Consider the following 513,673-nt stretch of genomic DNA (forward strand, 5'->3'; position numbering starts at 1 on the left):
TAATAGTAATAAAAGTAATACACGTGCATAGTTACAGAATTCCAATAATGCAAAAACAATGTTAAAACGTATCAAATGAAAAGTGAACAGCTCTCTGCACAGTCTTTCTTCCAAAGGGAAACACTCAACATTCATTGTGATTCCATCCAGAAACATTCTTATGCCTATTTTAGCATGAATCTGTTGTGGAATGCTGGCTCCACAACCATCCCCAACACAGCCTGTTGCTAAGACAGACCCGTGCTAATTGCTCATGGCAGTAAGACAGGGCACCTAGAGAGGCTTGGCAACACTCAGTGGGGGATGGGGAAGGTCGGATCGCACTGAGACTCTGAGGTTTGGTTTATGGGTCCTTTAGTGCCAAGACTTGCTTAGGATCAACTAAGGATCATGATATAACAATTTAGGACTGGTGAAAGCAGCAACACTGCGATTTTGAGGTGAGGGGTTCAAAGAGTCAAATGTTTCTTATGCAGTAAACTATCTGTTGATGCTTTCAGTTGAAGAGTTGATGAGTCTTGTGAGAAGGTCCTAGAATGACAAGTACAGTTATTTGCCTGGCAAAAGTCTTCTGGAATAATAAATTTATGCTACTGAAGACAATGGAGTAGTCATGTTAATGGGGACAGTGAGCTGCGTGAGGGCAGGTGGTTTGGGTTCTCAGTAAATACTTAGGTTAACTTTGCTCTAATGTGCCCGGATGAGGGGAAAACTAAAACATAGAAGCACCTTCTGTGTGTGCTCTAGAACTGTGAGCACCCAGAGGGGGCGCCTTTAACTATTTGTGGTAAGGCTCCATCCTTATAGGCTACTGGCAGCACTATACAATATACTTTTTATTTATTTGTTTGTTTATTTATTTATAGGAAGATTAGCCTTGGCTAACATCTGTTGCCAATCTTCCTCTTCCTCTTTTTTTTGTCTCCCCAAAGCCCTCGTACATAGTTGTGTAGCATAGTTGTAGAGCTGTAGCTCTTCTATGTGGGATTCCACCTCGGCATGGCTTGATGAGCAGTGAGTATGTCCACGCCCAGGATCTGACCCTGTGAACCCCAGGCCGCTGAAACGGAGCACGTGAACTTAACCACTACGCCACCGGGCCGGCCCCTACGATATACTTTTTAAACACAAAAATTGGCACTTTAAGTCTACACATTGTTCTGCTCTTTGCTTTTTTCTCATCGGTGCATTATAGACATCTTTCCATATCAGCACATAGAGATCTACTTCATTTCTGTAAGAGCTGCCCAGTAATCCTCAGAAATTTATCATCAAGTATTTAACAAGTCTCATATTGTTGGACATTTGAATTGTTTCTAGTTTTTAGCTCTTACAATATTGCCATGAACATCCTTGGGAGGAAGTACCTAACCCATGCTGCCTGGGTTAAGATCCCTACTGTATTACTTACTGTGTAACCTTGGGCAAGTCTCTTGATCTCTTCACCTTCAGTTTACTCATCTGTAAAATGGGCACAGAACTTTCTGCATTGTGTCATTTTGAGGATTAAATGCAATGATTCACATAAAGCATTTTTTACCCCTCCTTCATATAGCAAGCACTCAATAAATGTTAACTCTTCTTATTGTTCCTAATTACCGCAGGGTAAATGTCTACTAGTGGGATTTCTGGGTCAAAAGACACATGCAGTTTTCATTTTAATAGATACAAATTGCCTTCCAAAAAAGTTGTACAAATTTAAGTTTTACTGACAGTGTTTGAGAATAGCCATTTTTCTGAAATGGGAATCATCAACCTTTGACCTTTTTGCAAGTCTAAAGGTTTAATATCTTATTGTTGCTCTGATTCACATCTCTTTAATGTGAAGGAGATGCAGCATTTGCCTTTGTTTGATTTGCTTACCCATTTTTCTATTGGGTCAGTGTTCTTTTCCTTATAGTGATACTGGCTCAAGACAAGGTTGACATGAGGGAAGCCATTGGAAACCCTATTGTAACTTTGAATGACCTCTGAGTAACTCAGCTGGATCTGCACCCTCCAGGAGATCTAACTGCTCTGTAGATTTTATGACCTCTGCTTGTGCATGTACCTCCCAGCTACAATAAGATGATAACTTTGTTCTTTTGAGTTCCTTAGGAATGTGATGACCCCTGACCAGAGAATCTATGCTAATAGCCATCATCAATGAAAACTGAAAGATCTGGTGTGGCAACTCCCAGTCTGTAAGACCAGAAGGTCAACATTCCTAACCCCCTCCCCTATAACCCAGCAGCCTATATAACTGCTGTAAGAATTTGTGCTCCTTAAGATGGTTTTTTTTCAGACATTAGGCGGCCATCTTCCCTCTTGCTGGCAAGCTGTAATAAAAAAGTCCTTTTTCTCCTACCACCTTGCCTCTTGACTATTGGCATGTCTCGTGGCGAGCAGAAGGCCCCAGGTTTGGGCGGTAACAATTTGGTGACCCAGATGGGACGTTAAGTCCTGCTCATGGCCAGCCGACCTTGGATGGGCAACCTGTTGGGTAAGTCCCTAGCGGCCACCGAGGCTCTCTTGGTCTCGGGGATCTGCCCTACCTGTTTTCCCGTACTGACGCCGGATGCCTCCTAACGCTGATTGTGGTAGGAAGAAAAACGGCTACATCTGGTGAGTGCACGGGCTCAATCTGGAATAGGGTAAGTCACTTGAGGACACTCATGAACTCTCTCCTCCTCCATCTGGGGTCCTTCCGTTTACACAGGGCTGTCTGGGGTACTTCTGTTTGCAGCAGGGCCATCTGGGTTCCAATGGGACCATTTGGGCGCGCACTTGGAGTGGGAACAGTTGTAGGACTTTATACCCTAAATCTGGGAACTAGTTCGCTGGTATGTCTGGTTTGTCTGTGTCTGTGTTGGTAAATAGCTTAAAACTGGCTGTTTGGGGACTGAGTTTCTCGGTGATCATAACAAACTCTCTTTAGAAATTACCTTGTTTGTTGCACCACCTTGGGAAAAGCCCCCTTAAATGGACATAACTGTAAACAGCTGGCAAGATAACCCGGGATAATTTAAAGTTACAGTGGCCACTTTGGGCTCCTTTTGAGCTTTTGAATCAAGAAAGAAATCTTTAAAGAGTCAAGGCTCCACCCCTGGGAGCTCACCTCTGGTTTCTGGGCCTGATCACCCCAGAGACCCCAAGAGAGGTGCCTTCTCTTGACGGCTCTGGTTTCTGGTTTCTGTTAATCTGTTTGGCGCCTGGAGTGATTTAAGGTTGGCCCATGGGTCAGTCTTTTGACTGACAAGGCTGCAGCTTCTGGTTTAGTAGAGTCTGAGTTCCACCCCTGTAAGCTCTCCTCTGCCTTCTGGTTTTGGAGAGTCCAAGCTGCACCCCTGGGAGCTCTCCTCTGGTTTTGGGGCACCTGAAGTGAGTCCAGGTTGGCCCTTGGTCATTTGACTGAAATCTGGAACGCTGTTTTGTCTCTTGTCAAGAACGCGTTGAGTATTTTAGGCGCCTACTGAGTCAGTTATGGGGACAGGAGTTCTGTAATTTATTCTGTAAACTGTCCTGCCGGGGTTGTGTGCCCTGGCACAGGAACTGTTGTTTGTGTGACCCTTATCTTGATAACTCTTGGGAAGAAGCCGTGAGGGCGAGGCCTGATCACTTCTTTCCCTTCTTTTTCTGTTTTGTTCCTCACCTCCTCTGTTGTCACCAAGTCGAGGTTAAGTTCAGGCTGGACCTGAGCAGAAGCTGAACCTTCTGTAAAATTGAAAACTTGAAAACCTTTGCCAGGGACTTAACTCTCAATCTCGACTTTGAGAGGCCCAGCCCACCAGCCCACTCCATGCTTTTGCCTCTTGCCTCCCTCGCTTGCCTTGTGCTGGCTTGAGGACTAAGTGCCTGGGCTGAGTGGGACTTGACTAAATCTTATAGCTGTATTGAAGCCCACAGTGGGGCTCTGCACCCTTCTCTGGGCTGCTGTCAGTGGGACACTGGCTTTACCGCCATGGGGAATGCCCCAAGCATCCCCAGAGACTCACCCCTCGGATGCATTTTAACTGATTGGAAACCATTTCTATTGGATGGGTTATGCCCCAGAAACTTCATCTTGGGGAAAACTTGAGTGGTTTCTCTGCACCTTTGTGATGAAGTTGGACAGGTAGATCAACCTATAATGTCATTTCAGTTACAACCCAATTTCTGAGAAATTAAGAGCAATTGTCCTTTAAAAAAAAAATCCTTGTAAGACTGGAAAAGCAGCTCTGGAAGCAGTCCAGATTCCACCCGGTTCCTTTATCGGGGAAAGGATTATCACCTCGCCTCTCTGGGAAGTGTTATCTAGCTCAACACCAATTCCTAGGACTGAAGGAAAAAAAAGAGTAAAAAGGCCAAAAACAGCCATAAGAGCACCCTGGCCAAAAATCTAGCATCTCGAGTGTCTTCTCCACAAATAATAGTAAAAAGGCTTAAAACAAAAATTTGGATTCATACCTAGGGAGCTTTGTATTACTGTACCTGATTCATGGCAGTAATTTTAAAACCATAGCTGTGGAGACTATGTGTCTATAAGTATGTTACAAATGTGTGATATTTTACCTCCGGATGGTATGGTCAAAATTAAGAGCTCTCTTTAATCGGCTTAAAGTAAGCGCTTATATAAATTCTAAATGTAATAGAAATTAACCCAAACGTCTTTCAAGTTAACGTGATATAAATTAATCTTTGGTAAATGCAAGCTGGTTTAAGTTTGTTGGTTTGATTGACAATTGTTGGAAACAAATGATTTAGATGGATGAAAATAAGTAAGAGTTTTTGGGTACAATAATTATGTTTTATGATCTGTATATTGGAAAAAACAGCTTCCAAATTCTTTTTGGTAACAAAACTTTAGAGTTTTTGCTAAATTAATGATAAAAGTTTGTTGAGTATCTGGGTCATTTTCAAATAAGATAAAATACTGAAACATTATTGCTAAACATATCTAAGTTTATCTACTTTTGGCTTATTACAGAAAAACTAAAAGGTGTTTTGGGTCTATTAGTAAACATGTCTTGTGTTTTTTTAAGAGATTGCACTATAAAGTAACATGTTTCCAGAAATTATGAAAAGTGTTTGCCAATAATTTGCCAAGAAATAAATTTGCCAAGCCACAGAATGCTGATGTAAAAGAAAGTTTGTAACTGTTTACTTAGTTTTACCTAGAAGTCAAAGTCTATAAGCGTTAAAAAATTCTAATTAATGTATGTGATTAAAGTTACTAAAAATTAATAAGGAAAACAGCTCTGTATACAAGGAAAGTAAGATGTACATTTTCCGTAAAAAAAGATACAAAGAATGGAATGGTTGGTTAAGAAAGATAACTTTGTCCCAAAGTACTAGAAGGGAAGAAAGGAAGGCATGGGACAAATTCTGAATGTAAAAAGAAAGTCATAGAAGGTTTATGGAAGAGGAATTCTGGAAAAAGAGTTCTATGCGTGGTCAAGTTGGCTGGAATTAAAGTAAATCCAATTAAGTAAATAAGTTTTAATATCAAAAGTAAGCTGGTACAAAATTAAAATTTGGTCTTCTTTCTCTTAAAAGGATAATTTTCTTGAACTTGATAAAGAGGTTATAAGAGGATTTTTCTTTACCTTTGAGTAAGTCTACCTAAAAGACAGAAAAAACTTAAAATAATTTCCTATGTTCAAAAGACTGAGGTCTCTCTATTAAGGCTTTTTGGACTGTTAATGCTCTGTTTCCCCTTGACTGTTTATGTTTTTGACAGGCTCCCCAAAATTCACGTCTTAAATAAAGTCTTTTTTTGCATTTTTTCCTTTGAGAATTTTCAAAGTGCCCTGGGAATTCTCAAAGAAGTTTGTTCTCTTCCTATAAGGAGGAAGAGGCTAAACTTATTAGGCTTATTTGGTATGTTAAATTATATGGGAAGCATTGTCAAATAAGTGATTAGGTGGTATTATGTGGGTGAATGTTATTGATATAGGCGTTTTGAAATTGTACAACATTACTGAAATGTTGATCTGTCCTGGTTATCAGTCTGGTTCTGGTTATTATTTTAAAGTAGTGTATGTGACAAAAATTAACCAAATTTTGTCAATTGCCTTTTTGGGGTCTTGTTGGTTACACACAGTTATTTCTTTGCTCTGATGCTTTTGCAAAATGTATTTCATCTTCAGAGAAATTCGTGGAAAGGACTCTGGCGCTTACTGTAGAATACAGGCTTTTGATAAACTTTCAGATCATAAAACTGAACTGAGTAAGAAACAACAGAATTCTAACAGAGAAACTGCTGACTTCATAAAACTTCTAATAGAAGATTAAGATCAAGAATTGATTACACAGGACTGAATGAACTGATGAGAATGATTATAATTTTTATGATTTTTCATTTGAAATATTGCTGATTTTTTAGTGTTTTGTTTTTTCAGATTTAAGAAAAACTTTTTCTCTTTCCTCCTGAGCTAGCTATAACTTATGGCACTTTGGTAAATGATACATTTGTAAGCAGAATTGAAACATCTATCTCTTTCTCCCTACCTGATCCCTCCAGGATTTGGAAACTCGTAGTGAGTGAGTATTGTTATTTTCATGGTATTATAGCTATTTGCATAAGTTGAATAAGAATCTGTTCTCCTCATAACATGCCATATTACCAAAGCTTTGACTGGAATGTGACAAGACAGCTTTTGAGAGACAAGGATGGGACTTTACGGAATAAAGCCACGTGGAATTATTGGCCTGGTACCTTATGTTCAGTGTTCCAAGCAGCACCTACTGGATAAGTAAGGAATGTCACTTATCTAGCAGATGCAAGGAACCTCAAAATATTTTGGGAGACCTCGAGAAGAGAGGAATTCACCCAAATCTGTAGGTATTTCAGGTGGAGTCTGATGACAAAGTCCTTGGCTTGGCTTTCCTGGCCTTGAGAGGCCTTTGAAGTTCAATCTGAGATTCCTTACAAAAAGTTCCAGCAGAGCAGATTTAAAAGAGCCTATATAATCAGTGGCTATTCTTGCTGTACTTATGTAAATAATTGGGCCAAGTTCATTGAAACTAAACTTATTTTGTAAACCAGTTAGTCTTAATTCAACTATCCTTGGTAAAAATGAGGGTGATTTTAGAGAGAAAAATTATGTTTCAATAGAAACTATAATACACATTTGTGGATGTTCTGATAATTGTCTTTGAGGTTTCTGTTTTATATCTGTTAACTGGACTGGATCCTGAATTCTTCTAGTCTCTTGAAATATCTGGCTACAAATCTCCAAACTAATGTTTTCAATTTTTTTCTGTCATTTTCACTTGGAATCACTGCGAACTGAACCTGCCCTTTTTCCTGAAGGCTTACAAACTGAAGCTGGTGGACTTGATATAAACTTAAGAGAGATTCATGCCTGTTGCTAATGTAAGCCACTCAGAAAGTTACCTGAATACCCGATGACATCATCAGAGACATTTAAGCTGCAACAGATGCTTTGACTCGGACATCTAGAAATCTTCTTGACTGGCTGTCCTCTGAACTCGGAAAATGGTTTATAATTTGCTCCCACCAATAACTTTGTTTTTATTTTTGTCTTATTAATTACCTGGTTACTTGCTTCCACAATATAGGCCTAACTTTGGGAGCCCACCTGCATCACTGTCTTACTAAGAGACTGGTTCATTAAGATGGAACAACAAGATATCCCTCAAGATTGAGGGATAAAACAGCAAAGGGTGAACTGATACTGCTCAGGACAAGGTTGACATGAGGCAAGCCATTGTAGAAAAGAAACCCTATTGTAACTTTGAATGACCTCTGACAAACTAACCCAGCTGGATCTGCACCCTCCAGGAGATCTGACTGCTCTGTAGATTTTACGCCCCCTGCTTGTGCATGTACCTCCCAGCTACAATAAGATGATAACTTTGTTCTTTTGAGTTCCTTAGGAATGTGATGACCCCCGACCCAGAGAATCTATGCTAATAGCCATCATCAATGAAAACTGAAAGATCTGGTGTGGCGACTCCCAGTCTGTAAGACCAGAAGGTCAACATTCCTAACCCCCTCCCCTATAACGCAGCAGCCTATATAACTGCTGTAAGACTTTGTGCTCCTTAAGATGGTGTTTTTCAGACATTAGTTGGCCATCTTCCCTCTTGCTGGCAAGCTGTAATAAAAAAGTCCTGTACCTCATTGCCTCTTGACTATTGGCATGTCTTGTGGCGAGCAGAAGGCCCCACGTTGGGCAGTAACAATAGATGTCTATGAGCTCACTCTAAATTAAGGGGATTGGCTTCTTTTCTATCATATGTAACATAAAATTTTCCTGGTTTGCCTTTGGTCTTATGACTTCATAAGCAGTGTTTGGGGTAAGAGGAGGCATATATGAATTTTAATTTTTTTCTGTAATAAAATATTTCAATCTTTTCCTTAACAGTCTACAGAGTCTGCTTCCTGCTTGGAAAGTCTTCCCTAAATAAAATTATACATAAAACCATTCATGCTTCTTTTTACAACTTACATGGATTCATTGATTCTTTGCTCTGTCTGGCATTTATTTTAGTGTAAGAGGCGAGGTAGGGAGGGATTCTTTTTTCTTTCTTTCTTTCTTTTTAATGGTTTGTTAACTGTCCCTCAAGGCATTTGCTGAATGCTATTTCTTTTTTCTTGTGTTTGAAATGCTACCCTTAAATTTCCATATGTATTTTGTGTCTCTTGGCCCTATCTGAACTTCCATTCTGCTTCACCAAAGTACTTACCCTATACCAAATTGTTTTAATTTGTATAACTTTATAATATGTTTTAATATGGTTTGGTTAGTGACCCATCTTTATTCTTATTTCTGAATTTCACTGGCCCATCTCACATTTTTATTTTAGTTTATTTTATTCCCAACATTTATTTTATTATAAACTAGAAACTGGATGAATTCTAGAGTTTTTTGTTAGGTTCCCCCCCAAATCCTGACGGTATACTATTTTGAGGTTGCTTTGAATTTATAATTAATTTAGGGGAGTTGACAAATTACCATTTTGAATCTTCCTATCCAAGACTAAGCTGTGTGTTCCTATTTAGTTAAATTCTCTTTTATGTCTCTAGGTAGAACTGGGAGATTTTGTTCATATAGACCCTAAACATTTCCTTTATACTGAGGTAATATATCTTTTTTATTATTATTGTAAATAACATTTTTACTTCCTTTATATTTTCTTTTTTTTTAATATTTATAAAAGCTACTGATTTTTGTACGTTAGCTGTGTAACCTGACATTTCACTCATGTTTCTAATAGATTTTCAGCTCTTCCTAAGGCTTTTTTTTAACTTAAAAAAATCAGGCATGGGTGTTGAATTGCATTTCTTGGGGTGCCAATCTAGTCGTTGCTCTTTGCCCTGTTAATCTGATAATACCAGTTTCTTACTATAGGGCTAACCTGGCATTCAGGGGGCCAACTCCTCTTGGTCACAGTGTGTTGTTTTTTAATTTACTGACAGATCTTTTTTTTTGCTAACATTTTGTTTAAGATTTTAGCATGGATTTTCATAAAAATATTTTTCTACAGTTTTCTATTTCGTGTTCTTTTTTTTTTTTTGGTGAGGGAGATCAGCCCTGAGCTAACATCCGTGCTAATCCTCCTCTTTTTGCTGAGGAAGACCGGCTCTGAGCTAACATCTATTGCCAATCCTCCTCCTTTTTTTTTTTTTTTCTTCTTCCCCAAAGCCCCAGTAGATAGTTGTATGTCATAGTTGCACATCCTTCTAGTTGCTGTATGTGGGACGCGGCCTCAGCATGGCCGGAGAAGTGGTGTGTCAGTGCGCGCCTGGGATCCGAACTCGGGCCGCCAGTAGCAGAGCGCGTGCACTTAACTGCTAATCCATGGGGCTGGCCCTCTATTTCGTGTTCTTAATGGTTTTTGTATAAGTATGTACTGAGTTTGTAAAGAGAAATTTGGAGGATTCCTTCTTGTTTTTACTTTCCTGTTTTGTTTATTGTTTATTGTTTGCTCTGAGTGTTACATTATACAGACATAATTTATCACTAGTGTTGACATTTTACAAGTTCAAGTGAAGTGCGAGAATCTTATCTCCTTCTGTGTCTTTTTACCATCTCTCATTTACAATATAATTGTCTTAAATATTTCCTCTGTATACTTTGAGAACGATATCAGAGGTTAGAATTTTTGCTTCAATTATCAAACACAATTTAGAAAACTTGAACAGAGAAAGAATCTATTGTATTCACCCATGTTGTTATTCTTTCAATTATTTTCTCTTCCTTCCTATGGTGTTCTAAGATTCTTTCTTTTTTTAATGTATAAAATAAAAGACATAGGGTTACAAAGGCAATCTATTGTATTGAAATGAAGTTATCAAAATATTCCAAAAAATAAAGTTGTAATATAATAACACGTGCTTCTTTTTAAACACATTAAATAACAAGATCTATCAGCACATCTAATAACAAATGCACTTTATTTTTTCTTTTTAAATTACAAGTTTATTGAGATATAATTTCATACTGTAAAATGCACCTATTTTGAGTGTATGGTTAAATGAGTTTTGACAAATGTGTACATCTGTAGAATCATCACCACAGTCAAGACATAGAACATTTTCATCACCCCAAAAAGTTCCTTTAAGCCCCTTCCCAATCAATCCCCCCCATCAACCCTCAGTAACCACTGATCTGCTATCACTATAGATTGTATTCATCTTTTTGAGATCTTCATAGAAATGGAAAGTTCAGTATGGACTCTTTGGGTCTGCATGATGATTTTGAAATTCATTGATGTTGTTGCATGTATCGGTAGTTCATTCCTTTTCATTGCTAATTAATATCCCATTGTTTGAATATACCACAATTTGTTTATCCATTCACCCGCTGGTAAACATTTAGGTTGTTTCAAGTTTTGGCTATTATGAATAAAGCTGCTATGAACACTCAGATACAAGTCTTTGTGTGCACATATGTTTTTATTTCTCTTGGATTATGTCTCTCTTTTTATTTTATTAGTTCTTTATTGAGGTCACATTGGTTTATAACATTATATAAATTTCAGGTGTACATCATTATATTTCAAATTCTGTATAGACTGTATCATGTTTACCACCAAAAGTCTAGTTGACATCTGTCACTGTACGCATGTGTCCCTTTACCCCTTCCCCTCAACCCACCCCACTTCCTCTCTGGTAACCACCAATCTGTTCACTGTATCTATGTGTTTGTTTATTTATCTTCCACATATAAGTGAGATCACATAGTTGTCTTTCTCTGTCTGACTTATTTTGCTCAGCATAATACTCTCAAGGTCCATCCATGTTGTCACAAATGGCAAGATTTCATCTTTTTTTTGTGGCTGAGTAGTATTCCATCATATTTATATATACCACATCTTCTTTATCCATTCATCAGTTGATGGGCACTTAGGTTGCTTTCAAGTCTTGACTATTGTGAATAATCCTGCAGTGAACATAGGCGTGCATGTATCTTTTCGAATCAGTGTTTTTGTATTCTTTGGATAAATACCCAGAAGTGGACTTGCTGGATCATATGGTAGTTCTATTTTTAATTTTTTGAGGAATCTACATACTGTTTTCCATAGTGGCTGCAACAATTTACATTCCCACCAGCAGTGTACGAGGGTTCCCTTTTCTCCACATCCTCTCCAATGCTTGCTATTTCTTGTCTTTTTAATAATAGCTATTCTGACAGGTGTGAGGTGATATGTCATTGTAGTTTTGATTTGCATTTCCTTGATAATTAGTGAACATCAATTAGTTGAACATCTTTTCATGTGCCTGTTGGCCATTGTTATGAGAGGTTCGGGGATTCGATCGGAGACGTAAAAGACACTTTCCACTCCAAACAAATGGACTGAAGGTATATTTTATTATATAGAGGATAGTAAAGGTGACAGTCTGCAAACAGATCCAAATAGGTCAAATATTAAGAGGGAAAAAAATATCAGCCCGACTGGAAAGGGAAAACACCCACATGGGCTGAAGAGAAATGACACAAATCAACCAGAAGGAGAAACACCAGGTTGACCGAAAAGAGAACATATCAAATCAATTACTTCATATCAAATCAATTACTTCATATCAAATCAGTTATTCATAACATTTACGCCCCACTGCTGGGAGAGCCCTGTCAATTGACGCGGCTGGGCAAGGATCACACGTCCTGGGCAAGGTGTCCCTTCCATAGGTGGAACTCTCATTGGGTCTCAGTTTCCAGCAGTTTTTATATCATCAGTAATTTTCAGAGTAAGCAATTATAGAGTTTGCAGAGCAAGCATTTAGTGTTCCCATGTACAAAATGGTTATCAGTGGCGTACGTGCATTGAGCCCCCTGGATAACATCCCGGCCCAGTAGTTGTGTACGTGCATTGTTCTCTTTGGTTATCGTCCCAGCCCGGCACAGATGGTCAGTCCATCCCGTGCTATGACGTTTCAAGAGCCTTGAAATGTTACAACTTGCAACTCCCTCTGTGAGAGAAAGGTCAGTTCCCGGGAAAAGGCCAGTTCCCACAACACAGAAAGCAGCTTTTATATTTCTTTTTGTGCTGGTGGCTGTAGGTCAATGGAGCGGCCAAACATGGTTGTACTCATGTCAAGACAGCCATCTATATATCTCCTTTGGAAAAATGTCTATTCAGATTCTCTGCCCATTTTTTGATCGAGTTGTTTGTTATTTTGTTGTTGAACTGTATGAGTTCTTTATATATTTTGAATATTAACCCTTTATCAGATATATGATTTGCAAATATCTTCTCCCAATTAGTAGGTCGTCTTTTCTTTTTGTTGTTGGTTTCCTTTGCTGTGCAGAAGCTTTTTAGTATGATGTGGTCCCATTTGTTTCCTTTTTCTCTTGTTTCTCTTGCCTGAGGAGATATATTCAAAAAGATACTGCTAAGACCAATGTCACAGAGCATAGTGCCTAAGTTTTCTTTTAGGAGTTTTATGGTTTCAGGTCTTACATTTGTCTTTAATCCATTTTGAGTTAATTTTTGTGTATGATGTAAGACAATGCTCTACTTTCATTCTTTTGCATGTGGCTGTCCAGTTTTCCCAGCACCATTTATTCAAGAGACTTTCCTTTCTCTATTGTATGTTCTTGGCACCTTTGTCAAATATTAGCTGTCCATATATGTGTGGGTTTATTTCTGGGCTCTCAATTCTGTTCCATTGATCTGTGTGTCTGTTTTCCTTCCAGTACCTTGCTATTTTGATTACTACAGTTTTGTAGTATATTTTGAAATCTAGGAGTGTGATGCCTCCAGCTTTATTCTTTTTTTCTCAGGATCACTTTGGCTATTCAGGGTCTTTTGTTGTTCCATATAAATTTTAGGATTCTTTATTCTATTTCCATGAAAAATGTCATTGGGATTTTGATAGAGATCGCATTGAATTTGTAGATTGCTTTAGGTAATATGGACATTTTAACTATGTTAATTTTTCTAATCCATGAGCACAGAATATCTTTCCATCTCTTTGTGTCATCTTTGATTTCTTTCAACAATGTCTTATAGTTTTCAGTGCACAGGTCTCTCACTTTCTTGGTAAAGTTTACTCCTGGGCATTTTATTCTTTTTGTTGTGATTGAAAGTGGGATTGTATTCTTGGTTTCTCTTTCTGCCAGTTCATCATTAGTGTATAGAAATGCAACTGATTTTTGTATGTTCATTTTGTACCCTGCAACTTTACTGTATTTGTTTATTATTTCTAATCGTTTTTTGATGGATTCCTTAGGGTTTTCTATATATAAAATCATGTCATCTGCAGGGACCAGCCCCATGGCATAGTGGTTAAGTTCACACGCTCTGCTTTGGTGGCCCAGGGTTCACAGGTTTGGATCCTGGGTGTGGACCTACATACTGTTCATCAGGCCATGCTGTGGCAGCGTCCCACATACAAAGTGGAGGAAGGTTGGCACAGATGTTAGCTCAGAGACAATCTTCCTCACAAAGAAAGAAAGAAAGAAAAAAAGAAATAAAGAAATCATGTCATCTACAAATAGTGATAGTTTTACTTCTTCCTTTCCAATTTGGATACCTTTTATTTCTTTTTCTTGTCTAATTGATCTGGCTAGGATTTCTAATACTGTATGGAATAAGAGTGGCGAGAGTGGGCATCCTTGTCTTGTTCCTGTTCTTAGAGGGCTAGCTTTCAGTTTTTCACCATTAAGTATGGTGTTAGCTGTGAGTCTGTCATATGTGGCCTTTATTATGTTGAGGTACTGTCCTTCTATACCCATTTTATTGAGAGTTTTAATCAAAAATGGATGCTGAATCTTGTCAAATCCCAAGAAGATCATATGATTTTTATTACTCATTTTGTTAATGTGATGTATCACATTGATTGACTTGTGAATGTTGAACCATCCTTGCATCCCTGGAATAAATCCCACTTGGTCGTGGTGTATGATCCTTTTAATGTATTGTCATACATTGCTGGATATAGAATTATAGAATAAATAATTATGTAACTAAATAACTATAGAATTATAGTTATTTTCTTTTAGCACTTGAAAAATGTCATGTCACTTCCCTCCGGTCTTCATGTTTTCTGATGAGAAATCTGCTGTTATTTGAATTATTTATCCCCTATTGGTAGGTGTCATTTCTCTCTTGCTGCTTTAAGACTTTGTCTTTTGTTTTAAAAGTTTGATTATGACTTGTGTTGACATTAATGTCTTTGGGTTTATCCTGTATTACGTTTGCTTATCTTCTTAAATCTGTAGGTTTATATCTTTTACTGAATTTGAGAAATTTTCAGTCATTATTTACTTGAATACTTTTTCATCCTCTTTCTTTTTCTCCTTTCCATCTGGGACTCCAATGAAACAAATGTTAGCTCTTTCATTATACTCCCACAGGTCCCTGAGGCTACCTATGTTCATGTTTGCTTTTTTTTCACTCTATTTTCTCTTTGTTGTTCAAACTGGACAATTTCTATTGTATTAATTTCCAGACTGTGGATTCTTTCCTCTGTCCTCTCCATTCTGTTGTTGAGCCCATCTACTGAGTTTTTAAATTTCGGTTACTGTATTTTTCAATTCTAAGATTTTCATTTGGTTTTCCTTTATATCTTCTATTTGCTGAGATGTTCTATTTCTTTGCTGAGACTTTCTCATTTTTCCATTTGTTTCAAGTAGGTTTGTAACTGATCCTTGAAGCATATTTCATTGAGGGCTACTTTAAAATCCTTGTCAGGAAGCAAACAGTGAAATGAGAGTAGAAATGAATGAAAGTGAAAACAGAAACACAATAGAAAAAAATCAATGAAACAAAAAGATGATTCTTGGGAAAAAATCAATAAAATTGACAAACCTCTTGAAAGACTAAAAAAGATAACAAGAGAGAATGCACAAATAACCAATATCAGGAATAATATAAGTGCTGTCATCCTAGATCTTGAAGCCATTAGAAAGATATTAAGGGAATGCCATGAACAAGTTTATACTCATACATTTGATAATTCAGAAGAAATGGATCAATCCTTTGAAGACTGCAACCTACCAACACTTAGCCAAAATAAAACAGATAACTTGAAAAGCACTGTATCTATAAAAGAAATTGAATTTATAATTTAAAAGCTCCCAGAAAAGAAATATACCATCACAGACAGTTTAACTGGGGAATTTTACCAAATATTTTAAAAGATTAACACCAATATTACACAATCTCCTCCAGCAAAATAGAAAGGAGAGAACACTTCTGAACTCATTATGAGTCCAGTATGACCTCAAGTAATTACCTCAAATTACCTCAAAGACAGTACAAGAAAATACAACTATATATCAAAATCTCCCATGACCTTAGATGCAAAATTCCTCAACAGAAAATTAGCAAATCAAATCCAGTAATGTATTTTTAAAAATGATATACCATGACCAAGTGGGATTATTCCAGGTATGTGAGACTAGATCAATATTTCAAAATCAATTACTGTAATCTACCATATCAACAGATTAAGAAAAAAAATCATATGCTATATCAATCAATGCAGGAAAAGCATTTGACAAAAATCCAACAAACATTCATTATAAAAACTCTCACCAAACTAGTAATAGAGGGGACTTGATTCAACTTAATGAAGAGCACCTACAAAGAAGCCTACAGCTAACATCACAGTTAATGGAAGAACAGAATGCTTTCCTCCTAAGATTGTGATCAGGGCAAGGATGTCTTCTCTCAACACTCTTATTCTATCTACTACATGGTATTGGAAGTTCTAACCACTCTAATAAGGCAAGAAAAAGAAATAAAATGCTTACGGATTGAAAAGGAAGAAATAAAACTGCTTATTTGCAGATGACATTATTTTCTATGTAGAAAATACTAAGGAATCTACAAAATCCCCACAACATTCCTAAAACTAATATATGAATTCAGCAGGTTACAGGATAAAAAAATTAACACACAAAGAATTAATTGCATTTTATTTACTAAAAATGAACTTATGGAAACAGAAATTTAAAACATAATACCATTTATAATCACTGCAAATAAAATGAAAAACTTAGCTATAAACTTAAGAAAACACATACAGTATCTGTATGCTAAAATTTACAAAACGCTCAGGAAGGAAATCAAAGAAAACTTAAAAACTGGAGATAAATGCTGTATGTATGAATTCGAAGATCCAACTTAGTAAAGATGTTGATTCTTTCCAAATTGATCTCTAGATTTAATAAAATTCCTATCAAACCCCCATCAAATTTTGTTTGTTTTAGAACAATAAGCTTGTTCTAAAGTTTTTATGGAAAGTTATGATCCTAGAATAGCTAAAACAACCTTGAAAAAGAATAAAGTGGGAGGAATAACTTTACCTACTATTAAGGCTTACTATAGAGCTACAGTAACCAAGACAGTGTAGTATTGGCAAAGGGGTAGACACGTAGATCAGTGGAACCAAATAAAGAACCCAGAAATACATTCAAACAAATATGTCCAACTTATTTTGACAAAAGTGAAAAAGCAATTCAGTGAAGGAAGGATAGCCTTTTCAATAAATGTTGCTGGGGCAAGTGGACATTGAAATGACCCTCAACCCAAATATCACACCTATGTGAAAATTAACTCACAATGAATCACAGACTTAAACTGAGAATGTAAAACTATAAACTTTTAGAGAAAAAAACATAGGAGCAAATCTTCAATTTCTTGGACTAGGCAAAGAATTCTTAGACTTGACACCAAAAATATGATCTATAAAAGGAAAAATAGATAAATTGGACCTCATCAAAATTAAAAGGTTTGCTTTGTAAAAGACCTTGTTAAGAGGATGAAAAGACAAACTACAGACTGAGAAAAAATATTTGTAAATCACATATTTGGCAAAGTACTTGTATACAGAATATACAAAGGACTCTCAAAACTCAATATTAATAAAAGCCAAACAATGGAATTGAAAATAGGCAAAGACATGAAAAGATATTTCACCAAACAGGAGATAACAGATGGCAAATAAGCACATGAAAAGATGTTCAACATCATTAACTATCAGAGAAATGAGAATTAAAACCACAATGAGATAGCACTTCAAACTTACCAGAAGGGTTAAACAAAAAGTGGTAGTAACACTAAATGCTGGTGAAGATGTGGAGAAACTGGATCACTCATTTATTCTTGGTAAGAATGTAAAATGGTAATCCACTCTGGAAAACAGTTTGGCAATTTTTTTAAAAACTAAAAATATAACTACCATATGAACCATCAACTGCACTCTTGGGCATTTTTTCCCTGACAAGTGGAAACATGTGTTCATACAAAAATCTATACAGAAATGTTCATAATAGATTTATTCATAACTCCAAACTGGAAACAACTCAGGAGTCCTTCAGTGGGTGAATGGTTAAACAAACTAGTACATCCATACCATGGAATTCCATTCAATAATAAAAAGGAATAAACTATTCATAAATGAAACAACTAGGATAGAACTTAAGGGAATTATGCTGAGCGAAAAAAACCAATCTCCAAAAGTTACATATTAAATGATTTCATTTATATAATATTCTTGAATTAATGTAATTATAGATATGAGAAACAAATTTATGATTTCTAGGCATTAGAGGTTGGGGGGAGGGGTGGCCATAAAAGGGTAGCCCAAGGGAGACTTGTGGCGAAGGCATAGTTCTGGATCTTGATTGTGATTATAGTCGCACAAAGCTACACATGTGATAAAATTGCACAGAACATACACACACAAGTGAGTGCATATAAACTGATGAAATCTGAATAAACTCTGTGGGTTGTTCTAAGGTCAACTGCGTGGTTTTGATATTGTACTGTAGTTATGCAAAATCCCATCATTATGGGTGCACGGTGCTCAGGACCTACTGTATATTTTTTTCTAACTTCCTGTGAATCTATACTTATTTCAAAATTAAAATTTCTTTTTAAATTTCCTTATCACATAATTTCAACCTCTGTGTCATCTCTGTATTAGCATTTGTTAGTTGTCTTTTCTTTTTCAAGTTGAGATTTTCCTGACAAGTGATTTTCGATTATATCATGAACACTTTGGGTATGGTGTTCTGAGACTCTGGATCTTATTTAGATCTATTTTATCGGTGCCTCCTTACTGCCCAGTGGAGGTGGAAGTCCAGGTTCCCCAATTTGACTTCATTGACACCCAGGGGCAGAAGGGTACCTTGTTACTGGGTGAAGGTGGGAGCTCGGGCTCCCCCACCAGCTGTGTGCTGATACACTGACGCCACCCTGGATAGCAGGGGTGCCTCAGTGCTTCCCCGTGTGGCTTCCACTGACTCTGCAGAGTGGGGTGAGAACTCATTATCATTGGAAGGTGGTGAAAGTCTCAGCTCCCCACTCTGGGTCTTCTCTGACACTAGCCCTGTGTGGGGAGGGAGTGGTGGGCCTTGTTACAGCTGGTGAAAGTCTAGAATCCTCCACTTATTTTTTGCTGACAGAAGTGGGGGTGATGCCATAGTTTTTTTCCGTGGTGTTTGGAGCAGAGAAGTTATTGTCAAAGTTTTCTGTCTTGCTAAGCTCCCTTTCCTAGTCTTTTGGACAAAGAGAGCAGGCTTTCTGGAGGGCCGTCTGTGCCCACTGGTATTTCTGGTTTGCCAACCTCTCTAGCATGCAGTCCTGAATACATGAGGCAGAAAGAAAACCCAAGGAGCTCACCCCTGTGTTGTTCCTTAGGTCCTGAGGTCCCTAGCTAGCCTGTCTTCTTTTCTCCATATTTCAGTGTCTTCTTATGCTTGTTTGATATATCACATCCAGGGTTTTTAACTGTACTAAGTAGGAGGAATAAGGAATATAGCATTTACTCCATCTTGTCCAGAAGTGTTTTATTTTAATAAGTTTATATTTATTGATATAATACTTACATTTTCTCTAAGTTCTCTCTTATTTTCAGTTTTTAATTTTTCTGTCTTTTCTATAGGGACTGTTTTGTGGTGCATGTGGGCATGTGTTTTCCTTCTGCCAATCTGGAAGCTTTACAGTTGTGTTAGATTTCCTAATGGTTATCTTTATATATATATTATGTGGGAGGTGATAATTTCCGGTATCAACAAGAGTCTCCTACTTTTCAATCTTGTTAGATTTCTGGCTCACATCAGGGAGCCTGCCTGCTCAGGACGGCCTAGACCATGGACTACAGGGTAACATTTGGCTCTGACAGGGCCTTGAAGAAGATTAGTCCTTCCTTTTTCCATTTGAAATGTCTATACACAGAGAAGCTGAGAAAGGGAACTGGAATTGTTTAAAGTTTCTAATATATAATCCTTGGTGTCTGCCTAATTGGGAAGGTGCTCCTTTGGAAAAAGAGGGCATAACCGGGGTCAACTGACATATTTTTTAAATAGTATAAATTGGGTATTTTTCTTATATTTACTCAATCTTATATACTCAATCTGCAGCCATTAGGAATACTTTTGAGCAACTAGGTCTGCTTTTCTCTTGGAAACCCCCATATGTTCTGCAATTGCAGAGGCGAAACCAAATCCCTGAGGGAGGCCGGGGGATTCCCACCGATTCTATGGGGAGCTGGTTCCCCCCACTGCCTGATGCCTCTGGGAAAGTCCACGCTTTGTCTTTCCATCTTCCACTGTCCCCTCCAACAAGACAGTTTTGTTGAGCTTTACTTTCTGTATCTGGCAGTAGGAAAACAACAGGTCATCACTGAGAATCACTGGAGGAGTGGATTTTTAAATGAGAAAACCTAAGCTCAGCGAGAAGAGGAGAGTTGCCTAGTACTACCTGTCACCCTTGAGATGTATCCTCCTTCATCTTTTGGTAAAGGACTCAGCCCCTTACTATAGCAGCAGGGGCCTGGCCAGAACACAGGATTGGTGGAGTCTATGCAAAGTAGTTGGAGTTTTCCCACCTGAAATTTGAAAGGGAACCCGCACACCTTCCCCCTCAAGGCTTGGCTCTGAATCCCCACACTGCGAGCAGGCTGCTTCCTTTGGCAATTTTCTTGGCTCTCTGCCCCACCCCTTCCCCAGTGACAGCTGTATCCCCCCACAGCCTCTTCTGCTGGCATCCCTGAGTCCCCGTGAAGAGCCGCGGCTCAGCCCCAGAACCTGTGAGCAAGTAGTGACTCAGCCTCTCTCAGGCAGTGAGCAAAGGCTTCTGGTCCGGAGAATGTCAGGCAGTTGACAAGTAAATCTCCTCTGGTCCCAGTGAAGCAGAGAACCGCCCCCCACCACCTCCTGGGCTGTTGTCTCAGTTGCTTCCCCAAGTACGACCTGTTGCTTTAAATAGGCCCTTGGCCAAGTTGCCGAATTCTCCTTTGTCCTTGTGAATAAAATCTTCCACAAGGTGGCCCTCAAGTTCCTGTTAAGGAGAAGAGGAAAAAAAAAGACAAAATCCATGACTTTTTAAAGAGAGAGAGAGAGAGTAGGCAACAGAGAGAGAAGTAAACGAGAGAGCCTTGACCAGGGCTGCTCTGAGAAGACATCCATCCCTGGGCAGCTACCTTGGGTGCCCAGCAATTAGTCTGGGATTTGGGACAAAAGGGCTTGAGATCCTTGGCCGGCTGTTCTTCTGGGCTGGGTATCACCTCTCATGTCCTCTTCCCACTGGTCTCTGTGGGTGGTGGAAAGGTCCCCTGGAACTCACTGCTACCAGGTCTGCCTTACCATTCGGGATAACAGATGGGTCCCCAGTGCCTGTGATTGGTCTTTCATGGGTGCCCTTTCTCTTTATAGCTGTGATGTCAGTCAACAAACCCAGTGATAGACAGGCACCCTGGGCCGCATCCCTGGGCTTCTTCTGCAACAGCCCCATTGGGTTGAAACAGACGTGGTAAAGCAGAAATGGAGCTCACCTGCATCCTCCCCTTCCTCAGAGGCTGCTGGGTTGGGACTCAAAGTCTCTTCCTATCCCAGGCTTTCTGATGCTGCTGTTCTGAGGGAGGGGAAAGGAAGGCCTTTGTAACATTTACATTGGGGTCCAAGAATATGAACCTGATCCTTGAAAACGGAGCTCAGTGCTTCTTACCCTAGGCTGCCAATACCACTTAAGGGCTTCTGGATTTGTATCCTACACGCTCATGATCAGGAGCCCTTAACCTGGACCCAGCTGAGTTATTCTCTGCAGAAGCAGAAGAATCCGTTCCCTTGGGCATCCAAAGACAGCCACACTGGGGTCAGGCTGGGGATCAGAGGGGAACAAGTCAGATGGCAAGTCATCCAGGGCAACTCAATAGACTGTGCAGGGTGGCCAACACGGCAAGGTATGGGAAGGCCAGGCCCACAAGTAGGAGTGTTGCTTGGAATTTGTTACAAAGGTGAAAATACTGAAGCTGCAGATATTTTATTTAAAAAAAGAGTGGATTCAAAATTATTTATATAATTTCATCTGATATTTTGTATAATTTCATCCAAATGATGAATTCCATTTCATTAGTCTGCAGACAAGGAAACAGAGGCTGGTGAGGAGCTGGGTGAGATGCACAGAGCATGGTGTCTGGAGTCAGGCAGCCCCGTGTTGGAGCCACAGCACACCCCTTATGAGATATGCAGCCTGGGGAAGCTTCTTCATCCTCCTGAGCTTCTATTTCCTTATTTGTAAGAATAACATCTTCCTCTGAGGTATGTTGTAAGGATTAAATGAGATGTCTTTTGAAGCTCCTGACACAGAGTACTTAGCAAATACTAGCTTCATTCCCAAAATATAGGCTGAAGTCACCCAACTTGTAAATGGCAGACCTTAGACTTAAATCTGTACTTTTGGCTGATCTCCAAGAACCATGCTCTTTGCACTGATGTGATTAAAACATATTTATTGAGGCCCACTACTTGTCAGTCCAGGGGTTAAAATGTAAAACGAGACACCGCATCCCTGCTCCTGCTGAATCTATGGGCGAGGAACACAGGAAATGTGTGTCAGTCAGAGTTCAGTCAGGAAAACAGAAATCATACTAGGTATTTCAAACAGACGGGATTTAATGCAGGGAATTGGCTAAATAAGTGTTGAAGGGCTGAGAAAAGCCAAAAGGGGGCACTGAATTACCCAGAGATAATAACTGCAGGAAGCAGAGGTGAAGTTTTTCCAGAATGTAGTTGCTTGGAGGAGAGGCCGCATGGGACTAATGAATGAATTCCTGGGGAGTTGGCTCTGCACAGCTGGCCCCCAAACTCTAGGTAGGTGACAGGGCCTGGCAGCTGCTGCTTGGACCACTGAGGAGAGGGGGGCCCTGTGGCTGGTGCTTGGACCTCTGAGATGTAGACACAGACAAGTGGGTGCTGGAACCTCTGAAGAGGAAGCCCAAGCTGGCAGGTGAAACAGGCAGAGGGTGGTACTCTGTTTCTCAAAGGGGCACCACCTGGCTGCTGTTGGCATTTCTGAAGGGCTCAGGTGAAGCTGGTGCTGAGAACGCAGGCCAGGGCTGTCAGCTGCTGCCAATAGAAGCTAGAATACAGGAAGAAACTCCCTTCTCACTTCCTTCTGCATTCTCGTGCCCTACTAACTGTTCCCCTTGGCAAACCTAACGGGAAGCCAACCAGCAAGGGGGTCTGGAGACCCAGCCCCGGGACCACAGTGCATCACGAGTTTAGAGGGGGGATTTGGAGCTGAGAGATAAAGGTAAGTAACTGGCACAGTCTATCCCTTTGACAACTAGCGCCCACACGTACCCTTATACACATATTTAAAATTCCGTACAACAAGAACAATATCATGCTTCTGCCTAACAAGATGCAACCAGAAAAGAAGAAATTAAAGTTAGTATAAACACACACACACAGAGCAAGCAAGAAAGACATATACATAGTCTATAATCCTCGTTACAATGTCTGGTCATGGAACTATTATTCGTATTTATAATTTCCTTAACAAGTTAGGATGTTTATCTCTTTTTCTATTCTCTGGAAGAACGTGTGGAAGATCGGCATTGGACCTTTCTTAGACTTTTGTTGGGACTCTTTGGTCAAGCCACGTAGGCTTGGCTTATTCTTTTAGAAGGGTTTTAAATAATGGATTCAATTTTTTTAATAATTATAAAACTCTCCAAATTTTAATGTATTAGTGTGTCAACGTTGTATTTTACTAGTAATTTGTCCATTTCATTTAAATTTTCAGATTTATTGGCATAAAGAAGTTCACAGTTTCCTCCCAGAATCCTTTTTAAGTCTGTAGGACTGTAGTGATAGCTCTTTTTCATACTTGATAGTAGTTATTTGTGTCTTTTTTTCTTGATCAATCTTTCAAGGGTTTATCAATGTTACTAGTCTTTTCAAAGAATCTACTTTTGGCTTTGTTGATTGTCTGTAATGCATGTTTGTTTCTATTTCATTAATTTCTACTATTATCTTTATAATTTCCTCTTGTAGCTATTTGGGTTCTAATCTTTTATTCTTTTTCTAACATTTTGATATGGGTGTTTATAGACTTTTTTAGCCCTTATTCTATTCCAATATAAATTCTCCCTTTAATCGGGGCTTTAGTTATATCAGAGAAATTTTAACACACAGTATTTTCATTGTCATTTAATTTAAAATTTCCATTATGGTTTCAATTTGACCCATAGGTTATTGAGAAGTGTATCTCTTAATTTCTAGACATATGTAAATTTTCTAGTAACACTTTTGTTGTCAATTTCTAGCTGATTGCACTGTGATCAGAAATTATACTCTGTATTAGTCAGGGTCAAGTTTGGGCTCTGGATCAAATAATCGTATAACTGTATAAAAATTAAATTATTAGTTAAAACCATCCCACAAAGAACACTGCAGATCCAATGGTTTCATTGATGAATTTAGGAAATAAATAATGCCAGTCAATACATACTCTTAGAGAAAACAGAAAAAGAGGAAACACTTCCCAATTTACTTTATGAGACCATAATAATCTTGATTATCTCACAAAAACACCATGAGAAAGAAAAATTACAGACCAATCTTGTTCATGAACATGAATATTAAAATCCTAAACAAATTATGAGCAAACTGAACCCAAAATATATTTAAAAATACATCGTATCAAATTAAGTTTATTCTAGAAAAGCAAGGCTGGTTTAACTTAAAAAATTAATGTTCAATAAATGGTAATGGAAAAATTGGATATCTGCATCAAAAAACAAAAAGAACTTGAATCCATATCACACACAATATACAAAAATTAACTCAAAATGGATCATAAACCTAAATGTAAAACCTAAAAATATAAAATTTCTAGAAGAAAGCATAGGAGAAAATGTTTGTGACCTTGGATTAGGCAAATATTTTTTAGGTATAACTCTGAAAGCAAGATCCATAAAAGAAAAAATGGTAAACTGGATTTCATCACAATTAACAATGTTTACTCTTCAAAAGGCATTGTTAAGAAAATGAAAAGACAAGCTACAAAGTGGGAGAAAAATATTTTCGAATCACATGTCTAATAAAGGACTTCTATCCAGAATACGTAAAGAACTCTCAAGCCTAAATAATAAGAAAACAAATGACCCAAATTTTAAAATAGGCAAAAGATTTGAGCAGATCCTTAACCAAATAAGATAGATGAATGGCAACTAAGTGCATAAAAAAATACCCAGCATGATCATTTGTTAAGGAAATGCAAACTAAAACCACACTACTACACATGTATTAGAAAGTCTCAAATTAAAGACCATTCTGGGGCCGGCCCAGTGGCGCAGCGGTTAAGTGCGTGCACTCTGCTTTGGCAGCCTGGGGTGCGCAGGTTCAGATCCCGGGCACGCACTGAGGCACTGCTTGTCAGGGCCTGCTGTGGCAGCGTCCCATATAAAGTAGAGGAAGACGGGCACGGATGTTAGCCCAGGCCAGTCTTCCTCAGCAAAAAGAGGAGGATTGGCACTGGATGTTAGCTCAGGGCTGATCTTTCTCACACACAAAAAAATAAGACTGACCATTCTATGAGTTGGCAAGTATGTAAAGCAAGTGGAAATCTCATACACTGCTGGTAGGATTGTAAAATGGTACAACCACTTTGGAAAAGAGTTCAGCATTTCTTAAAAGGTTGAACACACATCTAACAAATGACCCAGCCATTTCACTCCTAGGTACTTACCCAAGAGACATAAAAGCATATGTCCATATAAAGATTTTTATAAGAATGTTCATAGAGGCTTTATTTCTAATAGTGAAAAACTGGAAACAACCCAAATGTCAACCAATAGGTGAATGGATAAAAAAACTTGGATTATCCATACATGATGAAATACTACTCAGCAAGAAAAACAAATGAACTATTGATATACACAGCAATATGGAAGAATGAATGCTGAGTGAAAAGAGCCAGACAAAAAGAGTGCATATTGTATGATATTCCATTTATATAAAACTCTAGAAAATGCAAACTAATCCATAGTGACAGGAAGAAGATCAATGGTTGCCTGAGGCAAGGGGAGGGGTGAGGAAAGGTGGGAGAGTGAGACTACAAAGGGCCTAAGGAAACTTTTGTGGGTGATGGATATATTCAATATCTTGATTATGGTCTTGTTTTCAGCTATGTACAGTCGTCCCTTCGTAGCCACAAGGGATTGGTTCCAGGAGCCCCCATGGATACCAAAATCTGTGGATGCTCAAGTCTCTTTATAAATGGTGCAGTACAATGAATACAGTCGGCCCTCCGGATCTAAGGGCTTCACGTAGGTGATTACAGGGGGCCGACTGTGTATACACATTTATATATATTTATAAAATTGTACACACTTTAATATGTGAAGTTTATTATATGTCAATTTTCCCTCAATAAAATTTTTAAAAGTTTATGAATATTGCAAGTAAAAAAAAAAAAATCAATATAGTTCTACCTCCACCTCTAGGTAGGGTGGAGTAGGCCTCAGCAAGCTAACGTTCCTGCTGAGAACCAACTAGAAAAGGTGAATAAACTTAAAAATCCTATATATAAGAGCACTAGGGAGCTGCAGAAATGATGAGGACTAGAGAGAGTGAAGTTCAGGGAAGAGAGACCCTTTCAGAGGGGAGCTGGGAATCTCCTGTCCCTGTGGGCACTTGACTCAGCGCACGGGTGTGGCCTGACCTAAGCACAGGGCTGCTGTGGGAGTCAGAGAAACCAGCAGGGCTTTTGGCAGCACAAGGGGTGATGAAATATGAATTTGAGGGGCCTCAAACATGGCTGGCATTTCCTTCAAGACATTTGCTGAATTCTGAAGCCATACAGTCAAGAGGTTAAAGGGTGAAGCAAAAACTTCAGAAAAGCAGAGAGGGATTTACCAGTGCCCAGGAGACAAAAAGCCACTAAGGAGAGAGGCCCTGGGAAACAGAGTAAGAACTGGAAGTCCTCAAGGGAAGAGTGGATTGGCGCTGGCTCTCTGAGATTACTTTTTCCCTGGGGACACTGCCCAATTTGGGCTCAGTGAGGGTCTGAGACTCCAGGTGGGGCCCCTTGAAGAGAGCTGCTTCCATGAGACAAAGAACCCAGCACAACTTTTTGGTTTGTTGGGGCTGGAGTGATAAAATTGGAGATTGGAGGGGCTCCAGACACCCAGATGGACCCTTGAGACACTTGTCAAATTCTGAAAGTGCGCAGAAAGAGAAAATGCTAAGCTGTAAAGCAATGCAAAATGGAGAGGACATTCCTGCAGTGTCTTAGTGTTGAGGAGACAAAGGTCCACCAAGCTGTCAAACGAAAGCCCAGGACGGGTGCCTAGGTCTCCATTCTAGGAACCAGGTGAGCCAGATGCAGACTGATTCTGACCAGCTATATGGTCAGAATTTTACAAGGAATTCACTTTCAATAGAAGGACATACAAAGGTTGAACTAAAAGCATGGGAAATAATTTACCTTAAAAATACTATCGAAAAATAATAAAGCAAATATTGACAGAACTACAATGACAAGCAAATTCACTACCATACCTCTCTTAATAACCGGTAGAAGAAGCAGACCACAAAAAAAAAGAGAAAAAAAGGATATATATAGGTATATAAGATCTGAATAAGGTAATTAACAAACGTGACCTAATTAACGCATAGAGAACGCTCTACCAAACCACGACAGAATTCACATTCTTCTCAAGTACATATGGAACACATATCAAAATTGACTAAATGCTGGGCCAGAAAGAAAGCCTCAATAAATTTCTTTTTGACAGGACAGAGTATGTTCCTGTTGCAGTGTATTAAGCCAGAAAACAGTAACTATGGGATAATTAGAAAATTCCCAACTGCCTGGAAATTAAAGACTACACTTATAAATAATCCATGTGTCAAAAGTTAAAAACAAAAATTTGAAAATATTTTTAAATGAATGCTAAAGAAGAGATAACGTATTAAAACTTGTGGGCAGTAGCTACAGCAGTGCCTGGCGGAAATTTTGGCTTTACGTGCAAACATGAAATGCAGAAAGGCTAAAAATCAATGATGTTAGATGCCATCAAAAGAGCTATAAAGAAAGAAATGAAACTTAAGAAAGTACAAGGAATGAAATAATAAAGACAAGCCAGAAATTCATGATGTAGTAAATAAACGTGCATTAGAAAAATCAACAAAGCCACAAGTTGGTCCTTTGCAAAGAATGATAAAGTTGATAACCTCCTGACAAAATCAAGAAAAAAAGAAGGAAAACACAAACCACCAATAATAGGAATGAAAAGGAGGAGGTATCTACAGATTCCACAGACATTAAAAAGATAATGAGGATATTATCAATAACTTTAAGTAAATTTGACAATTTTCATAAAATGGACAAAAAAATTCTTCAAATAGTAAAAATTACTCAAGCTGACAGAAGAAATAGGAAATCAAAATAGTCATACACCTCTTACAGAAATGGAATCTGTTATTGCAAACCTTCTTCCTACAAAGAAAAATCCCAAGCCCGGATAGCTTTCATGATTACTTTCCCTAAATATTTAAGGAATAACACCAATCTCACACAAATTCTTCCAGATAATAGAAAAAAGAGAAAACATTCTAACACTTTTACAAGACTAGCATAATCTTCATTACAAAACCTGACATGGACATTATGAAACAAGAAAGCTGCAGACCATCTCTTTGATGGACATAGATGCAAAATCCTTAATAAAATATTAGCAAATCCAATCCAATGATATATAAAGAAGATAATACATCATGACTAAGTGGGGTTTATTCTAGGAAGGCAGTCATGATTTAACACTCAAAATTTAATTAATTCTATTTATCACATTAACAGGAAAAAAATGAGAACAAAATCATATGATCATCTTATTATATACATTCTCAATAGAGATGATGTTGCTCTTGAGGCACTAAAAATTCATTTGTAGGGAGTGAAAAAGTCCTACTCTCTTTAAGGTTAAGGCACAGATACACATGGTGCACAAACAGATATATAGTATATCTGTAGTATTTAAATTTCATGGAGGGGCAAAAATTAGGAAAAAAATGTTTAAAAGACTCCTGGGTTTTGGTGGGGAGGAGGTAGCTAATGAACAAACAGATTGAGAAAGACTGTCTTACTAGATGTAGATAAAGCATTTGACGAAATTTTAAAAAAGCGCTCTTAGAAAATTAGGAATTAGAGCCAGCCCTGATGGCCTAGCAGTTAAAGTTTGGCGCACTCTGCTTTGGTGGCCCAGGTTTGGTTCCTGGGCGCAGAACCACAACACTGGTCTGTCAATAGCCATGCTGTGGTGGCGGCTCACATAGAAGAACTAGAAGGACTCACAACCAAAATATACAACCATGTACTGGGGCTTTGGGGAGAAGAAAAAAAAGAGAGAGAGAGAGAGAGAAAGATTGGCAACAGTTGTTAGCTCGCTAACAGTTAGTGAATTTTTCCCAGCAAAAAAAAAAAAAAAAAAGAAAAGAAAAAGAAAACTGAGAATTAAATTTCCTTGATCTGATATGTACATCTATAAAAAACATCTCCAAACGGTATATTTAGTGGTGAAATACTGAAAACTTTCTCCCTGAGATCCAGAATGAGACAATGATGCCCACCATCACTATTTTGATTCAACATTGTACTGGGGGTCCTAGCCAGTGAATAAGATAAGATAAGGCAAAAGAAATGGAAAGAAAGAAATAAAATAATCATTATTCTCAAATGACTTGATTATATTTGTAGAAAATTCCCAAGGATCTACTTACAAACTACTAGAATTAGTAAGTGAATTTACTAAAGTTTCTGAATATAAAGTCAACATACAAAAATCAATTGTATTTTTATATAGCAGCAACAGAAAGAAAATAAAAATTTAAACCATTTACTATGGCACCAAAAAATAGAATACCTAAGATTAAACATAACACAAAATTTCTGAGACCTCAGTACTGAAAATCTCATAATGTTATTTTGGCTCAAGGACAAAGATAAACGAAGCAGAATAGAGTCCACCCACAGACCAACACATATCTAGGAACCTACACCACAATGAAGTGAGGAAATGATAGTTATGTATCAGCCTGTGTCCAATCAGGAGACAGAAACCACACTGTGATTTAAGCAGGAGAAGTTTAGTACAAAGAATTATAAGCTATGATAACAGAGAAAGTATAAGATGTGAGAGACCTGAGGGCTGAGGGACAGCGCCCAAGGAAGAACAAACTTGGAAGAAGAGTCCCGTCCTCAGGCTGGGGTTCAGACCTTTTCAGAGAAGATGTGGTTGTAGCCTCTTGGATGGCAGAGAAGTTCTCTGGTTTGCCCAGACCAGAGCTGCATCACAATTGTTGTGTAAAAAGGAAGCAACCCTCAGGGAGCAGGTGAGCCACAGCTGGACGCCGAGCATGTAAGCATGCAGAGGAAGTGGGGGCACTGGCATAGGTGAGAGGTCAGGAGTTCACAGTGTCTGTGTCCAAGAAAGACACGGGAAGGAGGGCACCAGGCTGTGCTGGCGTTACCAAGTTGCTGAGGGGCCCACTGGGCATGTGGCTTAGGAAAGCACCACTGGATGTCCTCACACTCACGCTGCTGAGAGTGCAGCCAGAGGAAGCAGCAGGAGAGCCCCCTCCTCTTGCAGTGTCCATCCAGTGCTCTCCACTGAGAAAGTGCTCACTGTAACAGAGAACTGCTTAAGGAGCTCCATCCACTGTTGCAGAGAAGCATTGAGAGGTGAAATGGGAGCTGAGAGGCAATAAATTGATAACTGGCACAATTATTTTCAAAAAATAGTACTGGTTTAATTGGAAATACATATGGAATATGTATCTTTTCCCCCTTCCTGCATCATATGCAAAATTAATTCTATAGATAATGAATCCAAATGTTAAAGATAAAATAACTGTAGAAGAAAACATAGATTTTAGATTTCTTAGTGTTTAGAATGTTTTCTAGATTTTTAGAAGAAAACATAGGCAAATATTTTCATTATTTTAGAATAGGCAAATATGTCTTAAGTAAGACATAAAAAGCACAAACGATAAAGGCAAAAATTGATAAATTGGACTATATTAAGATTTAAAACATCTATTCTTCAAAAGACACCATTAAGAAAGTGGAAAGAAAATTTAAAAAGTGTGAGAACATATGTGCAATACATACGTCTGACCAAAAATTAGTATCCAGAATATACAAAGAGTGCCTGAAAATCAACAAGAGAAAGACGAGTCTATAGAAAATGGGCAAAAGATTCAAATTGGCACTTTACAAAAGAAAATATCCTAATAGCCAAGAAACATCTAAAATACTGTTAATTTTTTAGTCATTAGGGAAGTGAACATTAAAACCACAATCGATGTCTAATTATATATGTATTAGAATTATACATTGTTATACATTATTAATTATAATAGAATGGCTAAAATTAAGGAGTTATTTCTGAGTTTATTTCTGGACTTTCAATTCTATTCCATTGATTTATATGTCTATCCTTATGCCAGTATTTCACAGTCTTGATTACTGTAAATTTGTAGTAAGTTTTGAAATCGGAATGCAAGTCCTCCAATCTTCTTTTTCAAAATTGTTTTGCTATTCTGGATCCCGTGTATTTCCATTTGAATTTTAGGACCAGCTTGTTGATTTCTGTAGAAAAATCAACTCGAATTTTGATAGAGATTATGTTGAATCTGTTAATCAATTTGCATAGCAATTGACGTGTTAAAAATATTAAGTCTTCCAGTCCATGAACACAGGATGTTATTCCATTTATTTAGATCTTCTCTGATTTCTTGCAATGATGCTGTTTTTTTCATTGCACAAGTCTTGCACTTCTTTTGTTATGTTTCTAAATATTCCATTAGTTTTGATAATATTGTAAATGGAATCGTTTTCTTAATTTCATTTTTGAATTGTTCACTGCTAGTGTATAGAAATACAGTAGATTTTTCAGTACTCATCCTGTATCCTGTAACCTTGCCAAATTCATTTATTAAATTTAGTAGTTTTTTAATGCATTTTTAAAGATTTTCTATATACAAGATCATGTCATCTGCAAATAGTTTTACTTCTTCCTTTCCAATCTGAATGCTATTTACTTTATTTTTATGCCTAATTTCTCTGCCTAGAACTTTCAGTACGCTGTTAGATAGAAGCGGGTAGAATGGACATCTACACCTTGTTTTTGATCTTTGGGGGAACGCTGTCAGTCTTTCAACATTAAGTATGATGTTAGCTGTGGGTGTTTTTAGATGTCCTTTATCAGCTTGAGGATATCCTCTTCTATTCCTAGTTTGTTGAGTGTTTTTACTAGGAAGCATTGTTGGATTTTGTCAAATGTGTTTTCTGAGTTTAGTGAGATGATCATGCAGTTTTTTTCCTATTAATATGGTGTACTATGTTGATTTATTTTTATATAACATTCTCAGGTTCCTGGGATTAGGATGTGGACATTCTTGGAGTCCATTAGTCAGCCTACACAGGTGCCAAAACAATTCGATGGGGGAAAATCATCTCTCTAACAAGTAGTGCTGGGACAACTGAATATCCACATATGAAAGGATGATTTTGAATCCCTACTTCACACCATACACAAAAATGAACTCAATATAGATCAAAGATATGAATGTAAGATCAAAAATTATAAAACTTTAGGATGAAAACATAGGTATAAATCTTCATGATCTTAGATCAGGCAATAGTTTCTTAGATATGACACCAAAAACACAAGTGACAAAGAAAATTATATAAATTGGACTTCATTAAAATTAAAAACTTTTGTGCTGCAAATGAAACCATCAAGAAAGTGAAAAGACACCCGCAGAATGAGAGAAAATTTTTGCAGATCATATATCTCTTAAGGGACTTTTCCCCAGAATGTATGAAGAACTCTTACAACTTAATCATAAAAAGAAAAATAACCCAATTAAATAATAGGTAAAAGATCTGAATAGACATCTATCCAAAGAAGATATATGAATGGCCAGTAAACACAGGAAAAAATGTTCAACATCATTAGTCATCAGGGAAATGCAAATCGAAACCACAATAAAATACCATTTAACATCCACTAGAATGGCTATAATCAAAAATACTAACACTAACGAGGATATGGAGAAATTGGCACCTCATATGTTGCTGGTGGGAATGTAAACTGGTTCAGCCTCTATGGAAGACAGTTTTGCAGTTCCTCAACAAGTTAAACATAGAGTTACCATATAATGCAGCAATTCCACTCCTAGGCATAAACCCAAGAGAAATGAAAATAGGTGTCTACATAAAAGCTTGTACACAAATGTTCATAGCAGCATTACTTATAATAGCCAGAAAGTGGAAACAACTCAAAATCCATCAACTGACAAATGAATAAACAAAATGTGGTACAGACACAGAATGGAGGATTATTTGGTAATAAAAAAATAAAGCATTGATACATTCTACAACATGGGTGAACCTTGAAAACATTATGCTATGTTGAAGAAGCTTGTCACAAAAGACTCATTCCATTTAGATGAAATGTTCAGAATAGGCAAATCTATGGAGATAAAAAGTAAATCCTCAGGGTGGAGGTGTGAGGGGGGGAATAGAGTGTGACAACTAATGACAGGGGACAAAGGTGTTTTAAAATTAAATTGCTGTGATGGCTGCACAACCTTGTGAATGTACTAAAAAAATGTTGAAACATACACTTTAAAAGAGTGGATTTTATGGTACATGAATTATATCTCAATAAAGCTGTCAAAAATAAATTGTGGTGGAGTCGGCCCGATGGTGTAGTGGTTAAGTTCACATGCTCCACTTCGGTGGCCCAAGGTTTGCAGGCTCGAATCCTGGGTGCGGACATACACACTGCTCATCGAGCCATGCTGTGGCAGCATCCCACATACAAAATAGAGGAGATGGGCACAGGTGTTAGCTCAGGGCCAATCATCCTCAGCAAATAAATGAATGAATGAATGAATGAATAAATAAATAAATTGTAATTTTAGACAGTGAAAGAATAAATAGCAATGAATATGAACAAACTACCACTGTGCACAATATGATGTGTGCCTGGATGAATTTCACACACACATGTGATTTAAGTCAAAGTAGCCAGATACAAATAGTGTGTGATTCCATCTGTATAAAACTCAAGAATCAGCAAAATTAAACTGTAGTGTTAAAGTTAAGATAGCAGTGATGGTAGCTGCCAATCGGGGGCTTCTGATGTGATGGCAATGTTGTTGCTGTTTTTTAAAATCTTTGAATGTTGATGATATGAGTTTTCACTTTGTAATAGTGCATTGAGCCATACATTTATGTTTTGTCCATTTTTCCATATGTGGGTTATACTTTAACGAAGATTTTAAAAAGGATATGATAAGCAAGTGTTCCTGAGAAAATAGCCTAGACTTTGTCACTATTGCACACTCCTAGGAATGTGATGGGAAGACACTGACAGAGCAGCTACTTTAAGTAAGAGCACCTTCCTCCCCAAGCTGCTTGCTTCAAGAGTTTCTGTATTTCCAGATAGAGTAACCAATGTGTCCTGATTCTAGGGTCTTATCACCCGGACAGCCATCCTGTCTCTAGGATGAGAGAGATCATCCCACTGAAGAGAGTCCAGCCAGCCTGCTTGTCCTAGGATGGGCTACAATGGAAAGTTCTCTGTGCTATCAAGATACTGGATTTTCCAAGTATAGCTGGACAAAGTAATTTCTCATCCAAAAGCAGCCTTAAGGGATTTTTTAGAATGAAAAGGCCGTGATAAGCCCAAATGTTTTGGAGTTGGCAAACACCCCAAACTCTATGTTAGAACAGAGGAACTTGGCCAGGTTCCACTTGCATTTTGCCAAAATCCCTTTCATTTTAACTTGAGGGGAAATTTCATTGAGAAACTCAGGGTATTGTGGATCCCAAGGTCAGCCTCTTCTCAATAGTGTCACCTCTTCCATTTTGCTCCCAGAGGTCTGGTGCAATCAGAAACCAGGAACATCTGGGGCTCACTGCAATGAACTACATGAGAAGCTCTACGTAAGGTCTGGCACCAACAAGGTGCTCCTCAAAATGTGTGCAATGTGTCACGAGCACAGTCTTCAATTGTGATTAATCCTACTGTTAGGTCCTATATTTCACAGACTCCAAGATGCATGTTTTTTCATATTTTAGCTTGTCTGAGGTTGGGGTGCATCTTAAAGCCAGTGGCATTTTCCAATCGCCATTGTCCACGCATAGTCCCATGGCCTTTGCTTTACCTGTGCCTGCACAAAGCTAGTAGTTATTCCTGGTGACTTGACCGGACAACAGCAACTCTTTGATGTTTCAGTCAATGAACCATTTAGGGATCATTGAGATCATTTGTATCCTTTTTCTTTTCCTGAAAACCTTCTGTTGACATTTTCTGTTAAATTTAAGGATGTCTCAGGATCAAATTCTCAGGGTTAGCAGCGTGGAAGAATTGCAAACCCTTTAAGAAATGCTGTATCAGCAACACTCGTGATGGCCCAGGTAAGGGCTCATGGGGAAAAAACAGAAATAAATGACCCTGAGTTGAAAAGTAATCCAGAAGAGCTTGATACTAACTATGGTGACATTTTAGATAGACAACTCAACCCATTTACTTTGCTAGTACAGTAGTCCCCTGTCCCCCTTTATCCTCAGGGGATATGTTCCAAAACCACCAGTGAGTGTCTAAAACCGAAGATGGTGCTGAACCCTTATATACGGTTTCTTCCTATAGTGTATACTTACCTATGATAAAGTGTAATTTATAAATTAGGCACAGTAAGAGACTAACAACAACAATAATAAAATAGAACAATTATGACAACACACTGTAATAAAAGTTACCATAGATATTAGCAACCTCAGTGTACAATTCTTTTTCTTTCTTAATAATAAGTTGAGAACTTTCACCTTTTCATTTAAAGGAGGCACTTGACGACTTCTCTTTGGCACATCTGAATTGCCAGCATCACCCCTCTTGTGCTCTGGGGCCATTATTAAGTAAAATAATGGTTACTTGAATACAAGCACTGCGATACCACGACAGTCGACCTGATAACTGAGATGACTACTAAGTGACTAAGGCGGGTAATGCATACAGCGAGGATATGCTGGACAGAGGGATGATTCACGTCCGAGGGGCCACAAGTGGCACAGAGTGAGGTTTCACCACGGTGCTCAGAACCATGTGCAATTTAAAACTTACGAATTGTTTACTTCTGGGATTTTCCATTTAACGTTTCTGGAATTTCCCATTTAATATTTTCAGACTGAGGTTTACCATGGGTAACTGAAATCACGGAAAGCAAAACCATGAATAAGGGGAGACTACTGTAATACGTATACTTTCAATAATTATTAAAAATTCAATGTGATAAGAAATCACTGAAGTTTTTTTTTCCCATAGTGATACATATATTACTAATGTGTCTTACATTCAGTGACTTCTTAGGTTAAAAAAATACCAAGTAGGGGTGCAATTAGACATTTGTGATGCAATAAACCTTTAGGGATCTAAATGGATTATTGCTTATTTGCAATGGTGGAAAGGTATCCAGAAAGAAATAAAGTATGCACTTGTAGATGGTGCTTTGTGAAGGAAGTTAGAACTCCCACCAACCCTCTAATTTGTTTTAACTTCTTATTTTGACATAATTTTAGATTTCAGAAAAGTTTCAAAGAATTCCTATATATCCTTCACCCAGATTCCCCAAATGTGAGCATTATACTACATTTGCTTTATTAGTTTTTCTCTCCCTCTTCATTTTTTTATATCTCCGTAGTACTCCTTTGTGTGAAATACCACCACTGTTCTATGTATGAGTATTTGTTTCTAATCCTTTGCATTTATAAGCATTGTTGCCATGAGTAACCTCGTGCCTATGTATTTTTATGTTGCAGGAATTTTATCTTTAGGGTTGATTCTAGAAGTGGGATTACAAGGTCAAAAAGTAAACATGCAAGTTTTGTTTGATATTGCCAAATTCCTCTCCATAAGGATCGTACCATGTTGCATTCCTATCAGCGATGTACGAGAATATCTGTTTCCCCACAACCTCACTAAAAAATTGTCTTTGTTTAAGTTTTGCCACTTTGGTGAGAAATAGATCTCAGGCCTTTTTTAATTTGCATATCTCTTATTATGAATGAGTTTGAATATTTTTTATATGTTAAGGGCCATTTTTATATCTTTTATGGTAAATTTTGTGTCTTTTGTCCATTTTTTAAATCAAGTTTTTGGTTTCTGATCAGCCCTGTCTGTAACACATGTTGCAAATATTTTATTTAAGTTCATCTGTTGTATTTTGACTTTGTTTATGGAATTTTTTTGGCTTGCAAGTCTTTATATTTTTGTACAGTTAAACTTACCAATCTTTTCTGTTACAGCACCTGGATATTTTCTTCTAGAACTTGCATGGTTCAATTTTTTTTTTTTTTTTTTTTTACATTTAGATCACTGCTCCATTTGAAGTTCATTCATGGTGTATGGGGTGAGGTCTGGATCTAATTTTATACTTTTCCAAATGTCTCAACACCATTTCTTAAAGTGTCCATCTTTGCCACAGTGATTTGAGACACCGTCTCAAATCATTTCTTAAAGTGTCCATCTTTGCCACAGTGATTTGAGACACCGTCTTTACCATTTACTAAATTTCCAAATGTACTTAGGTCTATTTCAGACCTTTTTATTCTATTCCATGGATTTGATTTTTCATTCACACACTAGTACCAAACTGTTTTAATTATAAAGGCTTCAAGATATATTTTAATTTCTGGTAGGGCTAATCTCTCCTTGTAGTCCTGCTTTTTTCTGTGTCTTTCTTTTCTATTTATTCTTGAACGCTTATTTTTCCATATTAGCTTTAGTAACAATTTTTCAATTTCCATAGATAATTATTGGTATTTTGATGTGATTTCGTTAAGTTCATAAATTAACTTGGGGAGAACTGACATCTTTATGGTGTTGAGTCATCCTATCCAAAAACAAGGATGGCCTTTCCATTTGTTCAAGTCTGTTTTGGGTCTTTCTGGAGTTTTAAGATGTTTTCCTTATATAAACTTTGTGCATTTCTTTTTAAGTTTAACCGTAAGTATTTTATCTTCTATGTCAATATAGAGAAGTACAATTTCTTTAACAGATGACTTATTTTTTGGTGATGGGGAAAGAGGTCGTATGTCCTCCAAGTTTGGGGTTAGTTCTTGTCTTTTGGGACCCTAATGTTTCTCCTTCTGTTTCCTTTCCCCATTACCACCCAATCTTCAAAGAGAACCTCTCCTTTTACCTTTTTCTCTCTAGAAACGATGCCCTTCCCAAGACTGCCACATTGTAGCAAGTGCTCTGATCTGCCAGACTTGTTTCAGGATTTTCACACTTTGTGGACTTTCTGTTTCTGGAAATGATTTTAGATTAATCTTAGGCCTGTTGCTAGTTCCCTTCTTTTCCATTCTGCACATTTTTTTTTTTAATGTACTGTGCTTGCTCCCCTCCAAGGCATCTGGTGGAAAGCATGATTGCTCACTGGGACTTAGTGTTAATTTTTCTACCTACATGACACTTGAAGTTTAGGCATTATCTGTCTTCAAGATTTTCAGAATACACAGGTTTCGTGAAGTTGTCTTTGTTCTTCCTGTTCTGTATTCTTTTTTGGAGGAGGTGTTGGCAGATTTGAATTTATTCAGCTGTCATTACCTTGACTACCCAACTCTCTTGTTTTTAAAGAACCAGCTGAAACCTAGAAATAGAGTCATTGGTCAAAAGTGACCCGGCTCAGTATGGCAGAGCTGGACTTGGAAACCAGGCAGGACTTAGCCCAGGACCATTCCTGTTTTATCTTGCCAACTTTGTAGCACCAAAATCACCCCATCACTATAAATTTTTATTTGAAAATAAATAAATTTTCAAATTTCTTTATTTTCTCAGCATAGGTGAATTCTATTTGAGGAAAATCCTTCTATAGGAAACTCAGCTAAAGGGAAAATCTGGACAATTTCCAAACTTCTCTCTATAAAATCTTCCCTTGAAGCTTTCCCTTAAAGGTCCATATTCCGGCTGCACTTAAAGCACAATTCAGTTAGCAAGAATTCAGTCTACATGCAACCGTTCCAGAAATGAGCCAGTGCATCAACCTATGTACACCTGTGTTCTCCTGACCCCTTTTTTCTCTATCAATTATCTTTTTTTATTCTAAAAATAAACCACATATCATTATGAGATTGGCTTGGTCATTGGGTACAATATTTGAATCAATTATAACAAGATAAGTAGCAGTTACAATCAATTTTACTTTTGTATCAAATAATGTCCTTTTACACAAGATAAAGAGCATGGGCTTGACTTCTGTATTAATGAATGGATTGAACACATGCATCTAATTTTATTCCTTCTCAAAAGTCCACGAACACTACAGTAACAGAATGTTTAAACAGGATGGGAAGAGGGAGATAGGAGTCCATAGTAACAACATTTTGGAAGCTGAAAAGCAGATGAACAAATCGAAACTGATTTAGTAGGCACAAGAGCACTGAACCCCTGGCCAACAGTAGGGAAAGCTAATAGCTAAGTTGAATTACACTGCAGAATCTTTAAAATGCACAAGAATTGGCACTATCAGATACCTCCAGAGCTGAAAGTGAGGAGGATCTTACCCTAAAATAGGGATAACTTAGATAAATGCTGCTAAGAGCAGTTTCATCTCCAGATCCCTCTTCGCATTTCATGCTGTTGGGTAACTGTGCTCCCCATCCCAGTAGAAGTCTGCATGTTTATTCTCTGAAGTGGGTAAAACAGAAGATCTTGAAAGGAGACCACCAGGCACAATGTTGGGGGCACTGTACTAAACACAGGGATTAAGTGACCATATGCATATCGAATGATGAATGTAGAGGCAAACTTTGTCTATCTCCCAGAATGCTGAAGCCAAAATCTTAACTTCCAGGCAGGCTAGTGGAGAACTCTTCTTTGGAGAATCTAACCAGGCCAAGAGGAAAGACTTCAAGATACTGACCTCAGTATCTTGACCCAAAGTACCTCTCCCACACCACTGAACAGTGAAGCTCAAAGTCAACAAGCCCCACCAACAGGCCTAGAGCTTCAATGATCATTTCAGTTTCCCACTCTTCATCAGAAACAGATGGGGGAACATTATCAGACTTCTCAGAAATACCTCAGACAGACGTATATTAGTTTTCTAGGGCTGCCATAAAACTGGGTGGCTTAAACAACAGAAATTTATTTTCTCACAATTCCGGAGGATAGAAGTCCAAGATCAAGATGTCAGTAGGGTTGGTGCCTTCTGAGGCCTTTCTCTTTTCTTGGAGGTGGCCATCTTTTCCCTGTGTCTTTATAGGATCTTCCCTCTGTGCCAGTCTGTGTTCTAATTTCTTATAAGGACACCAGTCATATTAGATTAGGGTCATCCTAAAAGTCACATTCTGAAGTACTGGGAGTTACGACTTTAACATATGAATTCAAGGGAGATGCAATTCAGCCCATAACAAGATGATAAAGACTAAAACAAGGCGTAAAAAATGCAGCTGAAGGAAACACTATGTAGGAACAAGAAAATTTCAAAAAGTATGCTATTAATCTTAGGAACATAAGAGAAGATATCACGTCCATTAAACAAGAACAAGACACCATAAAAAAGAAATACTCAAAGAATGCAAAAGGGCTCTTGAAAGTTAAAAACATGATAGCTGAAATAAAAAAGTCAATAGAGGATTGAAAGACATTCCATCCTCAATAGAAGATGTTGAGGAAATCTTCTAGAAAATAGAGCAGAAAGACAGAGATGGGAAATAGGATGAAATACTTAAGAAAAATTTAAGACCAATTCAGGAAGTCTGATAACCAAATAGTAGGATTTCCACAAAGAGCGTGCAGAAAAAATGAAGAGAGGAAATCACTAAGGAAAGAACTCAGGAACTGCAGGACTTCCCTTCTGGTTAAGTTGTAAAATGTCTCGAAAGACCATCACTCCCACCCTGACAATGAGAACAAGGAAGATAAATACAAAATCATGGTCTTAAAAAGTTCATCAAAGAGTTGAGTATGCAAAGAAACTTAAATGAACCAAATTCCAGAAAGTCATGAGCCCTTCCTAGGAGAGCAGATAGCCACAGCTGATTTCATCTTGGGTAGAGTGGTGGGAGGAGGAAGAATCTTCCATGGACAAATTTAATATCCATGCGTTATGGCTGATTACATAGACAGTTAATTACTTTATAAAAATCAAGGTGATGCATCAATTTAATGTGGAAAGGAAAGTTTTTCTTGCCCCCTCCCTTTTAAACAAATGATGCTGCAAGAACTGGATAATCATATAGAGAAAAAATGAACCTATTCATGCCAGAGACAAAAACTAATTTGAAATGGATGATAGATCTACATATAAAAGCTAAAACAATAAAACTATAATAAAACAGGAAAATATGTTTGCAACTTTGAAGTAGACAAACTTTTTTAGATTGGACATGAAAAGCACTAACCATGAAGCAAAATATTAAATTAAAAATCTCTGCTCATTAGAAGACACCATTATAATAGCCAAACACTGGAAACATCTCCAAATGTCCATCAGCAGAACTGATAAATACATTGAAGCATATATATACATGATGGAATCTACTCTGCAATATTAAGGAATAAACCAGTGATACATGCTATAACATGGATGAATCTCAAAAATATCATATTGGGTAAAAGAAGTAAGACAGAAAAAATACATACTGCATAAAGCCATTTATATGATGTTCAAAAATAGGCAAATGTAATCTAAGATCATAAAAATCAGAAAGTGGGTGCCTCTGGGGTAGGGGGAACTGACTGGAAAGGTGAATGATGGAAATTTCTAGGGTGATAGAAATTGTCTATATCATGTTTGGAGTAGTGGTTACACAAGTGTATACTATTCTCAAAATTTTCAAAATGAACACTTAATATCCATTTTATTGTTTGTAATTATATCTCAATCAAATTGTACTGAACTCTCAGCAAACTAGGAATATATGGGAACTTCTTCCACTTGATAAAAACTATGTACAGAAAGCTAAAGCTAAAATCATACTTAATGGTGAGAAACTAGCTTTCCCACTAAGATCAGGAACAAATCAAGGATGTCCCCTCTCGCCATTCCTTTTCAACATTATACTGGAAGACCTAGCCAATGCAATAAGACAAGAAAAGGAAATAAAAGTTATACAGATTGAGAAGGAAGAAATAAAACTGTCTGTTCTCAGATGACATGATTATCTATGTAGAAAATCCAAAAGAATTAACAAAAAACTCCTAGAACTAATAAGTGCATATAATAAGATTGAAGGATACTGGTTAGTATACAAAAGTCAATCACTTGCCTATATATCAGCAATGAACAAGTGGAATTTGAAGTTAAAAACTCTATTTAAATTAGCACTCCCAAAATGAAATACTTCGGTATAAATCTAACAAAATATAGACAAGATATTTATGCAGAAAACTATAAAACTCTGATGAAAGAAATCAAAGAACTAAATGAACGAAGAGATATTCCATGCTAATGGATAGGAAGACTCAATATTGTCAAAATGTCAATTCTTCTCAATTGATCTATAGATTCAACACAATCCCAAACAAAATTCCAGCAAGTTATTTTATTTTTTGGTGAGGAAGATTGTCCCTGAGCTAACATCTGTGCCAATCTTCCTCTATCTTGTATGTGAGAGGCTACCACAGTATGGCTTGATGAGCGGTGTGTAGGCCTGTGCCCGGTATCCAAACCCATGAACCCTGGGCCACTGAAGCAGAGCACACAAACTTAACCACTATGCCACCGGGCCAGCCCCTCCAGCAAGTTATTTTGTGGATATTGACAAATTGATTCTAAAGTTTATATGGAGAGGCAAAAGACTTAGGATAGCCAACACAATATTGAAGGAAAACAAAGTTGGAGGACTGACCCTCCAGACCTCAAGAATTACTACAAAGTTATAGTACTCAAGACAGTGTGGTATTAGTGAAAGAATAAATAAATAGACCAGTGGAACAGAACAGACAGCCCAGAAATAGACCCACGTAAATAGAGTCAATTGATCTTTGACAAAGGAGCAAAGGCAATAACGTGGAGAAAATGCAGTCTTTTCAACAAATGGTACTGGAACAACTGGATATCCACATGCAAAAGAATGAATCTAGACACAGACTTGACATCCTTCATGAAAATTAACTCAAAATGGATCATAGACCTACATGTAAAACAAAAAACTATAAAAAACTATCCTGGAAGATAACATAGGAGAAAATCTAGACAACCTTGGGTTTGGTGATGACTTTTTAGATACAACACCAAAAGCATGATCCATGAAAGACATAATTGATAAGCTGGGGTTCACTGAAATCAAAAACTTCTTCTCTGTGGAAGACACTGTTAAGAGAATGAGAAGACAAGCCACAGACTGAGAATATACCTGTAAAAGACACATGTGATAAAAGACCGTTATCCAAAATATACAAAGAACTCTTAAAACTCAACAATAAGAAAACAACCAGATTAAAAAATGGGCCAAAGATCTTGACACCTCACCAAAGAAGATATTCAGATGTCAAATAAGCATATGAACAGATGCTCCATATCATCCATTAGGATGATGTCATTAGGGAAATGCAAATTAAAACAGTGAGATACCAATACACACCTATTAGAATGGTTGAAATTCAAAACACTGACAACACCAAATGCTGACAAAGATGTGGAACAATAGGAACTCTCATTCATTGCTGCTGGGAATGCAAAATGGTACAGCTACCTTGGAAGACAGTTCAGCAGTTTCTTACAAAACTAAACATACACTTAGTATATGATACAGCAATCATGCTCCTTGGTATGTACCCAAATGTGTTGAAAACTTACATGCACACAAAAACTTGCACACGACTGTTCATAGCAGCTTTATTCATAATTGCCAAAACTTGGGAGCAACCAAGATGTCCTTCAGTAGGTGAACGGATAAATAAACTGTTACATCCAGACAATGGACTATTATTCAGCAGTAAAAAGAAATGAGTTATCAAGCCATGAAAAGACATGGAGGAATCTTAAATGCATACTATTAAGTGGAAGAAGCCAATCTGAAAAGGCTATATGCTGTATAATTCCAATTATACAACATTCTGGAAAAAGCAAAACTCTGGAGACAGTAAAACTATAGTTGCCAGGGGTTAGTGTGTGTGTGGGGGTGGTTAATAGGCAGAACATGGTGATTTTTAGGGCAGTGAAACTATTCTGTATGATACTATAATGGTAGGTACATGTCATTATATATTTGTCACAAACCATAGACTGCACTATTCCAAGAGTAAACCCTAATGTTTACTATGGACTTTGGGTGATAATGATGTGTCAATGTAGGTTCATCAATTTTAACCTGTGTTTCCAGGACTTGCTCATGATCTTGCCCTCATACTTTCCCGGAAAGGGCCCTTGGGAAACTCTCAGGTGAGCTGCAACCAAACTATGACCTGAGGATTCTGTTCAGCTTCTTTTCTCCCGAGAGCCTTTCCCTAAAAAGGGCGATACTGATATTTGGTTTTCCAAAATTCAACGATATATTATTTGGGGATACATACTTCCGTAGAAGAAATATGAGATGAATGCAGAAGTCCAGACAGCGGTTGCCTCTTGCTGGGGAAGGAGGTACATGAATTTGGGGAGCATGGGGGCCGGAGCTTCTAAGGTACTGGTAACGTTCTATTCCTTAGCCCTGGTGATAGGTTCATGGGTATTCATTTTACTATTATTTGTTAAATGTACACATACCTTTTGTGTACTGTTCTGTACATGTGATACATTTTACAGGTTAAAAATAAAGTAGGCAAGAATGAGTGCGTAGAGGTTTGGAGTCCGAAAAATCCAAGCTCTGCTCCCCACAATCTGAGGTCTTAGTGAGTTCCTCTTAACCGGCTGGAGTTCAGCTTTTTTGTGATAAATTGGGAATAATTGTAAGTGCAGCATAGCTATCAAGCCGAAGCAGAGGTTGGGATTCCAGCAGGGTAAATAACGACAGAGAAGGTCAGCTCCTTCCCCTTCCCAGCAAGGGAACTCAGGTTAGGGTGACAAAATAGGATGAATGGTGGCTGTTTTTGATCCCCGATTCTATTAAATGGGCCATGAATATGATCTCATCATACCTACTTCTAAAAGGAAAAAACCCTGGAACAATTTAATAAACCAGTCAAATTATGGGCTTTGGGTCCAGGAGGGTCATCCAAGACACAGTGGTCAGTGTGGTCACTCTGATTAGAGCTCTCAGGAGAAAAGCCTGGCCAGGGTCCACTGCTGGGAAAGAGTCTGTGGTCTCCTGCAGGGGCCAGCTCAGCCTCTCTAGGCGCCCATGAAGGGCACCTCACGTGGGCTGCTCACCCAGCCCAGGCCTGAGAGTCAGAGTGTGTGTGTGACACAGATAGAGAGGGAGAGCAAGCATGCAGAAGCCACCTAGAGGGAGAGGGAACATCAGAGCAAAGGAAGAAGAGTGAAGGAGGGAGGGAGGGAGAGAGAGAGAGGGAGACTGAGAGAGAGAAGTGCAGAGGGGGAAGAGAGAGCTGGGAGAAGTAGGAGCCAGAGGGCGAGAGAGAGGTGGAATGGGCCAGGGAGCAGGAGAGCCCCTGAGAGAGAGCAGGTCTCTCAGTGGAGTGGGCAGAAGGTCCCATTTCCCCTCCCCTGGCTCTTCCTATCTGTCCCCCATCCCAGCTCTCTCCACTGTGCCCTCCTTCAGCCCTCTCCACCCCCACCCCCGCCCGGACCTTCTCTCTCTTCCCTACTCGCCGGCCTCCGCCCCGTCCAGCCTTGCTCCCAGCCCCACCCCGCCTCTCTTCCTTTCTAGCCTCACCCCCACCCCCTGTCCCTGACTACCTTCCTGTCCCCCACCACCCCCCTCAGTGACGTAATTTGACCGCAGCTCGGTGCCTGGGGGCCTCCGTCCGTCTGTCCACCTGAAGAGGCCCGGGTGCGTTCAGCCGCCCGTTTGACCTTTGCTTTGGGGCTTGTGTTTTATCATACTACAATATTTCCAGACTGAAAAGGATGGGACATGCTTATGCTTCCACGAGAGCAAGCACCAGCATCAGCCAAGTTCAAGGCCTACCCGCCTGCCCCATACACCCCTTGCCGCTCCCCCGACACCCCGCCGGGCGACCCATGTGCCGCGCCCTCGGCCCGTGGAGCAGGGCTGTAAACACGCTGCCCGAGACGCTGCTCGTCGCGCGCTCCCAGACGGCCCTGAGGCCGTGAACTTCCTGCTCTCCGCAGCCGGCGAGGCTAACCGGGCGGCGCGGAGGGGAGCTCCGCCTGTGGAGGCGCCGCCGCCGCGTGGGCCGAGGCCGCTCTGCGTCCCGCGCGCCCCTGAACGTGAGGCGGGGCGGGTCCCGCGGGGAGCCCCCGCCGGCGCCCACTCGCTGCTGCGCGGGAGGGACAGGGTCCCGGGCGGAGGGCGCAGGGCCGCGGGGGGAAAGGGAGGAAAGGAAGGTAAGGGCGAGGGCCCCTGGGCCCCTGGCCCCGGCCTCTGGAAGTGCGATTCAGCAGGCACTTCGGTTCCATCCCTGCCTTGAGGGTTCCTTTGCGGCTCTGTGAAACCTCGGTACAAAGTGCCTTCCTCACCCCACACTCTGCCCAACTCCCACGTCTCACCCCGTCTGCAGCGGGGGCTGGAGGGTCTCCGGGGAGAAATAGGCGAGGAAACCACGAAATCAGGTCCAAAGGAAAAAAGACAAAGAGATGGATTTCCCTCCTTCTGTTCTTGGCAACAACTTCCAGAGGCTCCAGGGAAGGGAAATTTGATAACCATGTAACTTCACCCTCAGATAGCCCAGGCACTGGCCCTTAGCCAAGTGCTTGTTTGCAGAGCTGAACTGCGAGTCATTTCTACAAAATCCATTTATCTTTCAACTTAGTGTGTCTGTCCTTTTTCCCCCTCTCCCCCCTCTTTTTTTCCCCCCTTTATTTTTCTTCCTCCCTCCCTTCAATTCTCTTTTTTCTCTCTCTTCCTCCCTCCAGCTTTCTCTTGCACCACCTCTCGCTCCACCGCCATCATCTTAGTTGGACAGATTCAGTTTAATCATGCTCTGCACAATATCATCATAGGGCCACCCAAAGCTCCTCTTTTGTTCTCCTCTATTATTTTCCTCTTAAGCCCTCATCTTCTGCTCCTTGATAGAGGAATCCAGCCTACATATTTAATGTATGTCTTTCTAGTCTACTTTATGTCTTCAAAATACAATGTTGTTTGAGCTTTTATACAAAAAAGTATTGTCAACATGTTGTCGCATTATTTGTATTTTAAATTCAACATTGCTTTTGAAACAACTTTATTGAGATATAGCTCACATACAACAAACTGTGCATAAAGTGTACCATTTGATAAGTTTTGACTTTGTATATACACTCATAAAATAATCACTGCAATCAATATAGTGAACATATTCATCACCTCCAGAAGTTTCCTCCTGTCCCTTTGTAATTCCTTTCCCATGTACCTCCCTGCACCTACCTCTTCCCCAGGCAACAACTAATCTGTCACAGATTAGTTTGCATTTTCTAGAATTTTCTATAAATGGAATCCTACGCTATGTACTCTTTTGTGTGTGTATGGCTTCCTCCACTCAATAATTATTTTAAGATTCATTCATATTGTCGCAAGTAATCAACAGTACATTCCTCTCTATTGTCAAGTAGTATTTCCCTGTATGTTGTATATACCATTGTGTATTCTCTAATTTGTTTATCCATTCACTGTATTGTGAATTCTATAATTTGTTTATCCATTCACTTGTTGATGGGTATTTGGGTTGTTTCTAGGTTTTGGCTATTACAAATAAAATTGGCATGGTCATTCATTTACAAATCTTTGTATGGACATATACTTTCATACCTAAGAGTAGAATGGCTTGGTAGGTGTATGTTTAACTTTTAAAGAAATTGACAAGGAATTTCAGTTCAAGATGGTGACATAGGGGGCTCCTGAACTCACCTCTTCCTGTGGACACATGGAATCTACAGCTACACATGGACCAATTCTCTCTGAAAGAAATCCAGAGAGTAGCTGAGCAACTCCTACACATTGCGCAAATGAGAAAAGGGGTAGAAAAGGCTGAAACACACTCTTGCCATAAACTCCATCCCTGGCACAGCAACATACAATTGGGAGGGAACTCACAACTCCCAGCTTCCCCTGAGAAGCAAAGGGTTTGGACCCAACATCTAGTCCCCCAACTTTGAGGACTTCCACCTGAGGTATGGGCCCCCAAAACACCTAACTCTGAAAGCCAATGGGGTTTGTGTCCATGAAACCCACAAGACTAAAGCAAACAAAGAAACAGTTCTTAATAAGCTCACCGTGACTATCTCCCCAGGGCTCGGCACAGAGGGAGCAGACAGAAATGCCCATCTCCCAGTCTTTCCCTGAAAGAGGCATATTTACCTATTTCAAAAGCTGCTGCCCAAGGGTCAGGCTTCTAAGTTAGCACACATCTAGGGGCTGACATGGAGACTGAGAAGGCTCTTGGGTGTTTCTGCATTCTCCCTCTGGCTCACTCCAGGTGGCCAGTGTCTTTGTGAAAGGTAGCTTGTGCACATGTCTGGTGCCCTGCTTTTGTGGTTGTCACTTAGGGGATGCATCCCTTGATCACCTGCCCTAGTGGCCAGCAGGGCTTGTATTCACAGGTCCCACAGGACTGGAGCAAACAAAGAAACAGCACTTAACCAGCTATCCCCTCAGGGCTCAGTGGAGAAGGACCAGACAGAAATGCCCATCTCTCAGTTTTTCCCTGAAAGAAGTCTTTTGCATACTTTAAAAGCTGCTGCCTGAGAGTCCAGCCTCCAAAAAGCCTACGTCTAAGTGTTGACTGAGATCCTCCCTTTGGGGCACTGACAGGTTTTGGCAAACCCTCAACTACCAGGAGCCACTAAAAATAAAGTGGGCTGTTGGAACAATCACAGAAGTTTGAGAGACAACCAAGAGCTCAAGCTGGGCTGAATGATAAGATTCATCTCCTACATGAGACTATTCCATCAACACTGGAATAGGTGACTGTCTTATCTAATGCATAGATACCAACAAAGAGAGTCAAGAAAAATGAAGAAACAGAGGAATATGTCCAAACAAAAGAACAAGGTAAAACTCCAGAAAGAGATCTTAATGAAAGATAAGTGATTTACTAGATAGTTCAAAATAATGTTCATAAAGATGTTCACTGAGGTTAAGAGAACAATGCATGCACAAAGTAAGAATTTCAATAAAGAGAGAGAAAATATAAGAAAGCACCAAATAGAAATCACAGAGCTGAAGAATACAATGACCGAAGTCAAAAATTCAATAGAAGGGTTCAACGGCAGACTAGAGCAAGCAGAAAAAAGTATCAGTGAACTCTAAAACAGGCCAGTGGAATTCATTCAATCAGAGAAGCAAAAAGAAAAAAGAATGAAAACGAGTGAAGATAGCTTAAGGACTTATGGGACACCCACAAGTAGACCAAAATACACATTATAGGGGTCCCAGGAGGAGTGGAGAGAGAGAGAGAGAAAGGGGCAGAAAGCTTATTCAAAGAAATAATGCATGAAAACTTGGCATCCAGATCTAGGAATCCCAAAGAGTTCCAAAGAAGATGAATACCACACTGAGACACCTTATAATTAAATAGTCAAAATTTAAAGATAAGGAGAAAATCTTAAAAACAACATGATAAAAAAAAATCTTGTTACATAAAGGGGAACTCTCGTAAGACTATAAGCAGATTTTTCAGCAGAAACTTCACAGACCGGAAGGGAGTAGCATAATATATTCCAAGTGCTGAAAGGAAAAAAGAGAAACAAAAAAACAATGCCAACCAAGAATACTCTACCTGTCAAAATTGTCCTTCAAATGGGAAAGAGAGGTGAAGAGTTTTCCAGACAAGTAAAAGCTTAAGGAGTTCATGACCATCAGACTGGCTTTACAAGAAGTGTTAAAAGGACTTCTTCAAGCTGAAATGAAAAGTCACTAATTAGTAACAGGAAAACATGAAAGCATAAGTCTCACAGGTGAAGGTAAACATATAGTTAAACTCAGAATACTCTAGTGTTATAACGGTGATGAGTACATCACTTATAAATCTAGTTTGAAGGTTAAAAGAGAAAAGTATTAAAAATAACTATAACTACAATAATTGTTAATGGCTACACAAGGTAAAAAGATGTAAATTATGACATAAAATGGTGGGGAGAGTAAAAATTTAGAGCTTTAGTATGCATTCAAAGTTATCAGCTTAAAATAAACTGTTATAAATATAAAATGTTTTATGTAAACCTCTTGGTACCCACAAAGCAAAAACCTATAGTAGAGAGACAGAAGATAACTAGAAAGAAATCTAAGCACACCACTACAAAAAATCATTAATTCACAAAGGAAGATAGCAAGAGAAGAAAGGAAAAAAGAGATTATAAAAAATCCAGAAAACAATTAATAAAATGGCAATAGTAAGTCCATACCTATCAATAATTACTCCAAATGTAAATGGACTAAATTCTCCAATCAAAAGACATAGAGTGACTGAATGGATAAAAAAACAAGACCCAAATATATGCTGCCGTAGACTCACTTCAGGTTTCGAGACACACATAGACAAAGTGAAGAGATAGTAAAAGATATTCCATGCAAATGGAAACTAATAGAAAGCTGGGGTAGCTATACTTATATCAGACAAAATAGACTTTAAGACAAAGACTTTAATAAGAGATATAGAAGGTCATTATATAATGATAAAGGGATCAATCAAATAAAAGGATATAACATTTTAAATATTCATGCACTCAATATAGGAGCATCTAAAAATATAAAGCAAATATTAACAGACCTGAAGGGAGAAACAGACAGCAATACACTAATAGAAATTGCCAAAATGTTTTCCAAAGTGGTTGTACCATTTTACATTCTGACTAGAAGTGTATGAAAGTTCCAGTTCCTCTACATCCTCACCAACACTTGGTATGGCCAGTTTTTTTAAAAAAAAGCTGTTCTAATAGATATATAGTGGTTATTTCATGTTGGTTTTTAATTTGCATTTCCCTAAAGACTAATGATATTAAACGTCTTTTCAAATCTTATTTTCCTTTGTATATCTTCTTTGATAATATGTGTATTCAAATCTTTTGCCCATTTTTGGCCCAAAACTTGGTGTGTGTTTCATTATTATTGAGTTTTTTATTGTGGTAAAATGTATGGAACATAAAATTTACTAGCTTAGCCATTTTTAAGTGTACAATATAGTATCATTAAGTACATTCACAATGTTGTGCAACCATCACCACTGTTTCTGAAATTTTTTCATCATCCATCCTATATAGACACTCTATACCCATCAAGCAATAATTCCTCATCCCCATAACCACTATTCTATATGCTGAGTCATATGGTAATTCTCTGTTCAACAGTTTGAGGAACCACCACATCTTTCCACAGAGGCTGCACCATTTTACATTCTCACCATCAATGTATGAGGGTTCCAATTTCTTCACATCCTCACCAACAATTGTTATTTTTCATTGTTTTTGGTAGTAGCTGTTCTAATGGTTGTGAAGTGATGTTTAATTGTGGTTTTGATTTGCATTTCCTTAATGATTTAGTGATGTTGAGTATCTTTTCATGTGCTTATTGGCCATTTGTATATCTTCTTTGGAGAAATGTCTATTCAAGTTTTTTGCCCATTTTTGAATCAGGTTATTATTGAATTTTCAGAGTTCTTTGTATATCTTGGACACAAGTACTCTATTAGATATATGCTCTGCAAATATGTTTTTCCAGCCTGTGCCTTGTCTTTTCATTCCTTAACAGTGTTTTTCATAGAGCAAAAGTTTTTAATTTCAGTGAAGTCCAGTCTATCAATATGTTCTTTTATGGATCATTCTCTTGGCATCATATCTAAGAAATTTTTGCCTAAACCAAAGTCACAAAGATTTTCTCCTATGATTTCTTCTGGAAGTTTTATAGTTTTAGATTTTACATTTAGGTCTATGATCCATTTTGAGTTAATTTTATATATGATGCAAGGTATACATGTTCATTTTTTTCCTATGGATATCCAATTATTCTAACCCCATTTGTTGAAAAGTCCATGCTTTCTCCACTGGATTGCCTTTGCACCTTTTCAAAAAATCAGTTGTCCCCATATGTGTGGATATGTATCCAGACTCTCTATTCTGTCCCGTTGATCTATTTTGTCCAACTTCAGGCAAATACCACTCTGACCTGATTATTGCAGATTTATAATAAATCTTGAAATCAGATAGCTCACCAAATTGGTTTTTTTGGTAGTTGTTTTCTAGGATTTTGCATTTCCATATGAATTTTAGACTCAGCTTATCAATTTCTCCAAAAATCTGCTTGGATTTTGTTTGGGGATGCATTGGATGTATCTGTCAATTTGGAGACAATTGACATTTTAACAATATTGAGTCTAATGAACATTGTAAATCTCCCCAATCATTGAGATCTTCTTTAATTTTACTTTGAGATATTTTTTTAATTTTCAGTGTACAGCTCTTTTACATCTTTTGTCAGACTTATCCCTAAGTATTTCATAGTTTTTATGCTATTGTAAATAGTATTGTTTTTTAATTTTAATTTCTGATTGTTTATTGCTAGTATATAGGAATACAACTGAAATTTTTATATTGGTCTTGTATCCTGCAACCTCACTGAGTTTATTAGTCCTAATAACTTTTTTATAGATTACATAGGATTTTCTACAAAAATGATCATATTGTCTATGAATAAAGGCAACTTTACTTCTTCCTTTCTAATCTGGGTTCTTTTTTATTTCTCTTGCCTTATTGCATCAGCTTGAACTTCTAGCAAAATGTTGAAAAGAAATTGTGAAACCAGAAATCCTTGACTTTTTCCTGATCTTAGGGGGAAAGCATTTCAGTCTTTCACCATTAAGTATGATGTTATCTGTAGGTTATCTGTCCTTTATCAGGTTGCTAGTTTATTGAGAGATTTTTTTTTTTGTTTTAAATCAGGATTGGATGCTGGATTTGGTCAAAGGCTTTTTCTGTGTCTACTGAGATGATCATATGATGTTTTGTTTTCAGTTTGTTAATATTGTGAGTTTCAGTGACTGATTTTACAATATTAAACAAATACCTTGTAACAAACACCCACTTGTAGTCACTTGAGCTCAGTGGATTTCTGATACTAGCAACCCTAAAGTTTTTTGACAAATATAATCTGGTTATTGAGATCTGATTATAGTTTCTCTGCCTAGCTTTGTATTTCAAAGTTTAATTAATTTTGGAAGAAAGTTCTGGGTGATATATGTGAGATAGGGGAGAAACCCTTAAGCTGTTGGTGATTTGGCAAATATTCATTGAGTGCCTGGTATGTGTCAAGCAGTGCCTTAGATGTTGGGTGCTGAAATATAGACTCCTGAGATGACCAGCAAGGGATTGTTTTGAAGAAATCCCAGTGTTATTCAAAAAACGGAGGCCTGCGTTATCCCTTCCCTTTGTAGCTAGCAGGGGAAACTTTTTGACATCTAGGCCTTTGGTTTTTTTAAATCAAACCTACATAAATCTGGTGAATTAAAATTACTTCAGGGAAGAATGACAATACATGAATCCAGAGAGTTAGATGGTTTTGATGCTTCATTATCTCTGACTACTTACCAAGTCTTAGAGTCTTCAGAAATGGCTGATTTTGTCCAGCTGTTTTCCTTATTTATTCATTTATTCAATAAACATAACCCAGTGCCCATAATGTACCAGGATGCTCCCAGACTCTTGTTTCCACTTCCAAGGATTGTCTGAATTGCTAGGCTAAAATCAAGTTCAAGTTTAAAGGGAGATAACCTAGTTCAACTTCTCCTTTTACAGATGAAAAAACTGAGGATCTGAGAAGAGAAAAACATTGCCCGAGACTGTATAGACAGAGACAGATTCACTAGATGGCCACGTGACCCATTCACAGGCAGTTGAACTTCCTTTTTTCTTCGTATTTTCCCCCCTTAATGATACAAGGCATGACTTCGGTGCTTAGCGTTGTCAGTCAAATCCCAGCTCCACCACTGACCAGCTGGGTGACCTTGATGAGTACAAGGCTTGTTTCTCGCTAGCACTGTCACCCCATCTCTAGAGTGTGGTTAACAATAATACCCACGACAAAGTGTTATGGTGAGGCCTTTGCTCCTAACCTGCTTCCTCTTGTTTCTAGCTTTCAGATGCACATGTTGATGGTTACCACTTCCCACAGAAAATGTGACAAAGCAGGAAGGAAGTGGGAACCATGCTTATCTACTACATACTTGGGATCCAGGAGAAAATTACTTATCTTTGTTGATGTTACATTTTTATCTATAAAGTGTGGCTCTTTACTTCATGGGACATTTGTGAGAAATGGTCACTGTTTTAAGAATTTATAACTCTTTTCTTTTTCTTTTCTTTTTTTTTTTTTGGTGAGGAAGATTGGCCTTGAGCTAACATCTGCCAATCCTCCTCTTTTCTTGCTGAGGAAGACTGGCCCTGGGCTAACATCCATGCCCATCTTCCTCTATTTTATATGGGATGCTGCCACAGCATGGCCTGACAAGCGGTGCGTCGGTGCACGCCGGGGATCCAAACCGGTGAACCGCGGGCTGCCACAGCAGAGCACGTGCACTTAACTACTTGCACCACCAGGTCGGCCCCAAGAATTTATAACTCTTAAGGAAATAACTTATTAAGTCATCTTGGGCAAATCATTAGCATTTCTCAGCTCACTATCCCCATTTGATAATGATAGATAATAATTTCTCCCTCACAGGGTTATTGTATGGATTTATAACTCTTTTTTTTAAGATTTTTAAACTACTCACAAGTAGTTTATTTGTGTATGCTATGTTATAGAAATGCAATCTAGTCATAAAAACAAAAGCAATATGTATAAGTATATTAAAGGTGAAACCACACTGGGATTTCTTTAAAGATGTATTAATTTTTTCAAAGTACTACATTCAATAGATAAAGAAGGCAAGTGATAAAGAAGTTTTGAAGAGTGAAACAATGACACCTGGTCCCAACCCTCTCTAACCTCAGACTCATTCCCTTTGAACTATTTCTGGTTTTAGTTCTTCTGATGGCTTCCTTCATATCATTAAAAAAACGATTCTTATACCAATGTTTTTTATAAATCAAGATGAGATATATCAGTTGATTTACTGCTATGATGGATAAGGATTTACCTCACTTTTATCATATTCCTGTCCCAATATAAGTGGTTTTTACTTCTTTTATTGGTTACCTTTGTAAATTCAAAAATCAAAAAAATATGTATACCTTTATTTCTTATTTTGTCAGTGGGCAATATCTTTTTGATTCTCTACTTTGGAAGATGAGGGTACTTGCCTTCTATACTTTTCTTCCTCTTTTTTTACCTTCCATCTCTCCTCCTTTGTCATCTATTCTTTTATTTTTACATTAACAAGGGTGATCATTTTACAGTTGGTTCTGCAGCGAGAATGGTTTATTCTGGCATTTCTTTCTGGTTCATTCGAAGAGTTGAAAATCATCTCACAGTGTTCACATTATGATGACTATGTAAGCATTGTGCTCTGCAGAGATAAACACATGTTATGATTCCCTCTTGTGTGACATTTTAGGTATTTTTCAGTGTTTCTGGTTATCTTCTGTGTACTGGGACTCAGAGTTTTTCTCTGATGGTGCCAAACACATGTAGGCATAGATCCAAGCATCCATACTCTTTGCTTCCCAGGCAACCAGCCAGTCTCATCCCTGGGCCTGGGCCAAGGCTTGCCAGAGGGGCCATGCACAGGGGCCAACCAGCTATGTGGCTGCTCTTGTGGTTGTAGTCAGCGTGCTTACCCTGCAGGTCGCTTCTGGGTGCCCTGAGCTCCCAATGGCCACCTGCTACATGCCACTCTCAAATGAATGTTGTCATACAAATCTTGAATCTATCTTGGAGTTAGTTATGGCATGTGTCATGAATCTGTATTAGTTAGCTATTGCTGCATAACAAATTACCCCAAAACTTAGTGGCTTAAAAAATGAATTATAATTCATTTTCTCTTGTTTTTATGGGTCATGGATTGAGCCAGGGCACAGTGGGGATGGCTTGTTTCTGCTCATGATGTTTGGGGCAGACTCTAAGGCTGAGGACTGAAATCATCTGAAGGCTGGACTGAGGCTGGAGGATCTGCTTCCACAGTGGCTCACTCAACATGGCTGGTTAGTTGGTTCTGGCAATTTGGTTTCCTTATCATGAGGGACTCTCCATACATAGGCTTCTCCACAGGGCTTCTCGAGTGTCCTTGTGACATGGCCACTGGTTTCCACCAGAGGAAGTGATCCAACAGAGAGAGAGGCAGGCAGAAAATGTATTCTTTTTATGTCCTGACCCCAGAAATCACAAAGCGTCATTCCCAATACACCCTATTTGTTAGAAGCAAGTCAGTGAGTCTAGCATTTCTAGGTAGGGGAATTAGGTTCCACCTGTTGAAAGGAAGAGAGTCATAATTAGCAGATATATTTTAAAACCATCACATAATCTAACTTAGGGTTTGTCCAAGTTTATAGACAGCTGTCCAATACCACATATTGAATACTCTATCATTACCAGCATTTTGAACCATCACCATTTTCATTTACTAAAATCAAATATAAATTTGGATCTATTCTGTTTTTCAGCCTGTGCTTGCATTAAACTTTAGCCTAGTATATAAGACAAGCTGCTCTCCTTGAGCAAAGGAAGAACTGGGAGAGAAAGAAGACTCTGGAACCCTGAGGGGCAATGCTGAAAGAAGAGAAGGACATCAAAGAAGGGGAAGGCATATTGAAGAACAACAAAAATGTCTTGCTTTTGTCAATTGTCCTCAGGGGAGAGGAGTTGGTTGGGGTGAAGCTCTGTGCTCATGCCTAACACTAAAGGCCCTGCTAATTCAGACACTTGGGGGCTGCAAGTGCTACTTCCTTGTCAGATGGTGCCTCTAGTCCCCTTCAGAAGGACATGAAGATGGAGTTGTCTTTTCAACAATGGGGACATTGGAAGGTCACAGACATTCAACTCCAAGACAGGCTGAGGCCTCAGGGGAACAGCCTGGGGGCAGTGGGAGTCAAGATGTTGGGAAAGAGTAGGGCCAGGGGTACGTCAGAAGCAGCCCTGACTGACCAAGTGATATTTATTTATTTATTTTTGTTATATTTATCTTTTTTTGATTTGTTTTGTTTATTGTGGTAACATTGGTTTATAACATTGTATAAATTTCAGGGGTACATCGTTATACTTCTATTTCTGCATGGATTACATCATGTTCTCATGTTCACCACCCAAATACTAATTACAAGCCATCACCACACACATGTGACTAATTATCCCTTTCGCCCTCCTCCCTCCCCCCTTCCCCTCTGGTAACCACCAATCCAATCTCTGTCTCTATGTGTTTGTTGTTGTTATTATCTACTACTTAATGAGTGAGATCATATGGTATTTGACCTTCTCCCTCTGACTTATTTCACTTTGCATAATACCCTCAATGTCCATCCATGTTGTCACAAATGGCTGGATTTCATCGTTTCTTACGGCTGAGTAGTATTCCATTGTGTGAACAAGTAATATTTAGAGTAAAAAATCGGTGTTTTAAGGAGTAGTAATTTGGACTTGTTCTGCAATATCACCACGAGGGACTGACGGGGTGAGCAGGAAGGGAGGGCAGCAGGAATGTCCAGACAGTGGCCATTCCCGGAGTCAGGCAGAAACGACCTCATGTGGCTGGGACACCCACTCCAGGTGAAGCAGAAGCTGCCAGCACCCTGGAACCAGAGAGGTGCATGGAGCCCCCACAGGGACCGGCTGCCAAGATTCACTCAGGGAATTAGGATGCTGGCCGAGTAGCTGCATTTCGGGGTGGGGTCCAGGCCCGACAGGGAAAAGGTGAAATACAAATCATAAAAATCCAGGCTTTTGGAGCAGGGAGAGAGCTGGAGCCTGCATTTCACTCCAATTCTAGTTTAGGAGGACAGGACTGATGCTGGGCACCCCCTGCTGGAGGGGATGTGACATCTCATTGGCTGCCTGGGAGGAGGGTTGGTTGCCTCAGGAACCAAGTGAGGTTAGTCTGGCAAAGGAGGCTGTCGTGTGGATTCCCCTCAGTGACCCTCTGCTCCCGCCTCACCCCCCGCAATGCCTAATGAGCTTTAGGGCACAGAGCCTTCTTCCACCTAGAAAAGGATCAAGTTTACACATGGCTTGTGGCACCTTAAAGAGGGTCAAATTTGGCCTAAGTGCCTGCAGTCCTCTTCATACTGCCCAGTGTGTGTCTTTGGCACTCTATTTCTAAGTGTGGGCCTCGAACACGGTGGTTTTGGGCAGAGTCTGCGCTGCTTTAGGGACTGTCTGCTTTCACTATTTCATTAACAACAATAGTAATGGTCATAATGATGGCTACCAGCATCCAACAAACACAGCGGTCGGGCCTGAAGTGTCTGAGGGAGGCTGGGAGAGGCCATATAACCGACCTCCTGGTGTCAGCTCCAGACAACACGATCAGAAAAGATCACTGCCCACCAGAATAGACCTATGCACAAAAGGCAGGTGGACAAGCTGAAAAGTTGAGGAGCGCAAGGAATTGTCTGACCTGGACAAGGAAGGGGAGCTTCCCTTCCATCAGATTCAGACCTCTGCTGCCACCTGCAGGGCTTCTGTCTGCTTGTCTTGTGTTTAATCTCCCCCTGAGCCTTGGCTTATCCATCTGTGAAATGGGTTTAAGCCCTCCCCTTACACAAAATTAAGACAATTTGTGTGTTTTAAGATGAAATGAGATCATAGCAAACAGTAATGATTCTTTTTTTAAAGCGTTTTTTTATTGTGGGAAAATGTACATATAAAATAGATCATTTTAACCATTTTAAGTGTACAGTTCAGTGGCATTAAGTACTTTCACACTGTTGTGCAACCATCACTACCATCCATCTCCCAAGCTTTTTCGTCTTCCCATCCTGTAACTTTGTACCCATTAAACCCTAACTCCTGGGGCCGGCCTGGTGGCACAAGCGGTTAGGTGCGCGCGTTCCGCTTCGGCGGCCCGGGGTTCACAGGTTCGGATCTGGGGCACGCACTGACGCACCGCTTGTCACGCCATGCTGTGCCGGCGTCCCATATAAAGTAGAGGAAGATGGGCACAGAAGTTAGCTCAGGGCCAATCTTCCTCGGCGAAAAAGAGGAGGATCAGCATCGGATGTTAGCTCAGGGCTGATCTCCCTCACAAAAAAAAAAAAACCAACCCTAACTCCTCAATCCCCCTTCCCCCAGCCCCTAGTAATCACCATTCTACCTTCTGCCTCCATGAATTTGACTACTCTAGGCACCTCATGTAAGTGGAATCATACACTATTTGTCTTTTTGTGACTGGCTTATTTCATTTAGTATAATGTCTTCCTTCAGATAAATACCCAGACGTGGAATTGCTGGATCATATTGTAGTTCTATTTTAAATTTTTCGAGGAACTTCTATACTGTTTTTCATAGTGGCTGCACCAATTTACATTCCCACCAATAGTGCACAAATGTTCCTTTTTCTCCACATCCTCACCAACACTTGTTATTTCTTGTCTTTTTATAATACCTATCCTAACAGGTGTGAGGTGATATCTCATTGTGGTTTTGATTTGCATTTCTCTGATGGTTAATGCTGTTGAGCACCTTATCATGTACCTGTTGGCCATCTGAATGTCTTCTTTGGAAAAAATATCTATTTAGGTCTTTTGCCATTTTAAATTGGATTTTTTTTTCTGTTGAATTGTATGAGTTCCCTATATATTTTGGATATTAACTCCTTACCAGGTGTATGGTTTGCACATATTTTCTCCCATTTCATAGATTGCCTTTTCATTTTATTGATTCTTGCTTTTGCTGTGCAGAACCTTTTGATTTTATGTCCCACTTGTTGATCTTTGCTTTGTTGCTTGTGCTTTTGGTGTCATCCAAAAAATCATTGCCAAGACCAATGTTAAGGAAGCTTTTTCCCTATGTTTTCTTCTACAAGTTCTATGGCTTCAAGTTTTACGTTGAAGTCTTTAATCCATTTCAAGTTGATTTTTGTGAGTGGTGTAAGATAGGGGTCCCATTTCATCCTTTTGTATGTGTATATCCAGTTTTCCCAGAACCATTTATTGAAGAGACTATCCTTTCCCCTGGAGTATTCTGGCTCCCTTGTCAAATATTATTTGGCTGTATATATGTGGGTTTATTTCTGGGCTCTTGATTCTGTTCCATTGGTCTATGTGTCTGTTTTTATGCCGGTACCATTCTGTTCTGATTACTATAGCTTTGTAATATAGTTTGAAATCAGGAAGTGTGATGCCTCCATCTTTGTTCTTTCTCAAGATTGCTTTGGCTACTTGGGGTCTTTTTTGGTTCCATAAGAATTTTAGGTTTTTTCTATTTTTGTGAAAAATCCCAATGGAATTTGGATAGAGATTGCATTGCTTCAATAGATTGTTTGGGGAAGGGGGCTTCAACTTTTAATGGTGACTGATGAACACAATGATGAGGGGCAAAGAGAATTCATACTCATCTAGGCCAGACTAAGAATTTCAGAGAGTCTGTCTCTCAGCCCCACAAGCTCACTGCTTTTTATTGTTGAGGGTGAACGTCTGTAATCTACATGCTCTGACTCTCTTACATTTTTTTAGGTTTCCTGTTATGTTCTGCCAAAAAGAGGCCCTGAAAGGAGATCAGGTGTCAATGGACAGAGATAAGGGTCCAGTGAAGCAGGTGTTGGAAGTTGCTGGTGTGGCAGTGGGCATGGGGCCCTGGTCAAGGTTGTATCTCTGGTAGATCCAGAACCAAGTGTGACAGTGCCTTCAATAGTGCAGCAGCAGGCAGAGGCCCCTGGGGCTGGAATGGACCCCAGGGGTAGGGACAGGACATAATCACTGAACTTAGTCTTTCAGCCCCTGCCACCTTTTGTAATCAGTTATCTGTGTTAAGTTCCCTCTGCTTGAAATACCTAGGATGGTATCAATTATCCTAACTGGACACTGATGTAGCATCCTTTCATGCAATTTAATATAAAAAGAACATTTAGTGTGTTAGAAAAGTTTGGTGTGTATCCTTCCAGACTTTTCTCTATCATTTTACCATATAAATGAATTAATATTGTGTATGTTTATACAATATTATCATTTTATAAGCATTATTTTACAACTTGATTTTTTTTAATTTGACAACTGAACTGGTCTTGGAGGTCTCTCCACGTTGTTATAAATATGAGATTATTGCATTTCTTTTAATTGGTGCCTGATGTTCTATAAGCCATTATCTAATAATGGACAGTTAAGTTTTTGCAATTCTTTTGCTCTTAATAATGTGCTGTGGTGAACATTCTTGTACATGCGCCAGTGTTTCTCTGCGGTAGTTAATCAGAAGTGGAATTGCAGAGTTGCAGGGTGTGTACGTTTTTAATTTTACTGCAGTTTGCCCAATTGTTCTTCAGAGTGGCTGTGCCAACTTACACTCCCACCCATGGGCAGGAGAGTGTCCTCTCCAATTCTTGACATTTCTAAGCTCTTTAGTTTTGGACAGTCTGGGGAATGAAATGGTGTCCTGCTGTTGTTTTAGTTTGCATGCCCCTACGGACTAATGCATTTGAGCATCGTCTGATAGGATGATGATGACGACTTCAGGCTGACTCCAATGGCGGAAGTCATGTGGGGCAGTGTGGCTGCTACTCCCTGGCTTTCAGTGGCAGACCTTTGAGATGGCTCTTTTGCCAATAAAGTTGCACCAAAAACCTCACTAAGATTTCTTATGCCTCCAGAAGACGCTGCTGAGCCTTCAAGTTGGTTGGGGCTGCTATCAAGGGGGAGAGAAGGAGCCCCAAGCCTGGCAATAAGCAGGACATGTGCCGAAGCTTCCAGGACTGCAGGTGCCCAGCAGTGAGTGGCAGCCCATGGAGCAGTGGATGAACTGCTAGGTGTCTAAGAGTGGCCAGACCCTATGGAGAGCAGGAGTAACAGAGCAGATGAGGATTCCACCAGCTACACCCTGGAGACACAAAAGCAGCAAGTTTACAGCAGTGAGAGTGGTGGGCCTTATTGAGACTCAGCGACACAGTCCACTCCCATGGTTAATTAAACGTCACGGAAGCTACACGGTGTTCCCCTCTGGATTCCTTCTGATGACATGCAATCCTGTGATGAATTTTAGATTCTGAGGAGCCCCAGGCAGAGTCCAGTAAGAGCACTGTAATCTCTCTGCTTTGAGAAAATAGAAATGGGCAGAACAGGGCAGGGAGAGGAGAGACCTGAGAACGGTGACACTTTGGTTGATTCTGTTTTGTTTTGTTTTCTACAACATGTTCCTCAAGAAGCTGAAGGAACACCTTTCCTGCAGACTTCAGTTATATTCTGGAGAGAAAAGAATGAACTCATTCTGTGGCTGGAAGACTTGAGTTCAAGTCCAGGCTTTGCCACTTTGTGCCCCAGTTTCCTAACCAGTAAAACTGGCCTAATATTCCTTCCTGCCTGCCTTGGAGGGCATTTGCTGTTCGTAGTGAGTGGCACCAGCCGAAAGTCAGGACCACAAATTCTAGCTCTTTCGCTGGCAAACTCCTGGGTAAACTAGCAAGCTCCTTAAACTCTCTCTCCCTCAGTTTCTCAATGTGATCACGCATGATCCACTGGCTTCCGTGAGGATAAAGACGACAGGAGGCGTGAAGGGTTTGGATAAACACTGTTACATTGGATGTAGCCATCAGGTGCCAACTCAGGTGTGCAAGTGCTCAGCCACAAACAACCAAAACTGGTTTTACTTTAGATGCAGAGAGAATATGCTTTTACGGATGAAACCGGTTGGCCAGAACGGTTTCTGGCCTTTCTTGGGAAGCTGGGCAGCAGTGTCAGAGAGGATTTCGCAAATGAGGACAAACTCTGAAGACATTCAGGTGTCCTCTCGGGTTCTCGGGGATCCTGCGGCTCCAGGCGGCTCCCTCGCGCCACCTGGTGTCCGACCCCCGCCATTGCCCAGAAACCACGTGTAAGAAAATGCTTACAACCTAACTACGCACTCTGGTTTAGACGCGTCCTAGCCAATAGGGAAGGAGGAGGCGGGGCAGGGGGAAGGGAGAGTCCAATCACCTCCTGTTTTCCGAGGGGGAGGCGGGGCTTGGGATTTACCACGTTGGGTTTGTCCGCAGCGCTAATTACTTTTTCCAAAGGCTGGAAGGCTTCACTCCGGCTGGCGCCGCCGCTCGCGCGCTCCTGCTCCGCCGCGACCGTCCGGGGGGCTGCTCCTCCCCAGTACCATGTGTGACGGCGCCCTGCTGCCTCCTCTCGTCCTGCCCTTGCTGCTGCTGCTGGTTTGGGGACTGGACCCGGGCACAGGTAGCGCTCCCTCTCCCACCGCCCCTTCTTCGTCAGTGCCTCTCGCCGCCACCTTCCTTCTGCCCTCCCGCGGCATCCTGGCGGTCCCCGCCTGCCCGCGCCGCCTGGGTCCGGCGGCGGACCGCTGACAGCGCCCGGGGCCGAGAGGGCGCGGGCTGCGGCCGGAGGACGGGGCTCCCGGTGGCCGCGCCGCCGCCGGTTCTCTGGACGCCGAAGCGGCCGCGCCGGAGACCTGCCCCGGATGGCGCGGGGCCCGGGCGGAGGCGCTGGCCGGCGTGGAGTTGCCGGGGCGAGGGAAGGGAAGAGCGCGCCCGCTGCGGGCCGCGTTGTCCCTGCGCTGGCGCGGCGTGCCCAGTGCTGGCCCCGGCGCGCGGCGGGAGGGCGGGCGGCCGGGCGGGCCCCGGCGCGCTGACGCGTCTCCTCTCTCCCCGCAGCTGTCGGCGACGCGGCGGCCGACGTGGAGGTGGTGCTCCCGCGGCTGGTGCGCCTGGACGACGTGCACCTGCCGCCGCTGCCCGGCGCCCCCGCGCCCCGCAGGCGCCGGCGCCCCCGCGCGCCCCCCGCCACCCCGCGCGCCCGGCCCGGCGAGCGCGCCCTGCTGCTGCACCTGCCGGCCTTCGGGCGCGACCTGTACCTGCAGCTGCGCCGCGACCTGCGCTTCCTGTCCCGCGGCTTCGAGGTGGAGGAGGCGGGCGCCGCCGGGCGCCGCGGACGCCCCGCCGAGCTGTGCTTCTACTCAGGCCGCGTGCTGGGCCACCCCGGCTCCCTCGTCTCGCTCAGCGCCTGCGGCGCCGCCGGCGGCCTGGTACTGCCCGCGCCCCCTCCGGGTCTGCCTGTCGGTCTGTCGCAGTGCAGGGGTGGTCCCCGGAGAGGGCTGGGATGTGGTTGGGGGCGCCTCGGAGGAAATGTCAGCCGCCGGGGGTGCTCTGCCGGCGACCAGAGGGAACCTCCCCTTCCCGCCTCCGCCTCTTTTCATCTTCCTAAGGGTCTGTGACCAAAGGGGGTGGGTGGGGAAGCATCCGATTGTCCACTATTTCCTGTCGGCTGTATTGAGTATCTGCGGTACGCCAGGCCTGCGCCTATCTGGGGGTGCTTGGGGGACATGCCGCAGCGCGCACAGGGGAGCACAGGCCTAGCGGGGGTGAAACCTGTCAGACCCCCAGACTGAGAGGCGCACTTTGCCCTGGTGTAGAGAGAACGCTGTTTGTATCTGCACAGGTGTGTATGTGTGCCTATCATGGGGACCACCTGCATGTGTAGATCTCATCTATTCTTGGATGTGAGGATGGGGTGGTGGGCATTCACCTCCTTTCTGTCCTTTTGCTTCGTTCTGTACCTGGAAAAGGAAGTTTGGAGGGGTCCCCTGGCAGGCCGCTAACCTACTCTTCTTAGTTGAAGCATGAGAACCAGGAGAAGGGAGGGCGTTCATATCCTTATTCTCTTATGCCATAAGCAGATCTTTGTCTGGCACCCACCCTCCTTTAGGCCTGAGAGGTGCTTACACTGGTGATAAGACCCTCTCCCTGTCCCCAGAAGCTCCCTTGCTGTGCCAGTAGCTCCTCCCCGCCCTCAGGACACTGCCCTGCTGCATTTGAGGCACCTGTGACAGGTGCTCTGTGGGGCGGGGAAAGTCCTTGTGCACCACTGCCCTGCCTGTGGTCACACCTGATCCCTCCACTACACTGATGCCCAGCCACACACTTCTCAGCTTCTCTGTCGTGCCCCTGAGGGGTGCACAGGGCTGCCAGGTGGGCTGCCCCCAGGAAAGCCTAGTGTTGGCTCAGAGCATGAAACACACCGGTTGTTTCTCTATCTTCTGTCATGACCAGCCTCTGGGGAAGAATTTTCTAATATTCTTTTGTGTCTGTCCTTCCTAGGCACAAGAAACTGCTTCTCCCACCTTTGCCTTGCTCCACCATCTAGAATTCTCTAGTTTTCACCCACATAGTTTGCAACAAGTTGCTGGAATCTCAGCAGAGCCAGAAAGCCTGGGGGTCCAAGTCTTTATGTGAGACTTCTGCTTTCTTCCCAGCAGTGTAGGGGAACTCGGGGGGTAATTTCCTAGGATTGGCCTTCACCAGTTCCCCTTTCAGGACTTCTGAGTCCTGATCAGAATATGATCTGCTTTTGCTGGGCTGGGAGAGATCAGCTTCTTTGGTTGGGGACCTGGTAGGAGCTAGTGTGGAACAGGGGCAGGGAATGTGGGCTGTGGGTGAGGAGGCCTAAGAAGGAGTGAGAAAAAGCTCAGATCACCGTAGGACTCAGGTCAAGGCTGTATCATGTTCTGGGAGGGACTGGAAGGCCCACGTCATTTTTCCTGTTTTTGCCAAAGTGTTTAAAGTCTAGGTCACATCACTGTACTGTACATGGAAACATCTGAATCCCATTTGCTGCGGTTTAGTGAGTTTCTGTAGAGGTCAGAGTTTATACTTCTTGGTGTAAAGTTTCCAGCGAGGAGCTATCTGTGAAGGAGCTGAGGGTGGAAATCTGGATAACATTGATTTAAAATCCTCACGGAGTGCTGGGCCCTCTCACAGATGGCATCTGAACAGAGAGAGGGTTCATTTCATCCCTCCAGGTCTTTGAGGAAGACTGTCCTTCCCTTTGGCACCATGTGAGGGCGCTGTGCTGTAGATAAAGGAACCTGGCCAGGAGTCTGCCTTCATTGTGTGCCAGCTGCCCGTGGACCTCTAAGACTTTAGATGTGCAATTCCTGCTTGAGCAGACACTCCTGTTGTTTAGTCTGCCTTGTTCATCCCATTCGTGTGAGCTGGACGTTGGACACTTCTCCCTAAGTATAATCTATAGAGGAAGGACTGAAGGCAGGAGGGAACAGACAGCATGGTGACTTGGAGTGGACCTCTTGGTTGCAAGGTGGTCCTGGAACGCATACAGAAAAGAAAGAACAGAAACTTAGGCTAACCAAGTTTGCGTTGCTCTCCATTACTTTGATTTTGGTTCTCAAATGCGCTTGAGATGGTTCAGGTGGGTGGTAATGTCATTAGTCACTCTTGACTGTGGGGGAAACACAATGAAGTGGTGATGTGGTGTGTGTTTGTGTTTGTCAAAACAGGCTCTGCTACAAGGTATGGGAGAGAAGTGATGTCAGCTAGATAATATCTGGTGTCCACACATGGGGCATCCTAAAGAGATAGATTTCAGGGTGGCCAAATCTTGATCTCCCACACCTGCTTGTAGCTAAAGAATCATGTAGGGCAGAGGTTGGCAGACTTTTTCTATAAAGGACCAAATAGTAAATATTTTAGGCTTTATGGGCCATATGGTCTCTGTTGCAACTACTCAACACTGCCCTTTTAGTGGAAAAGCAGCCATAGATGGTAAATAAACAGATGGACATAGCTGTGTTCAATAAAACTTTATTCCGATGTTGAGCATCAGTTAAATCCTGCCACATCTAACATCTCCAAAATGGTTTATCGGAGAGTGTTGAATGCAGAGGCAGAGGGAACGCAGGCTCTGTTTCCTGTTGCGTGGAATCCGTGCTGTCTCGAGAGATGTTTGGTATCTGTTTAAAGGAGATGTATGATTAGAATTGATCATTCTTAACTGTTTAGGGGGCATAGAGAGTAAATCTTGTGGTCTGTTTTGTTCCCCCTGCTTTTGACAGTGGCCCGAGGCGTGGGCCTGTGGCTTTCAACTCTTTCTTTCCTCTCTCTTTGTCTTGAAAAGCTGTGCAAGCTGCACTTTTGGGATCTTCAAAGACCACAGGCTCAAGTATTAATTGTTTTCTGTTTATGCTTTTTATTTACATTTCGGAGAGTCCTTAGATGTAACGTAGGTTTTTGGAAGAGTTACAGAAATTCTTATATAATTTCAAAGCAAAGGACTTTGGGCATGTGAGGAAGGTATTTGTATTCCCAAAGAATTTATGTAACTTTGGATCAGCTGCTTGCTGTGAATAGAGCCAGATCATGGAAGGCTGGCAGAATTGGAGTCAGGTTAAGCTTCACCAGGCAGAGTGGGCAGCAGAGGTGGAACTTCAAGGGGTAGAATTAGTGTCGGTCGTTGAAAAGTCTTTGTGCTGCTTTTCTGAAATGAGTGGATGAAGGGGGTGTTTTCCATCCCCACACGTGAGGAGAAGTGGACAGAGAGGAGGGGAGGCCACTGCCAGCGGGTTTGGTCATCTGAGCAGTGGCTATTTTTCCTTAATGAATACTAATTCATTAAGAGGAGTCCACCCACCAGAATCTGTCCACCCTTCTTGGCTGAGGCTGTAGTCTGCCGGGGGTGCACCGTGGGTGAAATGTTGGGACCACACAGGACACCCAGGGACTCTGGGCGGTGGGATGTTAAGAAGCTGTGCCCAGGCCACCCCAGAGGGCCAGAGAGAAGGTCAGGGATGCTCCTAGCATACCTCCTCTGGAGTCACAGCCACAGCCCACGGGACCCTTGCTTGGAGTCTTTCTCATCCGGATTGGTCACTGGGATCGACCTGATGGCCCAACCCATCCTGGCTCTGGCTGGTCAGCCCGATCACAGAGCAGGTGGCCACTTTGGTAGCACATCATTTGTGGTGCTTCTTACATTCCTAATTCTGGTGGCTCTTCCTCCCAGTCTATTTGGGAGAATGCTTTTGTGAGAAGGCTCACCTCTGTTCTGTAGGGGAAGAAGTGTAGTCCAGATAAGAATAGAGGGGAGCTGAGGTCAGCTAGTCGGTGAGCAGGCGGCTTAGAAACGTTGGGGACCCCGTTCTCAAGAGAGAGCCTGCATTTATGTGACTCTCATAATGAGGGGCAGATTTGGGAGGTTGCTGCCTCTCCCTTTAGAGTTATCAGAGTCTCTTTTCATTGACATAAAATTGCCCAGCTTTTCAAGGCAGCATCCCTTGATCACGTACAGCTAAGGAGGAGTTAGTCTTGGCAAAAATTATATGGTGTGGAGACCATTTGGAAGGGAGCAAATACACCAAACTACTATCGTACGTCATTATATTGATACAGGTGTGAGGAAGCACATAGTCCTAAGTGATTCATCAGTTAACATCACTGAAGAGTTTATCACGTGCAGCATAAATATATTTGGAAAATGCAAAGTGCATTTTTAAAGCTTTGTAAAAAGAAACAATTGAGCGGATGTTAAGGAAAATAAGAAGAAGGGAAAAGACAGTTGTGAAGTTTGGAGGTGTGGAGGAATTAAAGGGAAGGACTTGGATCAGAGAATTCTAAGCCTCTAACCTCCTCCTCTGGAAGGACGTTCATGCGGCCTCACGGTGACTTTCTATACCCACCACTCGTAGGCATCAGGCTGCCCATGACTATCACCTAGGATACGTAACTAGATTTCCCCATCTGAACTTTTAGTTGGCAACATTTAAAAACAGATAAAGTGCAAGACGGGATGATGAACAGAAGACATCTTCTTGCATTCTTGGAGCTTATTTCCTGAACTCTGAAATACTGCAGCTGCCTGACCTTGGGTGTGTGCAACGGGAGATGTTTTCGCAGCCACTACGTCGGAGGGAACCACGCAAAGTCACCGGTTAACCTTTCTCTGGGCGTGCTTCTGCACACAGGCGCACAGATGCATGGTCACGGTCACGTTCTTTAGGAAACGAGACTGCACGGCCATTCAGGGCTGGGGTCTTGAGTGAATCACTCACCTCCTTTGAACCCCACCGTCTGCAGCCATAGAAGGGGTAAATAACATCGGCTTTGCATGGCTATTGATAGAATGAAATAAGATAAAGTCTGTGAAATCAGTTAGTGAGAGTCTGGCCCATTAAGGCTTGGAGATACGTTTCTTCTCTTGTCCCATAGGTCGTTCCCAGGCTTTTCCAGTTATAAATCAACCAATCAGTCAACACTGTTGACTAAATGAACAGATCATTATCACACACCTGCCACGTAGGACACTCTGGTAGGCTCGCAACCAGCCTCAGAGAAATACAGTGCAGGCCTTGTCTCGGAAGGCATTCCAGATCTGCACGGGACGGAAGGTGCACTGGAGCCTGCAGGGTTGCTGAGGGGTAGAGCAGGGGTTGGGGGGGGCCTTCAGGGAGAAGGAGGATTGGGGCTGAAGGGGGGTGGGCCTCAGGGACTAAGAGGGAGGAGTGATGGCAAGGCCGCCAAGGCCAGGTCCTTCCGGAGTTAAGGGGTGCACGAGTTGCCTGTGGGATGGGGATGGGAGGTGGTTCTTTTAGGAGGTGATGGGAGATGAACTGAACGAACAGGTGTGTGGATTACATGAAATGGGGCCCTGGGTGCCAACCTAAGGCATTTAGAATTTATCCTAGAGCAGTGGTTCTCAACCTTGAGTTGGCATCAGAGTTTCCTGGAGGCTTTGTTACACTGATTGCTAGGCTCCACCTCCAGAGTTTCTGCTCCAGTCGGTCTGGGATGGGCCTGAGAGCTGGAATTTCTAACAGGTTCCCAGGTGCTGCTGCTGGTCTGGGACCCCATTTTGAGGATCACTGGTCTGGAGGCAATGGGGAACATTTCTGGCTCTTGACTGGGGTGTCCCTGGTGATGGCAGTGTGGGCAGGACCAGAGGAGGAGAGCATTGAGAGCATGAGGTGATGAGCCCCAAGCCTTGGATTGTGGAAACGGAAAGGAAGGAAGACTACGTGAGAGAGCTTCTGAAGGCAGAATTGACAGCCTTTGACTGACTCGAGTGATGAGAAAGGGGGAGAAGCCTGCAGTGACTGGCTCCGCGTCACGAGGGGGAAGCTAGCTGTGGAAAGAAGACCAAGGATCGGTGTTTAGACATTGGACATTTGCAGAGGCTGCAGCAGGGCTTTGAAAGGGGGTCTCCGGATGGTGCTGTAGGGCTGGGGGCAGTGGGTCAGTGTGGAGGTTGGGAAGCCCTTCATGCCTGTGTCGGGTCAGGGATGCCCCTTCCGTGGGAGATGTGTGAGCCACCCAAACTCCATCGAGCCCCCCAGAAAGCTGGAGGCAGGTGCAGGAGGCCTGCAGTTACAGGATTGTTTTTCCTACTTGGAAGCAAGAAGCAAATTCACAACCCCGTTTGCTCCATCTTCTCAAATCACCTACGCTAACCCCTCCATGGAGACAAGGAGACCTAAGATCCGCTCCAGTTAACCTGTAGCCTCCTGAAGAAGGGGCTCAGAGGGGTCCCCAGGCACTGAAATTGTGGTGTGGTCTTTGTAGGTCAGCAAGGTCAGCAGTCGCTTGGCGTCATCCCCTCAGCCAGAGGCTGTTCTTCAGTTCCACAGCGTCCATACAACAGCTTTCCTTACGTTATCTTAAAAGCATTTTCCTCGCTATGCTGAGAAGTTGTGCTAATGTTAGGAGGTGATAAAAACCTTTATGTCTTTCACTCTGTTTTCCAAGCTGCGAGGAGAGCTAGTCCTACTTCAGGTGGTGGGGTGGGTTAACAATACCGTGATTTATAATGCGCTCTTACAGCAGTACAGAAACCCTTCAAGGCAAGTACCCAGAACAAAGAGAATTGAAAGATAACCACTCAGAACTGTTGTAATATCAGGTTATACCTGATACATTTTATTTCACACAAACTTCTTTAGTAGGATACCAAATCTTAGAAAACTTAGATTCCTCTTTTAAGAACACCGTTTCATTGAGGATTATTGTATCCTTTAGAACCAAGTGGCCTCGGGGCTCCTAGTTCTGTTTGCCACAGGCATTTATTCCTTCACCGCTCTCTCTTCAGATGACATTTGCAGGCCTCTTGCATCTAATGCAACCCCAGGCTCATCACTGGTGTTTCCTTGTTGCCATCAGTGAACAGGGGCCCTTGGAAGAACATTTCCCTGTGTCTCACGTCTCCACATAGATGGTGACTGAAGGATTAATGCCAGTTGAAGCAGTCCCTGCTCAGCTCTTGGGGCCATGGGACGCAGTGAAGCCAGGGCAGGAAGAAGCCAGGCAGTGGGCAGAGCCCCATGTCAGAGAAAGGCCAGGTTCGTGCAGGCAGTCCAAATCCAGGGTACAGCCAGACATTGAAATCAAGGCATCTCTGGCACCAAGTTAAAAGCTAGGACAGTGATTCTTGACCCGGGCTGCACATTGAGATCTCCTGGTGAGCTTTTAAAAAGTACTAGTACCTGAGTTGCACTCCCAGAGGTTCTGATTCAATTGGCCTGGAGTGGGGCCTGGGCATCAGGAGTCTCCAGATGACTCCAGTGTGCAGACAGGGATGAGAACCACTGAGCAGGAGGGCCTGTAGGAAGTCCACTCTAGTGCGTTTTAGTCCAGTCGAATCCCTTCCAGTCCATTCAATTCCAGTCCATTCCATTACAGTCTAGTTCACTAACATTTTGGGAAAATAAGGAGGAATAATTCTGACTTTGCCTCAAAGCGACAAACTATTTATTAGGTTGTAATAAGTGCCCCATAACAGTGGATAGCGGGCTGGAACATAGAGTGCCAGGGAAGGGGAATTTTTTTCCGGGAGGGGGATGGGAGAGGAGGGACGGGGAAGGTCAGGGAAAGATAAGGAGGCTGACAAGCATTTACCTTGGGCTGAGATTGTGTGTGTGTTGCGGGGGAGGGGACACAAGTGGCACTTTTCAACAGAACATTTTACACTGGTACGTTTTGTCACTGATGACAGGGTGAGTGTTAGGCTTCAGGAGCTGAGTGACAGCGGGACTGAGAGACTGAGGGAGGGGGCGGGCCAAGGTCCTTCCTTGTGCTGGCTCCAGGGGTGAGGGCCGTGCTCAGCCCTCTCCCTTCTAGGTGCTAGTCTTGGCCACATCCTGCTTAAAAGTCGGGTCCTAAGAGAGCAAGTGGCTGCCAGGTAGAGTACAGGCCACTAGTCCATTTATCCATCTCTCACCAGCATTGCTGTTTTCTTCCCTGGACAGATGGAAACCAGCATGTGGGTCCCTCCAAACAAGACTTTCTAAAGCGAAACCTCCCCCAAGGGGCTAGACTCCACTTGTGTGTATATGTATGCGAGTAGGCTTTCTCACCAAGGTGAGAGTCTCCCTATAGTGTCTCCCATTAGAACTACCACTGACTGGCCTATTATACCGCAGCTTGTGATGCAAACCCTAGACTGCACGACTGACAACTGGCTTTGAAAGTGCTAGACCCAAGGGGGACTTTGACCTCCCACAGCCAGGGCATTTCAGGAAGAGTCAGGCCCCTGGTCAGTGTTGAGTGCATCCTACAGGGAGCACGGAGTTCCTTCTGTGGGGGCCTCATCTTGTGCACTGTGCCTTACCTCTGAACTTTGTTTTGACCGTGGAATCTTCCACCAGTGGTTGTTGAGGTGTCTGCATTGAGGCTTTCTTCACACACAGCTCCAGGGGAGCTCTGCATATCCCCCCCACCCCCCGCACCCTCTGCTTCAACTTTTTCAGTCTCCTGAAAGTATCATAGTGAACAAACTCAAGTTTTAACTTCAAAGGAGAGGGAAGAAAGCCGTGTTTTCCTGCAGGTCATGCAGTGCCACTTTAAGACAGTTTTATTTGGGCAGTAAAATCTCTGAGTTGTTCTTGGCAGAAGTTCTAATGAAATGGAAACCTTGAAATCTGCTTAGAGCAGTAAGTACGGTCTCACTCTGTGTTTTGAGGACTAAAGGTTGTAGGTGATCTTGTTAGTTGACCTGATTCACTTTCAAAGAGGCTTGGTATCAATGCATCCTTTCGGAAGGTACATCACTGGGCTTGCGTGAGCTTTGTAGTTGAGACTGGAGGAATTGCTATGCTGTGGTGGGGAGAGTGGTGCTTCTCAAAGTGTGGTCCCCGGGCCAGCAGCATCAGTATCAGGTAGGGACTTGTTAGAAAGGCACATTCTCAGGTCCCACCAGAGACCTCCAGGTGATTTTGATGCGCACTGGAGTTTGAAAACCACTGGTTTAGTATATTATGGCTTTTAGAAAATAGTGGTGGGAGAGAGAGAAAAGAAGGATGTTTGTGACAGCTTAACACTGATCCACCCAGTCTATTGTGCTAACAGAGGCGGTCCCCAGCATCGACCTGGAGGAAGGGTTGTGGACTGCGCGGCCCAGTGTGCAAACACGGGTCCTCCCCCAGCCCTGGCCCAGTCGGGTTCTTTGTGGGAGGTTTACTTTGTTTTGTTGACTCCTCATCAGAAGGGAAACTAGAAGCACATATGCCAGGAAGGAGGGCAAATTATTTTAATGCTACCAGCATTGGTTCTAGGTGAGGGGAATAGTTTCTGCATCATGTATCTACATATATTTAGAATTAATATTCAGTCTCTTCAAGTGACAAATTAAAAATCCTGTTTCTTAAATTTTTCATTCAATTTGCAAATCATGTTCTATTTATAATCTAGCAGAGTTTTGCAATCCCTTATACGGGGGCTTTGGTTAATATTTGGCCCCTTTTACAAATTTGGTGATTAATACTTTAAACCTTTAAAACTGCATTTAGAAATTTAACACATCCAATTTCATTTTCAAGTTCTTTGGTTATCTGATTAAAAAATAAACTCTTTGCAAATACTTAAGTGATTCTTATAAACCTAATGTTAGCCTTATAAACACGGAAAGTCTTAAGTTCTCCTATATATTCTAATACTGCTTATGAACCTAATAAGATTTTAAAATCACAAGTCTAAATCAATGATGCATTTTAAATTAGAATCACAAATCTAATCCATTGGATACTTTGCGAAGTTCTCTTAAACACTGCAAGTGCTGAAAAAAAATCCCTCATCACAAGACTATTGATATTGCAGGTCTGACTGACTCTGTCTTCTCTCTTTAATTCCAAGTATCCCCAGGGATCAGATACATTTTCCCCATTAAGGATATAATTGTCATTTGTTCCTAACACATTTGGGGTTGCCTCCTCAGGTGGACTTTTGGGGGGTGGTTTTAAAAAAAGTTTTTTAAATAAAGTTTATTAATAATAAAGTAATACATCTTCTTTGAAAGCAAACCTGGAAAATGGGTACTGTTGCATGTATCTCTGCACCCCCTGTTTTGTGGCCCCCTACCCAACACAGCTGCTGGGGGGGGATGTTTCATGTCACACAAAAGCTCATTCTTGGGCTCGATAAATCAGGGTGACCTGCAGAGAAAAAGCCCAGCCATGGGAACCAGGCCATAGCCAGCTGGCCTTGCTGCCCTCGGGCTGTTGGGGTTGTGGATGTGTGTGAATGAGGATGACTGACGTCCGATTTTCCTTTTTCTGAGCAGGTTGGCCTCATCCAGCTTGGGCAAGAGCATGTGCTAATCCAGCCCCTCAACAATTCCCAGGGCTCGCTCAGTGGACAGGAACATCTGATCAGGCGCAAATGGTCCTTGACACCCAGCGCCTCCACCGACGCCCAGATTCCTGGGCAGCTCTGCAAGGTTCTAACGGGTGAGTCTGGAAAACAGCGTGACTGACTCACAGCACACGCCCAGTCGGCACCGTGCACATCCCTGGGCCTCCCCCAGTCCCCCACTGGTGTGTCCAGAAATGCACTGAAGTCATGTGAGCAAGAACTTACCTTTCCTGCATTTTGGAAGCTGTTTTTTTATTGCCCCTAAGGCCACTTCATTTTCTTTTCTATGTGTATTAGTGTCAGCATTTCAAATATAGCAGCTCTTTGAAAAAGGCATTTCTGGAAGGAACCCAGGATCTCATTAATGCAGTGCCTCAGTTTTATAGATCAGGAGCAAGCTGAGTCCTGAAAAAACTCAGTGACTTATTTATTATCAAACCCCAGGTTGGTGGCAGAGCTAGGATGAGAATTCCTTCCCCTGGCACCCTGGCCAGAGCTTGCTCTTCTAATACAGTGGTCCTGTATTAGAGGTCCTGACTGCACTAATTAGAGTCACCTGGGGGACCTATGCAGCAGTGGTTCTTAAAGTGTGGCCCCTGGGCCAGCAGCATCAGCATCACCTGGGAACCTGTTAGAACTGCATGTCCTCGCTGGCCCCAGACCTCCAAAATCAGAAGCTATGGGGGTGGGTTCAGTAATCAGTAGCTGTACAGGCCATCCAGATGATTCCAATGCAGCTAAAGTGTGAGAACCACTAGTTTAGAGAATGCCATGCACTGGTCTGTCCTCCAATATTGTGATGTAATTGGCCTGGGGTGTGACTTGGGTTTCAGTGTTTTTGAAGGTGATTCTAATAAGCAGCTTGAGACGAGAGCCCATAATTCTTATATTCTATGCCTCTACAGTAGTGCCCCCTTATCCTTGGGGGATACATTCCAAGACCCCCAGTGGATGCCTGAAACTGCAGATAGTACTGAACCCTGTATACTGTGTTTTTCCTGTAAACACATACCTATGATAAAGTTTAATTTATATTTATTTATTTATTTATTTTTTCCCCCTAAAGCCCCAGTAGGTAGTTGTATGTCATAGTTGCACATCCATAGTTGCTGTCTGTGGGACGCGGCCTCAGCATGGCCAGAGAAGCGGTGCGTCGGTGCGCACCCGGGATCCGAACCCGGGCCGCCAGCAGCGGAGCGCACGCACTTAACCGCCAAGCCACGGGGCCGGCCCCATAAAGTTTAATTTATAAATTAGGCACAGTAAGAGATCAACAATAACTAATAATAAAATAGGACAATTATAACAATATACTGTGATAAAAGTTACCGTAGATCTTAGCAACCTCAGCATATGGTTTTTTTTCTTTCCTTATCAAGTCGAGAACTTGCACCTTTTCACTTAAAGGGAGCACTTTGTGGCTTCTCTTTGGCGTATCCGAATTGCCAGCACCACCACTCTTGCGCTTTGGGGCCGTTATTAAGTAAAATAAGGGTTACTTGAACACAAGCACTGTGATACCATGACAGTCGATCTAATAAGGGAGATGGCTACTGACTAATGGGTGGATAATATATATAGTGTGGACAAGCTAGACAAAGTGATGATTCCTCTCGGGTGGGTTGGAGTGGGAGGGCTTAAGATTTCATCACACTGCTCAGAACAGCATGCAATTTAAAACTTAATGAATTATCTATCTCTGGAATGTCCATTTAATATTTTAGAATCACAGTTGACCACAGGAAACAAACTGCACAAAGCGAAACCAAGGATAAGTGGGGACTGTTGTACTTGAGCAACCTGTGGATTATCTGTTTAAGAGCATTGCATGGTGCTGTGTCACTAGCAGTCTGCCTGCGAGTTTCCCCTGATGAAGACTGGTAACCTGCTGCTCACAGGTGGCATTTCCTCCCTGGAGAGCATGGGACTCTATGGCTGACCTTCGGGAGTTGCATCTTTGTAGTTTACAGACTTATCTTTGTGTGAAAATACAGTGTGTCTCAGTTTAGTATTCCAGTGACCTTGGAAATAAATTGATTATATGACTCTGCTTTAGAACAACTTCGTTATTTATAAATGAGCCTTGCAGCTCGGCTCAACTGTTGGGTGTAGAACTGATCCTGTCTAGGTAGTCACCCTCCTTAGCCTAGTCTGTATTCAGCATGGAGGTATTAGAGGTGATTTTGCTGCATCAAGGCCATCTCTGAAACCCCAGGAGAGCTCTGAATGGTAAATGGAGAGAGAATGCCGCCATACATTAGAGTTTTGCTCTGTTCCTTCCTGCACCCTTACAAAAGTGGGGAAGATTGACTTTGGCATAAAATTATTAGTAACTAAAAAATACCCTTTAAGAGGAAGGAGGGGTTTTGGTAAGTCTGACAGTTGGTTGTGTGTGTTTAGGCTTGATGTCGGTGTGTTATTTAAACATTAGCCACCAGACCCATCTAGGTCAATCTTGGTGGATCATCATTTCTTTATCTACTTTCTAAGTAAATGACTGTTGGTCATTCTAAATCTTGGTGCGTTTTCTGCAGCTGATCCCAACATGTTGGTTCAGAGGCAGGGGACTTACCCTAAGGGAGTGGTTCTCAGCCCTGGTTGTTCATTGCATCACCTGGGAGCTTTAACAGCTACTCGCTTGCCCGGGTCCTGGCCCTGGAGAGCCGCTCTAATTGATCTCAGGCCAGCCTGGGCATCTGGCAATTTAAAACCTCTCCAGGTGGTTCTAATGTTCAACTGGCGCTGAAAACCACTGTTCTAAGGAGTATTAAACATGACTACTAGCACCTGTGGGCCATCGGAAGTGGGTTTTCTCAGGTGAGAACCACCAAGCAGGGCTACACAGTGAAATCCAAGGGCAGATACGTTTCATTCTCACTTTCCCCTCCGCTCAAGCCAGTGCTGCTCAACTGCTAGTCGGTGATCAGAAGCCCGGGGTGCTTGCGGATGACATCATGGGATGTCTGTCTGATTAACAGCTGCCGTCCTCTGTAGAGACGTGATACCAAGGATTGCAGACAAAATGATCAGTTGTGCTTGTGTTTGCATTTTTGTCCTTGAGGCTAGTTTCAAGGCACCCTTTTGATAGTCTGTGTAGCCTATAATGAAGGAAATAAAGCCAGGGTGGGGAGGGTGAGATGGAAACTAAATTAAACCAAGAGCAGCCATGCAAGGCTGCAGAGAGAAATCTCTGAATTTGCTTAAAAAATTATCTCCGCTTTCCTGGCCCCAAACCTCACATCAACGTGCTCTGCTCTGTGGGAGCAACGTGTATATTTAAGGTGGTACCAACTCAGTCTCGGTCCTGGGGAGGAGCACAGACACAGGAGAGAGGTGCATAGCTGGCTTCTGGTCCTTCTGGCTTCGCATGAAGTACTCAGGAAAACTTTGTTGCTGTGTTGAGAAAGACAGTGAGCCTTTTAATAGGCTTATCTAATAAGCAGTCAATTAGACCGTATCTAGTTTGGATTAACTTTCAAACATTGGGTGTTTAGAAATTAGGAAAATTAATTTACTGGGACACCAGTGAAATACATTCTTGAAGTTTCCTAGAAAGATTAATCAGATTAACCCAAGATTTCCCATGGGAACATGTTCTATATGGCTGAATATGGTGGCCATTGGTGGTGGTGTGTCTTGTTGGTCTTGTGTTACCCCAACCTTGGACGGGACCTGGGAGTAGCCAGCTGGCCCATGCAGGTGAGGAGGAGTCTGATAACTCTTCCTCGACCATGAAACCCTCAATTTACCTGAAAGTTGAGCTTAGGTAATCCACCATGTTCTCTAGGGGGATAGAGGGACTAACACAGTAAAGGCCCCTGGAAGGACCTGCTGCCTTCTCATGGGTTCTCCCGAGGTTGCATTTCTAGCAGTCTTCAGGGCTCCCAGAGAGGGGACAGGCTGATCCTGTTTCCTCTATAACTCCTTATTTTTAGGACCTTAAAACTGATTCATACAATATCACTCCAGGTTGGAACTTGGCATGAAAATATGAAGTCTGCGAGCCTTTAAAAACTTTTTTTGGTGAGAGCATGAGTTTTTTTAAGGTTTTTGGCTATTCTCAACAACTAAAATGGTACTTTGGATATTTTGAAATGTTTCTCGATTTTTAAGTAGTTATTTTGATTTCAAAACTTTTTGTCTGTCCTCTATGCTTATTTTAATTTTCTCATTCAGATTCAGTTTAGAGTCTTCCCACTAGGATTTTCATGATCTTTAGTAACAATTTGAATCTCTGTCTCTTCCTCCACCATGGTAGATGTAACATGTGGATGGTTGAGGTAGATTATAAAATAATAAAACTAACTTGCCATAACGCACTGTCAAAATAGGAATCCTACAACGTTTTGAGTTGGTAGTGGGCTCATTAGAACACAAATGCTGTCCAGCAATGGTGCCTGTGGGAGCAGTGATGTCTGCTTGACAATTTAAGTTCTGTTATGATTGTTTTGAAAAATTATTGCAGTTATTTTTGGCTTATTTATAGCATTATAAAATTAATTTTAGTGAGTATTTAGAGGATGACATAACTATTCTGTATTAGCAATTTATGCAATAATTTGCATGTGTAATAATGTGTGTATATACTGTGTAATAAATAATTAGATGGGACTTATGCTTCGTATCAATTAAGATTCATTTGGTTGGAAATGACAGAAATCAAACTGGCGTAAACACTAAGGACATCACTGCCGTGGGCTCATGGAACCGAGGAGTAGAGTAGGAGGTTGGACCTCAGGTAAGACTTGGCCAGGTTGGGCTTCTCGGCAGTTCTTTCTCTATCTGACTGCTTTGTCCTCAGCTGGCTTCTCTCGTGGTGATAAAGAGGCAGCTAAACTGAGGAGATAAACTCTTCTGTTTAATCAGGAGTTGAGGTGGGTTGACTTGGATTGCAACTTTAATTACTTTCGGTTCACCACACGTTTCAAATGTCTTGAGGCGGGAGCAGAAGAGCTTAGGTTTCAGTCCCCACATGACTGTGGAGCTATCACTCTGCTTTCCATCCTTATCCTGACTTCCTGCAAGCCACCACACACTTGGTAAAAGTCTGGCGGAGTAGATTTAGGGTACCTCTAATTCAGATCTGATCCATCATCCCAGCCCACGTGATTGATAAGAATTTTGCTGGTTCCTTCTAACTTCCACAAGATCCTCCCTCGGATGCTGGTCCCTCATCCCACCTGTGCCTCAGGGATAAACGTGCTGCTGGTCTTGGCTCACTTAAGAAGGGCTCAATACCTCTGAAATTTGGTTCCTTTAAACTTCTTGGAGACCTTAGCTCTCTAGTGGGTAAAAAAAAATTTCGTAGTTTATCCACTGTTTTTGTTATGTCAGTGGTAGTGATGGTCTTCCATGTTCTTCTGCATCTTAACTGGAAGAAAAACCCAAAAGTAACGGAATTAAATTGCTACTTTGAGTTTCTCCATGTTAATATTTTAAGTATTTATTTACATATAAAAATATTAACTCCAGAAGTAGACACCAGTGTTTTAAGAATTATTATTCCAGGAGAAAGAGAAAGAAGAACGATGCTAGAGGGCTGACTCTGTCACCCTTGAGTGTGACCCCAGAAGAGTCCCTTGACATGTCTGTGCCTCTGTATTAGTTTGCTAGGGTTGCTGGAACAAAGTACCACAGACTGGGCGACTTAAATAACAGGCATTTGTTTCCTCACAGTTCTAGAGGCTAGAAGTCTGAGATCAAGGTGTCAGCAGGGTTGATTTCTCCTGAGGCTTCTCTCCTTGGCTTGTAGATGGCTGTCTTCTTCTTGTCTCTTCTCATGGTCATCCCGCTGTGTGTCTGTGTCCTCATCTCCTCTTCTTGTAAGAACTGTAGTTATGTTGGATTGGAAGCCGACCTTAATGACCTCATTTTCACTTAATTACCTCTTTAAATACCATGTCTTCAAACATGGTCACTTTCTGAGGTACAGCAATAACCTTGAGAAGCAGGTTATTGCTGAGGAACATGCAGATGAGGGGTAATGTTACACCACTTCCAGCCACCCTGGGGGTGGGAGGAGTATGTTCATGAGAACACTCACACATCTCTAAAAGGTAAAAAACAAATTTAGAGGAAATTAGAAATAGACTGCATAAAGGGACTCTTTCTATAAGAATAGATAATCATAGTTGGCTGGTCATCTATTCACAGTTTTTTCTTGATAAACGGATATTAAAGGAGCTGTGTAACCTCAGGCAAGTTAGAAAGGACTGAGCCACTCGGAGCTTCAGTTTCATCATCTGCGACTGAGTAATATCATCTACCTCTTGGGGGTTTTATGAGTTTTAAATGAGATATTGAATACTTGTCACTAAGCCACTAACAAATATTAGCTATTGTTGCAGCTGCTGTGGTTATAACTATTATTATTTGTATCCCCATTCTTCATTATTAGGGGATCACTTCAGTGCCCTTGTTCTGATTGAGTGGGAGAGAAAGAGAAACCCTGTGGAACACTGAGCTGGGAGCTAAAGGTTCTCATTATTATTCTTGAATCCGTCATTCTTGCCTCTTGAGAAAATCTGTAATACAATCAGGGAATCTTAGTGTTCCTAGACTAGAAGTTACCCTTAGAATTCATGTGCTTAAGTTTTTCCTCTTGTTTTCATTTGTTAAATCATCAACTATTCATTGACCCTCTAGATATGGAACACACTGTGGTGAGCATGACACAGCATGGTCCCTGCCTCCAGGAAGCTTGTGGTTCCATGGGGGTGATAGTAAAGAAGTAAACAAATGTAGCAGGTATAAATTATTTTTAGTTGTGAAGTATTTAAAACAGGCAAAAAAACCCCCACAAAACAAAAACAAAAATCCCACATACCCAGCATTCAGACTTAACCCATGTTAACATCTGGGCGTATCTGCTTCAGAACTTTTTTCTGTTTTGAGAGAAATTAACGTTTATGGATATGACTGGGTATCCCTCCACCTCATTTATCATCCTTCCAGCTTACTCCCCAGAAGAAACCACCATCCCGAGGTTGGTGCAAATCCTTCCTATCTGTGTTTTTTAAACTACTATAACATTTGTACTATATAGTCATAAAGTGTATATTGTGTTTTTTTGATTTGTATGTTTTAAAATTTGCGTAAATAGCTTCATACTGTGGAGCTTGGCATTTATCGCTCACAATAATGTTTTCCAAGTTTATCCATGTTAATAAATACAAATCTGGTTCATTCATTTTAATTGTAGAGATTTGTCTATTTTATTAATCTTTTCAAAGCACCAGCTTTGGTTTTATTTTTCTTCCCTACTGCTTTCTGTTTTTCACTTCTTTCTATAATTTTTATTTGTATCTTTATTATTCCTTTTTTTTTTTTTTAACTTTCTCTATATTTAGTCCTATTGCTTTTTCCCTAACTTCTTGAGTAGAATACTTAGCTTATTAAACTTTACTGTTTCTTCTTTTCTAATGTATATATTTAAGGCTATACATTTTCCTATAAGCATACCTTTAACTGCATGCAAATTTTGATATGTACTCTTTCCAGTATCCAGCTCTAAATATTCTCCAATTTCTGTAATTTATTTCTAGAGAGGCAGTACAATGTAATAGTTAAGAATTTACAGATAAGCCTACTGGGTTTGAATTCCTGGCTCCACCACCTACTAGCTTGAGTGACCTTGGGTAATTCATTTAACCCTTTGGTGCCTCAATTTTTTTTATTTGTGAAAATAGTGATAATTGCATGTACTTTATAGAATTATTAAGATGATTAGATAAGTTAATATATGTAAAGCACTTACAACAATGTATGGCAGAAAGTATTCTATGTTGTTATCTGTTATTGTACCTATAAATTATTTGAATTTTTATAATTTTTCATCATATGAGTTTTGCCATCTTTCAAAAATGATTTATAATTCTATGTATAGTGATTGGAGAATGTGGCCCATTTGATGTTTCCATTTGGTTCTTTTTATAGTTTCAGTATCTCTGCTGAGATTTCCTATTTTCTTTCATTCATCAAGAATATATTTTCCTTTAAGTCTTTAGACATAGTGATAATATTTACTTTAAAATTCTCATTCTCTCTTCTAACATCTGGGTCATCTTGGGATTTGGTCTCCATTTATTGTCTTTTCTCTTGAAAATGGGTCACATTTTCCTAGTTATTCAGATGTCAAGTAATTTTGGATTGTGTTCTGGATATTGTAAATATAATATTGTGAAGACTGTGGATTCTGTTCCTCTGGAGTATTTTAACTGGCAATTAATTTTGTCGGACTCAAACTGCAAAACTTTTCTCTTGGGCAGCATCTCAAGACTTGGTTCTGTTCTTTTATCCTTAGCTAGAGTATGTTCTGCGTAGGGGTCATCTAGAGATTTGGATAGAGTTGATATACAGAATTTTGGGCTCTCCTTTTTTAGAACTCTGCTTTCCATCATGTCCCCGCTTGGTTTCCAGTCACTTTGTGGCCTGAACTCGGTCCTTTGGTTCTTCAGGCCTGAGGATTGCAGGCTTTCTGTTCAAGTATAAGCCACCTCGTATAGCAGTGACCAGGCCTGCCTTCAACCTCCTGTGCTGTTCTTTTCTTCCAAGCTCCCTTCATAACCTGACTTCCCCCACTCCCAGATCTTTCTGCATTGGCTCATTTTCCAGTCCTTCAGGCCATTGGATTTTTGTATTTTGTTCAAGTTAATAGTTGCTGTCTACAGGAGGTTTAGGTCTATTAGAAGCTTGTTGGCCATACTGCATTCCATATGATATTGATTCTTTGGTAATGGTTGAGATTTGCATTTTGGTTTAGAACATAGGCATTTTTGTTTTAATAAATGTTTTATGTGTAAATTAAAAGAATGTGTATTCTTTAATTGTGTACAGTGTTCTCTATATGTTCATTAGCTCAAATTGTTGCAATGTCCAAATCTTTCATATCCTCATTATTTTTGGCTTGCTTGATTTATTTAATTAGAGATATATTAAAAAATCTCATAACGTATTATGGTTTGACCTATTTCATAGGTCTATCAATTTTTGCTTTATATGTTATGAGGCAGTATTTTTTGTTGTATATAGGTCTAGGAGGCATATTCTTGGTGAATTATTCCCTTTATTATCATGTAATGGGCCATTTTTTATTCCTGGTAAAGCTTTTGGCCTTCTAGCTATTTTCATCTAATATTAATATTGCCAGTCAGATTTTATTTTGGCAATGTTTGCCCGATATTTCTTTTGCCTTAGTTTGATTTTCAGTTCCTTCTCTATCATGATGTTTTATACATGTGTCTTAAAAGTAATATGTATTTGAAATTTTAAAAATGTCTAATTTGAGAATATCTGTCTTTTCATTGGAAAGGTTAGTATTTTTATATTTATGGTGTTATTGATATAATTACATTTATTTCTACCATCTTATATTTTGTTTTCTGTTTACAATGCCATGATTTTTCTTTGCTTCTGTTTCTTTTTGTTGTTGTTGTTGTTTTTCTTTCTTTCTTTCTGTCGGTCTTACCAGCTTTTCTTTATTCCCCCTTCTTTCTTCCACTGTTGTGGAAGTTTTATAACCTGTTCAATTTTGTTGTTGTTGTTAGCTTAACATTAAAAAAAAAATTTGTATTAAGGAAGTCTAAAAATATCAAGTATCTTTCATTCATAATACAAGAGCCTTCAAATGCTTTAACTTTCATTTCCTTGTTATTTTTGTCTATTTAATTATATTTTGTCCCTCCTATTTAATCATCATTATATATTTTTATAGTTAGAATTATTTAGATTTATTTATATATTTACCAGCTTATTTGCTCAGTATTATTTCTTGCACCCTACTTCTCTGTGTTTAATTCCCTTTTTAAAGAACATTTTAAATCAGGGTTTGTGAGTGATTAAATTATTATCTTTGCTTTCCCGAAACTGTCTTTATTCCATCTGTACTCTTAATGACAGTTTAGGTGAATATAGAATTCTAGGTTGAGTCTTATCTTTTCTCAGTACTTTGAAGATATTATTTCACTGTCCTCTGACTTCTGTTTTTGCTACAAAAGGTCTTCTATCCATTTGATTTTAGATTCTACGTAAATCATCTATCTTTTCTCTCTTCAGGTTTAAAAAATGTTATCTTTATGTTTTATAGTATATGGATGGCGGATTTGCCATATTTATCCCAGTTGGGACTCAGTATGATTTTTGGATGTAAGTATTCATGCCGTCTGTCAATTCTGAAAAAGGCCCAGCCTCCTTCTCCCTGCGGAGTGTCTCTTTCCCATTGTTTGCTTGTTCCTCTCCTGGAACTCCTAGTCAATAGATGTGGACCTTCCTGTTGTTTCCTCCATGTTTTGTAATGTCTTTTTATGTTTTTGGTCTCTTCAGCTCTATGTTCTGTATTCTGGATAATTTCTTCTCATTGGTCTCCCGGTTCACCAGATTTCTGATATACTAGATCTAATCTCCATTTAATCTGTTTCCTGAGTTTTTTTTTTTTTTTTTTTGTGAGGAGATCAGCCCTGAGCTAACATCCGCCAATTCTCCTCTTTTTTTGCTGAGGAAGACGGCCCTGGGCTAACATCTGTGCCTGTCTTCCTCCACTTTATATGGGACGCCGCCACAGCATGGCTTACCAAGCAGTGCGTCGGTGCGCGCCCGGGATCCGAACCAGCGAACCCCGGGCCGCCGCAGCGGAGCGCGCGCACTTAACCGCTTGCGCCACCGGGCCGGCCCCTGTTTCCTGAGTTTTTAATTTTAGTGATTATAATGTATACTTCTAGAAGTTATATTTGATTCTTTGCCAAATCTGTCTGTCCCTTTTATAGTGTCCTGTTCTTTTATTATGATTTTACCTTTCCTTTATCACTTTGCATATTTTTCACATAATTATTCGAAGTCTTTTTTAAATTATTCCACCTTCTGAATTTCTTGGGGTGCTGATCTCCCTGTTTGTCGTGTCTGCTCATTCTCTCCTATACTGAACCGTTTTCGGGTGTGGTTTGTCATTTTGTACTATGAGCTCAATTTAGGCTGATGTGTCCCCCTCGCCTCACCCCACTGCCCCATCCTCTTTGGAATTGCTGTGTTCTGGGTTATGGAAAGTCTTTATCAAGTAATTTCACATGTGCTTTTGTCAGAAGCCCTAGGACTTTTTCACAAGTCCTAACGTGAGTTCTGCTTTATGTTTTTCTTTAGGAAATTTATACCACAAGAGTGATATGTATTTGTGTGTGTGACACAGGCTGGGAGAGCTGCACTGGAGACTGTCCTCCATTCCATTCAGAGCTGTGAACAGAGACAAACTTCCCTGCACTTCCCTGTGCCTGTGGGTGGGGTTGCCCAGCCACTCCAGGGTCCTGGCCAGATCTCTTATCTCCAAATGGCAGTGTAACACTGGCCCTTTACTCATTAGACCAGTATTTTGATCTAATATCTGCTTGATTGTTGAGGCCTCAGATTACTAGTTTACTGTTTCAGGTATGGAATTTATCGTTGTGTCTGTGCCATCCTTGATGACAGGGACCTTCCAGAGGGGCTGTTTCCTGTGCCCAGCTCAGTGGTCCTGCTCAACCCCTGGGCACTGCAAGCGTGAGGTGCCTCCCTACTGCTCGGAGAACCCAGCCACGACCTCCCAGGCTGGAGGAGTCCCCCTCTCGGCTCTTGCTGCTTCAGTCCCTGCCCCTCATCTCAAGGACATCCCTTCCCCTAATGTTGTTCTTTTAGAGAGCTCAGAAACTACAGCCATGGATCATGGCTGTGCCCAGACAACTTCTTTGGGCCCTGCAAATTGCCCACCGCAAAGGAGCACAAAGGCTACCTTATCACAATAACATAAGAAAAAAACACATTAATACCTCAGTACATCAACACACTGAAGTCCCTCACTGCTTCTTTCACTGACCTCAAGTACAAGCACTATCTTCTTTGTCAGTGTTGTCTGAGGAAAATACTCAATGATTTAAACATTCTGTGGAACTTGAGTTTGTTCCTGCAGGCCATGGGGGCAGCTGTCATGCTCCTGGCAAAGTGTTTCTTGGCTGCCCTCTGGCATTTCTGATATGTGCCCACCACCTTAACTGGAGGGATCTAGATAGTAGCTCTTGGCTGAGCAAGGATCTGTGCTGGAGGACTAGAGGATCAGACAGACCTCCCACCCCTGTGAGGCTGGGAACTCACCCACATCTTGTGGCTGCCTGGTGCTCATGGGGGGCACTTCTGAGATCACCAGATAAGTGTTTCTTGGACTTCAGTCTTCCTAGAAAAGCCCATGGGGCACCTTTTGCTTTGTGGGTTTTCAGTAATAATCATTTCTGCATTTGCTGTTGTCTTCCAGGCTTAATTTTCACAATCTTTGAGGGGACTCTCTGATCCTGCCAGTTGCTTTGTTTGAGCCATGTGTTTATCTAAGTCCTTTTGATCCCATTTTTATTTCATTTTAAGACAAACAACTGAGGAAATCTTTTGGATTTTCTTTTGGCGTGTTGTTTGGGTAGGCAGAGGATGCTTATTAATTATCCTTTGGGAAGAATAAAATTAAAACCCAATAGTATCACCCTATAAAATCATTATTATTGTTATTGTTATTATTATTGCCATTATTATTCCCTGAGGCAAGATGACTGTGGATTTGGAGCCTGTAAGATGCTTTAAAATGGACACTGCCTGCTGCCTGCCTATGTGGCATGGGCGTGAACATGTCCCTGTTCACTGTTCATTGGGACGGGGCCTTGGCAGCATTGGGCAGGGTCTGACACTGCTGCCCAGCGTGCAGAGGGGCTTAAAGTCAGACAGTTTCTCTTATTCCTATGTTTCCTCATCCATAAAAGAGAGTTAATACTTTTCTTAATATTTTTACTTCACCAGGTTGCTGGGAGTTAAGTGAGCTAATGCAAACGGGTTTTCATTAAGTAGCAAGTATTATTAAAGCATAGGTTCACAGAGTGGGTTCCCCAAAAGCTAAGCCTGAGATAAGGATTTAGGTTCAGTTGGTTAGTTTGGGGGAGGGAGGGATCCCAGGAAGGAGGAGAGAGAGACAGGGAAAAGGAAAATCCAATGGAATCCAGTGGAAAACCCAGTGGAAGGTGAGTGTGTGCCAAGGTTGTTGCTATGGGCAACAGGGGCTTGGTTCCTATAACAGGAACTCAGAGAAGTGCATGGAAACTTCCAGAGCTGTCTCATAGATGCGGATGGTGTGGCGCTGGAGTGTTATCCAGTAGCTCTCATCTCCCAAATTTCTGGGCTGCTCTTGTGTAGGCTGAGTGAGCTTTTAGGTGTAAGAACCTGCAAAAAACGGAAGGGCAGCGTCGTATGCCTGAGGAGGGGCCCTGTCGGCGTGAGCTGCCCACCACAGCATTAGCAGAAGTCAGGGTGATGCGGGGTACTGCAGGGAGGGCTACCAAAAGAGGATCCTGCAGGTGTCCTAGCTGGGAGGCAGCGTGTAGTGGTAAGAGCCTGCCCCTAACCATCTAAAAACGTTAACAGTTTAAGAAAGCTTGTTACCTTCTAAAATTTCCTGTATGTTCAGTTAAAAAAAATTCTTTCTGCATGAACAGTCAGTTGATCTATGCTGTATTTGTCCCTTCCCTCTTCCATCCTTCCTTTAAAAAATTTAGTCCTACGCAAAAGTAGCTCTGAGATCTCCAAAGGAGTGGACAGAGCATTGCAGATGTGGGCCTCCTGGAGGCTTGGTGAGGGCCATCTGGAAAAGAACTCCGTCTTGCCTGGGGGGACCCACCTGTGCTCTTGTGGTTCCCTCTGGAGGCTCTGCTTTCTGGGCTGATCCCTGGAGAATCAAGAAAAATGGATAAGCCAGGCCTGGGAGCAGCGTTTGAATGAATCTTTATGTAAACATTAACTATATTCTGTATGCTTTTAAGCTTTCAGTAACTTTGTGTATGTGTATTTTCTCTAACTTGGCTTTAGTATATTTTATTTTTAGGTCTTTATACTTAAACTTGTAATATGCCCTTTTATCGAAGGCAGTAATTTAATCACTGGGCCAATGTTTATTTGATGCTGACTGTGCCAGGCCCAGTCCCAGGCACTGGGCATCCTGCAGTGAGCAAGAGACAGTAGTCCCTGCCCTCACAGAGCCACATTGCAGTGGGCGATTGCTGACAGTTGGATTGAAAGCTGATTACCAGTCTTGTTCTGGATGTGCTCTAGGGAAGAGCAATCCCAATCCTCTAATCACCCCTTCTTGCTGTGCCGACTTAGTGGGAGCCTGGGGTGAAAGGACTTGTTGATTCTCAGTGGTGTTTGCTGGGCAAGGTGGAAGGAGAGAAGAAAGAGAGTGAGAACCAAGCCACCAGATTGACAGCTGTGACTCTGCAACCTGAAGCAGGGGTGTCCGAGTAGGGATGGGGGTGTTCCGAGTGGCACACTCGTGGATGGGAGTCTTGCTTCCCACACTGTGCGCCCACCTGCTGGCCTCCAGTACGGCCTTCCTAGCATCCTTGTGCAGTTCTCTGCTTTCCCTTTCTTCTGGGACCAGATGGGCGCAGTGGGACTGAAGTGTGCCCCTCAGAACCCGACCCTCGTTCATGCCATCAGAGCGTTTTTCCAGCACTCAGAGGCATTGCCGACAGGGACTCCTCACTCCTTGTGCTCTCCCGGCACGGTCTGTGTCCCTTCCTCCCTGCCTCCAAATGCCACTGCTCTCCAAGGTGCACTCGTGGTTGCTGCTGCTCTCTTCTCGCTGCCTTGAGGTCCTTATGTGGCTCTACCCTGGGGCAGCCCCCCTCGCTCTCTCCAGTCTCTGCCTTGAGCCCCTCATCTCCCTGTAATCTGGCTACACATCTCCAGTGGCTGGCTGGAGGCACCGCCTGCTCTCTATAACTTGGTGTTTCCGAACCAAATCATTGTCTGATGATGCCCGCCTCTACTGACCTAATACCCAGTTCTGGCCCATTTTTTTCCAGTCACCCAGACTCAAAATTAACTATTTTCTCTCTTATCCTTGTCCCCTTTACTCGTGTTCCCTTATACTTCTTATTGGTTTCTTATTTTGGTATAGTTGCAAAGAGCTTTGGTATACCCGTTACCTGAATTCACCAATTGTTAACATTTTCCCCTAATTACTCTATAGTTTCCTTTTTCTCTCTCTCTTCCCCTCTTTCTTCCTCGAGTTCCTTTTCCTTTCCTCCCTCTCTTCCTCCCCAGCTCCCTTCCAACCTCCCCCAGCCGTCTCCCCCTACATATATATTTTTTTCTGAACTACCTGAGAGTGATTTGCAGGCATTGTATCCCTTTATCTATAAATACCGGAATTTATATTTCCTAAAAACTCTTACCATTGTATAGTTATCAAACTTAGAATATGAAACATTGACACAATACTGTTATCTGATATACCATTCGAGTTTAAATTTTGCCAGTAGTTCCTATAATGTCTTTTATGGCATTCTTTTCTTGGTCCAGAATCCAATCTAGAATCACACGTTGCATGAAGTTGTCGTGTCTCCTTAGTCTCCTCCAGTCTGGGCCAGTTACTTAGTGTTTGTCTTTCCTTATCTTCACATTTCTTCAAAAATACAGGTACAGTCTAGTGATTTTGTAGGATGTCTCTAAATTTGGTTTTGGGTTATGCATTTTTGACGGGACTACCACAGAAGTGATGTTGGGTTCTTCTTAGTGCATCTTATCAGAAGGCATATGCTGTCACTTTGTCCCATTATTGGGAATGTCACCTTTTATTACTTGGTTCACGTTGTGTTTCTAGGTTAATCTATTGTAAAGTTAGCTTTCCATATGTAATTAGCAAGTAACTTGTGGGATATTTTGAGACTATGTAAATATCCTGGTCTTCATCAAACTTTCACTCCTTGGTTTTAGCATCTCTTGGTTCTTGGCAGACTCAGTTATTACTGTGATGATTTCAAAATGGTGCTTTTCTAACTCTTTTATTTCCTCCACATTTCTTTTGTTTTTGCTGAGGATGATTCGCCCTGAGCTAACATCCTTTGGCAATCTTCCTCCTTTTTTGCTTAAGGAAGATTAGCCCTGAGCTAACACCTGTGCCAGTCTTCCTCTATTTTGTATGTGGGATGCCGCCACAGCATGGCTGACGTGTAGAGTAGGTTCGCACCTGGAATCCGAACCCATGAATCTGAGCTGCCAAAGCAGAGCGCACAGAACTTGCACCACTCGGCCACGGGGTTGACCCCCTCCTCCACATTTTTGATTGGCATTCTCCTGCAAGGAGAGCTTCCCCTTCCCTCCCATTTATTTATTTATATCTGTGTGGACTTGTAGATTCTTATTTTACTCCATGGATACTCATTTATTTACTTATTTCTTTTGGTGCTCAAATGGTCTCGGATTTGGCCATCGTGAGTATAATTTTTAAAATCAGACATGAGTATTGGATTTTCTACAGGCTTCTGCAGCGTCGTGGAGACATGCCTATGACTGTTTTCCTTAGATGTATTAATATGGTATATTATGTAAATAGATTTCCTAATATTATAGCAACCTTGAATTCCTGGTTTAAATCTCACTTGTAGTGTATTATTTCCTTACAGTGATATTGCGTTCTATTTTGCTAAAGTTTTATTTAGGCTTTTTGCATCCATAGTCATACATGATGTTGCTCTATAATTTTTTTTGTGTGTGTGTGCTGTCACTCTCAGTTTAGGTATCAAAGTTATACTAGCTTTTAAAAAAGTGTGGAAGCTTTCCTTTGTTTTCAGTGCTCTGGAACAATTTATGAATCATTGAGGCTGCCTGGTCTGTGAAGGTTTGTAGAATCCCCTGTGGAACCATCTCAGCCTGGTGCTTTTTGTGGCTGTAGTTCCTTCATCACTTTCTCTGTTTCTTCTATAAAAATTGGCCTGTTGAAGTTTTGTATTACTAATGGGATCAGTTTTGGTAAATTGTATTTTCCTAGCAAATTTCGTTTAGCTTTTCTAATTTAAGCACATAGAGGTCCCCCTTACTTGATCTATTAAATAATTATTATTTACTATGGTTCAAACTAGATTACAAGTTCCTAGATCACAGGGCTTTTGGTGTATTAAAGATATACTTTGGCTTATGGAACTGTATGGAATGACCTTTTTGTGTCTATCTTTTCACTGCTTTTGAAAATCCATGTTGTTTTTGGAGGCCCATCTTTGATGTCACCTATTCCAGGAAGTCCACCCTGATTGCCTCACTTAGTTTTCTGGAATCCTGAGGTACTTTGTCTACATTCTCAAGATCACACTTATCTCTATCTGCTGTTTGTTGTCTTGGTTGTGTCTGAGGCACTCTGGCTGGAAGGCAAGACTCATGTATTACTGTCCTATTGCCACTGTAACAAATTACCACAAACTTAGTGGCTTAAAACCACAGAAATGTATTATCTTACAGTTCTGGGAGTCAGAGTCTGAAATTAGTTTCACTCGGCTAAAGTCAAGATGTCAGCAGGCCTTCATTCCTTCTGGAGGCTCTAGGGAAGAATCCATTTCCTTGCCTTTTCCAGCTTCTGGAGGCTGCATGTATTCCTTGGCTCTCAGCCCCTTCCTCCACCTTCAAAGCCAGCAATGGGCGATGGAGTCTTTTCTCATGCTGCATCGCTCTGACAGTTCTCTTTGTAGTCAGACGTCTGTCTGCCTCCCTCATATAAGAACACGTGATTGCATCAGACCCACCTGGATGATCCAGATACTCTCCCCATCTCAAGGCCCTTAACTTCATCACACCTGCAAGGCCTCTTCTACCACATAAGTTTTAACATATTAACATGTTCAGGGGATTAGGAATGGACCTCTTTGGGGGTCCATTACTCAGCCTACCACCTTCATAAATATATTACCAATGATTTCATAATATTACTCATATTTCATAAAAATGTTTCTCCCGTAAGTCTAAGGAGTGCAATCATAGTTACTTTTAATAATTCTTTTTTTTTTTCCTTTTTCACTTATCTTCCGGACATGTTCTCTGTGAGAACACAGAAAATCACTCCAGAGCAAGCACTTTAGACCTCTTCTTGAATATTCCCATTACTTGATTGAGAAAGAAGATCTAAAACTCAAGCATTGAGACAAAAAAGAAAAGGATACTGTGATATTGTGTGTGTGTGTCTGAAGCCTTTTTCCCACATGCAGTTCCACCACGCAGAGGGATTGGAAGAGGAGTGGTGTTGTCTTTTCCCAGTTCTCTCCTGTACTCTTATGCAACACGTACCCGCCCTGCTTTGGTAAGTCAAAGCAGTGAAGGCCTCCAGCTTAAATAGGAAAATCTGCCTCGAGCTGCAGACGGATCAAGAATGCATAGTTTATTATTTAAAGTACACGCTGGCTGGGGCTGTCCAGGTGGCTCAAGGAAGCTCCTGGCAGCCGGTCCAACCCTGAGGCTGGAGGAGGGATTGTGGCCCCCAGAAGGCGCAGGCCAGGCGGCTGAGTGAGCACACTGCCGGAGCTGCTGACTTGGTGTTCCAGGGGCGGTGGGGGTGGAGGGCGCCGCCCCTGCCAACTCCCGCAGAAGTGTCTGATTTTTGAATCAGCAGCGTTCATATTCCCTCCAAGGGAGAGAGCTGGAGAGAATGTGTGACTGAGCTAAGGAGCACGCCCGGCTTCCCTCCCAGCAGGAGGACTCGGGCCAGGAAGTCCGACACAGAGAAAGGGAAGGGGAACAGACACTCTGTTGGGAGTGACTGTTTGGTCTTTTTAAGAAACGACTTTAAGGTTGCATTTTTTTTCCCCCTCTGCAGAAAGGTCTAGCCTTTTCGGTACACTAATTTCTCATGGAAAAGCCCAGCAAAAAAAAAAAGTCTCATCAGGACATCTGCTGCCCAGTTTTCTTGGGTGTTTTCCAGCCACGAATGCACTGGGTTCATTTTGCACAGCCTTCTTGCAAAGCAACGGGCAATTTCTTGTGCACGACCAGACAGGGAATTCGCTCGCTGGAACTGGTATGGGGTTGCATAAACTGCCTTCGGGCTGAGGGAGCTTGTACCTTTCTCAATCCATTAGCAAGTCATACATCAAACTCCCTGTCACTGGGTTTGGACAGAGCTGGACAGTGAACCGTAGGGGAAAAGCCCAATAAAGCTGAGAGTGTTCCCGCCCAGTTGAGCAGAAAATATCGGGCGTCATTGGTGGTCGACTGATGGTGGTGTGGATGGAGCCTGGACCAGCTGCAAAGGGCCAAAGCCCCCAGGCGAGGCCTAGCCCACATCTGCCATGGGTGTTGACACCACACCCTGTGCTCAGGGCCGCCCAGGGCTTTGGAGAGGGGAGAAGAGGCTTTTCTTCTCTCCAAGGAGACAACTTCTATTTAGAGACAGAGTTTGGAGGCCAGGGTCCCATGGATCCCTTAGGGAGTCCATGCTGGGCCTTCTGGGCCCTCGCAAAGGGAATGAGCGTTCTTTATGTCAACCTTTAAGGAAGGACAACTTTCTCCTGTTACCCCTCACTGCCGAGGGCAGCTGCTGCTTTTCTGACTCCCCATTTTGGGGAGCGCTGCTTTCCCTAGACCGTCTCTAACCTCCTGACCTTGACGTGGAGGGAGCCGCCTTTCCCTGTGTGGCCGACAGTCCACCCGGCGGGAGAGCTGAGCGTTTGAGTGTCAGGCCTGCTGCGTCCCGGAGGGTGTCATCTGAGTCGCATTTGGACTGTGGGTTCCCTTTCTGTGCAGCAGTTAACCATTGTGTTGGTGTGGAGTATTCAGAGCAGCCGAGGCCCTCAATTAATTTCTGTCAGGGGCCTTGTTGGCTTGTCTCTGAGTTTGAAAAACTGCCTTCTTCGGTATAAATATGTGTTTCCTGCCGGCGAGGGACGTCTTGGCTCTTCCAGTGATGTGAGCATCTATGCATCAAACCCGAAAGGGAAATGTTGTCCCTTGCCAGCAGGTTACCTGCCCCCAAATCCTCCTTGTCTCCTCTCCCTGACACGCTTCCTCAAACCTGCCCCTGGAAGGGTCTTTGGGTCCTGCATCTCCCATATGAGGATGGAGATTTTTTACTTGATCATCTGCAGACTCCGAGGAACAGCGTAGGTATTCTTTTCTCCCATCTCAAATGACGCACTACCTCATGGAGCACTGAGGAAGGCTGTTTGAGAGCCCATCTGAAGATGTTCCAAGTGTGTTTCCTCTCCCTCTGTGTTCACGTCATCCCGTGAGTTCCAGGCCCTCAGGGAATACTGTGGTGGGTGGCTGGGGAGCATGGAGAAAGAGCTCCAAGAAACAACTGAGCCACACAGACCCCAGCACCCCGCCCCGGGGTGGGGCTGAGGGCTCTGAGAGGATGGGGAGGAGGGTTTGGGAATGCTCGCTGGGGAATGAGGTTTGAGATGGTCCTTGAACGCTGCTGGACTTCAGTGGATTTTCAGGGCAGATCATTCTAGAGAAGGGGGACAGCTTGTGTTGTCTGTCCCTTTGTGCACTGTTGGCGTGCCTGGTGCCTTCTAGGGCTTGGAAATCTCATGCAGCCAGCGGGAATGGGTTTGGGAGTATGGAGAGGGCTCCATGGCAGCCAGGATAGCGAGTGCAGAGCCAGAGGCAGGCAGGCCTGAGCTTGAGACCTGGCTTAAAATGCGTGTGTGCCACGTGACCCCGAGCAGGCGCGTCTCCTCCTGAGATTGTTGCGGAGGCTCCGTCCTGGGGCTGACCACTGGCGTGGTCACTGGCAGAGGGCTGTGAGGCAGCAGTGGCAGAAGGGAGGTTCTGTCATGCAGCTTCCAGCCATGGTAGAACACGGGGATCATGTGATTAAGATCAGAGCTTTCTTTGGGACATCTGTGCTGTGAAAAATCAGTGTTCTCAAGCAAAATGCCTTGCTTCTAGGAGTGGCCAAATAATTGCTGGATTTGGGGACACGGGGACTTGAGAAGAAACAAGAACAGGGTTGATGGCCCTGAACCCAGTGCAGCTTCCTTGCCTCATCTGACCAGGGCACCGAGCATGTAAGGTGTGCGTCCAGGTAGATGAAACTTGTCACTCTTGTCCCTGCTTCCCAAGGATGGCCTTTCCTGCTGCGCCATCAGGCTCCCATGGGGATTGCACACTGGATTGTCCCGTGGAGAAAGGAAGTGTAGAGGGGGAGCCAGAGCAAAGTTAGCCAGCTAAGCCAGGGATTCTGTTTTCCTTTCTCATGACTTTTTTTTCATGAATCTAGCGCTGACAGTACAGACTTGTTGAAGATAGTCCACTTTCAACTGTATTAAAGAGTAGGTCCTTGGAGTTCTGATACACTAGTAACTACCTAAAAAGGGAAAGCTTTTAGCAATAGCAAAAAAAGAAGGAAACTGTTCAAGTTGCAGTAAGAATATAACTGTGGTTCACTTACCGCCAGTGTGAGTGATGTGGGCATTGTCTTCAGGAGGCCTGAGCCTTGGAGCAGCGTGTGAACGATGGTGTTTGGTCACTTGCTTTGCCTCTGGGGATTCTGAAATTTACAACTGTCATCTTCTGCTTTTTTCCTTCCAGTTGTCTGTGACAAGCAGCCTCTAGCAGCCTTTGTTCCAGACAACTGAACATCATTTCTGGCTGCCAGATAAAATAAAATGTTTTATAATAACTTTTTGACAAGGCTCTACTATAAAACATTTTGTGGGGTGTGTGCATGTGAATTGTCCGTGTATGTGGATTGTTCTCCTCTAGGGGTGTAATGCTTTTGGTAATGGATGTTGCTGCAAAGTTGTTTAAAAAGTGAAATTTTTGCAAAGTGAACCAAATCTTAAGTACATGAGCTTACCATTTTAAGGAAATCTGGAGTGAATCCTTCTGTAAAGGGGAGAAGTTTTTGGCAGGATATGTACCAGCTTCTCAGAATGTACTTGTTGGTCACTTCTGTATTTTTCATAAAAAAGCTTAATTGTTTTCCTAGATCAGATCTGTGATTGTTGGGCTCCCTTAGAGGGGCCCTGTTATATGTGGGCAAGACCATCTCCCAGCTGTGGCCATAGCAGGTGTGTCTGGCTGGGTACCAGGTTTAACCCGTAGCCTGGGAGGCAGCCCCGTGTGCAGAGGGTCCATGCGAGCTCACACTGGTGTGCTGTTCCATGGGACATGGAGGACATCAGCCACATACCTGGCACTGTGCCTGGCATATTACATCCGTTATCTCATTTTATCCTTCCTTAAGTGCTCAGCTGTTTTCGTCACTGTGAAGCTACATGCTTCCCATTACAGCTGAGTAAACATGAAGGAGTAATTAGGGACCACTGGCAGGAGGGAGCCCTACGTTGGTCAGGCCTCTCTCTATCTCAAACTAAACAAAAAAAGGAAAAAAAAAGGAATTTATTGGCTCATGTGAAAAGTCTGTCAGGTAATATGAGCTTCAGTCGTGGCTGGACCCAGGATTTCTTAGTAATGTGGCTGGGACTTCATTGCTTTCTCCTGCCATCTTGTGCCTCTGTTTCCCTCTATGTTGGCTTAATTCTCAGGCAGGTCTTTCCAGACAGTAGCAAAGGTGACCCCTGGCATCTGTAACCTATGTGGTCCTTAGTGCCTGGGAGCTCAGTCTCGTCAGACTTCAGAAAATGACTTGCATGGCCCTGTTTGGGTCACATGCCCATCCATGGACCAGTCGCTCTGAAGAGTGGAGTTCTCTATTCTGTCCACATAACATGGTCAGCATGCAGCAGAAGAGTGGCGCTGGTGATAGAAGCTTCATTGGTTTTGTGTGGTCCCAAATAGCAAAGAGACTTTCTATTGTCAGGATGGGACAAAGCTACAGATGCCCCCTAAGGTGGTGTGGATCATTTTGTCAATCTCTGCCTTTTTCTCCTGGACCAGACTCCTGGGATGGCCTTTACCCAGAGGTGGCCTTTGCCCAGGGTTGTCTGTAAAGTGCTGCTTAGTCTCTGACACTGTTCTCTCTTGGTTGTCTTCTCCATTCACTGGAGGGCAGTGGGGGAAAAAGTCATGTTCAAACTGGGACCTCTCCTTAGGTGAGAGGCCCTTCTAAGAGTGATGCTTTGGTCCTGTGTTCTTGTAGGAGGCCAGGGGCCATAAGTCCAGGTTGGCTCAGGTAATATAGGTATGTGCTTTGGGCTTTGGAAGCATAGCAGGGCATTTGAGTTTCTACCTCAGCATGGGATAAAACCAACAAATTATTGCATTTACCTCTGTATCAGTTACTATTGCTGTGTAACAAATTACCCCCAAGCTTAGTGGCTTGAAACTGCCATTTTAATATGCTCACAGACTCTATGGGTCAGGGATTCTGATAGGTCATAGAGGAGATAGCTTGTCTCTACTCTGCAGTGTGCAGGCCTCACCTGGGAAGACTTGAAGTCTGGGGGCTGGAGTGATCTGGAAGCTCCTTCACTCACATGTCTGGCACTGGGAGTGAACAACTTGAAGATAGAACTACCAACTGGAGCATCTATGCGTGGCCTCCATGGCTTGGCCACCTTGCATTACAGCAGTAGTCATACTTCTTACTTGGCAACTCAGGGCTCCAAAGTACAAGAGTTCCGGCAAACCTGGCAGAAGCTGTCCTGCCTTTTAGGCTCAGCCTCTGAAATCACAGAGCGTCACTTACACTAAACTCTATTGGTTGAAGCAGTCACAAGCCCACCCAGATTCAAGGGGAGGGGAGATAGACCACATCTCTCAATGTCAAAGAATTTAGAGGCCTTATTCAAAACCACTACAAATCTGTGGGTGGGTGATGCTGCTAATGTCAAGGGTCCCGTTCCATTGTGCAAGGGGTCAGAGACAACATGAGGAGAGGCTTACCTCCTTCTCTCTTCCAAAGGGAGGAGAGAACATGTTTGGTGTTCCTCTTTTCAACCCTGACTTCTTTAGAAACTGGGATCCATCATCTATTGGTAGTAGCCCTGGATCAGGCCTGTATATCACAAGTGCAGTGTAGTCACACCAAGTACAGCACTTAATCAGTTAACCAGTTGTAGCTTTATGAAGGTAAAATTAACATACACTAAACTGGACATATTTGAAATGGACAATTTGATGTTTTGATGTGTGAATGTACCAGTGAAGCCACCACTGCAATCAAGATAATGATCATTTCCATCATCCCCCAAAGTTTCCTTGTTTGATATATATGAAATCATGTAGTATGTACTCTTTTTTTTCTGGCTTCTTTCACTCATCGTAATTATTTTGAGATCCCTCCATGTTCTTGTGTGCATCAATAGTTTATTCCTTCTTATTGCTGAGTAGTATTCCACTGCATGGATAATCCACAGTTTGTTTATCTGTTCACCTATTGATCAACATTTGGGTTGTGTCTAGTTTTTGGCTATAACATAGCTACTATGAATAGTTGTGTACAAGTCTTTTTATGGATTTTTAAAAAACATTCTTGGATAAATATATAGTTGAGGAATGGCTAGATCATAAAGTAGGTGTGTAGTTACCTTCTTAAGTAACTACCAAACCGTGTTCCAAAGTAGTTGTGCCATGTTATATTCCCACCAGTGCTGCCTGAGAATTCCAGTTCCTCTGCATCTTTGCAACACTTGGGATAGTCAGTCTTGTTAGTTTCAGCTATTCTAATAGGTTTGTAGTGGTTCTCGTGTGATTTGAACATAGTGATCTGCTGCATAACAACATTTCGGTCAATGATGAACCACGTATATGATGGTAGTCCCATAAGATTAGTACCATATAGCCTGTGTGTGTAGTAGATTATACTATCTAGGGTTGTATAAGTACACGCTATGATGTTTGTACAAGGATGAAACCCCAATGACACATTTCTCAGAATGTATCCCCGTCGTCAAGTAATGCATGACTATATTTCTTTTTTGGCAATGTGTCTGCTTAAATATTTTTTTCTTATTATTGAGTTTTAGGACTTCTTTGTATATTCTGCATACAGGTCATTTATCAGATAAATGTTTTGCAAATATTTTTCTGAGTTCATATAGTTTTTTTTGCTTTTATTTTGGTAAATAGCTGTTTCTTTTTTGTTTGGTTGGTTTTATTATTTTATTGGGGCCATAATAGTTTATAACATTGTGAAATTTCAGTTGTACATTATTATTTGTCAGGCACCATATATATATGTGCCCCTTTACCCCTTATGCCCACCCTCAGCCCCTTCCCCTCTGGTAACCACTAATCTGTTATCTTTGTCCATCTTGCACATATGAGTGAAATCATGCAGTGGTTGTCTTTCTCTTAACATAATACCCTCAAGGTCCATCCATGTTGTTGCAAGTGGGATGATTTTGTCTTTTTTATGGCTGAGTAGTATTCCATTGTATATATATACACCACATCTTATTTATGCAGTCATCAGTCGATGAGCACTTGGGTTGCTTTCATGTCTTGGCCATTGTGAATAAGGCTGCAGTGAACACAGTGGTACATAGGTCTCTTTGAATTGTTGATTTCAAGTTCTTTGGATAAATACCCAGTAGTGGGATAGTTGGGTCATGTGATATTTCTATTTTTAATTTTTTGAGAAATCTCCATATGTTTTTCAGTGGCTGCACCAGTTTGCATTCCCACCAGCGGTGTATGAGGGTTCCCTTTTCTCCACAACCTCTTCAACATTTGTTATTTTTTGTCTTGGTGATTATAGCCATTCTCACAGGTGTAAGGTGATATCTCATTGTAGTCTTTATTTGCATTTTATTTGCATTTCCCTTATGATTAGGGAAAAGATGTTTAACATCTTTTCATGTGCCTGTTGGCCATCTGCGTATCTTCTTTGGAAAAATGTCTGTTCATATCCTCTGCCCATCTTTTGATCAGATTGTTTTTTTGTTTTTGTTAAGTTGTATGACTTCTTTATATATTTTGGAGATTAACCCCTTGTTGGATATATGATTTGCCAATATTTTCTCCCAGTTGGTAGATTGCCTTTTCATTTCGTTCCTGGTTTACTTTGCCTTGCAGAAGGTCTGAGGTAGTCCCATTTGTTAATTTTTTCTTTTGTTTCCCTTGCCTGAGTAGACGTTGGTATTCAAAAGATGCTTCTAAGACCCATGTCAAAGAGTGTACTGCTTGTATTTTCTTCTAGGAGTTTTATGATTTCATGTCTTACCTTCAGGTCTTTAATCCATTTTGAGTTAATTTTTGTGTATGGTGTAAGATAATGGTCTACTTTCGTTTCTTTTGCATGTGACTGTCCAGTTTTCCCAACACCATTTATTGAAGAGACTTCCCTTTCTCTGTTGTATGTTCTTGGCTCCTTTGTCAAAGGTTAGCTGTCTGTAGATATGTGGGTTTATTTCCGGGCTTTCAGTTCTGTTCCATTGACCTGTGTGTATGTTTTTGTACCAGTACCGTGGTGTTTTGATTACTATAGCTTTGCAGTATATTTTGAATCAGGGATTGTTTTGCCTTGAGCTTTGTTCTTTTTTCTCAGGATTGCTTTAGCTATTTAGGGTCTTTTGTTGTCCCATGTGAATTTTAGAATTCTTTCTTCTATTTCTGTGAAGAGTGTCATTGGGATTGCATCAAATCTTTAGATTGCTTTAGGTAGTATGGACATTTTAACTATGTTTATTCTTCCAGTCCGTGTGCATAGAATATCATTCCATTTCTTTATGTCGTCATTGATTTCTTTCAATAAAGTCTTATAGTTTTCATTGTATAGGTCTTTCACCTCTTTGCTTAAATTTTTTTTTTTTCTGAGGAAGACTGGCCCTGAGCTAACATCCGTGCCCCTCTTCCTCTACTTTATATGGGATGCTGCCACAGCATGGCTCGACAAGCACAGTGCGTCGGTGTGCGCCTGGGATCCAAACTGGCGAACCCTGGGCCGCCACTGTGGAGTGTGTGCACTTAACTGCTTGTGCCACTGGGCTGGCCCCTCCTTGCTTAAATTTATTCCTAGATATTTTATTCTTTTTGTTGCACTTGTAAATGGGATTGTATTCTTGAGTTCTCTTTCTGTTAGTTCGTTGTTGGAGTATAGAAATGCAATTGATTTTTGTAAGTTGATTTTGTACCCTGCAACGTGGCTGGAGTTGTTGATTGTTTCTAATAGTTTACTGATGGATTCTTTAGGGTTTTCTGTAATAGAATCATGTTGTCTGCAAACAGCGAGAGTTTCCTTCCCAATTTGGATACCTTTTATATCTTTTTCTTGCCTGATTGCTCTGGCCAAAACCTCCAATACTGTGTTGAATAAGAGTGGTGCGAGTGGGCACCCTTGTCTTGTTCCTGTTCTCAAAGGGATGGCTTTCAGTTTTTCCCCATTGAGTATGATGTTGGCTGTGGGTTTGTCATATGTGGCCTTTATTGTGTTGTGGTACTTTCCTTCTATCCCCATTTTGTTGAGAGGTTTTATTATAAATGGATGTTGGATATTGTCCAGTGCTTTCTCTGCATCTATTGAGATGATCATGTGGTTTTTATTTTTATTTTTTATTTTTTTTATGTTTTATTGTGAAATTTTTGTTGTAGTTATTATCAGTCACCATATAAGTGCATCCCTCCACCCCTTGTGCCCACCCCCCACACCCGTAGCCCCTGGTAACCACCAAACAGTTCTGTCTGTCTGTGTGTTGGTTTATCTTCCACATATGAGTGAAATCATGCACTGTTTGTCTTTCTCTTTCTGGCTTATTTCACTTAACATAATACCCTCCAGGTCCATCCATGTTGTTGCAAATGGGATGATTTTGTCTTTTTTTATGGCTGAGTAGTATTCCATGGTATATATATACCACTTCTTCTTTATCCAATCATCAGTCGAGGGACACTTGGGTTGCTTCCATGTCTTGGCTATAGTGAATAATGCTGCGATGAACATAGGGGTGCATAAGCTCCTTTGGATTGTTGATTTCAGGTTTGTTGGGTAGATACCCAGTACTGGGGTAGCTGGATCATAAGGTATTTCTATTTTTAATTTTTTGAGGAATCTCCATAGTGTTTTCCATAGAGGCTGTACCAGTTTGCATTCCCACTGGCAGTGGATTAGGGTTCCTGTTTCTCCACAGCCTCTCCAGCATTTGTTGCTTTTTGTCTTGGTGATTATAGCCATTCTAAGGGGTGTAAGGTGATATCTTAGTGTGGTTTTGATTTGCATTTCCCTGATGATTAGTGATGTTGAGCATCTTTTCATGTGCCTATTGGCCATCTGTATATCGTCTTTGGAGAAGTGTCTGTTCATATCCTCTGCCCATTTTTTGATCAGGTTGTTGTTTTTTTGTTTTTCAGTTGTGTGAGTTCTTTATATATTATGGAGATTAATCCCTTGTCAGATATATGTTTTGCGAATGTTTTTTCCCAGCTGGTGGGTTCCCTATTCATTTTGATCCTGGTTTCATTTGCCTTGTAGAAGCTCTTTAATCTGATGAAGTCCCACTTGTTTATTTTTTCTTTTGTTTCTCTTGTCTGAGTAGACATGGAATTCAAGAAGATCCTTTTATGGCTGATGGCGAGTAGTGTACGTCCTATATTTTCCTCCAGGAGTTTTATAGTTTCAGGTCTCACCTTCAGGTCTTTGATCCATTTTGAGTTAATTTTTGTGTATGGTGAAAGAAGATGGTCTACTTTCATTCTTTTGCAAGTGGCTGTCCAGTTTTCCCAGCACTATTTATTGAAGAGACTTTGCTTTCTCCACTGTATGTCCTTAGCGCCTTTGTCAAAGATTAGCTGCCCGTAGATGTGAGGTTTTATTTCTAGACTTTCAGTTCTGTTCCATTGATCTGTGTGTCTGTTTTTGTACCAGTACCATGCTGTTTTAATTACTATTGCTTTGTAGTATGTTTTGAAGTCAGGGATTGTGATGCCTCCAGCCTTGTTCTTCTTTTTCAGGATTGCTTTAGCTATACGGGGTCTTTTGTTGCCCCATATGAATGTTAGTATTCTTTGTTCTATTTCTGTGAAGAATGGCCTTGGGATTCTGATTGGGATTGCATTCAATCTGTAGATTGCTTTAGGTAGTGTGGACATTTTAACTATGTTATTCTTCCACTCCAAGTGTGTGGAATATTTTTCCATTTCTTCACGTCATCATTGATTTCACTCAATAAAGTCTTATAGTTTTCATTTTATAGGTCTTCCACTTCCTTGGTTAAATTTATTCCTAGATATTTTATTCTTTTTGTTGCAATTGTAAATGAGATCGTCTTCCTGAGTTCTCTTTCTGTTAGTTCATTGTTGATATATAGCAATGCAACTGATTTCTGTAAGTTGATTTTGTACCCTGCCACTTGGCTGTAGTTGTTAATTATTTATAATAGTTTTCCAGTGGATTCTTTTGGGTTTTATATATATAAGATCATGTCATCTGCAAACAGTGAGAGTTTCACTTCTTCGTTGCCTATTTGGATTCCTTTTATTCCTTTTTCTTGCCTAATTGCTCTGGCCAGAACCTCCAGTATTGTGTTGAATAAGAGTGGCGAGAGTGGGCACCCTTGTCTTGTCCCTGTTTTCAGAGGGATGGCTTTCAGTTTTTCCCCATTGAGTATGATGTTGGCTATGGGTTTGTCATATATAGTCTTTATTATGTTAAGGTACTTTCCTTCTCTATCCATTTTGTTGAGAATTTTTATCATAAATGGATGTTGGATCTTGTCAAAAGCCTTCTCTACATCTATTGAGATGATCATATGGTTTTCATTCCTCGTTTTGTTAATGTGGTGCATCACATCAATTGATTTGCAGATGTTGAACCATCCCTGTGTCCCTGGTATAAATCCAACTTGATCATGGTGTATGATCTTTTTAATGTGTTGCTGTATTCAGTTTGCTGATATTTTGTTGAGGATTTTTGCAGCTATGTTCATCAGGGATATTGGTCTGTAGTTTTCCTTCTTAGTATTGTCTTTGCCTGGCTTTGGTATCAGGCAGGCTTTGGTATCAGGCCTCATAGAATGTGTTGGGAAGTGTTCCATCTTCCTCTATTTTTTGGAATAGTTTGAGAAGGATAGGTATTAAGTCTTCTTTGAATGTTGGATAAAATTCTCCAGAGAAGCCATCTGGTCCTGGACTTTTATTTTTTGGCAGGTTTTTGATTACTGTTTCAATCTCTTTACTTGTGATTGGTCTATTCAGGTTCTCTATTTCTTCTTGATTCAGTTTTGGGAGGTTGTATGAGTCTAGGAATTGATCCATTTCTTCTAGATTGTACAATTTGTTGGCATATAGTTTTTCATAGTATTCTCTTATAATCTTTTGTATTTCTGTGGTATCTGTTGTAATTTCTCCTTTTTCATTTCTAATTTTATTTGTTTGAGCCTTCTCTCTTTTTTTCCTGGTGAGTTTGGCTAAGGGTTTGTCAATTTTGAACCAGCTCTTTGTTTCATTGATCCTTTCTACTGTTTTTTTTAATTTCAATTTCATTTATTTCTGCTCTGATTTTTATTATTTCCCTCCTTCTGCTGACTTTGGCTTTCTTTTTTCTTCTTTTTGTAATTCTGTTAGGTGTAGTTTGAGGTTTGGTCTGCTTTTTCTATTTCTGTTAGGTGCTGTTTAAGATTGCTTATTTGGGCTTTTCCTTGTTTGTTAAGGTGGGCCTGCATTGCTATGAGTTTCCCTCTCAGGACCGCTTGTGCTGCATCCCTTATGAGTTCGTAAGGTGTATTTTCATTTTCATTTGTCTCCAGATATGCTTTGATTTCTCCTTTAATTTCATCAATGATCCATTGGTTGTTTAGTAGCATCTTGTTGAGTTGCCACAGCTTTGTCACTTTCCCGGTTTTTTCCGTATAGTTGATTTCTAACTTCATGTCGTTATGGTCTGAAAAGATGCTCGTTATGATTTCAGTCGTCTTAATTTATATAAGCATGCCTTGTTTCCCAATATATGGTCTATTCTTGAGAATGTTCCAGGCACGCTTGAGAAGAATGTGTAATCTGCTCTGTTTGGATGAGTGCTCTGTATATGTCTATTAAGTACATCTCGTCTAGTTTTTCATTTAGGTCCATTATTTCCTTATTTATTTTCTGTCTGGATGATCTGTCCATTGATGAGAGTGGGTTGTTAAGATCCCCTACTATTATTGTGTTGTTAATATCTCCTTTTAGGTTTGTTAATAGTTGCTTTATGTACCTTGCTGCTCCTATATTGGATGCATATATATTTAAGAGTGATATGTCTTCTTAGGGGAGTATCCTTTTTATCATTATATATTGCCCCTCTTTGTCTCTCATTACCTGTTTTATCTTAAAGTCAGCTTTGTCTGATGTAAGTATGGCAACACCTGCTTTCTCTTGTTTGCCATTAGCTTGGAGTATTGTCTTCCATCCTTTCACTCTGAGCCTCTGTTTGTCTTTAGAGCTGAGATGTGTTTCCTGGAGGCAGCATATTGTTGGCTCTTGTTTTTTAATCCATCCCACCACTCTGTGTCTTTTGATTGGAGAGTTCAGTCCATTTACATTTAGGGTAATTATTGATATATAGGGGCTTGTTGTTATTTTATCGCTCTTTTTCCAGTTGTTTTGCATTTCTTTTGTTTCTCGTCTTGTGTGTTTTGGACTACCAATTTAGTTTGGTAGTTCTGTATGGGGGTTCTCTTAGTTTTCTCTTTCTTTATCATGTGTGATTCTTTTCTGATTATTTGGTTAGTGGTTACCATGAGGTTTGTATAAAAAAATTTCATGGATGTGATAGTCCATTTTTTGATGGCCTCTTATTCCCTTAGGCTAAGTCAATTCGATCCCTTTCCTCTTCCCCTTCTATGTTGTTGTTATCACATCTTATTCCTTCTTGTGTTGTGAGTTCGTGTTTAACATGATGAGGTTATATTTATGCTTGGTGCTTACCTTCCCTTGATCTTTGGTTTTATAATTAAGTGTTTGGTAATCTATTTTGATAGAGGACTGCAATTTTTCTGGTTTTGTCGACCTGTTTTCCTCCTTGTTCAAAACTTTGAATCCTCTTTCTCTTTTTTTCCTCAGGGATGAGGGCCTTCTTGAGTACGTCTTGTAGTGGGGGTCTTGTGGCAATGAACTCCCTTAGCTTTTGTTTATCTGGGATACTTATTATTTCTCCATCATATCTGAAGGATATTTTTGCTGTATAGAGTATTCTTGGCTGAAAGTTTTTGTCCTTCAGAATTTTGAATATATCATTCCACTCTCTCCTAGCCTGCTAAGTTTCTGTCGAGAAATTGCCTGACAGCCTGATAGGAAATCCTTTGTATGTTATTTTCTTATGTCCGGCTGCCCTTAATATTTTTTCTTTGTCATTGACTTTTGCCAGCTGTACTACTGTATGCCTTGGAGAGGGTCTTTTCATGTTGATATATTTAGGAGATCTATTTATTTCATTCACTGGTATTTCCACATCCTTCCTCAGGTTTGTGAAGTTCTCAGATATTATTTCTTTGAACAATTTCTCTGCTCCTTTTTCCCCTCTCTTCTCCCTCTGGAATACCTATAATCCTTATGTTGGATTTCCTAATTGAGTCGGATATTTCTCGGAGAGTTTCTTCATTTCTTTTTAGTCTTAGTTCTCTTTCCTCCTCCATCTGGAGCATTTCTGCATTGCTGCCCTCATATTATTGCTAATCCTCCATATTATCAGCTCTGATGCTTAAGGCTTCCAGATTTGTCTTTATCTCCTCTATTGTGTTTTTCATCTCTAAGATTTCTGACTGACTTTTTTTATAGTTTCAATCTCTTTTGTGAAGAAACTCCTGATTTCATTGAATTGTCTGTCTGTTTTCTTGTATTTCATTAAGCTTTTTTATGATGACTATTTTTGAATTCTCTGTTGTTAAGGTTATACATTTCTGTGCTTTCCGGGTTGCCTTCTGGGTGCTTGTCATTCTCCTTTTGGTCTGGAGATTTAATATATTTTTGCATGGTGCCTGTCAGTGTTGGCTTACTTTTCCACATAGTGAAAATATGTGGTCGCAGTTTCCTCTTGCTGCTGCTGGGTGGGGGTCAAGGTCTGTATATTTTGGCCTGCCTCAATCTGCGGGCACTCTCCTTGGCCCCTGGCTGATCTTAGGCGTGGCTGAGTGGAGGCTGCTGGGGGGGAAGCGTGGGAAGAGCTGACACTGGAGCGCAGCTAGGCAGAAGCAGCTGAGGCTCAGGTGCGGGTGGGTTGAAGCAGCTGCAGCTGAAGTGCCGCTGGGCTAAAGAAGCAGGAGCTGGAGCACCACTGGGCCGAAGAAGGAAGAGCTGGAGTGCTGCTGGGCCAAAGAAGATGGAACTGGTGTGCACTGGGCCAAAGAAGCTGGAACTGGAGTGCACTGGGCCAAAGAAGCTGGAACTGGAGTGCGCTGAGCCGAAGGAGGAGGAGCTGGAGTGCCGCTGGGCCTAAGAAGCTGGAACTGGAGTGCAGTGGGCTGAAGTTGCTGGCACCAAGTCAGCTGGAGCCTGAGCACAGGCCAACCCGAAGCAGCTGGAGCCAGGGGGACGGGGGGGTGGTCAAGCTGAAGGAGCTGGGGGTTGGGCACGGTCCAGCTGAAGGAGCTAGGGCTGTGGCACGGTGAAGCCGGGGAAGCTGGGGCTGTGGCTTGGTCCTGCTGGAGCAGCTGGGGCTGTGGCATGGTGGAGTCTGAGCTGCCGCTGCCTCTGGTGTGGGGGCGCAGGCTCACCCTGCTGCTGGTCGGGCCTGGGCACGTGGGGGGCTGCTGCCTCGGGACAGGGCTGAGCTGAAGCGCCACTGTGCTGAGGCGCCAGTTGGGTGGGCTGGTGGGGCGGGGCGCTTACTTTCACCTCCCCGGTCTCAGAGGTTTTTCACCTCGCTGCTGCTCTTTGCTCTCCTGAGGGACTAGCTTGTTGAAACTACCCTCGCAACAGTTCTGCTCCCTCTGTAGGGGGATCCCCTTGGGCTGTGAGGAGTCATGGAGAGTGCTGTTTTTCATGTAGCGAGCCGCCCCTCCCCCTACTCTGAGAGCCATGTGGTCTCAGTCTCTGGGTCGCAGTCCTTGGGGAAGGAAGGGAGCTCCTCTTACCTCCTTCCACTTACTCTGGGGATTCCGGCACCTCAGTCCTCAGGTGTACGGCTGCATGGGTGCCTCACGTCCCGTGTTGTGTGAAGAGCTTCTGTTGGAATATGAATGTCCTTTTTGTTGTGTCTTAGAGGGGGAGAGTTTAATGGGGGAAGCTCACTCTGCCATGCTGCTCTCATGTGATTTTTATTCCTCATTTTGTTAATGTGGTGATTCACATTGATTGATCTGCAGATGTTGAACGACTGCTGCGTCCAGGGAATAAATATCACTTGATCATGGTATATCGTTCTTTTAATGTATTGCTGTATTTGGTTTGCCAATATTTTGTTGAGGATTTTTGCATCTATGTTCATCAGCAATATTGGCCTGTAATTTCCCTTCTTTGTGTTGTCCTTGCCTGGCTTTGGGATCAGGGTGATGTTGGCCTTGTAGAGTGAGTTAGGAAGTGTTCTGTCTTCCTCAATTTTTTGAAATAGTTTGAGAAGGATAGGTATTAAATCTTCTTTGAATGTTTGGTATAATTCTCCAGAGAGGCCGTCTGGTCCTGGACTTTTGCTTTCTGGGAGGTTTTTGATTACTGTCTCAATCTCTTTACTTGCGATTGGTCTATTCAGATTCTGTATTTCTTCTTGATTCAGTTTTGGTAGGTTGTACAAGCCTAAGAATTTATCCATTTCTTTTAGGTTACCAATTTGTGTACCTGGAGCTTTTCATAGTATTCTCTTATAATCCGTTGTATTTCTGTAGTATCCATTGTAATTTCTCCTCTTTTTCATTTCTAATATCATTATTTGAGCCTTCTCTCTTATTTTCTTGGCAAGTCTGGCTAAGTGTTTGCCAGTTTGGTTTATCTTCTCGAAGAACCAGCTCTTAGATTCATTGATCTTTTGTACTGTTATTTTTTAGTCTCTATTTCATTTATTTCTGCTCTAGTTTTTGTTATTTCCCTCCTTTTGCTGACTTTGGGCTTTGTTCCTTTTCTAGTTCTGTTAGTTTCAGTTTAAGATTGCTTATTTGAGATTTTTCCTGTTTGTTGACGTGGGCCTGTATTGCTGTGAATTTCCCTGTTAGGACCACTTTTGCTGCATCCCTTAAGAGTTAGTATGGTGTATGTTCATTTTCATTTGTCTCCAGATATTTTTTGATTTCTTCTTTAATTACTTCCTTAATCCTGTGATTGTTCAGTAGCATGTTGTTTAGTCTCCACATATTTGTGACTTTCCCAGCTTTTTTCTTGTAGTTCGTTTTTAGTTTCATAGCATTATGGTCAGAAAAGATGCTTGAGATGATTTCAATCTTCTAAAATTTATTGAGGCTTGCCTTGTTTCCCAACATATGGTCTGTCTTTGAGAATGTTCCATGTGCACTTGAGAAGACTGTGTATTCTGCTGTTTTTGGATGGAGTGTTCTATATATATCTGTTAAGTCCATCTGGTCTAGTTTTTTGTTTAATTCCACTATTTCCTTGTTGACTTTCTATCTGGATGATTGATCCATTGACGTAAGTGGGGTGTGGAGGTCCCCTACTATTATTGTGTTGCTGTTAATTTCTCCCTTAAGTCTGTTAATAGTTGCTTTATATACTTTGGTGCTCCTGTGTTGGGTGCATATATATTCATAAGTGTTATGTCCTCTTGGTGGAGTGTCCCATTTATCATTATATACTGCCCCTCTTTGTCTCTCATTGCCTTTTTTATCTTGAAGTCTACATTGTCTGATATAAGTAAGGCAACACCTGCTTTCTTTTGTTTGCCATTAGGTTGGAGTATCATCTTCCATCCCTTCACTCTGGGACTGTGTTTGTCTTCAGAGCTGAGATGTGTTCCTGGAGGCAGCATATTGTTGGGTCTTGTTTTTTAATCCATCCAGCCACTCTGTGTCTTTTGATTGGAGAATTCAGTCCATTTACATTTAGAGTGATTATTGACATACGAGGGCTTAATACTACCATTTTATCATTTGTTTTCCACTTGTTCTGTCTTTCCCTTGTTTCTCATCCTGTGTATTTCTGACTGCCAATTCAGTTTGGTGACTTTGTATGATGATTGTCTCCATTTTCTCTTTATTTATCACTTGTGTCTCTGTTCTGATTTTTTATTTAGTGGTTACCCTGAGGTTTGTTAAAAGATCTCAAAGATGAGATAGTTCATTTTCTTTTCTTTTTTTTCTTTTTTAGGTGAGGAAGATTGGCCCTGAGCTAACATTTGTTGCCAGTCTTCCTCTTTTTGCTTGAAGAAGAGTGGCCCTGATCTAACATCTGTGCCAGTCTTCCTCTCTTTTGCATATGGGTTGCCGCCGCAGCGTGGCTTGATGAGTGGTGTAGGTCCGTGCCTGGGATCGGAACCCACGAACCCAGGCCACGGAAGCAGAGCATGCTGAACTTAACCACTATGCCACCAGTCTGGCCACAAGATAGTCCATATTCTGATAGCCTCTTATTCCTTAATCTAAGCAGGTTTCATCCCTCTCCTCTTCCCCATCTAAGTTATTGTTGTCACAACTTGTTCTGTTTTGTGTTGTGAGTTTGTGATTAAAATGATGTGATTATAGTTATTTTTGATGCTTTCCTTTCCTTTATCTTTAATATTATAATTGTTTGGTAACCCATTCTCATAGAGAGCTGCAATTTTCTGATTTTGTCTGTCTATTTATCTCTTTGCTCAAGGCTTTGTAAACCCTTTCTTTTTTTTTTTTTTTAGGTGTGAGGGCCTTCTTGATCATTTCTTGTAGGGGGCGTCTTGTGGTGATGAACTCCCTCAGCTTTTGTTTATCTGGGAAAGTTTTTATTTCTCTGTCATATCTGAAGCATAGTTTTGCTGGATAGAGTATTCTTGGCTGAAAGTTTTTGTCTTTCAGACTTTTGAAGATATCATTACATTCTCTCCTAGCCTGTAAGTTTTCTGCTGAGAAACCTGCTGAAAGCCTGATAGAGGTTCTTTTGTAGGTTATTTTCTTCTGCCTTGCTGCCATTAATATTTTTTCTTTGTCATTCACTTTTGCCTGTTTTACTAAATATATGCCTTTGGAGAAGGTCTTTTTACATTGATGTAATTAGAAGTTCTGTTAGCTTCTTCAATGTAAATTACATTTACATGTAATTCCAGCTCCTTCCCCAGGGTTGGGAAGTTCTCAGCTGTTGTTTTTTTGAACAATGCCTCTGCTCCTTTCCTTCTTCCCTTCTCCCTCTGGAATACCTATAATCCTTATGTTGCATTTCCTAATTGAGTCAGATATTTCTTGGAGAATTTCTTCATTTCTTTTTAGTCTTAGTGCTCTCTCCTCCTCCATCTGAAGCATTTCTATATTTCTATCCTCTAAATTACTAATTCTTTCCTCCATAATATCAGCTCTATTTTTTAAGGATTTCAGGTTTTCCTTTATGTCATTCATTGTGTTTTTCATCTTCAAAATTTCTGATTTTTTTTTTTTATAGTTTCAGTCTCTTTTGTGAAAAATTCCCTGTGTTCATTAATTTTGTTCCTATGTTCATTGTACAGGCTTTCTGAGTTTTCTTGTAACTCGTTGAGTTTCTTTATGATAACTATTTTGAGTTCTCTGTCATTTAGATTGTAAATTTCTGTGACTTCAGGATTGATTTCTGGGTACTTATCATTTTCCTTCTGGTCTGAAGTGTTAATATTCTTCCTCATGCTATTTTATGGAGTGAACTTTTGCCATCACATGGTGGTAGTATCTGGTCGCAGATTCCACCTGCCACCCCTGGGGGTGGGGGCGGGAGCTGTGTTTTCTGAGCCCGCCGTGACCCCTGGCTGTTGTGCCTGTCCGTTGGAAGCTGTGCTGGCAGGGCCTGTCTGTGTTTTTCTGCTGGCCGCCACTGTTTTACACATGTAGGCACACAGGCGCTCTGGCTGGGATCCCCTACTCTGGCCAACCAGCTGAACTGGTGCGCCAGGCAGGAGGGGGAGGAGCGGTGCTTTCTTTTGTGCGCACAATCCCATGCGCTCCCACTCTGTACTCACTGTCTGCCCACCTGGGCTGCTCGGCTTGGTGGGGACACCCTTGCAATTGCTTAGCCCCCTCAGTGTGGGTTGTTCCCACAGGCTAGGAGGCAACTCCAAGAGCGAAAGTGTTCTGGTGGAGGGCTACCTTTTTCCCCCTTCTCCTCTCAGACTTGCGTGCTGGCTGCAGCGCGAGGTCCTGCACCCTAGATCACTGCCACTTGGGAGGGAGAGGAGAGAGGAGATCCACTTACCTTCTTCCACTGCTTCCTGGGGGGGTCCAGCACCTACACCTTCAGACATATGGCTGCGTGGGTCTCTCAGACGTCTATTGTGTTGTGCGAATGTCCTCTCTTGGATGTCTGAATGTCTTTTTTGTTGTATCTTCAGGGGGTATACTAAGGGAAGAGCTCACTCTGCCATGATGCAAACATCAATCCTTTTTCTTTTTTATAAAAGCTTTTAAAATATAACTTATATACCATACAATTCACCCATTTAACGTATACAATTCAGTGGCTTTTAATATATACACAGAGTTGTGCAACCATAACTAATTGTAGAATGTTTTATCATTCGAAAAAGAAACTCTGTATCCTTTAGCTGTCACTCCCCATTTCCCCAAAACCCTTCAGCCCTACGAAACCAGCAGTCTGTTTTCTGTCTTTATGGATTTGCCAGTTCTGAATATTTCATATAAATGGAATCATACAGTGTGTTGTCCTTTGAGACAGACTTCTTTTACTTATAATAATTTTTTCAAGGTTCATCCATGTTGTAATATGTATCAGTATTTCATTCCTTTTTATTGCTTAATAATATTTCATTGTATGGATATACCACATTTTATTTATCCATTCACCAGTTGATGAACATTTGCGTTGTTTAAACTTTCAGACTATTATGGATAATACTGCTATGAATATTCATGTACAAGTTTTTGTGTAGGCGTATGTTTTTATTTATTTTGGATGTGTACCTAAGAGTTGAATTGCTGGGTCATAAGAGAACTCGACATTTAAACTTTTTTTTTTTTTGTGAGGAAGATTAACCCTGAGCTAACATCTGATGCCAATCCTCCTCTTTTTGCTGGGGAAGGTGGGCACTGAGCTAACATCTGTGCCCATCTTCCTCCACTTTACATGGGTCGCTGCCACAGCATGGCTTGACAAGCAGTGTACCGGTATGTGCCCGGGATCTGAACCTGCGAACCTCGGGCTGCCAAAGCAGAGCACGCACACTTAACTGCTATGCCACCAGGCTAGCCCCTACATTTAAACTTTTGAGGAACTGCCAGACTGTTTTCTAAAGTGGCTGCACCATTTTACATTCCTACTGCAATGTACGAGGATTCTAATTTTTCCGCATCCTCACTGACACCTGTTATGGCCCATCTTTTTGAATATAGCCAACCTAGTGAGTATGAAATGGTATCTCATTATGATTTTGACTTGTATTTTCCTGGTGTCTCATGATGCTGAGCACGTTTTCATGTGCTTATGGGCTATTTGCATATCTTCTTTGAAGAACTGTCTATTCAGATCCTTTGCAACATGTTAAAATTGGGTTGTCTTATTGTTATCAAGTTGTAGGAATTCTTTATATATTCCAGATACAAGTTCCTTATCAGATACAGTTGATTATCATTATTCACAGTAGTTATGTTCTCTAAAGTTGCTGTGAACATTGAATCACCAGATACTGAACCATTGCTCCTGGGGGAAATGCAGGCTTAGGTTCCTGTGACCTTCTGGTAACAACATTTTCATCAACCAGTTCATAAGTAACCTTGTTTTATGTGTGTTTTTGCTTAAAGATACCTTATTTAATACACGTTGTTCATTCATTAATGAACTTACGCATGGCAGCATTATATCTCATGTCTGAATGTAGTTTATCCATAAGGCACATCACAGCCTTCTTGCGCTTAGGAACACTAGATAGCTCTTCATCTCTACCCTTGGGGGTGGTTTCAAACAGTGAAATCATCAACAAAAAAACTGGCACCAAGGACACTTGTTTATAGTATGAGAGCAGAAATAAGAAGGCAGAACATCGCTTTGTTTGACCTCAGCTGGGAATGTGCATGTTGGGTGACTCAGATTTTTTTGCCCCTCTGCACACGTCAGTGAAAGTCTGTGAAAGTTCTGGGAGTATGATTTTGGGGTTACTTATACATTTTAGTGAATAGGTGAATTTGCAAATATAGAATACACAAATAATGAAAATTGATTTATAAAAATTTTTTACTGTGTAGTTTTCACATTCTTGATGGTATCCTTTGAAGCCCAAAAGTTTTAATTTTGATAAAGTCTAATTTATCTAGTTTTCTTTGGGTTATTTGTGCTTTTGGTATTGTGTATAAGAAACTATTGCCTAATCTAAGGTCACAGAGATTTATGCTTATGTTTGATAGTTTAGCTTTTACAGTTGGGTCTTCTGAGTTAATTTTTGTATATTCTTCATTCATTTTACATATTCTTCATTCTTTTGAATGTTGATATCCAGGTGTCCCAGCGCTAATTATTGAAAGGACTATTCTTTCCCTATTTTGAATGGTCATGGCACTCTTGTCAAAAATCAATTGCCCCAAAATATATAGGTTTATTTCTGGACTCCTAGTTCTCTTCCATTGATCTAGATGTCTATCCTTATGCCGATACTGCATGGTCTTGATTACTTTAGGTATATATTAAGATTTGAAATTGAGAAGTGTTAGTCTTCCAACTTTTTTTTTGTTTTTGCTGTTCTGGGTCCCTTGAATTCCCATATGAATTTTAGGATCAGCTTTTCAATTTCTGTAAAGAAGCTAGGTGGCGTTCTGATAGGGATTGCATTAAACCTGTAGATCAGTTTGGGAAGTATTACCATCTTAACAGTATTAAGTCTTCTGATCCATATACATGAGTCCTTTGCCATTTATTTAGCTCTCTCTTAATTTCTTTCAACAATGTTTTGTAGTTTTCAGAGTATAAGATTTTCACTTCTTTTGTTAAATTTATTCCTAAGCATTTTATTCTTTTTGATGCTGTTGTAAATGGAATTTTTTCTTAATTTCGTTTCTGGTTTGTTCATTGCTACTCTATAGAAATATAATCTATTTTTCTTTATTGATCTTGCATCCTTCAATCTTGCTGAACTTGTTGATTAATACAAATAGTTGTAATGGATTCCTGAGAGGTTTCTATGTACTAGGTCATACCATCTGTGAATAGAGATAGTTTTCTTCTTCCTTTTCAATCTGGATGCCTTTTATTTCTTTTTCTTGCCTGATTGCCCTGGATAGAACCTTCAACATAACGTTGAATAGAAATGGCAAGAAAAAACATCCTTTTCTTGTTCTTGATCTTAGGGAGAAAGGTTTCAGTCTTTCACCATTGAAGATGATGTTAGTTGTGTTTTTTTTGTAGATGGCTCTTTTTCAGGTTGAGGACATTTCCTTTATTCCTAGTTTGTTGAGTGTTTGTTTTTTCTTTTTTTTTTTTTTATCATGGGGGGGATGTTCAATTTTATCAAATGTTTTTTCTGCGATTCTGAAATAATCATGTGTTTTTTGTCTGTTACTCTATTGATATTACATTGGTATTACATTTTTTGATTTTTGGATGTTAAATCAATCTCGTATTCTTGGGAAAAAATCCCAATTTGTCATGGTGTATATTCCTTTTTATATATTGCTGGATTCAATTTGCTAGTATTTTGTTGGGGATATTTGCATTTATATTCGTAAGAGATATTGGTCTGTAGTGTTCTGCTCTTGTGATACCTTTCTCTGATTTTGGTATTAAGGTAATACTGGCCTCATAGAATGAGTTGGGAAGTGTTCCCTCCTCTTCTGTTTTTTGATAGAGTTTGTGAAGAATTGGTATTAATTTCTGTTTAAATGCTTGGCAGAATTCACCAGTAAGCCACCTTTGCCTGGTTCTTTTTTGTGGATAGTTTTAAAATTACTAACTCAATCCTTTTACTTATAATAGATCCATTCAGATTGTATATTTCTTTTTGAGTCAGTTTTTTTTAATTGAAGTAACATTGGTTTATAACATTATATACATTTCATGTATACAACATTATATTTTGACTTCTATGTAGACTGTGTCATGTTCACCACCAAAAGTCTAGTTTCCATTTGTCACCATACTTACCTCCCCTCTTACCCTTTTAGCCCTCTCCCCAACCCCTTCCTGTCTGGTAACCACCAAACTGTTCTCCATACCTATGGATTTGTTTGTTTGTTTATCTTCCACGTATGAGTGAAGTCATATGGTAATTGTTTTTCTCCTTCTGACTTATTTCACTTAGCATAATACCCTCAAGGTCCATCCATGTTGTCACAAATGGCAAGATTTCATCATTTTTATAGCTGAGTTGTATTCCATTGTGTGTGTGTGTGTGTCTATGTGTATGTGTGTATCACATCTTCTTTATCCATTTATCTGCCAGTAGGCACTTACATTGTTTCGAAATAATGCTGCAGTGAACATAGGAGTGTGTATATCTTTTCAAATTAGTATTTTTGTGTTCTTTGGATAAATACCCAGAAGTGGAATAGCTGGGTCATGTGGTAGTTCTATTTTTAATTTTTTGAGGAATCTCCATACTGTTTTTCATAGTGGCTGCACCAATTTACATTCCGACTAGCAGTGTACAAGGGTTCTTGAATGTCCTTCTAGTTCTTCTATGTGGGACGCTGCCTCAGCATGTCTTGAGGAGCAGTGGGTAGTTCCATGCTCATGATCTGAACCGGTGAACCCTGAGCCGCTAAAGTGGAGCGGGTGAACTTAACCGCTATACCACCGGCCACTCTTGTTTTTTTAATAATAGCCATTCTGACAGGCTTGAGGTGATATGTCATTGTGGTTTTGATGTGCAGTTCCTTGATGATAAGTGATGTTGAACGTCTTTTCATGTGCCTATTGGCCATCTGTATGTCATCTTTGGAAAAATGTCTATCCTCTACCCATTTTTTAATAGAATTTTTTTTTATTATTATTGAGTTGTATGTGTTCTTTATATATTTTTGATGTTACCCCTTATCAGATAAATGATTTGCAAATATCTTCTTTCAATTGGTAGATTGTCTTTTTGTTTTGTCAATGGTTTTGAGTCAGTTTTTGTAGTTTGTGTCTTTCTAGAAATTTGTCCATTTCATCTTTGTTATCTAATTTGTTGGCATACAGTTGTTCATAGTATACCTTTATAATCTTTTGTATTTATGTAAGATAAGTAATAATGTCCTTGCTTTCATACTTGATTTAATATTTGCGGTCTTTTGTTTTTTTGCCCCTTGGCTAATGTAGCTAAAGGTTGTTAATTTTGTTGATCTTTTCAATGAACTAACTTTTGTTTTAATTGATTTTCTCTCTTGTCTTTCTATTCTTTATTTCATTAATTTTTTCTCTAATTTTTATTTCCTCCCTTCTGCTTCCTTTAGATTTTGTTTGCTCTTCTTTTCCCTAGGGTCTTAAAGTAAAAGGTTAATTTGTTGATTTGAAGTCTCCAAGTATTTTTGTTGAATTGTCTATTTCTCCCTTCAATTCTTTTTGTTTTTACTTCATATATTATGGGGCTCTGTTCAGTGCACATATGCTTATAATTGTTTTGTCTTACTGATGAATTGACTCTTTTCTCATTACATAATGTTCCACTTTATCTCTAGTAACATTTTATGTTTTAATGTTTGATATTAATATAGCCACTCCACCTTTCTTATGGTTAATGTTTGCGTGATGTATTTTTTTTCATTCAGTTACTTTCAACCTATTTGTATCATTGAATGTAAAATGTGTCTGTTGTCTACAGTATATAGTTGGATTTTTAAAATCTATTCTACCAATCTCTGCCTTCTGATTGGATTGATTAATCCATTCACATCTAATGTTACTATTGATGTAGTTGGATTTATGTGTGCCATTTAAATTTTTGTTTTCTATATGTCTGTTGCCTTTTTTATTCCACTATTCCTCCTTTTCCACTTTATTTTTTAAGTGAATGTTTTCTAGTGTAACATTTTAATTCCTTTAATTATTATCTCCCTATATATTGTTGAATTATTTTTCTAATAGTTGCTATAGACATTACCATATACATCTTAATTTATCAGACTCTACTTCAGATTTACCAATTTAGTTCTAGAGAGATATAGGAATGTTACTCCTATATAGCTCTGTTCTCTTCCTCCTTTGTGCGCTATTATTGTTTTATATCTCTATATAAATATCACAATACAGTAGTCCCCCCTTATCTGTGGTCAGCCCTGGTCCAAAAATATTAAATGGAAAATTCCAGAAATAATTCATAAATTTTAAATTTTGCCCTATTTTGAGTAGTGTGATAAAACCTTGCGCCATCCCACTCTGTCTCACCTGGGACGTGAATCATCCCTTTGTCCAGTGTATTCATGCTGTGTACGCTACCTGCCCATTAGTCACTTAGTAGCCATCTCAGTTATCAGATTGACTGTCTCTGTATCACAGTGCTTGTATTCAGGTAACCCTTCTTTTACTTAATAATGTCCTGAAAGTGCAAGAGTAGTAATGCTGGCGGTTCAGATATGCCCAAAGAGAAGCCATAAGGTGCTTCCTTTAAGTGAAAAGGTGAAAGTTCTTGACTTAATAAGGAAAGAAAAGAAATCATATGCTGAGGTTGCTAAGATCTACGGTAACTAAGTGTATTATTATAATTGTTCTATTTTATTATTAGTTATTGTTAATCTCTTACTGTGCCTAATATATAAATTAAAATTTATCATAGGTATGTATGTATAGGGAAAAACATAGTCTATGAGGGTTTGGTACTATCCGAGGTTTGAGGCATCCACTGGGGGTCTTGGAAGGTATCCCCCGTGGATAAGGGGGGACTCCTGAATATATATTTTATATTTGTATGTTATATATCTATATCACAAACCCAACAATACATTGTTCTTAATGTAATTTATTTAATTCTTACTTTATATGATTTTATGTGTGTAAAAGAAGCTGAGAAAAGAAAAGTGAGCAAGTGTATATATAGAGAGTTTGTTATATCAACCTTCTTCACCATTTCTGGTTCTCTTCATTTGTTCCCATGGATTTGAGTTACTGTCTGGTATCATTTCCTTACCCCAAGACAACTTTGCTCTCACCCATCTCTTTTGTGCTGCTCTTGTCAAACATGTGATATTTCTATATGTGAAAGGCCTGGCAATGCAACTACATAAATAATGTTTCATACAGTTTCTTAAAAATCAGTTAAGGGAGGAAGGGGAAGAAATATGCAGTTATAATGTCTCTTATAATTACATATTCACCTTTACTCTTTTGTGTGTGTGTGGATTTGAATTATCATCTGGGGTCACTTGCTTTCAGTCTGAAGAATTGTCTTTTCTATTTCTTGTAAGACTGGTTTGGATCTCTGTGTTTATTCTCTTGGAGTTTGTTGAGCACCTTGGATCTGTCAATTCATGTTTTTCATCGTACTTAGGAAGTTTTCAGCCATTATTTCTTCAAATACTTTTTCTATTCTTTTCTCTACCTCCTCTCCTTCTGGTATTCCCATTACATGTATGTTGGGGTGCTTAATGGTGTCCCACATTTCTCTGAGGCTTTGTTTATTTTTACCCTTTTCTTCAGATTTTATAATCTCTATCATTATATCCTTAAGTTTGTTGATTCTTTCTTCTAGTTTAAATTTATTTTTTATCCCCAGTAGTGACATTTTCACTTTGGTTGTTGTACTTTTCAAATCCAGAATTTCAACTTGGTTCTTTAAAAAAAAAATAATTTCTCTTTATTGATTTTCTCTGTTTGATGAGACATTGTCATTGTAGCTTGCTTTACTTCTTTAAGCATGGTTTCCTTTATTTCTTTAAATATTTTTATTGTGGCTGCTTTGAAGTCTTTGCCTGTTAAATCTGTCATCTGTGCCCTCTCAAGGGCAGTTTCTGTTGCCTGCCTTTTTTTTCCTATGTATGGGTCACACTTTCCTGTTTTTTTCTCTCGTAGTTTTTGTTGAAATTTGGACGTTTTAGGTAATAATTGTAGGAACTTGGATACTGGTTCTCCTATCCCTTCTTCAGGGCTTGCTTTTGCTGTTGTTTGCTTGTTTATTTGTTTAGGGACTCAGACTATTTTGGTGATCTCTTTTTTCCCATGCAGAGTAAAGCCTTTAGTGTCGCTCCTCAGAAGGAGGAGCCTTGGGCATGTGTACAGGCACTCTGGATGACAGTGGTTTTATCAGGGCTCTCTTTGTCTCTTTCCCTGACCTCTCGAGTAAGCTGCCTCCTTTGGTATCACACCCAGCTGGTAGGCTTCATTAATTGCTGGCTTGTTGCTCTGTTGTTTTAACAATGCCCTGGGACAAGCATTGCTTCACAGTTTGATCCAACTAAATTCCCTTTGGGGTCGTTTTTGGGGCAAGTCTTTGAAGTTTGTTTTAACCCCAGTGGGGCTCTCCTTAGCTGTCTTTTTTTCTGGTTTTCTCTGATTAACTAGCTGGCCTATCATTTAGCTTATTGCTCTTAATTAAGAAGAGCTGACAGCCTCATATTTGCTTACCACTAAAATCTCCATTGTTTTTGAGAGCACTGTTAGGCTTGAACTTTCCCACAGTCTGTTTCAAATAATGCCAGTTCTTTTGGGGAGAGCATAGGAGCTCATTGTTCTTATGGACTGCCTCTGTTGCTAGGGAGAATCTCTGAGCCACTACTCTGGACAATAGGCAGGGTTGGTAGTCTCTGGTCTTTGCAGCTTGCCTCTCCTGGCATGGAATGTCTGCCCTATGGACAAGCTGATGTGAGGCTGATTGGTGCCCCCAGTATTTTCCTGGGTTAGAGCCTCCTTATGAGTGGGTGAAGAAAGGGAACCTCAGCCTTTTGGATGCACTCATCAGGAAATTATACTCTTCAATTTGGATTTAGAGAGGATGAGAAATGCTGGTGGCCTGCCTTTCCTGGTGAAGTACCATATTTCTTGATTGGCAGCTGAAGGAAATGGGAGTCCCATCTTCTTGGTCACACTCGTCTGGAATGAAGCCTCTATCAAGTTGAGCTGGGATGGGAGGGAGTGAGTGGTGGCTCAGATGTCACAGACTCTTGTTCTTCCTACTGTGTTTTAGTAGATTTTCTTGAATAAATGTTTCTTCATTTCCTGTATGCCCTTAGGAAAATTTCTAGAGACTTTCAATGGTTGTTCTTTTAATAGTTTTAGTGAATAAGCTCCTCACACTCTTGTCCTTGAAGTGGAACACAAGTAGCTGTTTCTAGTAGCTCATGGAATGAAAGAGGAAAGTGGTCTGGCTGGGAACTACAATTATCATAAAATTGGCTCTTCTAGGCTGTGGCAGGAACTCTAAATGTCAGAAATCTGAGGTTAGCCCGCCTGTGGCAGTGTAGACGTGAAGGTGATGACTCAATTTGGGCAGCATTGAAGTGGATCTTCTGGAAGTATAGCCTATGATCTAAGATTCCTTGAAGATTTCTCAGAATAAGAGATGCTCACTATTGGGAGTGTGGGCTTTTTCTACCGATGACAAGGATTACTCTCTGGCCCTGAAAGAAAACTCATCTGTGTCATTCCCAGAACTGGGAAGCAGGCTGGTCATGGCAACAGCAGCTGACATCTGGATTTCCCTGGCTGCACTTTCATCCTGTCTCAGGCAGCACCCGGGCAAGAAGTGGGTTGACCTGTGGTGGGACCAGGGCCACAAGTGGTGAGCTCATGTAGCTGCTTGAGCCAGGGCTCCTGCTAGGGACATATAGGCAGGCATGATTGCAAATCGAAGGCGTATTGAGAGCTGATCTCAGACCACTGTGCTGATTGATGACAGTGTGGTCACCACAGTTAAGGATCCTGTTGGAAGTGATTAGGATTCTACGGTGGCTGAATTTGCCCTAGAAGATTGCTTCCTGGGCCGGTGACTTGATATTGGTCTGCTCTTACAGGCTCCTGGAGCTGAAAAAATCAGTGTCGTGGATCTGGTTTCCAGGGATGCAAGTAACTGGAATCACATCAGACAAAGAAACCGATCTTATACTTCATGGAGGGAGGCATCCTCTTCAACAGGATGGCCCAAGGGCCACTCAGTGTGAGCCAGTCTTGTGCAGTGAATGGTTGGTTTGGGTATGCCAGAATCAGAACAGAAGTGACATGAGCCTGGCTCTGAAGGGACATGCAATAAATATGGGTAAAAGGGACATGGAGGCAGGGGAGAGAGGACATGAAGGGCTACCCTATCTCTAAAAGATAGGGCATAACAGTACCATTAAAAGAGAGCACATGTGACTCCTCTGAATGGCTTGAGGAGGTACTGTGGCATCTCAGCTCCCAACATGTTGTTAGTGTCTTGGAATCACCATGCCGGGAGTACTGTTTCCCAGGAATTGAATGCTAAGGCTATTGGGCTTACGACTCGTTGAGCCTCTTGTGAAGCCAATGCCACAGCGCTTAGGGCAGTCCAAATGAGTTTGTTATAGGAGTCCACGCAGTGGCAGCAGATTAAAATAAATCACCCAGGATTTGATGATACATTCCAATTAGGAGGCCATACAAATGCTGTCTTATTAATCTCTGGATGACTAGGGCATTGAGGGCATTACAAAGCCTGCTTGCAGCATGGCCTTGGGTTTAACACTGCAACTAGCAAGCAGTCCTTCCCACTAAAACCCACGTGGAGACAGAAAAAGACATATTTAGAAAAATGAAGGCAATAGGCAATCTGTTGTCAAAATCGGCAAGGACTTTCCACAGGCCTGGATTGATAAGGGCAGCCGGTGGCCTTTTCAGAGTGGCCAAACCCTGCCTGTCGGAAAGAGAGCAAGAAGAAATATTTTCCCACCTCCGCTTGCTTGTCCTTGGCTCTGAGATTCAGAGAATTTATGATACTTAGGAAACTGGTCAGCCATCCCCTCTTGGTTTGGCATTAGCCATTGCTTTATAGCCATTCTACAACCAACTCCGGGGCAGCCCTGTGGCAGGAGGCGTGTTGCTGGCACTTCGTATCTAGCATTACCCTATGGACAGAAGGAGGCCCATAGATCCAGATTTAAGTGTCCCGTGGATTCAGAATGTACGGTACCAGTCCCTGGGGAGATATAAGATGCCGCCACAGCCTGGCAGAGCTGACTAGGTAGATGCCTACTGGACAGCATGCATGTCTGCCTGCCCTCTAGCAGCAGATCTGAGATGGGATGCTGACTAGTGTGATCAAGGGAGACCTGTTCACCCCAAGTCTTGGTGCTGGCTTTAGGTAGGCCTCTCCTTATTGGAATTTGAGTAAATAGAGAAACCCCACCTGAGGATCTGAGTACAAATACTACAGCCTAAGAGAAAGGGTATGCAGAGAAAACAAATCTTTGGAAAGGATTTATTTCAAGGATCAGAATAAATTTTAGGAAACTGGTATTCTAAATAGGATGCAAGAAGACAGGACTAAAAGAAGCAAAAACCTTAAGACTACAGAACAAGATGTAGAAACAATAAGCTTAAAATAAATGGAAGCTTGTGAGATAAATAAAGCTTATAAAGCTAGTTTGCTGTAGCAGAATTAAAATCCACAAAGGAGGCAGTACAGAGTAGAAATGACATTACACATTTGAATTAGTGATGTAGAGAATAAATGTGAGATGCTTCCTCAGGGCGCAAAGGAAAGAAAGAAGAGAGTGGTGAGAAAGAAAGTGGTAGAAATGAGTTACAGAAAATGGAAATCCAATTTAAGAATCTCCGGAGAAAGAGCTCCTCCCCCTAAGTTAGAATAGGGGCATTGATCAAACATTTACAATGAATGAAGACTTTCCGGAAAGTTTAAAACAATCTCAGTTTACAGGATAAAAGGTTTACTGTGTTTTGGTCAAAATTAATTTACATAGACCCACAGTTATTTATTCTGGCAAAATTTGTGAATTGCAAGAGTAACGAAAAAAGTTATACTAGTATCCAACAGACAAAACAGGTTATTCAAAAGAAACAAAAATCTGTCAGGTCTCAGAGTTGTCTATACTAAGTCGCAGAAGGCAGTAGATCCAGGACTGCAGTGTTGGGACGAGAAATGGTTGTGCTCTAAGAATCTGACACTCAGATAAGTTGTTCAAGCATGAGGGCAACTGAAAAGTGCTCTTAGATATGTAAGCGTTTAGAGACTATACACCCTACTTGTCCTTTTTCTAGGAAGGATTTCTTTAAGACATAATTGCAGTTGATTCTGAGCTGAAGCAAAATTAAGAGATTAGAAATAAGAAAGTCATGATATAAAGAGGTGATGTTGATGATTGAAACTGGTTTAACATAGAGGTAAGTCTAACTGATTGATGCAAATGTAGTTATAAATGGAATCAATAATTTAAAAATTAAGGGAAGATCAAAGAACTAAATGAAAGAGCTAAAACACTCATGCTCTTAGAAGAAAATATAGGTGTAAATCTTTGTGACCTTGGATTAGGCAATGACTTCTTAGATATGACACCAAAAACACAAGCAACCAAGGAAAATATAGATAATTTGGACTTCAAAATGAAAAACTTTTGTGCTTTAAAGGACACAATCAAGAAAATGAAAAGACAGCTCATATGATAGAAGAAAATTTCTCCAAATCATATATCTGATAATGGGCTTATAGCTGGAATATATCCTATAACTCAATTATAAAAAGACAACTCAATTAAAAAATGGGCCAAAGGACTTGAATAGACAGTTATCCAAAGAATATATACAGATGGCCAGATAGCACATGGAACGATGCTCAACATTATTAGCCATCAGGGAAATGCAAATTAAAACCACAGTGAGATACTACCTCACACCCACTTGGATGGTTATAATAAAAAAGATGGATAATAATGAGTGTTGGTGGGAATGAGGAGAAATTAGAACCCTCATACACTGCTTCCGGAAATGTAAAATGGTACAGCCACTTTGAAAAACAGCCTGGCAGTTCCTCCAAAGTTTAAGCATAGAGTTATTATGTGACCTAGGAGTTTCACTCCTTGTTATATACCCAAGAGAAATGAAAACATTTGTTCACATAAAAACTTATACATGAATGTTCATAGCAGCATTATTTACAATAGCCAAAATGTAGAAACAATTCAAATGTCCATCAGCTAATGAATGGATAAACAAAGTGGTATATCCATGCTTATTTGGCAATAAAAAGGAATGAAGTGCTGATACATGCTAGAAATGGATGAACCTTGAAAACATCATTGTAGTGAAAGAAGCTGGATACAAAAGACCACACATTGTATGATTCTATTTATATGAAATGTTTAGAGTAGGCAAACCTATGGAGACAGAAAGTAATTAGTGATTTCCTAGGGCTGAGGGTAGAAGAGGGCAGAGGGAAATGGAAAGTTGTTGCTGATGAGATGGGGTTTCATTTTGGGTGATGAAAATGTTCTATTGTGGCGATGGTTGTATAACTTTGAGAATATACTAAAAGCCACTGAATTGTATACTTAAAATGGGTGAATTGTACAGTATGTGAATCGTATCTCAAAAGGCTGTTATAAAAATTAAGGAAAGATGTAAAATATAAAGTATAATACTTTAATAAAATATGTACCTCAAATTTAAGAAATATTTACAAATCAGAGAAGTGGAAAGGGATCTGGGAGAAAAAAAAAACGCTAAATTCTTCTTTGTACCTAAGGGAAAGCCAAAATTCTACTATGTTCTTGACATTGACAATGAGAAAGCTATTTAGAGTAAGAATGTTTCTTAAGATTGTAAGGTAACTTACTAGTAAAATTGCCTCCTCAATACTAGAGATGATAAACTTAATGAAATGTAGCTTACATAGGAAAATACAGAGAGAAAAGGAACTAAAAACATGACATAAGATCAAACATCATCAATGTTTATAATAAATGTAAAGGCATTAAAATCCTCTATTTAATGCAAAGACTCAGAAATGACACCAAAATGTTACTGTAAAAGCATGGGTAAAGATTTAAATAAACATCGAACACAATTACAAGGTGATAAAATTGAGAATATATTTACCATAGTACCACAAAAGTCTAATATTCTTTCATTTGCTCATTCATTCTCTTATTTTAAAACTATTTATTGAACACCTACTATGTGCTAGGCACTAGGTATAGAGTGATGAATAAACTGACATGGTTCCTGTTCTCATTGAGCTTCTCATATAGTAGAAGAGACTGATATTCAACACAGAACAATTAAATAATTACAAATTGTGGTAAGTGCTCCAAGGAAAAGAAAAGTGTGCTATGGTGACTTAAGTGAAGGGGTCCAAGGAAAGCCTCTTTGAGGAGGTGGCATTTGAGTTCTAAGTACAACTTAGTCAGGTGACTGTTGGGGAAGAGAATTTTCCAGATGGAGCTATTGCGTGTTCAGAGGCCAGGGTGTGGGAAAGAGATGAGGTGCTTGAACTCATGAAGGCCAATGTGATTATGTGGTGGCCTCCTACTTGGATTTTAGAGGAAGCCACAGGACAACAGTGGGAGTCTAGAGGAAATTGGGAGTGGCGGGCGGGAGGAGGTCTTGAGTTTGCAAGTTGGCCTAGCAAGAGTTTCTATTCCCTTCACTGCTTAGCTGGTTTGCTCATCCTGGTGGAGCCCAAGGCTGCGTTGCATATGGAAGTTTAGAAATAGCTGACTTGGCTGTAAAGGAACCACTCACCTCTTGGTGACCTGGTGGGGGCATTGAAGGGTTGGGAGTAGGAGCCCCATTAGATATGGGTCACCATGGTGCCAGGAGAACCATGACCATGCTCAGGTGGATGTGCCTTTCTGGGCAGGTCCTTTTGCCCTGGAGTGTCCTTGGCGTTCAGGAAGGGGGTTCTTTTGGAAAGAATCATACTCTGGAGACTGGATCTAGGCCAAAAGAGAGGCTCTTGGAATTATTTTCCCACCTCTCGGCCCATCAGTCAAGTATTTGAGTTCTTTCTCCATGTATTAGGGGACGTCTGGGACTTCTGTGAAAGTCAAGAGGCCTTGGGAGGAGTGAAGGACATCTGACTGTAAACTGCTCTGGAAACATGTGGGCACTGAATACATTTGGAAGAACCTCTGACATCCAACAGCCTTACAAGACCAAAGAGATGTTTTTGTTTTTTCCTAAGCTTCTAAAAAGAGGGTGAAAGGGTTGTTTGAGCCTTCTGTTCATTGTTCATTCACTTCATTCTCTCCTACATTCAAAAACAATGACTGAATACTGACAATGTACCAGGTTCCCCCTCAGCGTGGGAGGTACAGAGGTGGAAGGGCAATCCCCACTCTCAAAGCCCAGAAGCTTGGGGAGATGTCCAACCGACCACCGTAGGGTGTGCTGAGTGCTCTTGGGGGTACGGGAGGAGGTGGGGGAGCACAAAGCCTTTGGCTTTTAGCTTTGAGTTGAAGCAATGGAGTGGAAGAGTTTGAGTTCCCAGTCCATTGAATGGCCTGCCCTCCTTGCAAAGGTGGAGGAATTTCTGAGCTGTCTGAAGTTTCTTGTACTTCCTTGTCAAAGATGAAAGACCATCTGCCAAAAGAAACAATACCCAGGACCTCAACGGGGGATTCCAGGTGCAGCAGACAAGTCGATTTCTTTTCAGGCTTTTGTTTGCCCTGTCTTGCTCTGCTTGAAACATGAGCACATTAATTAATTTCTTCCCCCAAGCTGTGTGTTTGGGGAGTGTTCTTTTTTTCTCTTCCATTAATTTAGAAGATAAAACTGTCAAGCTCCAGGAGCCTAGTGTAATCTTTCAGCAATAGACTTAACTGAAAAGTGGTGGTGAAAGCACGTGATAATTCAAAATATTTGCTTTTTTTTTTTTTTTGAGTTTGCCAAATGCATCTCGATGGACCTCTGAGATGATTGTCCTTTACGGGAATCGCCATGCTGTCCTGACCGTGTGGTTGTACACACTCCAACACATGCAAAGGTGACCTGCATGGCCCACACTTCTTAAGGCAGGAAAGAAGATGGGTCTCTGTTGTGGGCTGAATTGTGTTCCCCACAATGCATATGTTGAAGTCCTAACTGCCAGTACCTCAGAATATGACTGTATTTGGAAATATGGTTTTAGAAGAAATGACTAAGTTAAAATGAAGTCATTAGGGTTGGCCCTAATCCAATATGACTGGTGTCCTTATAACAAGAGGGAATTTGGACACAGAGGGAAGACGTGAAGATACAGGGAGAAGACAGCTGTCTGCAAGTCGAGAAAAGAGGCCTCAGGAGAAACCAACCCTGCCAACACCTTGATCTTGGACTTACAGCCTCCAAAATTTTGAGGAAATAACGTCTGTTGTTTAAGCCACCCTGTCTGTGGTACTTTGTAACGGCAACCCTAGCAGACTAATACAATATCTTTTACAAGTACATTTAATATATAATAGAGGTTGAGACAAGGTTTTAGATTGACATGAAATTAACCAGAAAATGCATCATTCTGCCTTACCCTCAGGGTCCCTGTGACAGCCAGTCTGAAGCATTCTTATTGGAATAGACCAGCGTCTCTTCCCAGATGGTGCATTTTTTTGTGGTTGTACAGCTCTGTCCTTTCCTGATACAATGAAGTACTTTCCCTCCCCTTCTCCTTCCAGTTGGAAGCCAGCTTTCCCTAGGAGTTTTGTGCTGTTTCCTTGACACTTCTTGTATCCATAGGGTATTTATGGGACTGTTAATTTTTTACATGCCTTTCTCCCTCCCTTGAGGGGAACACCCAGTGCAGGGCCAGCCACAGAGCTGAGGCTTGACTAGTGCCTGTTGAATGACTGTCCTCTTGTCTCAGTTGGTGTGAGGTAGGCAGATTAGAAGCCTTGTTCTTCCTAGCTGGGAGTCTGTGGACTTCTGTTTGTAAACGTGATGGGCTGGGGAGAGTGGTAGACACTGAGTGAAGATGGCAGTTCTCTGTGGGTCTGGGTTTCCCCGTTGGATGTGCAAGTTTTTCCCATCTCAAGGAAATTGGCCCTCTATTCTCTAGTACCTTCCTTGTTTCTCTCCTCCCTACACTTTTTGAAAGTTTGCACTATTTCCTCTCCTCTCACTCCTTTGCCCCACCCTGGTTGGGTTTCAGCCCCTCTCCTCCGTCCTCCTTCAGTAGAACTCTCACTAAGACTCCCAGTGAACCCTCTTTTGTTCAGTCTGGTTCCCTCTTGACCTGGTCCTCTGCTGCGTTGGAGGTGCTGAGCACCCCTCCTTCCTGAGACTTTATTTTCCCTGGCTCCTCTGACTCCACGCTCTGCTCTTCCTGCACCCCCATCCCGCCATGTTGGTTCCATCTCTTCTATCCAGCCGTGTAGTTTTGAGGTCCCTGAAGGATTGGTCTGGGACCATTGATTCCTGAATGCCTGTCTGATCTTACCTTTGCTTCTGAGCTCCAAGTCTCCACGTCCAATAGCCAACTTGACCTCTCCACTTGGGTCCTTCAAAACCACCTGAAACTTAACTAGACCAAAACTCACAGTGCTTTTTTCCCCACACCTAGCCCTGTTTCAGTGGTCCCTCATTCAGTGATTAGCACAACCATATAAACCAGGAGTTATCCTCGATGGCACTTCCTCTTTACTCACCCCAATAGCCCCAGTATTGTTGGTTTCACCTTGTAAGTACCTCCTAACTCTGTTTGCTTCTTTTCACCTGCACTTGCCTCCCTTGTCCAGGTGTGGTTCCTGTTTACCTGAGCTCCTGTAGTAGTCATCTGACAAGTGTCCCTGCATGCATGCTGGCCCCTGGAGTCTGTTCTACCCACAGCAGCCAGAGTGACACATTCAAAACACAAGCCCTAGATGGCTTCTCACTGCTCTTGGGATAAAGAAGAAAACCCTGAACACATTCCACATGACCCTCCATGTTTGCTTCTGCCTATTGCTCAAGCCTCTTTGCCAGCCACACTCTCTTTTGCTGTTGGCTCCCTAAGTTTCTAGAACATGCTATGCTTCCTTCTGTCCCCAGGGCCTGTGCACATTCTGTTCCCACTGCCTGAACTGGTCCCAACTCCTCTCTCACCGCCCCAACTGGTTAACTCTTTCTTATCCTTCCAATCTCAGCCTCTGTGTCACTTCCTCATGGAAGCCAATCTAAATTGGAACCCCCTCCTTTATATTCTCTCATAGTGTTATCTATTCTTTTTTGCAAGCATTTGTTATATTTGTAATTTTTCATATATTCATCTGTTCGTTTGCTTAACGTCTGTTCCTTCTAGATGGTGAACTACATTGTGGCCATGCCTAGCACACAGTAGGTTCTCAATCAATATTTGTTGACTGAATGAATATCTTTCCACTTCACCTACAGGCAGTGGTGCCTGGCAGCTTGGTATCCACGTGGCTCTGACCATGTAGAAACATCCACCGGGGCCAGCCCAGCTTTCCTACCCCGGGCCCTGCTGCATCCCGGGGTAGGGGTGTGGATTACACCCCCTGCCTAGTGTAGGGACTGATTTTGGACGCCAAGGTTGATCAGTTCTTCATTTGGCATCTTAACCACAAAAAAACCCTTTATTTTCCACCTTTCTTTGTAAGGAATTTACATGAAAAAGATGCCTTTTATAAAAATTACTTGGCCTTGGGGGAAGTTATTTGAAGAATTCATACTTGGAGAGCAAAACTATTTTTTTCCTTTTTCAGAAAAAAAAAAAGAGAAGGCCATTATTTTTCAAGGATGTTGGATTTATATAGCTGCCAAAGAGTTTACCTGGCTAGGAGCTCTTCTGCACACGTGGAACCATTGTTTCCAGTTGAAAAGGTAGTTTTTCTATAAGCAGATCCTTTGCTTTGGTCAAAGAAAAAAAGTGACCAGAAAATTATTTGGACCTGACAATTTCATTGGAAAGCACAGTGTTTGTAAGTCTGTGTGTGTGCAAACTTAAAAACACTTGAAAACCCAGTGCTGTCTCACTGGTTGTTCATGTTTTCTCCTCGGTGCTTTTCCCAAGTTGACTCTGAATCTGTAAAGCACTGTCCCCAGGTCCTTGGATGTGGCAGTGATAGGTTGTTGAGAAATCTGTGACATGCATTGATGCTTACTTTTCCTTCACAGGGCACCCTATTGATTGGTTTCTTTTTTTTTTTGGTAAATGGTGACTCAGAATGTAGGGCAGCATTCCTGTCCTTGGCAGTGTTCTGCAGTGTGGAAGTGCACATCCAATATCTTAGTATTTCCATGGTGACGGAATAAATCCTAGGGTCCAGAACTGGGAAGAATCCCTGAGGCTTGAATGAAATATAGAAAGTAGTTTAAGGACTGACCCTCTCATTTTAGGCTATATCGGTCTGTGCTTAGTCAGGAAAACAGAAGCCATGCTAGGTATTTGTAACAGAGGGATTTAACACAGGGAATTGTCTACATCAGTGTCAAAGTCTGAGTGAGCAAAAGGGGGAGCTGAGGTAACCTAGGAAATAGCTTTCATCCAAGGGCTGGGGAAAGAAAAGGGAAGAGGTACATTTCCAGGACCACAGAGCTTGGGGCAAGGGTCTGTGGGGTTGGAGCTCAGACCTCTGAGAGGGCATTCAACCATCAAGGAGGTGTAGCCAAGCTGGTGTCCCTACAGAGGTACCTCTGGGGGATGGGGAGGTTGAGCTGGGAGTGCCCCAAGAGCTGGAGGCTGGAGCCATAGTTGCCCAGTACTGCAGGAACAGTGCCACTCTGAGCTGAAAACACAAGGAGCCCTTTCCTCCCATCTCCTACCTTCTGATTTCCCTCTGGCCACACCTGTTGGCAGCGCTGAACAGGAAGCCAGCTGGCAAGGGAGTCTGGGAAATCTAGTTTGCAGGCTCCCAGCCCCAGAGCAGAGTGCAGAAGAGAGGGCTGGGAGACAAAAGACAACTGGTGCATGGGAAATGGAGATCTTTCTGTTAAGTGACACCTTCGAGGGCATCAAGATCAGGCCCAGGTAAATATCCAGAGTTCCCAGTTTCCAGCCTAAAGGTATTTTCATTACATCCCATGGCTGCTTATTTTAGGAAAGTTAATGACAAGAGACAGTGGAGCTATTGGACATGCAGTTGAAACCACGCATCTTACTATTTTTCATGCTGTGGCAGTGGTGGCTTTGGTGCCCTGAGAAAGCGTTGGTGTGGCAGTGGAGGTCTGTATACAGAAAGCCTGCTTGTGGCGGGTCGGTCTCGCCACGAAGGAGATGGACTCATGCTGTTTTCCATTTTCAAGAAAAACATTTGATTTTCATTCTTCCATCCTATGTGAAATGTCATTAATGTTTCGTGGTTTAAATAGCTGATTTCATATACAGTCATATTTTAAGTTCTATCGTGTTTCTGATGATTAAAATATTACCCCCTCTGGAATGTTGGGAGATTACATGGGGATGTTGAGCAAGAGTTACAGGCCACTCCTTGACTCCTCTTGAAACTGTTACTTTTTTTATAACTTTAATTTATTGTCATATGATTGAGGATGGCCTTAGAGACATTCTTTCATGCCCCCTGCCCAATAAGAAATATCGAAGGCAACAATTTGGTTGGTGAGTGTCTAGACTAGAGGTTCTGGGTGGATGGATAATATGAGAAATCAGACCCTATAGAGTGCATAAAAGCATCCAGGTTCACTGTTTGGTTCTGGGGTCATGCAAAATGTAAAAATTACCATTTAGACCCTAATAGTTAACAGAAATAATAGTACTGTAATGATAAGGATAGAACTAAGACTAGCAGCATGATTTGGGTGTGTTATTATACATGTTAGAGGCCCAGCATGCATCTTAGTTGTTCCTCACATCCACCCTAAGAGAGTGGAGTAACCATCACCCTGTTTTATAGATGAGAGACTCACCACAGCCGCTCTGGAAGTCCATCCGCAGACTGCAGCCAGCGCTGTGGGATGTCGAAGCTGGGCTCCTCATGGTGAGCTTTGCCACCGCCTCCTTAGGGGGGGAAGCACCTTGTGAGAATTTAATTTCAGGATGTTTATATTAAGTTCTCTAAAAATTAATCTTGTTATTAATTAGAAATTTCAAAGAGTTTAAAAAAATTCATTCAACCAAGTGTAATTCTTGGGTTCCTCCTCTGTACCAGGCAGTGCTAGGTGCTGTGGTGGGTTCAAGGGTGGTGTTTGGGTCCTTAAGCTCCGAGTCTAGCCCAGAAGGCGAGCATAGACCCACCTTAGACTACTAAGGGGATGGCAATATCTGCGGATTTTGCAGAGCTGGGGAGCAGAGGATTCGGGGGGCACTCCAAGCCCCTCAAGGTTGCCTGTCCAGATCCCCCACCAGTAGTGGTTGGCCTGGGGGCTCTCAGGCAAGCTGGGTGGACCCCAGAGCTCCAGACTCCTGCTTAGTCTGATCTGAGAGGTTTTGCCATTCCCACGGTTACTTCTGTTTTCTGGGTTTGAATTAGTTTTTGAGGTGGCAGGTGCAGACAAGGAAAACAAAAATCTCATCCACTTGTCCTACATGGAAGCCCAGCCAGCCCAGGCTGTGGGACCCACAGACCCTTGGGCTCTCTTGGGGGCTTCTCTTAGGCTGTGCCACCGAGTGAATGAGTGGGCCCTGCCTGCCGAGCAGCACCCGTCTTGTTCCAGAAGCCAGTGTCACCATCTGTGATCTCACATCTTCTTTCTAACTCAGGCTGCCTGTCATCCTCCTTTCTGTTGTCACTGGCAGTGGGTACACTGTCCCACACATAACACCCCTTGTGGGGAACGGTAGCCTGGCTCCTGGGGGCTGTGGTTGGACCCTGGCTGCAGCCTTGGGAAGCACACAGAGACCTTCCCACAGAGACCGTGTTCCTTAGAGCGCTGGCATGGCAGGTGTGAGTTGACCTGTTTTTAGCCTTCAGGTGTGACCACCCATCCCCAGCGCTCACATGTGGCTGGTGCATTTCATCCACAAAGCCTTCAGAAGCAATAACTGCTCCCTAGAAACAACTTTCCAGAGTGTGCCCTCAGATAGCCCATTGTTTCCAGAGGAATAAGGTGTGAAAATGAATATTCTAACTAAAGTGATTCTCTGGGGGGAATCTTATCTAAAAACTGAAATCTACACCCAAATTATGGGTTGTGAAGGACTGTTTTCCTACTGCAGAAGGTCTCTTCACAGCGTCGCCTCTGCACTTGCTCCTGCCAGGTGCTCTTTTGAGCACTTCCTGAGGCTGGCTCGTTTGCTCCTCATCAGCATTGAGAAGGAGATTTAGATGACCTGCGGGTCACACAGCTGGGGCACCCCAGCTGCAGGCTCCAGAGCCCTATTCTTCATCAGTCTCGAAGAAGAACAAAGATAGTTATGAGCAGTTGAGCTAAGCTTTACTAAGCCCTTACTGTGATCCCAGCACTCTGCTAAGGGCTTACATCCGGGATCGCCTTTAAACCTGACAGTGGCCCTGTAAGGGAGAAACTGTTGTTCCCTCTGCTTCCTTGGTGAGTTATCTGAGCCTAAAGAGGGCAAGTGATGAGCTCAGGTCAGAAAAAGGCGTTGGAGAGCCAGGATTTGAATCCAGGCATTCTATCTCCAAAACCATGTCCTTGACCACTAGGCTACCTGACCACCACCACCATCATTACCATCATTGTAATAAAGGTGCCATTTATTGAACAATTATTACATTCCAGAGAGTGTCCTAAGAGCTCAATAAGCATCTCATGTATTTACTGTGCAAACCTATGTGGTGGATATGATCATTCTGATTTTAAAGATGGTCACATAAGGCTTAGAAGGGTTCTGTGGCTTGCTCAGCATCCCATAGCTGGCTGGTTGTGGTTGAGCTGGGCACACCTTCTGGTCTGTCCCCAACCCTGGCCCTGTTCTGAACTGTCGTCATCTGCTGCCGCTCATCTGGAGGCCTCTGTGGCCCTTGGGGTGAAGAGTGCCCTGTCCGCTGTGCTCAGTCTGGGCAGCAGGGCCTGCACTGCCATGGCCAGGCACAATCCTGCCAGTGTGGAACCCCTCTCCCAGCACTGGAAGGGACTTCTCACTCCAGTACTTGTAAAGACCAGAGGGGATTAGGTTAAAATCACTGAGTGTGTGCCGCAGGGTGAGGGACAGGTGGCCATCTGTGACCGTAACACATCACAGTGGCACCAGGGGCTTCTGATGGGATTGCCCTTGCCTGCCCACAAGAGAGCTGGAGGAAACCTGTGGTCAGTGTGCCTAAGAAAATGTCTGGTTCTGGAGTCTTCCCTAGTGCAACTGTTCTGGTTGTCCCCTATGCCCGTGTGCCTGGGATGGGGACATTCTTGTTTCTGGACCTTGAGTGCTGTGTGGGGGAAATGTGTATGTTTCTGGTTTGAATGACAAGTTTAGGTTAAGTCTGCATCTTCCCATTAACTCTCTAAGCACGTTGGACACCCAGTACCTAGTTCCTGGCAGTGGCATCGGTCTTTGTCTTCTTGGCCTGACGCCCCCTCTGCCTTTCCTCTCAAGTGCCCAGTGCCCTTGGGCCGCTGCCTCCACTTCCTCCACCACGTCTGTTTTCTCTCTCAGCTTCTATAGCTGGCAGAGACTTGTTTTTCCTCTCCCTTGGCACAGAGAATAACCTGAGGTCTTCCCTGGAAATGACATTGGTGGAATCGCAGATGCAAGGATCCTTTTTGTGAGGCAGGAAATAGAGTAATTCCGGGGTGCCTTCTGGCTATTGAACTGTCACACCAAATATTTTGTGATCTATGTGTTGTTTTTCCCTAGTAAATACCTAAGTAATCTATTGTTGTGAAACTAAAGGAACATCTATTCCGTATAAAGCTTTATAATTCATAACTGAGATTTTTTTTAGTTTACCAAGGGCAAAACTAGTAACTACAATGACAATTTCTGTGTTTGCTCAGCATTTTCAACAGTCCCAAAACTCTTAGCATAAATAGCAATTTAAATATTCTAAAAGTACAACACTTAGAATGTCCTTTGTTTCTCTGTTGTCTTTTTCTCTTCTTCATCTTGTTCCAAACAGATTGGGGTATCTTGCGTAAATAGATGCAAGTTTTTTTTTTTATGGATAATTGGGACAAAGGGAAAAATAAATGTAAGAAAAATAATGTGAAGCCAGAGATTGAAAATCTACCAAGTCAGCACCAACTCCAGCAATGTGCTGGCAGAAGAAACTGCTGGGCTGGACTTGGGAATGATCCCTGGAGTCTGTGACAACAGGAGAGGGCCTGGGGCCTCACAGGCTGTGGTCTGTCCTCCTCAGCAGGGTGAGGGCTGCCTCTCTTGTTCCCACAGTAGCTGGAGATGGCTGATTACTGAGCTTGGAGGGCCCCCCAGAGGGCTGCACGCCTGCTCAGCCTGAACTTTGACCTCTCTGGTGAGGTCTAAATCCAGCACCCATGTTATTCTGAAATTGGTGTTTTTCTTCTTACTTTCTAAGATGCTTATAATCTGTGAATATGGGTGTTGATGAAACTGTCTGTTAGTGTTCATTTATGCAGTTCAGGGAATTAAAAGATAAAAATGTCTTATGATTCTGTTCTCCCTGTAGGAAAGGAATAATTGTCAAAAGTGATGGCCAGAGCTCTGTTGGTGGAGTGGTTCATGGGAGTGGGGAGAGAGGAGACGGGTGAACCTCCCTCCACCCTCCCACCCTTTCCACCCCCTTGTACCCCTCTGCCACCACCCCTGCATGGAAAGGGAATACAGATCCTTGGCCTCTTATCTGCAATTCCAAAATCCAGGATTTTTGACACTCATTTTGTGGCAAGGCCTGATGTGCACTGACATGAGCCTATCGAGTGTCTTAACTGTTTTGTTGATTTCACTGCAGAACTAGTAGTGCCTTTGATCATGGTGTGCTGGCCTAGACCTCACTGAAAGTGGTATTTGATATGCGGCACACACACCATATTGCCTTGCAAAATCTGAAAACTTCTGAGGTCCTGAAACCCATCTGACTGCTGGTGTTATGAATCAAGGCTTGGGGCCTCTCAGGCTCTTGAGTGTGGGGACAGGACAGAGCACTGGGTGTGTCTCAGAGTCACCAGTCAGCCTAGTGTGGTTCCGGCATGACAGCCCCAATTAGCCATGCTCAGTAAGGGGAGTGCAGGCAGGACGGTGTGCTGGGACCAGGGGGCGTCGGGGAGCCGTGTGGGATAAATATGCTAGTGTTGCCGAAGGGCCTGGAACAAGCTAGAGACCAGACAACCGGAAGGAGCAGCATCACTGAATTCTGCACAGAAGAGCTGCGCGCTGTGTTCTGGTCAAGTCTTGCAGCCTGCGGCAGCGAAGTCAAATTCATTACGCTCGACACAGAATCCTTTCCTGCTGAGTTTTCTGCAGCTCTTCTCACCCTTATGTTGTAAGCTCCGATGGCTGTGAGGAGCATGTTCTCACACACAGGCAGTGTAGGTGGGGAGAGTCACAGCTGAGGGGTGAAGCCCTGGGTTCTGGGGCCAGATTCCTCACTGCCTAATGCTTGACTTCAGCTCTGTTATCTGGGAAATAGAGATTCCGCTCACTCATTCATGCATACAATCATTCAGTGAGTATTTATTTCCCACCTAGTGCTATGCCCAGGCTGGGGGCAATGAAAGGAACAAATGAGATAGTTGTAGTGAAAACCCTTTAAAAGCCACAGAACACCTGACCATTGTGTTTTACCTGTTACTTAGTATTCTGGGCATATGTTAACCCACAGCGTCTTACCCTTTATGACACCGTGTTCATTAGCTCTCCAAGGTCCATCAGAGTCCTATTAGTCCTACTTTATAGACTTGAAAGACTGATGCTCAGTGCAGGATTTTGGTATGTTAAATGTCCCGGAGAGACCTGCTCCTCTGGTCTAGAAGTAATGGGCTACTTTTCTTAGAGGATGCTCAGCTCTTTTATGTTTGAGCTTGCCATCTCCCAGAGAGATATTACTAGTGCATCCTTTAGGCCATGCTGAAAATGCATTTCTTACCATAGGAGAACCTAAAAATATGTGACAAGGTATGAAAACACATACTGAGCAGCCAGTGTGGGGAACATCTGCAGATGAGAACATGAGTTGGTGATTCTAAGAGATGGGTTATAAATACTGACTTTGAGAAGAGCCGAGGCACCTTTTGCCTTGGGGCTCGTTGCCTGGGAGAATGTGGGTGTGCTGGTTACAACATAAGTTTCCAATTGGGTGGCCTTTCACTTTTGCTGCTTTAAAATGGGAGTGAGATGGCTTATCACAAATTCCAGGTTGGACAGGTTGGCCTGATCCAGGCAGTGAGCACCTGGCAAGCAAACTGAGCCCAGAATTTGGAGATCACCCAAGGTGTTCCGCCTACCCTTGTGTTCAGAGTTGACTGGTTGATGAATGTGGGTGTAGGTTCATAGACAGATCCTCAACAAGGAACCTCTTTCATTCTGCTCATGTGCAAAGGCAGTACCATTTAAGACCTTGCCTTTTGTCTTAGAACAGACCCTTTCTTCCCTTATTCCACAATTGAGGCCTGGTAGTCTTGATGGAGGGGGTCTGGCCCTGGGTGAGGAGGCACTCATCCTGTGAGGCTGACAAGACATTTACGCCTTTCATTTTGCATCTCTGTGATAAATCAGATGACATACTTTGCTCCCCCATGCCTTCTGTTTTGTTATTTAGAGTTTAAAAGTGACTTCTGTGTTTTTCTCAAGCTTGATGATATTTACTTTAAATAAATAAAGTAATGCTTGTTCATTGTATAAATTTGGAAAATACAGAGAAAAAAAGGGAAAATGAAGATCATATATCACACACCATTCACATTTTAGTTAAGTTCTTCCTTGGTTGGTTGATTAGCTCTTTATTTATTTATTTACTCATTTACTTGTCTAACTACCTATCTATCATTGGGGCCTGAAGATACTTGTGTGTAAAATCTTTGCAAAATTGAGATTTCACTGTATATACAGATTTATATCTGCTCCTCTCTACATCACTAAATAGTCTTCACAGACATGCTTCTCATGGCTCTGTACTATTTTACAAAACATGGTTGGCTTTCTCTGTGGTTGAATATTTAGATTGTTTTCCATTTTTTCACAACTGTAAATTTCATCATACAGAGTATTTTTATTTGTGTGTTATGACCCATATCTCAGATTATTTCATATTGTGCATTTTGGGCTCTGAAATGATTGGGTCACTTTATGAAGCCAGTTTGTGCATATGTAGGCTGCGTTTACCACGTGGAAATTGTAGCAGAGATGGCTGCTTTAAGGGCTAGTGCTAAAAATGGAAATCACAGCTATCAAATTAAAGAACTACCTCTCTGTTCACATTTGGATTCTGAAGATGTGTGTTATTCATATCAACCTTTGAGGTTGGTCAGAGGTGTTTCCACCAACAAAGACTAGGTCAGTCCTCACAGCAGCTTTGAGTGTTCAGACATTCCGACGTGGGCTCAGATTAATTAAAATAGCTGTTTAGCAATGTAAGGTCTTATAGGGAATCCATTTATTTAAAGAGTCAGCAGAGGATTACTCACAAGTTTACTAATAACCCCTCCTGGTGGTGAGGAAAGGACAAACTTGCATCTTTGCCTGGATATACGTGTCATGTGATTTTTTTTTTTTTTATGATTATGTTTTGGTTTTTTTTGAAATAATGCTTTTGTGCCTGCTCATGCTTAAGGCTCCTTATTCATGACTCTCAGAACAGTTTCTGGAATGTCAGCCTGCTGGGGAATGTCCTGTCCCCTGGCCCCCTGCTTCCTTGGTCCCAGTTATCAGCAGTGGGTGTAGCCCTTTCAGAAAGCCTTGGCTAAATCTGTCATTGACCAGAGGCACTTTTTTCTTTTTTAGATTTTTTGTTTATTGCAGTAACATTGGTTTATAACATTGTATAAGTTTCAGATGTACATCATGCTACTGCTATTTCTGCATAGATTACATCATGTTCACCACCCAAATACTAACTACAACCCATCACCACACACTTGTGCCAAATTATCGCTTTCTCCCTCCTCCCTCCCCCCTTCCCTTCTGGTAACCACCAATCCAATCTCTGTCTCTATGTGTTTGTTTGTTGTTGTTATTATCTACTGCTTAATGAGGGAAATCATGGTATTTGACCTTCTCCCTCTGACTTATTTCACTTTGCATAATACCCTTATTGTCCATCCATGTTGTCACAAATGGCTGGATTTCATAGTTTCTTATGGCTGAGTAGTATTCCATCGTGTATATATACCACATCTTCTTTATCCATTCGTCCCTTGATGGGCACTTAGGTTGCTTCCAAGTCTTGGCTATTGTGAATAACGCTGCAATGAACACAGAGGTGCATGTATCTGTACACATTGGTGTTTTCAAGTTCTTTGGATAAATACCCAGCAGTGGAATAGCTGGATCATATGGTAGTTCTATCCTTAATTTTTTGAGGACTCTCCATACTGTTTTCCATAGTGGCTGCACCAGTTTGCACTCCCACCAGCAGTGTGTGAGAGTTCCCTTCTCTCCACATCCTCTCCAACACATGTTGTTTCCTGTCTTGTTAATTATAGCCATTCTGACGGGCATGAGGTGATATCTCATTGTAGTTTTGATTTGCATTTCCCTGATAGTTAATGATTTTGAATATCTTTTCATGTGTCTGTTGGCCATCTGAATATCTTCTTTGGAGAAATTGTCTGTTCAGGTCTTTTGCCCGTTTTTGAATTGGGTTGTTAGTTTTTTTGTTGTTGAGATGCATGAGTTCTTTATATGTTTTGGAGATTAGCCCCTTATCTGATGTATGGTTTGCAAATATCTTCTCCCAATTGTTAGGTTGTCTTTTCGTTTTGTTGATGGTTTCCTTTGCTGTGCAGAAGCTTTTTAGTTTAATGTAGTCCCATTTGTTTATTTTTTCTATTGTTTGTCTTGCCCAGTCAGACATGGTGCTTGAAAAGATGTTGCTAAGACTGATGTTGAAGAGCGTACTGCCTATGTTTTCTTCTAAAAGTTTCATAGTTTCAGGTCTTACATTCAAGTCTTTAATCCATTTTGAGTTAATTTTTGTGTATGGTGTAAGGTAAGGGTCTACTTTCATTTTTTTGCATGTGGCTATCCAGTGTTCCCAGCACCATTTGTTGAAGAGACTTTCTTTTCTCCATTGTATGTTCTTGGCTCCTTTGTCGAAGATTAGCTGTCCATCGATGTGTGGGACCAGAGGCACTTTCTGATCCCTCCTCACTGGCCCAGTCTTCCTTTTCTTCCAGAGACTTTGTGTTGCTCTCCAGGTTCCTCTGAGGGACAAGTCTTCTCTTCCGTGATGTTTGGTCCCATTTGCCTCCTCGGCAGTGATGGTGGATGGGTGTGAGCCCTTTGGTGTCTGGCCTCCCAAGCTCTCTTGCTTCTGCCTGTTAGCTCTGCCTCTAGTGAGCGAACTCAGAAACTCGCCCCGTGATGGTGGAGGTCCATCTACTGGCCAGTTGAGACTGACCATTCTCTTGGGGAGCCTCAACGGAAGGCCTGTTCACCGTATGGTTTTGGAAATCAATACACTAAGGACTGCATGAATGTCTCCATTATTTTTTAGAAAACAAGAAGCCAAGGAGGGGCAAGCCATTGCGAGACTGGCGCGAGCGGAGAAATGCCATCCGGCTCACCAATGAACATACGGTGGAGACACTGGTGGTGGCCGATGCCGACATGGTGCAGTACCACGGGGCAGAGGCTGCCCAGAGGTTCATCCTCACCGTCATGAACATGGTGAGTCTGGAGTCAGGGTTCTGACCCTGGTGGGCTCTGTTTCCTCTTGGATGAGTGCTTGGGACGTGGGTGCTATGTCCTCATCTTCTCCTCAGTTAAGGAAGAAGCTGGGTTGGGGGATAGAGGCACACACAGCATTATGACCCCTGGGCTGCGCAAAGGTCAGGGGGCTTGTGGGCGTCCCCGTGGGAGAGGGCCCGCCCACTGACTCACTTTGGTGTGGTGTTTCAGTGCCTGGGTTTGCCCAGTGATTGAGCTCTGCCCCGCCACTCCTTACCAGAGGCCCTCTAAGACTGTTGCTCTGTGCGAGACCCATCCAAGGGGTATTCAAAGTGAGTGAGCCCAGTCTGTGCTCTAAGGAGTCAGCAGTCTAGAAGGAGGAATCATGACCAAACTTTCATGTAAACAGAGCTTGCTGTGTGCAGTGAGGGCCTGGTGAGAGAAGGGGAGAGAGGTTATCTAGTGGAGGGAACCAAGGAAGGAGTCTGTGTCTACATCCGATTTGATGGGTGGGGATAGAGGTGCTTCCCTTGATGGGTGGGTGGGAGAGAGGCTGCACTCCTCAAATTTTAGACACAGAAGCATCTTTGAGTACATCCCAACTCCAGCCATCTATCTGCTTTCCTAACAAGCATTTTTGAAGACCTCCTGGCACTGTGTTAGGTGCTGGGGATACAAGTGCAAAAAAGACCTGGTCCTTCCCTCAGAAGGCAGTGGTATCAACAACGAATAAAGCGTCCATGTTAACAGTAGAAATACCTGTGGGGACCACCAGGGTCCAGGTGGAAGGCTGGTGAGTGATCATCCTGCAGCATGGAGGTTTCATGAGAGAGCTGATCCTTGAGCTGAGCGGGAGTAAGTGTTTGCCAGATTAGGGGAGAGGTGGCAGGTCACACAGAGGGTGCAGCAGGAGCTGCATTTGGGGGAGGCCTGGTGGTGGGATGCAGCTGCAGCAGGGAGTGGAGGAGCCTTAGGGGTACGGGTGGACATGTGGACTGGGTCGGGTTGGGGAAGGCAGGTAAGACAGCTTGAGAGCTGGGGCCACGGAAGGGGTGGGGAGGAACGTGTCCAGAGTGATGTTCAGGAGGACAACTCCAGCAGCTGTGCACAGGGTGGATTGGAGTGGGAAAAGGCAAGAAGGAGCATCGGGAATGGAATATGTGTGAACTAAAGGGCAGGAGTGAGGATGGAGGAGGTGGTCGTACAGAGAGGAGGATGTGCTGGGACGAAGAATCCACAGAAACTGGTGACTGGTAGGGTGTGGGGCTTGGTGAGGCAGGAAGAGGAGGTGAGAGAAATCCAGGGTACATCTGGGCTACAAGCAGAGTGTTTGGGGACATGACAAGTTCAATTCTAGACAAGCTGGATTCGAGCTCCCCATGGAGATCAGGATGGAGGTCCTGGCTGGAAATAGGGCGTGGGGCTTATCAGCATAGAGCTGGGAGCTCGCAGCGTTGTCCAGGTGGAGCACATTGGGTGGGTAGAGAAGCTGGCCACACACAGCCCAGTGGATCCTGGGGGGCAGGGCAGGGGATGAGGAGCTGGCAGAAGGGCATACACAGACTGGAAGGAGGTTGTCCCTAAGGAAGGAGGTGAGAGGTGCAAGAAGGCACTGGTTAACAATGCCAGATGCTACAGCCAGGTCCCTGGAGGAATAGCTTTAGGGATTGTTGGGGGTGGAAGCTGGACAGGGGCAGAGCGAAATGAGAATGGGAAGTGAAGTAGAAGCAGCAGTTGCAGACAATCTTGGCTGAGGGAGAGGAGAGACAAGAGCTTTGCTAGGTGGAATCAGTGTCAAGGAGGACTTTGTTGAGGGAAAGGGGAACAGGTGTTAAGAGTGTGGAGTTTAGGCTCAGACAGGCCTGGACCAGGACCCCTACTCTGCCACTGACCGCAGAGCTGGCAGATGGTGTCAGATGGTTCTGAGCCTGCTCCTCCTCAGCCAGGCAGGGGTTTGGCACAGAGTGCTCTGGGCCTGGCAGCAAAGGGTCGTGTGGCTACGGAAGGGGAGTAAGTAGGCAGGGCAAGGTTAAACAGGCCGTGGGCTATGCTGTCGGGGGAGATGTGGCTGAAGAAGGCCCAAGAGGAAGGAGGTGGCGACATCGCCAAGGTCACACAGGAAGTTGCTGGTGGGGCCATGGCCATCAGGCCAAGCCTCTCCCTAACTGGCCACGGGAATATAGATGCTTGTGAACCCACCATGGGCTGACGGGCGTTGTGAGCCTCACAGCGGTCCTGCTTGCTGTAAAGACAAGACTCGGGCCTCCTCCTCTGTCAGGTAGGCTTTCCCGACACATACCTATTTGTAGGAAATTCCCTCTTGTCTTGCCCGCGCCCACCTCAGACATGCTGTGCTCTAAAGCTGAGGCTGCTTTGGTAGCACTTTGAGAGTAGCGTCTTCATGGTGAGTGACTGTTGGGACCCACAGACTTTCTCACAGGATGGGCTCTTCTGCAAAGCAAACCAGCAGTGTGCACCCCCAGGGGACCCTCGGCTAGTGATCTCTTTTCAAGACATGGCCTCTGTGGGTACAACACCTAGTTGCCCTCCCTTTCAAAGTCATAAACTCTGGAAGTTGCATTAACATTTTTTCCCTTCCTGCCTTCCATCCTTTGTTCCTTCCTTCCCTTTTTTCAGGTTTCTTTTTTTTTTTTAAATTGTGGTAAAAAACACATAAAGTATACCATTTTAACCATTTTTAAGTGTACGGTTGAGTGCATTTAATACATTTACATAGTTGTGCAGCCAACACCACCATCCGTCTCCAGAACTTTCTTCGTCTTCCAAAACTGAAACTCTGTACCCATTGAACACTAACTTCCCATACCCCACCACCCCCCAGCCCCTGGTAACCACCATTCTACTTTCTATCTATGAATTTGATGATTTTAGGTACCTTATATAAGTAGAGCCACATGGTATTTGTCCTTTTGTGAGTGGCTTATTTCACTTAGCATAATGGGCATAATGTCTTCAAGGTTCCTCCATGTTGTAGCAGGTGTCAGAATTTCCTTCCTTTTTAAGGCTGAATAATATTCCATTGTACATACATTTTGTTTATCCATTTGTCCATCAATGGGCATTTTGGTTGCTTCCATCTTTTGGCTCTTATGATTACTGCTGCTGTGAACATGGATATATAAATATCTGAGTCCCTGCTTTAACTTCTTTTGGGTATATACCCAGAAGTGGAATTGCTTTTGTTAACTTTTAATGGTGTGTGGCCATGGTTTCTGAGGAATATTTCTGTGTTCTTCCTTTGCGTAAACCCAGGTCCTCCCGGTGGCTGGTTAATGATGGGTTTCAGTGCTCTAGACTGCCAAGAGGTAGCCCTGGAGGAGGGCTGGTGGGCCTGGCTCCACCCCAGACTCTTTCATCTGCAGATAATTTCATCTCCTTTATTTTTTTCTAATTGTCCTGGGGACAAGTGCAAGGAGTAAACATTCCGTACAACAACTAAAGTAGTAATAAGAGAAAGCTCCTACTTTGATATATCTTTCATAATTTATTATCTGGGCAGGGGCAGCTATTTTATCACAGGTGGGGAGGGGCGTTGTACATGGGAACATCGCCCTCCCCACCCTCCATGGGCTGTAAGGACTGAAAGACAGAGGCTGAGTGGTTGTGATGCTTGGCTTTAATTCAACACTCTTCGCTCCTCTTCAGCTGCTTAAGACATTGAAGGCTCCAGATCATTTTGCTGAGGGCAAACCTGGGGCCAACCACGTTAAATTGGATTTAAATGTTTCCTGATGAGGCTGACCTAATAAGAACAATGCCACTATGATGAAGGGCGTATGGCATGTGTATAGTAACACTTAGCCTTTCAGTCGTCTGTCCTTGGGGTTTCTTGGCCAGTCTAACAAGGCCAGAAAGTGAATGAAAGCAGAATGTCCTGACCCATTCACACAGACCCTCACCACTGGGAACTGTTTCTGTTGCTCTAGTCATGGGTTGCTATTCAGCAAATTTAAAAACAAGTTACATTCAAACATCACATCTTGTTTTCAACAAGACCACCCTCCACCACCACCACCAGCCTTCAATCCCTCAAAATCTAGTTTTGAAAATCCAAAGAATTCTATCCTGCCTGTGGCTGTTTTGGAAAAGGGATTTCTGTTAATAAGTAAGATCATCTTTAAGCCAGGAGGATGGGAAAGGATTGTGGCTGGATGAGGAGCCCTGTCATTAGACAAGACCCTCAGGTGCAGCAAGCAGGAGGGCGAGGCCAGCCACCCCATTTCTCTCCCAGTGTTTTCTGTGGGTCTCCAAGATTGAAGTGGCTACATTTCCTTAGCTCCCCTGGATTGGGAAGGAAATCCGCTGGAGTGGTTGCCACCTCCCTTCCAAAATATTTCTCTCTGTGGGAAGTAGCATCATTGGGTGCTAATATCCAGGCTCCCACCTCCTCCCCGCCCTTCCACTTGGGTCTCTGTAGTCAGAGGCCCAGCTCATTCATGCATGCTGCTCTGACCCCCAAGGCTAATCCCAGACAGGCCCCTGTCCCCAAGGCCAGGCCTGGGGGAGAAGTTGATGTCAAGTGTTTACTTATAGTTTTCTTAGCATCTCCTAGTTGTGATGTATTAGATCAGTGTCAATTGGTGGCCTGATTGCCCATGTTTGAGAGAGAGGAAAGAAGTGGATGTTTGTGATGCATCCATCAGTCCAGATGACAAGCTGGGTGATTTCATGTCTTTTCTTCCTCATTCTTGGTGGATTTCATCATTCTCATTTACAGAGAAGGAAATGGAGGCTTGCGGGGAGTGGCAGAGCAGGGTGCAGAGCCACTGAGTATACAGCAGGGTGAGGACTCAAACCCAAGGCTGAGGGACCCCCACCCCACCTTGTTCAAGACGACAAGCATGTCTGGAGTCTGTTGTTTCTCTCCATCTCTACCCTGGACTGACTGCCATTATTTCTGGTATTGACAACTACAGGAGCTGCCTTTCTGGGCTCCTCACTTCATTTTCTTCCCCCTTGAATCCTTGCTGCAGGATGACCAGCAAGATCTTCATCCGACAGAATTAGGACTTCGTCACTTAGCAGCACTAAGCCCCTCTGTGGCTTCCCATGGGGTTAATGTGGAATCCTCGCTCTTTTGTGTGTCTCTCCAAGGCCATGTGACCCAGGGCTGCCTGTTTCTCCTGGGCTTTGTTCCCTTCTCCACCTCAGCACTGACACCTGCCATGCAGGCCACCATTCCTCAGGCTCCCCAAGCTCCTCTTGGACTCATGGTCTCTGTCAAGAATTCTCTTCTCTCTACTCCTCTGGTCTTTTAGGCCTCCATGTAAATGTCCTGTCAGAGGGCCCCTCCTTCCTGATTCCTCTGAAAAGGCCAACCTGTTTTCTTTATCACAGCAGTCTGCTTTTTACTTGCTGGTCCTTATCTTGATTTATAATTCCATATTTATCTGCTTTTTAAAAACCATCTTGTTGCAGAGTTTTTGTAAGCTATTGAATGTAAGCTGCTATAAACTCAAATTAGAGTGTTATAACTTTAGGATGTTAAATGTAATCCCCATGGTAACCACAAAGAAAATAGCTATAGAATACACACAAAAGGAAATGAGAATGAAATTTAAAAGTTTCATTATAAAAATATCAACTAAACACAAAAATGTCAGTACTGTAGGAGACGAGGGACAAAAAAGCTATAAAGCATACAGAAAACAAATAGCAAAATGCAGAAGTAAGTCCTTCCTTATCATAAATTACCCTAAATGTAAGTGGATTATATTCTTCAATCAAAAGACAGATTGGCAGAATGGATTAAGAAAAAAACCCAACATGATCCCACTATATGCTGCTATGGAGCTCTATATGCTCCATCTCTCTACAAGAGACTCACTTTAGATCCAAAAACACAAATAAGTTGAAAGCAAAAGGATGGAAAAAGACATTCCATGCAACTAATAACCATAGAGCGCAGGAGTGGCTATACTAATATCCCACAAAATAGACTTTAATTAAAAAAAGTTTACAAGAGGCAAAGAAGGATACCGTATATTAATAAAAGATTCAATACAGCAAAAAGATATAACAGTTATAAGTATTTATGCAGCTAATAACAGGCCATCAAAATATATGAAGCAAAAATTGATAGAATTGAAGGGATAAATATGCATTTCTATAATAATAGTTTGAGACTTCAATCCTCCACTCTCAATAGTGAATAAGACAACTACACAAGAAGATAAGGAAGTGGAGGACTTGAACAACACAGTAAACCAACTAGATCTAACAGACAGACAGAATACTCTACCCAACAACAGAATATTCCTTTTTTTCAAGTGCATGTGGCATATTATCCAGGATATACCATATATTAGGTCACAAATTGTCTCAACAGATTTGAAAGATATCATGCAAATATCTTCTCCAAGCACAATGAAAATCAATAACAGAAGGAAAACTGGAGAATTCACAAATATGTGGAAATTAAACAACATACTCTTAAACAACCACTGGGTCAAGGGGGAAACCACAGGGGAAATGAGAAAATACACAGAGGTGAATAAAAATAAAAACACAACATACCAAAACTTGAGGAACAGTGAGGGAAATGTATAGCTGTAAATGCTTACATTAAAAAAGAAGAAAGATCTCAAATCAACCACCTAACTTTAAACCTTAAGGAACTAGAAGAAGAAGAACAAATTAAACTCAAAGCTAGCAGAAGGAAGAAAATAATATTAGAATGAGATAGATAAAGAATAGAAAAATAATAGAGAAAATCAACAAAATCAAGAGTTAAATCTTTAAAAAAAATTGATAAAATTGACAAATCTTTACCTGAGCTAATAACAAAACTCAGATTACTAAAATCAGAAATGAAAGTGGGGACATGACTACCAATTCTACAGAAATAAAAGGGATTATAAGAGAATACTGTGAACCATTGTACACCAACAGATGGAATAACCTAGAGGAACTGGAAAAATTCCTAGAAACACAGAACTTACCAAGACTTAATCACAAAGATATAGAAAACCTGAACAGACCTATAGCTAGTAAGGAGATTGAATCAGTAATCAGAAGTCTCCTGACAAAAGCCCTAGACTTGGCAGCTTCACTGGTGAATTATATCAAACATTTAAAGGAGCACTAACTAGTCAGTTCTCAAACTCTTTCAAAAAACTGAAGAGGAGAGAACACTTCCTAGCTCTTTCTATGAGGCCAGCATTGCCCTTATACCAAAGCCAGGTAAAGACACTAAAAGAAAAGAAAACTACAGTTCCTTGTGAATGAGAAGATAATTTCCCTTATGAATATTATTGCAAAAATCCTCAACAAAATACTAGCAAACCAAAATCAGGTTATACATCACAACAAAGTGGGATTTATTCCTGAAATGCAAGGATGGTTCAACATACAAAAACCAATGTAATACACCATATTAACAGGATGAAGGATAAAACAAAACCCGATCACCTCAATTGATGCAGAAAAAGTGTTTGATAAAATTCAACACTCTTTCATGATACAAAAAACACTCAACTAACTAGGAATAGAAGGAAACTACCTCAATATCATAAACACTATGTATAAAAAACCCACAGCAAACATAATACTCAATGGTGAAAGATTGAAAGCTCATGCTCTAAGATCAGGAACAAGGCAAGGATGCCTGCTTTCACTGCTTCTATTCAACATACTACTGGAAGTCCTAGCCACAGCAATTAGAAATAAAAAGAAATAAAAGGCATCCAAATAGGAAAGGAAGAAGTAAATTATCTTTGTTCACAGATGACATGAGCTTATATGTAGAAAACCCTAAAATTCCACACAAAAAATGTTAGAACAAATAAAATAATTCAGCAAAGTAGCGGGATACAAAACCAACACACATCAGTTGCATTTCTATACAGTAGTCCCCCCTTATCCAGTTTTGCTTTCCGTGGTTTCAGTTGCTTGCAGTCAACTGCAGTCTGAAAATACAGTACAATAAGATATTTTGAGAGACAGAGACCACATTCACATATTTTTTATTATAGTCTGTTGTTATAATTGTTCTATATTATTAGTTATTGTTGTTAATATCTTACTTTGCCTAATTTATAAATCAAACTTTATCATAGGTCTGTGTGTATGAAAAAAAAACATGGTATATATACAGTTTGGTACTATCTACAGTTTCAGGCATCCACTGGGGGTCTTGGAACATGTCCCCTGTAGTTAAGGAGTGATTACTGTACCTAAAAATGAACAATCCAAGAAGGAAATTAAGAAAACCATTCCATTTACAATAGCTTCCATAAGAATAAAATACTTAGGGATTAACTTAATCAAGGAGGTGAAAGACTTGTACACTAAAAACTACAAAACTGATGAAAGAAATTGAAGACCACCTAAATAAATGGAATGACACTCATGTTCATGGATTAGAAAACTTATTATTAGGATGTTAGTAGTACCCAAAGCAATCTACAGATTCAGTGCAATCTCTAGCAAAATCCAAAGAACATTTTTCCTTGCAGAAATAGAGAAATCCATCCTAAAATTGGCATGGAATCTCAAAAGACCCTGAACAGCCAAAACAATCTTGAAAAAGAAAAACAAAGTTGGGGTACTTACACTTCCTATTTAAAAATTTACTACAAAGCTATAGTAATCAAAATACTGTGGTGCTGGCATAAAGACAAAGGTATAGACCAATGGAATAGAATAGAGAGCCCAGAAATAAACCCTGACATATATGGTCAAATGATTTTCAACAAGGATGCTGAGACCATTCAATGGTGAAGTAACAGTCTTTTCAACAAATAGTGCTGGAAAAACTGGATATCCACATGCAAAAGAATGAAGTTTGACCCTTACCTAACACTATATACAAAAATTAACTCAAAATGGATCAAAGACCTGAACATAAAAGCTAAAACTATAAAACTCCTAGAAGAAAACATACGGAAAAAGCTTCATTGGATTTGGCAATGATTTCTTGTATGTTACACCAAAGAAACAGGCAACAAAAGAAAAAATAGACAAACTGGACTTCATCAAATATAAAATCTTTTGTTCATCAAGGGATACTATCAACAGAGTGAAAAGGTAACTCACAGAATGGGAGACAGTATTTGCAAATTGCGTATCTGATAATATCCAGAATATATAGAGAACTTCTAAAATTCAACAACACCAACAAAAAACAAACAGCACTCATTAGGGAAATGCAAATCAAAACCACAATGAGATATCACTTCACTCCCATTAAGACCATTAAGATGCTATTATTAGAGTGACGTCAGCAACATGGTGGAGTGAGCTCTTCCCTTCATCTCTCCCACTTTGAACTACAACTAAATGGGCAATCATTCACCAACAGAGGAAACCCACACGGCACAACAGGACACCTGAGAGACCCACGCAGCTATATATCTGAAGATGGATGGACTAGACCTCTGGGAAGTGGTGGAGATAGGTGAACACTCCCCTGCCCCTCCCTGGCAGCCCTGTGCAAGCATGTGAATGATTTCCTGGCCGGCACATGGTACCGCTGTTGCCAAAAAGTGGGAACATGCCTCGGGGTGACTGTAGGAAGAGGTGGCAGCAGCCCTTAGCCCACTTGTGATCACGTTCCTGGTGGTGGGAGAGCCCACCATGCTGCTGCGGCCCCAAGGAGTGGCCCAGGCTTTGTCTCCGTGAGGAAGGCCCACCCACCAAGCACAGCGGTCAGTACAATCGCAAGAAGAGGCAGCAGCAGATCTACACATGTGCCTGAATGCTTTCCCAGCACGCGCAAGCTCCCATAGTACCCCCACAATGTCCAGCAGACAGGATGGGATCAGAAACACAGCGCCTGCTTCCCCCTAGTGGTAGCAGGTGCAATCTGTGACCTAATACTACCACAAATGTGCCGACAAAATGTTAGTTCATCAAATACCATGAGAAACTACAGCAATGATTCAGACCACAAGGAAAATGACAATTCTCCAGAAACGAACCCTGAAGGCACAGAAATTTACAAACTATGTGCAGAGAATTCAAAGTAGCTGTCATAAAGAAACTCAGTGAGTTACAAGAAAACTAGAAAGACAGTTCAGTGAGCTCAGGAATAAAATTAATGAGAAGAAGGACTACTTCACTAAAGAGATTAAAACTATAAAAAAAAATACCAAGGAGAAATTCTGGATAGGAAGAACACAATTACTGCAATAAAAAATAATCTAGAATCCTTAAAAAATAGAACTGATGTTATGGCGGAAAGAATTAGTGATTTAGAGGATAGAAATGCTACAGGTGGAGGAAGAGAGAGAACTAAGATTTAAAAAAAATGAAGGAATTCTTTGACAAATATCTGACTCAATTAGGAAAAGCATCATAAGGATTATAGGTATTCCAGAGAGAGAAGAGAGGAAGAGAGGAGCAGAGAGCTTGTTCAAAGAAATAATAGCTGAGAAGTTCCCAAACCTGCGGAAGGAACTGAATTTACAAATACATGAGGCTAATAGAACTAATTATATCAATGCTAAAAGACCACCTCCAAGGCATATAATAGTAAAACTGGCAAAAGTCAATGACAAAGAAAAAATATTAAGGGCAACAAGGCAGAAGAAAATAACCTACAAAGGAACCCTTATCAGGCTTTCAGTGATTTCTCGGCAGAAACCTTACAGGCTAGGAGAGAGTGGAATGATATATTGAAAATATTGAAAGACAAAAACTTTCAACCAAGAATACTCTATCCAGCAAAACTATCCTTCAGTTATGATGGAGAAATAAAACCTTTCCCAGAAAACAAAAGCTGAGAGAGTTCATTACCACTAGACCTCCCCTACAAGAAATGATTAAAGATAACCTCATACCTGAAACAAAAAGGCAGAGGTCTATGAAGCTTTGAGAAAAGAGATAAATCAGAAAACTGCTGCTCTCCTTCAGAACAGGGAGGCAAATATTCACTTATAATTTAAAAGATAAACAGAAGGAAAGCATCAAAAGTAGCTATAAACACTTCAACTTAGTCACAAACTGCAACACAAAACGGAATAATTTGTGACAACAATAACTCAGAAGGGGAAGAGGAAAGGGATAGAACTTGCTTAGGCTAATGGAGATAAGAGGCTATCAGAAAATGGACTATCTCATCTTTTATACAAGCCTCACGGTAACCACTAAACAAAAAATCAGAGCAGAGCCAGCCACAATTCATTAAAAAAAGAGAAAACCTCCACAGAATACCACCAAAGTGAAATGGCAGTCAGAAATAGAAAGGAAGAGAAACAATGGAAACATAGAACCGGAAAACAAGAGATAAGATGACAGTATTAAGCCTTCATATATGAATAATCACTCTGAATGTAAATGGATTGAATTCTCCAATCAAAAAACACAGCGTAGCTGTGGATTAAAAAAGAAGACCTAACAATACGCTGCCTCCGGGAAACCATCTCAGCTCTGAAGACAAACGTAGGCTCAAAATGAAGGGATGGAAGATGATACTCCAAGCAAATGGCAGAACAAGAAAGCAGGTATTGCCATACTTACATCAGACAAAGCAGACTTCAAGATAAAAAAAGACAATGAGAGATAAAGAGGGGCAGTATATAATGACAAAAGGGACACTCCACCAAGAGGACATAACATTTATGAATATTTATGCACCTAACACAGGAGCACCAAAGTATATAAAGCAACTATTAACAGACCTAAAGGGAGAAATTAACAGCAACACAATAATAGTAGGGGACCTCAACACCCCACTTACATCAATGGACAGATGATCCAGACATAAAGTCAACAAGGAAATAGTGGATTTAAACGAAACACTTGATCAGATGGACTTAATAGATATATAGAGAGCATTCCATCTAAAACCAGCAGAATACACATTCTTCTCAAGTGCACATGGATCATTCTCAAAGATAGACCATATGTTGGGGAAAAAGGCAAGCCTCAATAAATTTAAGAAGATTGAAATAATCTCAAGCATCTTTTCCAACTATAATGCTATGAAACTAGAAATCAACCACAAGAAAAACACTAGGAAAGTCACAAATATGTGGAGACTAAACAACATGCTACTGAACAACCATTGCATCAATGAAGAAATCAAAGGAGAAATTAAAAAATAAAATGAAAATACACCATACCACTTCTTATGGGATGCAGCAAAAGTGGTCCTAAGAGGGAAATTCATAGTGGTACAGGCCCACTTCAACAAACAAGAAAAATCTCAAATAAGTGATCTTAAACTGCACCTAACAGAACTAGAAAAAGAAGAACAAAGTCCAAAGTCAGCAAAAGGAGGGAAATACTAAAAATTAGATCAGAAATTAATAAAATAGAGACTAAGAAAACACTAGGAAGGATCAATAAAACTGAGAGCTGGTTCTTTGAGAAGATAAACAAAATTGACAAACCCTTAGCCAGACTCAACAAGAAAAAAATAAGGTTCAAATAAATAAAATTAAAAATGAAAGAGGAGAAATTACGATGGATACTGCAGAATTACAAAGGATTATAAGAGGATACTATAAAAAGCTATATGCCCACAAATTGGATAAACTAGAAGAATAGATAAATTCTTAAGCTTGTACAACCTCCCAAAACTGAATCAAGAAGAAATAGACACTCTGAACAGACCAATCACAAGTAAAGAGACTGGACAGTAATCAAAAACCTCCCCAAATTCAAAAGTCCAGGACCAGATGGCTTCTCTGGAGAATTCTACCAAACATTCAAAAAAGACTTAATACCTATCCTTCTCAAACTATTCCAAAAAATTGAAGAAGTTAGAATGCTTCCTAACTCATTCTATGAGGCCAACATTACGCTGATCCAAAACCACACAAAGAAAACACAAAGAAGGAAAATTACAGGCCAATATTGCTGATGAACATAGATGCAAAAATCCTCAATAAAATATTGGCAAACTGAATTCAGCAATACATTAAAAGGATCATACACCATGATCAAGTGGGATTTATTCTAGAGATGCAGAGATGGTTCAACCTCTACAAATCAATCAATGTGAATCACCACATTAACAAAATGAGGAATAAAAATCACATCATCATCTCAATAGATGCAGAGAAAGCATTTGACAAGCTCCAACGTCCATTTAAGATAAAAAAAAAAAAAAACCTCTCAATAAAATGGGTATAGAATGAGAATACCTCAACAAAATAAAGGCCATATATGAGAAACCCATAGCCAACATCATACTCAATGGAGAAAAACTGAAAGCCATCCCTCAGAGAACAGGAGACAAGGGTGCCCTCGCTCACTGCTCCTATTCAACATAGTACTGGAGGTTTTGGCCAGAGCAATTAGGCAAGAACAAGGAAGAAAAGGAATCCAAATTGGAAAGAAGAAATAAAACTCTCGCTGCTTGTATATGACATGATTCTATATATAGAAAACCCTAAGAATCTACCAGAAAACTATCAGAAATAATCAACAACTACTGCAAAGTTGCAGGGTACAAAATCAATGTACAAAAATCAGTTATATTTCTGTACACTAACAACGAACTAGCAGAAAGAGAAGTCAGGAATACAATCCCATTTAGAACAATTACAGCAAAAAGAATAAAATATCTAGGAATAAATTTAACCAAAGAGGTGAAAGAGCTATACACTGAAAACTATGAGATGTTATTGAAAGAAATTGAAGAAGGCATAGAGAAATGTAAAGATATTCCATGCTCCTGGATTGGAAGAATAAACATAGTTGAAATGTTCATACTACCTAAAGCAATATTCAAAATCAATGCAATCCCAATCAGAATCCCAATGACATTCTTCACAGAAACAGAACAAAGAATCCTAAAATTTATATGGAACAACAAAAGATCCTGAATAGCCAAAGCAATCCTGAGAAAAAAGAACAAAGCTGGAGGCCTCACAATCTCTGACTTTAAAATATACTACAAAGCTGTAGTAATCAAAACAGCATGATACTGGCACAAAAACAGACACAGAGATCAATGGAACAGAATTGAAAGCCCAGGAAAAAAACCACACATCTATGGACAGCTAATCTTCGGAGCCAAGAATATACAATGGAAAAAGGAAAGTCTCTTCAATAAATGTTGCTGGGAAATTGGACAGCCATATGCAAAAGAATGAAAGTAGACCATTATCTTGCACCACATACAAAAATTAATTCAAAATAGATTAAAGGCTTGAATGTAAGACGTGAAACCATAAAACTCCTAAAAGAAAATGTAGGCAGTACACTCTTTGACATTGGTCTTAGCAGTATCTTTTTGAATACCACGTCTACTAAGGCAACAGAAACAAAAGAAAAAATTAACAAAGGGGACTACATCAGACTAAAAACCTTCTGCAAGGCAAAGGAAACCAGGAACAAAACGAAAAGACAACCTACTAACTGGGGAAAAATATTTGCAAATCATATATCTGACAAGGGGTTAATCTCCAAAATACATCAAGAACTCATACAAATCAAAAAAAAAAAAATACAAACAACAGATTAAAAAAGGGGCAGAGGATATGAACATTTTTCCAAAGAAGATATACAGATGGCCAACATGCACATGAAAGACATTCAACATCACTAATTATTAGGGAAATGCAAATCAAAACTACAATGAGATATCACCTTATACCAGTCAGAATGGCTATAATTACCAAGAAAAAAAATAACAAAGATTGGAGAGGATGTGGAGAAAAGGGAGCCCTCATACACTGCTGGTGGGAATGCAAACTGGTGCAGCCACAATGGAAAATAGTAGGGAGATTTCTCAAAAAATTATAAATAGAAATACTATATGATCCAACTATCCCACTACTGGGTGTTCATCCAAAGAACTTGAAATCAACGATCTAAAGAGATTTATGTATCCCTATGTTTATTGCAACATTATTCATAATAGCCAAGACATGGAAGCAGCTCAAGCGCCCATCGACTGATGAATGGATAAAGAAGAAGTGGTATATATATACAATGGAATACTACTCGGCCATGAAAAAAGACAAAATCGTCCCATTTGCAACAACGTGGATGGACCTTGAGGGCGTGATATTAAGTGAAATAAGCCAGACAGAGAAAGACAAACACCATGTGATTTTACTCATATGTGGAAGATAAACAAATACATGGAAAAAGAGAACCGATTAGTGGTTACCAGAGGGGAAGGGGGCTGGGGAGGGGCGAAAATGGTAATGGGGCACATATGTATGGTGGTGGATAAAAATTAGACTACTAGTGGTGAGCGTGATGAAATCTATACAGAAAATCATAAATAGTAATGTACACCTGAAATTACACAATGTCATAAATCATTATGATCTCAATAAAATAATTGAAAAAAAAAGATGCCATTATTTAAAAAAATGTAAAATCACAAGTATTGGCGAGAACGGGGACCCTTGTGCACTGTTGTTGGGACTGTAAAATGGTGCAGTCCTCATGGAAAACAGTGTGGTGGTTCTTCAAAAAAATAAAAATAGACTTATCATATGATCCAGTAATTCCACTTCTGAGTATATGCCCAAAAGAAGTGAAAGCAGGGTCATAAACAAATATTTGTACACCCGTATTTGTAGCAGCATTATCCATAATAGCCAAAAGGTGTAAGCAACCCAAGTGTCCATCGACAGGTGAATGGATGAACAGAATGTGGTCTCTCCATACGGTGGAATGTTATTCAGCCTTAAAAAGGAAGGAAATTCTGACACATGCTACAACATAGATGAACATTGAGGACATTATGTTAAGTGAAATAAGTCAGTCACAAAAGTAGGAATACTGTACAAATGCTACATGGTACATTTGTATGAGGTACCTGGAGCAGTCCAATTTATAGAGACAGAAAGTAGAATGGTGGTTGCCAGGGGCTGGAGGGAGGAAGGAATGGTACAGAGTTTCAAGTGGGAAAGATGAAAAAGTCCTGTAGGTTGGTGGCGGTGATGGTTGCACAACAATGTGAGTTGTGCTCACATTGCTTAATGCCACTAAAATGTACACTTAAAAATGTGTAAAGTGATAAATTTCATATTATGCATATTTAATACAATTAAAAACCCACCCCGCTTATCTGTCTTTTCATTATCTGTAAGTTCATTCAGGTAGGACTATGTCTACACCTTCACCATTATTTACCCAGTGCCTGGTACATGTGCAGGGGATGATCAAAAAATGTTTGTGGAGTCTGTGAACTCGTAAATGAGTGAGTGATGCCATATACCAACATCCTTTGCAACGGATTTAGTGCTGAAGTCATGTAAACACTGGCTTTCCTTGTTTAATTCCTTGATTAATATACTTCTGAAAAGCCTTTTGTATTCCAAGCACATCACACAGATGTGCTGTCCTAAACTCTGGTAGAAAGTGTTTCTACATAAGTGTAATTACATATTTACACCTCCCACTCAGCCCACTGTGCTATGGGTGGTCTCCTTCAGCCCCTCTCAGCTCACATCTTGTCCTTCAAGGGGGATGTATCAAGATGGAGAAGATAAAACAAGCATGATGAGAAAGAACTGGACTGAGAGAACACCTGGCTGCTGTGAACAGCTTCACCTCTGAGCTGTGTTCAGTCAGACTTCAGAGTTGCAGAAGAAATGGCTGCTGTGAAAGCAGAACAACTTTGGTTATTTTTGAGGACTTGGGAAGCGTGGAAGAGGTACCAGAAAACCCTGGCATCATGCAGAGTGGTCCTGTTTCCAAACACGGAAGAAAGGAGTTTTGTAAACCATAGAGCGGTGAGCTTGGTTCTTCTGTCGGTCAGAGGTTTTGATTAGAAACTGGATCTGGGCTAACTGAAGCAGAAAAGGAATCATATTTTTGGAAGTGTATATGGAATCGAAAGAAATGCTGGGTTACCGGGCTCAGAATTTGGGGCAGAGTTGGGGGCAGGGGACTTCGGGAGGCCAGGCAGCAGGAGAGAGCAAGGCCAAGGTCTGGCTAGGAGTGTGGGCTTGTCTTGTACTGCCTGACCTCCTGCCGCTTCTGTGTCCTGGGAACATCTCCCCACTGCCTTGCCTCTCCTTCAGGAATCAGAGCCCTAGGTGAGTGTCCAGGAACCGGCCTACTCCAGGGCTGCTGTGGCAGGCCAGAGTGAGGCTGATACTCCCTTTGGTTTCTATATTGGGAAGAGAGTCCCTGCCTTTTTCCAGAGCTCACCCTGTGGGGGAATTTTCCCCAGTGAAAACAGCAGTAGATGCTGTTTAGAAGAAAGAAGAAGAAAAATTCCAGCAAAATGTCTGGCCACTACACAGGCTAGAGTATAAGAGGTTCACTCACATGACATATGATCCTATAGCTCCACTCCTGGGTATATACACAAATGAATTGAAAGCAGGGTCTCCAAGAGATATATGTACATCCATGTTCATGGCAGCATTCTTCACAATAGCCAAAAGGAGGAAGTAACCCAAGTGCCCATTGAAGGATGAACAGATAAACAAAATGGGGTATGTATATATATACACACACAATGGAATATTGTTCAGCCTTAAAAAGGAAGGAAATTCTGATATGTGCCCCAACATGGATGAACCTGAAGAACATTCTGCTAAGTGAAATAAGTCAGTCACAAAAAGATAAGTACTATATGATTCCACTTATATGAGGTGCCTGGGGTAGTCAAATTCACAGAGACAGAAAGTAGAATGGTGGCTGCCAGGCACTGGGAGGAAGGGAGAATGAGTTGTGTAATGGCTACAGAGGTTCAGTTTTGCAAGATGAAAAGGGTTCCATGGATGATGGTGTGATGGTAGCACAAGAATGTGAACGTATTTAACACTACTGAACTGCATACTTAAAAATGGTTAAGATGGTAAATTTTGTGTTATTTGTATTTTAGTGCAATTAAAAATTAAAAAGAGGTTCACTCACTAATTCCATTCAGCTGTATTTACTGGGCACCTGATGTGTGCTAGGGACTCTTGTAAAGACTGGGGAGAGAGTAGGCCTCATGGAGCTCATGTAGTGGGACCGACAGACAGTGCTCAACACACAAATCAGTAAAATTTGTGTGCAGATTTGATAAACTGCTATGCGAAGATCCAGGTGATAGCAAGTGACTGAGGTAGTTAGGGACACTTCTGTGAGGAGTGACTTCCACTTAGAAGGGAAGACATTAAGGAGCCAGCCAGTGGGGGTCATTCTGGCATTTGGGAGGGCACGGAAAGAGGCTGTTCTGGTCGGTGATGGGGAGGTTGGGAGTGTGGTGAGAGGTGCGCCATCCGGCCGACCTCGCAGGCTGGTATGCCAGGCATGGGGGTGGGCCTCGCTGCACGTGCAACGGGAAGCTGCTGCAAGGTTTAAGCAGAAGAGTGGCCTGCAATGATTTGTGCTATGTGAGATCCCTCTGCCTGGCACTTATCCAGGGACATGGAGTCCTACTCCAGGCTGTCTCTCCAGCACACCACTCACCTGCACACGTAAGCGCAGACGGAGAAGCCTCCGCCAGGCTGGGTCTCCCAGCTGGCAGCGAGCCGCAGAGGGGTGCTCTGGACTCGGCTCTTGTTGATTTTCAAAATGTGCTGTAGTGCTTCTTTACCTACATGACTTATTTTCCTTTGGTTGGGGGTGGTGGTGACACAGGAGCACGAATATTTTAAAACAAATTGCAGACGGAAACAGGTGGCGCTGACACTAGAAACCCTGGGTTTGGGCGGCCAAATTGGAAAACGGGCCACTTGACAGAGCTTTGGTTGTTTTTAGCTTCCTTAACAACCATGGAGCGGAATGAAAACCTGAGACGTTCCAGGCAAGTTCTGTTTGGAGGGAAAATGACATCAACTTTACTCAATTACCATTCAAAACAGACAGTAAGCCTCTCTCTGGTGACCAGAGAAACTAGCAAGGTGTTAGAGCCCTCACTGGTTCTCATATCCGGCAGCCATTGATGGGAAACTGCTGGGAGCTTGTTAAACGCAGATGGCCAGACCCACCTTCAGGGTCTCTGATTCAGTGGGTCTAGGCTGGGCTCTAGAATGTGCATTTCCAACAAGTACCCGGGTGATGTTGGTGCTGCTGCTTCAGGGACCCCACTGAGTGGCACTGTGCTAGAGAACGTCGTCCCCTCCTGTGTGGGGGTCTGAATGGGCGCCGTATGTGATGTGAGAGTGTCGTCTGCAGTCCCCGTCTGTCCTAGGGAGCCCCTCAGTCACGCAGGTAGGTGGTGCTCTTGTGAAAACCCTGCTTGGTATTATGAACAGCTCCTCCCCATGTACCCCCGTCACCTGCTCCTTCTCTGGTCCCTGTCTCCCGCTCTCTGACTGTGTCCCCAAGTCACCAGCCAGGAGAGCCGCAGTGTGCTGCTGGTAGTGGGTCCACTCAGCTCGGTCTCCAGGCTGCTAAGGAAATGTGACAAATGCAGCTAGGGCTCTGAACACTTGCCAGGACCCAGCCAGAGCTGGACGCCGGAGACAGAGTTTCCAGACAATTGGCTATACTGTTCTCTGCCCAACCAGGTGTCTCCCTAAACATCATGTGGCCACCACCTCCAAGACTTCTCCTGAGTATGAATTTCCATGGGGAAAAAAGATGGGGAGACTTTGCTACATGTCTTTGAAGCCTGCTGCTTTGTATTTTGTGGCTGTCATCGGATTTTCATCTGGCTGGCCTAGCTTGGCGCTGAGCCTCGAGGGAGATCCTGTGCGTCTGCCCTGCTCCCTGCGGAGCTTTCTGGGAGCGTGGTACAGCTCACATCAGGTGACGAGGCACTGTAGCCATGGTCAGGCTCCCATTTCTGCTCTCATAGTTACATGTCAAGGTAAATGCTTTCCTACAGGCTTACTAGAGAATGTTGTTTAGAGCATGAAACTTTTTTTTTAATTAGTTAATTTAAAATTTTTATTTTGGTAACGTACACATAACAAAATTTACCATCTTAGTCATTTTGAAGTGTACTGTTCAGTATTATGTATGTTCAAATTGTTGTGCAACCAACCTTTAGAACTTTGTCATCTTGCAAAACTGAAACTATGTCCATTAAACAGCTCCCCATCTCCCCCTCCTTCCTAGCCCCTGGAGCATGAAGCTCCCCCCACTCCATCTCACATCTTTTTTGTGCATTTGCTCCAAGGGAAGCAACTGAGCCTTTGGGGTAGTGGTGTATGATATGCGTGGAACTGTCATCATCCCGGTGAGGAGAAAATGGGAGATTCTGACCAGGAAGTTTGTTCCCATACTTTTGTTCTCCTGAAACTTGCACCATTCCACACAGGTTCTTTATGCTGCTTTTATGTGGCATGTCAGAATACCACTGAGAATTGCTTTACTACGTTATTTCTTTAAACCTACAATATTTTTTAAGTGTCTTTGGCTGGTGTCAACATTACACACAATGTGTAGATTGCACCTTAAAACCCTGTGCGACTTGAATTTTCTCCCTCCTAACTTCAAGTTTTCATTCTTCCTAATTTTCATGTTTTGAATTGAGGTTTTCCAGTTTGGGCCCAATCCTAATGCTGAATATTTCTGGAAAAATTTGAATTACAGCCATTGGGTGGTTCTCAAAATATCAAAACAAGGAAAAAGTTATGTGCTTTCCCCTTCCTCACCCAGGTTTGGGGATAGATAATTAAGACATGACTTCAGAATTGGCCTATGGATGGTCCAGTGTAAAAAAGGAAAAAAAAAAGACTGTTGTTTTGTTCTCAAGGAAAAAAACTCTGGGGCGGAAAATGTGAGAACAGAACAACTGAATGTGTTCTGTTTTTCCTTGTGGGAAATAATATTCAGTTACACAAAGGTTTTATTTTGCTTTAATAGTGGTGTTTAAAGAGTAAAATGCAAGCAATGACACAGCTAATTCCTTTGTCACACAGATGCTCACACACTGTGCGTGCCTGGCCTCTGATGCTTGTGTGTCAGACACGGTGTCGAGCTTCACATGGCCTGAATTAACCATGGCTACAGTCTCTGCTGTGGTTGTTGCTTTATGTTGCTGCTGGTGTACGGGTGAACACAGCACTAACTGGAGAAAGTTTTAATGTCCCTGCTGGAAAATTCTCCCTCTAGATTATATCCATCAGAAAAAAACAAGTAGAATATTCAAAACCAAGTGAAATAAATCAGAGAAAAACAGATACTGTATGATCTCACGTATATGTGGCATCTAAAAAACCATGGATACAGAGAACAGACTGGTGGTTACCAGAGGCAGGGCTTGAGGAGGGTGGGGGAATGAATGAAGGGGAGTCAACAGGTATAAACTTCCAGTTATAAGATAAATAAGTCCTGGGCATGTAATGTATAGCATGGTGACGATAGTTAGCAATACTGTTTCATATATTTGAAAATTGCTGAGAGAGTAGGTCTTAAAAGTTCTCATCATAAGAAAAAAATTGTAACGATGTGAGGTGATGGATGTGAACTAGGCCTATTGTAGTAATCATTTCGAGATCTATCTATCTCAAATCATCATGTTGTACACCTAAAACTAGTAAAATGTTATATGTCAGTTATATCTCAATAAAACTGGAAAAACAAACAAAAAACCAGGACATGATGAAACATAAAGTATTGCCTCAATAAAAATAAAAGAATATTCAAAAGGTTCTCATCCTTGTTGCTCTATATCTTACTCTCCGACCTTCATCACCTGCCCAACATTACCTCCTTGCATCCTGCTTTCTCCATATTATGGAAAGGGAATTCAGGAGGGTCGTAATGACCCGGGGGTCCTCAAATCCAGTTGGCTTTTTTCTGTCCATGTCAACTTTGATTCCTTTGCCTCATTTGAGGCTTTCTGTCCTCTCTTCCCCTTGAAACTCTTTCCTTTGACTTCTTAATATTGAGATCCTTATAATTAAGTTCTGCCAGCAAGAGGTGCAAAACTGAGAGGGGCATAGCCTTTTCTGTTACTCTAACAGACAAACTTTGGTGAAAATTAAGGGAATAAACAAGGAATATGGTCTTCATGGCTGGACAAGCCTAGATTTGAGCTGGGCTCATCGCTGACTGGCTCTGGGTCTTGAGCAGGTGACTTTATTTCGATGAGCCCAGGGTGGTGGAGAGATAACCTTAATGGGTTGTGATGAGGGTTAGAGATGATGCAGACTGGCACACACGATGCAGACTGTGGCAGCTGGCCGCAGGCGTTGACCTCTTCCCCTCCCCTTCAAAATATCCCCTTCAATCTCCCGCATAAAAGCCCAGAATGGAAGTTTTGAGTTTTCTGCCGGAATCGTTTAACATCCATTCTCTTTTTTTCAGAATCTCTTATTTTATATGAATTTTTTTTAAAACAACTGATTTCCAGCTTTGCTGTATGTGTATGTATATGTATGTATGCATACACGTGTGTGATTCCAGAGTTTTCTATCTTATACCTATTTCTTTTGGGAAATTCATATTTCTGGGAGTTTTGTGGTCTCAGAAGGCCTTTTAAATAAAATTTAGGTTATATTTCTCACCTATATGTATTTTTTTTGTTTCAATAAGACTTTATCAATGAACACCGAAATTTGAATTTCACGTAATTGTTCTTTCTTTAGATTTTTTTTGTACTGGAGGAGCATAAGATTTTTTTTAGTATTTTTAATTAATATGATTTTTAATGAATAGAATTTATGATTTACTTATAAATAAATTTATATTGTATTCATTTATATTTTATTTTAGATTCATAGAAAAATTGAACAGATAGTACAGAGTTTCTACTATTATTAATATCTTAGTATGGTATGTTTATTATAACTAATGGACCAATATTGATACGTTATTATTAACTAAAGTCCATAGTTTATTCAGATGTCCTTAGTTTTTACCTAATATCTTTTCTCTGTTCCAGGATCTCATCCAGGATACCACTGTATTTTGTAAAATTTTTATATTTACATTTTTATATCTTTTTTTTTCCCCTCTCAATAGGTATACAATATGTTTCAGCACCAAAGCCTTGGAATTAAAGTTAACATTCAAGTTACCAAGCTGGTCCTGCTACGACAACGTCCTGTAAGTCTCCAGCGGCACCCTACAGAGCACATAGAGAATGTAACTGGTCTTAAACTTCTAGTTGCTGTTTAGTGCTAAGGAGGAGTCCAGGTGGTTGTCTTTCTTATCCATCCTCCCTGGGTTTGCAGATGGCAACAGTGTGCCCTGGGCCAGGGGCCGAGATGTCGGGTGAGAGTAGGGCAGGTACCATTAACTGGAAGCTTGGTGTGCATAAAATCTGCTCAGAATATCAAGGGAACCCTGAGCAATGGGCCTTATGCATCCCTCCTTCACTCTTGGCATCTCTCACATGTGTGCAAAGGCTTGATGGTGAGATCTTTGGAACCATGGCTACCCTTCTGGAGCTATACCCGAACTTCAGGCCAAATTTGGATTCACTGTAGCATCATTTTCTGGTCTGTTAAGTGCATTCCCACATGACAGTGTTACCTGCTGAGTCGAGCAATGAATGTGAAAATGAGGGACTGATGCTTGGTTGGGTACACTGTTCAGTTTGCCGGAAAGAAGAATGCTTTTCTTTAATAGCATAGTCTTCATTTGAAATTATAAATAAAGCCCCTGATGGCCTCTCTCTGAGTCTCTGCACCTGTCTGCACCAGCATTAAGTTTGTACTGGGGGAAAGCACATCATTGAATGATGTCCCAGTGAGTAGCTGTCTCCACCTGAAAGCCCACATTGTAGTCTGAGCATAAACTCTGGCTTCCCTGGGCATTTGCTTCTTTAACTGCACCCCCCTGATTTCTTTTAGGCCAAGTTGTCTATTGGGCATCATGGTGAGCGGTCCCTGGAGAGCTTCTGTCACTGGCAGAATGAGGAATATGGAGGTGCACGGTACCTCGGCAACAATCAGGTTCCAGGAGGGAAGGACGATACACCCCCCGTGGATGCCGCTGTATTCGTGACCAGGTAAAGTGGGATTCGGCCTGTAGCTGAAAATGTGAGAGGGAAAAGACATTTCCCATTGGAGAGGAAAGAGGGCAATTTGCTAGGAATTCAGGCTTGGAAATCAGACCTTGGGCCACCTGTCTGAACCTCAGTTTCCTCATCAGTAAAATGGGGATAAATGATAGTACCTACCTCTGAAGTGTGAGCATTAAATGAGCATGAGAAGCACTTTCACAGTGCCTGGCCTAAAGGACACAATAAGTGTTAGCCATTAGTGTTGCTATTGTTATTGTTAATAAAAAAAGTACTGAAATCCTAGTTACCCAAGAGTCTTAAAACTTCCAAGAAAATTCATCTACTGTCTCTCCCCACAAATATAATGCTCACTGGGAAAGAGCTAACCTGTGTTTGAGGCTGCTTCCAAACGGGCATCAGCACACTACTGTGGGAGAATAGATACCCCGGGTTTTCTGTGAGAGGAAGTCCACACAGGCACGTCGTGTGTGCCGTGCACAGCCCCGTCCACGGGGCACTCTCGGGATGACTGTAGTGGGCAGAGAAGTCCGTGGAATTCACATGGAGGCTCTGTTTGAGGCAAGGAGCTAAGCTTCTTTATAAGCTGCAGCTGGATTTACTCTTCCAGCTTGAGAGGGAAAGCAGGGGCCCGGCAGTGGACAATAGAAACCAGAGGCAATCTTTCACGCAGGCAGCAGCAATGTTACTTTAGTCCTCTAAGGCTGCAGTAACAAATTGCTACAAACTAGGTGGCTTAAAAGAACAGAAATTTATTCTCTCACAGGTTTGGAGGCCCGAAGTCTGAAGTCAAGGTGTGGGCAGGGCCATGCTCTCTCTCTGAAAGCTCAAGGGGAAGATCCTTCCTTCCTCCTAACTTCTGGTGGCTCTCTGCAATTCTTGGCATCCCTTGTCTTGTAGATGCATCACTCCAGTCTCTCCTCCATCATCACATCTTATTCTCCCTGTCTCCAAATTGGGGCCCAGCTTAATCCAGTGTGACCTCATCTTAACTTGATTACATCTGCAATGACCCTCTTTCTAAATAAGATTGCATTCACAGGTACAGGGATTAGGACGTAGACATACCTTTATGGGGGACCCAGTTCAACCCACAACAGGTATAGATGTGGCTATTTCACTCTTTCCCTATGTCCCAAACCTCTCTGAGAAAAACTGATTTTCTTTGGTTGCTTTGCTTCAATAACATAAATAAAATGTGTTATGCATTCATATCAAAATCCCCCATTAGAAAATATGCAGAAATGTTTCATGATAATTTAATCCATTAGATTAAAAATACCAAAATTTTATTAGATTTTCTATGAAGATATCAACTTTGAATTTTAAGGATTTTCTTTTTAATTTAAGGAAACTACTTGCCAAGTTACATGCTTTCTTTTTCTCTGAGTTTAGAGGTAAAGTTATGAAAGGGAACAATTTACCCTGTGTTTAGCTTGAAGACAGCCTGCCCTTCTAAGAAGACTTAAATCTGGTTTAAGACTTTGGTTTTGAGCCCAGAAAGGCTCTTTGCTTGCATCTCTTGGGCCACATAATACAAGCTCCTGGCCCAATGACATCCCAAAGCCAGCTGGGGTAGTTCTGTGACCTTAGCCTCAGGCATCAGGCAATGCAGCTCCCTAACCTTCCCCTCTTGAAAAACCCAGAATATGCACATTGCCACCACCAGACACCAAACACATGCCTAATAACTCTTGTAGATGATTCATCAATTGCCGTCCCCAAAGGGTTAAAATGTGCTCTGTAGCACACTGATACCTTATGAGAGCATTTGCTGCTTCTACAGGATGTGATTAAATATATAATGGGGCATTTGAGAACAAGTCTGTTTAATAATTCTGATCGCCTACAATACAGCTGGTACGCTACCGGGCACCAAGGACAAGGGATGAGCATGACCTGGTTCTTGCTTTGGGTCGGGGTTTGCCCATCCTAATGAGCGCTGGGAACCTCCAGGTACCACCTTCCCCAGCAGCTCTGGCCCCCACGCTCACTGGCCAGAGGCCACTGTGGCTCAGGGCACTTTGCAGTGGCTTTTGGAACCGTTGGGGCTTTCTGTAAAGCACTCTGAGGATTGAGGTGTCGGGGTTATGGGTACCGTCCTTTGAGTATGGATTTGATTTGGGGAGCAGGCAGGAGTCCTTGGGAACCATGTCTGTGTGTGACTATAAATTAATGTGACTGATTTTCCAAATGATAATTAAATGAGGTCTAAAGACTTTTACTGGAGAGGAGCTCTAACTAATATCATCTTTGGAATACGCAGCTAAACTTCCAAGGTCACTACTTGGAAAGTGGTTTGTATAAATACTATATAAAATACATAAATTCTGGTGTTTTGTTAAAAATAATAACCTATGGGAATTTTCCCTATACTGTTTATTCGCTTTCCTACTGTTTCCTTCCTTGTCTGGGTGGAGCAAGCACTTGTAAGTGGTCTTGGTATGAGAACGGATAGCCATTTTTTTTCAGAGGCAATAAATGTTACTGAAGTTAGTGTTGACAAAACTTCTGGATTAGCCCTTTTACAAATGCCGTTGGCAGACATGAATGTACCCTCAGCCTGAGAATGCTGCCGGTTAGGGTGTCTTTTCTTTTTCCTTTTCCCGCCTTCTAACAGCTTATTTACTACACTGGAAATAGTTTGCATAAACATGTTCTTTTATGCATCTCACACCCATTAGGATGGCTACTATAAAAACACAAAACAGAAAATAACAAGTGTTGGCGAAGATGTGGAGACATTGGAAAGCTTGTGCGCTGTTGGTGGGAATGTAAAATGGTGCAGCTGCTGTGGAAAACAGTATGATGGTTCCTCAAAAAATTAAAAATAAAACTACCATATGATCCAATAAATCCGTTTCTGGGTATATACCCAAAAGAAGTGAAACTAGGGTTTTGAAAAGATATTTTGTACACCTATGTTCATAGTAGTATTACTCATAATAGCTAAAACGTGGAAGAAACTCAAGAGTCTATTGATGGATGAATGGATAAACAAAATGTGGTGTATACATACAATGGAATATTGTTCAACTTTAAAAAGGAAGGAAATTCTGACACATGCTACAACATGGGTGAACCTTGAGGACGTTATGCTGAGTGAAATAAGCCAGTTGCAAAAAGACAAATCCTCTATGATTTCACTCATATGAGGTACCTGGAGCAGTCAAATTCACAGAAACAGAAAGTAGAATGGTGGTTGCTAGGAACAGAGGGGAGGAAGGAATGGGGAGTTGTTTAATGGATATAGAGTTTCAATTTTGCAAGATGAGAACAGTTTTAGAGATTGGGTGTACAGCAATGTGAATATACTTGACACTACTGAACTGTACACTTAAAAATAGTTAAGATGGTAAATTTTATATGTGTATTTTATCACAATAAATTTTTTTAAATGTTCTTTTTCAACTAAGCACATTGTATGTGTGTTGCAGGGGGGTGATTGCACGAGAGTGGTTCTGAGTGCAGGTGCTGGGGAGGGGGATGTCCGGCAGCCTGGAAAAGGCAGATTTCTACAGCGGCAGGCAGAGCTGATGGAAAGGCCCTCCGGCATCACTGTTACCTGTGGCCAGGCCAGGAGTCTGTGTTTTCTTTCTCCATTTCATGCTGACGCCTCATGGGCTACCTGAGCAGTCAGGATGCCTCTCACCTGCCTCTGTGGAGCTGCTGCACTGAACGGGTCGATGCCCATCCCGTCCTCTGGGTCCTCACAGATGTTAAATTGAAGACCTCCCACAAGGACAGGGGGAGGCAGCGTTGGAGTCAGGGCTGGAAGCCGAGTTGGCCAAGAAGCATTGTTTAATAATCAGAGGCGGAGAGCTGCAATTCCCTAGGTTGGGATAATAATGGGCTGAGGTTTTTGCATGGAAATTTGGGTGTGAGACAGCTGTTGCTCTCGAGAAGTGGTCTGTTACTACCAGAGTAATCCGAGCTGAGGGTCTAATTGCGGGCTGCACAGACCAGGCAGTGTTTAGGGACCTCTGTCCCTGGGTCCTGGGACCGGGACTAGCTGATGTGAGGGTTTCTTCTCTTTTCTTTTTTTTCTCTGTATGGGCTGTGGCTGAGCCTGAGAGTGTATTCTCCTGGACACCCACCAACCCTACAGATCGCCAGCCGTGGAGATGTGAGCATGACATCACGTCCAGCAGAAGCTGCTGAGCCAGAAACGGATTTCCAGCAGCTGCAGCCGTGTCTGGGGCTAAAAAGTAGCCTTTGAGTAGACTGAGTGGACCTTTGAGTAGACTGAGTCTGGGGGCCACATGGGGCCCACACAGAGGACTGGGGTCCAGGTGTCTTCAACACCTGCCACAGCTTTACCTTTGGCTCTGCATCTCCCCCAAAAGCCAGGAAAGAGGGATTTCCCCTCTAAAACCCAGGTCTGCATTCCCAGGAGACACCAGAGCTAACACAGGGCTGGCCCGAAGCTTGACCATGGGGATGCCTCCAGCTGTCCCTCAACCTTCCCCTCTCATGTACCTCCATCCAGCTCCCCAGGAACTGCCCTTCCTTTGACCTTCTGACCAAGGGGGCCTCTTGCAGGCCTTGCTCATGGTAAGAGCTCAATAAGTATCTGTGGACCATAATGTTACATGTTTCCAGATTTCCAAAAATTGAGGAGAGACAAGGCCAGCAATAAACTTGCAGAGCACGTTGAAAGTGGTCTGGAGATATATGTCAGTCGTTTAATAAAGGAACCAGAATTTATTAAGCCCCAGCTGTATGCCAGGCAGTAGGTCATGCACAGGACTAGCTACGTTAACTTGTGGGGCCCACTGGAGAAGGAAAATGTGGGACCCCATGTTCAAAAAATTAAGAATTTCAAGACTGACAGCAGAGCAATAAACCAGGTTGTGGGGTGGGGGGCTTTGAGTGTGGAGGCTGTGCGACTGAAGGGATCACACACACCCATGAAGCCGGCCCTGTTATGTAGATCCGCAGAGTATTCCTTCTCTTGAGGACCAAACAGTGCAACCGGAATGTACTTGGAGACTGGACTGCTGCCTCTGGGCCCTCATTTGTTTTTTGTTTCATTCTTCAAACACACCCTGCAGCCCCTACATATGGGTTTGGCATGAGTTTGTAGTGGGAGCCGGATTACCTGGAGATGAACCTGTCCCTGCAGGCTCGTGGCTTACTTTTCCGTTTCTGAGAAAGTACCTTGAACAGGAAGGTGAAGATTTAAATTTTGGCTGACCCTTTTAAGCCAGGCCTCTAATGGAGCTTGGCCCTCCGTGAGCTGACCTTACCTCCTCCCTTTTCCTCAGAAGAAGCAACATGTGGCACCACTGAGGCCATTTGAGACTGCCAGTTTACCCTCAGGCCATGGGAGGGGAGAACACATAGCGCCCCTTTAAGCCAATAGTGCTGGGTTGGCTTTCTCCAAGATGGCGGCCGCTTCTGCAGCTCCCGCGCCTGCTTCTGCCTGCTGATTGGCGCCATTTTCTCTTCTGTGGGACTGATGGCGGTGCGCCGCTGCTTGTTTTGCCCGGAGGAGGTAATGGGACGAAGTTTTCAACACGTTTAGTTGCTCGCTCTGGGAAACTCCGGAGCAAGGTCTTGGGCCAGCCATGTCTTTGTGTCCGCGCGCGTGTGTGTGTATTGCCTGAAACATTCCACGGGAAGGGTGTCAGATCAAGAACGTTGGGTTGGGGTTAGATAGATACCGGACCAGTAAGCACATTTCTTTGGTTTTCTTTCTGCCAGTGCTTCTTCCTTGCTACCTTCTACTGCCTGTTAGTCAGTCTTCTAAAAGGTCTTCTTTGATGAAAACTCAATTCATGAGGCTTCCATTTTCAGTTTCTTATGGTTATTCCCTCTCCATTTCCATGGCGTTTCCTTTCGTTTTTAAGTCGGGTTGTGAAAAGTGTGGGGGCCTTGAAGGCTTTCTTTTTTCCTTTGTTAAGATAGTTTTAAAATTGATTTAAAATTTAAAGTTTTAAAATTGATTTTAAAATTTAAAACTAAAAATATACATGTTTATTATGAAAAAATTAGAAACTTGAAGTACGCAAAACCTGTGTGAGTTGCTGACAGGATTGACCCAGCTTCTCCTTCTGTCTCTCTGGCCAGCTCCCAGGTCACACGTTCAACACTGTCACAGCCACCCCCGCTGTCTGCCCCACCCTCTCTTCTGGGCTGGCAGGATGTCCAAGTCATCTGGTAGGACTTCTTTGGCCTGAGGCAGTGGGCCTGGTCTGGGGAATTCTGTACATCAGAACCCCAAGTGGAATCTTAAACCTACAGATTTGGAATCTGTGGGTCTGAGTGAGTTGACAACCCTCAAGTGAGCCTGAAGCAAAGCTAGGGTTGGGAACACTCAGGCTTTCCTCCACTCATGTGGGAGTCCATGCAATGCTGAGAGGCATCGGAAGCAAATACAAATTTTGGAAGCAAATACAACAGAACATGTTGTAGATTGGAATGGGATTGAAGTGGAGGGAGAATGGAAGATGTCTATAACAAATTAGGTTAGGAGAGTAACACATTGCCTTCTCCATCATTGTCCCCAGTGTGAATGGCAGGTCAGACCCTTCCCCTATGGATAGATTTTGACAGAGGGAATGGGCGGGAGATGGGGCCCAACCAGCACCTGCCACTCGGTTTCACAACTTTGCTTAGTGCCAACCTTGTCTGTCTGGCCTCATCTTCTTTCCCAGAATATTTTTTTAAAAATTAGAAGAGGTGGTTTCAGAACATACCCTTTGAACCTGAAGCTGCAATTGAGTGTGTTCAGAGAGGTGCAGGTGAGTGCATGCTTTCTATTGGCCCCTCGAGGATCCCATGAGAAGATGAGCGTGGGGCCCTCTCAGGAGCTGCCACATCTGGGCCAGGCCACTGCTCTCCTTACCTAGTCCAAGGCAGGGCATTGCCCCAGTCAGCTCTCTGGTCATCTCCTGACTAGAGGAACTTATGGAAGGAGTCCTGGGAATGCTCTGGCTTTGGGAAAGAAGGGTCCAGACCCCTTGTTTCACACATAAGAGGCCAGAGACAGCCCCTTGTACCTGCAGAACTGGGACTGGACCAGATTTTAAGCATCTCTGCTGTCTCATTTATCCATTGCCACGCATCTGGGGGATCCTGGGGAGCTTTAAAGAGTATAACTTGTAGAGATAACTTTTTTTTTGTCCTCTCATATAAGTGATACATGGTCGTTCTGACATCTAAAACCAGTTGCTGCCCAAGTTGCTTGGGGAAGTCACTGTAGTTTGATGATTTTGACTAATAATTGTCTTTGATAAATGACTTGGCCAACACTTTGCAAAACTTTTTCAGCTGTGGGAAGGAGTCCTTCCAGCAACTGAGTGTTATGTATGGAATAGTTTAGCTATGAAACGAGGGTCTTAGGTGGAGCAACTGGGTCTACTCATTGGAAATGTCCTGGATGGGTTACTCTTGGCACACACTGCTAGATGTTATTTTTCACTAATAACCTGTGACAACTAAAGCACTAACATTGCTGTGGGCAGGACAATTAATCAGGGTTAATCGACAGTGCTTCTTTCTCCCATTCTTGGGGGTGCTGCATACCCCTGACTGTGTCTTTTTTTTTTTTAGGACAGATTTCTGCGTACACAAAGATGAACCCTGCGACACTGTTGGTAAGTTTAGAGTTAGAATAATAATCTAAAGGGCTGATACACCTTGTGATAATCTGGAGACTTCTTGATAACACTTCCAATCTGGAGGAGCTGTCCTTAAACAAGCTCTACGTTTTCTGTTGCCTCTTTTTTTGTAAATTGGGTCTTTGAGTTTATTTTCCTGAAAAGTTTTGAGGTTGCTTATGTAAGAAGACATCTAGACAAAGGGTTAATAAGGAAGATATGAAAAGTTAAACCAAGGGGAGGAGCCACCAGGCTGCCCCAAGGTTACTGTGGTTGGGGGCACATTTGGCTCTGAGCCTCTTGATCACCAGTGCGGGACAGGGACCACACTGAGTTACGCGATTGTCATGAGACAGAAGCTCACGGGTTTATTTTTGTACATGCGAATGATCTTTACCAAGTGTCCTGAGAGGTGAAGTGTGATTGTATCCGCCAGCCTTGGCACCAGGCTCATTGCTTTCTGGTCAGACAGTAGTGATGCCGACATGCAGTGTTGGAAAACACATTTTCCTTCTTCCCCTTCTCTCCCTCCTGTACTTTGTCCTTCTCCCCACCTTGCCCTTCACTTGCCATTTTCCTTTCTCTCCTATCCTCAGTTATATCTGGCTTGCTCTTGATTCCTCATACGTTTCAAATTGGAACCACTCTTTGAGCATAGGAATAGAGTCCTTGATTAAGAGAGGAAACACCAAGAGGATTTCCAGTTTTGTCTGCCATAGCACAAACTTTTATTCACCAGAAGGTTGAAATATTGCATTGCCGAGAGCAAAATTCTAAATCTAACGTTCTTAGAATTATAGGTAAATTGAAGGGAAACAACATAGGATTGAAAAATATATGTATTGTGGAATTCAAATGTTAAAATCTTGTGCTTCCCCTGGAGTCCTAGCAGTGGATAATCCTGAGTCTTCACTCAGGCTCTGTCACATACTAGCTACGTGACCTTGGGTAAATCTCCATAATCCATAAAATGATCTTTTTGGACTAGGAGAATTATAAGGCACTTCAAAATCTAGGATAATGATAACTAGCGTTTATGTCACATTTTAAAGTTTACAAAATGATTTTTTATTTATCACATTTCATCAGACCTGTAAACAAATCTGAGGGCTAGAGTCAAAAACCAACCAACCAATCTGTGCTTCATTTTTTGGGGGCTGTCTCCATAATGGAATTACTGGACAAATGCATTGTGAAGTTGGCTTCCATGGAGGGATAGTTGAAACACATCTCAGCCTGGTTGGGGTTGGAGAAGACTAGTACCTGTTGGTCTCTGTCCATTGACAGAGCTGCAAAGGCATGTGCTTATCCCAAGGAGTGACTGCTGTTTTCCAGTGTTCACAAATCAGCTTTGATGGCCACCGTACTTTTGCTTGGAAGGGACCTCTGCCCCATGCTCCTCCTGCTCCCTATGCTTGGCCTTGGGGAGGCATTGATCCCTTATATTGCCCTTGCCTGCATGTCTTTCCTGGAAGACTGCACTACTCAGAGCAGAGCTCTGGCTTTAACCTATGTGTCCTATCCTTCAGCACCTGCCCCACCCAGGGGGGGGGGCTCAGTCACCACTCTTGATTGATTGAATGAATGAATGAATGCAGATGAAGGAACTCGAGCGTTTCTGAACAACATGTATCTCATCACATGGTTTTCTTTCATATGCTTTATAGCTGGCTTTTGTTTTCTTTTGAATAAATAACTTTCATATCTGCGGTTAATTGTGATTACGTACTGTATTTCAGGCCCCCTGTTCAAGAAGAGGCAGCTAGTTCTATCTTCTTTCCCTCTTCTAAACCACATCTTACTTGTGTTAGTCTGCTAGGGCTACCGTAACAAAATACCGCAGACTGATGGCTTAGACAATAGACGTGTATTTCTTCACAGTTCTTGAGGCTGGCATTCCAAGATCAAGATGTCAGCAGGGTGATTTCTCCTGAGGCCCCTCTCCTTTGGCTTGCAGATGTCCATCTTCTCCCTGTGTCTTCACATGGTCTTCCCTCTGTGTTAATGTCTTCTACTTATAAGTACATCAGTTATATTGGATTAGGACCCCACTCTTATGACCTCATTTAACCTTAGTTGACTTTTTGAAGGCCCTGTCTCCAAATACATTCACATTGGGGGCTAGGACTTCAACTTATGAATTTTGGGGGGGCACAATTCAGCACATAACATTACTCATTTGACACTTAGCCACACATTCTTGGGGACATCTTATGTCCTTCTGTAACCTTCCAGGTGTATATGTCTCATTTTCTAAACATCAGAGTCTTTAAATGTCATGGACCAGGTGTATTGATTCTTTATGTCATAGCGGTTAGCTCAAGGCTGAATTAGCTCCGGCTCCTCCTTCCCTATTGCGTGTTCTTTCCAATACCTCTGTGATTTTCAGCTTTTACAAAGGAACTGAATCCCCTCTTTAAAAAAAAAACAAACAAAAAACAAAACCTACATGGTGTTTTATTAGTACACATTTGTTTTAATGTGTCATAATTTACTTTTACGTATTATCAAGTTAGTCAATAAGAACAATAGGTGATTCGATGAACATAGAATTTTGAAAGATGGGGTTATAGCAGTCTCAACATCCAATTTACTTTTTAATTTTTTTATTTTTTATTTTGAATTAATTGTAGAATCACTGAAAGTTACCAAAATAATACAGAGAAGTCTCTTCTACCCAGCTTCCTCCAATGGTACCATCTTATGTAACTATAGAGTATTTCCAAAACTAGGAAATTGATTGGCAGAGTGCAATTGACTAGACTATAGATCTTAACTCAGGTTTCACTGGTTTTTGCATGAACTCATTTTGGGGTGTTTTCACCTATAATTCGGTGACATTTTTATCACGTGTGTAGATTTGTCCAACCACCATGACAGTCAGGAACAGAACTGGTCCCTCACCTTCAGGCAGCTCCTTCAGGCTGCCCTGTAGAGTCTCCTCCTCCCTTTCCCTAACCCCTGGCGACCACTTATTTTTATTCCATCTCTACGATTTTGTTATTCCAGCATTCAATTTGTTTTTGTATTTTGTTTTGATTCCACAGAATGGAAAAATAATCTGAATCACACAGATATGTGGTTGCCAATGCTTAGAGATTTTGAACAGCTGCCTTCAAATCTCAGGATCCAGCTGTAGCAGGAGGGACTGTACCCTGAGGTCTGCAGAAAATGACATAATCTGGTACCTTGAGATAACCAGGAAAGCTTGGGGGTGGCCAGTGTTTCATAATTTGGTATATAATAGTGTTTTTTATTTGTTTTCTTGTTTTAATTAGGGTATAACTTACACGGAGTAAAAAGTATGGGTTTTTTATTTATACCTATACTTTTTTTAAATTTTTTCTACATTGAAATAGTTTTAAAGTAGTGTTTTGAATTCTGTTTTATTTTTTTAATTGTAGTAAAATATATATAACATAGAAGTTACCATCTTAACTGTTTTTAAGTAGCCAGTTCAGTGACGTTAAGCCCACATTGTGCAATCATAGGCCTAGGCTCTCACAACCACTACTCAGATTAAGATATGGAATGTTTTGAGCCCTACCAAAGGTTCCCTTATGCTGCCTCCCAGTCAGTAGGCCCCTAAAGGTAACCTACTATTGTAAATGTTTTAATTACTATTTTAAAAATAGTTTAAAATAGATTGCAGACTTAAATTTGAACAACTCGTTTGAAGAACCTGTGAGGTACTGAATGGAGCTCGGGGTTGCGTGAAAAATACTTTCCCTCTGTGCTGCCCGGTCTGCTTTAGCCCATTTCATCAGACGCGATTCCCGATTGTGAGGAACGAGCAAAAAGGGCATTTTTCAGAAGGTGGGCTGCCGGAGAGGTTGGAGGACCTGGTTGGAACAAAGACAGTCCCCCAGGCAGCCCCAGAGGGCGAGGCCACATACACCATGCAGAGGTCAGTGGCAAGACCTGTGGGGAGTGGCCTCCATCTGCCTGTCACCAGCTCCCAGTTCTGAGTCCTGCCTTTGGTCACGTGGCCTGCCCCTCCCTACCCCCACTGCAAGGGGGTAAGGGAGGCTCTGACCTTTTGGGCTTCCATAGGGGAGGCAACAGTACCTCCCACAAGAATGTATGTGTGGGGGTCTCCAGAGGGGTTTGGCGTGCTTTAGCCAGGGAGGATGGATGCTGGACACTCCAGAATGACCAATATCTACTACACCCCTAACCTTCTAGTGAAGATTGAGGCACAAGAAGCCAACATGTCCTCAGGCTTAACATGGCTGCACATTACAAGGGTCTTACTGACATAGGCAAGGGGGCCTTCCCTGGCCCTGATTCGAAGGCGGTCCTGACTCCTGAAGGGGAGAGGCCTCACCAAACTCCTCTACACTGGGTGGGGCTTGATGGCACAGACAATGAACTCGCTTTTAAAAACATCACACTTGAGGGACCCTCCCTCCTGTCTCTGTTGGTGGCCTCTTGGGCCACTGTGGAAGGAGAATGGATGACACCGCAAGGGTTCTGCTGATCTCCACCTTGGAGGAGGACACACACAAGGAGAAAAGGCAACTCTTAAGGCAGAAGGATCTGGCAAAACAGCCTTTGTCCCTGACAGGAGCAGCTGCCCCCTCACTGAGTGGTCCCCACTTTCCACATTTCACACCTTGCCTTTGTGAGGTGTGGGCTTTTCCTCTGCTGAATTGCTTCATCCTGTGTGATTTGCTTTCCTGCCACCATCCTGATGAAGAAGCTGTCATAGGTGAGAAGAAGGTGAATGAGATGAGACCTCTGGAAGCCTTTGCATCCCTCTTGCCCACACACACACCTCTGGGCCTCTCTCCAGGTGGTGGCCTGAGCAGCCACTTATCCCCACAGCCTGGCTGACCAGACACGTCTTATATATATCACATATGTCAGTAATGTGGGGCGTTTGTCCTGCTCCTACCCGTGGCTGTAAGCTGAACTGTGATGGGTTTTTTTTTTTTTTTTTTTTGGCAGCCTAATTCAAACTTTATGAATTTAGTTTTAATTATTGGGATTTATTTTTTTTCCTTGCTTGGTATTATAATGTTTTTTAATTAATGGAAAAGCCTCCCTTTTCCTCCCCCAGTAGAGAGATGTGATAATCCTGCACAAAGGAAAATGGAAATGTTCTGCAGCCTTGTGAAATGTTTCACACGTAAGGCCAGGGAAATGCTGCCTAAGGGCTCTGAGCTGGTCCATGTGCTGGGGCCTTGCTGCTCTGGCCTGGGGGTCCCACGGCTTTCCCCAAACTTGAGTAGAAAGATCCCTTTTCTTTGTGGCCCTGGCGCTGAGCTCCCCAATAGGTCTGGGTGGCCCAGGGGGAGCTTCATAGATGTGGCCCCCAACCTCCATGCAGCAGGTCCGTCTATGAGGGAGGAAGTGAGGGAGTATTTATCCGTGGAGGAAGTGAGGGAAGGGAGCATCACCAACCAGGATGAAGGTGTTTGGGAATGAAGCATCTTTGTCGGAAGTCTGTTTCAAGCCCACCGTGAGGCCACGGAAGGAAGATGTGCTAGAGAACCAGCGAGAAGTGAGGAGAGTGGAGCTCCAGTGCTGTAACACTGCACCTGTTGGGTTTTTATTAATTGAACATGTCAAGGAGGAAGAGAAGTTGTGAACTATGTGATGTCATAATTTAGAGCTCAGGCGAGCAAGTCATGCCACTTTTTATGTATAAAGACAAACATACCAAAATTTATACTTGATCACCTCCCATTGGTCATCCTGGAGGACCATTTGCTTATTCCAGTCCTGGTGTCATTGCTGAAAAGGTGTAGAGACCCCCTGTGGAATTTCCTTCAGAGGGAGCATTCATTCTTTTGTATTTTCATGGTGTTAGTAAGTCTTCATTCTGTGGGACTGGTTTTGAATTGTAGAGGTGTCAAAGGTTCTGTGTGCTAAATGAGGCTGGAAAGTACTGTTTGAGGTAAGAATACAAAAGTTTTACTACTAAGACTAAGCTTTGGGTTTCTTAGTTGCTGAGGGCTTTCCTGTTTATTCGTTTTGCTTTATTTTGTTATTCTCTGTGGCCTTACAGAAGTCAAGTTTCAATTTTCCTTCAAAATTGTTGGTTAGATGTAGCCTCAGATGATTGCCTCCGAGGGGAAATTACCCCGTTGAGTGAACAAGTTATGGTGTGTCAGTCTCCTTACCTTATAACCCCATCTCATGTTGGGCACAGTGCCTGCTGCTTCCATTTCAGGCTTATCCACACTGTCTTTTGTGTCCTCTGAGAAGCTTACAAAGGAAAAGGCTTAACATTCGATGACATGTTAGATGTCCCAAATCAGACAACCCGAGGTCTTCAGTAAATTCATCTGTTTGTGAGAAGTTCTACTGGTCTTTATAATTAAAGACCATGTTCTGTGATTTTTGAGAGGTTTTATGAAAGGTTTCAATTTGGGGACTCAAACAGGCATGCATCTAGCAATCAGGGATTCAGGCTGTTGGGCAAGTGCTGCCTTCCTCATCACGTGATAAAAAAATAGGTCATCCCTTAAGAGAGTTGGGAAAGTTGCATTCTGTCGATGTTAGGGCTTTGCTTCCCACAAATTAAGTTTGGATTTCTCGGCTAATCAAGTTGCTGAGAAAGTTAAAAAGTAACTTCAGTAAACCATCTTCTTTTCTCACCTGTTCAGCTTTAAATGTAGGTAGAAAGTATTTTCTCAAAAATGCCAAGTAAATTGTCTGGATGCTGGAGCTCCTTTGTAGGAGCTGCCATGCGTAAGGAGAACAGAAGAGGACAAGAGCAGGGACGAAAACGACCCTGGGGAGTTTCCTGCTGTTTACCTCTGTTTGGTGTTCTGTGCCGTGACTTGAAGATAGTGACCGGGTGAATAAAAATATGAATGAATGTGTGTTTGTGTATGTACACACACTCTTTGATATACACACTTGCCTAGGTGCATGGTTGCACGTGGAAACATGTAGTGTGTATATGTCCTGTACCTTAAAGTCTGGAGGGGCTTCCTTTGTACCCACAAAGTTCTGTAAGTTCCCTAGATGGAAGTCCTCCTGGGAAGACCCATCTGCCCTGGTGACAACACAGCAAGAACCCAGGGCAGGAGGTTTGTGTTTGGGACTTGGCGAGAAGTCCACACTGAAACCAGTTACCTCGGGGGACCAAGTTCAGCTTTTCTTCTTCCTCCTGCCAGCGTCATGTTTAAGGTTACATGATGGCTGAAATACATTTTAAAATGGTGAAAATACGTGAGTATGTTTTTGCATGGGGTGGCCTTTTATCAGGCCCTTGGAGATTGGAATCACATTTATTTTGGAACTAGACAGACACCAACAAAACACATGGCCATGTTTGATTGCCTTTGGGGCTGGAAAGCAAAAGTGCTGAATGAGAAAGAACCTGGACCCTCTAGGGTTTCCAGCTGCGGCCCTACAAACGCAGGCTTTTGAGCTGCCTTCTATGTTCAGCTCAGAAAGTGGATGCCCTGTGAGCGAGCGTCCTCCACAAAGCCACTGGTTAGCACCTTCCCAGGTTCTGTGCTCAGGTGGCCTGCTAGGGGGCTCCGAAACAGGCCCTTCCAGCTAGGTGGCCATGAACCTACATGAGATACCGGTGACATTGGTGTCACGCCACAGTCTGCCACCGTCTCATTCAGTGTGGGCCTCGGCATGACTTGGGCAGAGGCAGTCTCCATTGTTCTAGCAGCGTTTCCATTCCTCATGGCCAAAGGAGCGCCTTATGATGTGCTTGGAATGAAGTGAGACACTTCGTCTTGTTATAGCGTGGCTTTGACTCCAGTCATGCAATTCTGAGTCAGTCCCAACCCTTTATTAGGTTTGGTAGAAACAAGAAAGCCCTCCCAGCATGGGGGAAGCTGGGCAAGTAGAATCATAAATGGGAAACGAGGCCTTTATGAGATGCCTTTTCTGTAATTGTGAGTCCTTAAGCACTCTTGGAGCCTGTGTGCAGCCTGCTGGTTGAGAGCCTGAGGAGCAAGCAGGAGAAGTGAGAGGACCAGGTTCCCTCTGCGGTGGGTTCAATGAGCAAAGGCTTCTGCCCTGGCTGGCATGCACCAAGAGCTGGAGAAGTGCTCCCACGAATGTTGCCTTAATAGTGGCCCTCATGGTCCCTTTCACCACCTGCAGGGCCCAGTCATGTCCACAGTGAACTCTGACCCCATCCTCAGAGGCCGAGGCTTGACTTAGTACAGTGGTCTGAGCATTGGCCCTGCTCTTAGACCTGGGTTCAAATCATGCTTCCACCACTGTCCTTTTGTGAGTCACTTGATATCTCTGACTCTCTTCTCATTTGTAAAATGGGGATAATAATAGCCAAGGTTATCGTGAAGGTTAAATGAGATGACTGATCATACCCAGTAGGATGACTATTAGCAAAAAAATAAAAATAAGAAAAAGAAAAAACCCAGAAAATAAGTGTTGGCAAGAACATGAAGAAATGGGAACCCTTGTGTACTGCTGGTGAGAGTGTAAAATGGTATATCTGCTATAGAAAACAGTATGGTGGTTCCTCAAAAATAAGAATATGATCTAGGAATTCTACTTCTAGGTATATACCCAAAACAAATGGGACTTAAACAGGTATTTGTACATCTATGTTCTTAGCAGCATTATTCACACTAGCCAAAAGGTAGATGCAACCCACGTGTCCTTTTGATGGATGAATGGATAAACGAAATATGGTATATACATTCAACGGAGTATTATTGAGCCTTAAAAAGGAAGGGAATTGTGGGAAAGCAGAATTGGCCACCCCAAAATGTGTCTCTTTGGCATGAGGATTATTTTGGGCTGGTTACTTTTAAGAAACCACAGAAGGGAAAAGCTCTGAAAAGTAGAAGTTACCCTTTGTAAGAGACATTTACATTTATAAGGGAAATCTCCATTTGTAAAGGTATCTCTCTTTCTATACCAGGAAGAAGGGGGAATAGCCTTATCTCTAGAAACTCTTATCAGTATGGAAGGTGAGGACTTAAATCTGCATACTCTTGTTCACTGTGCTTTCTGGTCATCTCCCATAGCTGACTCCCCCACCCCCAACAACCTCCTGTGTCTTTAGCTGAAGGTAGTTTTTTTTTTTTTTTTGGTGAGGAGATGAGCCCTGTGCCTAACATCTGCCAATCCTCCTCTTTTTTTTTTTTTGCTGAGAAAGACTGGCCTTGGGCTAACATCTGTGCCCATCTTCTTCCACTTTATATGGGACGCCTCCACAGCATGGCTTGCCAAGCAGTGTGTTGGTGCGCGCCCAGGATCCGAACCGGCGAATCCCGGGCCGCCGCAGTGGAGCACGCACACTTAACCGCTTGTGCCACCAGGCTGGCCCCTGAAGGTAGTAGTTAGGGTGAGAACCTCCACCATCTTGTTGAGATAATCAGTTACTCAGTGGTTCTATCCCATTTATCCATGTTATAAAGCTTTGTTTGATTTTCTCCTGCTATTTGGTCTCATGTCAATTTAATTTGTAGCCCAGCCAGAAGGGACCCAGACTGGGTAGAGGATAGTCTTCCTCCCCTTTAGAATTTTGAGGTGTGTTATAACATGAGTGAACCTTAAAGACATTATAATAAATGAAATAAGTCAGTCACAAAAAGACAAATCCTGTATAATTCCACTTATATGAGACTCCCTGAGTAGTCACATGCATAGAGATAGAAAGTAGAATGGCCAGGAGAAGAAAGGAGGGGGAAATGGGTTGTTAGTGTTTAATGGGTACAAAGTTTTAGTTTGGGAAGATGAAAAAGCTCTGAACATGGTTGGTGGTGATGGTTGCACAACAATATGAATGTATTGTTGCCACTGAGCTGTATACTTAAAAATGGTAAAATGGTAAATTTTATGTTATATATACTTTACTATAATTTTTTTAAAAAGTGAAATGACCAAGGGAGCAAAGTTGTGAATTTTATTCACTGGTGCTTCTCAAAGATTTCTTCCAAGAAAAATGCTGCGGATGGGAGAAGTACAATTCCCAGAGAAGGGAGTCTCATGCTTCCCTCCCTAGGAGGCTGGGTCGGGGGTGGTGAGATACAAGAGGCTGCAGGGCCCTGCGGTGGTGTGCAGGCCAGAGCAGGGAGTAGGGAGGAAGAGAACCTGAGCAGGCCAGGAGAGGGGGGGGGCTCTGGCGGTGGGGGAGAGAGTGAAGGGAGGGCATTTTAAGAAACATTGCTGCAGGGTTGAATTAGACAGCCTTTATTAATTTTCCTAGAAGGATGCAAATAGGGATTAGGATGCCTTTGCAAGTTTCTTTTTTGGTTGCTAGGCTGTGCTTCTTTGGCTTAGATTCCAGGGCTAGACTGGACCATGCAGGCACTGAGACTTAGTGAAGTTCCTGCCGGTGTTTTTCGACCATGGGCCATCCTCGTCTGTGTCTAGCATTAAAATCATCACTTGAGAGTCGAGCTAGGAATTCATTTTCCCAATGACTGCTCAACTGTTGGACTCATGGCATACAGAACTGGGGCTGGTTACACTCCAGCCATGTGGTGCTCAGAATTAACCAGAGGGGCAGGGTGTGCGTGACCCTCTGGAGACAGAGCTGCGATTTGGGGGAGAACGTTTGTTTGTTGCCTGCATATTTCAGGCAGTTCCACAGGCTCCTTTGTGAGCTCATTAAATTGAAGAACCCCCAACTCTTCCTCGTGAAGATGAAAGTTGGCCCTGAGTTTTTAACCTCAGTTTCTGCAGATATGCAGCTTAAGAAATTAGAATGCTTCGGGAAGGGGAGAGGTGGTTATGTCAGGCTGGCCTATTGGTCTGTTCTGTCGCATAGAGACCACATCTGGGCCTGGCTGTTATTTAGGGCTTAGGTTCAAGCAGCCTTTGGAATTACTGGCACAGATGACTTGGATCAGAAATTCCTGACAAGTGCTGTTGTGGGCAGAGGGGGTTTGATTGATGCACAGTAAAAAGCTGCGTTGTGGTTGGGAAAAAGCCAAGTCATGGTTACGAAGGGGCTGGGTAGGTTATGGTTAGGAAGAGGCTGGATCACAGTTGGGAAGGGCTTAGTTTTGGTTAGGAAGGGGCTGAGTCATGGTTAGGAAGGGGCTGGATCGCAGTTAGGAAGGGGCTAAGTCGTGGTTAGGAAAGGGCTGAGTCGTGGTTAGGATATACCACTGACCCAGTCCAGAGTGTTAGGGGAAAGACTGCTAGCAGATACCCACACCTATTTTTTTCTCCCTTGATGGTTAAATTTCCCTGCCTTCCTGGCAGTAGGTGTGGCCAAGTGACTGCCTTGTCCAGTGGAATGGGAGTGGAAGTGAGGTGTACTGTTTCCCAGCCTGGCCCCTACAAACCTCTTGTGAGCTGTGCTTGGGCTCTGTCTTCACTGCCTGACTGGCTGAGGCCCACCTGGGAGCCAGTAGCTACGGGCCCTGAAACACTGGATTTTATGTGAGTGAGAAGTAAAGCAGGTCGAGACACTGAGATTTGGGGTTTTGTTTGCTACAGCACTTACTTCCATGATCAGAGATACCAAAGTCTGAGTGAGGATCTGTAAGATCCTGCCCTGGAGATACATTGAGGTCTCCAAGCAGTGAAGACTTTCATCTCCACAGGGACTCAGAGGATGGTGGCATTGTCTCCATGTTCAGGCTGAAAGAAAGGCTTTGGCAGGTGACCCACAGGGCATTGGTGGTACAAGGGGCAGAGCCCAGAATCTTGAGCAATTTTTAGTGAAGAATTAAAAAGTAGTCTTGGACTTGGAGGAGAGGAAAACTTAACTTTTTTTGTCTTCTACCCATCTTAGGTTCATTGGCTGGGGCCCTGTAAATTAGACTGACAAAGGACAAATTAACAACAGAAAAGCAAACAGAAGTTTATTAACACATGCTTTGCGCATCCACATGGGAGCACTCAGTGATGTGTAACTCAAAGGGATGGTTAGAACGTGAGCTTATGTAGCATCTTAAAAAAGAATAATAAATTTTTAGAGAAGTGACAGGATCAAGGAAAAGGACTTTGAGTTTCTAGAGGGGCAGATTGTGGGAAGATAAATATATGTGGGACCTAATGGTTGATAAGGGCTAGTTTTAGCAAGGTTGTTATATAGATTCCTCTGCTGCCATCTCTGGGCTGGTAAGGGTGTAGGGTTACCTCTGGTGATTAACTTCTCTAGAGGCGGGGGATGGGGGCACACCTTTACAAATTTAAGTCCTGCTTTGAGCCAAATGGAGGGATGGGCAGAGAGCTTTTCTTACATCTGCTGCTTCTCAGCTGCTTTCAGCTCAAAATAATTCTTACGCCAAAGTGGCACATTTTGAGGTGGCATATTCTGTGACCCTTCAGACTTCACTGTGATCTTGGGGGAGATTCCTTCCATTGTTGAAGGTGTTTAGGGCTGAGGAGGGAAAAGAGACACAAAGATTGTTGCTGCTTGAGAACAATACTGAGGACTGGGCAGGCGACAGGTGCTGCACAGCTCTGGTCTCTTGAGGCGGTGTAGATGTGGATGAGAAGCTTTCCAGCCTCAATCAAGGGCCCAGAGCCATCCTGGGCTCACGGTGGAGCCCAGGGTCCCTCACACATCTCCTAGGCAGCAGATGGGCACAGGGAGGAGTCCTGTAACAACTGGACCACGCATCCCAAAATGAGTGGAGCAGGTTCGCTGATAGATCCTGAGTATCCTGGAACTCAGGGTTGGACATGCTCTGGCTCTGCTGTGACTGAAGGAAAGAGAGACACCTGGCTACAGGACACTCGATGACAGCTTTAACCTGGAGACCACCTCCTCCTTCATTGGCTAGGGATGGGGGGTGATCCTGAGGTTGGGGCACATTTTCTGCCAGGGAAAATGTCTCCCTGCTCCGAGGATTGTTAAGGCCCTGATGGGATTCACATCTGATTTCTTTGTCAAGTCAACTATATAAGGGTGATGTGTCCTTGTCTGCCCTCCTCCTGGTTGTGCCACCCTCTTCTCTCTGCAGTGCCCTGACCTTCACTCCAGTAGCACTAGGCAGGTCGGATAACCTGGGGGCTCAGTAGACGTCCATGTGTGGATAAGATGGCAGCCTCCATGATTCTAGAGCACTTCTCTGGGGCTCCCCCCTTCAGCACTAGAGAGAGGCCCCCTTCTCCACTCACTTCCACAAGAGGTAACCATTTCTTGCTCCTCATGCCACGTTATCATATTGGTCAAGGGCATTGTCTTTGTCACCTGGGGCTGCTATAACAAAATACCGTTGACTGGGGGGCTTAACGAACACACATTTATTTCTTACAGATCTAGAGACTGGAAAGTCCCAGAGCAAGGTGCTGGCAGATTTGGTGTCTGGTGAGGCCGGGTTCCTGGCTTGCAGATGCCTCCTGTGTCCTCACATGGTGGAGAGAGTGAGCTCTGGTCTCTCATCCTTTTCATATAAGGACACTACTTCCATCGTGGGGGCTCTACTCTCATGACCTCATCTAAATCTGATTACCTCCCAAAGGCCCCACCTCCTATTACCATTTCATTGGAGGTTAAAGCTTTAACATATGAATCTGGAGGTGGGGGACACAAACATGCAGTCCATAGCACGCATCAGTACGGTTTAGCATCTCACAAGCCTGGGAGTGGTGCCAAGATCCAAGCCTTCTTTGAACTTATCCTTGGAAAGTTGAAAAACTTGCTTTCAGCAGAGCCTCCTCCTATATCCCTACACTGGTCAGTATTTGACACATGGGGAAAGATCACAGTCAGTGCTGCTCCTTGTCCTGTTGTCCTGCTGATGGAGGTGAAACCGAGAGCACCTACCACTCGTTGAGAACTTCGGTGTCAGACACTTCATGTTTTTAATTCATTTAATCCTCACAATTCTATGAGGAAATGCTGTTATAATCTCCATTTTACGTGTGGGGAAACTGAAGAAAGAGAGACAAATGACTTGCCCAAAGCCACATAACTTGTAAGTGGTAGAGCCAGGATTGGACCCCAGACAGTTCAGTTCCAGTCTTTTCTCTTAACTGTACTATCTTGTCTTTCAATCACGTTTTAAGTGAGGTATTATTATTCCTGTTAGCAGATGGGGAAACTGAGGCTCCAAAAGGATACATTTCTTATCTGAAATTATGCTGTTAACCAGTGACAGCTGGCATTGAATGGATTCACTGCAAAGCCTGAGAGTTTAGCTTCTATCTCATTCTGCCAGATCTGTGCCCATTCATTTTTCTCTTTCTGAAAGTATTAAATTGCCCATCTTTATTTTTACCCTGTATTTTTTTCTTTTCCATGTCTTTATCACACATACTATTTTCAGAATAGATCTTTGTCCTGACGGACATTTTGCTTTTCCAGTGTTCACATTCATATTCATTGAGTACCTACTGTGTGCCAGGCACTGCTCCAGCACTGGGGGCCCTCGATGTACAAACACAAAGGTCCCTGTCTTTGTGGAGCTGACATTTTAGTGAAGGGGAGGGATATGTGCAATAAATAAATAAACTCCAGAGTATGGATAGAGGTAAGTGATAAAGAGGAAAAATAAAGTAGACAAGTGTGATAGGAAATTGATGGGGTGGGACTTCAAATTTTAGCTGAAGTGGCCAGAGACTTTGCTGAGAGGGTGACATTTGGAAATCGGACTCCACTTGTAATGCCTTTGACAAGCCAAGGCTTCTAGAAGTGCTGAGGTTAACTACTATTAACCAGTATTAATCTCTAAGAGCAAAGGAAGGGTCCCTAGGGTGGGCAGCCAGGATGGGCAGCTGTCCCACAGTGGGAACAAGCTGTCCAGCAACTGGGCCCACTCCACTTTTGCTTTGCTTACACAGGCCTCCTAGCTCCTCAGCCACAATCAGATCTGGGTTTGTGTCCTCATGCTGCCATTTACTTGGCCTTGGGCATGTCACTTAATAAACTCAAACTCAGCAGTCCTCAGTTTCCCTACTTGTGTAATGAGATATCAACATACTCCTTGAGGTCTGCTTTGAGAATCGCTTGAGAAAATGCCTGTGGAAACCCTACCTTATGGTGACTGCTTTGTAAACCTTGTCTTGCTTCCTTTCAGCTGGCCATGGGACATCATGCCCAACCACTGCCATCCTGTCACTGTGTGGGTCTTCTGGGAATGGCACTGGGGTAGGGCTTCAGCAGAAGTTGAGGTGAAGGCTCTTCAGGTGGGAGTCCCCGTGTGAGCAGGGACAGTTCAGGCAAAGGGTTGAGGCTGAGGGGCCTGAGGTTCATTAAGGACGTACCACCGGCCAGGTGCTATATGGGAACTTCATGCGGATGGTGCAGGCTCCGATTTACAGATGAAGAAACAAGGCTGAGTTACTCACCCGGAGTTGCACAGTGAGCAAATGTGGGCCAACGTGACACCTAACTTACACTTGTGCCAAAGGAGTAAGATGACTCGAGCAGGGTCGTGGAGGCCGGGGGACCCAGGGAGCCAGGCTCACAGTACGGATTTGAGTTGAGTGGTAATAGGAGCCACTGAAGTGAGCTTATCCCATGTTGTCTGCACAGAGAAAGAGAGGAATTGAAGCTGAGAAGCAGGGATCCAACCACCAAGTTCCCTCCTGTGACAGACTCAGGCTCTGCTCCGTTCTTGGAGAGGAGGAGAGCATGGGATGGGCAGTTGGTATATTTTGTATAATAAAGATTTAAAGAGGGTCCATATTAACTGTACAGAGCTCAGGAAATTGGCTTAGATTAGCATGCCTCTCACTCACCTCAAGACTCCTTAGAACACATCTGAACCCCAGGGTTTGGACTCACCAAGGCTGGGGAGGGCTAGATGATGCTGATGCTGATGTTTGGTCTGGGGATCCCGCTTGGAGAACCACTGCCTTACGGGCTTGTGGCTAGGGTTGTTGATTTTCTTGTTATGTTTGTTAATTAAAAAGAAAAGCACGGCAACATGAATATAGAGTAGCTCCCAATGTTTATTGTCATTTCATTATTACTTATGTAAATGTCTTAAACATTTACTTTTGTACAAAAAGCCGTGACAATGTGGGTTTCTGAGTTCCTTCCTGTGCTCTCTGTTTGAGCCTGTGGAACTCTCACAGCTGACCCCTGTTAAGGATGGTAAATGAGCCAGGCACTGGGGACTGTGGACATTCGTGATAATTAGGGTGTTGACTGTCATCCAAGGAATCAGACTTGCCCCAAATGTCCTGCCACCTCATCAGATTTTCCATGAACTCGGGGTTAATTGTTAAGAGGGGCGGGAGGGAGTGGAGGTTTCCAGCACAGCCTCTAGTTTGCCCCTGCCTGGTTCAAATCCCAGCTCTGCTACTAACAGTGGAGCCCTGGGCAGTTCGCTTGTCCTCTTGTTTCAGTTTCCTAATCTGTAGAAGGAGAATAATAGTAATTCCTACTCGTGTAGTAGTTGTGGAAAGGAAATGAGAGAATGCAGGTAAAGGACCTGGAACTTAAAATAAGTGCTCCACCAATGCCGGCTGTGTTGTCTTGTTTCAGTGCCTCCTGTCCAACAGGTGTCAGAAGAGGACCCTGAAAGTCCTTGGTGGTGCCTTTTGGGAAAAGAGATGCTCGAAGCTAATGGTTCTCAAAGGGTAATCCTAGAGCACAGCATCAGCACCATCTAGGAAGGTGCTAGAAATGCACATTCTCAGCCCCATCCAAGCCTTTCTGCATCAGAACCTTTGCAGTCTGGGTTTTCACTAGCTCTTGGGGGATTCTGATGTGCACTCAAGTTTGAGAACCACTCATCTAAGCCTTGGCAGTACCAGAGAAACAGGAGGATTTAATTCTATTGACTGTGTGTGTGTGTGTGTGTGTGTAGAGTGTGCCGTATGGGAGGGACCAAGGCGACCTTTGCTTGCATGCTCAGAAGAGCTAGATGCCCAGCAGCTGTGTTTAGTAACCGGGAAGGCAACACTGTAGACCCCTTTCCCCACAGACTTCCTTCCCAGAGCAGGCTCTAGGCGTGGCTTTTCTGGCAAATGGAATCTGGGTCATATCACTGCTGACAGAAGAGACTATCCCTGAATACAGTTTCTCCCCCTGAGAATCTTCTGGCATCCTGTTTCACTGTGGGGCTGTTTGGGCCTTCCTCTTCTTGGATTGCCCAAGGCAGGAGGCAGGACCAGAAGGTGCTGCTTGTACAGCCTGGGGCTTTTTTCCCTTTTCCCACAGCATTTGAGGGTTTTATTCCATGAAAATGATTAGTGTTTTTTTTTTCTTTTTTTGGAAAAGTTACTTCAACTTAATGCTTCCTTCCTTAAGTTCCCACTGCTTTTCTCTTGTTTGGTTTCATAATATTCCAGATATTTTCTATTGTCTCCTGTACCCCATGGTTACAGAACCAACAGGACCAAACAGCTGTGCATAGGCGTGGAGGGGGCACCTCGGGAGCAGCTGGGAGCCTGCTCCTCTCCACCTTGGCTGAGCCGCTGGTTAAATGGAAGGGTTCCCGGAGAGGCAGGCCGAGGGACGAGCGGGAGCCCCTGGGGCCAGCCTTGCAAGCTGGTTGCAACATTTCCTTTGCCACAGAGCTCCGATGGCCAAGGTAAACATAGTTTTGAGATAAAGTGGAAACCCCAAGAGGCTTTCATCTTAGAAAAAGAAACCAATGAGGCAGTCACTGTGTTAGGCCAAGAAGTCCTTTACATCCACACCCAGCTTTGCACAGCCCGTGCGTGAAAACTGGAGGGAGTTGGGAATGCAGGCATTATGGTAGCACCGAGGAGGCAGGTCACGGAGCAGAAGAAGGAGCTCTAGAAGCACCTGGCTCTGCTCCCTACCGGTGTGTGACCTTAGGTTTGTTACCTTCACCTTCCTCATGGGTGGAATCGTGATGGGACGCTGCATGCCTTGCGGTGTTGTCAGGATTAAGTGTGTGAACAAATGTAAAGTGTTTGGCAGAGTGCCTGCCTGTCTCTTGGAAAATAGTGGCTGTGATTTTTATTAGCTATTTCTAGAAGTTGACTGGTCATTGTATGGTCTTTGTTTTGGAAGATGCTTGATACTTCTAATTCACCAGCAATTCTCGCCCGCTCTGCCTTCTAAGTATATTCTTAATCAGATCTCTTTTAACCACACCTGCCATGTCCTCTCCTCCCTCCCCGCCAGACCTCCATCACCCTTATCTGCCAGGTTTCCTGGCCTCCACTGTGGCCCCCTAGACAGCTCATTCTTACATGACAGCCAGAGGGTTACTTTTAAAATAGGAATTAGATCATTTGAGTTTCTTGCTCAGAGTCCTCCAATGGCTTGGGATAAAATCCATGGATCTGCAGGCCCCCAGAACACATGGCCCACGGCTCTCTTACTGACCTCACCTCCTAGTGCTCAGGCTCTCGCTCACCTATGCCAGCCACGCTGGCCTCCTCCTCATTCATCCCTCACCAAGCTCGCCTCCATCTCAGGGCCTCGTACTTGCTGTTCCTAGGCCTGACATACTGTCCCCCTGACATCTTGATGGCGCACTCTCTCCCTTCCTTCAGATCAGTGTTCGAGTAGCATCTCCTCAGAGAGTCAGAAGAGCCTCTCCACTGCCTTCTCAGTTATCACTACCCAAGATTACATGTTTATCTGTGTACTGTCGGCCTCTGCAACAGGAACGCAAACCCGGTGAAAGTGCTTCTTTGTCTTCATGTCCCCCCCCTTGTATTCCCCCCAGCACCAGTGATAGATGCTTGATGAATGTTTATTGTACAACTGAATGAATGAATGAAAACAAATTTGTTGAACAAGTAAATTTGTAGTGGTATTTGGAGAGATTAAGGGCTCAGGTCCCACTGCTAGGGAGTTTTCAGTTCCTTTTATGACTCCAGTTTACTATCTTAAAAAAGGATGACCAGAGGCCGGCCCGGTGGCGCAAGTAATTAAGTGTGTGCGCTCCGCTGTGGCGGCCCAGGGTTCACCAGTTCGGATCCTGGGCGCGCACTGACGCACTGCTTGGCCAGCCATGCTTGGACGGCGTCCCATGTAAAGTAGAAGAAGATGGGCACAGATGTTAGCCCAGGGCCAGTCTTCCTCAGCAAAAAAAGAGGAGGATTGGCAGATGTTAGCACAGGGCTGATCTTCCTCACACACAAAAAAAAGGATGACCAATGTACCTTTCCAATATGTTAATCTTCTCTACTTTTTAACACCATTTTATCTGTGCACTGGTTAAAGGGGCTTCAGATTCAGCCGATATTTATTGAGTATTTAGATACTCCACTTTTAAGAAACAAAATTAGGCAGTGAGCCTTGAAGATTAAGAATGGCATTTCTGGGGCCGGCCCAGTGGCATAGTGGTTGAGTTCATGTGCTCTGCTTCGGCGGCCCGAGGTTTATGGGTTCAGATCCCAGGCGCGGACCTACACATTGCTTATCAAGCCATGCTGTAGCAGCATCCCACATATAAAATCTCCCTCAAGCAAAAAGAGGAAGATTGGCAACAGATGTTAGCTCAGGGCCAGTATTCCTCACCAAAACAAAAACTGGCATTTCTTCAGTGGGTGGCACCTGAGGTGGCCCTTCTACCTCTGAGACCTCAGGCAATTGATGAATATGCGTTGCCTCAAACGTAGATGCTAAAATGCAAATAAAATGGTGTCTGTGCATAGAACTGTTGTGAGGATGAACTGAGATAAAATCCTGGGCACACTGTCCAGCCTGTACTAAATGTTCAATCTGTGTTGTAGCCTGTGGCACTCCTACCACTCCGTGGCAGCAGCTGGTCAGGGAGCAGGCTGGGGGTGGTCAGTTGACTTGTTCTGGTATGCAGCGAAAGGAAGGACCCCATTCTGGTGACTGAGTCTGACACTTTCTGGCGTAGCCCTCCGTGGCTGCACAAGGTTTCCCGGAACAAGTAGGGAGGGGTGCAGCCGATGTAGCATCCATGTCCCACCAACAAGATTTTGATTAAGAAGAAAGTGGGCTTATTGGGAGAGCATACAACCTCTCTGCATGACTTGGTGTTGGTTAGGAAGACTGGAGTGTTTGTTCCATATCTAGCACCATTTTCATCTCTCCCAGTCTTCCAAAGCTCCTGGATGGCTCCACACCCGGGATTTGAACATCACCTCTGCTTGGGGGGATGATGCAATTGGCGGGTGGGGAGGTAGCTGCAGCGGAAAAGTGGGGTCTCCCACCCTGTCTCTGCCCTGCAGACAGGGGTCTCATCTGAAGGGATTGGCTTCCACTGCTAGCCTGGGGTTACGGGGTTACAGTGGCTCTGTTGAGGCAAGTTTTACCTTCTGAGATTTGTAATGAAATCTGGAACTGCCTCTGGCCAGGCATCGCCAGCCCAACCCGATTTTTCTGCCTGTCTCATTCTGAGCGTAAAGTTCTTCATAACTTCAGCTGAGGGAAAGCAAGTCTTGACTCTTAAGACAATCTGAGTGGGGCTGAAGTCACCTTGACTCATTTTTGTTAATCTGTTAAGTTCTAGAGTAAGTATAATTTGTAAGTAAAACGAAGGTTCAGGAATTAGATGTGGAGACCAAAAACAGAGAACGGCGCCGAAGATTTATTCTGTCTGTGCTCAGCCCAAATTTGGGCTCAAAGGAAGAAAAATGATGAGGAATTACTATACATCTTTCAAGTCTCCAGCGGGTTACTGTAAGATTACATAATACAATCATGGATGAGTCTAAGGCCAGAAAATGTACGCTCAAAGCTCGGAAGAAAGCAGCAAATAGAAGACCCTCTTGGACAAAATTTAGTGAGTTCAGGAAAAGCCGGCATCGGACCAGCCAAGCAAGTGATTCCAAACACTTCCTGCCCTGAGAAAGCCTTGGGCACACCGGGAAATTACTCATTGTGTGACGTCAGCTCTGGAAGGCTTTTTAATCTCACCTAAGAGATCAGCTGGTGAAACACTTGGAAAAGTATGGTTTGATTACAGATGGTGCATGGAGAAGGGAGCAAGGTCTTCCGTCAGTAACTAGCAGGGTCCTCTTCTCCTGTCACTGCCAGGTGAGAGGTGCGGGGCATTCCTGTAAGGAAGTGATTATCGTCTGCATAGTTTCAGTGACTAGTTTATGAAGTAAGAAGCTTAGGCACACTGGGAAATGTCTTTAATGAAATGAGAATTAGCTAGAGAGTTAGATGTAGGAGTCATTGCCAAGAGGCATTACACTGAAGCCTCAATTAAACTTTCCATTGGATTATCTGATGATAAGTAGTTGTGCCTTTGGGATTTTATTGTCTTTGATAAATGGCATGAGTTCAGAATTTAAAGCAACATAGGCCATAACACATAACACAGTGCTGGAAGTAATGAGGCATGCCATCACTAGATACAAAGTCCTTCAATTACCCCGATGGAAGTATTTATCTTAAAGACTGCTTTGGATTATTGCCCCCCTAGGATGTGTGGGCTCTCCATCTGCACTTTGATGGGAAGGGTTTCCAACTTCGAAATTCTTTTTGGCGCCAACAGAGTTCTCGGCGCCGGGAGGAAAGAGTGGCTGCCTTCCAAGACTTACCTTGCCATGACAAATCCCTCCTCCTCCCCACGGTCCGTTCTTGGTTCTTGTCCCCTGGGTGCTGGGAGACAGAGTGGTAGCCACCAGGAAGAGTCAAAACACCTGTGTCTGGAGGTGTCCAATAGAAACAGTAGACTTTGCTTCTCTTGCTAAGATATCTTGTTTCCGTTGTGTGTACATGCATATTTTTAAATCTATTTTTGTAATTATCTTTCTTCTAAGTGTTATTCTTACCTATGAGGTACCTTCATTTAAATAATAAAACCTTCTATTAAAAATCTAGTACTTCCTAAACTTTGGCTGAGTGGCTAAACCTGATGGAAGTGTTAAATCGCAGTCTCTCCTGTGCTAACCCAGTGGTCAGGGCTGAGATAGACATTAAGAAGATGCCTCTGGATAGTCAGACCCTCTATCTTTCAGGAGCTTTTTGGCCAACATGCTATTGCTATTTCAGACCATTCTAATCCAAATCGGTTTCCTCCACCCCTCAGGCTCCTCTCAAGCCATTGCTGGCCTCAGGTCCCTCCCGCTGGTGGGTTTGGAATTCACTCACATGTGTCCCTGGCATAGACTACTTTTCCAGCTCTGTATCAATATCTGGGGAGAATTACACACTAGAATCTGCTACTGTTTAACCTACCCTCAGCCCTGGGCACTTGTCCAATGGGCTCTGTAGAACGTAGAGATCACTGATAGGGCATCAGAAGGCAGTGGCCAGTGAGAGTGAGCAGCCTTGGCCCTCCCTGGGTGCCACTGCTGATATGTTTCTACTCTTCTTCAAACGATACTGAGGGTTTTTCTGGTTAATACCTTCTGGTTCTCCTTCTTAAACACCTAACTTTGGTTATGCTCATGTGGGCTTGACCAGGAAGCTTCTAGAACTTTAGCATGGGCTACATGGTTGGAGGTGGGAGTGGAGTGAGTTGAAGCCCTTGAGAAGCCAGCTGATGCACCTGCCAGCCTGTCTGCCTTCGTCTGGTTGTCGTGTGAGGGAGGCTGACACGGTCACGTTTTCCCTGCGTTGGTTACTTCGGGTAACTTTGTATAGCAATCTCATGCTGGTTGGGCGGCCACCATGAGCCTTTTTTCTTAGCCCTGCATGCACCCTCTCAGTGGAGCTCAGTACACAACCACCTTAAGACAGTTTTCCTCATGTTTCCTGACTGCTCTTCAGCAGAGGGCCTTTGCATTTGCTCAGGTGGAGAGGGCTTTGTGCTTGGTTCTCTGAGGCTCTGCTGGTGGGGTGTAGGCTCAGCAACTTCAGTGGCAGGTGTGGCCTTTGAGTGGCCACCCGTGGGACATCATGTGGTTCTGTGCGGTCAACATGGACTGGACTATTTGGACTGCAGGCCAGGAGACTGGGGCCTGTTCGGTTTAGTGGGGCCAGCCTCGCTGTAGTTCCGAATACAGGGGCCATCCTTGCACTTGTGACATCAGTATCCTGGTAAGTGGGCCAGCTGCGCACTTCATAGAGGAAAAGCCACTGAGATGAGAGTGATTGTGCTACAGACCAAGACATCAGAGGAGATTCATCAGGTAGGGTTTTTAAGAGAGAGCATCAGCAAGACTCATATTTCAGGGCAGAGGAGCAGGGCAGAATATAAAACAGTGGACCTGGGAAACTTGGCCCACATTCACCTCCTCGGTCAACATTGGGAATGGGTGGGGAGAGGTACTTAGGAGGGAAAGTGTTTTGATAGCCTGAAACAACCTTTCAGGTCCTCTTCTCAAGCTGTTGGGTTGCACAGGACTTAAAACTATGTTGGCTCCTCATCCCCTGCCGAATAAATGGTGAACTGCTGAGTTGGGTCTTCAGAGCTAATACACAGTAGCCATCTTCCCCTCCCAAGCTTGGAACCAGTGGCAGTCACAGCTCCTGCTAATGAAGTGATTGGGGAAAGGAGCCCTGAATGTCACCGAACATTTCACTCAAGAATTACCCATTTCACTCCCTGAGATTTCACCCAAGAAGAATCCAGCTTTTTCCCCTGCAGCCATCACAGACGGGGCTGGAGGGGGAGGGCTCCCTTGCAGGAGCAGGCAGTGCTGTGGGTGACGAGCACCTCAGGGCTCCCATCCTCCTCCAGGCAGGCAGGAAGAGGAGCCAGAGGGGCTGGTGAGCATGCCACCTCCTTCCCTCAGGCAGACCAGTTACCCCATTTATTAGGTGGAGCCTTACTGCTGCTGGGGTCTGTCCACGTCGAAGCAGGAGCGTGGACAATAAGGATTCTACAACACCACCCTGAGCATGGCTCTCAGAGTTCCACGTTTTCGCGTGCCTTATCTGTTCAGTGGTTTCTTGTCTCTCACATCAAGACCTCCACTTCAGCTGAGCTGGTGTCCTAGACCTTGCCTTCCTTCGGAAAGTACCCTGTCCACTGTTGTCTCTGAGCCTTCCTCTTCCCCTTGAGCTAGTCCATCTTTCAAGGACCATTTTGTTTATTCACTAATAAATCATGAATTCAGTGGTGGTTATAGTGTTGTGCAAACCAGATGAGATTCTTACCTTCACAACACTTACTCTCTAATTGAGGAGACAGACATAAAAGAAATGGTCATACAAATAGGTAGGGCTACAGACTGTGCTGAGATCCGTGAGGGCAAAGGTCAAGGTGCTAGAGAGTGTACCAATAGGGACTTTCTGAGAAAGTCACGTGACAGCTGAGACCTGAAATGTGAGAAGGAGTCAGCCATGGAAAGGTTTTGAGAAAGAATGTTCTAGGTGAGGAGATGGCCCCTTCTGAAGGCCCTGAGGCAAGAAAAACCTTGCTGCATTTGAGGAACAAAAGGAACCCGAAATGGTGAGAAATAAGGCTGAGAGGGAGGCAGGGCCATACCACACAAGGCCTTGTAGGTTCCCTTGCCACTTTCGGTTGTGCATTTTATCTGGTGCAATTGTTCATTGTCAGAGAGCCTCAGGCAGAATGACATGACTTGATTTACTTTTAAAGGAGGGGATGGTCAAGAATGGAAGCAGTTGTTCTAAGATGATGGTGGGTGTGGAAGGTGCTAGCTCTGCCTAACAGTCACACCCCCCTTTCATACCTCGCTTGCCTGAATGCCCACCCTTAGGTGATGAAGCCAGATATGGCAGTCCATTCCCTTTGCCAGATAATCACTTGTCTAGCTTTCCTTGCAGCAGTGATTGTGTGACCACTTTGACCTGGGAACCCTAAGGGAAGGCCTGCGCGGAGCTTCAGAGAAAGATTTTCCTCCCTGGGAAGTTGCTGTGTGAGGGTAGTGCTTGGAGCTGCAGCAGCCATCTTGGGACCATGAGGGAAAGGCTAACATTCACAGACTTGCCCATCCAGAGCTATGCCATTACCAGGTACCTAATTCACCTGGAACTGCCCACCTCCAGACCTCTGTTTTGTGCAGTGGCTGTTGCCTCTATGATTAAACTGCAGTTAGCCAGGTTTTCTATTACTTGTAGCCAAATGCATCCTAATTTATATGTCAGGGGAGATGAAGAAAAGAGAGTGGATCTGAGATATCCAACTTGATATGGCTTAGTAATGAATTGGAGGTGAATGGGGAAGGATGGAGAGAGGCTAGTGAGGATTTCTGGCATGAGCAGAAGGGTAGATGGCAGGTGGGAGACTGAAGGATATCTGTTTTGTTCACCAGCCAGCACCTAGCACAGCTCCCAGCATGATAAACGGTAATTATTTTGGTGGAGGAGAAACAGCTTTGGTTTGGAGCTGTGACTGAGACTTGGTTTCAGACCGTGAGAAATCCAGGTGGAGGCATGATATATGGATCTGGATTTTCCAAGAGAAGGCTGGCTGAGACTTAGTTGGGGGTCATCAGTGCTCAGACGGGACTGAAGCCAGGGAAGGGATGAGGTCACCTGGGGGAGCCAGAGGGGTAAGGAGATGGCCAGGTGCAGACAGCTCCTTCTTTTCTGCTCAGTCCACCTGGTATCTTCATTCTAGTGTCTTTTGAAATGATAGACATCACATATTTGTCACTTAATTGCATCAAATCACAAATATTAAGGTTGAATAACATGCAATTTTTATAGGTCAAAACCACTGACTACTGGCTATTTCAGATGGTTCAACTTAGTATTTCTTGGTACCAACTCTGTACCAGATACTGTGTTCAGTCAAACCAACCAATATATCATGGCTTATTTTCTACTTGAATTTACTCATGTCAGTCCCCTGCGTAAAACTCACCCCTGGTTTCCTCCACGCCCACAGGATGAAATCCCAACTTAGATTATCCTCCAGAGCCTTTTATCGTCCACACCTCACCCACTTCTCCAGGCTGCAAGTTTGCTGAAAGCCTCCTGCACTTAACTCTCCAGCCAGATCATGCCCCAGGTTTGCAAATGTGAGAGTGGGGTTACAGGATTTCTTCAGAATCCTGTTTCCATTGGGCATCTCCTCTGTCCTCTGCATGTCTTCACAACACGAGTTCAGTGGCACTGAAAGTTTTCTCTCTACTTGATGATGTGAATGGTACAAGTTTGTGCTTCTGATAGTATTATGGTCCCTCAAACTACACCAGTTTCCATGTTCAAGTTTCTGGGGTTCAGCCTCGAAAGGCCCTGCCCCCTTCTTTCTCTGGCTGATTCCTGCTTATCTTTGGAGATGTAGCTCCAGAAGACCCCATCCTCCTCTGTCCTTGAACCTCCCAACTGGGCAGGCACCACTCCCCACCCTGAGTGGCCTTCTGGGTGCAGTGGTTATCTGGTTTGTTTCTGAACCCACTGGGAAGCTCTTTCAGGTCCCTTCTCTTCCCTTTGGGGTCCTGGTGTAGGTCATGCCCTGGCACTTGATTGTTTTAATGAGATCGTAAGTGTTTTCTGCCGTGGTAGAGAAATAATTCTTTATATTGCTCCCCAACCATAAAAAAAAAAAGAATTTTGGGAGCCAGCCCCGTGGCGCAGCGGTTAAGTGTGCGCGCTCCGCTGCGGTGGCCTGGGGTCTGCAGGTTCGGATCCCGGGGGTGCACCAATGCACCACTTGTTAAACCATGCTGTGGTGGTGTCCCATATAAAGTAAAGGAAGATGGGCATGGATGTTAGCCCAGGGCCAATCTTCCTCAAGAAAAAAGGGGAAGATTGGCATCAGATGTTAGCTCAGGGCTAGTCCTCCTCACAAAAAAAAAAAAAAAAAAGAAATTTTTTTAAGCCCCTGTGTAAAATCTTTGCTCTGTCCCTCGAAAGGCTTTTGCTAAGGTAGTAAGATGCATTTCCAACAATGGAGCAACAGTGGCTGCATATTTTGCTGCAAATGGAAGAAAATTTATTTCTTGTGAAATTCAGACTGCAAAGGACATGTTCCCCACGGCCATGAAGTTGGTGGTGGATTTTCCCTGCAAGGAAGTAAGAGGGATGACTTGGTTCCAACAAGGCAGCCTTGTAGACCCACACCCCACCTGAAAACCTGGTAATTCCGGGTGCTCCTAGATCCAAGTGGAACTTTGGTGGTTAAGTTTGTGGGATTCTTGAAGTTGCCTGCCCAGTTTCACAGCTTCCTTTGCTGCTCCTACCCCAAAAACCTGTGGGTGGCCCTGTCCTTGACAAAGAGCAGAACTGTTGAGAGCCCTGGGGTTGCACCCTGGGGCTCTCTGGAACTGAAGGGAGGCCCTCTCCCTGGAATGTCAGTGCCCAGGGCAACCAGCTCTGGACAAAGAGCTAACTGTGTCTTTCTACCACTGCTTCGGAAGTGTTAAGGCAGATCAAAGGGGACGCTTCCGAAATGTTAAGGCAGATCAGAGGGGATACTGGGAAAACAATGCCCTTTCCTAGCCTTTGCATCTGGGGTGAAGAGCGGGGATCTTGTAAGAAAGGAGAATTTTTTGCCTCTTCACAATGGCAAGTGTTTTCTCTCTCAAATCAAATCCCTTTTGAGTCCCCTCCTTGGAATTTGTGATGACTGAGTAATTTATGGCATAGTAACCATGTCTGTATCGCAACCAGTTCTTTTACCATCTCAACATCTGCTGCAAAAGCCTGCAGAGGAAGAAATTGCCACCCACGAAAACCTCCCCATCTGTGGCAGCCCCTTTCAGGTGCCCTGTGCTCACCCCACTTGGACACCCGCAGTTGACATGTCTGTGCTGTGTAATTGCTGAGTAGAACCCGGGGGCTGTGTTCAATGAAGACATCTCCACGCACATGGGTCACTGGGACAGAAATCATTGCAATTCTTGTGGGTCTCCTCTTTTTGAGTTGGTTGCCTGCCTCCTTTGCCCTGTTCCTGACCTCTTGGGAAGCCAGGGTGCAGCCATGGGGCCCAGGAGAGCAGGTCGGGGCCAGTGCGGATGGACAGCACTTTGAAATGTAGTCATATACCCCATGCAAAAGTAGCAAACTCGTTCAGGCCTCAAACATGTTTTATTTAATTTTTTTAATATGTTCTAATATTTATCAAAAAGAACACTGTGCTTTTCTCTTCCTTGACTCTCTGGCTTTTCAAACTGACGGTTTCCAGTTGGTCACAGTCCCCACTATGCCCTCTTGTCTCTCTTCTCTGGTGCTAAGTGGTAAGTGCCATTTATCCTCAAATTTGTGCTGCTGCTTTCCTTGTGGTGCAGTTAAGGGGAAACTGCAATGTCCCTTTACCTACATCTTCATAAAAAGTGGGAAAATGAAAAATAGGGTAAGATAGCTGAGTGTTTCAAGGAAAAAAAAAGTGAAAGAGTATATTTCTTTGTAGAATTAAATCATAGAAAACACCGCTTTGTGATTAAAATGCCAACAGAGCATGTCTGTGTCAAAGGAACACAATTCAAAAGACCATTATAAGGGAGCCTGTCTCACCCTTAGGATAGCTGCCTGGTCTTCGCTGGCATTTGAATTTGTGACTCTTGTCCTAACAGGGCCATTTCTCAAAGGCAGCCATATTGGCATCGTAGGCAGAATGATTTCTCATTGTGCAGGACTGTCTGGGGCACTTCAGAGCATTTGGCATCCCTGGCCTCTGCCCCGGAGTGACCCCTCAGTCGTTGTAACCCAATATTTCTAAACATTCTCCGGGTGGAGAAACACTGCCCTCCAGTGCTTGCTCCCTGGAAGGGGCAGAACGTGGATGGTTGTGCCCTGGGATAGCCATGGGCAAGAGTGGATGCACCCAAGCCCATGCGCCTGGTGTGAGGAGGGCTCGAAGGCAGCCCAGGTGCGCAAGTTGCCCAAGCCCTGCACTCTCCTGGCTCAGCGCTGAGGCCTGTCAGATCTGCCTCCTCCTGCGGTGGGGCTGCCAGTCTTTTCAGAAGATCCAGCAGAACAAAGCCACACATGTTCTTATCACACATTTCTGTTCCAACGTGCCGTGATCTCTTTGATCCAAGTGAGCTGGCAGGAGCATCTGGCTTGTCCACCAGCACGGTATTAAGAGTGATCCAAAGCCGAACAGATGCCCCGACATAAGGCAGAAAACTGTCTGCACAAAATGGGACCTCCCCAGTGGTTACCTGGCCCTCCACTTCCTTCTTAGGATCTATTTTGGTGTTTATACCACGGTCCACGTTGTTCGGTGTGGACAAGTCTACAGTAACTATAAGAAAACAGTCACAGAGCAAATTGTTGGGCTGATTGCAAAGGTGAGGTCAAACTACCACCAAAGCACTCTTAAGACTGAGGTGCAATTTAGTATAATGAGGTGGTTTGGGGAACACACAAACCCAGTTGACCCACTAGGTCACAGATTGTGTAAGGATCTCAACCCTTTGTGGTAGGGCCAAGAGCATCTCCAGTGCCCTCAGATGGCGCCTACGTAGTGCTTCTTGGAGACCCTGAGCCATCAATGCAGAGGTGCCAGCTTGAGGGATGAAGTCTCTAGGCTGGGCCAGCCTTGAGCACAAACAGAAGTAAACAGTGGGGCCGTATTTCAGGCCCTGCTAATAGAAGCTGAAGTCCTTGCAAGTAGGTGGAATTCTGGACAGTTTCACACCAGCTCTCAGACCATCCCACAAACCTACACAGAGACACTCTTTTTCCACCTCTTAGAGACAACCTTCTGGAAGGAGGTGCAATCCCCTGAGAATGACATGGAGATTTGAACATGTACAGAGTCTTCAGCAGATAGTCACGCCTGACCTGGTATATGACTGGTTTTAGAACAAGTGAGAATTAATATATTGTATTTAAAGGAGGAGATGCAAGTACATTGGAATGTCTGTCATCTCAGGACAATGCTTCTGTTACCCCAAAAGGGTGATAAGAGATGTAGAATAAAATTTTACAATGGCTAACTGTTCAGAATGACTTTATTCACATATAGTTTGTACAAATAATCACAGATTATCACCTTATGTGACTAATTGTACGTGTTATTGATTGCTACAGCCAAATATTTTCTCTCCTTTAACACACACACATACACAATTCAGGATTCAAAAGTCTTCAGGCAGTGAGACAAACTTGAGTCAGTGTTGTAAAAAAAAATACAGTTTATTGGTTTGTGTGGGCAAAAACCATTTCCAGCATATTTTTGTGTATATCAAGAAGCTGTTTGATTGAGAAGATTTGTAAACATCTTGTAAGCCACTGTTTTAAGAAAAACACAAGCATTTGCCCGTCAGGTTGGTGGTATTAAATTGGAAATCAAGAAGCTTTGTGCTCAGTACCTCAAAAAATTAACTATAGAGTTTATTATGACCTAGCAATTCCACTCCTATACCCAAGAGAATTGAAAACATATGTCCTCACAAAAACGTGTATGTGAATGTTCATAGCAGCACTATTCATAAATAGCCCAAGAGTGGAAACCACCCAAACGTTACACAAATTAAGGTATATCCATACAATGGAATATTATTTGGTGATAAGAAGTACTAGTATAGGCTACAGCATGGACGGGTCTTGGAAATATCATACAAAGTGAAAGAAGCCAGGCATAAAAGGTCACATATTGTATGATTCCATTTAAATGAAATGTCAAGAATAAAGAAATCAGACAATAAGTAGATTAGTGGTTGCCTAAGGCTGGGGGAAGGAGTAAGGAGTGACTTCTGATGAGTACAGAGATTCTTTTTAGGGTGATGAAAATGTACTAAAATTAGATCATGATGATGGTTGCACAGCTTTGTGAATATACCCAAAACCACTGAATTGCACACTTTAAAGGATGAACTTTATGGTATGTGAATTTTATCTCAATAAATAAAATGCTAGATAAAGCAAATATGAGAAAATGTTATCTGTTATTGATTCTAGTGGAACGAATAGGGCTGATCATATTACTATTATTTCACCTTTTCTGTTTGGGTACTTTCACAGTGAATGGTTCAGGGGGAAAAAGGCAAAAAAGAGCAAGAAAGAAAATCGTATGCTTTTGCTACAGCCACTGTGGCACCCATTTTTGGGATGGATTTATTCAAATTGAAAAAAAAGACATGGGAGGAACTGGTTGACCCTGAGGCTACTGTATCTTTCCCATTTTCTTTGGGGTTGGTCTGACCCTGGTTGAGGAGTCTCCCTGGAAGAGAGGCCTGATGTTGACACATGTCTGTTGTCCATTATGAAGAGTGTTCAAAGCCAAACTTTCAGTTCATCAGGTTAGTACTCCTGATTAAATAAATGAAGGAGTGGATGCCTTGGTGATAAGACTTTACACATCAGAAATTATCCTGGCAGTGCATTAGGAGTAGATTATGATCCTAGGATGTAAGGACATGCACATGGGTCTCAGTTTCCTCCTCTCAAAATGGGAATAATAATTGTACCTGCCTCATAAATTGTTGTGAAGCAGTATGTGTGCAGTGCTTATAATTTTGGGCACACATATGTACTGTATGTACTATGTACTAATAGAAAGAAAGGGTTGGAGGAAGAAGGGAAACTAGAAGAATTAACTGAATGGCTTATATCTTGCATGGAAGGAGCATTTGTAACTTCCGAATATTTCTGGATCTCTAGTGCCCCAGGTTAGATGAAGGGGCCTTTTACTTCTACCCGGAATAGTCAGAATTATTCTTCCCTTGGCCATCTCCTGAGCATGAAGCTGCCATAAATTCTCCCTGGCTTCTCTCCTCACCTGCCTCCCCCAACCCACATGAGAATGTTGCTGGGAGCCAGTTTGCCTCTATCTGGGATAAAGACACTGGGTTTGAAATAGAAAAAGCCTACTCTAAGGACTGTAACGTTATCACATTGTATAGGGGCAGGGTTATGAGTAGTTTTTACTTTCCTATTTTAAGTTTTTCAGTGTTTTTGAGGATGTTATCTACTTTTTTAATTAGGAAAAAAAGTTGTTTTGAAGAAAATTTTGACTTTGAGTGCAGGATGACATTTTTTAAACAGCTTTATTGAAATATAATTTGCATACCGTAAAGTCCACCTGGTAAAGTATATGTACTTCAGTGTTTTTTAGTGTATTTATAGAGTGGTACAACCATTACTATAATTTAATTTTAGAACATTTCTATCACCTTAGAAAGAAACCCAGGACCCATTAGAAGTCACTCCACGCTCCCTCTCTGCCCCAACCCCACCAAGCCCTAGGCAACTACTAATTTACTTTTTGTCTCTATGGATTTCTCTATTGTGGACATTTCATATAAATAAAATCATGCAATATGTGGCCTTTTGTGTCTGGCTTCTTTCGTTTAGCATAAAGGTTTCAAGGTTCATCCATGTTTTAGCATGTATCAGTATTTTGTTCCTTTTTATGGTTGAGTAATATTCCATTGCATGGATCTACCACATTTTGTTTATCCATCCTTCAGTCGATGGATATTTGGGTTATTTCTACTTTTTGGCTATTATGAATAATGCTGCTGTGAACATTCATGTACAAGTTTTTATGTGGACAAGTTTTCAGTTTCTCTTGGTTGTATAACTAGGAGTGGAACTGCTGAGTCATATGGTAACTCTATGTTTAACATTTTGAGAAACCGTCATACTGTTTTCCTAAGTATCTGCACCATTTTACATTCCTACCTGCAATGTATGAAGGTTCTAATTTCTCTGCATCCTTGCCGATACCTGTCTTTTTAATTATAGTCATTCTGGTGGGTGTGAAGTAGTATTTTATTGTGGTTTTGATTTGCATTTCCCTGATAGCTAATGATGTTGAACATCTTTTTCATATGCTTATTGGCCATTTGTATATCTTCTTTGAAAACAATGTCTTTTCAGATCCTTTGCCCATTTTTGAATTGGGTTATTTTCTTTTTATTATTGAGTTGTAAGAATTCTTTGTATATTCTAGGTAATTATTCTAGGTACAAATCCCTTATCAAATAAATAATTTGCAAATATTTTCTCCTAGTGTAGGGGTTGTCTTTTCACTTTACTCGTGGTATGAATTGAAGCATACAAGTTTTTAATTTTGATGGAGTTCAGCTTATCAGTCTTCTCTTATCACTTGTAATTTTGTGTGTCATACCTAAGAAATCGTTGCCTAATGCCAGGTCATGAAGATTACTCCTATGTTTTCTTCTATCATTTTAGCCCTTATTTTTAGATCTATGATCCACTTTGAATTAATTTTTATGTATGATATGAGGTAGGGGTCTAAATTCATTTTCTTGCATGTGGATATCCAATTGGCCCAGCATCGTTTATTGAAAAGACTGTTCTTTCCCATATTGAATTGTCTTGGCCTAGATAACAATTTTGTGGGAAAACTCAGACACAAATTTTCTCCGGTGGAATAGCAGGCATCCCATTTCTTTTTCCCTTTCAGAAAGATGTTTCTGAAATATAACATCCACTCCCAGGACAAGTCCCTATTGTCTAGTTATAAATTTAATACCAGCTCTCCTCTTGAAAAGCGTTTTTTGCCTCAGGAAACTAAGTTTATTAATTTTAGAATTGTGTTTTATCAAATACATAGGAGGCCTAGAGCAAGAAGACAACATGACCTCGGAAAGCAAACAGAAGCATATGATGTTTCCAAGGAGCGGGTTCAGTGTGTGTTATGGATTTAATCTTAGTAAATATCTTCATTTAGTTTTTATGAATTCACCTATTTCTAAATCTGAGAACGTTTTGTGAAGAGTTCTCTCTCCCCTTGATGCACAGGGAGTTATCAGGCATGCCTAGAGCACCAGGACCCGGCAGAGCTGACCTCTGGAAGTGTCTGAATGAAGCATCCAGGTAGCTTGGCAATGGCAGGCAGTGTCCAGGCGGGTAACAGCATCTGAAAAGGGGGTTCCTTGAGCCTATCTTTGAAGAGAGTTAGTCCAAAATCCAGGTTGAAATTGGGTCAGGTGAGAGAGACCAGAGCAAGAGTGAGGAAGTACAGCATGGTTCCAGACATTTTAAGGGGCACATGATAGCTATTGCTGCCCAGCCACATCCTTGCCCTCAGTGCATATAGAGTGACCCCTGAGACCACCAAAGAAAGTGCTTTCCAAGCCCTAGTTGGCTAGTCTTCTGTCTTCAGCTTTCCAAATGTTGTGTTGATAAAAGCATTTAGAAACTCAGTGCGTCTTTACACTGGCAACTAAAGCTGCTGATAATTGTGAAATTGTTATATGCTTTTTGGCACAGAGTTTTTGCTGGATAAATACTTTTTGTTAAACTTTTTTTAATTGGACTTGGTCAAAATAATTGCAGTGATAGATGATATTTGTTCAGTGTTTACTATGTGAAAAGCACTTTACTTGCATTATTCATTTAATCCTCAACCCCATGAGGTAGGAATTAGTCTCATCTAACAAATGGGGAAAAAGGCTTGGAGAGATTAAATAATTGCCATAATCACCCAGGTGGTAAGTGCTGAGTGAGATTCAGACACAGAACCAAGTCCAGAGACTGCCTGCCTCACCCCCTAAGAATCTGCTGGCCCAAAGGGAGATCTCCTCACGGTTTATACCCCCAAAATGGCCAAGGAAGCCAAGTATACAGTGGAAACAGTGGCTTCTGAGTCAGCTCTGCTTGAATAAGCATAAATCTGGTTCTCTTAGAGAGAGCCAGGCAACACCCTTAATCATGAATTAATAACTCTGAATTTGAGACCAATCGTCAGAGGAATGGGTGTCTCGTGGGGTTCACTGGCCATCCTGCCAGGGGCACATGTATTTTTGATGTCTGTATCTTTGAGCAGGAGAATGGAAATGCACTAGAAGCTCCTTTCAGGGAGGTCCATTTGCCCTCAGCTGTAGAGCAGCCCAGGGGCCTTGTGGACCATCCTTTACATCTGGAGAGGGACCTCTGCTGCCGTGGTCACTCACACCATCAGCCAAAGACTTCTCTGGCTATCAGCAGGAGGGACAGCTGGTCAACCAAGGGCAGTGATGACCAGTGCAGGTCTCCTAGAGGCCTTTGAGTTCTCCAATGGCTGTGTAAAGACTCCATGTGGCGTTATCTATGCTGAGGGAGCTCAGATGATGAAGGAGGAAAGTCAGTCGTAACCTGAAATCACGGCTAGAAGTGAGGTTCCGAACCACTGCTGTGACAGTGGGACAGTCATGGGGCTGGAGTTATAAAAGGAATGCCAGATATTTGGGCCTGAATCCATTTGGTAGATGTTCCAGACAAGATCCAGACATGAAATCCAAAAAAGAGTCCAGGAAAATCGTCACTTCATCTTGTAAGCAGCTGATCCTCTGCATCAACACCTTGCTTTGTTTTGGGAGATTAGACACACCACCTTCTGGTTCAATTCCTGCATTTACCAGTAGTCCATCCTATTTATTATTGCCTTTACATTCCAAACACCATTGTTGGGGTTGTCTTTGGCTGTAGCCAGAGCCTGCCCAGCACAGGGCAGGGGTCAGGAAATAGCAGTCCGCATTCTTGGGCTATTATGTTTTTGAGTAGAAGATCTTATATTGAGAAGGTTGGAATTAGTATTTATTTCATGATACCAAACTGAGGTGCAAAAGATTAATGAGACAATAGAATTGAATAGGGTAGTTCTGTCCCCCTAAGAGACAGTTATCTTTGCAGGGCAGTAATGAACTTGTCATGGGACAATGTCACAGCAAACCGCCACCTCTCCATGATGTCCTCGTTCCAGTAGTGATAATCTAGGCCCATCTCTGAGGAAGTCTGCAGCATATTTGGACTTGGGGTGGCTAGTTAAGGGAGCTAATACTGGTATCATTAAGAAACAATTTCAGCATGCTGTGTGGTTGGTGGGCTGGACAGATGAACCTAGAACATTCTGTGGTTTCCAGTACCAGGAAGAATGGACAGTGGCCAGGCCAGCAGTGTGGTTAAAAAATGGCTGAAAAAATGTGTGTGCAATTCCATACTCTCTCAGAAGATAATCTTGAAGGGTGGATTCCTCTTTAGAGGGATTCTCCTTACCTTATCTCTAAGTTTTGTTCGGTGTTTCATGTTAGACCAAGATTGAGAATGATTTATGGAAAAACAAAGCTCTTCTCTGTTCTCTTGCTGGTAGGCCCTGGTGTAGGGTGTCCTCAGGGGTGTGTGCTGTGGATGGGAATGAAGCAGGAGATGCTGCTTTGACCTTAGACTTGAAGCTGACAGAAAGGATGTTGACATCAGTTTTCTGAACAATAATGGCAATTTGTCAATAACCTTCAAATGGAGAAAAAAATCAACAAATGGCTTTTATATTGTGTTTTGACACTTATTAACGCAAAACAAATCCAGTTTTTACAAATTCTTATTTGCAGAAAACGATTTGTTACAAACATCAGAGTGTACTCTGCTATGTGAAGTCCACTCCCAGGTACATTCAATTTTCAGATCTCAATTAAAAACTCCAAGATACAATAAAGGTCCTACAGTTAAATGCAGCCCCAGGGGAAGAGGTGGGGACCTTGTCAAAATAGAGAGTGGTTTCTTTTTAAAGTTCATATGTATATTTTAACATTCAGGATAAAAATTTGTAAATCATATATATGTATGAATATGTGTATATGCGTATCCCTCAGCTATTTTTTCTTTCGTTTTTACATTCTTTACCACAAGTATCCAATTTAATAGTTGATTCAATACTTAATTCAAAATGCTTTCTCAATCAAGTACATGCACCTAATTGACAAAATCCACCTTTCACCCTTTGCATTACCTTAGCTGCTCTTTAAAAGGTAACATTGTCAGTGAATAATGGCAGTTGGACCCTTACTCATTTATTCCATGAGTCAGTTAGTTGAGATCTGGCAAAGCAAAGCACATTCTACAAAATGTTGTTGGTTATCACCTTCTGAGGAATGCTTGGGTAATCCCTGAGGGCTCAAGGATAATTTTCCCAGGATCTTTTGGTCTGACTTGGCTATCCAGAGAGGATTTTTTCCTAGAGAATGTCCTTGATTATATTCTGGGATTCCTGTGTTTAGTATTTTTAACTTGTTTGAGGTTATGGACCCCTTTGGAAATTTGATGAAAGCTATAAACCTTCTTGCAAGAAATACATACCAAATTTTGCACAGTTTCAAGGGTTAAAGACATCTGTGTTAGAGTCTTTTTAGTTTATGTTTTAATAGAAAACTCCCTGGACTTCGAACAGTAGTTGGCAAACTTCTCGTATAGTCCCTGAAACGCTTTAGGCACAGACCTGGCTGTGTGTCTGTCTCCTGTGCCTGCCTTCCATTCCCTGAGGCAGACCTCCTTACTTCAGCGGTGGTTAGAGGAAGGATCTACAGCCAGTCTGCATGGTCCAAAAGGTTCTCCTTCTTGGTTGCAGCACGAAGCTTGGAAAGTGGCTTACCTTCTTGGTGCCTCAGTGTGCTCACGTGTAAATGAGGATCATAATAGCATCCCTTCGTAGAGTGGTAGTTTTGTGTGCGTGCACATGCATGTGTGCATATGTGTATATGTGTAGACATGCATATGCACGCACACGAGTATGCATGCAATGTGCACATGTTCATGCACATGTGTGTGTGAATGTGTCAGGAGCTGAAAGCATTCCTGTCAGCAGAGCCAGGTGAGTGGGGCACACCAGTGTGGAAGTGCAGCCTGGCTCTTCGCAGGGTATAACCGCTTCTCAATGCCTGCACGTCTTTCAGCTTTTCTAGACAAGCCAAATTGCTCCCTAAAATGGCCTTTATACCAGTTTATACTCTCATTAACAGCATCTAAGAGCCTTTTATCCTGGTAGTCTTATGAGGTTTTATCAAAATGCTGAGTGTGAATTGCTATTTTCTATTGATTTTATTTTGCATTTCTCTGAGTACCAGTGACGTGGAGTATCTTTTAAATCTTTGGTCATATGAATTAAAAATAACTTCCTTGTGTGTGTCCTATCTTTATTTACGATGGCTTTTCTCATATAGACATTTTCAATGTGCATTTAGCTAGATATCTTAGTCTTTTCCGTTATCATTTCTGCTTTTTAGGTCTTGTTTTAAAATTTTTTTTTTTTTTTTTTTTTTTTTACTATTTTAAGATTATAATGACATTCTCCTACATTTTCTTCAGACAGATTCAAAGTTTTGTTTTCACGCTTGTATAGTTAATCTATTTAGAGTTTATTTTTGTGTGTATGGTTTGAGGTGGGGAATTTAATCCATTTGTTTTTGTGTGGATCACCTATTGGCCCAGCACCATTTATTGACTAACACATCATTTTATGGTTATCTGATATTTTAAGAAGAGTCAAGAAATCTGGATTTTTATGTAAACTGTCCTAATTTTTTATTGTTGGTGACTGATTAAAATTTTAATTTACATACTGAGTGGTCCAAACAGAACGTTTCTGCAGTCCAAATCCTTCCTGTGGCCACCAGTTTGCGGCCTCTGGTGTAAGTATAGGGCAAGGCCTCTGCTCCAAAAGAAGTAAAATCGAACCCCAGCCCCATCACTTGCTGTTTGACCTTGGGCAAGTTGTTGACTTCTTAGGGTCTTAATTTCCTCATCAGTACTATGGGAATAATAATAGTATTTACCTCACCAACTGATTTTAAGTATAAAATGAAATAACACATGGAAATCCTTAGCACGGGGTCTGGTACACAAATGGTAAGTGTTTGATAGATGTTTGCGTTCATCAGCATCCTCCTCTTCATCATTTATTCCTCCCTGTTCCAGTCAACTTCTTAAGTGGCAGAGGGTGGTGTTTTGTGACGATTAAGCTGGCAGGGCTGGTGTGCCTTCGTTTATTCGTGGAACTTATTGAGGACATGTTTATGTCCTACACTGTGCCTTGGTGGTTAACTTGGTGTGGATGCTGACTCACAGATGCTTAGCATCTCTACAGACATAAGATTGGTTCAGATGCCTGGACTTCGATGAAGACAGGGCTCATGCTGCAGTAAAGGTATCATGACGGGCTCTGGGCACCTAGAGGAAGGGAAGGAGTGTGTCCTGGTAGGAACAGGGAGAAATCAGTGGGGGAGGGGACACTTGAGTCTGGACTTTTAAGGACTAGTTGGAGTGGGGAGAAACAAGGGAGATGACCCCTGAGGAGATATCACAGTATTTCAGGCTTAAGGTGATGACAGTTTCTGGGCTGGGGACAGAGAGAAAGGAACTAAGCCCAGAGTCTCTGAGCAGCAGAAAATGGCAGTACCTGATGATTGCTGAGATGGGGGCGGGAGAAGGAGAGAGGGAGGGGTTGACCAACTCTGCGAGCTTTTAAACTTCAAGGGGAGGAAAACTTGAGAAGGCACAGTTTGGAGTAGCGAGTCCGGTTTGGTGCGGACTGAGTCTGGGGCAAGTTTAGGACAGCCAGGCTGGCCAGCCTTGGTGGGAGGCCACAGCATAGCTCAAATGAGACCCTGGTCCTGGGGACATAGCATAGGGACGTCATCAGCAACGAGGTGACATGGAAATGTATGAAATTTCTTAAAAGATGAAGAATGTTTGTTTATTCCCTGTCTTTGACATTTTAAAGATGGACACTGACATTAACACTATTTCTGTACTCTGGGGTAGTCTTAAAATCCAAGGTAACTGCTATGATCTGAATGTTTGTGTCCCCTCAAAATTCGTATATTGAAATCCTAATCCCCCAGGTGGTTGTTTTAGGAGGTGGGGCCTTTCAGAGGTGATTGGATCGTGAGGGTGGAATCCTCATGATTGAGATTAGTGCCCTTGTAAAAGAAACCTCAGAGAGCTCCCTAGACCCTTCTGCCATGTGAGGTTACAACAAAAAGATTGAGACCCCAAAGAGAGCCCTGACCCAACCATGCTGGCACTCTAATCTCAGACTTCCAGCCTCCAGAACTGTGAGTAGTAAATTTCTGTTGTTGATAAGCCACCAGCCTGTGGTATTTTGTTATAGCAGCTTGAAGGGGCTAAGTAGCCTGTTGGTAATGAGCTGTATCTGTAAGCGTAGAGCAGCGAAATGACTTCAACACAAAGGTGTACCATACACTTTCTGCTACACCCCATGACAATTCTCAGAGGCTGTGCATCTTCCTCGTCTGCTGCCTGTCCTGCCACAGATCTGCCTGTTTCCTCTCAATGTGCTTGGTGCCCACCTGACTTGATGGTGTTGCTCTCATCAACATTCCTTTCTAAGAGGCTAGCTTTTGTTTTGTTCTTAAATAAAATGGAATGTCTTCATTTTTGCGTCCTGTCAGCAGAGGCAGAGCCCCACCCATGCCTCTCCAGGCCATCAGCAGGGAGGGTTTGTCGTGGTGGGTAGCTTTAGCTCGTGAACGCTGAGTCGACATTTAAATGACAGCTGGCTTCCCGTGTTAGGGTTACTTCTTTAGTTAAGGGGCTTTAGTGTCCTGCCAGTGGGGGAATTTGTGGACTTGCACTCAGCGGCTGGTACCCAGCCTTGCCCTGGGACCTGGCCTGACCTCTCCCCACCCCCACGCACAGCCCAAGGGCCAGGCCTACCCTCTTAGAGGGGCCCAGAACAAAGCACGGATTGGAGGTGCCCTTGGTGCTGCTGTGGAACCTCATCCTGGGGTCTCACTTAGAGTCCACATTTCACCCCCAAGAGAACGACTTTGGGCTAAGCATTTAGCAAGAAATATGGTTTCTTAATTATTCTGAGAAAGCTTTTCTTTTTCTTTGCTAACTTGACAAATATTTCTACACATGGTCTTGTATTGTATTCTTCCTGTAGAAATACAGCTATTAGTATGAGAAGGAGTGAAGCTGTTTGTCAAGGTTGTCTCAGGCAAGTTTCAAGAACATTCCATTGCAAGGGTCCTTAGAAGACAGTAAAGGTGAATTATAGAAGCAGTTCATATGGTCCAAAAAATACAGATAATACAGGTAAAGTCTGGTGATACAGATAAAAGCAGACCTTGACTAATTAATACCACTATGACCAATTAATACCACTTTGACTAGTTAACTAATTAATACCACTATGATTTCATCAAGTTAATTAACCCGTCCATCAGCTCACATATTTACTTCTTTTTTTTTTTTTTTGGTGATAACATTAAAGTTCTACTTTCTCAGTAAATTTCAATTATACAATACAGTGTTATCAACTATAGTTACCATGTTATGTGTTAGATCCTCAGATATGACAAACTGTTATCATCTAAATTGGCCAATAATCTTCACTATTCCCAGATTATTAAAGCAGGTCCATGCTCTCCTATTTCACTTTTACGTGTGTATCTCGTTTTTATTTTTAAATTTTTTTGTGTGTGTGAGGAAGATCAGCCCTGACCTAACATCCGATGCCAATCCTCCTCTTCTTTTCCTGAGGAAGAGTGGCCCTGAGCTAACATCCGTGCCCATCTTCCTCTACTTTATATGGGACGCCGTCACAGCATGGCTTGACAAGCGGTGTGTCAGTGCACGCCTGGGATCCGAACCTGGGAACCCTAGGCCACTGAAGCAGAGCACATGCACTTAACTGCTGCGCCACTGGGCCAGCCCCTATTTTTTAAATTTTAATTGAAGTATAATATACATATAGACAAGTATATCTAAGTGTACGGCTCAATGAATATTCACAAACTGAGCATCCTGTGTAACCAGAACCCAGATCAAGAAATAAGACAGTACCAACCTCTGGGAAGACTCTCTCATGCCCCTTTAGTGTCCGTTCCTTCCAGGGTAACCACAACCTGAGATTTTTAATCACTTAGTGAATTATTATAAGGCAAACATCTTGGTGATGATCACCCAGGTCAAGCACTAGAGTTCATCAGCCGTGCAGATGCCCCTCCCTGGCCCCATCCCAGTCACAGCCCCTTTCCTCCCACAAGTAATTACTTCCTGGACATTTGCAGTGACAACTCCCTTATATCTCCCGGCTTTGTGCCCTTGCAATTTTCAAATGAGTCAACATGAAAAGAACAGCATTTCTGTTTCCCGGCTTGCTAAATTTGGCTCTGTGCACCTGGAATGCCCGTTGCTGCTGGTTGTGCTTTTATTGAGATTCACTAAGCAAAACCAGCAGCAATGCTCCTTTTCACTTGTTTGACAGAAATTGTCGTGGGCCTACTGTGCACCTGGTGAGGTTCCCACACAGACCCAGAAGGTTGGTTCCTAAGCGCTCTGCTCCTTGAGCCATCTGTCACTAGGGCCCTGCCGCGTTTGCCTGACATTCTTTGGAATTCTCTGGGAATCTGAAGAGAAGATTTTAGCCTCTAATTCTTCAGACCTAGCAATACATTACTTTTACAAGAGTATTTTGAAACTGGCCCTTCCTCAAAAGCTGTGTTTATGAGCCTTTTTAGAAGGTTTCGTAGGGACTGGGAATTTCCGAGGAATTCACTGTAGGTAGAGATGCTGATACTGTGAATGATGTGGGTCTACATTTGGCACAATGTGATCTTCCCACTTCTCTCCTGGATGCCTTAGTCTCCCCCTACAGAGATCCCCAGCTCTAACTCACAGGGCACCTCGTTGCCAGATGACTGAGTATGTCACTTCTGTGCCTGCAAGTGCAGCTGGGTGAGGTGTTTCATGGTTTTAAGGACAGAGCCCTCAGCACTTCTTTGACTCCTGGCGTTCCACTCGGAGACTTCTCTACCAAGCGTTTTGGTAGCTATTTCAACCACATGCTCATACAACTTTCCAGATCAGATCCTTGTTATTAAACTATGGTCTGAACAGCAAGCCTGGTCCCACGGCATGTTGGGTGACTATGGAGTCACGTAGCTTATGAGGATAGCAAGTTCTGGTGGCCTCTGTCCTTTTGAGTTACCCATGTGAGCAAGGGGGACACAGGGCACTTCCATTTGTATCCAGGTTACACTCTGGATGTATTAGTCAGCTCAGGCTGCCATAACAACATACCCTAGACTGGGTAGCTTAAACCACAAACATTTATTTTCTCAGGTTCCGGAGACTGGAAGACTGGTGCTATCAGAGTTGGTTTCTGGTGAGGCCTCTCTTCCTGACTTGTAGATGGCTGCCTTCTCCTTGTGTCCTCACATGTGTTCTCTGTACATGCATAGGGAGAGAGAGATCTTTGGTGTTTCTTCCTCTTCTTATAAGAACACCAGTCAGATTGGATTTGAGCTCTACCCTCATGACCTCATTTAACCTTCATTACCTCTTTAAAAGGCCTTGTCTCCAGATACAGTCACACTGGGGTTAGGGCTTCAACATAATGATTTGCTAGGGGCGGGACACAGTGCAGTCCATTCTTCCTGGCTCTGGCTATCATGATTTAGTAGTCTTCTCTCATGGCCCTGCCTGAGGCTGCTCCAATAAGTTTAATTCAAACAGAGCTGTTGAGAGAGATTTTGACTCAAGGCACACACTCTGGCTGTGAGAAGGCTGGTCAGGAACCTGCTTCTCTTTTCAGGTAGCGCTGATCTGTGCAGGAAGCATGTAAATCCACTCTCAGATCCTCTGCGGATATCTGGCCCTGTGGAAGCCTTAGTAGTCTCATTCCCCATACAGAGGAGATATTTTTAGGGAAAACACATCATACCTCCTCCCAGCCTCCCCTACACCTAAAACCCCAATTTTCCCTGGGGAGAAGGAGGGCATTCTAACTTTGTAGTGCAGGGAAAACATTTATGGTGAGAGAAGAAGGTAGAGATCCTAAAGTTGTTGAAGTAGGACTAGCAGTTATTGACAAAAATAAATGCTACGCAATGCAGTTGATGAGAAAATGTGAATGTATTAAAGCTTTCAAAATTCACTTGGTCCATTGCTGTAGGTGTGCGGGCATCAACCTCGTGCCACCAGCTTACAAGAAGATCATCTGTGTTGTCTGCCCAGGACCACATCCACACATGCACACTCACGTGTGCACAGGCATGCACACACACACACAGAAGAGGTTGCAGTGCTGCAGAGATGCAGACATTGAGCAGGCTTGTTAGGTGGTCATGCTTCCGGAATGGCAAATGCTAGAAGATGGGTCTGTGCCTCTCTCTGATGCTCACGGAGCACGTGCAAGGGTTCAGAGGTCTTTTGAAATGGAACTTAAAGGCTCGCATCACCTGCTGTACTCACGGGTGCTGCCCACAAATGCCTTCACATGAGGAGCTAACCGTGGGCCAGGGTGCCCAGAAATGTTTGCCAAGTGAATGGAAGTGAGAATGATGATATGGTTCTGTGAGGGGCCCTCTGCTATGACAGGTGACCCCGAGGGGGGAACTGAGCGTGTGTGGGGGCAGTGGGGGACTCGGTGCAACCTCCATCTCCAGTCTCCATTGTCTGCTCTCCTGAGAGGCTAGATCTGGACTTGGGTCACTGGGACAGTTGTCTTTTAGAGACCCCAGCACCCACCTTTCGGGTCCTGAGCTTGGTTTAGAACAATACTGCTCACTGTTCCACCTGCCTCCCTGTCTTTTTGCTGGGATGGTGTTCTTGAGGCTTTTCCTAGGCCTGCCATGTTCTTGTTCAATTTAGGATCCAGCACCTAGCACATTGCTGTAACGTACAGGCAGTCAGGAAACACTCGAAGTATTTGTCAAAATAAGAGGTTTTCAAGGATCTCTGAATAGATCTTCCTCCTCTGGTGTCCTGAGGTGAGCCTGCTGGGGGCCCTTTTTGGTGGGGGTCAGGGCCTATTCCAGAAGCCCCTGAGCCTTTGTGGGGTCCTCCAAGGAGAGGACCTTGGTCGTTGGAGATGTTAAGTCTGCCCCAGGAAGATACCCTCCCACGTGAAAGGCTGCTGGCACGAGTGCCATCCTGCCCAGGGAGTGGGGAATCTGCGCGCCGTCTCCATGCACTTGGCTCAGGTTGGTTGAGGTCTGTTGAATATCAACAGTTATTTATTTCTCTTCCTTCCCTGTCTCTCAGCATGTTTTGGTTTCCACAGAGTGCAACAAACTATTGGGATAAACTTTTTTGCTTCCAACACGTAAATCCCAGTGGGAATTGACTCCTCTGTTTACACTTCACTCACTTAACTCATCAAAATGTTGTCTTGTAGGAGCCACGGCTCCAGCCCAGGGACCCTCGAGTCCTCTGTGGGAACTTGCTGTGTGATTCCCTTACCAGGGGTGGCATCTCTTCCTAAGGCTCCAGATTCTGGAGATGCCTGGGAAACCCAGAATGAGGGTATGTTTGTTCTAAGCAGTGAGCGTGGCCCAGCGCACATGGTCTTTCCTGACTCTGACCACAGTCAAGAACCTCCTACACAAAGTCACAGCTCACATGACATTTGAACTGGCTAAGTGAGTTAGCCTGCAACACAGAGGCTCCTGGGGTGGCTCCCAATTACCAGAAAACCATAATGCACGGGGGACAGGTGGGAAGCTTCCTTGGGGAAGGTGTCAGCGCATTCATTGCTTGGCTTAGTGACTCCCCATTTCCCCCCCCTCACTCCTAGCCCACACCCAGCCATACTCTTGTTTGGCAGAGGGTGAGTCTGTGTCGGTCAGTGAGATCTATGTTTTCTTCTAAGAGTTTTACAGTTTTACATTTAGGTCTGCTATCCATTTGGAGTTAATTTTTGTGTAATGATATAGAGAAGGGGATCTGACATCATTCTTTTGCATGTGGATATCCAGTTGTCCCAGCCCCATTTGTTGAAAAGGCTCTTTCCTCCTTTTGGGTGGTCTTGGCACCCTTGTTGAAAATCAGTTGACTGTGAAAATTTATTTCTGGACTCTCAGGTCTGTTCCGTTGATCTAAATGTCTATCCTTATGCAAGAACCACACCGTTTTGATTACTCTAAGCTTCAAAATCGGGAATGTGAGTTCTTCAATGATCAAACTTGGGAGCTGTTACCTTCACTGTGTCCATTTACTACTTCATTTAACCTTGAGTAAGTCTCTGAGTTTTTCAGTTCATCAGTGTTCTTCCAGGTAAATAGGTGTTAGGCACAGTTGTTTTTGAATTGCAGTGGCAGCTTCTGCAATGCTCATGTTTAAGCAAGGAACCGATTCTCGTCTTTGAGCCATCGCCCCCACCCTCTGTCCATGGTGTAGGAATAAAGACCTTGGCTGTCTCATCTTCCTTCCGCTGTGACTGACCCCAAGGGACCCAGAAGAAGAGGAACAGGGAGACGGGGATACCTACTGGTGGTGGGATTGCTCAGATAAGGCTAGGTCTGGGAGGAGTTATCCAGCTGTGCTCCTGGGAGATAGGGCACTGAGCTGGGGTGGAAAGCCACAGACAGGGCCAAATCTGGAAGGCAGTGCTCCTCAGTTCCAGGCAGTGGGGCCACGCCACTCAGGCTCCCTCTCCTGCCAGCCTTCCAGAGCCTTGCCATTGATGTTCTTTCCCAGTTTGTTAGAAGCTATGCCTGTGCTTCGCCATATATGGTGCTCTGTCCACTCTGTGCAGAACCTTTTAGGGGCTCAGTGACTTACAGTCGCCCCGTGGGCTGCTGACCTCCAAGAGAATGCAGAAGCACAATTGCAGAGGAGAATGGACTGAGTTAGTTAAATAATTTAGATAGTGCAGAGTTAGGAAATATAAGCAGCACTTAAATGAAAACTGAATTTCCTTATTGCAATGCATAAGAATTTCATTGTGCCTGATAATAGGACATGATTTTCTTAGAATACAGTTGATTTTCCTCATTCACGGATTCTTCATTTGTAAATTCGCCTGCTCACTAAGACTTATTTGTAACTCCAAAATCAATGCTTGCAGAGCTTTTATGGTCATTTGCAGACACGTGCAGAGCAGCAAAATATTTGAGTCACCCAACAGGCACATTCCCTGGTCGGGTCAAACAAGGCGACGCTCTGTCTTCTTGTTTCTGCTCTCATGCTGTCAACAAGTGTCCTTTTCAAGGTCTATCTGGTGCCACGTTTTTCTCATTTTTATGCTTTTTGTTGGTGATTTTGCTGTTTTGAATGGCCTCCAAGGATAGTGCTGAAGTACTGTCTACTGTTCTGAAGCACAAGAAGGCTGCAGTGTGCCTTACAGAGAAAATACTAGGTAAGCTTCCTTCAGACAGTTATAGTGCTGTAGGCTGTGAGTTCAATGTTAATAAGTCAACAATAGGTATTAAATAAGGTGTCTTTAAACAGAAACACACATAAAACAAGTTTATGTATCAGTTGACAAAAATGTGGCCAGAGGCTCTCAGGAACCAAACCCTGTATTTCTCCTAGGAGCAAAGGTTCTATATTTGAGAATTCAGTGTTCACAGCAACTTTTTAGAATCTAACAATCACAAATAATGGAAATTGTACTTATTTTTCATTTGTCCCATCCTAGACTCTAAGACATTTGCTCTTAAATGCTGTTTACAAATTCAAATCATACCTCCAACCACTTAGTGAAGTTTACAAGAGCACAGGGACTTGTCGATGGGCCTTAACGTGCACCTCAGTCTCAACCACATGACTGCCGAGTGAGTAGCCGAAAATTGCCTTCTCCTGATTGGCAGTGTCCCAGTGATAACCACGATGGTGTTGGTACATTGAGCAGTTGGTGGGAGAAAACTTGACCGTTTCTCTCTGAGGCAGAGTTAGAGAAGGTCTGAGTAATGGGCAGCAGGGCCAACAGCTGCAAACTGTTTACATGTGACAATTTGCTGGATAAACCAGAGTTTATACAGTTGTGTGTTGTTTACTCCTTAAATCTAGAAAGGATCTTATGGTCAACTCTGAGTTTAAGAATTACGTGCTTACACCGTGCAGTTTTCTACTGAAAAGAAAATAATTAAACCTCCTTACCCATTTCCTCTCCAAAACTGTGTTCTTACCAAGAAAAAGAAAAGAAAGGAGAAGAGTTCAAGTGTCCACACTGAGTTGATATGGCTGGAAAGATGGGTCAGGAGGCTCTGGTCAACGTGGTCTGCTTTTCTGGATGAATTAGATATACTTCCCCAGGCGTCAGAAAAGCTCTTTACAGCCCTTCAGTTCTACCCTCAGCATTTCAGATTTTTAAAATCGTGCTTTGCTTCCCTAAGCTGTGCCAGGGGTGTGGCAGAGATGGAACAAGTCAATTATGTGTTGACTTTCCTCATATCTGCTGCCTGCAGGGCTGGTACATTCAGAATCAAAATCCGGAGGGCTTTTTTTTTTTTTTTTGGTCTCTCATCTCTGCCTCTGCTATATGTCACCTTGGATAAATGAAATATAACCAATAACTTTAATTTTCATAGCAAATACATATTCATTGTATTAGGTTTAAGCCAAAATAAGAAGAAAATTAAAAAGATCTGTGATGACTTCATGTCGTACGGGTAACTACTGTTAATGCTGTTGCATGTGGCTCTAGAATCTTTTCATCTATAAGATTAAAAACATTGGACTTAAACAAGTGAAACCTTTACTCTGTCCCACCCACATCTCTGCATAAGTGCACTTTAAGATTTTTGAAAATCTTTTAAATCCTCAAAGATTATTCACTGTTTTTGATTACCAAAGCTTTGGTGAGGAAGGCCCAGGGTTTGCCTGGAGGAGCAAGGGTGTTGGAGAAAGAGAGCCTTGCATTTGTATCTGAGTCTGGGCGCTGACCAGCCACATAACTGGTTACTAACCCTCCATTTCCCTGTCTGTAAAATGGGGCCAGTAATACCTGCCAAATAAGGGAGGGGGTCATGCATGCAGAACAGTGTTTGCCCAGGGAGAGGACCCTAATAAATGCGACTTGCCTGTCTGCTTCCCTTTTGTTCCAAGGAGCTCTGCAAACATGTGGAATTAATGTTTGTAAAATTTCAAAAGTAAGTTCTTTGATTTCTTTTGTGGAGTATTTTGAATCGAGGAAAGCTGAAACCATTGAAAGCACCACTCTAGGGTCTAAGAAGTCCCTGCTCTCTTTGTAGGGAATTCCAGTTACGTAGGAAGGTCCCTCTGATTTCACCGCTTCGGCACTGACGTTAGCAGAACTTGTGTTTACGGGCTTCACTTTTTTTTTTTTTTTTTTTGTGAGGAGATCAATCCTGAGCTAACATCCGCCAATCCTCCTCTTTTTTTTTTTTGCTGAGGAAGACGGCCCTGGGCTAACATCTGTGCCCATCTTCCTCCACTTTATATGGGACGCCGCCACAGCATGGCTTACCAAGCAGTGCGTCGGTGCGCGCCCGGGATCCGAACCAGCGAACCCCGGGCCGCCGCAGCGGAGCGCGCGCACTTAACCGCTTGCGCCACCGGGCCGGCCCCTCCTCATTTTTTGATAAGCGCCGATGTGCGGGCTGGTGGGTTTTCCAAGTTGGTGCCTTTGCAGCCTGAGGTGATGGGGACATCTCAGGTCTCCACACACCCTCTTCTCTAGACTGCTGATTCTGTCCAGGAAACATCCAATAGGGGTAGGCTTTGTTTCCTGCCGAAGCTCTTGGCTTCATTACCATTTATTCCCTGCAGCTCTTTTACAGCAACCTGGGATTTTCTCCACACTTTGTTGTGTGAGTTCTAAGCATTTGCACACGGTTGCTCATAAACACATGCGGCTCCTGTGCTCCATTATCAGAGGCTATTTTCTTTTACGCATTTTGCCTTGCTCGCTTTTATGACCAGGCTGTTCACGATTGGAATAAATCGTTAAAAGCACTAGACCTTAATCCACCTTTGTGTGAGAGCATCACTTGTAAATAAACTGACCGTTTGTTTTCTAGTTAAAAAATCATGTGTGCCTTGGAAAAATTAAAATGCGATTATTGGAACGCTCTTTGGTTCACTGTTTCCCTAGCCTTGCGTGTTATCTAATTAAACTGGAAACTCAGGACTGCCCACTCTGGGGGCTGAGTGTGGTTGAGGCCAGGGACGTGTTTATGTGGCATTTAAAGTCTGCTGGTTCAGCAGGCGCTCTTGGGACAGCAGGCTCGGCACAGCTGGCCTGAGATGTCTCCCTTCCCCCGTCTCCAGACGGCATCCCTGGGGTGTGCACAGCTGATTGTTTTAGAATTGATTCGGTGACCTAGGAGGCTGCCGCCTGGGCTGGGAGGGCACTGCTGGGTGTGCATTTGAGTGAGTGTGTGTGTGCTGCATGTGTACCATCAGCGCTGTGTAGAGGCATTCCACCTACTCGCTGCTGGACTTCTTGCAGCAACCCACAAAGCATTTTTAAACTAAACCAGAATAATGACCTTGAAGGCACCGAGAAGCCGATCTCGTCCTTTCTGGTTGTTGTTTTTCTCCTTCCAATAGTCTGCCTGGCTGGGTGATGATGTCCACGTGCAAGAAAAGCATCTCGAGGCCAAATAAGATTTCATTTTTTTTTCTTTCATTCTTTCTTTTTTAATTCTTCAACCTTGGCAAAGCACATTGCGTGTTTCCAAATAAAAATAGACCTGTGGTGTGGTGCCCGGTTCAGTGTGCCGAATGTGAGCCGAGCTCCGGAGCTGCATCTCCCCGCAGAGCTGGGGCCCTCTGAGCTTCCTCTGCACCTTGAGGAGAGGTTCAGGAAGGAGGGAGTGTCCTGTATGTGGCTGAGGTCTGCCCCAGTTTGAATTTGATGTCAACAAAGAGGATGTTGGTTTAGCTTTTTGGGAGCAGGGACAGAGGTTCGTTTTTAATTAATTAATTCCCCATCCTATTCTCCTCCTCCTGCCGTCTCCTTCCCTCTGCAACTCCTGTGCTTGCGGGGCCAGTGTCAGCTCCTGAGACACCTTGTGCATGTCAGTGAAAGGAGCCCTCCAAACAGGGCTGCGTGCAGCTTGGCAGTGGAACAGGTGCCTCCCAGGGCACAGGGCTGGTGGGCAGAGTCCAGCTGAGAGAGCCTACATTCGCCACGTCACCAGGCACTGCTGGGCGGTGCATACCTGGCCATGGGGCTAGCAGAGCCACTGCCTGCCCCACACCCCTTGTGACTTCACATTAAGGGAAACACTGAGCCTTCTCTGGCTTGTGACCTAACCAGTCACCCCATGCCACCACCCACTCATTCATTTCACAGGGTGTATTGAGTCAGAAGCGACCAGCAATGGGAGTGCAGCTGTTTCCAGTCCTCACTTGAGTACTATCTCAAGCCCTGAGGGGGTCCTTGGACTCCCACTTTCGTTGAGATAAGCCCTGGGGGTACCTGGGTCATGAGGCATGTCTGTCCTGGATGCAGAGAGAGCAGAAGCTAAAAGGAAGCATAGAGAGCTGCCGTGGGCAGTGTCAGCCCGGAGACGTGGCCAGTGCGGGGCTGACTGCCCAGCGTTCCTCAGACATGCTTGGTCATCCAAGCCCCTGTGTTGTTTATACACATCCCTCCACCAGAATAGCCTTTCTGCCCTGGAAAACTCCCATGCGATCTCCAGAGGCTGGCAGCCTTCCCTCCTCTTTCCTCAGCCCCTTGCGCACACCATTCCCCTGCATCTGCGTTCCTCCTGTTGCGCTGGTTCCGTTTTCCTGTCTCAGAGAAGGTCCTTAGGCCCAATCAAGTGTGTGCGGAGGTGAGTGAGTTGGTCTGTGGGGCTCGTCCTCACTGATGACTTCCAGGCCCTCACTCTTCCCGCGTTCTCTCACTCCCTCCGAGTCTCAGTCTTGTGCTCTCTTCAGGGCTCCTGAAACATTCTTCTGAGCAGTCTGCATGGCCTTCCCTGGCTTACTCGCCGTGAACCCCAGCCCTGAGCCGGGCTCACACCTTAAGAGAATTGACCCTAACACTGCTGGGACTGGGGTGAGGGGAAAGAGGTACCCAGGGTACAGAATTTAAGGAGGCACCCCCACCCTTTCAGAGGCGTGCAAGTGCAGGGTCAGGTGCTAAGAGGGAGACCCTCCTTCAACTGCACATTGGGTGCCTTGCCTTGCTGGCCTCACCTGGTCCCAGCCCTGAATGCTGAAAAGTTGGACAGTATCCCGGCACCGGGTGCCAATCCAGGTGACCTCGGGAAAGTTACTTTCCTCTCTGAACCTCAGTTTCCCTGTTACTACCATCCTGGGTAATGAGCACTAAATTAGATAATATGTATAAACTGCTCAGCATGTTGCTTAATGCATATTAAAGCATTATGTCTAGCATAAATGCTAGACAGATGTTTGTGGTGGTTATTATTATTATTAGGCAATACAAAAGCGTCATAGGCAAGCCAGTCTGCCATATGAGCTCTGGAATGACAGGTCCAGCCCGTGGTCATCATCATCCCAGTTGCCCGTCTCTTGATCGTGCCTGATGTTGACCATGTGGACCTTCCCAGAGAGGTCAGGGCCTCCCATGTTCTGAAGAGGATGTGTTTTGTGTCTCTGCTGCAGGAATTGCTTACTTAGGAGGTGTGTGCAGTGCTAAGAGGAAATGTGTGCTTGCCGAAGACAATGGTCTCAATTTGGCCTTTACCATCGCTCATGAGCTGGGCCACAAGTAAGTATCAGACTCTGTATTCTGCCTCTTTAAATTGCTTTCTGGATCATTCTGCACTTGAATTCTCTAAGTTCTAAAACAGTGCTGCTCTGTGCCTTTGCTTCTTCCACAATACGGACCTAGGCCAGCAACCAGGGCCCCAGCCTTTCAGGGAACCCGAGAGATCACTGAATAGACTGGCTCTGAGTTGAAATGTTAATTTGATGTTCATGTCTCTTCTTAAATCACACGCTGTAAAGGAAGAGGTTTTTCTCGGAGTGTCGTCTTTAATTGCATTTCCTTTCCTGGATCAGCATGATCTTTGATTCTCTCTAAATATATGGTTCAAATAATGGGATTCATCTTCATACCATTAACTTCCTATTTTCTTTTCAGCCAGTTTCAAACAAAGTCCAAATTTTTGAAGGTAGAATGTCCGTGTCTTAGTTTTAAAGAATTAACAGCTACTGCCTTTGCACATGGAAGTTCTTCCCTTGAGGAGGAAATAACCACAGAACCTTAGAGCCCAAAGATGTAATAGACAGAATCTGAGGCAACCTCCTGGTTTTTCAGATGAGGAAACAGAAGGTCAGAGGGTTTGAGTGGCTGGCCCAAAGTTGAGATCACCTGAAGGAAGTCTCAGATGGCAGAAAGCCAGCTGACTCTAAAACTGTGGCCTGAGAGTTTACTCTTTCTCCTCCAGTAGGTGTCTGTTTTATGTTTCTCTGAAGGAGAAGAGAACTTAAAAAATAAATAAATAGAGAAGTCCAGAGCAAGCAAAACAATGGGAAAATTTATGTTGGATTGAATAGAACAAAATTAATGGAAATCTAGTGATTGGGAAAAAAATATGTTTTGAAGGTTTTCTGATGACCTACCTAGTAAGATTCCTGGAACCCTAAATGTGAACTCAAGTTTCTGTAAGAGTAAAGGATGTGTAATGTATACGGAGTACAAAAGCAATTGTTTTCCTCTAGTATTAGCCATATCTGTGACTTTACTTTTTTGTCTTGTTTTGTTTATCTGGTCCCGTTTTAATGTTTTTCACTCCTGTAGGAGGGTTTGGTAGTTGACTCTTCTGTACCTGTTGGATATCATGATGTGTGTACAGTGAGTGAAAATAATATTCTATGTATTTCCTGGGATTAAGGAGGGAATGACATGTTACAGGCCGAGAAGTAAGAGGAGCAGTTGTCTCTAAGTACAGTTGTTTAGTCTCGATAGTATTTTTAAAATATTGATGACAACACTTTGCCCATAACTATTTTGCCTTCACTACTAGAAAATAATTTTGAAAATTAATTATAATGCAATTTGTATTCATATCTCTGATTTGTTAAAAAAAAGAAAAACAACAAAACCTGTACCCAAGAGTGGTGGCTGAAAGAAAATGTCAATCATATATCAATGTGGCTTTGGCAAACATCTTCTCACTATTAAATGACCCACCCAGCCCCGTCATAGTACCTCAGAATCAACCATCCAATGGTGTTGAGAACGCAGAGTTGTCAAAGCATTTCCCAACGTGCAGGTTGTTGTGGACCTTTGAATAGAGATATTTCTATGAACTGCAATATCCCATGGCAACATTCAGTGCCAGGGCACATGCCAGAGTGCTGTTTGCACCAACGTGTGAGCACACACGTGCTGCGTAGAGGCTTTTTCTCCTTGGACCTTAAGAACACAAGGGCCATTTTCTCCCTGATGACCTGTGCAGTTGTGGTGGATCCAACACTGATGTCTTAGGACAGGAGATCTGCAGAGATGATTGGTTAGGTTCAGTCATACTTCAGTAGCCTTTAGCTACAGTCTGTTTAGAACTTCTTGGAGGGCTCTTTGTACTTGGAGGGATCTTTATAGCTTGCTATTCAACTCTAATTACCCGCAAAAACAAACACCTTATGTTAATCAAAGCCAATAAATCCTGCTAGCATTTGACCCTACGCCTACCTGAGTAATTACAGTTTTCCCAGGGAAGCCTTTTGTCTCTGATTATTCGCGGGTTTGGGAGGCAGATTCTCCAGGGGTGAAGCCACATTCTCTCCAGGCTCAGGGCAGCGAGTAAGGCTGTGTGGAAGCTTGAAAAGGCCAAGACCAACCTGCACTCTCAGTGAGGCCACTGGCCAGGGTGCTTCACAGATACGAAACCTGGAAGCTGTTCCATGTTTTGGGATAGAGTGGAACAGTTTAACTCCATGTTCCTTAAAGTACGTGTGAACTAAGATAGGATGGGGTGGTATTCTCAGTGGACCTGGCCACTGGTCCATGCTCTCCAAGAAAAGTTCTTGGTGAAAGTTTTAGAATGTGAAAAAGAGTACCCTCCTATGTACCCCTAGAAAGTCCCCAGGGGGCTCAGCCTCTGATCCCCAACCATGTAATACTGATAAAGTGAAACCTCTTCTGAAGGATGAGTGTATGTGTGCCTTTGCACATGGGCACATGGATAGATGCAGCCCTTCTTATACCTCGTATAAGGGTCAGTGCAAGCAGTTACTCTTAGATCCAAACGTCAGGAGAAAAATTCACTTTCCGTGTAAGCTACACATCCCATTTAACAGACAATGAGAGTTGCATAGGTTAACATGATTTTCTTTCTGCTTTGGGTGTCAGAAAACACAAAGCTAAATTTAAAGCTCGTTTTCACCAGTTAACTCATCTGAGTCCTGGAATTGTATTTTTCTCCCTCTTTCTAGTGTCTCTTTGCGTGGTTTTATTTTTTTATTTTTTTTTTATTTTTTTTTTCTGAGGAGATCAGCCCTGAGCTAACATCCGCCAATCCTCCTCTTTTTTTTTGCTGAGGAAGACGGCCCTGGGCTAACATCGGTGCCCATCTTCCTCCACTTTATATGGGACGCCGCCACAGCATGGCTTACCAAGCAGTGCGTCGGTGCGCGCCCGGGATCCGAACCAGCGAACCCCGGGCCGCCGCAGCGGAGCGCGCGCACCTAACCGCTTGCACCACCGGGCCGGCCCCGCGTGGTTTTATTTTAAATGTTGTAGTTCAGAAATAATTCATTTGGTACTGTAAACTGACTCCAATCCAGTTTGCAATCAAATATGTTCTAAATTATAAATTAAACAAAAAATTCTTTCCATAGTAATGTCAATGCTGCTTAGAACATGAGTGAATAATGTATTACTTGATGTTTATTTAAGAAGTCAAATCAGATCTCTCATTTATTGAGCATCTGTTGTGTTAGATGCTGTGCATTCATTATGCTATTGAGTCAGTGCTATGAGGGAGGTATTATTTAGCTTTTACTTTATAGGTTAGGAAACTAGTATTACTTTTTTAAAAAGTTCTAGTCTTGGGGCCAGCGTGGTGGCGTAGCGGTTAAGTTCGTGTGGTCTGCTTTGGCAGCCGGGGGTTTGCAGGTTCGGATCCCGGGTGCAAACCTACGCACTGCTTATCAAGCCATGCTGTGGCAGGCATCCCATATAAAGTAGAGAAAGATGGGCATGGATGTTAGCCCAGGGCAAATCTTCCTCAGCAAAAAAGAGGAGGATTGGCAACAGATGTCAGCTCAGGGCTAATCTTCCTCAAAAAAAAAAAAAAAAAGTTTAAGTCTCTACCTAAAATGGTTTGGGGATCTTTTATATGATAATATACCCATGCAACAGGGCCATTAAAATAAAGATCCAAATTACAAGAGATAAGCAATAAAGAAGAGAGCTTGTTGTATATCCAAAAAACCAACATACCTTCAGTTTGGTGCCAGCCAAGGCAGAAAGGACAATAAATGGCATGGTACAGCTGCTGCTAGCTGGCAGAAGAAAGAAATGTGTTGTCAAGAGGGGTTTCCCTAGGAAACTCAGGTACCGTAGAGGAGATTGACAGCTTTCTGATGATGACCCTGCTAAAGAAGTAGGGCGGAAAAGACTCCAACCCTGGATTTAGACAGGGACTGAAGGATTTGCAATTCCTGGTGGGGGGGCTATGGGTGAGAGCCTGAGAAGGGCTGTTTTGTGTTCCTGCCTGGAGGATGAGTTGGGTTCGCATAGTGGCTGTGCTGACAATGGCTTTGAGGTTTTTTAATGAGCATCCATGCCTTCTTGCCCCTGAGAGACTGCCTGGTAGGCAGCTACATGGTACCTTTTGGTTCACCTAGTGAATAGAAACGTGGTAGTGTGAGTATGGGAAGGCAGCTGTCTCCCTGACTTGTCGTGATAGCTTGAGAAACCCAACTGGAAATGAGACTCTTTAGCCTGTGTCCTTTGGTACCTTTCTTCATCCTGCAGTGACTGTGAGAAGGAGATAATCCTGAGTGTGAGAAGATGGCTGTGGTGGACTTCTTTTACTCTAGAGGGCCATAGTTGCCAACTGTTATTGGTTTTGACTGAATCGATGAAGTGGGGGCCCTTCCTTGAGAGTAACAGCCCAGCTGGGCCATCGCTACCCAGGTTTTTTCCCTCAAGAAACCAGGACAGGGTGCTTTGTGGTGGGCCTCAGCGTCCAAGATGTTTATCAGTATTTGGGTTTAAAGAGAAAGAGGGACAGCTAGAAGCAAGCAAGCATTTCTGTCAGACAAGCTCATGGTTTTGAGGCTCAACCCTGATTGGTCATGGGAAGGAATCTCCCCTGATTAGGGTTAGAACCTCAAATTCATGCTGACTGCCCATGAGAAAAAGCAAAACCAAAGTCAAGTGACACCCTCACCAATGAAGAAGGGGGTTGGTAGTGACTTTAGTATAGTATTAAAATGACTAGGTATAATACATCTATTGGAATTTTAGAATACATTGTTTGCTATGATTTGGAAGTTTTAGTGTAAAAGAGAGAAAGCGAATGGTTCTATGATAGCTGGTTAGAATGCCTTTTGTTTTGGAGGAAGTGGATCTAATATGGTGTGCTTAGGCCCAGGGGAGGCACTTGATTGGCATGAGCCCTACCTAGTGCACTTGGAGGCCGGGGAGGCACAGAACTGAGTCCCAACTGGGCATTCAGGGCCCAGGGAAACCCAGAACGCCATGCACACAGCATGCTTCTCAATCAGATAAGACAGAGAGCTCCCGGGACATGTCTAAACACAGGGCCTTCTAGGTGGGGTGGTGAGAGAGGGGAGGGAATCCACTTAGTGCACACTTGGCCACTCACTCTGAAAAGAAAAAGGACATATCTTTATATGTAGAAACAAAGAGCTTTCCCTTGCAGAAAATAAATCTCTGCTTTTATTGGATTTAGGAGACTTTGTTAGATAAGCCTGAGCCAGATCAATGCCTATCTTAAGAGTCAGTCTAAACTACCTGACCTCTCTACCCCAAGTAAATCTACGAAAGGCCCTCCAGACAGGCCCAAAAGCCACACCGTGTATTCTGTATTCAGGCTCTCGCTACCTATACTTGGGGTGGATGTTCTCCCACCTGCTCTTCCTGAGGTTTTTCCTGACTTCCATATGCCCTTTCTCGGGTCTTTCCATTTTGGAATTCACCTCTCTTCTGGTCAGCTGGCTCAGCCTGTGGCCTCTGAAAAATACTGTCTTCAGGGGACCTGGTGTAGGTGACATCTGGGCAGTGCTGCACAAGAGGAGCACTTGAGGCGTTTCAAAGTGCCAGTGGTCACGCATCACCCTAGAGCAATTAGACCACACGCTCTAGGGGAAAAGAGAGCTTAGGAAGGTTCTCCAGAAGATGCCCACTGCACATGAGACATCTTAGGAGTTTCATTGTTGCTTTCTGGCCTCATCTGCCTTCTTGCTTCCATCTCCTGCCCCTACCCCCATCCCGTCCCTCTGGGCCACGCTCAGGGTTGAGCCACAGCAGTGTTGGATATGGGCCTGCTCTCCTGGCTCCTGCTCACCTCTCTCTTTGTCACCCTGAATTCCGTGCCCTTTGCCGCTTCCCTAATGCCAGTAGCACTCATGGCTGGCAAGGCAGGTGAAGAAAAGCCCAGCCTTCCTGAAAGTTGCCGCTGTAGGCAGGCTTAGTCCTGTCATCTCTCATCTGACACCTCCTGGGAGACATCAGTGAGGCCTCAGAACAAAGCATGAAGTGACCTCTGATGGGAAGAATGTGACCAGTGGAAGTGGAAGGGGAGAAACAGAGGTAGAGGGACAGATGGGCCCACAGGGGTCTTGTACCCCATAGAGGGCTGAGGTACTGAGTACATGAGGACTCAGAAGTGAAGAGAAATGCAGGGCTGAGGTTTAGAGATGTGAATGTCCTGATAAGGAGCTATATTTGGTGATATAACAGTCACATATGCACCTGCAGACATGCAACTGTAACTATAAATGGACTTGGTGGCAACAGTGTGTGGTGCACAGCTGCGTTCTTAGACCTGCACAAACACCCATGACCCCCAGGAACCGTGCCCGCATTTTGGAAGCACTGTCCTGGCTGGCGTAACTGGGAGGAGTGCTGAAGCGTGAGCAGAGCAGGGACTTTATTCCTTGCTCGGTCCCACAAGGACCGAGGGCAGGTGGGATGCTGCCCCATGCCCTGAAGTAACAAGTAGGATCCATGACCCCAGGCAGGTCACACATGAAGCTTGGTGTCCTCTGATAAAGACACCTGTCAAAAGCTAGATCCAGGTACTCTTGATGTTTCCAGCGGGAATGTGACACTGCAAATATGAGTTTAGGGCAGTGGCTGTCAGAAGGATGTCCCATTGACGTGTGCCTGGGGACATGCTCACCTGGTGTCCAGCATGGAACATGGACCGAATCTGATCCCTGGGAGTTACAGCTTATGGGCAGAGAGTGGACGAGTCTGGGGAGGCCTGGGGATCAAGGGAAAGGGAAGGGGAGGCTGGTCTGGGGGAAATGTGTTCATAACGAGTCGACACAATTCAAACTGAAAAGAATTGTCTCAGTCCCGGAACAGGAAGTAAGGAAAGCCGTTATCCAGATGTGTGAAGAGGGGAAATGTTTGTCTGTGATCTGTATTAAGAACGGGCTGCCTGGTGTAGTGTGGGGAGACGCAGAGTGAACACAGGCCAGATGTGAGCAGGCAGGTAGCCCGCCAGCAGACGGCACGGGCAGCTGTGCTCTTGCCCGCATCCTTTGCCTGGGTGCTCAACCCAGTAGGCACAGCACAGGCATCAGATAGGCCAGCCTTATAAGGAAGGTATAGTGGAGAGAGGATTTCTGGAAATGTCATAATCATTTAGAAACCCCAGGGGAGTGGGGGCAGTGTGCTTTTGTTCTTGTTGGAATTAGGGCAGTTATGTTCACACATGGGGCTCAGCCTTTCTCGAAGAACAGAAAGGGGGTTGGGGGTGCCTTCACCCAGGAGGTCTGCAGGAAGGCCCAGGTGCCTCGGGTCTGGTTCTAGAGCAGACAGGTCCTGTGCTGGGTTTTCAGACGAGTTTCTTCCAAGCTCACTGGGTCTTATCCTCCGTTCCCACTCAGCTCCCATGGCCTCCCGCAGCCTCCCTTCCAGACTAAAGGGTAATTGGTGGTACTAGCGGTGCTCAGGGCTCTCAGGTTTCACGCCGAGGTACTTGGAGTGATTCCTGAGTACCATTTCCTCCGCGTTTGGCCCCTGGATCAAAGTCGGTGTGTGAGCATCCGCTGGGCACGGCTGCCTTATCCAAATTCCAGACTTGTACAGAATTTCAGATCTTGTTTCCTTTTATTATTATTTTTTAAATTTGCTGCTGAAAATTGCAAGCTCCTTCACATTCGTTTACAAGCCACCGCCTCACGTCTTTGCTGAGCTAGAATGGCTTGTGACTTGGAGGAGGCAGTGCTGGAGGATTTGCAGGGTGGCCGTCAGTTGGGCTGCACCCTGCACAGCCTCGCAGCCCCACTCTGTGTTCCCTGAGCGTGTCCTGCATAATGGCTCTGCCTTTCCCTTTCTTCTCCCTCCCCACCACACACAAATAAAAGCAGAATTTCTTTCTGTCCCCTCCCAAATGGGAGATTCTGAATGGGAGGTGCGGTGTGCAGAGCAACAAGGAACGTTGTAACTGATGACCCTATTTATTTATTTGTTTATTTTTATTTTTAAAAATTATTTTATTGAGGTCATATTGGCTTATAACGTTGTGTGAATTTCAGGTATACATTATTATATATTGGTTTCTGATGGCCCTATTTAAATGGCTTTTCTGCCCTGAGCGGGATTTCTCACTGCCCGGCATGAACAGGAGTTGCAGGGAAATGACCATGCTTTCCTCTGGAGTCTTACCCCTGATGCAGAGTCCAACTTGAGGAAAGAATACTTCTTCCAGTTGCCTGGAAAGCCCAGAGCCGCTGTCCTTAAGAGGACCTCGACCACAGCCTTCCCAAATCTGCCCAGGCCAGGCCTGGGAGGGGAACACAAACAGAGGGAAAACCATTAAAAGCTCTTCAGCAAGCAGGCAGATGCAGTCCCACCTGCATTCTGAGCAGCCAGTCCCAGCGGCTATTGGCTGGACATTGTCGCCGTGATAGAAAATCCAGCTGGATGTGAGGCGTCCACTGCCCCCAGAGCTTCGTTACTGAAATAGGGCAGGTTACAAAAGCTGTGAGGGTGTTTGTCTTCACCCCAGGACTTCTTGGCATTTAATTACCGAGTGGATTGCCTTACTTAAAATGATGTCGTCCGAGATGATGTTTGAGGAGACAGGAGGAGGGTTGAGTTTGGCTGAAGAACCAAATTCTGAAATCCCTTCAGAACTTCCTTATATTACAGACTATTCCAGGAATTAGATGAGATCCAGTTTTCTCATTAAATTGCCAGAGCTTCTGGCAGCTTCACCTAAGTGGCTTCTCTTATGGTTCTCAGAGCTGGAAGGGACATCTGAAGTCATTTTAGCCTCATTTTGCACATGGCGAGTTGCTTCCCTTCCCACAGCTCTAAGTGGCCAAGTGGAGACTCAGACCAGAGCTGCAGGCCATGGCACAGTGCCCTCTACACAAGTGAACCAAACTTGTGCTGAGACCAAGCCCTCCCTATGTGGCTCTCCTGGTAACTGGATTTACCTGCCTTTACTCAGAAAGACACCTTCTGCTTACATGGCTAGGGTTTTATAAGTCGCATGGGAAGTGGCAAGGGTGTGATATGATGCAACTTTCTCTACAGATGAAGTGTTCTGTTATGGACTGATATTTGTGTCCCCCCAAAATTCATATGTTGAAATGTAACTCCTTTGTGATGATGTTTGGAGATGGGGCCTTTGGGATATAATTAACCCTCATGAGTGGGATTGGTAGCCTTATGAGAAGCCAGAGAGCTAACAAGCTCTCTTTTGGCCACGTGAGGATATAAGGAGAAGGCAGTCATCTGCAACCCAGGAAAGGACCTTCACCAGAACCTGACCATGCTGGCACCCTGATCTTGGACTTCCAGGCTCTAGAACCGTGAGAAATGAACTTCTGATGTTGATAAGCCACCCAACTTATGATATTTTGTTATAGCAGCCCGAGCTGGCTAAGATATGCCCCCATTTTCCCAAGGCGTTTGGTTTCATGCCTGAAAGCCTTGTTCATCTACTGCCTACTGCTGGTGGAAGATTCCAAAAGACCCGAGGACAGCTGCATGTTTTCTGGGAACTTTGCCACCAGCCTGGTCAATGGCCCATTCTAGGAAGGAGCCTGCCTCATCCTTGTCCATTCTCGGGCACAGAGGATACACTCTCACCTTCCATGGAGGTGGTGGTTTTGCCCGATGGCAGTGGCAGACAGGACCAGCAGAAGGGCTTGAGGGGTCTGGGGGAGCCATGAAATCATACACTTTGTTCGTGACTTCAGAACAGAGCACAATATTTGCCAGGGGCCCACATGAGGATCTGGAAATGACCTCTCTTGGAAAAAACATAAGTAAGTAGATGGATATAGAATGAGGGAGGTTATAATTTTCTTAGCAAGTCACTGGAAGCATTACAAAGACATCATCTTGTTAATCATAACCACACTTCTTTGGTGTTGAGAAGGGGCAGGTGTTAAATAAGCCTGGTGTTTTGCTGACGCTCACTTATGATTATTATCAGAAGCAAAGAGAAAATGAGAAAGCTGGTTGGTCAGTTTTGAACTGAGCCAGGAAAAATCTTGGGGTTATCAAAGTTACTGGAGATGCTGATGCTGCGGGGCAGGGCTGTCAGCCACTGAGAGAGGCTGGGCCCTGTGATGCTGGGATGTGTTATATTGGGGCTGAACCTGCACCCGAACCAGGGCCGTGGCTTCCTCAGCTACAGCCGGGTAGATTGTTAAAGAGAAGGAAGGTCAGAGAAACAGTGGTGCTCTTTACAAGTCAAACTTGATAAATGTCCCCCCACACCAAGGATGTAGCAGGTCCCATAGGACCCCCGCAACAGGGCAGCTTCAGATACACTGACGACCACACAACAGGACCCCTGCCGATGACTGAGAGGTACACGCAGGTTCATTTCGGGTCAGAGGAGCCTTCCAGGCAAGAGCACATGCTTATTGGGTAAATGACGCCTAATGAACCTACAGTTGGCTACGTCGGTGGCTCTTTGGTGGAGGGAGCGCCTGGATTAATTAAGGGCCTGTTCATCTTTGTGGTATATGCTCTGCAATCATGAGGGGTGGCAGAAACTGCACTCCAGCAGCAGGAGGGAGCTGCTATGAGGCAAAACGTGGCAGCTTGCTGCTGGCTGCTTGGTCCATGTAGAGCTTGGCTTCCTCAGCAAGCTTCCAGAAACTCCTCTCCTTTCTTGCCCCCCAGCCCCACCCCCACCTCTACTGTCCTTGCTGCTTTGACAGTTATCACCTAAAACTCCCCTATCCCATGCCCAGTTCAGAAATCTGCAAATAAGAGTGAGGCAGCGCCACATGCGGTGCTGCACAGGGCCAGACTAGAGAAACACAGCAAAACTGCCTCTAGCACCTTGCTCTTCAGAGTGAGGTCTGAGGACCAGCAGCATCGTGTCACCTGAGAGCCTGTTAGAAATGCAGGGTCCAAGCCCAGCCAAGTGATTCCTGTGCATATGATAATTTGAGAACGGTTAAAACACACCAAAGTGGTTGCCCTTTCTGCCGACCTCATCTCAGTGCAGTGCTCACTCATAGCTGTATGCTGTAGATGCAGAGATATATATGCATATACGTGTGTGTGTGTGTGTGTGTGTCTCTGTCTTTTGGTGGAGTTGAAGGGAAAATCTCTTCTTTCCGTTTCTGGGTTTTTCCTTGGGGCAGTGTTGAGAATAGCTTCCTTGCCCTGGTTTTGGAATCTCTTCTGTGCTCCCTGTTTCATTCATGCTTTATGAATCCAGGTCCAGTGCCGCAGGCTCCGAGGGGTCTTCATCTGCCTTCCAGAGTTTGATGCTAGGTTTCCATTCAGCTTGCTCTATAGCTTGGAGACCAGGTTTCTTTGTAGACATGGTTGGTATAGCCCCCACCCATCCTACCTGTTAAAAGAGACTCCAGTCTAGTCTAAACATTTAACATGATGCATCATAAAATCTGGCAAATTTTTGGCTAAACTCCAGAATATCAAACTCTTGGATATTGACACACCTGTTCAGGAATACACTGGTCAAGCAGAATTTGCTTTGCTTGTGAGATGGGGGTTTTCCACATAGAATATGGAAGGAAGTGGCAGAACTGAAACACTGAACAAAAATATCCAACACTCCCTAAGAGCCCCCAAAGCAGTGGTTTTTGACATGCCTAAAGGGCAGAGTGAGGCTTTTATGCCTAAGGCTTTGAAATGCTGGCATTCTGTCTTGCCCCTCTCTATTCTCCCATTCAATTTTATTTTCAGTTTGGAGGCAGAAGCTGATGCATAAGTGACTGTGCTTTTTCTAAGGGTAGCTTCTTCCCATCCTCACTGCCAATGACCCATATGTGAAAAGTCCACCCTGTGGCTACCCCATTGGTGGAGTTATGGAGTTGGCAAGTCAGCTCCTTGTCTTTTGCATCTGATTTGAAAGGCATCATTTTCTCTCTACACATTTGGCATATTACCCAAGGTCTAGAAGACCAGTGCAGCCCGCAATGCTGTGTTGAAACTGCTGGAATCTTTAGAGTGAACCCTAAAGTCCTGGACCCTGCGCACTTCTGGCTGCAACATGAATTGAATCATGTGTCCTGAGAACCACCTGGTCCCCCCTGGGGCTTGAGCCTGGTGACAACCTGGCATCAGTCTTCAGAACCTCTTGTTCTCTGGTCCTTGTTGTGCATGTAGCAACTCCTACAAAGTGATTATAAAATTCATTTCCTTATGAAAGATGACTCAGGAAAGAAAACTATGAGGGCTGGTTACCAAAGTGGAAAGAAAGTTAAAGATCCCCCCAAAGAGATCATGTTTCCATACTTGTGGATTTGCAAAGGGCTGTAAAGATACTGCTTTTGACGACCAAGGGCACATTGTGCTTTGAAGAGCCAGACCCCGAGGGATGCTGCCTTTTCTAACTGAATTGCCTTTATCACTGGGCATACTCATCATGACCTTGCCCAGCAAGTCCTGCCGGGTTTTCGTACACCCCGAACTTGTACACTACACCTTGTACTGGTAGGGTCTGAAGACCCAGATAGTGGAGGGGGTGATAAGAGATCCACCAGCTGCTTCCCAGGATTCAGGCTCTCGGCCTAGACTGAGAGAACTTGTTTGCACGTGAGAGTGCCAGCCTGCTTTGGTAATTGTGGAGGGACGATGAAGGAAAAGCAAGGAGTGCTAATGGCTAAAAATGCCATCTTGCCAAAGGGAAATGAGACAAACAGCATACATTTTAGACTTAGGATATTAATGTTGTTTGTAGGAAAGATTCCAGAATGGCTCATCAAACATAATTTGTGAGCATTCAGAATTAAGAGAGGCAATCCTAGAAGTCAGCCAAGAATCTGCTGATAAAAATCATACCCATTGGATTGTGTAGAGGCAGGGAACGTCAATTTCACATAGTTTCTGAAAAACTCTTAACACTTCTAAAGGGAAATATGGGAACTGTAGAGTGGATACCACTGCAGTTAAATGAACTGGTAACTATTGGACAACCTTACTCAAGGATTGGTTATTGGTAGAGAGGTGTCGACCTGGGAGAGAGGTGTCTGCCTACCATGGGGCTCTCTGATTTAGCATTTCAGATATTACCTGCATGTGGAGAGGGGTAGCTTGCTCATCAGACATTGAGATGGCACAAAGATGGGAGGGAGAACGGTATGCAAAGATTCAGAGTACACAAAGTTGTTGACCACTGGGAAAAGTGGCCAAATGTAGCAATGCATGATGCATTTCATTTTCACCCCAGTCCTCTAATAGTATTATTTGCATTTTACATAGAGAAAAATGAGGCCCAGGGGTGCTCCACTGATAAATGATAGAGTCAGGCTTTAAGCCCTTCGTCATGTTGAAGTCTGTATGCTAACCATATGCCTTACAGCTTTTCAGATGGCATTTAATATGAGTTAAGTCTCGGATGAACCAGATGTAATGCACAGGATGGTGGAAACATGGCTTAATGGAAGCATGGTTAAAAAGATTCCAGTCACTGCCAGCAAACACGTCTGTCTCTACTTCCTTGTTGTACTCCATTAATAGACGTAACTAATTGATCCTAGAACCCTTTTCCACTGAGTCCCAGCTGGTAATCCTTCCTAACTCTGCAGGCAGCCACTGCCAGTAGATTAAGGTTGGCACAAGACATGAAACTGACTTCCCATATCTAAGGGGTTAGGGTTATCTGCATACTCACAGAACCGGGACATTCTTAGACCACATTAACATGAGCCTTGTCTCCAGAAATGAGGAAGGCAATGATAGCTCCACTCTGCCCTTTAGAGGTTAAGTAGCACCAGGAATCTTGTATTTAGTATTGAGAGATCTGTTTTAAGAAGGACTTCAGGAGCCAGGACCATCTCCATGTGCAAGGGACGGGGATGAGGAAGGAAACAGCTGGAAGAACGGAGTGTCTTTATGTCGAAGAGGTGTGCAGGGGGTCACCACCACTTGGGGGCACATTAGAGGCTGCCAGGGTGCAAGAGATCTCTGGATGGCTTCGGATAGCAGAGCCAAACCAGTGTGCTCGAGATATAGGGAAAAAGGTTTCAACTCAGTGGAAGGAAGAAAGGTCTTAAAATTAGAGCTCTCTAGAAATGTGAGAGGCAGTGTTGATTTCCTCAGGCTGGGGTGTTTGCACAGAGCTGGCCCCCTCCAGCCTATGGTTGAAGTAGAGATCCTTGGAGTATGAGGAGGGTGGAACTGATCTCTGATCTCCCTTCAGACTCTCCCGTTGTTGATTCTGTGACCCCTGAACAACCTGGGGGACAAAAGAGACCAGGACTGGGTAGTGCACAGATGCCAAGGCAAAGCATAGGCACATGCATACCCCAGTTGAACAGTGGTAAATCTCACAGGTTGTTACACGAGCTTGTTTTCAATATTTTACATCTATTCATTCATTCCCGTGGGGAGTTCAACCATCCTGTGGGGTGAGTACTGTCATTTTCCCCATTCTACAGGTAAGGAAACTGAGGCACAGAGAGGGAAGCAACTCACCACAGCCCTGAAGCTTATAGGTGGTGGAATTGGGATTTGAACTGGGCAGTCAGACCATGGAGCCCTCACTGCTAACTGCTCTTGCACAGGGCTTTAGGGCTCTCAGAGTGCTTTCACATGCATTGTCTGAGAAAACTGTCATAATATAATGTTATTGTGCATTTGGAAGTAGGATAGTATGTAATAGGCTATTGGTTGTGGAGTATGGACTATTAAGTGCAGAGCAGTCAGCCCCATAAGAGGGCCATGTTAAGAGTCCCCAAAGAGAAGGCAGGTGCGCTGACCTAGGAGGGTGGGAACGGGCACTGAAGAGGGTGTCTGCATTTGGAGGAGCAGGGGTCAGCATGAGACAGCGGAGGAGGGAAGAGCAAGGAGAGCAGTGGACCAGGGGAGGGAAGAGGTGAGCCAGGGCCACAGCGAGACAAGGCTCCTTCCTACCTGCTGGATATGGCCCTGGGCCCCTGGGCAGGGCCTCGGCAGGAAGTGACTGTGACAGGGGCTTAGAGAGGTCTAATCTGGTGGTGGCAGCAGTAGCGTGATGGGCAGAAGGAATGTGGTGATAGACCAGAGATAGGAGCTCTGCCTGAAAACATGCACCCTGGCATTTGTGTAGCGACCGACTGCCAGGGGCACAAGGGAGGGGCAGGGCCTGCACTGTCCCCTAGGGCACAGACCTTGGAGGTTCTGCCCAAATGTGTAGCCCAAGCCTGCAGCTTTAATTCAGGTCCTCAAGGAGTAAATCCTGAAGGCAGCTTTGCTACAGATTAAGCAAGTCACTTAACCTCCATGTGCCCCAGTTTCCCCATCTTATATAATGGGCATACTGATTTTTTCTCCCTCATAGCCTTATTAAGAGGATTAAAGGAGACAATGCTGACTTCCAGTACTGGAATGATATGGTGTAGACTCACTTTTCCCTCCTCCTCTCCTTTAAATACAATCAAATACCTTGGAAATTATTCAACAGACAACAACAAAAGGACTGTGAAAGCTGGAAAGAAGGCGGCAGATTGGCTGGGGACCTTGGGACTTGAGGAATGACAACATGGTGAGTTCCCTGGGTTTTCTTTTTACCTCCCCCATATCCCAGACTGGGCACTTAGAGGCATGCAACCTAAGAGAACTGTCAACAGACATAGACATAAAACCCAAGGTCAGCCTGCTCTCCCTGGCCAATGAACTGGGAAAGGCAAAGCCCAACAGAGACCTTGTGGGGATCCCCCACACCTGCTCTATAAACAGGATGCAGTGGGCTGGCTCATCTACCTGCAGCTACAGCAGTGAACCCCACGCCAACACAGTTCCTGCTCCACAACCAGGACATGAGTGGGCAGCCAAATCTGCTGGCAGCGGCAGCAGCAGCAAAGCCGTATGTCTCCATGCCTTCCTCCCAGTGGTATAAGCAGACCCAGGTCCAGCAGCTTCTCCCTCCTACACCCACTCACCCCCAAAAGTGGCCCAGCAACACCAGGCAACCCAGAGAAGTGGCTTCCGCCTCTGAATATCACCAGCAGGGACTGAACAGAAGCGCAGCAGCACCAGGAAAACAAAGCAGACAGACTAGCATTGCAGGGCTCTGAACACTAAAGGTCATGGGAACTAAAGCCCACAGAAGTAGGCCAGGACTTGTGCGATACACCTAAGCAGGGTGACTGCCTGCTAAATTAGAAGATTCAAGATTCTCTTAACATAATAACCAAAATGTCCAGGATATGCTTGAAAATCACTCATCATACCCAGATGAGGAAGACCCCAACTTGAATGAGAAAAGTTAATCAACTGACATCAGTGACAGATGTTGGAATTATCTGACAACAATTTTAAATAATAAAAATGTTTCAACAATTAATTACAAACTAATATAAAAGAACTGAACACCACCACCAAGCAACAGGATCTAACTGGCGTTTATAGAACAGTCCATCCAACAGTAGCAGAGCACATTCTTTTCAAGTGCCTGTGGAACATTCACCAAGATAAATCACACCCTGGGTCATAAAACAAACCTTAATAAATTTAAAAGAACTGAGATCATAACAGAGTATGTTCTTTGACCATAATGGAATCAAAATAGAAATCAATAACAAAGACAACAGCAATATCTCCAAACACATGGAAAATAAACAACTCATTTCTAAATGATTCATGGGTCAAAGAAGAAATCTCAAAGGCAATAAAAATACATAGAACTGAGTGAAAACCAAAACACGACATATCAAAATTTGTGGGATGTAGCCAAAGCAGTGCTGAGAGGGAGATTTATAGCACTAAATGCTTGCATTAGAAAAAAGAAAAGCTCTCGAAGCAGTAATCTAATTTCCTACCTCAAGAAAGTAGAAAAAGAAAAGCAAAATAAATGCAAAGCAAGGAGAAGGAAGAAAATAATAAAGAACAGAAATCACTGAAATTGAAAATAGGGAAAGTAAAGAAAATTAATGAAATAGAAAGATGGTTCAAAAAAACCAATAAAATTGATAAACCTCCAGCAAGATTGACAAAGATAAGGAGAGAAGACACAAATCACCAATATCAGAAATGAAACAAGACGTTACAAAGATCCTACAGCCCTTAAAAGGATAATAAGGGGGGCGTGGCCCCGTGGCCAAGTGGTTAAAATTCTGCACGCTCTGCTTCAGCGGTCCAGGTTCGCGGGTTTGGATCCCAGACGTAGGCCTACTCCACTCACCAGCCATGCTGTGGCAGTGTCCCCCATACAAAATAGAGGAAGATTAGCATGGATGTCAGCGCAGGGCTAATCTTCCTCAAGCAAAAAAAAAAGGAGAATTGGCAATGGATGTTAGCTTAGGGTGAATCTTCCTCAGCAAAAAAAAAAAAAAAAAAAGATAATAAGGGACAACAACTTCATGCTATAAATTAGACAACTCAGAAGAAATGTTCTAATTCATTGAAAACCATAAACTGACAAAACTCAGCCAAGATGAAATAGATAACCCAAATAGATGTGTAGTTTAAAGGCTCCCTCAAAATAAATTTCCAGGCCAAGGTGGTTTCACTGAATAATTGTACCAAGCATTCAAAAAATAATTAACACCAATTTTACACAATCTCTTCCAGAAAATAGAAAAGGAAGGAACACTTCCCAATTCATCTTATCAGGCCGGTATTACTCTGATAGTAAAACTAGACAAAACCAGCTTCCCACAAAAAAGAAAAGCAGGGACTATGTGCATTTCTCATGAAAATTCCTCAACAAAATTTTAGCAAATCAAATCCCATACTGTATAATAAGAATACTCAGCCACAACAAGTAGGATTTATTCTGGGTGTGCAAGGCTTATTCAGTATTCTAAAGTCAATTAATGTGATCTACCATATCAACAGGCTAAAGAAGAAAAATCATATAATCGTATTAATCGATGCAGAAAAAGCATTTGTCAATACATTTGACGCCTATTCATGATGAAAACTCAGTCCACTAGTAATATAGGAAAAGGGCCTCATCTTCATAAAGAACCTCTACAAAACAAGTACAACTAATATCATTCTAAATGGTGAAAGACTTAGTATGTTTCCTCTACATTTGGAATAAGGCAAAAATATCTGCTCTCAACACTCTTATCAATGTAGTATTGAAAGTCCTAGCCACTGCAGTAAGGTAAGAAAAAGAAGTAAAAGACGCGGAGATTGGAGTAGAAGAAATAAAAGTGTATCATTTGCAAGTGACATGATTGTCTACATAAAAAATCACAGGAAATCTACAAAAAAAACCTCCTAGCACTAAAAGGCGAGTTTAGTAAGGTTGCAGGATACAAGATCAGCACACAAAAATCAATTGCATGTCTACGTACTGACAATAAACAAGTGGAACCCAAAGTAAAAACACCATTTACAATAACTATGAAGAAAATAACATACTTAGGTATAAATCTAACAAAATATGTCCAGGATCTGTATGATGAAAAACACAAAATGCTGATGAAGTAAATCAAAGAAGAACTAAATACTTGGAGAGACATATATTTATAGATTAGAAGATCCAACATGGTAAAGATGTCAGTTCTCCCTAAACTGATCTATAGGTTTAACGTAATTCCTATCAAGATCTCAGCAAGGTTTTTTGAAGACATAGATAAGCTTATTATAAAACCTATAGGGAAAGGGAAAGGCCCTAGAATCACCAAAACAATTTTGAAAAAGAAGGATGGAGTGGGAGAAACACTTTTCCTGATATTAAGGCTTATTATATAGTTAACAGTAATCAAGATTGTGTGCTACTAGTGGAAGCATAGACACATAGATCAGTGCAACAGAAGAGAAAACCCAGAAATAGACCCACACAAATATGCCCAATCAATTTTTGACGAAGGTGCAAAAGTCGTTTTTTTTTTTCTGTCAGGAAAATCAGCCCTGTGCTAACATCTGCCAATGCTCCTCCTTTTTTTTTTTCTTTTTTTTTTTTTCTGAGGAAGACTGCCCCTGGGCTAACATCCATGCCTATCTTCCTCCACTTTATATGGGACACCGCCACAGCATGGCTTGCCAAGCAGTGCGTTAGTGCGTGCCCTGGATCCGAACCGGGGAACCCTGGGCCGCCACAGTGGAGCGCATACACTTAACCGCTTGCACCACCAGGCTGGCCCTGGTGCAAAAGTCTTTTAATGGAAGAAGGATGGCCTTTTCAATGAATATTGCTGGAGCAACTGGACGTCTGTTCGCAAAAAAAAATGAACCTTGACCTAAACCTCACACATTATCCAAAAATTAACTCAAAATGGATTATGGACTTAAATGTAAAATTTTAAACTGTAAAACTTCCTGAAAAAAAGCATAGGAGAAAATTTTCAGAACCTAGGACTAGGCAAAGTGTTCTTAGACTCAACGCCAAAAGCAAGATCCATAAAAAGAAAAATTAATAAATTAGACCTCAGAAAATTAAAAACTTCTGCTCTGTGAAAGGCCCTATTAATGGGTCAAAAAGACAAATTACAGACTGGGAGAAAGTATTTGCAATTCACATATCTGACAAAGGACTTTTATCTAAAATATGTAAAGAACTCTCAAAATTCAACAGTAAGACTAAAATAATCCTTAGAAAATGGGCAAAAGGCATGAAGAGACATTTCACTGAAGAGGTTATACAGATGGCGGATAGACACATGAAAAGATGTTCAACGTCATTAGCTATTAGGAATGCAAATTAAAACTGCGATAAGATATCACTACACATATATTAGAATGGCTAAAATAAAAAATAGCAACAACACCAAATGCTAGCCAGGATGCAGAGAAACTGGGTCACTCTTACATTGCTGGGAGGAATGTAAAATGGTATGGCCACTCTGGGAAACAGTTTGGCAGTTCCTTTTAAAACTAAAACTTAACCATAAGACCCAGTGATTGCCCTCTGGGGCATTTATCCTCCCAAAATAAAAACTTAGTTTTACCCAGAAACTTGTACATAAATGTTTATAGCAGCTGTTGGTCACAATAGCCAAGAACTTGAAACGACCCAAATATCTTTCAGTGAGTGAATGGTTAAACAAACTGTGGTACATCCATATCATGGAATACTACTTACCAATAAAAAATGAACGAGTTATGGATACACACAGCCACTTGGATGAACTTCAAGTAAAAAAGCCAGTCCTAAAAGGATGCATACCGCATGATTCCTATTTATGTAATATTTGTGAAATAACATAATTATAGAGAAGGAGAACAGATTAGTGGTTGTTAGGATTTAAGGGATGGGGGAGAGGGTGGATGTGGCCCGAAGGGGGTAGTCTTGTGGTGATGCTATTATTTCTTGATTGTGGTTGTTGTTACAGGGAGCTGCATGATAAAATTGCATAGAACTACATACACACACACACACACACACACACACACACACACACACACGCAAAGAGCACATATATAACTGGTGAGATCTGAATAAACACTATGGATATGTACCAATATTAATTTCCTGGTTTTGATATTGCCCTGTAGTTATTATGCAAAATGTTACCATAGGGGGATGCTGGAGGAAAGGTGCACAGAACCTCCCTATATTTTTCTTTTCAGCTTCCTGTACATCTATAATTATTTCAAAATTAAAAGTTTAAAATGAGAGAGAATGCCTTGAGAGTCTTAAAAATGCAGATGCCCAGGCCACACCTCATACCAATTAAATCAGGATTTCTACAGGTGGGATTCAGGCATCCATATTTTTCTAAACTTCCTTAGGTGATTCCAACACCCAGCCAAGTTTGAGGGCCTGTACCCATTAACGTGAGCAGTTGTCATTATTGTCATCATCCTCCTGGACATACATTATAGCTGCAGGAATAGAGCCTTCCTCTGTGTCGTGCACTGTTTGAAGCACTTTGCATCCATCGTCTCATTTCACTGTCAGTAATAACCACTATTCTTTATTCACTGCCATCATTAGGTCTTCTTCCCCATTGTGGACTGGTTACTGTATAATGACTCTGGAAGCTTAGAAAATGCAGAGTGCTCCCATCCTTACACAGCGGCACTCACCTCATTTTGAAAAGGAGCCTGAGTTGTCATGAGTTCTGGGTTGGTGCCGTCTCCTTGACTTCTTCCTATAATGAAAGAGAAGAGGCATTAAAGATTGGAGGAAGCGGGTGTTTCTATTGGATGCATTTGGTGCTTCTGAAGAGCTCTCTACTTTTTCAGAAGGGAGTTGGGATGACTTGGCTTTGGAAGGCCTTCACTCATTGTAGTGTTTGAGGTTTTACATTTCTCTTCCCCCTTCCTGGAGATGGTCCTTTATGGTTTAGACACATGTCTGTGCTGATGGGTTATGGTGCCATCTGGACCAGGGCAAATGGAATGGGGAGATGGGGAGCAAGAATGTGGGCCCTAGACCCCCAGGACTTGACCAGCTGTAGATGCAGTGCGCAGGAAATGTTAGTGCATGTGGCATGGACACTTAGGTTGACTCAGAAAGAAGTTACAGTCTGGAAGCAGATAAAGTCCATACCTGTGTGAGTCAGTTTGACTTTGTCTGGTCTCATGGCCAGGCAACAAGGCCGAGAAGGCAAATCACAGGGCAGGCCATTGTTGGAGGTCGGTCCTGTTACCTTTTTGGAGGACAGTATGGCTTTGTTGCAGGGAATGCTTATGATGGCAGGTCAGTCTATCACTGTTTCCACTACCTTCAGCACTCTCTCCCTCCCCCTTGCCCCTCAGCTGACTTCCTTCTAGTGCCCTAAAAACAAAGTCATGGCCACAAAAAATAAATATTTATACGCCTGTGACATTGACAAAAATGAATCTGTGTTGGGGTGAGAGGGTGAGGAAGGGAAAGAAAACATACGAAATCTTGCAAAGCAGCAAGCAGGGCCACTGCATAGCACTCCTCTGGGGGCACCGTTCACAGAGACAAGGACGTCGCCCCCGGAGCTAGAGTCAGTGCTGATACACATGACGAAGGCTGAGAGTGAACTGGTAGTTTCGTGAGACTGAGAATTAAACAACAAAAGGTGACCAAAGGGTGGAGGTGACCAGGCCTCTCTGATGAGGTGACCCCTGAGGTCTAGAGCTTCCATCCTACCCTAAGCTCATTCCCTCACCGTCCCCTGCAGGTCATGTCAGCTGCTGCTCTGTGCCTCAGTCTCCTTTTATGCATTATGGATTGAAGTGTTGGTTCTTTTTCGTAAAGAATTAGGGTTCTCTTGAAGATCCCAAAATGGAGTGGGGGGGGCGGGGAACCTGTGGCATTTGTAATGCATGAACCCTCTGCTGCCTTCAATTCAGTGAAATCACCCTGATATCCTACCTGGTGGAAAAGCCTGTAGTCATGGGAGTGGCCAAAGATGAGGACAGATGGCTGGGCCTTTGACAGCTCATATTTCAGACCAGTCAGTCTCTGCTCTGTCAGGGTTGTCAGATTTGAGATTAATCTCTTCTGTAAACACATGTTGAAAGCAGACCTTTAAATAAAGGCCAATGTCAAAATTATTTTTGAAAAAAGAAGAGGGACGACAGGGCACTTGGTGCCCTTGCTGTTTGTCTCCTTCACTCCAAAAGTGCAACTGAGTCCTGCTGGAGCTGGGTTGCATGTGGCTGGAAGGGGAGGGAGGGTGAGTGGGCAGCCACTGCCCTAGCTTCTGCCATGGATATGCTGAAACAAGGGTGCTTACCCTCTCTGCTGCTTTCTGCCTGAGGCTGCACATTCTGGAAGATATGGGACCTGCTGGAACCACCCTTTATTGACACTGAGAGGCTTTTTGTCTGGAACACCTTTTTCTTTTACATCTCAGATGAGATTCCGTGGGGAGGGCCTCTCTTCCTGCTTTAATAACCCATTATCAACTACAAAGTTGCCGCTAGTAAAAATGTCAATTATCACTTATGCAATACTTCTGGCATTGCTTGAAACCACATTCCATCCTCTTAACACGATGGTTGCTCTGAGCCAAAATTCAGAGAGGGTTTGAGGACAAGTTGTGTACACAGTCATTAAGACAGCCAAAAGAATATATTTTTATCCTGTAAATTGAATGCCAGTTAAACAGTAGTGATTACTGCAAGAAGCTATAGTTTATACTAGGGGAAGTGAAGATTTCTTTTAAAGATAAAAGGTATTGCTTAAGAAGAGCCTGAAAAAATAAAGGGAAAAAGAAATAGTAACAAAGCCCTGAAAGTGTCAATTGTATGGAAATTTCAAAAACAAACCCTTGATGTTAGAGAAACAATGAGTCTAGATATACAATACCCAGGGTACTTCATAGAGAGTCACACAAACCAGTATTTAATAATTTAGCAATAGAGCGATTACTGTTCCTGAAATTTGTCTGTTCCTTAGAATATTCACCATCAGGGGACGAGGTATACATGAAGCATTCAGACCTTGTACTTTGTGTGTGTCCAGAATCTACCACCAATAATGCCCTCCCTGGTCTCACCTCGAAATTGGGAATCTGGGCAGAAACAAAGAACAGTCAGAATTTTGACTTTGACTAACCAAGAAGTGATTGTCCTAAATCTTTTCTTGCTTGGCCAAAAGCTTGATGAGAAGTCCTGCCATTTGTTATCAACTTAGACTTCTCTCTGAAATTTGTGGGCAGAAGGAAAGAAGGGTAAAGGGGACAAAAGAGTTATCTCAAATATTTGAACTCTGTTACATCATGAAGAGAGGGGGTGTGATCAGTGCTCACTAAGCAGGTAGGCCTGGGGTCTGGGCATGGAAGCCACGTGAAGGCCGTCTCAGCTCAGAACAAGAAAGAGCTGCATGTAGCCCCAGCTGAGGCATTAATAGATGACCGTGAAAGGGAGGAAGACTATCTTCTACCCACTCTGGGTCCTTTCTGGCTGGGCTACAAATTAAATTGACATGAGACCAAATAGCAGGAGAAAATCAAACAAAGCTTTGTAACATGTATACATGGGAGAAAACAGGGAAACTGAGTTTCTTGACAAATGGCGGGAGGTTTTTCACCTTAAATATCATATTCAGATAGACAAAGGAAGATGTTGGGGGTGGAGGAGTCAGCTATGGGAGATGACCAGAAAGCACAGTAATCAGTAATCAAGCGTATGCAGATTTAAGTCCTTGCCTTCTGCACTGATAAGAGTTTCTAGAGATAAGGTCATCTCCCCTTCTTCCTGGCACAGAGAGGGAGATACCTTTACAAATGGAGATTTCCCTTAAACAGAGCTGTGATAAGAATGGGCTTAGCAAGGACCCTCCCAGTCTATCGCTTTTAGGCAGTTTGGGGGAAGGTCAGATGTCCTTCAGAGAAAATAATCAAGGTAAAGAGACATATTTTGAGGTGGCCAATTCTCATCCCCCACAGCCTATTTCTGGAGGCGATGTTCTTAGCCCAGGAGGTACACTAGGCTCACCTGGGAGCCCCTGTAAAATACGGGTGCCCAGCTCCTCCCCCAGAAATCCTGATTTACTTAATCTGAGGTAGGCCCTTGGTGTTGGTGTGTTCAGAGATTCCCGGGTGATTCTCACCTGCAGCCAAGGTGGGATGCTTACTGGTAAAACCAGTGGCTCTGGCTCTCAGGTGTGCTCCCTGGACCAGCAGCTTCAGCATTGCTGGGAGCTTAATAGAAATGCGAATTCTCATCACACCCCCAACCCCCACCCCTTAGACCTACTGAATCAGAAACTCCAGGGTAGAGCCCAGCAACCTGAGTTTTCACAGGCCCACCAAGGAATTCTAGTGTGCACTGAAGTCTGAGAACCACTGGTCTACACTGTAGCAGTGGTTCTCAAACATTAATGGGCTTTAGAATCACCTGGGAGCTTTTAAAAATCCAGATGCTCAGGTCATGCCTCATACCAATGAAATCAGAACCTCGGGTGGTGAGAGCCAGACATGAGTGTTTTCTAGAACTTTCCAGGGGATCCCACTATGTGGTCATGTTTGAGAAGCAATGCTTTACAGAAATTGAGCTAGGTCTTGGTCTTAAGATTCTAGAATTTGCCTTTGAAATTCTGTCCTATCTCCGTAGTGTCAAGTTTCATCAGCCAGGACATAACCTGCCTTTGAGGCAGGACAGGATGACTGAGTCCCTGTTGTTCCTGATGGAAGGTGTGACTGGTTGCTTCTGATTTATTAGGTACTCAGGAGAAAGGACTCTCGGGAATTCTATGCTGAGGTGATGCTCTCAGACTCCCTCTGCCTTCTAAATAACAGGCAAAGAGACCATAGGTCCATGAGGGTAAAACCTTTTAAAAGAAATTCTTAGATACAGTCAAACTAGTTTTATTTTGTTCAGTCTATTCTATCAATTAAAGAACACTGATGAGCGCCTTCTGAGTAGTTAGTGCCTTCTGAGTGGTTAGTGCCTTCTGAGTGGTAAGCGCTGGACCAGGCTGTGGGGAGGTTCTGGGCTGTAGAGATGTAAAGAAGAATAACAAGTCCTGCCTTCAGGGAGGACTTGAGAGAAAGACCCTTGGGAGTTGAGGTGGGAGGGATCCCTCTCAGCTAGAGAGCATCAAGGGTTGCTGCAGGGAAGAAGCGGCCTGCAATCTGGGCCTTTCAGGGAGGGGAGGATTTCAGCCAGTAGGGAGAGTGGGAAGGGGTGTCCCATAGGAGTGAAGGGCATGAGTAAAGGCCCTGGGGTAGTAGGGGCTTGTGGGAGTCATCGTGCAAGTGCCTGCTCTGGGGCCAGGGTGGCGCTCACTTGGGGCAACACTCCTCTCAGGCCTGCCGACCCGTGGCATGCACTTCACAGCGCTGTGAGGTGGGATGAAGGAATAACACACGCTTACCCTCACTTGCCCTACCCACCCCCAGCCCTCGGGGCAAAGTGGAAAAGGCAGAGTCCAAATAATTAGGCCGTAAAGTCCCTCCTGGTGCATGGTTTTTGAGGAAAGGAAGGGGATGATGGTCATTAGGAGCAGGAAGCAGCCTCTCCTTAGGGTTTCTGCAGCCTGGAGCATCCTGTGCCCTTTGATGTTCCTGAGGGGCCTTTGAACTTTGAGAAGTGGCAGCTTCTCTCTGAGCAGCAGCTCCCTCCTGCAGGTCAGCTAATCCCCTCCTCGCACTGCCTTTGAAGGAGATAGGAAGTGCTGGGGGCTCGTTTCCCATGCCTAGTGAAACAGCAGCCCTTGGAAGAATTGGTGACAGCGACTGCCTCTGAGTGGGGCAGCAGGGACCTAGAAAACTACTGTGTATGTGTGCAGCAGGGACCTAGAAAACTACTGTGTATGTGTGGGAGGGGGTGTTGGGGGGATGACTCAGTTTTCATCTTATACTCCTTTGTATCTTTTGAATTTCTGCCATACACTTATTTTAGCTGCTTGATAAATGAACAGGTACCAAAGCCGGGCCTTCTCTTACTGACTGAGAATAACCCTCCCTGAGACAGCTGGAGTCACTCTTGTTTTTCAGTGGAAAGCTTATTAAATCTAAGCTTCCAAGCCATCAAAGTTGCTAAGTTTAGGTGGAATTGAAAATAATCCTGTCTAGTTACAGGATGTCAGTGGTTAAAAAGGAGAAAAATACTCAGTGTCCTTTTATTTCTTCGGGGGTTAAAAGGCCGACATAAAACTAATGAACTTAGAACACTTCTTCTAAGTAAATACTTCTAAAAGATGGTCGTTTTGAGGGCTGACTGTGAGATTTTCCAAAACCAAACCAAATTTCATCCTGAAGTCCATAGAGGACCTTTGAATGATTCCCAATTTGATGTCCCTTCTCGAGCTCCTAGATATTGCCCTGTCCCCATTCACGGTGTGGCTGGGTCAAACGAAGGAAGAACCTTTGAGGTAGACCAAAAATCTGATTTCATACCAGAACTCAGGAGACCTTTTGTTTCTGTAAAGGGGTTGGGGTGGTCACATTTCTCAGGTCTCCACTTTCCACATAGGGTCAGATGAAGGGGCTGTAGGAGCCCTTGAAGTCTCAAATCCCGTGGCTCTTTAGAGCTTGAGTCTCGACCAAAAAAGGAGTTAATATCCTGAGCAGCAATCTCCTGGCAGGAGAGAGTGGGTAAATACCACAAAGAACTCCAAGGTTCCCCACCCTGACCCCACCCTCCCTGCCTCATTCCCAAACCACATTGTGCCCACTCAGCATCTCATGGACCCGGTACATCTGTCTCCCTCTCCTTCTCTTGCCTTCCAAGCCTCGAGTATGTGTGGGAAGGTTGAAAGGTAGCGCTGATGCTAATTATTTCTCATGCGCTTCAGATAAGAGAGCTGGGAGGCATCCAAGAAGGAGACCATGTCTGAACCCCCCTCTTGAATGTCTTAAGGGCTCTAAGTGCCCCCAGAGAATGGAAGTGTGATTTCTTAAAGCTAGGCCAAGGAAAGCTATTGGCTGCTTCCCAGCACCTGTTCCGCCTGAAGCCATGTCCACACCCTGTGGGCCCTTCTCCTTTCTCAGCACTGTCTTGCTGGTGAGTCCCAGTGCTCTGAGAGCAGATCTTGAGCCCCTCCAGTGCCTCCTGGTTCTCCACCGCTAACCCCAAGGGAGATTTTCCGTGCAGTCCACAGTATCCTGAGGGCTCCCTATCGGCCCCCCGACCTCTGAGGTGGCCACTCCTGCATGGGTTAGCAGGTCCTTGTCCTTTGCTCTCCTTTGGGAGTGAGGGCAGATTTCATCCTCAAAGTGCTAAGCCGTGCATGGAGGTTCAGAGTGTAGACTGCCCAGGCTCAAGTTGTGCTTGACCATTTACCAGTTATTTGATCTTGGGCAAGCTTCTCAACCTCTTTGCCTTAGTTCCCTCATCTGTGAAGTGGGGATAATAACAGTGAGTGAGTTAGTATCTGTAGTGCCTGGCACGTTGCAAACACTGTTTCTCTGCTTTCCTGAATGCTCCTCACTTCTTGGGCAGGAGGCGCCCATTATATAGCATTTCTTTTTCCCTGCTCTCTCAATATTTCTCCCACTCTTAGTGTCCCATTCAGTATCTCTGTTGAAGGAGGGACCCCCTGACTGTGCCTTTGATGCATGTCTCATAGGCACATGAGCGCTTAGTGCTGTGTCTGGCACGACAGCCAATGGATCGGTGTTGGTGTATGAAGAAGGCCTGATTAGAAGGGATTAGCGTATCTGCTCAGGCCCTCCAAATCCCCTAGATTTCCGCAGCTCAGACCCAAATGAGCAGCAGCCTTCAGCAAATGCCGGAGTATATGAATCCCTGCCTCTAAGGAATGTGGGGAACATAGCCTGCGGTGGTGATACCAACATCGTTTTTGCTCCTGTTCACCCCATCTGCCACTACAGTGCTGGACACACCTGCCATTACAGTCACTCCTTTGGATGGATGTGCTGAGGCCAATAGTGTTAAAATGCAAAGTGCTTTGGGGGCAAGGGAAGGTTGCTCTGAATCAGAGACATCATGAGCAAGGCAGGAGCAGCCAGGTAACCCTGGGTGCAGGACATGGTGGGGATGGATGCTGGCAGTGGGAAGGGAAAGAATTGTATCCCTCTCCTCCTCTACCTTACCACAGAGCTCAGCTTTGCAGGCCCCAGAGGTAGCATTGAACCAGGAGATTTGACCTTGGCCATTGATTTCTTTGCCTTTGTAGCACTCCCCAGGGACAGGTATGTAGGACTTGGGTGGCTGTAGATTTCTGTGAAACTGAGAAATTTACACACGCATCATTTTTGCCATCCATTGTTAACAACAAGTTTCTTCTTGACATCTAAGGGGTAGGATATATTAGCCTGGATTTAGATCTTTGAAAGATTTTGCCATCTTAACATTTCCTGTCCTCTTCCAGTCCTGTGCTTGCAGCACCGTTAGACAAATTACTCTGTAGGCTAAGATGCGGAAAGCATATTCTTCTCACTCTCTCCCAATCTCACAGTTTCCTTCAACAAAGTAAGTGCCGTGATACTGACAGCACTCTCTTCCAACAGTCTTTCTTTGGCAGAGCCTTGGGAGCACATTGCTCAAAAGAGAAACACTTTGTACTGTTCAGCTCCTCTGCTGTGTTCTTGCTTGATAAGCTGGGCATGTGGTCTTCTGGTAGAGCCATCCTGGAACCAAAGTTCAGGGTTGGTTCCTCCGTGATCACAGAGCATCTTTGGCAGACAGGGAGGGGAAAGTAGAGCCGCAAGCTCAGACCCACTTATGCTACATCACCCTGCATCCTCAGAACCCTCCCCATGTGTGGGGCCCCATGCGTGCCTCTGTCAAATGTAGTCAGACCTAAAGGAAGGCCCACTGCATACATGAAGGGAAACAAGTCCCAGTGAATCATCAACTTGGGAGGGTGGGGGCACATAAAAGCCTTGTTGGAGCTGATGGTGTCTCCATGACCTTCACAGTGTTCTGGACTTCAGCAGGTCACATCAGGCCCTTTGCTGGGAGCACTTCTACATCCTAGGCCCAAAGCAGGCCATAGAAGAGATGATGGCTCTGGGACCGGCATGACATTCATCATGTACATGGTTAATTTTAGAAGAGCTCAGTGCTTTCGTGAAGTCTTCTTTTGAAATAAAAATAATGATTCCTCAATAAATTATCTTCCTTTAAAAAGCTAAAGAGAGCCTCACAGAACTTTTTAGCTTTGTTCTGCCTTATTACATCTCATTATTCAATTTTCAGGTAGTGAAGGCATATTATCTTGTGCCATTCTTTGACTAAATCATTTGCAACTGAGAATGTCCGAGATTTAGTTGCGCATAAGTGGCATCCATGGGAAGGCACTTTGAGAATCCTTCTTCTATTGGGAATTGATTTGGTCTTCAGACATCTTATCATTGTCTAAAGCAATTTAAGCTGATGTTCTTTCATTTTCTTGGTTGCTATGTAAAGCCCCCAGATTCTTCACCTCTAATACGTCACACCACAGCCCTGGGATTTGGAAGGCTTTTCAGAGATGCCACAGATCAGCACAACCATTTTGGAGGAAAAACTAGGCATAAGATCATACAAAGTGTTGGTATGAGATAACATGTGCAAGTCTTCCTTCTCTAAATGCCCACGGCTTTCAGCTTCTGATGTCTGTACCTGACTACGAATTCTCTACTTGTATCATTGGGTTGTCTTATTTCTCCAAGTCTCTGTAAGGCTGTAAGTAATTTGTGGGCATGGTTATACTCTTGTACCAGTGTGGTGACACCCGTAGCTCCTAGCACAATGGTGGTACTCAAGTTAGTTGAGTCAAATTATCGCCTACACCTGTGTGGTCTAATGTGGTAGCAATTAGGCAAGTGTGGCTGTTTAAATTTATCTTAATTAAAATTTAATAAAATCAGAACTTCACTTCCTCATTCACAGTAGCATACTTCAAGCATCTATAGCCACATAACCAGTGGCTGCCATATTGGACAGCATACATAGAGACTTTTCTGTCATCACAGAAAGTTTCATTGATCAGTACTGGCCTAGACTATCTTATAATGGCCTGTTGACTTGTCTACGATCCCTGCCAGACTGTGAGCTTCCTGCAGGCACAGCAGGCAGGGCTGTGTGTGCCACTCACTGCTTTGTAAGAGGTGCCCTGAACATGCCTGGCACAAGATGGTGCTCAATCAGTTCTTATTGAAAAAATGAATGGCAACTCTACCTTAAATTGTGCTCAGTCTTCTAGATTAAGAATCGCAAAATGATTCCATTTTGAACTGGAAAGCCTTTTAACAGCCGTCTGGTTCAGGCCTTTCACTTTCCAGCTAGGAAAACAGGTCTGGAAGGTTAGGAGGTCCCCAAACTAGTTAGGGCGTTTCTTTAACACCAACTGTGGCCTCTTTCTCTCTGGACCATCACTCTGTCCACTATGTCAGACTGTTTATAGTGTTTACTTTGAGATGGCAGTGAGGATATCCTCTTCAAGTGATTATTTAGAAGAAAACATCCTTAAGCTGATCAAGTTTACCTACCTACTAGCAGTCTAGAGCAAATGTATTCAGTGTGCATATAATAGTAGCATTTTCATTAGATTTGGGAACTGGGTAAAGGTGCCCATGTTTCACTAGATTTGGGAAGGGGGTAAAGGTGCCCATGTTGTAACTAACATTTTACATTGTTTTGAAAGTCCATCAAATTTCATAAGGCAAGAAATGATGTATAAACGTTGAAAGGGAAGAGGCAAAGCACTCGCTATCTGCATATTATAAGAGAATCAACTGACAAACTATTAGAATCATTAAGTGTTCATCATGGTATGAATCACAAGGCCAATATAAAATAATCGGTGGTTTTCCTATACACAAGCAGTAATCAGTTACAGAAGAATAAAAAGCAGACCTCATTCACAACATCAACCAAAGATGTGGAATACGCAGGAATGATGCTAATAAGAAATGTAAGACCTTTATGATGCAAACTAAAAAACTTTGCCAGCGGCTGTTCAAGAAAGCCTGCAAAAAATGAAGAAGTGCCCCATGTCCCAGGATGGCAAGACTCAACAGTTCAATGATTCCAGTTTTACTCAAATTAATCAATTTATTCAGTGCAATCCCAAACTAAAAAGACTTTTTATGGAACTTCACAAACCAAAATCATATGGAAGTGTCAAGTTCTCAAATACCTGAGATAATTCTGGAAGGAAAAAAAAGACTAAAGAGAAGAAGGAAGGAGAATTGGCTCATTCCTTCCTGCCATCTACCTGACTTGTCAGAGGGAGAGGTTTTTCCTTAACACTTCACAGCCTTTTCATCTGAATCAGTATTGTCCCCTCTAAAATAGTCACCTTGGGAGGTTTATGCCATCAATGTAGCCACCATTCTAAACTTCTTTGGAACGTCTACCTGGAATCAGCCCTAGTGCCCCCCTACCCCTTCTATAGAATGTCATTTGACTCCAAGTCTATAGAAGTAATCACCACTCGTGCACATGTGTTGGCTCTGGATGTGCACTTCAAATGCTCTAAACAGTGAGAGCATTGTGAGAAGAAGGCTATGAGCCTCACAAGGAGGTGCCACTCATTTGTTTATGTTGGTGACCATCCCATCATTGAGTCCCCTCATTCCAATGAGGCAGTGGGAAGAAGGACACCAAAGGTAGTCTGTATTCTGTGTGCTAGTGGGCTGTCATATGGACCTAGATGTTCATGTGTTGCTTTCCTTTGATAGCCGTTTGTTGAGCCCTGCCATGTGCCCAGCCATGCTCTGAGAACTGGTGGAGCAGAGGAGAGTGAGACCCTCTCACTGAGTAAGGACCATCTTTGGTATGCGGGAGCAGGACCAGAGATACAGGGGCTGGTGAGCCAGGAGGAGCTATTAGGGCCAAGAAGCAGCTTCTTACTGAGATGGCCATAGCTGCAGCCATATAAGCCCACATCCCTCGAGCCTTTACTCATCCCAGGCTACTGAATGCACAGGGAATCAGGCAGGAGGTTGCATTCAAACCTAGATCTGCTGCTGGGAGACAGAAACGGGCTATACCATGGGCCACCAACTTCATCTTCTTCCTGTGAAGAGCAACACATGGTTTAGACCAGTGGTCATCAACAGTCATCCTTCTCAGGCATCCTGAGGGTGTCTGCAGTCCTGAACGCCTGCCAAGAGCGCTTGGGCTTCTAAGGCTTCCATGAAGCCTCTGTTCAGGTGTCTCACCCTTGCAATCCCTGGACCACATCTGCCAGAACAGACGTATTCTGTTCAGTTAGCTCATTGTAAGAAAGATGGAATTTAAAGGCATTTAAGGCTAGTAGGAACTTCTCAGGTCACCACAAGCCCGCCTCCGCTGTTGTGTTACATCTCCCCACTTCCATCATTAATTCTGCAGCTCTCTGAGGCACCTGAGTTTGCAGCTCAGGGGCCGCAGCATTTCTTCACTCGGGCGTGTGTTTAGAAGAAGTGAGGCCATCCGCTCTTCCATTTCCCACTACTCCCCAGGCGCTTTGGCGTATGTTTTCCCATTTAACCCTCACCTCCATTCCGTTAGATTGTAAACGCCATGAAAGCCGGGGCCTGGACTGTGCTGGCACTTGGGACAGTGTCTGGTCATAGAAGACATTTGACAAATATTTATGGAGTGAATGAATGAATGAATGAGTGACATTAAGTATTATTTTCCCTGTTTAGTCGTAGATGAGAAACAGAGGCTCAGAGGTGTAACGTTGCTCTCTCAAGAGGCAGAGCTGAAATTTTCATCCAGGTCGGTCTGACTCCAAAGCCAGGCTTTTTCAAATATAGCACTCTGCTTCTACATGAGGAGGGAGATTGCATATCATCCTCTTTGACTGTTTTCATCAAAACTATTAGAAAATTGGAGACTGGCTGGGACTTGGAGCCAGCTGCTGTGTGTGCACGTGTCCAAGCAGAATGGGGGTCTGGGGGAAGGTGCTGGAAGGGGAGATGCCTCAGCAGTGAGAGGCGTGGTGCCTGCTGTGGTTGATGTGGCCTGGGGAGATGGATTTGGAGATAGAAGGCCAGCCAGGAGCAAGGAGACTAACCCAGTGGGTGACCTTAACAAATCACTCCGCTTTTACAGCCCCCAAAGGTGCTCATCAAGACTGAGAGAAGTGATGGCTGCTCCTTTCCTTGTTTCATCCAGAGACTAGAAAGACACGAGTGGTAATATAAGTGAAAACACTTAGGCAAAATCATAATAGCCCAATGGCACTGCATCTTGTACAGAGTTAGGTTCTAAAATAAGGATAAAAGATGAAAATAGTATCAAAATTACCTTTGAAAATCACTTCTCAGCAGTGCCAAATCAGACACCCGACACTGTGTCTCTAAGTCCCTTACACCCAGTCTTCCTACCACTACTGGGACCGCAGCCGTTTCTTTGAGCATCAGATAAAATTTAAACTTCACCTATCAAGACCCATGCCTTGTGCCTGTGTTGTATGGAAAATGTGTATTGTGAAACACCAGAATCGCCCTCAGCATGATGCTGTGCTCACAGAGAGAGGCCCTGAGACCCCTGAAAGAAGGGCAGATACACAGCTTTGTCACACGCCCTCTTAGGGGGTACACACTTGTGCGCACACAAACACACACACTCATTGACCAGAGTAAGGGACAGGATCGCCCATGTTTCATCCTTTCTCTTTTTTTTTCCTCTTATCTCTCAACACAATTAGTTGAATTTTTGTTAAATTAAAAGTTAAAAGTCCATTGATGTGACTCTTCTGTGTGTACATGTATATCTGTTTATTCCTACATAATACACACAAATACATATACACAAAATCCCAGGCAAGACGGAGGGGAGGCCAGACCTGACTCACATACCTGACATCAAAATCCCTTATATATAAATTCAAGAACTTAAGTATTTTTGTCACTTTCGTACTCGGTTAGCTAAGAGAGACCATCTATACTGTGTCTTACCCTTTTTCACCTACTGTGATGTTATTCATTATAGCGAAATGCACTTAACACCAACACTATGTTGATCATTATTTACCATTGGTGATTTAGAATTTTGTGGTGTTTTAGAATTATTCTTACTGTGATGATCCTGTATGTGTAGGAGGTGGAGCTGAGTCTGTAGAGACCCTGGATCTCCTCTGGTGATTGCATTGTTACTGAGTATCTGAGAGCTGGTGGACTCATTTTCCTGTACATACAAAAACAAAAACTTCTCTGGGGTGAGAGAATTTTGATGTTATCGTTGCCTGTTTGTTTTCTTCCCTATAAATGGAGTTATTGAGGACCATGACAATTAACCCTATTCTTCAACCTGTGTAAACGACTGCAGGCTGTTACCCTGAGTGACTTTCAGCCTTTCTAGGTAAAGTTTCTGAGTAGCTGAAGATTGAGGGCACAGTCTGGTTCTTGGCAAAGAGGTACTGACAGTAGAGAATTTGCCTTCTAGTATAAATCTGGTGTGTTAATTACCGTGGTGTTAATCTGCCATGGGCTGTCCTTGTTACTGCAGTGTCAGTAAACATTTATTGAAAAGGGCCTGCCTGGCAGAATGCCCACATGGCTTCTGGAGAAGGACTCCGGCCAGCCCCAACCCCTCCAGTGGAGAGACTACACTCACAGGAGCCATTTACCTGGGTTCTTCATCCCACCCCAAGCATTCTTTTCACAAACCCAGCCAAGACTGCCTTGAGGGGAGGTGGGACTTGATTTGTATACCTGACATCAAAATCTCACAGCTTCTGAGAAACAGACAGGTAGCCTCAGCCAGGTAAAACTGAAGCTTTCAAAATGGCAGATGTGCCAAGCCTAGAACACTTAGCCATCTCCCGTGGTTTTCAGGATTTGCGGTGCATCTAGGAGAGATTAAGCATTATGGAAATTCTCTCAGAATTCCCTGCATGGTATGTATTGGATTTCCTAAAACAAATACAGAAGCAATGTGTTGTTGGTTTAAGAAAAAATCATCTCAAGGCCATTAAGTTATTATTGTGTCTGATAAATCTGGGCCACATGTGACATGAGGCCTGTCTATTTCCTTAATCCCACAGTCACTTTAAGTTAAAATTACTATTTGTGCTTAACACTACTCATTTTTGTTGAATATAATGTTGCCAGAAGTAATAGATGCCCTGGGACATAAAACTAAAATAACATGAATTTTTCAGTCAAGTAATCTTTAATTTAAACTAAAAATAACCTAAACGGTAGTTTATGTAAACCTCAAATATCAAGACTTCCAGCCCAATACTAGTTCATCAGACTGTGAATTTATGAGGCACTTAGTTAGCATTTGAACATTTTAAACCAGATCGAGCATCATCTGTATTAGAGACAAGTTCCAGAAACCCAAGAATCCCTCTCTTGGCAGATCTTGCTGACTGGAACATTCCTTAGGGAAGTCCTTCTCTGGGGCCGGCAGAGTGAAACATAACATGCCGTGTGGGCACGCAGTTGTCGACGGCGCAGTCAGCTTTTCTGAGTACTGTTTTAAACATAGTTTTGTCTCCTGAGAGATCAGGTTCTCTGGCCAGCAGAGTCTGGCAGTGTGGGCGAGGGAGCCTCTTTCATTTTACAACCAACTTGACCACCAGAGAAAACTTGGACACAGTCATAAATGAAACATTCCTCCATACGTGGCGAGGCCATTCTGCCAGGGCTTGGATCTGCTCTGATTGTGGTTTTCCAGACAACATCCTTGTTTAAAAAACCCATCTGGTGGCTGCTCAGGAGATTCCAGCCCAGGATGATGGGAGGTGGTTTGTAAAAGCGCAACGCTAGAAGAAAAATTGGTTCATGTGTTGATTCTCCGTAGGATTGGATTCTCCAACGTTGGCGACAAAGCAGTTTGAACTGGTCCACATGCTATGCTTACACCTTGTCCTTAGAGATGGAGTGGAGCCACTTTTTTCGTGAGACATTTTATTTCTGTAACCTCTACACGTTTAGCAGAGTTCACTGAAATCCATCAAAATTTTCAGATCTACCCATTTGAAAACTCGATCACCAGTTTTCTTTGAAGATGTCAAATCAAACCCTAAATCAAATTTAATGTGACTTTTAATATCCTTTGCCAAAGGCACTTGGAAAAACCAGTTAGTTCCTTTAAAAGTTAACATGAAACAGAGAGAGAGCGAGCTGGATGGGTAGATAACTATAGATAGCAATGGATATAGATAGATTACAAGTAGGAAGAAAAATAATAAGCTGAGTAATAGCACTGGAAAATAGGACTCATTTTAGGTGAGTCCTTTTCTCAGGACTCATTTTAGGTGAGGTGAAAGCCTTTTCTTTGAGGTTGTGTCTGCTGATTGGACTCTCATGTCACCTTCTGCACACAAACCACAACTATAATGCAGTAAGTTTGAATTCCAGTTTCTTTTTTGATTGGGTAGAACATAAAAGACCCTTGTGAAGCAGTCTGGGGCAGATTTTTATTCCTCATCTTTGACAGTTGTCTTGCCCATACCCAATTCGGCAGCAATCTATTTTAGCTACTAGCTAAGTTAGTTTTCGTGAAATAAATTTTACTTTTGTTCTCATATTTCAATGGTTAACACAACATGTAACCACACATATTAATTGAAATAAGAGGTATTACTGACATAAGTAAACTTGAGAATAAATGCAGTTAACCCTCGTTAAGCGTACCCTCAGCTCACGGGAGCAAAGGTGTGTGGGGGATCAGAGAGGCCCCTGCCAGCTCAAAGATTCAGGAGCATAAGTGCCAGGGAGTGTGTTTTACAAAGGACAGGGGTAGCGTTGGCTAATCCGACTCCACATCGGGGTGGTGAAGGGAGTTTCTCTGTAGGTAAGAGCCTGGAGTGGCCTAGAGGGTGTGCAGAGCAAGGACACAGGGTGGGCCTCTCTCTGGTAGACACCAGGATTAGGCAGCAAGCAGGGAAATTGGTGAAAGACAGTCAGAGACCATGAGGAATATGAGGAAAACCAGAAAAATGTGGCTTCGGAGAAGCATTTAGAACCTCTTTTTATAATTATCTCCATTTGTGTCATCTCCTCTCCCAGGCTGGCAGTGATTTGAGGTCAAGGATGGCATGTTGGCACCGTTATATCTTTCTGATCCATTACCTGGCACTTGGGAAACCTCTAATAAATATTTTTAATGAATGAAAGAGCATGTTTTTTTCCGCTGGGCTTGTTGACAAAGAATGGGCGTTCTTATGCACAGCGATTCTCTCCCCTGGAAATCACAGGTCAGCAAACTGTGGGCCATCTGATCTTCCGTGTTCTGTGTCTCAGGTTACCCCTGTGACAGCACGTGTGTAAGCTAAGACCATTGTTCAGCTTATAGGGCGTGGTAGTCACCCATGTCTCGACAGGCGTCCTGGTGTCTATTAGGTACTACTGGGCAGGGAAGGTGACAGGTATGATCCTGGTGGACCCAGGTATAATGATGTGAAAGACAGACAAGCCACATTTTTCGTTAATTTGAGGATTTACACTGATGATATTCTGTAAGTCAAAGCCTTGGGTGGTTCCCACTAGCCCTTTGCATAGTGACTTCTCTTTAAGGCAACAAAACACTTAGATCATTAACACTGGGATATTTGAGTGTCAAAAAGCAAGTCTAATCAGAAACTTATAATTTAAGAATTACAATATCACAGTTAATATAATTTATTCATTCATTCACTATTCATTTATTTAGCAAATGCTTAGTGTCTATTTGCTCTGTCAGTCTTCATTCATTAAGTAAGCAAATCATCATCCTCCCTATTTCTCTAAGCTCCTGACTATTGGTCTGCTCTGTGAGAGTAGCAGAGCACCTCTTTGACCTCTTGTATTTAAGACTTGATTTAAGTTAGCATAGTATCCTAGAACCTGGAACTGGAGATGAGAAACCTGTAGCATAAATATCCCTCTCTCCTTTTCCTTTCCCTCTGGCAGCTTGGGGATGAACCACGATGATGACCACTCAACCTGCGCCGGCAGATCCCACATCATGTCGGGAGAGTGGGTGAAAGGCCGGAACCCCAGCGACCTCTCTTGGTCCTCCTGCAGTCGAGATGACCTTGAAAACTTCCTCAAGTAAGTCCTTGAATTATTCTATACAATCAATACAATAGAAAGAGATAAAAATTGGAGTCTCAGCAAGTGAGTGAAGGAGAAGTGAATCTCTTTTAGAATTCTCAGCTGGCCAAAGCTTCCTCCCAGGTATGCATCTGGGTATGATGCTCGGCCCCCACCTGGTGATCATAAATGCTTATTGATTGATTGAAATGTCAGCACTGTAAGCATGTCTTGAAAAGAACCCCATTTCATTTCTCTGCAGTATTTTAACCATGCGTGGACACCACCTTAGCAGCACCCCTTGGCTGCTGTAGAACAGGGCACTTCCTCAATGCTCAGGCTGCTTCCCTTGATAAGGAGTACATTTACTGGGGAGGAATGCTTGCTCACCTCCCCCACATGTGGGGATGGGATGGGTTTGTCTCACTGCCGCTTTCTTTCTAGAGTGTGTCTGCATCATTCCATTCTCAAATTTCTATGGAAGAATTGGCCACCTGATTTCAGACCTTTGTCAGTCTGTGCTCATGTGCAATGTAGGTTCCTTAGTGTCTTGACCTCAGGGCTGGACTTACAGATTTGACAGGCAGACCCTGATTGCTTCACTCCTTAGTGGTATTACTCTATACACCTCATGGAGATGGAAGGGAGTCAGTGAGTCTCACTTGCATATGGAGCTTTACAGTCCAATAACACGTTCAAGTGCCCAGTGAATTCGGGGTTGAGCAGCCAAGGCACCTCTCTGGTTTCTGTCCTCATCCTGGGTCTTCTTCATGATGTTTCCTGTGGATGGGGATATTGTTTAAGTGGTACATGAGGCTTAAAAATGAACTCGTTAATTTTCATATAGCCTATATCCTACTGAATGTTTGTTATCACAGAATCTTAATGAAATGTTGTAAGCCACTTGACACTATTTCATGTTATGCAGAAGGGTCAGTGAAACAAGGCAGGGCTTTTTCATTTGCTCTTAGACACAGTGTTGGTCCGACTGCCTTTGTTAAGTTGTGTGCTGAGCCTGAGAGAGGTGGACGAGCGTCAGCCTGTGTGTACTTCCATGCATGCAGCTCTGTTCTTCAAGAATCTTGGCAAGAGGCTAGGTTTTCTTTTTTACTACCATCTGCCTTGTTTTAGGAATTAAAAATAAAACCATTCGGGTCTTTAACTTCCTCATGGAACCACAACCTCACAACCCCCAGTTCAGTTTTCTGGAGATGTTCTCAGTATCTCTGAACATTCCCACTCTGGTTGAAATCCTGAAGTTCTTTGCAGAGTTTGCCACCAGCCAGCTTTCAGGGATGGCAGAAGGTATAGTCAGGTGAGACCCCCAGACCAGCCAGCTGTCACGGCCTCACACACCCTCCAAGAGAATCTGCAGAGTTGGAAATAAACATTTTGTTTTTATTTAAAATAAAGCACCCTAACTCATGTTTTTCTTTATTCCTTGTTACTTTTGCTCAAAGCCATAGTCTAAGCAATATCATAGGAATCTATTTCAAAAGCATTTTCATCCAAGAAAGCTCTCAGACTCCCCAAGAAAAGTACATGAGCCTCATGAGTGTTAGTCCCAGGCCTTTTCCTAGTTGCCAAGCTCTCGTTCCCTTCTTAGTAAAGATCTGCACTCGGCCATGTGGAAAAAAAGCACAGTCCACTATCTGGTGCCTGGGTCATCTTCCCGTAAATAATTTGAAGGTGCATCCTTCTCAGTGACTGGCAAATCACAACAAAAACCTGGGCAGTATATTTGCAAGTCGACTTGCCTCTTGACTGTTTCAGGTCGAAAGTCAGCACCTGTTTGCTGGTCACAGACCCCAGGAGCCAGCACGCGGTGCGCCTCCCTCACAAGCTGCCAGGCATGCACTACAGCGCCAACGAGCAGTGCCAGATCCTGTTTGGCACCAATGCCACCTTCTGCAGAAACATGGAGGTAAGCAGCCATGGGAGGGCTGGCTCAGGAAGGAGCATCTGGCTTCTGTTGGAGGACACATGTATTCGCACTACACAACACGCACGCACACATATGCACGCACACATTCACATACACCGATGTGCATATACGTACACAGACACGTATATACGTACACCCTCAGGTGCACTCATAGAGAGCCACACATGCACACATTCACTTGCATGCACACACTCCCACACAGAGGTAGTTTTGCTTCGGAGTTACTACTGACACCAGTAGCTTAATGTTCTGTTTTGTCTTGTTTTTTAATCCAAAGGTATTTCTTTCTTTCTTTGTTAGTAGACTAACGTTTTAGCATGAAAACTTTAGGACACTAGGGAAAAGAAAATCAGCCCATCCTTCTTGGAAGTGACATAATGTCACCTAATATCAAACCCTGCACAGATATGAGAGAGAGCTAAAAACTGCTGAATTTTGGAAAGTATCAGATTGAGAACAGTTAACAAATAATAAATAGATTATATGATAAGAGCGTAGATAGCACCATTAAAATGTTACCGTTTACTCAGCCTATGTTTGGTCCTAAAGCTTCTAACGTGCATGATCCCAGTTAACCCTCACCTCAGACTCCCTGAGCTACTCTCCCCAGTGGACAGATGGTAACATCAAACCTCAGAGGTTAAGCAGTCATTCAGAATGACTTGGTTAGTAGATAGTAGAGCAAGGATTTGACTCAAGTCTGTTTGCTCCAGAGCACACACTTTCTTACCATGCTCTAGACAGCAAGCCCGTGGCTTGGCCATTTCTGTGGGTGGAGGTGCCAAGAGGGACATCCCAGGACCTGGGGCGAGGAAGTCTCCAGGCCATGGTCCCAGGGGAAGACCAGAGCAGCCTGTAGTCCAGCTGGCAGTTGGCAGTTGGCTCAGGTAGGGGAGCAGAACCTGCACCATCCTGGGACAGGACAGAAGCAGGAGAACTAGCTGGGATATGTGGGACTCAGGAGCCACCCAGCAGCAGTCCGCCTGAGGGAGGCTGTCTGAGTGCTGGAGCTCAGGACAGCATCTAGTCCCAGGGAGTGGCCTAGAGGGCTGGGCAGGTTCCCAGAGCAAGAACTCAGGGCGAGAGCAACTCTGAAACAGGCAGATACACCAGGGACTGTGCCTCCAGAATGAGACCCCGGGATCCTGGCCAGTAGAACAGGTCAGCTTGGACTGCAGGCGGCAGGATGCTGCCTCTTGAGTGCATCCTGGCTACGTGTGAGTTGGTTGGGGAAATCAGGGTGGAACCTACAGGTGGGGCACTGCCTGCCATCGTTTGGGGTGTGGAAAAGGGCAGCGCCTCAAAACCAGGCTAGTGCCTCCTGCTGTTTCCGCAAAGGACATTTATCCATAACATTGTGCTGAACTCTCCTCTCCCGTTCCCCTGGGGAGTGTGCCAGCAAGGGTCCCTTCCAGGCCCTGGTAACAGGAAGGTCTCTCCCACTTCACACCCTGGATGCCTTGTATCTTCTGCCCAGCAGCGGTGGGATTGAAGGACGCCTCCATGGAGAGATGTGGTGGGTCCCAGGATTCGTTCATCCCCAGCAGCCCGCCTTGGTGCCTGGTGCTCACCATCAGCCTTGACCATTAAGGCTCTCATTCATATATATACCATATGCTAGCCAAGAGGCATTCTGTTTGTCTCTCCCAGCCTTCAGTCCCTTAAAGTGCATGATGGCACAGAACTATAGGACAGGGCAGGTTTCAGAGAGTCCTTTGATGGTGTGGTGACAGCACAAGATCCATGTGGATGGAACCCCAGGGGAAGACACTGAGCGTTCAGGAAGAGAAGTGTCCTGGACACCCAGGGTGGAGAAGAGGGAAGTACCCAGCTGAGTCAGTGGACGTGGAGTGGCCACTTTGCCCACTGTCGAGTCTCATTCAAGGCTGGGGGGATATTGCAGGTGAGGCTGAGCTGGCCCTACCGGGGACAGGATTGAGTGGAGTTGGGAGCTGGGCAGAGACTGCCTCCTCCCTGAGAGCCATGGCCATTTTTGCCTTCTAGGAACCAGGCGATTGTACACCACTTGGGTGAGGAGAGACAGAAGGAGGGAGGTATGTGTACTGGGGGCTCACAGTCTCCCAGGGTGGACTCTTTCGATGCATTGTCACATGAAACTGTGACTGCAACCCTCAGATCAGGGGCTTTGAACCCCATTTAACGGATGAGAAAACAGAGGCTAAGAGAGGTTAGATAATGGGCCAAGGTCACCCAGCTAGAAAGGGGTGGGCTCTCCAGCCCTCCAAGCTCACGTGTCTGCTACTGAGGGAGAAAAGGAAGGCTGTGGTCTTTCAATGAAATCAGGGGAGAAAGGTGACGTGGTATTTTATTTTCCTTCATTAGCATCTTTTTGTCTGAAGAGAACAATGAGAGGTCAACAAGTAATGATCAGCTTAGCTTCGTTGCTCCTTTCTCCCTAGAAGCTCAAAATACAAACATAAAGTGAGATCTTCCCATTGTGTAGGTTACAGTGAAACTGAACATTTATTCCTACAGCTCACCAGGAACCACAAAATATATTTTTCTGCTTGCCTTTTTCTTGAGAATTTCACCAGTAATAGAGTAAAATTGGCATTTTCTTCCCCAATACCTAGCAGGAGTGATTCCTTAGAGGGGAAGGAAGGAGTGCCTGTTTGCAAGGCCTCAGCCAGTTGCTAGTGATTATCCTGCTTGCAGGGCTAGCATTGCGTCCTTCAGCGCAAATCTAACAGTCAGATGGCAGTAACTTTTTACACTGGAGAAAGTGTCATACTAATGGAAAAGAGGCTGTGCTGGAGAAGAAGAGAGGCTCCCGCTGGCCCCCTGGGAACCAAGGACTTGAGGAATGCTGCCCTAGGCCTGGGACACATCCACTGAATCTAACCCAAACTAAGATGGCGCCACACTGCAGGATTCTAGGGCTCACTTTGTCGTCGTTTTGCTCATTTTGTGCCTTTGTAGGTCTGTGTTTCTGTTGATGTGCAGTATAACAGGAATATATCATTGTTCTTTGTTCTTCCCTGTAACCTGGACTCGGTGGTGCTGCTATGAGTCCCTTCCCTCCTTCTTCCTGCTCCTCATCCCCTTCTGCACTCCCCTTCACCTACTCTGTTCCAGGTATACTGGCCTTCCCATTCTTCCTTGAACCCACCAAGACTGCTCTTGGCAGAGACGCATGCTGCTTCGTGCTGGCTGTTTCCTCTGCCTGGACACTCTGCTCTCAGTTGTCCACATGACTAAGTCCTTCATCTTTTCTGAGTTTTTTGTTTTTGTTTTTTCAAATGTCACCTTCTCAAAGAGGTCTACCCTGACCACTCTATTTAAAGTTTCAATCTGGTAACCTCCCCCACCCACCCTTGCAGCACCCAGGGAAAACCCTGCTTTTATAAACTCACCATGTTTTTTAACATGTGACATAATTCACTTGTTTTTTTGACCATTGTTTTGATAATCTCCTTTGTGTGGATTATAAACCCTTCAAGGGCAGGAATTCTTGCTTTTGCTTACCACTGTTTTCCAGCTGCCTTGTCCAGTGCCTGGCACATAGTAGGTGCTCAGTAAGTAAGTGTTGTTCTAGGATTCAGTCATGAGCCCCACAGCAAATTTGTTAGGCCCTTATATTGTTTCACCTAACTGCTGATGAACCTGTGGACAAGCTCAGAGTCAAGGAAGAAACCTGTAGAGACCTCCCCACATAATATATTGACTGTTTAAGCTTGAGTTCACATTTCTCCATCTGGTTCACCAACATACATGTAAGACTGTCAAATATCTTGCAGGGGTCCATAGAGACCTTTCCTGTGGCTTCCTCCTAGGACAAGAAACCATTCAAGGCAGCACAGTGAGTCTGGGAGTGAGTGACTGCAGGCTGCTTCCTAGCACTCATGTCTCTTTCTCTGGGCATTAGTGACATCACTGGTAAAATCTGAGGCTCCTGGTGGGTTAATACACATTAGGTGCTGAGAACTGGATCTGTCACAGAGTCAGCAGCTAATCATGTGAGCTGATATGTGTGATCTGTATATTAACAATGATTCCTGTCTGTGGGAGTACAGAACTAATCTGTCTGTGTGCATCTCGAGGGTCAGCATTTCTCTATATTGAACTCCTTGGGGCTGTGAAAAATTAAGCATTATGAAAAACCTATACTCTTCAGGCAACTAGAGATATCCAGAACCAATCAGAAAGGTCTTTTAATCCAATGCCAAATTGACCTTTTTAATGATAATTATTCTTTAATACCCTTGAGGATTGAAATGGGTATCTTGTAATGAAATGATCATGGATGGTCCCAATGTTGCCTTTAAATTTCTTATCTTGACTTCTGCCTTTTGTCAAGATGGAGTAACAGGGACCAGATTTACCTTCCTGCCTGAAGCAACTAAGAAACCAGATAAAATATATGAAACAATGATTTTGAAGACATTGGACACCAAGCAGTGAAGGACTGTGATCCTTGAGAGATGTGAAACAAATGAGGTGAGCCCTCTGATTGTCCTGGCTTACTGCCTGGACAGTCTCTGGGCTATGGCATAGGTAGGGAGAACTGCAAAGAAGCAGTCCTCCTGAGTTGAGGAAACAGCTGGGAGTCCAGGGAGGCTGAGGCAGCTAGAGTTCATAGAGCAGAGTACCATAGAAGAAAGAGCTTTACAAAGAGACAACCTCCAAAATATGCATAGGGTCATTCGTGAATATTCAGCATAGTACTGAGCAATGCATGTGTGTAAGAAAACTACCCAAAGCCGGGAAAAGAACCATCGGAAAGTACTAGAGAGAACAGTCTCTGGAGCTCACCTGGGCATCAGGTAGAGTCCACAGTGGGGTGTTGCATCAGTAGTGTGGCAAAATTAGCCTACACTAAATGCTGATCTGGTCCCACCCAATAAAGCTTAACAACAAAATCTGCAAGGCTCAAGCTGTTTCCAAGTAACTTAACCAAGTCCTAGAACAAAGCTCAGAAATATTTATAGAGATAGAAAATTATTCAGCACTTAATAAAATAAAGTTCACAATGTCTAGCATCAAATCAAAAGTGACCAAGCCTTTAAAGGAGCAGGAAAATACATCCATAATGAGGAAAAAAAATCAATCAATCAGAATTGGTCTAGAAATGGCAAAGATAATAGAATTAGTAGACAAGGGCATTAAACGGTAATTATAACCATATTCCAGGTTCAAGAAGGTAGAAGAAAGATTGAACACATTAAGTAGAGACGTGGAAGATATAAAAGATGCTAATGGACCTTCTAGAAATGAAAACTACAATGCCTGAAATGAAAGATACCCTGCATAAGATTGCTGGAAAATTAGAGATTGAAGAAGAGGTGATTGGTGAACTTGAAGACAAAACAATTGAAAATATCCAAAATGAAACAGAGAAAAAAGACTGAAAACGAAAAGAACACAGTATCAGTGAGCTGTGGGACTTACAGTGGCTTAATATAAATTTAATTGATGCCTGTGAAGGAGATGAGAGAGAGAGAGGGGACTGAAATAATATTTGAAGAAATAATGGCTGAAGATTTTCTAAATTTGATGAAAATTATAAGCCCACAGATGCAAGAATCCCAATGAACCCCAAGCACAAGAAACATGAAGAAATATAGACCAACACTTATTATAATCAAATTGCTTAAAAGTAGTGATAAAGAGAAAATCTTAAAAGAGCCAAGGGAAAAAAGACAAGTTATGTACAGATAAACAAAGGTAAAAATGACAGCGTATTTCTCATTAGAAACAATTCAAGTGAAAAGACAGTGGAACAACATCTTTAAAGTACTGAAAGAAAAAAAGCCTGTCACCTTAGAATTCTACACCCAGCAAAAATCTCTTTCAAAAATCAAAATGGCCTGGAGTTTTTCTGTTACACAAAGGCTGAAAAAATTCATCCCCAGCAGACCGATGCTACAAGAAATATTGAAGTAAGACTTTCAAGCAGAAAGAAAACAATAGTAGATGGAAATGTGGATCTACACAAAGGAATGAAGAACCCTGGAGGTAGTAACTACATGGGTAAATATATGGTATATTTAAATATACTCAAATGTCTTTGAAAGATCATTGACCATTTAAACAACTGTTTTAAAAAAATAAGAAGATAGTTGTGGTAGATGTTCATGTCTTAATGCCCAGAACCTGTGAGCTTTACCTTATATGACAAAAGGGACTTTACATGTTTGATTAAGTTAAGGATCTTGAGATGGGAAGATTTCCTGGATTATCTGCATGAGCCTGAGGCAACCAAAAGGGTCCTTACTGAGAGAGAGGCTGGAGATCAGGATGGCTAGTAGGAGATGTGACAATAGAAGCAAGAAGTTGGAGTGATGCAAGGAAGGGGCCACGAGCCAAGGAATGCAGGCAGCCTGTAGAAGCTGGAAAGGATAGGGAAACATTCTCGCTTGAGAGCCTCCAGAAGGACCTAGCCCTGCTAAAACCTTAACTTAAGCCCAGTGAGACTGATTTTGGACTTCTAACTTCCAGAACTGTAAGATAATAAATGTGTTATTTTAAGCCACTAAGTTTGTGGTAATTTGTTAGAGCAGCAGTAGGAAACTCTTAGAGATTTGCCATAGAAAACCAATACAGTAGTATAGAGTTTATGACACATGTAAAAGTAAAATGTATGGTATTCATACACAGGCCAGAAAAGGACAAATGGTAATATGCTATTATAAGGTTTTTATACTACACATGAGGTGGAATAATTTTACATAAAAACAGACTGTGACAAGTTAAAGATGTATAATATCAACTATAAATCAACCAATGAATAGCACAACAGAGTTATAGCTAATAAGCCAACAAAGGAAATAAAATGTAATCATACATTGCTTACCCCTGTGATCCTTTAAGCCTATTAGAAATAGATTATGTAAGGTTGGATTATAAATGCATGTTAGTCATTTATACTCCATTCTGCGAAGAAACTGATGCAATTTACATTTCATTAGGGTCCATGACATGTTCTATTTAGATGTGGGTCTCCTTGAGGCCCCCATTCCCATCCCGTATCTCCAAACAGACAGCCCCAGTTGTCCAGTTCTTCACAACAATAATCACACCAGTGATGTCGTGACATCTCAAGGTGTCTCCAGCTATTTCAGAGGGAACTGTGATGCAGAATTTTCAACAAAATTCTCCAAATCACATTTGGCCCATTTAAATAGGAAAAAAAAAACCCCTCTACTTACTAGATGCCATAAAAAAGAAAGAACAACACTCCTAGCCAGGAGTTTTAGGGGAATGAATATCGTGAAAGCATTAAAACTCCAAAAATCTGGAGGAATCTCGTCTCTTAAAAACCACATTCATGCATAGCAATTGGGAATGCTGTCCATGTTCCCAAGTCCTGGGCTCCCCCAAAGGCTGTGATGATGATGAGAACTTCCCTGGCAAGTCCCTCAGCCGGCGTTACTGGGCAGAGCCTCCGAGGGCAGCTTGGAAAAGCATCTAAACATTCATGAGGCAAGTGGTGTGTGTATGTGCGTGTGTATGCGTGCGTGCGTTATGTGAATGTGAATCTTTTGTCTTAAAAAATTTCTAGAACTTTAAGCCTATTACAGAAAGGAAAATAATAATGAAATGTAACAGAGGTTAGACATGGCCAAGGGAATAAAACCACAAAACACATAGATGCTGAGGACTTGAACATTTTCTTTTTCTGGAATACAGACCATAAAAATAAGAAGAAAAGAAACTAGCTAGATTATGTTTTGAGAAAAATACTAACCACCATGACTACTGGTGGGCAGAGTTTTCATTTTGCTGCTTCCTCTTAGGAGGAACAAAAGCTTATCCCTGGTAGGAGATAGAGGCCCCTAGTCTCGAGGGATAGAGTTTCTCATGGACACATCTTTGTTACTGTACAAAAGTAGGGGTCCTTAACTAGGGTCCGTGGATAGAGTTCAGAGGATTTGTGAACACGGATAGGAAAGAGATTACATCTTTACTTTTCTCCAACCTGTAACTGAAACGAGTATTTTCTTCAATTATGAATGTCAGCAATAAGCCACAGCAGTCTCAGCAGTACCCGCAACTGTCACGTGATTAGAAGTTGCAAACGTTTTCATGCTGCATAACTGTTGTAGCCTATATCTAAAATATCATTTATATTCACCACTACTTCAAAATCACAGTGGTTAATGGACCCAGGGCCAGATCTTGCTATATAATGTGTTGACAAAGAAACCTATATTACTATATTACAAATTTGTATTTTTGTGTTTTGAATTATGTTTGAATTTAATTGTTTCCTTGGTAACCTTATGTATTTTATAATTTATGCATTGACAGATGTCGCTCTGAGAAGAGGTTCATAGGCTCCACCACATGCCTCGTAGCATGAGGCCAAGTGCTCAGTGCTAGGCAGTGGCAGGCCAGCATCTCCTCCCGGCAGGAAGTGCTGGCTTGCCATGACCTATTCTTCTGTAGATGGAATTTCAAATACAGAACATCCTTCTGACTGGACTTCGTGTATGTTCTTCTTTTAGCACTCACAATTCGTAGCTATTTTAAGACCAATCAAAATTAAAAATCATTTCCTCACTCAAAGATACAGGGTAAATAACTTTGGAAGAACATTGCTATAGTTGCTTTGGGAGCAGTCTAACAAAATATTAACCAGGTTTCTGCTTTCTTAAACATTTGCATACCAGAGAACCAAGAAAAATTAAAATACAGTCCATTTTCATTTCTAGGGCTCTGGAGATCCCCACACCATCACCATTGCATCTTTCATGTCTGTCTGCAGAATGCTGGTATTGTAAGGCTCAAAGCTGTCTATGGAAATATGAACTACCAAAAAAAAAATTGGCATTAATAGCTGGCATTTGTTGCAGAAGTTATTGGCAAATAAAGCTGTCTCCTCTTTTAGCCAATGGTAATGTGATGTTTTCAGTTCAATAAAGCATTTCAAGAAAGTCCAAACATAAATGTTATAAACATTAGATGGTAAATATTTATTAGAAAGGGGAAATGAACTTTATGCAATTAGCCCAATCCATCATTTTTATGATTACAAGTTCCTCCTGTCTCCGTCAGCAAAGTCACTGTGAAGCAAAGTCACTTTAACAAGACTTTAAAGCTATGTGAGCTCAGATATTCTGCCAGGTGAAACAGAGGGTGAGAAGGCGGAAAGTAGGTGTTGTCAGCTGAAAGGAAGAGTATGGCATTGCTACTGGAGGTAGAAGCATGAAGTAAGGCGTTGGGGCAACATTCTGGCAATGGTCAGGCCTCACAAAGTCCCCACCCCTTTCCAACCTGAAAGAGATATTTATCTGTCCCCCCTCATCACCCTGGTTCCTAGAGATGCCCACTTGAAAGGTGCTGTGTAATGACCACTTATCCCTTTACCCTACCTGCTTCTCCGCAACACATTCCACCATCATTGCTCCAAAGCCCAAGCATGACTGCCCCACATGGAAAGGAAGGTAGTGTTGGGAAGTGATGAACACCAGCTTATTCATTGACTTGAGCACGAGTGTGCCTTCATGTCATGGCGTTTGCAATGGACTGAGATATGCACGTTATACTAGTTTTTTTAGTGTTGAGCACTGAAGCTGTAAGCCAGTTGTTTCAAAAAGGCGAGAGTGTCTAGAATGGTAATAGGCGTTAAAGTGTCTTATGCATTCTTTTCTACCTAATGTTTGCTCCTTTGCTCTTTTCCATTTAATTCTCATGGCCTTTTAGTACGGCGTGGAGGTGCTGTCCGTATCACACAGTGGTAAAGAAGATGGGCTCTTCAGTCATGCTGCTCAGGGTCGTGTCCTGCCTCTACCTCTTGAGCATGTTACAGTTTCTCTATGCCTCAGTTTTTTAATCTACAAATTGGGAAAAATAATTCTACTTATACAGTATAGGATTGCTATGAGGGTTAAGTAACACATGAATTAGAGCGCTTATCACGTAGTAGGTGCTCCATAAATGTTAGCTTGTATCATTTTTTTCCATCAACTCCTTTCCTGGAACCAGCAGTAGAGGAGATACTGTTTAGCTGACAGTCTCGTTGGCTGGTCTTTCTTTTCTGCATCTTCCCCTGTGCTGTTCTCGCCATTCCTCCTGGCACTCTGGGAGCCTGTAACCCCCAGGAATTGTGCTCCAGCATCCAATATCTCTCTCTTGGCGCAACCCCAGTCCCCAGGCTGGAAAGCTTCTCTGTGTCCTTGCCCAAGTCCCACGGAGATTATCATGGGCATCTTGATGGATGGAGATCCCTGCGGTGTCCAGGAAGCTCAGGGTGTCAGAATTCCACTTTGAAACAATATTCAACATCCGTTCTCTGATGTTGTTTTTTTATAAACCTAGTGGGTCGTTAGAATCTCCTCCAGTGAATGTTAGACATTTTTGTGCCCCACTCCAGATCTTATGCATTAGAATCTCTGGGGGATGGGTTTCAGGTATTTCTTTTTATACAGCTTCCCTGGGGATTCTCACACTCAGCCTGGTTTGGGAACTGCTGATCTAAATGAAACCTGGCGCTTTAATGCCAGCGTACCTGGCCAGAGTGGGCGGCTAGCCAAACCGGAGCCTTGCCTGCACCTCTCAGACAGACAAGGCCATGTGGTAGGATGTTGGGTTGGACGCCAGGTTGAAAGCCGTCTTGCCTGCCTCAGTCTCAGCTTCCTGCCCAGCATCTGCAGCCTCTCTCAAAACTGTTGGACTTTGGCAGTAGATAGCCCCAATTTTTCAGAAGTGTTTGAACGTTTACAGTAGACTGCCTCCTCAGAGAGCTCTCCAGACTTTACAAGTTGTGTATTAGCCTTCATTTCTTGTCCCCCCCCATTGCCAGCTGAGTGCCCCGGGGGGCCCGGCTTTGCCCTCACCGAGCGGCACCCACCTCCAGGTGACAGTCTCTGCAACCTTCAGGAACATGGAAGGAGTGACCAAACCCAGAACTCAGGGAACCTTCCAGAAGTAGGGCTGGCAAACCGGCCTGGAGGAAGGCTTCAAATGGCAGTAGTATGTGTGGAAAATGTGGATTAGTAACTTTTTCATCCAGCTCTTAACATTTTATTTTATCTCCATTTTGGCTTGTGTTATCAGCAACACATTTCTGAAGGATTTTACGTAACCCTTCCCTTCAGTATTGTTTTGAGTCAGAGCTGCTCTCCAAACACTCAGCGGGTGCCCAGTGAGGAAGAGGATTAAATTAACCATCAGAGTACTTAAAAGGGACACCACCAGTTGAAGAAAAACGGTAAAGCTTTAAATGCATGAACAGCGGTGTTTTTCTTCCAAGGAACTCAAACCCTCCCTGTATTTCCACAGTACTCCAGGGAAGGAAGCTTGGCACTGGCTTATTTGTAGCACCTTCAGGAACTCTGCTGCAAGATGTACTCGATATGACTTTCGCCAAATCTTAAATGTAGCCGGTGAGGTAACAGATGCTAGAAGCAGGGAGCTGTTTCATGTTCCTTGCTCTTTGCACTGGACCCATGGCTTTCCACTGCTAGTCAAGGGCTGCTGCTGGGGCAGGAGTTGCGGGAGTCTGGGCAACCCAACCGCCATTCAACTTGAGTGGCTGCACCTTCATCTGTTTCCATGCTGTTGTAATGTACATTTCATTTAAGACAAAGATTATGCTGCCCAGTAATGCTTGCAAATGGAACATTGCAGGCAGAGGGCACAGAGTACTACATTCCACTGCAAATCTGAGACAGTTATGAGCACTCATACCTGGCTGACACTAAAGGATGCAAGATCGTAGGGGGAGGCAATCGGAAGAGGAAATTAGGGACCAATTGAGAGGCAGTATAGCCAGTGGATAAGAGTGTGTGTTCTGGGCTCAGGACAGCTCTGCAGCTTGGGGAGGTCACTTAATTCCATTTCCTCATCTGCAAAGTGTGGGTAGTGATAGTTTCTGTCTCACAAGATTGGTGTGAGTAGTAATGAGATAATTCTGATAAAGCACTTAGCCTGATGCCTGGGCTCAGTAAATGCTTAGAGTACATCAGCTTTTCTTTCACTCTGTTGAAGCTATGCATTGCCTCACTTGTGAATGTATTCATTCACTCATTTCATTTGTTCCTTTAACAAGTCTGTTTTGGGTATGTACAATTGCTGCCAGATGTGTGCCAGCTAATGAGATGAGGAGGCAATGAGACACAGCCACTGCCCCCCAGAGTTCAAGATCGAGGGGAGCAGGGGCGTAGAAGGTGAGATACATGGGACTGTCAGCCAGCAGGACCAGTTAGGTTGGAGTGCTCTTGGAACCCTGATAGGTTCTTCCCAGTGGGAATGGAGAAAAGGAAAAAAGAATTTGCAAGGATAAGGCTCTTGAATTTGGCCTTGAAGAATACAGAGGATGATTTCCTGGCTCCATTAAGATTATTTATTTCAGTTCTGGTTCCTTCCCTGAACTGAGCTCTCTGAGGGCAGGCAGCAGGTCATGCTCACTGTCCACTTCATGTCTCCAGTATCACATGGTACAGCCTGTAGGGAGGCGGGCCTAGAGAAGGGGTAGGGAGGACCCTTGAGGTGGAAGCAGCGGCCTCTGCAGGGCCCAGAGGAGCTGTGGGATGTGGTAGTCAGGTGCAGTTAGGATGGGGGTGCATGGAGGTAGCAAGGAGAGGAGAGCAGCAGGAGCTAAATAAAGAGTGGGGCTGTGTCACAGGGGTTTATTGGATCCTGAAGGGGGTGATGGATGGTTTAAGTCAAGATCTGTGTTTTCAAAAGATTTTGCAGATGTGTTGAGCATGAAAAAGATTGCAGTCAAGAAGACCTATGAGAAACAATTGTAGTTGTCCAGATGAGAAAGAAGACTTAACGAGGCGGTGGCATTAAGGATGAAGAGAAAGAATTCACTCTGGAAAAGCCACATTGCCACTTTTAAATTCATCTAATCAATACCCTGTAAATGTGCATTGTGGTCACTAAGTAATTATAGTAAAGACCATCTCTACTACAGAAGCTTGGTTATCAGTGTGATTTTTCAGAATTATTCTGTTTTTTGAATAAGCAATATAAGCACAAGGTATAAAATCCAAAATATAACCATTTATAGATTTCCTTTTTCATACAAATATTAGCATACTACCATATTGTTGTGCATCTTGCTTTTTTCTCTTAACAATATGTTTTAGAGTTGTTCAATACCAGTGTAAATAGAATTGCCCTATCCTTTTTTTTTCTTTGATTACAGATTGTGTTATTTTTTATTTTTATCGTGATGTAATTTTAGACTTAGAGTCACAAAAATAGTACAAAAAGTATACACCTTTCACCCAGCCTCCCCCTATGTTAATATTTTACATACTCATAGAACCATTATCAAATCCAGGAAATTAACCTTGATACAGTACTATTTACTAAAGTACATTCAAATTTCACCTTCCCACTAATAATTTCCCAGATTTCAGTTTTCCCACTAATGTCCTTTTTCTGTACTAGGATCCTAGTTCGCATTTGGTTGTTAGACCTCCTTTGTCTCCTCCAGTCTGTGGCAGTTCCTCACTCTGTCTTTGTCTTTCATGACCTTGACACTTGCAGAGTACCAGTCCATTATTTTGCAGTTTGGGTTTGTCTGATGTTTTCTCATGACTAGATTGAGGTTCTGCATTATTGGGAAGGAGACCACAGAGGTGAGGTGTTTAATACATCTTATTACTGGTGATGTTAACCTTGGTCACCTGGCTACGGGGGTATCTTGCAGGATTCTCTGCTGTAACTTATTATTTTCCTTTTGTCATTACAGTTGAGTTTATCTATAGCAGTTTCCCGACTTCGGCACTATTGACATTTGGAGCTGGTTCGTTCTTTGTGGTGGGGCTGTCCTGTGCACTGTGGGATGTTTCGCAGCATCATTGGCCTCTACCCACTATAAGTCAGGAGCATCCCCCTCATTGTGACAACCAATAAATGTCTTCAGACATTTGCCAAATGTCATTTGGAGGGCAAAATTGCCCCTGATCGAGAGCTGCTAATCTATAGGATAAATACCTAAAAATGAATAAAAGGTCATTTTTGCACATAGGTGATTTGTGTAGTTTTATTCACTTATAACACAACATGAAACACAAAAAAGTGTACAAATCATAAGTGTACAGTTACATTCATTTTTCACAAACTGAACACACCAGCCTAACCAGCACATCAAGAAATAGAGCATTTCTGAAATCCCAGAAGTTCCCCTAAAGCCCACTTCCATTCACTCACCCCCAATAATAATCACTATCTTACATTCTGACCCCACAGATTAGATTTGCCTGTCTTTGATCTTTACATGAAATCAGGTGCATGCCTCAGTTGTTGATATATATTGCCAGATTTGTCCCCAAAGAGGCTTATCTTTTACACTCCCATAAACAACATATGAAAGTGCCGTTTCCCCGCCCCTTCACCCAGTCTTTCTGATCTTTGCCAATCTGAGCATTTAAGAAATGACCGCGATGCAGGTTGAATTGCATTTCTCTTATTAATGAGTTTGAGCATTTTTTCATATATTAAATATCCAGTTGTGTTCTCTTTTCTGTGAACTGTCTTCTTAAATCTTTTTTGTATTGGATTATTAATCTTCCTTTTAGTGATTTGTTGGAAATTTTATATGTTAAGGAAACTGGCCCTTTAGCTGAAACGTGAGTTGTAAATGTTCTTTTCTTCCCCAAGTTCTTTTGTTTTTTACTTTATCAGATTTTATGTCAAGCAGAAGTGTGTGTATGTGTGTGTGTGTGTAAATTGAAATATGTCAATCTCTTTTTAAGGCTTCTGGGTTTTGTGCCGTGTCCTAATACTCATAAACTATAAATAAATTTAATTCCCATGGTTTCTTCTAATACTTTTATGATTTCTTTTTCACATTTAAATCCTTACTACGGAAGTCATTTATTTTAGCATAAGATGTGAGGTAGGGATCCAACCTCACTTTGTTTCCAGATGGCTTTAGGTGGCTCGGTACCATTTATTGAATAATTCATTTTCCCCCATAAATGTGACATGCCACCTTTATAATACTAAATTTCTATATGTCTTATTTTTAAAGTGTATTTCTGGATTTTCCAGTCTGTTCCACGGATGTAATCATGTACCTCTTAATGTTTACATGACTGTAGCTTTATCAAATATTTCAATACACTAAACATATACTTTTTCACAATTTTACTGGCTATTATTTCTTGTTTGTTTTTCCTTATAGTCTGTAGAATCTGCTTGTTTAGTTCTAAATTATGTTGGTGTTTTAAATTCAATTACATTATTTTATGGATTAATGTAGGGAAAAATGTAACCTTTTATACTTTTGAGTCTTCTTACACAGTGTTGCCTTACATCCATTCAAGATGTCTTCCCTCCCCCGCTCAGGGGAATTTTAAAGTTTTCTTTATGTAGATCTTACAAGTTTCTTACTACATTTAGTGCTAAAGAATATTTTTGTTCTTATTTTAATGGGGTCTTTTATTATATCTTTGAAGTTGTAGTTTGTATTTATAAAGAGCTTTGATTACTGTATATTAATTTTATACCCAGCTCTCTTACTCTTTTTTAGTTGAGTCATTTGGATTTTCTAGTTATATAATTCCACATTACCCCCTAATTCTTTCTCACATAAAATAATAACAGTGGTGATAATGAACATCTTTTTCTTCTTCTTGACTATGATGAGAATGCTTCTGATATTTCCCCATGAGATAGATATTTTATCAAGTTAAGAAAGTATCCATTTGTTTATATTTTATTTTGTTAGAAGTTTTAATAAGAATCATGATTGAATTTTATTAAATATCTTTTCAGTATCTATGGAAAGGACTAGATGAGTTCTCTTTTTTGAGTTTTTAGTTTGGTGAATTATATTAGCAGATTTTCTAATATTGAACCATCTTTGAATTCTTAGAGTAAACCTTACTTGGTCATGATGGATTAGTACATTTACTAGTTAAATGTACTAGTAAATTTTATTTAGGATTTTTGCAACAATGTTCATAAATGAGTTTGAGTTTTTTCTTTTAAACCTGTGCTTGTCTTTTTTGGTGTGGTATCAATGTTATATTAATTAATATAAAGAATAGGTAAAACTTTCCCTTTCTTTTCATGCTCTTAAACAGTTTAAATGCATTGGTGTCATCTGTTCCTTAAAGCTTAAATAGAATCCCAATGTGAAAAAATACCTGTAAGAAACCATCTGAGCCAGAGGTTTTCAGGAAGCGTAGCTCATTGACAAGCTTCTCTGGGTCTTCTATGCTAATTAGTCTGTATGCATTTTTAGGCTTTTCTGTACAGTGGATTTATTAATTCATACACTCTTAGAAAATCATTTCACCTCAAGTTTATGTACATAGAATTGAGCTAAGTGATCACTGATCATTTTTAAAATTTTCTCTACATTTTGGTTATTTTTTTTTTTTTGTTATTCATGCTTTCTCCCCATTTTGTTGAATAGATTATCAAATGATTATCTGGTTCATTTTTTACCCCAGAGAGCCAACTCTTATATTTTTCTATGGTTTTTCTGTTTCCAAAATAATAAATTTCTCCTTTTCTCTTTATTAATTTATTGTTTTCTTATAGATTTATATGGTCCTTTTTCAGACATCTTGAAATGGACACTTATTTTCTTCCTTATTTATTAATATGAGTACTTGAGGTTGAATATTCCTTCAAGTGTTCCATTGTCATGATATCTAGTGTTTTTATCTTCATTATTTTATTCATAATCTGCAACTTTGGTTATGACTTTCTCTTTGACCCAAGAGTTGCTTAAAAGAGAGTTTTTAAAATTTCCAGATGGTTAGGTTATTTATTCTCTAGGTTTTAAAAAAAGTTAATTCCTAGTTTTATTTCATCATGCTACAGTTCTATTATCTAGATTTTATTTAGGTTAATTTTTATGAATATTACATTATCATTGAAGATGTATTTGTTTTCAGAGTATAGAGTTCTATCTGTTATATCCATCTTACTACATTATTTAGATCTTCTGTACCCTTACACATTTTTGTCCATCTTATTTGTCATGGACTGAGAGAGGTGAATTAAACTCTTTTAATTTCTTTTCTGTTGTTTGCCTTATATCTCAAGTAAGTTTTGCTTCATGAGATTTAATGCGATGCTATTTGGTGTGTAGATATTCATAACTGTAAGTCACCGTTGTGAACTGTATATTTTACAGTATAAGGAGTCCTTTGTCTTATTTCATGCTTTGGATTCTGGATTTCGTTTTGGCTGACATTAGAATTGTGATTCTCCTTTGCCTTTATTTTTGACTTTCTGAATCACATTATTTTAAGAATTTCTTGTTATATAGCATATAATTGAAATTTGGTTTATGATCTAATCTGAAAGATTCTTTGTTTCAGTAGACAAGCTTTGATCATTTACTGGTATGTCAGATATATCTGATTCTAGTTCTATCATCATATTTTATGTTATACTTTGTTTTTATTGCTTTTTTTCTTCTCACTATATTTTCTGGTTTTCCTTTTTTTTTTTTTTTTTTTTTTTTTTGGTATCTTATGTTTCTTTTTTAGAAGACTTGTGTTCTTGTTCCAGTGATTACTTGCTACCTATAACTTTATACATTTAATCTTTCTTATTTCTATTCTCTAGCTGCTTTAAAGATCTCTTATCTCTGGTATTTTGGAGTGTGTAAAAAATGTATCTGCATTATTTATTTATTGACGCTTAACAAATTATCATAAAACATAGTGGCTTAAAACAACACACGTTTATTATCTCTCAGGTTCTGTGGGGTCAGACATCTGGTCATGACTTGGCTGGTCTGCAGTCTCATCTGTAGGCTCAACTGGGGAAAGGTTTGCTTCCAAGCTCAGTTAGTGGTTGTTGGTAGCACTCAGTTCCTTGCAGGTTGTGGGACTGAGAGTCTCAAGTTTCTTGCTGGAAAGTTGATCAGAGGCTGCACTGACTTCCTTGTCACATGGTCCTTTTCAACATGGCAACTTGTTTTGTCAAAGCAGGCAAGCCAAGAAGGGAATAGAGTCTATGAGGAAGACAGAAATCACAGTCTTTTATAGCCTAATCGTGTATGTGGCAGCCTATCATCTTTCTGCATTCTGTGGGTTAAAAGCAAGTCAGTAGTTTCATCCCATGTTCAAGGGGTGGGTGTTACACAATGGTGTGTATAGCAGGAGACAGGGATCATTGAGGCCATATTAAAAGACTGCCTTCTATTACTAAGTGAGGAATCTTTTGATTTTACCTGGTATGTGTCCTGTAACAGCTATTTTCTTCTCAAATATTGCCTCTGTCCCAGTCTTTATAGTCTCTCCTTGGACTATGATTGGATGCATACATCAGTATCTCTCATTCTGTCTTACATATCTCTTAACCCATCTTTTTCTGTATTTCCCTGCCCCTTTTCTCTCCATGATGCATTCTGTGTAATTTCTTCAGATCTATTTTCTAGTCACCAATTCTCTCTCTCAGTGGTGTCAAAATCCACTGATTTTTTTTAATAATTACATATTTAATTTTTAAAAGTTCTCTCTAGTTTATTTTTCAAATTTGCTTGATCATATTCAGTAATATCTTGCTTGTTTTTCTCTGTGATCTCATCTTCTATTTCTCTAAACATTTTATAGATGTTGTATATTTTCTAGCTATAGTTCTTTGATCTGAACACCTTGGAAGTTTGTCTTTTTTGTTGTTTCTGCCAGCTGTCACTCATGTTTCCATTTTTGATTGTGAATTTACATTTTATTGCACATAACTATGGAATTCTGAGAGCCTGGATGGTGGTTGCTCTCCTTCAGGGAGAATTTATATTTGGATTGAACCAAAGCCAGGGGATGCTACCAATCCTTCTAGAACTGGTAAGCACCCTTCCAGATTCCCTGAGTGTCTCGGGTAAAGCTTGTGATCTTGCTGCCAGCCCAAGACTTATTCTCCCAGCTGCAGTGCCAAGATCAGCGCCAGCCCTCAGGGGAACTCACTCCTTGTATGTGCCCACCACAGTTTGGAATGTGTTTATATGTATGTATAAACATACATATAAACTGAGCTGTGTGTATATTTTGTATTTGCTTCTTGGAATATTTCCTTTACTTCTGCTGAGAGCAGCAATAAGAATAATGTTTTAGCTGTCGTAATGGAAGATCAGCCCTGCCTCTCACAGAGTATCTAGTCTGCCATTTGCTGGAAGCAAAAGGTGCCTCAGGCACACTTCTCTTTAGAGTTTCTGCTATGTTCTCACTCCGTGAGCATGATGAAATAAATGCATTTCCACCACCAAACCCCTCCTTTCCATTCCCTCCATCGCCCAATTTTTATTATTTTCTTAGTAAACACTTTACCTTTAAAAATTCTTATATCTCAGTTATTATATTTATCTTTTATGTTTTGCTCCTCCTCCAGCCAGAAAAGATCAAGCAATTGGTATATATAGACAATCTCCTACTGCTCCCATCATAGCCTGCCTGCTTTTCCAGCCTTTTCTTTTCTATATCGTTTCTGCCTCATCTGAGTTTATAGCATATGCATTCTGTTCTCTAACTTCAGTCCCCATATTGGTTTCAATCAATGCTTTGATCAGTGTTCACTTCTAGTCCTCTTTCTGTGGGTTTTCCATTCATTTCTTCATTGACTGAAGTATTTTCTCCAAAAAAGGATTCAACTCTCTGTATCTTCAAAAATTTTTTCTGTTACCTAAGTACTTGAGCAACAGTTTAGTTGATATAAACTTCTCTGGTCACATTTTCTTTCCTTGTGTCTTTCTAAGCATTGCTCTGTTGCCTTCTGGCAGTCAATGCTGCTGTTGAGAAATGTGCTTGTAGCTTGATCTTGTGCCTGGCTGCCTAAAATATTTTTTGCTTTATCTCTGAAATCCAGTAACTTTATCAGGACATGCCTCTCTGTGTTCATCATTCTTTGCCATTTTTCCTGGAACAAGGCTTTGCTTTTCACTTTGAGACTGGGATCTTTCATTTCAGGATAGGGTCTTGAGTTTATATTCAATACCTTTTCTGTTACATTACTTTAGTTCTCTTCTTTAGGAGTCCTGTGCTCCTGACCCTTAGTCTCTGCAAGCATCTACCTCCTCATTGGAAAAGTGGAAAAAATAGAGAAAGCCCCATCCTACCTGCCTCCCACTTATGCTTATGTCAGATCTCCTTTACATATCTTCCATATCTGTCATTTCCTCTTATCTTTTTGAATTATTTGTTCATTTCCATTGTGTTATATATGCTTTCTTGATCATCAACTCCAAGTACCTCCCTCTGTGTTCAGTGGTGTCTTTCTTCTCTTTCGCGCTGCTTTCAGTGTTGTCTTCATTGGTTATCTGGTTTTCTCTTACATTTCTTGACCAAGTCTGATAGTTTATATTTTATCTCCTTTGACTTGACCATCTTTTCCCTGAATTCTTGTGTATTTGCTTTTTGCAAATGCCAAAAAAAAAAGGGGCACAATTGCTGTGTTTTCAAAAAATTAATGGCCATATGATTGGACATTATTTTTAGCCATTCCATGACCGTATTATCTGGTGAGTATTCTTTGCCTGCTTTCTCCTTCCTGTTCCTTCTCCCTTTTTTATTGGTGCCATCTTAGTATGGATCCTGTGCTGATTCTTTTCTAATATTGTTCACCTCTGAGTTATTCCTGGACCAGCTATTTATAGGATGTTCATGTTGGAGAGATCCAGGGCTTTTTCCAGGCTGGCAGGAGTTCTCCTTATGAGAGGAGTGTGTGTGTGCGTGCGTGCGTGTGTGCATGTGGACACACGCACGGGCACGTGTGTGTATCCCAACCTACACAGAACAGCAGTTGCAAGACAGCTCACCACGCAGAGTCTTTCTTCTGCCCTGAGGTCTGACTTCTGACACATACGGTTTATGCTTGTAATTTCCTTGTGAAGCTCTGATTTCCCTCCTTCTGCTTTGTGACAGGTTGTGTTCAGAGAATCTTCTGTCATTTCTGAGTGTGCATTTCTTTCTTTTCTTCTAAATAAACAATACATAGTTTTATCAGAGTATAATGTGCATACAAAAAAAGTACACAAATCATAATTTTAGACTTTGATTAGTTTTTTTAAAGTGAACATACCTGTGGAACCAATGGATGGGTCTAGAACCAAGATATGAACCTTGATAAGTGAACTCCCAGCCCTGCGCTTCTGACCCAGCTCAGGGCCTTTGACCTGCACAAACATCTGCATCCTCACTGGAAAAGTGGGAAAAAAATAGAGAAAGCCCCATCCTACCTCCCTCCCATGGTTGTTATGAGCCTCAGGATAACAGATGTCAGAACACTTTGTCATTTGTAAAGCATCACACAAATGCCAGCTGTCCATCTAGTGTGGTCCACTCCACTTGTCCAGTAGTGAAAATTAATCACAGAAGGGCAATTGCTTGGCCTGGGCACACAGAGCAACGCTGGTGGCCGAGCTGGGGTCAGAGGCTGCAATTCTAAAGTCACCTTTTCTGCTCGTCCCCCTTTGTTTTTAAACTGAACAAAAGGCAACTGGTATCCTGACTCTCAGCACTGTAGTTTTCTCTTATGTTTTGAACTTCGTATAAGTGGAATCATATAGTATTCCATTGTTCTACTAGACGGTAATTTATCTGTTCTGTTGTTGATGGGCATTTGGGTTGTTTCCAACTTTGGGACTAATACAAATACTGTTGCTATGAACATTCTTGACAATGCTTTTGGTGAACATATACACACATTTCTGTTTGACACATACTAGGAGTGGAACTGCTGAGTATTAGAATGTGCATGTCTTCAGCTTTAGTAAATACTGCCAAAGAGTTTTCCAAGATTGTTGAGCCAAGTAATCTCATCGTTAGTTTGAGAGAGTTCTTATCACACTACATCCTTGCTGATACTTGGCGTTCTCCATCTCTTTCATTCTAGCCATTCTGGTGGGTGTGTAGAGGTATCTAATGGTGAGTTTGATTTGCCTGTCCCCAGTGACTAATGCACTGAGCCCCTGTTCATGTGTTTGTTGGCCATCCTATTTGTTTAGATATCCTCCTTTGTGAAGTGTCTATTCAAGTCTTTTGCCCATTTTTCTACTGGGTCATTTTCTTAATTGATCTGTAGGAGTTTTGTTTTTGTTTTTTTTCACTTACATTCTGGCTACAAATCCTTTGTTCTGTGCATTACAAATATCTCTCCCATGTATTGCAAATATCTTCTCTCATTTTGTTACAGTTGTCCTTTGATAAACAGAAGTTCTGCATTTGAATATTAGTGTAATTCATTAATTTTTTCCTTTATGGTTAGTACTTTTTGTGTTCTGTTCAAGAATCTTTGCCTGACCTCAGTCACCTTTTCTTTGATGATTAGAAAAGTTTTATGAGAAAGTGCTGTCTATAAAGTGCATAATAAACAGTTTATACCACGTTCTTCCTCACTCTCCTGATGGGGCACTTATGTCTCCTAATCCCAAGCACTTCTGCCCCATAAATTCACCTCCCGGGTCAGCCTTGCCTCATGAACACGTGTCCACTCACTGACACCACACTCTCAAAGAGCTCTTGGGTCAAAGTGCATGAAATCAAACATTTAATGAAGTGTTGTCAGCCTTTATGGGACCAGCTGGTGCTGTGCTCAGGGTTCTCATCTTTTTATCATTCCACTGAGAGGTGAACAATAATGGGAACATGGGGGTTTTTCTGAACCCAAATGCACAATATTCTCCTTTAATCATCAGCTTCTTTAAGGGCGCAGAGCAGCTCTGACATAACTTGAAAAATGAGAAAGAGTTCTGGGCTTTTCTTAGCTCTTTGTCAAAGCCCCTCCAGCTCTGCTTTCTTTCCTTTTTTCTCTTTTATTTTCGTCCCTTCAACTTCTAAACATTTTTTTTCTTTAGACAGCACAGTTGCACATCTATCCCGTGCAGATGTTTGAGATTACTTGGAACGCAGACCTCTGAACTGAGCAGGGCACACCCTTTGTGAGCCCACTGTGACTGCCCGGAGCTGTGCACAGGGACCCATGACCCTCACCCTGCCCGAAGTGCACCCGCAGGTCCCCAGCCATGCCCTGGAGGGTGATGTCTCCCCACTCTAACTCAGGCCTTTTCACCATGATTGAGTTTGGCATCCTGGCAGTACTGCATCTTTAAGAGAGCCTTAAGTACATCTGTTCTCAATTTTCAGACCACGAGGCGAGGATTTGGGTGCAAGTAGTTTATCTGGGAAGTGATCCCAGGAAGCACTGTGAGGGGGCAGAGAAGCGAGAACAGGGGGAGGAGAGGCAGGAAAGGTGCTCTGATGGGCAGGTGATGACGTGGGCACGGGGCCATCCCACCGGGACCCTCCAAGAGACTTATGGAACTTGCCTCAGAGCCATCCCACCCCGGGGGATGGGAGTATCCAGCCCCTATCCTTGTGGTTGAGGGTTGCTCCATGGCCAGAGAATGGCCTCCAGCAGGCAGACTCAGGAAGCAGCAGGCCATGTGTGAGGACGCTGTCTGCCCTGAGTCCTACAGGGAAGACTGAGGTAGATGGGGAGGACACTGGCCAGGTCTGCTTAAGTTGTTTTGATAAATTGTCTCTTTCTGAGCACTTTGTCCGTGTCCAAGTTTACAACTAATAGAAGTGGGACTCCATGTTTTTAAATACCTATTCTTGTTTTAGTAGAATTATTTTAATGGTGTATTTTTTAATGTTAAGAAATTCTCTAGGTGAAATACTATAAGAAATTACACACAGCTCAGCTGAGCTAGAAAACAGGTGACCACAGGGAGCATTGCAGGTTGCCTCTTTAACCCCATGGGGGGCCCTGAGCCCTTTATCACCCTTTATCACTCTCACTTCTGGGCCTGCATAACAGCTGCCCTCCGTAATGAGGCTCACTTGATGAGATTCTTTTCCTGTGTGCTCTGTGCGATCCATGAGTATCTGCCTTATACCTTCCCACATTAAATGGAAGGTGTCTGTATGTTAATGGCTCCCAGCCTGAGCCCTGCGTCAGACACCTCCTAGGCCCTCAGTAGTCAACGCTGGAACTGCCAAACTGAATCCCCACGAGACAAGCCCTCCTAGGAGGAAATGCACGGAATTTTGTTGAGCTAAATGAACCAGTTGAAATGATGCACTGATTTTTTTTTTTTTTTTGACATCCAGATTCATGACCTTCCCTCTTCCCCTCACGTTTCAAATTTCAAATCCAAAATGGTCATTGGGCCCCACCTTCTGACCCCAGCTGTGACCTGTGTGCGGTGTTCTCGGCAGTTATGTTCCTTCCCTTGTCAGCAGCATCTGATGTGCGCTGGACTGTGGTGCCTGGTGGAAGGAGATACGTCCTGCAAGACCAAGCTGGACCCTCCCCTGGACGGCACGGAGTGTGGGGCAGACAAGGTAACTCCCACCTCTCACTGCCCCCAGTGGGCAGCCCCACGTCTCTGGGGGCATTGGGCACCTCTCCTGAAAGGTGATCTCACTGTACTCAGGAGCCCCTGAGCATGCCCTGGGCCACCCCAGAAATGCCTATGGAGCCCACTCCGGGCACAGAGGGGGAGCTACATCACCTCTCTCCCTTTTTATTATGCAGGAATCATTTACTTAACATTTTTGTAAATTAACTCCTTTTGTCACATAAGTGAATTTACTTAAAAGGAAACCTTTTATATCAGTAGACTGTAAATGGAAAAACAAGATCACTTGCCATACACAAAGGCTATCATAAAATGAATTTAATGAGAACAGCATTATCCAAGCCAACCTGTGGCCTGATCTTCATTGACAGGAGAGATTGGTAAGTGTTAGGGAGGAGAGGTTCAGGGCCAGCAGCCACGGTCTGACACTTTCTTCATAGTCTTATTGTGGGGATTGAAAGAGATGCCATGATTAGGAGCCACGACGTCACCTCCCATCCCCCAGGGTATGTGCCGCACACACTGGGAAATTCTGTTTTAGAGGATTGGCTTTCTCGTATCCTCGGAAGGAGCTAAGATTCACCCACGTGGAGCCGACTGTATCATCTCCAAGCACCAAACTCAACTCTCAAGTTCAAAACCACAGAGCCAGGAAATGCTGCCTTCCAGAGAGAGACACACTCACATTAAGCAAAGTTTGCAGAAGCTCAGGTCTCTTCATGAGCCATGTAGATTAATTCTTTTTCTGGGAATTTAGAAAACCCCAGTGGAGCACATTCTAAGTGGAAGTTCAGAGCAACGTCCAAACCCCAGAGGGATGTAGGTGTCGGAGTAAGTAAGGAGCGTCGTTAGAGTTAGCAAACATGCACACCCTGAAATAGCTTACTTTTATGTAAGTTACAAAAATAGATTTTTGGTGGCATGGTGTTTGTTCACATAGAGGGAATTGCAGTTATGTGGTGAGTGAGCAGGTTTGCTTCACTCAAGCTGAGTGCCCTTGGGCCCACCACCTGCCCTCCTGTGTTTCAGTGGTGCCGCGCAGGGGAGTGCGTGAGCAAGACGCCCATCCCAGAGCACGTGGATGGAGACTGGAGTCCATGGGGTGCCTGGAGCATGTGCAGCCGGACGTGTGGGACAGGAGCCCGCTTCCGGCAAAGGAAATGTGACAACCCCCCGTAAGTCACCCTTGACCATGCATCTTTCAGGGTGCCTTGATCAGGGTTTCTGAACTGTAGCTCTCACTGCCTTATGCAAAGCGGGGGTCTGTCTCCTGCTGAGAATTTGAGCTTAAAGAAAATGAACTTGAACCGAAGGTCCAGGGGGCAGGGGTGCTGTGTATATCAAATGGCATCTCAGCTTAAACAGACCTTTCTGTGAACACGGATACAGTGAAGTCCTGTGGTGAGCTGCCTCCTCGTTCCTTGGGTGGGCCTTGGTAGAAAGATTTCCCGAGACAGCTGGATGACAGTTCCTTCTGGCCTGCTTCACAGGCTTCCTTAGTTGAGGGTCATTCCAGGGAAGCCTGTAGACCTTCAGGAAAGAGAGGCCGACCTTCAAATTGGCTGTTAGCTGATTTGGAAGTACTCTGGCTATTGATGAGTCACAAAGCATCTGTGGGTCCAGCTGTCTTATTCATCCAAATATTTCTCACCTGTCCTCTGAGAACTATTTAACAGAAAGTAGTTTTTTAGTTTTTTTCCTTTTAGGCTTCCTTTTATCAACTGTCATGACACCATGACCCTTCCTGTTCACCTTTGCGCATTTGCTCTGAAAAACTCAGGGCTAGGTTTTGTGTTCAATTATAATTCCTTCAGCACAGGCTATTTCTCTTCTTTTGAAATTTCCCCGTTTTAATATTAAAAATTTAATGGCCTGTTTTATGTCTTGTATGCCATCAACTGTGTCACATTAATTTTGAAAATGAGCAAGTTATAAATCGTGATTAAAAAGAAATACTTTATATCTGCAATTGTCTTGTTGATGAATAATCAGCAAATCCCTCTTGTGTTTAAAAATCCTGATGCCCAGGCTATATCCCAGACCAATTTAATCACCAACTCTGGGGTGGGACCCAGGAGTCAGAGGTTTCAGATCTCCCCAGGTCATTCCAATGGCCAGCCAAGGTAGAGAAGCTCTGGATTAAAGGAAAACTTAAGCTCACAGTTTAGTCCATCACAGGAACACCATTTTTTTCCAGTAGTGCTATAAGAATGGGTACCATGTATTTGTCTTATGAAAACTTTTCCGACTAGCACCCAGCAGAGTGCCTGATACATAGTAGGTAGGTATTTAATCTTTTAGGAATGACTTCTTAATTAAAAGCATAGATGGAGGATTCTCCAGAGAAACAGAACCAATCGGAGATATATATATATATATGATTGATTATAAGGAATTGGCTCATACAATTTTGGAGACTGAGAAATCCCACAGTCTGCTCTCTGCAAGCTGGAGACCCAGGAAAGCTGGTGATATAATTCAGTCCAAGTCTGAAGGCCTGAGAACCAGGGGAGCTGATGGTGTAAATCCCAGTCCAAGGGCAGGAGAAGATGAGAGATGTCCCAGCTCAGCTCAAACAGTGAAGCTGGGACAGGGTGGGGAGTGGGGGATTCGAGGGGAGGATGAATTCCTCCTTCTTCCTCCTTTTGTTCTATTCGGGCCCTCAGTGGATTGGATGGTGCCCACCCACATGGTGAGGGCAGTCTAGTTTACTGAGTCCACTGATTCAAATGCTAATCTCATCCAGAAACACACAGACACACCCAGAAAAAATGTATAATCTGGGCATCCTGTGGGCAGTCAAGTTGACACATAAAATTAACCGTCACAGGTGGTTAGGTTAGAAAACCTAGTTAGCTAAATGGTGAGAAATTAGTAGAGAGTGGTTTCAGCTTTTACATTGCTCAGTGATGAAATTAAAATACTTCCACCTCTGGCCCTGAGACGAGAGCTCTGGGTTTGGAATCTGGCCCTGAGGTTTGGGCCTCATTTGGTTGGTTATTGGTCATGTGACCTCAAGGAAGACCCTTCTCTTCTCTGGGCCTCAGTTTCCCCCATTAGAGGGTGCTGGCGTCTCCCCATGACTCTGCTGTCTCCATCCTAGCTGCTTTCTCCCCCGCCCACCCGTGGTTGCTCTGGGACATCACAGGGGCATTTTGTGATGGGAGGCTCCTAAAGACCCCATAGTTCAGAGAACCACGTTAACATACCCTCCCTGGCCTGCTGTGGGATTTCATGTGCTGGCCTCATCCCATCCCCCCAGGCCCAGCGGCCCTAAGGAGAGCCTGTTCTAAGTTGTAAAAATCTTCTTTCATTCCTCTACTTTATCAGGTGCCCCCTCGGTGGTGGTCATGAACTTTCTCTCTCCTTGCCCGTCTTCCTATGTCTTATCATTGAGGAATGGGGGAATTTGTAGGACTGCTGCACATAGGCAGCTGAGGAGTTTATGGGTCTCAGCATGCTGGATTGTTATGGGTACTGACACATCCCTGAGAGGGAAGTCTTCATGCCCAATCTCCATCATCCGACAATACTCCGTGGGGTGGGGCAATGGTAGAAGTACCAGAAAGAGAATGCCAGTGTTCTTGCTCTTTCCCACCCCTGTGCCCTTCTCAGTGATGCCTTTCCAACATGATGCCTTCAGTAAACCTTGACAGGGCCCTAACTCTGGCCCAAGGACTCTGCTAGGTGTAGGCTTATAATAAGCAAAAACAGATAAAATCCCTGCCCTCCCTCAAGGGGCATAGTCCTGCCGTCTGCCCTTGGTTTTCTCCAGGACGCCTCAAACCTGACTCTTCCTAAACTGTGATTTCTCCTCCCAGCCCCCCTCCCCCTCTCAGTAAATAGCACCACTCTCTGTTGCATTGCTCAAGTCCAAAGCCCCTGAGTCCATGTCCTCTTCTCCCCTTTCTTCCTCCTGCACGTCTGATCGTGAGAACAACAGTGAAGGCAGTGGGCCCCCACCATGTGCCAGGTTCCCTTCTGGGCATTTACACGTAGTTAAGTCATTTAATGCTGCCATACAGGAGAGGTATTCTTTTTATCCTCATTGTACAGATTAAAAACTGAATCATAGAGAGGTCAAGGTCACACAGCTAGGCAGTGGCGGCAGGTTTGGAACCCGGCAGCCAGGCTCCATTGTCCTCTCAGACCTTCGGCACTGGTTTCCCTGCCCCTCTTGTTCCCTCCCCACCCAAATCCATTCTCCCTGCAAAGCCCGAGAGATCCAATTAAGCATAAATCCAGTTATATCTCTTCCTGCTTTGGCCCTTTGGTCATTTCCTGTTGCACTTAGAATAAAATCCATACTCCTGACCATGGCCTCTGTGTTAGTTCCCAGTGGCTGCCATAATAAATTACCACAACTTGATGTCTTAAAACAACAGAAATTTATCTTCTCACGGTTCCGGAAACCGGAAGTCCGAAATCAAGGTGTTGGCAGGATTGATTTTTTCTCAAAACTCGAAAGGAGAATCCATTCCATGCCTCTCCCCTGGCTTCTGGTGACCGTGGCATCCTTTAGCATTCTTTGCCTTGTAGATTTATCACGCAAACCTCTGCCTCCGTCTTTACATGGTCCTCTTCTTAGTGAGTCTTCTCACTTTCTCTTTCCTTCTCAGGACACTTATCATTGAATTTAGGGCCCACCCTAATCCAGGATGGTCTCATCTCGTAATTAAGAGATCCTTTATTATATCTACCAAGACCCTTTTTCCAATTAAGGTCACATTCGCAGGTTCTGGGTGGGCTTATCTTTGTGGGGGAAGGGGCCACCATTCAACCTACTATAGCCTCGGAGCCTCCTTTCTGTTCCCAGAAACAATGCTCCAACCTCCAAGCCTTCCTCAGGCCTCCTTTCTCTCTCTCCAACTTGCCTTTTCCCTTCTTTGGGTCTCAAGGTAAATGTCTTCCCCTCAGAGAGGCCTCCTGCCCTGACCACCTTGCGTGAGGCCGGGTGCCTGCTTTACACTCTGTCTCAGCACCCTTTTTTAACGTTGCAGGTATTATAACAATTTGTAATTACTCTTATGTGTTTGCTTACTTGTTTTTACTTTGTCCTCCCCACTGGCCCTTTGAGCTCCATGAAGGCCGCCCCTGTTTGGGTACCATTCTACCTTCCATGCCTACAACAGAGCAGCCCTCCATAGCATGTGCTGCCTGCCTTCCTGCCTGGGTGCATGCTTGCTGAGAAAAAGCAATCTCTGTGCTCTTCCAGTGCCCCAAAACACACACCTAATATTGTTTTTTCCTCCTGAAACACAAAGGTTATTGTAAATTATTATGCCAAGAAAGTTGATCACCAAGTAGGCCCCTTCCTTTGTACCATCTCCCCTCACTGAGGCCCAAAGGCTGTGAATAGCCAGAGGATGGGCTCCAGGTCCCCTGCACGTGAGGCCCATCTTCGCCCCTGCCCACCCTGCCCCAGCGAGGTTGTAGCTCACAGCTAGGCGTGCTCAGCGCCCTCTCAAGAACAAGCTCCAGAACGTAACTCGGCCTTGTTCCTCCCAAGTGAGAGAAAAAATATGTTTTTGCTCCTATGATATTTACGCCTTGGTAGTCTGTCCAAGCTTTCACAATAACGGTGTAGCTCTATTTCCTGTTCTGAAGAGAAACGACAGACTTTTTCCCTTGTAGTTTTCTACAAGGTTTCTCACCTTCCTGGAGCCACCCAGGTGAATGGCAAGAGAAGGGCCAGCCTTGGCTGGGTGGTTTAGGAGCAGTCCTGGGGACTTCCCGGGGAGATGCAGGATGCAGACAGTGTTTTATGAAGTCCAGGCAGCGGCTGTCAGCCTGCTTTTGCAGAATGGCCTGATGTGGTGATTGTTACAAAGCACAGCTGATCGAGGCCCTGGAGCCAAGCTCTGACCAAAACAGCGTCCTCTCCCCGGCTCACTCCTTAAATCACCAGGCTCTCTGTCTTGAGATTTCCCAAGGATGTCCAAATCACACTGCTACGTACATTCTTGGACTTGGAATGCTCCCACCACCCTCTCCCCACCCCCTTTGCTTTATATTCCTGGCCCATGTCCCGCCTTCTGCAGCTGGTTTATTCACTGTCCAAAAATACTGGCAAGAGAGTCCCCCCTTTTTTTTCTCGTCTTGGTCTTTAGAGCTATTGGAATTTTTATTTCTTGCCGGCTGACATCAAGGCCTTGGGGACCATTCCTGTTTTTAGTCCAGCTTCCTAGGCTGGTCCTTTCCTGCTATAATTTGTGTCACTGTCGGTGGGAGTTTTCACCAAAATACTGCAAGGCAGAAAGTTCACCTGTAATTCGAATTGTGGTGCCCCATCAGGGTGCTTGTGTTTGGGAGAGGACCGGGAGTAGGGTGGGGAGAAAAGGCTCAGATGTTCTTGTGTGAAAAGCCAGGTCTGTCAGAGCATGAGAAGGACGGGAAGGCGAGGGGAGCATAGAACCGGGAGGGCATCTGGGTCAACACACAGAGTCACCCCATGTGCTTCGCAAGGAAAAGCAGGTAGCTTCCTAAGACCTGATGGGAGGATGGGGGGAGTGAAGTTACAGGCCTGTAATTCCTTTTTCTTCTATAGTGAAACCTCCATCTGTGTGCTTTCAATATGCCAGTGACGTGGTTTTCACTTGGATGGTTTTTAAAAATCCAGGTCTTCTACACTTGAGCCTAAGTTTGGATACCTTTCAGAAGAGGCCTGAAAACTGGGACATCTGCTGTCCTGAGGGGTGTAGGGTTAGCAGCCCTACACCACTTCTGAAATCCTGAGGCCTTGCCCTGCTGCTGGCTCATTGCAGCTCCTGGTGCTTGGGCAGGAGGCAGAACTGCCGGCTCCCCGCTGAGCTCGCTGTGTCTCTGGATGGTGAGCAGATCTGAACCACTGTTGTGGCTTCATCTTCCAATCTGTTTTCATTGAATAGAGCAGAGCAAAAAAATAAAAAGTGCCACTCAGCTAGCATCTTTCTCTTCCTCCCACCTCGATTCTGCATATCCATCCGCTTCCAAGGAAAGGGACAGATCTGCTGCTGTGTGATCCTGTTCATCTCAGCGAACCTTTGCTGCTTCCCTGCTCTGCCCTGGGGTCTGCCCATGGCACTTCGCACCCCGCCCTGGCCGCAGGCAGTTTTGCCCTGCAAGAGATGGGGAGGAGCTCAACTTTTTCTCCACACATCCAGTTTCTCACCAAAGCCTCTCTACCTTATTCTTTTCCTTATTTTTTAAACATCTTTATTAAGGTAGAACATACAGAAAAGTGCATCTGTCCTACAGTGTGGCTTGAGCTCAGTACTGCTCATCACAGTAGAGCACGTGTGTTAAGCACGCATGCAGGTGCCTGTTGGGGCAGCAGGCGGGAGTTGCTGGCTCCTAGTGTGCATGTGTGTGACCGAATGAGGACGTGGTCTAGCAGAGCGGCCGTACCATCTCCACTGCCCTGAACAGCAGTGAGCTTCCACTTGCTTCCCCAGCCTCACCAACGCTCGCTGTTGTCAGTCTTTTCCGATTGGGCCATTCTGGTGGGTGGGTAGTGGTATCTTGCTGAGGTTTTTATTTGCATTTCCTTCATAAGTAATGAGGCTGAGCATCTGTTTGTCTCTGTATTTGCCATCCTTTCTTGTGAAGTGCCTGTTCAAGTCATTTGGTTTTGTATCTAAACTCCTACTTTATTCGTGTTTAGAAAGTCCTAACAGAGTACAAATAAAAAGTGAGGATTGATATTGGGGAAGCATCTTGAAAAATCCATCACACCCAAATGTATCAGTGGGTCAGGCTGCCCTTTCAAGCCACACATAGCTGATGGGCACCCCCTTCCCAGCTGCTCCTGCTACTCTTGTGGGTCATACTTCTTATTTCTGCCTCTGACTTACCCACTGAGCAGTTATTTAGCTTACTGGAGCTTCAGTTTCCTCATCTGAAGGATGCAGTCAGGAACCCCTTCTGATTCTTTGTGCAGACTTAATGAAGCAATGGTTCTAAAGAGCAGGCAGAGTATAAGCCTTCTGGGCATATTAGCCCTTGACCGCTGTTTATGTGAAAGTGCCCCTGTCCTTACAGCTTCTCACCAGTGTCCTCAGGTGACCATACCTCATTTCAGGATGAGATTTCACCTTGCTGACACCTCCCCTTTCATTTCTATGAGTCCTCGTGGGTCCTTGGAGCCTGTCCCGTGGAGCCTGGCAGACCTGTCAGTGCCTTCCAGCCCACGTGGGAAGGGCTGAGTGAAAGACGCAGACCTACTTCTAGCTCTCAGAAATGGACAACTCTATTCTATAACCCTTTGGTTTAACTATGTCAAGCCTGGTTTCTGTTGTTTTAGTCTTCCTCGACATGTTTTTATTTACAGTGCATGGCTCAGAGGAACTTCCCACAATGAGCACTCCAGCCCTCTGCTCCTCAGACTTTGGGAGGGTGATCTCTCCTGGCTGTTCCACCAGCTCAGCATCTCCAGAAGGCCTCCGTGTCCGTACAACTCAAGCTTGAGCCACTCATCTGGCCTGAGTTCCTTAGTAAAGTTGATCCCCTTCAGGTTCTCCTACAGAATCTCTGTTAGTAAGCCATTTGTGGACCTCCCCATTAGATACACCTTCCCCCACAAAGATTCTCCTCTGTCTTCTTTATAGCATGGGTAGAGGGCCTCTCTCTGTTGTCTCAGCACCAGTGTATATCTAGGAGGCCCTCTCTGGTGTCACAGTAACTATCAGAGCTGCTGTATTACAGACACAGTCATGAAAAATGAGTGGGCTGAGTGCAGGTCCTACCATGGACCAACATATGACACTGGGATGATTTGGATAGCAAATCACACCGCTCGTGGATTCCTTCTCCCGTTTTCCCATGTTGTTCAAAATAGTGACCCAAAAGAAAACTGAAAAAAATCAACTCTTTCTCTTTCTGTTTTTGAACAGGGATAGTTGAATGTAAAAAATCATTAGCTATAACAGGTGACTGGAGTAATGGGGAATTAGCTGCTAAGAGGTAAAGAGAACTCTAAAGAACACAGGAAGAGCAGATATAGGAATCAGCCACTGTCTTAGGTCTGAGGTAGAGCAACCAAAGAAGGGACAAATATGGACAAGGGTGTGCTCCTCACACACACACCCGGGGCTGAAATTCCTTGGGCTTTGTTGGAGAGGGTGCAACCAGGGCCTGCTGAATGAGGGAGAAGTTTGAAGAGGTGCTGTGCTGGTGGAACTGTATGGAGAGTCACACTTAGGGATGTCAAGGAAAGCTATCCAACTGCATCGGAGACCAGGTCGGGAATTTTCCCAAAGTATTGGTGTCCTTAGAAGCTGCCATCTGAGAGGGATGCTGCTTACAAGGAGGTGGCGTGTGTCACAGGCACCACAAGAGGCTGCTGAGAGAAATCACATACCAGAACCAGAGAGAAAAGCCTGTTCCTCATCTAGTGTCTCTCTAGTACCTTGTACTGACAAAGCTTAGCATCATGCCTGCTTGACTGGAGACCTTTAATTCTTCATACGGCTTCAAGTTGCCGTCTAGTGTCCTTTCATTTGAACTTGAAGGACTCCCTTTAGCATTTCTTGTAGGGCAGGTTTGGTAGTAAAAAACTTCTCCAACTTTTGCTTATCTGGGAATGTCCTAATTCTTCCCTCATTTTTGAATGACAGTTTTGCTGGATATAGGATTCTGAGTAGATAGATTTTTTTTCTTTGAGAATTTTGAATGTATCAACGAATTACCTTCTGGCCTCCAAGGTTTCTGATGACAAATAGGCTCATAATTTATTGAGGATCTCTTGTATGTGATGTGTTGCTTCTCTCTTGCTGCTTTCAAGATTCTCTCTTTGTCTTTTGACAGTTTAATTATAATGTCTCTCAATGAATTTATCCTACTTGGACTTTGTTGAGCTACTTGGATTTGTAGATTCATGTCTTTCTTCAAATTTGGGAAATTTTCATTCATTATTTCTTCAAATAATCTCTCTGCTCCTTTCTCTCTTCTCCTTTTGAGACTCTCATAATTCAGATGTTGGTCCTCTTAGTGGTTTCCCATAGATCCCCTCTGTTCACTTTTCTTCATTCCTTTTTTTTTTTCCCCACTCCCCAGACTCAGTCATTTCAGTTGTCCCATATTTGGATTTGCTGATTCTTTCTTCTGCCTGCTCAAATCTGCTTTTGAGCCCACCTGGTGAGTTTTTCATTTCCGTTACTGTACTTTTCAACTCCAGAATTTATTTTTGTTTCCTTTTTATAATTTCTATCTCTTTATTGATATTCTCATTTATTTCATGCATCATTTTCCTGTCTTTGTCTATGTCTTCCTTTAGCACTTTGAGCATCTTTTAAGACAGTTGTTCTGAAGTCTTTGTCTAGTAAGCCCAACATTTGGGCTTCCTTGGGCACAGTTTCTGTCGGTGTATTTTGTTCCTTTGAATGGGCCATAGTTTCCTGTTTCTTTGTATGCCTTGTGACTTTTTTTTTGTTGTTGAAAACTGGACATTTGAATCCTATGTACAGTTGCTTTTGAATGACTTAATCCTTAAATATCTGGCTCCCAAAAGGGGAAAAAAAGGGAAAAAAATGTATTACTCATTGAAATTCCCAGGAAGCAACTTAAGCTGGTAGGGGTTGCAACAAGTGGCCAGGCTCTGTGCCTGCACCTCAGAAATTAAAAGCAGCACTGAGCAATGAGAACCCAGAACCCAGCAGCACTGAGCAATTAGAACCCAGAACCCCAACCCCATGGGGCTAGGATGTGGAGGACAGATAGCCCCTACCACACTAAAGATTGAAACTGACCAAAATTTAACCACAAGTTATCAGCCAAGCTTTCTCCTGGAAGCTGCAAGCTTTCAAGTAAACTCCAGAGTTTCAAAATAGTTACTTTTAATAGGCTTTGCCAATACATTTGTTGTCTAGGTGGAGAGGTGGATTCCTGGTGCTTCCTTCCTCCACTATCTTCTCTGATACCCCTCTCTCTTTTGGTCATTTTAAGATAAATTCTGATAATATAGTTCAATTCAGTCTAAATTCTGTTTATTAGAGATCAGCCTGTGCAAGGTTCTCTGCTGGAGGCTTCAGAAGAATAGGAGGAAGACAGGAACCCAGCTCACCATTTCACAAGGTTGATGATAAGCAGCATAGCAGAGACGAAGCAGAGTCAGGAGAGACTCCAGGTAGGAAAAGAAAATAGGCTGCAGGGTGGAGGTGGCCTAACGGATGGGCAGAGAGTTAGGGGTGGGAGATAGGGAAGATGGGGCAGTGAGCTAGGAATACTTGCCTATAGGAGAAGGTTGGACAGAGAGAAGAAATAGAATAAGAAAAGTTCAGGGGGAAGCATCCTGAGGCACATGTAGTATCCACGGGCTGCCCTCTGCCAGGCCTACTTTCTGCTGGATCCAGGAGTTCTCTTCTATCATGTCTAATCTCCTCTCCACCCACCTCCTGTGAGGCATAAAGATAGTTGGTATATAAGGGTCAGTCAGATGGAGATAGATGCAATGGAAGCTCAAATAAAGCTTGATGACAATGCAGGAGGTTAATTACATGACCTGCACAAATCTCAGTCCACACCCTAAGGTTTGTAGGAAACATAGCTTCCTTTGTTTTTCTAGAAACCAACCTAATTTGTATTTTTGAACTCCATTCTAGTCCGTGTTGGATTCCTAATCACTTCAGGAGTTTCTGCCCCATTTTCCCTGAGTCTGCATCTAAGTTCAGTGAGGATGCATCTGGTCCTTGAGACGTCTGGTGTATTTGTCTCCTAGAGCTGCCATAACAAACTACCTCTAACTGGTTATTGGCATAAACAACAGAAATTTATTCTCTCCCAGTTCTGGAGGCTAGAAGTCTGAGATCAAGGTGTTGGAAGGGTTGGTTCCTTCTGGGGGCTATGAGGGAGAACTGGTTCCATGCCTCTCCTCTAACTTCTGGTGGTTGGCTGGCAATCTTTGGCATTTTATAGAATGTAGAAGTATCACCCCGCTCTCTGTCTTCATCTTAACATGGCGTTCTCCCTGTGTGTGTCTGTCTCCAGATTTCCTCTTTTTATAACAACACTAGTCGTGTTGGATTAGGGGCTCATCGTGCTCCAGTACGACCTCATCTTAGCGAATTACATCTGCAGTGAACCTATTTCCAAATAAGGTCACGTTCTGCAGCACTGAGATTAGGGCTTCAGCATGTGAATTTTAGAAAGAACACAATTCAACACATAGCTTCTCACCATGCAGCATCTTCTGCCTCACCCCTTCTCTGGTCCCAGCTTTCGTAACTCGCCTGCTGCAGAGAAGGTGTCCCTCCTGCTGGTCCACATGGCTCTTCAGGGTCAACCCCTCTCTGCTCCTTCCATACCATGTTTTGTGGAACAGGAATCCATTCATCTGTCCACACTTGGCACTTGGGCCCAGGGCTCTTGGGGAGGCTGTCTGAGGCTTCATTTACCTAAATATGCCATGCAATCATTTCTCTGAGGTTCAGCTGCCTCCCTGGTGCTCTGGGCAGGAAAAAGAACAAAAGGTCCCTCTGTTCTCAGATCCCATAAAACCTGTAAACCAATAAAACCCATAGAGAGGTTTTGCTATTTCCTAACTTGGAGATCAAAACTCAGGGCCCCTCTCTGGGGCCACGAGTGTATATAATCTCTCAAGACTGCCTCCACTCCCAGGTGAAGGAGGTGTCTAGTGTGTATTTGGTGGACAGAGAGGTGCAAGAGGAACTTTTCCTCCTACTCCAGATGTTTTCTCCAACACATTTATGTAGACCAGGAGCTAGCAAACCAAATCTGGCCCACCACTCACTTGGTTTTATAAATAAAATTTTATTGGCACACAGCCATACCCCTTTGTTTATACATTGTCTCTGGCTGCTTTTGTGCTAATTGGCAGAGTTGAGTAGTTGCAACAGAAACTGCATGGCCAACAAAGCCAAAAATATTCACTGTCTGGCCCCTTGCAGAAAGTTCGTGGACCCCTGGTGTAGACTTTTGTGACACAAAAGCCTAAAGACTTCTACCACCTTCTGCTGTCTCATCTCTCACCTAAGGTGATGATGCAGGATGGCTTCACTGTCTGAACGTGAGAAATGGCAAAGGGAGAAAAAGAAGTACTTAAAATGAAATGGTTAATGTGTCAAAAATGTCATCCTGGCAACAGGCGTGTACAATTTGTGAAAATTCATTGAGCAGGATAGTTGTGATTTGTGTTCTTATCTCTTATATGCTGAATTTCAATAAAAAGTGCAGGGGGAAATAATCTCACTCCATATTGATAATCTTGGCATCATGGAGACGAAGGAACCATTGTGGTTGCCCAGGTCAGAGTCCTACAAGAACACCCCGAGGCACCCTTCAGCCAGCCAGGCCAGTGTCCTGCTACTCCTCCTCGATGCCCCTCATACACGTGGACTTGGCCAGAGAACACAGCTGGGTCTCCAGAACTGCTTAAAACCCCAGCCTAAGCACAGAGCATCTAGAACCCAAGACAGTGTCATTGACCATGTGTGCTCTCACGCTTGCCCAGATAAAGGTTGCAGAGCCGGTGTCTGACTGGTCTTTATCCAAAGCCCATGAACAAGTGAATTAATCATTCTGATTCTTTTCATCATAAAGTAAATTAGAGCTCTTTATGTACACATCTTGAAACTTAGCGACCTCCAGAGTGTACCTAGGAGCCATTTAAAGCTCTTCATTTTATAGAAGACCAGAAAAAAAACCCACACACACCAAAAATTCCCCTTGGGGTTTTCTATGGTACTCATGGCCAAGTTTTAAGTTCAGATGGAAGACACAATTTGTGGGTCTTGTTGAGCTGATACTCACTGTATTCTATTTCCAGATGACCTTGATTTACAGTTCTTGGATATGTGTTCCTGACGGCTCACTTAAACATGCCGTCAGCATGGGGCTGGGATTGCTGAGATATGGTGTGTAAGAGCAAATGGGGGTTGCTTTGGAAACCTTGCCTGGCCCCTCCCCCTCCTGGCAAGAGAGGCAAAAACTGAGCACCCCTGCTATTTCCACAGCACCGTCTGGTTAATGCGGACCATTCTGTTCCTTCTAGCCCTGGGCCTGGAGGCACGCACTGCCTGGGCGCCAGCGTGGAGCATGCGGTCTGCGAAAACCTGCCCTGCCCCAAGGGCCTGCCCAGCTTCCGGGACCAGCAGTGCCAGACACATGACCGGCTGAGCAGCAAGAAGAAGGGCCTACTGACAGCAGTGGTGGTTGATGGTAAAGGCATATGGAGCATTCTTTCACAGTGGCCTCCTCCCCTCCTCCCCAAGAACGTAAACACCTCCTAAGAAAACCCACAGGGCACCTCCACCCCTGCAGTCCACCCAACAGGATGCCCCAGTCCTCCTGCCCAAGTCAGCCAAGGACCCACTTCTTGAGCAGTGGGGTTGAACTTGGATGACCCAGCTCTGTGAGATTTCCAAAAAGCAGCTGTGAGGCAGGCAGCAGACCAGATTCCTCCTGCACCCCCATTTGTAGCAAGGCAGGTGTGCTGGCAGCCTGCCTTCTAATGCCACGTGCTCAGGGGTCCAGGGCCAACTTTGAGGAGAACGAGGCTCTGCAGGAACAGGACAGTGGGTTTGTGTGTCGCTTTCCAATGTTGATGCTTTATTGCATTTTTTTCCTTGGTTCATTTTCGGTTGGCTTTTACTCCTTGACTGCAGTGTTTGGGAAAAAGTTTTGAGGACAGTTTATAATTTGGTGAAAATGATAATAAGCACAGGTCACATTTTCTTTCCAAGAGCTTTCTCCCAAATCAAGAGACTGCCCATTGGGCCATTACAAGCATTTTCAGTGGCTGATAAAATTATAAGTGGTGTATCATGTCTGTAGGATTTGTGATGTCTGTTTATCGTTGATAAGGAACCCCTAGGGCCTACTTCAGGGGTTTTTACACTTAAAATTCTGTTCATCTTCAGAAACAAAACTGTGTTATAATGATGACAATATAGTCCCATTTATCGAGCATACCATGTGCCAGGCATAAGTTAGCTCTCCATACATCATCTTATTTAATATGCAAAACAAGCCATGCAGAAGATGAGAGGTTACAGGTTACGTGACATGTCTAAGCTCCTGCAGCTGATGAAAAGCAGGAAGGGAGCTGACCCCAGTTCCAGAGGAACTGACTCAGAAAATAATCAGCTATCATCTGGCTTCCAATACTCAAGTAAGACAGAAAGCATGATTTGAGTGCCGAGTGAGGGAGCTTTAATAAGAACTAAAGCACTGGGCCTGATTTTTACACCACCTCTAAAGTCTTTTGCAGGAGAATGAGTTTCCTATGCCAGGTCTTGGATTTCTTCCCTGTGATCTGCAGAACCTCTGAAATCTACATTCTGCAGTCTGCTTTTACAAGCTTAAGTGTGCATAGCTGTGTGGGGGTAGGCCCAGGCATCACAGGGAGTAATGGCCTCAGACCCGCAGCTTTTAACCCAACAACCTGACCCATCAGCTTTGAACTGACTTGTAAAGTGACGCGGGATGTTCTAAATCATTGCAGATAATACCAACCCACTCAGGTGTGGGCTTATTTTAAAGCATTGGGGCGTTCCCCAGACATTTTCCTTTTGTAAAAAGAATACCACCTTTGGGACCTGTGTGATTGTAGCTGTACTGTCACCTCACCAGCAGACTTCAAAAGACGTGCAGCCTTCACACCCTCAGCTTTCCCTGCTAACAAAAGAGAGAGGAGACCCCCCCCCCCAAAAGGAAGACGTGCAGCTGGAGGCAGGGCTCACACACGACCCTTACCGCTCTCTGCAGGGACATTCATCTGACGCTGGAGGCTTCCAGATGTCTCGGGCACACTCAGACCCCTAATCAAGAGGGAGATAGCACCAGCAGGAGCTGCCGTGTTTCCAGCGCAGTGGCCAGTTCAGATGAGATGCAGCCTCATTTCCAGACCTGCAGCCACCCCAGACTGCTAGATAAAGACGCTTTAGGTCCTCTGTCTGTCGTCTCCTCTCCCACTTCTCTGGAGCAAGAAGAGGTCAGGTCTAGGACAGACTCGCCCCTTCTCATTACCACTCAACTATGTGCACGGAGTTGTTATTCTTTCCTTGGTCTCCTGCTTCAGTTTTCAGTTCTCCTGCCTCATTTATTCAATACAGAAATCCCACTTAAATATCTGTTTTTCCACAGATTTCTCCAAGTCCAGATTAAACTTCTATTTTACTTCTAACCACTTTTGGATCGCTGAGCTCCTCGGTTCCCTTATCATCACAGTGGCTGAGACTGATGTCTGCCCAGATCCCCCCTCCAGGAAGCCTCACAGTGCAGCTATTTGGGGAAGCTCATTGGGTCCAGAATGTGTTTCCACCCACTTGCTTTTTGTTTCTTTCTGCCAAAGCCATAAATAATTGTAGCCAGAGTGCCACTGCCTTTGATCTGAAAAGTGCAGCCCTGTTTGATAAGGACAGTTAACAGGCAGCAAGCATTTTTGCCTTTGAAGGAGAGACCCCAAGCTCAGGGCATTGCAAGGGTAGCTTGACACATCCTCGTCTGGGGTGGAATTGTCGTGACTTCTTGAGTATTTGGTTTCATTTCCCTCTCAAATATAAACAGAAGCCAGCATTTTTTAAAGGAGCATTTCACAGGGATAAAAACAAAATAATAAACGGCCAATTCAGAGGGCAGGGGGAGAATACAGATTATAAGCGTTCCTCTCAAAACTCAGCTTATAAAAGGCACAATTCTAGCTCAGCCGTGATAGGAACGATTCCTGTGGTTGGGCTCCGGGCTCTTCTGAAGCCCATTATGACTGCCCTATTCATAGCATTGCTATCGCTGCGGAATTCTTTGGCGAGTGACGCACAGTTCAAGAAAGGGGAAGCTATATTTTTTCTTTTTTCTCTTATTGGAAAAAAAGGAATTCTTGCAGAGGTAGATTTTCCAAAGGAGGACTCAGGACCACAAATCCATACCACCTCCAAAAGAAGACAAAGACTCGCCTTAGAAAATATTTCTAAGTGGAAAAGCCTTTAGACAGAAACCCATTGAGATGGCCCATTGCCAAACCCACCCCATTTCTGCCTTCCCCGTAGAATCTCATTTAAGTAGAAACCGTCAAGAGTTCAGTCCTCCCTGCCCAGGCCAGCAGGCCATGTGCCCACTGAAGTGTCAGAGGGCTTGGCAAAGACCGTGTCTGGACATGGAAATGCATTCCCAGCTCCTCCCCGGCATGGCAGAACTCCATCCCGGTCTGAGCCTCCCGGGGACAGAGGGTATGATGGTTAGAGTTCTCTGACTCCAGCTTGGCCAAGCCGGCTGGAGTTGCTTAATGAAAAAAAGAGAAGTTGTTGCAAAGATACAGGGTGTCTCACAGGTCCCAAGAGCCAGATTGAAGGTCTGAGGCCATGGTCTCTGAAGATGTCAGGACCTTCTCTCCATGTCCACCACAGCTTGTGTTTGTGGGTCATTCCTTCCTGCCCCTACTGCAGACTGGCTTTCTCACAACTTCTCCACATGCAGGCTGATGGGCAGCCCTCAGCACCTTTCATGTAAGTCCTCATCCCTTATCCAAATCCTTTGGGGCCAGATGTGGTACAGAGTTCAGAGCATTTTAGGTGTTAAAGAAGTAACAACAGTGCATCAACCATATATTACTTAGTGAGGTCCAGGGAAGCACCCCACAGTCACACACATGGACATCTCTACCAGGTAACCCGTGAACAGTCTCTAAGTGGGGTGCTGAACACTACCAGCGGCCTCGTGTCAGTCAAGGCTGGTTTTGCTGCTAGATGTGTTTGTACAAGTGTGAGAAAATGCTTGCAGGTTTTCAGAGCTTTTTGGATTTCTGAATTGTAGATGCAAGAGTGTAGGCTTCTTTGGGATTCACAAATCATAAACAGATACAACCTCTCTGTATCTGAATTTCAGTGCTAATTTCCCAGGAGAGAGACTGATTGGTCCAGCTACAGTCAGGTGGCCATTGCTGGTCCAATCAACTGAAGCCTGGCTGTGAGGTCATGGTGGGCTGCTTTGAGGACAGGGGACTGGGCAGCCTCTTCAGCATGTGTTCCCCACAGAGGGCCTGGCAGGGTTTGGTGATGGCCTCAAAATTAATGATGTCTCCACCTTAGTAAGACCTTGTAACCACTGGGAGAGAAAAAACGGCAAGAGCTCCAAGAACCACAAGTGTCTTCACCATGGAGTGCCAGGGGGAATCCTCCAGGCCTCTACCAAGCAGATGTGATCGTGTGGTTCTCAAGCCCCTGAACCTGTCTCCTCCGCCCTGTCTGTGGCTTTCCCATCCAAGTGTCAGTCCTGACAACAGGTGAGCCAGTGAGGAGTTGGGACCCACCCCATTGGGTCTCAGTCCAGTCTCAATCAGAATTTCATCTCCGCACACATCAGCCATGCAAGAGGGATGCTCCAAGCTTTTCTTTGGAGTGTGTGGTTGTATAACTTGTAAGAAGATTTGATCTCCTTCTATACCACTAAGGATGTGAGAGTGTTGACAATGTGCCCAGAGCTGAATCCCAGCACCTCGTGTTATTTATCAGGAGGTTAATTGCCCACCCAAGGCAGCATGAAGGGGAATATTCAGAGAATTTTGAGGCGCTCTGAGCCTCCTCAAGTTTTATAAAGGTTATCCTGAGTCCCTCTGAGAGATAGTACTGTACCTTCCTAGAGGTGGGGGGTGCCCTGAATTCTGAGCAGAGTCCTCAGAAAAGGAGATGGACAAAAGGAAGGAGCTCCAGCTGAGCAGAGGAAGGAAATGTTACCTCTGGACCCTGTTCTAGAGCCTCGGTGTCCCCAGACTGCCCAGGCCGTAACAGACAGTGTCTGCAGGTGGGTGAGGCGAGTGCAGGTGGAGTTGAGTGTACCTTCTTGCTTGAGGTCATGGCCAGGATCCCTCCATCTGAGCTTGGTCCACCCTGCTTTGGAGAGTCTCCACTTCCCTGATGTTCACACCAAAGAGCCCAGATAAACAATCTTCATCCCTTCCAGGTCTGGTTTTTCTAACTTAACCTCAAAAGAGCCTCTACTTTTGTACCCAAATTCCATTTCCATTTCTGCTCAAATCAGAGTGTACACTCTGAAGCCAGAAACATCCATGAAACTAGTGGTTTGTTTTCAGTAACACTGTTTTTCCCCTTGGTATTTTTGGCCCCCAGACTGGAAAGATAGTGGAAAGTAAAGCCAGAATGGAGTGAAGAGGCTGGGGTCTGGCCCTGCCAGCCGAGGGACTCTGGGCAGCCATGCACTTTCTCTGAGCCTCATGTGTTCATCTGTAAGACGGACTGATGACAGCACCCACCTGAAATGCATAGACACTTTAGCATGCTGCCTGACACATAGTAGATAATAAATGTTATTTGTGATTTTATCGTCATCACCACCATCATCATTATTACTGCTATTGAACGAATCACCTCAAAGCTCAGTTACTCCAAGTTGAGGCAGCACTTCACTTTAAAGGTAATTAAAATCCATAGTTTCCAAACTGCTTGGCCAAGGGATCATTTCTTACAGTGAAACATTAGAGGAAGCCCAGTTTGTGGAGAAGATACACCCATCCATTCAGACTGGGGGCTGTGGTGCTGTGTCTATCCCAGTGGCTCCCCAAGATGCTCACAGGAAACCTCAGGCTCCCAAAGGGCACCTCAAAAATTTTGTCACATGAGCCTCCCAGGACCTGATCTTAATTTACATTTCAGTTTCCCATAGTTCTCCTTCCACTGGCCACCTCTTTGGGTCATTCCATCTAAATGGAGGGACAACTCCCAGCCTGCCAGCTGGGGAAATAGGTCACTCCTCCAAGTTTATGCCCTGTCCTCTGACAACTCAGATAAGACCCATCTCATGGGGCTTTTCACAGTCTGCTTCATCTGGGGTTTGCTGTGTACTTGTCCATGAGATCACCAGGGCCTTGAAAAACATGGATTACATATCTTTCTTTCCCCAGCAGTGCCCAAAGAGTGCCTTGTGTGAGGGAGGGGCTCAATCCATGTTTGTTGAATGAGTGAATGTTGAAGCATTGTTACTTTGCTTACCTGGGAAGCTACTCTTCATAGCAGTTGTTTTTCTCCCACAACTAACTGGAACAGTCAAGTTGAACATTTCCACTATACACCTGTAGCTTCTTTCTAGTTTCTAAGACAAGAATTCTCACTGGGCATGTTGATCAGCAGAGCTCCAGGATAGAGGAGCTAGGGAAAGCTGCTGAACACAGTGACGGTTTAGTGAATGTCGTCCAATCATGAAAACCCCAGAGCCTGGGTGAGATAGCACATCTGCTTTGACAAGAACTCTCTAGCTGCGATTCCAAGGTCTTCTGAGGCCAAGTCAGCTCCAGAAGCCTTTCTCTACCCCTGCTATTGCTCACCTGAAACCACCAGAAGGACCCACTGGGGAAGGCTTGTGGTGAAGACAAAGGGCCTGGCAGAGGCAGCACAAAGGTGTTGGTGTTTCTCTCTCTGGAGGTTCCTTTGCAAAATAATCACATAAACATCACTAGAACTAGATGACTGAAAGAGAGAAAAGAGTGCATTCTTCTTTTTCAGTTACACACAGAAAAACAAAATCCATTCATTTATTCCAAAAGAAGCTTGAAGCTTTCCCATTAAGATCAAGAATAAGGCAAGTAAGTCCCCTTTCATCACTCCTTTTCAATATCACACTGGAGGTCCTAGCTAATGCAACAAGACAAGAAAAGGAAATAGAAGGTATACAGATCGAGAAGGAAGCAGTAAAACTATCTTCGTTGGCAGATGACATGATCATCTATATGGAAAATCTGAAAGAATCGACAAAAAAACGCTCCTGGAACTAGTAAGTGATTATAGCAAGGTTGCAGGATATAATGTAAATTTACAAAAGTCAGTCACTTTCCTTTATACCAGCAAGGAGCAAGTGAAGTTTGAAATTAAAAACATAATACCGTTTACATTAGCACCTCAAGAAATGAAATACGTATAAACCTAACAAAATGTGTACAAGATCTATGTGAGGAAAACTGTTAAACTCTGATGAATGAAATAAAAGAATTAATAGGAAGCTGTTCCATGTTCATGGATAGGAAGAATCAATATTGTCAAGATATCACTTCTTCCCAACTTGATCTGTAGATTCGGTGCAGTCCAATCAAAATCTCAGCAAGTTATTTTGGGGATATTGACAAACTGATTCTAAAGTTTATATGGAAAGATGAAAATATTTACCAAGACCTTCTGTGAGCCAGGCCTGGCCTGGGGACAAGAGATGAAAGCTCAGTCTGTTGTCCTCCAGAGGCTCCCAGTCCCATCAGTTCTTCAACCTAAAAGTAATTAGAATCCATCCTTTTTAAACTCCTTTGGCAATGGGACCCATCTTATAGGAAATCCTCTTGTATATGGGAGTTGGTCAAACAATTATAAGACAATAAGATAATGGCTTTAATAGAGGTGTGTGCAAAGTGCAGATAGAGATTCCAAGTCAGAGATGGCATGAATAGACAGAGTTCTGGATTGAAAGCTTCTAGGGTAATAGGAATCTTCCAGAAAGCTAAGTGCAGGAAGGGATTTCCAGGCAGAAGGAACCGCCTAGGCAAAGGCATGAGAGTTGGCATGTTCTGGGAGCTCACTTGGTTCCAAGAGCAGCAGAAACCAGAATTTCTATCCTGCCTGGTGACATGGCTCTTATAGATTGTCCTAGAGGCCCCTGTGTTCTGTACCTTACTCCTGCTCAATTTCTTCCAGGGCCTTCTTGCCACATATGTCAGCCCTGCAGTTTTTATCTAGCAGCTGGGGGAGCACTAAAGCTTTTAGTAAAAGCCTCTGGTTTGGAGACACCCATGGGATCCGCTCCCTTCCCCCTAGGCATTCTTGTTCACTTTCTCTGCTCTCCCACCCCCATGACAGGAGCAGGCCCCAGGCTCACCCTTGATACATATTCAGCTTACTTAGAGCGTAGCACACAGCAAAATGTTTGTTCAGCCTGGTGTTTTTAATGCCTTAAGAAAAAGGGGATACTGTGTCTTTGCAAAGGATAAAAAGAACAAGGTGAAGAAAAGCCCATAGAGCTCTCACTGTGTGTCATTCGCCTGAGTCTGAGAGTCTTTCTCTATTTGCTGTGTCGAGTGTTCCAAGAGGCGGGTAAGCGTCTCTGAGGAACGGGTGCCAGGTTCCTGTGACCTTTACGCCATTCCAACCCTGGTCCCTTGGGCTGGCCCATCACCCACGTGTACCTGTGCCCTCCATGGCCCACACACCCCTTCCCATGTCAACATCCACCCCTCTTTCCCTCCTCAGATAAGCCATGTGAGCTCTACTGCTCGCCCCTTGGGAAGGAGTCCCCACTGCTGGTGGCCGACAGGGTCCTGGATGGCACGCCCTGCGGGCCCTACGAGACTGACCTCTGCGTGCATGGCAGGTGCCAGGTGACGTGTTTTCCTTGTGTCTTTGGCGGGGCTTTGGAGGGGAGGCTCCCTCTCCCCAGAGGGGTTTGGGGTGGGGCAGTGGCCTGGGGGAGTGGATTTTCTCAAGAAGGCACCATGGGTGGTGCTGCCTCCTGCAGCCAGGCACCCCTCCCTCCCTCAGCAGTGACTGAGCATGAAGCCCACCTGCAGGTCAGCTGGGAGTTGAGGTGGCTGAAAGAAGAGTGGCAACATAATAATCTCAAAAGTCTTAAAGTAACTTGAGACGTCATGACCAAGGGAAGAGCAGGTGGAATGCTAAGGTGAGACTGGAAGATGTATATGAACATATGGTTTTTGGGCAAGCTGTGCTCTGTTTAGCTGCAAAAGATATAGCAGAACTAAGCAGAGATTCCTTCATGGGTAGTACGCGGAGAGGTAAATATGCCTGGCTTTTGGGGACCACTCCACCCACTGGAATATAATCCCCAAATGCATCCCGATGTTGAATGTCTGATTCATTGGAATGATGATAAATGTCATTTAAGAAGACAAAAAGAAAAAGGAGGGAGGGAGGATGGAAGCTCACCTTCCACCCGCATTATATATGCCTGAGCTGGGAGCCCTCCTGTAGCTGGGCCCTCTCAAGGGAGCACTTCCCCGCCTGGCATAACAGAGATGACTCTGCCCCAGTTTGCCGTCAGCATGGGCATCCTCCCGATGTGGTGCAGCAGCCCGGCTTGGGTTAGGGGTTAAGAGGCCGCGTATTTCCAGTGCCTAGAGGGGCATGGCTCAGGTGACGCCACCCTCAATTATGCCACATGTGCCATATTTCCTGATGACCCTGTTCTGTCTGAGCCTGTCCTGAGAGAGCCCCAGGGAGCCCTCCCCATCAGCCACGGACGCATGCTCTCGTCATTGTTGCGGCCAAGCTCCCTCAGCTGTGTTCCCAGCAGGTTTGCCCACCAAGAGCTAGAGGTGGCGGCAGCTCCCAGCGCCCTGAGCAGGTAGATGGGTATCAGGATTGCCATGCATTTGACATAGAAAGGAAAACCAGGTCTTTCCTCTGACTTTTACTTTTCCTTGTTTGGCCTCCGTTGACTAGCACCTCTGTAGGAGTGAACAGAATCCATTCACCAGGGTCTACTGAGGGGCCCTCTTATTTACTAGGAAAAGAGAAACCGCTTTCCAGGAGTTGTGTGGCTCTTGATGCTTCAGGGTCCCTGCAACTTTTGAAGTTGACACCCATCTCTAATGCACAGTTTCAGGAAATATTAAAAAGATCTGGGGCTGGCCCGGTGGCACAAGCAGTTAGGTGCGTGCGCTCCGCTACGGTGGCCCAGGGTTTGCCGGTTCGGATTCCAGGCACGCACTGATGCACTGCTTGTCAAGCCTTGCTGTGACAGCGTCCCATATAAAGTGGAGGAAGATGGGCATGGGTGTTAGCCCAGGGCCAGTCTTCCTCAGCAAAAAAAGAGGAGGATTGGCAGGTGTTAGCTCAGGACCGATCTTCCTCACAGAAAATAAAGGGAGCCTGCCCTGTGGCGTAGTGGTTAAGTGCGCGCGCTCTGCTGTTGACGGCCCAGGTTCGGATCCCGGGCGCACACCGCGGCACCACTTGTCAGGCCATGCTGTGGCGGTGTCCCATATAAAGTGGAGGAAGATGGGCACAGATGTTAGCCTGGGGCCAGTCTTCCTTAGCAAAAAGAGGAGGATTGGCATGGATGTTAGCTCAGGGCTGATCTTCCTCACAAAAAAAAGAAAAAACGTTTGAAAAATTGTAAATTCCAGGGGTCACGGGGAGAGAAACTGTCGTCCCTTCCTCAGTTGGACCAGAAACCTGCCTCCAAACCTGGGGCCCCGCTCACCCCAGAAGGGCGGTGGATCTTTGTTCTCTCTGCTTCCCAATGCCTGGCTGAGGGCATAGGTGGCAAGGTTTTGGCGAGTGAAGGAAAGATGGACTAAAAAGGAGAAAGGCAGGAAGACACAGACACAAAGACAACTTCTGAGATAATCCCCGTGGCCACCCATTTCAACCCTAGTGGATTTTTTTCCCTGTGAAGTCCAGGCTAGTCCCAAATTGGGATCTTTCAGGGAAAAGCTTGACAATATCCAGACTCCTCTGGCCCTGCCTGGCTTTGTTATCACATATGGATATGTGTGGGTGATAGACGCTTGGTGCCCGAGAGTCTTGGCAAGGAAGGCATCCTCCCAGGAAAGGGGCAGTGATGGCTGGCAGAACTGGGCCCTCAGGGCTGCCGCTTGTAGCAAAGAATGTGCAGAGCCACAGTGTGAACAAAGGTCTTATCATTATTACTGAAATGAGGAATTGCTGACGGTTCTCTGTAAACCTGCTAGCAAGCCAAGTGCGGGATTTGTTTTCTTCCTAAATTATATACTTGCACGGGCCATCCTGCAGCCTAGTGAGGTACATTCCTTTAGTAACAATTTCCCACATAAAACGACTTGTACCCTTTAGAGCAGCACCAGCTGGGCCACCTCCAGCCTCTTGCCAACATTTTCTGCAGTGTTCTTACCAATGTGGAGGCATTTCTAAGAATCCTGAAATGTTCTGGCCAGTGGGCTCCACATTAAGGGGCCAGACCTGATTTCAGCTCTAAGTGATCAGGGCCATGGGCCCCTTCCATGACCTTGGTTCTAATTGCAGCCTTTCAATTAGGGAATCTTCCCTGTACCATGACAGCAAAACTTTCAGTCCTTTAATTAGTACAACAAGGGCGAGATGCCACTCGAGGTGTTTTAATAGTCTTAAGTCTGTGGGCATCGGGGCACCATTGAACTGGAGCCTGACCTGCACTTGGGTGTGATAGGAATGACATGGGGCACGTGCCTTCCCATTCCCAGATGCTATCCCGTCACCACAGAACCTTCCAATTCTGTTGGTCTGTCTCAAATGCCTCTACCACCGTCATCATCATTGCATCTACTGGCCTCTGCACTGAGCCTGACACTAACCAAGCACAACCCCTCGAGGCAGGAGCACTAGAGCACAGAGGTGCAGACAACGGCGCTTTTCACAACGCTCCATGGTGAGTGGGTGGGCTCCTTCTCCTCAGGAGCCTCACCCTGCCAATGAGGAATCCCCAACCTGCCAGTTTTTGGATGCACCATATCCTGTGAATGGATGCACCCCAGTGACGCCGCTGCCTCCAGGCAGCCCACCAGTCCTAGCAGAAGGCCCACCATCCTGGTAGGTGGTGGCAGCACCTACCTATAAGCACCTCACAGGATGAAAACCCTGAGAAACAACTCACTTTCTGAAAGAAGTTAAAAATACTATCTGCAATTTTTCTAACAGTACTCTTTCTTCAGAGAAACTATAGAGGTTAACGTTAGCTTGTTTTTAAGTCAATTCTCACAAAACCAAATTAGTAAAGTCATAGTTAATGAAGTTTTATAATAAAAATTGGGCATACTTAAATAAGGTTATAAGAAGTCAAATACAAATACAGTATTTATGCCTAGTACAGGAATTGCCAAAATGAAATGTTCTGGATTCCTGTGGTACTTGTGAATGAGTAAGGCAAGGAAAATTGGTGAAAAAGAAGAATAGTAATAGTAATAAAAAAAATCTCAAAGGTTTAGTAAGCAGAGGATCTGTACTTATTCATTGATATAATTATCTCATTATAATCGATAAAAGGTAGAAATCATCCACATTTTATGTAAGACAGCACTTATAGACATATTGCCATGGTTCACTTACTAGCTTTTCCCTCTGTTCACTTCAGCTATAAATTTTGCTATTTTGGGGTAGCAGAAAGAGTTCTGGGAAATTTTAAGAAACATAGTGACTAGTGGGTAGGGAATGGAGGGGATGAAAGGCTCCAAAATGGCATTTTGAGTAGATTCCACTAAGCTCCAAATAGCAGGCTGATTCAAACCATAACATGCAACATGGAAATACCATTTTATTCTGTTTTTATGGGGACTGAGTTAATTTTCATTTCAGTGAGTCACAAATTACTCAACATGCTGAAATGAACCTTAATGCTTATAAAAGTGGGAGCAGGTTGGGGGAAGAAACACAAACATTGTCTATTTTTCAGCAAGTCCCTATATATCAGGAGTCCCATCATTAATGATTCCTACTGTTGGCCTCCAGAAGCAAAGGAATCAAGTTAATACGCCTCTAATGTGCAACTTGCCTTGGAGCTACTGACCTTCAGTGGGTGAGTCAAACTGATGGACAGATCTGAACACACCTGAGACCAGATAGGCTTGGGTTTTCTTTAAGGCTTTATCAACTTATGTACACTTGTAGCCAACGTACTCCAATTGGGGTCACCGTGTCTTGGGACCCTAACTTGTGTACATATCTCAGGCTTGATGAACATGAGAATGAAACACTGTCAGGGCCTGTAAGCTTCTTCAGAGGAGAGAGTGTGTCCGATTCTCTGTGTCCCCTGGGAGCTGGCCCAGAGGAGAGCCTTTGATTGCATATTGAAAACAAAAAACAATGAGCGGATGCATGGGTGGATGCATCACCTGCTCCTAGGACTTCAGTGATTCTGGAATCTGGAGCCCATTTCAACAGACCGCTTTCATTGTCCAGAATTTACTGGCCTCCCATTTTGTGTACAAAGATCTGTTAGGCAAGTAGAATTGCTGGTGGAATTAAGGGAATTATAAGAGACTCTGGCCTCAGAGTCCCCCTGTGTAAAGAAGGGGTAACAAGCTTTCAGGAAGATGCACCAGGCGTTTCTGCTTGGGGCTGTATATCAACAGCACCCTCCTGGTTGCTGCTCTTCCCTACATCCTGACCCTGTAGCTGACATCTCTGAAGTGTGTGACTGTTGGTGCCAAACCCTTATTGATAGCAGCGCCTGAAACTCAGAAGTCATTCCATGCACCCCTTTTATCTGATTAACCTCCTGTAGCAACTTCCAGATTAAGCCAGCAGACTGAACCACATTTCGCTCCTCTTCCATCGCAGGACTCCACTAAAGCGATGGTAAAGGCAGTATAGCACAAACCAGCACAGTGAAGAGAAGCAGAGGCCACCCATTGACAGAAGAAAGACGCTACCTCTTTCTGGAGGATGGAAGTGTCATTGAAGGAACAAAGCAGCAGAAGCCAGAACTGGAACAAATGGAGAGTTGCAACCGAAAGCAGAATGCTTGAAGGAGTCTAGGACTTAGGGATGGAGGGTGGGAGTGAGGAGTTGGCTGAAAATAATGAAAAAAGTCAAAGGCTCATACAACATGGCTGACCATGCGTCTGAAAGACCCAGAAAAACAAACAGAAAAACTGACCCTGGCAGAAAATTGGGCTAGTTATAGAATTCTGTATACAGCCACTTAGTATTACTTGATGCACTTGGTGCCTAAAATAATGCCAAACAGAGTAGGCAGAGCACACAAACCTGTCCCAGCCCCTGGATGTCTTGAAGAATTAACTTAAAGGGTGATCCTGCATGCATATCTGTCTGCACCTGACCTGAGAAGCCCACTGGAACAGACAGTGACCTGCTGCATGTGGGGGGCTTCTTGATGATATTATGGGACAGCCCACCTGTGTATGAGCCTCTGAACACTGGCTCTCTGTGCATCTCCCACCAAGAGGAATAGAGGGAAGGATGTGGTCCTGTCTACTTTCTCCCCTCTCCTCCTTTTTTGGAGGGAGCAGGGATTCTGTGAAAGAAAAAGGGGTAGAGGATAATTACCTATCTGTTCAAACAAGGTGATGGTTGTCCCCCAACCCCTTAGAAGGAAGATGGCTTGCTCTGTTTGCAGTCTCCATCCATCTTGACAGCACCCACCCCTCACCAGGGCCCAAGCAGTGAGCCTGGGTTTCCTGAACCAGAGGAGAGGTAATTTTTACAACAACACTGTGGCCTTGAGGTTAATATTCTCATTTTTAGAATGGAGAAACTGAAGCTCATATCTAAATCTGTAATCATCCTCAGGACATGCGTCGTGACCACAACCTTGAGCATAAAATTTGTGGAAGAGAAGCTGACTGCCCACCTGCTGGGGTAACTTAGCCCTAATCCCGCAGCCACTTAGCTACAATTTAAAGTCTTTTTTGTTCTTAGAGGTGAAATTTTATCAAAAGAAACTAGTTTTTACAATTAAAACAAAACGCTGGGAGGGAAAGAGGAGAAAATGGCAAAGCAGTTTCCCCTTGCATCCAGCCTTTGAGAATTGAACACATAAGATCATGTGAATCCTGCCAGGAAGGCTGTCGAAGGATCCAGATCTGGGGCCATGTTTCCTGGGTAGAGAGCTGTAAAAGTGTGGTCTGTGAGGCTCTCAGTTTAAGGCATTTTGGGTCTTGTAACTAGACATTTTGTCATGATGGAGCTTCCTATAGATCATTTACTCGACCTGAGCACCATTGTAGGGCATCTGCTTCCTGAGAGTATAGGGGAGCCAGCCACTGTTGCCTTTAGAGCTCTGCTGGGCACCCCCGTATCCCCCCAGGATATCTCAGCCCAGAACTGCTTCTGCTCAGGGGTAACAGACAATGGAGGCAACAGGAATCACCTCCCCAGTGGGAGGTCCATGCATGGGGCCTTTCCAGGGGGGGCCTCGGGCAGGCATCGTCCCCCTCGGCACACAGAGGGCTCGGGATATGACACCAGTGGCCGTCTCCATGAAGGTCCCTCTCTGAGCTCCAAACCTAGCCCAGTGATCTCCCAACATGCCCTGGGCCCACAGCGTCACCTGGGAACTCATTGGAAATGCAAATTCTTGGGCCCCACCCCAGTCTTCCAGGTGATTCTGGTGCACTGGAGTTTGAGAACTGCTGCCACAGGTGATCTTGTGCCCCTGAGCCCAGGAGATCTCTTGTCTTCCCTGGAGATTGGCCACCACCAGGGAGTTGTTCCCTTTTGGGAATGCAGAGCTCGCAGAGCAAGAATTGTCTGAAAGAGCGTACCATCTTGGTAGACTGATTTCAGCCCTCGAGACTAGTCACCCCAGCCAAAAAATAAGCAGATGGCTCACATTTTGGAAAGGTTCACCCAGCACCTCAAATCCAGATCTAAGCCGTGCTCTTCAGATGCTGTACTGAGCCTCCTGAGAGAAACAGATGATGCAAGGATGGGCCGCCCTGGACTTGCCTGTAAATAACCAGGATTTTCTCGGAAAGGAGGCAAGGCTAAATCCTTGCAGGCCAAGCGTGCTCAAGTGTCATCAAGCAGCAGCACGCTCTACAGTCCCATGGACATCAGGGCCTCAGTGGACTCCCAACTGACTTGGACTTTGTCCCTGAAAAAAGGGAAATCAACTCCAAACGTTGCATCTACTTAAACTTGGGATCTGTGAGGGCTAAACCAGTGCTGGTTGGGGCCTTGCTGCTGAGAAAACGTGTACATATTCTTTATGTTGTGTTGTAGGAGCAATGGCAAGAATCACAGTGAAGGGCGAAAGTTGCCTCCTGACCTGCCTCTGTCCAAGGCAACAGAATCTGCTGCTGGGGACCCACCAACCCCGAGCACACCTGGCGCTGGTCTGGTTATGCAGGGGCTCACTTAAGCCATTGCCTTTCCTGGTTCTCACTTTTCTCTTTCCCATCAAGATCCTTCTTTCAAGAGACTCTGTGGAGGGAAAGCAGTTTGCTCACCTAGGAATGTGTGTGCTTTCCTTCCTGAGGGCCCTCCCTCCCAGTAAGTCCCTTGGCCTGCCCCTTCCTGAAGCACCTTCCACACCTGTCCTTATTGCTTCCAGGTGAATTCCTGGTCTGGCAGATTTCAAACACAAACTCTACCTCCTAGCCTTGATCTCCTAGCCAGACAACAGGTGACCTTCTGAAATTCTAGTATGAATTCTCCCCTGACGTCTACTTTCCTCAAAGGTAGCATTTCTGGTGTTCTTTTAGCTTCTCTATTCTGAATGTTGCCACTTTTTCGCAAACCGAGCATGCTTTTGGAAGAGGCCTTACCCTCGCCAGAAGGCCTCCCAGTTACCCAATCCTTGGCTGAGTCCAATCAAAGGAGATGGTTAGCCAGCCCAGGGCTGGGAGGCAGGAGGTGAGGGCCTGCTCCCAGCCCTGCTAGACACTGTGTGGCCTCAGATTTGTCAGGCGCCATCACTGGAGCTGGAGGAAGCTGTCTGGACCAGGTGGGATATTAACTTAGAGCATTTAGAAACTGTTTAATCCGGAGACCCTAACTGAGGTACCAGACAGAGAGCAGGTGGTCAAGCAGAGACTGTCTATTGCTGAGTGAGAGTGTGGTGAAAAAGTAATAGGAAGCCAATATAGGAAGAGTCTAGAGCTGAGAGTACCTGAGAGATGGGGAAGCCACGTGGGGATAGGTCAGGGTGATATGAAAGAGGCCAGGGTGTGGGGGCCAGCTCTACGGGTGTTGGCCCTGTGACTGCACCAGAAACAGGCTGGAGACCATGACACTGGAGCTCTGGAACACAAAGGAGCGCATGAAGATTGGCAGCACACACGTGGCCCCACAGATCGGGTCCCAGCACATGTGCTGAGCATGCTGGTTGAGCAAAATTTAGGATCTTACCTGCCTTAGCCCCTATAATTTTACATCGAGCAACTTTATAGTGGTCAGCCAGCAGTCCAGATCATGAATCTAGGCAGCTCCTCAACATGCTCCAAGTCCAAGGTACGCTGTGGCAGCCAGTCTACCTCCGGCTCACTCTCAGGTGGTCTGCCCAGGCAGGGGGTTACAGTCGATGCCAGTCACTATCTGGGTCTCCATGTGTCAGCTGAATCTCCCCAGCTCCTTTAAGTCCACTCACCTCCATTCACTCCTCACGTGGCCTCCGGATGCTAAACCCCCCAATCTTGCCCTTTCCTGTTTTTATACTAACTTTGAACACTTTTGAGCTTCTTTTATCCAGATGCTGCCCTTTTCAGTTTTCATAATGGTTATTTTTGGACTAACTTTGCTCAGCCCTAGTATATATTCAAGTCTTCATTGAAATATATTCAGTTATACTATCATTTTTGGACACACAATAGTAATTTCCCATTTATTCTTTCCCAAAGAAATAAAAGGATCCAAGGGTGAGACTTTGAGACTGTTGAATATGAAGAACACTCATTTACTTTTTCTATAGCATACCATAGTGCCTGTCCTGGGTGTGGTCCTGCCCAACAGCATCAGTGTCACCTGGGCACTTGTTAGAAATGCGAATTCTCAGGCCCACCCAGACCTGCTGGATCAGAAACTCCGGGGAGGAGATCCAGTGCTCTGTGTTTTGACAGGCCTCCTGGTGAGGCGGATGCACATGCACACTGAAGAGCCACTGCCATCATGAAGCGGAGGATTCAGGTTAAGCTGGTGAGCAGTGGGGGAGAGCATTCGCCTCCGGGAAGTCTGCTGTGCGGCCAGCTCTGCTCCACGCCCTGCCCTTGTCGGAGTGGGCTGTAAGGAGGAAATCATCTTGCTAGCACCCATCCAGGCGTCACAGGAGAGAGCAAAACCAGCTTGGTGTGGGTTATCTGGCTGTAGAATCCTTTACACTCAAAGTACCAATACCTGATGCAGGGTATAGGGTAGTGAAAAAAACCCAGTTTTTGTTCTTGAAGTATTCACCTTGGGGGTAAAAAAATTTAGAGGGCCATTTCAGCAATTCTAGTAAATAGTTAAACACACAGTGTTTACTATAAAATAAACTTGGATATGTTATTTTGTAGAATATAAAATTTTGTGCATTTTTTTTTTAAAGGAAAAACAGGAGTTCACAAGCTTTTCTCAGTTTTCATGAACTGACTTGGGCTGTGCTGCCCAGAGCCACCAGGGGCAGTGCTTCCCCCCGCTGCCCTCAGACATGCTTTGTGGAAGAGGTTTGAGAGATGGGGCCTCTTCTTGGGCTAGGTCTCCCTAACTGAGAAATGGGGGGCTCATTCCCAGCCATGCCTGGATGAGCTCTGGGCTTCTCAACCTCAGCAGAGAAGTCAGTGTGGTTTCTGCTGTATCTTCTAAGACTGTTGGCCATTCTAGCCAAGATACGGGTGACCCGTGCAGCTCCGAGGGGAACATGAATCATGTGAAGTGTGGCCACCTGGGAGGTGTGTGGAAGCCAGCTTCACTCCCCATCCGTGGCCTCTGCCTCAGGCAGCTCTAGAAGGGGCTGGGCTTCAGGCCTCAGGGTGACTTCTGTGGACACTTCGTGGGTCCACTCCTCCATAATAAATACTAAAAAATACATTTGATGAGTGTGTGGGTATAAAGACAAATATAATACAAGCTGGATTCTATTTATTTTTTCTCTTCCGATTTTAAAATAAATTAAAATATTTTCTTGGGCCTCTGAAAGTATTGTGGGCCCCAGGCACCATGCCTGCTGGGCCTAATGGAAAAGTTGGCCCTACAGGTTATCGTCTTCAAAAATCACTCTGAGTCTTAAACACAGAATAACCCACCCCTCTGGTTGTTTAGAAAATCGGCTGCGATGGCATCATCGGGTCTGCGGCCAAAGAAGACCGGTGCGGGGTCTGCAGCGGGGACGGCAAGACCTGCCGCGTGGTGAAGGGCGACTTCAGCCACTCCCGGGGGACAGGTGAGTAAGAGACCCAAAGGAGGGGTGAACTTGGCCACGCCCAGGGAACGGGTGAGTGTGAGGCCCAAGGGGTTGCTGCAGCTACAGGACAACCTGTGTATGTTGTGTATTTTATTTCCTTTGACCATAGGCCAATGACTGCATGCCATCCCTGCATTTCATATTTAAGAGCTAATTGGTAATACATAGATGACCTGGCACTTCAGTTTTATGATTTCTGAAAGGCAAAGAAACACATTTTAGCCAGAATGTCTTTAGGTTCCTAGAAGTGAATAGTTTGCCTGTGGTGCTCAGTGGCACACCCCGAGGTTCATGAATCATGCGGTAGCTAACCTGCCTGCCATCTCCCCTTGCAGCTTCGTGTCAGCTCATCTTCTGATGTACATACAGAGAAGGCAGCAAAGACAGTTTGCCAGATCATTTTTACCTGTAGGTGGAAGAGGTTCTCTCTGTTGCTGAGTTTTCTGTCAGTAAAAGTAGGGTAGCATTTACCCACATCCCTAAAACATGTGTGAAGCCGTGTGTTCCGGGAAGTCTGAGATGCCTCTGCTGACTGTGACTGCAGACTAACTGAGTCCCCTGTTTCCCAAATGGACACCTCCCCCAACACCATGCTTAGAGAGGTTCCTCAAAGTTCAACTGATGGCCTTCTTAATCTTCCTGCTTGAACTGTCTTCACAGCTGTAGGCCGCTTTGCCCAGAGGTGGGAGATGGTTTCTGATCTCCTGTCCTCAGGGACGCCAGCTTATGATGTCCAGGGAAGTATCTAGGTTGATACTAAATGAGGGCAGCATGAGGCAGCCAAGTCATCTGGAGGGTGAGCTCTTCTGGAAGCCTTAGTGTCCACTCCTCAGCGTCACCAAGAGCGATGTCAGCAAGATAAATTGTTGGGTGGACTGAGCTGAAAAGCTTATGTTCTAATTTCCACAGTTGTTTTGGAAAGAAACTTTTCCATTCAGTCTCAGCCAATAAGAGAACAGAGTCACAGTTATTCCTCCCCATCCCACAGAGCAGGCCTCTGGGACAAGGCAGAGCAGAGTCTGTGCATGCTTCCCTTTTCGCTATGTGAAGAGAAGACCTGGTCTGGAGCAAACGTTCTTTCTGGATACGTTGTGGAAAGGCAACCTATTGCACAAATGTCTTGCAGGATCTTGTGAAAGCAAATGCAAGTGCAGAGGCAAATGCAAGTGCAAAATTGAATTTAAAAGTTACGTTTCAGGCCCAGGAAGGTCTGGTTTCAGGATTTAAAGTCAGATGCCCAGTGTGTGACACAGGAAGCTCGTGTGAGAATCTGTGCATGCTGCATGACTCTTGAGGTAAACTGTAGAAGGTGATGATGTGGGAGCAAGTCAGTTTTGGGGGGAAAAATGCCCTCCGAAGCTCTGCCATCAAGTACAGTAACCACTGGCCACTTATCTATTCAAATTTTAATTGTAATTAATTAAAATTAAATGTACTTAAAAATTCAGCCCTCAATCCCACTAGCCACATTTCAAGTTCTCCTTTGCCACATGTGGCTAGTAGCTCCTGTGTTGGACAGCACAGAGAGAGAACATTTCCATCTTTGCAGAAAGTTCTCTCAGACAACACGGCTCTGGAACTTTGGTAATTTCTTCTATTTGTTTTGACATTTCTGATATCACTTTCTCTATTTGGACCCCAGCTCCAGTTTGCTGGGGGGCTTGGACCTTGCCTACTGCAGCTGTGCCAGCGAGGGCAGTTAGGAACAAAACGTCTGCAGTTGGCAAGTGTTTACTGTTGATTTAAAAAAAAAAACAAGGAAGCATTAGAACCCTATACTTAAATTGAATGTTGCGCTGAGCTCCAATAAACTGAACTGATGACGATTGTTCCATCCTGTGGAAGGCAGGTCGAGCACAGCCATGCCCACTCCTGTCCCCTGGGCAATTCTGTAGCACACTGAGGAAGGTTCCACGGCACACCTTTGAAAACCTTGGCTGTATGTAACACAGCAGCTCAATTCCAAGAGAACCCAGATTGGAGCAAAAGTGTTCTCTCTTTTTTCCCCAGAGTCTAATCGTTTGTTGGCCTTTGGTCTTGGCACAAGCAGATCCATTCCTCCAATTGCAGTAACGTCCTTTTCTTCTGCTCTCCCCTCTCTCCATCCTACCCTGTGCCTTGCCCGGTCCATGCGCAGGAGGGAAGTGGCTGTGATGTGCAGCCTTCCTCCTGGGGAGGTCAGCCTGCCATGGAAGGACAGACAGCTGTTGGAAGCCTTCTGGGGTAGCTGTCTTCACCCTGGCTTGTGACTTAGTCTGCTTCCTTCCAGCTTCTGGGGCAGAAAAGCCTTAGCAAACCTTCGGAGAAAGAGAAGCACAAGTGAGCTTCACCTACCTGTAAAAGTTCTGTCCTTCTGAGCGGTTGCCAAATGCCACACCTTCATTTTAAAGTCTAAAGCTGTTTTTTCCAAATCCTCATGGTTGGGGTCTGTGGACCTAAGCTCATATCAATGTGGATTCTGTTTATTGAAGATGTGCATGGAGTGCTCACTTGCACGTGAATGAGTCATTGTCTACTGTAGTTTCCTCAAATACAAACCTATAATCATGGTCTGACATTCTGGAATGCGCACATACAGGCACTGGCAAATGGTCACCCATGAGTCCATTCACCTAATAAACATTTATTCAGCACTACTACGTTTTAAGCACAAGGTATACAGAAATAAAAGTTAACTGTCACCAAGTCAGTCATAGTCAAGGGAGGGGATCCCCGGGCAAACAGCTTGAGTCCATGTGTGAGGCAGAGGCAGCTCAGTGGGGGGTGCTGTGGGGCCCCAAATTCTGGTGGGGCACCTCCCCCAGGCCTACAGGCAGAAGAGGGTGGCCTCCAGCCCTAAAGGACAAGTAGAAATTAACTGACAGTGGAGGTGGGAGAAGGACATTTCAGGCTAAAGGAAAAACTCAACTTAGAAATGGTGTAATGCCCCCAGGTCATGAAACATCTAGGTGACTCCAAGTGAGGTTGGATGGATTCACTAATCCTGTCAGTTTAGATAGAAAGGTAACTTTCATCTCTGCCCAACTTGAAAGACTGGGGAAAGGAGGAATGTCTTATCACCCTTAAGGCTGAATGTCAAAGAGAAATACCATACCAGGAAGATAAAAAGGAATCAAATGCAGGACTTTTGCACAACTGTACAAAGTCCTGACCCTAGCCTGTATTCTTCTGGGTCCTTTTACCGAAGTGCTTGAGCTGAGGCTCCGGACCAGGCCCGCACAGGGACAGTGTCCACGCCCTCAAGGGTGTCCCGCTCTCGTGTCCTTGAGATGTCCCAATGCAGCAAGTGGGGATATGGCATCCTGAGTGTAGGTTGTTTCTGACCCCAGGCCTGTTGCCTCCCAACTTTGAACAAATGAGGTCCTCGGCAACTCAACTAAAGAAGGAATCGACTCCAGTTGGCTATCATATTACTTTTCTGGTGGATGGCCTTCAAAATGCTCAAGCCTGTGGTTGAGTTGAACCAGTTGAGTTTTTGAATTTAGTAATTTGAAAGTTCTTGGTATGATGCTTTCACTTCATTGATTAAATTGTCATTTTAACATTATCATCTTTATCCTGTGCTGTTCCTCAACACTAGAAAGGTGACTGGTGCCAGTGGACATCCAGGACACACCTGGACTGAAGTCCCCACCAAGAACCAATCACAATGCCCATGGGCTCTGAATCCCTCTGCACTTTGTTCTCAGAAAGAACCTTCTCAATCAATTGTTTTTTTTGTTTGTTTGTTTGTCTGTTTTGGTGAGGAAGATGGGCCCTGAGCTAACATCCGTTGCCAATCTTCCTCTGTCTGTATTCTATGTGGGACGCCCCTACCGCATGGCTTGATGAGTGGTGCATAGGTGCACGCCCAGGATCCGAACCCACAAACCCTAGGCCACCAAAGCAGAGTGCGTGAACTGAACCACTATGCCACTTGGCCGGCCCCACAGTTCTTAAAACGGAGGGTGACATGATCTATCCCTTTTGAATGTGGATAGAGCCGCATGTCACATATTTATTCAATAATTACCTTTAGAACCTCTACCACATGCCAAGTTCTGGGCTCCAGTCTCTAGGTGTGGGTATGGAAATTTCATTTACTGTTACGTGACCGTTACATGATGATGACACAATGATTCTTCTCTCCACTGTGACTAGGACCTGCAGTATCAGTTCCTGAAATGTACACATAAACCAATTACAATGTATTTCTTTTTCTCAGTGAAGAATAATCTTTGTACGAAGGTGTCCACGTGTGTGATGGCAAAGGCTGTTCCCAAGTGCTTCTCGTGTAAGATGTCTGGATGATACACACAGTGCTAGTGGTGACCTGCCTGGTGTGGGGTCCTTGCCTCGCTTATATGCCTGAAGGTTTTCTGAGTAGAGTCAATGGGAGTGAGTCATGCGTGAAGCCATGGATAAACACTACAGCCATTTATCGCTTATATATAATTGACATTTAAGACTGGTTGCCAAAAAAAAAAAAGCTATAGAATAAAACCTATTTTAAAGCTATAAAAGATAAAGAGTCATGAGATTGGAGGCATGACTTAGTGTGCCAAGGGTACGTCTTCATTCTCCTCAGCCACACCTGGCACTTTGGAAGAAAATGCTAAGACATGCCAGGGAATTTAGCCTCAGGTGGTACTTTCCTCCATAGGAGAGTTTCCATATTACAGGGTTGGGTTTCCCAAAGGGCAGAAAGCACTTGGTAACACCCTCCTGCTCTTCATGCTGGAGATAAAGGTCATCGCCTTGGTTTGGCCCACATGCACTGACCTCACATTCTGAGAGCTGAACAGAAGTAATAGTCTAGCCTCTTCGGCTTCCCAAACAATGAGTACTGTTCAGTTAGACCCAGAACAACCTTGAGGGATGAACATAAAGATAGTAATATTCTCAAAAACAACTTTTATACAAAGGGAAAACTATAAACTTAGACAACAGCCTCTCTGAGCATTTTATAAGATAATTACAAAAAAAATACTTTGATTTTTTTTTTTTTTTTTTTTTAAATATGTTTGCTACAACCTTGTGAAAGAGTCCCAGTCCACACAGGCAGGTTTTTACCTATATTCCATCATGGTATCTTACCAGCTCAATGGTTTTCTTCCAAAAAAAGAAAGTATTGCTACTGGAAAAACAAGGAAAAAAAATGTGACCCCCAAATCATGTGAAAGCAAGTGTACTTGGGAAATTCAGACAAAAATTACTTCACAAGGAAATGTGCTCATTTCCTGGTAATTTTAACTATTCAGAAGACAGGTTTAAGGTCAGCATCACTTTGAAGTTCCTTATAACTCCTTGTGCTTAAGGCAAAAATGGCATATTCTCCTAAAACAGCAGCAAAGGCGTTGAATTTTATCCATGGCTTTCTCATGAAACCAAATCGTGTCCCTCTAACTAGGTTTCGCCTGCTTACTGGCAGAGACTAGAATGGAAAATTATTCCAAAGATAAGGTCTTGTTACCTTACCTAAAATGTGACTCTATCTTGTGACTTCTTAGAGTAAATCCTAGTTATAGTTCATTCCCAGTCAACGTGGTGGTTGGTGCCCTGTGTCTGCATGGGGGTCGACTGGTCTAGAGGATGACAGGGTGCTTTGGGACCTGGTGATGGGACTCTTTCCCTTGCAGCTTGCTCTTCAAACCAACCTCAGAGTAGGCTTTGAGCTCTGGGTCAGAGTAGGGGCTATTGGAAAGAGGACAGTGAGTTAGAGGCGGTTTTCTTGGTCTATGGACAGAGGACCTGCCTTTAATTTTGGGGGTTTCTCCTTCATGGTTCCCTCCATATCGTCAGTGGAGAAGCTCATCTTAGAAAGAAAGGTTAGCAGAGCCTGCACAACAATGACCCTCCTGCCCCATTACTCAGAGGTCACCTGAGGATGAGCCTCACCTGAGTTGCATGTCTTCCCTGAACTCTTCACGGCTCATCAGCCTCTGCTCCCACTTACAAGAGAAAAGACAAAAAACAGGTGCCTTTCATTGTTGCTGCGTGTGCCAAAGTTAAGCTTAAAAACAGACATGGTGGCTCTGCATTGGTTGCAATGTATCTTGCTGTGGAATGTGGAAAATTAACTAATCTGGACTTTGGTGGATGTGTCTGTTGCCTCAGATTCTGCAGCCTGGTGATGCTAACACCGAGGTTCGTTAGTCACAAAACAGAAAGATTCCATGTAACAGCAGCTTCTTTCAGAGAATAATTCAACTCCCCAAGCAGATCCTATTCCCAGTTCTGTTTTGTGGTTTAAATGGAGATGCCTCCAAAAACGGTTTTAATCACATTGACCCTGAACAATTTTGTCTCCATTTTTGACACTTCACTATTTTATATGCCTGGAATCCAATAATTCTTCAGACTTCCCTAAAAGGATGGATTTCTCTAAGAGAAATTTGTGGTACAAAATCCAGTGCTGTAATCCTAAAAGTGCTATAATCCCTTTTTTTGTTGCCAAACTTTTTACATAGGGAAGCATTTCTAGAGCAAAAACTATTTTTAATCAAAAAATCTTGCCTTACCCTATAAGGACCGGACAGTGCAGGGGCTGTGTGCAGGCTGTGTGACTTGCTCAGGCAAGTCAGAGTGGCTGTTCCCAAGTCAGAAGTGGTCGGAAGGGATCATACTGGAGAGAGGGCCACACCCCAATTGGTTAAAGTCATCCTGCCTGAGAATCAGGATGGAGCAGGGCGGAAGAAGTAGGCAACTGCTGCCCTCAAACTGGACTTTGTTTACCTCTGTGGAGTCTCGCCAAGCATCAGCTAGAACATTTATTTGTAAATTGTCTATAGTAACAATGCCAAAGCATTTGCTATCAAGACTGTAGAACACTCCTGAACTTTCTGTCCAAGATGGCTGATTGAACACAAGTGCTTATCTCCTTGTCTTCCCAAGATCACCTTAAAGTGAATGAGAAGGAACTTATTAAAAGGTCTAAGAGAACAAGGACATCTCAGGTGGATGTTCATACATGTATGAATCAGAATAAATAGACTTGGTTTTGCTGCAGTAAACAAGCAAACAAACAAAACATGATGCAAAAGCCCCCAAATCTCAGTGGCTTAACACAAAAGTTTCTTGCTCATGCTGCGTGTTCAGTGTGGATTGGCAGGAGGCTCTGCGTATTGTGACCATTCATGGCCGTAGGCTGACAGAGATTTTATTGTTCACACACTGTCACAGTCATCTTGGCAGGAAAAGGGGAACACAGCAAATCAGGCCCTAATGCTCTTAGAGCTCCTACACGCACGTCACTTTCACTCACATTTTAAGGGTCAAAGTCAGTCACATGGTCACACAATTTAAAGAGGGCAGGGAAATGTATTCCTACCATGATTCCAGAGAGACCTGGAAATATTTGGTGGCCAGCACCCCAACACAGCACCTATAGCAAACTTCTCTGCATTCCGGTATTTTGGTTGTCAGCACCTAACAATGGCTTCCTGCCCCCCGAGCTGAAAGCCAGTCCAGACCTGCAGCAAACCCTGCCCATATACACAGAGACAGCCCCTCTGTGGCATCCTTCTCGAAAGAGTCTGCAACACAAATGGGAAAGACCGAGATAACCTGAAAAGATGACCCATGGGAAAACCAAGATAACTCAAATAATAGAAGTTCAAAGTCTGTAAGAACTATTCTTAGAAAGCTGTGAGATGCGCTTTTATCCATAAAACAAATATAAAATTCCATAAGAAGAAACAATCAGAAAACAGAAAGATCTCAAAAATTAAAACTATGACTGTCAAATTAAAACCACGTAATAAAAGGCACCATAAACAAACGATAAATGACAGAAAAAAATGTGTGCAACAAGTTTAGTAAGGAAAGAATTTCACAAGTCCAAAATATATTAAATATATATAAACATTAAAATATATTTTAACTCCTGCTTATCAATTAAATAAAAATAAAAAGCCAGTAGGAAAATGAGGAACACTTATGAACAAAGCAGTTAACTGAAGAGGAGATGCAAATGGCTAGTCGGTATGTGATAAGATGCCAAGCCATATTGAGAACAAGGGAAATGCAAATTAAATATATGATGTAACATTTTTTCACCTATTAGATGAGCAAATATTAAGAAGATTGATAATTTCAAGTGTTTAGAAGTCTGTGAATAAACACGTATTCTCATATAGTGTTGGTTGACTTACATATTATTTAAGCCATTATGGAGGGCAATTTAGCTGTACCTTTAGTATTTAAACCGCATGTATGTTTGACTCTATAATTCTGACAGCTGACCTGGTAAGACTTTGTATATGTACACGAGAAGACATATGCAAAGCTGTTTATTGCAGTATTGTTTCTTTTTTTTTAGCATCTTTGTAGAGATATAATTCACACACCATAAAATTCATCCATTTAAAGTGTGCAATCAATGGGTTTTAGTACATGCACAGAGTTGTGCAACCGTCACTACAATCATCCCAAAAATAAACCTCACACAATTAGTGGTCATTCTCCATTGCCCTCCTACCCTAGCCCTAGGCAACTACTTTCTGTCTATTGTGAACATTTCGTATAAATAGTATCATATGATATGTGGTCCTTTGTGACTGGCTTCTTTAACTTGGCATAATATGTTCAGGGTTCATCCATATTTTAACATGTATCAGTGCTTCATTCTTTTTATTGCTGAATAATATTCCGTTGTGGGTTATACCACATTTTTTAAATATATTGATCAGTTGATATTTGAGTTGTTTCCACTTTTTTGGCTATTATCGATAATACTGATATATAGAGCCGGTCTTCCTCAGCAAAAAGAGGAGGATTAGCATGGATGTTAGCTCAGGGCTGATCTTCCTCACAAAAAAATAAATGAATAATACTGATATAAACATTTGTGTACAAGTTTTTGCATGGACTTACGTTGTCATTCTTCTTGAGTATATACCCAGGAGTGGACTTGGTAGGTCATATGGTAATTCTGTGTTTAATTTTTTGAGGAACTACCAAACTCTTCTCCAAAGTGCCTGCAACATTTTACATTCCTGCTAGCAATGAATGAGGGTTCTGATTTCTCCACATTTTCTCCAGCACTTCTTATTGTCTATCGTTTTTGTTATAGGCATCCTAGTGCATGTGAAGTGGTATCTCAAAGTGGTTTTGATTTGCATTTCCCTAAGGACTAATGATGTTGAGCGTCTTTCATGTGCCTATTGGTTGTTCATATGTCTTCTTTGGAGAAATGTCTATTAAAATCTTTGGCCCATTTTTAAGTTTGATTATTTATCACTTTGTTGTTGAGTTGTAAGCTTTCTTTATATATTCTGGATACAGTTCCTTTATCAAAATGATTTGCAAATATTTTCTCCCAGTGTATGAGTTTGTCTTTTCACTTTCTTGATGGTGCCCTTTGAAGAACAAAGTTTTAAATTTTTATATCATCCACTTAATTTTTTTTTCCTTTTGTTGCTTGTGCTTTTGCTGTCATATCTAAAAAATGTTGCCTAATCCAAGGTCACAAAGATTTACGCCTATGTTTTCTTCTAGGAGTTTTATGGTTTTAGCTCTTAGATTTAGGTCTGTGATCAATTTTAGGTTAGTTTGTTTGTATGATCTGAAGTAGGAGTCCACCTTCATTCCTTTGTATGTGGATATCCAGTTATCCCAACACTGTTGAAAAGGCTATTCTTTCCCCCATTGAATATTCTTGGCGCCTTTGTTTTTTAAAAAAAAATCAATAAAGGATTTGTTTCTAGACTCTCAATTATATTCCATTGATAGAAATGTCTGTCCTTATGCTAGTATACACATTGTTTTGATTATTATAAATGGCTAGAAAACTTTGAAATCAAGAAATATCAGTTCACCAACTTTGTTCTTTTTAAATATTGTTTTGGCTATTCTGAGTTCCTTGTGTTTCCATGTGAATTTTAGGATCAGCTTGTCATTTTTGGCAAAAAAAAACAGCTAGGATTTTGATAGGAATTGTGTTGAATCTGTAAATCAATTTGCAAAGTATTCCCGTGTTAACAATATTGTCTTATCCATGAACATGGGATGTCTTTTCATTTATTTAGAACTTTAATATCTTTCAACAGTGTTTTGTAGCCTTTGGTGTAGAAATCTTGCACATCTTTTGTTAAATGTATTTCTAAATATTTTATTCTTTTTGATGTTATTTAAATCAAATTGTTTCCTTAATTTCATTTCTAACTGTTCCTTCCTAATGTGTAGAAATGCAGTTAATTTTTGTATATTAATCTCATATCCTGCAACCTCGCTGAACCTATACTAATAGATTTTAGTGAATTCCTTAGGATTTTTTTATGTATAACATCTTGACATCTGCAAAGAGAGATAATTTTACTTCTTCCTTTCCAATCTTGATGCCTTTTTAAAATTTTTTTCTTGCCTAATTGACATAGAACTTCCAGTACAATGTTGAATAGAAGTAGCAAGAGTGGACCTCCTTGTCTTCTTCTTGATCTTAGTGGGGAAAGCATTAAGTGTTTCACTATTAAGTCTGATATTAGCTGTGGGTGTTTTGTAACTACTCTTTATCAGGTTGAGGAAGTTCTCTTTCATTCCTAGTTTTTTGAGTCTTTTTCATGCAAGGGTGTTGAATTTTGTCAAATGCTTTCTCTGCATCTATTGAAATGATCATGTGGTTTTTGTCCTTTATATAGTAGATTACATTGATTGGTTTTTATGTATTAAACCAGCCTTGAATTCCTGCGATAAATCCTATTTGATCATGGTGTATAATCCTTTTTATATGTTGCTGGATTAGGTTGCTAGTATTTTGTTGAGAGATTTTGTGTGCATGTTCATACATGCACATTGTTTCTAACAGTGAGAATTTTCAAACAACATAAATGTCCATCAGTAGGGGATTAGTTACATAAACTACATAGAAATTTAAATGAAAAATGAAGTAAAGCTATACATACATGGATAGATCTCCAAGACATATCATGTTTTAAAAAAGAAGTGTAGTATAATGCAATATTTATTCATAGTGTTATTCTTAACACTTATGTAAAATGTAGATAAATATAAATATGAAAATACCATCCAATATATTTTTTATTGTGTAGATATATGTATAAATAGTAAAATATCTGAATGAATATACACCAAACCGATAATGGCAGTTCTCACAGAGGAAGGGAGTGAGATTAGGGGACTTGAAATTTACGTCTATTAAAATGCTTGCATTGAGAAAATACACATGTGTAAATTTTTTACAGAAATAAAAATAGAATCACTGATACACATAAACCTGTGTCCTAACAAATTTTACTGTAAACCAAGGAAAAGTCCTGTTAGCCCACAACACTGTCCTGTCCCTCCCTACCACACAAACCTACTGTGAGCAGCTGGTACAATTAGAACTTGTGTCACTTAAAGATTAGTATAAATTTAGAAAGAATCAGCACAGGATCTATACAAGTATGCTGCAATAGGAAAAAGATAAAGAGACAAGGAGAACAAATGACTAATAAAAAAAATACCAGCAAAATATTACCAAGGAGAAGATGCAAATTGTGACCAAATGTTACTGCCATAAATTCCAAAAACTGATTAAACAATGGCCTCGATAAAACAAGAAGTCATAGCTAAGATACAAGACCTCAAGGAAGATAAAATGAAGCAACAGAGAGAGATGAAACATGCCCTAGCAGAGCTGAGAAAGGTGTATAGGAAGAAAATGAGTCCATCACAGAAACGAAGTCCACCTGAAAGCTGAGGACAGTGACACTGCTGAGAACACGATAAGAAACATGAAGGACAGCATTGAGAATAATGAGCAAAGCAAAATGGAAATGAACAAAGAAGCAAAGGACAAGATATTAAGTGAGCGCTATGGAAGAAAAAAGAGGTCAAACATAAATAATTTGATGCCCCTGAAAAGAAAACTAAACAAATAGATCAGAAAAATATATTTAAGTATAATAATAATATAGTCTTGTGTCCCAAGAAACATTTATACTAACCTTTGAATAGCCTAATAGTTATTAGATTTTAAAGGTAGGAATCTTTTGAGCATCTGATCCAAATCTTAGGTAACCTAATAAAGGGAAAATATCAGATTGACTGTAGACTTCTCCACACTAACATTCAATGGAGCAACTTATATAAGAGCCTCAGAGAAAGAAAATGTGACCCAAGAATTTTGTATTATTGAAACTGACATGCAAGTATGAGGACAATGAACAATAATGTTTTACTTTATTATAGTTCAGAAAATATAATTCCCACAAGCGCATCTCCAAGAGAACAAACTTGAGGCAAGCAAGAATTTATTGGAGAAACTGTAGCAAAAGGACATGAAATGAACATTAATTTTTAGGACTAAGACTAAAACAACTACAGGAAATATCTTAGCAAAAGATAAACGTTACAAACTAATACAACATAGGAATAATGATACAATAAAAGTTGAAGTGAAACGTAAGAGAGTGGAGTGTAATCATGCTGATTTCCTCATCTTTTAATATCAAAGGATTAAAATATTTCACTTATAACTGATAAGTCACATAATAGAAGTGTAAATATAAATAAAGGTTTACAGGAAAACATCAGAATAACAATGAAATAACAGTTAACTAAAATCTATCACTGAAGGAAATGTGTCAGGTGAGATACTGACCCACCCACCGTGTTAGCCATGACCAGTGTGATTACAGTTAAACTAGCTCTGAGGTTCTTTGTGTTGTTTGGAAGAAAAGCAATATCATGCTCTCAGTAGATGCAAAAAAGCACTGGATTAACTTCAATACCTCTTCATAACAAAAGCTCTTAACCAACTAGGCTAAAAGGGACCTTCCTTAACCTGATAAATGAGACCTATCACATTCTCAGAGCAGACATCATTTTCAGTGGGAAGATTTTGGAGGCACTCCTGTGAACGTTGTGAATGAGACAAGGACGCCACAATCTCATGTTGCTTATGTTTTTGTAAGTTCCAACCAGAATGGTGAAAGGGGAAGAAATTAAAGGCATAAGGATTAGAAAGAAAGAAACAAAACTGTCGTGTAGGCAGATGTTTCAGTTAGCTACATAGAAACCCAGCCAAAATATACGCATTCTTATGAAGAACAGGAGTATTAGGAAGGCAGCTAACTACAGGAGATATCTTACAAGATCAATATACCGTATACTCTATCCTTTTATAACTTTTAAATTTTTTACCTTGAGAAAAACTCTGTTTTAAAGTTGTCCCTTTTCACAACCATGTACAATAGCCTAGTCATGTAAAATGGTGCGTGTGTGTTTATATGCATTAAGAGCTGCTGAAAACGCTGGTCACCAAAATATCACTTTCTTAAGGGTAGTTTTCTGAGTGCAATGTGGTATAGGTTGATTTTGTTTTTCTCCCTTTTGTAGTTTAAATTATCGTGTACTATTTTTATAAAAGCCGTTTTTACTGTGAGAAAATGAGGAACTAAACCCCTTAAAATAGATATTTCCATAATCTCTGTGTAGTTGGGCCCAGAAATCTCTCATTTTTTAAGCTCTCCTGCTGATTCTGATGATCACATTTGGAAACCACAGGGGTCAGATTCAGAATCTAATTTGGGATCATCATCTAAATTGCTAAAGCAAATGTCTATTACCCTTGTCTAAAACCCAAATGGAAATCAAAACAAAATGATTATCAGCCTGCATTTCAGAATCTTACCGTAACGTTGGGCTCAGTTGTTGACATGTCCGGTTAACCAGGCATCAGCCAGTTGCTGACCTCCTCCCGGGCAGCCGCAGTCATGTCCTCCTCCAGTCTTCACTAACCACCTGCTGTTCTAGGCCTGGGCGGGGTCAGAGATTGGGCAGAGGAAGGCCGTGGTCTCTGAGGGCCTCCCACTGTACTTAGAATACTCAAGGAAATGGACAAAAGTCTGCCCCGCGATCGTTGCTGAAATGCACGAAGGGCAGTGAAAGCAGGAAACAGTGGGCAGTGTGTTAAGGCAGTGATTTTGTCATAGGGCAGGTCGCTTAGCTTCTACTGTCATCCATGGATTCAGGGAAAGTTTGAAGTACGGCAAAGAGCGAAAGAACCTCCAATAGATGAAGTGGCCAGGACACTCTTCACCAATGCTCCAGGGAGGTGCTGTTCCTGCAGAATGCCAGGCTGTCTTAGTCTGCTAGGGCTGCTGTAAACAAGTACCACACACTGGATGACATAAACAACAGACACTTATTGTCTCCCACTTCTGGAGGCTGGAAGTCTGAGATCAAGTTGTCTGCAGGGCTGGTCCCCTCTGAGGGCCATGAGGGAGAATATGTTCCATGCCTCTCTCCTAGCTTCTGGTGGTTTGCTGGCAATCCTTGGTGTTCCTTGGTTTATAGATGCATCATCTTGATCTCTGCTTCATCTCTGCTTCATGAAGTTTTCCCTCTGTGCATGTCTTTGTCCAAATTTTCCCTTTTATAAGAACAGCAGTCATACTGCGTTAGGGGCCCATCCTACTCCAGTATGACATCATCTTAACTAACTACGTCTGCAACGACCCAATTTCCAGATAAGGTCACATTCTGAGGTACTGGGGGGTTAGGACTTCAACATATGAATTTGGTTGTGGGTGGGGGTGCGGTGGGGGATGACACAATTCAACTTATAACACAGGCAAATGGTGCTCTCTGGGAGCCAGGAGATTCTGGCCATAAAAGAGCATTCATTATTAATTGACTATCTTGATTTCTCAGAGCTGTACCAGCCCGCAGGCTCTGAAATCACTGTGAGGGGAATGGTAGGGTCGATTTTGATAAGGGATGCTGCGTGGGCCTCGGATTGAGGGTGGAGGTGTGGTTCATCTGTATGTTATTTATTACTACAGGTTACATTGAAGCTGCTATCATTCCAGCTGGAGCTCGGAGGATTCGCGTGGTGGAGGATAAGCCTGCCCACAGTTTTCTGGGTAAAACAAAAATGATTTGATTCACAATTTATCTTCTGAGACTCGATTTGGATAATCAGGCTGGTCATTTGGTTCAGCGTCATTCTCCCAGGCCATTGGTTTTATACTCGTATTTTAGGTGCAATGATGTAAGAAATCAAAGTGGACCAAACAGTGCTGTCATATTTGGCTAAAGTGCAGCCACCTCCAACGTGGAGCGGGGACGGGGGATCTGTAGGAACCACCAGCTTTGGACGGGCAGGAAGATGACAGAAGAGTGAAGGAAGATGTGAGCAACTAGGGTAGCATAAGTCCCGCACAGTAACGCCAGGAGAGCTCAGAGCAGCCTTAGCCTGGGCAGTGTGGGTGCATTGCCTAAGTTGCAGGAAGCCCCTGTAGGCTGTCAGTGGCTCTGGGGATGACTCCTTTGCTGGAAAAAGAATAACAGCCCTAAGTCTAATGGAAACCCAAAAGAACACTGCTTTTCACTAAGTACTGTGTACTCCAAATTCCTAGTGGCCAGTTCCATTGACTTCAGGCACAAACGCCTGTCTTTCTATGGAAAGATTGGGTTCCATTCCAGACTGGTCTTCGTTGGCTTCTACAGAACCATGCTTAAAGCATAAGAAGAATTGTTCAGTTGATTCCCTTCTTAGCCATAGAAGACCCTTTGTATCCTGAGCTCAACTCTCAGTTTCCCTCTTGGCCCCTGCAAAGGTCAGCCTGGCACTCGAGCGCCAGGGTAGAGTGCTGAGTTGACACGCAAGTGTTCTTTATGCTGCCGTGGCGGCCAGCAGGGTGCCCAGGGGCTGCCTCTGCTCTTAGTCCGCTGGGATAGAACATGCTATGATCCATGTCCTCCCGCCAGCCCTACTCCCACGTTCTTGTCTTGGGTTGGATTTCAGACTGGAGGTGGCTGATCTCCTACCCAGGTACCCCTCTCCTGAGCTTCCTCATAATCTCAGTCTATGTTGCAAGGTGCTGTTTGAGATTTAAAAAAATATGTAAGACATGATCTCTCTCTGACTTCAAACTTAAGAATTAAGGTATTTGGGTTAAAATGAGGTTACTTATGAAACACTTTTATTTCAACTTTTATCACTGATCTTTAAAAAAATCACATCTTTGTCCATGTTCCTGCCTTTGTAGATACAGAAATATCTAAGTCTTTCTTTGAAATGGTCTCTATTTGAGAACTCAAAGTCTAATGAGACAGACAGAAAACAAAACTCTAATAGGCAAGTTTACAATGAAGAGCACCATCCTATTATTTAAGAGTTAGGAACCACTTACAGACACTAAGATAATCCTCACACACCTGCCTTGGGGAATGGCAGGAGTGGAGACAGGAGCTCTTGTTTCTAAGTGGTCATACCAGGGCTCGCCAGTAAGCAGGCCCCTGGGGGTCCCAACTGTGTCTGGCAGCCCTGCCACCTCCTCCACAGCTTCCTCATCTGCCATCCGCCCTGCATCCTTGAGGCCGTAATAGCCACTGCTGCTCCTGCTGCCCGGGTAGGACCTTGCTGTCCCTCAGGTTGACATCCATGTTGGTCGTCATCAGCCCCATGGTTTTCCCCACGTCTCCAGTGTGGACATTGTCCCAGTCTAGCCTGGCACTCTTCTCCACAGCTGTCCCAGCTGTCGCTCTACAAATAGAACAATGCTTATAAATGCTTTCTAAAACAGGGCCTTGTGCTGCTTTTGGTAGCTTCTTCAGAGTGACATCCTTTTTACTAAATTCTCAAAGAACCCACCCCCTCTCTTTCTGCCTACCTAAGGAAATTGGGTCAACTTCACCAGCATTTGCTTCGGAAGGCCCATCACCTAGTATCACCCCCAAAAGTTCCCCTTTCCAGCTGGTACATTGGCTCTCCCCTACCTGGAGATGACATTTCTGCTCCCCGGGGGCACCAGGCCTCTTGGGGAGGCTATGTCGCCTTTGACCCTTCTCATATTCAAAAATCATAATGCCAGTGTCCTAGAAGCTGGTGCATTTCATAGGTCAATTTACTGGTTCTTCCATAAAGCACCAGGAGGTGCCCCTGCAAGTAAGTCCCTTGGCTTCCAGTCTTGGCTTCTGAGACTTCCCAGCACCATTCCTCCATCTGACCCCAGCACCAGGTATCTGGCAAGAATAGAAACATTATCTCTACTTTTCTGTGGCAATGTAAGAATGACAGAAGGACGTCAGAATCCTTTAGATCACTCAACTTCTAATTCCTATAATAAAAATGAACTTTTCACTGGAACCCATTTTAGGGTCAAGTAACAACTAATGGATGCTGCCCAGGGGAGCTAGCTTTCATGATGGTCCCTCTCAGCTCCTCAAGCCTGAGGGCCACACATGCGAATAATAATACTAACATCAACATTAGTGGCTCCCAGTCATTGAGCCTGGCTCTGCTTTGCAGATCTGACCCCTAATTCCGCCATAGGTACTGCATAGCACTGCTGTGCCTGTTTCATTGGGGAGGAAACTGAGGTTCCAGGGGTTCAGGAGCTTGTCCAAGCTCCTCACTTCATTTGGGCCTGCTACAATTCATAGAACCTCCCAGAATTGCTCTGAGGTGTTCAGTCATGGCCGGAGATCAATGGATGGGGATGATTTTTCACTGGAGAACACGTTAAACCTGCCTGTTGCTACTACTTTGTTGTGTGGACCTCAGAGCAGCAAAGCTCCGTCTTGAGGAGATTGGTTCAGTGTCTCAGGACGACTTCTCAGCTCACTGGACCTCGATGGGAGGTTGGAGGCAGCCTTTGTCCCCTTATGTTATCCACAAGTCATAATCTCAATATTCCAGTGCTTGATGCGTGCACAAGGGCAAATCCGAAGGTGGTCCCTGCTCATTATGTTTCTAAAGTTAGTTCAAACAAGCCTTGTTTCCACTCAGGGCTGGGTGCTTTGGAAGTCAACCCAGTGTAACTTTGAATTACTCTCACATTTGCTGGGAGCAGTTCCTAAAGAATTTCACCCCACCTACCATTCATCCCACGCTGCCTGGCTTTCTGCTCAAAACCACCTGGAACAGGAAATGCCTCTGCAGTTCGCATCCATAGCTAAGAACAGAGCTGGCAGGACTCCGAGTGGAAATAAAAGGAGCTGACTCAATGCCAGGATTAGAAGTAGGTTGACTGTGGGTCAAGTCTTCCAGTGGAATCCAAGAGGGAGAGAGACAAGAAGAAGCCTGGCTTCTCACAGTGCCATGCAAGAGGAGGGCATGTGGACAGAGTCAGACCTCTTACACTTGCCTCCAGCCAGCTCTGAAGAAGAGCTGTGCCCTCCCATCAGGAATGTCCCCTCCCGCTCCCTGGAATGGCTCACGGTCATCTTCCACAGTGCCAGGAAGTCCAGGGACGATATGTAAATGTCCACAGGGATAATGAAGGACCCAGGATGAAAACGGACGTTCATCATGTGACCTCACCTCCCAGGCCATTAAGGAGGTTTTGTTGTGCCATAGTAGCAAGGGAGGAGCATGTACCCATCCTTGTCCCTGAGAAAGTCTCTCTAGCTGTTGAGAGGCTTCTAAGCAAAATATACAAAAGCAAGCACTGTTATATTTTGGACAGTGGTTTAAAACACCCATCCTCTGACCCAGGCAGAACCAGCACATGAAAATCTCCTCCCTAGCAAATCAGAACTTACGACATCACAGATCGAATCAAATCGCTCAGAATTCCATTTGTTCTTAATTCTATTATTTGCCTATCAAATCAAAGCATTTGTAATCATCTTAATAACCCCTGTTAAGTTTCTAGGCACAAAAATCCCAATTTCAAATACAAACTAATCTCAAAATGCTTACAGACGAAGCGTACTTAGATACACCCATTGATGCTCAAGGATTGAAAAGGACAGGAAGTTGTGGGGCCCAAAACTTGTTTAATTTGGAGGCCTTCTTTAAGAAAAAGAATACACATTATGTACAGGGCCTTGGAAAGGACTTATGCATGTGAGGGCCCCTGGAGCTTTGGCCTCACTGGCTCCCACAAACCTGCTCTGTGAAGTTTCCTGGGAGGTGGAGGCCCCTACAGACAGGCCAGGAGGTGATCTGCATTCCTGCTCCTGGAGCTGACATGGCCCCACAAAGTGGCTTTCTCATTGGACTCCACACTGAACCTATTTATTCACTGCTAATAATGATCTTGATGTTCTAACAGAATCCCTGAGACTGTTGTCTCACCCTTTTGAAGGAATGTCAGGCACTAAATTCCGATTTTAGCAAGAAGTTCCAATGTCTCAGCATGGACCACAGCAACCTGCAAATTTTGAATCTTGCTGACTAAATTACACCAAAATCAATAGGTTTGAGGTGATCCCCCTGCTTTTTGGAACTGCTGACCTACTTTTAACTGTGCCTCTGTCTTCCTCCCACTGCAAGATGCGTGAAGGATTGGGGTCATGATCAAACCATCCTGAGGAAGGGGTGCCGGCTTTCAGATGGGAAGCGAAGTAGCAGTTGTAAAGCTACGTTTGCAGTGCCTGGAAGCTTGCACTTGCTGTGGAGGTGGCCACAAGCAGAGCTTTGGCATGCAGAGTTTATTCTTGCTGAGGCCATGAGAGCCCCACACATACACACCCTGAAGCTGGGATAGTGTGAGATTTCACTAACTCAGTAGCTCCAGACCAGGACCTCTGAAGCAAAGACAGGTGCCTTCAGAAGCTGTGGGAGTGCCCCAGCAGTGTGTGGCTTGGGAGAGCTGATTGTTTGCATCTCTTCTCAGCTCTGCATTCACTGAGGTCACGTGGACAACTTGAAATCTGCCATGGTCGGGGTGTTTACACCGTGGGTAGCAACAAGCACTGCAAATCTAGGCTTCTTTCCCCAGAGAGCTTGTCACTAGGGTTCCACTGTCCGGCGTGTTCTTTCCCATTCAGCTGCTGGCCTGGAATAGCTGGTTAGCTACAGCCTGCCTCTCTCACTTCCCTTCTCTGTTCCTTGACCATAGTCACTCCTCCATGGCCTCCCCCAACCCACCCTGCAGACCACCTCCTGAAATGTCTCCTCCACCTACCCCTCCCCACACACCCCCTACTGACAAGCAAGACCCTGCTCTGGTGGTCAGAGGGTGGCACACCCCAAGCCCCAGCTGGCTCTCCACCCGTCCTCTGTATCTCACCCACAGCAGGTGCCTCTGCCGACGGAAGCGGGGCTCCCAGGCCGACCCCCCGCTTCTGCACAGTGTTTCTGTGGATGGTTTTATAATCGTCTCCAGATGTGCCCTCCTGCACTTTTCCAGTCCTTCCCACTCTTGACCTCCCAGATGTTTGACTTTTGGCACGGAGCTGGGGTAGTTTTCAGGTTATAATTCAATAAGTCACTTTAAAGCACGTTACAAAAAGGGCCAGAGAAATGCACAAAAAAGGCCGGGTGAGAAAGAGCCACCTCACCCTGAACGTTAGTGCTGGACAGGAGCAGAGTCCCGGAGACAGAGTAAGGCATGGACTGAGTGTGCCAGGCCTTCCGGTCTCAGGGGGTACTAAGCTTACATTAGTCAGGATCCTAGGGTGATTTCTAGGAATCCATACTAGTAATTTTCTTCCTTGACCTGCCTTGCCCCTATCATGGTTAGTATTTTTTAAAAACCAGCCTCCAAAAGGCGCATGTGAAGGCCAAACCCAGTTCTCAATTGCTGAGAATTGGCTTCAGGCACTGCTGGATCCAGAGGCTTAAAATGATGTCATGGGAAACAGTCTATCTCTATCTTGGCACTGCTGTCTTCTCTCAGTTGACTTTAATATGGGGGCGTCTTCCCATGTACTGGCAGATCCAGCCTTACATCAAGTCTCTGGGCAACCTCTTGGAAAGAAAGCTGCTTCTTCCCAAGGTGAAATTCTTGGAATTGACTCTTACTGTCAGGGTTAGGTGATGGGCCCGTGCCTGGAGCTGGGGTGGAGTTTGGGGTCAGCCTTACAAGATGGGTAGAAGAACATATCCCCAAAGGAAACTCTGGGTGTTGTTACTTGAAGAAGGAGAAATAGATGCCGGGCAGCAACACACTGGGTGTTCACAGCAGCCATAAAACAGGAACAAGGTCAGGGCCCCGACTTCTAAACCCAAGGCCCTGGCCCGGGGCACTGAATGTGGGAGTCAGCTCGTGCTCATGGGTGGACCGGGACGAGGAGAGCAGCCCCCCCAGCGTCCCTCTGGTCTTTGTGTGGGAAGTGGGTTCTATGGGGTGGGCGCAAGCATGCTGGGGGTCAGCAACAGCTTTAAAGAAACTTTCTGCTCATCTCTCTGACTCCAAGTTATGAGGGATCTCAACATGCTCAGGTGTCCCCTACCCCAACAACAGTAACAGCCTTCTCTCTCCTTCTCCACCCTTCATAGCCACTCTCCGTCTCTCACCTCATCTTCCCAGTCAAACTCCTGAAAGAGTATCCCTTTACCTTCTACTTGCTTCTCCACACAGGGCAGTGCTCCGTCCTCCCTCGAGCACCCTGCCACAGAAACTGATCTTCGCAAGGTCAGTCGTGGCCTCTGAGGGTCAGGAGCAACCATCCGTGCCTGCCCATGCGCTCCCGGCCGCCACCTCTCTCTGCTTTCCTTGCCGTCTCAGCTCAAAGGGTGCCTCTTCCAGAAAGCCTTCCCCATCTGCCCCAGCCCCTGCCCACACATGCGCAGGCCCTAGACTTGCCTCGATTGCAGAGCTTATGAAATTGTGTTGTGTTTATCTGTTTTCTCACCTGTCTCCCTTCCAAACACTGAGCTCCTGAGGGCAGGAGCTGTGTCTTCAGCACCCAGCTAGAAGGCCCTCAGGAAAAGATGAGGGGCTGGTCGGGGGATGTGTTGGCTGTTCCCTGTGCTTCCCTGACTTGTTCTTTCTGAGACGTGTCTTAGAGGACTGTGGCCCCTCGTTTTGTCTGTCTGCTACTTCCTACCAGCCTGCACTCATTCCTGAAATCAGATTTACATATGCATGTGCAAGAAACAATTTTCTAAACCTACAGAGAAGTTGAAAGAACAATGAACACCCGTACAGCCTTCACCTAGACTCCCCAATAATTAACATACAAATATATTTTAGGCTATTGATTCACTGGAAGCTTTGGAAATCTGTAAGGTTAGTTATTTTTATAAGGGTATATAGAACATGAGGCCCTGCAGCAGTGTGAGCCTGGAATTTGTTCTCTTTGAAAACAAGTATGACATTTGCACATTTCAGTGTTTGTCATAAAACTCTAGACTGATGCTATAACCTAAAGAATGTGGAAATTAAACTTGCCAGAACGATAAGAGTGCTGAGCTTGGTCTGTTTAGGTTCAGGTCTCTACTTTACAACTTAATAGCTGTGTGACTTTAGGCAGGTTCCTTAACCTCCCTGTGCCCCCATTTCCTCATCTGTGAAAAGATGAAAATAATCCTTTACCTTAGAGAGCCGTTGGGAAGCTTAAATGGGTAAGGGCCGGCCCCATGGCTTAGCGGTTGAGTGCGTGCACTCCGCTACCGGCAGCCCGGGTTCGGATCCCGGGCTCAGATCCCGGGCGCACACCAACGCACCGCTTCTCCGGCCATGCTGAGGCCGCGTCCCACATACAGCAACTAGAATGAAGTGCAACTATGGCATAGAACTATCTACTGGGGCTTTGGGGGGGGGGGGAGGGGGAAAGGAGGAGGATTGACAATAGATGTTAGCTCAGAGCCGGTCTTCCTCAGCAAAAAGAGGAGGATTAGCATGGATGTTAGCTCAGTGCTGATCTTCCTCACAAAAAAAAAAAAAAAGATTAAATGGGTAAAAGTATATGAAGGAGCTAAACCAGGAAATGTGCCCCTTAAATGGTGGCTTACAGGTGGTGTCTTAGGAAGAGAAAAAGGAGCAGAAATTGTGAGTATCCCAACATTCTCACTTCCTTTTAGCAGCCAGGAAATTTCAATAGTGAGTAGATTTTCTTGAAGGAAAACATTTGATTCCAAGTGGTCGAGCTTTCTCTTTTCTCAGCCTTCCTCGAGTCCTCTAATCCTCAGCCGCTCTCTATGCACAACCACCCTGGATGTGAAAGCCCACCTGGAAGTCACTCTGCTGGAAAGCACCTCGTCCTGTTTCTCTCTCGGCTGCTCTGGGCGGTTCCTGTTAGCAAGGAGTCCTGAGCACACCTCTCCTCTGCGTATCCCAGAGGAGCCTGGCTGGGCAGGAACAAGCGCTGGGACCACAATGTCCTAGAGACGAGGAAGCCGAGGCCCAGCGAACCCCAGCAGCTTGTGGCCTGACCAGGACTGGACCTACCCAGCCTGGGGCTCATGAATTCAGGGTTAACTGAAACCCCTTTTTGCTTTCAACTCTCATTATCCAAAATAGATATTAAGTGTGGGTGTTTTATTTGTGGCCTCAGTAAGCAGAGAATGGGGAATGGAGCAGAAGCTGATTTTGCTGATGGTGGCCTGAGCAGGGTCCCAAAGTGAGAGCATTTGGCGTGTCAGAGGGTTCCAGCTGCACTTGCAGAGTGTGGCAAGTGTGTGCTGGAAGGGTGCTCAGGGTGTGCTGGAAGTTTCATTTTGTGAGCGACTTAAAGACTTATCACCTATTGTCATTTACTGCCTTCTTGTAAATGCCAGAGAAGGTTCTAGTTAGCTTTTTTCTTTCCTAAATAGCAAAACAAAAAAACAGAATTTCACTGCAGAGAGAACAACATGAGAACAACATGACTGCAAACCTAGGTGAGAAGATAAAAAAAGGTCACTGATGAGCATGCAGATAATAAGTTTATGGCCTGTGTGGAAAACCAAGTTTTTGCTATGGCCAGTCAGCAAAATGTTGATTCCTTGTCTCTTCCTACACATTTTGTACCAAGTGGGGGTGTGAGCGAGCAAAGTGTGAACCTAAAACCCACAGAACTGGTGTGGGAGCACCCGCACCACAGTTGCGGGCAGCTCAGGTCTCCAGACTCTAATATTTAATAGGATAACAATTGTTTTTGAAGGAGCATTGACTTTACTCACATAAGGCTATCAAATCAGCAAGAGATGTTGGGGTTAGGCTGCCATCTTTAAAGAGCCCCAGGTAAGTAACAGTAAAATGCGTTGAGGAATGTTACTACAGCAGCAAAACCCACTTTGTCGCCTTAGACACATTAAAATAGTGTTCATTCATCTGGCAGAAAATCCTCTCCTCTGTAAGTTTAGGGAAATGTGATTGGGCTGTGGTTGTCTCCATCCTTCCTGCGCCCTTGCTTGTGGATGTTGATTCTGAGACAAGGCAGCCCATGCTCAAAGGTGCAACGATTACGGCAGCTCTTTCGGAGGGTCCTGTGGGTCCTGAGCTGTTTACTCCTCGTGAGCCAGGCTTCTGTTCTCAGTACACAGAAAGCCTGCCTTCTCTCCCTGTAGGCCTCCCTCCCTTCCCCCATGGAGGTGGAGGGTAAGACCTCTGACCCAACACTCAAGACACCCAGATTCCCTTTAAAGATGACTGACTTCCCCTTATTTCATGGTGTTCCATTTTCTTTCTAGCTCTCAAAGACTCCAATAAGAGATCCATCAACAGTGACTGGAAGATAGAACTTCCTGGAGAGTTCCAGATTGCAGGCACGACCGTCCGCTATGTTAGAAGGGGCCTGTGGGAGAAAATTTCTGCCAAGGGACCAACCAAAACACCCCTGCATTTGATGGTAACTTACTGTGCTTTTGTGTTTGCCTTGAGACTGAGGCTCTAAGGGGTCTTCCAGTTTACTTCTTCCCTGGGACCTGGTGGGGAAGAGATGCACCTGGTTCCTGGTAGTTTACTTGGCCACCTGCTGCTCAAGCCCCTTTCTGTCTTTTCTTCTCTAATCACTTTCACCATATGCGTCAGAATTCTCCCCTCTCAAAAGTTCACCCTGGCCCTTCACTGGCAGAGCGCCCATCTTTTTCAACAGGAACTGCCTCCAGGAAGGAAATGCTTAGCCACGTGGCAGCCAAGGAGACTTGACCTCATTAAGTAGCAGACAGCCCTGCTCAAAGTCTGTTCTTTTATATCAGATGGTGTAGATCTGCCCCACAGTTTGTATATCCACTTTGGAAAGTACCTTTTGGAAATGAACTGTTGACTCTATTTCCAAACCAGCATCACTCAGATTTTCCAGTCTCAGCTTGCAACAAGCATTCAGGAATCAGGAGGGAGAACCAAGTTGTACAGGAATATTTACTCCCTGGGTGGTCTCGAGAAAGCTGTGCAATCAGGCCACATCAGGGCACCCTTATCTTACCTGTTGTCTCAGGGAGGACCCCATGCAAACCATTTAACCATCCGGTTATGCATCCTTTTGAGAATATTAAAGATCTCCAGGGAAAGGAATGCCGCTGTTTCCTTCTCAGGGTCCGGGAATTCTCAGGGCTAACTTCTGATAACTCATAATTATTGATTCCGTGTCTCCTTCCGAAGAATGGGATTTGGGGCAGCTTGTGCATCTGTAATCAAAGCACATTTTGTCCTCAGTGCTTGCCAAAGTCTCTGCTTGGAAGTTCCTTTTCTCTGTTAATTTATGGTCTCTGGCAACCTGCAGCTCTTCAAGGTTAGGTGACACCCAAAGGATTCCCTGGCTGCCTCCCAAGGAATCTCTTGAGGAGACCAGCTCTGCCTGTGAGCCCAGCACCCAGTGCGGGTATCGCCCATGTTGGCCCAACTCCATTACAGCTTCTGATGAGAGCAGAGTGAACCGGTTTCCATGCATGACTTAAATTGTCCAGAAATCTGTTAGTGCAGCGCTCAGCCCACTAGGTCCACTGCATATAGATCCTCACAACTTGGTTTCTGGGACCCAAGAACCTGTACCTAGGCCGTTTCTTTGTGATTAGATTGTTTCCTAGTCTAAGTCATTAGAAAGACCCTCCAGTCCTGATTTAAAAGCGGTTATTCAGAGAGGCTAAAAGAGGAAGCAAAAGACAAGAGAAAACCTATATAGCAGCATCGTCTGTTTGCACGTGAATTTGCTTTCTCTAGCAAACACCAAAATGGGGATGTTTCCCTTTTCTCCCCAAAAGCTTTCGTAAACTGTTGGGTGAATGGTCAGCTCATTAAAGCAGATGCACAGCCTGGATTCACTCAGACCGTGATGAACAAAACGAGTAACAACTGCCACAGCTGAAGTTCTAGCCTTCTAATATTAATCGCTTTTCTCTCTTGAAATACGATTATTATTCAAGTTTTTAAATCTAGAAATGAAAGTTGCCCTTCTGCCTCTAAATATAAGTCCATTGTCCCCAAACCGGGGTGTGCATATTGCTTACAGGGTCAGGAGCACCCGTGGAGCCACAGGGACCTGCATTTGAAACCAATTACACACACGCACGCACAAATTATACGTGGCTGCAAAATTGCATGAAATTGGTTTCATATGGATTCTCAATTCACCGGTCTTATTCCCATACTGAGATAATAAAGATCTTTTAAAGAGTTTTTTTTTTCCCCAAACTGGAAGCGTTTTTCCAAATGCATTACTGCATTTGGAGTAGGTGGACGTTTATGCAGTTTGAGCTGCTTTTAGCACCCCACCCCCACCCCATAACTCAAGCCCCTGGAGGGCTGGGAGATGCTTGAGAGGGAAGATGGTTCCCGTCATCTGGCATGCTTTCTACCTGGCCTTCCCTAAGTTAAGTCAGGTGGGTCCTGCACATTGCACCGTTAGCTCCTGCTGGCCTACTCTCCCAGACCTCCCAGCCTGGAAGTGAACTTGCTAGCTGCTTAGACCAGGGCGCCCACTGGTTGGAAGCCTAGCCTGAGGACACATCACCCACAGCCAGGCCACGCGAAGCTCCTACGGGAGGGTTTGTTTTGCAGCTTATGTGTGGAGAAATAAAGCTGGTGGAGCACCTCTGTCCTTACAGGGCTTGTAACATGCATCACCAGAGAGCAGTTCCATCCATCTGCTCACTCACCAAGATTTCAGACACAAGGGTCCCCAAACTGCAGGATGGCTCCCTACCCCTCACTCCCAGCTTTAAGCCCTCAGCTGGGCCTCTGCCACCCCATGGGCACCATCATCATCCTAGCTCCCTTGGCAGCAGGAAGGCTCATCCGTCTTTGGATGCCCAAACAGACATCCTTAAGGTTCCCCTGGCGGGGGCTGTGTTTGCCTTGAGCCTGCATTATGCGTGGTAGTGACTGGTGCTAGGGCAGTGAAAAGTGATGTTCATTTTCAAAGAAGTAGAGTAACTCTACTTGTTCGGACGCCTTTTTAGGGAAAAGCAGTATATTTGTGTCTTGCTTGCCTGCAAGGGCAGCTTCATGGGTGAGTATGCAGGCACGGGTACTTTTCTCTACATGGAGCACCTCTCCCTGTAAGTGTGATTAGAGCCTACAAACTTGCTCATCCCAAAATTCCTCATCTAAACTGGTCCTCTCTCCACCGGGAGAGAGCAGAGCTCCCTGCTGATGGTTTACGTAGCTTCTTCCCCCAAGTTGAGTATCTGAGGAACCCAAGACTGAAATAAAGGATTGGACCTGTTTTGAAGCTGAGAAAAAAACTGGTTACCTCTGGTAAGGGAGACAGCCACAGTGTGGCTTGACTTGCAAATTCAGCAACGCTGTGGGCTTTCGCTCCATTTCATAATGGCCTTTTATTTTGCTGCTGATCCAGGTGTTGTTATTTCATGACCAAAATTATGGAATTCATTACGAATACACTGTTCCTGTAAACTACACTGCTGAAAATCAAAGTGAACCAGAAAAACCCCAGGACTCGCTGTTCATCTGGACCCACAGCGGCTGGGAAGGGTGCAGCGTGCAGTGTGGAGGAGGTGAGCAGGTGGGGTCGCGGGCTCGTTGGGTGTGGGGTTTTGCTGAAGGAGAAGTGAATTCAGGGCACTCCTTGGCCAGTGCACAGAGCATGGGAAAGGCTGGCTACGTAACCTGTATTTCCACGGGAACTTAACCACGTCCCACTGCAAATCTCTCTGCAAAACGCTTGGGCGGTCTTCCAAACTCCTGCACGTTGGAGTTATGCCCAGACGTCTGTTCTGCCTGCAGCATGGGGCCCTCTCACTCTGACCTGTGAGTGGAGGGTTGGCCTATGTACAGCTATGTCATAAGTATGACTGGTGACTCTGGGAATGAAGAGAATAGACCTTCTCTGTTGCTGCTGGGTCGAGGGGCAGCAGAAGATGCCTCTGCTCCCCAGATACCCTTTTCTCTTTGCCACAGTACCCCACTACAGGATACAATGGAAAGAAAAAGTCCTACAAGTCCAGTGAAACCTTTGGAGCATGAGTCCTGGCTTCACGATTTGCTGTCATATTTTGGCAAATGACTTACCCTATAGGTACCTGAATTTCCTCACCTCTAAAATAGAATGATCAGTCCTCACATCCACTGCAGGGAGGAGACTGTCATACTGCAAAAATCAATATGAGCAAAAGGCATTATATTTATTACTGTGTTGTTTGGGAGAAGCAATAGGAAGCCATTCTGACCTCTTAGCCAGAAGCCCCTAGTTCAATGCAATTTGTCACCCTAATAGGGTGCACGGCAGGGTCTTAGGAGGTGGGGCACAGGATGGGTAGGTTTTGATGGGCACAGAGTTAGGGCAGAAGAGTGACCTGGACTCTGGAATGCCAACCCTGAGAGTGGGATGGCAGAGTGGAACCTGGGCGTGTCCCCACCCATACCCAATCCTGAGCGGCTGTTGACTGCTGATGACATTTGTCAGGTGTCCAATATGTAGAGGGTTGTTTGCCATTTAAGGGACCTGTCTCATTTCCAGTGAATAGGAATTAAAGCCATAGCATGATTGAGTCCATCAGACATTGCCAGGGTCAACTGTGAATTCCTTCCCTCTGGTGCATGTCTTGGCTAACTGCCCTCACTGTTTGTTCTCAGCCTCTTCCTGAAGCAGCCCTGTGGCAGTTTCGTATCCTCAAGATTCTACCGTCAGCCCTGTTGTCCTCCCACTCTGCACCTCTCCCTGAGAGTCCCCCTCTCCCTCAGCTGTCCCTCTTTGCTGATGGTCCTCCAACCTCCAGGTCCAGCCCGTGCACATATACCTGATTGCACCAGACTTTTCCTCTTGGGCAACTTGCTGCAAACTAAGCATGGCCCAAATGGAACAGTTAGCAGGCTCCCCTCAGCTGGTGGCGGGGGCTCTGCTGCTGCTGTCGTACTGGCATCCTTTTATGACACCGAGGACTCCCACCTCTCTGACACAGTTGTCAGACCTGCAGCCAAAACTGAAATCTGGCTTGAGGTAGCTTCGTGCTTTCTGTACTCACACAAGGCTGTAGTTGTGGGCAGTAGGAGCTGACAGTGTAGTACAAGATTACGTAATTTTTTCTTAGCTCAGGGTGAATCTTCCTCGGCAAAAAAGAGGAAGACTGGCAACGAATGTTAGCTCAGGGTGAATCTTCCTCAGCAAAAAAAGACTCCATAATTTTGATTCATCCCTATGTGACAAATTCCCCAGGAGACAGACCCATCAAGGAGTCTGGGATCCAGATAGTTGTGCTTGACATCCTACTAATCTTTTATTGCCACTCTTCCCAAATAATAATAATAACAGGAATATAGCTACCATGAGATGTTAACCCCTGCCAGGCTCTGTTCTAAGCACTTTTTTTGTATCAATTTATTTTAACCATGCTGGAAGTACCCTAAGGCACAGGGAGGTTAAGTGAACCAGCCTGGTTGAGGAAACTGAGGCACAGAAGCATGGTGGCTTACTATTGGTTGACACTATGATCACTGTGATAGTGGTCGAGCCAAGTTTAAACCCGGATAGCCTGGCTGCAGAGGCTACCTCCTAGCTCCCAGTCATTTGCCTTCCTGACAAAGTCATGGCCAAGCAATGTGTAGGCCGTGTGTTCTCTTTGGGAACACAAGAGAATGGCTTCATCCAGTTGGAGTAACCAGTTAGCGAAGCTTCCCAAGAGCAGGTGATGCTTGGGCATAGGTAGAAGTTGGCTGGCTAGACAAGTTCTCAGATTGGCTCTAGAATGCTTCCCTGGAGGATACAAGTCTGCATGTCCTTCAAACTAGCCTCCCTAGTCCTCGATTCTCTACAGCAAGTAAGAATTCTGTACTGGGAAGCCATAATCTCTGGTGAGAGCTGATGTACAGATATTTAGTTGAGACCAGATCTCCCTAGACATAAACATCAAATAAACAGATAAAGAGATTGGCAACAGCACCTAGACTTTTAGTGGTGAATATGATGCAGTCTATACAGAAGTCAAAATACGTACACCTGAAATTGTACACCTGAAATTTATATAATGTTCTGAACCAATGTGACCTCAATAAAAAAAAGAGAGAGAAATTGGCAATCTTTGATGGAAATTGAAGGCCCAAATCAGAACTTTGGCCTCGATGAATCCCAATTTGTCCAAGGACACAGCTGATCTGAGGTGTTGCCTCTTTCTGATCCTATTCTAGAATTTTTCTACTGCCCTACACTGCCCTTACCATGTCTTACACACCCTCATCGCTAAAATTACGATTCTCCCTTCCTGACAACCAAAAAGGCATTACCACACTCGCTTTAAGTGACAAACTGGTCAAACGATGTACCTGAACGCTCCTCCATAAGTGTGAATGAATGCCCTTTCCAGGTGTGTGCAGCCACAGCCTCTCAGTTCCCTGTGGTTTGGTTTCCAGGGGAACGCAGAACCATCGTGTCCTGCACGCAGATTGTTAACAAGACCACGACTCTGGTGAATGACAGTGATTGCCCTCAAGCAAGCCGTCCAGAGCCCCAAGTCCGAAGGTGCAACTCACACCCGTGCCAGTCACGGTAAGGAGCTGGATTCTCAAGCTTGGACCCACCACGGTGGGGACAGCAATGCCTGTGAATGAGGGAGGTGTGAGGGACACACGTTAATACCACAGTACTGCTCTGTGCCATGTTCCGTTGTTAGTGCTGAGTGATTTTTGATTGCTCAAAATACTGAATTTCTGGCTACTAAACGAGAACTCTGATAGAAATATACAATCTTAGCTGGAAAGCATCTCATAGGAGATGATTAAGAACATCTCATGGAGAAAAAAATAGCTGTTGCCGCACACTTTCAACTGGTACGTGTCAACTCCCCAAGGTTGCTTTGTCTTGGAGGAAAAGAAAATCATTGTCGGAGTGTGAGTGCCCATGAGTAAGTGCACACAGGTTAGTGTTTGTGGTTGGCTATTTCTGGGGCTGAAATTAACGCCACTGCGTGCAGATCTTAGTGTTTATTGTTTGGAATCCATCAGAACTTCTCTTCCCAGCGCCAGCTATCATGGTCGTGTTCTTCACTTGCTCTGAAGTGAATTCTCTTGGCTGTCAGCTGACATGAATTGTGTGAAATGTGTTCATCAGCTAAGCCTTCTTATTTCTAGTCATTTAACACAGTACTGTGTTACATTGTGTGATATCACCCCTGGCTTCCCGTTCTCCTCTGGCTTGAGGTGCATGGCTTTTGTTTTGTGGTTCTGTGCATCAGGTTAAGGTGTGTTTACCTTTTGTAACTAGGTTGGACTTTTTACATGGCGGTTAAGCTCACTCATGCCATGAGCCTGGTGCAAAAGTTTCACAAATCATTTGGGTTTTGAGCCAACTCGTTTTGCTTTGTCAAACTGGTAAAATGTATGTGAGTTAGAGAGAGAAGACAGGAGGGAAAGCAAGAAGATGAGACTTGCTTCATTGATTTTATGTAGTCCTTGGCAAATTAGGAATGAAATTTTACCCTAACACTGAAGGCCATGAGGAAGAGCTCACTCTGGGAAGTCTTCTTGAGCATCTTGGATATGAGCAACCATCCCACAATCCCATCAACTGATCAGTCAATGAATTACGCACATATGGGGCCAAAGAAGAAAAGACTTGCCACTTGGACAGGCCACAGTCTCTTCTCCTGAAAGCAGAGATAGCCTGGCTCTGTGACATGATTAGAAAGTAGGGTAAGTGTATCAAGAGGAGGAGAGGTCAGCATGGGCTCAAGGGCGTGATTGAGCAAGAAAGATCTTAGAGGGATGTATTCAAGAATCATATTTTAAAATCATTATGTTTTCACACTATTTTAGTATCGAAATATTTTTTAAATTACGTGCAGAAACAAAATATATGAAACATGACATCAGAGTTGCTCTGATTGAATTGAGACACATATATGTGCACTCAGTCTCCCCTCATCTCATGGTAGGCCCACAGCACCTCTGCAGAACTCCAAGGAATAAAGTTTAAAAACTGTCAGTCAATGGTTTCTGCTTTCTGTAATGATGGAATAGCGTGTTTTGGACCATCCCTCAATATTCTTCTAGAATGTTACTCTAGAGCTGTGTTGATCAATATGGTAGCCACTAGCTAGTCCAAATTGAGATGTGCTGTAAAGGTTAAAACACACACCAGATTTCAAAGATTTAGTATGGAAAGTGATAATAAAATATCTTAATAATTTTTGGTATTGATTGTACATTGAAGTAATTATATATTGGATACATTGGGTCAAATACAATATATTATTACAAGTAAATTCACCTATTTCTTTTTCCTTTAATGTGGATACCAGAAAATTAAAATTACATATGCGGTTCACATTTTATTTCTATTGAATAGCACTGCTATAGATTAACATAACATTCACAATGTTCAGGATACAATCCAAAATTACTAGACTTACAAAGAAACAGAAAAATGTGACCCATACTCACACGAGAAGGCAATTAATGGAAACTGAATCCAAGATTATACATGTTGGGATTAGCAGACAAGAATTTCAAAGCAGCTATTACAGTTATGCTCAAAGACATAAGGAAAAATATGGTCATAATCAATGAACACATAGGAAATCTCAGCAGAAAAAAAGAGACACTCTAAAAAAGAACCAAATTTTAGGACTGAAAAATACAATATCTTAAATTTTAAAAATTCATTCAATGGATCTAACCACAGATTGGAGATGACAAAAGAAAGATCAGTGAACTTGAAGAATAGAAATTATCCAGTCTGGAAAATGGAAAGAAAATATTGTTGACAATGACAGAGACTCTCACCTGTAGGATAATATCAAGAGTTCTAACATAAGTGTAATTGGAGTCACAGAAGGAGAGGAGAGAGAGAATGGAGCAGAAAATAATCATTGAAGGAGCAATGACCAAAAATTTCCCAGATTTAGTGAAAGATAGAGAGAGGTAATCAGGTTACATCTTGAGTATTACAACTGGATTCCAGATGAATTCAAAGTGAGCCAGCATAGCATGTTTATGACTTTGCTACCCACAGATCTTCTAGGAGAGGACTTCATTGCACCAGAAAACTCTAACTAGAAAATCATGTAGGAAAACACCTGCAAAAACAGTCACATAAACAAGCATGAGTTAACAAAGGTGCCAACTCTATAAATTGGTGCTACAGAGCTGCTCTAAGCTTGGATAAAAAACATCAAGTGTGTGTGTGGCTCCAGAATGCTCACGGAGTCATTATGGTCTGACAGATCACAGTCCTGCAGCCTTGCCATGTTTGAACACAAGTTCAAGCCAAACACACTTTAGACTAAAAGTAACTTCAGAAGGACATTCTTAGCATCTCCTTAGAACAAGGGTCAGCAAACTTTTCTGTAAAGGGCTGGATAGTAAATATTTTTGGCTTTGCAGGCCACAGTCTCTGATGTCTATTTTTCTTTGTTTTGTTTCTCTTAGAAATGTAAAAACCATTCTTAGCTCCTGGGCTATACAAAAACAATCTGCAAGCCAGAATTGGCTCATGAACCCTGCCTTAGATTATTAGTTACCCTTATTTTGCCCACTGAGATGTTGGGACCATCACCTCAGTATGAGCCTGAGCTCTGAAGGTACTACCTCAGGGAATGCATTCTCTTGCTATACAAAGGAGGGCACGTTATAATACTGAGTTACTTTTTATTGCCCTGTTTCAGTACTCTTGTTAAAAGCATCCAGCACAGCCCTGAGCACATCATACAGCATCAGTAATTTCATTCATTTAACATGTATTTACTGAGCCCCTTCCCATTTACTAGACCCTGTTCTAGGTACCAAGGTATTTAGAGGTAAGAAAAACAGACAAGGTCTTTGCTGTCATGTAACTTGATAAATACTCGGTTTCTTCCTACCACTCTCATTTCTGTCCCACCCTCTTCCATTCCCTACCTGACTCTATAAAATCATGTCGATCGGACTTAAAGAATGAGTGTTATTTCCAAAAGCGAGGGGAAAATAAAATTGATAAAAGAGAAGACAGCACCTGAAATTTACCTCAGAGCCTAGAAAAGAAATGCCTGGATGCCTATGCTAGGCTGGTTCTGTTTGTTGTTTGTTTATTTGGATCATCTGACTTTGTACTGTTTGTTAAAGTGGAGACATGAAGATGAAGTGTTACAGCTTGTCAAATAGTGTTTACTGTTTGGCTAAAGAAATGTGTGATCTGGTGGTAGATTTTAAAACTCTTGCAAATCCTAGTTTTTGTACACGCGCATACACAATATACGTGTGTGTATATATATATATATATATATATATATATATATATATATATATATATATATAACGTACTGATATTATATATATTGTTGTTAGTGCCATGGAGTCAATTCCGTCTCCTGGCGACCCTGTGTACAGTAAAGCAGAACCCTGCCCGGTCTTTCTGCACCATTCTCTCACCTTCTGGCACTATATCAGATAATGCTCTGCTGCTATTCATAGGGTTTTCATGGCCAACTTTTTCAGAAGTAGGTGGCCAGACCCTTCTTCCTAGTCTTAGTCTTGAAGCTCCACTGAAACCTGTCCACCATGCGTGACCCTGCTGGTATTTGAAATACCAGTGAGATAGCTTTCAGTATCACAGCAGCACACAGTCGCCACAGTATGACGACTGACAGATGGATGGTGTGGTTCCCTGACCAGGAAACGAACCTGGACCATGGCAATGAGATCGCCGAATCTTAACCACTAGACCACCAGGGCTGGCTAATATATATACACATGCACACACACACACACACTCATACACATTTAGACAATAAAACTTGAATTATTGTATAGCATCATCTAGTTATTATGAGTCTTTCTCAAGAACATATAGTAATATGGACTCAGGCTAATAAGTGAAGAAAAGTAAAGAGGCTGACCTTAGAAAATGAGTGCTAGATAATCAGAAAGAGATTTAATCCATAGGTGAAAAGTGACCTTGGGTAAGTGGGATGTGGTTTGGAGGTGTGTAGGGTCTGGAGAGCAAATGTCTGCTTTACGTGGGGTAGGCGTGATTGGAGGACAGAGCTTGTAACCTGGAAGAAGAGCCCAAGAACCCTATGGTGCAAACTTTATTAAAGAGGCCAACATGCAACCCACTGTTGAATCTGGCAAGGTGAAAGAGCCTTTCTATATTATTGTTACTCTTTGACCTTTAGAACAACAGAGATGTTTGTCTTTTTCCTTTATATTTCCTTTTATTTCCCCTGATCTCCCTTTAATTTTCTTCAACCCCCTTTTTCCGTCAAGTTCCCGACAGTTTCCTTTACCTTCCCAACTGCATACCATTAGCACCTCTTTATTCTAATCCTGCTCGTAGCTCTGTGGACACTTCTCCCAAATCCCGCTATAACCGTATGGAATCTGGAATCTGACACAGAGGGCAGATGGCCTCTCTCCAGCATCTCACACACCAACACAAACACATCGGCCATCCTGGCCCTGACATTGGCAGGAGAGGCAGAAATCACAGATCAGCTCAGCTGTTATGACTGTGGCCAGCAGCCTTCACCTTGCTGACCACAGTCTGCAGGAACGAGGCCCCACCATCATTTGGCATCCAAAGAGTAACCATGTGTGCCAGCTCCTTAAGACCCAGCCCCAGATAGTCCTGGAGCAAGGAGGTGGGGTAAGACAGGGAGACAGGCTCATTCTGGAGCACATAGCTCATGCTTCACCAGATTTAATATTTTTGCAATCTTTTAGAGCTTTTGGCCACTTGAAAAGGCCGTTCCAAGCTATTAGATAGTTCCCTGTAGTATTTATGATTTGAACTTCTTCCCAGGCAGTACATGTTGTACTGTACATTGAATTAGGGTGATTCAGAAAAGAATATTCAACATCTTATTGGCAATCGAATTGAATACTCATCAATACTTTCTGCAAAGAAGTGTATTTGAATTTTCAACTTGTCCTCTTTGCTCATTTATCTTAACCAGATTTGCCTTGTTTTGGGTAAAATTGAATGGATTCCTTCATGTTTTTATGAAAGCATGTTCCCTGTATGTTTGTGTGTGTGTGTGTGTGTGTGATCATGACTTAAGAATGAAGCCTGGAACATGTGGATCTTTAGGTACAGTCAAGATCTGAAAAGATACCATTGTTTAATCCATTTGTAGCTAGTCTGAAACTTAAAGACTTTCTTTCCCGCATTCCTCTAAAATAAAATAGGTAAATCTAATTGTGAATAGCACCATTGGTCTACTACATGCCTTACTGATAGTATATGAATGGTGAGGAGACATTTACATTAGTTTAATTCCAGGAATTTTTTCTGACACTACCCAAATTTTAGAACCTCACTTGTATTTAAATTAAATAGTAAAATTTTGAAGCCTTTACTTATTTATCTAAATTAGGAAACATTCCAGATGGAGGAAGAGAAAGCATTTCAGAGTGTTGTCTTGAATTAGAAAATTCTGTTTTCTTCTTTTCCATACCTAACATACTCCATCCTTAACCATTTGATCATCTGAACATCCCTCCCTTTGATCATTACAGAGGACAAGAGAATTCCCAGATAGCAGTTTCACAGTTAACAGGATTTTTCTATTGAGAAATGCTTTGCATGTAGACCCTGGGACCCATTAAAAGGTCTCTCTCTCTTCCTGACTTTCTGAGTAATAGATATGAAGAGCATTGAGCACTTGATGTTGCCTTTGATTTTTATGTCACATTTACAGGAAAGGAAAAGTAAATGGAAAAGGTGAAACTCAATCTGAGGAACAATCAAGATTACAAAGTGATCCATCAGAAATGAAGGGGAAATATATATTCTCCAGGTTCTACAAGAAATATCAGACCATAGAAGGAATGCCTCTGCAGTGAGGGTGGACAATGAATAATTCCTAATTTGTAGTATCTCTAGGGATATTTCAGAAATGAGCTTTGGATGTGCTTGGTGGCAGCCTCCCAGAACAGTTTCTTCCCCTTGGGGGTTAATGAAGGTTACTACTGCCAGAATTCTGCACTGGCTGGCTCTCTTACAGGAATGAACAGTCCACAAAAAGATCATTCTTTTCTCCTTACAGGTACATATTTATATACAAAGACATTGAAAGTAAAAAGATAGAAAAAGATGTATCATTCAAACAGAAACCATAAAGAAAGCAGGAGTGCCCATACAAATATCAGACAAAATAGATTTTAAAACAAAAATGGTCCCTAGAGATTTAAAAGGAACATTTTATAGTTATAAAAAGACAATTCATCAGACATTTATAACAGTTATAAACATATATACATCTAACAACAGAGCCCTAAAATACAGCAAAATCTGACAGAATGAAGAGAGAAATAGAATAAACAGTTCAACAATAACAGTTAGAGACTTGAATACCCAACTTTCAGTAATGGATTTTTAAAACTAGGAAGATCAACAAGGAAATAGAAGACTTGAATAATACCATAAACCAACTAGACTTAATAGATATCTATAGAACATACCACCCCAAAACAGCAGAATATATATTCTTCTCATTTGCACATGAAACATTCTTCATATGTGTATAGACCTTATGCTAGGCCATTAAATAAATCTCAACAAATGTAAAAGGACTGAAATACTACAAAGTATATTCTTCAACCACAATGGAATAAAATTAGAAATCAATAATAGAAAGAAATTTTGGAATCTCACAATTACATGAAAATTAAACAAAACACTTCCTAAATAACCAATGGGTCAAAGGGAATTTAGAAAATACTTTGAGATGAATGAAAATGAAGACACAACATGCCAAAGCTTAGAGAATACAGCCAAAGCAGTCCTTAGGGGGAAATTTATAGCTGTAAACACCTATATTAAGAAAGAAGAAATATTTCAAATCAATTACTAACCTTCCACGTTAAGACACTGGAAAAGAATAGCAGCTAAACCTAAGGCAAGCAGAAAGAAGGAAATAATAAATATTAGAGCAGAAATTAATGAAATAGGGAATAGAAAAGCCATAGAGAAAAATCAGGGAAACCAAAAGTTGATTATATCAACAGAACAAAAAATTGACACACTGGGGGCTAGCCTTATGGTCGAGTGGTTAAAGCTCCACATGCTCTGCTTCGGCAGCCCAAGTTTGCAGGTTCAGATCCCAGACATGGACCTACTCCACTCATCAGCCATGCTGTGGAGGCATCCTGCATACAAAATAGAGGAAGACTGGCACAGATGTTAGCTTAGGGCTAATCTTCGTCAAGCAAAAAAAAAAAAACAAACAAAAAGGAGGAAGAGTGGCAATGGATGTTAGGTCAGGACTAATCTTCCTCACCAAAAAAAAAAAAAAAATGGACACACTTAGCTAAATTGACCAAGAAAAAATGAGAGAAGATTCAAATTATTAAAATCATAAATGAAAGAGGGGACATTACTACAGACTTTGCAGAAATAAAAAAGATTGTAAAGGAATACTATGAACAGTTGTATGCTGATGAACTATATGCCAATAAATTAGGTAACTGACATGAAATGGGCAAACTACCAAAACCGAATAAAGAAGAAATAGAAAATCTCAACAGACCTATAACAAGAGATTGAATTACTAATCAAAAAACTTCCCACAAAGACAAGCCTAAGACCAGAAGGCTTCACTTGTGAATTCTAACAAACATTTAAAGCAAAATGAACACCAGTTCTTCACAAACTCTCCCAAAAAATAGAAGAGGAAGGAATACTTCCCAACTCATTCTGTGAGGTTAGTATTACCCTGATACTAAAACCAGACAAAGACGTCACAATAAAGAAATACTACAAACCAGTATCTCATATGAATATTGATGCAAAAATCTTCAACAAAATACAAGCAAACTGAATCCAGCAATATATAAAAAGGATTATACACTATGACCAAGTGGGATTTATCCCAAGAATGCAAGATTGGCTTATCATCTGAAAATCAATTAATGCAATATACTATATCAATAAAATAATTTTTTACCAACAACATGATCATCTCAATGGACACAGCAAAAGACTTTGACAAAATCCAAGACCCTTTCATGATAAAAACACTCAACAAACTAGGATTGGAAGAGAACTTCCTCAACTTGATAAAGGGCATCTACAAAAAACCCACATCATACTTAATGATGAAAGACTAAATGGCTCCCCCCTAAGATCAAGAATAAGACACAATATCTATTGTTGCCACTTCTATTCAACTGGTGGTTCTATTGTATTGGAGATTCTAGCCAGAGAGTTTAGGCAAGAAAATGATATAAAAAGCATCTATATTGGAAGTAAGGAAGTAAAATTATCTCTATTTGCAGATGATATAACCTTGTATATAGAAAGTTCTAAGGAATCCACTAAAAAACTATTAGAACTAGTAAATACAGCAAGGTTGCAAGATATCAGATCAGTAAACAAAAATCAATTGTATTTCTATACAGTAGCAATGAACAACCCAAACATGAAATTAAGAAAACAATCCCATTTACAATAGCATCAGAAAGAATAGAATATTTAGGAATAAATTTAACAAAAGTGCAAAACTCAAACTCTATAAACTACAGAACATGTTAAAAGATATTTAAAAGGATCTCAATAAATATAAAGACATCTCGTGTGCATGGATCAGAAGCCTTAATACTGTTAAGATGGCAATATCCCACAAATTGATCTTCAGATTCAATACAGTCTCTGTCAAAATTTCAGCTGTCCTTTATTGTACAAATGGACAAGTTGATCCTAAAATTCAAATGAAATTGCAACAGGCCTCAGATAGTCAAAACAATCTTTAAAAAGAGGAACAAAGTTGGAGGACTCACGATTCCCAATTTCAAAACTTACTGCAAAGCTACAGTAATCAAGACAGTGTGATACTGGAATAAGATAGACATATAGAACAATGGAATATAATTGAGAGTCCAGAAATAAACCTATACATTTTGAGGCAATTGATTATTGACAAGGTTGCCAAGAGCATTCAATAGGGAAAGAACAGTCTTTTCAACATATGGTGTTGTGACAACTGGATATCCACATGCAGAAGAATAAAGTTGGACACCTGCCTCACACCACATATGAAAAGTAATTCAAAATGTATTAAATAGCTAAAGAGCTATTGTATAAAATTTGTATAAAATTCTTAGAAAAAAACATCAGAAAAAATCTTTGTGACCTTGGATTTGGCAGTGATTTCTTAGATATGACAGCAAAAGTATAAGCAGTAAAAGAAAAAAATAGATAAATTGGGCTTCATGAAAATTATATGTGCTTCAAAAGATAGCATCAAGAAAATAAAAAGACAACCCACAGAATGGGAGAAAATATTTTCAAATCATGTCTAATAAGAGACTTATATCTAGAATATATAAAGAACTATTACAACTCATTAATAAAGTGACACATAACCTGATTTAAATGGAGCAAAGGATCTGAATAGACATTCTCCAAAGATACACAAATGTCCAATAAGCACATGAAAATATGCTCAATATCATTAGTTATCAGGGAAATGCAAATCAAAACCATAAGGAAATACACTTCACACCCACTAGGATGGCTATTTTTTTTAAATACCGATAATAACAAGTTTTGAGGAGAGTGTGGAGAAATCAGAACCCTTATACACTGGGGTAGGAATGTTAAATGGTGCGGCCACTTTTAAAAATAGTCTGGCAGTTCCTCAAAAGGTTATACATTGAGTTACCATTCTACCCGATAATTCCACTCCTAGTTATACACTTAACAATAATGAAAACATGTCCACACAAGAACTTGTACACAAATATTGACAGCATCATTATTTATAACAGCCAAAAGGTCAAAACATGGCAAATGTTCATCCACTAAAGAATAGACAAAGAAATATGGTATATTATATAGCCATAAAAAGGAACAAAGCACTGATACATGCTACAATATGTGTGAACCTCGAAACATGCTAAGTGAAAGAGACCAGACACAAAGAGCCACATATCATAAAATTCCATTTGTATGAAATATCCAGAATAGGCAAATCCAAAGAGACCAAAAGTAGATTGGTGGTTGCCTTGGGCTAAGGAGGACGTTGTGGGAGGGTATTGGGGGTCCATAGCTGAAGTGTACAAAGTTTCTTTTTGGCATAATAAAAATATTCTAGATTGTGGTGAAAGCCATTGAATTTTACACTTTAAGTGGTTGAATTGTGTGGTATATGAGTTATATCTCAATAAAGCTGTTAAAAAATAAACACAAAGAAGCACACATTCATTATTGCAGGCTCTTGGAGCTCTAAGCAGAGGCTTCCAGCAAGTTCCCATGAGTACAGAGGCTGATAGGCTGGCCCCCACCCCAGAGCCCACATATCTCAGGACACAGCGGGAGCTTAGGACAGTTAGAGTCTTGGCTGCAATGTCCTAAGTGGCCTCTCTCAAGCAAGCATTGCTGGATCTTATTTTAATAGCCATCCTTTTCATGCCAGGGCAGCTTATCTCATCTGTCCTCTCTTACTACCAAATGCCAGTTCTCTCCCTGAGCCTCTGGTTGGGATTCTTGGAGAAAGAATTGATAAGTGCAGTCAGTCATCCTCCAGGTGGTCCTGTTTGAGTTGACTTTTCCCACTGGTTGCCTCCCAGGCCTCCCAGTGTCCTCCATGCCTTTCCTCTGGAGGAGCTTTCTAGTAAGGTATACACCCAACGTAGTAGCCATTTCCCAAAGACGCTGGCAAATGAGGCTGAAAGCCCTTCTCAGCATGCCAGCCATCATCCTTATAGCCTCACAGAAAAGCTGTCCCCTAGCATCAAATTGGAGGCGCCACCCAGGTAGGCAGGCTGAGTTTGCAATAGGGAGGCAGGGACACCCCTCCCCCTGCCACTGGTGCTCTCCGTGCCTCTCACTGGTTGGGGGGACCCAAGGCGGCGGGGTGTCTGTGTCTCTGAGCAGTGGTTTGTACATCCATAACATGAAGAGAATAATACCATTTGGTGATCCATCTATTTATTTACTTGGTCATTTCTTTTTAATATTTATACCATATACTACCGTGTTCCCAAAGGATTTGACATTGGCTACTTAATATCACCCGCCTACCCTACCTACCTTGCAGAGTTTAGTACTGGACAAGATGAGAAAGGGCTTCGTAAACTGAAAAGGGAGGCCAGTCTCCCGGACAGGGATCCCCACTCCGGGATCCATCTAGACCATGTAGACCTGCCTGTCCTCCTGGTGGCCCCAGCTCACCCAAGTCAGTCAAATCCTGCCCTGAAAAAAGCCCTGTCCCTCACCTTCTCCTCACCCATGGCATCTCTTCCCCAAACCCCAAAACAGAAACGTTAGGATAAGAATGAGCAAACCTTACACGCTGTTGAGACCATTAAAATAAGAACTTGACAAAAGCTGTGGCCAGGACCCCTTCCTACAAAGACAGGATCATTCTTTCCAGAGTAATGTAGATTGTTTAAATGACTGAGCACATCCCTTATGGTAGCATTTTGCATCCCTTCCTCCCTAAGAACTCACTTGAGCCTGTCTAGAAAGGTCCCACCGAGGCTGGATCCATAAGTCTTCAGAGGGTGCCTGTGGAGCCAGCATCATGGAACTTGGGTTATTTCTGACCGTCTGTGTGCCTGCGTGCCACACCTGTGCTCAGCCTGATTGCACTGTTGCAGACTGAGCTCCCTCAGTACCTTGAGGATCTTCTTTTTACAAACACTTCGATTGCTTTGGGTTTCCCCATGGTGCACAGCATTATTCCTGTGCCCCTGGGGACAGGGAGTGTTAGCTAGGAGACATGCCAGCTTTTCCTATTCCAAGGAACCTCTGTGTGCCTACACATTTAGGCTAAGGGCCACTGTGTCAAGGAAGAGGTGGAATGAAGGATTTCTTGGGTGAGCCAAAGACATTGCCCTGGGAGGTAAGAGATTTAACCTTCTCTTGTGTGGGAATGAGTTGATGGGGTCCTTTTCTGAGAGAGGTTTTGATCCTGGAGGAATAAGGTTAACAAGTAGGTGTCGGGCACACAAGGGAGCAGGATGGAGAACGGGTGGAGAGGGTCAGCGCAGTCTGAAGCCACACCTGGCTCTTTCTTCAGTTCTGCTTGGGACCCTCCCTGAGGGGGTCTTACAGAGTGGCCTAAAATGTCAAAGGAAAGGGTTTGCAAATGAAATTGATCAGGCTGCTTGTTGGCCAAGGCCACAAACGCCAGTTCGGATACTGACAATGGTGTCCTTCATTCCAAGCCCACAGGAGCTTCATGGTGCTCTCAAGGTGAGGCTGTGCGTCCTGTCCCCCAGTGCCAAGTGCTTGCCGAGCCCACAGAGGGCAAGTCCTGCACCCCTCGCACTGGCCAGCTTGCCAGGCATCCGCCATGTGTACACAGTGGTGCTGGTCCCAACAAACTTCCCACAGCAGGGCCCGTGGCAAGTTTAGAGGGAGGAAGGACTCCATGGTCATGTCAGAAAGGGAAGTGCTGGGTCACACAGAGCCGCATGGGGCTCATTACTGCACAGTCCCTCGCTGACACACTTTTGATGTGCCACCATGAGAACACCGCGATTGTGCTGTTTCCCCAGGAGAATTTTGATCTTGGAAGCTGCCCTTCTTAGAGCTTCTACAGACAGGTGCTGCTGGCAGGAGGCTCAAGGGGCCACCACCCTGCGAGGTGAACTTCTCAGGGTGACTCTCTGCCTCCGCCAGAAAAATACACTCAGTTGACATCTTCCTCCCACTGAAGAGAGGATCAAGTGTGGTGGGAGGCAGGAGACCACCCAGTTAGCTAATGACTTGCTGCAAATGGAACTCCTGCCCCACCAGCCTCCTACCTGCTCTGAAGCCTTGGCTATAGCATGTAAATACAAAAGAAATGACCTAGGACCACCACCTTCTAAAGCTCATTGGGTCTGGTCTTTAGTGAAGCAAAATGCTTCATTTGGGAGATCTGCATGCCAAGGTTTTTTGATCCCAGACAACAGGAACTGAATCTAAAAATGTACCAAAAGGATAAGAGTATGCAGAAAGGACGTGGAGTAGCTCCCTCAAATTGAAGAGATGCTGAAAAGCGGGTCTTGGGGAGGGGATCTCGAAGCCAGCTCCAGTGGACAGGCTCTGCAGGGCACTGTGGGCATGCTGCCTCCCCTCCAGGAGCTGCTCCACTCAGAATCCAGGTTCCTGGAGAAGGTCTGATCAGCCTGGCTCAGCTCACATGCTCTCCAGGGGCGTGGTGTAGACACCCAAAGGAAAACTGAGATGTTCTTACCAGGAGAAGGAAGACAACGCTGGAAAAGCAAAAACAGCAGACACGTCCTCCACCCCAAACACGTAGAGACATGCTGATGTCATGATCAAACCGAGACTAAGAAAGACCATCCAACGGACGGTGTCCAGCTAGGATGAGAGCCGGCAGTCTATTAGCAGGCGGGCTACTGTACTGGAAAATTCCTGTGTCCTGGTAAGAAAGGCAGCCTGACGAGAATGTTACTCTTGGATGTGAACTTTCAACATCAGCAGCTGTACTATTCTCAAAGCATGAGAGTTTTTTTCCAAACTCTTAGTGACTGGGTGTGGTGCAACCTGTTACCAAACCCGGGCTTCTCCTGGTTATTTTAACCCCCACATTGTACATAAGCACCAGTTCCTGGAGTGTAACCTGATCAGGTGTGATGGCTGAAAAGAAATATTGCTGGGTCCAGTGATCTCATCAGCTGCTGGTTAAGCTCTACTCACTTGTCCTCTGCTTCCCTGCTGAAAATTCAGTTTGTTCCTATAAATCTCAGAGAAACATTTTTTTCCTCTCAAAAGAATATTTGGAAAGGACTTCACTGTAAAAGCAAAGAATCTTAAGACTGAGAACTTGTGTTCTTCTTGATAAGATGTAACTTATGGAGGTAGCTGAAATCCAAAGTGGAGTGGGAGAGGGCCAGTCCGGTCCTGCCTTGTCCATAGTGAGGAGAGAAGGGAGGGAGGGACTGGGAAGTGGGTGTAGTCATGCCATTTTACAGGTGAAGACTTTGAGTTGCTTAGTTGTTAAGTAACTTACCCAAGGTCATACTGGTAGCAAGTAGAACTCAAACCGAAGTTTTCCGACTTTAAATTAGACATTTTCTGCTATACTGTTCTCATTTTAAAAATAATACAACCTGCTTCTACCGTGGCATGAAAAAGAACTCTTTTTGACCAGGGCACCTTTAAATAGGTATTCGAAAGTGGGACAAGAGAGGTCAGCAGATGGCATGTATAGTGGACTTCAGCTCAAAGGGGGACTGAGAGGAAGCTGTGGTAGCTCCCTTCTCTGCAAGTGAAACATGCAGCTGGAGGTTTGATGTTTTGAAGTTAAACACTAGAGCAATTTTACTGAATGCTCCAGTTGATCAGTTTTCTGGCTTGTTCTTGGTGTTATCTGGACCCACGCTGGAAAAGAAATTAAAATTCAGGAATTCAGCCATCTAAGACTAGGGGCTCAAATATGAAGGTGGTTTCCTAGGAGGCCTGTGTGTATGCAGAGTATCAGGGGGCAGGGAGAGATGCTTGCAGGGGTGCTATCCTGTGAAGACCAAGAAAACTCACTCTGGACCCCAGCTGGCCAGTGTTGGCTCAGAGAGGCTGGGAGGCACCTCACACCCTCTCACTCAGACCCAAGTGAGCAGTGGCACAAGTTACAGGGACTGGACAGGTGAGAGGTCGTCTGTGGCCCAGGTCTGAGATTTTCTGGGTAAGAAGTTAAACCTGCCCAATCAGGGATCAAACCCATAGCCTCTGACACCTCCATCGTGTCCACTGTGGCCAAACAATGAGTTCGCCTGGGCCAAATGCCAGGTGTGGGCAGACACCTCTGTCACTCCCGTTACAATAATCTGTATGGCTCTGTTGACTCCTTTGTTTATTGTTCCCCTTCTTTTTCTTGTTCTCTTCCCCACAAGGACAAGGACCTTGTCCGTGCCCCATTCATTGAGCAGATATTTGTAGAGCATGTACCAATGTGCCAAGTGGGCACTGGAAACTTATGTGTGTGGCTCTCTCTCCAGTGCCCCACAGCACCCAGAGCCTAGGAGGGCTAGTAAGTCCTTTGATGGATAAATGGATTATTTAGTACTGGTGGAGGGAAAGTGCCTCAGCCATCCCTGAATTCCTCATTTCTACGGTCAGTATCATTGTATTGAAAATGAGGTTTAATTCCAGCACCATGAGCAATTACCCACGAGAGGGCAAATGTCTGGACTGGACAGATGCTCCATTGACAAAAGGGTAGAAGTCAGAGGCTGGTTTGGGACCCTGCTGTGTGTTCAATTGTCCCCTGGTTAAATCATTCACTTTCCCTCAGTGCAGTCTGTGGTGGACTTTATCCATGCTGTGTCCTGCCCACAGCTCGCCTCGACTTGACCTGGACCTGACTCTGACTTTGACTTGACCCTGAACCCTCCCAGTAGCCCTTCCCATTCTGCTAGCTCAGCATCAGTTCTTGTAGAAATTCCTTACATACTTCCTTCACCTAGTCATGCTTTACCATGGCCTTTATTTAGATAGATTTGTTTTAAAGTTACAAACAAAAGATCACTATATCCTTATTATGTAGAGGCACCAAAGCACACAATTTGTTAGGCTCATTAGTTAATCAAGAAAAGAGCAAAATGCTCTCTCCATATTACCCAGGAGTGGCCTCATGTGGGGGTTATTGAGATCATGGACTTGGTCAAGGCAAGCATGGGTTCAGGTCCCAGTGCCACCACTACCTACAGGCAAATTCATGGACAAGTTACCTGATCTCACCATCTGTAAATTAGGAAATTAGAACCTCTCTCAGAGAAGTCTTGAGAAGATTAGGTGAAGTAATGCCTATAAATTCCTCCACCCCGAGTAAGCACTCAATGAACACTAGCCAAAACCATCATCACTGCTCAGCTACAAAACTATATTAATGATAGACATCAGCCAGTTGGTAGGCCCCAGCATTTTATGGCTTCTCCATCATTTCTTAAGATACTGCACACACACACACACACACACACACACACACACACATTTTTAATACAGTGTATAACTACATAATTTAAATCACCCATGCTGGTATTTTCCAGGTAATAAAAGATTGGGGGAAGGTCCTAGTGTGTGCTAACGTTCCCCTTCTTGTCAGAGCAAGTTTATATAATTTATATGTATTTCAGGGTAAATTGAAATAGCAGAAAAATCTCAAGTTGTTCATTTCTAACCTCATGAATGTTTCTGAGCTCTAGATTGTGAACTTCAGATCATATTATCAGCAGGATGGGAGTAGAACTTAGGGAGGGAGAGGGATTATGAAAGAGCTTCAGCATCATTCAAACCCCAAGATTGGATTACAGGCTCTGTGCGTGACTGGAAGCTTCACAGATGTGTCATGCCCAGGTGGTTCATTACAAACCTGGCTGGACTGATCGTGGGAAGTAAGAGTAAGGAAGTTATGCTTGATGGGGATGGATATAAAATGCTGGATTCTGCCACTACTTCTGCCTGCTAACCTGTATTTGAATTTAAATACCACTGAAGGAAGGATCCTGGTGAAATACAAGTACATAATTTCCAAGAAGAATTCCATATGGCATTAAAAGCAGAAATTAGCACTGTGGAGGTAATGAGCGTGCCCTGGCCCGCACCAAGCACACGGCTCAGTCGCGTTTTCGCTTCCGTTACTTCTAATCCGCTTCCTGGGAAGAGAATGCTCTCTGGCCACTTGGAGAGAGCTTTATACTAAATCTTGAGAGCAAGGAGGGAAAAAAATTTCAGGTGCACCTGCCCAGGTGAGTTGTCAAGGAGGACAAAGGGTGACCTGAGGGCCAGCTATTCTCAGAGAGCTACTCAGAAACAAGACGTGGGCCTCAGGTGATTATTTTCATTGCATATGCAGTGGTTCTCCTGCACCGGAATCCTCCGGTGTCTTGTTAACCAACAGATTGCCGGGCCCACTCTCAGAATTTCTTTTTTCTTTTTCTTTTTCTTTTATTTATTTATTTATTTTTGTGAGGAAGATCAGCCCTGAGCTAACATCTGCCAATCCTCCACTTTTTTTTGCTGAGGAAGACTGGCCCTGGGCTAACATCCGTGCCCATCTTCCTCTGCTTTATATGGGACGCCGCCACAGCATGGCTTGACAAGTGGTGTGTTGGTGCACGCCCGGGATCTGAACCCGGGCCACCAGCAGCAGAGCTCATGTACCTAACTGCTAAGCGATGGGGCCGACCCCCCTAGAATTTCTGATTCAATAAATCTAGGGAGGGACCTGAGAATCTGCATTTCTAACAAGTTCTCCAATGATGCTGGTCCAGGCACCACACTGAGAGCTACTGGCATATGGTAACAAAGGTTACTTGAAATTTTAACTCAAGAAGTCTGGCGAGAACAACCAGGTTTGGTGGATTGGGTCCTATGACTTGAATTCGACAGGAGATGCAAAAATCCTCCAGTAGAACGAGTGTGGGGCTAATCCAGGAAGGAAAGGTAGTCAATTATCTCATCTTCTGAGGGCTGGAGGACTAGAAGGCCCAGAGCCCAGACCATTGAGGGGTAGGACAGCTGGGCCAGAACTCTAACCAAGTCAAGAATGCAGGGAGGGACCCTCATGGAGGCTCTGGGTCTTGTACAGCAGAGGCTCTAGTGACTGGAGATGGAGATGGAAGATCAGACAGCTGCTCACCCAAGTTTATAGACATAGCAATCCCTACCTGCTCTTCTCTCAGATGATAAAGAATGCTGTGAAAGGGTCCATTACTCTGACTTTAATTCTTACAAAGCAGGAATGAGGAGTCATTGGTCTGACAGTGACAAAAACCTGGGAAGCAATGACTGACCGTGTCATTTTTCAGTTTGCCACAGTCAGGAAAGGGAACTCTGAGCAAGATTAAGCACAGACCCTTCTGCTTTTAGAAAACAGAATAAATAAAGGTCAAAGTAGAGCAGTTCTGATCCCATAGCTAATGAAGGCCATTACAGCTCAGCAGGTAGGGGAAATTCTGGAAGATTCAATTCTGACTCCATAATCATGGACAGACCCAACAAGACATGAGAGGAGACAGATGCAGGACCAGCTACCCGGCAGCTCTGGATGAACTACGTATAAAGACATAATAACTCCAGGAGAAAGGGGCGTGTGGCAAGGGGCAAGCAGAGAAACGATTTGGAACGTCAGCAGACCTCTCAGGCCAGGCAGGCAAAGGCTTGCAGCTGAACCTTGCTTACAGGGGTTCAACAAAGACAGCTTTTTGTTGTTTATTAAATTAACCTTCAAAGTAAGATGAACTGGGAAGGATAAACCCAGTAAGGGCAAAATGCTGCTCTAACCCAGTGCTGCTTTTCAACAAGGAGAACGGGGTTAAAACGGGGCCAGGTGGAGGAAAGCACACAGGGCGTGGTGGCCAAGAGGGACACGGAGAAGGCAGAACACGAGCCCCGGAAGCAGAGTGTGTCCAAGTTCAAGAACCAGGGCTCAGCTGCTGGGTTCCCATCCCAGCTCTTTTGTTGCCACTGGGGGACCTGGGCCAGGCCACTCAGCCTCCGTAAAACAGGGGACACAGGCAGCACCCACCTCATAAGGCCGTCATGAGAATGATAAGAGTTAATAGAAATAAATTGCTTAGGACAGTTCCTGGCACACACTAAGTGCTAAATATGTCATTTTTATGATCATTGTTATCACCATGACTTTTTAGAAGTGTCCCAAACCCCATTCCAGGAGGAAATCCAATCCAAGTTGCTACAGAACTCTACAGATGTTACCTCCAAGGCTCTGCAGGTTGGTTCCATGAAATTGTGGCCGATGAGAGAAAAGCCTTAAGTCTGAGGGTGGGTTCCAATTTCCCAAATGGATAAATGGGCGGGTCCAAGGAACACAGCCTGCTGTCAACCCCTAGCACAACTGGAGGACAAATCAATGATTTAAACAGATGGTTTGTGTGCATTTTAGAAAAGAAGGCTGTGTGCGTGCCCAAAATGGGAGAGGGTTTAATGAGAACACTCTGTGCCTATCAGACAGTGTGTTATTGGGGTAGTGGGTCAGGTCAGCAGAGCACCCAGCAAGTCTCCATGATGTCGCTGTGGATGAAGCAGGAAAACAGGGCAGGCTGATGGCCCATCACCATGGAGCTACCCCTAGATCCGGGTCCCCTCTGTCCGTGTCCAGGGAGGCCCCTGATAGGTCTGTCTGCAGCTCTGCCTTGGAGTTTGTCAGCCTCCTGTCATATGACTGCTCTGGGCAGGGCTCCATGGTGGGGACTGCCGCAGGGTCAGGAAGCTCCATAGAAACTTATGGCCGCTAAATGGTAGGGATCCTCCCAGAACCGGGGCACCCACTCTGCTCTTCCTGGCTTCTCTCCACCACCCAGGGGTCCAGTGAGTGGCACACAGGCTCCCAGTTCTCAGTGGTTGTAAGGTTGTAAGGTTGTAAGTGAGTGGTGTCATTACAGGACAGCAGACCAGGAAGGAGAATGCAAACTGAAGATTTTGTATTTAGCAAAACTGTCCTTCCAGTATCAAGGCTTTAGAAAAACAATTTTACATATGCAAGAGCTTAGGATACTGTACCCATGAACCCTTCTTGAGGAATCTACTAGACCAGGACTCAGCAAACTTTTTCTATAGAGGGAAAATATTAAATATTTTAGCTCTGAAGCCATATAGTCTCCATCATAATTACTCAACTCTGTCATCATAGCACAAAAGCAGCCATAGACAATATATAAACAAATTGGTAGGGCTGTGTTCTAGTAAAACTTTATTTACAAAAACAAGTGTCAAAGGGATTTGGCCCTCAGGCTGTAGTTTGCTAACCTCTTTATGACGGTGTGCTCTTCATCTAACCAAGAAATGACTGGGGACACTTTAGTAAAAGGGCTGATGGTTAATATGTTTAATTGTTGACTTAAGACTAAAGCATAGGTGGAGACAGGAATATTTTAACAGTGAAGATATAACAGTTATGAATATTTATGCCCCAAATAACAGAGCAACTACTTATGTAAAAACCTAAACCACAGGAGATACAAGGAGATAGAGAGAGAAACTTACTGGGTATAGGGGACTTTAACACACCACTCTCAATATAAGACAGACCAAGTGGCAAGTAGATAAAAAATAAGCAAGGATATAAAAGACCTAAACAACGTAATCAATAAGGTAAGTCATACATATTAAACACTAACTCTGATAATAGAGAGTATACCTTTTCCTCAAGTGCATATAGAATATTCACAAAATCTGATCATGTATTTGGTCACAAAGAAAACATCAGTAGATTTCATGATGTAGAAATAGTACAAGAAATATCTTCTGATCACAAAGCAATAAAGTTGGAAATTAATAACAAAAAATTTTTAAATGCAAAAGTCCCCTCTATCTGGCAATAAAAACATACAGGATACAGCACCCACATTTGGCAGTAACTTCAAAGTGGGGAGACCTGCGGATGTCCACTGACATCCAACTCAGCCTGAGCCTTTGAAGCTGTTCCTTCATTCACTCATTTAACAAATTTAACGAGCACCTACTATGCACAGACGTTGAGGCCAGGTAAGGCTAACCTAAGGTGAAGAGGTTTCTCTCTGCCTGTCAGAGCTTCCTTTGGGTGGGAAAGACTGACAGGGAAACAAGGCAGCTCCAGCCCTGTGGGACATGGGACAAATGCCCTCCTGGGACTTATGTGGAGGTGTGTCGAGGTACCAGGAAGCAGTGGCTGTGCTGCATCACACTAGGGCTGGTCACACCATCACACCAGGGCTGAGTGGAGCATCACGGGAGAGTCCACCTTGCCTCTCACTGGCTGTGTGACCCTGAGCAGGTCACTTGTCAGGAACCTCCCTTTCCTCATCCAATTGGGAATCAAGTGAAGACTAGGGCACATAACATCTGCATTTAGAAGGGTCCAGTTAGTTTTGTTCTTGTTGCCTGTTGACTTGAAGCTGGTCAGCTTATAACTGGAACATGTATTTGTTGAGGCCGCATACTAAGAAAGCATTGACCACTGAGTGTGTCCACAGCAGGAGATGGGTGTCAAGGGTGAGTGGCCTGGATACTGCTGCCTCATGAAGAACCGCTGAAGGGCTGTGTACATTGGCAAAAAGAAGACTAAAGAAAGACGTAGAAGGATTTCAGAGACTTTCTTGCCCAGTGCCTTTATAGCCTTAAAGTGTCATCATCTAGAGACAAGCATGCCTGCTCTGGTGCTTCAGCAGGCTAGTGGAGCAGACATCGCCGGTCATGTAATGAGCTCCCCATCATGCACAGATCTGAGCAGTCCCTGCTGGTCTTCTGAATGCATCACTCATCATCTTGGATCCAGGACTTCAATTTCTGCCCTTTGGAAATCATCCAAAATATGGACAAAATTGGCAACTACCCAAGTGTCCAACAAGTATGCACCAGTTAAGTAATTTGGCTCTATCTATGCAATGGAGTGTTATGCGAGCGTTAAAAAATCACTCTTGAGAAAAGATTTTTGATCACATAGGAATTGCTTCTGCTATCAAGAGTGAAATAAGCAAAGTATAAAAATGATTTGTTTATAATATAACACCAACGTTAAAGAAAATATGTTTAGGAAAAAAGACTAGGATCATGTGTATTCTTTGGTTCTTTTGCTTTATATATATGTATCTTCTAGATTTTCTAAAATGTCTGTGAATTATGTTTATAATTTCTACTAAGTAAACAAAAAATATGGCTATAGAAGAAATTCCTAAAATGAGTGAAAGTATAGACAGAGATCCCCTGGAGACCAGCGCAAAGATCATTTTAGGACGCTTTGGATCACTTCTCAGTTTTCTTCATTGACAACCATGGAACTCAATTAAATTCAAAAAATATTTGTTGGGTCCTCAACAACCATAAGGCTCTGTGCTAGAAGTTGTTCTTCACAAGAGCTAGGGATGAAGCAGGTACTTGGGCAAGGATCATCCACAGCAAAATGTGGCCAGGCCTTTGAGGATGAAGGGAGGGCAGTCTGGACTCTGAGTGACCTCAGGTATTTCTCCAGAGTGAGATATTCTCTACAGTTTTCTAAATAAAATTTTCTTTTGTGCACCTAAAAGTAAAAATTGACAACGTGCAACACTTGGATGAGGAGGGAAAAGATGAGTAAGACTTGATGTAGGAGTCTCTTTTCTGAGGTTCTTGAAGGCAGAGCGGGAGGTGGCCAGTCTCATGTGCCCTCTTGGTGGGAAATCCTTCAGATTTCAGAAGGTTTTCAGAAGTACCATCACTGAATAGATACTTAGGAAACTGTTTTTAAAAATCAGGAAGCAGTGTTCTAGTGAAAATATATCATTCTGACACAATACTTGCTGAATAAAAATCTCAAGAGCATACAGGGTGATTTATTGTGATAGATTTAATAAAGCCAGAAATAAAATTAATCTCTTTCCTTTCTGCTTGGAGGACTCAGGGACATGGTTTCTATAGCTCATTAGCTATTAAAATTATTAACAAATTATTATTTTCAATTGAAAGTGGTTGTGGTATTCATTATTTCCTCTCATGCCAAGACTCTATGCAATTTATTCAGAACATGAATTATCCAAAGCAATCCAAAGTTACTAAATAGTTTTGGACCAGGTTCACTGACTTTGGCCCAGCAAGCCACTCAGGGCTGAGTGGCTAAAGGTCTCTGTTACATAAATTATTGAGAACTTAATTGAGACTAATTATTGTCTCTCGTTCGCTTGCCTGAAGAACATCTGCCCAGTATCTGCTGTGACTCCGTTTGGTTGGGATGTTTGAATCTTTCTGTGAAGTGAAATAAAGGGCATGAATATTTTATTGTGGATTTATTTCACTGTAACTTTTTATAGGAAACTGCTGGTTGTTTTATTAGCCAGCAGTGTTAATACGCAGTGTCTCTCCAACATGCCAGAGATGAGGTTTAGGGTGTACTTAGGACACTCTGCATGAGTGAGGTCCACCCCAGAGGAGGAAGTGGTGATCTGTGAAAGATGCAGCTAAGTCAGTGTATTGGGGGGAGGGGGATGCAGAACCTGAACTATTCTGTGACGTGCCTCCTGAAGGCCTGAATCAGTCTAGAAGGGGATACCAGTGATAACAGGTTGACCATAAAGGATCGATCGCTGGCACATCCGTGTAAGACACAAATGAGTAGGAGCTGTTTATTCATTTTCACAGATCGAAAAACTGAACCTAGGAGAAGTTTAGTAACCAAGGTTATCAAACAGTTAGCCAGTGAGCCCAAGCTAGAACCAAGCCTCTTGCCTCCTAGGAGGCTCTCAGTCATAGCAAGGTGAGGATATTCTTAAGGGAAACAGTATTATTCAAATGATTTGGGAAACTTAGAAATGCCAGAGGTGGAAGGGGGCACATCTAGGACCCACAGAGGAGCTCATGGAGGGACAGGCGCTTGAGATCAGCCAACTGAGAGAAATGAGGAGGATGTGCCTGGCAGAGGGAACAGTGTCAGCATCTCCAGGTCAGGGAATATCAAGCAGTCTGGGGAGGGAGGAGCACATGTGGCCAACCAAAGCAGGGGGACGTAAGGCTGGTTCCCCTTACCTTGATCTATCCTAATTCTTATTTTCCTTAGTGCAGAGTCTTATTTTTGTTTGCTTGCATACATTCCTGAAAACATCTGCAATCCTTGGCAGAATGATGGATGAGCATAAGCTGAAGGAATGACTAAATTATCAGACTGGATCTTGAGTGCCAGGCCGGGGATGTGAAAGGCAAGAGGCACTAGGGAGCCATTGAAGGTTTTGGAGCAAGGAGGTCACATGACTGAAGCCATGGCAGAGTGCACAGATTACTTGGAAGGGAAAAGAGATCACATGTGTGGGATCAGTTAGGAGACTGTTACATATACCCCGGGCAAAAGAGTGGCCATGGAAATGGGAAAGGGAGGCAGATTTGAAATCCCTTGTAGGGTTGGCTTGGTGGCATTTAGCAACTGCTTGGACGTGGCTCAGGGAGCAGTCCAAGTTAACCTCCAGATCCTGACCCCGCATGCCTCATCTCTGGAAAAGGAGGGGCCACCAGACTTTGGCAGTGGGGAAAAGAGGAATGGTTTGTGACCACACCCACCCAGAGCCAGAGGTGTGGTGGGACACCCTCCTGTCCTCTAAACTGTCAGTCACAGGGCCTGGATCTCCCAAGGTAGAGAGTCAGGGGTCCCCTGCATCAAAGTACCTGGGGAAACCATGGCATAGGTTAGGTCTGCAAAAAAAATAAAAGTGAGTCATGGGAGCAAAAGAACCAAAACCTGATCCAAGAAGAGGGCCAAGATACACTTGGAGAATGGGGCAGGAGGAGGCCATGGAGAAGTAAGAAAGCAGAGTGACAAGACTCCCAGCTTCTGAGAAGTCAAGGAGAAAGAAGGCAAAAATCAGAATGGTTGCCAGGGTGAAAGCTGTCATATAAACTAAGGATTGTTAGGACAAGTTGTGCTCACCAAGGACCCTCAGTCATTTTAGTTAGTACAGGAAGGTAGACACTAGAGGACACCAGCCACTGAGCAGGATTTGGGTCCCCTGTCACCAGCTATCTCCTCATGGCTCTGGCCTGGATGTCTGTCACCCCTGGGAAGTTTCTTCTCAAGTTCCCCATGGACACGGTCCTTTACAAGACGGTGACCAGCAGGGCCACCGCTTCTAATGCAGCAGCATATTGTGGGGCACCAGGGATTCAAAATAGACCAACAGACAGTCACCTTGGAGGTTGTTGTTGAGAGGGCTTGCTGGCTCCTGTCTGCTCTGGGGGCGTCAGGGAGAGCCTTTGGCAGGAGAGGTGCAGGGAGCAAATGTGAGGATTCCAATTAAAGGTAGTTGTGGGTGGGGAAGCGGGCAGAGCTGTAAGTTCCCTTGCTCGTAAAGCTATGTGCCAGAACCTTCGCAAGGCAAGCTCGGAGCTGGAGTCAGCCAGCTCTTCAGGCTGGTTGTGTTGGAGCGCTGCCTCTGCCCCTCTGAACACAACAGCCTTTCCTCTCTGTACCCCTTCCAGAAGACGCAGAGCTGGCTCACTCTGACTCTGGAGAACTCCCCCTAGGAACATTTTTGGAGAGTCTTGTGAAATTCTGAGTGTTTTCATAGCCAAAGTGGGGCAGCAGCGGGGATGGAATGTCGGGGAGGTCTGCTTGTGTGTTTTCACGTTGAATAATTGTGTGGGGCTGGGCAGCTGGGACAGCCAGGCAGGGACTCCTGCTGGTGTTAATCACGCCTCTGGGTGTTTTCTGCAGTCCACTTGGTTCAGGACTTTGGTATTTGTTTCAGACTGGTACCACTCAGGCTGGTGTCTTGGGAAAACCATGTCACATCATTAATCTGGGGGAGTCTTTTTTTCCTAATCTTCTAAGGACAAAATTCTTGGGACTAACCTATTAAGCCAACCAAAAGACAAACTAGCATGTGTGTGTAATTAGGAACATGGAGACCAAAGTAAAGAAGAAAGAAATAACAGGACCCATGTGGCAAGCAAATGGTGCAGAGTGGCCTCTTCAGGTGAGGGTTAGAGGAAAATACACATCTGGCCATTTGGGTTTAAGTACGGAACTGCCACAGCTGCCTCCTCGGGATATTAAAGTGTGAAGTCCTAGACTGGAGGCCGTGGGGCTGAATTCCACAGCAGACATGGCTTGGCCCACACAGGCATCTTAAGGTTTTAGAGTTCATTTCTAACATTTTAAAATCAGGCAAATGCAATAAGACTCTGGATTTTCAGCTTTACTTTTGGAAAGGAAAGATGTGGCAACACTTGACCCACATAGCCAGATGGCAACAGTGGGCTGGAACCTGGTGGCTGCCCCTGAAACTGGGCACCATGTTCTCAGTTGACTAGTCATCGTCATTGTCTGTGATCAAGGTCCGTTAGTACATACTGGCCTGGCTCTTGTTTATGAAGGAATTTTTCTTATAATAATGTTCATATATACAGAAAAGTGCTGAGATTAACTAAGAAACACCCATGTCTGTACCTCCCAATTTTAACACATCTTCATGATAGCCACATTCGCTTCCCATCTTTTAAGTAGTAACTTATTATAGACACATTAAAAGTCCTCTTTGACTCCTCCCGATCCCATTCTTCTTCCCTCCCCTGTTGTGTGTATGCTTCCTACCTAAATTTTCAGACTTTTACTATGTACTTATATATCCACAAACAAGAAAAGGTGTTGTTTGGCATGTTGTAAACAGGCTCTTAGCATATGTGCATTCATCTTGCCTTTGGGATCTATCTGTGTTGCCACTGTGGCTCTGGTGCATCCATTTTCTTTGCTTTATATTTCATCTTATATATTTATTCATTCTGCCATTGATGGACATTTGGGTTGTTTGCCAGTTGGGGTTTATACAGATAGTATACAGTGAACATCCTCGTCCAGTTTCTTTGGGCACATGTGCCAGAAATTGTATCCCTAGAAGTAGAATTACGAAGTCATGGGGTATGCCCACGTTGAACTTCACTCCACAGGGCTTACATCGAGTTACCATGTCACCAGCACTCTGTAGGAGCGCCCATTGCTCCAGTCTCGGCCAAATTTGGTTTAGTCAGACTTTTTAGTGTTGCCAACCTGGTGGGCGGGAAACGGTGCCTCATTGTTTGATTTTTTAATTACCCTGCTCTGTAGTGAAGTTGAGTACTTTCATATGTTTGGGGGATATTTATATTTCTTCTTCTGTGATTTATTCTCCTGTTCTTTGCCCATTATCCAGTTGGGCTATTTGTCTTTTTTCCTAATAGGTTTATGAGAGTTCTTTACACATCCTGGATTATAAATATTTTCTCTCACTTTGAGACTTTGCTTTTCACGCATATTGTCTTTGAGTAGAAAAATCTTTATTAACTTTCATTTTAGGGGTTGTGCTTCTTTTGTCTTCTTTGACAATTCCTTCCTTACTTTGACAATTATAACTTTATTTTCCTATATATTCTTCCAGAACTTCTAAGGTTTTGCTTTTCTTATGTATTCTTTAACCCATCCAGAATGTCTTTCTCTGTACAGTATGAATTGAGACAATGAATTTATTTCTTCCCTATGATAACCTGTTGCCTTTGTATTATGTAATGGCTAGTTCACTCCTTTCCCACTGATTGATAAGGCTATATTTGTGGTAACCAGAATAACAAAACATACCATGTTTTCTGACCACAAGAAAATTAACATTGGAAATAAGCAGTAAAAAGATAGTGACCTACCTTCCTCTGTATTTTTATAAACTAAAAATATACTTACATATAACTCATGTGTTAAAGAGGAAATGATAGTGGAAATTACAAAATATTTGGAACTAACAATGAAGCATTTCTTATTTTCTTCTTTTCTCTCTATTGATTTGGAAGCTGTAGGTGGTATTTCTGTTCTTTTGATGGTTACTATTAAATGTTTCCTACATATCTTAACTATAAGGGTTTCGGTAAAGTCCAAAGATACTAAGAGTCGCTGTCCTCTTCTCAAACAACGCAGTGACCTTAGCACATGTGACCCATCCAACAGCCCCCACTTCTCTCATTATTATCTGGACATTTGGTGCTACTATTTTGAAAAAACAAAAGTGGTTCTGATTTAACAACAAATTAGATTAATCAGATGAAATGGATGAATTCCTAAAGAGACTCAAACTACTGAAACTGACTCAAGAAAGATAGATAACCTGCATAGACCTATAACAAGTAAAGAGATTGAATTAGAAACAAAACAAAAACTTCTCACAAAGAATCTCACAAAGAAAAGCCTAGAATCAGACAGCTTCACTGGTGAATTTTACCAGACATCTAAAGAAGAATTAATATCAATCCTTCACCAACTCTTTTAAGAAGGAGAAGAGGAGGAAGGACTTTGCAACTCATTCTATGAGGCCAATATTATCCTGATAATAAAACCAGACAAAGACATCACAAGGAAAGAAAACTACAGACCAGTTACTCTTATGAATATAGACACAAAAACCCTCAAGAAAATATTAGTAAATTGAATCCAACAATATGAAAGGGATTATACACTATGGGCAAGTGGGACTTATGCTAGGGATGCAAGGTTGGTTTATCATCTGAAAATCAATTAATGTAATATACCACATCAATAGAATAAAAGACAAAGCCACATCATCATTTCAATAAACACACACAAAAAAAGCATTTGACAAAATTCAACAGCCTTTCATGATCAAAACACTCAACAAACTAAGAATAGAAGGACTTTTCTCAGCCTCATAAAGGGCATCTAGAAAAACCCCACAGCGACCATCATACTTAATGGGGAAAGACTGAATGCTTTCCCTCTAAGAGAGGAACAAGACAAGAATGTCTGCTTTCACCACTTATATTCAACATTGTACTAGTGATTCTAGCCAGGGCAATTAGGCAAGAAAGTGAAATAAAAAGCATCTAGATTGGAGAAGAAGTAAAACTGTATTTGCAGATGACATGATCTCGTGTATAGAAAATCCTAAAGAATCCACTAAAAAGCTACTAGAACTAATATATGAGTTGAGCAAGGTTACAGGATATAAGATCAAGATACAAAAATCAATTATATTTCTATACCCTTGCAATGAATAATCTGAAAAGGAAATTAAGAAAACAGTTCCCTTTGCAGTAGCATCAAAAACAATATAATACTTAGGAATAAATTTAACCAAAGAAGTACAAGATTTATACACTGAAAATGACAATACATTATTGAAAGAAGTTAATGAATATCTAAATACATTCCATGTTCATGGATTATAAGACTTAATATTGTTAAGATGGCAATACTACACAAATTGATCTACTGGTACATCACAATCCTTATCAAAACTCCAGCTATCTTTGTTGCACAAGTGAACAAGATGATCCTAAAGTTTACATGGAATTGCCAAGTGCCCCTAATAGTCAAAACAATCTTTAAAAATAAGAACGAAGTTGGAGGACTCATGCCTCTTGACTTCAAAAATTACTACAAAGCTAGACTAATCAAGACAGTATGAAAGACTAGAAGAAATTACCCAAGCTGAACAGATAAAAGAGAAAAGAATTAAAAAGAGTGAGGACAGTCTAAGGGACCTCTGGGACAACATCAAGCGCACTAGCATCCGTGTTATAGGTGTCCCGGAAGGAGAAGAGCGAGACAAAGGGGCAGAGAATCTATTTCAAGAAATAATAGATGAAAACTTCCCTAGCCTAAGGAAGGAAACAGACATCCAGGTACAGGAAGCACAGAGAGCCCCAAACAAGATAAACCCAGAGAGGCCCACACCAAGACACATCGTAATCAAAATGTCCAGAATTAAAGATAAAGAGAAAATCCTAAAAGCCGCAAGAGAAAGTCAAGTTACATACAAAGGAAACCCCATAAGGCTATCAGCTGACTTCTCAGCAGAAACCTTACAGGCTAGAAGAGATTGGCACAATATATTTAAAGTGCTAAAAGGAAAAAACTTACAGCCCAGAATACTCTACCCAGCAAGGTTATCATTCAAAATGGAAGGAGAGATCAAAAATTTCCCAGACAAGCAAAAATTAAAGGAGTTTGTCACCAAGAAACCAGTGCTACAAGAAATGTTAAAGGGACTGATTTAAGGGGAAAAGAGAAGACCACAAATAGGAAAAATTATCCTTTTCCATGATAAGAACGTAATGGATACAACTGCACAAAAAAGAGGTTAGATATGATATCAAAAACATAAAAGGAGGGAGGAGGGGAGTTAGAGAGTAGAGCTTTCAGACATAGGTCAAACTAAAGAGACCATCAATTCTGTATAGAAGAAGAAAGGAACAGAGAAGGACTACTAAAACACTGAGAAAAAAAAAAAGTTAAAAAATGGCAATAAGTACATACTTATCAATAGTTACTTTAAACGTCAGTGGACTAAATGCTCCAATTAAAAGGCATAGGGTGGCTGATTGGATAAAAAAACAAGACCCATATATATGCTGCATGCAAGAGACACACTTCAGACCTAAAGACACTCACAAACTGAAAGTGAAAGGATGGAAAAAGATACTCCACGCAAATGGCAATGAAAAGAAAGCTGGGGTAGCAGTACTCATATCAGACAAAATAGACTTTAAAACAAAAATTGTAAAAAGAGACAAAGAAGGGCATTACATAATGATCAAAGGAACAATCCAACAAGAGGATATAACACTTGTAAATATCTACGCACCTAATGTAGGTGCACCTAAATATAAAAGCAATTATTAACAGACACAAAAACAGAAATAGACAGTAACACTATAATAGTAGTGGTGGACTACTAAGTAGTCCACTTACACCAACGGATAGATCATCCAAACAGAAGATCAATAAGGAAACATTGGCCTTAAACAACACACTAGAACAGATGGACCTAGTAGATATATACAGAGCATTCCATCCAAAAACCGAAGAATACACGTTCTTTTCAAATGCACATGGAATATTCTCCAGGATTGATCACATATTAGGCCACGAAACAAGTCTCCATAAATTTAAGAAGATTGAAATAATACCAAGCATCTTTTCTGACCACAAGGCTATGAAACTAGAAATCAACTACAGGAAGAAAATCAGAAAAGCCACAAATACGTGGAGATTAAACAAAATGCTACTGAACAATGATGGGGTCAACGAAGAAATCAAAGAAGAAATCAAAAAATACCTAGAGACAAATGAAAATGAAAATACAACATGCCAGAATTTATGGGATACAGCAAAATCGGTTCTAAGGGGGAAGTTTATAGCAATACAGGCCTATCTCAACAAACAAGAAAAATCTCAAATAAACAATCTAACAATGCACCTAAAGGAACTGGAAAAAGAAGAACAAACAAAGCCCAAAATCAGTAGAAGAAGGGAAATAATAAAAATCAGAGCAGAAATAAATGAAATAGAGACCAAAAAAGCAATAGAAAAAATTAATAAAAGCAAGAGCTGGTTCTTTGAAAAGATCAACAAAATTGACAAACCTTTAGCTAGACTCACCAAGAAAAAAAGAGAGAAGGCACAAATAAGTAAAATCAGAAATGAAAGAGGAGAAATTACAACAGACACCTCAGAAATACAAAAGATTATAAGAGAATACTATGAAAAGCTATATGCCAACCAATTCGACAATCTGGAAGAAATGGATAAATTCTTAGAATCATACAACCTTCCAAAACTGGATCAAGAAGAAGTAGAGAATTTGAATAGACCAATCACCAGTAAGGAGATCGAAACAGTAATCACAAACCTCCCCAAAAATAAAAGTCCAGGACCAGACGCCTTCCCTGGTGAATTCTACCAAACATTCCAAGAAGACTTAATACCTGTCCTTCTCAAACTCTTCCAAAAAATTGAGGAGCGGGGGAAGCTCCCTAACTCATTCTACAAAGCCGACATTACCCTGATACCAAAACCAGACAAGGACAACACAAAAAAAATTACAGGCCAATATCACTGATGAACATTGATGCAAAAATCCTCAACAAAATACTAGCAAATCGCATACAACAATACGTTAAAAAGATTATACACCATGATCAAGTGGGATTTATTCCAGGTGTGCAGGGATGGTTCAACATTCGCAAATCAATCAACGTGATACACCACATTAATAAAATGAAGAATAAAAATCCCATGATCATCTCAATAGATGCAGAGAAAGCATTTGACAAGATACAGCATCCATTTATGATAAAAACTCTGAATAAAATGGGTATAGAAGGAAAATACCTCAACATAACAAAGACCATATATGAGAAACCCACAGCTAATATCATCCTCAATGGTGAAAAACTGAAAGCTATCCCTCTAAGAACAGGAACCAGACAAGGATGCCCACTGTCACCACTCCTATTTAACATAGTACTGGAAGTCCTAGCCAAAGCAATCAGGCAAGAAAAAGAAATAAAAGAGATCCAAATTGGAAAGGAAGAAGTGAAACTCTCACTATTTGCAGATGACATGATATTATATATAGAAAACCCTAAAGAATCCACCAAAAAACTTTTAGAAGTAATAAACGAATATGGTAAAGTTGCAGGATACAAAATCAACATACAAAAATCAGTTGCATTTCTATACACTAACACCGAAGTAGCAGAAAGAGAAATTAAGAATACAATCCCATTTACAATTGCAACAAAAAGAATAAAATACCTAGGAATAAACTTAACCAAAGAGGTGAAAGATCTGTACACCAAAACTATAAAACATTGCTGAAAGAAATTGAAGAAGACACAAAGAAATGGAAAGATATTCCGTGCTCTTGGATTGGAAGAATTAACATAGTTAAGATGTCCATACTTCCTAAAGCCATCTATAGATTCAATGCAATCCCTATCAAAGTTCCAACAACATTTTTCACAGAAATAGAACAAAGAACCCTAAAATTTATATGGAACAACAAAAGACCCCAAATAGGTAAAGGAATCCTGAGAAACAAGAACAAAGGTGGAGGTGTCACACTCCCTGATTTCAAAATATACTACAAAGCTATAGTAACCAAAACAGCATGGTACTGGCACAAAAACAGACACACAGATCAATGGAATAGAATCAAAAGCCCAGAAATAAACCCACACATCTATGGACAGCTAATCTTTGACAAAGGAGCCAAGAACATACAATGGGGAAAAGAAAGTCTCTTCAACAAATGGTGTTGGGAAAACTGGATAGCCACATGCAAAAAAATGAAAGTAGACCCTTACCTTACACCTTACACAAAAATTAACTCAAAATGGATTAAAGACTTGAATGTAAGACCTGAAACTATGAAACTTCTAGAAGAAAACATAGGCAGTACGCTCTTCGACATCGGTCTTAGCAACATATTTTCAAGCACCATGTCTGACCGGGCAAGAGAAACAACAGAAAAAATAAACAAATGGGACTACATCATACTAAAAAGCTTCTGCACAGCAAAGGAAACCATCAACAAAACGAAAAGACAACCTAACAATTGGGAGAAGATATTTGCAAACCATACATCTGATAAGGGCTTAATCTCCAAAATATCTAAAGAACTCATGCATGTCAACAACAAAAAAACTAACAACCCAATTAAAAAATGGGCAAAAGACCTGAACAGACATTTCTCCAAAGAAGATATACAGATGGCCAACAGACACATGAAAAGATGTTCAAAATCATTAACTATCGGGAAATGCAAATCAAAACTACAATGAGATATCTACCTCACGCTCATCAGAATGGCTATAATTAACAAGACAGGAAACAGCATGTGTTGGAGAGGATGTGGAGAGAAGGGAACTCTCATACACTGCTGGTGGGAGTGCAAACTGGTGCAGCCACTATGGAAAACAGTATGGAGATTCCTCAGAAAATCAAGGATAGAACTATCATATGATCCAGCTATTCCACTGCTGGGTATTTATCCAAAGAACTTGAAAACACCAACGCATAAAGATACACGCACCCCTGTGTTCATTGCAGCGTTATTCACAATAGCCAAGACTTGGAAGCAACCTAAGTGCCCATCAAGGGACGAATGGATAAAGAAGATGTGGTATATATACACAATGGAATACTACTCAGCCATAAGAAACGATGAAATCCAGGCATTTGTGACAACATGGATGGACATTGAGGGTATTATGCGAAGTGAAATAAGTCAGAGGGAGAAGGTCAAATACCGTATGATTTCCTTCATTAAGTAGTAGATAATAACAACAATAAACAAACACATAGAGACAGAGATTGGATTGGTGTTTACCAGAAGGAAACGGGGGAGGGAGGAGGGTGAAAGGGATAATTCAGCACATGTGTGTGGTGATGGGTTGTAATTAGTATTTGGGTGGTGAACATGATGTAATCTATGCAGAAATAGAAGTATAATGATGTACACCTGAAATTTATACAATGTTATAAACCAATGTTACTGCAATAAACAAAAAAATTAAAAAAAAAAAAAAAAGACAGTATGGTACTGGCATAAAGAGAGATATACTCTCACGTTTACTGTCAATTGATTTCTGACAAAGGTGCCAAGACAATTCAATGGGGAAAGAATAATCTTTTCTATAATTCATACCGAGACACTGGATGTACACATGCAAACAAATGGAGTTGGATTCCTAGCTCATACCATAGACAAAAATTAACTCAAAATGGATCAAAGACCTACATGTAAGAGCTAAAACTATAAAACTCTTACAAGAAAATGTAGGCATAAATCTTCCTGACTCCAGATTAGGCAATGGTTTCTTAGATATGACAGCAAAAGCACAAGCAATAAAAGAAAAAAATAGATAAACTAGACATTATTGAAATTTAAAACTTCTGTGCTTCAAAGTCATCAAGAAAGTAAAAAGATAATCCAAAGAATGGAATAAAAATGTAGCAAATTATATATCTGATAAGCTAATTGTATCTAGAATATATAAAGAACTCTTACAACTCAATAATAAAAAGACAAATAATCCAATTAAAAAGGGCAAATCATCAGAATAGACATTTTTCCAAAGAAGATATACAAATGGCCAATAAGCTCATGAGAAGTTGTTCAACATTATCAGCCATCAGGGAAATACAAATAGAAACCACAATGAAATACAACAAATGATGCTGGGAAAACTAGGTATCAATATACGAAAGAATGAAATTGGACCCTTACCTTCCACCCTATACAAAAATTAATTCAAAGTGGATCAAAGACCTAAACATAAGAGTTAAAACTATAAAACTCTTAGAGGAAAACATAGGAAAAAGGTTCTTGACATTGGATTTGATGACGATTTCTTAGATATGACACCAAAAGCACAGGCAACAAAAGGAAAAACAGATAAAAATAAGACTTCATTAAAATTTAAAACTTTTATGCATCAAAGGACACTATCAACGGAGTGAAAAGGCAACCCAAAGTATGAGAGAACATATTTACAATCATATATTTGATAACGGAGTAAAGTCCAGAATATCTAAAGACCTCCTACAACCCAACAACAAAAAAAACCTGATTAAAAAACAGGCAAAGGACTTCATTACTCATTTCTCCAAAGAAGATATACGAGTGGCCAATGAGCACATGAAAAGATGCTCAACATCACTAATCATTAGGGAAATGCAAATGAAAACCACAATGAGGTAATGACTTTACACCCATTAGGATAGTTATTATCAAAAAACAGAAAACAACAAGTGGTGATGAGAATGTGGTGAAATTGGAGCCTGGTACGTTGCTGATTGGAATGTCAAGTGGTGCAGCTGCTGTGGGAAACAGTATGGTGGTTCCTCAAAAAATTAAAGACAGAATTACCATATGATCCAGCAATTCCACTCCTGGGTATATACCCAAAAGAATTGAAAGCAGGGACTCAAACAGAAATTTATACAACCTTGTTCGGCATTATTCACAATAGCCAAAAGGTGGAAGCAACCCAAAGTGTCCATCAATGGATGAATGGATAGATGAAATGTGTTACATACACACAATGGAATATTATTCAGCCTTAAAAATGAAGGAAATTCTGACAAATGCTACAACATGGATGAACTTTGAAGACATTATGCTGAATGAAATAAGCCAGTCATAAAAAGACAAATATTATATGATTCCATTTATATGAGGTACCTGGAGTAGTCAAACTCATAGAGACAGAAAGTAGGATGATAGTTGCCAAGAGCTGGAGAAAGAGGGGAATAGGAAGTTATTGTTTGGTGAGTCCAGAGTTTCAGTTTGTGAGGATGAAAAGTTAGGGGGATAGTGGTGATGGTTATACAAAAATGTGAATACTTAATGCCACTGAACTGTACATTTAAAAGTGGTTAAAATGGTAAATTTTATATTGTATGTATTTTGCCACAATAAAACAAAACCACAATGACATACCACCTTACACTCACTAGAATGGCTGTCATCAAAACAGACACTAGCAAAAATTTGTGAGGATGTGGAGAATTTAGAACCTTCATACACTACTATAGGAATGCAAAATGGTGCAGCTGCTTTGGAAACAGTCTGACATTCCTCATATTATTAAACATAGAGTTATCATATGATCTAGCAATTCCTCTCCTTGGTATATACCCAAGAGAAATGAGAACATGTGTCCACACAAAAATTGCACACAGATGTTCATTGTAGCATTATTCATAATAGCCAAAAGCCAAAATGTGGAAACAACCCAATATCCATCAACTGATGAACTGATAAATAAAATGTGGTATATCCATACAATCAAATATTATTCAATAATAAAAAGGAATGAAGTACTATACTACATGCTACAACATGGATGAACCTAAGTAAGTACTTGGTTTTATCAAAAAGATTCCAGTAAAATATTTAAAAGCCAAAAAAAAAAAAAAACTATGCTGAGTGAAAGAAGCCAGTTATAAAAACCACATGTTATATGATTCCATTTATATGAAATGTCCAGAAGAGGCAAATCTACGAAGATGGAAAGTAGATTAGTGATTGAAAGGGATGGGGCAGGGGGTAGGGGGTATTGGGAGATGACAGCTAAGGGGTATAGGGTTTCTTTTTAGAGTAATGAAAATGTTCCAAAATTGATTGTGGTGGTGGTTTCACAACTCTGTGAATATATTGAATTGTGCTCTTTACATGGATGAATTGTATGGTATGTGAATTTTATCTCAGTAGAACTGTTAAAATGATTCTCCTACTTAATAATGTGTGATGTTGGGCAAGCCACTTAACCTCTCTGTGCCTCAATTCCTCACCTGTAGAATGGCTCTACATAGGATCATTGCAAGGATCAAATAAGTTGAATCATGTCAAGTGCTGAGAACATTGCCTGGCACATAGGAAGCTTTAAAAAAGGGTTAGCTAGTGTAATATCTAGAGAAATCATTTCAGAAACATTTTCCTTTAAACCACATTTTGGCAAAGTGTTGAAGTCTTCCCTTCCTTCCTTCCTTTCTGTTCCTTTCCCCAGCAAATGAGAACTAACCATAATGACCCAAGGACCTCTTCAGGAAAATTTGGAAAGTTCTCAGATCTTGGCCAATCACCCATCTCAACTTTCAGAGCTGGTCTAATAACATACTCAAGCCTAGAAATAAGTGTGTTTATCAGTATTCAAGGCTGAAAGTTGTTTCTTTCAGTGATTCTAATTTTTAACCCTACAAAACAGAAACAGAACTTTTTATGCATTGCTGGACCTCTCTTCAAGCAGAAGTACCTGCCTCCAAAAAATCTCACATTCACAGACTGGCATGTTTGCTCCTCATCATGCACTTCAGGTTTTCATTTCCTCCTTTAAAAAACAAATATGTGAATAATATGACTTTTCAGGGAAATGTATATGAGAACTCATAATTCTCAAGTTTTAAATGAAGAAATGCTGAGTTGAAACTTAACACGCAGCTGCAAAGCGTCACTCTCGTTCCCCTGGGAGAACACTGCAGCCCAGCTTGTGAAGTCCTAGTTGTACGTCCTCCCCCAACTCCTTCTTTCACAGACATCTGTTCAATAAAAGCAGCCACGTATCTTCAGAGACTATAAATGGCACATGTTAAAGTCGTGTTTGGATTGTTCTCATAACAGAGTTGCTGGCTGCAGTCTGCCCTGAGCAATGAGAGCGACTCAGGCGGATAGGAGAGTCCGACACTGCCTAGAGCCCTCCATGGGGTTTTTGGGAGAGGGCCCGGGAGGTCCAGCTCTTGGCCAGCCGGCCCCTGCCACGTCTCCTCATCCCTAGGCCCACGGCGCCCATGAGGACTAAAGCTGTAGGTGCCCTGGGAAAGGCCTCATCATCCATAGGAAAGCAGAGCAAAGTGTTTGCATTCTGCTGGCTGGACGTTCACAGCCCAGTGGACAGTGGCCCTGCACCAGGGAGAAAGGGAAGGGACTCACATCCCCGGGGCCTCCCCTGCGCTGGGCATCTCTCAGGGCTTTACTCACCGTAAGTTTATCATCCAGTCCTCACAAGAGAAGGTCAGTAACACACCAAGTTATAGGATTCAGTGCCCAAACAGAGGCCTTATGCTGTTTTTCATATTTCTCTCATCCAAATCATGCAAATTTATTGAAAATTAGGGAAAAAATTAATTTAATTTGTTCGTCTCTGTTTTGGTTCAGAATGTCCAGACAGACTGCCCATTCCAGAGGGCTTTGGGGAAGAACAGCTCCTCTGAACAAAATGAATGCCTCAACTGAGAATAATAGTTACAGCCTTAATAATAGCTGATATTTATTGGGCCCATTGAGTGCCGGGCCTGGGCTGACCAGAGATTGTCTTGGCCAGTCCTCCAGCAAGCCTGTGAGATGAGAACTAGTGCCAGCATTTTACAGAGGAGGAAACTGAGGCTTGTGTGCTAACTTGCCCAAGGTCACACAGCTGGTAAGTCAGTGGAGTGAGGACTCAAGTCCGAGCCTATCTGACCCCAGGGTGCTGAACATGGGCTTCTGAGAATTTGAGAATGTCTGACTTCAACATGTGGGCACCTTGAACTTTCAGGGCGTCATGATGAGGTTGGTCAAGTGTACTCTAACCAGAAGTATGATCATATAAATAAAAAAACGAAGCCCCTGGATTGGGCACAGAGGACCCACCCACTTAATAACTGGTGGGCCTTGGGCCAGTCTCACTGCCTCTTTGAGTTGGTTTCTCCAACCATAAAGTGAGACCAGGAGGCCTTGAGCCGCCTTCCTCTGAGAGTTATGGTGGGCATGAAAGCAAGATGGCAGTGGGAAAGGTGTGGGACACAAACAAGAGGGTTGACCATGCCCACATCAGAGTCATAGGGCTAACCCACCAGGGGTAAGTGGAAGCCTGCTCTTTCAGACTTTCTCTTGACAAAGAGTAAATGAGAAATGAGAGGTTTGGTCTGTCTAGCTTTCCAAATCAGATTGCCTGAGTCTCCCTGGGCCAGGAATGGACAAGATCACTCTTCAGACAAGGCTCATTTTCAAGGTGCACTAACCAACTGGCCCGGGCTCTGTCACCAAATTCCAGGGAGAGACAGCAGCCAAGCCCTGGCTGAGGCCAAGCCTTCCCCTCACACATCCTCCCCACTTACTGGGTCGCAGGCCTACCTCGCCTGCTGGCTGTCCGAGGGTCAGATGTTGCACAGCCTCTGACAGGTTGTCCACTCGGCTCTTTGGCCCAGGGTGGCTTTTCCATGAGGTGCTGCCCCTGGGCAGGGGTGGCCCTTCTAGACAGACGTGTCCACGAGAGGAACCACTCTGTCTGTCTTCGAGCTGCTGCTTCCACCCCTTGGCTATTCTCAGCATTTCCCTTCTCACGTCCACGTCTCCTCTCGCTTCCACATGCAGTTTACTTGACCAGAGGCTCCCAAGTGATTAGACATCTTCTTTACCTCTGCCACAAGGGCAGGCCTGGTTTCCAAAGCTTAGATGTCACCCCAAGATTGAGGGTCTGTTGGAGCCCACTCTATAGGCATCAAATCAAGTTTGTTCAAGAGGCATCCACACGGTCTCTCTTCTTCACCCACATTCAGCTCTGCACTCACAGTGCACCACCTTCTCCCTGAGTCCTCTCCCAGGTCAGCAACACCTCCTTGTTGCTAGATCCTGAGAGGGCTTTTCAGGCCTCATCCAACCCAACCCTTTCCTTGTGTCTCTTGCATAGTCCTCCTGTCTTCTGAGCCTTGCTAGTCACCCCTTCTCTGTCTCCTTCAGAGCCTCCCATTCCTTGTTCCAATCCCAGGTGCTTACACTCCCCAAGCCCCTCCATCCTCTTTTCTTCCTGTATAAGCTCCTGGATGGATTGTTCTTCCCCTTGCTTTCTACCTTGACCCAATGCTGATGACTCCCAACCCTGTGTCTCCACACCAGACCACACTCCTGAACTCCAGAACTGCACCTGCAGACCCTTCCCAGTACCACACAGCTGCCAAGTGGCTACCTCAACCTGACCCTCTCAAAGCAGCGCCCACCCTTCCGTCCACAGGCAGGGTCCTTTCTCTGTGTTCCCCCTCACGCTGGAGGCACCACCGGCATCCTTGGGGCCTGTCAGAATCCTGAGCTTGACTCTTGCTTCGTCTCTCTCCTTGACCCCGCATACCCAAAGCTCTGTAATAGTCTTCTCTCAGTGCCTGTTTTCCATCTCTTCACATGGCCTTGGTGAAAGCCATCATCTTGCCCCAAGGCACATTATTACTGGAGACACCCAAGGCAACCTCTATCCCATCTACCCTTACATGCCGTTCAAGGACCAGCCATCCCAGACTCAGCAGTTGCACCTTCACTCTCTCCCCTAGACATTTCATGGGCAAACTCTCTCTCTCAGAACACTGAGCCCTGCTTATTTGGTTGGCCAACTTCACTTTGACCCTCAGGACCCAACTCAAGCTCCATTTCCTCCACAAGCACTTATCAGATGGTAAAGAAATTGTCTGCTGTTACGTTTCCCTCTCCCCTAAGGACTACATACTTGAGTCCTTGAAGCTTCATGAAGGTGGGAATACCGAGCTTAGTTCAGGGCTTGGCATGAAGTTGACACCCACATGTCTGGGGGACGTACAAGCTGAGGTTGAACGAAGTCAAGATCTCAGTAGCTGTCCTCTCTTTAACCTGCACTGCAGCTTCCTGGGGCTGTTTCCCATCCTTTGTATGCTGTGATATTTTACATGTGGCCTATTTGGTGCTATGCCTGGAATTTGCCAGTCTCTATAACAGATGCTTAGAGAATCACATACAGGCATCTTGTTTCCTTACTTTGATTAATTTAGCTAATGTAGGGAACGTTCCTAGCACAGAAATAGGCACAGATTAGGTGCTCAGCCAATGCCAGATCCTTCCTTTTGGTGCATCTTAGAGATGGATAAAGTTGACACTGAACTCTGTGGACTGACCACTTGTTAGCTTGAACATTTGTTGTGTTGAAATACAACATCTCACACTGTTTTATACAATTTGAAGTTGTTGAAAATAAATGACCTGCGGGTGTTCTCTTTTTGGTTATCTATATTTGAGATTCACTTTACTTTCAACATCAAATAACTGTGTTAGAATTATGTGATCCTGAAGATGCCGTTGTTTCTTTGAGACAACTAAGTCACATTTCAGCAGATTTCACAAGATCTTTACCTCGTTTAAATCTCAGCCAAATCAAGATTGGAATAGAATTTTAAATAGAAGCTGAAATTTCTCAGAACTGTGAATGTGAAGGGTCTGTGGTAGGCAAAATAACGGCCCCCAAAGATGTCTACCTCCTAATCCCCGAAACTCGTGAATATGTTAGGTTATGTGTCAAAGGGAAATTAGGGTTGTCAATAGAATTAAGGTTGTGTTATGGGTTGAATTGTGTCCTCCTCCCAAAAAAGATGTTGAAGTCCTAACCCTCAGTGTCTCAGAATGTGACCTTATTTGGAAATAGGGTCAGTGCTGATGTAATTAGTTAAGATGAAGTCATGCTAAAGTAGGATGGGCCCCTAATCCAATCTGACTAGTGTCCTTATGAGAAGATGGCCATGTAAGGACACAGAGACACAGGGAAAACGCCATGTGGAGATAGAGGCAGAGATTGGAGTAATACATCTACAAGCCAAGGATTGCCAGCTGTCACCAGAACCTAGGAAAGAGGCATGGAACAGATTGCTCAGAGCCCTCAGAAGGAGCCAACCCTACCAACACTTTGATTTTTTACTTCTAGCCTCCAAAGCTGTGAGAGAATACATTCCAGTTGTTTTAAGCCACTCAGTTTGTGGTACTTTTTCCAGCAACCCTAGCAAATTAATACTAGTTGCCAATCAGCTGGCCTTAAAATAGAGAAATTATCTTGGATTATCTGAGTGGGTTCAATGTAATCACAAGAGGGAGGCAGAAGAGAAGGTCGGAGTGATACAATGTGAGAAGGACTCAACCTGACATTGCTGGCTTTGAACATGGAAGAAGGAACCACCAGCCAAGGAATCAGGGCAGCGTCTAGAAGCTGGAAAAGGCAAAGAAAGTCTTCCCAGAGTCTCCAAAACGAACCAGCCCTGCCAATACCTTGATTTTAGCCCAGTGAAACCCATGTCAGATTTCCAACCTCCGGAAATGTAAGATAATAAATCTGTGTTGTTTTGAGCCATTAAATTGATGTAATTTGCTATAGCAGCAATAAAAAAAGAATACAGTGTCTCAGGTATTAACTGAGCTGCCCGAAGTATCTGATTAGAATGACTGCACTTGAAGTATGTGCAGAGGAGCTGGGTCTGCGCTGGACAGGAAAGGAATGGAGTCCGTTCTGACTCCAGAGTAATGGAGAAGTGTGGCCCGAATTAGGAAGCGTTAAGAATTACAGTTTTGTTGCTTTTAAGAAGAGCTGCTAACTCAAACTTGGCCAATAAGTGTCACTACTAAGGTTTATAGAGGACACAAGTGAAAAAAATATCAGGCTTACGTTGTAATTGTAACATAAATTGTTTTATGGTACTGCAGTTCCTTTCCCAAATTACTGGACTCAGAATTAAGGGGATTTTCCGCCAGTGTCCAGTTGCATGATGTTGTCCCACTGCTGTAGACGGGCCTCCTGCAGGTGAGGTTATTCAGGTGAAATGGTTTCTTTCAGCCACCGGAAACAAAGTTTCAAGAAAGTCTTTTTTTCTCCCCCTACCTCACAGAGGTATTTGTCAAGATCAGGAGCAAACAAGTCTAGCTGAAAAATAGCTATGATAAACCACAGCGTGTGTGCACGCGGCATCGCAGCTTTCCTGCAGCAGCACATCATGCACGTCAGGCAGGGATGCGAGGGCTTTCAGCAGACACTGGCAGCTACCAGGTGTAGGCACAGGTGAGGACCAGCCTCTTCTCCTGTCTCACCTTTGGCTTCCTGGGACTTGGCAGACACGTCACTTCTTTGCCCTTTTTTCACCTATTTACTACCCTTTTCTGACCACCCACTGCCATCACTTTTTTTAAAAGTTAAATTGTGGTAAAATACACATAACGTAAAATTTGCCACCTTAACCATTTTTAAGTGTACGGTTCAGAGGCATTAAATACATTCACATTGGGGGCTGGCCCCATGGCGTAGTGGTTAAGTGCACGCGATCTGCTGCTGGCGGCCCGGGTTCGGATCCCGGGCGTGCACCGACACACCACTTGTCAGGCCATGCTGTGGCAGCATCCCACATAAAGTGGAGGAAGATGGGCACGGATGTTAGCTCAGGGCCAGTCTTCCTCAGCAAAAAAAAAGAGGAGCATTGGTATGGATGTTAGCTCAGGGCTGATCTCCCTCACAAAAATAAATAAATACATTCACGTTGTGCAACCATCACCACCATCCATCTTCAGAGCTCTTTTCATCTTGTTCAAGTGAAATTCGGTACCCGTTAAACACTAACACTCCATTCCCTCCAACCCGGCAGCCACCATCCTACTTTCTGTCTCAATGATTTTGACTACTCTAAGTACTTCATATAAGTGGAATCTTATTGTCTTTTTGTGATTGGCTTATTTCACTCAGCATAATGTCCTCAAGGTTCACCCACATTGTAGCAGGTGACAATTTCCTTTCTTTTTAAGGTTTAGTAATATTCTATTGTATGAATAGACCACAGTCTGTTTATCCATTCTTCCACGAATGGAGACTTGGGTTGCTTCCGCCTTTTGGCTGTTGTGAATAATGCTGCTATGAACATGGGTATACCCGTATCTTCCCATCACTGTTTTTTAAAACTGTCAGGTATTAGAATAACAAATAGCTGCTGAGTAAAACAATGTGTAACAGTTGAGTTTATTCCCAGCTAACCCTGCTTGTGCTTCAAGATTCAGCTCAGACATCACCTCCACCAGACTCACTGACCCCGAGATGGAGTGAGGTGCCCTCCCTAAGCCCCCACAGCCTTGTGCTCACCTCCGCCTGGGCAGTGAGCCTCGTACACTGATCATCTAGCTGGTTGTCTGTTTCCCATGGTGTTGTGCCATATTTGCATCTGTATGTCCAGAACCCTGTGCAGAGCTGGGAAGTGGGAATAGGGGAAGGAGGGGGGGAGGGGTGTGAAGCTGGGATGTACCATGAGCTGTCCTGTGTGTGACTTTCAGTTGTGGGGTACATCCGTGCTCTCTTCTCACCTCCATTGCATCATCCATGGGAATCAAAGTCCCACGTGGTAGGGTTGGGAGGCTGCTTTGGCCTCAGATGGAGTTTGTTTTGAATCCCAGTGGATCCCAGGAAGTGGGAGTTTATCAGTACATCTGACAATGACCATAACAGATCGAGGAGGGGAGCAGGGGCAGCCCCTTTACATAGCTCCAGGAGGCAGAGAATCCCCCTACGAGGGAGCAGGGCAGACCATAGATAGGGTTCACACACCTCTACATGTGCTCAGGGCTGTGACATCCATTCTTCTGCCAGACTCTGGATAGCAGTGAGGAGGGAGATTGTAAGGCATCAAAGGATTCTCCTGGAAAGGGGAGGAGGGATGCATGGGCTATTTTCCATTCTGTCGTACTTTTGCAAAGCACCTGAAAGGTGCAAGAGAGACAACAGAGGCAAAGGAAAGAAGAACCTAGAAGGTTGGCAGCCCCTCATAGCTCTTCAGACACGTGATCCCCACAGATCTGACTTTGCCAGTCAGTGATGGGGCAGGAAGCATCAGAGACGTCCAAGGAAGGACTTCTGAACTTCTCCCAGCATCTCCCCCGCCCCTCCAGGTTCCCAGAGGTGACCTTTGTGTGGACCCGAGTCGATGCCCACATTCCCTAGAACACATGCTCTGGTTGTGTGCCCAGGAATGTAGATGCTGGCCACCAAAGGCCAATGGCGTGCACTCCCAGAGCAGGTGACATTGCCATGAGCATGACATAGAGGTCCCACTTCCCAGGCTCCACCCCAGGAAGCACAGCAAGTAGAAAAAACAGGAGCGAGATTCAAAGCTATCTTCACAGTCGGGGTCAGCATTGAACCGTGTCAACCTAGAGCCTGGCATTTGTGTTCACAAAGTCAACTGCAAAAGGTCAAAACAAGAAGATCTGGCTGAGAGTCAGTTCATGAGAGAAAAAGACAAGTAATAGGAGCTAACAGCGGTGCAGTCTGGTTGCTTTACGAAATAGAAATAGTGCAGAGTTGGGCAGCATTAATGAAAACAGAGTCTCGTTTTAAAGAGAGAAAGTGATCCCATTCTCTCCCGCTGCTTTCGTCCTGCCTCCGGGCCATTTTTTCTGTGACAAAGCAATCCGTCTTAAGAATCCATCTCTTGAGTAGAGAATTAGAGTGGATTGAGAATCTGCCACATGCAAATTATTTGGATCGAGAGAAGAGAAAACTTAAAAGGGAAACGAAAGAGCTATCTTCAGTATTTAAGAAGGCAATCATGTTACTCCAAAGACCAGAATGAGGAGAAATAGGTGGAATTTGGTTCAGTTCTTTAAGTGTTATTTAAACAGTTGCCAGGTACTGAAATGGGAGCAAGACTCCGTTGCTGCCCTCTGGGAGTTCGCCCTCTCCTGCCAAGGAGACAAAGAATAATAGCTAAGAGTTATATGGGTTTGTATGTGCCAAGCGCTACTATAAGCGGTTTACGGGCAGTATGTCACTTGTCCTCACACCGTAAGGCAGGCACTGTGGTTTCCATCCCCGCAGCATGAGCAAGGGGTCGATAAGAGGAGCATCATTAGAGTTAGCCCCTGGGGATGTGGAGAATAGAGTGATGAGCTCTGCCAAGGGGACTGGAAATTAGTTCTGGAAGGTGGCCTAAGCTTGCCCTAACGGACGAGGAGGAACCGTGTGGGGGTAGAGGGAGGGGCTGGGTAGCTCCATCTTCTCAACATTTAGTTCAGCCACTTGCATCACCCTCAGTTGGTTCAAGCTAGTTATCTTCCGCCTGGACCATTGCAGTAGCCTCCTTCCTGGTCTCTCTGCTGCCACCCTTACCCACTGTAGACTGGTAGCTGCCCAGAGCCAGGGTGGTCCTCTCAAAGCTGAGAGGGACATGTCCTCCTCTCTCCAGAACCTCCAGAACTGCATCTTATTCAGTTCAGCGGCCAGCCGGGCCCTGCATCTCACCCTGCTACCTCTCATGTCCCTTCCTCTCCCCCAGCCACACTGGACTCCTTGCTGCTCCTCGGCCCTGCTCCTTGGCCAGCACACTCCTCCACCACGGCCTTTGCACCTGCTGTGCCTTCTGCCTGGAACTCTTCTCCCAGAGAGTCACAGGGCTCACTCTCTCACTTCCTTCCAGGCTCTGCTCAAATGTCAGCTCATAGTGAGGCTGTCCCTGCCGCCTCATATAAAATAGTGCTCACCCCGTACTCCTCCCTAGTCTGCCCTACACTGCTCTACGTTTCTCTAAAGTGTTTATTACCCTATGCATATATATATGTAGTATGTTATATACACTCTTTTATGTTATATTCTGTTGTTTATCGTTCATTGGTTTACTGTCTGTCCCCATTAGAATGGCGGGATTCAGAGGGCAGGGCTTTGTTTCATTCACTGCCTTGTCATCAGAACCTAAACGAGTGCCTGGCACTGGGAGCCCTCAGTGAATATGCCTTGCAGGAGCAGATGGATGAGCAAGTGAACTGGCCCTGGCGGTGAAGAGTCCCTCAAAGGATTCTGCCAGTGGGAAGACACCTCAGATATTTCTAAACAGTGGGAAGGCATAATTAGATTTGGCTTCAGGTGGAACTTAGGACTGTTCTGACTAATGTAAGAACTGAATGGTTATCAGAGGTGGCCATCTATAGACTGAGCTGCTTTGTCAGTGGTGAGCTCCTGGGAGCCAGGAGTATTGAGGCTTCTCCAGGTGGACCAAGGCAGGAGAAAGTCCCTTAGTGTCTCTAAAAGGACATTAAAAGCCCCATTTGTGTCCTGAGAAATCATGATCCCAACTGCCCAGCCTCTTTCCAACACCCTAAGGCCAAAAGAGACCCTGACAGAATTGGGATCATTGAACTGTTAGGCAGGTGGGTGAAGTTTTAGTTGAGTACTTTCAAACTGACAGCCTCAACAGCTTAGTCTTCCCACGGCCCACAGATTGTCTCCTCAAGAGTGACAGTCACCATGCGGGAGGGCCCTCCACTCTTTGGAAAGCAGGGAATACTTATTCCTGGTGTGTTCAAGCTGGGACTGGGGTATCCTTTGTTGAGGGCTGTACCAGTCAGCTTTTGCTGCAGTGACAAACAACCCCAGCATCTCAGAAGCATACAACAGTGTCACGTCAGGCATTCGACAGAGCTCAGCTGTTGAAGCGTCTGCTGCATTGGGACCCGCTGTTCTCACAGCAGAGGGCAGGAAACAGAAAGAATCAGACCAAACCACATAATCACACCCAAAGCTTCTGCTGGGGCGTGGCCAGCTTCGTGTCCACTCAGACTCCTTTGAAGAAAGCGCGTCACCAGACAACAGGCGGGGTATGTAATCCCACTACAGGATGGTGACCAATTGGGAACGATAATTCATCTGCCATAGCAGTGTTGTGTGCAGAGAGAGTTCTGTAGGCCATTGAACCACTCAACTCAGATGGCTCCCTCTGCTTCAGTATTCGAGAAGTCAACAGCAAAGCTCTGAGTCTGTGTCCCTCCCTCCCGCCACAGGCCCAAGATTCCATGATCTGTCTGGAAGACGCTTCAGGGAAGCTGGCCTCTCCACCCAGTTATTCTCTCACTGTCTTTCCTCCTTCTGAGCAGGTGGGTGACAGGCCCATGGAGCCCCTGCTCAGCGACCTGTGAGAAGGGCATCCAGCATCGGGAAGTGACCTGCGTGTATCAGCTGCAGAACGGCACACACGTCGCCACTCGCCCTCTATACTGCCCTGGTCCCCGGCCAGCGCCAGTGCAGAGCTGCGAAGGGCAGGACTGCTTGTCCATCTGGGAGGCATCTGAGTGGTCACAGGTGGGTGCCTGGGCTGCTGCCAGTGCTGAAACCATCACCAGGTCTCGGGGTCTTGTCCACAGGGACCCCAAAATGGTATCTTTCCCTCAGTGGTGTTTGTGTAACATCCCCACTTATCAGTTCTTACCAGACCCTGGAGCAGCTCAAAGCTGTGTTCTAGCTCACGTATTCTTAAATTCCATCTGAGATAACAACATGGCTAAAAAAACTTGGGTAATGTGTTTTTGATAATATATACCACAGTACTGTTTGATCCCATTTCCTATGAAAATTCTCATGTACAGTCATGCGCCACATAATGATGTTTCAGCCAACAACGAACCACATATATGACGGTGGTCCCATGAGATTAGTACCATATAGCCTAGGTGTGTAGTAAGGCCATACCATCAAGGTTTGTGTAAGTACACGCTATGAGTTCACACAATGACGAAATCGCCTAATGATGCATTTCTCAGAACACATCCCTGTCGTTAAGTGACACATGACTGTAAATATAGATGGATGGATAGGTTGATAGGAGATAGGTAGGTAAGTAAGTAGGTAGATAGATAGATAAATATACCTTTTAATTTCTTTTGGGCATATTGGAACTGCAGTGTGGTCAGATTGGGAAGGTGGTTTCAAAGGCTTCCCTTTAACTCCACAGCAGTCTTTGTAGGTTGCAAGAGGCAAACGGATATTGGGAGGGACAACTTTTAGTGTGTGAGTCGGAGTATAAATCTCATGCCATAAAACATTTTGGAAAGAGTCAATTAAGCCTTAAGTTTTAACTTTGAAGACTGATCCCGGAAATATCATTTTATCTTTGGTAATATCATCCTTCAAGGCTTTGCATTGAGTTTGCATTAATGATTTTGATTGTTTGGCTATAAAACAAAAAAATAGCTAAATAAAGGGCAAGCTTCCCTCAGGTCCTCCATCATACGTGTTCTAGGGAAGTCAGAAAGGCTAAATCCAAGACACTCTTCAGTGTGGAAAATATTTTTAAAGTTCCTTTTTATTGCCAAACAGTTGGAATTATTTTGAATAAGAAAGTATTCAGCCCATTTTTAATGAACGAAAAGTCTGCTCTTGGCTGCTCTAAAACTGAGTTTACTTTTCAGACAGATCTTGACATGTACCCGTTTAAAGAACTGAGTCTTTAACCTACCCTTTATGATATTTCAGGAAAAGGAGAGAGTTGAAAATTTTGTTTGATTTTTTTTTTTCTTTATATTTAGTTAGGTTTGTAAGTTTAAATTCAAGGGACCTTTGTTGGGGGTGAGGATACTTGCTGGAGGGCTGGGGGCAGGTATGTGGTCTCCCCCTCACCCCCTCCTCCTTGACCCTTAGAGCCTTGATCACCTGGCTCTTGATCCAAACAAGATTTATGCTTTAATCAGATCAAAACCATGAATTTTCCATTCGGACCCTTTCTTATGGAAAAAAAAAAAGTGCCTCCTTACCAAACTAACCAAGCCTGACATTATCAACTATCATCATACTATTAACGAACATCATATTGGAAAATGTGAGACAAATGGTGCAAGATTTAAAGAAATACTTCTACCTCCATGTCTATATCTATATCCTTGCCTGATCCTAATCCTGAAGTAGTATCCACACCAATCAGTCCAATTCTGGCTCAGCCCAGGCTCCAGCAAAATGCTTCTTTCTAAACATTTGACTTTGAATCAAACCTTTCCCTCATGAGACGCTCTCAAAACTGGCTTCACCACATGCTGAAGCCCCTCTAACATTTCTTCTTCTGGAAACGAATGAGTTTAAATTTCTTATGAGAGAGTTGTTAGTGACGGGGTTCCCTTTATTCAGCCAGCAGTGTTGATTGCTCTCACCACCTACTCCCCAGCTTCTTCCCAGCTTTGTTAGAATGAGGAGCAAATATCGAGAAGGATGACTCTCTCCTGTCCTTGGCTTCCTGTCACCATTCCCGGATCAGAAGCCAAGAGAGAAACTAAACATCGCCCTCCTAGGTCCCTTCCAAGGCAGCCCCAGTCTGCAGCACTGCCCTTTCCCCAAGCCAGAGGCTTCCAGCCAGTGAGCTGCTGGTCAAAAGGGACTGAGCCAGGGTTTGGTCAAGAAACAGACTGGACACTGAGTGTTTGAAATTCAAGGGAAAGGGGCAAGGAATGCAGGTTAGAGTGAGACCACGCAGGAACTCAGGCAGAAGTGGTGACTAGGCTCCTGGTTGCAAAAGAAGCCAGTGGTTTGGGTGCTGGTGCCAGGGAGGAGCCCACGAGGCATATGGTGAGGATGGAGCTGATGAAATGGTGAGAAAGCATTGCCACACAGAGAAGCAGAGGGATGGCCCCTCAAGGCTGTAGCCCAGGGCTCCCTACAGCAGCCCTCCCGGCCCCAACCCGTCGTACCCAGGAGGCCCTGTGGGTGCAGCCTGCCATGGGCTGACCCCTTGCATCTGAAGTCTCTTTAAACCCCACACGCAGGGTCAAATATGTGTGCTCTCCCAGCTCCCCCAGGTGATACCACAATCAGTCCTGAAACATGTATTTCTTCTAGAACACACTAGTCTAAATTAGTCTCAAAAGAAACCCCAATAGGGCGTTTAGTCAGAGAGCTAATTGAATTAATAGGAAAAATAAAGCTAGATAACATTTTGGGTTAAATGTTAATAACAAAAATATAAAGAATAACATTTGTGCTTTATGTGCATTTTTTCACTGGATACAGTGGAACTAACTGTAAAAGTTGAGTTTGCTATAGCTCAAGAAAATCACTGCTGTAGCCTCTCATATTTTTGGTAAATCAAACAAATCTGAAAACAGAAGTTAGAGATGTTGGGGCTCCATTTTGTACTGCTACGGCTCGTGAGCACCCCCCACGATAGCTCTGGGACCCGGCTGTTGGGAGGATTCTCCCTCAGAATCTCCTGGGCAGCCTAGGTCTCATTGTGTCTGTACAGCTTGGCGGGATCCAGCCTTCAGCCCATCATCTTCACAAAGTTACCTGTTGGCATCCACAGTGGGGACAGGGCTTCCGCATGCAGCAAATCGGAGGGAGGGCTCCCTGGGTTTGCAGGCCATGTCACCTCTGCTTGCTGGCCAACTCATGCACACTGTGTGTCACGTCCTTCCAAGGTCACGGGTTGCTCTGCCTGGGCTTCCTTTTGCTTTGTGTTTTGAGGTGGATAAGCACTCTTGCCAGCCGGAGTACCATCCCTCCCTGAGCCTGGAGGGAGCGCGCCAGGAGCAGACTCCAGACACAACCCACAGGTCTGCCATGTTTACGCCCTGTCGCCTCTCGGTCTCTCATCACTCCCTCCAGTGGATCTTGCTGACTGAAGCCATGGAAATCTTGAACCGTTAGGGCTTGCACATCATTTGTCACGCCTCAGGCCCTACTCAGTCCCCTCCCCACACTGTCTCTTGCCTCCATGTCTCCCAGGAAGTATGATACCACAGGGAACACTGCTCTGTTACCATTCTTAGTGTCCACGTTAAAACCGTCATTGAAGCTCTCTGCAAGGGCTGGCCAGCTGCCTTACACGAAAGTCACCTGTGGCTTTGTTTTTTGTCTCCTCCTTTTCCACCCCGAACTGGTGCCTCTGCCCCAGGCTGGCTGCAGGGAAGCAGAGTACCTGGAGGCCAGCTGGGAAGAGCCGGGGCCTCAGACCTCTTTGCCTCAGTTTCCTCACCTGGTTCCACCTGGCCCCCTTCCCTGCTCCACTGGAGGGCCCACCAGCATTTGCTCTTTGAGCTTGCCCGCTGCATTGGTATTTTGGACCTGGCAACAGGCCCCTAAATTTCACTCCCCGAGTTTGACCTTCTAGGTACCCCAAGTTCTTCCCGCTCCTGACTCCTGTGACCCTCCCCCCATCTCTAGCTACTTGGCTGGAGTCCTAGCTGGGACCATGTGCGTAAAATTCTAGAAGACTAGGAGCTTTGTGAGGACAGAAACACGGCATCCTCACCCTTGGCACATAGTGGAGACTTAATAGGTGATGATGGGCTTGAACTGAACTGGACTGGATTAAATCTCTGAATGGTGTCTCTCAGTGTTCTGCCAACTGTGGTAAAGGGACGCAGAAACGAACGGTGACGTGCACCAACTCACAAGGAAAATGCGATGCGTCCACGAGGCCGAAAGCCGAGGAGGTGTGCGAAGACTACTCAGGCTGCTACGAGTGGAAAACTGGGGACTGGTCCAAGGTGAGTCCAGCACGCCTGCATTTCCATCCTGCCCTGGCAGCGCAGGGGGCTCGAGAGGAAGGAACTCAGCTATCTCCGGGGGCCTCATTTCTACTTGGTGGTCCCAGTCTAACCAGGCAAATTCACTTTCTTTCCAAACTCTGCACCTGCCAGTGACCCCACACAGTGTGCGTTCGGAAGGGAGATGAGTGCCCCCTAAAGCAGGAAGCAGGGGTCCCTGCAGTGTGCTGCCAGCAGTGTGCTGGCTGTGCCCCAGCGTCTTGCGGTGGGCTTGGCCACCTGACCATCTCAAGAGCCTTGTAAAAGTGTGGAGTCTTGGCCGAGGCAGACGAGGAGGGAGTTCCTGGGCAAAAGGTACTTCTGTTTGTTTCCAGGACCCTGGGGCTAGGATCTGGAGGACACAGGGGCAGATAGGGCGGGGCCCTTAGAGTGGGAGAAAGGAAGAGTCACCTCCCAGAGCCCAGGGTTCCAGACTCTGTGGGCAGGGAGGGTTAAAAGGCATTCGAATGTAAATGAAATGTTAAAAAGTTTTTTGCTATTCAACCCTTGTTTTATTCACTCACCTGATATCTTTGATTGATTCCTGTTTACTGGGGACTGAGGGAAGTAACATAGTCTTGTGTGAAAACCTTCTAGTAGGTCTTATAGAGAGCCTTTTCCCAAACGCTATAAAATTTCTAATGAAATTTTCTGATGTCTAATTTTCTAGTGAAATTTTCAAATGAGAGTGTGTTTGTGTTTCCTTATGGTCTCTGCAACTGAAAACTCCCCATTTGCTTCTCTTAGTGTCTCTTCAAAGGTTGCAAACTGGTGGCCTGAGAGCCACTGATTTTTGTATGGCCTGCACAATATCTTAAAAACATTTTGGAATTAGTTGCTAACGTTTAAAAGCGAGAAAATTTCACCTGAAAATTTGGATTTTGTCATCTCCACGGAAATCTGACAACATGGCAACCTGGCCTGCGTCCTACATGGCCACTGTGACCTGAGGCTGAGCAGGGGCTGGCCCCTCTCCCCAGGCCACCGTTCTCCAGCTCTCCAGGCTCCTCACAGCCACTTGGCACTTGAACCAGGCAGGAAATTTGGTTTGTGCCTCTGCTTTATGGAAGGAGGAATGGTTTGTCCATTGGAAAGCAAAACTTATCAGAATCTGGTCCTTACAGAAATGCAACCCTCCCTCCCCCAAGTTAGAATACAAATTCCTCCAAACCCGTGGAGTGCATAATAGCCAAATTTGTCAGGTTCCAGTTTGCTGGCTGTGATAAAATGCAGCACCTGATTTCAAAGAAGACCAAAAACCCCTCCTTCCTATTTACTCCCTGATCAAAAAATCTGACCAAAGCAATAAAACCAAGGCCGACAATCCAGTTTCTCCAAAAAACAAACACATGAATGTGATAAAGCTTTTTTGGGGGCTGCCAGGATGAATTTTATATTGAAGAGATTTCACTTGAAGGCTCTTGCAAAAGCAATATGCCGTTAGAACCTGGAGTCCTGTGATAGAAGCATTAAGGGGCTGACTTCTTCTGACTCACCACTTAATGTATCTTAACCTTTCTGGCCCTTGGTCTCTTTATCTTTGAAACGAGAATCATTAACAGCTGGCCCTCCATGTTCTCAGAGATACTCAGAACTTTCAAGGTACTAGTCTGTGTGACTAAACACTTCGATAGCTAAGCCCATTTCCCTGCCTCAAATCCACCACCCAGTGTTCACACTGTTGTGAGGCACAGTCCCCAGGACTAACCTGTTCTGATCTGATCTCACTTTCTCTTATCAGTAGGGCTGCCCAGCCTTTTATAGCCCCAGGCTGAGAAACATTGTCTCATATCCAAGCATGTCCAGACTCAGCTTGAGAAAGGCCACCACTGTGTCCCTTTGGGAAAGGCCCAGGGAAATGTAGGTGAGCTCCCAGCAGTTTAGGTTCTGATCAATAAGAAAACATTTGTGAATGTTCTATGTCAGAATTGTCTAAAGATTTGATGGTTCCATTGTACCTGAGAGGTCAAAGAGTGCACGGGTCGTGGAGGGGGAAACTATCCAACATAGTGACAGGCAGAATAACATTGTCTGGACTCGAGACATCCAGGTGTGGATTGGAATAAAGCTGTCATTATAGTCCAGGAATTAGCAGGATCCTAGTGGTCACCCCCTAAATGCAGCCTATACTATTGAAGGGCAATTCCCGTGGTCACAGGTGTCCATGGGCAGGAAGCAGAGGTGAGGAGTGGTTAGTTAGGTCCTGGGCTACATGCACCCGACAGGGTCTGGGGAGCATTTGGTGTTGTTTCCTCTTTGCAGTGTACCCCTGCGCCTCCCGGCAACCAGTCCCCTCCAGCCAGGGTCATTAGCCCCGTGTTACAGAAGAGGGAGTAGGAGCTCAGAGAGGTTAAGGGACTTGCCCACACTCCTCTGGCAGAGTCCAAGCTCTTGAACCCCAATTTGGAGCTCAGTGCACATGTGGACACAGACCGAGAAGGGCTCTGGAGTCCCCATGATAGTGGCTTTGAGCCACAGGGTGCACTGCAGATCCTGAGGGTGCCATGCGGACGGTCGTTGGCGGCAGGGCCTAGGTTTCTCCAGTCTAACCATTCTGATTTTGAAGACCAGGAGGACATTTTCGTTTTCTTACCTACTGTGAACTTCCTGGTACTGGGAGCAGCAAAACACAGATGGATGAACGGTACCTGAGAAGCTCTGTGCAGTGCTGCCTAAGATCAGTGGCTCGGGCATCATGTGGCTCGGCCCCTGAGCCTTCCCTCCTTCATTGTTCCCGCACCCTCCTCAGCCGAAGACACTGGCACACTGTCTGATAAACTACCCCCAACATAGCACACCGGACATGCCTTCCAGGCGAGACAGGGCCTTTCGCTGGTCTTCCTCTTTGTACTAGCCAGGCCGTGGTGAATACCACCTCCCAGCTTTCAGGAAAGTAAGGTATTGGGAGGCCACGGTGCCTGCTTTTTGCCACAGCCAGCTTGATCGGTTATCCCTGGCAGTAAGAACAAGAAAGATCAATGGAATGTGAAGATCTCAACCGCTGTCCAGGGCTGTCATCCGATGGCATCTAATTGGTGTGCACCAAGCTGTTGGGGAGAGCACTCAGCATGGGTGGAAACCAGCTCCCTGTCCTCAGCTGGCACCAGGTCTGGCCAGAGCCAGGGCCCGGGCTGGCTGTTCTACCTGCAGAGAACTGCAGGGCCTTGAACTGGAAGTCTGGATGTGTGTGCGTGCTCATACTGGGAGCACGTGTTGGGGGTGTGGGGACTGCACAGAACTTAACCGAGAGACCCCCACCCCAGCGCTCTGCCTTACTGCCACTGCCTTCTGCCTCTGCCATCACTGGGGTGGGCTGGCACTCACAGCCCCAGAACAGTTATGGAAATCTGCCCATTGCTTTTCCCTGTGCCTTCTCTGGAGAGGTGGAAAGAATACAGCTTTCCATGGGGGTCCCTGTCCTAGCTCCCTGGGTCACCAGGCCAGTGTAAGTGGATTCCACAGGATGGATCTTCCCCTGACATTTTCACTTATTCAGACTGGATTTGCTTTACGATTTACACGTTATCTTTGCTGTCCAGCTTTTGGATGGTGCCCTGCCGCACACTTGGGGTCAGTGCCCTTTTAAACTAGTCACCGTGGGTGAATCTCCTGTAAGCAGCCTCCAAACCTCCCGCATGCCAGGCTTTGAAGGCAGCAAACAAGTTGAAGATAGAAGTCTGAACACTGTTAAAGTATTAGTGTATCTGGAAGCTTGAGCTCGTCCGCCCAAGCAATCCCTGGCACATGGGCCCAAGGTGCTATTGAGAAAGATAAGCCTGTCTCCAGGGAGGTGATGGATGGGCCAGTCCAAGGACATGCCACAGGTGCTGTCCTGTGCTCCCTAAAGCAAGAAGGACCAGTGGCCCCTCAGGAAGGGGCTAGCACTCATCCCTTCCTGTAGCTGGGTCAGGGTGCCTGAGAATAGCGTCCGGAACGTGGGCGCAGGGTAGGCTTGGAGGGAATTTGGAGCTCCCTCTCCCTCCCCCAACCTCAGCAAATGGCCCAACCCTAACCAGGGTCCATTTGAGGAACAGACTTCACATTTCCAGCCCTGCCCAAGGCATTATTACTGCTCTGCTATGTTTGAAAACTGACCTGCAGCTGCCTGTCCTTCCAGGATATTAGCTGCTCCCAGATTTGTGCAAATCATTGTTTTTGCCCACTAATGCTGGGTTCACGTATTCAGCCTGGGAGGAGGGAGATGTCATTTAAAATGGGAGAGGAGAAAATCGTACTTCTTTCTATAATAGCATGACTTTTGATCAGACGTTGAGATGTTTCAGTTTCAAGACCAGAGGTATTAAGTCACCAGTGAATGATGGGATGTTTCTAATTAGAAACAAATTATTCTGGAGGGATTATAATAGATGGTGTTTGTAAAGAAAACTGTTGGCTCTCTGTGTTAAGAATATGGCGTTCTGGGGCCGGCCCGCTGGTGTAGCGGTTAAGTGCGCGTGCTCTGCTGCGGCGGCCCGGGGTTCGCAGGTTCGCATCCCGGCCACGCACCGATGCACCGCTTGTCAAACCGTGCTGTGGTGGTGTCCCATATAAAGTAGAGGAAGATGGGCATGGATGTTAGCCCAGGGCCAATCTTCCTCAGCAAAAAGAGGAGGATTGGCAACAAATGTTAGCTCAGGGCCGATCTTCCTCATGAAAAAAAGAGTACGGCATTCTCTTTTACTGAAAAGATCAAAGTGGCCTTTGACTCCCTGGTGTCAGTGGAGGTCCCGTGGAATGGGGCTAGTTTGACTTGCAAGGCCTCAGGCAGGCCCCAAGTGTGCCCCTCGCCTCCCAAGCCAGTCTTCTGTCTTCTTTCCGTCTGTAATGTGGAGATAACAGCCCTTCCCAGAGGCCTTAGGAGATCAAATGAAGCCATAAGCATGCAAATACCTGTGAGCTGCAGACCTTGGAGGGAGCCAGGGAGAGCCTCTCACTCAAACAGTGCTGCATCTGGGTATTCCCCAGACGGCTGTTCGATGTCTTCCTGTGTTCCGGGCAGGGGGACCAGGGCTCAAGTTCTGTGGCCCTAGCAACAAACAGACCTTATGTCATGAGAAGGGTTAGTTACAGAACGCCTTTCAGGCCCAGCACTACTTCCGAAGCCTGCATTTGCTTTGCTAGGTCCTGACCCCCCAACCCTGCAAGGCCAGCCTGCCTGCCTAGCTGGGGTCCCCACTTGCTGTGGGCCTGTGGACAAATCACTGTGATTCATCCAACACTTCCTGAGCTCCTGTTCTGTGCCAGACCTGTGCTGGGCACTGGGGGTGCAAAAGTGGACAAAGACCCAGCCTAGATATAGACAGGGCACCAACTGCAGTAGGCCACACCAAGTCCCACTGAACAGGTATGAACACAGTGCTGTGGGACCCAGGCAGCCCTTGCCTGGGGAAACCACAAATGGGGCTGCTGGTGGAGGGTGATGATACTTCTGTTGCGATAGTGACAGTGGCCCCTGACATTCACCAGTGCTTTAGCATTTACAGAGCACTTTCACTCATGTCATCTCATTTGATTCTCACAGCCACCTATCCCCATTTTACAGATGAGGAAACTGAGGCTCAGAGTGGTAGTCTGGCTTTTTTCCCAAGGTCACACAACTAGAAAATGGCAGGGCTTGGAGTCTAGTCCCTGCGTTCTGGCTCTTAATCCACTTTTGTTTCAAATGCACCATAATATCAGAGGCATAGGCTTCTAATTTGAAACAAGAAGGAGCTGAACTATAAGATGCCTTTAGTCCTAACCATCATAGGCATATGCTTGTTATAAAATCAAGCATGTACCCACTGTCTCTCCAGTCTCCCTACTCCCCGCCATCCCCCATCAAAACCTGGTCCCCCAAGGGCTTTGAATCAATCATTTACACTTTAGTGTAAATTTGTTGTCTCTATGGGAGATCCTGAATGTTGTCACCCCTTATTGGTGAAATAAAAAGTTGAGTCCTTAGTAAAAGAAACTTGAGCATCAAACAGCAAATATGGGAGGCGTTGGGGACAGCAGGGCTCTTTTCTGGGTTGTGTGAAACCATACCATGCAAGCAGCCAGCACTCTGCATGAAGACAGGGATAAGCAGATCCTCCATTCAATATTACTCTTGGGAGTGTGAGTAGCCAATGAAAGGAGGGTCGTCAAAATTCAGTTTCTGGGTGGGGGCAAGAGGGAGAGGGGCAGACTCTCCCTTGTGTGGAGCACTTTATGTGGGTGAACAGAGCCTGCCACTGGGTCACAGGATTACAAAGAAAAGTCCAGGACTCGTACCTGCTCAGTTAGAGCAGCGGAGTCCCCAGAAATTGGCAGGAGAGGCGCCTGTGTGGAAGTGAGCTGAATAGTCTAAAGGCCAATGCCTTTGCCCCCTCCACTCCCCTGCTGCCCCTCCATTTGCCCAGTGTCCTTTGTCAAAACAGCTGCCTTTGGGTGGAGTGAGAGATCCGAAAGTGGTGGTGCTGGGTCATCCGGGCCTCCCCTGCACCCGAATCCAGGTTCTAACCACTGGACCTGGCCATTGAAGCAGAGAAGCCATCATCTCTAAGGAACAGTTTTGTTTCATCACATGCCACCTCAGTGACCTCAGAGCAGGGCCCATGGTCAGGACAACACAGGTCCTCATCCCCGCTCTGCTGTGGCCTCGTCTAACCGTGAACCAGCAGCGTCCTCTGTCGGGTGGGTCTAAGGGTGCCCGCCGCGTAGGGCTGACTGCAGAGAGAATGACATCCACATAAAGCACTTAGCCCAAGGCCTGGCACATGGGAAATGCCCAGTAGGTGCTCATTTTTATCATCATCTTCACCATCAGTTCACCATCATTTATCCATTACAGCCACAGGTCTCTTATCTCTCATCAAAATCCCATTTCTCATATGGGCCTGTAAAATATTTATGTCTTAGTAGAACGGTTCTTTGAGTATGGTCCGGGCCCCATAAAACAGTGCGTGCCCTGCCTTGGTACCCAGGCATGATGACAGCATGGCTCGGGGCAGGAGACATTTCTGCAGCATTTGCTGGCCGCCTAGGCCATCCTGCTCTAGAATCGTGGAGGGTCTTTGAAACGGTTGCTGATGGGAGAGCTGAGTTACCAGACTGGTAACGGCTCCTGCCCGAGGAGACATAGTGAGAATGGCCCCTGCAGTCTCCTCCGTGCTCCAGGCTCCAGTCACACCAACCAGAATCAAGAGCTGGGAGAACCAGCCCCTGCAGGTCATCAGGGTCACCTCGGCCTTCAGATTCCCCAGCTAGAACGTCCCAACCAGAATCCGTAGTTCAGCAGGCTGCAAATTCAGAGAGTTGGGGGAAACCCACAGCTAAGGCTGAGGATAGGAGGAAAAAGCAGCTTGAAAGGGAGTATGAGTTGAAGAGGGAGGGTGTGTGTGTGTGTCTAGGAAAGCATTTCCAGTTTCAAGTGTCTGGAGCAAAGACAGTGGGGATTTTCATTATTGTTTAAACCTGCTATTTCAGGTTTCAGCAGCTTCCGAGATTTGCATTGCTCATGCCAAGTCTGGGGGGAAATCTGTCAAAAATGCTTTTGAAGAGCTTTTGACATTTCACCAGCCAAGTGCCTTTCAGACACAAAGAGAAAATGGAGTTACTGTAAGGGTATTTTCTCCCCTGCCACTCTCTCTCATTCTTTGCCATCCAAACCTGCCCGAGGCAGGCTGGCCCCTCCAAGAATGGCCCAGAGGACGTGGGACAGTTACCCTGTGCAGGGAGGGTTCGTCCTCACATCCTCTCACCCTGACCCGGTCTCTTGCTCCCGGAGCCTGTGGAGGGAGCCCCCGCCTGTGCCTCACTCTGTAGGAACCAGAGCTCATTCATGTATGAAACATTCCTGTAGCGTTTTCCTCTTCCCAAGATTTTTACAACCTCCTTTAGCTAATTCTCAAAGCATCCCTTTGGGATCTGGTGTTATTTATAGCCATGATTTTACAGCTGGGAGAAGCAGGAGAAGGGAGTCCTTGCCATGGTGGAGCATGTCATCAGGGTCTGGCCTCCATGTGGTGACAGAGACCTGGTTCCTCCCTGCTGGGGGATGGTGTGGCCGTGGAGGAGTGTGGGCTTTGGGGTGGGCAGGCCAGCGGGGGAGGCTGGGCCGTGTCACTTGGGAAGAGTTACATAGATGCTCTGAGCCTCACGTTCTGCCTCTCTCAAAGGCAGGGCTGTGCCCTGCAGACACCATTCATGCCTTTGGCGCCCATGTATCGCTCACCTACTGTGTTCCAAGCACTAGCCTGGCTGTTAGCATAAGGATTAACAAGGGCCAACGAGGGGACGCAAGCCCAGCGCCCAGCACGTGGTGGGCGTGCAGAAGTTGGGCACTGCTGCTGTTATCATTATTATCATTATTCCAAAGAAGCCAGGCCAGCAATGCTTGCACCGTGTCTCACTGTCACCTGGGTCTGAGGAACAGAAGGTCTTCCCTGCTTTTGCAGGAAACTCTGTCTACCTAGAGGGGTCTCTCTTTTTCACAGTCACTTCACAATTTGCATCACAAGCCTGTGAGTAAACCCAAATCAACTATTTCTCTTTCCTTGGTTGCCATGAGCTTTTTGCTCTCTGTGCACCAAAAGTTTTTATTTCATTATTGCTTTTCCAGGAAACTTCCACTCCAAGTGTCTCAGACTCCCCCCTCTGAGCTAGGGAAGGGCCCGGGGGATCACCAGGCCTTGTTTGTGATGCTCCGCTGCAGGCACTTACTGGCGAGGGGGCATGAGGGGCTGCACTTACTTCAGGTCGTCTGGCAAGGAGCTTTACTGGTGGATTTATTGCTGCTCTCTTTTTGTCTCAGTTTCCTAAAGCTCCAGGAGCCGTGTTAAATCTTAATGTAATGAGTGACTTCAAAAAACTACCCAGCAGTGAGAGAGTGCTTCAAACAAGACCTGAGATGTTTTTTATAGATCTTGCTTGGATTTAAAAGCCTGAAAAATGACTTCACAGCGATGCCTGGGGCTAATTCGATGCTATCAGGATTGACTGTGGTCTCCTAGGTCTCTTTGCTGTTTAATTAAAGCAGAGTCTGAGGGGAGGCTGACAGGGATGGAATTCGTTATCCGTGCCCCTGTTGTCCTTATTGTGGGAGCTCAGGTTACAGGAGGATGCCATTCAAAAGCAACCTTCAGACCTGTCTGGAATCACATTTGTCTTCAGGGCCAAATCAGCCTCTAATTGTGCTCCCAGAGGTTGTCTGGCTGAGCTGCCAGATCAATGCCGGGAGCGAGGCAAAGGTGGACGTCCGCACCTGCCTGCAGAGGCCTGGTGATGGGGCATGGCGGCCTGGGGAGAGCTAAGCAAGGAGGCCAGGTGATTCAGTGCACCTTCCCGGGCTCCAGGGACTCCCTGGTCAGCTCTCTCTGCTCTTGGCCCTGTGCTTCCTGTTGTTAATAATAGTAGCAGTGCTTGTTGAGGGCCCATTCCATTGCAGACTCCCTGCTAGGCACCTGCTCCAAGCTGTCTCTAATATGGAAGTCATTCTGCAAGGAACGTTTTATTATCCTCAAGCCACAAATAAAGAAACTGAGGCTCAGATAGGTTAAGTAACTTACCTGAGGTCACAGGGCTAGTAAGTGGGGATGCAGCACACTAACAGGCCCATCCTGCCCCCACCACTGGGTCCCTGGTGAAACTCCGGTCAAGCAGGGTGTGGTTACCCATGGGTTTTAGGCCAGGAGCAGGCTAGGCACCACCTCGACTCAGATGAAAATGCAGCAGGCTTGGAAGGTGGCAGCCACACCAAAGGGTCATTGGCAGAGTTTTCCACTTTTATTTTTAATTACATAGGTAATTCTGTCTTACTATAGAAAGAAAAATTAGTCCCACAAACCAGATAATAGCATGGTAGATTGTTTTAATGGTTTGTCCTCTGAACTTTTATATAGATACACACAAATAGGTATTGAACAAGAATGGGGTGGTTTCTCTACATGCCACTTTGTCACCTGTTTGTCTTCTCACCTAACACATCAAGGCAGCCTCTGTGGGGCTGGCTCAGACACAGTTCACAGGTGGATAAGCAAACACGCCAGTGTTCTCGAAAATTCTTCCAAGTGAGCATAAGCCATTCACAGCCCAGAGCTGTGTGAACGGCAGCCCCTAGGACTCCAGCTAAAATTTAGCAAAACCTAAACTGAGAGTCAAATCCCTATGAGGGGCAGTGTCTGCAGGGTCTCAAAGTGTCCCCACAGGGGCTGAGGGTCAGCCCTCAGCCTCTCATCTGGCTTAGCCCTGCCTCATGGAGGTGCTAGAGAGCTGTGAGAACAGACACTTGAGTCTGGGGGAGAACTGTGGAGTCACCCTCCATGATCTCATGGAGCAGTTCTTTTCCAGACTGGAAAGTTAAAAACCAGTGACCCAAGCTAGGGAAGATAATGAAGAAACGGTGGAGCTGGCAATGACCTGGTTTTTTGTTTCCCGGCCCCCCATAGAAGCTCTATCCAGTACAACCTCTAATTCATACAGGAAGATGGATCACTAGGTGGGATGGGGCAACTGGGGATCCTGTCCCTTCTCTGCACTCACTACCTCTGTGACCTTGGGTAAGAGACTGACTGCCCCCAAGCTCGGTGGCCAACATCAGCCTCTTGGGATTGTTGTGGAATGTTCTGCAGTAATGTGGAATCACACAAGTGAGCCTGCAGGACAAGCAAACAAGCCCCTTGCACATGCTGAGAGTGTCATGAGTGCTGTCCTTTCCCCCCACCCACCCTGGCCCCAGAGCATGTTAAACAAGACTAAGAACTTTCAGAGGGAAGATTAGTCCTCAAGGTCACCCCAAACACCTGAGTTTTACAGTGGTCACTGACATTTCAGGGCAGAGACCTTATCAATTTTGCACTTGGTTTCAATAGACCCCCCAGGATTGAGCCCTTGCCCTGATTTCACATACGTAATAACAACACCTGCAAAAGACGTTGGAACCCCTCCTGGCATTCGCCAGGAAGTGACTCAGCCAAGCCAATTGCCCAGCCAGCAGGGCCTGGGTACCTCGTGGACAGAGGATGCCATAGGAGCAAGACGGGCATAGTCACGGTGCCTTCTCTGCTAGCCTGTGCAGTTTCCTGGCGACCCAGAAACCCCCCAACCGCCTGCCCCGCCCTGGATGCCCCCCCACCCCCACCCCGCCCAAGAAGGACTATGAGGATACCTCACTCTCCCTCCTGGACGTGTTTCCTGTGGCAGGTGGTGCCAGGGCCAGTGGTCCAAGTCAAGATCTGAAGAGAAAAGGGCTAGTGGTGTTGCCTATAGATCAGCACCCGGATCCCTCTCTTCCCCAGTGCACCTTGTTAATGGCAAATAGTCGTAGAAATAAGGCCCCGAGTGCATGGTAATCCCATTTTCCCAGGGAGCAGGGATTTTTTTTTTTTTAATTTTATGACCAATTTAGATATAAAAGTCTTTCATGGTGTAAGTGGACTACTCAAATGCCTACTTAAAATGTGTAACTTATTCATGTAGTTATACCTTCATATTTAAAGTTATCCATTAGGTTTTAATTTAAAAATAATTGCTTTTTTCTCTCTCTAGCATATTATAAAGTTGACCTTGATAAAATTGCTGCTTATGCAGGGTCCAAAATGGTTGAATATAAGCAATTTTGTAAGGTGCAACCTAATATTTGCAGTGTCTGTCTTCATCATCACTCGCTCCACTTTCTGAGTCACCTGTTCAGTTTGCCAGACTGACCAGATGCCTGGTGACTGCCATCTGAGTTCATTGAGATGCCACCTTTTTTTAATCTGTATGTGCTACTCTCATTGGACATCACTCCCAAGCCGTGGCATAACTTTGCACTGCATTGGCGTGACTTTGCTCTGCATTGGCGTGACTGTGCGATGGCATGACTTTGCTCTGCATTTGCAGGATTTTGCCCTGTTTAGACCTTTGGCCTTTTCCTTCATTCACTCTGTTGGTGCGGACTCCCAGTCTCCTGGTATAACTGCTTACCAGATTGCTTTTTAGGTGATCTTTAAACATTTCTTATACCATCCTCCCTCGTTTGTGATTTTAAAGTGCTGCCTCCACAAGAAGTTAAATTTCTTTGCCTCTCTTTTTCTTTTTTAACCCCTGGGTGATCTTGCTACAAAATAATTGAGGGCACCCCTTACCCCTGCCCCTGAACTGTGAGAGGTTTTGTTCTTATTAGATGTAAGGCAACTTAGTCTTTTCCAAGAATAATTTTGAGTGAAAGCCTTCAGCCTCTTATATTCGGGCACACTGTCACCTGCATGTAAACTCAGCAGTCAGGGCGGGGCTGGATGTCCTTCTTCCTAATTACACATATTTATACGTAAATACTCGACTACTTCATCCTAAGAAAAGAGAGCTCTTCACGCTCTACACAGGACACTGGGAAGAAGTTCAGGGTAAATCAGGTCCTCATTTCTAGCTGCCCATCACAATCACCTGGAGAGCTTTAAAAAACACTGATGCCCGGTGCCCCCTGCAGAGAGACAGACTGACTGGTCTGGGACATCAGGATTTTAAAAAGCTCACCAGGTAATTCCATGCAGCAGAGATCAACCAGCAGCCAAATCCCTTCAAGGCACCCTGCAGGCAGAAGTCACGTTGCTGTGATACCTGTCCCATGTTCAGGGTCTCCTGTTGGTGTGACCTCATCCTTCCACCTCAGCACTCCTCAAACTTCTGTGTGCTCCCATGCTGACTCCTGAGGACTGGAGTAGAGCCCAGAAATCTGCACTTGTAATGTATGATGAATTCTCAAGGCTATAAGCAGCCCTTGACAGGTTTTTCCAGAAGGTGGGATGTGGAGCAAGGCACAAAGCTGAGGCCCTGGGGCCAGCCTTGCCTGTCGGGGAGAGAGCCCATTCTGGTTTGAATGTGGTGGGGCCCACAGTGGGACCGCTTGTGGTTTTCCTACCTCTTTAGTGATAGGCCCGAGGAGGAGGAGACGGGGAGGCACATGATCCAGATGGCACCTGGCATCCTCGCCATGTGTGACTCTCGGAGAACAGACCCCACTCCCCTCTCTCCATGTCGAGGTGCCAGTATTAACTCCAGCTGGGCTGCTGTATCCACGGCCTTTGCTTTCTGAAAGTTTTGCAGAGTGCTCCCAGAACCTGTAAATCACAAGTCGTGTGGGCGCTGGGGGACCCTAGATGGAGGGAATACACACGTGGACCTAGCTCTCTGGATGGGAAAAGACTAACTTAACAGGGAGACAATTCCAAGGGCTCCCGGGAGAGCGAGAAGGGCCAAGGAGCTCGGAGAGCAGGATCAGGCTGGAAGAGCTGCATACCTGGCAGGCTCCCTGTGAAACACTGTTAAAAGAGTGCAAGGAGGGACAGGGAGAGGAGCAGGAGAACAGACTCACATAGCGAAGTCTTACCAAGTCCACTTACTGGATTGGGATGGCTGCTGAATTACACTGGCCTGGTTTCAGCCAACCCAGGTCTGCAAGTCTGGAGACGCCAGCAACTAAAGGATTGGGTGTCTAAATTAAAACTGGTAGCCACAATATTAGTCCATGACTCTGTTGTACAAGAAAGGTTGGACATTTCTCTAACTTTACTTAATTCTGAGCTCTAACTCTCCAGGCTTGTGGGGAATCCAACCCCAGTCATTACTGGGCTCCTCTCCACACCCAGGGCTGGGCAAAGGCCTGGGAGCCGCACGCCACACAAAGTGCTGGGGAGAGCCCCATGGTCATCAGGTCCACTTCCTCCTGGGTGCCAACAAGCCACCCTGCCCACTGTCTCAAGAATTTCACAGAGCCTGGCTCTCTTCTTGGAACAGGGGTGAGAGGGGCTGGAGGTGAAATTCAACCAGCATAAATGAATATTTCAGCAATCATCTTGTGTCTTAGTCAGCTCAAGGTGCTTTAACAAAATACCGACTGGGAGGCTTAAACAACAGACATTTATTTCTCACAGTTCTAGAGGCTGAGAAGTCCAAGATCAAGGTGCCAGCCACTTTGGTTCTTGGTGAAAGAGCACTTCCTGGCTTGTAGACGGCCGCCTTCTCACTGTGTCCTCGCATGGTGGAAAGAGAGAGCTCTGTTCTCTCTTCCTGTTCTTATAAGGACACTAATGTCATCATGGAGGCCCCATACTCATGACCTCATTTAAACCTAATTACCTCCCAAAGGCCCCACCTCCAAATACCATCCCATTGGGGGTTAGGACTTCAACATGTAAATGTTGGGGGGACACAAACATACAGTCCATAACATCTTGAAACAGTCTTCCATCAGGTGGCTGGTAGGCAACCCAGCCCTCTTGTCCTACAATTATTTCAGGCACCTGGGAATGACATGCAGGTACCATGCCCAGGGCTGCTTGCATTGTGGGGCCATCATCACAGCTCCCCAGCGCGGTTCAGGCCTTCTGCTCAGGCTGCTCCTGTCTCTGCAGTGCTCATCAACCTGTGGGAAAGGCCTGCAGTCTCGCGTGGTGCAGTGCATGCACAAGGTCACCGGGCGCCATGGCAATGAGTGCCCTGCCCTCTCGAAGCCGGCGGCCTACAGACAGTGCCACCAAGAAGTCTGCAATGACAAGATCAACGTGAACACCATCACCTCCCCTCGCCTCGGTGAGTGCCTCTGCTGCCTTCCCCAGCCAGTGAGTCCCCACTGGCAGTGGGAGCTCTATACGCCAGAAAGCCCCCTCCTTGGGCCTTATTTGAGCTCTGGAGAGGCTGACATTTGTCAGTTCTATAGAAGATCAGAAGTTTCAGAGATGGAATTTCAGTCCTTGTTCTGAAAAAGGTGCTTGCTAACTGCAGTTTCAAACACTTGAGCGTCCCACTAGCCCCTCTGCCGACAAATGGGGAACAAGGGAGCACGTTCCTCAAATGTTTTAGGATTCCTGTGCGTGAAGAGGGCAGAGGGAGGTGCTTTCTTCTGGAAATGAAGGATGCAGGGGTGTCATTCATGAAACCTGGGTGCTGTTCCCATGGGATGTTCTTAAGCTAACGCTTGAGAAGAAGGCAGAGGTGTTGACAGACTGGAGTCTTTCATTCGGCAGAGAGCTTTCGTGTGAGCAGTTTGGCCATGAGTGTTCCAAACCTGCCCTTTACCAGGCCATGGCCCAGGTGGCACAAGAAGAACATTTAACACTGATCTGATGATTCCTTTGAACAGACTTTCTGCTCTTCCAAATAGAAATCCCTAGGGAATATTTTCCCTGCCAAATACCCTTTCCCTAATGCTGGAATGCCACCAGAATGAAGGGGTTGCTAAGGGGCTTCATTGGGGGATGTTTGAGCACGCAGAGGTGTACCCCAGGCTTTTGCATGCACAAGCCTCCTTGGTATCCTCCAGAGACCTCCCTCAGGCAGCATCTTCTGTCTGCACGACCAAGACTCTGAAGGAGATTTGGGCCACTTGTGCCATGACCTTGTACTTTTGTGGACCCTTTGATGCCCACTGCCCCATGCCATTCTGTTTTATAAATGCCAACAATGATGAGGTCCTCTGTCATAAAATAATGGTAAGTGCCACTTAGCTCAGAAGCAGGATGAGCAGTGCCCTCACCCTGAGGAGGCAACCAAACCACCAAACTCTGCTAAGTGGTCAAGGCTGGACACAGGGGTGTGTCCCCTGTAGAAGAAAGCAGCATCCACAAGGGCTCTGGCAGGGGGCATGGTTTCCCCAGTCTGTGCAAGGCTCCAGTGTGCACATGGGTAAGGGCAGCCCCAGAATGTGTCAGACCACAAGCCATTTCTTGCATGCATCGTGATGCTCCCATGCCATCCATAACCCATGGGCTTTCTCTCTGCACTGTCCCCTTAGCTGCTCTGACCTACAAATGTACACGGGACCAGTGGACAGTGTATTGCCGGGTCATCCGGGAAAAGAACCTCTGCCAGGACATGCGGTGGTACCAGCGCTGCTGCCAGACTTGCAGGGACTTCTATGCAAACAAGATGCGCCAGCCGCTGCCGCCACCACCAAGCTCATGACACATGGCCCAGTGGTCCCACGATGCTCTGACACGAGGTCTGAGTCCTGACGACATGGCTAGTTGAAAGCCCACCCACCTGAGAGCACACCAGTCCTGCGGCCGGGACCCCCCAAAGCACACTGCCGCTCACCCACAAGGCTGTCCCAAGAATCCAGTTGCATAGAACTTGAGAGTGGACTTGGCGTTTGCCGTTAGTGCTTCTATACTTAATATATTATTAACAGCCACTGGATGGCTTTCTACAGTAAGGAAAAAATAGGCATGAGTCACAAAATAATTGTAATGTCTAAGGTTCCATGTACCTCAAAGGGAACACCTCTGACAGACAGTTGTCAAAAGAGAGAGACGTCATTGAATGCCTTTGTCTTGGCTTTCTTTTGACGTTTGAATTCCCAGTGCTTGATGTACCACGGGGGGAGTATCCAAAAAAAACGAGACATTTTACATTAAAACAGGCTTTATTCTGAAAGCCGGCGACACCCTGGATGGAAGGACAGATGTCAGGGAGCCTCTGCTATTGGTTTCTCCAGCGAGGCCCGGGCTGCCAGAGCCCTTCTTGACACCACAAGAATCAGCACTTTGCCTCTCTGCCCATCTCGGAGAACATGTTCTCTAGATCCTGGGCCTTGCCTTGGAAACCATGTCCCTGAGAGTTTGAATCTGTGTAAACCAACAAGGACACCAGGGCCACATAGTTCTACACACCACCCATGTGAGGGAGAATATTCCGGAAGGGTTTGGGTTTGGCTTTGGGGAGGCATCTAATTTTCAGATGTCTGCTGTCCACCACATAGGGAAACAGAAAAGCCTTTCTCCAAGGTGCTGTGAAATGGGACACATGCTAATTTCGGCTATGGAATTGCTTCCTGGCATAAAGGTGAGCTCAGGACCGCTTTGTCAGGGGTGTATGGGCCTCCCCCTCTGCCTTCTGGGGACCTCCTCTACTCTAGCCAGTACTTCAGAAGCTTTGCACCTTGTAGATGGCTTCCCATTGACCTTGGTCATCTATCTGAAGTTGATTCTTTTTAGAACCTCTGAGGACTCAAGCTCAGGGCTGGCTGCCTCACCCTGGCACAGGGTGGGTTTCCTCCAGGGGCCACTCAGCCTGGTGTGCCAAGGTCAGTGGAGGAGTGCCACCTGGCCAGGATCTCGGCACGCTCACCCAACCTCCCTGTAGCCCAGACCTTGCAGTACTCATTACTGTCATGCTGTCATTGATGCGTCTTCTTACTGGGACAAGAATGACACTCAGAAAAGCATGAAGAAGGTCTTTCCCTCCTACAGTCCCCTCGCCCTGAAAACAGAGCTGTGCTCTCTCTGGAGCCCGGGGAGATGACAAGAGTGGCCTCTCTGAGAGTGCAGAAGATGGTAGGACCCTGCCTTTCCCGGGCACTGGGAGGAAGGGACCCTAGCCTGGAAACAGGGACCCTAGATGCCAGGAGGTCTGTTTTGCTGACCAACTTGGTGGGTGTTTGATGGGTGCTTATGTTCAAGGACTTGACCATGAAAAAGCCACCTTCTCCTCCCTTATTTCAGAGGGAATCTCATTTAGGCTAATCTCCATGGGATCATCTCCAAGTGCTTCTTGATTTACTGGTGCTGTGTTTGTGTATCTGTTTGTGTTTTTTATGTCACAACGTTAGGATCAGCTTAAATCAGAAAGAAAAAAAAAATTCTCTGCCATCTCAAGGCTGTCTCATGAGCTGTGTTTTGGTTTTTGATTTTTACTACCCCAGAGGCAGAGAAGTGGTCAGGATGGCAGGGAATTTATTCAGTTCCACTTGAATCAATGAGAAGTATTGAGAAACCTCCTTAGGTGCTCTGTGGAAAGAACCAAGAGAACGCCATGACGGAGTGGCCCATCTTGCAGTGTAACCCAGTGGTCGCTCCAGGGCCTATGCAAAACGCTGTCCTCCTCAGCTCAGGCTTGGCTGCCAGCAGACTCCCCAAAGCCCCGTTTCCACAAAACGCTCAAAATCTTGGGGAGCTAGGGCTCAGTTTTCCCCCAGCCCCAAATGGGCTGTACTTCACTGAAGATGGACAGAAAGCTATCAGCCTTTGGGGCTGAGGGGCAGAGCCGGGACAGCCAGCTGAGGAAGCCAGGGCAAGCTTGCCTGCTCATCTGCCTGGGCCCATGGGCCCACCAGAGCTGGGCAAGCATGGGCATGTGCCCACAGGCAAGCACTTTCCCTGCTGCCTCTGAATTTCCTCCCTGGCCACCCTGACTGTATCAACTGGACGCCCCTGACAAGGGCCTCACAACCTCAGAATGCAAACGATTGACTCAGTTGTTATTCCACACCCATTGGTTCCCCAAAGTCCGTGTCTTTCTGAGCTCTTTTGGCTCATGCTGGCACTGTTGCTCTGAAACTCACCAGCCCGCCTTCTGTTTATTACACCAGCAGTGATTGATTTCCATGAAGCCATCATGGCAGTCTTGCTCTACTTTGTACAGAAGACATTGAAACCCTGTGATTATAACAGTGACGCTTCTTTATTGTTAACGATACCCTGTACTGTCACTCAAGTACTGTACCTTTTTGGTTGCACAAATTACTAACTACAGAGTCTTATGACTTTATGGTGCTATTTTCATTGGTGCAAATGAAACCTTCTCAGCTGACCATGGCTTGATATAATCAGAACACAGGGAAAGATCCTCAATAGCAATAATATCATTGCTTTGTTCTCTTTTCTTCATTTCAGAGTCAAATGTATATATTTTCCATTAGTTAACTTACATTACGTACTGTACCCATGGTATTTTTGTTTTACTTTTTGGTGCTGGTTTTGAAAGACAAAAAAAGAACAGAAGACAAACATTGGACACTACTGTAAATGAAAAATTAATCATTTCATTGGAAGCGAGTTGAATATGTTTAATAAAATGTTTTTCCATAACAATTTTAAGCTGTCTGTGAAGTAAAAGACAAAAACCAGTCCTCAGGGCCTGACAGAGGGAGGCTGTCCTCTCCTTCTGCAGTGGTCACAGAGCTTGCCTGGGACTTGGCTCCAAGAGCTGCAGCCTGCCGACCACAGCTGTGGACGGTGTCAGAGGTCATTGGTAAATGCAGTTCTGGCGGGTGGCTGTGTCTCCCCAAGTGAGTGCTAACAAATCATTCAGCCCTGGGCCTCATCCCTGTGTAGTTGCAAAACCCTGGGTGGGGACGTGACGGTCTGACAGCTGTGCTGTGAGTCTGGATGTCTGATGCAGAGCAGCAGCCACCTTGCTGGCAGAGCCACGCATGTCGGGGGTACAGTGACCCCTGCTGCAAGGGGCCCCTCAGAGCTCAGGCCCCTGTCCTACCAAAATGGGCATCTGCTCCCTATAGCCTGGCTTCTCCAACTTTCAGCCCCCACCCCAACCCTGGTGACAGTCCAAACAGCTTCCCTCCTCCTACAGGTGTGAGCTGGAGTCCTGGCTCTGTTGACCTCCCAGGCTGGGGACACCAAGGTCACCACACCATCATAACTGGGACCACTGCAGCCATTTGGACCCCATCTGGGCCTGACATGGAGCAGGGATGTCACAACTCCTGCTCCTGGGGGCATGTTTCATCTCCTCCTGGCATCAAGGAGAAAGAGCTCCCCACCCAAGAACTTGGAGCTCCATTAGACAGAGTGCCTCCTTTTAATATCAGAGCGGTGCCCAGAAATTTCACGAAATAAAGCCCATTTGTTTAATAGTCAATGAACTGCCCATAACACCCCAGTTGCCAGGAAACCTGTAGCTTGTGTGAATTCTCGAAAACAGTTAGCCACCTGCCTCAGGGACTGTTAGAACCTTCTCCTTTCTCTCAGAGGTCTGATCTCTCTGGTGGGTTAACTTCTAAAAGCCCTGATGTTATGTAATTTCTTTATAAGCTGCTTGGATTCCTGGGTGGCCCTCAGCGATTACAGTCTGTTAGATGAAATTGATAAACTCTCAATCAGCAAGTGTTGAGTGGGATTCTGTTAGGAACCACACACTTTCTGGAACCTCCAAGAACACAAAAAGACCAAATGCCTGCTCAGGAGCCCACAGCCCAGCCGGGCAGACAAGCCTGGAGTCCTGGACAAGAGAGGATGAGAGCTGCAGAAGCTCCAAGAAGGGAAAGGTCAGGCTTCCTTTGTGGGTTTGTTGATTGATCTTCTAGACACAGGCGAGAAGGGTTGGGGTTGGAGTCCTTTATAGTGGTGCTCCTCCTCTGCAAAGGGTGTTGGCCAAAGCCCTTACCTTTCTACTTCTAAATACAAACCTACCTGCATCTGTGTCCTCCTCCTCTGTCTGACGACATGGAAGCCCAGCCCTCACACCTTCGATTAATCCCCCATTGGTTCTCTGCATGCTGCCTCCACCTCCTAACTTTCATGAACTCTCCAGACCACTCCACTGGCTTTTGCCCCCTGCACTGCACTAACATTGTTCTTAATGGGTTACCAGTGACCTTCAGGGTATCAAATTGCATAAACATTTTAGTGTCCTGTTCTCCAGCTCTCAGCAGCCCTCTCCTTTGGGACATCTTCTTCTCCAGCTTCTAGAGCACTCTGTCCTGACTTTCTCCTCCTCCTCCTTCCTAGTTCCCCTTTCTCTGCCAGCTCTCTAGATGATGGAGTGCCACAGGGCTCAGCTCTCCACCCCCTTTTCTCTCTCTACTTCCTCCCTAGGTCATGTCACCTGGACCCAAGACTTTTAAAACCATGTACATTCTGCTGTCTCTCAGATTAATCTCTTGGGCCCTGACATCTCTCTTGACCTCCATATTCATACATGACCCCTCCATGTGCTGCATAGTCAATCCCACGGGAAGCTCTGAGACTGGGATGGCCCTTCAGAGTTGTCCCAAATCTGAGATTTAATGGGGACAGCTCATTTCTGCTCCATGTGGCATCAGCTGGGGTGGCTGGAAGGACAAGTAGAGGCTGGGATTATCAGAAGGCTCACACACTTGCATATCTGGCAGCCTACGCCAGCCATAGGAACCTCCACTAGGACTGTCAGCCAGAACACTTACAAGTGGCCTCTCCAAGGGGCTGCTTGGCAACCCTGAAGCATGATGGCAGAGTTTCAGTGGCAGACACCCTAAGAAAAAGATGACACAAGAGCTGTGTCACCTCATGTGACAACTCAAAAGTTACATGGTGTCACTTCTACCATCCTCTGATAGTTGAGGTGGTCACAAAGGCAGTTCAAGGGGAGGGGACAAAGAGACAGAATCCTCTTGCTTGGGGAGTGGCAAGGCTCTGGAAGAGCAGGTAAGATGGGAAATATTGTTGTGGCGATTTGGGGGAAGATTCACATGCCCCCATAAGCAAAATACACTCAACTCTACCCCACCCCCAGAGTCTCATCCTATTTCAGCATCATGTTCAGGCTCAAGGTCCAGGATTGCATCCTCTAAGTCAGGTGCTGGTGCAGACGGGCTTCCTCCCGTGGGATTCCGTAGGTACAGCCTCTTGAGCAATTTCTCTCAATCAGCAGACCAGTGAACTCAAAAGAGACAGTATCTCCTCCAAACCCTCAACCCCCAAGAGAAAATGGTGGGGCGGGCATAGGAGAACCCTGTAGACTCCCCCTATTTAAAAAGGGGGGAAGGGGAGGCACATTGCAGTCACTGTCCACAGCAGTTCTGAAGTCCAGCCTGTCGCATGTGGCTGATTCCACTAGGCTCAGCCCTACTGTCTGGGAATTATCATCCCTGGGCTGCTTCCAGAACCCAAAGAGGCTTTGCCGCTTGTTGTAATTCATTCTTAATGGAAGGAGAAGCAAGATGCGATCAGGTGTCCTTTCCTTTGGAGAGGAGGCCCTGACATGCCCCAGACCACTGGATTCCTAAAAACTTCACTGACCTAACATGTCCTTGAATCTTCATGGGGCTTGTCTCCCACCTGCTAGAGTACAGGTATCATACTAAGGCCTCCAATTTACTTGCCTCTTCTTGCTCACCTGGTCTGATTTACTTGATGTCATGGATACAGTGGATCAGTGTGGATTCTGTGAAGGGTCTATACAGTCCAGGCCCTTTTGGGCTCTATTATAACAGAATGGGAGAGTTAACATAGCCCTGGGGAAGACTGTGCATAAATGGATACTGCTGTCTGTCACACAAGAATATGAACTGCTCTGGTCTTCCTTCCTCGTAGGGATGGAAAAGGATGCATTCTCCAGTTCGATAGTCATATATCTTGTATCTGAACCTCATTAATCTGCTCTAGCAAAGATACTCTGGCACAGCAGTTTTGGGGGCTAACTCTTGGTGAATATTGTGGTAGTCCACCGTCATGTGACAGGACCCAATCTAAATTTTGTAGGGGCCAGACTGATGAGTTACATGGGAATATGATGGGGACAACCATTCCTACATTCTTCAGATCTTGAAGCGTGACGCTAAAATATTCCATTCTCACTGGGTTACCGTATTGCTGTTGACTTGATATCTTGCCTGGGGAGAGGGAGGCAGTTTCATAGGCTTCCACTTGGCCTTCTCCACTGCAGTAGTTCTTTATCCCATGGGCCAAGGATGAAGTTCATCCATTCCAAGTGTACATTCAGGGACAAGAGAAATGATCACTGGGTGACCTCAAGGACCCACCGGGCTCGCTATGAACCAAACCTATGGGGACTCTATTATCTGAGCACCATCCCTCTTCACACTAAAAGGGTGACCATGATAACATTTTGGGTCCCCTTCAGCAATGTCAACTTGGATCCTGTGTGCAGCAGGTAATTGATTAATTATTAAATTAATCATCCTCAGCATTTTTGTGTTTCTCCAATGCATCAATAACACTCAGCAACAGCCACTGAAATTCTTTGCCTTATAATTTCTATTTCCCTATATCTTTCAAATGACTGAAGTATTGCACTACCAGTGAAAGTTTTAACCCTTGCCCTGTACAGATGTCAGGGGCATGGGGTCCTTGTATCTAGCTGGCAGGCGATACAGCTCTAAAATCCTATTTTAGAGGCTGCTTCCTGGGATCAACTGCCTTAGTTTGGGTTCTTGAGAACCAGTCTCTGGTAAGGAGATTTGTGGGCAGAAGGTTCATTGGGAGGTACCCTTGGGAACACTGTGATGGAGTGAGATAAGCAGGGTTGGGCACAGGGAGATATGGAACTCTGATGCAGTCATAATGGGCTCAGCTGATCCCATGGATAGCTTTGGAGCTGGAATGGCCCGTCAAAGTTGTTCCAGATTGAGACAAGGGGCAGGCCTTTGTATGTCATTGACTGTGAGCTGCCCCGGGGAAGGGGTATAGTCTTGAGAGTCAGCTCTCTTCTGCTGAGGGTGAGGCCTGGGGGACAGACTCAGCTGTCAGTCAGCCAACACTGCTGGCAGCTGCAGGGATGAGGGCCTCGGTCCTGAAGGGGGATCGGTGTGGCACACCATGGCATCCACTGCATGCCTCAATCTTAGATTTTGCAAAACCAAATCCCCAATTTCCTCCCACTCATACACTCACTCTTTCCTTCTGGAGGCGTCCCATCTCAGTAAACGGCACCACTGTCCCCTAATGTCTGACATCTAAACCTCAAAGTCATCCTTGTTTCCTCAGTTTCCCTTTGCATCCCCAGTCTAATGCAGCCATAATTACCATTGTTTCTGCCTCCAAATTATGTCGTTAGTTTGTCTGCTGCTTTCTATCTCTCTGCCGCCACTGTGTGCGAAGTCACAGACCTCTCCCCGGGACCCTGCAAAAGCTTCCTGACCATCTCCCTCCCTCTTCTCTGCCTCTTTCTGGTACATTCTCCACACCCTAGTCAGAGTAATATTTCAAAAACATAAATCACGCCAGTCCCCCACTTAAAACCCTTCGATAGCTTCTCGCCCTGGAGTTTTCTCATCTCACGGCCCTGTGTGACCCTGCCCCTGCTGTCCTCATCTCCCACCCATATCCTGCTCACACACATCAGCCATACAGTCTCCTTCCTGTCCCATGATCCTCCACCCTCTTCCCCGCTGTTGGGCCTCTGCAGGTGTTGTTCCCACCCCCACCCCCCACCTCTTCCCATGGCTGATTGTCTACATCCTTCATGTCGCAGCTGAAATGTTGTTCCTCAGACAGACGTTCCCCGAACACTCTCTCTCTAAAGTGGCTCCCCAGGCACAGTGGCCATCTTTATTCCCTCCTCAGTACTGGTCATAACCTATCATTATTTTGTTAACTTTTTTGCTTGTGTATTATCTGTCTTCCCATCTAGAAAGTAAGTTACACCAGGACAGAAAACATGTCCCTCTTGCGTATCGCCAGATCCCCGGTGCCCAGCATATGCATGCACTAAGTGCATACACTTACCCTTTCCTAGTTACAACTTATATTGTTTAGATTGTCTTCATATAAGTTCAGGATTCTCTCAGAAGATGTTTATACTGGATAATAAAAGTGCACTCTAAACTCAGTGATTTTTTTGCGTATATCTTAAATGATACAAATATTTGGACAACTAGCTGTAAGTCAATGAAAACAAGATGTTTGCAGTTTTTCAAATTCTCCCCCTTGTCAACCACCCCTTGCCAACAGAGACAGGTGTTTCCAGGTGGTTGCCATGGTGATCTAGAAGCTGTTCTCTCTTCTTTTCATTTTATCTTTGGAACAAGAGAGTGATGGACTCAGGAGGCAGAGAACATCTGCGGTTTGGTGAAGATCTTTGTAAAGCTTGATGTGGCGCCACCATCTGGTATTTCTGGAATAAAAGTTCTAACCATGCAGCTCATGGAGTTGTCAGGACAAGTCCACGTGCCTGGCTGGGATCCAGCACAACATGGGTGCTTGCTGTGGGATATCCTCGACCAGGGAACACTCTCGTTACTCCCCCACACACTGTGAACTTGTCATCGCCTTGGCTTTGAAGCCCTCCTCAGAGAAACAACCCCTTTCAGACCCCAAGCAGCTTCAGCATTTCAGGGAATAGCATTCAAAAATGACCAAGAAATTAGAAGGTTCTCTTCCTGGAATTACTTAGGAGAACACTAGTATTTCTCTTGGAAAAGACTAGATACTCAAGTCTAGGGGAATCCATCTCACTGTAGGAAAAAATGTAAATGACCCAGTGAATCAAAGGATCTCTTGGTAGCTAGAGCCCAGTCGAGCCAAAGCAAAACTCCTTTCCAGCAGTGATGAGGATGAGGATCAGCACACCACCAGGGCTGCCTAGGGATCCGCCCAGTGACTGATAGTTACATACGGTCCAACACACAGACAACATTATGCACACAACGTGGAGGTCGGCTTAAATGAGACTCAGGGAAAATGAGTGTCCCTGTGGTTTCCAACAGCCTCCTTCCTATTTCTTCCATATTCTCTCTCTCTTTCTCTCTCTCTCTGTTCACAATTCTCTCTTCGTGCTTTCCATCTTGCTTTCTCACTTTCTGTCTTCTTCTTGTGTCAGTATTTATTTATTCTCTTTCTCCCTCCCTATATCCAATTCTCCTTCCCTCCTCCCTTCCTTTCCACTTTCTGCATTTTTCCACTCTCTCCAATTTCAGGTGATTATCCACTTCTGACTTTGGCCCCATTGTAGATGTAGAAACTTCCATGGAGGGCCCAGTCGTAGGTCCCCAGGGAATGGTGAGCTCCTCTAGGAGCTGAGTTTCCACTGAGCCTTTAGATTACCAAGACCCTTTAAAAATTCACTCTCGGGCCGGCCCCGTGCTTAGCGGTTAAGTGCGCACGCTCCGCTACTGGCGGCCCGGGTTCGGATCCCGGGCGCACACCGACGCACTGCTTCTCCGGCCATGCTGAGGCCACATCCCACATACAGCAACTAGAAGGATGTGCAGCTGTGACATACAACTATCTACTGGGGCTTTGGGAGGAAAAAAAAAAATTCACTCTCAAACCACTCACCCAGGATCCTTGCAAACTAACTGTTCTTTAGAAGTTTGAGAGGTCTCTGGGAGCCCATTTCCAGCTTAATTCTGTGTGCCAATCATATGTTCAACAATCCTTTGGCTAATGATGTATCTCCAGCAATTGGCTTTCTCACCCCTGAGGTTAGTTTTAATATGCCAGTTGATAGTTACAAAACAGCAATTCTAGAAGCCACGTCCAAGGATTGCTATGTATTAACACATCATTAAAACAATATATTGCAGAGTCAACATATGATTATAATTGTTGACCTATCAAATACTGAAAGATTTTGAAACTTTAGTGGAAGCCAAATGCCGTTTTATTAAATTGGGATACAGTAAGGGGAAGAGTGTTGCAAATGTTGCAACAGGGTTGGTTTAATGTATTAATGGTTTTTGCCAATATTATTTTTTACCAAATAAGTATATAATATATCTGCATATCTTACATCATAATATATTTTATTTTTATCCTAGATATACCTAATAGACACACACACACACATACAATGCATACATGTGAAGTGTGACCACAGGGTTAATTTGGGACAATCTATTGTGGCTTATGTAACGGCCCTAGAGCAATTTCAGCAGGATCCCTGCATCCTCTGGAGCAATGGCCACATCACTCAGTTAGGACAGAGGCTCCCGAGGCAGCTGCAACACCCATCTGAGTGTATAAGTTATGGTTTATAAAATTTATTTATATCATGATTCATATATGAAATGGCCATTTTACAATGTAAGTCAATAAACTTTCACTGAGCAGTGTGGAAGATGTAGGCTGCAGGGAAAGATGAGTGATGCACAGTTCCCTGTCCTCAGAGAATCATAACAATATGTTGTTGTACCCTTCTCTTGGCAAATAGTGGCTCTGCCCAAATGTGAAAAATATTTAAGTCGGTTCAAAACTAATAGGGCTGTTGGCTCTGAATTCAGGATAAACAAACCTCTGCCCAAGGAGAAATCAGATCCGCTGTCTTTCGGATGGGTCTAACTCAGCAAAGCCAAGTTCTCAAAGTTTGAATGCCTCCCTCATACGCACCCTCAAAGGAAATCTGTGCCTCTGACATTGCATTCAACGCAAATGTCACTTTGTAGTGACGTCACCAGTGGTTTCCAAGTGTATTGACAGGTCAAACCACATTGAATAGTCCCGTGTGGTTTTCTCTCTCCCGACCAAGCTGCCTGGCCTGGTGGATGGACATATCTGTCAGCACAGGGCCAGTTGCACATATAAGCTGAACTCTTATACAGCTATTTTAGCATGTTGAAAGAGATTAAATCAAGGAGTAACATACATTTTAAAAGAACAGGAAATCATGAAACAAAATCAAGTAAATAGGAAAAAGAGCCAACAAGAAAACTCAGAATTGATAAGCGAAGTTGTTAAAATGAAAAACTCAAAACACTGGATAAACTCTAGAGATAAAGGAATCAAACAGAGGATTTGTGAGTTAGAATGTAGGATTGAAGAATTTTACTCAAAAGGCAGTAAAGAGAAACAAAGGAATTTTTTTTAAATGAAAGTGTACTTAAGAAAGAGTGAAGATAGCTTGAGAGGTGTCAACTTTTGTCTAATAGCTGCTCCAGAGATGAGAATAGAAGAAATGGCAGAGGAGCCATATTTGAAGAGAGAATGGCTGAGGATGTCCAAGAATTGAAGAAAGACATGAGTCCTTATATCAAAAGGCACTGCAAAGAGTGAACAAAATAAATAAAAATAAATCCACACCTCATATCGTAGTGAAACTGCAGAAATTAAGGATGAAGAGGAAAAAGGGGGTGAAGGGAAGGCAAAAGGGGTGAAAGGGCACATATACATGGTGACGGATGGAAACTAGACTTTTGGTGGTGAACACAATGCAGTCTACACAGAAGCCGAAATATAATGATGTATACCTGAAATTTACATAATGTTATAAACCAATGAGACCTCAATAAAATTTAAAAAATAATAAAGTAAAAAAAATGTTTAAAAAATCTTTAAAGGGCAGCCACACCCACTTCTCTTCTTTTTTGTTTTTGTTTTTGTTTTTGTTTTTGTTTTTGCTGAGAAAGATTCGCCCTGAGCTAACATCTATTGCCAATCTTCTTCTTTGTTTTGCTTGAGGAAGATTAGTCCTGAGCTAACATCTGAGCCAATCTTCCCCTATTTTGTACATGAGTCACCTGCCACAGCATGGCTGATGAGTGGTGTATGTCTGCTGCTGGGATCCGAACCTACAAAAGCAGAGTGCACCAGACTTAACCACTACGTCACAGGGCCAGCCCCCACACCCGCTTCTCTTTAGTTCACCTATTAGTGTCCCAGGGAACATACATGGGAAGCTCAACTTCACCCTTCTTCAGAATCTCACACAATTGGCAGGGTCAGTTCTCATGTTCATGGCCCCTCCCCAGGCCTACTCATTGCATTGAGTGACCCCACCATCCACTCATTCTTATAAAAGCCAGAAACCCAAGAATCAGCCCATGGACAGGACATCCCCAAACCCATCACTTTCTGTCTTTTAAATTCTCTTCAGCCTGTCCCTCTTCCACACCCCCAGTGGACACTCTTCTGGTTCAGGCCCACTGCAATAGCTTCCTGCCTCGCCTTGCCACCTCTGGTCACCATACCAATACCAAAGTGACCCTTTGAAGACCACTGTCTAACAGGGGCTCCCTCTACTGCTTCCCTGCTCAAAGCCCGTCCCTGGCTCACTCTCAAGACAACATGCTGCCCTTTCAGCTTTGTCCCTCTGTCCCCTTCCTGTACCCTGCCCATGCCTGCCTGTGGACCTCCAACTCTCTAAGCCAGGAGTCTGCAAACTAGGGCCCACCAGCCAATTCCTTCCCACTGCCTATTGTTATAAATAAAGTTTTATTGGAACAAGCCACACTCATCTGTTTATGTATTATCTGTGGCTGCCTGTGCACTACAAAGACAGAGTTGAGTAGTTGGACAGAGCCCCTCCCAGGGCTAGCCAATTCCTAGAATAGTCCAAGAGCATGCTTTTCACATGTAAACCAACCAATCCAGAGCCCAGAATCTCCTTTATCAAGATCTCATACTCCAGGCCACTCTCCTGCCCTGATCACCCCAGGGCCAGGTACCAAGCAACTAGGGAGAGCCTCCATGCCCCAGAGCCCGCTGAAATTATTCAGACTGGCCAATCCTAAGCCTGCCTCCCCTGCCTCACCTGTTCCTTCCAATGGAAACCACAGTAAAGGCTCTTGCCCACACTGCCCCCCTCCCCACTCCCTCTGCCTCCTGACTGACCCTGGAGCTTCACCATGTCCCTGCATGACATGGCATGCCCCCTCCTCTTGGGAACGGTGAGTGACAAACTGTCTTTTCATTGGCAATTGTCTCTTGATCTGTTTGCCTTGCTCTACTTCAAATATTCTATTAATACACTATATTTTACAACAGGATATGAGGAGAGAAGTGGTCCTGACTCTCAGGAGGATTCAGACAGGACCCACAGGTGGACATTCTGGGGCCTGTCTGTCTGGACAGGCAGGTTGCATGGGAGGGGAGCAGATGGGTCAATGCGTTGTGTCTAAGCAGGTGGTCAACGGCCAACTCCCGCCCTGCAACGCTCAGCCTGCCCACCCTCAGCTGACCCATTCTTGCCCTTCCTTCTCAAGTTGGGAAATGAGCCTGGCTCTTCCTGGCTCTCTTCTGAAAGAGAAAACACTAATAAATCAACCAACAAAATATTTATTCTTATCTCATTATCATGCAAGCTTCGTGGGGTCTTTTGGAGCTTTGGTCTACCCACCCTGGACTCCAGCCTTCTGTAAGACTACAATGCACATTACCTTATCAGAACTACAAACTGCCCTCCAGAGGCCTGATGGAATGCTGGCTGTGGGGTCCAGGCCCTGAGGCAGATTTATGGTGAAACCACCTCGAAATGAGGTCCTGTTTGGCTTTGAGTAATATAATAATCCAGGGCCATCCATCACTCTACAGACAGAGTGGGCGTGGCTACGTTTACCACCACAAAGGCTGAAGCAGGGAGGCACTCTCTGGCTTTACCTCTTGCAGAGCAACAAGAACAGAGAGTGATTCGCTCTGAGAGGAGTCCATGAAAGCCTCACAGAGACAATACTTGAAGTAGAAGTAAGGATTTGTCAGGCAGAAGAGAGAAAAGGGCATTCCAGGCAGAAGGGACAGACTGTGCAAGGGAACAGAGATGGATGGAAAATTGGTGGAACAAGGGGTACAGCATTGTGGGAGTTATGGGACTTGAAACTAGAGATGCAAAGACCAGTATGTTTCCAGTTTTGCACCCCTAGGGCCTGGCCCTGGGCCTGGTGCAGCCAGAGGGCTCAATAAAGATTTCTGGATGAATGAACAAGGACAGAGGTGGCCATGGTCAGATACATAGGACCTTGAATCCCTGACCAACAGCATTTTGCCTTCTGCTCCGAGCAGGCTAGCTAGCCTCCAGGCAGAAAAGGACACCTAATTAGACTTTGTTGCTTCTGAGAGACCATGCCAGGATAGCTGGGAGTGTTTCTGGGCTTAGCTGGGGGAGCTGGTTAAGCCATGCTCCTAAAATAAATAGCTTGTACTGTTTGTCCCTCAAGGACAAAATATGCTTCATGGAGCCTGTCTCATTATTCCTTGCAACATACATATGCAAAACATTAGCCAGCGGATTCCCCCTCCCTGGCTTGTTTAAAGAGTAAAGATTTTCGCCAACGTCACACAGCACATTAAGGGTGAAACGAAAACAGTAATGACCCTTGGCCTGTGTCTTAACTGTACTTCTCTCTGTTTTTTCCTCCTGCTTTGGCCAAGGGCCAAGGCTAATCTACCAAATCATGGGCTGAGGCCCTATCTGACGTCTAGGCCTGGGCAGAGGCTCCTCTCCTCCAAGGCAGCTGAGATACAGGCTCCCCCCGACTCCCCCCACACCGCACTGACTACAGCCTAATCACAGCACTATGGTTCTGTCCTCAGGTGATTGTCTCCTTTGGGGGCCAGGTGGGACTACAGCCCCTGAGGGGATGCCTGGAGAGGTAGAAGCTGCACTCAGTGGAAATGGGCCTGGCGTACCCAGTGGGAATTGTTCAGATGGTAACATTTCCCAGCTCTGTGCCATGGAGGCTCCCTTCACCATACAGACCTCCTTGGCCCCTCCAGAAGGCCCCATCATCTTTGTGTGATTCCCACTCCCTCATTTGGGCACTGGAAAGCTGGTTTCCCAGTTCCGTTCGATAATCTTAACAAATATTTATTGGGCTATTGGGCTGTTGTTATGTGCCAGGCACCGAGCTAGCTGACGTCCATGTGGCAGTTGCCACCTGACAATAGTGTAGGTTCTGTGCTAAGCACGTTAGAAGTCAAGGGATGTGTGGTAAATATGACAGGCACAGCCCTGCCCTCATGAGCGTGGAGTCCAAAATCCTTCCATTTGAAAGGGTCAGTGCAACATAGTTGTGGAAAGACCACGAATCTTAAAGAGACCTGGATTCAAGACATGGGTCTAACTTCTTACCAGCTGTTTATTAAATAGCATTAAAATGGAAGTTTGGGTTGACACCAAGAGAATAGGTATCATGTGCCTAAAAGAATGCCTGACCAAAATTGTCAAATCAAGTGGCAAAACCAGTTACATGTCTCTCAAACCCCTCACCCACTTTATGGATCTAAAAGCATTGATGACGAAAGGATTTCTTTGGAGAGAGCTGTTGGTGTGCTGTGAACCTCACTCCAGCCCTGCCAATAAGGAGAGGGGGACGGCACCTCCCAGTCCCCTTTGGCCTAAGAAGAGGGGCTACATCGGGACCTCTTAAGGATTTAGTGGCTCACGCCTCAGAAATCTAGAAGTTGAGAGATGGGCTATGTCTTAGTCAGCTCGGGCTGCCATAACAAAATATCACAGACTTAGTGGCTTAAATAACAAAATGTATTTCTCACAGTTCTGGAGGCTGGAAGTCCCAGGTCAAGGTCCAGCAGGATTTGGTTTCTGGTGAGCGTCCTCTTCCTGGCTTGCAGATGGCCACTTTGTCCTCACGTGGCCTTTCTTCTGAGTGCACCTGGGGGTGGTGGGGGAGAGAGAGAGAGAGAGCACGTGTTCTGGTATCTTGTCTTATAAGGACATTAATCCTGTTGGATCAGGGCCCCACTCTTATGACCTCATTTAACATTAATTACCTCCTTATAGGCCCTATCTCCACATGCAGTCACACTGGGGATTCAACATATGAATTGAGGGGACACAATTCACTTCAGAGCCTGTTGTCTAGCTGCTTTGATGGCAAAGCAATAGAGAAGTAGCTGCACCAGGATTACCTACATTTCCAGAGTGTGTCAGAATGTGTGGGCTATATATGAGAGAGAGCCAGTATGGGGCTTCTGTCCAAGAAGACTGTGTTGTGACAGGGGTCCAGTTGTGATCTGCCAGTATCCCAGGAGCTGAAGAAAGAACATCAGCCACAAGTGGAGGAAAGCACGTCTCCCGCATCAGCCCTACAGGTGAGAGATCCCAGTAGGAGATGGGGCAATGGGTGTGTGTCTCTAAATGACGAATGAAAGTGATCTAGGAGGAAAGCCACCCTTTGTTGCCTGCAAGGCCCAAAGAATGCTTATAATCAATAGCCGCATCAGTCCTGGCAAGTAGGAACTTTCCTGCTCCCCTTTCCTCTCCACCCTCCCCAAGTCCATGGAAGAAGAAAAATGCCCAGGTAGGGAAAGCTCAAAGAGGCTTATCATGGACCCCTTCCCCAATCAGATTTCTAGCCCAAGCCAGAGAAGAAGTAGTCACAACTTATATAAGTTCAGAGCTTAGATTATTAAGTGGAACTAGATATTTTTATTACTGAATTGAGACCGTATTTTGCACTTAAATTGACTTGAGAAAGTGACTAGAGAACTGTTTTTATTACGTAGGAGAGACCAGAAAATTCATGGGCCAAAGTTTTCATCCAGGGCCAGGGGAAGAACCAGCCCCACAGAGTGGATTTCCAGGAACAGTGAAGAGGCAGCAATAAGATTCTTTATGAACCCCCTCACTCCAGGATTTTTGTGTGCTCAATGCCATAGGTACACGAGGTACATGGTCTTCTGATCTTAAAATGGGGATAATATAACCTACCATGAAAGATTGCTCTGAAAATTAAACTACATATGTTAATGTCTACAAAACACCTATGGCAGAGCCTGGTACACAGTAGGTCCAAAGAGATGGTAGCCAGTGTTATTGTTGTGCATGAAGATAATAGTAACTGGACCAATAACATTAAAAAGCACCTTAGCAGTATGCAGTTCCAAGCTTGCTTTGTGTCTTCCCCTCCAAAGTTGACTCTCATGTTTAGGTCAGTTTCCAGTCCTATGGGGCTCTGAGGAAGTAAGCCCCCAACTGCAAGGAAATCTGGCCCCTCTTTCCAGGCTAATACAACTTTTGAATTTTATGTGGAAATAAACTTCTCCTTCTCGTTTGGTCTCCATTTAGAGCTTTGAAAATACAAGACGTGCTGTATATGGTTTCTCCCCAGACACATGCTGAATACTAATCACTGTTTTCCAGAAAGCTCAGCATCTGGGCAGCTATCTAGCCCCTGGGATCACCGATGGAATTGGACTAATACCAAGGACTGGTTACCATAATACGTCATCCACTCATGAATATCATTAAATGAGCTTTGTTTCAAGAAACCTTAAATCTTCAACTTTTAGCTCACTTCAGTCTTTTCTTGGCACTCTGGAACATGATTAATGGTGACACCATGCTACAAATAAGTTATACGTAGCTCAAACTCTAATTCACAATTGATTAGTTCTTTAACAATGGCCCTGAATAATGTGGTGTTAATGGCCAGCCCTGGTGGTCTGCTCCTACCAGAAACCCATTACTAAGTCTACCCTGTGTTTTATAGCATCCCTACTGGAGCCCAAAATCTGCTCAAGGGGACAACTGCTTTATTTAATGGTTGCTAACTATGTGCAATTGGCTAGAGTCGTACAGACAATGTAGAGGTTACTGCCCCAACCTTCTAGAGACAAGATGGAAAATATATTTTTTGAAAGTCAATTTTCCCTCAAGTGGATTATGTTCCAATAGCTTGAGAAATAGATGCCCTCACATTGCACTTTGGATGAGGGCAGGGAGAGAAGTCAGCCTGTGTACTGTGACCTTGGAAGGCAACAGAGGTCAATGGTTGCACAGACAGGAAGTGAAACTCTTAAAGGCCCACAGGATGAAATAAAAGGATGCCTGAAGCTATGGGGTAAGAAGATAAATTAGTGAGGAGGAATGAACAGGAAGACAGAAGAGGTAGGTGGCAAAGAAGTGTGAATCCACGTGAAGAAATAAAAACACTGGTAAAGGTAACTACATTGGTGAACATAAAGGACAGTTGCTATGGAATGAGAGTTTGCGTCCCTCCAGAATTCATATGTTGAAGCCCTAATCCCCAGTGGAATGGTATTTAGAGATGGGGCTTTTGGAGGTAATTAGGGTTAGATTAGGACATGAGGGTGGGGCCCTCATGATGAGATTAATGCCCTTATAAAGCAAAGAAGAGACAAGGATACAGCAAGAAGGTGGCCATCTGCAACCCAGAAAGAGGGCTCCATCAAAACTCAGTCATCTTGGCACCTTGATCTTGGACTTCCAGCCTCTAGAACTATCAGTAATAAATGTTGTTTAAGCCACTCAGTCTATAGTGTTTTGTTACAGCAGCCTAAACTGACTAAGACAACAGTATAATTAGATTTTTTTAGTTGGTAATTCTTTTCTTCTCCTTATGATTTAAAAGGCAACCATGTAAAACAATAATTAGAAGTCTGATTGTTGATGGGTACACAATGTATAGAGGTGTAATTTGTGACAATAAGAGCATAAAGAAGGGAAGAGGGAACAGAGCTATATAGGATCAAAGTTTTTGTATACTATTAAAATTAAATTGGTATTATTCCAAACTAGATTGTTATAAATTAAGATGTTAAAATGGTAACTCTCTTGGGGCCGGCCCAGTGGCACAAGCGGTTAAGTGCGCACGCTCCGCTGCGGCAGCCCGGGTTCGCTGGTTTGGATCCTGGGCGTGCACCAATGTACCACTTGTCGAGCCACGCTGTGGCAGCATCCCATATAAAGTAGAGGAAGATGGGCATGGATGTTAGCTCAGGGCCAGTCTTCCTCAGCAAAAAGAGGAGGATTGGCAGATGTTAGCTCAGGGCTGATCTTCCTCACAAAAAAATAAATAAATAAATAAAATAAAATGGTAACTCTCAGGGCAACCACTAAGAAAATAACTCAAAAATATATAATAAAAGAAGCCAGGGAATTAAAATGGTACACTAGAAAATATCTTTTTAACACAAAAGAAGGCAGTAATGGAGGAATTGAGACACAAAAAGACATACGACATATAGAAAATAAACAGTGAAATGGAAGACATAAATCTTACCCTATCAGTAATTACGTTAAATATAAATGGATTAAATTCTCCAATTAAAAGAAATAGATTGGCAGAATGAATTTAAAAAACATAATCCAACTATATGCTGTCTATAAGAGACTCACTTTAGATTCAAAGACACAAATAGGTTGAAAGTAAAAGGATAGAAAAAGATATACCATACAAAAAGTAACCAAAATAGAGCTGGAGTGGCTGTACTAATGTCAGACAAAATTGACTTTAAGACAAAAATTCTTACTAGAGACAAAGGAATTTTATAATCATAAAAGGCTCAATCCATCAGGAAGATCTAAACAATTATAAACATATCCACTCCTAAAAACAGAGTCCCAACATACATGAAGCACAACTGACAAAATATAAGGAAAAGCTAGAGAATTCAATGATAATATTTGGAGACTTCAATACCCCATTTTCAATAATGGATAGACCAACTAGACAGAAAATCAGCAAGAAAATAGAAGAGTTGAACAACACTATCAACCAACTAGATCTAACAAATATCTATAGAACATTCTACCCAACAGCAAAATACACATTCTTCTCAAGTACATATGGAACATTTTCCAAGATATGTCATTGAAAAAGTCTAAATAAATGTAAAAGTATTCAAATCATACAAAGCATATTCTCCTACCACAATGGACTGAAATTAGAAATCAATAAGAGAAAGAAATTTGGGGAACCAACAAATCTGTGAAAATTAAACAACACACTCCGAAATAACCAATGAGTTAAAGAAGAAATCACAAGGGAAATTGGAGCATACTTTGAGATGAATGAAAATGAAAACTCAACATTCCGAAACTTGTGGGATGCAGTTAAAGTAGTGCCAGAGAGAAATTCATAGCTATAAATGCCTACATTAAAAAAGAAGAAAGATTTCAAATCATTAACCTAAACTTCGGCATTAAGAAACTAGAAATGAAGAGCAAACTAAACTGAAAGCAAACATAGGAAGGGAATAATAAAAATAAGAGTGAAAATACACAAAATAAAGAATAGAGAAACAAGAGAAAATCAATGAGATTAAAAATGCTTTGAAAAGATCAACAAAATTGACAATTTTTTAACTGGAATGACCAAGAAAAAAACCAGAAGACTCAAATTACTAAAACAAGGAATGAAAGAGGTGACATTACTACCAACCTTACAGAAATAAAAAGGATTATAAGGGAATATTATGAATAATTGAACACCAAAAAGTTAGATAACCTAGATGAAATGGACAAACTTTCAGAAAGACACAAATTACCAAACTAATTCAAGTAATAATTTTGATGACAGATGGTGACTAGATTTCTTCTTGTGATCATTTCGTAATGTATATAAATGTTGAATCACTATGTTGTACACTTGAAACTGATATAATATTGTATGTCAACTATACTTCAATTTAAAAAAAATAATTCAAGAAAAAATAGAAAATCTGGATAGATCTAAAAGTAACGAGATTGAGCCAGTAATCAAAAAACGTCCAACAAAGAAAAGGCCGGGACCAGATGGCTTCACTGGTGAATTCTACCAAACGCTTAAGAAGAATTAATACCAATATTTCACAAACCCTTTCAAAAAGTAGAAAAGGATGGAAACATTTCCTAACTCATTCTATGAGATCAGTATTACCTTGACAGCAAAACCAGACAAAGAAAACCACAAGAAAAGAAAAACTACAGATCAATATTTCTTACGAATACAGATGCAATAGTCCTCAACAAAATACTAGCAAACAGAATCTAGCAGTATAGTAAAAGGATTATACACCATGACCAAGGGGATTCATCCCAGGAATGAAAGGTTGGTTCAACAAACAAAACTCAGTCAATGTAATTGTATTAGTTCCTATTGCTGCTATAACAAATTACCACAAATTTAGTGGCTTAAAAACAAGACAGATTCATTAGCATGTTCAAATATCTCTATGTTTCCATAATCATACCACCTTCTCTGACTCTGATCCTCTTATCCTTCTTCTATAAGGACCCTTGAGATTACACTGGTTTCACACAGATAATCCAGAAAAATCTCCCCATCTCAAGATTCTTAATCTAATCACATCTGCAAATTCCCTTTTACCATGTAAGATAACACATTCACAGTTTCTGGAGATTAGGAGTTGGACATCTTTGAGGTGTCATTACTTAGCATACCACATATTAATAGGATAACATTAATAGAATATTATTAGATATTAATAGAATCGATAGAATTAAATATTATAGAATAAAAGAAAAAACATATGACCATCTCAATAAAGTCAGAAAAAGCATTTGACAAAATCTAACATTCTTTCATGATAAAATAAAACTCAACAAACTAAGAATAAAAGTGCATTTCATCAACCTGATACAGGGCATGTATGAAAAATGCACAGCTAACATCATACTTAATGGTAAAAGACTGAATGCTTTCCCCCTAAGATCAGGAACAAGACAAGGATTTCTGCTCTTGCCACTTTATTCAACACTATACTAGAGGTTCTAGCCAGGACAATTATGCAAAGAAATGAAATAAAATGTATCCATATTGGAAATGAAAAGTAAAACTATCTCTATTTGCAAATGACATGATCTTGGCATATAGAAAATCCTAAAGAATCCACAAAAAATGATTAGAGCTAATAAATGAGTTCAGCAAAGTTGCAGAAAATAGGACCAATATATAAAAGTCAGTTGTATTCTGATCACTAGCAATGAAAAATCTGAAAGTGAAATTTAGGAAAACAATTCCATTTATAATAGCATCAAAAAGAATAAAATACAAGGAAGAAATTTAACAAAAAACTGTAATACTTGTATACTAAAAACTACAAAACACTGGTAAAAGAAATTAAAGAAGACAAAATAAAAAGAAAGAAATACGTTGTTAATAGGTTGGAAGATTTAATATTGTTAAGATGGTAATACTCCCCGAACTGATCTACAAATTTAATCTAACTCCTAAAAAATCCCAACTGCTCCTTTTGCAGAAATGGAAAAGATAATCCTAAAATTCATAGGGAAATGTAAGTGACCCAGAATAGCCAAAACAATCTTGAAAAAGAAAAACAAGGTTCGAGGACTTGCACTTCCCAATTTCTGTGAAATTACTTCATGATAATCAAGACAGTGTGGTACTGGCATAAGGAGAGACATCTAGATGAATGGCATAGAATTGAGAGTCCAGAAATAAACCCACACATCTATGGTTAGTTGATTTTCTGCAAGGGTGACAAGACCACTGAATGAGGAAAGAATATTCCTTTCAAAAACATTGTGCTGGGACAACTGGATATCGCCATGCAAAAGAATGGATTGGATCCTTACCTCACACCATATACAAAAAATTAATTAAAAATGGATCAAAGATCTAAATATAAGAATTAAAATGATAAAACTCTTAAAAGAAAACATAGGTAAGGGGCCGGCCCAGTGGAGCAAGCAGTTAAGTGCATGCGCTCTGCTGCGGCGGCCCAGGGTTCGCGGGTTCGGATCCCGGGCGCGCACCGACACACTGCTTGTCAAAACCGTGCTGTGGCGGCATCCCATATAAAGTGGAGGAAGATAGGCATGGATGTTAGCCCAGGGCCAGTCTTCCTCAGCAAAAAGATGAGGATTGGCAGATGTTAGCTCAGGGCCGATCTTCCTCACAAAAAAAAAAGAAAACATAGGTAAATTTTCATGACCTTGGATTAAGTAATGGTTTTTTGGCTCTGATACCAAAAACACGAGCAACCAAAGAAAAATTAAATACATTGGACTTTATCAAAATTTAAAACTTTCGTGCTTCAAAAGACACTATCCAGAAAGTTAAAAGACAGCCCACAAAATGGGAGAAAAATATTTTCAAAGAATATATCCGATAAGGGCCTAGTATTCAGAATAGATAAAGAACTCTTGCAATTCAATAATAAAATGAGAGTCCCATCTTCAAAGACAGGTAAAGGATTTAAATAGATGCTTTTCCAAAGAAGATATACATATGGCAGTAAGTACACGAAAAGATGCCAGACATCATTAGTCATTAGGAAAATACAAATAAAACCCACAATAACATACCACTTCACACCCATTAGATGCTTATAATTTTAAAATACAGTCATGTGTTGCTTACCGACAGGGATACTTGGAGAAATGCATTGTTAGATGGTTTTCGTCATTGCGCAAATATCATAGAGTGTACTTACACAAACCTAGATGGTATAGCCTACTACACACCTAGGCTATATGTTGTAGCCTATTGCTCTTCGGCTACAAACCTGTACAGCATGTTACTGTACTGAGTACTGTAGGCAATTGTAAGTGCTGGTATAACTAAACATAGAAAATGTACAGTAAAAATGTAGTATAAAAGATAAAAATGGTACACCTGTATAAGTATATTCAAATACCATTAATGGAGCTTGCAGGACTGAAAGCTGCTGTGGGTGAGTCAGTGAGCGAGTGGTGAGTGAATGTGAAGGCCTGGGACATGACTGTGCCCCACTGTAGGCTTTATAAACACTGTACACTCAGACCACACTAAATTTATAACAAAAATTTTTCTTTCCTCAATAGTAAATTAACTTTAGCTTAATGTAACATTTTTACTTTACAAACTTAAAAATTTTTTTAACTTTTGACTCATCATAACACTTAGCTTACAGTTGTACAAAAATATTTTCTTTCTTTATACCCTTATTCTATAAGCTGTTTTCTATTTTTAAATATTTTTTTTTTTTTTTTTACTTTTTAAAATTTTCTTTTAAAAGCTAAGACACAAACACACACATTAGTCTAGGCCTACACAGGGTCAGGATCCTAACATCACTTTCTTCCGCCTTCACATTTTGTCCCACTGGAAGGTCTTCAGGGACAATAACAGGCATGGAGCTGTCGTCTCCTATGATAACAATGCCTTCCTCTGGAATACCTGCTGAAGGACCTGCCTGAGGCTCTTCTTGAGGAGGTTTCACTCTTTTCAGAAATATGTCTGTGGTGGTTTGCTTGGTTTGTTTCTCTTTTTTTTTTTTTTATAATAGATTTGCTTATAAGAAAATAATGCACCATGAACATTCTTCTCTATTAATGAAAACATTTTGGTGTTGGAGTCCATGTTTTCAAGCTTTTTAAGGAGTTTAACTTGATGAGGACTGCAAAAGCTTCTGCTAAACCCTTCACTGTGAATTTTCTTGGGGGTTCTTCTTCTTTTTCTTCTCCTGCAGTTTCCTTTTCTCTCGCCTCTTCTTCAGCTATGAATTCCTGTTCCAGTTCCCACAACTCCTCATTAGTCAATTCCTCACAAACCACCTCCAGGAACTCCTCAATGTCATCCTCATCCACACTCAGGTTCACGTTATTTGCCATCTCAACCAACTTGTTGGTTTTAGCAACCTTCTTATCCTTGGCGAATCCTTTGAAGTCATGCACAAACCTCTTGGGTGTCTTCTTCCAGATGCCATTCATACAAACCTTGCCCAAGCAAGGTTTTTGTTGCAGTCATAGATGTTGTAATGCTCCCAGAATTGCATCAGTGTCTTCTCAGTTGCAGCAACAGCCTGGGCAAAGATCCTCCTCAGATAGTAGGCCTTAAAAGCTGCTATAACTCCTTGATCCATTGGTTAGATCAAAGAGACAGTGTTTGGAGGGAGAAACACTGCTTTGGTATTGGGGTGAAGATCACTGATAAAAGGAGGATGTCCAAGGAGCGTTATCAACAATAAGCAAAATCTTGAAAAGTATGTTATTCTCCAAACAGTACTTTTCCATTTCACTGACATAGTAATTGAGGAGGACATTTTGGAAGAGGAGCTGGGTCATCCATGACTTCTTACTGCTCCTGTAGTACACTGGCAGTGTGTGCTGATTCATATGCTTGAAGGCCCTGTGGTTCTCAATGTGCCGGATCGCAAAGGGTTTCAATTTGTAGCCTGCAACATTGCCCCCAAGCAAGACTGTTATCCTGTCCTTAGAAGCCTTGAAACGTGGCATTGACTTGGCCTCCTAATGGATGAAAGTCCTTTCAGGCATCTATTTACAGAATAGGGAGGTTTCATCCATATTGAAAATAATTTTCCTCCACAATCAGCTTGTCTAGAGTTTCCAAAAATTCTTCAGTTGCCTTCACATTAGCACTCAGAGTCACCTCTCACTTTCACATTTTGTAATGAATAATGATTCTTGAATCATTTAAACCACCTAGAGCTAGCAGTAAATTCAACATCATGGTCTGTCTGGCCTTTTCTTTCAATGTCACAAACAAACTTTTTGCTTTGGTCATGATCATCATAGTGCTGAGAGGGATACCCTTCTGTGTCTGGTCTTCAATCCAAGTCGTTAGAAATTTCTCCATGTCTGATATAGGCCCTTCTCAAATTTTTGTTAGTCTTGTTGCCTTCAGTGAAGCAGGCCCTTTAACAGCTTCCATCACTTTATTCTTGTTCTTCAAGATGGTAGCTATGGTGGAATGGGACATGCCTGACTGGCGACCAGTAAGCCTCACTGATCTTCCACCTTTGTAGTCCTTAATCACTTTTAATTTCATTTCCAGGTCAATCACTTGATGTGGCCTCTTATTGGCAACATTAGCAGTGGATTTTGTTTGCTTAGGGACCATGATGGACAAAATAACACAAGATTAAATCAAGCACAAGAGAAAATGATGCAATCAAGAGACACAATAAACATGAGATATATGATGCTGCTGCCAGCATAACATGGCATACTGTTTTACAGTAAAGTTTTGTTTTTTATAATTGGAAAGAGTACACTCTAAAATAATGATAAAAAGTATAAGATAGTAAATACATAAACCAGTATCATAGTTGTTTATTATCATTATCAAGTATTATGTATTGTATATAATTGTATGTGCTATACTTTGATACAACTGGCAGTGCAGTATGTTTGTTTACACGAGCATCACCACAAACACATGAGTAATGCGTTGTGCTGCAACATTATGACATCACTAGGTGATAGGAATTTTTCAGCTCCATTATAATCTTATGGGACCACCATGGTATATGCGGCCCGTCATTAACCAAAACGTCATTATGCAGTGCATGACTGTAACAAAAACAACAGAAAATAACAACATGGATGAACCTTGAAACACTATGTATGATAAGAGTAAAAGAAACAAGTCACAAAAGACTATATATTTTATATTCCATTCATATGAAATGTTCAGAATTGGCAAATCTGTAAAGACAGAAAGTAAATTAGTGGTTTCCTAGTGGTGAGGTGGAAGGTTGGACGTAAATAGGGAGTGACTGCTAATGGGTATGGGGCTTCTTTTTGGGGTGATTAAAATGTTTTAAAATGAATTGTGACGGTTGTACAATTCTGTGAATATACTAAAAAAATTTTATTGTACTTTTTAAGTGGGTGAATTATATGGTATGTGAATTATATCTCAATAAAGCTGTCAAGAAATAAAATAAATTGACATTAATTTTTTTTTAAAGAACTATGATTCCTTAAAATAGCCATTTGGAAAGCAATGCACTTAGGGTATTAGTCAGAAAAGAAGAGACTTTGCTGTGGGGATAAAAAAAAAAACCCACATCTCAGTGACTAACATCACATCCAGTGTTAGCTAGCTGGTTCTCCTGGGCATTTCTTCTCTGAGTGGTGACTTAAGCATCCAAGTTCCTTCCATCTTGTGACATTGCCATGTTAAACATGTGGCCACTGAGATCTCTGTGGAAAAGGAAGAGAGAGGATGGATCATGGCTCAAGGGGTTTATGGCTGGCCTGGAAGTTGTATACCTTACTTCCCCTCACACCCCATTGGCCAGAATATAGTCATATGTCTCCACCTTAATTGCACGTGATGCTGGGGAAGTCTTCCTGTGTGCCCAGGGAGAGGAAAGTGAAATGGGAATTGGCTAGCACATAGCATTGTCTCTGCCCCAAATCACCCATGGATGAAGGGGGTGAGGGGAGGGGAGGAAAGAAAGGAAAAGAAAAAAGAAACCAACTACTACTCAAATTTCTAGACATCTTCTTTGCCAAATACCTTCACATCCAAATGAAAAGTACAAAAGGAATTTGGTTTTCTTCGCCCATAATTAATTCCATGTTTTGAGCCCCAGGTTGATCATGAATGAGACTGTCATTTTGATGACTTCAGACACATTAAGTCTACCCCAGGCCTGTTACAGCCTGTACTCTCAGCACGCTGGGCATATTCCAGGCACACCACTGACTACTTGTACTGCAGGTTATCCGTTTCAGGACTGCAACTTATCCTCAGGCCATGAGCTCTGTAGTGGCAAGGATGCATTTTATTCATTTCTTTACCCCAACTCTTAGCAAGAACCCAGCCCATACTAGATGTCAACACTGATTTGAGGAACTGAACATAGGCCTTGTGTTTCTCCACTCTAAGTGCATGAGAGCACATCTCAGAGTCTGTAACTAGAGAGCATCCTGCCATGGATTTTGGCCACGGCCTGATGGTGCTGGACATGATAGATGGCGTGCTGGGGACAGATTCGGCCCTAGGCCTCCCCAGTGTGTGGGGCACAGGGAGGGCTGGCCCTGCAATCATATCTTTGCCCATGCTTTACTTACAAATAGTACCTCTCTCTTCTTTATAGCTGACAGTTACTTTTTTAGGTTTTCAGTTGTTCCCTTTAACTTTAGGTACAGAGAGTGGCCTGGTTCCTCTGTTCATAGCACACTGTCATGGTCCTGCCCCATCACGCTTACTTGTTTGTTCCTCTTTAGCCTCATCCTCCACCCCCACCCCTGCACAGTCCACTCTTTGGATGTGTTCGGTGCTTATCCTTCTGTTTCTATGTGAGCTTGAGAAACCTGACAAGCTGGTTTCTGTGCATGTATTTTCAATTTATGTCCATGGTATTATGTTATAGATTTTGCTCTGCTTCTTACTTTTCTCACTCAGCACTAGTTTAAGGCTGTAGCCACACTGTTGGGTGTCTATCCTGTTGGTGGCTGTGCAGTAACCCATGTGGCCATCCGTCATTTTACTTTTCCATTCCCCAGTGATGGACATCTGGCTTGACTCTTCACTTTTCACTGCCCCAAACCATGCTGGGATAAATCACGTCCTCTCCATCTCCTTGTGTGCGAATCTTTGGGATATATGCCCGGGAGCAAAATGTCTAGGGCTTGAGATATACAAACATTGGATGTTACTAAGCAGAGCGCAGTTGCCCTCCAGAAGGCTGTGCCAGGCTACATGTTGATCAGCAGCGCACCGAGCGTCTCTACCTTCCCATCCCCACGGCTGACACACGGCTCAGAGGGAGGCCAGTGTAGCTCATAGTCTAGAAGTAGCAAGGAAAAGCCATCATCCTGAGGAACATCTCCTGAAAGGCAGCATTTCCTGAATGGACATCCTGTCCCATGTTTTTCCAGCCCAGGGTCATCCCCGGCAGACAGAATTCTCTTCCTCATCTCTAAACTTTGCCATCCCCCTGCACTGCCTTGGCACCTGGGGGAGGGTGGGTGGGCAGGAATTGTGGCTTTGGCAGTTTGGGCCAGGAGAGAGATGAGCTCTAGATGAGCCATCAGGAGAAGCCTTCTGATCCTCCCCTGTCCCCCAAGTCATCCATCTGATGCTCACAGCAGCCTGTACGACAGATAGGGATGTGAAAAGATGAAGAACCTCCATTCCAAGCGAGGTGATTTGCCAGGGGGGAGTGGCTAAGTTGAGACCAGAATCTCCTCCAGCCTCTTTGACATTCAGGACCCAGGGGTGGGGGTCGGTGGCTTGCTCCCTGGAAAGGAAGAGGGAGGAAGGGGGAGAAAGAGAACGAGCCAAGCCAGCAATTGCAGGTAAACAAGGCAGGCCCATGGCTCAGGCCCAGGGCACTTAGAAGCGAAACCTCAGGTAGAATCAGTGATAGGTCCCCTAGCAGAGCTTCCATTGCTCCCCCCAGACCCCTGCTTGCCCTCCCAGGAGCATCACAGTGTCTCCCTGGCTCAGGACTGATTCATCTGATCTGTTATTTAAGTCCAGGCTCTTGGCTTGGGGAGGGCCACAGTAGGAGGCTTCGGACCCTGTGGGCCAGATGTTTGGAGCTGCCACCCTTAAATCCCTCCATGGTTCCAGTTTCAACCTGGAGCCTTCAAGCACAGACCACCCGGCTGTGCTATCATGTGAGCCTCTGACCAGCATGGGCCTTGGGGAGACCCAAGAAATCGGAAGCCCTAAAGGGCAGGGGCTTGCTCACGACCACACATCTCTTTCAAGTTCCCAGGTTAAAGCTGAGACCCCGCAGAAAGAGCACAGAAGCTGTGGCAAGCCCCGTGGAGCTTCTCTTGTCAGCTTTTCTTCCGTCTGTCACAAGGAAGGCCTGTCCCAGAACCTGGGGCCTTCTGGGCGCTCTGAGAAGCCGCAGCCTGCATTCCAGGAAATTGAGCCATGGACAGTGGGAAAAATACGGCCATTGGTGTCAGAGTCGCAAGTTTAAATCCAAGCTCTGCCACTCACCAGCTGCGTGATCTTGGGCAAATATAGGAGGCGAGAAGCGTTTCCCCAGGCTGGACCTACAGCGACGCCACAGTGCCCCCTGCCGGCTGAGCGCCCTCGCTCCGCGCGCTCAGGCCGGCTGTGTCGCAGCGCTCCTGCCCCCTCGCGCACCCCTAGGCGTGCGCCTGGACCCGCGACTGAGCCTGCACCAGGGCACGCAACGCCGCCTTGGCAGCGCTCACCCTGGACCTAAGGCTTCCTGCCTCGCCTAAGAGGGAAGAAAGAACTCAGGCAGGAAGGTGTCAGCAGCTTAGACCAGGAGAATGCCCCTGGGAGGAAAGCTGCGTGGAGCTCTTCAACAGATCTGCAGGGATGGTGGACAGAAGGAAGAAGGGAGTTGGATTTCAATCCCTATTTTCATCTGGATAACTCCTGAGCCAGACACAGCTTTGTGAGCCTCAAAGGACTCCTGAACCTGCCATCAACTGGGCATAAAGAGGGAAGTCCAGTAGCAATTACATCCGTTCTAAAAACGAAAGCTACTTTTATTTGCCAGGCACGGTAATCGGTGTCTTGTGAGTATGAATTCATCCGTCAAACGGATGAATTGAGCTTCTCCTCTGTGCCAGGTCATACGCTGGTGTTTGGGATCAGGGAGGATGAGCATCTCTCCCTCACACACACATTCTATCCCCTTTACTTCAACTGCATTATTTTTTGACATAGCACTTATCACTATCTAAAATATGTATTTTACTTTATTTTTTTCATTTTATCTGTTACCACACATGTATGCAGGCACACACACACACAAATTTGTTTTCTCCCTAGCACTTAGAAAAGTGCCTTACACATAGTATGTATTCAATTAATATTTATTGACTAGAGGAGTTCAGAATTTAGTAATCTGATTTATCCCTCAAAGCTCCCTAAACTTTGAGGGAATTTTATTCTCCATTTTACAGATGCTAAAACTGCAAGTGTCTTGCAAGGAATTATTATACCGTTCCTGGTGGAGACGGGAAGCAAACCCAGGTCTGTTGACTCCAGATTCTGTGCTCTGAGTGCCAACTCCCACATGTGCGATTTACTGGATAAAGCAAAGAGAAGAAAGGGAAACCACTTACTTATTATCAGCCTTGTTTTTAATTTAATTTTATTAATTTTAAGTGATGAGTCAACATAGTGAAATTCATACAGCAAATTGGCAGACTGCTACTCAAAAATCCCTCCCAGATAATTACATATAAAAATGACAAATAAAATAATGTTAGCTATGCATATTTAAAGTTTGGCTGAGCTGGCAATAAAGTAAAGAAAACAATCAGAAGGCAGAAATCACAATGAAATAAAAATTTCATAGAAATGAGCTGACTTTTGTGCTGAAGGCGTCTTCTGATTCCTGGGAGTCTAGAGCCAGTTACACTGCGCTATGCCAGGCACAAGAAACAAAAGTTGGAGGAGCAAGTTGATTGGGGGAAGAATTCTGGTCAGAGTCCCCTATGTAGGGCCAGGACTCTCGAAGGTCAACACCTTCCATGGGTGAACAAAGAAAGAAAGGAGTAGTACATTCTCCCTGAGAAATCCTTAACCACTTGTACATATTCAACTGGTTGGGTAACAAGAATTCACACTCCCTGTGAAAACTGAAGAACTCCCAAATGGAAATTTAGTTTAAAGTGATTTGACATTGGTAGTGCTTCCTGGTACCTAGGAAAAGCAATCATAAATTCTCTGGGAAAGATTTAAGTCCAGGCCTTAAAGAATTCTCAGAGATAGTTACAAGGACCATGACTTCATAATCAAAAGTCGCAAAACATACAAAGAAACAAACTACCATGAGATAGGTTCTGTGCCTGGTAATGGTAGACCAGATGGAGCAGACCAACTCCACTCCTGATAACAATAGAAAGTCTTCATATTACTCAAGAGCTAATAAGCCAGTGAGAAATTGTGAGGAAGAAAGGGAATCTCAGAAAAGTGAACCAAAAATTTGGTATCTTATTGTGGTTTTGATTTGCATTTCCCTAATGAGTAGTGATATTGAGGATCTTTACATGTGCTTATTGGTAATTTCTATGTCTTCTTTGGAGAAATGTCTATTCAAATCCTTTGACCATTTTTAAGTGGGTCATTTGTCTTTTTATTGTTGAGTTGTATGAATTCTTTATATATTCTGGATATTAGACACTTATCATATATATAATTTGCAAATATTTTCTTCTAGTATGTGGGTTGTCTTTTAACTTTCTTGATAGTGTTATTTGATGTACAGTGTTTTTAATTTTGATGAAATCCAGTTTGTCTATTTTTTCTTTGATTGTTTGTACTTTTGGTGTTATATCCAAGAAAACTTTGCCTAATCCAAGGTCACAAATTTTCAAACTTATGTTTTCTTCTACGAGGTTTATAGTTTTAGCTCTTAGATTTAGATTTTTGATCCATTTTGAGTTAATTTTTTGTATATGGCATGGAGTAGAGATGCAAATTAATTTTTTTAAATGGGAATTTCCACTTGTCCCAGCACCATTTGCAGAAAAGACCATTCTTTTGTCCATTGAATGGCCTTGATACTCTTGTCAAAAATCAATTCACCTGTAATGTGAGAATTTTTCTAGACTGTCAATTCTATTCCATTGATCTATGTGTCTATTCTTATGCCAATTTTGATTACTGTAGCTTTGTAGTAAGTTTTGAAGTCAGGAATTGTGTGTCCTCCAATCTTGTCTTTGTTTTTCAATATTGTTTTTGGTACTCTGGGTCTCCTGAATTTCTGTATGAATTGTAAGATCAGCTTGTCCATATGTGCAATAAAAAGACAGTTGGAATTTTGAGAGGGATTGCATTGAATCCATTAATCAATTTGGGGAGAACCGTCATCTTAAAAGTATTAAATCTTCGAATCCATGAACATGAGATATCTTTCCATTTATTTTAGTCCTTTTAAGTTCTGTAGTTTTCAGTGTGCAAGTCTTGCACTTCTTTTGTTAAATTTCTCTCTAAGTATTTTATTCTTTTTGATGCTATTGTGAGTGTAATTGTTTCTTAATTTCGTTTTTGCAATGTTCGTTGCTAGTATATAGAAATACAACTGATGTTTATATTGATCTTGTATTATGCAACCTTGCTTAACTCATTTATTAGCTGTAATAGTTTCTTCATGGACTTTTGGGGGGATTTTCTTCTTCTTCTTCTTCTTCTTTTTTTTTTTTTTGAGGAAGATTGGCCCTGAGCTAACATCTGTTGCCAATCTTCCTGCTTTTTTCCTTTTTTCTCCCCAAAGTCCCAGTAGATAGTTGTATGTCATAGTTGTTCATCCTTCTAGTTGCTCCATGTGGGACACCACCTCAGCACAGCTTGATGAGTGGTGCGTATGTCCACACTCACAATCCGAACCGGCGAACCCTGGGCCACCGAAGCAGAGTGTGCGAACTTAACTGTTAGTCTGGGGGGATTTTCTATATACAAGGTCATGTCATCTGCAAATAGAGATAGTTTTACTTCTTTATTTCCAATCTGAATGTCTTTTATTTCATTTTCTCGCCTAGTTGCCCTAGCCAGAACCTCCACTACAATGTTGGACAAAAGTGGCAAGAGCAGATATCCTTGTCTTGTTCCTGATTTTAAGGGGCAAGCTTTCAGTCTTTCATCATTAGGCATGATGTTAGATATGGGGCTTCCATAGATGCCATTTATCAGGTTGAGAAAGTTTCCTTCTATTTCTAGCTTGTTGAATGTGTTTGTCATGAAAGGGTGTTGGATTTTGTGAAATGCTTTTTCTGTGTCTATTGAGATGACCGTGTGGTTTTTGTTCTTTATGCTATTAATATGATGTCTTTGATTGATTTTTCATATGTCGAACCAACCTTTTATAAGTTGATTCCTGGGACAAATCCCACTGTATCCTTTTTAAAGGATAAACTGTTGGATTCAGTTTGCTAACATTTTGTTGAGGATTCTGCATCTATTTTCCTAAGTGTCGCTGGTTTGTAGTTTTCTTTTCTTAAGATGTCTCTGTCCAGCTTTGGTATTAGGGGAATACTGACCTCATAGAATGAGTTGAGAAGGGCTCTATCCTCTGTTTTCTGATAGAGTCTGTAAAAGATTTGCATTATTTATTCTTTAAACATTTGCTAGAATTCACCAGTGAAGCCAATTGGCCTTGGGGTTTGTTGTTGTTGAAAGTTTTTTTATTACTAACTCAATCTCTTTTTACTTATTATAAGTCTTTTCAATTTTCTGTTTCTTCTTCAGTCAGTTTTAGTAGTTCGTGTCTTTCTAGGAATTTGTCCATTTCATCTAGTTATATGATTTGTTGGCATACAACTGTTCATGCTATTCCCTTCTAATCCTTTTTATTTCTATAAGGCTGGTAGTCATACCACTTCTTTCATTCTCGATATTAGTAATTTGAATCTTCTCTCTTTTTTCTTTGGTCAGTCTAGCTAAAGGTTGGTCAATTTTTTTGATCATTTCAAAGAACCAACTTTTGATTTCATTAGTTTTCTCTATTATTCTTATATTCTCTATATGGGTTTTTTTTTTTCTGCCCTAGTCTTTATTATTTCCAGGCAGTTTACAACAAGGCAGAGAAAAGTTAAAAAGGCATTCCAGGATGGGGACTCGCACAAGCTAAGGTTATGTAGACACGTGAAAGGGCATGGCACTTCCAGCAAGTGGTGGGCAGGTCTGTGTAATAGCTTCCAGGATTTAATAGGGAGAAAGGAGGGAAATGGAGATGGAAAAGTGGATTTGGAAGATCTTTGTAGTCTACGCCAAGGGAAAGTCTGGATTTTGTCCAGTAGACAGTGCAGAACTAATCGGGGGGGGGGGGGTTGTACAAATGAATTATATTTTAGGAAGGTCATCCCAGCAGATGTGTGGAAATGTATGGGGAGGAAGTGAGAAAGGAGGAAAGAAGTAGCAGTAGACAGCTTGCAGTGTTAGTGAGCATGGGGAAGAAGTAATGGGTATAACGGGGATTTAAGAGGTCCAGTTGGCAGGGTTGATGCACCATTGACCCTGGGGAGAGGGAGAAGGACAGGCTTGTGTTGACTGAATTTTCTGAACGATGGTGGTGGTGCCATCAGTCATGTGAAGGGAGAGGAAAAGGGAAGACAAGCGATTCGTTTGGGGCAGGTTGTGTGTCAAGGTGTTTTGAGGCCTCCAGATGGAAATGTCCAGTGAGCAGTGGGAAACACAGGTTGGGAACGTGGAAAGAAGTCAAGGATGTGGGGCAGGTTTGAGAGCCATTAGTGTGTAAGCAGAAGGGGTGTGACCCACCCAGGGAAAAGGCCAGGGAAAAAGAGAACCTAAAACACCTCTGGTAACATCAGTGTTTAAAGCTTGAGCACAAGAAGAGGAGCCAGCAAAAGAGTTGATGGGGACAGCCAGAGAGGAGCAATCAGCACTGTGAGAACACCAGGATTGGGAGGCAGCACCTCAGGGGCCAAAGGGAGGTACCCAGCTTAGGGCATGGTCAGAGGGGCCAAGAGCCCCAAAGAGGTCAAGTAAGATGAGGCTGCCAATGTTCACTGGATTTGGCAATGAGCCAGCAGCCACTCTCTCAAGGACTGTGCAGGAGGCAGAAGCTGGACTGGAGTGGGCTGAGGAGCTGAGGGAGGTGAGGAAGTGGAGGAGCAAAGATTAAACAACCTTTCTAGAAGTTTGTTGGGGGCCAGAAGGAGAGTGGGAAAGTGGCCAGCAGGAAATCATGATTAGGGAAAGGTTTTTTGTTTTGGTTTTTGCTTGATTGTTTTGAGGATGTGATAGTTAATTTTTTGTGTCAACTTGACTGGGCCATGGGGTGCTCAGACATTTGGTCAAACATTTTTCTGGACATGTCTGTGAGGATGCCTTTGGATGAGATTAACATTTAAATCAGTAGCGTGAGTAAAGCAGATGGCCCTCCTAATGTGAGTGGGCCTCATCCAATCAGTTAAAGGTTTGAATAGAACAAAAAGGCCTCCCTCCAGTAAAAGGGAACTCCTCCTGCCTGACTGCCTTCAAGCTGGGACATCAGGGTTATCTTTTTCTGCCTTTGGACTGGAAACATTGGCTCTTCCTGGGTCTTGAGCCTGATGGCCTTTGGACTGGAACTACACCATCAGCTCTCCTGGGTCTCCACTTGCCAACTGCAGGTCTTGGGATGTCAGCCTCCATAACCCTATGAGCCAATTCCTTAAAATGTATATGTACATGTACATGTGTGTATTCTGTGTCTCTGGAAAACCCTGACTAATACAGGGGGTGGTAGGGAGTGGTAGAAAGATAAAGCCTTTCTTCAGGGTGAAAGAAAAGACTATGTGGACATGTGGAAGAGTTGAGCAAGAATAGTGGGTGGAAGGGGCCCAGAGGAGGGGACGCTGCTCCGAGGGGGTGGGGCTATTTACTGATCCAGATACAGGGCCCTCAATCTTCATCCACCATTTCATACTCACTACAGGTCAACCAGGCCATGGGGTTGAGGAGTCCCTTCTCCCTGGAGTTCATACGTGAAATGCTTTTGTTTCCTCCAGCATCTGCCCCCAACTGCAAAACCCCCTTTTCCATGGGGTAGCAGCTACTGAAGACGTTGTTGGGGAGCTATAACTGCTTGGCCTCTTTTGGTTACTCATTCTAGGAATTGCGATTCAATCTTGTTCATTTTTTAAATCGTTACTCTCAAAACTCCTCTCCTCTCTCCAGTGCTGGCCAGCACTAGAGTCTCAGCCACTCGAAGCTGGGGAGGAGGCTGAGGTTTATCCCAGCTACTCTCACCCCTCCCCTGGATGCTCACCCCTCTGGTGTCCAGAATGGGGATGTGGGGAGACAGATGGTCCACAGGGGGCTGCTTCTGAGCAAGGCTGGCGACTTCTGCTGGCATCTCCCTTGGGTGGGGTTGGGCTTTTCTGAGGGCAGAGTTCAGTGTTATTCCAGCCCTTACACTGCTAAAGACCACCCCTCCCAAGTGCCCCCTCAGCCTGGCCGAGGTATGGAACCCAACTCAGCTCTCCAGGCAGGTGCCCATTGGGCAGCTTGACTTTCACCCCAGTGGCCCCATTGCTGTCCCTCTGCCAAAGATCCTTCATGAGGAGCTCTTCTGTACTCTCTGAGGGCTTCAGAGAGCTGGGCTGGGGTAAAGGTCCCCCATTTCTTTCCTGGACATGCCATGCCCCATTCCTTCAGCCCTGAGGGCATGGCCCCTCTAGGGGGCCTCCCTCCAGGAACCTCTAGACAAAAGAGGGCCCAAGTCTCCTTGTCCACAGGCCCATTCAGGGGACTCCCATGTCACCAGGAGAGGAGAAAATGGGTTCTCCACACACTCACCGTGGTCCCCATGGGCCGAGGCCCCTCCATCTCTCCCCACTTTCCAACTCATATTGCCTGGGGAGACAGGTGTCGGCAAAGGGTAAGGGATTAGGGCATGCATGAGACAACGCCCAAGCGAAGCAGAGGAGCGCTCCTAGAAGGAACCAGAGGGAAGCTGGGCACACTGGCTTGGTGAAGGGAGGCCACAGGGCCCAGTCTGGCCAAGGCCAAAGGGCATGGGTGGCAGCCCCAGCAATAGAGCAGTGCTTCTCGGCTGTAATTCAGGTGCACACCAACCTCTAGGTATTAAGGTGCAGAATCTGGTTCTGTGTTCCTGGGTGGAGCCTGAGGTTCTGCATTTCTAACACCCTGGGGAAACTGGGGATGCTGGCCCGGGGGACTGTCCTTGGAGGGACCCTCCATTTCAGAGGCACAATTAAAATCTCTGCTCAAAATTCCAGCTACAAAACCTCTCCTGTGCCCTCGCCTTACATGTGCTCCCTCTCCTGTTTCATTTTATTTTCTATATAAATGACATGAACAAAGTGTATAGTAACCAATACGTACACGCACCATAATATCCTATTTAATCCTCTCAACAATCCTCCGTTTCTCAGGTGGGGAAAGGAAGGCCCAGAGAAGTCCTACAACTGACTCAAGGGGACACAGCCAGGAAGTGGCAGAGCCAGGGTTTGAATCTAGGAAGCTCTGACTCCAGAGCCCACGCCCAGCCTCTCGAGTGTGCACAGCTGTGGCTTTGGAAAACTTCCAAAAGCTGCAAAAAGACGTGAGCAGAGAACCATTCCCCTGTTGAGATTAGTAGCCAACATAGCTAGAAGCGCATGCCCAGCATGGGTGGGAGCCGCGGGACCGTGAACGGCTCACTTCTCCCTTAGGGTCTTGGTTTCCTCCTGGTCACCCTGATGTATGTGGAGAGCTGAAAGGGGACAGATGAGCTGTGTCTGAACCTCCTCTGCATCCCTTGACGCCCAGCAAGGGGGTCCCTCCTCCTTGGAATTGTCACCAGACCGGCTCTTTCTCATCCTCTCCTGCCGTCTGCCCGGGTAAGCCACCCTTCTCTTACATAAAAGAGCCCCCTCTTACTCACTGCCACTTGTCCCCCATCTTGCCAGGGCAGCTCACCATCACGTTCACCTTATCTCCTGTCTTCTTTAGGCCGTGAGCTCCTCAGGCATAAGCAGTCTCTCTCGTTGCCACTGTGTCCCTGGGTTTAGTCTGGTGCCCAGCTTGTGGCAGGTTCTCGGGAGATGCTGACCCATCAGTGGTGGCTCTGGCTGCAGAACGCACCACGATGGCTGCCAGGTGGTCACGCCCTATTGTTTGGAATTTTTGTGTGTGAGGAAGATTGACCCTGAGCCGACCTCTGTTGATCTTCCTCTTTTTGCTGAGGAAGATTAGCTGTGAGCTAACATCTGTGCCCATCTTCCTCTACTTTGTATATGGGACACCGCCACAGCAGGGCTTGATGAGTGGTGCGTTGGTCCGCGGCCGGGTCCGAACCTGTGAACCCCAGGCCACGGAAGTGGAGTAGGTGAAATTAACCACTATGCTACCGGGCTGGCCCCATGGAGATTTTAATTGAAGGGTGCTGTCTGACACCTCCGCAGACACCAAGACAGGCACGTGTTTGGGGCTGTCTGGCCTTCTCTGAATGGATAATGAAAGAGCCTGTGTGACACCCCCCCCAGATAAGCTGAGGTCACACACCTGGTGTTCTTCATCTTCCACCCAGGCCTGGCTTCCACTCTGAGCCTCATTTGATTAACAGAATCAAAAGCTGCCCACCTCTCACCACCACCGGCTCTAGAGAAAATCCCAGATTGCCATGAAACAAGGAAAGCTGCCCCACCCCCTGATGTGTTCCCGACCATGTTGTCTCAACAAGCCCATGTGCCCATCATTCTTCAGTTCTTTTAAAATCAAATTTTTAACAGGTAATACATGCACATGCTTCCAAAATAAGGATATAGAAAGAAATGCATTGAGTAATCTGGCTCTGGTCCTGTCCTCCTCCATCCCACTCCTACTTTCTGCCCTCAGTCCAATGGTTTGCCCTAGTTAACCTCTGTATTAGTCAGAGTTCCCCAGAAAAACATGAACCACCAGGAGAGATTGAGAGAGAGAGAGACAGAGAGAGAGAGAGAGAGAGAGAGAGTGATTTTAAGGAATTGGCTCACGTGATTGTGGGAGCTGGCAAGTCCAAAATCTGCAGGGCAGGCCAGCACGCTGGAGACCCAGGGAAGAGTTGATGTTGCAGCTCAAGTCTGAGGGCAGTCTGGAGGCAGAATTCCCTCTTCCTCTGGGGACTTGTCTTTACTCCTAAGGCCTTTAACTGATTGGATAAGTCCCACCCACACTGTGGAGGGTAATCTGCTTTACTCCAAGTCTACTGATTTAAATGTCAATCTCATCCAAAAAATGCCTTCACAGAAACATCTAGACTGGTGTTTGACCAGACAGGATGTAGCCAACTTGACACATAAAATTAACCTTCACAAGCTCTTTTATTAATTTTTGGTGTGGCCTTTCACTATTTCTTTATGCAAATACAAACTGATACTTGAACCTCCCTCTTTCCTACACAAGTTGTAGCATACTCTATCCACTGTTTTGCACCCTGTTTCTTCACTTAACAGTACACTGGATGATGTCTCCTTATCTGCTCCTAAAGGGCTTCCTCAGTTGTCACATTTGCTTCACACAGATGTGCAGTTTATTCAGCCAGCCCTGTGAGGGACGCTAACCAATGATGGCCTTGTGCGTGTCATTTCTTATGATGCCTGTGTGATGGATCCTCTGATCTATCTGAAAGCCAGGGAATCTCGTGGTTTCAGTTTTGCCAGTTCAGAAGGACTCTTAGCAGCAGTGACGTTTGTTAAAGCATCTAGCTGAAATGTACATCATTCTCCAAGATTCCGCCTGTTAGCAAAGAGGAGGGTCCCTCTCAAGCGGTCTCATTGTTGGGGGACACCTTGGGGAGGGCTTGCTGCACAACGAAGCTGCTGAACAGTTGTTTGGAAAGGGACAGCCTGGAAATTTCCTTGGGAGAATTAACTGGACACAAGGACCCTGAGGTAAAAGAGCTGGGGGAGCATTTATATGCTGAGCTTCTCTGGAAAGAGATTAATAAGCCTGGGAGACGGCCAAGTTTGTTTTGAGAAAACAGAAAGGGAGATTGTCAGCCAGAGCAGATGGGAGGCAATGGCAGCCCATGAGTGAGGCTTTGTCTCCCTGAGCAGCAACAGGGTGCTTCCTTGAGTCCACAGCAGAGAAACCCTCTGCACAGAGCCTGAGGGCCCGCTGGGGCCTTGGAGTGGGTGGTGAGATTATTATTCGTTCTTTAGGGCTGCTGGAACAAAGTACCACAGATTGGGTGGCTAAACCACAGAAATTTATTCTCTCGCAGTTCTAGAGGCTGGAAATTCCAGACCAAGGTAGTCGGCAGTGTTGGTTCCTTCTGAGGGCAGTGAGGGAGAGTCTGTTCAGGCCTCTTGCCTGCCTTCAGGTGGTTTGCTGGCGATCTTCCACATCCCTTCACTTGTAGGAGCATCACCCCAATCTCTGCCTTCATGTCGCATGGTCTTCTCCCTCTGTGCATATCTGTCTCTGTGTCCCAATGTCCCTGGTTTATAAGGACTTCAGTCATGTTGGATTAGGGCCCATTCTGTTCCAGTATGACTCAACTAATTTCATCTGCAATGACCCTGTTTCCAAACAGGGCACATTTTGAGGTGCTAGGGGTTAGGACTTCATCCTATGAATTGCTGGGGAACATAATTCAACCCCTTATAGTGAGGGAAGGATCTGGACAGCCTCTCCACCGGGAGAGCTGGGATCCAGGATGGGTGCTTTTTTTAAACATGAATTCCATAACTCCTTCCCCAAGCAGAGTTAGAGAAGGTGTTATAAAACCTGGTGATTAATATCAAATGGCTTTTCTCTGGGAAAAACCCAGTTCTGGAAAGAAATTAGGATGTTTACAAAGCATTTTGTGGGACAGTCTCCACATATTCCACAAGTGTCCTCACTATCATTTCTTTCTCCAAGGCTTCAGTCTGTGGGGCCCGAGGCACAGTCATGGAGGGGCTGGGCTGAAACAAGTCACTGAGCCTCAGTTTCTTCATCTGTAAACTTGGAGAATAATGCCGACCTCACAAGCAAAGTGAAATAATTCATGTAGCGGCCCCAGCGTCACCCTGGCCCATGTAAGCACTTGGTGACCTGGTCCAGGATGGTGACCACCTTCTGCTGCCTGGGCAGGTGCTCTGAGTGTGATTCTTGCACTGCGCTCACCTCGGGGGGCCTCCTCCACAGGTACAGATGCATGCACCTGCCTTGGCCTGCTTTCCTTCCCTTACCCAGCTGTCGCTCAGGGTCCCTCTACTCACCCCACGTGGCTACAGAGGGGCCCATGGTTCCCCCAGCTCCCCCTGCCCTGCTGCCCCTGCAGACCCCACACCCAGGGCCTTCACATTGCAAGTGCTTTCTGTGGGCCAATGTAGGGGGACAGGCAGGGCCCCTTCCTTGGCCAAGAATGGCTTCAGATCCTTAGAGCTTCTGTCCTCATGCTTCTGTGCTCATCCTGGCCCCTGCCCTCCAGCTTCCAACTTTCCCCTTCTAGAAGCCTCCTAGGGACTAGCCCTCAACTCTAATCTCCAGCATCTGCTCCTGACTGCCTCATGGACAAAGGGCATGTGAACCCCCTTTCTGCACAAAGTCCCTTCTTCCCAGCCAGGAGATGCCGTTCCAACAGAATCACAGGTGGCCCTGAGTGTCCCAGGATTCTTGGGAGGGAACGGGGGTCGCTTATTCCATCAGCAGTAGGACCCTCACCGGGGAGAATCACATGCAGCAGGACAATGTTTGCTGAGCAGCTACTATGTGCCAGACTCTCCTTCCAATAGCCCGCAAGGAGCTGGGGTTGAGGGAGGACCCTTCTCCCAATAAACAGCTCCCCTCTTGCCCACCCAAGTCCAGAACCTGTTGAGAGCTAGATAGAGGAATCAACTGAAAATAAAAATATCACCATAATTCTAAAATGTGGTTTGTATCTGCAGATGGGGTGTCCTAGTACCACACCCCAGAATGAGACAGACATCTCCAGCCACGTAACGTTTAGGGTCCTGAGAGTGATCGTAGGCCATCCCCTTACAAAGGAGAGGGGTCACTGAGCCTCCTTACCTTCTCCTCCCAGACTCATGGGTGATGTAAGCCGCTGGATGGAGGTGGGGGCGGAATGCGGGACAGTGAAGAGAAGCCAGCTGTGACTTTACTGGGGCTCCCTGCAGTGGAAGCCAGGGAAAAGCGGGCCCTCACCTCCTCTTGCCGGCCAACAGATACTATTAGCTCTACTTCTCCACTGGGCAAGCTGAGGGTCAGAGAGATTACGAACTTTGTTCGGGTTTACACACGTAGCTGAGGTGAATTTAATGCTCTTCCCACCCTGCCTAAAAGGGAGTTATCTGGAAGTTACTGTCCTGGCCCCCACCCCTGCCCTCTGGCATTTGAGCAAGGCCCTAGGCCAGCGCCTTTGTGCCCTCTTGTGACCCAACCCCCTGAACACGTGGAGTGCATCTGGGCCGGGAATCCTTGGAGACCACAGATGAAGTTTCTGCCCACCCAGCAGCCACTCCCGTCTGATGACAATGTCCCCATGTTTCCTGGGGAACCACTCACCTCTCACCCCCACTGTCAAGTCATGGGCTGAAGGCAGCTGAGCACGACCCAGGGCAGGCCACTGAGAACCCTTCCGGGCCTTTTTCTGACTTACTGGGAAAGATAAGCTCTTCTTTTACCCCATGGTGAAGTGAATCTTATGTACGGATTCTGTACAGTGGAGATAGCCCCTCCTCCTTCACTGGACATGCTGGAGAGCACACCAGGTAATGCAGGCAAAGTCCCCGGGGCAGAGCAGAACTTCAGGAAGCACTGGCTGCTCTCTGGTCGTTGTGAAGTGACGACAGGGTGTAGAGACGGCCTCCAGAGGAACACAGCAAACGTGCGTGTCAGCAGAGGCGGACTTACCAAGACGCTTAAGCTGTAGGGCCCCTGACTTGCCGGGCCCTGTCCAAGGCCCTGCATCCAATTCTGCTTTTCTGACTCTGTTTCTTTTTCATCAAGAGGATCCCCCACCCCAAATTGTGTAAGCTCCACGTCCCAGAAACTTGGATCCGAGCCTACATGTCAGGCAGGGGGTATAAAAGGAACCGGGTTTTCTTTATCAACAAAATGTGGAGGGTGACGCAGACACTCTGGTTTCTTTCTAAGGCTAAAGTCTAGTCTGTCTGTAATCCTGATATGATAAAATCATTCTTTCTAGATTAGGCTGTGACTGGGTTCAAGCCTTTAAACAAAATCGAAAAGTCTTCCTTAAAAATAGAAATTAGCGTTTTATCCTAAGATAATAAAGCAGAAGCCAGGAAGAAAATCAAAATGCTTACATTTCCATTAAGGAATAAGTTCAGGTCTCCCGAGAAACACAATGAACAAATACCTCTCCTGGGGCGAAAGGAAAGCAAGGCAGTGGGAGGACCTTCCCAGGGAGAAAGCTGGAGCCAACGTCCAGGGAAGAATTCGGTATAGAAGGACCCAGATGGAGGGAGGGCTCCATGAAGACTCCGTGCTGGCCTCTTAACCCCAGCCATCTGGGGAGCAGGGAAAAGCCAAATTCAACTGAGATGATTAAATAGACAAGGCAACTGGTGTACAGAGGAAGATTACATGTTAAAGCCTGCTTTTCCTTGTAGAAATTTCTTGAGGCAACAGGAAGTTTTGAAACTCTGTTTTCATTCATTCATTCATTTAGTTAGTCAGTCAACAAACTTTTGGTGTGCTCACGTTTGAGGCACCAAGCTGGGCCCTGGGGATGTAGAAGGGGAAGCTCAGGATCGTGCTTGACATAAATATAGATGTTTTGTGCGATAGCTGCAGCCATGACAGATGGATAGCACAGTCCTCTGGACGGGGACACTTACTAGGGGCTGTCAGCCTATCCCAAGTGTGTTGGTCAGGACATCTAACATCTTTAATTTGGGCTTTCTGCAGATGACAAAGGGAGAGTTGGGAACGCCAAGAACAACAGCTCTGAAATGGGGCCACCCCCCTCCTAGCTGGAAGGAGGTTCGTGGGTTCCTCCAGCAGTATCAGCTCCCACCATGAAGAAAGGACAAGTAAGGACATACTCTTCCAGGCCAGGCCTCCTCCCACAGCTGTGGGACCAGAGGCCCTGGACATGGTCTGCGTGTCCTGAGTTGTCAGCCATCTCTGTGGAAGGCTTTGCTTCTTTCTAAGTGTCTGTAGTGCTTTGGGGTCATACAGGGCCAGCTGGCAGGGCCAGCTGGGTGCACTGGAATCCTGGTCCACCCAGCCCACTCCTGAGTGCTCTGTGCTGGGTCGTCTTCCCTGGAGGGCACAGAGCCACAACTGCCCCCAGCAGCAGCAGCCACGGGCATTTCTGTGTCACCCCCTTATGCCCAGTGCTCTGTGGCCCCCCTTTAATAGGGGCCCCAGGGCAGTGGCATTAACTCTTCTTGGAGGGCTCAGGGATTCTTGGAAAGAACATCATAGTTAAATTGAGTCTTGAGAGGGAAATCAGAACTGCTCCAGCATACAAAAAGAAAAGAGTGTTCCAGATAGAGCAAAAGCAGGAGATGTGACATGACGTGAGAAGGTCTGGCAAGTGCCTGGGCCTGGCAGAGGAGAAATCACAGGCAGGACTGGTGAGACCTGGTGCCCTACTGGACGAGGCCAAAGGAGAAGGAAGTGAGGAGGGCCCCCGGGCTCCTGGGCTGGCCCACAACAGCATTCCCTCCGTAAAAGCAGCATTTACATCCAAGAGCAACTCGCAAGAAATGGAAGTTTGCCGTAGTTTTAGATATCGTCTTTTTTTTTTTTTTTATAATTTTATTTATTTATTTTTCCCCCAAAGCCCCAATAGATAGTTGTATGTCATAGCTGCACATCCTTCCAGTTGCTGTATGTGGGACGCGGCCTCAGCATGGCCGGAGAAGCGGTGCGTCGGTGCGTGCCCGGGATCCGAACCCGGGCCGCCAGTAGCGGAGCGTGCACACTTAACCGCTAAGCCACGGGGCTGGCCCAAGATATTGTCATCTGAATATGCCTATTTGGTATACTAAGATGCGTACATTTCCATTAACACAGCTGAACTCTTATTTGCCTTTACTTGGAAGTGAGTTATAAAACCCGTTGAGGAGATAGCCATCTCCATGGGGTAATTTACAGAGTGTTGAGTGGTGCCACCAGCTGGTCACTAGGTCTTGAAATTGCACTCTTTGGATCATGTCCACAACTGGCTCCCATTGAAATACAAGCATCGTGGGCCAATGACACTGACCTGCTGCTAACTTCGTCCTGTTTACCCCATCTGAGCTAATCTAGGGAAGTGGGAGAAGGGAGTATCCAGGCAAGGGGTATGTGGACAGCTTTGGAGTTCATTGAACAGTTTTGTGAACTAGCTCCAGACCTGCTGGGGCAATTGAGGGGCTGCAAATAGCCAAAGTTACTCGCTTCTTTGCTGGAGGGAGTTCTCCAAATTTTATTGTCAGCGTGGCAGCCCAGGTGGCGGCTTGAATGTTTGGGGTCTAATTTGATAGAGATTAGCCCTGCCTTTTCTAACGTAGATGGCATTAAGGGCCTCAGGTAGGCATCCTCTTTTATGCAAGAGTCCTGAGAACCTAGCCTTTGCCAGACTGGGAAATAGGTCCAAATAGATATCCAGAAATGTGGATCCAAACTGGCAATGTATCCATTGGCTTATTGATGTGGGTGTGTGCTTGTTTATAAATATCCAGTTCTTTCAAAAGAACATAAAGCACCTCACAAAATTGACATGTAATAGGTTAATAAAATTAAATTAAAAAACAAAAACTATGAGAATTATATTACTTTCTGGGTTAAACTTTAAGTTTTGCTCTGAACTTCCTGGCAGCCAGGGCAGAAAGGGGCATGTCTTAAGTTTCATAATTCTCGTTATGGTAACACTTCACAGATTCCTCTCCGGCTTCCTTCCTCCTCGCTCACAAGGTTCTCAAACCTTTGGTGAGCGCCTACTGTGTGCCAGGCCCAGGGTGAGTCACAGGGGCCCATCCTCCAAGAGCTCTGAGCTGAGGGCAGCGATTTCCAAGCTATTGCAGACATTTTCAGTTCTGTGCCGTGAAATCAATTGAGTGGGTCACAGCCAGCATCTTACAAAAAGGAAAAGGATGGGATAGAAAAGAGCAAAGGGCGCTGTCTCGTGTGGTGAGGGAGGGATGGTTTCTCTAAACGGGATCTCAGTTATGGGTGTGGACATGAGTCCCGGGTTGCAAGGACGGTGTGGGGCACGGCCATAAAAGTTTGAAAAACATTGGTCCAGTGGAGGAGACCCTGGGTCAGTACTGCAGGCACGTGCTTGGGAGCCGCCAGTCTGCTTGGGTGTCCCTCACATTCTTCCATGAGAGATTGTCTCGTAAGTTTCCCCTTGACAGCACCAGGTTAGGTTTCTGAAGCAGTGTCCTCAGGATTTTTCCTCTTAATTCCCACAGCTACCCTTAGAGAAGTAAGGGCGCCGGGGCGTGGGGGCAGGGGGTGTAAAAAAATTCCTCTCATACCCGATTGTGGCCATGTTATACTTTAGCAACACCCTTGCCAATTCTGGCAGCCACATCTCTAGAAAAAAATGATTCAGCCGTCAGGGGAATAAAATGGAGAGAGCTCAGAGAATGGCCCAGTTGAGAGCAGACCTGGTCCAATCGTGGGTGCCTCGGGGGGAGGATGGAAACCCTGGGCCTGGTGTCTCCATGGTGTGGAGGGGCAGGACCAAGGAGGAATGACTCTTGGTAGAGGAGCTGGAGCACAGGGGTGGCCCTGACGTACACAGATTAAAGGGCCTACTCACTCTTCCCACCGCCATTTTCCCCCGCAGAGCTGGCAAGGAAAAGGGCTGTGGACGTGAGAATTTTAAAAGCCCAAGCAGCCTGGTATGAGTAATAACACATGGCCTCAGAGCAAAGCAAATGACCCAGGCTTGGTGCTGGGAGCACCATCCATCTGTATTCCAGGGGACGATCCCAGACTCTGGGCAGCATGTTTCCAAGGGCAGCAGCTGGGAAGGGGCTGCCTGGGGCTGCCACAATGCTGGTTTACAGGGACGTGAGCCTGAGCCCTCAGGCCTGCCTGGTTCTTCCTGGGAAGACAGGGCTCCCCAGGAGCCAGCCAGCTGAGGGAGCCTGCAGCAGAGCCTGGGATATGCAGCAAGGAACAGAGTGCTCACTCTCAGGTGAAAGGGGCTCAGAGGAGGTCTCCTGGCCAGAGAATGGGCTGTCAGTAATTGGGCCATTACAATGGCAGGATACTGCTAAAGAGCACAGATCTGGGACTCGGGGCCAGACTGCCAGCTTTGAATCCTGACTCAGACTTTAGCTGTGTGACCTCAGGCAGGTTACTTCACCTCTCTGTGTTTCAGTTAACTCATATATGTAAAATGAGGGTGATAATACAGGTCCACAATTTCAAAATCCAAAAAGGTCTGAAGAAATGAAAAAAATTGTAATGAGTTGGGGGCAAGACCTCACCTAACATTGATCTGAGGTCATTTATATCCCTCATTTAATCCTACTTGGTAGGACTATTCATACATTTTGCTGCAAAAATAAAAATGTGCTTAATAACAAAACGCTCTTCCAGATCCTGCTGGGGTTTTATATAATAAATGCTTCTAAAATCGTGTCTAAGGCCGGCCCAGTGGTGCAAGTGGTTAACTGCACGCGCCACGCTGTGGCAGCTCGGGCTTCGCCAGTTCAGATCCCGGGTGTGCACCGATGCATCGCTTGTCAAGCCATGCTGTGGCGGCATCCCATATAAAGTGGAGGAAGATGGGCATGGATGTTAGCCCAGGGCCAGTCTTCCTCAGCAAAAAGAGGAGGATTGGCAGATGTTAGCTCAGGGCTGATCTTCCTTACACACAAAAAATAATAGTAATAAAAAAATAAAGTAAATAAAATCGTGTCTAAAATAAAAAAAAAATTTGGAATTCCAAAGTATATCTGACCCCAAGGGTTTCAGAGGTGGTCTTGGAGTCCGTCCTCAAGGACTTCAGTGCAAGTTTGGTGAGAAGATGCCCAAGTCACTTAGAGCCATGCTGGGCACATGAACGTGGAGACAGAATACTTCCAACACTCTCACTGATCACTTCAGCTAAAGTCAGGGACAAATTTTGTACCACCCTTTCTATTAGATGACTCCCGTTGTAGGGAAAACTGTCTGTAGGCTGTATCTAAATAATGAGTCACTTATCCCTCCAGGAAGCTTCCCCCGAGTAACTAAGGGTCATCTCGTTTGGAGAGATCTCTGAAGTCACTGGAGGGCTACATTATCTACTGGGGGTGTTTCCTTAAATATTTGAGGTCTCTTATGAACCTCTAGGGTGCAAGTGTCTGTGTTTTGGAGAGGGAGGCACGTTAAAGCCTGGATTCCACACAAGAAGTAGGATTCCAAGGCACACATGGTGTCCCTGAAAAGAAAATTTGTTTATAGTTGTTGTCAACAATCCAAGTGAAACCTCCATCAGTCGGGGCACAGCCTGGCAGAGCCTCCAATATGGTCCTCCAGTTCCTGGTTCAGTTTGAATAATTGGAAGGACTACTGGCCTTAGGCCACCTGTCTCATGTGTCCTATTTGTCCACACCACCAGCTGGGTGGCATTTGTCCACCCCACAGAAGGACGGAGTGTCTGGGTAAGACATCTAGAGGGATTAAGAGGTGGTTAGTGTGGGGGACTGTGTCAGGGTATCCCCAAGACCACCCTCAGTTTCAATGATTTGCTAGAAGGACTCAGAACTCAGAAAATTTGTTAGACTCACGGTTACTGTTTATTACAGCAAAAGGATACAGATTAGAATCAGCAAAGGAAAAAGACACATAAGATGGAGTCCAGGAGAAACCAGGTGCAAGTTTCTAGTTGTCCCCATCCAGTGGAGTCACATGGACAGTGCTTAATTCTCCCAGCAACAACATGTGACAACATGTGCAAAGTGCTGTCACCCAGGGGAGTTCACTTGAACTGTGGTGTCCAGGGTTTTTACTGGGGGCCAATTACATAGCCATGGAATATCCACGTGACTGACCTCAGTTATTCTGTCTCCAGCCTTCCAGAGGTCAAACTGATAAATGGCCCAAGGTCCCAACCATAAATCACACTGTTAGCGCTAACTATCTGGCGTAGCCCAGGGCCCCAGGTAGTCAAAGACACTCTTTTCAGGCAGGATATTCAAAGGCTCAGAGGTTATCCCCCAGGAGCTAGTCAAGGGCCCATTCTGGAGACCTCTGGAATGTGCAGTTTGGGCGACCCAGGCCTGCTGATTTAGCCCTTTACTGCGCGGAAGTGCAGGAGCTCGGCCATCATCTGCTGTTGACAGTAGACAAAAGTTGAGAAGAACAGCCATCAAATCATGGTCAGAGCTATCTGGCAAGGGATGGCATACCCAGCAGTCAATTAAATTTAAGGCCCTTGGGAGAGCCACACCAGGGCAGGGCATTTTCTTAGTGAGAAAAACTGCAAACCCCATTGGTTGAATACAGGCACCTCCTTTCCCCACAGGATCAGGTATGATGGTGAATTGGGCACTTTTATCCAACAGAGCCATAAAAGTTTAAGTCCCTCCCTTCCCTGAAGTTTTCCAGAATACTCCACTTTTTCCTTAAATCGGCTGAGGTCAGGATAGAGGGAACGCGAGGGATTGGGGGCATGGAGGGAGAGAGTGCTCTGGGCCAGTAAGCAAGGTTATACATATACTTTCGGGTTCAAGTAGCCAATGATGGCCTAGGATCAACTAAATGAACTTCTTTGGTCCACCTGAAGCTCTTTACTGCATAGCAAAGTCCCTCTTGCTGACACCATTTATTTCAGCTTTGGGGACTCCTTGACGCAGCAGCCACAACCACATTGCCTTTCTGCTGGGCTGAGTGGTTTGCTGCCCCATTGTCATGATAATATGCCCTCCTCTTCCTTCCTTCAGGAGAGCCAGCAACAACCAAAATGTGTGCTCAGGGGCTTGTTTCCTTTCTACCTCTCACTGCTCAGCCTCTAAATATTAATTAACAGGTAGAACAATGGGGGCCTTACTTCCCTTGTTCCTCCCCATTATTTGGGAGAGAGCATTTACCAGACCTCAGGGAGTTTTCTCATATCCCCTCACCCAGCCCACAGGGGCCATTGTCATTTCTCTTCAGAGAGATCTGTCTCTGTCATCATCCCATTCTCATCACCAAAAACTGTCGAGAACTAGAAACCGTCTGAGATTTCGCTCTACTTGCAAGCTAACAAGTCAGCCTGTCACTATTACATAGATGCTGGCAGAAGACATGAGACTCTTGGGTCCAAGGAAAAAGACTTTATTACTCACAACACAGTGGATCATGAACATCACGTTGGTGTCATTTCCCCTGGCTCCTGTATTAATTTCCCTGCAACAAATTACCACAAACATTGTGGCTTAAGACAACAGAAATTAATTTTCTCGCCATTCTGGAGGCTGCAAGGCTGAAATCAAGATGTCAGCAGGGTTGAGTCTGTTGGGGGAAGAGGGAGAATCTCCCTCTGCCCTTTCCCTTAAGGTTCTTATGGCTGGCCAAATAATTAACAAGACAGGTTAGCAGGAGAAAATAATACCAAGTTTAATAACATGTATACATGGGAGAAACTCAGAAATGAGCAACTCGTCCCTCTGTCTAAGCTGCTCGCTTAAGTATTGCAGCTAAAGGCGAGGAGCGTGTTGGGGGTGGGTAGTGGCCTGGGACTTCAGAGGGCAGGAGGACAATTCTTTTCGGGGTCATCTATAGATAATGTGGTCAGGGAGAGATAGAGTTTTTTGATAAAAAGGGGCTTGGTGCCCCTCCCATTGTAACATCTATTTTACATTATCATTACAGCCATCATGATAGAAGATCTGTTCCAGGAATGAGCCACCATGTCAAATTCTTTAGGCAGTTAGTGGGGGAGGTCAAATGTCCCTCACAGAAAACAATCAAGGTAAAGAGATATATTTCAGAGTGGCCAAATCTTGATCTCCCACAAGTCCTTCTGGAGTCTCTGAGAAATAATCTGATCCATGCCTCTGTCCTAGCTTCTGGTGGTTGCTGGCAATCCTTGCCATTCCTTGACTTGTAGCTGCATCACTCCAGCATCTGCCTCTGTCTTCACATAGCTTTCTTCCCTGTGTCTCTCCTTATAAGGACACCAGTCATTATATTAGGGCCTACCCTAATCCAGTATGACCTCATTTTAACTCCATCACATCTGCAAAGACCCTACTCCCAAATAAGGTCATGTCCATAGGTACCAGGGTCAGGACTTGAAAATATATTTTGGGGGGACACAGTTCACCCACTACATCCCCAAATCCCACGAGAGTGATGCCAAGGCATACACAGGTGGATTCTGTGCATGCTGAGGACCCCTGAGATTAGGAATCCTCATTCTTGTATAACGAGCTGCAAGCAGTCATGCCCGAACTTTGCCCCAGAGGCGTATATCTTCTTTATTATACTAGACAGTACATAACTCTGCCCTTGCTCAACAAAGGGATACACTATATCTGCCTTCCAAGACTGTTCACGATACGCACATTCCTGAAAATGTAGTCCAGAATCAAAGACTATTGGTGCCTCTGCTCATAAGATGTGCAACATCTGGATAGACCCGCTGAGAAGTGTCTCCCAACAGGATACAGGCTCATTGGGGAGGGGGATGGCAGACCAGCTTCTCAGCAGAGGACGAGAGAGGCTGGTATGATACTTCAGAGCACATTTGGGGAAGCTGTCTCCCGCCACAAAGGATGCAGGCCTGAGCTGAGCGTGGCCATGGGGCAGCCTGCTCACCCTCTTTGTTTTGCTCTCCCACTTCTCTTCCACGTTGCAGACCCAAGAAGCTAGTTCAGGGTTTCCTTCAGGGCCCTATAACCCTTCTGCCCGCTCTTTTGCCACATCACAGCCTAACCCAAGCTCAGACTAGAGCCTGGGTCTACTTGGACCACACAGTCTATCTGTCTTCACACTGCAGGGAACAGGCAAACACAGCATGGAGTTAACCACTGGAATCTGGGTGAGACATCCAGCTCTGCTTCTGGGTGATCCTGAGTCTCAGTTTCCCCATCTGTAAGATGGAGATCGCAACAAGAGCACCTGTTTCAAGAGGTTGCTATGAGGGTGGAAGAAGTTGGTACTCTCTACCATTGCTGCAATGTAGATGCCACTCTGGGTCTACCCTTTAGCAGTGGCGCCCAGATGTGGTTGTTGGGGTGCATTACAAGGAAGCTAGAGCATGATTCACTTGAACGTGTGAATCGCCCTTTCATCAATGGGCTATTCATCACCCAAACTGATGTTGGGTTGTTGCACAACTGTCTATGACACGGCTGAGGACTTGAATCAGGTTATGAAAAAAACAAAGCATGGATGACTTGGGAAGCTGGCCACTTGCCTTGCATCTGACCTTCTCCAGAGCATCACCAGTTCCACCGGCCACTCTTTGAAGGGGCAAAGGGGGAGGGCAGGAAACTCATTAGTTTCAAGTAAGTCATAAAGTTTAAAATTTCATATTACAAAAGAGTCCCCAAATAGATCCCATTGTACATATGACTTTAAAGTTCACCAGAGATGGTATTTCAACTCAGCAGGAAAAGGATGAGCTACTTAAGAAATGGTTCTGGCACAGTTGGCCATGCAGCTGAAGGACTATCAAGCTGGACCCTATTTTACACCATATACAAAAGTTAATTCCAGAACAATGAAAGATTTAAATGTAAAAAAAAAAGTAACACAATGCAAATATTAGAAGAAGATACAGGAGATTGCATCTACATGAAAATTTATCTGCCAAAACAGGCAACCCAGAAGCTATAAAAGAAAAACAGGCACATCTGACTATATAAAAATTAAAAGTTTTTAAATGGCAAAAGGGACCACAAACAAATCTGATATATAAACAGCAATTTTGGGAAAATGATCTGCCATGCTGATGAGAGACAAAAGCAAAGAGTTCATATCTACTAGGTTGAAACACAGGAAATTGCTGTTTTTATTGGTCAAAACAATAAAATATCAACAATTTTGTATAGTTCAACCTAATACAGTATTGACAAGAAAAAAGACAAATAGACAAATGGAAAAAAATGGCAAATCTATATCCTTTTGCTGTAAAAAACTGTAACCATGAGTCTAACAAATTTTCTGAGTTCTGTGAGTCCTTCTAGCAAATCATTGAAACTGGGGATAACCTGACACAATCCCCTACACTAATCACCTCTTAATCTCTCTAGATGTCTTACCCAGACACTCCGTCCTTCTGTGGGGTGGACAAATGCCACCCAGCTGGTGGTGTGGACAAATAGGACACATGAGACAGGTGGCCTAAGGCAAGTAATCCCTCCAAAAACAAGAGCTAGACTCAATTATTCAAACTGAACCAGGAACTGGAGGACCATATTGGAGGATCTGCCAGGCCATGCCCTGACTGATGGAGGTTTCACTTAGATTGTTGACAACAACTGTAAACACATTTTCTTTTCAAGGACACCATGCATGCCTTGGAAGCCTACTTCTTGTGTAGAAGCCAGGCATTAACTTGTCCTTCTTCCCAAAACACAGATTCTTGCACCCTAGAGACCATCTACAAGCAGCAGCTGCTATAACTAAGCCATAAACTGGGTGGCTTAAACAACAGAAATTTATTTTTTCACAGTTCTGGAGGCTAGAATTCCAAGATCAAGGTGTCGGCAGTTCTAAGGGCCGTGAGGGAAGGATCTGTTCCAGGCCTCTCTCCTTGGCTTGTAGATGGCCATTTTCTCCCTGTGTCTTCCTTCTGTGTGCATCTGTCTGTGTCCAAATTTCCCCTTTTTGTAAGGACACCAGTCATATTGGATTAGGGCCCACCCTGACGACCTCATTTTAACTTGGTTACTCTGCAAATACCCTATCTCCAAATAAGGTCACATTCTGAGGTAGTGGGAGTTAGGACTCCATAAAATATATTTTTAATGGGGACACACTTCAACCCATAACATACATGTCCACTGGCTGCCACAAATGGCAGCTGAGGTTGTGTGATGTGGGGTATGCCCCACCATACCACAGACACCCTCTTCACCCGACCCCCAAGTAGAGTTATGACTCGGTTAGATCAGCACACTCTTCACAACTGAGTCATGTAGTATAAAAACTCTTAATTTTAGATTCTGCAGTAGTTTTTGTTTTCCCTGGAGTCATAATTGTTGGATTTTTAAAAATTTGTTTAGTTTTCTGCGTTTTTATCAATAATCTAATCCTAAACTCTGCCAGTCTCTCTCAATACATTCAAGCATATCTGACTTGCTTCAATCTGGTCTGGGTGCCCGCCAACATCTTGCGCACATCTTTCACCACCACCCTGTCTTCTGTGATGGAGTCTCTGTTTCCTGGGTGCCTTTTCATCACTTTTGTTTTACTCCCTTGTTTTAGAGGAGCACATCCTTCAGCGGCATCCTAAGGAAAGGTATATGGGTGGTAAATTCTGGGGGATCCTATATATCTAAAAATACCTTTATTCTCTCTTCTCACATGATTGATAGCTTTTCTGGATCCAAAAATTCTAGATTGAAAACCACTTCTCTTCAGAATTTTGAAGACATTGTTCCAATTTTCTTCTTGCTTCCAGTGTGATAATGAGGAGTCTGAAGTCATTCTTATTCCTAGTTCTTTGAATGTGACCTGGTTTTTTCATTGCCTTCTTGAGACACCAGTATTTGAAAATTTCTCCATGAAGTGGCTGGCTGTGGATCTATGTCATCCTTTCAAACTAAATACTCATATCTTTTAGTTGTGGGATTTTCTTGAAATACATTTTTGATGATTTCTTTTCCTCCATTTTCCCCGTCTCATCTTTATGAATCTCCTGTTATTTTGATATTGGACTTCCGGGACTGGCCCCCTAATTTTCTTATATTTTTTCTCTTATCTTCCATCTCTGATTTTTGCTTTACTTTCTGGATGATTTTCTCAACTTTGTATTCTAAAATACTCAGTGTTTATTATTTCTAATTTAAAATTATTTTTAATTTTTAAGAGTTCTTGTTTGTTTTTGGAATATCTCTTTTTAATAGTATTCTGTTCTTGTTTCATGGATCTGGTATCTTCTTTTTTCCCTGCTGTCTGTCTGTCTCTCTCTCTCTTTCATCCTTTCTCTTTCTCCCTCCCTCCTTTCCTTCTTTTCTTTGTTTAATATTCTTCTCCCTGTATAATCTGTTTCGCCAAAGTTGCTTTTTCTTTCTGTGTTCTGATCACTACAGTTTGTGTCAAAGACTGTCTTCAAATGTCTGCTAATTGATGATTACCTGTTCATGTTTAAGTGTAAAAGACTACAAGCCTGCTTGGATGTCTCAAGCACATGGTGGGCTTATAGACGCTGAGCTTCACAGTAGGGCAGGTTTCTCTGCCTGGCAATATTGACATTTTGAGCTGGATAATTCTTTCTTTGGTGGAAAGGCATTCCTATGCAATGAAGGATGTTTAGCAGCATCCATAGATACCAGTAGCGCATGCACGCACGCGCGCGCGCGCGCGCGCGCGCACACACACACACACACACACACACCAGTCTGTATCTCCAGACATCCCCGAATATCCCCTGAGGGGTGCAATCCCTCTGGTTGAGAACCACTGTTATAGAGTGATCTGACTGGGCCATTCCAAGGTCTTTCCCTTGGAATGTTCCTCCCTCCTTCATCCCCTTTTCAGTATAGATTCTCTTTCTTTCAAAACCAGCCAAAGCTAGTTTCTCACTCTCTCTGCTTTCATAAGAGTTAGTAAACTGAGGTATTGGGAACCTATCCCCTTCCCCTTGACAGAATATGGATCATTTCCAGGGCATGAAATAGGACATAATCTGTTTGGGCTCAGGTTCTGATCCTAGGTTGATTGTGGCAGCAAAGAGGAAATCCAGGGACAACGCTTTAAGTATCTTGGCTGAGAGTATCCAACAACTAATGATAAAAAACTGAGCATGGGCACTTGTTCTTAAGATTGCTCAAGAAATTGAGAAGCAATTCCTTTATTTAACATTTTAACATGTTAATGCATCAAATATATTGGGAGTTTCCCTTCAATTCTCTGAATTCAAATGGCAACTCTGGCTTTCCAACCCCTATAATTGACTGCCCAGCACCAATGAGACTTTAATATACAAAGCAAATAAAGCTGCATCTACTCAACACATCAAATCTAAGTGAAACCTAGAAAACATCAGTCAGTTTCATCCAAACGTTTCCCTTAACGGGATGACAGCCAAATATCATGTATCAGCATCATCCCATAAGACAATATTTGAATCCACAGGTTGCCCTGTGGTTCTGTAGAGACTCCACTGATCACTTCCCTTAGTTCTTCTTACTAATTCGCCTGGCCCATGAGACCAGGATGGTAACTCTCCTCCCCCGCTATTATCACCAAACATGTGGTTGACTCAAAAGTGAATGTGAATGAAAAAAATAAAAGTGTATGGTGAATTTTAAGGTATGTGATATTTAGCTCAATAGAGCTGTGGAAAAAAAAATGAATATGAATGGAATGATGTAGGAATTAAGCTATTTGTATTCACGTAGGCTGGGGAGAAAAGTTCCAATTTCAGAGAACCCTAAATGTAAGCCCAAGGCCCTGAGCCAAGTCCAGGTGATGGGGGAGCATCCCCATGCTGGTTCCCACAAGGCTACCCTTCAGGAATGCCTGAGCACGGAAATGGCAGAGACTTTGTCAGCAACATGCATGGGAGAGTGTGAACTGCCCACTGATTTAGGTGCTTGTCACCACACCTAAAAGGTGATAAAGCCAGCTGGACTCTCCTGAAAATAGATGGCATGCTGACTGTGGCAAGGCTCATAAGTTGGAAGGAGTTAGACCGTCTCGGGGAACTCCTGGCTCATCTCATAAAATGTGTGAGCAACACATGTGTGTATGTGAGACAGTGCAAAGAACACAGAGGCACGCCCTTCTCTCCATCACATCTGTCACCTGGCTGGGAGACGCAGGTCTGGAGGAGGTGAAAGGGGTCCCTTTGGGGGTCTGGGTGTCATTTTTGTGCTGCTGTCAGTGAGGAAGTGGGTTCCCTGCTCTATGGGGGTGGATTTGCGCTGAATTCTGACTCCACCAGCAACATGGTCTCGGGCAGTCTTAGTCAGCTTGGGCTGCCGTTACAAATACCACAAATATCAACGGTGGCTTGAGCAACAGATCTATTTCCTCACAGTACTAGAGGCTAGAAGTCTGAGATCAAGGTGTCGGCAGGGTTGGTTTCTCCTGAGGCCTCTCTCCTTGACTTGTAAATGGCTCCTTTCTCTCTACCTCCTCACATGGTCTTCCCTCTGTGTGCACAACCCTGGTGTCTCTGTGTGTCTTAATTTCCTCTGGTTATAAGGACACCAGTCAGATTGGATTAGGGCCCACCCTAATGGCCTCTTTTTTAATTTAATCATCTCTGTAAAGACCTTATCTCTACCTATGGTCACATTCTCAGTTACTGGGACTTCAACATACGAATTTGGTTAGGGACACAATTCAGCCCATAATAGTTAGGCTGTTCAATTCCTCCAATAATCATGCCCTTTCAAAGGTATTGGGACAATGGGGGTGGTACTGCTCCTGGGCCAGCATGCCCGGAGATGTTCCTCACCCTCCCCTCAATTTGCTTTGTACGGCAGCAGCGCTGACCCTGGGCTGTGCTTCCAGGCTTCCAGGGCAGCTGGCTTCCTGCTGGTTCAGCCAATGGGAGGTGCTGGCATAGAGTTTGGAGAGCATGAGTTGGGAAGAGGCCTGAGGGTATCCCGTCTCTCCCTGCCCCACGAGGTAGCTCTGCAGCATTTTCGTCTCTTCCAAAGCTCCAGCTCCCACCGAACAGGCTCCTTTTGGTTCCCTGGGCTCCCATGACACCACCCTCTCCCTCTGCCCCCCAGTTTAGGAGGATGGTGACCCCACCATGGTGACTAATCTCTGGGTTGTCTCAGTGCCCCCTTTTGTTTAGCCATCAACTGTGACCCCAGTGCCTGCACGCAGGTCCCGCAGATGTGAATACTCTGAGTGGTTTCCTGGTTTAACCCTGACTGCTACAGAGATCCAATGTCCCTGAAAGGATTTGAGGTTGGAAATAATGCTGAAAGGGTTAGAGACACAGCAGACCCTCAGTCAATGGTAGCTTCATGCTTCAGGAGCAACTGTATGCTCTTATTTCATTCATTAGTCAAGTAATATTCAAATCAATTAAATAAACGTTTTGTTGAGCCCCTTCTGGGTTCTATGCAAGGGGTTAACAAGATGTTTACAACCTGGTATTAAGTATCTGCTATGTACATATAGGATGCATCAGCTTCAAGTCTATTTTAGGGCAAGAATAGTCTAGCTGAGGGGCCTGGACATGCTCATGTATGTAATCAAAGCTTTCGCAGCCCGGAGTCCCAACGGAATGGCATTACCAGAGGGACCTGCAATTTCACAGGTTCGTGCCCTGACCTGCAGTAACAGAACCACAACCAAAAAGTCCTCCAGACAGCAGGGCATGAGTTGGGAAGAGGCCTGAGTGTGTCCCACAGGGCACTGTGAGGAGCCTTCTCTGCGGCATGCTTGGCTGAGGAGCCCAGGGCCCCTCCCTCACCTTCCTTTGCAGTTGTGACCTCTCATCTCCCTCACTCCCAGACCCTGGCTCCAGGCGCTGCTTCCAACTGCTGCTCCCAGCCCCTCAGTTTGGGTGGGATTCCCATTCACATTATGCTCTCAGAAATATCACTGGGTGCAGCTTTCTCCTGGATCCTCCCCTGGTGCCAGTGGCCCCTGAGTCTTCAGCTGAGAGACTTCCCACTTGTCCCAGCCGGCCCTGCTGCTCCCTTCCTGCCACCACCCGTGGGGGAACTTCAGGCAGGGGGTGGGGATGCAAAAGGGGTCTCTTCACACCTTTCCTGCCTCCCTTCATCTCCTCTCTATCTGTCAATCTCCCGGCCAAGCTTGGACCTGATGTGAATGGTCAGGATATATGCATGTTAACCAGGGCCCTCCGGAGAACAAGGACGCCTGCAGACAAAGGCAGGCTCTCAACAGTGGATTTCAGGCACCGCTGGCAGCGGGATCCTAGAGCAGCACTGCTCTATAGAAATATAATGTGAACCAGATGTAATTTTTCTTTTTTTTTTTTGTGAGGAAGATAGGCCCTGAGCTAACATCTGCCAATCCTCCTCTTTTTTTGCTGAGGAAGATTGGCCCTGAGCTAATATCCATGCCCATCTTCCTCCACTTTATGTGGGACTCCGCCACAGCATGGCCTGACAAGCAGTGTGTCTGTGCGCGCCGGGCATCCGAACTGGCAAACCCCGGGCCACGGCAGCGGAGCTCACACACTTAACCGCTTCCGCCACCACGCTGGCCCCCAGATGTAATTTTTAATTTTCTAGTAGCTACATTAAAAAATAGCTAAAAGAAAAGGTGAAATTGATTTTAATATTTTCTGTAACCTAATATTATCTAAAATAGTATCATTGTATTTAGCATGTAATTCATATAAAAATTATAAATGAGATCTGTCCCCCGCACAATCCCAGGGGACTGGGGAAGAGAAGGGGACCGTGGAGGTGCTGAGTCAGGCCCTGTGAACCTGGGCATAATTCCCAGGTACGCCCAGGGAAGCTAGAGCTGAGTCTAAAGGTTGCATGGGAGAAAGCAAGGAGATTGGAAAGGAGGAGGCAGGGGGTGGGGGTCTAAGGTTTTGCTCCTGAGAGGGACGAAGCGGAGGTGTTAAGATGTGTCTGTAAAACCTTTAAACACCCTGCTGTATGCGCAAAGGTCTGTGGGTGTGGCTCTTTGGAGAAAGACAAACTGGAGACTGAGTTTCCCACCAAGGCGGAGAGGACAGAGCAGCTCCAGGCTCCAAGCTGGAAGGGAGGGGCCAGGAGGAAGTCATCCTGGGATGACTTGGGAGCTGGGGCCAGGCGCTGGGCTTCCCACGTGGGCGCTCACCAGGTCTGAAGGGTGGTGGCCCCTGCTGACATTGCCTAGGACAGCTCACCCAGTTCATCAGGCTCCTGTTTGCCGGCACCTCCCCACATCCTGGCCCTGGGGACTATGGAATCGCACACAAATACAGCTGCTGATGAACAGGCTTAAAACTCACCTGAGAAACCTGTTTCCAGGTCAGTGCAGATCTGAGCCTCACGAACCACCTCCAGCTACCCAAGTTAGGGCAAGAATGTATTTTTTTCTTGAATAATTTACATAACTTTATGGTGTCCCCCTTGGTAATAATGATAGCCCACATTCCTGGAGTGCTCACTGGATACCAGGCATCTGGTGAACAGCAGTGTCTATCTTCCATCCCATTTTATAGATGAGAAAACTGAGGCTTGCAGAGGTCACAGGATTTTTCTGTAGGTCCTAAGGGATGGCGCTGGATTCAAAGTTGGACATCTGGCTTCAGCACCTGTGGCTTTAACCACTGTTCAGTAGGTACACCACCTCCTCATAACAAGAGTAAATAAATGTGTGCAGCAGAGGCAACTTTAAAAAGGCAAATGCACATGAATAGGACAATTAAAGTCACCCAGGAATAACCACCATGAATATGAATATTACAACCCTCAGGTGGACGTGGGCTGACGCTGTGGGGTATCTGTCCCTTATTTTGTTTTCTAGAGATTTTTATTTTATTTTTTTGTGAGGAGGACCAGCCCTGAGCTAACATCCAATGCCAATCCTCCTCTTTTTTGCTGAGGAAGACTGGCCCTGGGCTAACATCCATGCCCATCTTCCTCTACTTTATATGGGACACCGCCACAGCATGGCTTGCCAAGCGGCGCGTCAGTGCGTGCTTGGGGTTCCGAACCTGTGAACCCTGGGCCGCCGCAGCAAAGCCCGCGCACTTAACCGCTGCGCCACCAGGCTGGCCCCTCTACAGATTTTTAAAACAGTGCTTTTTATTCCTAAACATCCTTCCATGTCAATAACTATACTTTTACAAGATTATTATTATTATTATTATCATTTGTGTGAGGTGATCAGCCCTGTGCTAACATCTGCCAATCCTCCTCTTTTTTTTGCTGAGGAAGACTGGCCCTGGGCTAACATCCGTGCCCATCTTCCTCCACTTTATATGGGATGCCGCCACAGCATGGCTTGCCAAGCAGTGCGTCGGTGCAGGCCCGGGATCGGAACCGGCGAACCCCGGGCCGCCACAGTGGGGTGCGCGCACTTAACCGCTTGCGCCACCGGGCTGGCCCTACAAGATTATTTTAAACTAGTGTGCTTTATTCCATTTCATAAATGAGCTAAATGAATTCAACCTAATTCCCCACTATTGGACATTTTGGATTTTTTCCATTTCTCATCACTAAGAACAGTCTTGTAGCAAATCTTTTTAGATGTCCTAATTATTTCCTTGGTAAATTCCTAAATGTGGGAAACAGATTCAAAGCATGTGCACATTTTTAAAGTTATTGTTACATAATGCTACTCATGCCCCAATTGACACTCCTACCTGCAGGACCTGAGAGTACCCTTTCCCCATCTGTATAACCACGTGCCATAGAATCCTTTTAGGTTTGACTTTTTCCAGCTTCTTGCAGCTATTTGAGTTTCTATTGGTCTGACTACCTGTCAAGTTAACACCTTTTTTCTATAAGTATTTCTTTAGTGAATTGTTTGCATCATTTGGCAATTTTTCTATGGAATCTTTCCTTTTTTCCTTATTGAGATCTGAATGCCTTTTATGTATTAAGGATATTAACATATCAAAGATGGCAAATATTTTTACGGAGTTTGTCACACACTCTTTAACTTTCTTTTGTTTTTGTGAGGAAGCCCAGCCCTGAGCTAACATCCATTGCCAATCCTCCTCTTTTTGCTGAGGAAGATTGGCCCTGGGCTAACATCCCTGCCCATCTTCCTCCACTTTATATGGGATGCCGCCACAGGATGGCTTGACAAGCGGTGTGTCGGTGCATGCCCGGGATCTGAACCCCGGGGCCACCGAAGCAGAGCGTGTGCACTTAACTGCTACGCCACCGGGCCGGCCCGCCCTTTAACTTTTTAATGATGGTTTTTGCTGTACCAAATGCAATATATTTCTTCAACCTTTTTTTTTTCCTACCACTCTCCCATGAACTCCTAAGCTGGCAATATCTTTGGAGCTATGAGCTTTAACACTCATAGCTATGTTTCTTCCCTGGGCTTCATTTCCAACAATGACTTTATAACACGTGGAAGACATCAGGAGGTTTTGTTCTTTCCATTTTGTGGATAGGAGACTGATCCCCAATGACCAATGGATTTTCCTGAGTCACTAAATAACCCACAGCCTAAGAAACCAGATCAAGACTACCAGATTCCACAGAGTAGGGATGGCAAATCATTTTCACCAACCCTGACACTATTGGTTGATTGGTCATGGCTGTCTTGGATCCTCCATGCAGAGGCCTGATAGCTGTCTGTGTCTCTGTGATGAACTAGCAGTGTCTGCCAGGGGATGGGTCTGGAGCATGTGTCATGCAAACTGCCACAGAAGTAGAGGGTGTGTCCAAACACTATGAGAAGGGAAGGAGCATTAATAATAATTGTGCTGAGACAATAGGCATAAACTGGAATTGTTCCAGGCAGAAGGAAGGTATGGCCATACAGGGCATAGAGGATAATACAGTAGAAGAGAGGACCAAGGCCCAGAAGTCTTATGGGACTAGATCAAGGTTGCACACCTGGTAAATACAGAGCTGGCTTTGGACTCCATTTATCTTCTGTCATAGCTCAAGGCTACCACTAACCTGCTATGCAATCTTGGGTAAGTCCCCTGTGTCTCTGGGTCTTAAATTCCTCTCTATAAAATGAGAAGTTGTACTTAAGAACTTCTAATGACTTTGCCCATAAAATTCTCTGCTCTCTACCCACTGCTGTTTTGAAACATCTAGTGAAAGCCAGCCATGCAGCATCTGCTCCTTTCCATCTTCTGCCCTCCTGGGGAGAAGGTCAGTTTCTTACTGAGCTCTGGCTATCATAACAAAACACCACACACTGGATGGCTTACACAGAAGAAATTTATTTCTCACAGTTCTGGAGTCTGAAAGTCTCTGGTGAAGGTCTGTCAGGGTTCAGATTCTGGTAAGGGCTCTCTCCCTGGCTTGCAGATGGCCACCTTCTCACTGCGTCCTCACGTGGCCTTTCCTCTGAGTGTGAGCAGGGAGAGAGAGAGAGAAGAATGAGAGTGAACTCTCTGGTGTGTCTTATAGAGACACTAATCCTATTGGCTCAGGGCCCCACCCTTATGACTTAATTTAACCTTAGTTACTTCCCCATAGACCCAATCTCCATAAAGTCACAATGGGGGTTAGGACTTCAACATATGAATTTAGGGGGAACACAATTCAGTCCATAGCAGGCTGACACAGGGACAGGATGGCCTAAGTTTAGCAGGATTTTGAGGGGCATCGGAGTAGACACGTCTGCTTGTGGACATTTGGTCGTGGCTTTCTCAGGGCTGGAGCAGTGGGGCTGTCCTTGGTGGATGTGACTCTGGCACATTTCAGTAGATGAGCCATGTTGCTCCAGCACCTCCCATCTGGCCTCACCTGGACCTGAGGAGCTGTGTCTCAACCAGCCTAACCAAGGGCCTGGGAAGAAAACCAGCTTGGGTATGTTTCAGAGGGAACAGGTGACCAGGTTAGCAGGCCTCCTGGGCTGGGCTGGGGCAGCAGGGAAAGCAGAACTGAGCCCTGCTCAGAAGCTTACAAACCCTGGGCTTTGTAGCCACTGTCTGGGGGTATATCCTGCCTCTTGTACTTACTAGCTATGACATCTTACACAAGTAACTTAACCTCTGTCCCTAAGGATATAAGTTGGGAATTGCTTCAGCTGCTACTAACAGAGATCTTCACAACCTCTTAAGCAACAGAGACATTTCTTTCTTTCTCACACACTTTCCATTATTCTGCTTTGCCATCCTTAGCACACGGATTCCACTACCAATGTTGCCTCATGGTCCAAGCTGACTGCACATGCTGTAGCCATCACATCTTCATTCTAGGCAGCAAGAGTGAGGGTAAAAAGGGCACATATATTTTACAGAGCTTTTCCAGATGTCTCCCTTTTAAAAGCTTTTTCAGAAGTCCCACCCAACATTTTCCTCTTACATCTCATTGTGTGGAACTTATTCACAAGAGTACCCCTTGCAAAGAAGGCTGGGAAATGTAGTCTCAGCTTGGCACATTACTGCCCTCAATAATACTTGGGTTCTATTCCTAAGTAAAAAGGTAGAATGGATATTGGGTAGGCAACTTGCAATTTCTCTCACACTCAGTTTTTCCATCTGTAAATTGGGGATTATAATAATACCTACTCATAGGGCTATTGTGTTGTCTAGTACCCAGTAAGGACTCAATATACGTTAGCTAAATTACTGGCCATCGAGAGAGTGGAGTGTAAGAGGCAAATACTATTGGCATTACTATGTAAAATAGAACACACTTTGAGAACTGCTGCCTTAGAAAATCATGTAATTCTCAGGCAGGCCTGCTAACCAAGCTCCAGTATGACACCAAAGAAAGAAATAACTATAAGTGATCAGAGAGCCATTATATGAATTCAGCTTTGTAGATTCCATTCAGACTCCTCTCCCCATTAATCACACTTCTAAATTCTGACTCCCAGACTTGCCAAGTCCACCAGGCTATGGCAGCACTTTGGGCCAAAAGCACAGCTGTGACTGACAGCTGGGCCTTTGGAGTCAGACACATGAGGATTTGGATTTTGGTGCTGCCATTTCCCTCCTGTGTACTCCAGGTCAGGTCACTTAAAGTCTCTCCTATTGAACCACTATTTAATGTGTATCTAAGTGTCCACACTGAGTTGGGCATTGGAAGTGGTAAGCAAAGCAGACTTAGAGACCATCATCACGGGCAGGAGGATTCTGGCAATAAAACAAGTTAACTAGGAAGTGCAATGAAGACACAGACTGATCTGACAGAGCACAGAGGGAGCACCTACAGGGTGGACAGGGAAGGCCCCACTGAGAAGGTGACTTATCTGAGGCCTGAGGGTCAGAAAGTCCAATCATGCCAGCAGTGAGAGAAGGACGTTCCTGTGAAGGGCCAGAGTTGGGAGATCCGGGTGTTTAAAGGCCAGGAAAAAGTGGAGTGTGGCTGCAAGGAATGGGTAGAATGGTAGAGAATGCGTTGGAGCCCTCACACCATCCTGGGCTTTGTCTGCCAAGATAAAAAATGTGACTTCTCTTCTAAGTGGGATGGAAAAGCATAAAAGGCATTGGGGAGATCTTACTGGTTTCATCCTTTTGCTTTGTTTAATTTGATTGGTAGTGAGGTCTAATTTTTCTCCCCTGTTAACCATTTGTACTCTCCATTTGTAAATTGTCTGCTCACGCTCTCCACCCATTTATCTACTGGAATCTCAACGTCTTTCTTATTCATTTGATGAGGTCTCCCTCAATTAAGGATTTTAATCTTTTATGGTGTTTGTTGCATTTATTTCCCCCAGATAACTGTTTGCTTTTTAATTTTGGTTTTCTTTTTTGGGTTGAAGTTTTAAACGTTTGTGCTTTAGTGTGTGAGAGAGTTCATCCATCACTTTTTAAGCTTAAGGAGTCCTCCGCCATCGACATTTGATCGATTCTGTTTTTTTGGCTCGCGTTGTTTTACGTCGGTGGACTTCTCTGTTTTATCCTCGTGGGCGGTGCGGGGCGGAGCAAACTCCTCCCGCGGTCCGGGCCGGCAAAAGCTCAGGACGCAGAGATCCCTCGCCCACCTGGGCGGAGCCAGAGGGGGCCCTTCGCCGCCGGCGGCCTCAGAGGTGACACGCACCCTACTGGGAATCCGCCTCCTCGTTACAGACCTTTGTCGCACAGGGCGAGGCCAAAGTCCTCTTCTACGGGAGAGAAAGCTGAGGCTCAGCACAAAGCTGGGAGGGAGGCGTTCAAGTGTTTTACAGAGGCAAAAACTAAAGCCAGGACCAGCCCGAGCAGCCGTGCAGGTAGGCGGACGGGCGGGTCCACGGTCAGGGCAGAGAGCTGGGGCCCGGGCCCCGCCCCCGCCCCGCGCTCCGCCCCCGCCCCGCGCTCCCTACCGGTTGTGTGCTGACCTCTCAGCACTGCCAGGCTCGTTCCAGTGCCCGCCCACTGCTGATTTCATTGGCTGCCTCGCCGTCCCCGCCCCCCGCAGACCTGCTGATTTTCGCAGCCAATCGGCGGGCGCAGCGGCGGCGGCGGCGGCGGTTCCTGGGCGTTGAGGTACCGGGGTCTGCAGGGGGAGGCCGCGGTCCTGGTTGCGGGCCCCGCGGGCTCTTTCTGGCGCCGCAGGTTAGCCCCACTTGTCGGCTCGGGGGCGAGCCCGCCACTCCCGGGTCTTCCAGGTTACCCTTCTGCGGCTGGAGGGGCGGCGACGGCGACCGTTGAGGGCTGGCCCGAGATTGCTGGGGTTGGAGGTCATGGGTTGGAGGTCGTGCCTTTGTGAATGTTGCCTGCCCTCGGTCTAAGCATAGAGGCAGGCCGCTCCCCGGTTTTATTGTCAGTTCCTGTTTGAGGACTCCCTTTCACGGAAGGGACTCTGAGGGAAACTGAGGCCTGGGAGCCGCCGGGGCCCCTTGCGGGCCCAGAGCTCGGAGGGGAAGGCTCGGGCCGCTGCGGGTGGCCCTCGGGCACCGAGGGCAGCCGGCCTCCCTCCTCCGGGCCCGCGGGGTCTCTGGAGTGCGGGCCGAGGGGGGGAGGAGGGTGTCAGGGCGGCGGCCTCCGAGGGCGGAGGTGGGGTCGCCCTGGGACCACTCCCCTGGGGCTTCCAAGGGACCCGAGGCCAACTCTTTTTGAGGCTGTCATTCCCCGTGTTTGAGATTTCGATTCTGGAATCTCATTGGAACAGTTCGGAGAGGGGAAAGCGCGTATTGTGGCTTTTGCACTTGTCTAGGAGTGAAAATCAGTACCAGACGTGGGATGTAATGATGGCAAAGGGACCTGGGAGAAACCGGACAAATCTCAGTTGGACAGGAATTTTTCCCCTCACTTGCCCCACATATTGTATAATTCAGGCTGTTTCAAAATCAGAGTATTTTTGTCTCGTGGTTCTTCTAAGCAGTATCCTTAGTCTTGACCTTTTTAGTGAAGATGCTTTGGAATGCTTAAAGTATTGAACAAGACTTTTTGGACAAAAGTTCTGAGTTTACGATTCTCAGTGCAGGGAGGCTGGGAACAATCATTACCTCTCATTGCAATGATCCCAGCCTCATCTTTGGTACTCTGAGACCAAAAAGAAAAGTTGTTTCTCTATGTATGTGGGTTCTGGGGAGCTATGGATGACGGAATAAGGGGAGAAGAAGGGGGATTCTTTTGTTTTCTGTGCAAAAAGTATGCAATTAGAAAAAAAAAGTTCTTATTTCCTTCTCTCTCTGCCTTCATCTCAGCTCGCATAAACACATCCTTTATTGTACTGATAGTATTTATTGAGTATTTATAATGATTAGGAAAAAGAGTAAATCTCTCACAACAGCAAGACACTTATCTTCAGTGTAGCCACAGAGGAATGAATATGGCTTGGCTTATGTGGAATTAACCCTGGGGTTTGGTTTTCAGTTAAGAAAATGAGGCAGAAGGAAGTGTTAACCAAGACCTTCCAAGGCCCAGCTATTGTCTGTAGGACTCCGACCAGCCACGTTTACATGTTTGAGAATGGCGGTGGGGACTCAGGGGATTCCTCTGAGGAAGAGTCCCACCGTGTGGCTCTGCGGCCCCGGAGCAAGGAGCGCCAGAAGAAGGGTGCCCACCACCCTCACCAGCCAGGAGCAGGGGACGTGGTGCTGCTGCAGAGGGAGCTGGCCCAAGAGGACAGCCTCAACAAGCTCGCTCTTCAATACGGCTGCAAAGTAAGAAATCCCACAGGTGAAGGTGCTGCCCGGCCCCTGTGTGTTTAGAGGAACAGAGGAACTCACTGAAGGGTGGGGGCCCTTGCTATCCCTTCCTGACCCCCCAAGGTGGTTGGGAAAGGCCTGTTGTAGCAGTAAAGGACTCTCCTGTCTAGCCAGAGATGGAAGGCAGATGAAAGTACTTTCAGTTCTGAATGCTGGGGTCATAAAGAGGGTTAGGAATCTCAGCTGATGGGGCAGTTCCCTCTCTGCAGAGTACTTCTACTCTTCTCTGTCCCTCCAAACTGAAATTCTGAAACGTTTTGTTTTTCTTTTGAGCACATTTTTTTTAATACCTAATGAGGCCAGAGATGCCAGGCAGAATTTATCCAAGATTTCTTTGGTATGCTTGCTTTTTTGGCTACTTTTCTTTTTATGACCCTTTCTTGGTGGTTGTAGCTTATTTGATTGGTAGTTTTACCTTCTCTCTTTTAGAAGTGCATGATCTAACCTTTGTATGCTATGTATCTATATAACCCTGTTTTTCTCTTTAATTATGTTTTTAGCATTCAGAGTGATTAACAATGGCAAAGTAAGTAGGAAAGTGTTTATAGAATTGTTGCATTCTCGCCTAGATTGAAACTATTTCATTTTACTAACACTGTGCTACAACTTTCTCTGGCCTTCTCTAAGGCTATGTGAGCTACTTATGTAAAAAATCTTTTCCTCTTTAAAGTGTCTATCATTTATCTAACAAGATCCAACTGGCTAAACATGTTATGTGGGGTGGTGTTGTGTTTCCCAGGGAAATACGCAGCCTGGTCTCCAGGGACACATAGTAGTCTGTAAATTGTACTGAGATTAGTATTTCACTGTTATCGTCAGCTTCTGTAGGCATGCTACATGGTTATGGAGAAGGGGCTGAAAATGAAATCCTCCCCTTGGTAGGGACCTGAATAGATGCAGTGGGCTTCTTGGAATGATGTTTAAAAAATCCAGAAAGACTATATAATGCATCCAATAAGTGATCAGTTTTCCTATTTGAAGTAAATAAATTTGATGATAGTTTATTTGGGGCAAAGACAAAAAGGTCTCAAGCACCTTATGCTTTAGTTTCAGAACATAATAAATTAAAAATGTCCCCCACCCCAATTCAATTAAATGATAAAAGCAGTAGCTAAAGAATCAAAATAGTGGCGATGATTGATTTGAATAGGGTTTATGGCTATATTTACACTCTAGTTTAAGTGGACTTATGAGTTAAAACCTTGAAGTCCATTTCTGATGCCTTCAGTAAGTTTGTAAGCAGTAACTGGAGGGAGGGTTTATCTTTGATTTCATTTCCTTCCATTTCTTAAATCTTAAGATTTGATTATAAGAGGAGTTTATGAACTTCATGTTACTTTATAAAACTTGCAGTGGTGTTCCTTTCTTCTCAAGACCTAATATTGGAATAGAAGATTGCAGTCTATAGTTTCCAGTGTGATTCATGATTCCTTACATGTTTCTAATTGTCGTAAGAACTGTTGTGAAATCCTCAAAGTGAATTAACTCTAGGTCGCTTTTATTTAAAAAATGTTTATGTGCCATACAATACTTCTGGGAAAGAAAATTTGGTAGAATCATGAGGACACACTTCTTTCTTAAAATGTTACAGGTAAACTAGGTTCTGAGTGTCTGTAGAGCTGGCTGAGGCTTTGTGTTTGCTGAATGCTAATGTCTACTGCAGCTGCTGAATTGGATTCTAATGCAGGAGAGAAATTAGCCATTTGGAGGCACTGTTGCCTCAAAAGTTAAGAGTGGAAACGGCAACAGTGTGCTTTTTAGTACCATGATGTGTTTCATCTAAAAGCATTTTGTTGCAGTTGCACTTTAAACAAACAAAAATGTCTTTTCCAAAACTATTTTAAATTGTCCAAACTTATAAATCTATAGGAAAATTTGATGATTAAGCTACACATTAAGGCTCAGTTAAAGCCAAAAAAACCAGTTATTCAGCCTAAACTAATTTTGTGTGTAGGTGCAGTTTTCTGGTGTTCATCAGATTCTTAAGCAGGGTGGGCTTGGACCATCACCCAGAAAGGTTTGGAGCCACTTTTTGGATATTAGTTTTAAGGAGCTTTACATATTTCGTGATGTTTCTCTTCATGGCTTCCCTAGGTTGCAGATATCAAGAAAGTCAACAACTTCATCAGAGAACAAGACTTATATGCTTTGAAATCTATTAAGATTCCAGTGAAAAACCACGGGATCCTAACAGAGACCCACAAAGAACTCAGACCCCTTCCAAGTCCATTCTCAGAGACCAGAGTGACCTTCGAGGAGCAGCCAGACTCAGACAGAGCAGCTGTAGGTGCTGGTGCCCCATCCAGCCAACTGACGGATTTCTTTAAGGGCATTGACCAGAATATTGAACGTGCAGTGCAGTCAGAAATCTTTTTGAGTGAAAGTTACTGCGTAGAGACCTCCAGTCAGCCGCTACTTCCAGCTCCTCTGAAGACGCCTACAACTGGTGCAGACGGTGGAATTCAGTGGTGGAATGCTGTTTTTATCATGCTTCTAATTGGAATTGTTTTACCAGTGTTTTATTTGGTCTATTTTAAAATACAAGCTACTGATGAGATCCCTAATAGCTTGAACACAACTGTTGTCACCAATGGCTCAATGGCACTAAATGTAGTTCCAGGGCAAACCCACAAATTAGTGATTCCAGTGCCAGCCATCCCCTCTTCAGACAGCCAGTTCAGTCAAACCAACCAGGCAGGGAACTAGCTATTGTTGTTTCTAAAATCAGCCCATCTTTAGCGGTTGGGCTTGTGATGTGCATCAGCTGACATTAGCCGTATCTTAAGGTGCTGTGTTTTCTTTTCTGTGACATACGGACACGTTTCAGAAGCCACTGTTGTATTCTTGATACCAGCATGGGGAATAGCCTTGCCTACTCCAAGGCTGCGGGAGCCAAAACACCAGTGCCCTCAGCCTCCTACATTCAGAGAGCTGTGGCAAGAGAGACATTTACATGTGACAGCTACCATTTCTTGAAGGCATTTAGTGGTTTGGCCATGACTGTCTTCACAGTAGCACTGTGTGGGCCCCCAAGTTGGACGTGCTTGCAGGGGGAGGAATGGCCTCGTCCAGTGGACCTGCAATATGGAAGCCCCTGGGGTTGGCTTTGGTCGCCTGGCTGCTTGCAGTGCCCCTCACCTGCTATGAGGGGTGTTTGGCTCTGACAAATGGTGTTCTCTGTCTCTCTGGCAAAGGTGCTGTGCAATAGTGGTGGAATGTCACTCTGTTTTAGAGAGTGTGCCGGATTATAATTCTTATAAGCCCTACTTCCTGTTTGCCTCACCAGTTAGCCTTTTTGAGACAGTGTCACATCTAGAATCAAAAATCCCTAAATCCAAATTGTTATGGTATTGAGTAGCAGCAGTTTTGTTCCTTGTACTTTTAGAGCTACTTAGTTTGACACACAGGCATGTTTTAAGCTGCTCCGTGGTACACCTCCTGGCCAGGACCTTTGGGGGCCATGGCCCAGTTTCACTTGAGGTGCATCCCCACAGCAATCGCTAACTGGATTTTCTAAGTCAGCGTTCGTGGAAGGAGCTCTTGCTGGCCAGTGTCTGGAGCCGAGTAGGTGTAGAGAAGGATGAGTGTCTATCACCAGGGTCCCAACATGTGACACTTCTAAGGTCTTAAGGCCAAACAGTCACCAGTCCAGTGTTGCCTAGAGCAGCAGCCCTTGTGTGTGCCTGGAAGAGTAGTGTAGGGAGAATGGGTGTGCTTCCTGCTGTTTCCCTGACTCCATTCTTAGGAATTCTAGAGCCATCACACAAGAATGTGGCTCAGTCATTTTTCTTTGGGTAAATAACACTTTATATACAATGTAGCTCATAATGTTAAAAGTCCAGACACGTAGTGGAGGGCCTACAGGTGACCTTTGCTGTGAAAGGCTATAGAAAGAGGGGCCTGAAACCCATCAGCCTGTGATTTGCCTGTCTCCTCCTGTGACAAGGCAACAGTGGTGCTAAGTGCAGAGGCTTGAGGGGAGCATGGGTTGGCCTCTGAGGCGCTGCGGGTGGAGCAGGAGTAGATGGGGTGAGGGTGAGAGGCTGCTTTGGCAGGAGCCCATCTTGATCCCATGGAGGAGTGGAAATAGGCTGAGGTGGCTGGTGGTTCAGCGTCCGAGAGGTCTATCTCTAGGGAGGAAAACACACTACAAGTGCTAAGCTTTAGGCATGGTTTATGGCATTTGATACATTAGGGCTAGAGATAGATTGAAAAGATCTCATCATGTAAGAGGATAGGAGTGTGGCAGAAGAGTACTTGAGATGCATCCAATTTTTTTCCCAGTTTCTTTCTTTTAGTTGTGTGAAAAAATATTTGCCCTGGGGTCAATTAGCAAATTTAAATTATCTTCAAAGTTAAATGTTTTATTCAAAACCAAAATGGTCTTCAGGATAAAATAAACTTGTGAACCTTTGCTACAGGAAATGTTTTGATCATGTGAATGCTTCTCCAGTCAAATGTTTGTGCTTACTGTGCCCCTAAAGGCCACAGGTTTCTCTAACATTTGTCACCATTAACTTCACCAGGCAGGGCTCAGAGTCCCATGGAAAAATGACTTTTGCCAGGTGAAGAATGAATATCTGTATACTTTTTTCAAATGGAATAAAGTAATTTCTTCTGTGAAGGAAAATTGATTCTTTTTAATTTGGAGGTTGGTAATTGAGAATTAAAAGATATGGGACAATGTTAGAGAAGATGGAGGTGTCAGGTGTCTGTGTCCCAGAGGTGAGGCCCGCTCAGGGCTCGTGCCCAAGGTTACTCCAACAGGTGAACAGAAAGTGGTAACCAGCACAATCTTGCTGATTGGTCTGCATAACATGCTTTAAAATTGCTGTATTAGGTATACATAAGACATACTGTGAAGCTCATTTTCTACATATTTGACTACATTTTTTTTTTGTTTTTTGGTGAGGAAGGTTGGCCCTGAGCTAACATCTGCTCCCAATCTTCCTCTTTTTTCGCTTGAGGAAGATTGTCCCTGAGCTAACATCTGTGCCAATCTTCATCTATTTTTTGTATGTGGGACACTGCCCCAGCATGGCTTGATGAGCAGTGTATAGGTCTGTGCCAGGGATCCGAACCCATGAACCCCAGGCCACTGAAGCAGAGCATGTGAACTTAACCACTATGCCACTGGGCTGGCCCTTTGACTACATTTTCAATGTCTTTTGGGAGTTAATATTGTAAAGAAATAATTAGATTTGTTAGGCTTTAGTCCTTTTGGTTGAACTATAGTGCTTAATGTTGTGGAAGCCTAGGGAATCTCTGTTGTCAGGCAGATGATGCTCCTGTTTTACTCTGGGGAGAGAAGACTGCAGGGACTAAGCAGAGACCCAGAGCAGGACTGCCCAGTTGAGGCCACAAAACAGCCTCCGCACTGCCCCCAGCCCCCCGCCAGGAAGGTAGTTCTTTATACTGCCTCTGCGTTAATTGTGAAGACTGCCTGGGGTTGAAAGAACATGATATGGGCCCTGAAATGATGGCTTATAGAGGGGATTTTAACATTTTTCTTTTTTTTTCCAGTTTTATTGAGAAATAATTGACATACAACACTGTATAAATGTAAGTTGTATGCATGATGATTTGACTTGTATACGTTGTGAAATGATTACCACAGTAAGTTTAGATAATGTCCATCATTCCATATAGATACAAAAAAAAAGAAAAAGAAAACGTTTTTTCCTTGTGATGAGAACTCTTAGATTTACTCTCTTAACAACTTTCATATATACTATACAGCAGTGTTAACTATAGTCATTATGTTGTACATTATGTCCCTAGTACTTATTCATCTTATAACTAGAAGTTTCTATCTTTTGACTACCTTCTTCCAATTCCCCCTCCCCCCACTCCTTTCCTCTGGTAACCATAAATTTGATCTTTCTATGAGTTTTCTTTTTTCTTTTTTTTTAGATTCCACATATAAGTGCGATCATACAGTATTTGTCTTTCTCTGAATGACTTATTTTACTTACCATAATGCCCTCAAAGTCCATCCATGTTTTCCCAAATGACAGAATTTCCTTCTTTTTTATGGCTGAATAATATTCCATTGTGTGTGTAATATGTGTGTGTGTTTATGGTTGTGTGCATATATCTGTATATCACAACTTCTTATCCATTCGTTTGTCGATGAACACTTAGGTTATTTCCATGTGTTGGCTATTGTAAAGAATGCTGCTGTGAACGTGGGGGTGCAGATATCTCTTCAACGTAGTGTTTTTGTTTCCTTTGGATATATTCTTAGAAGTAGAATTGCTGGATCATATGGTAGTTCTATTTTTAATTTTTTGAGGAAACTCCATATTGTTTTCCATAGTGGTTGTACCAATTTACAGGCATACCTTGTAGACACTGCGGGTATGGTTCCAGACCACTGCAATAAAGCGACTATTGCAGTAAAGCAAGTTACACGAATTTTTTGGTTTCCCGGTGCATATAAAAGTTATGTTTATATTATACTGTAGTCTATTAAGTGTACAATAGGATTATGTCTTAAAAAACAATGTACATATCTTAATTAAAAAATACTTTATTGCTAAAAAACGCTAACCAGCATCTGAGCCTTCAACAAGTCATAATCTTTTTGCTGGTGGAGAGTCTTGACTTGATGTTGATGGCTGGTGACTGATCACAGTGGTGGTTGCTGAAGGTTGGGGTGGCAATTTCTTAAAATAAGACAGTGAAGTTTGCCCCATCAATTGACTCTACTTTTCAGGAACAATTTCTCTTAGCATGTGATGCTGTTTGATAGCATTTTACCCACAGTAGAAATTCTTTCAAAATTGGAGTGAATCGTCTCAAACCCTGCTGCTGCTTTATCAACTAAGTTTATGGAATATTTTAAATCCTTTGTTGTTATTTCAACAGTCTTCACAGCATCTTCATCAGGAGTAGGTTCCATCTCAAGAAACCACTTTCTTTGCTCATCCATAAGAAGCAATTCCTCATGTGTTAAAGTTTTATCATGAGATAGCAGCAATTCAGTCACATCTTTAGGCTCCACTTTTAATTCTAGTTTTCTTACTATTTCTATACATATGCAGTTACTTCCTCCACTGAAGTCTTGAACCCCTTAGAGTCATCCAAGAGGGTTGGAATCAGTTACGATAGTAACATTAAAGATCACTGATCACAGGACACCATAACAAATATAAAAATAATGCAAAAGTTTGAAATATTGTGAGAATTACCAAAATGTGACACAGAGACACAAAGTAAGCAAATGCGGTTGAAAAAATGCTTCCAATAGATTTGCTTGACCAGGGTTTCCACAAACCTTCAGTTTGTAAAAAATGCAGTATCTGTGAAGCACAGTAAAGCAAAGTGCGATATAATGAGGTATGCCTGTACAATCCCACCAATGGTACACAAGGCTGCACTCTTCTCCACATCATCACCAGCATTTGGTACCTCTTGTCTTTTTGATGATTGCCATTCTCACAAATGTGAGGGGATATCTCATTGTGGTTTTGATTTGCATTTCCCTAATGATTAGTTATGGTCAGCACCTTTTCATGTACCTGTTGGCCTTTCATATAACTTCTCTAGAAAAATATCTGTTCAGGTCCTTTACCCATTTTATAATTGGATTACTATATATATATATATTTTTGCTATTAAGCTGTATGATTTCTTATATATTTTGGATATTAACCCCTTATCAGATATATGGTTTGCAAATATTTTTTCCCATTCCATAGGTTGTCTTTTCATTTTGTTGATTGTTTCTTTTGCTGTGCAGAAGCTTTAGTTTGATGTAGTCCCACTTGCTTGTTTTTTATTTTATCTTTGTGCTTTAGGTGTCATATCCAAAAAAATCATCACCCAGACCAGTGTCAAGGAGCTTACCGTCATATGTTTTCTTCCAGTTTTATGGTTTTTAGTCTTACATTCAAGTCTTTAATCCATTTTGAGTTAATTTTTGTGAGTGGTGTAAGATAAGGGTCTACTTTCATTCTTTTACACAAAAATATCTAATTTTCGCATCACCATTTATTGAAGAGACTCTCTTTTCCCCATTGAGTATTCTCAGCTCCCTTGTCAAATATTACTTGACCATATATGTGTGGGCTTATTCTAGGCTCTTGATTCTGTGGCATTGGTGTGTGTCTGTTTCAATGCAATTACTACACTGTTTTGATTACCATAGCTTTATAATATAGATTGAAATCAGGAAGTGCGATGCCTCCCACTCTGTGCTTCTTTCTCAGGATTGCTTTGGCTATTCAGAGTCTTTTGTGCTTCCATATGAATTGTAGGATTGTTTTTTCTACTTCTGTAAAAAATGCCATTGGAATCTTGATACAGATAGCATTGAATCTATAGGTGGCTTTCAGTAATATGGACATTTTAACAATGTTATAATAATGTTCCAATCCATGAACATGGGATACCTTTCCATTTATTTGTATCTTCTTCAATTTCTTTCATCAATGTCTTGTTGTTTTCAATGTAGAGATCTTTCCCGTCCTTGGTTAAATTTATTTCTAAATATGTTACTGTTTTTGTGGCTATTGTCAATGGGAGGGATTATTTTCTTTATTTCTTTTTCAGATAATTTGTTATTAATGTATAGAAACACTATTGATGTGTGTTAATTTTGTATCCTGGAACTTTACTGAATTCATTAATTAGATCTAACAGTTTTTTGGTGAAGTCTTGAGGATTTTGTATATATAAAATCATGTTATCTGCAAATAAGGATAATAGAGACAATTTTACTTCTTCTTTACCAATTCTTTCCTGTGTTTTTTAACTTTTAAACTAGAGTTATAAGTGAATTCCACACCACCATTACCATATTATAGAATCTAACTTTGACTATGTATTTATCATTACCAATGAGTTTTAGGCTACCTTCTTATGTTTTTATGCTGTTAATTAGCATCCTTTTACTTCCACTCAAAGAATTCCCTTTAGCATTTCTTGTAAGACAGGTCTAGTAGGGATGAACTCCCTCAGCTTTTGTTTTTTCAGGAAAGTCTTTATTTCTCCTTCATTTCTGAAGGACATCTTTGCTGGGTATAGAATTCTTGGCTGATAGTTTTTCTGTTTCAATATTTTGACTATATCGTCTCTGACCTGAAAAGTTTCTGTTGAGAAATCTGCTGATAGTCTTATGTAGGTTCCCTTGTATGTAACTTCTCTCTTTTCTCTTGCTGCTTTCAAAATTCTTTTTTTATCTTTGACTTTTGACAATTTAATTATAATGTGTCTTGTGTAGCCCTATTCAGATTCAACCTGTTTGGGGTCCTTTCAGCCTCTTGGATCTGGAAATCCATTTCTCTCCCCAGGTTTAGGAAGTTTTCAGCCACTATTGCTTTAAATATACTTTCTTTCCCTTTCTCTTTCTCTTCTCCTTCTGGAATTCCCATAATGCTGATACTGTTTCTTTTGAGTATGTCCCATTAAGTCCTAAAGGCTTTCTTCATTTTCTTCATTCTTTTTTCTTTTTTCCCCTTTGACTGGATAATTTTAAATGTCCTGTCTTCTAGGTCATTGATTCTTTCTTCTACATGATCAAGTCTGTTTTTGAAGTTCTCTCTTGAATTCTTCAGTTCAGTTATGGTATTTTTCAGCTCTAGGATTTCTATTTATCTTTTTTTTATGATTTCTGTTTCTTTGTTGAACTTCTTGTTTTGTTCATTGTTTTCCTAATTTCATGTAGTCCTCTGTGTGTTCTTATAGTTCACTAAACTTCTTGAAGAGGATTATGCTAAATTCTTTGACAGTTCATAGATCTCCATCTTTTTAGGGTCAGTTATTGGAGCTTTATTAGTTTCCTTGGGTGGTGTAATCTTTACCTGATTTTTTGTGATCCTTTATTCCTTACATTGGTATCTGCACATTTGAGTTAGTGGTCTCCTTCTCCAAACTTTACAGGTTCACTTTGGCAGAAACAATTCTTCATCAGTCAGCTTGGTTTGCTGGTAATGTCCTTGGGCAGGTGGGGCTTGCTATCAGGGTCTATTTTTGGGCGAGGCCACTGCCTGAGCTCTGAGGTTGGGCAGAGGGAGGGGTTGCTGCTGGCTGATTGGATAGGAATGCTGGCTTGGTTCCCTGCCCAAGCAAGGCTGTAGGATGGGCTCCACAGTTTCCTGGGTTCTCTGGTCAGGCTTACTGGACATTCGAAACTGAGAGCTACACTCAGCAGTGGATGGGGCTATGAATTAGTTCCTCTGCCTGCGTGGAGCAGGGGAACCCTCCAAGCCTAAAAACACTCTTTGTTTGTGGTCTTGACTCAAGCCGACCTGTTCTACAAGTTCCGTGGCTGAACAGTGCCACTGACTTTGCTCTGTGGATGATCAGCTCTGCCTGCTGTACTCTCTGCTTGAGCGTTGCTGGGCTGTATAGCTTCCAGGTGTTCTGCCCAGCCTTTCTGGTCAGGCACTGCTGGGAGCTACACTCAGCAGTGGACCAAGCTATGACTCAGCTCCGCTGCTTGGGCAGGGGCAGACCAGGCTCCAGGGCCGACAAGGCTCTTCATTTAAGGACCCGAGTCAAGCAGAGCTGCCCTCCACTGAGTTCCCTGGTCAGATTGCGCCACTGTCTTGGCTCTGCACATGCACAAAGCTGCTGATTGGGACTACTATTTGGGCATTGCAGGTAGCATTTGGTCTGCCAAGATCCAAATGCTGGTTGTTGCAGGCCTCTCCCCCTTTCTCTGTCACAGTCAGATTCCCAGTGGTCAAGCCCTGCAGATTCCCCCACAATCCCTGTGGGGCGAGACCAGAGTGGGGGCTTCCAAGGAGCAACTCACAACGTGGGGAGCTGGATGTCCACCCTGGGCTCTCTTTTCCCACTGGAGGAACAGTTGGTTCAGGGGAGACCTCTTGGCGTGGTGCTGCCCTGGCCTAGGGGAGGGGCAAAGCAGTCAGTGTATAGCCACTCCTCTTATCCTCCTAATGCAGTCTGTCTTGGTCTCTGTTGTGCTTCAGCCTCATCCCACGTTCTAGGATTTTCTTTTTTTTTTTTCTGAGGAAGATTAGCCCTGAGCTAACATCTGTGCCAGTCTTCTCTACTTTGTATGTGTATTTACCAAATAGTCCTTATTCACTTTTAATTGCACTCTGAAGCCTTTAGGAGAAAGAATGAATTTCAGTTTTTAATAGACAAAAGCTATATATCCAGGGATATTAAAAGACACAGATGAGGGGAAAGACATCAGATACACATTGTCCATTATTACCTCAGGAAAGAGAAAAAAGGAAGAAAAATCTCAGAGTTATTGTCTAAAACATTGCCCAGCACAGAGGAGCTTCATCCAGACTTCTAGGCACAGGCTCCTTGTGCAAGCCTGGTCTGAGGTGTTTTGGAGGCTTAGGCATCACCTGGTCCAGAGAACAAATAATCAGTATTGGTGGCAGTTTTTAAGAGAGCAGATTAAGGGGCAGATTTCTGTATAAGGTGATGGTGTTGGAATTTCGGTTTCCCAGTCCGTTGGCTTTGTTGAAATGCTGTAGCAGTTTACATAAAGTGCCGTCAGCATGAAGCTTTTCTCAGAAGGGTTTGCTTCTTGCTTGTAGCTACCATAAGGTGGCGATGCCGGTCTGTTCCCTGGGGTTTTTTCTCCAGCTACAACCTTTGCTTTGATGTCAGTTTTTTAATGAAGAGCAGTGAGAAACTTCCTCACTTCCCTCTGGCCTGTTTTCCACCATTTCTTGGAAACTTCCTCCTGACACAAGCCAGGAGCTCCTTGATTGTGGAAATATTTGGCTTAAAGAGTTACAACCATTTGTGTGTAAGATAGAGTTTAAAAATATTCGCTCTCCCTAGCAGGAGCATCAGGGTATCTGTCCCTGTGGTTTGGCAGGTCCCCCGCCCATGCCTGATGCCCTAGAGAGAATGTCAGAGAAAGCAGTGGAATGACCTCCCAATGGACTAATTCATCCATTTATTCAAGCGACATATACAGAGCACCGCCTCTGTGCCGGGTGCTGCCTGGGGTGGCCCTCAGAGGTGAGGAAGGTGTGGCCTGGAAGATGTTACCTGTGAAATAGTCAAGGCTCTGTGCAGGGCCTGGGCTGCAGTGGATGGAGTGTGGAGGGGAGAGGTGGGAGAAGACATGCCTAGTCATTGAATTGAGAGTAGCCACTTGGTTTGCAGGGGCAGGAGGCTGAGCTCAGCTGTAGGAAGGACCCAAAGAGATGTGAAGATTTCTCTTTGGAAAAAGACTGGGATGCAGCCCTAAGAGTAAAAACAATCATCGTCTAATCCATGGCACTTATTAGGTGCCAGAAAATGCTCTAAGAGCTTTACACATGAAATCATTTCTTCCTCACAATATCCTGAGGTTGGAACTTACTATTCCTGTTTTACAGATGGAAAAACAAAGCTAAGATCACATAGCTAGTAAATGGGAGTGCTGGGAGTCTAGCCCAGGCTGACTGGCTCAGGAGCCCATGCTCTTAATCCCTTTGCTTGGGGCCTTGCTGCTCTTCTACCTGTATGCCTGTCCACCGTGGGCCTCCGGAAGGGCACGGATGGCATGACCCAGGTTCACAGAACATGATGGCTGCTTGGGCCATGACTGCACTGGGCTTGTGGCTTCCCAAGGCAGGGTTTCAGGAGGGGGCAGCAGAGAAAGAAGAATAAAGAAAATTTCTACTGGTCCACATGGGGCACTGGCTGTGCAGTGATAAGAAAAGTCAGGCCCACTGCCTGAACCCTAAGGAGAACTGTAGAATCAGCATTTACCTGCCTATTTTCCTAGTGGTGCCCCTGAGCCAGCGAGCCAGGCTCCTTGACTGAGAAATAAACCCCATTTGCGTCAGTAAAGTAGCCTCCCTTAGCAATTTCCCTGCCAGTGCCTAATGCCTTGGGACAGGGTTCCTCCAAGCTTATTTCCAGAGAGGAGGGACAACTGGCTTCACCAGGCTGAGCAGGGGCACCGGAGAATGGAGATAGCATCCATTTTTGCCTGTTCTCCAGGAGCCACCTGGGTACAGTGCAGCTGCTGAGGAGAGGTGGGACCAGCCTCTCTGCCCTCCTGCACAGCCACCGAGGCCCCACAGCCCTGGGAAGGACCAGCATAGTGGCAATGTGCAGTTCCAACCTATGACCTAAGCTCTCTTCTGTCCCTGCTCAAAACTGTGCAGGGGCCCTGAGGGACTGGTACAGCAGTGCTATGAGGGGGTGGGGTCCTTACACACCCCAGGGTAGACTTTCCCAGATCTTCAGAAAACATTATGTTATTTTAATTTCCATTCACTACCCTGAATAAGGAACATGTACTACCATTCATTCGTTCATTCACAAATCTTTCAAAGCACCAAATATATGCCAAGAGGCTATGTGATAACAAGACATGGCCCCTGCCCTCAAGGTACTTTTAATCTAGTGGGAAAGATAAAACCTGTGTAAGAGTGGTGATATGGTAGATCATGCTGGGCCCCATGAGAGGAAAATGGATAAGATGACACAGGGTTGATAAAAGAAGAAAGGTTTTCTAGGAGAGGTGGCATTTCCTTAGTTGACACCTGAAAGGAGGGTGGGAGTCAGTAATGTGGTAATAGATGGCTCTCCAGAGTGCTCTCCAGTGTGAACAAAGGCCTGGAGGCTGGAAACCATGGGGATCATGTGAACAGGGAACTATGAGTAGCCTAGTGGCCTGGATTGAAGGAAGTGGAAGTGGAATTGTGGGAAAATGCTGCAGTAATGGTTTGGGGCCAGGTTATAGACAACCCTGAATTCTATGTGTAAGTGATTTGGACATTATTTAATGGGCAATGGGAAGCTATTGAAAGTCTTCGAGCAGTACAGAGTTGATGAGCGCTGACTTTAAGAATAGTAATCTCACAGTTTTGGAGGGGAGAGGCCTTAAAGAAGTGAGGTAGGTCAGAATTAACAATTTGATTATGAGGAGCTTATGTGTGGTTTTCTTCATAATTCTTCCAATCGGACTTCATTAAGCTTCTTGGATCTGTAGGTTTATGTGGTTTCATCTAATTTGGGAAAATTTGAACCATTATTTTCTTCAAATTGTTTTTCTGATCATTTCCATCCTATTATGCATATATTAGGCCATTTGATGTTGTCCCACAGCTCACTGATGTTCATTCATTTTTCATTGTCTTCCTCTCTGTTTAATCTTGGACAGTTTCTATGGCCATTTCCTCTTCAGTGTCTAATTGGCTATTAATCCCATTTAGTGCATCTTTCATTACAGGTATTTTTCTTCTCTAGAAGTTCTATTTGGGTCTTTTTTTATCTTCTATTTCTTTCATCTTTGTCCTCATATATTTTCAGACACGTGGAGCATATTTATAATAGCTGTTTTAACGTCCTTATCTGATAATTCTATCATTTGTGTCACTCTGGGTCTGTTTCTATTTGTAGATTTTTTTTTCTGGTTGTGGATTATACTGTTTTTCTGCATGCCAGGTAATTTTTGGTTGGATGCTAGACATAGTGAATTTTATGTTGTTATGTGCTAGATTTTGTTGTCTCCCTTTAAATATTTTTGGGCTTTGTTTGGAACTTGGAATCAGTTTGATCCTTTTGAGGCTTTTTTAAAACTCTGTTACGGCAGGTCCAGAGCAGCCTGTAGTCTAGGGCTAATGCAGCCCCACTGTTATGGTGATATACTTCTGAAGCTTCTGCTCAATGCTGTGTGTGTTAGGAAGTCTCCCTGCTCTGGCTGGTGGGAGCACAGATTATTCCTGGCCCTGAGTGAGCTCTGGGAATGGTTCCACCTACTTTTCTTTATTCTTTCTTTTCCTAGCCTCTGTGATTTCCTCACATGCATGTGCAGATCAGTACTCAGCCAGAGACTTGGGGGATCTCTGTCTAACTCCTCCTTTCCCCATACTCTGTCCCCACAAATTCTAGGTGCCTTGGATGCCTTGAATTCCAAATTCCGTCTGCTCAACTCAGCAAGACTGCTGGGCTGTGCTGAGTGGTCTGTGCTGTGTTCTGGAAACTCTCCGGGCACTGAGCTGGGACACTCATCAGTTTTACTTCTCTATTCTCAGGAATCACTCTCCTGCACTGCCTGTTGTCCAGTGTCTCATACCTTTTGTCCAATTCTTTGTTTGAGAGGATAGAATAGAATACATCTGACCTCTGTTACTCCCTCATGGCCAGAAGCTGAAGTTCATAGGCCAGAGTTAGGGGAGGGGCAGTCAAAATGGTGGCACAAGGGGCAAGACTGGTTTCAGAGGCAGATCCAGGGGAGCAGGACTGTTGATAGACCCTGAATTTGTGAACCTGGACTAGATCGTGGGAGAGGAAATAAGAAGGGGCACATTTTCTTGGAGAGGCTTGGGAATGAATCCACTAAATTCCATGCACTGCAAGACAGCTGTACTGGAAGCCTGTAGTTGATATAGTTCAACAAACATTGCATTCCCATATTTGTCAAGTGTTAGGCTCCCTGGTTGTGTGTTGTCTCAACTGAGTAGTTGGGAAGGAAGGACAGCCCATTTTCCAGTAGTCCAGGCAGTGGCGGTGTTATCTTTGTTCCTCATTGCCACTTTGAGATCATTGTTCCACTCTCCTCCCTAAATCTTTCCTCTTTAAAGCACATGTCATCAGAATATAGTACCTGCTACCCTTCCTTATTGCATCGTCTACAGATCTTCTGGTCTCTCCCTCCCATCCACTGAAGACTTTAGTATCTGTTCTCATTCTTGGTATCCATATAGATCAGTGCCTCTCCATCTTTTTTAGGTTGTATCACATATAGAAAATAATAAAATATGTACAGCACCCTGAATGAAACTGGAGGGGATTTGATGATCTTTATATCAGCCCTAGTGTTGTAGATAGACAAAGGGGGCAGTAGCTGGAGAGTTTTGTTCTGTCGTGTTTTTGAAATAGGTGACCAAAATGCATACTTTTATGCTGATGGGAAAGATCTAGAAGAGAGGGAGAAATTGATGCTACCAGAGAGAGGGGATAGTTGCAGGAGTGACGACCTTGAGAAGGAAAGAGGTGGTGACTTCAATATACAGCATGGAGGACTTGGCCTTAGATAAGAGCACAGACAGTCCATAGCTCCTGGAGGGAAGGCAGAGCATGTGGGTACAGGTGCAGGCAGATTTCCTGGACTTCATATTGGGAAGACTAGATAGGTCTCATTTGACTGCATCTATTTTATCAGTGGAAAATGTGAGAGGAAATAATCAGCTGGGAATAAGAGGAAGTGGTCTTGCAGGTTTGAATAGAGAGGAGAAAGAGTAAAATAGTGATGTCGGAAAGTGAGGAAGTCTGTATACTAGGGAATTATAGTTGCATTTCTGGGCAGTGTTAAGAACCTTTTAAAATTTGTGGTCATGGTAGAATAAAAAATGAAAGTCCAGAATCAGACCCAAATACATATGGAAACTTAGTATATGACAAAGGTGGCATCTCAAATCAATGGGATAAAGATGAACTTTTTAATACAGGCATACCTCAGAGATATTGTGGGTTGTTCCAGACCACCACAATAAAGTGAATATCGGAATAAAGTGAGTCACACGAATCTTTTGGTTTCCCAGTGCATATAAAAGTTATCTTTACACTATACTGTAGTCTTTTAAGTGAGCAGTAGCATTCTGGCTAAAAAACAATGTACATCCTTAACTAAAAAATACTTGATTGCTGAAAAATGCTAACCATTATCTGAGTCTTTGATGAGTTGTAATCTTTTTGCTGGTGAAGGGTCATGTACAAAATGCAGTATCTGTGAAGCACAATAAAGTGAAGTGCAATGAAAAGAGGTATGCCTGTAAATGGTACTGGGATAACTGAATAGCCATTTGGAAAAATATAAAATTAGATCCATACCTAAGATTAAATTCCAAATGGATTAGGGTATAAATGTAAAAGATGAAACCATACTAGTACTAGAAGAAAATGTGAGTGTATACCTCTCTAACCTTAGTGTAGGGAAAGGATTCTAAATTTAACTCAAAATCCACAGTCAATAAAAAAAGTTATAAATTTGACTACATAAAAATAATAAAATTTTGTGTGACAAAAGTACCACAAAGTCAAGTCAAATGAAAAACTGGGAGAAAATACTCAGAGCATATATAACAAAGGGCTAATATCCATAAAATAAACAGAACTCTTAAATTGAGGGATAGAGACCAAAAACCCAATAGATGAATGGGAAAAAGACATGATCAGACAATTCACACACACGAGAGAGATTAAAATGGCCCTCAAACATGAAAAAAATGTTCAAATTTACTCATAATAGAGAAAGGCAAATTTAAACATTGAGATATAATCACCCAACTATCAGACGGGTAAAAATAAAAAATATGACAACATTCTGTTGGTGAGGTTGTGGGGAAACAGGCATTCTCATACATTGCTGGAGGAAATGCAAATTGGTGCAACTCCTCTGGAGGCAAATTTGGCAATACTTAACAAAATTACACATGAACTTACTCAGCAGTCCCACTTCTAGGACTCTACCCCTGAAGACAAATCTTTAACAATATGAAAATACATATGCATAAGGTTATTCAATGATACTTGCAAAATATTGGAAACAACTTAAATGCCTATTCACAGTTGAGTAAACTGTGGTACATGCATGCCATGGAGTACTACGCAGCTATAAAAATGATGAAGATTTCTATGAACTGATTGCTCTGTGGAGTGATTTCCAATTACACTGTTTTTTATAGTAGGTTTTTGTTGTTGTTTTGTTTTTTTTCCTGAAGAAGATTCGCCCTGAGCTAACATCTGTGCCAATCTTCCTCTATTTTTTAGTATGTGGGCCACTGGCATAGGACGGCCACTCGGAGAGCAGTGTAGGTCCACGCCTGGGAACTTGAACCTGGGCAGCCAAAGCAGAGTGCGCTGAACTTAACCGCTAGGCCACCGGGGCTGGCTTTACTGTTCTTTATTTTGTTTTGTTTCCCAGATTTTGATGAAATCAAATTCATCAAATTTTTCATTATGGTTTGTGCTTTGGCAGTTCCTCACTCTAGGTCAGAAAGATGTTCTCCTATATTTTCTTCTACAATGCCATCGTTTTATTTTAACTTTTAGGTATTTAATCCATTTGGAGGCTACCTTCTTGTGTCACGTTAGGTAGGAATCCAGTTTTATTTTTCTTTATGTAGTACACTAATTTTACCAACACTATTTACTAAACTGTTTGTTGTCTCCCTAATGATTTTGGAATTAACTTTGTTGTACATTAAATTTCCACATGGGTATTTCTATGAGCACTCAATTCTGTTCTGTTTGCTTATTAGTCGTTTTTTTCCACCAGTTATCACCTGGCTTTTACTTTTGTGGCTTGGCAATACGTCTTAATATCTTGTAGGGCATTTCTACCCCACCCCCTTTAATATTCTAACTAATCGTGGACTTTTTTTTTTAATTGAGATATAATTGACATATAACATTGTGTAAGTTTCAGGTATACAATGTGTTGATTTGATACATTTATATATTGCAGTATGATTACCACCATAGCATTAGCTAACACCTCATCATGTCACATAGTTGTCAATTCTTTTTTGTGTTAAGAACATTTAAGATCTAGTCTCATAGCAACATTTAAGATCTAGTCTCATAGCAACATTGAAGTGTATAATACAATATTGTTAATATAATTAAAATGCTGTGCATTACATCTTTGGAACTTATTCTTCTTACTGCAAGTATGTGCCCTTTGACCAACATCTTCCCACTTCCCCCACTCCCCAACCCCTGGTAACCACCATTCTACTCTCTGTTGTACAAGTTTGGCTTTTTAAGATTCCACATATAAATGATATCATACAGTATTTGTCTTTCTCTGACTTATTTCACTTAGCATGATATGCTCAAGGCCCATCCATGTTGTCCCAAATGATAGGATTTTTCTCTTTCTCATGGCTGAATAATATTCTATTGTATATATATATTACGTCTTCTTTATCCATTCATCCATTGAAAAGACACTTAGGTTGTAACTTTATCTTGGCTATTGTAAATAATGCTGCAATAAACATGAGAGTACAGATATCTTTTTGATATCCTGTTTTCATTCCTTTTGGATATATACCCACAAGTGGGATTGCTGGATCATATGGTAGTTCTATTTTCAATTTTTTGTGGCAAGTCCATACTGTTTTCCATGGTGGCTGAAGCAATTTACATTCCCACCAACAGTGCCTAAGGGTTCCCTTTTCTCCACACCCTTGCCAACACTTGTCTTCTCTTGTTTTGTTTGTTTATTTGCTTTTGTGAGGAAGACTGGCTCTGAGCTAACATCCATTGCCAATCCTTCTCTTTTTGCTGAGGAAGATCAGTCTGAGCTAATATCTGTGCCTGGCTTCCTCTATTTTGTATGTGGGATGCTGCCACAGCATGGCTTGATGAGCAGTGCATAGGTCTGTGCCTGGAATCTGAATCTGCGAACCCTGGGCCACCAAAGCGGAGCCCGTGAACTTAACCACTACACCACCGGGCCAGCCCCATCTCTTTGTTTTTTTAATGGTAGCCATTCTAACAGGTGTGAGCTGATATCTCATTGTGGTTTTGATTTTCATTTCCCTAATGAATAGCGATGTTGAGCATCTTTTCATGTACCTGTTGGCCATCTGAATGTCTTCTTTGGAAAAATGTCTATTTCAGATCCTCTGCCAATGTTTGTTTTTTTGCTATTGAGTTGTATGAGTTCTTATGTATTTTGGATATTAACTTCTTATCAGATATGTGGTTTGCAAATATTTTCTCCCATTTAGTAGGTTGCCTTTTCATTTTGTTCATTGTTTCCTTTGCTGTGCAGAAGCTTTTTAGTTTGATGAGGTCTCACTCACTGATTTTTGCTTTTGTTGCTTGTGTTTTTGGTGTCATATCCAAAAAATCATTGCCAACACGAATGTCAAGGAGCTTTTCTTCTAATTTTTCTTCTTGGAGTTTTATGTTTCAGGTCTTATGTTTAAGTCTGTAATCCATTTCAAGTTAATTTTTGTGAGTAGTATAAGACAAGGGTCCAGTTTCATTCTTCTGCATGTGGTTATACAGTTTTCCCAGCACCATTTATTGAAGAGACTATCCTTTCCCAATTGAGTATTCTTGGTTCTTTTGTTAATATTAGTTGACGGTACATGCAAGAGTTTATTTCTGGGCTCTTGATTCTGTTCCATTGGTCTGTCTATTTTCATGCCAGTATCATACCATTTTGATTACTATAGCTTTGTAGTATAGTTTGAAATCCAGAAGTGTGATGCCTCCAGCTTTGTTCTTTCTCAGAATTGCTTTAACTGTTCAGGATCTTTGTGGCTCCACACAAGTTTTAGGATTGTTTTTTCTATTTCTGTGGAAAACACCATTGGAATTTTGATACAGATTGCATTGAATCTATAGATGGCTTTGGGTAGTATGGATATTTTAACAATATTAATTCTTTTGACCCATAAACACAAGTTATCTTTCCATTTATTTGTGTCTTCTTCAATTTCTTGCATCAACGTCTTGTAGTTTTCAGCATAAAAAACTTTCACCTCCTTTGTTAGATTTATTCATAAGTATTTTATTGTTTTAGATGCTAGTGTGAGTGGAATTGTTTTCCTTATTTCTTTTTCAGATATTTTGTCATTAGTGTATAGAAACACAACTGTTTTCTGTATGTTGATTTTGTATCCTGCAACTTTATTGAATTTGTTGATTAGTTCTAGTAGCTTTTGGTTGTTTCTTTAGGATTTTCTGTATATAAGATCATATCATCTGCAAGCAAAGACAATTTTAATTCTTCCATTCCTATTTAGATGCCTTTTATTGTCTTTTTCTTGCTTGATTGCTCTGGCTAGGATTTTCAGTACTATGTTGAATAGGAGTGGTGAGAGTGGGCACCTTTGTCTTGTTCTTGATCTTACAGAAAAAGCTTTCAACCTTTCACCATTGAGTATGATGTTGGCTGTGGGTTTGTCATGTATGGCCTTTATTGTGTTGAAGTATGTTCCTTCTGTACCCAATTTGTTTAGCATTTTTATCATAAAAGGATGTTGTATTTTGTCAAATACTTTTTCTGCCCCTGTTGAAATGATCATATTTTTATCATTCTATTAAAGTGGTCTATCACATTGGTTAATTTGTGTATATTGAACCACCTTACATCCCGGGGATAAATTCCACTTGATCATGGTGAATGATCCTTTTACTGTGCTATTGAATTTGGTTTGCAAATATTTTGTTGAGAATTTTTGCATCTATATTCATCAGGGATATTTGTCTGTAATTTTCTTTTCTTGTAGTATCCTTATCTGGCTTTGTTATCAGGGAAATGCTGGCCTCGTAAAATGAGTTTGGGAGTGTTCCCTCTTCAGTTTTTTTAAACAGTTTAAGAAGGACTGTTGTTAATTCTTTAAATGTTTGGTAGAATTCACCGGTGAAACCAGCTGGTCCTGGGTTTTTCTGTGTTGGGAGGTTTTGGATTCCTGATTTGATCTCCTTACTCAATATTGGTCTGCTCAGATTTTCTATTTCTTCATGATTTAGTCTTGATAGGTTTATGTTTGTAGGAATTTATCCATTTTTTTCTAGGTTATACAGTTTGTTGGCATATAATTGTTCATAGCAGTCTCTCATGATCCTTTGTATTTCTGTGGTATCAGTTGCAATGTTGACTCTTTCATTTCTGATTTTATTTATTTGAGTCCTCTCTCTGTTTTTCTTAGTCATTGTAGCTAAAGGTTTGTCAATCTTGTTTATCTTTTCAAAAAACCAGCTCTTAGTTTCACTGATCTTTTCTATTGTTTTTCTGGTCTCTATTTCATTTATTTCTGCTCTAATCTTTTTATTTCCTTCTCTTTACTAAATTTGGGCTTATTTTGTTCTTTTTTTTCTAGTGCCTTGAGGTGTAAAGTGAGGTTAGTTGGGCTTTTCTTGTTTCTTGATGTAGGCATTTATCACTATAAACTTCCTTCTTAGAACTGCTTTTGCAGCAGTCCATATGTTTTGTTGTGTTGTGCTCTTATTTTCATTTGTTTCAAGATATTTCTTGATTTCCCTTTTGATGTCTTCTTTAAGCCATTGGTTGTTCAGGAGCATGTTGTTTAGTCTCCATGTATTTGTGTTTTTCCAGCTTTCCTACTGTTATTGATTTATGGTTTCATGCCACTGTGGTCAGAAAAGATACTTGGTATGATTTCAATCTTCTTAAATTTGCTAAGACTTTTTTTGTGACCTATCATGTGATATATCCTAGAGAATGTTCCATGTGCACTTGAGAAGAATGTGTATTCTGCTGCTGTTGGATGGAATGTTTTTGTATGTCTGTTAGGTCCATTTGGTCTAAAGTATAGTTCAAGTCCAACATTTCCTTGTTGATTTTCTGTCTGGATGATCTATCCATTGTTGACTGTGGGGTATTGAAGTCCTCTTCTATTATTATATTGTCATCTTTCCTCCCTTCAGATCTGCTGCTATTTGTTTATTATATTTGGGTGCTCTGATGTTGGGTGCATGTATGTTTATGATTGGTATATCTTCTTGATAAATTGACCCTCTTATTATTATGTAATGACCATCTCTGTCTCTTGTTACTGTTTTTGGCTTAAAGTCAATTTTGTCTGATATTAGTATAGCTACCCATGCCTTTTTGGTTTACACTTGCATGGAATATCTTTTGTTATTCTTTCACTTTGAATCTATGTGTGTCCTTAGAGCTGAGGTGAGTCTCTTGTAGCATATATTTGGGTCTTGGTTTTTCATCCATCCAGCCAGTCAATGCCTTTTGATTGGAGAATTCAGTCCATTAACATTTAGTGTAGTTACTGATAGATAAGGACTTATTAATGCCATCTTATAGTTTTCTGGCTGTTTGTAGTTCCATTTCTCTTTTCTTCCTTTCTTGTTGCCTTCCTTTGTAAATTGATTTTCTGTAGTGGTATACTTTGATTCCCTTCTCTTTATCTTTTGTGTATCTGTTGTAGAATTTTGCTTTGGGATTGCCATGTGGTTTACATAAAACATCTTATAGATATAACAGTGTGTTTTATGCTGATAACAATTTAATTTGATTGCATATAAAAACTCTATCCTTTTACATTTTTTATTTATTTATTTATTTTTGAGGAAGATTGGCCCTGAGCTAACATCTGTTGCCAATATTCCTCCTTTTTTCCTTTTTTCTCCCCAAAGCCCAGTAGATAGTTGTATGTCATAGTTGTACATCCTTCTAGTTGCTCTATGTGGGACGCCACCTCAACATGGCTTGATGGGCAGTGCGTAGGTCTGCACCCAGGATCCGAACCAGCGAACCTTGGGCTGCCGAGCAGAGCACGCGAACTTAACTGCTATGCCACTGGGCCGGCCCTGCATCTTTTTACATTTTTGATGATACCATTTACATTTTTTAATTGTGTATCCATTAATAAATTGCAGAAGCTATAGCTATGTTTAATACTTTTGCCCTTAAACTTTTATCTAGACTTAAGTAGTTAGCACATCACCACATTACAGTATTAAGGTATTCTAAATCTGACTCTATACTTACCTTTACAAGTGTGTTCTATATTTTCTTATGTTTTCAAGCTACTAATTAGCATTCTTCTGTTTCACTTGAAGAGCTCCCTTCAGCATTCTTATAATGTAGGTTTAGTGATGATGAATCCCCTCAGCTTTTGTTTATTAGGGAAAGATTTTATTTCACCTTTATTTCACCTTCATTTCTGAAGGACTTCACTGGGTAAAGTATTCTTGGTTAGCAGTTTCTTTTAGCACTTTGAATATATTATCCCATTCTCTCCTGGCCTGTAAGGTATCTGGTGAGAAATCTGCTGATAGCCTTATGGGAGTTCCCTTGTATGAAAGAATTTTTTTCTCTTGCTGCTTTTAAAATTCTCTGTTTGTCTTTGGTTTTAGACAATTTTATTATTAGGTGTCTTGGAGAAGAATGTTTTAGATTGAAATTTTGCGGTGACCTATTAGCATCATGAACTGGGATGTTCAATTCTCTTTCCATGTTTGGGAAATTTTCAGCCATTATTTCTTCAAGCTTTCTATTCCTTTCTCCCTCTCTTCTCCTTCTGGGACACCAATAATACTGACATTGTTTCTTTTGATTGTGTCCCATAACTCCTGGAGGCTTTCTTTGTTCCTTTTCATTATTTTTTTCTTTTTGTTCTTCTAACTGTATAATTTCAATTGCTCTGTCTTCTAGCTCACTGATTCTTCAGTTTGTTCTGTTGAAGCTCTCTATTGCATTCTTCAATTAAGTCATTGTATTTATCAGCTCCAAAATTTCTGTTTGGTTTCTTTTTTATGTTTTCTATCTCTTTGTTGAGCTTCTCATTTTGTTCTTGTATTGTTTTCCTCATATCATTAAATAGTTTATTTCTGTTCTCTTGTAGCTCTTTGAGCATCTGTAGAACAATTCTTTTGAATTTTTTGTTGGGCACTTCCTGGATCTCCATTTCTTTGGGTCCAGCTGGTAGAGACATGTTTCTCTGATTCTTTGTGATCCCTGTAGCCTTGTATAGGTGTCTGCATATTTGAAGAAGTAGTCACCTCTTCTAGACTTTATGGACTAATTTCAATAACAGAAGCCTTTCACCTGCAGATAAGGGTACACTGGATCATGTTGTAACCCCAGGTCTAGTGGTGCAGGGCACCAAATGCAGGGACGTGTAGCAGCACCGGGTCCTATGAGGGTGTGATGTCTCTTTGTTTTGAGCCACTGTGGTCCACAGTGTATTCCTTGACAATCATGTATTCCTTGGTGAGCACTGCAGGGGGTCTGCAGTGGCTGCTAGGGCTGTTGAGCTCCTAGGCCATGCTTCTAGGACCAGTAGCTAGAGATCAGGGCAGGCAGTGGTGGTAGCTGGAGCCAGTGGTGTGTATATACTCTGCTGTGAGGGCCAGCTGCAGGTGCCTATGTAGTCACAGAGGTGACTTGCAGACACACTTGTAGTGATGGGGGTCAGGGCAGGTAGCAAGGGCCAGGGCCAACTATGGGCTCATTGGCATCTGCAGAGGACCAGGGTGTCAGGGTGCTCTTCTATGGCTTCACATTCTACCCCCAGGAAATGCCTAATGCAGTGGAGGCCAGTGATGAGGGTCAGTCAGGCTGGGGGTCATGCAGGTCCTCAGCTGGAGGGACTACAGGTGGGCATGGTTGTGCTGGCCAGTAACAGAAGGCAGGGCCTGATCTGGACCCACAAGCAGCTGCTGGGGCCCTGGATGTTAGTGTGCCCTTCTGTGGCTGTACTCTCTCTCCATGGGTGTGCACACTGTAGTGAAGGCCAGTGGTGGGGGTTGGGCTAGGAGCATGTAGGTGCACAGCTGGAGGGGCTAGTTATAGGTGAGTGTGGTGGTGCTGGCCAGTGACAGAAGGCAGGGCCTGATCCAGGCCTGCCAGCAGCTGTGGGGGCCCTGGATATCAGTGTGCTCTTCTGCGGCCACACACACTCCCCGCTGGGCATGCACACTGTAATGAAGGCTGGTGATGGGGGTTGGGCTGTTGGCATGCTGGAGCAAAGCTGGAGGGGCTCTCTATAAGTGGGTGTGGTGATGCCAGCCAGTGATAGAAGATAGGGCCTGATCCATACCCAAAAGCAGCTATGGGGGACCCT

The 513,673-nt window shown here is 43.7% G+C and overlaps 2 protein-coding genes across 12 annotated transcripts; both read left to right on the forward strand.

Moving 5' to 3' along the window:
- Positions 1–2,264: 2,264 nt before the first annotated feature.
- On the forward strand, positions 2,265–423,145 carry ADAMTS17 (ADAM metallopeptidase with thrombospondin type 1 motif 17). Of its 10 annotated transcripts, none has more exons than XM_058542327.1 (25): positions 2,266–2,633; positions 62,870–63,035; positions 63,470–63,840; positions 74,151–74,316; positions 141,220–141,392; positions 164,184–164,267; positions 165,017–165,174; positions 172,744–172,787; positions 224,392–224,497; positions 262,474–262,614; positions 264,370–264,520; positions 288,664–288,768; positions 289,815–289,960; positions 302,770–302,936; positions 310,955–311,082; positions 321,434–321,554; positions 325,780–325,848; positions 336,344–336,424; positions 345,853–346,010; positions 348,957–349,116; positions 351,965–352,100; positions 399,923–400,127; positions 404,144–404,296; positions 418,690–418,867; positions 420,069–423,145. In XM_058542327.1, exons 2-25 carry the CDS (start codon positions 62,957–62,959, stop codon positions 420,236–420,238), a joined length of 3,450 nt encoding a protein of 1,149 aa, XP_058398310.1. In that variant the 5' UTR covers positions 2,266–2,633; positions 62,870–62,956; the 3' UTR covers positions 420,239–423,145. The 10 variants fall into 10 exon arrangements, with proteins under 10 accessions (XP_058398320.1, XP_058398316.1, XP_058398310.1 ...); XM_058542329.1 differs by having other exon boundaries at positions 2,267–2,633; positions 288,667–288,768; XM_058542328.1 differs by having other exon boundaries at positions 2,428–2,482.
- Positions 423,146–486,185: 63,040 nt separating this feature from the next.
- Positions 486,186–493,059, forward strand: LYSMD4 (LysM domain containing 4). Of its 2 annotated transcripts, none has more exons than XM_058542339.1 (3): positions 486,186–486,236; positions 487,825–488,114; positions 490,254–493,059. In XM_058542339.1, exons 2-3 carry the CDS (start codon positions 487,833–487,835, stop codon positions 490,863–490,865), a joined length of 894 nt encoding a protein of 297 aa, XP_058398322.1. In that variant the 5' UTR covers positions 486,186–486,236; positions 487,825–487,832; the 3' UTR covers positions 490,866–493,059. The 2 variants fall into 2 exon arrangements, with proteins under 2 accessions (XP_058398322.1, XP_058398321.1); XM_058542338.1 differs by lacking the exon at positions 486,186–486,236 and adding an exon at positions 486,482–486,561.
- The last annotated feature ends 20,614 nt before the right edge of the window (positions 493,060–513,673 follow it).

This window comes from Diceros bicornis, chromosome 5 (assembly GCF_020826845.1).
Source record: "Diceros bicornis minor isolate mBicDic1 chromosome 5, mDicBic1.mat.cur, whole genome shotgun sequence".
In the NCBI taxonomy this organism is placed as follows: Eukaryota; Metazoa; Chordata; class Mammalia; order Perissodactyla; family Rhinocerotidae; genus Diceros; species Diceros bicornis.

Excerpts from the sequence above, each read along its gene's own strand:
- ADAMTS17 (XM_058542327.1), top strand. The coding sequence starts at position 62,957 with ATGTGTGACGGCGCCCTGCTGCCTCCTCTCGTCCTGCCCTTGCTGCTG. Across the intron at positions 336,425-345,852 it reads GCCTGCCCACAGTTTTCTGG|CTCTCAAAGACTCCAATAAG; the intron begins GTAAAACAAAAA and ends TTTTCTTTCTAG. Across the intron at positions 404,297-418,689 it reads AAACTGGGGACTGGTCCAAG|TGCTCATCAACCTGTGGGAA; the intron begins GTGAGTCCAGCA and ends CTGTCTCTGCAG.
- LYSMD4 (XM_058542339.1), top strand. The coding sequence starts at position 487,833 with ATGAGGCAGAAGGAAGTGTTAACCAAGACCTTCCAAGGCCCAGCTATT. Across the intron at positions 488,115-490,253 it reads CTCTTCAATACGGCTGCAAA|GTTGCAGATATCAAGAAAGT; the intron begins GTAAGAAATCCC and ends TGGCTTCCCTAG.